Consider the following 576,716-nt stretch of genomic DNA (forward strand, 5'->3'; position numbering starts at 1 on the left):
CCCATGTTCTGCACTTTGGGAAGTGGGGGGCTGTGCTTCAGGGGGATGTAGAAGTGCAGGGCCAAGGGGCAGCCTAGGGGATTCGCAGGGTCCTGGTGCTGGCAGCTGGGATGAAACCCACCTCTGCACCCAACTGTGACAGGAAGCAGGGAGACCTGGCTTCAGCCTGCTCTGCTCCATTGGCTGCCAGTGTCACTTGGGGAGGGGCTTAGGAAGGGTGGAATGGGGGTGAGCAGGAGGCAGAGCAGAGGCAGGAAGAGACAGGATGGGCCATGGGGGCAGGCTGTACTGGGCCCTGGTTGTCTTAGGCTCCACACCCACTGGGGTTGGCCTTCAGTGTAGCGATAGCCTTAGATTCTTAAATCCTTTATAGCAGGGGTAGGGAACCTCACCTGGCTCCCTGCTTGCCTGAATCCAACCCCCAAGGCTCAGGGCCTGTGCTGGCGCTCTAGCCCCCTCACCCCTGATACTCCACCATGGGGCTGGAGCACACAAAATCTACCAGACTGAGTTTCCTAGGCTCTGATGTGCAAAGGGAATGTAGGGAGTGTCTTTCTCCTTCTCAGCTGGGTGCCACGTCAGTGAGGGGTTTTTATGTGTGGCCCTCAACTGATTTTTTCTGTGGTTCAATGACCCTCGACCCCAAAAAAGTTTCCCACCACTGCCTTAGGGGTACCATGGTGGAAAAGCCTGACATGAAAATTAGAAAGAGACACAGGGTCAGAGTGAGATTCATCATTTGAGCACATGGGCAGAAGTTATTTGTTTTCTCGCTCAGCCATCTCTGCTTTATCAGACATGTGTTACACTCCCTGCTTGAAGCCTAACTAAACTGAAATTGGAAAGCTAAGCTAGAGGTAATTGTTAGTGAGAGCTAAATTCAGAGTTCACTAAGGCTACGTTTAGACTATGGAGTTTTTCCAGGATACGGAAAAGTCTGCTGCGTCCAAGGAATGTGTTTGCTCTTCCGACATTTTTTGCGGAAGAGCAGATGCGCTCTTTTGAAAGCCCCTGTATTCCTCATTTCACGAGGAAGAAGGGCTCTTCCAAAAGAGGAGGTTTTTCCGAAATTTGGCCCAGTATAGATGGGCCAAATTTCAGAAAAGCCTCTCCCGAAAAAACTTTTGGAAAAAGATACGCAAATTGCTGAACGCAATTTACGTATCTTTTTCCGATAAAGCTCCATAGTCTAGACATAGTGTCTGCGTAAAGCAGATTGTAAACTGGGAAGCTCAAAGGATCCTCTAATTCTATTACTCCATTAGTTATTGGAGCTTGTTAAAGGGTGAAATAATCAAAGATCAATCTTTTTAGAGACTCTTTGTGCACTTAGAGGAAGACAGTCATAGACTGGACTATACATACATACATACATGCAGATCAATGCACATAAACAGATATAGAGATGAATGAAAAGGTCTCTTTCTTTAGTTGATTTATGGAGAGCTTGTTGCCTGAGGCATCTTTTTCAAGTTCACATGTCTCTGAATCAGTTTCTATGTTTGACACAAATACAGTGCTATGATCACTATTTTTCAGCTGACTGATGACAGTTTCATCCACCCCCATTTGTGTTAGGCTGAAATTACAAAGATGAGATCCCCAGTACGTCTTTTGTGATGCATATCAACTTTTGTTGCGTTCCTTTGTTTGGAATGTGACAGAGAATTGTGTTGCCTGTGTCTAGGGAGCAGGTTTGCTTTATTGTTCTTGTAAATATGTACTGCCGGGTGCAGCTCAGTGGTAAGCATTTAGTTTGTGCATGACTGACGCCGACCCGGACAACTGCTCTGACCCCAAGCAGATGGTGGTGCAGGGACGCCAGTGATCTGGAACTAATAGCATGTGCCATTTCTTTTTGTTTTGGATAGACAGCCAGGCCTTACATTTCCCTCCCCTACGCAGCAACAGCTGTATATACAGTACAAGCTGACAAAACTCTAACTGTCACTTCAGTGCTCCGCCTCTGTCATTAATCATAGGTCCTAGGGTGTTGAGACTTCATCAAATTGAACACTGCATGTACACAGCATGGCTCTTTCCATCATTAATGAAAACAGTGTGCACTGCAGGAAAATTCAGACATTTTTCTCCCCAGTTGAGTTGAAATTTTCCTGAAGAAGTAAAATGGGTAATAAATATACACATCCTCCATAGAGGATGTATCTTGGTACATATCCTTAAAAGGACAGAGAAGTAGGTCAGGATTAATTATATCATTTGATTTTTTTTTCAGCATGCAAACAAGAGACACTACGATTTCATTAACTTTTCATCTCCATTTATTGTTTTTGTCAATGGGTCAAAATGAAGGGCTATTTTGAAAATGACACAAACAACTGATGAAAGTTTCCAAACTGAAATATATTTCCAGGGACACAGAGGATTTATTTCTTCAGAATGACAGTAAAGCAGTGGTGTCTGTTTTTGTAAATGAAGAACTGGATTTTATATAAACTACTATCATCCATATTCTGTGATCACCTCGCAGGCATGCAAACAACCTCTTCCTCACTCTCCAAAAGACAAGTTTATGACTTATTCAAGGCTTGATAGACAAGGTCCAATGTATGTTTGCCCAACTGTGTAAAGGGGTAATAGTTCTGATGTAAATGAACACCAGAGAATTCCTCTGTGTGGGAGGACTCCTCTCTTAGTATAGGGGTTTGGAGTAGATGACTTCTTGAGGTTCCTTCCAGCCCTATAGTTCTCTAAATCTGTGGCAGCCTAGATCATACAGAGTAACAGCTACCTGCCATTCCCCTTCTAACCTTAAACTAAGCAGGTGTTTCAAAGAAAGGGTTTATGGTTGAAGTTCTGCTGCACTCTAAATATTCTTGGTTGCCACAATCTCTCCCTAGGGCCCTTGACTATCAGGCAGGAGCAAGGCAGATCCTCAAGCTATGGGCTTATACAAATATTTTCTAGCCCCAGAATTTGGGAGATGCAAAGGTGATGTAAAATGACCTTTCCACCCCCTTAGATTGGAGCCAGCCTCAGCTCAGGCAATACTGATGAACTGGGCTCTGTGGATGACAAAATAAAAAAATAAAGAAAATATGTTCCATAGCCCTAAGCAGGGAAAGAAGGTAGCACAGCTGAAAAGTAGACTACAGTTAAATTCAAGTAATAATGCCCATTCATAGACAATTACAGTCCTGATCCTTAAAGATGTTGAGCAACTGCAACTTGCTCATTGGAACTGAAGGTGCTCATCACCTAGCAGGATTAGGCCCAAGAGGAACTGTGTGAACGTATCTACATATGAAGTGCAAAGAATGATTCTGCTCAGTCTCAACTTCTTCCAGGAAAGATTTCACAATCTTGACTAAATACAGGTCTCCAGTGACACTGGGCCCAAACCTGCAGACACTTAGGCCTTGTCTATACTTACAAGTTTCAACACAGTAAATTAGCTCCCAGCGCTGTAACTCCCAAGGTGTCCACATTGGCAAAGTACTTACTCCACAGCTGCTGCGATCTAGGGAAACCACCTTGACAAGAGGCATAGAGTTTTCTGCACAACAGCCACAGTGGTGGGGTGCCAATGTGGACTCCATGGTATACTACAGTGCTGTGACTGGCCTCAGGTACCTGGCCCATAATGCCTGTTCTTGCCTTTCTGTTCATAGATTTAAATTCTACTCCCCTGCCCCCAGGTGACCAACCCTCAGACCTATCCTTTACTTTCCTTTGGAATTTTGAAAGTCCTCTTCCTGTTTGCTTGACGATGTGTGGAGTGCTTTCAGCGTATCTTTCCAGGTGATTGTGCCTGTTCTATGCACCAGGCGATCTCCTACTTGGGACAATGCTAAGGTGCTGGTGTAACCCACACACCTACTGGGTGTGGTGTACTGGTCCATGTAGTGACTCATGCACTAAATTCCAGAGATCTCAAGTTCAGTTCCACCTGTTGGTATGCAAGTGAGGTCTTGTCTGGGATTTCAACTGGGATGCCTCTGAAGCTTGAAACACTTCCTCAGCTAGGGGAAGTATGTAACCGACACAACTACTGGGTGGTTTGTACTGTCCCTTTTAGTGGCACTTAGAACAAGTTTCTTCTACAGCCTTAGCTGAGCATCAGCTGTCTTAGGCTCATGCACTAAGCTCCAGAGGTTCCAGGTTTGGTTCCACCTGTTGGCATTACAGTGGGCCTCATCAATATTTGGAGAGAGGAAGTAGTCCAGTGCCAGTTGCGCACAAACCATAGGAATTATGGTATGAATGAGCAGACATCACGACGGATGACCAAACGGTGCGATGACTGGGATGCTTTGCAGTCCAGGGTCAAAGTGAAGGAACTGTGAAACACCTGTCATAAGCTGTGTGAGGCAAAGCGCTGCTCCAATGCTGCGCCCACAACCTACAAGCTCTACATAGAATTGGATGACATACTTGAAGGCAACCTCACCTCTGCTCCAAAGACCCCCATGGATACTTTGGTGCCTTAATGGCCACCTCACAGTGGACAGAGCCTTAATGGCCACCTCAGAGTGGTCAGAAAGAGGAAATCATGGACAAGGATGCTGGGGGGACCCAGAGTCAGAGGATGATTTAGCATCCACGGATACATGCTGTCAGGAGTTATTTTCTACCCCAAAGGAGGCTAGCCAGTTGCAGCAGTTGGAGGTTGGGGAAGCACAAACAGTAGAGGATGCCCATGGTAAGTGGATTTATTTTCTGGAAGTACACAGAAGTGAGTTGTTGGAGACAGGAGGTTACAGGAAGCAGGCTTTGTTCTGTGTTGTGCTAGTACTGACACAGGGTAGCCAGATTGGAACAGGGTGTTGATGGACTCTCTCACTTCATAGTAATCAGCTTCACAGATTTCATCAAAAGTTTCATGGAGATGCTGAGATATTTGTCTCCACAGGTTCCCTGGCAGAGCTATTGTGTTCGCTTCCTATTAAGGATAACATTCCCACATCACTATGCCGTAAGGTAGGGGGTCCATTGTGGCATATGGGCTAGGACAGAAGCCACAGTCTTGCAGAAGACCTTCCACTGCTTTCTTGCTCACCCTCAGCAGCAAAATGTTTTCCGGGATTACCACAGCCTTTGGAAAATGTGTGGACATTGATCATAGGACCCCTGCTGCAGTGTTGACTTTCCTCAAGGCACAGGTGCCTAGGCTATAGTAAGGCCTTGCACCAATTAATTCCTTTGCTCCAGTGGTTAACTCACCATTTTAGGGGTCTTGTGTTGGGTGCTCTAGCTCTGGAACAGCCAGTTAGTTATATAGTGACACAGTGCTTGTCTTTAAAATGGGACATGTAAGTGATTTGTCTAGTGTTGATACTGGTCCCTCGGTAAAATGTTGCATTTTGGCTTCACAGATTTGAACCCCAGCCTTCCTTGTTATCACCAGCTGAAAGGCTGGACAGGAAGGAAGTGGCCTTGGAAATGTAAGGAGGACTTGCTGCATGATGTTAGATTGCAGGCTGCCACAGGAAGAAAAAATTAAAGAAAGGTGGGGACAATTAAAAGAGAGAATAGAAGGAAAACACTGAATGTCCCGCAGATTGCTGCCTCTAGACATCCCTGATTCTCATGGCCCTGGGCTGTGCTCCTGAAATAGCCCTGGTCTTAAACTGTTCACACTCAGCCTTCGGGCACTGAAACTCAACAGTCCAGAGCAGAGCTGTCATCCTTCCCTTCACAAATATTATGGAGGGTACATCACGCAGCTATAAACACAGGGATGTTGTCATTTTCCAGCTTCATCTTCCTGTACAGACATCACCAGTGGGATTTTAAAAATCCAAGAGCACACTCCATAGTCATTCTGCACCTGTTCAGCCTGCTGTTAAACCACTCCTTGATCCTGTTATGGCTCCCTGTGTATGGTTTCATGAGCCATGGCACTAAGAGGTAGATGGGGTCTCTTAGGATCACAATGGGCATTTTGACTTCTCTCACAGTGATCTCCTGATCTGGAAAGAAAGTCCCTGCTTGAAGCTTCCTGAACAAGCCAGTGTTCTGAAATATTTATGCATCATGTACCTTTCCACTTGGAGGCTAAGTGGCCTCATGCCAGACCTGGAATATGTTCCAGAACTGGAATATGGTGCCATTGCCCTTGCTCTTGCCCCTCCACAGTTAGGGAAGCTCATCTGTGCAAAGCCATCCACAATTTCTTGTACATTACCCAGAGTCATGGTCTTTCACGGTCTGGAGTAGCCAGCTTCCACAGTGCAATCGCTACACACTTCTCTCCCGGCAGGGCAGCTCTCATTCTCATGTCCTTGTGCCACAGGGTGGGAATGAGCTCATCACACAGTCCCATGAAAGGTTATGTCAATCTTCCAGGGTTCAAATTAGTGGGCCTAGTGAAGACATGCTAATTCAAACTGAGAGGAGCACTCCAGTCAATGCCATCAGTCCTGCTTCCACGAGGAGTAAGAGAAGTTAAAGGGAGAGTGTTCTCCCTTTGACTTCCTTCCAAAAGTTGACTTAAGCTACTTCAACTTCAGCTGTGCAATTCATGTAGCTTAAGTTGAGTATTTTAATTTGACCTTATGCTGTAGTGTAGACATACGTAAAGTGGCTTTCCTCATCTAAAAGTGCTGAAGCCACAGCTCATCATCCCAGGCTTGCATGATGACATGATACCACCACATTGTTTCCAGAACACAAAAGCAGCATTAGAGTAGGCCCTGAAAAGGTCAAATTTGTACAACTCTCCCTTTCATTACAAATAATCCAAAATGACATTGACTTGGCAGTATTACACACTATATTTTCTTCAGGATGAATTTTCCTCAACAATGTCTTCAATTTATTCTCTTTTAATTTAAAAAAACACTTCATTAGGTATGTATAACTTTCCCATTCATTTTTGGTCTAACCGTAGAACCAAACTAACAACAAAAATTGTCTTCCTAGACTGGAGAACAGTTTCTCAGGGTGTCACTGAGCATATCAGGTTAATTTTGCCCCTGTATCAGAGGAGCAGCAAAATGCTTATACATCACCTGAGTCTTCAAAAATAAGATTTAAGTGGTACTGAAGTAGTTCCTCTGCCTTGTGGTGACTACCTTCAAAAAGGTGAATTTCCTACTTCTGCTCTGCAGTCATTAATTGGAAAATTCTTATGTGTACGTACAGTGGTACTGGTTTGTAGAATTGTGGGTTAAGATTTCTGTTGATATTTTATGCCATTCTACATTGTATGTGGTTATGGTTGGGGCCCAGACTTTGCCTACACTGTAAAATGGATTGAATTCTAATGTTAAATAGTTTTTAACAGCAGTAGTTTTAGCAAGGAATTGGATGTGTCTAGTGACTTTTTTATGGGATAGGTCTGCTAAGGTCTTCATTGTAATATTTCAATACTCAGATTGAAACTCCCTCATATACTATGAGACCAAATTATGTACAATCTAGAGTGCATGTGTAAATATCAGGGCTTTTCCTAAAAAATCATGATTTTGGAGTGGCCCATATTGAGCTGCACAGTACATGTGGTGAAATATGCAAATGTAAATTATTTCAAAGGATGTCATTAAGAGGAGACCAGATTGTCTACAGGTACTAGCAAGCATTTAAACTCACCTATTTTTGACAGTCCTGAGGTTTGTTACAGCATACAGGTAGGTGACTACTGTGAATGATGAAAGTTTAGAGCTGAGGCTGCACCTCTAGTTAGCTTATAAAAACATATGCCTTCTTGCAAGAAAAATGTTTTATCTTATTGGTGATAGATTGGTACCCAGATTTAATTGTCAGCTCTTTTCACTTCAGTTCAAAATTGTAACTGCTATATATTCAGTCCAGAGTGCAATTTTAATTATAAATAAAAAACAGGCAAATGTCTTTTTTCTGGGATGTAGTTTTATGCTTATTATTAAGAATCCATAAAGATGTAATTCCATTAAAATACAATAAAAACAGACCAGTTTAATTCCTGTTGTAACCACATTGATTCAGTAAGGTTAAACCAAAGATGAATTTACTCCAATTAAGTTGTTCTTATTTCAAGAGGCAAGGAGGACAGACAATATGTCATTTCACTTTTTTTCTGGCATATTTTGAAATACTGGGGGAGATGCTTACAGAATACATTCCAGAGGATATTCGTTGTTTCTCTTTTTCAGTAAATCATTTTGTTATCATATTTAGTGTTTGCTTTATACCAGAAGAGGTTTGGAGTGTATTATGTATTTACCACAGCATGAAGCAAGTACTCTAGGGCTGTGTCTACACTGGGCCACTTATTCCGGAAAATCAGCCGCTTTTCTGGAATAAGCTGTGAGCTGTCTACACTGGCCCTTTAATTTCCGGAAAAGCAACGACGCTCTACTGTACAAAATCAGCCGCTATTCTGGAAAAACTATTCTGCTCCTGCTCGGGCATAAGTCCTTATTCCGGAACACTGTTCCGGAAAAGGGCCAGTGTAGACAGCACAGTAGTCTTTTCCGGAAAAAAGCCCCAATCGCGAAAATGGCAATCGGGGCTCTTTTCCGGAAAAGCGCGCCTACATTGGCCACAGATGCTTTTCCGGAAAAAGGGCTTTTCCGGAAAAGCAGCCTGCCAATGTAGACGCTCCTTTTCCGGAAAAACTGAAAATGGAATAGTATTCCGTTTTAAGCAGTTCCAGAAATTCATGCCAGTGTAGACACAGTCTAGGAGGCATAAGCTCAATAGCTCCCTAAACTCCCATTAAAACTAGGGTAGGGCCTTTATAATCCCAAGATCCTTGACAATGTCAGCAGTTCTGAACTTTGACTGCAGGATGTGAGGGTATGTCTACTCTACCCCCCTAGTTCGAACTAGGGGGGTAATGTAGTCATACGGAGTTGCAAATGAAGCCTGGGATTTGAATTTCACGGGCTTCATTTGCATAAAGCCGGCCGGCGACATTTTTAAATGCTGGCTAGGTTGGACCCCGTGCCGCACGGCTACACGCAGCACGGACTAGCTAGTTTGGATTAGGCTTCCTAATCCGAACTAGCTGTACACCCTATTCCACGAGGCGTACAGCTAGTTCGGATTAGGAAGCCTAATCCGAACTAGCTAGTCCGTGCCGCGTGTAGCCGTGCGGCACAGGGTCCGACCTAGCCGGCATTTAAAAATGGCGCCGGCCAGCTTTATGCAAATGAAGCCCAGGAAATTCAAATCCTGGGCTTCATTTGCAACTCTGTATGACTACATTACCCCTCCTAGTTCGAACTAGGGGGGTAGTGTAGACATACCCTGAGAGAGAGGTAATGGGCACACCATAGTTGCACCTTTCACAGTGCTAGAACTCAGTGAGTATGTCTACATGGCAATTCAACAATTGCAGCTAGTCTGACTCTGACTCAAGATGAGGGAATATTATAGATGTTCAGGCTTGGACTGGAATCAGATCTCTGTGACCTCCCCTCTCAGGCTATGTCTACACTGGCGGATTCTTGAGCAAGAACATCTTGGCAGTGTCTAGACTGCATCCCTTTTCCATAAAAGGGATGCAAATTAGACATATCGCAATTGCAAATGGAGGGATAAGGGATCTTTCAGAAAAGGCTTTATTTTCCGAAAGATCTGCGTCTAGACTGGCGCTTTTTTCTGGCAAAGCTCCGAGCCTGAAAAAAGCGGCAGCCATTTTTATGCTAATGAAGTGGGGGGATTTAAATCCCCGCTTCATTTGCAATTGAGATATGTCTAATTTGTATCCCTTTTACGGAAAAGGGATTCAGTCTAGACACAGCCCTTGTGCAAGAATCCCTGCACAAGAACTCTTGCACAAGAACACATCCACACTGCCCTCAGCTTTTGTGCAAGAGCATCCATGGCAGTGTGGATGCTCTCTTGCACAAGAAAGCTCTGATGGCCATTTTAGCCATAGGGCTTCACGAGCTCCTGCGCAAGAGGGCTTACACCTGTTGAAAAGAGCGTAGCTCTTGTGCAAGAAGCCCTCTCTTCCCACTCCCCACTGTAAATCTTCTTGTGCAAGAGCAGATGGGCAGTGTGGATGCTCTGCGGAAGAATGGCTGTTCTTGAGCAAGAACCCTCCAGTGTAGACATAGCCCCACAGTTTGAAACCCACAGGGTTCCAGAAGCTGGGCTCCATCCTGAGCCTAAATGTCTACACAGCCCCTTAGCTTAAGCCTCACAAGTCTGCGTTAGCAGAGGATTTTAAGTGCAGTGTAGACATACTAGAGTAGGGTGGGAACAGGAAACCATGCAGAATTTTAGTCTAATGAGGAACAGGCACCCTGAGTGCATCTTGTGTGCATAGGAGCATAAGGAGATGAAAAGGGCCTGTTGTCTAAAGGTGCTGTGGAGACAGCATTGCTAATCTCTTGAAAAATCTAATACCAGGTAGAAGGCTGCCTTTGATAGCCTACATAGAGGGAAACACCTAGCTAAAATATCAGATCATTCTTTCTAGTTGGTGGTGAGGGGGACAGATGGTAATACTGTATGAGGGATTGTGGTCTGATGGGGAATTTTTTCAATTATGATAAAAAAAAGTAATGATTCAGAGCATCATGCTGTGAACATTGTTAACCTACATAACCGCATGATACTAATACTGTTAACCTCATCCTCCTTCCCCCTCTTCCTTCCTACTGTTTGTCATATTCACTTGTTGCATTTTGTCTTTAGGATGCAAGCTCTTCGGGCTGGGGCTGTTAACCTATTTTTTTTTCCAGTGTGTATCACTATGCAGCCCTAACCTGACTGTAGCTTTTGGAAGCTGTAATAATAATAACAGTATAATAATAATATATAGTAATGTATAAGGGTACGTCTACACTGCAACGTTAATTCGAACTAACTTAGTTCGAATTAGTTAATTCAAACTAAGCTAATTCGAACTAACGGATCCAGACTAAAAAACTAGTTAGAATTATCATTTTGCTAATTCGAACTAGCATGTCCACATTAAGTGGACCCTGAACCAGGCTTAAGGATGGCCGGAAGCAGTGCCAGCAGGGCATCAGAGGAGGACTTAGAGCGTGGAGATGCTGTCTCAGGCTAGCCGAGGGCTGTGCTTAAAGGGTCCCGACCCCCACCCCAGACAGATAGTTCTCAGGGGTGTCCCGCTTGCAAAGCAGTCCTGGCTTGGATTGCCCAGAGTACCCACACTGGGCACACCACAGCACTCGGCCATCAGACCGGCTGCACTTGCCGCAGGCTGCCATCTGGGGAGATGGAGCAATTGGGGGGCTGCAGGAAAGCTTCCACCCCCAGAAGCCCGCAGAGCCAGCCCAGTCCTACCCATCGGGGGCGCATACCCCATTCCTCCCTCACCTTCTTCCACTTACCCTTCCCTAGCCCCTCTTCTTGATGTACAAAATAAAGAACAATTGTGTTAAAAAATGGAATCTGTCTTTATTGAACAAAACTGGCGGAGACTGGGAAAAGGAGGTGGGAGAGGGGAAGAGAGAGGGTGGGAGAGGGGAGGGCAACTAAAATGATCAGGGGTGGGGAACAGGTCCCATATGAAGAGAGGGTAAAGAGACTGGAACTTTTCAGCTTAGAAAAGAGGAGACGGAGGGGGAACAGGATAGAGGTCTCTAAAAGCAGGAGTTGGGTGGAGAGGGTGCATCAAGAAAAGTTCTTCATTAGTTCCCATAAAGAAGGACTAGAGGACACCAAAGGAAAGGAATGGGCAGCAGGCTTCAAACTAGTAACAGAAAGTTGTTCTTCATAAAGCAAAGAGTCAACCTGTGGAACTCCTTGCTGCAGGAGGCTGTGAAGGCTTGAACTAGAACAGAGTTTAAAGGGAAGTGAGATCAAGTCATGGAGGTTGGGTCCATGGAGTGCTATTAGCCAGGGGGTAGGAGTGGTGTCCCTGCCCAAGGTTTGTGGAAGGCTGGAGAGGGATGGCACGAGACAAATGGCTTGGTCACTGTCTTCGGTCCATCCCCTCCAGGATCCCTAGGGTTGGCCGCTGTCGGCAGACAGGCTACTGGGCTAGATGGACCTTTGGTCTGACCCAGGACAGCCATTGTAAGCTCAGGGCTCAGGGTCGGGGGTCTCAGTGGACCACCTTGATTTTCATGCACACCTGCTCCTGGGTGGCCAGGCTGGCAGCTCTCCTGCCCTAGCCGGCCACTTTCCTGTGCCCAGTGCGGAGGTCGTGGACGAGGTCCACGATGTCCACACTAGCCCTGGCGGGTGCCCGCCTCTTGCGGTCCCAGGCAAGCTCCTGGGAGCCGCCAGCCTGGTCCCGGGAAGAGAGGGAGGGCTGGGGGGCATCAGGTGGGTGGGTCGATCCATGCCAGGTGCAGGGTCTGCTGGCTGGGTGCTGGCAGGCTTGCACCTGGCACGGGCACCGTAGCCAGCCCGTGCCCCTTTAAGGGGTCCGGGGCCGGGAAGGGGTGCAGATGAGTTTCCCTGGTGTTGGCCAGAGTGGCCACCAGGGAAACCTGGGGAGGGCTAGCCTCCCACTAGTTCGAATTAAGGGGCTACACACCCCTTAATTCAAACTAGCTAGTTCAAACTAGGCTTAATCCTCAACATATGAGGTTTTCCTAGTTCGAACTAAGCGCTCCGCTAGTTCGAATTAAATTGGAACTAGCGGAGCGCTAGTGTAGCGCCTATTAAAGTTAGTTCAAACTAACGTCCGTTAGTTCGAACTAACTTTGTAGTGTAGACATACCCTCACTTATTGGCATTAAAATTTACATAGATTATCAGGACTTTTTGTCCCAGTGGCCTAGTTGAGAATACAACGTACAAATGCAAATGGTTAAATTTAAAAATAAAACCTTTTGGAGATTATTACATCAACTATTTTTATAGATCAAAAGGAGCTATGGTATGTAATAACTTCCATTTTAAAAGGCAATACACTTCTGAGATCTAGTTGTTACTCTGTTAACAATTTAAGTGATAACTTTTGTTGGCATATACACACAAGCTTAGATGTAAGATATACTCTGTGGTCAACTGTATTTATTTTCTTTCCTAGAAAAGTGGTTAAACCAATATTACACATCCTGTGCTTACAAAATTCCAGAAAGGCTATATCACAGTAAATAATGGTAGTTGGTGTGATTTACATCCAGAAATGTAAACTGAAACAGTGAGGTGAAATGTGTTATTTATAATGAACTAAAATAGGCTGTGAGTACTGACATATATGTGTTAGACTCAGTCACTTTTATACAGAAGCTAGGGCTTAAAAATACAATTATTAACTATGTTTTAGTAAATTAGTTCTTAAGAACCAACCAAGAATGGGGTTCCGTTATACTAGGTACTAAACAAATAATAGAAGAGACCATTGTTATCTCTTAGGGTATGTATAGACTGCCAGAGGTATCCCGAAGGTACAGATACTGGAGGTATCCCGAAATAGCTATCCCACGTCCAAGGAACGTGTCCATTTTTCGAAATAATGGATGTTATTTTGGCATCTCTGTAAACCTCATTCCACAAGGAATAGCCTATTTCAAAATAAAATCAAAATAAGATACGCAATTTGCATAGCACAAATTGCGTATCTTATATTGATTTTAGAGTGCAGTCTAAACATATCCAAAGGGTTTACAATTAGGTTAAAAATGCACTTCCATATTTATTTACTCAATTTTATTTTGAAAATTTAAATCCTACTATTTTCAGGTGTCGAACTCAACATCTTGAAAAATGGCTAAATTTTAAAGGGGAGGTACTCAGCACTTTCTGAAATCAGGTCCCTCTGTATCTCAAGTTGGCCTCCCCAAAATCAATACTTTTTTTTAATTGATTTAGAACTCCATCCATTGTGTTAAATTGGGCCTCAGTTGGATACGAGCTTGTATAACGGACTGGCACAGACTGGCAACAGCACTAACTTGTATAACAAATAAATCCAAAGTCATTACTGCCCCATACTGTATTTAAAGTTATTAGTCCTCAAATCTGCTATTGTCCACCATTAAAGATCCTGTTCCATAAGATGCTAGGTGTCTCAACTCCCACTGAAGACAAAAGGAATTAAATACTCAGCACTTTGTGAAGTAACAAAAAAAGGTCAGTACTAGCAATACTTAAAAAAATCCATTACAATTTAAATTTGCCAGAAGTTGCCCCTTTCCCTACTCCATGAGGCTGTTCTCTCTCTGATTTTATTACTTGTGTTCCTGATTTTTATATATGGATTGTGAGGGTGAGTGATCTGTTACACTACTACAAAATACTTATTAAACTGTTTTTTTAAAATTATATGTACCCTGAGGCTTTCAGAATGCATCTGAAGTAGTGATAGAAAGCACTTCTCTCAAATTATTAATGACTAAAGTATTTACCTGTTGTTGCCCAAGTCCTTGTGGGGGCTCAGAGTGGGGATGTGTGAAGCAGTCAGGGCAGGGAGCTGTGAAGTGTGCGGGGGAAGGGTTAAGGGCAGGGGTAAGCGATTCAGGACTGAAGGGCAGGGGGTAGGAGATGTGGGGGGGCCTCAGGCCATGAGGTGGGCAGCCGAGGGCAGGGAGTTGGGTGTGAGGGGATGCCCAGAGCAGGGGGTGTGGGGAACAAGGGCAGAGGGCTGGGTGTGTGTGGGGGGGGGGGCACTCAGGACAGGAGGTGGGAGGAGCAAGGAATCAGGGAAGGGGGCCTAAAGCCAGGAGACTCTGGGCAAGGAGCTGGCAGGTTGAGGGGGACTTATTGAGGCTGCTTGTGGTGGCAAGGGTGGCACCGCTCCCGCGGCAACTCTTCCTGGGGGTCAGGGTTATGATGCCCTGGCAGCTCCTCCCAAAAGGGAAGAGAGCGGAGAAGCAGATCCTCCCAGGGGGTTGGGGTTGCACTGCCCAGAACCCCCCCCCCCCAGCTAGCAGCTTCTGGAGGGGGCGGGCTGCCCAGGCCCTGGCATTTCCTCCTGGGGGCCACGAGGGCAGGGCTGCCTGCCCCCTCTGGCATCACTTTTCAGGGGAGGGGATTGGCTGCAGTTCCTGGCCCACTGATGTTTCCTGGGCGAGAGGCAGGGCTGTGCTGTGGCCCCGGGGGTGGAGGGAGTTGTGGAGGTTGGACCGGAGGCCAGGAGCCCTCCCAACACATCTAGCACTGTGGCTGAGAGCCAGGAGGGAGGGTTTGCGGGACTGCTTACCCATGATGGCAATGTGGACAGTCACTCTGTTCCTGGTGTGGCTACTCCTTTGTGATCACTCTGCAGTGTATCTGACCCATGTGCTCACTGCCCCCGGTGATCACTCTGTAGTATGACTGTCCTTCCCATCAGACCCCTCCCTTTTCCATGTTATGGAAAACAATCAGATTCCAAGCACATTCAATTTTCCTGGAACAACCAAATACTGACCTTGCTTTTTAGTTAAGATAAGAGGAAGCTGCATACCAAATTTGGTCATACTAGCTCTTATCATTTAGGAGGAGTTCTGGAACAGATAGCAGGCAGGCAGACAGAGACATTTCTAATATTTTTGGGAAAAAAGATGTTTTCAGGAAGGGATTTTATAAAGGAGATTATGAGTTACTGCGCCACAACCAATACAGAGGATTTGCATTATGCATTGTATTTCAGATGAAGAGTGTCTGCAAGGAACCAATCAAAATCCTCTTGGAACTAATGAGGAGGGAGAAATCATGGTGGGAAAAAGCATATGTAGTGATAACTAATAGTAACTATTTGTATAACTACAGCAAACTCCATGGCAAAAGCAGATTTAAAAAATGCATGAGTTTACTGTAGTTTGTCTGGGAAGCTGTTCTTCACTACATTTTATTAGCATTAGCAAGCTGAGGATATCAGAGGGGTAGCCGTGTTAGTCTGAATCTGCAAAAGCAGCTTCTCCTCTCTTGGAATTCACACCTCCAGATCAGCTACTAGCAGTGGGCCTCATCCTCGGTGATTGGATCCACCTCGTCATCTCCAGCCTGATTCTGGCCTGCATATTTATACCTGCCCCTGGAAATTTCCACTACATGCATCTGATGAAGTGGGTCTTTGCCCACAAAAGCTTATGCTCCAACACTTCAGTTAGTCAAACATAATGTAAGCGGGGGAATGGTCCCGCTCTTGTGGGGAACTTTCCTGGCTTCTATACACCCCGGTGAAATGAACCAGCGAAAGGATCTGAGTCCCCGCTCCCACTTCCTTTACCCCACGGCTCCCTGATCCTGAGGGCTCCCCCTCCACTCTCCTGAGTAGCAGAGCCCTTGAAACCCCAACAAGGCTGGGCCCAGGTTTCCTGGGGCTTAATCCCTGACCTTGTAGTCACTAGGGGCAGGAGTTAGGGTGTCCCCACTCCGAAGTGCTCTCTTTACACTGCAGGCCTTCTTGGCCCAGTGATCACTTCATAAGGTTCAAAGCAAATACAATTTATTAAACATCAACTGATTAAAGAGAATAGAATAAGAAACAATGAGAATGGTTAAATGAGAACACACAGCCCTGCTCTGTAGCACAGGGACATCAAAACAGCAGTCTGCAGAGTGTAAGGACAGTCCACAGTCTCTTCCTTAGAAGCCCTGGATGTGCTGCAAGGGGCTGCAGGCTGGACACGCTTGCACTGGCAGTGACCACACAGCCTCAGTCTCTAAGTGGCCAGACCCCTCTCCCAGTCCAGAGCCTTTCCCCACACTTTGCAGGTCCCAGTAGCTCACCACATCCAGCTGCAGGCTGTGCTGCTTGGCCAGTTCCAGCTCCTTGTGTTGCCTCTCTGTTCCTTTTGGCTTTCTGAGCACTGCCAGTCTGCTGCTCAACACAGGGTCTGCACTGCTTGGCCTGTCTGTGTCTGGTTCTGTCGCTGCAGGACTTCTTCTTGTACTCCTCTTTCAGCTCTCTGTCTTTGCAGGACCTCTTCTGCACACAGCTTGTTTGTTCAGAGACAGAGCCAGAACAATCCCCACTTACAACCTGTCAGTCAGGCTGAGCTGGAGTGTTGACTGCTTTCCATTGTCTCTGGGGTCTGTCAGTCTCATGAACCCTTCCCCTTCTGAAGCTGGTAAACCAAAAAACTCCCACAGAGTTTTAGTAAGGGGTAACAGTCCCCTTACAATAAGGTGCCACAGGACTCCTCGTCGCTCAAGTTGAAGATGCAGACCAAAAATTACATTACAAAGATGATGGAAAGTTTAGCAGGTCTGGTTGACATACTTACAAAAGACTGAAGTAGTGATAAACTCATTCTCATATTGGATATTTGTATTAATATTGGGGATTTGAGTGTGAAGCTAGATGGCTTATTGATGCTACAGAGGCAGAAAGCTGACGGGGTGAAAGAAGAGCTAGTTATGAACTTCCACACCAGTAGTCTGGAAAGTTAAATTGCACATTTAGGCCATGTCTACACTATGAGATAAGAGCAAATTTACTAAGGTCAGTTTTTTGTAGCACCTGATTTTGTCAAGGTCCATGTTCCTACTGTTCACATGAATTTGACACAATTCAAAGTAGCATGTCCACATGGGGGCTACTGTCAGTTTTGAGAGTGATGTATTCTGGTTAGCTATCCCACAGTTACTTCGCCCCTTGCATTCTGGGTTATGTTCCCAGTGTAAACTGGAACCAAAACTATGCAGTGAGTGCTTCTGGGGATATGTCGTCAGCATCTCATAGTGCACTCATCTCCTCCCCTTCACCCCACCACTTGAAAGCAGTGGTAAACAATCACTTCACACACTTTTTTCCCCTTGTTATCCACATATAGCACATAGCATGGACTCCATCATGGATTCTGTTGAGCATCAAAGCATGACGATAATCATATTACTCAGAGTGAGCCTTATCTTAGAGCATGTCCAGGGTCCGCTGGAGCGAGGAAGAATCTCGTCAGGCCATGAACATATTCTTTTGCGAAGCACTTGGGTTGAGCAACTGGAAATGCTGCCAACTTTCAATTCTCTGGACACATAGGGACATTGGTTCTGGTGCTATCGGAGAAGCACATAATGGTGGGATGGCATAGTTATGGGATGACTGGCAAGAGCTGCAAAACTTTTATATATGTAAGGTCACTCTCATGAAAGTTTGTATATGGCTTTCCCCCACCCTGAAGCACAAGAATACCAGAATGAGATCTGCTCTGACAGTGAAGTGAATGGCAATTGCCCTATGAAAGCTTGCAATGCCATACAGCTACCAGTCAGCTAGAAATCAATGTGGGGTGGGTAAGTGTGCTACTCAGGTGTGCTGCCTGCTCTGAAGTCTGCTAGCCAAACTGGAAATGAAATTCAAAATTTTCCAGTTCTTTTCCTGGTCACTTGGGGTATGTTTACACTAGCTCATTAATTCGAGCTAGATAGGCAAATCAGGCAACTGGAGTTGCAAATGAAGCCCAGGATTTAAATATCCCAGGCTTTATTTGCATGTTCCTGTCCGGACGCCATTTTTAAATCCCCCTTAGTTCGAACGAACTGCCTGCGGCTACACGCAACAGTTTAAAGTTAATACAAACTAAATCCTTAGTTTGGATTAACTGTTACTCCTCATGGAATGGAATGAGGTGTAACAGTTAATCCGAACTAAGGATTTATTTAAATCCTGGGCTTCATTTGCAACTCCGGTTGCCTGATTTGGCTACCTAGCTCGAATTAATGAGATAGTGTAGACATACCCTTGGAGAGCAGTAGAGTTGAAAGTACTGGCCAGAGTGGACACTGTGGGGTACTATAGGATGCATGCTAGAAGCCAAAAACTATGGGGCTATGTCTACATTGGCGGGTTCTTGCACAAGAACACATCCACACTGCCATGTGCTTTTGCGCCAGAGCATCCATGGCAGTGTGGACGTTGTCTTGCGCAAAAAAGCTCTGATGGCCATTTTAGCCATAGGGCTTTCTTGTGCAAGAAGCCCCTGCCGTGTATCCACACTGCCCTGTTGCACAAGAGGGCTTACACTTGTTAGAAAAGAGCGTAACTCTTCTGACACCATACTGTAAATCTTCTTGCACAAGAGCAGGTGGGCAGTGTGGATGCTCTGAGGGTTCTTGCACAAGAACCCGCCAGTGTAGACATAGCCTGACAGGGGTGGCCAACCTGTAGCTCCAGAGCCACATGTGTCTCTTCAGAAGATAATATGGGACTCCTTTCATAGGTACCAAATCCAGTGCTGGAGCTGCAAGTGCCAACTTTCCACTGGTCCAGAGGCTGTTCAATCCCCAACTCTGCCCTAGGTGCTGTCCCCCTCTGCCCTTTTCTCCTAGGATCCTGCCACTTCCCACATTCTCCACTGAACCTGTCACACCCATGCTTCTCCCCTCCAGTGTCTCCCATTCAGAAAGAGCTGATCACAGTGGGCAGGAACAGGCTCTGATCAGTGGGAGTGGGGGGATGTGCTGACAGTGGTGGTGAGGACATGATCAGGGCTGGTGACATATAACTGCTCTTTGGCAATGTGTATTAGAAAATTCTGGCTCCTTCTCAAGTTTAGATTAGTCATGCCTGAACTACAACTTTCTCAGCATTGTGTCTGAACTACCATAAAGTTGACCATGCAAGGTCAAATTTAGTGTCATTCTAAGCAGGAGTTCCAAAATTGACCTTAACTGCACTTAAAGTCAACAGAATTGGGATGGGCATTGTGGTTTCACTGTTTAGCAAATCAACGTAAGACAGTCAAATTGACATAAGCTCCCAGCTTACACCCGGCCTTAGTTTTGCAAATGACCTTTCTGATTGCTAAATGCCCAGCTCAGGGCCTCAAATCAGAATTTTCCCTTTTCTGTTAAATCACTAGTGCCAAGGAATTGTCAGGAGTGGACAATGTAATACCCTGGTACTGACATTGCTTCTCTTGCCAGCTCTCTACCTTTTTCAGTGCAGCCCAAATGCAGTTGCGAAGGGGCCCCCAACCCTGGGATTTCTCTACCTGTGTCTGTAAACAAGCGGGGAGACAGCCCCCCCCCCCCGGGTGGGCTCGCAGAGGTGGGGGTGAGGAAGGACGCACAACCCCTGCCAGGCAGGGCGCTTGAGGGCGTCCCTACAGCAGGGTACGGAGCCGGCGGGCAGGGGAGACGAGGGCTGCGAAGCGCGGGACAGCAGCGGCTAACCGGCCACCAGCGTGCGACCCCCAAGGCGGGGAGGCGGCCCGGGCCGCTCCGCGGAGAGGGCAGCGCTGGAAGGCAGCGATCGCTCGCTCGCTGGCTGGCGCGGGCCGGGGCCGCTCAGCACTCCGGGGCGCGCTGCGTGTCGGCCACGGGCAGAGGAGCGCCTGGGGGACGGATCCTGGCTGCCCCACCCGAATGGTCCCTCCCACCCCTCTCCCGCGCGTGGTTTGTTCCTCCTCGGCTCAAGGAGACTCCGAAACAAACACTCCCAGCGCAGCGCGGCCGCGAAGGAGTCCCCCACCCTTTGCCTTCCCTTCGCTCTCGCGAGACTAGTCCAGCTTCTCCCTTAGCGCCTAGCAGGCCGCTGCTGGAGTTCTCGCGAGTTTTGGGCAGGTTCCCACGCCTGTTGCCGCTGTTGTGTCTGAAGGGAGAACCCGGGAATGAGGGGGTGGCGCGCTTCCCCCACTCTCTCCGCTCCGCGACCGCGTGTGTGTCTCACGGGCCCGTGCACGCGCGCACTCGGCCTGGGCTGGAGGAGGCAGCTCTCGCGAGAGTAGGAGTTTTGGCGAGAGTTTGTGGAAGATGGCGCCTGTTGTGACAGGGTAAGTGCGGGGGTTTCGCAGCGCCGGGCCGGGAGCGATTCCGTTCCGCGCTCACCGGCGTCCACGCTGGGCTTGCTGCTTCCCAGTTCTCCTTCCGGGGATGCGGGAGCAACTAGCCGGGCGGCCCGGCGGAGGCCCCGAGACACGGACCCAGGGGGGTTGGGACCCCCAGGTGGCTGCATCAGGGAAGGCCCCCGGGCCATAGGCCGGGATCCTCAGGCGCATAGTGTGGGGTGGGCCGCCCTTCCCAAATCCTGCGTGGGACGTGGGGGAGCCTTCGTGCCGGACACCCCCCTTTCCGAGGTGAATGCCTTTCGTGGGGTCGGAGCACCCTTAGCCACCGGCCCGGGGGCACCAGACAAAGGCTCTTGTCTCGCTGAGGGGAAGCTGAGTGCTGCTTCCCCTCCTTCGTAGTCGAGGGGGGCAGAGCACCTCCGTCGTCAGTCACCGGGCTGCGCTGAACTCACCAGGCGCTAGGTCCCATCAGTAGGACAAGCCTTTCCCCAAGCAAATCTCCTGCTCCCTTTCAGGAGTGGGTGGAAGTTCCCGTTTCCCTCTGCCTGTTCACCGTTCTTGGGGTTACAAGTGACTATCGGTGCCAGCAGAAGAGGAGAAGCCTTTCCCACTCCAGCTGCTCCTCATTGAGTCACAATAAAGACTAGCTGCCATCCTTATCAGCGCCACTGGGCCATACGGAATAATGACCTTCCACCTGTAATCTGTGTGATGTTAATCAGTGGCATATGACTAATCAGCTTTTGTTAGGTAATAATGGTAGACTCACCATAGTGGTACAGTGCATCAGCAGTCGTTTTACACATCTCTGCTACATCTTGAGTTACACTGCACATAGCAGGCATCATTCTCCACTCTTGGGTCACACTGAATAGTTTCATCCACTCCTCTGAATACATAGTGACTCTTGAGGAATGGGGCTACATGTACAATAGCAGGCCTTGTCTGCTCGCACCCTGATAGTACAAAACAAATTCCTGATGGGTCTTAATATTGTTGAACATCTTGACATGGTGGACTTAATTTGATATTTTTACAGTGATTGTCAAAGACACGCAGAATACTCTTTTACTCTTTTTCCTTGTTGAGATTACTCTGTCTCCAAACATGGCTATTTGGTTAGAGAGACTAGCATCCTGCCTTTTCTTTTTTGGGGGGGAGGGGGAGATATTGATAGTTGTTTTTGTTTTCTTGAGAAAAGTGGCATTATAGTATTTTTCTTGTTTCATTTTGGCCTCAGTGGTTGTTCCATTTTTGTTTCTTGGTTGTTGAGAACAAGATCTAAACTGCTGCCTTGGAGGTTGCCTGGTTTCTTTCATGTTCAAATGGAGCTTGCTTCTGCTGTGTTTTTTTCCCCCCTAATACACATTCTTTAAGGCAGCAGGTGTTTGTTATGGTTTCTGTCTGGAACTATTTAGAATTGTAAGGATGAGGGAACAAGACGAAAAGTGCTTTAAAATGTTGCTTTAAATACTGCTGGGGTGGTTATGTATTAATTTTATTTCAGTTTATTTTCTTTTCATTTAATTTTCTGATCATTTGACAATTATATCCTTTGCTCATTGATTATCAAAGTGCTGTCTAATGTTCTCAGGTTTGTGTCATCCTGTGTCTTAGGATATATATGCTACATTTTCACTAATTCATAAGCCAAATCCATAATGAAGTTTCTTATGAATTACAAAATCATGCTAACAGTAGAAGAAAGGCTTGTGCTTTAACACGAGAGGAGAAAAGTGTGCTGGAGGATTCTAAAGCCAGCTCCTCATGGGCATCGACTCCCCCCTCCCCCTCCCCGCCTCTTGCTTGTCAGTTAATTGTTTACTTGACTGTATGCTCACATCCCTACTCAAAACATGCATAATTTTAGTAATTCCTATTAAAGACTGGAATTCCTTGTCATTCCCTGTGACCCTGCATCAGAGTACTTACTGACGGTCAGAGTTGATAAATAAGACCCTGACTTATTTATTATTATGGATGATTGCTTCAAACATTTTGTATCACATAGGTAAGCTATAAAAGACATGTTAAGATTTATTATCAGGTGTGGCATTATTAAATTGACCTGCTGTCTGGTTGGTAGAACCTTGTTAAATCAGATGGCTACATTTTGACAGGTATAGTTTTAGTTTGCCACATAGATATTTAATGTTATAAAGGAGAATGAGCCAACTGGGATTTTGTCAGCTTTATCAGGTTCATGGATTAGTAATATTATATCTTAGTTTTGGATTAACAATGTTATATCCACAGTGGAAACAGTATGTTAAAATCTGATGACATTTAATAAGTGAAAATTTTTCATAAAGTACTGTAATAATTAAGAAACTTCCAATGATTCTAGTGTAAATCAGTCTCTCTCTCAAGTTTTAGAGAATAGCGGAGAAAACAGTTTGAAATTCAAAGTCTTTCTAGAATTAATAAATTCAAGAATATAGTTAATTACATTTTGCACTCATTTTCAGTGGTGGTATGCAATTTTTATTCACATTGAGATTGCTAGACAAAGTGTGTAAGTGAATGTTTGCCAATCAAACACAAGTTGAATGAATGCCTTTTTATAGAACCAGTCTTTCTGTGAAAACTCTGACTGCTAAAACTTAAATTACAGTAATACATCTATTCACTTGTGCCAGTAACCTGTTCATCAAATAGTGAGGTTAGCATTTCACCACAGAAGCTGTTTTTCTGGTATGGCCAAAACACACCTGGTTTCTTATCTACATGAAGGTATATACTATACCCATTTTATTCAGAAGGATATTTTATGCGAAAGGAAGCATACATATATTATTATGATTTAACATAAATTACTCACTTCAGTAGCCAATATAGAGATAATGAAAAATGTTTTAGTAATGTGTCAGATAAGTAACTGAAAACATCTTCTTCCCAAAAATATTTTACTAATGGAAATGGATAATTTATAGACAAACTATTGTAAGCTCTTTTCCATGTGAGTGATAGAAAGTTTTCATCACTTTAAGACTTTGAAGTATTAATGAAAATGTCAACTACTAGAGATGCATAGATCAGCAAGAAAGCTTCATTCTAAACAATGTTGTGTTATGGAGGCAGCTAGCAGCCCCAGTTTTGTCAGGGACCGATTATAGTAAACCGCCTACAAATATGACATGTTCTGCACCAAACATCTTAGTTTTGTTTAAAACAGATGAAATAAAAGGGTGATGTACACAAACAGAGGTGAATGGGATAACAGTAACTTGAGCTTGTTTTTTCATACTCTTAGCTTTGTGAATAATGTATGGTTTGTACAGTTTAATAATACCTGTAAAATTATCAGATTTATTATTATATATTTGTTACTGTAGTACTTTGGAGTCTTAGTTTTGGAGTAGGATTCCATTATATGAATGGTATGTAAACACAGAACAAAGTGATGGTCTATGCTTCAAAGACCTTACAGTTTGAGACAAGATGGCTATAAACAGACAGATGAAGAAATACAAGGAAACAATGAGACAACATTGCCAAGCATGATAGGCAGTGGTATTAACATACCGTCAGCAATTCCATTGTCAATTTTTTTGTAGCAATCATAAAAAGAGTATGTTTGTATCACTGTACATGTACATAGAGGGTATGTGTGTATGTGACTTTGTGTGGGCTAAATAAACTTTTAAAAAACAAACTCAAAGCAGCTAAAAAGTCTTGAACCAGTAAATGGCCCCTGAAACACCAGTTTTTGCTATGGGGAGTGCTGATCCAGGAGCGACCCTCACTGTGGCTCTGCAGTTTAAATGTAGTAGGAGTTGGGTGCACAGGCTCTTACTACATTGAAAATGAAGAGCCACGGCAGTCCTGGCTCATGCATTTTAAATGTATTAAGAGCAGCGCAGCTCCTACTATATTTAAATTACAGAGCTTCAATGGGATAGGTCCCCAACTGGCATGAGCTGGAACTGCTGCGTTTTAAATGTAGCAGGAGCTGGGTGAATCTTAATACTTTTAAAATGCAGAGCTGCAGTGGTCCCAGACTGGCACAAGCTGGGACTGAGCTGGGTTTGCTCATTCCTGGCTCGTGCCAGATCCAGCAGCCCCTGCCCACAGCCAGCCCAGGCCGCTACAAACAGGATCTGCTGCCAGAGGAGCCTCTGTTCATGTCAGCCAGGGCTAGCTGTGAACAGGGTCTGCTGCTGGAGAATCCTCTGCCCGCAGCCAGCCCAGGCTACCTCAAACGGAGACAACTCCAGCAGCAGACCCTGTTCACAGTGGCCCGGGCTGGCTGCGGGCAGAGATTGCTTCATGGCAGCCTCCCTCCCACTTCAGTGTGGTGGGGGATAAGGCAAGCAGCACCACAGAGGCGGTGCTAGGGGAACCAGTTTTTAAGCAGGCCCCCTCCACACCAGCTCCAGTCCCCCTCTCTTGATACAGAGACAGCAAAGGGGGGGGAGCGAGTAGTCGACTCGACTACCCAATAAGCTTAGGTTTATTGGGTAGTTGACTACTCGACTACTCACTTAAATCCTTACTGTGAAGGGCCTGAAAGCGAAGGCAAGCAGCTAATGTTTGATTCAACAGAGAAGAAGGAGCCTATGGAAGAATGTAGAGAAGTGCAGTGCTAGGCAAATGTTTTTTGCAGCATTCTAAATCAGTGTGAGCGGGGCAAAATTGAATTTGTCATGGCCAGAAAGTGGGATAAAGCAGTAATTGGGATGCTAGATAAATGTTTTGGTTGGGGGGTGGACAGAAAAGATTATATCTTGGATACTTTATGCAGACGCAATCAGCAAGATTCAGAAATAACCTGGAGGTCCAGTTCAAAGATGACACTGAAGTTATAGGCTGGAGAAACAGGCAGGATGGTGGTGGTGTCCACAGTATCCAGGAAAAAACGTGGGGAGGACTGCTGGGGGAGACTAGAAGCTTTATATTAGCCATGTTGAGCATGAGGAGATGTTAGCAAAAGAGGCTGAGATTTTATTGTGGACAGAAGGCATTTAGAGGAGAAAGAAAGAGATAGGAAATAGGGATGTTAAATATTGATTAATTGAATAGTCGATTAACGTCATTAATTCTTATCTGTTACTCAGCTATTTTATAGTTCCCATCGATGGAGCTAGCTGCCAGTGTGCTCTGGCCCCACTCCTGAGGAACCCCCTGCCACTTCACAGTGCTGCCTCTGTGTCAGAGTCAGCAGCGTGGGGTTCCAGGTGGAAGCTTGTCCAGTCTGTGAGAGGAGCCAATTTAAAAACCAACTCCCCTTGCAGACTGGCTGCCTGTTGCCCCACACTGCTGCCTCTAATACAGAGGCAGCAGTGTGGGGTGGTAACAGCCCCTGTCCGAGCGGGGCTGAGCTCCCGGACCTGGCGCAAGCTGGAACTGAGCCGGGCTGCTGGCCAGCCTGCTTAAAAAACTTACTGGCAGAGGAGGGAGGAATACGTGTAGTCTATAGCATTAACCTATAAGCTTTTGCTAATCGGTTAATCGACCGCACTAATGCATCCCTAGTAACGAAGAAGCTTTGTGAATTATCAGCGTACAGATGGTAATGAATTTGTGTTTGAGGATGAGAATGAGGTGTAGAAGGAGATCAAGGACAGGGCTCTGGAGAATTTCCATCAAAAATTGGAGGGTGATTAAGGAGGATTCTCCAAAGGATATGCAAAAGGAGCGATTAGACAGATAGGGCAAAAACAAGAAGGGGACGGAGTCACTGGAAACCCGACAAAGCTGATAGGTCAAGGAGTATTGGTTCTGAGCTTTAACTAGAAAGAGGTCCTTAGAGACTCTGGCAAGAGCAATTTCATTGGAGGTCAAAACACAGATAATGGATTAAAGGGTTTAGGGTGGAATTGGAGGAAAGCAGCTCCAGACAGCAATTGTAAACAGCTGTGCAGTGAGCTTAGAAATGCAGGGTAAAAAGGGAGGTGGGCCTATCATTCTAGATTTAAACTTGAAATACAATATAACATCCATAGTTATACTATATGCACATAGAAATAGTTTAGAAGGTTGTTTTTATAAGTTAAAGTGAGTGAGTAAAATTCATAGAAGCAGGAAGTATTAACATATAAGTCATTAGCAAGGAGAGTTACTGTTTTAAATTTGACTGTTGGGAAACCTTTTGGGAATCCTTGAAAATTCATATTTTGGACTCTGAAACATATTCATATGTCTCTTGGGATGTAATTTATTCAGTACATAATTTGATTTCGTCTTTAGAAAAAAAACTATGTAAAGCAGAACTTACGTAGGTTTTTTTTATCAGTAAACATTAATAAACGTCAGTTGCATTGTATGCCCACAAACTGAAAAGAAAATTTTTCATGAATAATAATCAAAATTTACAGATAGGTAGAATAAGAAAAATGCTTCTTGAGAATTTAATAGTTTGATTTACTATTTACTCTGTATATTTTGACAGGCAATTTTGATAGTTTGTTTTTAATGTTTGTAAAACTAACTTTTTAATGTGCCCACTGCCACTAAATTATTGCCCCAAATAATTTCCTACTACTTAGAAAAATTAGATTAAAAACATGCATAAAAATAAACATTGATATTATTTGTGTATTTAAAAAAAATCTGCAAAGCCTAACTTTGTGATTGCAGTACATTCTTGCGCTAATACAGTACTCTTCACTGCAAGTCTTTGGAAATTAATTATAAACACTTCATTAATTGATCTACATGTTACTATAATATACTAAATTCTTGGCTCCCAAGAAGCATTTACAGGGAAGACATAGTTGAACATGTAAGTGGTTTTATTTGTTTTCACTAATTAGGTTAACAGCAAAAAAGTGACCTCTTTCAGGGTAAATGCTTAAATCTGTCAACAACATTTTCTGTATATTTTAAGCGTTTATATTTTAGTAAAGTTGTACATTTTTAATATACAGTTCATCTCTGACTTGAATTTGCTGCATGATTGATAGTCCACTATGGAATCTCATTATAGAATATTAAGCAATTCAAAATAAGCTTTCCAGTTGTGTAGCAAGATGAGTAATATGGACTCTTAAACTGTTACTTGTTGAAATTATGTTTATATGATGCAGAGGAATAGGCTGAGAAACAGGGAAGAAACAACAGAGCACCTGTCCAATAGGTGATCCATTTATTTTAGGAAGAAATTATTGAGAGTAGCAGTTCAAATATCAGCAGATTATTATTGAATCTAAGAACATTACATTTCAAAGTTTTGTAAAATAAAAAAGTAGAAAGGGATATAAAATAAGCACAAGATCTGTTGGTTTGAGACATGGATAGGTAAGCTTAGGTCTGGGAGTCGGATGCGGCCCCTGTCTTGCCTGGATTCCGTCTCTGAGGCTCATTGCTCCCGCCCCTCTACCCCAGCACACAAAATCTACTAGGTGCCCACCTCCCCCAGTCTTTGGTGTGCGAGGGAATTGTGTGGAGTGTCTTTTTCCTTTTCGGTCATGGGCCACATCAGTGAGAGTGGCTGTTTTTTTGCTTCTCACTTGTGCACGGCCCCTGACTGATTTTTCTATGGGTGGGTTCCTCCGGCCCCCAAAAAAGTTACCCACCCCTGGTTTATGATGATGGTATACCGCATCATAAAATCACACTTGAAAATTCTGCTTCGTTTGCAAGAATATTTACATGTTGTTATTCATCCTGGTAAAGTTATGTTCCATTTTATATTTTCTTGGGGCTTTTCTTCATTACATAGCTTTAGCATATGAAATCTCACTTCAAAGTTTTACTGGTGTGAAGAATCATATTAGCTGATGTGAAACTAACAATGACTGTGGTGAATATAGCAAGGACAGATTGTGTTCAAAATATCTTTAATAATTTAATCATAATTAAATTACGTGATGCTGGACACGATATGTCCTGGTTTACACTGACTGCAGAATTGTCGTCAGCAGAATGTTACTTTGAATCTTTGATACTGTACTAAACACTTTTTGCATACCATTTATAGCCTTGCATTTAATATTTTTCCTTGTTAACTTAAACATTTGGCTGCTTTTTGATACAGGTGTATCAAAAAGAAATGTTTGAGTCTTTCTTTGACCTTTGATATAAGGGAGTAAACTATTCTTTCCCATGCACTTTCCCCCCCTTCACTCTGTTATGTGATGATATGGCTTGTTTGTCAGAAACTACATTTAATCTTCAAACTCCAGAGCACTGGTTAATCAAGATATAAAACAGCCGTAGAATTATTGCATCTTTGCAATGTTCAATATAATATGAGTTAACTATGCTGCTTTGAAAACTTGCTGCTGGTGGTCTTAAATTAATCAAAACTGATGTGTAGATAATACTAAGAGTAGATAATACTAAGATTTAGGTGGATAATACTGAGTAGCTCTCGTTAACAACAGACTTGTAAAATACATTATTTATTTATGTATTTATTTATATTACTATAGTGTGTAAGAGCTCTGGTGTGGACTAGGACCTTGTTGTATTGGGTGCTATACGAACAGAACACAAAAATGACGCTTACCCCTAAGAATTTACAACTGAAGTACAATTCAAGTGACAAAGATTAATTTAGACAGAAGGAATAGATAGTGATGACTGTACACTAGCTGCTTAATCACCAAGTTTTGTGGAAGCCTCATAGCAAAGAGTTTGGCAAACAGTCATGTTTAAATCCAAGTGTTCATTTAATTTTTAATGTATTTTAGAGGGGGGATTCAGAAGTTTGTGAAAAAGGGGCTTTGACAGTATGTTCATGTTATTAATAAATATAATAAAAATATACCTATTTTCAGTCTCCAACCTCAGTTGAAGTGGTTCATCCTCTTTCTATGTGCCAGCTTTAATTATCCCTTTCTAAGAATCCATTGGATAATGCTGTCTGCTGTGTGAAAGACTTTTGGGCCTTCCTTTCCTCTTCTGTGGGCATATCTACCCAGAGACTTAGTACATGGCAAATCAAGGTGTACATATATAGTAAACTAGCCTGTTGCACAGTGAGTCTTCATGTAGACCAGGAGTGAGGAGCCTTTTTTGGGGTCAGGGGTTGCTGACCCACAAAAAAATAAGCCAAGACTAGTAGATTGTTGTGTGCTCCAGCCCCACAAGGGGAGCAGAGGGGGGCTGGAGCACTAGTGCAAGTTCCTCAGCGCTGAGGGGGAGCCCTGAGCATGAGGGGCTGGATCCCACCCCTTCTGTAGACCCCGTTGTCATGCACTAAAAGTTCCATAGTATACATTGACTTTCTGCTGTTTGGAACAAAAGCACTACTAATTTTTGAGGTCCAAAAGTCAACTTAGTGTTTGGAAGGCCAGTCCAATGTCCTGTCCCACCTTGACTTGCTTTGTGTTGCATCTCTTTATAGACAAGTCCTAAGTTTATACCTGTGCTGCAACTCCTGTCTGCAGCACTTTTGAAGAGCATGAACACCAATCTTAGAATGCAATTTGACAAAACCTAGTCAATTTCATATACTTATGTTAAATTTGAGAAGAGGCACTGCACACAATGGGGATGGGTAATTGGCAGCTTGCTGGATACATTTGACCTGCTTAATCATTTTATTTGGTTTGTCCGTTAGTGGCTGGTGAAAATTTTTGGATATGAGAGACTAAGTAGGATTGGGTCCCAGCCCACTCAATCAGCCCCTGGGTCCATCCAATCTGAGCACCAGACACAGTGCTTAAAGTGTGTGGTGGAACCAATCCCATGCACTAGGTTGCAGTGCTGCTCATTTGCCCAGGCACCTCAGTGTCATGCAGGCAGATGAGGGGTTTCTCCACTAAACCCATGGCTCTAATTGCCTTCCCACTGGCTCCTAGCTCCTACAGCCAGTCAGATTGTGGCCAGCCTATCCCCCCCCTGCTCTCCAGGCTGTGGGTAAGTCAGAGCATATATGTCAATGGGTAGGTTAACCAGTGGTGTAACAGCAGATAACTTTCCCTGTTGGTATGCTGGAAGGATGTTCAGGCCAAATTTCAAAGGTGTGCCCAGACACATGACATTCTGCTTTCACTCAGCATTTTTTGCTGCCCCACACTGCCCACCTCTGGGGAAATCTGGTGAGAACCTCATTGGCCACTAGGGAGGCAATAGTCAGAGCTGGAGTAATAGCATGAGATGGAGTTTGAGTCTGTGCTGTTGGACAGTAGAACCTAGTAAGATGAGACAACAGCAGCTTTTCTAAAAGACTGAACCTCTTAGTAACCTGCCTCAATCATTTTGAAAAACAAAAAATCCTGTATGGCTGCCAAAGGAGTTCAGTGAATTTTGTATACTAGTCTTCCTTAAAGTTACTCATCCCTGACATAGAAAATAAGATTGATGGTGTTTTGCTCAGCAGGGCACTATGTGAAACGTATTAAACATGTCAGTTTTTCTCTGGTGGGCAGCTGTTTCTATGTTGGGGCAGTTGTAATATGTACTAATTCTGTTATCTGCAGGGAACTTTAAAATAGAGGCTGGAGAATGAAGGGTGTACAGTATTTTCAGACTCACTCTGAATTTATGCCATTGTACTTACGTTCCAAGATGTGCACTAACAGAATATATAATACTGGAACTTATTCACTGATTCTCAGCCATGGATCTGAAAGCAAGTGGAAACTGAGGCATGGAGAGGTTGAAAATTCTGCAAGGTCATACAAAATCTGTGGGAGAGATTGCAATGGAACCTTGGTCTCCTGATTATCTCAGGTGTGTTCTAGCTTCTAGGCCATGCTCCCTGTCAGAGGTGTACTATTGTTGGCAAGTGGAAGAAGTGTTCTCACCTACCAAAAATTTGTAGAAGCAGAAGACTGAGGAAAGACATTGGAATTACTTAGCTTTTTGTCTTGTACTGGGAAGAGCAATATGGAAAGGAAAAACCAAAAGGGAGTAAATCAGTTTTCATAGTTTTAATTGGTATTAGCATGGAGTTACAGTGGCAATAAATAGGATGCTACTCCCTTCATGTAACTCCTTAAGGGACAGAATAAGCAGACAGATATGGCATCAAGAAGGGTGCAGTTACAGAGCTCTAAGCAGAGCAGGCGTGAAACCTATAGGAACTATCTTTTTATTTTTCTATACAAGTTACTCTGCCTAGATGGTTTGCTTTTTCTTTTAGATAACTCATCTGTATAGCCTCCTAATCAAAAGTAAGACAAAACTATATGAGCCTGAGGAATGAAAATAGGGCAAAATCAATAATACTTCCCTTCACTTTTTGATAGATAGATAAATCTATAGAGAGAACTGACTAGTTGAAAATGTTTAGTTGTGATGTCTTCTGGTGATGAATTCTGATATCTCTTCCTCCTTTGTCCAAGCCTCCTGTGACCCAACAGCTTTCTGAGCCAAAATAATTTTTTCTTTCATGATGTGGAACACTTCTCTCAACATTTTGTCTTGTTGCATTTGAGAATTTTTTCTGACATTCCATGGTTAGTAGTGGTGAATTGGGAATTATCTAACTTTTTGAGTTGTGTACTAAAAATAACTTTCCTGATCACAACTCTATCAGTATTTTATCTCAGAACTATAAAAAGTTAGTAGACTAGTTAACCAAAACAATTAATTGGGACCATGGTGCGTAAAATTAATTACAGATGTTTTCTAGCTATTTCCTGTGAATGATTATGGTATGAGCCAGCTATTCCACCTCATTCTACCTCCCCCAATCCATTCTGGAGTTTCACAGTCACTACTTAATGTGGGAATGAGCAATAATTTTTGATGGGGGGGGGGAGCACTCCAAGATTTTGGCAAGTCATCAAGGGTCGCACTTTTCTGTGGAGGGGGTTATTGGGCTGGGGCCGGGAACAGTGCGCGAAGTCTCTCCTCCTTTCTCTCCATCAGGGGTGCACAGCACCTAGAGGAAGCTGCGAGCCATTTGAACTGCATTGGATTGCAGCAGGCAGAGAGCCTGTCTCAGGGTTTGACAGGGCGAGCCGTGGGCCAGATCAAAAGACCGCATCTGGCCTGCAGGCTGTATCTTGCCCACCTCTGGCTTAATATCTAGCTATTTAGCAAGGCAGAGCTTCTTTTGATGGGTCAGACTGCTGCATATTCTTTAGAATACAAATCTTTCTCAGCTTTAAGTTCTAAACACAGCAGATCAGGATTTTGGAATGGAGATTTTCCTAATTATACCAATTTTTAATTGTAACTTTTTATAGAATACAAAGGAGATTGTTGGATCTTAGTCTTGACAAGTTCAAGATATGTTTAGGGTCATATGTATTCTGTGATCCTGTAGCTGAAGAGTTTTGCTGCAGAATTTAGCCTGCTAGCTTTTGTGGTGTAAATGAACATCTTCTGAATATGAATCTGTCCATTTTCTTCCAGATATGATAGTAAGCCTATGACAAGTTTCAAACATAAACGTCTCAGTTCAGCTCAAGTGATCTTATCTATGAAACTCAGTGACTTAAATAATATTCAGCTTTTTTTATATAACCCCTCCAGAGATTGAATACACTTCACAAAGGAGGCCATAAATTCCAGTATTAGCTCTATCATTGATGATTGTTAACAGAAAATTATGGCTTAATATGTTTATTAGGTATGTTAGCAATTGTTTATTTTTGTAAATGTGTAAGTGCTGAATTTTTCAGTGGTTACATGTTTACACCTGGGGGGCTGGTGGGGCAAAGGGGGAAAGACAGCTCTGTGGAGCCGATATGCACTGGGAGCTGGCTTGAAAGCCATCTTCCCGTGCGTACTGCCTGCTCTGCCCCTCCACACTGCTGCCTCTCTATCAGAGGCAGCAGCATGGGTGGCACCAGCTCCCACCTCCCCACTGCTGTTCTTTGTGGGAAGCAGTATGAGGGAGACAGGTGAATCTGTGCAATCCAGTACATACAGGGAGCTGGTTTGAAAGCCAGTTTGCCGTATGTACTAGCTCCCGTCTGCCCTCTCACCCCCAAGCTGCTGCAGGTGACAGTGGGATATTTTGTTACTATAAATTACTGTGGGGACAGTGTGACTAGGTCTGCAGTATGCTCCCCAATAGTTATAGTCTCTGGCAGTTCTCTACCACCCCTAGCAGTTAGTCTGTCCCCCCCCCCCCCCCTCCCGCCTAGAGGTTGAAGGGTATGGGGAACATAGGCCCTCGTGCTCCACTGGGTTCTGACCAATGACACTGTGAGGCCTGTCCACCAGCCTTCCCCTGATTTGCTTCAAATCAGCCTCCCTTAGCCATTTCCTACCTTCATCTTGTCTTCTGCAGTCTTTTCCAGTGAATGCTGTCTTGTTGGTTGCCTACCCCTTCTTATATTTTGCAAGGTCTGCTGCTCTCCAACATGACTTCGCCCAGTCTGGATCTGGTTGGAGGTCCCAGAGTCTTCTGCTCTTGAGGTCTCAGAGCCATTTCCCCTCCATCCACTCATGACTGAGTGGGCTGGTTCCCTCATAAACTCCACCTCCAAGCAGAAAATGCTGTGCATTGGGGATAGGGTTTCCTCTACCCATAGCTGCTCTTTAACTCCTTTCTGCATAGTGAGGGGTTTCTAAACCCTACCACAGATGGGAGGCTAGAAATACAATTTCAAGTAACCACTGATCACTCTCTATAAGGGTCTGCAAAAAATGCAAAATTTAAAAACCACATAGTACAATATTTTTACATTACAATAACATTCTAACTAAATTAAATGTGTCAGGGCTTAATACAATAAAACTTCCATTGGAGACAAGTGGCAGAGCCATGTTTGCTGCACTTTTCTCAAGATGAATAATGACCTTTGATTAATACTGACAACCACTAGTTTAAATAAGTGTCAGAGTTGCTCTTGTCACAGAGCAACTCTGACACTTGTTTAAATTAGTGGTTTATGTTTTGCCTATTAAACAGTGGTGATGAGTAGGTAATTTCTTTCTGAATGCACTTTGAACATTCTTGCTAGTAGGGATGTGAATGGGTAACCTTAACTGTTGATGCTTAACCTTAACAGGTAATGTTAACAGTTACCTGGGAGCAGCGTCCCACCTGCGGCCTGCCATTGGCAAAGGGCTCTTCTAGCCCTGCGGGGCTGCCAGCTCCCAGTCTGCATGGGCTGGGAATCAGCAACCTCGCGTGGGGCCAGAAGCAGGCAAGCTGGAGTAGCCCCTGCCCATAGTGCTAAATAAATTGACTTTTTACATCTCTGCTTGCTAGTAGGGATGTGAACTGCTAACCTCACTACTTAATTGGGATGGGGAAGCAGCCTCCTCACCTCCCCCATAGCAAGCTGCTCCAGCTTAGCGGGCACATCATGCCATGGATTGGGGCCAGCAGCTCTGCGGGTGGGGATTGCTCCTGCCAGGCCTGGCCCACTGTTCACGGAATTCCGCTTCATTGGTAAACTGGTTAAACATGATATTTAACTGGTTAACTGATTAAATAGGATTTTACATCCCTATTTGCTAGCTATATTAAGATTGAGAATTCTCATTATAAAATGATTTTTATTTGACAAAGCTTACATCTGCCAGCTAGCCAGGATGAAAAATAGTTGTGGTACTGTTCTACCTTCTTTGTGCTTTCTTTTAATCTTTATGTACATTACTAACCTTAGAAGTGAATTGCCACAGCTGTTCCACTGTAAAGTTTCCCGTGTAGGTGCTACACGGGATATGTTATCTTGCCTGTGATTTTGATTATACTTCCTTTCCTTTCTGGCATCTTTGCACACTGTTTCTGCTTTTCTGTCTTAGGCTATCGCTAAGGTTAATTATTCTTTTCATGACAAAAATTAAAACATTAAAAAGGGTTCATCACAGAAAAATGCAGAAGTTGTAAGTATATAGAGAAGTGCAAAAGTAATGGTCTGCATTTTTAGAAAATTAGCCCTTTTACAATAAATATTTAAATTAATTTATTTTACACAGAACATATAAACATCCCCATTCTGGTATACTGGACATAGATAGAGCTACATCTGAAAAAGCAATGCATGAGTATTGGTGAGTAACTAGGTAGGCTGGAATGACAAACACAGCTTTCTAGACATTGAAACTGCCTCCACATGAGGTACAATAGGCTGCTGGAAATCAGAGGATGGGGTCTTGGCCTATGGCTATCCTACAGCTTAAGTTGATACAAGTTAAATCACTCTGGTATGTATTAGCCCAACATAATTACGGCACCTCAGGTGCTGGTGTAGACAGCATGACTTGGCAGAGAAAGCTTTCCCATTGATATTGCTACTGTCTCCCACAGGGACTCGAGTAATTAAACCCATGAGAGAGCTCTTGTGGGCTTAAAGTTGCTTACTGCATTGCTGTAAGGGCTCTAGTATTGCCATAATTTTTGTTTCCTCTCCCTGAGCCTCTGATTTTTTCTTTAAATTTTATTTTTTTGGCAGTATGCGAAAAGTGGAGTCGTCCTCCCCTGCTGAATAGATCCAATACCTTGGAAATCTACTCACCAAGGCCCAGTTCAGGGAAGCATCTGTATGCAGGATAACACATCAGCATGTATTTAAGTGCTTCCAAGAATTTCAGCCTTAATTTTGACTAGCTGTAGTAAAACTTAGTAAAGTCTTATTAATTTCGCACTATTGGGGTGCGTGTAGACTAGCATGATTTTGCACAAAAGCGGCTGCTTTTGTGCAAAATCTTGCCGCCTGTCTACACTGGCCGCGAGTATTTGCGCAAGAACACTGACTTAGTACTGTACAAAATCAGTGGTTCTTGCATAAATACTCTGACGCTCCTGCTCAGGGATAAGCCCTCTTGCGCAAGTATTCTTGTGCAAAAGGGCCACTGTAGACAGCCACGTTAATTTGTTGTGCAAGAAAGCCCGATGGCTAAAATGGCCATCGGAGCTTTCTTGTGCAAGAGAGCGTCTACACTGGCATGTGCCTTTGTGCAAAAGATTTGCTGTTGCGCAGAAGCAATCTTTTGCACAAAGGCACATGCCAGTATAGACGCTTTCTTGCGCAAATACTTTTAACGGAAAATTTTTTCCGTTAAATGTATTTGTGCAAATTATGCCAGTCTAGACGCAGCCTTGCAGCTTAACAGTTAGGTATAGCAGCAGAGGAACTATAACCATCAATTCTCAGACTCAGAAAAATGACACTGAGTCATCAGATGTAATACTAACACTTTTTAAAAAATAATTAAAGCTTTCTACAGAAATTGATAGTTGATAAGCAATAAAGTACAAAAAAAAGCAGGCTCTTCCAATCATGCAAGAAAGCTTCCAACTTGTCTCTGGTGTATGAAATTTTCAAGCACTTGAATTTTTTTTTATTCAAAGCTTTTTCCATGCACAAATTAAACCACTTAAACTAAGTCGTAATCCCACCTTATTTTTTTTTTTGCCCATTTTCCTGTTCTCCCTTTCTTTTCTACTGAACTTCTTCTTTTTCTCCAGCTTCTTCACCACACAATACTAGCTCGTTTTGGTCTCTTCCATCTTAAAAAAAAAAAAAACAACCAACCAAGAAGTGATACCACTTGTTTCTCTAGCTGCTGCCTCATTTTCTCCCTTAAATTTCTAAACTCATTGAATGCATAATTTATTTCTCCTGACTGGGATGCCTCTCCCCTGATTCCATCCAGTTCAGTTTCCACCCTTGCACTCCACTGAAATCATTCTGAAATCATAGAATAACCTCATAACCGAAACCAAGAACCAGTTACAGTAAAACTCCAGTGGTCTGGCATTCAATGGTCCGGCACTTCTGATGGTCCGGCACCATCTGGAACCCGGAAGTGCTCTGGGCAGCTGGACAATTGGAGCTGCTCTGCCCCTGGCTTCCCCGATTCAGCCGCTGCTGAAACTGACCAGCAGCTGACTCGGGGAAGCTGGGGGCAGAGCAGCTCTGCCCCGGGCTTCCCAGAGTCAGCCACTGGTCAGTTTCAGCAGCAGCTGACTTGGGGATGCCTGGGGCAGAGCAGCTGGGGTGCTGTCGGGCTGGTCCCGCAGTGCCAAGGGGCGCACCTCCCCCACTCTACCCCAGACCCCTCATAGCCCTCCCTTCCGATAGTCCAGCATATCTGATAATCCGGCACCCCCTGGGGCCTAAAGGGTCTCCATGGGCTGGATCCGGCTCACCAAGTGGTGGATCCGGCCCCCGGAGGCCCTGCTGTTCCCCAGTCCCCAGGCCAATTAGGGCCTGGGGGCTGGGGAATGCATGAAGTCTCCTCCCCCTCTGCCAAGAGCATGTGGTGCTTTGAAGCACCATGCACTGTTCGCAGGGTGGGGGGGGGGGAGCAGAGGAAGCTTCGCGCGCTCTCCCGCCCCCAAGCCAATCAGGGCTTGCGGGTGGGGGAGCTGTGTGAAGCTTCCTTCACCCTTCCTCAGCCACATGCTTCTCGCAGGGTGGGAGAAGGCTTCTCACGCTCCCCTGCCCCTAAGCCCTGATTAATCTGTGGGTGGGAGAGCGTGCCAAGCTTCTCGTAGAGCATGGATGCCTAGTGGGAAAGGGAGCAAAGAGGCTCCCCCGCCTCATTCCCGTTAGGCCCCACCCCTTCCAGGGTGGCCCGGGGCTACATCAGAAATTTTTGAAGTGGCCCCAGGGCAGAAATTATTGCTCATCCCTGCTTTAAGCCCTGCGCTAACTGTGCCAGGTCTATGGCCTGCGGTAATCTGCTGCAGTTTTAAGCCCCAGAACTAGCGTGCAAGAGATATTCCTAATGGAGTTGGCGCTTCGCTTGGCCGTGGCACCAGAATCCTGCAGCATACCACCCTCGGAGCAGGAGGCACTGGTGTCTTGGGGACCTCATCGGCGTCAAGATAACCTTCAGCCCAGCACTGTTCGCAATCGCCAGTGCCACGTAAGAAGAAGAGAACGGAGAGGGGCAGGTCTCTGCCTCGGGAATGCACCCGTGGTACACCTCTGGTCGGGGCACCCTGTTGCACCCACACTAGCCTCGAGGTCTGCTGCTCCTGGGTCAGAGCATGGCCAGTCGAACACGTCCCAGGGGTGCGGTGCAGAGGAGGAGCTGGTTTTGGTTGATAGGCCTCGAGGCAGGAGTTTAAGGCCTTGTCTGAGGAGGGAAAGGTGTCCCAGGTGGCACTCCAGGCGGTTTTGGACTCCACGGATGTGGCAGCCCGCACTGTGGCAAATGGTCTGGTCTTGCTCAGAAGTGCATGGCATTCCACTGCAAGTTCAGAACACTATCTAGCAGCTGGCTTTCAAGGGCTCTGGCCTGTTTTTGGAACAGACCAATACCCGCCTTCATGGGCTAAAAGACTCTAGAGCAGTGGTCCCCAACCTTTTGAGGCTGCTGAGCATCCGGGGGTGGGGCTGCTCACGTGCCGGGCACCCGGGGGCGGGGCCGCAAACGCCGCACTCCTGGAGCTGGCGCCGCTCCTGTGCCACATGCCCACGGGTGGGGGCTGCCCATATGCCACACATCCGGGGCCGGGCCACTCCTGTGCCATGCACCCAGGGGTGGGGCTGCCCATATGCCGTGCGCCGGGGCCAGAACAGCCCATGCGCCTCACGCCTGGGGGCAGGGCCATCACTGCCCATGTGCTGCATGCCCGGGACCAGCACCGCTCCACTGCTGCACGCCCGGGGCCGGTGCCACCACTGTGCTGAGCACCCAAGGGCCAGCAACACCCATATGCCGTGCGCCCAGGGGCTGGCAGAGCCCTTGCGCTGTGCACCTGGGGGCGCGGCCACCCAAATGTTGCGCACCCGGGGCCGGCACTGCCCGTGTGCCCAGGGCCGGGGCCACTCCTATGCCGTGTGCCTGGCGCTGGCACTGCCCATATGCCATTCACTCGGGGCCAGCACAGGCCTTGCACAGTGCACCCTGGGACAGGGCCACCCAAACGCTGCGCACCCGGGGACGGGCTGCCCATGTGCTGCGCGCCTGGGACCAACACTGCCCATACACTGTGCACCCAGGGGCTGGCACCACCCGTGCGCCCAGGGGCGGGGCCGGCTCCGATCACTCGGTGGGTACACAGAAATGGCACCGCATTGGAGACCACTGTTCTAAGGCTGCGGTTCCCAACCTTTCCCTGATGAGGACCCATTTTGACAATTTCAGGAAGACTTGGTGACCCAGGGCAATTCAAAAAATGTGTGAATGACTCCTGAAGAGCTACCTGGGGAGACACCTGGTGACCCTTTAGAAATGTAATGGTGACCTCATAGACTCATAGACTCTAAGGTCAGAAGGGACCATTATGATCATCTAGTCTGACCCCCTGCATATTTGGATCCCAACCCATAGGTTGGGAAACCCTGCTCTAGGGCCACCCTCAGATCCTTAGGCATCCACACCCTTGCCCCACAGAGGCGCTCGTTTCCCTAGGACCCTGTCCCACCCTTTCCAACAGGGGAACAGGGCGGATTTCTCCAGGGACAGAGGCTGTAATAATAATAATAATAGAAGCAGCAAGTAACTGTCCTGCTCTTCACCTGACCGGAGGGTAGGCTCCTCAAACAACCCCAGGGCCCTAGGCCGAATCTTTGAAGGTGCAAGCGAGGACAGCACACCAATCTCAGACCAGAGGCCCTTTACCAGTCATCTTTTTTCCTTCCACCATGCCCGGTCGCTTATCATGATGGACGACTGGGTCCTAGGCATGGTGAAAAGTGGTTAATTCATCCCCTTCTGTTCCCGCCCCCCTCCGATCTTCTTACCCCAGGCTCTTTTCTGGGACCCCTCTCACAAGCATCTTCTCAAGTTAGAGGTGAAGCAGCTTCCCGATCTGGAGGCAGTAGAGGTGGTTCCCTGGGATCTCGGGGGAGGGTCTTCTACTCCCAGTACTTCCTGGTCCCAAAGGCCAGGGGTGGCTTCCACCCTGTTCTGGAAATGAGGGATCTTAACACTTTCGTAGTAAAGTCAAAGTTCAAAATGGTAACATTGGCCTCAATCAGCCCTTCCCTATCCATGGGAGACTGGTACTCTGCCCTCTATCTCAAAGATGCATACTTCCACATCTCCATCGTGCTCCCGCACGGGCGATTCCTCTGCTTTATGGTAGGCCGTGATCATTATCAGTTTATGGGCCTTTCCTTTGGCGTTTCTACAACCCCCAGGGTTTTTATAAAGTGTATGGCGGTAGTAGCCACCTTCCTGAGGAAGCAAAGGGTCCAGGTCTATGCGTACCTGGATGATTGGCTTATAAAAGGCTCCTCCCCTTCCCAGGTGTCCAACCACATACCCTTCATCAGGGAGACTTTCCTCAGGTTGCGCCTTATCCTAAGGCCAGATCCACCCTGATCCCCACTCAAATGATAGTTTGTGGGGGCTTACGTGGATGCGACGAGGGCCAGGGACTCCCTGCCTCATAGTGCTTCATGGCAATAAAGGAGGCTGTCCTGGAGCTCCAGTCATTCCCCGCCATGATGGCCTGGTGTTGCATAAATCTGTTGGGGCTCATGGCATCCTGCACTTACATGGTATGACATGCCAGGCTCATGTTACAACCGCACCAGCTCTGGCTAGCACAGACCCACAAACCAGCATTCCAGCACATGGACACGGTAGTAATGGTGCCTACAGATGTGTTGAAATCCCTCGACTGGTGGTTATGTGAGGACGTGGTCTGCCAAGGGATGCTGTTCCACAGCCCTTCCCCATCCATTCAGCTGGTGACAGATGCTTTCAATAAGGGTTGGGGAACCCACCTCAGGAAGCTACGGACACAGAATATGTGGAGCCCTGCAGACCTCTCCCTCCACATCAACGTCAGGGAGTTGAGAGATATTTGCCTCACATGCAGTGTTTTCCTGCCAGAGCTTCGAAACAAGTGCGTTTTGATTTTGACAGAAAACACAGCAGCAATGTTTTATATAAACAGACAGGGTGGTGCTCACTCCTATCCCCTGTGCAGTGAAGCCCTCTTCTGGGAGTTCTGCATAGCTCACGAGATCCAACTGGTGGCCACTTACCTCTCTGGGGCCCAGAAAGGGTTGGCAGATCGCCTCAGTCCTTTGAGAGGCGCAAGTGGTCCCTCAGGGTGGATGTAGCCCTGTCTGTTTTCCATAAGTGCGGTTTTCTCCACTTGGACCTGTTTGTGACATCAACAGGAAGTGTCCCCGCTTTTGCTCTCTAGTCAACCATAGCCCGGGGAATCTGGGGGATACCCTCATGATCCCTTGGCCTCAGGGCCTTCTATATGTCTCAATCCCCCCTCCCTTTCCTCCCTCCTCCCCCCCCCCCCCGGCCCCTTCCTGCTGATCCACAGGGTGATTCTCAGGATCCGGGAATTTCAGCCCTCTGTGATACTGATAGTCCTGGCGTGTCCTTGGCAGCACTGGTTCACGGCCCTACTCACGCTTTCAGTAGAGCGGCCTGTGGCCCCTCCCCCTGTTTCTGGACCTAATATCTCAGGAATTCAGCAGTCTTTGGCATCTGAACCTCTGCTCCTTCTACCTCATGGCATGGAATCCCCATAGCTGACAACCATGGAGAGGGAGTGCTCGGAACAGGTCCAGGCAGTTCTCTTGGGGAGCCATGAGCCTTCCACAAGGTCCTCTTACCTGGTGAAGTGGAAGTACTTCATTCTCTGGTCAGAGGATAAAGGGTTCTCTCCAATGGAAGCCACTGTGCTGGCTCCCTTCTGGGCCTTAGGCTACAGGTCTGGCCCCTTCCTCAGTTCAGGTATACCTGAAAGCCATCTTGGCCCTTCATTCAGGTTTGTGTGGCAGGTCTGTTTTCACGGATCCCCTGGTACACCATTTTCTTAAGGGGTTGGATAGGGTCTACCCCCATGTGCGTGTGCCCTTGCCCTCTTGTGACCTCAATCTGATTCTCACAAGGCTCATGCCTCCCCTGCCTCCCCCCGTTCATTCCGTTGGCGACGTGCTCCCTCCTGCACTTCCTCCTGGAAGGTATCTTTCCTGGTAGCCATTATCTCTGCCAGGCGAGTCTTGGAACTGAGGGCCATAAGGTGGACCCTCCATATACAGTTTTTTAAAGGATAAGGTCAGGCTGCACCCTCATCCTGACTTTTCTGCCCAAGGTGGTCTCTCACTTTCACCTTCAGCAAGACATTTTCCTTCCAGTTTTTTACCCAAAGCCCCATGGCTCCAGGACAGAACAGGCTCTACACACTCTGGATGTGAGGTGTGCTTTAGCTTTTTATTTAGAGAAGGCCAAACCCTTCCGTTAAGTCCCCCCAATCGTTTGTGTCTATATCAGACAGGATGAAGGGCCAGCCTGTGTCAACCCAGTGTATTTCATCCTGGATCACGGCTTGCATTAAGGTGTGCTACAAGTTGGCACGGATTCCAGCTCCGCCTATCACTGCCCGCTTGACCAGGGCCCAGGCGTCTTCCACAGCCTTCGCTGTCAATGCACACCTTTATGAACGACTATGCCATCACACAGCGGGCCAGGGAGGATGCTGCTGTGTGTAGAGCTGTGTTCACAGTCTGTCTCTTGGTATAGCTCTGACCCTGCCTCCTGGGATATAGCTTTGGAGTCACCTAAGTGGAATGGACATGAGCAAGCACTCCAAGAAGAAGAAAACGTCACTTACCTTTGTAATTGTTGTTTTTCAAGATGTGTTGCTCATGTCCATTCCACATCCCACCTACCTCCCCTGCATTGGCAAGAAGGAATTGAGGGGGTGGAGGGCCAGCAGGGGAATATATGCACTGATATAGCGGCGCCACTCCAGCAGGCTCCCCTGCTGGCCCAACGAGTATGGCTAAGGGAAAACTCTCCGACAATCCATGCACGCGGCACACGTACATCTAAGTGGAATGGACATGAGCAACACATCTCAAAGAACAACATTGTGAAGATAAGTAACTTTTTTGTTTGTCATGTTTTTCTTCACACGTTGTCATCAGACTAGGCCAGTTCTTAATAAATAACAAAAAACATTCAGTCACTGAATTCCATCGTACATCTTGAAGGGACGGTTAGTTTGGATCTTCCTACTCTGGGAACCTGAAGAAAAGTGGTTGATAAGGAAGTATTTTGCAATTTCAGCAATGTTTTCCTTTATTCCTGGAGTTGTAATTAAGTCTTTGGCTAAAAAATGCATTTAATGAGCACTGTACTGCGATGTTACAAGTTAGAGGTTCACTTCATTATCATCTTCTAGATGTTTTTCATCTTTGTTATTTTTGCTGCATTATCTGTGACATAGCTAAGCACCTATGTTTGATTTCCTTGAATTTGCAATAGGTTTTATTGCTGCTATTTCTAAGTATTCTGATGTAGGGACATTTTCTGATGTCTGCTTTACAGAAACAGTTGATACAACCTCATCTTTTGTTGTGTCACAAGCATATGTTGTTGGATTATGTACTCTTCTCCCTTTCTTGCACACGTGTTTTGCACACTGTTCAATTTGCTTCTCATATACTCTGTCCAGCTACTTTCTAGTGATGTCTGTTCTGCTCAGTGGAGCGTATCCTGATCATAGTGATAGAGCTGTATAACAATTGTTTTTTCTGAACAAGATGAAAGGAAGAGTTAGTTTTATAAATGAATTGAGCAATCTTTTTATCTATGGAATCTTGATGGAATTACAAACTCGTATACCACTTCATTGAATGATGAAGACCGTTTTATTTGATACAGGTAATTTACTGTCTGAAGTATGCTTAGTTGCAGGGTTGTTGGTGGTATCAGTAGATGACTGAAGTTGTAGACACTGCAGATGATGGACATACATTACATCAAAATTGGTCCTGAAATAAAACGATCGTCACTTTCACTCACTATTACTTAATGCATCTCTGCTTTGAAAAAGAAAATTGTACCACTGTTTAAATGGTATAATTTATTTTAGACCCAGTTTCATAAGGAAAATAATAAATAATAAATCTATTTAAACCATAATCTTTGGCAACACACTGAACTATCTGAAAAAAAATTAAATGTCAAATTGCACTATACCTATACCTATACTTTTTAAGAGGAAATGTTCACCTACTCTGATTATATTGAGCAATAAAAACATTTTACTCTTACTACTGGACTTCTAAATTATAATTGCTAAATATTCCAACAACAAACTAACATACAATTACATTATGTATACAAACATTTTGAAATTCATAAGTAATCCACATGGAAAGCTGTCCATAAGAATGATACAAAAAAAATCACTAACCAATTAGTCCAGATTGTTCAGGCATGTGTCCACATCGTCATCTTCAAAGTCATTTACTTCAAGGAGTTTTAACAACCAGGTTTTGCATCTCTGTGTTGCACTGTTTACATTGGGATGTGTTGCTCTTTTTCTTTTTTTTATACCCAAGGTACAGAATTGTTTTGAAAATACTCTCAGAAAGGATCTTTTTTACAGCCTGCAGCAAAGTTAGGTTTTTTTTCCTCCAATTCCCAAGTGTTAAAATCAACAGTAAAGACTGCTCTCTGAAGAATTTTGTCCTTTCTTTCTGTAGTCCTGCTTTGACACCAGAGTTGCTTCTTTCTGGGTGCACGTTCTTCTTCTCTCTTATAGCGTAATTCCCTTGCCACATCATTCCCCCGTCAATACTCCCAGAAAAACAAAAACTAACCATCCAGAACTTCTGCTTGTGCTGTAACGCACATACCTTTTGTCCTGCAATATTTTATTTTTTTGAAGACAGGAGGTGGAGGTTGAGAAATTAATGGATTTGTGTTTGTATCTCTATGTACATGTGCAAGGAAAATAGAGCATTCACTTGAAGTATCCAGGACCATCCAAAAACAGGAGCTGGTAGTTACTGGGAAGATCATTGTTTCCCTGCAAGATGGGTGGAGTCATAAATAGCCATGATTTGAGAACTGAACCAGTTGGAGTTCAGGTGTAAAGAATCTGTAAAATACTCTTCTGATGGGTAAATCAGAATACTGATTTTATACTCTTTTGAGATAAATGATGATGTCTCCTGGTGTCAGAACCCTTGTTCCAAAGAAGTTTGTGATTACTTTGCCTTTCAGCCAATAGGGTAGCCTGAGTCCTCCAGAGCAGCAAACTCTTAATACAAAACATGACCTACTGTGACATATTTATAAAGCTTGTTCTCAGGAGTAAGATGTTCTCCCCTCTCCATCGTTTCTTCCTATAGAAAAATAGTCTTGAACTCAGTTTTTCATAGACTTGTGGATTCAGCATGTTTATTTAAATGTATTTAAGAGTTTGTAATAAGGTTAGGCCAATCAGATATTTTGTACTCAATTTATATTTAATTTTAAACCAGCTTCATTTTGGAAAAAAAATCCAATTTAAATAAAAACAATCAGTTATTTTCAAAGTTACCCTCCCCACTCCCCAGAAAAACATTAACTGTTATCCATTCTCATATTTGGGAAGTCAAATTAGAAAGGTGGGAAATTCCAGAATATGTCTTGAAAAACAAGAGGATGAGACTGGAATGAAAGAAAGCTAAAAATTCAGGATGGAGTTAGTAGAGAGAAGGGAAATGGGCTGGAGAGGAACAAAGAAATTTGTTAGTTTCTTTTGGCTGCATCTCTCCCCTCAAATATTGCTGTTCTTTCATAGTTTTAGAAATGTGGGGGAAGCTATGGCTGTCTTCTTTCTCTTCCTACCACAAGAGAGAGAACTGAAATTGAACTTGTGAATGAGAAAATGAGTGCTATTTTTGCAACTTGCTAGGAGTGGTTCTAATATATGTTAACAGGGGAACATTTTATAGCCACACATGCAACTATTAGGCACTCATCTCTCATTGACTTTTAATGAGTTGACTGCTTAACTGTCATTTGTACTCTTCACAATTCCTCCCCCCCCCCTTCCTTGTTTGTTTTTAGTCTGTTGAGTTAGTGAACTAGCTAGGAAGAACTTACAATCATTTTCAAAAGTTAAAGTAAAACAGAATACTTTACTGTATATAAATAAATCTAATATGACTAGTGTCATAAACTATTTTTTTAAAGTATTTTCACTAAATTTTCTACTCTGCAGGATACTAACTGCTAGGTCAGGACACAGTTGCATAGCTCTTCTGTTGTGCAAGCATCTACAGAAAATGCTTGTGGTTTTATAGAGACTATTAGAATAAAAAAATGTAAAAACAGCAGAACACCTTCTTACACTTTTATTATAATGGTATGTTTATAAAGCAATGAAACTTTTCTAGAGGAGGGAGGATTAAGATAGTGTTTTGACCTGCTGAAAATAAACAAAGCTCCATTTTTAAATGCTAAAATTTGCTGCTAATTAGTGACTACATTAAAATGCCTGGAGTAAATTTGAAAATAGTTTACTATTTAGAAAGAGGTTTTTTGTAACTGATCTGTGATTAGGACAGCATTGAAAGCCTGCTTTGTAAAACCCTAATGGTTCTTTTGTGTCTAGTGGAAATATTGCACTCTTGTTTGGTTAACTTTTTGAGCATTTGCTCTCCTAGCCACATTATGAAAGAATTAATCAGTTTTGCAGTGATTTCATATGATGAGAGATTCTCTTTCTGATAGAATCCACTTCCATTATTATAATTGTCCTATAAATGCCATTTATGGCACTTATTTCTAAAGGATAAGTCCAAGAAGATATTCTATGAGAGTGAGAAACAGTTGTGACCTTCCTGGCTTCTGATGCCCAGTTACCTCTGTTTACCCTTTATGGTCATGCTGTTAATTTGAACCTTTGGTTAAATTAGGGAAATTCACCTTCTGCAGTATACAAAAATCCAAAACAAGCAATAGCCATTTTTTCTTCTTTGGATCAACAGTTTTTCAATGTCTGAGCAGTCTTCCTTGCACCCACTCTTGGAAGTACAGACAGCGCTGTGGAAAAGAAAACATGTAGTTTACAATTGCAGTTTCCGTAGCTTTTTCTCTACTCTTGTTAATCTCAGCTTTGCTCTTGGGACTTGTCTACTTTTTGCTGTTTTAACCTAAAATAATTTCTGACTTTGCCAGTTCCTCGCCCTCTACCCGCCCGCCCCACACCCCTCCGGTCTGAACACAGTCACAGAAGTGTCTTCTCTGTGGGGTTCCTTATTTTTATCTACTTGCCTCCTGGGCTTGTTTCCCAGACCTTTCATCTCCTTGGCCCTTCTGTGTTTCCTCCACAGGTGAACCTCCACAGGTAGCCGTGTTAGTCTGAATCTGCAAAAGTGGCGAGGAGTCCTGTGGCACCTTATAGACTAATTGAAGTGTTGGAGCATAAGCTTTCGTGGGCAAAGACCCACTTTGTCAGATGCATGTGAAGATGCTCTTCATCAGATTCTCTTTCCTTGAGTGTCTCTGAAGAACTTGAGAACAGCCATACTGGGTCAGACCAGTAGTCTATCTCGACCAGTATCTTATCTCTTATAGTGGCAATGCCAGAAGCTTCGGAAAGAATGAATAAAACAGGGCAGTTTTGAGAGTTGTGTCCTCTCTTGTCTGGGCCCAGCTTCTGGCAGTGGGAAATTTAGAGACACATGGAGCATGAGGGTTGCATACCAGAATATCTAGGCTAATAGCTAATTATGGACCTATCCTCCATGAATTCACGAATTCTTTTTTGAACCCGCTTATACATTTAATCTTCAAACAATCTTCTGGCAACAAGTTCCACAGGTTAACTATACATTGTTGAAGTACTTCTTTTTGTGTGTTATACTTGGTGCCTGTTAATTTCATCAGTGATCTCTAGTTCTTGTGTTATGTGAAGTAACATTTCCTTATTACTTTCTCCACATCATTCATTTTATAGGCCTCCTTCATATCTTTGTCCCCTTAGTAGAAGGGATGTGAACATGTAACCATGTACACCATTATATCCGTGGGGAGCCTCTCCCCTCCCCTGTCATGTGGAGGGGGACAGTTTTTTCAAGCTCTCCTCATATGGAAGTGGTTCCATTCCCCCAGTTGCTTTCGTGGCCCTTCTCTGTGCCTTTTACAATTGTAATACGTCTTTTTTGAGATGGGGTGATCAGAACTTTAGGCTGTATTCAAGGTAGGTGTGCCATGAATTTATGCAATGGCACTGTTATTTTCTATCTTATGTATCCCTTTTCTAATGGTTCCTAAGATTCTGTCATTGCACATTGAGTACATGTTTTCAGAGAACTGCCATTTTGTCTCACAGTTTATTGAAATCTCTTCATAACTCTTTCCAGTCAGTGTTTAGGCCTCTTCACTCTCTTTTCCACAGCAGTAGTAACAGTTGAACAGCGCTAGTTCTAGCATAGCTTCTTGGGGAACCTTGCTATTTACCTCTCTTCATTGTGAAAACTTACCATATATTTCTAATCCATTATTTGCTTTCTTTTAACCAGTTATTGATCCAGGATAAGAGATTTACTGGTTCCTGCCTGTTTTCCCAGCATGCATTGCTTCCCAGCCAACAATTCCTGTTCTCTTTGGAAACTCCCCATTTCTCAGAATGAAATTTGAAACAAGCAAAGATGGTCCTGTACCCTGCCTTGGAGAGCCAGCTCACCCTACTGCACAAATTTAAAGCATTTACCTGCCATTGTTTTCAGTGGTACACAGCAAGCATTGTTGGTATTCTAATTTTACATAGTTCCTGTTTGAAAAGCAAAGCCACTGCTAATGTAGCTCCTTCATTTTTCTTTTTGGTTACTAGATATAATTAAAGCTAGTTCTTCATCATTCTGGGTACTACAGAATTAGCATTCTGTTGGTGTCTGCCAGGTGTGGAAACTTGGAAAATGTTTAGCTTTCTTCTTTATTTAAATTCTCATTCTTATGTTTGCATTAGGGAAGTTAGTCTTTCCTCCCACGGAGGGAATTTCCTGTATAGCTGAAAAAGCACAAAACAGAAGTGAAAAGTACCTCAAGCTTCTGAACCTGTCCCCCACCCCTCACTTCCCTAACACAGCTCCCCCTCTGAAACTTTTTCCTCATCAGAGACTTGCAGTTCTTTCTCCACCCCCACAAAGTGACATCATCTACTTAAATAGTAGAATTCCATTGTAGTAACTATACATTAGTAACGGCATCCTGCAAATCACTAGGGAAAGACAAAATTACTCAGTGAAGTATGTTCTGTGTGTATCAATATATTTTCTATTAGACGTTCTTCAGACTGGTGCCTGCTGCAAGAAACTTGCAGCCTGATATGTTAGTATTCATCATATAAGTTCTTTTTCTTCACTTTTTGTTAGTCTGCTTAAGGCAGGGACTTTAGAATTGTGAGAAATTTTAGAATTAAATTGTGATATGTACTTAATATCTTACTAGAATTCTGGAAAACTCTCCGTTTATAATTCTACAGTTGGACAGGGAACTACCTTTCAGCTTGGGTGAGCAGAGTATCCTCCTGTTATGGGAAGTATACCATGTAGGGATGTTAGCATATAGTCATTTAAACAATTAACCGATAAGCCTGGATTTATCAGTTAATCCAAACGATCCCCCCACCCCTTGCTGCCTCTCTGGGAGAAGGGGGAGAGACAGGAGCTGGTACCTGTAGGGAGCCAGCTTTCAAGTCAGCTCCCTGTGCATGCAAGTTTGCACAGACCTTCCTGCCCCCTCCTGCCTTCCACAGAGGAAGCAGTGCAGGGAGCAGGTGGGGAAACCAGTGCTCAAGGAGAGCCAGCTTAGAAGCCAGCTCCCCACAAGCACCGGATCCCACAGAGCCACTTACTCCCCTGTCTCCCTGTGTTGCTGCCTCTGACAGAGAAGCAACAATGTGAGGGTGAGGGAGGCAGGCGGGAGCCAGTACACACGGGAAGCTGGCTTTCAAGCTGGCTTCCAACACGTATCAGCTCCCGTGTATCAGAGGCAACACAATGGGGAGGGGGGCAGACGGGATGCTGGAGCAGCCTCTGTCCACAGGAAGCTCACACTGCTGTGTCTATCTCCCACAGAAGCAGCAGGGGGAGACAGGAGCTGGTGCACGGGGGAAACTGGCTTAAAAGCTGGCTCCCCACAAGCACCAGCTTCACAGAGTCACTTCCCCCGCCATGCTGCTGCCTCTGATACAAAGGCAGAAGTGTGGGGAGGCAGGAGGCCTGGGCTTGCAGCACACAAAGGCTGCTCCATAGGATGCTGGTGCAGCCTTTTTGGGGTGCTCAGGACCCCCATCACCAGGGACTTGCTGCCACCCCACACTGGGCAGGGTGGCAGGTGAAATGCAGTCTGTATAGCACAGGGTAGCAGGGGGATCCTGGGAATGAGGTAGCATTGTAAGGTGGCAGGGGGCTCCCCGAGAGTGGGACCAGGAGCACATTAGCTGCTAGTTCCACCGTTAGGGGCCATCAAATAATTGTGTAACAGATAAGATTTGGTGCAGTTACACAATTATTCAATAAACAATATGTAATATCCCTACTAAAAATTGCTGTGGCTACATGATTACTAAAATAAATGATATCTAACATCCCTAATACCATACATATCATGGCTACTGAACTAATCACCCCCCCCCTTTTCTGCCCTGTATCAGAGGCTCTGAGGGTGGGGGAGCAAGAGCTGGAGCTGAGGAGAGCTAGCTTAAATGCCATTACCCCCAGCACGGACTCTGCAGGCGCAGTGCAGGGGAGGTAGATGTGTAGCAGGGGAAACAGTATGAGTGAAGCAGTCCCTGCTCACATGGGGTCCCGACTGCTGTGCCTTTCCCTTTGAAATGTACAAAAGTCGCCCGCGGTTTCCCACTGTGCCTCTTCCTTTGAAATGCGAGCGTCCTCCTTATTGACTAATCAAGTAGTCAATAGAAATTCCATCGACTACCCAATTAGCTGATTCATTGAAATTTAACATCCCTATCTCTCCTATAAAAGGTGTTAAAGTTACAATAGTTCACCTAAACAAAGTAAATAAGAGAGGAAAATTCCGGAAAGGGAGAGGAGTTAAGTTAAGCAGTTAGGCTTATAAGAAGCACACTGGATTTTTATGGGATGGGGGGAATGATACACCGAATTGATTGAGAATACGATGGCAAAGCAGTTAGCATATGCTTACGTAGACCAACATACACACACATGAGAACATAAGAGTGACCATAATGGGTCAGACGAAAGGTCCATCCAGCCCAGTATCCTGCCTGCCGACAGTGGCCAATGCCAGGTGCCCCAGAGGGAAATGAATTGAACAGGTAATGATCAAGCGATCTCTCTCCTGCCTTCCATCTCCACCCTCTGACAAACAGGCTAGGGACACTGTTCCTTACCCATCCTGGCTAATGGACTTAAACTCCATGAATTTATCTAGCTCTGTTTTAAATCCTGTTTATAGTCCTAGCCTTCACAATCTCCTCAGGCAACGAGTTCCACTGGTTGACTGCACTGTGTGAAGAACTTCCTTTTATTTGTTTTAAAGCGAATGCCATTAATTTAATTGGTGGTGGTACTTATATTATGGGAACTTTTCCTTATTAACTTTCTCCACACCACTCATGATTTTATATACTTCTATCATATTCCCCTTTAAAGTCTCCAAGGAGAGCAGTGAGAGAGGGGGGTGTAAAAAAAAACTAACTGGCTTCAAGACTGAGCTTGATATGGTTATTGACGGGATAGTATGGTGTAATGGCCTACACTGGCATGTGGTCCACTGATGTCTTCTAGTAACATAAATCCCCAGTAGCTGAAGATGAGACACTAGATGGGAATGGTTCTCAGTTACTACAGATAATCTTTCCCATGTATCTGCCTGGTGTGCCGTGCCCACATTTTCAGGGTCTAACTGATTGCCATATTTGGAGTCAGGAAGAAATTTTCCCATGGGTCAGACTGGCAGAGATTCTGGGGTAGGGAATCAGGTGAGGAGAATTTTGCCTTCCTCAATAACGTGGGACACAAGTCGTTTTGAACTTCCATAGCCTAGAAACATCTATGGTCTGGCATCCCTGTGGGTGTTCACAGATTAGAGCATTCATGGGAAGAAACTGGGCCTCACACTCAGCAACTCTTTCCCTGTTTCAGCACTAGTCAGTTCCTGAGGGTGCCCGGCTAGAGAGGTTCAATCTGTAGTGGGGTACATTTGAAAAACAGTTATTGTGTTTAGAAAAATATATTTTGTACAATGACAACTTTGCTCTTGTTCATTGGAGATCTTTTTCATGTGAAGTTTGCCCATAGAAAACATATCCTGTGACATAAGAGGATACATGCAGCTATTTCACCTCTGTGGATGAAAGAATTTTTTTGTGTCTTTTTTTTTTTTTTTTATAAGTACAGTAAAACTCCATTGGTTCGGCATCCAATGCTCTGGCACTCCTGATGGACCAGCACCATCGGGAACCCGGAAGTGCTCCGGGCAACCGGACAATTGGAGCTGCTCTGCACCCGTCTTCCCCGATTCAGTCGCTGCTGAAACTGACCAGCAGCTGGATCGGGGAAGCCGGGAACAGAGCAGCTGGGGTGCTACCCGGTTGGTTCTGTAGCGCTGCCCCTCGGCGCTGTGGGACCAACCAGGCAGCACCCCAGCTGCTCTTGGGGACGCCTGGGGCAGAGCAGCTGGAGTGCTGTCGGGTTGGTCCCGCGTCACCAAGGGGCAGCCCTGCGGGACCAACCCGGCAGCCCCCTAGCTGCTCTGCCCCAGGCATCCCAGATTCAGCCACTGCTGAAACTGACCAGCGGCTGACTTGAGGACGCTTTGGGCAGAGCAGCTGGAGTGCTGTCGGGTTGGTCCCGCAGCACCGAGGAGCGGTGCTACGGGACCAACCCGGCAGCACCCCAGCTGCTCTGTCCCAGGCGTTCCCAAAAGCAACAGGGGTGCTGCCGGGTTGGTCTCGCAGCACCGAGGGGCGGTGCTACCAGACCAACCCAGCAGCACCCCAACTGCTCTGCTGCAGGCGTCCCCGATTCAGCCACTGCTGAAACTGATCAGCAGCGGCTGAATCAGGGACGCCTGCGGCAGAGCCGGACTATCAGAAGGGGGGGCTATGAGGGGTCTTGGGTGGCATCCGTCCCCACCCCATTCCAGACCCCTCATAGCCCCCCCTTCTGATAGTCCGGCATATTTTATGATCCGGCACCCCCTGGGTCCTAAAGGTTCTGGATTATCAGAAGTTTCATGTAATAAGATTTTGTTTCCAAGGGAGCATTACATTTTGATGAATACACTTGCAGAAAGGTTACATTAAAACACAGCAAGATACAAAGCTGAGATATGTATAAGGGTGCTATTTTATGCAAATACCTTTTATACTGAGATGGTGTAAGAGATGCTGGAATTCAAATGGATCAAAAAGGACCATAATACGTTGACTGAAGTATGGTTGAGATGTTAGTGTATTTGACTCTCTGACATATTATAGAAATACTATGACGAATAAAAAAGTGTATTTCAGAAATTTGCAGGTGACCTTTTTATTCCTACGTCATTGACCCAGTTAACCATAATAGTACAGTAAATGTACTTAGCGTCAGCTATTGGAGCTTTATGTTGGATTAGAGACATGGTTATAATATAACACAAGTTGTATGTTTATTTAAAAAAAATTAAGCAATCATATGTACTTGGAACCCTTAATTGGTTAATGAAACATCTACATCAGATATTCAACTTAAAGAATCTTTTTGCAGTTTAGAAATTGTAAATGTCTGATTTTTTTTTCTCCTCAGAAATAATTGATAACACAGATTATATGTCATTTGTTGCTATCCTTTTTGCCAACGGCAGACTTGATTCTCATGAAGTGATTTCACTTAAGAAATAGCCAGTGTAGAAAGCCAAGGTCTTGAAATATTAGAAAAATTATATGTAAATAGAGTAAACCATTCCGATTTCATTTATTATTATTTTAAAGAGGTCTTTTGGATCTAGCTATTTGGATTCGGAAAAAGCAGAATTGTTGATTGACTATGTTTTCAGCTAATGATTTATTAAATCATCTTATTTTTGGAGAATTCTAGGCACAAAGAATGTCATGTTCCTTTTGCTCTCACTTTTGAAGAGGTTTGATGTCCTTCAAATATGGTTATAGTCAGGAGAGTGACATTGCATCAAAATGCAATAGGATATGTCTCGACTACATTGTTTTTTAAAAAAAACCTGTCCTTTTATAAAAAAAAACTTTACCTGCATTCATACTGCAATCACATTCTTTCGAAATTAAATCAAAAGAACGGAGGTTTTTTTTTTTTACATTGGTATACCTCAAATTACGAGGAAGAACACCTTTTTTGAAAGAGCTCTTTTGAAAAAATGCATATGTAGACGCAGAACAAGGATTTTTTTCAAAAGAAAAGGCAATCGAAAAAAGCACAGGTGCCCTGGTGGCCACTAGGTGAATAACAATCAGGCTTTCTTTCAAGGGAGCGTCCATGCAGTCTGGATGCTCTCTTTTGAAAAAGCAGATCGCTTTTTTGATCCGGTTTTAGATGTGGATACTCTCTTTCGAAAGAAGCTTACAGTCTAGATGTACCATTATATGGAACAGTTATATCCTCTCAGTGTAGTCAGTCTCACTATGGTGATTTGATGGATGAGCCAGAAGGAACACTGCCTGTGTTTGAAATTTCAGTTTGAGTTTGCAGTACTGGCTCTTGCAAGGAGGTAGGGAGGAACTTTCTCAGGAAGTTACTGTATAAAATGAAGTATTTTCAACCTTGATAGTTCACTTTTCTTCCACCACAGGCAGAAAATGTAAGACTTCACTAGACTTGCAAGGGTAATCAGCTGTGTAGTCATATTTCCACATATTCTCTCATTTTCTAGATAGTATACATAAGGAATTACTGCCTTTTCATGTTGTCTTTGGAAGGAAGATAGTACTGCGGGACTTTCCGTTTTTAGTTTTTGTTTTGCTATTTCCCATACAAATGCAAGTAGATCAATTATTACTTCGTACTAAAATATTCTGGACCATTCAAGCTATTTACACTAATTATATGCAGATATCAGAAGTGTTAACTAAGTATGTTAAATAACGATTAATTTACTAGTCAAGTAGTCGCTGGAATTTCCATTGACTAATCGATAGGCACTTGCACACTCGTCCTTTGAAATGTACAAGAACCCAAACATTTCAAAATTGGAACTCCTCATGCAGCCTGGGGCCAGCAATGTAATAGTATAGTTGATTAACCGATTGACCAATAGGCAAAAGCTTATAGGTTAGTGCTATAGACTACATGCATTTCCCCGTTCTCCCCACCGCCACCCCTTGCCAGTAAATTTTTTAGCAGACTTGCCAGCAGCCCAGTTCAATTCCAGCTTGTGCTGGGTCCAGGACCTACCCCTCTGTGGCTGTGCATTTGAAGTGTATTAGGAGCCAGGCAGGCAGAGAGCCCAGCTCAGCTCCAGGTTTTGCTGGGTCCAGGAGTTCTGACCCTTTCCCCCGGACGGGGGCTGCCCAGGGACTATAGAATAGGCGACTAATGATAAGAATTCATGAGGTTAATTGACTGTTCAATTAACCAGTATTTAACATCCTACACTGGGATCCATGAGGGTGTTTCCACTTTGAAATGCACAAGATCCTGTGGGATCTTGTGCATTTCAAAGTAGAAGCACTCGCGTGGAGCCCAGAGTCAGCAGGACTTCCTGTGGGCCTCAGGCTGCATGCGGTGTGCCAGCTTTGAAATGTACCAGAGTCCGCAGCAGGGGATTTTGTGCATTTTGAAGTGAAAATGCCTTCATAGAGCCTGGGGTCAGCAGGGGACTCAGAGTCCCCTGCTGACTCTGTGCTCTATGCGGTGCTGCCGCTTTGAAATCCCACGCGGAACCCAGGATCCAGCTGGGGACTCCCCAGCTGACCCTGGGTTCTGTGCACTTTGAAATGCTGTGCTAGAGCCCGGGATCAGCCCGAGTCCCCAGCTGACTCCGGGTTCCACGGAAATGCCTCAGGGAGCCTGGGGTTAGCTAGGGAGTCCCCAGCTGACCATGGGCTCCACGCAGTGCTTCCACTTTGAAATGCCTTGGTGGTATTTCAAAGGGTCAGCACTGCATGGAGCCGAGGATCAGCTTTGTGGCCCTGTCCCTTTGAAATGTCACCAAGGTGTTTCAAAGCAGCACCACTGCATGGAGCCCAGATACGGGTTCTCTGTGCTGCTGCCACATTGAAGTATCTCCTCTCTGCGGCCCCTCCCCCTTTGCTGCCTCTGTCTGATAGAGGCAGCAGTTGGGGGCGAGGGGGTGGGAGGGAATCAACTAGTCCTTAACATCCTTAGTGTTAACAAATTTCACTTCCATATAACTTTGTGACCTGTAATCCCCATCTATTTTCAATATCTGACCAAGGTTGGGAGAAAAAGTAGCAAAACAAAGTCTAGTTAGGCAAGTCACCAACACACTGAAACAATATAACTGAAGTACTCCTTACTTCTAGTAGAGTATGACTTTAATTATTATCGAGATTTTACTCCTACAAGACACTTTCCTCAAATTCTTAGGCTTGGTCTACACTTTAAGTTAGGGTGACCATAGCTACAGCACTCAGGGGTATGAAAAATTCACTAGTTCATCTGACTAACCCCCTGTGTGTTCTTCCATTGACCTAGTTACCACCACAGAGGATGGAAAACCACACAGGGTAAAAAACCCTCTTCCGTTGCCATCGGAAGTATCTATACTACAGTGATACAGCAGTATACCTGTAGTGTGATAGTTGTGCTGCTGGATCACCCATGGACATGGCCTTGGTTAACAACTGATTTTTTTAAAATTTTTGTTCGTTTTTTGGTGTGTGTGGGTTGTGTTTTTTTGTTTTCGGGGTTTTTTGTTTGTTTGCAACACCAGTGTATGTTTTATAGCACTGTAAACTGAAACCTTTGTACTGTCTTGTGGATACAACTGTTTGGGGGTTTTTGTTTTGGAAAGCTCTGTCTTAACAACTCCAGCTCTCTTGTGTGAAATTATGTGGAAATCTTGAGTTTTTTTGCTTCCTCTAAATATTGTCTCTTTTGAGATGCTGCTAAGATTCTCTGCCTTGTGTCTTTGAAATTGTAGCAATAACTGTTTTATTTTGTTGACTGTAACTGATCCCTTTGTAAGGAAGTAGTGGTTGCAGTGGTGGTGATGAAATTCCCTGTTGTACGGGTATAGGTAAGGATGAAAGCACAAAACAATTAACACTCTTTCCTCCTTAACTGAGCAATAGATGGAAGTCTCTCAAAATTGAATTGTGATTGTCCTGATCAAGAGTCTAAAAGAGTGTTTAAGAAGGACAGAAATTATCAGGAAAAAAATTCCTTTTAAGGTTAGCCGGATTGGTTAGTCTCATAAGAGTCTTCCTCCTTGGTAACGACACTACTGCAAGCTCAATTTAATCCTTTACCACTTCCTTGTTGGGTCATTCATAGTTTCTCTTTATAGTGTGTAGTATTGGCATTGCATGGAATGATGGCAGTTAAAAGAAATTCATTATGGCTCAAGATTTTGTGTGATTCGTTTGAGACACCTCCTGTGTGAGTATAAGATTAAAATTTGTTACTGTCTTCCATTTCAGGGATGGAAGGTGTAGTTAAGAGCAGGAATCTCTGTCCTATGGGAACAGGAGTGGTTTGTGCATTGAAAACAAGATAGAACAAAACCTCATATTACACTGTAAAGAACAACCAAACCTACACTGTTAGGAAAGTTGGCTGAATGGCCTAATAGTAGCTCTTTCATTTCTATCTTGTCAGTTTATGACTCTTCAGTAGTCTAGCAACAGGAGCAAACAAATAATATATTGAGAGGGTTTATTTAATTTAACTCCTTCTGTAGTTTAGAAATTGCTGCTGTAGCCTGAGCACCATTAGATAGTTACAATCAGAAAATGACTGTAAAAAATGGTCCTTCTGACATGCTCAGCTTCTTTATATTCACAGTTTCATCAGCAGACAAGTTTTTATTTCAGCTAGCACTGTACAGTGACTAAAGCTGTAGGGAAGTGAGCAGGATTATTTTCTGAGAAATATGTGATGCTGTAGTTATACCACTTCAGTGCTGTAGTATATATGCTTCGTGCAGTGATGGAAGAGTTTTTTCGATCCCCTGAAGGAATGGTAACTAGATTGACAGAAGCATTCTTCCTTTCCATTGATCTATATGCATCTACACTGTGGGTTTGGCACAGCTACAGCAATCAGCAGTGTAAATTATTTATAGCCAGAGCACTGTAACTATGCTGACTTAACTTTTAAATGTAGACCTTGCCACAAGAGAGAATGTAGCTTGACTTTGCGGTCCCAAGTTTATAGAGCTCACTGTTAGGAAGAAAACCATTCACTTGTAAATTGAGCAGATTAGATCCGTCATCCATAATTAAATACATAACACTATGATATCACTCCATCATATGACCACATGTTAAGTTCACTGATTATTTCAGTGGCTAATTTCATGAACTGCTCTATCTTTTTACCTCTTGCCATCTTTGTTTCTTCTCTTTTTTGGTGGATAGATATATTTCAGACTAGAACCTTACAGTGAACATGCAATCACAATAGCTGAGCCAAAATATATTGTGTTTTAGGGACTGAGGTTCAGTTGGCATGCTGATTTTTCAAGCTGATATCTCTTTCAATTGCTGAGGTAAGTGTCTGAAAGTATGCAGTATGCTGTAACTTTTGAGTGAGACATCTTAATTCATAAGGGGTTAATACAAAATTCAGTAGCATATCTGATTAAAGATAACTTTAAATTACTCCTTTTATAGTTTGTTTAAAATAAATACGTTAAATTCTGTCTCTTACTCAAGGGCCACTTTCTGAATTTATATTTATTTTTGAATCCTTTCGTAGACATGAGATCACAGTAGTGGTGTAGCTTATGAGAGCAGATAACTTTCATGTATTCACATTTTAGTTTATTTATCTTCAGATTTATGGTCAGGCACTTTGTCCTTAGACAAGGTGTCATACTGGCTTGTTAATTTATCCTCGTGGCAGAATTGCGTGAGTTTCAGTTTGATTAAAATCCTAACTGCTTTAGGTTGTACTGTAAACTTGTTTGTGTTCCTTGAACTTAGGTAACGAAGTTGTCATAACTTATAACAACTTACTAGCTGCGTTTTTCTTCCAAATACAAAATGACACTTTCGTATAAATGAGCTTGCTTACTCTTATATGCTGTTTAAATGTTAACCTACTTATTAAAGCAGAACAAGGATGCTGTACTGCAACTGTGGCTAGGTCTGTTCTTTATGAGGGGATTGGAAAAGAAAGAATACAGTGATGAAATAACTATGGGAGGATGAAAAAGGGAGAGGTAGTTTCTAATTGAACAAATGACTTCTAGTGAGAGGGAGGGACTAAGTGAACCAGTGCTTTTCTCTTGTAATTATGTGAACTTTTTTTGGTATAGTGCCAAAAGGCGCACAGTGCTGGACAATAGGAGACTTGTTTCAAACAAATAGCACGTTCCCTGTTTTGAAGGACTTGCCATCTGTGAATGTACAAGACTATGCCTTACAAAGATATGATGGTGCATGGTCAGTGGAATTCATCATGGAACAGGTGGGTTATTAAGAACTTTTTGAAGGATACTTAAGGAATTTTCTGTATATTGACTGGTGGGACTGTTGTATTCTTTCATCTCTGAGCTCTCTAAAGACCTGTGGTGTAGTTAGGCCTCCCATTACTCCCCTTCCAAAGGGGAAGAGTAGCTGAAGCAACAGTGGAGCCACAGGGGCGGGAGAAGTTGTGTCTTTATTCATGTTTAGCTACTCAGATACCATTAGGTTGTCACAGTTTTTTAATTCTTGTATCTGTTTCTGTAGCTTGGCAGGAAAGAGTGCATATTGGGTCAGCAGTGATGAAGCAAGCTAGCTACATGAATGTGGGTGTGAACTGTGCAGTTGATTTTAAAAAATGGCTGAGGCTAACTAATAACATGTACTTTTGACATTGTCTATATTTGTGTATTATTTGTTTTGAATAATTAGACTATTCAAGGCAGGATCTGTTTCTAAATGTCTTCATATGGCTACTCACACAGTGGGACCCTGATCCAGATCACAGCCTCTATGTGGTTGTAGCATATAAATAATAAATGTTTGCAATGACCTAGTGGCTGAACAGGATGTTGTCCGTGTATATGAATAACTTAAATGGGTTGAGACAGGAGGGGTGACCTTGTGAACTCTTAAATTTGTGTTGACTGACTGACACAGACCTTACGGATTGTGCTTGACATAATTGTACTGGTGGAGGTGGCAAGTTAATTTTTTCCAACTGTGCCATTTCTTCAGATGCACAGTACCTTTGCAACACAGTTTTTTTTATGAGGCTGTCAGCATAACCAAGCATTTTGTAAAAAGAACATTTTGTTTTTCCCCCTTTGTTTACTTCACCTGAGCCATGTAGATACATGGTTAGAAAACAAGGTTAAAAAGTTATCTTCAGTTAACTGACTTTGAAGTCAAGCTAAGACTCCATCTGTTCTAGCTACTTATTACCATACTCCTCCTCAATATGAGGATGTCACGGAATTACACTTACCCTGTTTTCTTCAGAGGAATCAAATGCAAGTATCTGCTGTTGAACTGTTGAGGACCTGTTTTCTCTTAGGCACAAATATTATTACACTCATTCATACATAGCACGTCAGTAGAATTCAGTCTTTCTTGTCATCAAAAGATTGGGCCTGAGGTAGGGTTATAAAGGATAAGCATTTGCTTATCGGGTAGTAGAGTCAACTACTCGTATTTCCTCCCCCGCTCTTGCTGCCTCTGTATCGGGCAGCAAGGGAAGGGGTGGAAGCAGGAGCCATTTCTGGGAGCAGCCAGCTTAAAAGCCGGTTCTCCCCAGCACCGTCTCTGCGGTGCCACCTGTCTCTCCCCTCCTCTCTACCTCCCCCCTCTGAATTGCCAAGAGGCAGTGGTTCTTCCCTTAAGGGATTTGGAGGCAATAAGCATACAACTTGGGTGAAGGCTTAACGATTTTACTAAGCAAATATTAGAGTAAAATACAGTTCTTAATATTAGAGTAAAATACAAAGAAGCAAATCTTAGAATAAAATACAATACTTATTAAGCCTAAGCAAACCTCAAAATAAAATGCAATGCTTATTAAGAAAGTACAATGCTTATTAAGTCTAAGCAAACCTCAGAATAAAATGCAATGCCTACGTCCCTTCTGCTGCCGCGAACCCCCTGAAGAAGGACAGCGGACGGATCCCAGTGGCCAGTGCGTAGCACCTTCTGCGGCTTTGGTCTACACCGAGGTTCCAGTGTTAGGAATATCCCCAGCACGTATATACTGTTGGATATACAGTAGTTACCCCTGTTGTTTTGAGAACCTAACAAGATCGTCAATACATTACATATTTTCCCACATCCAATAATTAGCTTGTTGATACTTTGCATATTTTCCCAGGCCAAGACACTCCAGCTGATTTCCTGCTCCACATTTCACTGCTCCTTTGAAGTGCTTCTCTGGTGCTTCAAAGAGGCAGCACTGCACAGGGTGGCCTTTCCAACGGGTGGTGCTTCATGGCGCTGGGGTCAGCTGGGGACTCCAGCTGATTCTGGGCTCCTGCGGTGCTGCCCCTTTGAAACGCTGCCATTGCATTTCAAAGAGGCAGATGCACTGAGCCTGGGGTCAGCTGTGAACTCCAGCTGGTCCCGGTATTCCACAGCACTGCCCCTTTGAAACGCCGCTGCAGCTTGACAGCCCTAATTTTTTAATCACTTGACAGCCCTAATTTTTATCTGTAAACAAAGATTTCACCAGACCGTCACAAACTAAGGAAGAAATATTTTAATCAATTATAATAAAAATTTACAGATAGCCAACCATTACTTCATCTGTCATGTTCTCTTCAGTCTGACCATGTCCCAGTTCTGTCTCCTCCTTTCCATGGCTCCTAGTTCCATTCATGTTTTCCTCACTTAGCTAGTCCTTGGCATCACTTCTTACGCTTCTGATCCCAAATTTAGTGTCCTTGTTCAGCAAGTCCTGGTCTTACCTCTCGAAGATTCCCAGTCCCAGTTTACCTAAGCAGCTGCCGGCCAGCAGGACTCTTTGGCAGGCCCTCTGGCTGCCAACATCCCCAGACTGCTCAAAGTGTTTGCCTGTTCACGTGCTGCCTCCACTCACCCAACGTAATCTCTCAGCTCCCGTTGCCTGGTTCCCAGCCAGTATTAGCTGAGAGATTGTACTTGCAGTGGGCACACACAGCTTTCCCTCCCGTACAAGTGCAGCACAGAGAGGCACAGGGGGCAGCCAGCCACTCTAAACAGCACAGAGCTGCTCTGTGCTATGTGAGCAGGCCGTGGGCCAGATTAGAAATCTCAGCTGGCCATATCCAGTCCATGGGCTGTATCTTTCCCATCCCTGTTTTGGAGTTGGGAAATGCCTATTAAATGGCTTCCTTATCACTTGAATGGCTTTCACAGGTTCAAGTTCTGCTAATAGGCCTGGCAGGCTTTTTCACTTTTACTTTAACTAGTTCCTCTCCAGGGGAAGCAGACAGCAATACAGGAATAGGAAGAAGTAGGCAGGTGAACATTAAGACCCAGTGGTGCTCCAATTTTTCAGCCGCCCTATGCAGCTGTGTATTCTGCCTCTGGGTAGGGATGGCTCTGGAAAGCATTGCCAGAATTTAACAGGTGTAAACCATTTTTCTAGTCTTAGTGTAGAAATGTCTGAACCATTTTGGTTGACATCCCCCCCCCCAAAAAATCAGACCAAGTCAGACACCCAGCATGAAGAATTTTTTGTGTTCACAAGAGGCAGTGAATTACCTGAACAGCACTCTGTCCCACCTTGCAACCATAAAATCAGGAGCCAGCAAATGATACAGTAGCTGTCTTGGCTTGTTGGGATCATCCTTGCCTGACATTAAAGGTGTATGATCTGGAGAGAGCAGTATACGTGGGTTTTGCAGATGAGCCACTTGCACAGGGCAGAACTCTTGTCCCACAAAGGATGTGAAGTGTAGAGTGGAGGTGCAAAGGTTGCAGAGCAAAGTTTGTGACAGCCGAGGCCAAGCTGATGAACTGCTACTGTTGGTCAGAGCTCTGTCTGGTCAAGGTGTAGAGATGGAATAAAGCAATCTCTGGGTCTCTAAGCACACAATAAAGAATAACCCACCAATAACCCCAACACACAGTAGAGTGTCAGTGGCACATGCCCCTCTCCCTCTTTGGAGGTGTGGCAGCAGCTGGGGCCCCTAAAGGGTGGAGCTTTACCCAGCTATCATATGTTGTCCCCAGAAGCTGAGTGCTATTTGAATAGGGATTCTCAACATTCAGTTTCCCCAACAACGCTTTTATCTTTATGTAGAGATCCAGTAGAAGTCACTACATTTATGAATGGAAGAGCACCTGTTGTAGAATTTGGGTCCATTGTGCTGCTGAGTGCATAGAACCCTTTGTTGTTCACTGAACACCAACAGTCTGCTAAGTAGCATATGTAGAAGAGACTTCTGTCCCTGCTTCTAATTAAATTTCAACTACATCTATTCACATTGCTTTCCATGCATAAGGCATCTCAGAAGATGTTGCAAACAGTAAATTATACATTAATATTGCAGTGGATGTGACCATTTGTGCATACAAAACTTTGGACTATAGAACTTATTGGTACTGAGAAAAGGAATATTGGCCAGGGCATCCTCTTCTCCATTTGAGAAGTGCCATAATATGACATTCACCTGCCCCATGGCCTTAAGCTTACAGGGACTGAGAAAACACAATTGGAGAAAAGTTGACTTGTTTTAATAGAGGCAGTCACAAATTGGGCTTATAGTAAACAAGCATGTGTACCTACAAACCCCCCCACCCCAAATATTTGTATTTTAAAAACATAGCATCTTAGTTAATAGTTTGTTCTCTCAGCTTTAATTTCAGTTTTGCATGCTTAAAAAATTCTTTAAGTAGAAGCAGTATCTATACACGGTCGCACAATCATTTCAACAAAATCTGTAGCCTTCATTTGTAGAGCCCTACATGGATATCCACAGCTGCATCCACAAAATGATCCGTGAATATCCACATATTTGTAGGATTCTAGATAAAAATTTGCATCTTCATCCATTAAAAAAATGAGCTGCGGATATCTGTATTTTTATTCATAGATGTGGAAACTTTTTGTCTATAAAGTAGATACAGTAAAACCTGTGTTATCCGGCACTCCCAGGGATTAGGGCGTGCTGGTAACCTAAAAATTCTGGTTATCTGGGGGGAGGAGGAGGGGCGGGAGCCATGCGGGGCCTACGCGGAGGGGGCATGGGAGCCTTGCGGGGGCCGGGATGTGGCCTGCTTAGGGGGGCCATGAGCCACAAGGGGGCGGGATGCAGCCTGGTGGGAGGAGGGTAGAAGCTGGAAGGTGGAGCTGGTGGGGGCAGCCTGCCTGGGAGAGGCATGGGAGCCAGGGCGGTGGGGGATTGGCCTGCCAGGGGTGCCAGGAGCCGCGGGATGCAGCCTGGTGAGGGTGGGTGGAAGCTGGGGGGGCAGGAGGCAGAGATGGCAAGGGTGGCCTGCCGGGGGGGGGGGGGCGGGCTGGCCTGCCGGGGGTTCCAGGAGCCACGGGACGGGGGGGAGCCAAGATGCTTGCTTTCAGCTGCTGTTCGCCCCTCCCCCAGGTACATGCTACATGTCTGAGCAGCACTTAAAGGGCCAGTTTGTTTTTTGTTTTGTTTTCCTGGTGTCAAAAATTTGCCAGTTTCTACAGTTTTCCGGATGCTTAAGTTTCGGATAGCGCAGGTTTTACTGTAGTGTGGATTTGCAGAACTCTATTCATCTAGAAGTGCACAAAGGATGGTTTTGGGATTGACTCATGATGGTGGGGTTCAATTCCTGGCTCTCCCACAGACGTGTGACCTTGGCTAACTCCTTTAATTTCTCCATGCTTTCAGTTTGCTATCTGTAAAATGTGGATGATGCTACTCTTTTGTTGTCTAATTAGGCCTAGGGATAATAGTATAGTCAATTAATTGATTAACCAATAAACAAAAGCTTTTTGGCTTAAAAGCTAGATAGACTACACACATCTTCCCCCTCCCCGCTGCCAGTAAATGTTTAGCAGGCTGGCCTGCAGCCTGGCTCAGTTCTGGCTCTCCCTGGCTCTGGGAGCTCAGGGGGTGTTGCCGCCCCTCACTGCTGCCTCTGTATCAAAGGCAGCAGTGTGGGGCAACAGGCTACCGGTCATGAGGGGAACTGGTTTTTAAACTGTGTCCCCTTGTGGTCCAGCTCTTGCCTGGCCTGATAGAGAGGCAGCAGCACGAAGTGGCAGGGGTTTCCTCGACAGTAGAGCTGGAGCTCAGTGGCTGGTGGCCCCATCCCCAGGGACTTTAGAATAGTTGAATAACCAATAAGAATTCACGAGATTAGTTGATTATTCAATTAATAGATATTTAACATCCATAATTAGGCCATGTCTAGATAAGAAAATGGTACCAATGTAAATAGGTTCAGAAACTTAATTAAATCAGTAGAATTATCTGGTATGGACACTCCAATATAAGGTGTATCTTATACAGTTCTTCCTCATTTTATGCCATCTATGTACATTTGTGTCCCATATATATTTTCAGAAAGCTTGGTTTATGGAATACTTCTAGAGCTGAACGTAATCCAAAAAGTGATTTAAAAAAATAAATAAACTCCAAAAGGTGTATTAAATGTGCATAGCAATTGGCATTCTTATTCCAATAGTATTTGCCAAATGTATTCAAAGAATCTAAAGAATATAAATTTATTTTGTTCCTAATATTAGTAAAAATATTTCTTCCCTGGTAGACATTTTAAAATGTTTGCTTTTAATGTACTAATTTAAGTTTTTGTGATCTAAACCTAACTATAAGAATCTACTTTTCTATTATACTACTGAACTTGTTCACTCAACTGGCTCTCATACTCTTTTAATTATATTTAAATTTACTAACCTTTCTAGTTCCTTATGCACACCATTTCTTAAAGGTAAGGGTATTTTTCTAGTTCCATATATAGGTAGTTTTTGTTTCATTTAACTCAATGCATTGTGTCTAATTTGCCAATGCTAGTGAATAACTGTAAATTGCTATTCTTTTCCCAAATTTTCAGAAACCTGACCCAGACATGTTTCTCAACCTAAAATAAAAATAATTTAGAAAACCTAAGTATTTTATCATTGTTAAGGGATAGGGACATTGGCATCTAGGTGACTAACCAGTAATCAGGAGCTTATCGATTAGCACTATCAACTAGTCACTTCCCCCTAGCTGCTGAGCTACATTTTGAAGCCCAGGGAAGTCAGCTTGCGAAAGTGCTGGCTTGGTCCCTGCTCCGCAGCTGTCTTTTCATTCATGCATCGGCTTCCCTAGGCTGTTTAAATGGAGGGTGGGATGGGTGTGTGTGTGTGTGTGTGTGTGTGTGTGTGTGTGTGTGTGTGTGTGTGTGTGTGTGTGTGTGTGTGTGTGTGTGTGTGTGTGTGTGTGTGTGTGATCAGTCTGCACACCCCACCCCATCCCACCCCCATTTAACAGCCTAGGGAAGCCAGTGCATGAATGAAAAGAGACCAGTGGAACAGGGGCCAAGCTAGCGCCTTCACACGCCGGCTCACTTGGGCTTTACAATGCAGAGCCACAACGGGGGAGGTTTTCCTGTGAATTGGCACAACCCAGACTGAGCACTGCAGCAGCCTACCCTTGTCAACTAATCGAATAGTTGACAGAAAATATATCGACTGTTTGATTAGGGAAGTAATCCCATTTTAACATCCCTATTAAGGGACATGCTATTCTTAACTATGACTGTAATTCACACGTCCCCATTACAGGAATTTTTTCACCACTGTAAGTTTGCAAGTTAATATATAAGGGTATGTCTACACTACAAAGTTAATTCAAACTAACAGCCGTTAGTTCGAATTAACTTTCATAGGCGTTAATTCGAACTAGCAGAGCGCTTAATTCGAACTAGATAAACCTCATTCTACGAGGACTAACACCTAGTTCGAATTAAGTAGTTCGAATTAAGGGCTGTGTAGCCACTTAATTCAAACTAGTGGGAGGCTAGCCCTTCCCAGCTTGCCTTGGTGGCCACTCTGGGCACAACCAGGGAAACTCATCTGCTCCCCTCCCGGCCCTGGAGCCCTTAAAGGGGCATGGTCTGGCTACAGTGCCTGTGCCAGGAGCAAGCCTGCCAGCACCCAGCCAGCAGACCCTGCACCTGGCACGGCACAAGCCAGCCACCCGCTGCCACCCAGCCCTCCACCTCTTCCCAGGATCAGGCTGGCAGCTCCCAGGAGCCTGCCCGGGGCCGCAAGAGGTGGGCGCCCGCCTGGTCTAGTGCGGAGATCGTGGACCTCATCCACAACCTCCGCACTAGGCACAGGAAAGTGGCTGTCTAGGGCAGGATAGCTGCCAGCCTGGCCACCAAAGGCCACATGCAAACCCAGGAGCAGGTTTGCATGAAAATCAAGGTGGTCCAGTGAGACCCCCAACCCTGAGCCCTGAGCTTAGAACATAAGAACGGCCGTACTGGGTGAGACCAAAGGTCCATCTAGCCCAGCAGTCTGTCTGCCGACAGCGGCCAACAGTAGGTACCCTGGAGGGGATGGACCAAAGACAATGACCATGCCATTTGTCTCGTGCCGTCCATCTCCAGCCTTCCAAAAACAGAGGCCATGGACACCATTCCTACCCCCTGGCTAATAGCACTCCATGGACCCAACCTCCATGAATTTATCTTTAAACTCTGTTATAGTTCTAGCCTTCACAGCCTCCTGCAGCAAGGAGTTCCACAGGTTGACTATTTGCTTTGTGAAGCAGAACTTTCTGTTATTAGTTTGAAGCCAGCTACCCATTCATTTCATTTGGTGTCCTCTAGTCCTTCTATTATGGGAACTAATGAAGAACTTTTCTTTATGCACCCTCTCCACACCAATCATGCTTTTATAGACCTCTGTCATATCCCCCCTCCATCTCCTCTTTTCTAAGCTGAAAAGTCCCAGTCTTTTTAGCCTCTCTTCGTATGGGACCTGTTCCAAACCCCTAATCATTTTAGTTGCCCTTTTCTGAACCCTTTCCAAGGCCAAAACATCTCTTGAGGTGAGGAGACCACATCTGTACACAGTACTGAAGATATGGCGTACCATAGTTTTATACTTCCCCTCCTCCTGGCTTCCCCCTTCCAGCTCCCTCCTCCCAGGTTTCCCCCTTCCCTCTCCCACCTCCTTCCCAGTCTCCCCAGAGGTTAATCTGCCCCCCCCCCAAGTTTTGTTAAATAAAGAGAGTTTCTATATTTGAACACACGTGTCCTTTATTTTGTACATCAGGAAGGGAGGCTAGGGAAGGGTAAGTGGAACGAGGTGAGGGAGGAATGGGGTACGAGCCCCCAATGGGGAGGACTGGGGTGGCTCTGCGGGCTCCTCGGGGTGGAAGCTCTCCTGCAGCTCCCCGATTGTTCCCCCCCCAGATTGCAGTCTTCAGCAAGTGCAGCCGGGCTGATGGTCGAGTGCTCTGATTGCCGAATGTGGGCACTCAGGGCACTCCAAGACAGGACTGCTTTGCTGTCCCTCATCGAGGTAGACAAGCAAGTGGGGAACCCTGATAACTGTCTTTCCGGGATGGGGGTTGGGTCCCTTTAAGCACAGCCTTTGGCTAGCCTGAGACAGCAGCTCCACGCTCTAAGTCCTAACCTGATGTCCTGCCAGCACGGCTTCCGGCCAGCCTTAACTTCGTTTCAGGGTCCACTCAGTGTGGACATGCTAGTTCAAATTAGCAAAATGCTAATTCGAACTAGTTTTTAGGTCTAGATGCACTAGTTCGAATTAGCTTAGTTTGAATTAACTAATTCGAATTAAGTTAGTTCGAATTAGTGCTGTAGTGTAGACATACTTTCATTCTTCTTCAAGGAGTGTCCCTTTGATTGCTTCACCTTATGTGTCTGGGTGCTGCTGCACGCCTAGTTGGAGATTTTTGGTGGCAGTGTCCTCTGGTAGGCTGCACACATGAAGCAGATGGCACACGCGGTGCCGTTACTACATGTTAGTAGCCAGCCTTCCCTTCTGTTCCTTCTCTGCCACCGCCAGCATCAGTTGGAATCGCTGTTGCTCTCCAGTTTTTACTTCAAAATAGTCTGAGCAGTTCTCTGTTAGTGTAGTTTTTAATATAGTTAGCATAGTGTTTTGTTTTTTCATAGTTAATAATTAAAACTGTTTGTTTCTTTTTAAATTACCTTCTTTTTTGCTCTTAAGGCCATTTTTGCTTTGGCAATCTTTTTTCTTCCTGGGATGCCGTGTTCCTCAGGATTTAAATGTTGCCTGTCTTGCAGGCTCTCAATCCCAGTCTCTGACAGGCACTTGCAATATGTCCAATTCCCGAGGCAGGCACAGGCCACAGCCCAGTGTCAGCATTGCAAGCAGTTAATGGCCCAGACGTGAAAAGCCTGGGAGCTACAAATGAAGCTCATCTCCCTGAAGGACACTTTGTAGCAGGACTCAGAGCTCTCCACCCCACCTTGATAGCCCTCCCTGGTTGCTATGTCTGAGAAGGTGACTCCCTCAGGCTCCGGCATCAGGGATTCTTCCTTCATTCGGTCCAGGAAGAGATCCCATTCCTCATGTAATGGTTACTCCCTTCAAAAATGGGGGCAAACACTCAAAACCCCTGCACCGACCTCAACTAGGACACTAGACAGGGTGGTACTCAGACCATCGGGCACCAACGGTTCCCGAGGGTCCAAGGACCTCATAAAGGTGGCTTCTAAAGCACTGGAGATGCCTAAGTCGAAGTCAGCATTGGTGTCACTATCTGATTGAGCCTTGGTAATGAGGAAGGCAAAGACAAAATCGACTTCTTCAGATGCACCATCGGCACCAAAGAAACCTATGCTGCCCCGGTACCTAGGAAACACAAGCACCTGGCACTGGTGACCATGCAGTCAGCACCACTGACACCGCAAGTAGTGGCAGAACCACCTTCCACGCTGCCTTCGGTACTGGTGACTATGACATAGTAGCCTTTTACAATGGCAGAGGAGCTAAGAGTAACCTCTTCAATGACCGCCCCCTCCAGTACCCATGCCAGCCAACTGTCCTTACTTGACCCTGGGCCCTTTTATAGAGCCTAGCAGGTGCAACAGATGCAGCCTCAACGAGCCCCATCTGTGCCATCTAGGGCCACCTCTGTACCATCATTGGACAGAGCAGCGTGCCAGGAGGAGAAGCCAGTGTCAAGTGATGAAGAATCTTCCATCTCTTCACACCCACCAACACACATCTCGTCTTCCCCAGATGACACATTGATGTCCCTCCTCTGACAGCAGAACACAGTTTTAAATAGTTCCAAGAGCTTTACAAAAGGGTAGCAGATGTCCTGGAGGTCTCTCTAGTCAGCCTCCCTGAGACTCAGCACAAACTGGCCAACATCTTGCATGTCTCTCTGTCTGCTAAACTGGACTTACCCATGGACCCAGCCCTAATGGACCCAGCCAAAGCCATTTGACAGACTCCAGCAACAATATCACAACAATATCAGGGGCTGACTTCTTGTTTTTGCATCTGGACCCTAACTCTTTAGTGGTTGATGCCGTTAACCAGAGGGGAAAACACAGCGCAACTAGAACCACTCCTCATAGTAAAGAGTGGAAACTTCTGGACTTCAAGGGGAGGAAGGCATATTTTTCTATGTCCCTTCAACTTCGTATTTCAAATTATACTGCCATGCTCACAAAATATACACATCACATTTTCAAGAAGATGGCACATTTTATTGATAGATTTCAAGAGACAAGAGACGGCAGTATTAATGCGGGCACCCTGATTTCACACACAGCCCTTCAAGTCACTTTAGATGCCTCTGACATGGCATCTCACTCCATCATGATGGCAGTGGTAATGAGGAGGTCTTCGTGGCTGAATGAAGGATGTTAAGGGCTAACGGATAAGCAGATGCTTATTGGATAGTCAGTCGACTAGCTGTTCTCTTCCCCTCCCCCGTTGCTACCTCTATCAGATAATGGCAGCAAATGGTGCGGGAGAGGGGGGTACTTCAAAGCGGCAGCACCGCACATCTGATTACAGGTTTAGCCGAGGCAGCTAACCCTGGACTCTGGGGAAATGCCGCGCAGAGTCCAGGATCATCTGGGGTTCAGCATGGCATTTCAAATCGGCAGCACAGCATGGAGCCTGGGGTCAGCGGTGGACTCAGTCCCCCGCTGACCCCAGGCTCCATGCTGCGCTGCTTCTTTGAAATGCACAAGAGCCCCTGCTGGGGACTCTTGTACACTTCAAAGCTGGCACGCCCGCATGCAGCCCAGAGTCAGCAGGACTTCCCATTGCCCCGGGCTGCATGCGGAGTTCTGCATTCCTCCTTTGAAATATAAAAGAGCCCCAGTAGGGAGGAATGCAGGAGGAACGCAGAAGTGCCTATGGACTAGTTGAGTAGTTGATGGAAATTCTATCAACTACTCGACTAATAAAACAACCAATAGTTACCATCCCTAGGCTGCACCTGTGGGGGATTTCCCCAGGAGGTACAGTCCACAGTGGAAGACCTTCCCTTTCTGGGATCCAAGCTCTTCACCAACACCACCAATGCCTCCCTTCGTTCACTTAAAGATTCATGGGCCTCCTTGAAGTTGCTGGGTATTCACATCCCTGCAGTAAAACGTAAACACGGAAGAAGTTTTACTCAAAGACACAGACCCATGCTTTTCAGCCAGGCACAAAGGCAATTTGATAATAGAAGGCGGCAACGCCATACTAAATAGTGGCAAACCTCTGACCAGCCCTCCACCTCCCAGTTATCAACTTCAAGACAAATATTTTGAAGGTCAGGTCAAGAGTCTGGTAATACTTCTCTGCTTAAGGCAATCTCATCTTTCCCATCTATTTGGTTGAAGTCTAGCACCTTTCTACCTTCAATGGTCCTCCATCACAACTGACAGATGGGTACTGGACATTACAAAGAATGGATACTGCATCCCCTTTTCTTCTACCCCCTTTCCCGTTCCTCTTCAGGGACCCATCTCACCAGAGCATTCTCCTTCAGGAGATCAATGATCTCTTCCATCTGAGGGCTTTAGAACCCATCCCACAGTACTAGAGGGGAAAAGGGTTTTACTCTCAATACTTCTTCACATTGAAGACGTAGAGGGGATGGAGACTGATTCTCGATCTCAGGAAGCTCAACAGGTACATATGACCACCACAGTTCAAGATGGTCACCATATCCACTATAATCCCTGCCTTAAAGAGGATTGGTTGTTGACTCTTGATGCATATTTCCACATATTCATCTACCCAGTACATCACAAGTACCTCAGATTTGTAGTTGGCTCCTCACCCTTCCAATACACAGTGCTACCATTTGGACTCTCCACAGTCCTGAGGGCCTTCTCAAAGGTGCCAGCAGTCATTGCTGTGCATCTACACGGACAAGGGGTCTGAGTATTCCCTTACTGCCTAATAAAAGCAAGCACAAGTCAAGAGGCGCAGAATTTGGTCTCCTTGATAAGGACTCAGAGTGGAGTTTATTGGCGCTCACCTTGACTGCATGGAGGCCACAGCAGAGATTTCAGACTATACAGGGCCTTATATCACTGGCGCAAACCAGTCCACGAGTCCCAGCAAGGATTTGCCTTCAGCTGCTAGGACACATGGCAGCCACCATTTCAGTAGTTGCATGCAAGACTTCACATGAGACCCATGCAGCTGTGGTTGAGGACGATAAATAAACCAACACGACAACAGCATCAACAAACTGGTATTGATCCCAACCAGAATCAAATGCTCCCTAGACTGGTGGGCAGACCCAAAAAACGTGTGTGCTGGGCTACCTTTTTACAAATGTCCCCCGTCTGTGACCATCATGGTGGATGCCTCTTTCTTAGGTTGGGGAGCACATTCAGGTCCCCTCACGATTCAAGGAAGGTGCTCTCCACGGGAATGCAACCTGCACATGAATGGGTGGAATTCTATGCATTTCAACACTTCCTCCAACTCATACACAACAACACGGTGCAGATTTTTACGGACAATTAAGCGACAGTGTTCTACATCAACAGACAGGGAGGAGCCAGATCTTACTATCTGTGCACAGAGCTCTCAATATTTGGAAATTGGTGCATAACACATCACATATATATCTACAGGCCTCTTATCTACCGGGCAAAGACAATCTCACTGCTAATTAGCTCAGCAGGAATTTCAACTCCAATCATGACTGGGAAATTGACTACAGAGTCCTCCATCCGCTGCTCAGTCAGTGAGAGTTCCCCATGGTAGACTTTTTTGCAACCAATGCCAACAAAAAGTGTCCATAATGTTTCCATGTGGGCATTGGCACGCAATTCCTGGGGGACACATTCACAATACAATGGGATGCACCGCTCCTATGTGCCTTCCTTCCAATTCTGCTTCTCCATCATGTGGTCAACAAAATAAGATTGGACACAACCACAGTAATCCTGATCACCCCGAAGTGGCCCAAACAAACATGGTATACTTACCTACTTCACATGGCCAAGAAATGACCATGGCGGCTCCTGCTGCTTCCTCCTCTCTTGTCATAGGATGGTGAGAGAGTACACCATCCATGCCTGCAGGTACTTCACCTCTATGCATGGTTCCTCAATAGCTCACCGCAGAAGAAACAACATTCACTGATGAAGTCAAATACATCTTACTGATCAGTCACAGAATAACAACTAGAAGGTCTTAGCTTTACAAGTGCCAAAGATTCTCATTGTGGTCAAAACAAAAAGGCCTAGACCAAACCACTATGCCTCTGTCTGGCATTCTACAATACATTTTTGAACTGGTAGCCGTTAAGGTCTTCATCAATAACAAATTTGTTTTTATTCAGTCAATGACCAAGCGTTTCCTTAGAGGCATACAGAGCACTTACCCACCTGCCAAGCCTCCTGTCCTAGCCTGGGACCTCAATTTAGTCCTTTGGGCCCTCACTTGTAAACCTCCATCCTCAGTCTCTTGCCCATTCTCACTCACTTTCATCAGGCTGGGGCAGAGGGTTGGGTTAGGGTTAGGCTCTGATCTTGGATTAAGAGATCTGGAGTGTGAGGGGCTCTGAGCTGCTCTGGGGTCAGGCAGTTGGGATATAGGAGGGAGTTCTACATGCAGGCTCTGAGAGGGTGTTTGGATGCAGGGGTGCTCAGGCAGGGGCTTGGAGTGCAGGAGGGGGTTCATGACTGGAGTAGGAGTTTGTGGTGTGGGCGCCAGCTGGGCATTGCTGGTGGCTCCTGGGTGGTGGTGCATTGGGGCTAAGGCTGGCTATCCCCTGCCCTGCACCACTTCCGAAAGCAGCATCCATCCCAAGTTGTGTCCCCTCTCTGTTCTGTGGAGGTAGGATACAGAGTGGGAGGGGGCACTTCGACATCAGCACCCTCCTTTCCCTCTCCTGTCCTGCACAGAAAGCAGGAGACTCCCTGAGGGAAGGGCAGCTCCAAGGCAAAGGGCAGGAGGTGTCCAGCAGTAGGGGGAGGGGCAGCTGAAGTGCCAGCCCCTTGATAGCCTCTTTGCCAAACCCATCAGGGTCACCGGTCAGAGTCTCCAAGATCTACCAGTAGATCCTGAACTACTCGTTGGTGACCACTACCTTAAAGCAAGGTAAGGATTTGGTTATGTCAGGAAAATGGGATATGCCTGGAATAGGATTGTTTCTTATTAAACTATACAGAAAAGAGAGTCATCAAGCAGGTAAAAGGGGCTAGCTGGGGGCAACTCTCCCCCTCCCCTCAGTACTGCCTTAGCTCGAGCCTCCCAACCCTCAGGCACTTTTTCGGGAGGTCAGATGAAGCTGAAACACATTCATACGGGAACATTCCCTTTATCAGGGAGAATGGGGAAAGTACACAGATTGCTGAATTCCTCACTCTGTCTGGGGAGCATGAGGGTACAGTGGGCAGGCAAACTTGAACTTTCTGCAGTGGCCATGGAGAGGTGCTTCTCACCTGTCTCCAAGCTGAGAGAGACAGCTGAAATAGTCCTTTCTCCCCAGGGTAGTCTGCAGACCGAATCCTTCATCCATACCACCAGCGATACACATTTTCATTTTATTGTCCAAAAAGCAGAAATTAAGGACACACGCAATGCCAGGTAAATCTTCTCTCAAGAAATAAATTGAAAGCAGCTACAAACTGATTGTAAAAATCTCTTCAAGTCATTCATTAAGAGATCTTCAAGTTGCTGTTTTGTTACAGACCAATTCCACAAGCCAAATACACAGGGAAGGGTTGGAACTACAATTCATTCACAAGTTTAATTTTCATGCCAGTGGTTTGAATCAAGATACCGGATGGCTGGAACATTATCAACCAACCAAACAATGAAGGTGCCAATGGTTTTTTGTCTGTGTAGATTCTGGTGTTAGTACTCTTCCTCTCTAATTGCTAACTAATGGTCCTAAACTACTTCTTTTAACTATCCAGTTTTTAGGTGCTTATAGACTATCCGTTTTGTCTGTTACATACCAGCTCGGTTTTCCCTTTGATATTTATAGACCCACTGCTTCCTTTTGTTCCCCTCTCCCATTTTTTCCTCCCTTACCCCCTTCTCCCTTGTTTATTTTGGTTCTGAACATACAACACTCTGGTCATCTGAAGAAGTGGACGGTGCCCACGAAAGCTCATGGTACCATCTACATGTTTTGTTAATCTTTAAAATGTTACCATACTCTTTGTTGTTTTACTATTATAGATGTATTTGCATCATTGTTCATGAGCATAAAGGGAAAGATGTATCTGTTTATGATATACTATACCAAGAGCATTGCCATTCTGAATTGTATTTACCGGTAATGCCTCCGTATTCACTGCATGACTGACTTCCCTGTCTCATATAATTTATTTTTAGGTGGAAGGGTGTTGAAATAGTTGCTACATGTTTCTTGTTCTCATTTTAACTGTGATTGTACTTCCTTGAGATTGAACATAGGAACAGAAATGTGTTATGAAGCAAGGGAGCAAAATCCTTACCCTGGTCTTTTCAGATTTTCTTGACAATTCTTTTTGGTTTGCTCTGTATTACAGAAGAGGATGTTTCTATATAGCTGCACGTGTGAATCTTCTTACATACTTAAATATTTTTAGGAAGATTTAGCCCAAAGTTAATTATGAAGTAGTATTACTCCACAATGCCAATGGATTAGATGATGATCTTGAATCACCCTCTCTATATGCATGTGTTAGCTAAGAATCTCATTTTTCTTGAGTTTCTAGATCATTGCACTTTATACAATTTGGCAACCATGCTGTATGAAATTACTGAGGGGGAATAACACCCAGTTTCTTAGAAAAGGGATCCTAATGTGAAGTATTTATAGTGCAATGTATTAGCCAGCTCAGAATCAGGCAACTGAAGATCACAATATGAGTAATGTTTTTGTCCTAGTGTTGATAGTAACTGTTCTTACTGGCACATTTGGTAGGTGATAATAGCAGATTATCTCTGATTTTTGATGCAGTAAAGAAACTTGGACTTTTAAAGTAAGGATGTTAAAAAGTAGCTAGTTGTGTAAACGTGTAACTGCTGAATTTTTCAGTGGTTACGTGTTTACACGTAGGGTGTGGGGAAGCGGGATCTGGTGCTTGCAGCACCAGCACCGGCTCCTGTTGCCCTGTCCCCGCTACCTCTGTATCAGATAAAGCAGCAGCAGCACAAGGGGGGGAGGAGGGGAAGTAGTTGGCTCAGCAGGAGCTAGTATGCACAGGGAGCTGGCTTGAAAGCGGGTATGGGCTTCTGCCCATCCTATCCACCCGCACTGCTGCCTCCATTCTGCTTCTGTGGGGAAGGGAGGTGCATGTAACCATGTACTTGGATATGTGTTCGCATCCTTATTCTAGAGTTAACTTCAGAAAAATGAGGCAGTATGACTCTTTGAAGAAGACACAGTAAATAGGGACATATGTAAGAATTGTACCACATTTTTTCCCCTAACTGGATAATAACAAATTTTTTTATTTGCCAGGCTTTTGGTTCATTAGTACAACTTCACAGCAAAGGGTTGTTTTTCATTTAAGTTAACATTTTAATAACGTAATTTTTCTCATTTATTTAAATAAGAAATGTCTTTACTGTTACAGAAAAACTTTGTAAAGTAGTTGGTTTACCTTTAAAAATAGAAATGGAACATGTTTAATTTAAAACATTGTGAATCATAACAAATGAGTTACCAGTACTTGTTTTTAAATGTATCATTAGGTATACTTTTTTGTATTAGCATAAAAAATAAGAAAAATGATGGAGGAAATATGAATATACAGCAACAACAAATATTTTAAATGCTGTCTTAGATTTTTACACTGAAATATTAGAATTTATCACAGAATGGTTTGTTATAAAATACTAACTTCTTGTTTATTTACAGAAAATTTGGTGAGCGACCTCAACCTAAACGTCTCACCAGGTAAGCAACAAATAATTTATCATCTTGTCTAAACATGTTTCCCTCAATAATTTCAAAGAAAAATAACAAATTGTAGCTTGTCAGCCTTTAATTTTCAGTGTTGAGTAATCATTTTGCAGAGAATCAGAGTACATTTTGAAATATTTGTTTAAAATCTCTTCCTAAAAATGAAAAACTTGAACAAATTATCAACCAGAAATAATACTCTAAGCATTGATTGTCTTTCTTTTATTTCTATCTTTAATCTGAAATTCAAAATGCTTTGCTGAAATCACTTGGCTTTTATGTAATTGAATGTTTATTATATGTAGAGCATCATCATGGTTATTAATTTGTTCAGGTCTACATTTCCAGATCTGACTCCAACCTGTTCATGAAATGGTTGTGAGAAAGCTGTGAAGTATTGTATATCAATTATTTCTGTTCTGTTTTGGAATAATTTACTGTAGAAATCATAAAATACCATTTTCTAATTGCTACTAACTATAAATACTGATTGTTCTGTGGAGAGGGGAAAACAATAGTAATATTGGATAATACTGTGTGGTAATTGTAAGCAAATGTTTATTTAATGGCCACTGCATTTGCCTGATGTACACAAAACCTATATTTTTTTATAGCTCTGTATGTGAACAGTAATATTTGGAGGGATAATACACCTATTGTTACCCTGGTCCTACTTCCTTTTATGTGAGGGAGAAGGATTCCTCATACAGAATGTGTTTTGTGCCCTGTCAGATTTGGGATATATTTAATCAGGAATGTATTTCCAGAGATACTCTAGATTCATGCTCAGCTTGCTTCATATTTAGACTGTAAGTACTTATAACTCAAATAAGAGTTTAGCCCACAATAGCTTTGAATAATATCAAAAGGTAATTTTCTATTTTTATCATTTGACTTACGCAGTTATTATATACAGGAAACCCTGGCCATTCTTGGTGGTTGCATTCTCGCATCCAGCATGAATGACGAAATTTTCAAATACTTGGAGCCACAGCCCCCACCCCCTGCTGGTGAGCTCCTTACGGCTGCTGCGGGAACCAGAAACTGCAGGGAACTTGCTGCGGGAACTCACTATGGCTCCTGGCCTGTGCCACCCCCCCTTCCCCCACCAGCTCTTGGGCTCAGGGCAGGAGACCCTGCAAATATGCAGAACTGCAAATAGAGATTCAGCAAATCATGTGGGAGGTTGTGGAATCCCCATCTCCAGAGATATTTAAGAGTAGGTTAGATAAGTGTCTATCAGGGATGGTCTAGACAGTATTTGGTCCTGCCATGAGGGCAGGGGACTGGACTTGATGATCTCTCGAGGTTCCTTCCAGCCCTAGTATTCTATGATTCTATGAGAGTCTCCTGTATACCAATTTTTGGATTTTTTAAAAAGAGATTGGGTTTAAAATAATGAAATCCATCCCCTCTCCTTCCTTGGAGGTCAATTACTTTTGGAAATTATTGGTAGAATCTACCTTTCTGGGATTAATTAAAAATGGAAAATCGAATGAACATCACTATGAACATTACTATGTGGTTAGTAACATATCTTCTTCCTGGGATGTTGAAAGGGATACTGGAAACCATTTCTCATGTATGAGAAAGGTGGTTCTAAATCTTTTTGTCACGAGAATGTAGTAAAATGGGAACTTCCATCTCGTAAAATCTAAACAGAGAAAATGTGGGTGGTTGTAAATGCCCTCCTGTATACCTTATGAATGTCCTACTAACCAAAGTCCCCTCTAATATTTTCCATCCATGGGAAGAATAAATTTTATGTTCACTGAAACATATGTGGATGTGCACCACCAGTAGGAACACATGCTGCTGGCTGCGGGCACCATGGACGCTCTGCTTATCAGCTGGGTGGCATTTGAATCTTGCCTGGGTGCCTCCCCAAGCCTTCCACTTACAGGAACAATGCTCCCAGCTCCTTTTGTAGTCTTGACCCCCTACACTGAGAGAGAGAGCATCTCTTAGGATGTGATAGACCTATCTCAGAAGATAGATTTCTTGTGAGTATGGGAGGGCAAGGATGGTGAAAACTGGTGAGTTGGAAATCTTTTTTATAACTCTTTTCCCTTTCAATTATAAATCCTATACTTAATACATAACACAGGTTGCACCTCTACAATCCAACATTCTCTGGTTCGGTATCACACCACCATTGCTCCTGGTCCAGAGAGACTGGGAGCCTAATGGCAGGAGGGCCAGCAGCCCTGCTAGGGCTGAGGGCAGCAGGGCCAGAGGAGCCCCACAGAAGTTAGGGCTGTAGAACCCCGGCAGACCGTGACAGTCTGGGACCAAGGAACCTTGGCTGCCCGCTGCAGCATGGGAGGTGGAGTCTGGAAAACCTCATCCACCCGTATCAGTGTGGGGGTGGGTGACTAGAGAAGCATGCCAGCCCATGGCAGCGTAGAGCCAGGGAAGCTGCCCATGGCAGCCGGGAGTCAAGAGGGTGGGTGGTGACAGCATGACCGACAGTCTGGCTGGGGAGCTGGCTCAGGGCTGATGGCAGGGATCACATCCCCTGTTCTGGCAGATTGTCCCAAGAGTGCTGGACCAGGGAGGTCGAACCTGTAGGATATGTGAATAAGAAAGAATATGATATATTGACATGTTATGAAGACTATACCATTGAATTACAATTCAGATGCTCTTTTAACGAAATTTTCTCTATATATAAAAAGTCCTGTGTGACAAATAAAACATATTTTCAGTCGCTAGTTGGAAAATGACTTTTATTTCAGATACATGTTCTTCAGCAATGCTGAAACATTTTTTTCTCTTCAATGCTTAACTTTCTTGAAGAAATAAACATTTCTTTTGACATTTTCTGTTGTATGGTGCTATTTGCTTTTGCAGTTATATATAAAATGCAGTCATAGTGGTGGTAGGTTATGATGCTTACCTCTTTTAAAGTGCTTTGAGATCTACTGTTGGAATTTACTGTATAAGTGTTAGCATTCTTGTTCTTGTGGAACATTACTGATAAGTGATAGAGAAAGGAAGATAGTCTTTCTGTTCTTAGGAGTTTAGGTCTATGGCAACAGTGAAGGAATACAGCCTTTAGAGCAGGAGAAAGGGACAGAGGTAATTTGCTCCTTATGCAGTGATTAGTAAACACTAAAATTGACAGCACATGGACATTCTATACTATATTTATACCACTGTATCTGAGAAATTATTTAACAGGACGAATGTGGATATTTATGGAGTGTATTGCATAATGTTGTCTGCAGCTTGAACATAGGTTTATGATTAAGTTAAATAAAGCTAAAATTTAGAATTTGGTCAGTATTGAAATATGTAAATCTTAATCTTTGTGTTTTGTACTAGACATCTGAGTGTTTATATAAATATATTTGAGAGAAAGTTTTTTATTATCTAAACTTTATGTCTGTAGGCAGCATAGTATCGATGTTACTACTTATTAGCCAAGTTTAGCAAGATCAGGTAATCCAAATTTAAAATTGTAATTTGGCCTGTATTTCTGTATTGGTGGATCATCCACTTATATGCATATTTCTGGTACTCCAGTTACCATGATATTGATGTATCAAGAACAAACATTTAAGCTGAATTGTCATCCAGTTAGATTATGGTCTGTCCTCCATTCTCCTGGATGAACTTGTATGCCATAGGTTCTCTTTGTCTCCTTCTACTGGAAACAGATCTTGTCAACTAAGAATACTGCTTCATTGGTTGAATAAAGTTCTGGGTCACCAAATATCTTGGTGCCATTAAAGAACTATATCAATATTGGTCAAGTTTGGTGACTGCCTTTAGGTGGATGCCTTTCACCAAAATGTCCACTGAAGTTTTATCTCTGTTTTTGTCAGTTTCAGTAGGTAGCTTTCAGCATTTGCCCTTTATCTATTTAAGGCCTTTGAAAATAAGGACCAGGGAACTTTAATTGGTTATTAGTAATTAATGAAAGGTTAGTGTAATTTAGAAGACAAATAAAATGTTGTCCTTTATAAGCCAGAGATGATTGTCTTTGTTTTTAAGACAGCTGTAGCTATCTGGATAAATATTAGAAAACCAACATATGTACATGGCTTGACAAGTCACTTTGCCTATTTGCATTTGGGGAATAGTGAGCTTTCTCAAGCAGGTGAGGCACCAAACAACCAGTTTCTTCAGAATCTAAGTTTAACTAATACATCTGTCTGTAGATAGATATCTATATACATTTAGATCTATATATTCTGTCCCCTTCCGTTGTGAAGAAATCTTTCATTATTTGAATCATTATAATAATCAAAATAGCATAAGAAGGTTTCTGGACCATAGTATGTTGTACAAGTACATCACTGTGGAAGAATGACTCTTAGATAAAATTAAGGAAGGAGATATTGGATTAAATAAATGTGTTTGAACAAATATGAGTAGCAAGATATTGTAAATAGTAATGAGACCTAAATACATCCCTCTTTGTTTGAATGAACATACTGAAAATAAATGTTACCCGCACAAATTTCTCTGTTCCTTCCACACTGTACGGACACACACCTTTACCCAGTTCCTAGGGTTCAAGGTGCAACCCTATTAATTTATACACCCACCTTTACCCAATTCCTAGGGCTCAGGGCACATTTTCCTGCGGGTTTTGCAGGATCTTTAGCCACTGAAAGAGCCTCACACAGTAATATCCTTATCCTCTATTGACAATGCCCAAACAAGCAGAATGCACATGCTAAGCACACAGTGTCGTGCTCTCCAATCCTGATAAAGGCAGGCAGACTTCCCCTGTTGGGATGGCTATATCAGTCTAGGCTCTGTCTCAGAGGTGGGTTCTTCTTTTCCAGGTCTTCCCCCCTCCTCCTGGTCCTCTTCCAGCCTTTCCTTCCTTCTGTTACTTCTGTTGATCATCATCTTCTCTTTCTTGAACCCCAGTTTATATAATGAAACCTGAGTCTTGCTTAGCTACACCGTAATCAATTATTTTAGTATAATTTTACTAACCAATCATAACAAAATTACTTAACCAATCATACTCACCACCTTAATTGATTTACACCTAGCAAAATTAATTATACAGCAGACAGAACAGTTACAAACTAGACAGAGATCACACATTCAAACAATAGGAAAGTGTAGTGAATATGATCATAGGATGAGGATTCCACAACATTCTCTATTGATAAGAAGTTTCTTGCCAGACAGAATGGTGTTACTTAAGTTTTCTTTACCCATCTTGAGATCTGTTTCTTTATCTGGTGACAGTGGGGGAGCTATCAGGGCAAAGTCCCTTCCTCACAGCCTGGTGTGACACTTTTTAATACAATTTAAATGGAACTGTGAGTATATGACTCCAGGCCTTACAGTAATGGCTGCTACTTTTGGTAGATGACAAAAACCCACTGAAAATATAACAAACAGTTGTAAGGTTCAAATTCAATACAGTTATTCTCCATCTCAAATTCTCTTCTTAAAACTTCTGCTTCAAATCCAACTCTGTACTGTGAGGTGTCTGGTATATCCCTCTATTTTGTCACCTTTCCACCAATTTTTCTTAAAGTGCTATTTTAATTATTGCAACTACAGGATTTTTAAAAAATCCTCTCAAAACTTATTTTCTCTTTACATTTAATTTTTAGGGAAGCTATGCGAAATTATCTAAAAGAGCGAGGTGATCAAACAGTACTAATCCTCCATGCGAAAGTTGCACAGAAGTCATATGGAAATGAAAAAAGGTAAGGATGAGTCTATCTGTCTTTTTCTTCTCCACTACCCCATCCCCATCAAGGTAAAATAGATTAATTATCTGCTATACCATTAATTCTAGTATTATTGCCTTAAATTAAAAACATCTTAGTCTGACTCTAAAGAAATGTATTAATGAAGTATATCGAGTCTAATACTGGTTTTTGTACTGCTGCCTTTAGTACATGTCTATATCTGTTTCTCCTGGCAATGTCTCTGTCCTCAGGCTGGCTTCAATCTTCGTTTTCTTTATTTTATGTAACTCACATAGTTGGGAGAGTGGTGAGGTTGAATAGTGGTCTTATGTCCTCTGCAGGGGTTCTCCTGCACGGTTTAATTTCTATGGGGAGAGGAATATCCATTCCTTAGCCTGGGCCTCACTTCTCCTGTTCATCCCTGTAACATGGTTGTATCTGCTGCAGCTGTTTCTGTGTTAATGCCACTTGAGATAACTAGTTGTCCAGTTATTTGTGAAGTTTTTTGTTTTTGTTTTTTTAAGTAATGAGAACCTTTACCAAAACAAAAAGTGGCACAAACCCTCTTTTTTTTTAATCTCTTTTAAGGGGGGTCAACTTATTGCAGTTATAGTTAAAATTAACCTTACAAAAAATAGGAGAAAGTCTAAATAAGACTCTTTTGTTACATAAACTATTTTCCTGGTAAAGTGTCTGTCTGAAGTATTTTGTGTGAAGGAAGTGGTGGCGATGGGAACATTAGCACTTTGTTCTTTCAGTAATTTTAAATAAAGATACAAGAAAATGGTCCAAATTTAGAACAGCACTTAGTGTCCTGAAACATGTCTGTAATTGCAATAAGATGCATTGAGATGTATTATTGAAATGTATAAATTATGTCTTGTTATAACAACTTCCTGCCAAAGATATGTAAGTAGTAAGATACCGTATATCTGATCCTATATGTGTAGATTTTTATACTGCAGCTATCAGCAAAGTTTCTGATCACTGTATTTCCAGTATACTTTGGGTAGCTTTTTTAAGGCAAGAGACTGCAGAAGAAGCATTTGGGGAAGACTTGTTAATGAATGTGTTTTTATGAATAAATTGTGTGTAGGTTCTTTGGCACTGTTCTGCCAATGTACTTAAATTCTGACTTGCAGCATCAATCAGGAAAAACTAATTGTCTCATACTGAGTGTTACTGTAAGATGTACACAATGAATTTCAACGGCTAAGTTGTTGAGCTAAAAATATTAGTCTAGAGCAGATGAGGTTTTAGACATATTGTACGTTACCTATATGCAACAGCCACAAACCAGCATACATGCTGCATATACTGTTATCTTCGATGCTTAATCTTTCTTTCTCCACTTTGGTCCTCATCCTGTTGTATCATATTTCTTATAAATTGTCCAGAGGTTTGAGATATTAAACATCTCAATCTCCAAAAATTTGAAATCAGACTTTATCAGAAAATTACCTGCAGAGTTCTAAGATGTAATGCCACTAATACAAATAGATTTATTTCCTACCATTGGGCCTCTCTTATTCACACACTGTTGCCTGTTCTTCACACTTCTGTGCCCTGTTACTTGTACATCAGTACATTTTTTACAATCCTGTAAGACCTCCACAGCTTGTGGTCTTCACTAAGTTTATCTTCTGAGCAGTTTCCAGATTCAGCAGTTCCTTTGAATCGTTAAGGTCTTTTTAGATCTCTTTAGAGATTTGCATTTCTTCTTGAGAATCAAATGGGAAACCCAGTGAAGGGGGGGGGGGACACACAAAAGTGAGCAAGTGTACTGTGTGTATATGATACAGCTATGTACTTTTTTCTGCCCTACTCTAGCATTTTTGGACACAGAAAGGGGGTTACAATTCAAGGCAGAGTAACAATTCAATTACCTTCTGCTGCACAAACAAGGATTTTCCAGTCATCGAGATACATCATGACCGAGCTGCAGAAACATATGGTTACCTTCTCGGATCGCATTATATTAAAAATATCCTAATAAAGGAACACAATGTACTGAATTAATTTAACCCCTGAAAAAGCTTTGTATGCTTTCATGAATAGGAAAAGGCACATCTAAACAGCTTTCCTCTGACAGACAGAAATCTGTTTCTTCTCTTGAGCCCAAAGTATTTCAGGAGTAGGAGTCATCCACCATCTAATCATTTTACAGTTATATATACTCTTTTCCTGTTTGGATTGCAGTAAAGAAAGGGAGGACTCATTTTACTTGAAGATTAAAGCTTACCATTTGTTTTAGGAAAACCCACTTACCCCAAAATGACTGAGAAATATGATGGATCTTTTTTTTCCAAATATTCCTGCGTGCCTCTGATGAGGTAATATTGCCCTAAACAATTCCTTTGGTAAAATACAGAGTATAGCTTCAGGCAATCTTGATGTAGCTTGCTGATTTTCATTGAGTATATATTATTAATGTTGCTAAAACAATTATGATGTGCATATAAATATGCTTTCCCAACTCCTGAGAATTGCTTATCCTCATGCCAACCCATAATCATAAGATGCAATCAGAATTATATTAATACTATGTAAATACAAAATGCCAAATGTTAAAACTCCAGAGCTTTTCTATGGGGTTCCTATTTTGTGGTAGCTGATACTGTCTCTTCATGATCTGGTATCAAAAATTTTACATCACTTTTCAGGGGTGTATTGGTCAGTATTAATGGCTCAGAAACTGCACTGTAATCAGTTATTGAATAAAATATCCTGTTCCTCACCACTCTGTTCATGGTGATCCGTCCACTAGTTAGTATAGCTGAAATTCTTCTTCTTGCCAGTTATTTTGAATTCTCATCATAGTGATTGATTTACCAAATGACTACAGAGTTCTGTGTAAGAGTATAACGTCATTTTCAAACTGATTTAATACTGATTTAGTTTATTAAAAGAAAAATTTGAATATTTAGAACCACCCATTTTGTTTAAATATAAAACATTTTAATTTTTACTCTGATTGTAAAATCAGTGTTTAAACCAGTTCAGAAGATGCACTATATTATATTACACTAGGGTCACAAATGATGTGACCCTAGTGTAATATTATAACTAAACTGCCAGCATCAACAGAAAGCTCAGAAGTGCCAGTTGTAGTTCAATCTTTGGATTCCAGATACTTTGTGCAAATGAATGCAGAATTAGGTCCTTGATTGTCAGATTCATTTCACTTCACTCATACTGAGACATGCCTTATTCCTTTCTTATTGCCAGGGTGAGAAAAATTACCAAAGATTTAAGGCTATTTTATTCTAGTGATAACCATGTTCATGAGAGATTAGTTTTATCCATGTTTCTTTCATTTCCAAAGAGAAGTTTTTAATTGAACCATTACTGATTCTGCCTAAGGTTACATTGCATGATAAGCTTTATGGAAGGCCCACTTCATGTTTTTTGTTCTGAACTCTAATGTTATTAAGGAAGTATCTTCACTCACTTTAGATGTATAAAGGACAATTCACCTTTACTTCACAGGCTTCTGAAATTGGGTTCTTTTTTCAATTCAAGTTTCAAGTCACAGAGACAGCGTAATATAGAGGCTATAGAAACTCCTTATTTCTGTTCCCAGCTCTGCATTTGGTTTGCTGTGAGGCCTTGGATGAATCTTTTAACCTTTCCTTGCACAGTTTATCCATCTGTAAAATGAGAGAGATTGAGAATTACCTTGCAGGTGTTTTGATGAGGCTTAATCAATAATGTGACGTTCTTGGTGGAAAGGAAACATATAATGTGTAAATGTTGTATAGTGTGTTTTTGTTTAAAAACCTTAGTAAGAGGCACTTCCAGACTTGTTCTCCAAATACCTGGGAATTTCTTTGTTACTTGTCTGAACTTTGCCTAAACATTGATCTTTGATTAGGGTTTCTAGATGCTAACGTAACGGAAATAATAATAGACGGGTCCTTTGCTCTTTGAAGATGAGAGCATATTTCTCTGTTGTAATAGCCTTGGAGTGGCAAGGAAATTTAACAGAAGAAATTTGCAGGTGAATCATTTGTCAATGGCATGTATACATTAATTATTATTTACGTTGTCAGATGTTGCATGCAGTATAGTTGTCTGGGTTTCTTTTGGGGACTTTGATTCTCGATTAAATTTGTGCTAGTTATCTTTCTATAAAGATACCCTCCACCTTTCTATAAAGATACCCTCAACTGTCAGTTCTCAGTTTTCTGGCATGAGCACACATAGCTGCACAAGCTATCGAAGTTTTTTTGGTCACAAAAGGCAGTCACTAATGGTAATGTAAGCTAGCCTCCCTGCTAGCAGTCACATACTACGATCTGAGTTTGTTCAGTATGCTTGGAATATTCTAGTTAGCAATTTCTTGAACTATTAGTAAAAGAGCTCCTTGCAGGAGCTGTACGTCACAGTTACTGCTCAGACTTTTCTCTGCAGTGCATTGTTGAGTATGCTTTACTATGTTCCCACCTTCCAGTGTGGTCCAGGTTATTGCTAAAATTGGTTTGTCATTCAGAGCTTAGTCTTGTTTCAAGGCTTGCCACATGGCTCTGATGCCTATTTTAGAACTCTGGCACCTAATTATGTTTCATGTTTTTTTTCCTGTTGCATTGTATTCTTCAGTGGATGTTGTCAGTTTCTTCAGCCCCTAAGAAGGAAAGAAGACTGCTGAGTGGTTTCATGCTTAGAACAATGTGGGTAATTGACAAACATATCTTCTGCATTGACTGTCTCCAAGTCGACCACCAGGTACAAGGGGAAATATTTTCATGCAAATATCACCTTGAGCCATGGTATATTTCTCCAACCCCACATCAAGGGGACCTATGAAGACTTCTGAGAGACAAGCACAGGGCTAGGCCAGAGTGCTTCAAAAGGTAAATCCTTGAAGCAGAAGCCAGAGTTGAACAAGAGTCTTGAGTGACAAGACTCAGTAGCATTGGCATAAACCCATTTTTCCCTAGTAAGTGTAGATAGGGTTGTTTCACCACTGAAGCGCCATGTTTACCCATATCTATGGGGCTGGGAGTATACATGTATGCTCACTTGGGTATTTGGCTGGTCAAGAACACAACTTTGGAGGGAGTCAAAAGAGTGGTCTGTTCACTTTTCCATGTCATCACTAGGGTTTTGGAGTCAATAGGATTCAAAGTGTCTACTTTTCTCCAGCAGACATTGGGAGTACCTATGAGATCTGTTAGGCATGGATCAGCTTGCTCTTCCTACTGCAGGATTCAACTCATGACCAATCTGATGGAGAGGATGTTTCAAATCACATGGATGACAGCTTGGATCATACTATGAATACATTTGAGTTTTGATGTCTTCAGCTGAATTAGGAGTATCGTGGCCTTTCTTCTCATGAGAACAGCTTAGTGGACCATAAGCAGCGAGGAGTCCTGTGGCACCTTATAGACTAACCGAAGTATTGGAGCATAAGCTTTCATGGGCAAAGACCCACTTCGTCAGATGCATCATGAGATGGACCATGGGATCATAGTTGAAGTAAACCTTATACGGGAGCTCAGATCTCTTCAGGATGACAAACAACCTCTGGGTTTTTCTTACTTAGTGCCAACCATTCAAATTGTAGTGGTCACTGATCCTGCCAACATTACATGAAGAGTATACAGAAAGAATGACTCCCACCCAAGAATTAAGTCTTTCTCTAGGAGCACCATAGGAGTCTTTCAGTATACAGTGGATGAGTGGTTCTGAATATGTGACATACTTTCAAAGACCTGATTGTCGTGGGTCAGACATGCCATAGGGGCACAATGCTTTACATCAGGAAGCTGGGAGGGACCAGGGTTTACAACTTGTGTTACAAAGCTTGACAAATCTGGAAATGGGCTTCTTCTCAGAAGATGCTTCTGATCACCATATATTTAGCAGGGAAGAATGCAACAGGAGGAATTGATCCTTGACAAATGTGTACAAGTGGCCTCTGAATCAAGTAGCGGCATACCTCCTCCACAGAGGAATAAGAGAGGTGAATTTTTCCATCTCTTACTTGAAAAAGAAGCTGCCAATCTTCTGCTCATGGCATAGAGGAAAACATTTGACATGGACTGCCTTATCTATCCAATGGATAAGAACATAAAAATGGCCATACTTGGTCTAACCAATGGTCCATATAGTGCAGTATCCTGTCTTCTAACAGTGACCAATGACGGGTACCCATGAGGGAATGGAGGGTAAGGGGACTTCTATATGCCTCTCCAGTAGTACCTCTTGTAGGCGTAGGCAGGGTTCTGACAAAGGTCTGGCAAATCAGAAGCAATAGTTATTTTTAATATATTTTCTTTTTTTGTTGATCAGATTACTACTTTGGAAACTTGCACCTCACACTCTATTACAAGCTTATGGTCTTGTGGTTAATGTAGAGGACTATACATTAGAAGACTCTATACATTAAAGATGAAAGTGAAAGCAGTTTTCCTTCTTCCGTTGCACCTAGTCCCACTCTCTTTCTAATTGTGAACTCTGGAAATTATTTCAAACTAAAAATAGTTTAAGGGATTTTTTTTCTATTTCCTCCTTCATATGTCGCTGAAATTAGCCCATCAGCAAAACAGAACTTCTCATTTATTACCCTAATCCATTTCTTCCAAATACTTTTTCTCTAAGCTATTTTAAACTAATCTAAGATTGGGGCTTCTTTTGTCTCATGCAAAATGAGAAATATCCGCATCAGTGGTGTACATACACACTTTACTGTACGTATAATGGAACCACAGCATTACAAAACACCAGAGTTACAAACTTAACAGTCAACCACACAACTCATTTGAAAGCAGAAGTATGCAATCAGGCAGCAGCAGAGACCACCACCACCACCCCCCCCAAAACACCAATGTAGTGCAGTGCTATTTAAAAAATGGAAAGCAGCATACTTTTCTTTCTACTAATTTTCAAAGCTACATTAAGTCACTGTTCTGTTGAAAGCTTTTAAAAGAACAACCATAACTTTGTGTTCAAAGTTACAAATATTTCAGTTATGAACAATTGCCATGATTGAGGTCTTCGTAAATTTGAAGTTTCACTGCATTTTACACAATATAATTGAACTCTTCTTTACAGGAAGTTTATAGTTCATGGGACTATCAGTGTAAAATTAGAAACTGAAAAAACAATACTTGCCTCCATCAGGTAGCATAAGAGGTAAAGAATAAGAGCGGCTAACCCTCGAGACGTCACCAATAAGGGAGCCAGTTTAGCAGGATTAATAATGATTGTTTCGCTTTTACTTAGAGACCTTCAAATTTGCAGATATCTATTATATAGCCACAAGTATCCACATCCATGGATGTGGATGCAGAAATCCACATCTCATTTATTCAGATGTGGATATGGATACCTCAGGAGACACAAGATGGATGTGGTAGTAGGTAATGTGATTTATTGTACCAACTTCTTTTGTTGGAATAGACATGTTTTTGAGCTTCACAGAGGTCCGACCTGTAAATAGCTCTGTAAACCTCAAAAATTCGTGCTTTTCATCAACAGAAGTTACTCCAATGAAAGATATTACTTCACCCAACTTGTGTGTCTCTCTCTCTCTTTGATTTGACAGTTGGAAATCAGTTTTGAAAACTTATACAGACTCTTAGCTTATTATGTTTTGTTTTACAATATAATTCAATATTTTGATGCCCTTGTTTTAGTTTAAAGGAAAGTTGAATTGTTGCAGCCAGTTTGTTTTTAAAATGGATTATGACTTGTTTCCTATTGGTCTTTATCGCCTCCTAGTGTCCTTTGACAAAAGCTTTTCTGTACAACATAAATTGGAAATACTTGCATATAGAAATATATAAACACCATTATGTGTTCATTTGTAAAGACCAAAAATAATATAGATACTTAATGCAGTGCATGACATTGTAACACATTTTCAAAACTTTGTATTGACCTCAGAAGGTAAAGATACTTTCCCCTGTTTCTGGTTATGATTTAGAAAGCAGTACTTTTTCAAGTCATTACAGTTTGAGGGCTGTCTGGAGCAGCATATTATTTTTATTTATTTACATTATTTTAATAGAACATAATTGTTATAATGTCAAATTTAATTTTACAAAGGATTTTTTTTTAAAAAGTATTTAATTTAGATTGTAAAAATCTGATTTTAGAATATTTTTTAAGAAAATCGGAATTTTATACACATTGTTAGAAAGCAAATCTTGTCTTCATTTGTCATTGATGAAAGGATATAAATATAGCAATAAATACTGAAGTAATATTTTAGTGTGTTTTAAAGGCTTCTTTTTATTGTTTAATCTGTCAGTCAAAGCTTTTAATATTACACCAACTTTACAGACCTTCAGTAGAGAGAACTACTAATACAGATTTTAGAGGTCCAAAAATATATCTTAAGAACATTGTTTTTTATAAATATAATATGTATACATACACAAAAGTTGTGTGGTCAAACAGTTAAGATTGACACGCATGTAACACCCTTCACAAAACCACAGAAGCAAGGTAGTGAAAAGTTAAGCCACCAACCAGGACCCTTTGTGCCTCTACCCACAAGCACACACTTTACCGCTACCACAGTAACCATACGATAGTGACTGCACACCAACTATTTCTGCTCTCATCAGAGAAACCTTGTTTGGTGTGGTGTTTGGCTGCACAGTATAGACATGGGGATGAGAAGCACAGTTCATGTTTTTAAGGTTTTTTCATAATTGTGAAGCCTAAACACAAAGTTCCCAGAATAAATTGCTTAAAGGAACCATGTTTGTTTAATTCATGAATTAACAGATTCACTTAAGAAAATCCTCAACATTCAAGTTAGTCACAGATTATATGCTGTAAATTTGGAGGAAGATACAATGCAGTGAACCCCAGGAAAGAGAGAGAGACAGAGAGGGGTGTGTGTGTGCAAAATATATACAGTCTACAAACGCTCACTCAGTGTCATTTTAAGACCCAGTACCCACCAGGGCTCTATTTAAAAGCTCTCTGTAAGGTGTCATATCTTTAACCTGTCTTCGCCTTTATGTTAGAAGGGAAGGCTTTTGTTCAGGTACATAGCCTTCTCTTTGTGACTATGTATCAAAAGCTAATTTGGCTAGGAAAGCTTTGTATTTGCCTAGACAAGACTCAGTTTTGTATGCAAAGATTTTTATTATAGCAGTATGTCATCTGTAAATTGTCTGTCTTCAGGTTTTTTTGCCCCCCTCCATGTGTGTACCTTATGGGCAGTGGATGGAAGAAAAAAAAAGAACAAATGGAACGGGATGGTTGCTCTGAACAAGAGTCACAACCATGTGCTTTCATTGGAATAGGAAACAGTGACCAAGAAATGCAACAACTGAACTTGGAAGGAAAGGTAGAGCCCATATAATAATTACTCCTGCAAGTTATAGCACGGGACATTCTGACCACTGCTGTCTTTTTCTGCAAATTTTGTGATCGCTTACATAAAACTAGTTACTGTGTCCCATAGAACATTAGAGTGGGAAGGATTTGTTTATTTGCAGAGAATGAACATATCAAATCTCTAAGCAGATACAACAAATGTTTAAAGGGGGGAATAAAATACTTTAAAATAATTAATATAGTATTTTGGTAAATGTAGAGATGTGTTTTAGAATAATACAAATTACGATGAGATGTTTCCTGGTGCCATCAATGAACTAAGGTAGGTAAAACAAAACTGGGTATAAGTTTTTCTTTGTAGGTGTTGCAAGCACTACTTCAGTTACCTTATACAGGTTGCATCTCTGTAAACTGGAATTCTCTGGTCCAGCAACATCTGTGGTCTGTCAGGACCACAGATATTCCAGGATCAAAGGGTATGTCTACACAACAGTGTTATTTCGAAATAGTTATTTCAAAATAGCTTATTTCAAAATAACACGCCTACACACAAAATGCATTTAGAAATAGCATTTTGTTATTTTGAAATAGCACGTCCACACTGTGGGGATTCTGAAACGCATTTTAGGCTGGCCAGAACTAGTTCCAGCAGGGCACCACGTCAGGACTCACTGTATGGGGCAGCTGCCTGAGGCTATCTGAAGTCTGTGCTTCAAGTGCCCCCGGACAGCTAGTTCTTAGGTTTCCCTGCTTGCTTGCCTACCTTGATGAGGGACAGCAAAGCATTTTCTCTGCTTGCTCTAGTTGCCCTCACTTGGGACACCACAGCATTCTGCATCATGGAGCCAGAGTTGCCCCTGGGCACTCTGGTGCTTCCCTTGGATGCGTTGCTGTGAGCCTGGCTGCACTTTCTGCAGGCTGCCATCCAGGAGGTCCATTGGGGGGCTATCAGTATCCAGGAGGCCCTGCGGGAGAGCTTCCACCCTGAGGAGCACTAAGAGCCTCCCTGGTCTGCGCCACTGGGGGCTTGTGCCTCATTCCTCCCTTACGTCCTTCCACTTACCCCTCCCTAACCCCCCTTCCTGATGTAAAAAAAATACACGAATTTTCATGAACACAAACTCTCTTTATTTAACAAAACGGGGGAGGGGGGGATGAAACTCTGGTGAGACTGGGGAAAGGAGGCAGGAGAGGGGAGAAGAGAGGGTGGGAGAGGGGAGGAGGAAACCTGGGAGGAGGGAGCTGGAAGAGGGAAGCAAGAGGAAGAAGGGGGAGGGGATGCTCAGGGCTCAGGGTTGGGGGTCTCACTAGACCAACTTGATTTTCTGCTCCTGGGTTCGCATGTGGCCTTTGGTGGCCAGGCTGGCAGCTATCCTGCCATAGACAGCTGCATTCCTCTGTCTAGTGCAGAGATCATGGACATTGGGGGCACCCCCCCCCCAAACCTGAATAAGGTCCATGATTTCCACTCTGGATCACGAAGGCGCTTGCCCCCTCCGGGCCCTGGCAGGCTCCTGGGAGCTGGCAGACTGCTCCTGGGGAGCAGTGGAGGACTGGCTGCCAGTGGCTTGCTGGCTCCTGTTTTGGGGCTACTGGGTCAGGGGCAGTGTCTGCTAGCTCTGGGCTGGCAGGCTTGGAGCTGGCACAGGCACTGTGGCCAGAGTCTACTCCTGTAAGGGCTTCGGGGAGGAGGGGAAGGAGAGAAGTGTTCTTGGTTGAGGCTTGAGTGGCCACCAGGGCACCCTGGGAAGGCTGGAGGCCCCCCATTTCGAAATAAGTGTCTACACAGCACTTAGTTCGAAATAAGCACTCCGCTATTTCAATTTTATTTCGAAATAGAGGTTTGGCTGTGTAGACGTTAGTAAAGTTATTTCGAAATAACGGCTGTTATTTCGAAATAACTTTGCTGTGAAGACATACCCAGAGTGTCCTTGCAGAGTTAGGTCCCAAGGGAACTGAACCAGGGAGGTCCAGCCTGTATCTGAAATGTTGTTCCTTCACTGATACAGTAGTGCTGTGAATGATGAAACTTTTTAAAATTTGGAGCAGAATGTTGTGATTTCAGGACATTGGTAAAGAAAAACATTTGGATCTTCTTTCTTAAAGATGACTTCTGCCCATGTAGAGTGTGTGTGTGTGTGTGAGAGAGAGAGAGAGAGAGAGAGAGAGAGAGAGAAAATAAATAAAATAAAAGTTTCCTATGGGATAACAGAGTGACAGCATCACGTCGCTCTAGTGTCCCAAAGGCTCTGCCCTCCCACGGACACCCTGCCCCAGCCACTGTTCAGGGATAACACAGCTTGCTCTGGGGCTGTTTGCTTGCGCCACTGTTGTTCTTGGTGCTCAGAGGATGCTGAGTCAGCAGGCTCAAGAGCAGCGCCAGGTGCAGGATGAATTGGCCCTCATCCCTGGTTGCCTGCCGCCCCATCCTCCACCACATCCCAAGAGGCCGCATCCTCAGCCCAGCACCGAGTTGTGTCCGCCTTCCCCCTGGCCAGACACCCTGCCCTCAGACCACTCCTGCCCTCTCCCTCCTGGCCAGACACCAACCCCCACCCTGCTCTTGCCCTGCACCACAGCCTTTCTCTCACCACCCTGCTGAGACCCCATGCTTGCATATCCCTCTGTCTCTCCCCATTGAGTTCCCACACCCTCAGCCTGCTCCTGCCCCCTCCCCCCTGCCAGATACTCTGTCCCTTCCCCAACCCAGACCTCGCACTCTGAGGAACTCCTGCACCCCACCTCCTGCCCAGTCCTGCACCCCCATTCCTGTTCCACTCACTGGCAGCCCTGTCTTGCACACTGAACTCCTAATTTTTGGCCCCACACCAAACCCTAGGGGGCCCACAAAATCCACTAACCCTGGAACCTCAGAAGAATCTGGCCTGAGACTTTGAAATCTCAGTTCTCTTCTCTTCCCTGCCCCCACAGCTGGAGCAACAGGGAAATTAGGTGTTTCAGTTGGGGGCCGCATCATTGAGGTTTGGGGGATTTTGGAGAGGGGCTTTTTTTTCCTTTTCACTAGTGTGATCCCCAACTGACTTTTCTGTGGGTCAGTGGCCCCAACCCTAAAAAGGTTCCCCACCCTTGCTATTAATAAAGACAGAGTTGAAACCTTTTTGCATTGGACATAATATTTTACTTCATTTAAAACTAGCTGGACTTACCTGGCGTTGCTCAGGAAACCAGAGGAGCAAAATTTAGAAGAACAGAAGCTGGTCCTGACAGCCTCTAGCCACACCACAGCTGCCAGTGCCTGACATCTGGCCATTATGGCAGACCCCCATGCTTTTCTACTGCTGCATAAAGCAAAATCTCTGACTCAAAAAAGAGGCATTACAATGTTTAGAATCTTGACAAATTTAGATACAAAAGTCACAATAGAAACTATGTCTCTGTTTTCTTCCCATGTCCTGAGTCTAATGGAGCCATTAAAAGCACAGTGGAAGGGAGAGCCCCCCAAATCACCATGGCTTGTTTCCCCACCATTGCTGGAAGCATATGGAGGCCCCTCTTCAATAGTGCAATGTTTTGCTTCCTATTAGATGGTATTTTTGCTAATTATCCTTGTAGAAGCTAATTTTTTTTGGTAGGGAAGTAAGAGATAAGCATGCTGGGTCTGCAAATTCTTATCCAAGAGCTGAGTATAGGGATGCCTCAATCAATGGTGCTGGCCCTACTGAATCTGAGAGATTTCAAGGTGATACCTCAAACTCATCTTCCATCTTTTTTGATGAAACTATGAATCAACTACCTGAGCCTGCTGGCACCTCTATAGTCCCTCCTCCAGCACCACCCCCCTTGACCAGCTGCCTCTCCCATGGATTGCATCTCTCCCTCTCCCTCCCCCCCGGGATCATCCAGCATCAAACCCAGGACCAGTGCCCAGATTTGAGGGGTCCCCCCCCCCCCCGCCGCCTTGGATTAATTTCTCACCCACCCAGCATCATCCAGTGCTGCCCCTTGGGCCAGTGCCCCTCAAAGGAGATTCCCTCCCCCCCCCCCGCCATGGGGCTTCATTTCTCACTCACTCCCTGCAGGATTGTCCAGCCCCACTTCCTTCATCCCCCTACAATCCTGCCCTCCCCCTACTCACCGCCAACAGTCCAGCCCCACCCCCCTACAGTCCTGCCCTCCCCCCACTCACAATGGTCCAGCCCCCCCAATCCTGCCCTACTCCCCACTCGCCCCCAACAGTCCAGCTTCTCCCTCCCCCACCCCCCGATTCATTCCCTTCTTTGCCCCCTGCCTCTCACCTCCAGGTCTCCGATGCGCCTTCTTCCGGACATTTTTTCAAAGTGGCAGCTGAGGGGTAACATCAGCCCCGCCCCTTCCGCCCACTGGTGTGAAGCCGCTTCTCCCTGCACTGCCAAGCTCTATGCAGCCCCGGAGAGAGACGTTGGTGTCTCATCTCTTCCCTTCCACAGTACCGTAAAACCTTCTCCTGCAGGAAAGATTATCCCATGGAAAGTTTGGTTGCGGTAGCTCTTATAGTATCCAAGTTATTAGCGCACAAACATACAAACATTCTTCTTTATATATTAGATGAAGCCTGGCCAAGACCCCAGTCTGGGGCCCGGCCCCCATCTGGTTGCAGTGTCTTGTCCCCATCCCCAGACCTGGGGCAGGCCCTATGGTCCAGCTTCCATCTGGCTGCAGAAAGAGCTGGTGGCACAGGTATCCTCCTGCTACAGCATAGGTAGAAGGAGAGGCCACAATCCAGCTGCTGCGGACGGAGTAGGGGGTTGGTGAGCGTACTGAGCAGGTGGGACAGCCCCCTAGTGGTTATTTAATGTACTAAGCGTTTCTGCCATCTTAAGCTAAAAGTTTATCTGAAAAAGAAACACTGTTCTGTTCTACTCCACAGAACTATTGCACAGCTAAAACATTATACATCTCTGACTCAGACAAGCGAAAGCACTTCATGTTATCAGTAAAAATGTTCTATGGCAATAGTGATGACATCGGTGTGTTCCTCAGTAAACGGATCAAAGTCATCTCCAAACCTTCTAAAAAGAAACAGTCACTGAAAAATGCAGACTGTAAGTATTTAGTGTGCAGGTCTGTGCTTTATGTGGCAGTATGTTTGATCTTACATGACTTTCTTCTTGTACATTTGAGGTTTGATTGCAGCTAAAAATAAATACAATGCCTTTTTTCAAATGTATTGTAGTATATTTCAAAAATCTGTACTCCGATGTAGTTTACAATATTCCCCTTTATTTACATGGTTATGCTGAAAATGAATTGAATATGGCTAGCATTCACAGTACAGATTGGGAGGCTTAAAAAATTCCTTCTGCAGATTTCTAGTCATTGATCTATATACCTAGACACAGGTTTATCAAGATCTTCCTTATCTCACTGTTTTAAGCTGTTGATTCAAGCAGGTGAGGATCCTTCCTGCAGAGGAACTTAAGCTACCTTCCATAGTCAATAGCAAAGACATTGCTCGTCTCTGCATCACTTTCAGTCACTATCTTTTCTCTCTTTGATGTCAATTTTATTTATAAATGTACTTTGTGTGATTATCTTCAAGGTACTGATTTTGATTGGAGTTTGTGGCTCTTCATGTTGTTGATTCATCAAAGCTTTAAGCCCAATTTCCTTGCTCATTCTAGAACACCAGTTATTGGGGTTTTTCAGATCTAGAATGCTTGGGAACTGAAGCATAACTGAAGCACCCTGCACTTTTATCTCCCTTGCGTCTTTCCCCTCAGAGTTTTGCTTGTCCTCATTTGATGCACCTGGACCATTGTGTTGCTTTTTTCTTGATCTGTCAGATTTTTAGTACTAATTTTTTTTTTTTTTTGTAGTCTAATCTTCTCCAATCTCAGAGTACTGCATTGGAATTTCCAGAGTAGTTAATCAGAGTGCAAGACTCAGATGAGGGAAACAGTATAAGTGGGGAAAGCTGACAGACCCCAGTTCCACAAACTAACTTGCAAACATTCTCAGAAGGGTAGCCGTGTTGGTCTGTAACTTTTTAAAAACAAGCAGTCCCGTGGTGCATTAGAGACTAATGAATATATTCCATATTGAGCTTTTGTGGGTAAAACCCACTTGGATACATTCAGTTAAAGTAGCAGAAGACTTATTGAAAACTCCTTCTCACTTAGCTGTCTCTGTGGCCTACTATGGTTGAAGGAGAAGTTCACAAGTACAGAGCTGCAAACGAAAGCAGTTATCTGCCAGCCAACCCTCCTTTGCTTATGTGGAACTCATCTTAGCACCAGTGGACATCCCTCAATACTAAAAGCATTTTGCTTTCTGATAAGTGGGGGAATGAAGAAATGTAATTAAGTTGCCAGAAAGGAAAACAAAAGAGGGTTCTGGAGAAGAGGAGAGAAGTGCAAACAAAGAAAAAAAAAGAACAAAAGAACCAAAAAAGGAAGGGTGTGGGGGAAGGGAAGGAAAAAAAACATACAGAAAAGGGAAAGAAAAGAAGAGTAATAAGAGGAAAGAGAAATCAAAGAAACTGTGTCAGAGCATTGTAGAAAGGAGCATGAAAATGGAAGGTGCCAACTGTTCTCAAGGGATTGAGTATACAACAACAAAAATGACTGGGAATCATTACTACAACCATTTCTCCGCACATAAGTCAACACACCAGAAGTTGCACTACTTGCTTCTTTTTCCGTTCCCTTTTTTGCACAGATGTGCGATGAAGTAACCCAGCAGCTTTAAACAAATGCTCTGAAATACAATTTGAATGTTTGACTAATGGGGAAGCACATCTACTGCTCAGTTCCTTGAAAGGGCTGTGTGTTATGCCTTCAGAGACCATCACAAACCAATAGGTACCAGAATATTTATCTGAAAGCCCTTCTGATCCCTTCCAACAGTTCCACACAGTTGTTGTGAAACTGGGTTAGGAAATCTCAAAAGGTATATCTACACAGCAATTAAAAACCTACAGCTAGCCGACTTTACTTGACTTGGGCTTGTCGAGTTTGGGCAAAGAAGCTGTTCAATTGTGGGCTTGTGCTGGAGTCCCAGCTTTAAGACCCGTCAAGGTAGGTCTAAAACACAGTTAAACATTCCTACAGCCCAAGCTTCACAAGCCCGTGTTAGCTGGCACAGGACATATGCAAGTGTCTAATGGCAGGGTAGACGTACCCAAAGACTTCAGTCCCCAAAGCTGGGGTTGACATCATTCTGGGCTCAACAACTCTAACAGAGTAGGCTCTATAATTCACCCTGCACTCTTACAAAGAATTCATTAAAACCAGCTGTGTTGTTCTGGTGCCCATTACGCTGTGGAATTGGGATCCATGCTCCAGAGCTTCAAGTGCAACTAGAAATTATCTTGTGGCTGTGTGAGTTTCCCCAGTGGAGTAACAATATGCATTATTGACTTATGTTTTTATAGCCCATCTTACAATTCTGACTGCTTGCATTGAGCTTTTTTTAATGCCAAATACCATGTAGAAGAAAGATTTCAGTTAAGTGAACTCTGTCCCTAAGAAATCTGAAGAGTTCATTAGCAGATTTGTGAGAGATTATATTCAGCTAGACTTTCTGAATCTGTTGTACTTCTGAGAGAGATCTGAGCAAATTAAAGAGTTGAAGTTTCTGTAATTTTGTGCCATTTCCTTTTTCTTCCTTTTTTTAACCGGTTGTTATTAAGAACACCTTTTCCTTGTTCTTGAAAAGAACTGAGCACTGCGGATAGCCCAAATATTTCAAAAGGATAGGGCAATGCATCATCTGAATCCAGTGGTTTAGAACGATGAATAAAGGAACTTCCCACTTAATGACAGATAACACTGATCCAAGAGTGTCAAACTATCAAGAATTATAGTATCTTCAAAGAGCATAATTACAGATAAGCAATTAACTCTTGTACCGCTAACTGTTTTCTAGAGTGTCACAAATGTGTTCAATCTACAAAGACTGTAATTATATTGTTGAGGAGAATTCAGTCTGAATTAGTCTTTTATGAATCTGTTGATTTTTATTAGCACTGCATCGTAAAAAATATTTTTACAGTGTTAAATAAATCTTTATTTTTTTCTTGCAGTATGTATTGCGTCAGGAACAAAAGTGGCACTGTTTAATAGACTTCGATCCCAAACAGTTAGCACCAGATACTTGCACGTAGAAGGAGGTAATTTCCATGCCAGTTCACAACAGTGGGGAGCATTTTACATTCATCTCTGTAAGTAATAAAAAAAAACACCGAAAAATTAAAAATAAAAATACACCCAGAATACAGACCTCCAATTTTATTTTCCTTAAATCAGTTTTCAAAGTAAAGTCTTAGTGTTTGTATGTATGTATATATTTGTGTGTAGTATAGTGACATTTTATACCCTTGCCTTCAAGAGAGAAATGAGTTTAACCATTTAACATAGAACTTTGTCTGCTTTGTGCAGTGGATGATGATGAATCAGAGGGAGAGGAATTCACAGTACGAGATGGCTACATTCATTATGGACAGACTGTCAAACTTGTGTGTTCAGTTACTGGCATGGCACTTCCAAGACTGGTACAGTTTAACTTCTCCAATGTTACAGCTAATTTACAATGTACTAATTAGAGTACTTGGATCATTTTAAATACAAAGTAGTTGTGTTGATAAGCACATATTTGCTTTTAAAGAACTATCAAATTAGCATTGACTTTTAAAAATGTACTTTTGCTATTTCATTATTATTAAAATGTTGATTTCAATACGATAGTTGATCTTTATTTCTGTTTTGCTGTACAATTATTCTCTTATCTAAGAATAAGGTAGCAAAGCATAAACTAAACAGAGGTCATGGTACACAGATCAATCAAAATGTTTAATGTTGGTTTCCGTGTGAACTTTTAAAAAAGATAGAACTAGCACAGCAATGGCAACATAGGCAGCCAGTGTATAAAAGCACATAAGCTTGTGATTAACTTTAAGCATGTGAATAGTCTTGTTCAAGCCAACTAGACTTCTCATGCTTAAAGCTGAGTGGCTAATGTGCTTTGCTAGATTCAGATCTAAAATCACTCTGTATACTTATGTGGCCTGTTATAGGCAGGTAGAGTATCAGTATACTTTACAAAGTAATTTTGGATGATTACTGGTTTTGAACGTATTTAAGTGTATATAACAATAAAAATGCATACAGTAAATTGCATCTCACCATTGCTTGTGCCTGTGCACTAGAGAAGAATTGTTTTTTGGTTCTTGTAGGCTTACATGATAGTAATCAATTCTGCCTCAGTGATTGAGAAAGGTATTGTAACTGTTTCGAGTTTTACATGCTAATTATAGATATATGTCCACTGAATGCCTCAAATAGCCAGCCTGGGAGGCATTAGTATATATCTGGTTATAAGCCTTCCCTTTATTTAAGTTTACTAAAATCATTAATCGTTAGCCCACTGGTGACTTCACTATTATCAGTCTCTCTATGTGGTATCTGTTCAGCAGCAATAGTGGTGACAGTATAAAATGCTGACAGATTTAGTTCCTGTTCTATAAGACATTCCAGCATGGCTATGCTGAGAATTTCTCTTTTCAACCACATACATGTAGAGAATGGAAATAGTCTGCTGAGGGAAAACTTTTGGTTTTTTTTTTTAAATCTAGTGAAATAGTTAAAAAACCAGAAGTGCCCAAACTTACTGTCCCTCTGAGCCACATACAGTAACCTTCTGAAGTTCAAGATCTATAAGACATGCCTAATCTGCCACATCAGGTGTTGCCTGTCATGGTGTGGGGCTTCTGCCCCAATGCATCCCTACCAGACTAAAGCTCTTAAAAACCTCTTCTTGCAGGGCAAAAGTCTATAGTCCCATCACCCTGCTGCAGGGCAGAAGCCCTGAACTCCCCTGTTCCAGTATTGTAGGCAGAAGAAGGGGGTTGTAGGCTGGGCTCTAGGAACCTCACTTAATCGGTTGGATTTTTTGTTGTTTTTTTTAAGACCACATGCGGCTCATGAATGACAGTTTGGCCATGTCTGGTATAAAATAATAAAAAGCCACTTTGTTAAGCTGTTACATCAATCAATAGAAAAGTCTATCATCCATCACTTGATCTAATGTACATTGAAATCAAGGGAAAATTCCCTTTGACCCTAATGCCTTCCATACTAAGATATGACATTTTCATCAACATGATTGCTGGGCCAGGCACCAGTTGGAACAGGTGCAACCATCAGCAATTCTAGAGATGGGCATGAGGAAGTTTATTTGCATTTAACATGACATTTTAATTTTTACACTTGCAGCGGGGAACATTGAGGACATAACCTTAAAACTCTTTTTATAAAATGTTAGCAGATTACCTTTAATTTAGTTATATTGGCTATGGGGTTTAGGTAAGAAACAATATTTTTCTTAGAAATCTTGAAGCACCATGGCTGTTGATTCTGCTGATGTTGCATAAAATGAAGTACTACAGTTTTTTTCTAGAAGTTGAGTTAAAATTCCAAGCTTGAGATTTGCTGTGTGTGTGTGTATGTATATAAATCAAATATTGTAACTTTAGAATTATGACAGGCGGTATTTTTAGGTTCGATTGTCAGATGTAAGTAACAAGCATCCTTTATAGGTATGCTGTGCAGTCATGTCTTAACTAATATTCATCATGATCCGCTCTCAAAGACACTCTTATTATTGCATTTGCAAAACTATAGTTAAGAAAATGTTAATATTTTCACCATAAATCAGTTTTTAAAGATTTAAACTCAGTAAGTGGCCTGTTACGTTGCAGTTGACTATGAGTTGTCAATCCTAGGGGCAATTGCTTCTGTAAAATCGCTTATTGATTCTTGACCAGCTATTCTTCTGCATAAATTAGATTTTGCTAATTTCTGATGCTTTTTTCCCCTCTCTTCTAGCAAAAAAGTTGATATATATGCATGCAGCACACACTCAATTTGGACTCTGAGGAGTAGAGCAGCTTTCATATCTATCCATGTTTTAGAAATTGCTGGGAATTTTTAATCAAATGTTTAATTTTAAACTTGCAAATGTCTCTGTTGAGATGTCTTTTGTTACCATACCATTCATATAAATTTCCAGAAGTAAACGTATAATCTGTGATGTGACTAATACTTAGATTGCATTGTTCTAAGTTTATTTCTTTGTGCATTTTTACCAACAGATCATTCGAAAAGTAGATAAACAGACAGCACTACTGGATGCAGATGATCCAGTATCACAGCTCCATAAATGTGCATTCTATCTTAAAGATACTGAACGAATGTACCTGTGCCTTTCCCAAGAGAGAATAATTCAGTTTCAAGTGAGTTATCTAAGCAGATTGTATTAAATGAGAAATGTAATCATCAAGTTTGTTTAAAAATATTTGTAAACATTTTTTTGTTTCGGCATTCTTTGTTTTTAAGAGAAACTGATACAGAAAGTACCAAATTTTACTCTTTCCAATCTGTTTAATTTTCTTTTCTCTCTCCAGTCTTTTGTATCTGGCTAAATACTTGAGGTGTAGTTTCTCCCAGTCAACAAATGGAAACAGAACATTAAGTCTATAGATGGTCATACTCACATATAAAAGTGTCTACTGTCTCTTCCTTCAATTATTTTTTTCTCCAGTAGGTGGAGAAAATTATTCCTAGCAAGCTGCTGCATCACAAATGAAAAAGAAGACATTGGAAGTCAAAAGGGAGCCTTTTTTAAAAACAATGTGTGTAGCTGATCTGGCAGCACAAATGACACACTGACATGATCCCTTAATCTCATGTGATACAGAGGACCACTCTTAGCTGATAATTAGTGTGGCTGTCCCCTTCAAGGGGCCAAATTCCAACTCACCTGAGCATTTCTGGACGTGAGCTCTGACTCAGAGGAGGTGAGACCATGGTCAGTCTTGTCCACTGACCTGTACCAGAGCTTCAGGGGGGAGAGTACAGAGCAGGGCAATTATGGAGTGTTCCTCCCTTTCTTTTACTCCCAGCTTCTGATAGTCAGAAGTGTGGAGTTTTCTCCCTGCCCATGTCAGCTAATAACCATTGGTGAATCTATTCTTCATGAATTCGTCCAATTCTTATTTGAACCCAGTTAAACTTTTGGTGCCACATGTGGTTGCAATAAGTTCTGCAGCTATTAGGTGTGTGAAAAAGTAAATCTATTTACCTGTATTAACCTGGCTGCCTATTAATTTGATTAAGTGATATCTGTTTTTTATACTATCTGCAAGGATCTAAAAACACTTGTTTACTTTCGCCACATGATTCATCATTTTACAAACATCTGTCAGATCTACCCCATAAGTCGTCTCTTTTCTACTTTGAACAGCCCTAATCTTTTTAGTCTCTCCTCACATGGAAACCATTCTGTATTCTTGATCATCTTTGTTACCTTTCTCTGAACCTTTTCCACTTCTACTATATCCCTTCTGAGAGGCAACCAGAGTAGGACTCTGTATGCAAGGTGTTGGTCACACCATGGTCACATCTTTGTATAGTGGAATTATGATGCCTCTTATTTCTTGTACCTTGACTAATAGCTCTGAACATACTGTTAGTCCTTTTGATTGATTCTGTGTACTGAGTGGAAGTTTTCAGAGAATGATCTACAGGGACTCTCGATCTTTTTCTAGGTGGTAATAGCTAATTTAGAATCCATCATTGTACAGTATATATATGTATTTGGGCTTATGTTTTGCACGTACAGTGTTGAACTTCATTTGTCACTTTGATTTTCAGTCACCCAGTTTAGTGATATCCCCCTGTTTCTCTTTGCAATCTGCTCTGGGCTTAACTATCTTGAATAATTTTTTAACATCTGCAAAATCTGCCACTTTACTGTTCCCCGCCTTTTCTAGATCATTAATGCATGTATGAAATAGTGCACTCTCTTTTTGCAGGCAAATGCTCTGTGGAAAAGAATATTCTGTATGTGTTCTTACAGACACTTTCATCTGTACCTGCTTCTTCCTACACAATCAAGTGTAAACACCATGCTGCTTATTTCATAACTACAGCATAGATTCCATGGAGTCCTTGGAACCATACTTTCTATAATTTAACAAGCAGAGATGAAGAGAACAGCTCAGCAGGCTTCTTTTATCTGCCAATTAGAGAGGGGAAATCACTGAACACTGTATCTTAGAATACCACTTAGTGGTCATCAGCCTATCCAAACATCAGTTAGCATATCAGATTCCATCTAAGGAAGAGCATAACTAGTGGCAGAGTGAAGATAGCTAGGAGAAGCGAAAAAGAGATCAAGAGAGACTGGAAAGAAAAGGAAATTATGGAAAATCAGAAGGTCAGTCTATATCCCTGAGTTCAAGAGATGGGTGAACTTTGGCAGGTCTTGCTTAAATTTGCAGTGTTCTTAATGAATCAAGATGGCACATACTCAGGAAATGCAGGAACTGTTTGCTAGAACCTTACTGGGAAGTTTTCTAATCTGATAGTACTCTGCAGCTGCTCCTCTCCTCTACATCCTCTCCTTCCTCCCCACCCTCCCCCCAACACAAATCAGAAAGACTGACAATCATTGGGACCTAAGCATGGCCTTAAAAGCTCTCTGTCCTCTGAGTGTCAGATGAGGAGATGATCATTGAAAACCAAAAGGGCAGACACTACCCAATTGGGATAGCAAAGAGGACAATAATTCCTGTGGAAGAAGAATGAGTTGGTAATTTTTGTGATGGAAGTAAGGAATCTTGTCGCATCTCAGGCCTCCAATTTATGCTGCATTTGTCTCCCAGTCAGTTGTTAGGTAGCTTCAGAAGTTTAGCAGGTATGCAAAGGCCAAAGATTAGGATGCAGAACTAGTCTCTGACCTTCCCATTTTTGGACTTGGTACTCTCATGCATGTGTGAAACCAGATATGACTGTCTATTCATCTTCTGGAGTTATGGCCACTTTAGTGGCAGGAGAATACTTAAATCATCTGTGAGTAATAGGGTTCTTCTAATGTCAGACTACCGCTTCTGTCTTTCAAAGGCAAGTTTCTTTTCAAGGAGGAGTTCAAGAAGATATAACAGTCCTTAGCTGCTTCAAATTAGTGAGACCCATCCCATCTAAGACTCTGTGAACTCTAAGATTGCAGTCCAAGAACAAATCCAGCACAACTAAGATCTATAATTTAGGAAAAAGAGAAGCAGAATCATAGTCAAAAAGAGACCTATTCTCTGGTTGAAGCCTGATGAACATCAGGTGGTAGGTCCTTCAGCTTTTGAACATCCAGCTGAAGGTGCAAGGACCACACACAGAATCTCGGTAGGAAATCTGAGGAACTACTTCTATACCAGTGACCAAGATTCCTAGGTTCCTGAAGACAGCAGATAAATTGAGAATTGTAGTTAGCCTGATGGTCCTTGGCTAACACGTGAAACTAGTGCTAATTAGCTTCCCATTTTGAACCTTCTGAGGAGAATTTTAATGAAACTTCTGTTTTCAAGTCCTGTTCCTGATAAAAACATTATTATATCATGCCTTGCACAATGGGATCCTGGCCTGGTTAAATTTTTGGACACTAACATTATTAAAGTATCAGAGGGGTAGCTGTGTTAGTCTGAATCTGCAAAAGCGACGAGGAGTCCTGTGGCACCTTATAGACTAACTGAAGTGTAGGAGCATAAGCTTTCGTGGGCAAAGACCCACTTCGTCAGATGCATGACATGCATCTGACGAAGTGGGTCTTTGCCCACGAAAGCTTATGCTCCTACACTTCAGTTAGTCTATAAGGTGCCACAGGACTCCTCGTCACTTTAACATTATTAAAGATAGGAACAAGAGGAGTTTGGGAGTTCTCAGTATTTTACCACAAGTATTCATTTGATATTTTTCATCTCGTTGTGGTCATGTGGACATTTCTGCCTGAATTTAGACTTGGGACATCATTGGTCTTTCACCTAAATTGGGAAATCATTCTAATCACATTTGACCATAGAATTATAAAGAGGGAAGGCTATGTTTCCTGGATGTCCATAGAGCCCTGTTGACTCAATAAAAAGAATAACAAAATGTAAGCAGTCTTAGAAGTATTTCATCCCACACCATAATGTAAAGATCATCATCAGCTCCTGAATTCCTTGTCAGATAATGGATTAGGGAAGTGGTTAAAGCTCTTTATTTTGCAGCAGGAAAAAAAACCCACTAAAATCTTTTAAAGCTCTCTATTAGGGATGTGAACAGATAACTGGTTACCTGATACCCGGAAGGGCCCCTCTGCCCCCCACTCACTGGGCTACCAGCTCCTACTGCCTGCCTCTTCCACCCCAAATGCTTTGGGGGTTTCTGCTGCTGGCCCCCCTGCTTTTAGGGCATGGGGTGGGAGCAGGAGCAGAATCCTGTTTAATGAGTTAATCGGTTTAACTAAGGTTTAACCAACCAGTTTAACTGATTAACTAGATTTTACTTTCCTACTAATCAGTAAGATCGTCATGGGCAAAGGGGGGAAACCTCTACAATAGAGATATGCAAGGCTGCCTCAGGGCTTCTGCCCACATTTTTGTGAAAACATTGGAAAATAAAATTGCATTTTTGGCCATGGTAGAGGGTTGTGGCAAGCCATAGTAGCTTAATGAATTGTTTTGGAAAGTTCCAAGCACCTGAACTGGTGCAGAAAATGAAAGAAAAGGGGAAATGTTTCTTTTTGGAATCTTCTTGATGAATCTAGCCCCCAAGTCCCTTCCCTGGCCATCTACCTCATTACTTTCTTGTTAAGATTTCTTCTACTTACTGAACTTATTTGTTAATGGTTATTGAATAGTGCCAGCCTACTTTTTTGTTTGGTATTGCTTTCAATGAATTCAGCAGAAGGTTAAGAAACTGCCAAACCTTTGTGTGTCATGGTTTTGTTATCAAACGTTTTTGTGTGTTCTCTCCAACTGTTGGTTAGGAGGAAAACACAAGGATCTAAAGTGGATCAAATAAAGTAAATTAACAGATAAATAATATTTTGTCACATCTTTTGAATGTCTGACACTGAACATGGACACTGCAATGCAGCCACTTCCCACTCTACCCCCCAAAACTAACGAAGAATGAACACAGAACCACATCAGCATATTAAATGGCATTTTTTAGCTCTGTATTTCATTAATTAATTGGACTTGTTATAGTGCAGTGTCCTTATCTTGCATACCATGCCATGACCCTGTGTTATAACAGAAACAAATCAAGATTTCCCCTCCTATTCAGTCATGAAAAAGTGAAGGCTGTTCCCCCTGGACCTGTTCACATTTCCCAAGTTTAGAATTCATCTTCTAATGTGAATATTTGTATTGCTCCTTTGTGTCTTGTATGTGTTGTGAGACTCTTGATGACAATTTTAACAGAGGGGGATGTGTTATCTTTGTACCAGGGGTTTTCTTTAAATGTATTCTGTTTTAGGAAGAGTTTCAGGGAAACTAATGCATAACTTTGAAATGAGAAGTTGTGACCACCTTCCTCCTACCAATTCAGATTACTAATTATTCTGGTGTGAATTTCAAACCAATATACAGACCAGACTTCTAACCATTCTTTCTTAAAGGCCACTCCATGCCCAAAAGAACCAAATAAAGAGATGATTAATGATGGAGCTTCTTGGACAATCATTAGTACAGATAAGGCAGAATATACATTTTATGAGGGGATGGGACCAGTCCATGCTCCAGTAACACCTGTGCCTGTTGTAGAAAGTCTTCAAGTAAGTCAGTTGTTTACTTTTTCTGTTCTTTTTAATACAATTTGCACTTACTATAGGGCTTAAATATCCCGCGCTTCATTTGCATGTTCCCAGGTGGTCACCATTTTGGAAATTGACTAGCCCGGAATAACTGCCCGCATCTACACGCGGCAGTAAAATGGGAGTTTGAAGTAAAGCCCTTAATTCGAATTAGCTGTTAAACCTCATTCCAGGGGGCTAGTGTAGACATACCCTCAGAGAACTTGAATAATTTGCACAAGATCTTTCAGGAGTCAATGGCAGAGTTGAGTTCTGATTCCCAATCTCTCCTTTTCTAGCCACTAGACTGCCTTACCCTATTTAGAAAGCTTCTTACAAACTTTCTTATGCAGAACAATTCTGAACTAGTGCTACCTTATAAATCTGCATCTACAAGAGAGTGTTTTGCAAAGTAAAAATACTATTTATATGTCCAGAGGATTTTAGCTATGTTTTTTCAACTCGGTTCTGCAGGACAAGACTATATGCTCGATATAGAAAACATGGACTTGGTGTATTTCTTAACAATTGTTGAACTTCTTAAAATTGCCCTCTGTAATAGATCATCTGTGGTATTAATTTTTATTTTAGAAATTTGTATTCTATTCCATATCAGTAACTAATTGCCAATTAACACACTACAACTGAACCCTTCTTTGTTTAACCCTTGTTCTGTTTGAAAGAGGACTCAAAATGCTGGCTAGACAAGTTCTTCCTGCCTGGACTTTGACGAACTAGCCAGTGAGTAAGACAGTGCAGGTTTTCTACTCATAGATCCATTCTTGCTATTTATGTTTTGTGATTTAAATGGTGTTCCTTCAAGCATTGCCATTTACTTTAGGATATCAAACCATTTGAGGCTACCTGTCAACTATTTCATTTAATTGAGTTGAATTTATTTGCCAGTTTTATCAATTGGAAAAATGTAATCAATCAATGTTATGGAATGGTTTATATGTCTTTTTTCTCTCTGTTTAGTTAAATGGCGGTGGAGATGTAGCAATGCTGGAACTTACAGGTCAGAATTTCACTCCTAACTTGCGTGTCTGGTTTGGGGACGTGGAGGCTGAAACCATGTACAGGTGCAGTATTATTTCTTTTCTTGGTAGTTGATGTTGAAGTTTTGGCGAGTGTATTTTAATTTTTGCTGGTTAAGATACATACCTCCTTATTTTCTGAGGTACTATCTGTTTTACTGAATACCTGCTTGCCGCTAACATGTTGTCCTTTATCTTATCAGATGTGCAGAAAGTATGCTGTGTGTTGTTCCAGACATTTCTGCATTCCGAGAGGGCTGGAGGTGGGTCCGTCAGCCAGTCCAGGTTCCAGTAACTTTGGTCCGTAACGATGGCATAATCTACTCCACTAGCCTTACTTTTACATATACACCGGAGCCAGGCCCACGACCACATTGCAGTGCTGCTGGAGCAATTCTCAGAGCCAACTCAAGTCTCATGGCTTCCAGTGAAACAAATACAAACAGCGAGGGAAGTTACACAAATGTCAGCACAAATCCAACCAATGTCACATCATCTACAGCAACAGTAGTTTCCTAACTACAGTGTTTGCTTGGACTTCAACAGACTTTCAAGTGCTACAGACAAGAAAACTGAACAATTTTGTGGTTTCATGGGAAAACACCTTTCCATTCTAAGTGACATTATTTGAACCTTGTTACCTGCAAGTGCTGATCTTAAAAAAAGAAGCCACAATAAAAAAAAATCCGAAATGTAAAAACTTTATTAAAATCTATTTTTCAGCATTTTTTTTTTAAACGGGCAAGAAATTGAAATGTGGCTGGAATACAAGTTAAGCAAACTAGAAAACGTGAACATGACATAGTTTTTACGGACCAAGGAACTTGTATAAGCTTTAGTATAAAAGGTACATTTTCACCATACCTTTTTTGTATCACAACATATAGTACACTTTTGTTACCAAATAGTTTATATTTTTTTTCCTCTGAGCTTTTGCTCTGAAGTATATTCAGGTTCCAAGCCTGACCATGCTTGTATAATCTAATTACCATACTCTTCCAGTTTTAAAATATATATATATATATTTTTGGTCTGTGGCTGGAACTGTTCCTTTTTTTAAACTGAAGTCTTGTGACTTTTTATGAACTGAAATTGTTTTTATTTCAGCAAGTAGAACCTTGTAAAGGCCAGCATATTTTTTTTAAGATTATATGAAGTCTGTGCGAAAGCTTTAAAATAAAATGCCTCTGCCTTGCCTGCAATACATGCAATGTATGTTAACGTTAATGCTCTGTTTTCAGTCATTGTTAATAGTTATTTCTATGTTTTCCTTTTTAAAAAATATGTATTTATAGTGATAATTCATGAGGGTCTAACATTACGAGTTCAAAATATGTGACATCTCCAGCAGTCATGTTTATGATTGGTCATGTCGCAAGAATACATTGATGTTTTGAAAGGTGACTTTTGCCCCGTTCCCTCCTTAAAGTCAGAAATGCATCATAAAGTGTTTGAGGATCCATTCAGGTTTTTTCTAATCTTGTACATAATTTGTATGATGTGTAAGTTAAACATTTTATTTCACAAGTGGGATGTTCCCAGTGACTTCATTTGGCAGCATGTCTTCTGTCTTGTTGGCATGTGACAAAAGTATCCTGAGAAGTATTTGCTACAAATGGGATTGGTAGGTGATGCCCTTCATCCTTAAACAAGGAGAGAAATTGCAAAAAGCATGGTTTTTCTACCTGCTGTTCAGTACGTTAGGCCAAATGTTGGTGAAATCCTTGTGTTGAGACGTGCTTTCATTGTGAAGTGATCATTCCATAATAGATAGAAATAAATTTTAGTACTTAGAAATAGACAATTACAAGATTACAAAAGCAGTATAGTGAAGTCAACTCCTGTCTCCATTTCCAGGGGGTTTTCTCTTTCCCAGGGGGTTTTCTCTTTCCCTGCAAAAAAATAGTGCAATGTTCAAGCCTTCTCTCCACCATAAATTTAATGCTCAGTTTAACTGTATTGATTTTTATTACTTTGATTCTGAACTTACTTTTTTTATCCCTTTATGTAATTGATCACTTCAGCTGTATTTGAAAATATATTCTAGTGGCTTATTTGCAATCCCAGAACCAGGCATAGACTTTTTTGGCTGTAGTGTAACCTTTCCCTTCAAGGACAGGAATATAAATTCTATGAATTGTTAAACCTTAACCATCCCATGAAACAAGTCACAACTACTGTATGCATGTTTACCTCTGGCTTACTACAAAGCATGGCCTTGAGGCTTACCCATTGGCTATTTTAAAAGGTTTCCACTGGCCATTTTAGGAGTATTCAATTTCAGCACCAGCCCCATTTTAAAGCATTGCTTCTCTTTAATGTCTGTCTTCTCTGACACTATGCTCTGTGTGTTTGTCTCAGCTGCTCCTTTGAACATGCTGTTCTTGCATTCATTGAAGACTGAAGACAATGTGGTTAAAGGAAGAAATCCAATGCAAAACAGATTCATTTAGCTGTTAAATCCGTACCACTGTCCTTTTAAAATGTGCTTGTATTCTACCACAAGCCTTCCTAATTGCTCTTTTATATGCATCCTTCCTTTCAACATTGTTACAAATACTGCCTCATCTCTGTTTCAGTGACCAAGGGCAGACTTCATTGTGGCCTTATCTCTGTTTGAAGCTGTTTACTGGCATTTATTTGCAAATCTGTTTACTTGTCTGTGTGCTATTTAAATTTTTCTCAGTTGTGTTGACAGAAATCATTTCACAATGTTTTTGCTAGAAGTATGTTTTATACAGTACTGTTTAACTTATGGGCCTCAGGTTTTCTTCCCTTACTAGCTTGAGGATTAAAGAAAGTGGTTAGCAAAGGTTTTACAATAATAGTAAAGAACAAACCATTACCTACATTGCAGGTAAAACCATAACAAGCTTTTTAACTTTCAAGGAATATTTTAAATAGCTTTTCAAAACATAAGAGGCACCTGCTTTTATATACATTATTTTAAAATCTTTTTACATGTAAATGCAATAGACTTTTGTATTCAGTTTCTTTCCTTGCAATAAGTTTTTCCAATGGACTATACACAAAATTCCTGGATATTTAATTTCTGCCACTCTACATACCACAGGCTAGTGGATGAAAAAGCATATTAAATTCCATTTCAGCAATATTTGCTCATGTACAGTTTTCAGAGTTCTTATTGTTGGCCTTTTCCTGGACTTGTGGCTCCATTGTCTTTAATGGATAATTAGTAACACAGGAATTGTCTTCCAGATCCACACTGTCACTAAGAAAGATGCTCAGTTGTAATTTAAGTTCAAATAACTTATTTTCTTGAACTCTCCTGTGAGCAGCTTTGTTACTTTTTATGGCGTCAAGAGCTGTTGATCAACTTTCATGATACTAACAATATCCCAAGAATGCTAAACATTTCTATTAAACTACTTATAGAATGTTTCAATATGAAACTACAGAACTCTTCTATTATAGCTGTTAAGTATTGTCTTATTCTTATTATTTCTAAAAGTATACATAGAAGTTGAGTCTGTTCAAATGTTTTTATAGTTCCAACTAATAGGATGAGGAAGCAAGTTAAATGCTCAAAGCTACCTATGTTGTTTTTGTTTAGAACTGCACTTCAGAATTCAACACTAGTGTAATATAACCTGCTGCTGACATTTTCCTAATTATTTTGTCTGAGGGCTCCTCGCATCTGTCTTTTTCTTAATTCTGCGATACACTATTTCACTTCTGTCTTCATTATGCAGTTTTACAAGATATCATACTGGCCACCTGAAAGTCATGAACCTAAATAAATAAAACCGTATATACCCCATCCCTACAATATTTTAATACAAATCTGACACAAGTGAAACAAGGAAGTTACCCACTTTAAACCAAATAACTGTAGAGGTGTCAATTTTGAAACAAAATACTCTTAATTATTAACCATTTTATTTACATTTACTTTCAAAAGCAGCTGTGTTTATGAAGAGTACTGAAAAAATGTGTGTATGTTCCTGTGCCAGACGTTTGACTTTGTTTTCAAGCACTGTACTGTGGGGTTGAGTGGCAGCTTTGTTAGAAACAGTAATATGTTAGGGTTACTACTTAACCCTTTTAGGACTGAACTGTTTCTCCTTCATAAAATTACATAATGAATAGTTCCAAGTTTGTAAACATTTGCCTACAGTCAGTACTGCATTTGTCCAGATGTAGGTGCTATGCTTAGTTTTAGTTTGTTTCTTGAACCTTGCAGCAAGTATATGCATTCAGTCCTTTAAGGGTTATATTTTACAAACTGTGCACCTGTAAAATTTCTTAGCAATAAGGTAGAAAAATGAGCAAGATTTTACCACAGTTTTGTAGAAAATTTGAATTGCTCGGTTCCATATTTCATCAAAAAAATCTGCAATACAGGCGGTTTCAAGGAATAAATAAAAGTGAAATGTAAACCACGTGCACGTGTTTTGTCCAGTGTGTGTAAGCCCTTAAATATTTTCGTCTCAATTTCTTTCTATAACATTTCAAACAAGATGAAATGTCATGTTACTGCTTCTATGACAAACTTGCTTTAACAGGTGTACGGTTATACCATCTAGGGAGTAATATAATTTGATCTCAATTATTTAAATTTATCACATTTTTTCTGACCTGCAGTGTTAAACAAGAAATCAAGTTTGGGCTTTTGGGCGGGGGGGGAGGGGTCTTTCTTTTTTTGCTTATGAACAGTGAGGTCATCTGTGGAACCATAGCAGCAGAAGACCAAGCCCAGGAGAGGAAAATTCATCCCTAGTTCTGAGGGCAGCCACACTGGCCTACACTTAAACTGAATATGGAATGTCTACATTCAAAAGTGGTTTCAAATCTAAACCCGTTTCCTCCACCGCTTGTATAAGTGCTGAATTTTAGAAAAGCAATTTGTTTTTCCAGTAATGTAAAAAAAAGTTCTTTTTTATATTATTTATTAAATAAGAAAAAAAATAACTGTTTAATTGCTTAAATGTAACAGCCTTACTACTGCAGTTACTTAACTTGTTTTATTTTTCATCCTATTCAGTAGTTGCATTCTTTCTGGGTGAGCATTTTTCAGATGTTGGTTATTAGGCTCAGTTTTTATGCTTGAATATATCACCCAGTTTGTGCTTTGGTTTCAGGGAAGAACATGAAACCAGCAAATCCAGATGCCACAGATTTATTGAGGTTATCTCCTATTTGTGCTGCAATTACACAGGCTTAATTCCTTTATATACATAGACACAAAACTCTTGAAAGGAGATGGGGAATGCATGTGGCAAATGTACAGGGAAATGGTTAGGAATGACAGAAGCAGCAGACATTGCATTTAAGGGCATGTCTAAACTACATCCCTCTTTCAAAAGAGGGATGTAAATTAGGTAGATGGAAAGAGCAAATGAAGTGGGGATTTAAATATCCCACACTTCATTTGCATAATCGCATCACAGTGTTCTCTCTTCATATGGGACTCGTTCCAAACCCCTAATATTTTTTGTTGCCCTTCTCTGAACCTTTTCTAATGTCAATATATCTTTTTTGAGATGAGGTGACCACATCTATACACAGTATTCAAGATGTGGGCATATCATGGTTTTATATAGAGGCAATAAGATATTCTCTGTCTTATTCTCTATCCCTGTTTTAATTATTCCTAACATTCTATTTGCTTTTTTGACTGCTGCTGTACACTGAGAGGATGTTTTCAGAGAACTATCCACGATGACTCCAAGATCTCTCTCTCGAGTAGTTGTAGCTAAATTAGTCCCCATCATATTGTATGTATAGTTGGGTTATTTTTTCCAGTGTGCATTACTTTACATTTATTAATATTAAATTTCATTTGCCATTTTGTTGTCCCATCACTTAGTTTGGTGAGATCTTTTTGAAGCTCATCACAGCCTGCTTTGCTCTTAACTATCTCGAGCAGTTTGGTATCATCTGCAAATTTTACCGCCTCGCATGGAATTATTATCCATAGAGATTCTATGGAACTTGTAGGCTCAGTTAAGATTTTTACTTCATTTGATTCCACATATAGTGCCACTCCTCCGTCAGCACAACCTGTTCTATCCTTCCGATATATTTTTGTACACTGGTATGACTGTGTCCCATTGATTGTCCTCATTCCACCAAGTTTTCATGATGCCTATTATATCAATAGCCTCCTTTAAAACTAGGCTCGCTAGTTCATCCATTTTTTTAGCATTTGTGTATAAGCACTTTAATATTTTGTCACTATTTATCTATCTGTCATTTCCTGGTGTGTTAGACTCTTTTTCATTTGATTGTGTCTCATCTAATCCGACCCATACTTCTATCCTCTCCTCCTGACTAGAACTTAGAGCATCTCTATTAATGTACCTTCCTGTAAGAGATGTTTCTGTCTGATCCATGTGCTCCTCCGCATCCGTCAGCTTTCCCCCAGCCTTAGTTTAAAAACTGCTGTACAAACTTTTTAATGTTAAGTGCCAGCAGTCTGGTTCCATTTCGGTTTAAGTGGAGCCCATCCTTCCTGTATAGGCTCTCCCATCCAAAAGTTTCCCCAGTTCCTAATAAATGTAAACCCCTCCTCTCTACAACATTGTCTCATCCACACACTGAGACTGAAGCTCTGCCTGCCTACCCAGCCCTAAATCAAGAATAGATAGTTTTGGGATAACATGCCCCCAGAGACTGTTGATTCCTAACCCCCACAAGTTACCTGTTTGAGTAAGCATGAAGAATTATGATTCCTTTCCAACATTTTTTTTTAATATTTACTTTTCTAAATTTGGTTATTTATGTTATTTGTATGAGATTCTACAACTTTTCTAATCCTACAAATTTCTTGGTCTCAATGACATCCAATAGCAAAAAGTTTCACGGGCTAATTGTGCGCTGTCTGGAAAAAGGAAACATTTGATCAGTGTTGAATTTACCTTTCAGAAACAGTGTCCCCTTGCTCTAGCATGAGGAGGTGAATAGATGTTTTTAGCCTTCCTTCTCTATACTATTATATTGTGCCTTTATCCTGATCTCCCCGCCCCCCCCCCCCCCTCATTTGTGTCCCCTCTAAGGTAAAACAGTTCAAATATTTTCAGGTTTTTATATAATTTTTTCCATGTCCCTTATCATTCTTGTCACTTGACTCTGAACCCCTTCTGATTCTACAGTATTGTTTTTGAGATGTGATGACCAGTACTAAATACAGTATTCTAAACAAGCATGAACCACTGATTTATAGTGTGAGACTATATTTTCTATATTCTCCATCCAATTCCTACTTCAGCCTAATATTTTGTTTGCATTTTTTGACTGCAACTGCACATTGAATGCAGGTCTTCATTGATCATCCTGTTGATTGCTAGGTCTTTTTCCTAAAATACACTTAGTTTAGAACTCAGTGAGGTACAGGAGGCTCCTGCTTTACGACGACCCGATTTATGACCACTGCATTTCAGACCTTTTCCGTAAGTGTGGAAGGAGCCGAAATCCTCCGATTTACGTCCTTGGCTCCGCATTTGTGATACCGTACGATGCCTGTCGTAAATGCGGGTTTGAGTTACGTCGTCCCTGACTTGCGACACTATCCCCAGAGCCGATCACAGGCAGCCTCGGAAATCGGAGGCTGCCTGTTTGAGACGTTCAAATCATTTCTTTCCATGTGTGTTCCTTTGCTATTATAAATAATTGCATTTCTTCTGTTATCATGTTCCATTCTTCTCACTTAGATCCTCTTGAGTTCCTCTCATTGTGTCTGGTCTAGACCAACCTAAATATTTTTGTGTCATTAACAAGTCTTATTACCCCATTACCCAAACACTTTTCTAAATAATCAAACATCTGCTTACCAATTTGAGACCATGACTCCCCAGCTGCTAAGATTTTGCCATGATGAATATTGATCAATTATTACTAGTGTTTTCTGTTTCTTAGCTAATTTCTGATCCGTTAGTGTGTCTCTTGCCATGACTTTTTACAGCAGGCGTTGGCAACCTTTTCAAACCAAAGAGCCAAATTACATCAAAATTCAGAACAAGTGGTCAACAAAGAGCTGTATAAGAATGCCCATTGGCATGACTGAAAATATACAGGAAATGCCCAACTTCCACCTGCCGGAGATACAACTCCCCACACTTACAACCATTTTTGTAAGTGAGGAAGGGGCCGATAACCCCTGACTTACGTCCTTGGCCCACACTTACAACAGTACAAGGCGCCAATTGTAAATGAGGGTTCGAGTTTTGACACCCTCGACTTGCAACGCTTCCCCAGAAACCAATCGCGTCGCAAGACGGGCCACCTGTACAATATATTATTGGTAATTGACATAATATAGCATAAATGAAACGTACTCACAGATTTTATTTAATGGGATTTCTGCTGTTGCATCTTTTCTCACATTTCTTTGAAGTTTGTATCATAACTGCTCAAATCTAGCTTTGTCTTCTGACAATCTTATGGCAGAGGGCTGAGAATGTGGGGGTGCAGGAGTCTGGGTTGGGGTATATGAGAGGCTCAGGGCAGGGGGTTCAGGTGTATGATGGTCTCAGAGCACAAGGTTGGAGGGTGTGGGAGAGCAGGAGTGTGACACAGGGTGGACAGGCCTCGCACTGAAAGGCAGGGAGTAGCCCAGGCCCAGCTGGCTGAGAAGGCCCCGCCCCTCCAGCCCTGCAAGGCATGCTCCCAGCAGAGCCAGGGTATAAAAGCAGAGAGCCCTGCAGCGAGGGAGGCCGCAAGGGGAAGGAGGAGCCCGGCCGTGCTCATGTTCCTGCAGCAGCTCAGACCAGAGTGGCTGCCTGTGCCCGACCCTGGAGCTGAGCCAGCAGCCACCAATCCCGGGGAGGCAGGAGCACCCGCAACCCCGACAGCAGCCCCAGCAAGTACTGACTGGGGCAAATAGACCACAGGGGAGCCAGGGCGTGGTCGGAAGCAGCCCAGGGCAGGGGACTGGGAGAGCGGCTCAGTGTGTAGCAGCCGGATCCCCTGCCGAGCAGGCAGGAGCAATAGTCTCTGCCTAAAGGGCCCTGGGCTGGGACCCCCTACGACCCATTTCCCTTCCCTGGACAATCACCCCTGGCCAGGAGAGGCTTCTCTGGGCAGCTAGGCATCAAAGGCCATATTTACCCTGGTAGAGGGGCATTGACTTCTGGACCAGGTTGCTAGAGCCCTATTGACCCTGGTAGAGGGGCATTGACTTCTGGACTAGGCTGCTAGAGCTGTATTTGCCCTGGTAGAGGGGCATTGACTTTGGGTACTAGGCTGCTAGAGCCATATTTACCCCCGGGAAAGGGGCATTGACTTTGTGGTGTAGCCGAGGAGGGGATGAGCCCCCTCGACAAAGTGGCAAAAGACTGGGGATGTGGGGGTATGATGGGCTATGGGCAGGGGCTTCGGATGTGGGGAGTGCAGGAGCGTTATGGCAAATGGTGGGGGTGCAGTAGTCTGGTGGCAGTATGAGGGACTCGGCAGGGGGCTCAGGTATATGATGGGCTGAGGGTTGGAGTCTGGGAGAGGGAGGGTGCAGGCGTGTTATGATGCTGTGGCCAGTTGGAGGCTTGTTGGCCAGGCTTCATTTTTAAATTAAGTAAAATATGTCCAACACTAAAAATTTCAACCTGGTCTTTATTTATGGCAGGAGTGAGGAACCTTTTTTGGGTTGGGGGCCACTGACGCACAGAAAAATTAGTCAGGGACCACGCAAATGAGAAGCAAAAAAAAAAACCACAACCCCAAACCCTCTAAAAGTCTCCAACCTCACTGATGTGGCCCCTAACTGAAACACCTCCCTCCCCTGGTGCTCCAGTCCCATGGTGGGGAGAGCGGCAGACAGGGCTGAGATTTAAAGCCTTAGGGCCTCTTCTGGGGTTCCAGGGTTAATGGATTTTGTAGGCCCCCTGGCTTCTGGGATTGGGCCAAAAGTGAGGGGTTAAGTGTGCAGGACAGGACTGCCAGTGAATGGGATAGGGATGGGGGTGCAGGATCTGGGTGGGAGGTAGGTTGTAGGAGGGGTGAGGGTACAACAGTAGCAAATGGTGTGGAGAAGCAAATGGTGATCACCAATGTTCCCTGTAAGATGGACACTTAAGTGGTCACCCAGGAGAGATTAAGGTGCAACCCCGCAGCTTAGCAGGCTGCCCATAGTCAGCATCACGTGTTTCTATTGGTGGTGCACATATGTATGCAATTTGGTGCACATAAAATTTATTATGCACACATGGTAAAAATTAAAGGGAATATTGGTGATCACACTGTGGAAACTTAGTGGGAAATCATTCAGGAATTGGAAAATTCACTGTGGGGGCTGTTGTCATGCAAGTGCAGGATCATTAATCCTGCTAGGCAGGACTGTGGCTTTCAACAGCGTGCTGGACTTAGTGGATGGATTCATAGCAATGGGATTTCCAAATAGCAGTGGGACAATAGATGATACATACATCCCTATTTTGGCACTAGATTATCTTGCCACAGAGTGGGTTGGTGGACATCAGTGTTGGCTGCTTGGGGATGATGTTTTATGCCACCATATTTAAGAATACAGGATTTTTCAGAAAGCAACAAGCAGGGACTTTCCTGAATAGCAAATTGCCATAGGGAATATTGAAATGCCAAAAGTGATCCTGGACGACCCAGCCCATCTCTTGCTTTCCTGGCTCATGAAGGCTGCGTTTACACTGCAAGGTTTTTGCACAAAAACAGCTGTTTTTGCGCAAAAAACAATGGCGCATCCATACCTCAAATGTGCTTTTGCGCAAGGAAATCAAAAGTAAAATGGCAGAAGGGAGGGCTTTTTCTGCTCTAGGTAAACCTGGCTTCGTCTAAACCACGAGGTTTTTGCAGAAGAAGCCTTTTGTGCAAAAGTTTTTGTGCAAAAACGTCCTCTGCAAAAACACGTCCACACCTCAAAGTGCATCGCTTTTGTGATGCACTTTTGCACAAAAGAGTGTATAAAAGCCACCCAGAACCAGTTCTAGCCAGGCTAGAGGTCACCGGTTCCCTGAGTGCTGTTGCCAGAGCCCTCCAGAGACGCGTGCTTAAGGGGATCCTCCCTGGACAGCTGCTTCTCTGTGTCTGCTGCCTGCTTGCTAGCCTTTTTGGCAAAGCAAAGCTTCAGCAATGCCTGCTGTCTGCTCTGTGTTTTTGGGGGATGACACAGCTTTTGCCTACTGTGCCCTGTGCCATGAAGCTGGAGCTGCCCCGGGCATATGACGGACCTGCAGGGTCATGCTGCTCTCCCTGCAGCACCTTCTTCAAGCAGTGGTCCTCTTCTGGATGGAACTGGACCCCAAGGTCTTCCTCATCAGCCTCTGCGTGGCTGCAGGTGCTCCACTCTGGCTGCCGCAGCCCACAATACCATGGAGGCTGGAGACCAGCTCAGACTGGTGGGACCAGCTGGTCTTGGAGTGGTGAGATGACCAGCAATGGGTGTAGAACTTCTGCATGTGGAAGGCCACCTTCCAGGAGTTCTGTGACTGGCTAGCATCCACCCTCCAGTGGCATGACACCCACCCGCGGCCCACTATCCTACTCTAGAAGCAGGTCACCATCGTGCTCTGGAAGCTGGTCACCCCAGACAGCTACTGCTCGGTGGCATACCAGTTTGGAGTAGGAAGGTCCACCATCAGGACTGCCCACATGCAGGTAAGGACATCATTGGATGCAGCCCCTGCACCGGGGAAGGGAGGTTGTTGCATAAGGTGGACCCTCAGGACAGGGGGCTGGGCACTGTACATGGTAGGGTGGGGGTGTGGGGAAGGCCCTGGCCCTGTGGGCTGGTGCCTTCTCACCTTCACACTGGCCTGGTCTGGAAGGGAAGGGAGGGGACGGCCACAGGCTTGGGGGGGGGGCTTCTGTGAGGTGGGAGGTCTAGGAAGGGGGGGGCAGCCATGTTCCACTGGGAGCACACAACCTCTCTCTCATTCTCTGTTTTGTATGCTTCTTTCTCTCCTTCTACAGGTCATCTGGGCCATCAACTCCCTGCTGCTGCACAGAGTCATCCAGCTGCAGGACCTGGATGCCACCATGGGTGGCTTTGCTGTCCTGGGGTTCCCCAACTATGCGGGAGCCATCGATTCCCATCCGGTCCCCGGACCATGGCGCGGCCCACTTTGTGAACCACAAGGGCTACTTCTCTGTAGTCCTGCAGGTCCTGGTGGACCACTGGAGCCACTTCATGAACATTTAAGCAAGGTGGTCTGGCAAACTTCACGATGCTCGAGTTTACCACAACTCCAGCCTGTGCACCCAGCTAGAGGCAGGCACCTTTTCCCTTCACTGGGAGTTTCCTGTGGGCAGCCAGACTATGCCAGTGTGCATATTGAGGGGCACAGCATACCCACTCAAGCCCTGGCTAATGCACCCCTACATTGGACAGCTGGATCGCACGAAAGACATTTTCAGTGCCTGCCTCAACAGAGCCCGCATCGAGGTGGAGTGCGTCTGAAAGGACGGTTCTGTTGTCTTCTCACCTGCAAACAAAATAAAATTGGAACAAGTAATATATATTCCTCAATGTTTTTTGAAAGGGCCAGTTTCATAAATCTGGGGCGAAAATGTGTGCCAAATCATGTAGAAGGAAGATTTTAGTCAGAAAAATTTGAATGATAATTAGGAAATGTTTAAGAACAGTTTAGTAGATATCCAAAAAGCCCCTATCAAGGAAGAAGAAAGGCTATATTGATGTAAAAATTGACTTGGGAAGTAAAGGCAATTATAAAAAAATTAAAAAGGGAAAGGTGATAGTAATTAATATTGATTGAAATTGTAGAAAACTGATGAAGAAAGCAAAAGGACACAAGGAAAAAAAGCTATGGCCAGTAGAGTTGAGGACAATAAGAAGGAATTTAAGTATTAGTATAAAAAATAATCCTAACAATGATGCAGTCATAACCTATGATAAGAGTACTCAAGGAGCTGGGGGTATGTCTACACTACAAAGTTAGTTCGAACTAACAGACGTTAGTTCGAACTATCTTTAATAGGTGCTACACTAGCGCTCCGCTAGTTCGAATTTGAATCGAACTAGCGGAGCGCTTAGTTCGAACTAGGTAAACCTCATTTTACGAGGACTAACGCCTAGTTCGAACTAGCTAGTTCGAACTAAGGGCTGTGTAGCCCTTTAGTTCGAACTAGTGGGAGGCTAGCCCTCCCCAGGTTTCCCTGGTGGCCACTCTGGCCAACACCAGGGAAACTCTATGCCCCCCTCCCGGCCCCGGACCCCTTAAAGGGGCACGGGCTGGCTACGGTGCCCGTGCCAGGTGCAAGCCTGCCAGCACCCAGCTAGCAGACCCTGCACCTGGCACGGCACAGAGCCACCCACCCGATGCCCCCCAGCCCACCCCCTCTTGCCGGGACCAGGCTGGCGGCTCCCGGGAGCTTGCCCTGGACCGCATGAGGCGGGCACCTTCCTGGGCTAGTGCGGACATCGTGGACCTTGTCCACGATCTCCGCACTAGGCACAGGAAAGTGGCCGTCTAGGGCAGGAGAGCTGCCAGCCTGGCCACCCAGGACCAGGTGTGCATGAAAATCAAGGGGGTCCACTGAGACCCCCGACACTGAGCCCTGAGCTTACAATGGCCGTCCTGGGTCAGACCAAAGGTCCATCTAGCCCAGTAGCCTGTCTGCCAACAGCGGCCAACCCTAGGGACCCTGGAGGGGATGGACTGAAGACAGTGACCAAGCCATTTGTCTCGTGCCATCCCTCTCCAGCCTTCCACAAACTTTGGGCAGGGACACCACTCCTACCCTCTGGCTAATAGGACTCCATGGACCCAACCTCCATCACTTTATCTCACTTCCCTTTAAACTCTGTTCTAGTTCTAGTCTTCACAGCCTCCTGCAGCAAGGAGTTCCACAGGTTAACTATTTCCTTTGTCAAGAAGAACAACTTTCTCTTACTAGTTTCAAGCCTACTACCCATTCCTTTCCTTTGGTGTCCTCTAGTCCTTCTTTATGGGAACTCAGGAAGAACTTTTCTGAATGCACCCTCTCCACCCAACCCCTGCTTTTAGAGACCTCTATCCTGTCCCCTCTCCGTCTCCTCTTTTCTAAGCTGAACAGTCCCAGTCTCTGTAGCCTTTCTTCATCTGGGACCTGTTCCCAACCCCTGATCATGTTAGTTGCCCTCCCCTCTCCCAGCCTCTCTCTTCCCCTCTCCCACCTCCTTTTCCCAGTCTCCCCCAGTTTTTTTCAATAAAGACAGAGTCAATGTTGGAAGAAACGTTATCTTTATTTTGTACATCAATAAGAAGGGGGGCTAGGGAAGGGTAAGTGGAAGGAAGTGAGGGAGGAATGGGGTACGAGCCCCCGATGGGGAGGACTGGGCTGGCTCTGCGGGCTTCTGGGGGTGGAAGCTCTCCTGCAGCCCCCAATTACTCCCTCTCCCCAGATGGCAGCCTGCGGCAAGTGCAGCCGGGCTGATGGCCGAGTGGTGTGATGTGCCCAGTGTGGGCACTCAGGGCACTCCAAGCCAGAACTTCTTTGCAAGCGGGGCACCCCTTAGAACTGTGTGTCCGGGGTGGGGGTCGGGACCCTTTAAGCGCAGCCCTCGGCTAGCCTGAGACAGCATCTCCATGCTCTAAGTCCTCCTTTTATGCCCTGCCGGCACTGCTTCCGGCCATCCTTAAGCCCTGTTCAGAGTCCACTCAATGTGGACTTACTAGTTCGAACTAGCAAAACGCTAGTTCGAACTAGTTTTTAGTTCTAGGTGCGTTAGTTCGAACTAGCTTAGTTCGAATTAACTAATTCGAACTAAGTTAGTTCGAACTAGCGCTGTAGTGTAGACGTACCCTGGGAGAGGAGGTATCTGAGCCTCTAGCTGTCATCTTTGGAAAAACATGGGAGACAGGAGAGATTCCAGAAGACTGGAAAAGGGCAAATATAGTGCCCATTTATAAAAAGGGAAATAAGCACAGCCCAGGAAACTACAGACCAGTTAGTTTAACTTCTGTGCCAGGGAAGATAATGGAGCAAGTAACTAAGGAAATCATCTATAAACACTTGGAAGGTGGCAAGGTGATAGGGAACAGCCAGCATAGATTTGTAAAAAACAAATCATGTCAAACCACTCTGATAGCTTTCTTTGATAGGATAATGAGTCTTGTGGATAAGGGAGAAGCGGTGGATGTGGTATACCTAGACTTTAGTAAGGCGTTTGATACGGTCTCGCCTGATATTCTTATCAATAAACTAGGCAAATACAATTTAGATGGGGTTACTATAACGTGGGTGCATAACTGCCTGGATAACCATACTCAGAGAGTAGTTATTAATGGTTCTCAATCCTCCTGGAAATATATAACAAGTGGGGTTCCGTAGGGGTCTGTTTTGGGACCGGCTCTGTCCAATATCTTCATCAACGATTTAGATATGGCATAGAAAGTATGCTTATTAAGTTTTCAGATGATACCAAACTGGGAGGGGTTGCGATTAATCTGCAGGATAGGGTCATTATTCAAAATGATCTGGACAAATTGGAGAAATGGTCTGAGGTAAACAGGTTGAAGTTTAATAAAGACAAATGTAAAGTGCTCCACTGAGGAAGGAACAATCAGTTTCACACATACAGAATGGGAAGCGACTGTCTGGGAAGGAGTACGGCAGAAAGGGATCTAGGGGTTATAGTGGACCACAAGCTCAATATAAGACAGCAGTGTGATGCTGTTGCAAAAAAAGCAAAAATGATTCTGGGATGCATTAAGAGGTGTGTTGTGAGCAAGACACGAGAAGTCATTCTTCCGCTCTACTCTGCACTGGTTAGGCCTCAGTTGGAGTATTGTGTCCAATTCTGGGCACCGCATTTCAAGAAAGATGAGGAATTGGAGAGGGTCCAGAGAAGAGCAATGAGAATGATTAAAGGTCTAGAGAACATGACCTATGAGAGAAGGCTGAAAATTGGGTTTGTTTAGTTTAGAAAAGAGAAGATCGAGGGGGAACATGATAGCCGTTTTCAGGTATCTAAAAGTGTCATAAGGAGCAGGGAGAAAACTTGTTTATCTTGGCCTCTGAGGATAGAACAAGAAGCAATGGGCTTAAACTGCAGTAAGGGAGGTTCCTAACTGTCAGGGTAGTCAAACACTGGATAAATTGCCCAGGGAGGTTGTGGAATCTCCATCTCTGGAGATATTTAAGAGTAGGTTAGATAAATGTCTAGACCATCACTGATAGACAGTATTTAGTCGTACCAGGAGGGCAGGGGACTGGACTCGATGGCCTCTCAAGGTCCCTTCTAGTCCTAATATTCTGTGATTCTATGATAACACTTTTTACAGTTCATTAGTATCTAAAAATGATGTTAAACAGCAGTTACTAAATTTGGACACTTCTAAATCAATAGATCCAAATAACTTACATCCAAGAGTTTTAAAAGAGCTGGTGAAAGAGTTTGCTGGACAGCTAATGCTGATTTTCAATAGGCCTGGAAACATCAAAGAAGTTTCTGGAGACTGGAAGAAAGATAATCTTGTGCCAGTATTTTAAAAGGGTAAATGGGGTGCCTTGCATAATTATAGTCCCTTTGGTATAAATCCTTGTTTAGTTATTGGAGCAACTTATATATGGGATTCAACAGAGAATTGAAGGAAGGCAATATAATTAATGCCAATCAAAATGGGTTCATGGAAAAGAGATCCTATCAAACTAACTTAATCTCTTTTATTAGATTGTTTGATAAAGGCGATAGGTTAACATAATATATCATAATATACTTAGATTTATGTACAGCACTTGTACCCCAACATTTGATGAAAAGCTAAAATGATATAAAATGAGGATGGCAAACATTAAATGGGACAGAAAACAGATAAGTCTCAAAGGCTACGTCTACACTGCAGGGGTTTTGTGCAAGAAGTCTTGTGGAAGAATTCTTGTGCAAAACTTCTTGCACAAAAGTGCTTTCACATCTCAAAGCGCATCACAAAAGCAATGTGCTTTTGCACAAGAGAGCATCTACACTGCATGGACAGGACACACTTGCACAAGAAAGTTCTGATTGCCATTCACAGAATGGCCATCAGAGCACCTGTGCTTTTTTGGATAGGCTCTGTTTGCACAAGAAACTCCTGTGGAGCGTCAACACATGCCTTTTTGCAAAAGAGCTGTAGCGCAAAAAGGAGTTATGCCTCATACGAGGAGGTATACCTACACCGCAAAAAGCCCACTGTTCTGTCGATTGACTGTAGATTTTCTTGTGCAAAAAACATGCTTGAGATGTGGACACTCTGTGGGTTTTTGCACAAAAACGGCTGTTTTTGCACAAAAACGGCTGGTTTTGCACAAAAACCTTGTAGCATAGACGTAGCCAAAATGTAATTGCAGTGGGGAATCAATGTACATTCTATCCAGAATGACAGAAGTAGATTTACTGCCTCCATTCACTGCAGAGAATTACAGAATTTGGAGCCGAGGGTTCCTGTTGCAAGCAACTGACTTTTATAGTAGTTTCATTTTGAAAACATATGCAAATTTGATACTTTCCCTGGGACTGAACGAAGACATTAACTGGATGTCCCATTATAAAACTAGCCTACCTTACATTTAACACCTTATCAGGAGGCTATGGCAGCTGGCACCCCAGGCAGAACGTGCGATCGGCGCCCCTTCCTGCATGGCCGTCAATGGAGTGATGTCATCATCGGGCACCCCGTGACAACGTCATCGAGCGCCCTGTTGAAGACGGTTCCCTAGGTGATGGCCAAGTCGACCTATAGTCACGAGCCGCCCCTGCACCTTATTGACATCAAAAGCAAGTATGGGACACTTCCAGCCCACACAGTTAGCCTCATTAGCACTGGTACTACCATTGACAGGTACTTTTTTTTCTCTCCCTTCTTTTTCTGTTATAAATTCTGGGTCCCTTTTTTTTTTCACTCAAGCTCATCTGAAGAAGTGGATTTTGCCCATGAAAGCTCATGATACTATATATTTTTGTTAATCTCTAAGGTGCCACAGGACTACTAGTTTTTAAAGTTACAGACTAATGTAGCTACCCCTCTGAGACACAGAAAAGAGTATCCATTTTGCTAATAAACCTTAGATGAAATGGAAATCTAGATGTGGCAGTAAGGCAGGGTTGAGACTCACCAGTCTGACCAAAAAAGGCAGAGGCTGGAATGTAATAAATAAAGCAAAGAGAAAATGAGATAATAGTAGTTGGCATTTAAAAGAATAGGTTCCTGCTAGTTGTAACTAGAGTTCTGTTTCTATGCAGCAAGGCCCTTGAGTTGTATGTGGTAATATTAAACATTTAATGTATTGTGTATGAAAAAGGAGAGAAATCCAAATAAGAGATGCCTCAAATTACTGTAAACTAGATACAGTGATTTGGAAGCAAGAGACACAGTAAAGAAACTTTAAGCCTTATATGAAATATCTAATATACAAATTAGGTAGGCAAAAAGCTACTTAGGTGTATTCAAAAGCAGGTGTTTCCAAGTGAGCAGATGAAGAAATGTATCAATTACAAACATGATACTTTCTTCAAAAACCTGCCCGACTTTTATCTGAGATAATGGGTCTCACAGGTGGAGAGAATCTCACAGATGCTGAAAGGTCTTGAAAAAGCACACACACAAATATGCCTCTCCACTGAGGACAAGGACAAATGTAAGCAAATAAGAACAATTTTTGGCTCACACTAAAGTAAAACAGTCTTTTTTGAGCCAATAAGCAGATGGAAGCAAATACTGGAGTTCTTCATTTTCTTTTCTGTGGTGACAGATGAGACAAAATTATTCAAGATTAATTCAGCGTAATTGCAGGCATATTACACAGTCACTCGTAAAATGGCATTGAAAGATAGAGGCTGCAACTTTACTAAAACCTTTAACCGGCCGGGATTGTTCTCCTGTAAACTTCCCAGCAAAGCTGTTCTTGTGTGGATTTCAGTTGGGAATCACTGGTCCCAGTTATACAATGTCCTCTCAGGCCTGCCCAGAGTCCCCGATTGCTCCACTCCACAGTGTAGGAGGGAGGAGAGGTGAAGGGAGCTCTACGCTAAGACATATCCCCTTGCCAGACAACGTGGAGCGCACAAAGCAGTTCTTTGGATTACAGAGATTTCAGAACTTTTTAACTCACTAATTGCACTGAAACCCATCAGGGTTGCAAGAGTATAATGTAAATGCCCCAAATAAGGTGTCAGATGCTGGATGGAAGACACAAAAACCCTCTCAGCAGTTTTGTCATGTCACATGGGAATCATCCCTTCTAGGATCTAAATAAAGTTTTGCTTCAGACCAGCATGGTAAAAGATCTAGCTCCCCAGGTAAGGGTGGGTGGAGCAAGGCTGGAACAGAGCCAACCTGGCAACTCACCAATAAGAACAAAAGTGCTCAAAATGGCTAATTCCAGCAATAAAAGCAAGTGGAATCCACCCTCTGCATCCACCAGCCAATGAGAGCCTATCAGCCAGTCTATCTATCATGAATAGAATAGAATAGAATAGAATAGAATAATAGGACTGGAAGGGACCTCGAGAGGTCATCGAGTCCAGCCCCCCGCCCTCAAGGCAGGATCAAGCTCCATCTACACCATCCCTGACAGATGTCTATCTAACCTGTTCTTAAATATCTCCAGAGAGGGAGATTCCACCACCTCCCTTGGCAATTTATTCCAATATTTGACCACCCTGACAGTTAGGAATTTTTTCCTAATGTCCAATCTAAACCTCCCCTGCTGCACTTTAAGCCCATTACTCCTTGTCCTGTCCTCAGAAACCAAGAGGAACAAATTTTCGCCTTCCTCCTTGTGACACCCTTTTAGATATTTGAAAACCGCTATCATGTCCCCCCTTAATCTTCTTTTTTCCAAACTAAACAAGCCCAGTTCATGAAGCCTGGCTTCATAGGTCATGTTCTCTAGACCTTTAATCATTCTTGTCGCTCTTCTCTGTACCCTTTCCAATTTCTCCACATCTTTCTTGAAATGTGGTGCCCAGAACTGGACACAGTACTCCAGCTGAGGCCTAACTAGTGCAGAGTAGAGCGGCAGAATGACTTCACGAGTTTTGCTTACAACACACCTGTTGATACAACCTAGAATCATATTTGCTTTTTTTGCAACAGCATCACACTGTTGACTCATATTCAACTTGTGGTCCACTATGACCCCTAGATCCCTTTCTGCCATGCTCCTTCCTAGACAGTCGCTTCCCATCTTGTATGTATGGAACTGATTGTTCCTTCCTAAGTGGAGCACTTTGCATTTCTCTTTATTAAACCTCATCCTGTTTACCTCTGACCATTTCTCTAACTTGCTAAGGTCATTTTGAATTATGTCCCTATCCTCCAAAGAAGTTGCAACCCCACCCAGTTTGGTATCATCTGCAAACTTAATAAGAGTACTCTCTATCCCAATATCTACATCATTGATGAAGATATTGAACAGTACGGGTCCCAAAACAGACCCTTGAGGAACTCCACTTGTTATCCCTTTCCAGCAGGATTTAGAACCGTTAACAACAACTCTCTGACTACGGTTATCCAGCCAATTATGCACCCACCTTATCGTGGCCCTATCTAAGTTATATTTGCCTAGTTTATCAATAAGAATATCATGCGAGACCGTATCAAATGCCTTACTAAAGTCTAGGTATATGACATCCACCGCTTCTCCCTTATCCACAAGGCTCGTTATCTTATCAAAGAAAGCTATCAGATTAGTTTGACATGACTTGTTCTTCACAAACCCATGCTGGCTATTCCCTATCACTTTATTACTTTCCAAGTGTTTGCCTACGATTTCCTTAATTACCTGCTCCATTATCTTCCCTGGGACAGACGTTAAACTGACCGGTCTATAATTTCCTGGGTTGTTCTTATTCCCCTTTTTATAGATGGGCACAATATTTGCCCTTTTCCAGTCTTCTGGAATCTCCCCTGTCTGCCATGATTTTTCAAAGATCATAGCTAAAGGCTCAGATACCTCCTCTATCAGCTCCTTGAGTATCCTGGGATGCATTTCATCAGGACCTGGTGACTTGCTGACATCTAACTTTCCTAAGTGATTTTTAACTTGTTCTTTGTGTATCCTATCTTCTAAACTTACCCTCTCTCTGCTTGTATTCACTACGTTAGGCACACCTCCAGACTTCTCGGTGAAGACCGAAACAAAGAAGTCATTGAGCATCTCCGCCATTTCCAAGTTCCCTGTTACTGCTTCTCCCTCCTCGCTAAGCAGTGGGCCTACCCTGTCCTTGATCTTCCTCTTGCTTTTAATGTATTTATAAAAGGTCTTCTTGTTTCCCTTTATGCCTGTAGCTAGTTTGATCTCATTTTGTGCCTTTGCCTTTCTAATCTTGCCCCTGCATTCCCGTGTTGCTTGCCTATATTCATCCTTTGTTAGTTGTCCTAGTTTCCATTTTTTATATGACTCCTTTTTAATTTTGAGATCATGCAAGATCTCCTTGTTAAGCCAAGCTGGTCTTTTGCCATATTTTCTATCTTTCCTACACAGCGGAATTGTTTGCTTTTGGGCCCTTAACAACGTCCCTTTGAAATACTTCCAACTCTCCTCAGTTGTTTTTCCCTTCAGTCTTGCTTCCCATGGGACCTTACCTACAAGTTCTCTGAGCTTATCAAAATCTGCCTTCCTGAAATCCATAACCTCAATTGTGCTGGTCTCCCTTCTACCTTTCCTTAAGATCATGAACTCTATTATTTCGTGATCACTGTCCCCTATACTGTCTTCCACTTTCAAGTTCTCAACTAGTTCCTCCCTATTTGTTAAAACCAAATCCAGAACAGCTTCTCCTCTGGTAGCTTTTTCAACCTTCTGAAACAGAAAGTTGTCTCCAATGCAGTCCAGAAACTTATTGGATAGCCTGTGCCTCGCTGTGTTAGTTTCCCAACATATGTCTGGATAGTTGAAGTCCCCCATCACCACCAAATCTTGGGCTTTGGATAGTTTTGTTAATTGTTTAAAAAAGGCCTCATCCACCTCTTCCACCTGGCTAGGTGGCCTGTAGTAGACTCCTAGCATGATATCACCCTCGTTTTTTACCCCTTTTAGCTTAACCCAGAGACTCTCTACACAGCTATCTCCTACGTTCATCTCCACTTCAGTCCAAGTGTGTACATTTTTAATATACAAGGCAACCCCTCCTCCCTTTTTTCCCTGTCTGTCCTTCCTGAGCAAGCCGTACCCTTCCATACCAATATTCCAATCATGCGTCCCATCCCACCAGGTTTCTGTAATACCAATGATATCATAGTTGTATTTATTGGTTAGCAATTCCAGTTCTTCCTGCTTATTACCCATACTTCTCGCATTTGTATATAGGCATCTAAGATACTGATTTGATCTTGCCTCCCTGTTGTGCCCTGACCCTCCTTTCTCCTTGCCATTATAGGCCGTAGTCCCCCCCATTTCCAACCCATCTCCCAGTCCCGCACATTCAGCACTTACCTGTGGGCTTTGCTCACCTGCCCCCGACAAACCTAGTTTAAAGCCCTCCTCACAAGGTTAGCCAGTCTGTGTCCAAACAAGGCCTTCCCGCTCCTGGAAAGGTGAACTCCATGGCTTCACTATGCAATGGCTCCATTATATAGCAGCTATGTGGGGTTAGTTTAATTTCCCATTGCCAAAGGAGGGAAGCTGGGAAAGAAGAATAACACCCTCCCTGATGTGCTCCTGTAGCAGGAATGAGGAACCAGGGAGAACATAGGTAGAACTGCTCAAGCACACCTGCTTCGGATCTGTACCTTCCTCTCAAAACAATGGTGTGTGTGTGTGTGTAAAGAAGGTGTCCTCATTGCCTCCCAGCCTATCAAAGTTACTAGCTACGTGAATACTGTCCCCAGAGGCAACTCTAACAGGTAAGCATCTGTTGAGACTGAAAGAGGAACTGCTCTATTTGACTGGGAGCTTAGGCCTTGTTTACACTATCTCATGTAGTTGTATCAGCAAACCTGAGTTAATTGTTCAAGGAGGCGGTGTCAGTTATACTGGCAACAGGATTGCCAGTTTAAATTGCATCTACCTTCTGAAGGCATCCACATTGCTCGGCACTTCTTAGAATGATTGCTCATGTCCACTCCAATTACGTGTCTGCTCACCTCGTGCATGATTGTCAGAAGGTTTTTCTCTCAGCAGTGCCCTTTGGGCCTCCAGAAGGAGATGTTTTAAATGGGCAACCTTCTCCTTCTTAGTACAGGGTTTGAAGCTCCTGCAGATTTTGCACCTGTCTTCCTGGTGACCCTCTCCCAGGCACTTGCGATAAGAGTTGTACACGTCACCATGGAGCATAGGCTTCAGGCACTTAAAACAGGGTTTGAAGCCCTGAGGCCCAGGCATACCCCAGTGAGGGGAAAACTAAAGTAGGAAACCCCACTGACTAACTCTTAACAACTACCTATAAAACATGAGCTAGAAGAATATTTTTAAACTATATACATGAAATCACTAAGGGAAGCACTTGCAGAAGCAAAGACTAATGCACTCCAACAACTGTCTTGGGCAGTAAGAAGGAACTGAAGGGGCGGAGGTCCTGCAGTAGTATATATGAGCTGCTATTCAGGCACCACTTCAGGGAGCTCCCTGCTGGCCCAATAGGTACCGTTGAGGGGAAAACATTCTGACAATTGTGCATGAGGCACACGCACACCTAAGTGGAATGGACATGAGCAACACATCTCAAAGAACAACAGTTATGAAAGGTAGGTAATCTTTTTTTTCTTCTTCTTCAAAATAACCTCATAGCATCTTGAGCAGACGGCCTAGCATTCGCTGTTGTGCCGCTAGGCTCTGTGCATTGTGGGAGTGTAACATGGTAGATTGCCTATCTGCACCTGCTAGAATTCTGGAATTTTAGGTAAAATTAAACTCCTCCTATAATTTCTCTCCTGACATCATATAATTCATCTGTGTTTTGCAAGAGGAGAAGCAGGTGTCATTCTCTGACTGATGTCAGGCAGCATGGAGAAAACACTGCTGAGTATTCCAATCCTGACCATCACAAATATGACTAGGCTGCTCCACATGTCTGAGCCAGATGACCTTGGATGATTTAGGACACAGCCATGGTGATGCCACAGCAAGACAGGTAGAGGAGGAGGGTGAAATCGAAGAGGTATTTCTTCAGGATGTTTTCCTACACCAGCTTCACTCAGCAGAGTATGATTGCTGTGCTCAGCAAACTAGTACTGACTGGTAGGACAAGATCATGCTGCAGACCTGTGATGGTCAGCAGTGACACTGAAACTTCAGGATGACTCAAACCACACTCCTAATGATTTGTACAGCGCTCACCCTACAGCTGCAGCAGCAGAACAACTACATGAGCATTTTCTTCTGTATGAAGATCTCATGTGTCCATTGCAATCTGCAAGCTCCCCATCCCTAATCGTTACTTGTCAGTAGCTAACCAGTATGGTGTGGGTAGGGGTAGGTCGGCTCTTTGGACTGTTCTGATGATGATAATGCACTGCTACTGACAGGGTGCAACAGGGCCAGATCATAAAGGCAGGCAATGCACAAGTAGATATTGATTGGCTTTCATGACTGCAGTTTATACTGAGGCTATTGATGGGACCAATGAACTTATTCTTTGCTCCTTATACCAGGCCTCAGAATACATGAACAGAAAGAGGTATTTCTCCAGGGTGCTGCAAGGCCTGGTTGATCACTACACATGGTTTGTCAGCATTAGTGTGGGGTGGTCTGGAAAGGTCTGGGATGCCAAAATCTTTTAAAACCCTTATCTGTTTAATACAACGAGAAGGGAATTTTTGTTTCCAAGAGCACCATGTGTTAATAGTGTTGCAACTCCTGACAATCCTGAGAGACACAATTCATCCTCTCCTTCCCTGACTTATGAAGCCTTTTACTGCACACTTGGACAAGAGAGAGGAGTTCTTTATACCCTGAACAGCTGTGGAATGTCTCTGGCATGTGTGTTAACAATGTGATAGAAATGTAACCGTGTTAGTCTGGTGTAGCTGAAACAAAAAACAGGACTATGTAGCACTTTAAAGACTAACAAGATGGTTTATTAGGTAATGAGCTTTCGTGAGCCAGACCCACTTCCTCAGATCAAATAGCAAAAGAAAATTGTCACAACCATATATACCAAAGGATACAATTAAAAAAATGAACACATATGAAAAGGACAAATCAAATTTCAGAACAGATGGGAGGGGAGGTAAATGTCTGTGAGCTAATGATATTAGAGGTGATAATTGGGGAAGCTATCTTTGTAATGGGTAAGTCTTTGTAATGGGTAATGGGTAAATCTTTATTCAAACTTAGCATAAAGTATCGAATTTAAATTCGACACTTTACGCCTAAGTTTGAATAAAGACTCTAATTATCTTACCCATTACAAAGATAGCTTCCCCAATTATCACCTCTAATATCATTAGCTCACAGACATTTACCTCCCCCCCCCATCCCACATCTGTTCTGAAATTTGATTTGTCCTTTTCATATGTGTTCATTTTTTTAATTGTATCCTTTGGTATATTTGGTTGTGACAATTTTCTTCCGCTATTTGATCTGAGGAAGTGGGTCTGGCCCACGAAAGCTTATAAACCATCTTGTTAGTCTTAATAAACCATCTTGTTAGTCTTTAAAGTGCTACATAGTCCTGTTTTTTGTTTCTGTTAACAATGTGTACCTTGAGTGACAGGTACCATGAAAGCAAGGGAGAGATCATCTCCCAAGGCTGGGAATTAGAAGCAGAGAGACTTGATTGCTGTTATGACCAGCAAAAGAAGGTGCCTCTGCAAAGTGCCCCAAGCCGAGAGGGGCACTTTGCATTAGCAGCGTCAGGGGTATGTTGTGCTGCTACTTTGAGGCCAGAGTGTAGAAGACAGAAAATGAATATGTGTAACCAAGGAAATGTGCGTGTGTAAACAGGAATGATTTATTGGTGTTCCTAGGGGAGGGGAGCTAAACCTCAACGAAATTTCTCAGCCAAGGTTTTTGTAATTAGAAACATCTCTGCTGAAATGCAGTAAAAAGGTCAGCAAGCTGCTCCTCCCATGTCCTCTTCTGCTTTACTTGGAGATTTTTCAGATGCTCAGCAACTGATAAGGTCCCTGTCTGTCAGGGTCATGGCATTTCAGGTGCTAGGGGAAGAGAAAAACAGCACAAGAAGCTATTGTCCCAAGAGTGGTCTTCATGCCAACAATGATGACATAACATGGACACCTCTGTCCTATATTGGAGGATAGTATCCTGGGGTGTGTTCCCATGCATCAGAGAAGGGCCGTAGTCAAAAAGGCAGGAGGGCATACTAGGAAGATAGGCAGCACTGCTTTTTACAAGGTGGTTTACAGCTGGGGAAGAAGGAGAAACACCATCTATCTTGACAGCATGTGTGCTAAAACAGAGCACTATTGTTCTGCCTTAAATTATTTGATATTTCCTGCGTATCAGCACAAAGTACATTGCAAAATATAGACTTTTGCAATAATTGGTTCGAACCCAAGATGATCTGATTAAACATAGCCACAAATGCTGTATGATTGCTGTGACGGCACCACCATCAGTCAGGCTCCCAATGTGAAGCTTTGTCTTAATCTTCAGGTGTATCCAAGCTGGGATCAATGCTTCCTATACACCACACCAAACACCTGAGCTTGCTTCTCTTCTGTTAATAAAATGCTTGGCAAGAAATGAGCCAGAGGCAGACATTACTACTGTAACCTCCTCTCTGACCTCCCTGATTCCTTCATTCATCTCAGCCAGTCTGTCCAAAATGCAGCAGCTGAAAGGCTCTTCTCTAGCCACAGATTGGACCATGTTGTAATTGTCCTCTTTCAATTGGTCTTCTTGTTCTCTCTTGTCTGCTATACAAAAGTTAAACTTCTCATATGCATCTTCAAGACCCTGCACAATTGTGCCCTCATCTATATCATCTCACTACCTTCCCTGCTGCCCCTAGAGAACTGCTTTTAATCCCAGAGCACTGAGCCCCACTCTTTCCTCCCTCATATTGTACCTAATGACTCTGCCATCCCCTTTCCAACATCTCATGAGACGGAAGGGAGGGAAACCTCAAAGTGAGTTAAAGTTTTCCAGTGCATCATTGTCTTGCTCTTTGTCTGTGACTGTTAGAGCACTGAGGGCATTATCAATCCTTACCAAATAATAATGTATTAGTGCACTAATGGAATAAAAATATGTTTGGCCACAAGTGAAGCCAGGTCTTAGCATCTTAAGCAAGTCTGAATCTTCTGAGTGTCATCCACTTCAGATGGATTAAACAGGAAAGAAGGAGGGAAGGGAAGGGAAATAATAAATACCAGTGAACAGTTAAGGTTGTCATTTTCTCCTGGATGGAGTTGTTTTGTTTCAAGCCCTTTGATGCTATTTAAACAGGTTTTTGTATTTAATAAACACAAGAGCACTGAGAAATGTTCCCTGGAACTCATCTCTCACTTGTATCATCTCAATAAAACTATGACTATAAAATTGGCCAGAACTTTCTCTCTGCAAAAGGGAAATCTGTTTCCTGCTTGCAAATATTCCTCCTCCTTACTTACCACAAAAAAAAACAACATTTTTTTTGTGAATTTCAGCAGTTTAGTCTCATCTTGATCTTCAACAAAAAAAGTGCACACTTTCTGCAAGAGACAGCACAGCTTCAGAAAGGACTCTTGTACTGTGATTTTGTCTGATTTCATTAGACAGAGTTGGTCTGAGTTAGTCCTTTGACGAGAGACTTTTAAAAACTATAGGGCTGTGTCTAGACTGGCCAGTTTTTCCAGAAAATCAGCCGCTTTTCCGGAAAAACTTGCCAGCTGTCTACACTGGCCACTTGAATTTCTGCAAAAGCACTGACTTCCTACTGTAAGAAATCAGTGCTTTTTGCGGAAATACTATGCTGCTCCCGTTCGGGCAAAAGTCCCCTTTGCGCAAAACTTTTGCGCAAAAGGGCCAGTGTAGACAGCTGAGATTTGTTTTCCACAAAAAAGCCCCGATTGTGAAAATGGCAATCGGGGCATTTTTGCAGAAAAGCGCGTCTAGATTGGCCACGGACGCTTTTCCGCAAAAAGTGCTTTTGCGGAAAAGTGTCCGTGCCAATCTAGACACACTTTTCCAAAAATGCTTTTAACGGAAAACTTTTCCGTTAAAAGCATTTCCGGAAAATCATGCCAGTCTAGACGTAGCCTAGGTGATGCCAGAAGTAAAGCTGGTTATCCAATATGATGGCTTTGAGCCTGTTCTGTTCTAATCCTCCAATACAGTGGTTCCCAACTTTTTTTATACTGCAGACCGGCAAACTCATTCACAAACTTTTAGAGGATTTTAAATTCTGTTGAGTGATTTCCATGCTTATGTACGAATAGCCATATGACTACCATGTCTGCAGGAGCTAGAGTGGAACTTCTTCACTGTTTTAAATATAACCCCACATAAATAACATTCTGTTCAGGGTTTATTTCTATTTTAATAACTGGTGAATGAACAGAAAATCAATTAAACAGTCAGTATTTTCTCAGCAGCAGATGATTTCCCCCCTGATGTTTTCTACCTGCTGGCTATAATTAGTATGTCTTGCTGTTGTCTCATAGTGCAGAATGGACAGCTGATACCACACTGGATCAAAAGTAGTGTTTCTGAGCACAACTGAAAGTTGAAAGTGAAGGAAATTGTTCATACAGTAATTGATCTCCAGGGACCATAGTAAATCCTCCTAGCAGAGATGCTCTGCCATTAAATAAAACTGCTACTTTAGACAAGGTAGCAGATTTACAATTCAGGAATATTAAATTATTTTCTTCCATTTCGAGTCCTAAGAATATAGTGCCTTAACAACACGGAACAAAACAAGCATCATTTAAGTGATACATCCTGCTTTCCATCAATATACACAGAGACATTCTAACACACTTGTAACACACATAGCAAGTGTAAGGGCTGCTCAAGGAAAAGGTACACAGGAATTGTGCACATAAGGCAAAGAACTAAGTCTGTCCAACCAATGTAAATTTTGCAAGGAGGGAAGTGAGTGGGAAGTGTGTAAGGCTGCTGAACTTAGACGTATGTCTGCAGTAAAGCGAAGTGTGATTGGGGTAGCTAGAGTCATGTTTCAAATGGCAGCCAAGACTCTTTGCACATGTAATGTATTTTGTTGCTTTGATGGTGCCTCTTATACGGTACCATTCTGTATTCAAGGAAAATGTGCAGCCTTTGTTCTGCCTTTAATCCTGCACCCAGACAATCACCTCTACATTTCTCCACTTTCCAAAGACAAAGTTCTGTTTTGTTCAAGTGTTTCAGAAATGCATATCTCGAGGGTTAGGCAAAACCCAGTTGGCATGATATTAAATCAAACTAAATAGTTATTGAAATTCTAAGGAATAGAGAGAAAATAAATAAATTTCCTAAATATTAAACAGATAATGAGCTCTAGTAAATCTTACTTTGGGCAGAAAAGGCTGACTTAACGGGAAATGGATACCTCATGAAATAGTTGGCTTAAAATAACTTTTTAATCTCTCTCTCAGCCCTTTTAAAAATGTTGCTACAAGGCCAACTGAAAACAATGTATCTCCACCCTGAGAGTGTAAACAGATTAGGCCACCCATCCTCATTGTGGGATGGGATTTCTGGTGTCCACCCTTTAAAATATGGAGAAAAAAAATTGGGGAGGATTCACAGGAGGGCTGCAAGACTGTTTAGTTGTCTGGAAAACACTCTTTACAAGTAAGAAATCCTGTAGCACCTTATTGTACGTCTACAATGCAGTCAATTATAACTGACATTATTCCGAAATAACATAGTCCATATCTACACTACAAGCATTTCAACATAATATCAAAATAACGTCAAGATGGAGGATTTCTTACTCCGACACCTGTAACCCTCATTTTACAAGGAATAAGAGAAGTCAGAGGAAGAGTGCTCTTTCTCGGACCTCCTGCTGTGCAAATAGTGCCAAAGCCAAAATAAGCTATTTCGACTTCAGCTACGCAGTTAACAATAGCTGAAGTTGTGAATCTTATTTTGGCTTTAGACCAGCTATACAGATGTGCCGTTAGAGACTAACAAAAATATATAGAATCATGAGCTTTTGTGGGTAAGACCCACTTCATCAGATGAAGGATGAGATTTACAAGGAGAGATCTAAAAGACAGTTATTCTGTAGTTCAACTGCAAGTTATTTGCCTTAATGCAAAAATCACTGAGTAAAATGCTGTGTGCTATGTCAGTGTTTCCCAAAGTGTGGTCCGTGGCCCTGTACTGGTCCTTAGAAAAAAAATACCGGTCCTTAGAAAAATTATTGCGCATGATCCTATTAATTTGTGTGAGGGGGTAGCAGCACCCCGCACTGCAGAGTGCGGCGGCATGGCCCTCTTGGAAGGGAGCCCGCCGCCATGGCAGGTCTGCCGGTCGTGCTCCTGGGAGGCGGGTCTAGATCTGGCAAGTGCTAGGACCTAGGTTGAAGGCTGGGCGCCGTGCGCACCGATGCAGAGCATCCGGCGCTGGACACACAATTTATCTGCATATTCATCATTTGCTTAATGAATAGGGAAATATGCAAATAAATGTTACCGGTCCTCCAAAAGCTTGTGAATAGGTTTACCGGTCTTCAGTATAAAAAAGATTGGGAACTACTGTGCTATATTATGCAAGAGCTCATGCACGATCCTTTCTTGTCCCTTTAAAAACCATGAATGATGCCTTCCGTTTCCTTCCTCACCCCAAAAATTCTAGCCAAGAATGAGGAAAAAAGACTTCCTTGTTTCTAGCAAGCATTCTGAGAGGTGCACGCATAAGCAGGAAAAGTGGGAGGCTAGATTATGTTTGTAAATGTTTGTTTTATTTATTTACTTTTCTGCTGTGCCCTTTGCTGATGGATCGTGGCATTGTAACAGTATGAACCACCATAAAGTAATCATCTGTTGTACGAAGGTATTGTTTGTTAACCACCAAACTGAGCTTTGAGAAGTTATTGGTGCATTTAAGTTCAGAATCTCTTTAAAGGTAGCTTCAGATAAAGCCCATTGTAATAGTCTAGAGATAAAGCAGCTGGGTATGTGTGGGCAAGGAGATTATGAGCAGATTTTGTGGTGTTTTGTATATAGAGAGGAATTAGCTTGCAAGGGGATTTGGGAGTGTGCGTGCAGGGAATTGATTTTTGATTTGCCTTTGGGACATACAAAATCAGGCCCCATAGCATGTGTGGTATAATAGGAAAAGACTCCAGGGTAGGGAAAGTCCTGAGACTTTATCAGCCAGAAGACTGGGAAGGAGAGGGCGACACAACAGTGGGAAATAGATGCTTTTAGAAAAGTAGGTGTATCCCCAGAAATAGATTGATTTAAGGCTAACCAGATTCAGGCATAGGAACTCGGGTATCTAGGTCACTGAGATTTCCTGGAAAGATAAGTTTCTACTTTAAAAAAGCAAGCACATGTACATCCTAGTGCTGTGTGACTATGGGGTTCTTTTGGTTCCATGGCAGAATCCAAAAAATTCTCAACAGATTGGCTAGGGATTGATCCAAAAATGATTTTTTTCCTTTTTTTCTCACTGAAACAAACAAAAACAAACAAAATTGGGGGTTGAACAAAGCTTCTCAAACCAAGGATTTTTCCTTCATTTTTTCCTTTTATGTTATGTTACCATGTGTTTAATCCCATTTAATTTTTTTTGTAATAAATCTAAATTTCCCAACCAAAACATCACAAGAACAAAAAAAATCAAACTTTCTGTTTCAAAATATTGAAATAAACTGTTAGTTTTCTATTCATCCAAAATCATTTAATAGAATCATAGAATCCTAGGGCTAGAAGAGACCTCAGGAGGCCGTCAAAACCAGCCCCTAGCTCCAAGCAGGACCAACCCCAACTAAATTATCCCAGTCAGGGTTTTGTCAAGCCGGGACTTAAGAACCTTTAGGGATGTAGATTCCACCACCTCCCTAGGTAACCCATTCCAGTGCTTCACCACCCTCCTAGTGAAATAGTTTTCCCTAATATCCAACCTAGACCTCCCCACACTGTAACTTGAGATCATTGTTCCTTGTTCTCCCATCCGTAACTACTGAGAACAGCCTCTCTCCATCCTCTCTGGAACCTCCCTTCAGGAAGTTGAAGGCTGCTATCAAATCCCCCTTCACTCTTCGCTTCTGCAGACTAAATAAGCCCAAATTCCTCAGCCTCTTCTCGTAGGTCATGTGCTCCAGTTCCCTAATAATTTTGGTTGCCCTCTGCTGGACACTCTCTAATGCATCCACATCCTTTCTATAGGGACATCCTTTCTATAATTTGCTGAATTTTGCCTGAATTTGTAACCAGTTTTGTGTATCCAAAAATACATTTTTTAGTGAATAAACAATATTTCCCCCCTAGCTCTAGCATGTATCCTTCAAACATAAAATAGGTAAGCTTCACTTCCATTCCCTGATTATTCCTTATTCATTGATTGCAGCCAGGCCTTATTCATTGGTGTATTTACCCTGTTTCTTTCTTTTCATCCTTTCTTCCCCCTGCCTCATTCCTATTCTATCTCCTCCCATCACAACAATCAGAGTCTCCCTACGTTCATATTCTGGACCACTAGTGCTGCAAGCCATGTGGACCCAATGAGCAAAATGAACCTTTGCTTCATTATGCTTTTCATCTATAGACATGGAGCCAGCATCGCTTTCCCCTCAAAACAAGCATTGTGCCAAGTAAATCAGTGTGGTGGGATAGTGTGCATGCCAGTAAATATATTCTGACTGTACCAGAAAAATTACATTATAATAGGAATATTGACCTATATTGGACATAACACTCCAAACTACATCTTATCTTTAAACTGAATATAGTTAGCATTATTCACATTTATTGTAAATATGTGATTTCTTTACACAAATAACCATTTATAAACTATATTTTACAACAGATTTAAATCTCTGAAGGTACAGAATCATATTTACTTTGAGACATTAAAAGAACACTGTCAACTATGTTTTTAAATAGAAAATGGTTTGGGTTTTTTTTTTTTGGTATGTCTATGGAATGATATATATTTCCAATTTGAAATTATTAATTTTTTCCTACTGTTCTTTTCAATTTTTAAAAAATTGTTTCTCTACCCAGTGGATTCTGGACTGAAGCTAAAATTAACATAGGTGGTTTTGTTTAACAATTTCAACTTGCTGTATAGCTATAAATTCGGAGCTCTGAATCCAAGGCTGGGGTCTATCTTCCACCCTTAGGATATGCCTACATAAGGGTATGTCTACACTTGCTCCTTAGTTTGAACTAGGGATGCAAATGTAGGCAACTGAAATTGCTAATGAAGCGGGGATTTAAATGAGGAGTAACGTTAATTCAAACCAAGGGGTTCGAAAACTAACGTGTCCTGGTGTGCACTTTCGCTTTCTTAACAGCTATTGAGCGGAGTAATGCACCGGCAAGATCATGCTAATGAAGCATGGGATATTTAAATCCCCGCTTCATTAGCAATTTTGGTCGCCTACATTTGCATCCCTAGTTCAAACTAGGGAGCAAGTGTAGACATACACTTACTTAGGAAAAACTTTCATGAATAGGAAAAATCAGTAGTAGTTATGCCAAATAAGCACAGAGGATCATATCAGTGTCAAGAATGTTAGCACAAGTATAGGAGTAGTGCTACTCCAATTTAAAATCTATCTGGAAGAGGTCAAATTTTAAGATTAGAAACCTTGACAGTGCTTGCCTTTAACATCCATATCTACTTTCTATTTTCTACCAAAGCCTAATATCTATCTCATACCAATTTTTTTTTAAATTACATTTTCTAAACTAGAAAGATAGAGGAATCTTCAACAAGAAGCACTCACAAAGCAAAATAAAATACAGTATAAATTATGTAAGATTGACTGTCCTGTTCTGGAGAACTATGTGTATTGTTCGAATACCCAAGCTCACACAAACACTGAACAATTAAGAGGATATTGGATTCCTTACATTAAAAAAACCACAGATAAAGCACACAATTCATGTCTCTTTCTAGTCTATAACATATTTATACACATATATGTATATTGGGAGAGAGAAATCTTTCCTTAATCTCCACATAAATCCATAGACATTTCTGGCATCTATCCAGTTCTTCAGTCCTTCCCTTTTATTGTTTTCTTTTCTCCATTTAATAATTTCTACTTTCATATCACAATGTGGTTGTGATATGCTTAAAATCTGGTATTGCAACAATTTACGTTTACTAAATTAATTTACGTTTAATATCTCAGGCCTGATTTTTCAAAAGGATTTCATCCCAGTATTCTTTGTATATGAACAAAGTTGTCACAAGCACCTATATGTGCAGATAATAGCATTTCCACACACTCAACTGGGCCGCTGTTAGAATGTGTCTCATGCATGCACTGGTGCTGAAAAGTATGTGCTCAGAAGAAAGCCACTTTCAAAAGTCAGGCCCTTAGACATTCCACTTGCTGTTTAAAGCTAAAATATGTAAAACTGTCACTACACTTATAATAGCTTCAAAAGCTGTCATAGGCTGCTGTCTAGAAGAAATGTATTTCATCTGCCTTTAAAGTTGCTAATGTTTATTTCTATTATTCACTTTTTAAAAAATATAAATAAATCTACTTTAAAAATGTCCTTGACCCATGGCTTTGGATCAGTAGCCTTTCCTTCTCTCCAGCAATGCTCTCTTTTTAACTGACTAGGAAGGCAAGAATTTCAAAGAGTGGTTAGCTCAGCTAAAATAAGGGTGACAAACAGTGTGATGAAAACAGCCAACAGATTATCAGGTTTTGATTTCATGGAATTGGTATTTAACCATAAAACATGCACATAGAAATCTGTAATCGGGACTGTTAAGGAACCCTAATCTGTTAGTGTGTTGGAAATGTTAAGAGAGACTCTGAATGGAATCTAAGAACTGCACTTTTGCATCAAAAGGGTGAGCCAAACTGTCAATGGAAAGGACCCCCACAATTTTTAGAATATTTGTAGGAGAGACTTTAATACAAATACACCATGCTGTAGGGCTGTTTGCAAAGTCCCTTACCTCCACAGAGCTAATAGCTCTTGTTTCTTTAGAAATGTAGGTGACATGAAGCATAGACCATCATAGTGTCCATAGACCAGACAGTTCCTAAGGCATTTCCTACCAGCTGCTTGCTTAATTGTGATGTTTACATCTCTTCAGAACTATGTCATGTTACCTATCAACCCTTACTTGTCTTTTCCAAGACCAATGAACAAGATGGGGCATGAATTTCTTTTGCCCATGTGTAGTCTCTCCTTTTCTGCAGTAATTCATGGGGGAGCAGATGCATTCATGTGTGTGTAAGAGTACCTGGAGAGAGACGCCCCTGTGGTCTTCCCCTCCTCCTCATCTCCAACCTCTCCTCTTGTTACTGGAAGCTTTTGCTTGGCACAGCAGGAGAAAGTGGCCAGAAAGCCCATGCGGAAGCGCTTGTTCATGAAGCAGTAGATGATGGGGTTCACGCAGGCGGAAGTGTAGGAGAGCAAATGAATAAAGGAGATTGGAGCTCCTGAGAGAAGCTGATCTGCTGATGCGGTGTCAAATGCACGCCAGGCATTTACACTGAAGATGGGAGTCCAGCAAAGGAAAAACAAAATCACAATCACCATCAGCATGCGGATAACAAGCTTCTTGGCCATCAAGTTGGCTGCTGAGCTGGTACTTCTCACTCTGTCTACTTTGGTGCTGCTGCTGGCAGAAAGCTGTTGTAATGGCATTTTTCTCTTCTTTTTGGTTTTCTGCATGTAGCATCCATCTCCATCCTCATCTTTGTTGCTGCTGGTGCTGGCTTTTCTTTCTGTATGTACAAATCAGCAGCACTCACATAAATATATAACACAGAACATTCAAAATACAATGTGATTCAAAATACAGATTAGTGGAATCTAAATTTTGACAAAATCCTTCATGGATGCTGAGCAACTACTGGTAAAAACTGTTCCAATTCTAAAGTGAATTTTGATTGTCATTTTTGTGACCATCTAGTGTTCGTTTTTCATGAACATCTAAATCTCTCTACTAGGCTGTGTCCAGACTCAGGGTTTTTTTCGAAAAAGTAGCCTTTTTTCGAAAAAACTTCACCTGCGTCTAGACTGCAGCCGCGTTCTTTCGAAATTAAATCGAAAGAATGCGGCTTTTCTTTCGACGACGGTAAACCTCATTTCACGAGGAAGAACGCCTTTTTTCGAAAGTGCTCTTTCGAAAAAAGGCGTTCTTGAATGCCAGCAGGGCTTTTTAGAAAGAGAGCATCCAGACTCACTCGCTGCTTTCTTTCGAAAAAGCGGCTTGCTTTTTCGAAAGTACTGCTTGCAGTCTAGACGCTCTTTTTCGAAAGAGGCTTTTGCAAAAGATACTTTCGAAAAAGCCTATTTCGAAAGAGGCTTGCAGTCTAGACATAGCCCTATAGTGAAAATTGTCCAAAAAAAAAAAAAAAAGGAACATTAAGATTGAATGCTTAAATATCTGCTGGACCTAGTTTTTTAATTGTATTTTTGTAGGTTAAATTTACAGTTCCTGTCATATTGCATTATGGCAAAAATAATGTAATCTGTGACCAGAAATAATATCCACTTGGTTTATGTAACTAACACATTGGGAAATTACATATATCAGTCTCATTTCTTTGCAAATAATCTGTCAATAAAGGATTATTCACCGAAGAAATTTGCCAATAATTTGAATTAACATATACATAGAGTACTTTTGAAAACAAAAAAGAGGTGGCATTTCTAGAATTATTGACTCAGCTCTACTAATCACATCTTCAAAAATAAACTTAAAATAAAACACAAACAAATGCAAATATTCTGTTACCTCGTGATGATTTTCTTTGACTGATATCAAACTTTATTCCTCTGTATAGTTCCAATGATATTAAGCCATATGCAATCATCATTACAATCCCAGGTATAAGAAAGAGTATGAGTAGTAGGAAAATGTACCTGAGGAAGCCGCAAAAAGGACTGAAATTAGGGAACATCAGAAATACAGAGAAGCAGCTGTATATTTTAGTTTGTTGTTAAAAGATCTGGGTGAAATGTTTTAGGGCTTATGAGAGGTACTGTATTGGCAACTCGGGAAGCTGGAATCCTCCTTTTCTCCATAGAAACAGTACAATGGGAACAACGGTAGAGCTGGCTTCTCCACACTGTCCACTCAAGGCGTCTCAGCCCTAGGGGGGACTAAAGGCTAAAAAGATACTTCAGTGTCTTTGTCTATTCAATACCCGTCCTCTGCTGAGACCAGAATTGTGGTGCTGTTGGTGGTGGTTTTATGATATAGAAACTTAGCCAGTACGAATTCAAATGAGCAGTTACCCATGTTTAAGTGAGATGCTGATATTAGCCATTAACTGTCAAGAGAAATTTTGGGTCCTGGTTCATCATGTTGGCTGGGTGTCTAGCTTCTCCCATTTTGCCTTATTACAGATGTTACAGACTTAGGAGAGAAGTCTGAGTGTGGGACCTGGTCAGAATGGTTTCACCTTTCATCCTCCCCATCAAACTGGATAATTACATACATGGAGTGCAATAGTGGCCTGCCCCTCCTGCACTGCCCCAGAGGAGCGTGTCCTTTAGAGGCAAGCAAGCACTAGGAAGGTGGTGCACTTCATTCCACTCCAGCCTCATACAGAATCTGAAGGAAAGATGGTTCTGCTTGGGCTGTTACTTTTTTGGGTTGAACCCATTCCATAGGAGAGATTCCACCTTAAGTAAAATCATTTAGTATTTGATTACACATTGCATATGTGCAAATATACCATATACGAAATACAAAATATAAGTAGTTTTCCTAATGGTACCCACAAGTATTTTGCTTTCAGGTATTTTATTAACAAATCAATCATATATGTTTGAGCTTAAACATTTTCTCCTTGCAGGAACATTGCTGCAAATTCATGGGAATTGCTCTGCATTTGTGCTGGTGTAACTGAGCACAGAATTTGGCCTTTTAACTTTTCTCTTTGTACATCAAATAGTCTAATAGCACCTTAAACACTAACGAAATATGTAAATAGTATCATGAGCTTTCATGGGCACAACCCACTTCTTCAGATGAAAGGAGTGTTAGAAGTCCAGATCCAAAAATAAAAAAGGGGAGGAGGAAGGGGGAAAAGGAAAAAAAGAAAAAAAAAAAAAGGAGGGGAGAAAGAAAAAAAGAGAGAAAGTGAGTAGATAAGCTTCAGCGGGGTAGCTGAGTTAGTCTGTAACAGGAAAAACTTAAAACACAACAAATAGTTTAGTAGCACCTTAAAGACTAAACAGTTACAAGAGGCTGACAGGAACCATCAAATGGATGTTTATATGGATTCACTATATATAGGTGGTGCAAACTAAAGACCTGTTCTGCCTCTCACTAAATACAGTAGCAAAAATCCTATATCTTTCCTGCACCAAATAAAGTGCTTGGTTACAGGCAAAAAGAAATATTAGCGCAGAATTACGGAGTAAAAAATGAGCTTGCTTTAATGCAATTCCTTGATTGTGTCCCTTTGTTGTTTCTGTGCCATTTATTCACTCCCCCTTGGTGTGGACTCTTCCCTAATAACCCACAGCCCCCTCTGTGCTAATCTCTCTAGATTACTAGATTTGCTCTGCTCTCAGGTACATTTGCTGCTTCTCCAATTTTTATGTCATCATATTTGTTCACAATTGAAATTACATCAAAGAAATGCAAAAAAAAAAAGAATCAGTCTTGGATTGTGAAGCTTTTAGAAAGATTGTTAAAATAAACAAATCCTCTGGACATACAAAAAATAAAACAGATGGAGCAATACTAACAAAAAGGCTCACTGCTGGAAGTCTGAGATGCCTTCTTTTCAGCGGTAATGGTAGTTTCATAGACTACTGTTTGAGGATCACTGGCCTGTTATTTATATCACCCATATGGGAAGCAAAAATAAGTATTTTTAAAAACAAAAAAGCAGCAATTAAAAATAGAAATTCTTGTGACTTTTTAAACAAGCATACAAGAATTATAAACAATCACTAATGATTAATAATTGATTTTCAACAGGCTTAATGCTAGTATGTAATCCTATTTTCTGCCTGATAATTACAATATTAACAGTCGATTATATCTTACCAGGACTGCTGAGTGACATCGCTTGGCCAAAGGAAGCGACACATGTTAGCTGTGCTGTTATTCTGTTTTGTAAAAGGCACTAGTTTGCTGTAAATTGGGTATGGTGACATGATGGTAAAGGAGACACACCAAGTAGCAGCAATCACTTTCAAGGCATGAGATTTTGTCTGCCATACCCTGGACTGCAAGGGTTTGCAAATAGCACTGTACCTTTCTAAAGATATGGCAACCAGGTTGAACGTTGATACACTTACTGAAACACCTAAATGTAAAACAAAGAAATGGGTTCTTGTTTTAAAAGGCTGATGGTGCTTGTTGTAGATAAATACGTTAAGTTTTCATGCACATATGCAAAACAATGAAAATATAGCCTTATTATAGTATTTTAACAAATCAATAATTCAGTTAATAATGGTGGACTTGATTCACCATTGTGATGCTCCAGATTTATGCTTGTTTAATTACTGATGTGTATGAAAAATAATTGATGTTTTTTAACTTAGTTCCATCAAAGCAGGCAACTGCTATCAAATAAAGTACTTTGATCCCGATTCATCTCTATATTACTCCAGTTTTTACACTAGTAAACTTCACATAAACATAGCCAGGCACTTTGAAATCAGTGAAGTTACACTGGTGTGAATCTGGAGAAACAAAGCAGTAAATCAAGTATAATTATAGTTTTAATTTTTTAAAAGCCAGTGTCTTGTTTGATAATTTTATCAAACCAGGAAGTAATGTTAAGTAAAAAAAATGCAGTTATGTTTTCAGACTTTTGTCGAGTCACACTGGCTAAAAACTGGAGTCATTCAGTAGGAATTAAACTCATTTACTATAAAATGTTCATTAATTTCTCCTCCTTGCTATATACAGTACTGCAAATTTTCAATGCAATATGCGGTTTTGTTTTCACTGTGTACCTCTGTTATGTTTACTGTATGACTAGAAATATTCCTTATCCTTAAATTTACGTCATACAAAATGTTATGTTCTAAAATTACCTTTACTGGGTACATATTTTGACCAAAAATATAACATATGAATTTTTTTATTTTGGTTTACTTTGAAAAAAATTAGTGATTCATATTCACAATCTTCCTACACCTAAAATGACAGCTGAAGTACATGGGTGACATGATTATTTTCATTATAGTTCCACTGTTAACCCAGATAAAGCTATCTGGGGACAATTTGCCTTCTGATTCTTAAATAAAATTAATTCTATAATTACAAAACTTCATTAGAATATGTTCACTTTATATATGTATATACTTACATTGGAACACGAAAAATACAATGCTTTAGTAATTTTATGATGCTTATGTCAGTAATTTATTACTTATTTAAATACAACCTTTAGTATTATTGATTTATATCTAAGGAAAGATGTTGACTTCCCATTCCCACACTTTCAAAATGTATTTTCACATTACATCACTGTTTTCAAGGGCACTGGTTAAACAGAAATTCAGAGGTTCTTGTAATTAATTGCTGTCTCATTTTGAGATAGCATAAACCTTTCAGAATTCTCCCTTTTCTTTTTACATTTTTCAAAATTAAATCTATAAAGTTGAGACAGTATCACCTATCCAGATAATTTATAAATCAGTCTGTCCACAGAACCACTTTTATAATGGGAGGCAGATGAAGCCAAAGTGTATTGAAAGTGGTAGTGGTCTGTAAAATATGTCTCTTGAAAAATAGGATCATATGGCTCTATATTTGTTGCTCTAACTGATTCTTGGTCATTTCTCATCAGTTAACAAATAAAAAGCCATTTGTCCTGACAGCCATGCAAAACCCATGTGGGATTGCAAAATAAAAATGTTGGGGAATTTTTCCCCTTCTCATTTGTTAACAGCAGAGAAATTCTGTGGACCAAATTCTGCCATTGGTTACTTTTGTGCAATCTTGTATTTGCCCTGTAATTAGAATAATAATGATTTTGTTAATGATATGCAAGAAGGAATAAATCCAACTCCTCTCCAGGGCTTGACTGCAAGTTTCTGAGCTTGATCCAGCAAAAAGCTTAAGAATGTCTCTAATTTAAGTGTATGCTGAAGTGTTTTGTTGGATGAGACAAAAGAACTCAGCATATTGCAGGATTTTGTCCCCATGCTCTGACTCTGCAGCTCTAACAACAGTACTAACTTTTGTCATCAATGTGATCAGAGATGACTGCTTACAGCACACAGGGAGAATTTTTGCTAATTATAGGGACGACTCTTTTACTAATATCTTTTTACATGGATGCTGAAGGATGCTGGAGTTTGCTGTTACACCTCTTGATTTGAAGTGAATTTCATTATATGCAGGGTTTACAGTTTGGTTCAATGGCTCCCAGCACCCTCACTATAAAAATTGTTCCAACACGCATGTCTTTTTATAGCAATTTAAGTCAAACTTTAATGAAGAAAAAGGGTTTTATAGAATATGAGGGGTGGGGGGTTTCCATCTTCATGTGACTGGGCTACTTTTGTTCCTTAGTGCTGATCTTTCCAATATGGTGATCATGTCCAATCAGTCCTGTTTAGTAGGTGTTGAGAGTGTTTGACACCTCAAAGGATCTGTCCCTTCTTTAGTATCTCACAAACTTTACGGGTTATTTTTTAGAATAGGTATAAAATTCAGAGACTTACCCATGAAGTAGGTTGCAGTTTTACAAACAGCAATACCAAATATAAAATCCTTCAGCAAGTTGGGAATGAGGGTGAAAGGCATGCAGAAAAGGCAAAGCATTAGGTCGCTGACAGCCAGTGACAGCAAAAATATATTAGTGACGGTCCTCATCCTTTTGTTTCTTATCAACACTGTAATTACCAGTGTGTTCCCCAAGACACTGAGCAAAAATATCAATGAATATAGCAGAATCCGAACTGTCTGATGTAAATCTGAAAATTGTCACAGTGAAGAACCAGTTAAGAAATATGTAAATCATAAAACTAATTAACTTGTATCATTTTTATCCCTTAACCAAAAGGTGGAAACTGCTCATCATTCAAGTCAGTAGACCTGATTCTTATCTCACATATGCAATTCTACTGGAGTCCTGTCATTACACCAAACTAAAACTGGTGGAAATTAGAAATCATGGGGCTGATTCTGACGTTCCTGAACTGTTCTTTGAGAAATAAGAAATAAGAATTAGGACAATCTATATTATTTTAACACATGAGCATTTTTTTCTAGCAGCTACCTATAGCATTATAATTTCATGTCAATTATTTCCACATACTTCATTAGATCGGATAACTTAATTGTTACAGAATTATTTGAGAACAAAATAAAATTGCTTCATTAAACAATTAATAGTACCGTTTACATTCTATTCTAACTTCATATTGCTCACTAGATGTATTTATAAACTGGAAGACAGGATCTATGAAGTTCTTACTTGCCTTTTTATTATCCTGAGCAACAAATGGTTATTTTCACACTGCCTCACCAACAAACCTTGTGTACCTGTTTTTCTTGAAATATTCACCAGTCTGCCTTCAGGTGAAACTGGTGCTGTCTGAAAAAAAAACCCCTATTTTCCTGCACATACCTTTAGCAGGATGAGGTGAATCATCCAGACAGAAAAATGTATCATTTTCCATGACAATATCACACAGAAGAGCCGAAATATTGGTTCCATTCTCAAGTAGGCTATCAACTATTTCCATGCTTCAATCTCCACAGGTTAGCTTCTATGAGGCAAAAGGTGGATTTGTAATTATCTGCCCATTCTTTCTATGAGCAAAAAAATTCCTGAATGAAATCTGCAGTGGAAGGATTTGACAAGGGTGGTTTTTTGAGCAAGTCTTTTTTTCAGCTAGCCATAAGGAATATCCAGTACAAGGAATTCTGTTCAGAATGAAAAAGACTTATTCTAGTAGCCTATAAAGCAGTTTAGATGCATGAGAGAAAAACATGTACACACACGTCTTCTTCTGTACCTTGTAGATCCGCCCCCCTCCTATGACTGGGTTAGTGCTGGGTTTATAAACATACTAGATAGTGATTACAAAATTAACCCTTTGCAAGATTGTTTCAGCTCACACATCTACAATATCTCTCTATCAACTGAAGTGTAGGAGCATAAGCTTTCGTGGGCAAAGACCCACTTCGTCAGATGCATGTACTGCATCTGACGAAGTGGGTCTTTGCCCACGAAAGCTTATGCTCCTACACTTCAGTTAGTCTATAAGGTGCCACAGGACTCCTCGTCGCTTTTGCAGATTCAGACTAACACGGCTACCCCTCTGATACTTAATATCTCTCTATGTGGATCTCTTATTGCCATAGACAAATCATGAACAATAAATGATGTAATGAATTACGTTCCCAGCTAATGTTTAATGAGAAAATACAAAATTCCTGAACAAAAGGATGAAGAAAAGGAAAAACATAGTTCGGGCTTTGCTACATTTTCATTTCTTTATATAAAAACAATTAGTTTCTTTTAAGTTTGGAAAAAATGCAGTAACATCTTTAGGTACAAATAGAAGACTGGCTAAGTAAAAGATGGAGTAATTTATCACTAAGGTTTCTGTAAAATGGGGATAATGATAGTCCTATTCCTCTCGAAAGGACTATAGGGTTCTCATATGGAAAGCACTATCAGGGCCTGATCCAAAGCCCACTGAAGTCAGTGGTAAACTCTCCATCAACTTCAATAGGCTTTGGATCAGGCCCTATAATAAGTGAAATACAAATATTATTAGTTAATATAAGAAGGATCCTGTGGATTTTTCTGAGTTTGGTCTCATGCGAAAGTCTCACAAATCTGTTTCACTTGCATTATCTGTAATTGGATTACAATATCAACAACGAATAAACAACATCTAATTATGATAATGTTTTGCCCCAAACACTGTCCTCACTCTTCTATTTCCACAATGTCCGTAAACCCAAAGCTAGTGTAAGCCAAAGAAAAATGAATAGATATAATTCATTATAAGAAATTACTGAATAGTAATGGAATAAATTCATCCCTGCTATATCTCCATTGAAGTGAAATTTATTTTTAAAAAGGCAGAGCAATAATAGGATTATATCCGTCAGAACCCAATATGACAAAATCGCAGTGCCTGGGTTTATTTTCCTCCAACTTCTAATACACAGCTACATTATCTGGAATATATATGGAGGGAAGCATGTAGCAACACTGCAGATAATTTCTAAATCGCTCTCAGGTCTTAAAATGGTTTATTATGATCCTTTTCAATTTGTTGTACAAACTTCTATACATTTTCTAATTTGGGGTAATTTTTGATCACTGTTACAACATACTTCATGTAACCCCCATCAGAATGAAATAAGCTAAGTCCACTAGGCAACACTTCTTTCCTCTTTGCAGAAATGTCATATATAATACAAACCTATCTGTGACATTATGGCATTACAAATTCTGGGATTTATTTAATCTATAAATTTTACATGAGAGAAATAGCATTAAAATACAGTACAACTTAAAAACTACAGTACTTCCTTTTTCCTTTTTTGTTGCTATCAGTAAGTTCACCTTTAAATTCATTTTTTACATTATAAATCAGAGAGATGTTTGTGACGGCGCGTTGGGGGTCCCCCGTCTCCTGCACCCCGAAATGGCACAAACAGACTCCACCAGCCAGTGGAATTGAGGGTGGTTTATTGCTCCTCTAGGATACAGCATAGCACAGATGTAATCTGGTTACAGGAACTGGGGCTAAGAGGCCTCAGTGCTCCCCTTGAGATAGGGGAGTCCCAGCCCCCCTCCCCAGCTCCTTCTCCCCTGCTTTCCAGACAGGAACTAACTAACTCTCTTCCAGCCCTGCCCCCCAGCCAGGGCAGCATTCCACCTTCCTTTGTTCCTCTCCATGGGGGGTGTCTGGCCACTGGTTTGCATAGTGACTCATCCTGTTTTGCTGGGTCTTGGTACCCACGGCAGCCAGTGGGGGTTACCCCAGAGCCAGCAGCATAGAAACCAGCCAGGTACCCCCACTATGTCACAATGTTACTAACCAATCATTACGTGAAATGACAGACTGGCTGTTATTTAAATGCAGGAGTAAATTTTGAGTTATTTCAGTATTTACTGAACACTTTCATTGTCAATGTCAGAGGGACCAAGTCAGAGCTACCATTACAGTTGATTCTAGGCTCTGGAATATTTAAAGCGTCAGCTTGCAGATGTGCTGCCCCTTTAAATACAAGATGCACAAGAAACACTGTGATGGGGCGGTGACCAGCACGGCTGCACCCAGCACTCAAGCGAGCCCTGGGACCCAGGAGGGGGAATGCGCCGTGGGGCCGGACGATGCCAGCGAAGGCGCGCCAAAGCCTCCCGGCTGGGATGCAGCTGGGAGAAACGACCATGGGCAGGACCGGCTCAAGTTGGTGCTGGGAGATGACGTCACCGGCGTCCCCCTGCAAGGGACGGGGGCACGACGCCCGGGGGACGCCGGCAAGGGGCAGAGCATGGACGCGGCGGCGGGAGATTCAAAAGGGGGCCTGGAAGGCTCCCAAGGGACGGAGATAGTGGGAGATCGTGGCCCGAGAGAGGGGAGCGAACCTGGTAAGGGTTCCCAGAGGACAGGGAATAGGCGAGGCACCTGCGGGAAGAAGCAGCCCAGGGCAGGGCCACGGAACCCGAGAGCAGAGGGTTTGGGGCAACGACCCCCTTCGCTGAGCGAGGTCGGACGACCTCGCCTTAGGGCCCTGGGATGGGGTTCGGAGCGAGGGTGGGCCCGGACCCTCTTCCCCCTACCAGAAACCAAACCCCACACCAGCTGAGCAATATAGGCATGGGGGAACGCCGGCCCCGTGCGGGCCGCGCATAGCGGGCTAAACCCCGGTCCCTGAGAAAAGGCCTCGGAGGGGAAGATGACTGGGGATAACTCGTGACAAACACTCTTTAGAAAAGATCACTGTGATGGATTGAATCACAGAGTTCCCCTTGAGCCTGTCACTTGATTGATTGATCATATCACTGAGCCTGCCTACCTGCCCTCTAGGGGGTGTATCTACACTGCATCCTTACCTTGAAATAAGTTTATTTTGAGCTAATTTTGAAATTGTTTATTTTGAAATTTGGTGCTGTCTACGCAGCACCAAATTTCAAAATAAAGGGCTATTCTGACAAGTCCCTTAACCCTGGGGGAACGATGGTTACAGGGACGTTATAATAGTGTGCCCATTATTTTGAAGTATATTTTGAAATAACAGGCATGTTTAAAGACACAGAATTGCTATTTCGGCATACATTTGGTATCCCGAAATAGGTCTGCTGTCTAGACGTAGCCTAGAATACCCACCACTCTGTCCTGCTGAGCCAGACCCTCTGGTTTCTCACAGCAAAGGCAGGGATATAAGTAACTACAAGTGATATCTGACAGATCCAAGTAAGCTACTGAGCTAAAAAAATACACCAGCTAAGCCCAATGCACTAAGAAAAGTTGTTGCAAATAATAATTTCTCACACTAGTTCTTATTTCAAGCGAAGTCTTTTTCAAGCCTGAGCTGTTCTTTCTGACCTGGATTCTGAAGCTTCTCTCCACTCCTGTCCTTTGCATTCTTTTATTTCCAGTGATAGAAATGTAGCCGTGTTAGTCTGGGGTAGTTGAAGCAAAATGCAGGACAATGTAGCACTTTAAAGACTAACAAGATGGTTTATTAGATGATGAGCTTTCGTGGGCCAGACCCACTTCCTCAGATCAAATAGTGGAAGAAAGTAGTCACAACCATATATACCAAAGGATACAATTAAAAAAAATGAACAAATATGAAAAGGACAAATCACATTGCAGAACAGAAGGAGGATGCGGGGGAGTGGGAAGGGGGAGGAAGGAAGGTAAGTGTCTGTGAATTGCTGATATTAAAGGTAGGGAGAGTGGGATGTTTCCAGGTGATTTCATGTATCTTCCCAGGGTGGAGAGCAGTTTTGAAGACAGCAGAAGACAATTGACTTAAGTAGTTTGATCAGGCCCCAATATCTTGAAATGTTATAGAAAATCACATACCATATGACACACATTGTACAGTATCAAAATAAATATAGGGACAATATATACCTCATGATACTGGGTTGGGGGACATAATGTAAAGGAGAAGACATGTAGCTACTGCATGAGTCTCCTCTGGGAGGAACTTCCAGCCCCCACCTCTCTGGGCCAGAGTAGTCAATCCTGCCTGGTTCTGGGGGCTGAGGAAGATCAAGCAGAAATCTGGAAGGGACTTGATTCCCCATGCCCTGGCCTGTATGTCACATACGCACAAACAATGTAGCGTGAGTGGATAATATAATAATTTAATATTGGTTTAAAGAGAAACACACACACCAGATCTATGTACCTTATGAGAAAAGAAAAGAAAAGAAAAGAAAAGACTTCTCTATAAAACTTTTGAGTGTCATAGTTATGTTTCCATTGCTTAGGAAAAACAATATTCTAAATATCTGTTTTCCAGTTGGATTTAGTTAATGGGCACTAGTTGTACTGGATTTAATTAATATACATCAGTGTGCACTAGTTGCAAATCGATTTTGTAAGTTTCAGGCAAGAATCATTGTTGAGTATCTCTATTCTTATTAACAACATAAAAAACTGTAATAATTGAAATATGTTTCTTCCTGGCCTGAGCTGTGTTAAGCTTAAAAATTTAGAGAAATATTATGACTTTGCAAATATTTTAAAGAAATAATACCTGTCATTTTTGCCCAAATCTATGAATGAATAGAATGTGCTATTAAAATAAAGATAATATATTATTAACCTTAATCCCTTTTCTCTCTAGATGATGTTATTCTAGTACAGCTGTTAAACATAGGAAACATTAATTTAATAGCAGAAATGATTGTTACAGTTATTATTTCATACCATATCAGTATTTTGGACCAGAAAATAAAGGGAACTATGTTTGTCTAACAAAAATTCACATCTGTTTATGCTTACCTAATATTTTTTCTTTAAGCATGAAGCTTTATCTTCTTTATTTTTTTCATTAATTCACTCATCTGAATCCAGTGCTCAAAGATCTCATTCCCTATGTACATTTAAATAGCAGCACTACTTTCAGAGCAATACACTTGGAAAAGTAATGCTTTCTTTTACTGTAAAAATCTGTTTGGCTTTATGTTTTTTGTTATTCCAAGTAAAATAATTTATGTATAGAAAATGTATATGGAAATACAGATATGAGCACAGATCTGATCCTTATATGCCAGTTTCACACTGGTATAATAGCTCTGACACGTTGGTGGGGTCATTCTCAGTATATACTTTTGTGAAAGCTAAATCAGCATTTGTAAAATGCATGATATTTTGGGGAGCAAAATTAATTTGCAAATAACATTGATTTCAATGGGAGTTACCTGCCTGTATTTGGGGATCTGAGGAGATGTTCCTTATTGAAAATAAGACTCTCCGAACATTATTAAGAAAGAAAAACTTGGTCAGAATTTATGTCATTTAGGTCCATATGTCCATTGGTGTACTTTCTGGAGTAACAAATGAGTGGGGTAAGTGACTGGTCCCTTAGTACTGGGAGAAACATGATAGGGATATGAACCTCCTTTTTTGGGGCATAAGGATTTAGCAGGAAAAGGGGTTTTTGCTCAAAAAGAAAGTGGCCACACTGCTTGTTTTTGCACAAAAACCCCTAGGCAAAAACAGATTGGCAGAAAATATGCAAATGAGATTGCGACTCATGCAAACGAGTCCCTCGTTAGCATATTTGTTGCCAAAAAAACTCGTAGTGTAGATGTAGCCTAAGAGGACTGTCTGGCTTTGTCTACACTGCAGGATTTTTGCACAAGAAGCTTTTTGTGGAAGAGATCTTCCACAAAAACTTCTTGCGCAAAAGCGTATCCACACCTGAAAAGCACATCACAAAAGCAATGTGCTTTTGCACAAGAGAGCGTCCACACTAGATGGATGCTCTTGCACAAGAAAGCTCTGATAGCCATTCTGTTAATAGCAATCAGAGCACCTATCCTTTTTCTGATAGGATCTTTTTGCATAAGAAACCCCTGCAGAGCATCCACACATATCTTTTTGCACAAGAGCTGTAGTGCAAAAAGTAGTTATTCCTCATGGGGAGAGGAATAACTCTACTGGCAAAAGCCCTCTGTCCTGTCAATTTACTGTTTTGGTTTGTTTGGTTTTTTGTGCAAAAACGGGTTTGAGGTGCGGATGCTGTTATTAAGAACCTTGTTCCACTGGGGCCTGGGTCTTGTTCTTTTTTAAGCCAGTCTTTGGGCTGTATTCTGATATTTAGTTCTACTACTATATATCTGGACTAATTACTGAGGTAACAAAATCAGAATGTACATATCAGCTACTGTAAATAGTCATAGCTCCATTGACTTTGGGAAGTGTGACCATTTACACCATCTGAAGAGCTGTGCCCCTGGCCCTCTGTTTCTAGAAGTTTTGATGGGTTATGCCTAATCTGTTCATTTCCTTGTCAAACTGGGCAAAGTTCTTTGTATTTGATTCTCATACTTACTTGATAAACCTTATAGTCTTCAGTAATTTGGATGTCAAAATGGGAGGGCAATTCTAGTCAATGAGATTACTTTTGTGACTAAAAATGGCAAGGTCAGGTCCATAGACAATACTGAATATCACCGTATGAATGACCACACTGTCAAAGTAAATTTAAACTTCAAATTATTTCCATATAAAGCCATTCTAAAATATTATCCAAACACTGACAAAGAATAAGAATTTCCAGAGTTTTACCTTGGATAGGCTTTTAGAAGCTATTACAATGAGCTTTAGGTGTGATGCTTTTGTCTAGATTATCATCAAGAAAATGTATTCCAAGGAAGAACTACTCTAGGTAGTTTTGGACTCTTTGCCAGTGTTTATACTATATGATATAGTGCAGATAATTAATGTGACTGAAAGGATGTAAAATATAAATTCATTTTCATTATTCAGTTTTTGTTTTCATTACAGAGTAGTTTTAAAGCTGCCAAGGAGAACACTCAGCATTCAAAAGGAAAAGACAGGCAAAATCCATGAACAAAGTGCTTTGTAGTTTATTATTTCTTATAGTTGGTCTCGCTGGGGCTGTTAAATTAAGGTTCTCTAAAAATTTCCTTATAACACTGTTTTAATGAGTTTATAACCATGGTATAAACAGCATGTTGCAATGTGTTATATAAAGTACTATGGATGAAATTACTTTCTGTCAACTTTTCTTCAACAGGCATTTGACAACAGATATTTTTTCTAGACTTGTCTTTCCTTATTTATTTTTTTGAACTAGGAAGTGTCTACATTAAAATTTTTAGTCCCTCAATCTAAGCCTCAGGAACCTGAGTCATCTGACCCAGACTCCAAGACTCAGTGCTGCAGGGCTTTTGTTGAAGTTTAGATGTATTCTGAAAAACGTTTTCCCTTTTTATTGTTCTCTTTCATCCTCTAGGGCTGTGTCTACACTGGCATGAAAGCCCTTTTTCCAGAAAAGCGTCTGTGGCCAATGTAGATGCGCTTTTCCGGAAAAGAGCCCTGATCGCCATTTTCGCGATTGGGGCTTTTTTCCAGAAAAGACTACTGGGCTGTCTACACTGGCCCTTTTCTGGAACAGTGTTCCGGAATAAGGACTTATGCCCGAGCGAGAGCAGAATAGTTTTTCCGGAATAGCAGCTGATTTTGTACAGTAGAGCATTGTTGCTTTTCCGGAAATTCAAGGGCCAGTGTAGACAGCTCGCAGCTTATTCCGGAAAAGCGGCTGATTTTCCGGAATAAGTGGCCCAGTGTAGACACAGCCTAGATGTTTATTTTGTAATCCTGAAAATCCAATATTTTCCTGCAAGTGGGAGAATTGGCACAAAATTAAGTTAGTGTAGTATTTCTCTTGTTGTTTTGTAGTTTACCTCTTGGGGCTTAAATTCTCATAATTTCCTGGAGGGTCCCCGTCTCCCATTTGGGTCTCTAGGCTTCAGCTCCAGTGGAGGCTCCTGGTGCTTCTTTCCCTTTGGGGAGAGCGAGAGGGTGCAAAGCCTGGAGCTTCAACTGCAAGGCTCTGTAGACCTCCTGAAGTTATATTGTGGGCTCCCCAACAGTTTGCAGATATTTACCAGACTTCTTTGGATAGCTCTGGCTGAATTTAAGCACTGGTTATCTTAGATTTTCTGTGTCAATAAAAGGAAACATAGTTATAAAAGATCTGCAATAGCAAGTGAATGTTTTTGTACAAGCATTTTTGCTTAAAAATTATATTTAAGTTACTAAAAGCAAGTGGGAGATATTGTAAATTTGGTAAACAATCTGAAAGTGGCCCCACAATACGCCAACATTTTTATGGCTGACCTGGAACAACGCTTCCTCAGCTCTCGTCCACTTACACCCCTTCTCTACCTACGCTACATCGATGACATCTTCATCATCTGGACCCATGGGAAGGAGACTCTGGAAGAATTTCACCATGATTTCAACAGCTTCCACCCCACCATCAACCTCAGCATGGACCAATCTACACGGGAGGTCCATTTCCTGGACACCACGATACAAATAAGTGACGGTCATATCAATACCACCCTATACCGAAAACCTACCGACCGCTATACTTACCTGCATGCCTCCAGTTTCCATCCCGGACACACCACACGATCCATTGTTTACAGCCAAGCACTGAGGTACAACCGCATATGCTCCAACCCCTCAGACAGAGACCTACACCTACAAGACCTTCAACAAGCATTCTGTAAACTGCGATACCCACACGAGGAAGTGAGGAGACAGATTGACAGAGCCAGACGTGTACCCAGAAGCCTCCTGCTACGGGACAAGCCCAAGAAAGAAACCAACAGAACACCACTGGCCATCACCTACAGTCCCCAGCTAAAATCTCTCCAACGCATCATTAGTGATCTTCAACCCATCCTGGACAATGATCCCTCGCTTTCACAGGCCTCGGGAGGTAGGCCGGTCCTTGCCCACAGACAACCCGCCAACCTGAAGCATATTCTCACCAGCAACTACACACCGCACCATAATAACTCGAACTCAGGAACCAATCCTTGCAACAAACCTCGGTGCCAACTCTGCCCACATATATACACCAGCAACACCATCACAGGACCTAACCAGATCAGCCATACTGTCACTGGTACATTCTCCTGCACATCCACCAACGTAATATATGCCATCATGTGCCAACAATGCCCCACTGCTATATACATCGGCCAAACAGGACAGTCCCTACGTAAAAGAATCAATGGACACAAATCTGATATTAGGAATGGCAACATACAAAAACCTGTAGGGGAACACTTCAATCTTCCTGGACACACAATTGCAGATCTAAAAGTAGCCATCCTGCAGCAAAAAAACTTCAGGACCAGACTTCAAAGAGAAACTGCTGAGCTACAGTTCATCTTTAAGTTTGACACAATCAACTCTGGATTAAACAAAGACTGTGAATGGCTTGCTAACTACAAAAGCAGCTTCTGCTCTCTTGGAATTCACACCTCCAGATCAGCTGCTAGAAGTGGGCCTCATCCTCCTTGATTGGATCCACCTGGTCATCTCCAGCCTGATCCTGGCCTGCATATTTATTCCTGCCTCTGGAAATTTCCACTACATGCATCTGACGAAGTGGGTCTTTGCCCACGAAAGCTTATGCTCCTACACTTCAGTTAGTCTATAAGGTGCCACAGGACTCCTCGTCGCTTTTGCAGATTCAGACTAACACGGCTACCCCTCTGAATCTGAAAGTGGCTTGCATAGTTGCTCTGAAGACTAGAAGATCATTAATGGATGTTCAGTCACCGGGTCAATGCTATAAATGGTTAATTTTTGTTACCTTTTGTAGGTTACATTTATGAAGTTTTTTTTTAATTATTGTATTGTTCACAGACAACAAAGTAAAGGGTCCTTTATAAATCTGCAGATAAATACAAAAACAAGGAAGTTATTTTGGCAGATACAGACTAATACAGCTATTCCTCTGAGGCTGTGTCCAGACTCAGGGTTTTTTTCGAAAAAAGTCTACTTTTTTCGAAAAAACTTCACCTGCGTCTAGACTGCAGCCGCGTTCTTTCGAAATTAAATCGAAAGAACGCGGCTTTTCTTTCGACGGCAGTAAACCTCATTTCACGAGGAAGAACGCCTTTTTCGAAAGTGCTCTTTCGAAAAAAGGCGTTCTTAAATGCCAACAGGGCTTTTTAGAAAGAGAGCATCCAGACTCACTCACTGCTTTCTTTCGAAAAAGCGGCTTGCCAGGCCACTCTTGCTCTAGTGGGCTGCAGTACTCCTTGAGAGAAACTGGCCACACCCTTCCTGCATACCATTGCCTTTAGAAAAAGGGAAGGTGTGAAAAGGGGAAAATAGCTTCAGACTCTCCCACCCATCACCTTGGCGTGAGAACTGCGGGGCTTACCTGGTCGTATGAAACCTGCATAGTTTTGGCCCAAACCCTGGGACACAGACCCCCCCCACTTGGTGACCATTGGGCCATATATGGTAATATGCAAGCGCAGGAAAGCGATGTGCAGATTTGGGGATAAATACCCATCGCACAGTTCGCTCTAGGAGGTCTTCGCAACGCACGTACCACCGTGCGTGTGCCTTCTCGTATACTTCAAAGCGCTGCCGGCCTGATCAACTGACCAGCCACCTCCCCCGACTCTCGGGCGTAACCAAGGCCTTCACAACCGAACCAATATCTGTGAAATGTTCCATATGCTGTGTAAGTTGGTATGTATGATTTGATTTTTTCTTGTTGTGTAAGCTTAGTGTTGTAGTTGTTTTTGGGTAGTACATAGAGTTTGTAGTTATCGCTGTTTTTTAATTAGTGTAGCTGGATATTTTAAGATTAGAGACTATTCCCCTTGCCGTTCCCATCCTTATATCTCTGACACGTTTAACTAGAAATCATAGAATAAATATAATAAATACTGTAAATTCATTATTAACACGGTCTATTAAAAATCTTAGAATAAATACTATAAATTCACCATTGTCATAAATAAATATTTTTTATTTGATAAAACTGTCCACCTGGTTCTGTCCTTCCCCCCTTGGGTATTTATCATCAGACCTGTGATTCTCGAGACAGAACTATCTAGCATCACCAAAACCTTAATGCTCTTGGTGCTGCTGGTGAGAGAGAAGCCAGCAGTCTGGCATTATGCTCCATATATGTACACACATACCTTCTTTTTGGGGAGTCTCCTTTTCCGTCCTTTATCTTTGGTTAGTGTCTCTAGAGAAACTACCTAGTCTTCAGTTCATAAAAATATCTATCAAACACATTAACATGAACAAGAAGCTACATCAACAATGATATTGCTCTTGTGCAGGGTCACATCTGAACAGAATACTTGTTTAAGGCAGCTGATGACTGGGAAGGGGCTAAACATCTTGCACTGACCCCAGTGTATGTGCATGAACGGATGCTGCAGTAACACGATTAAAACAAGTTTGTTTAATAATGTAGGAATAAGGGCAATCCTGTATGTGTGGCTTCCACTTGAGTCTGAGCACACATCTCTATGCCCAGTTGCTGCTGTACATGGTGATCTTTGTGTAAGCGGGGTCAGGGTAAACTCTAACCTGACATCTGGTGGTGAACTGTGGCAAGTGGTACAAAGAGACTTCAGGGGCAGAGTCCAATTTGCATAGACACACCCACCCGGTCTAGTATGTGCTCACAGCAGCCCAAATGGTCACTTTGGCCACTGTGGGATCCCCAGTCTCTCTGTTATTGAGGCAGGGGGGATAAAAGTGTTGTTACCCTGATTATGTTAGTTATGAACACACAGTGTCAAACTTCTTGGTTGTCAATAGTGTAATAACGTTTCTTTTTATTTCCACTGTAGTAGTTGGCTTTTAACACTGTCACCAAGCTCTGTTTAGAAATGCCATAAAGGAACTTGATATTTTTTGGTACCTGGTTTATGAATACCGTATGTGTGCCTCAGTTTCTCCTATGCATTTCTTAAGTATCTAGGTGGGGGGGATAAGGGTGTGTGATTATTGTAGAGCCCTAGAGGGCCAGTGTGATGCTGTCTGCACAGAGAATGGCCAACACTCTGTCTCCTGGCAACTGATGGCCTGGGCCCCTCTCCTGCAAGGTGCCAACTGAAGGTGTTGGAGAACAAAAAGATCAGATGGCCTCCTTGTCTAGAAAAGAGACAAAGGCCAGAGGAGGGGCTGGTGACAGTATCAGTTTAGAGCTATCTGGGGAAACAGGGAGAGGCCCAGAACTTGTGTCTGGGCTCCCCACCCCCAAAGATGGACCTGACTGAGGGGTCCTGTTTTCTGTACCTAACACAAGTTCTGTTTTAGACTGTGTTCCTTCTGTTTTACCAGCTGGATGAAAGTCACGTCTGACTGTGGAGTTGGGGTGCAGGACCCTCTGGTTTCCCCAGGAGCCCTGCCCGGGTTTGGAGGGTGGGAGGGGCTCCAGGCTTAGCCCAGGCTGGGGGATTGGGGTTCAAGAGGGGTTTCAGGGTGCAAGCTCTGGGAAGGAGTTTGGGTCCAGGGGGACTCACAATTGGGGCAGGAGATTGGGTGCAGGAGCGGGTTCAAGGATGGCACAGGGTTCAGGAAGCAGGTTCTGGCTGGGCACCGTTTAACTGAGATGGCTTCTGGGTGGTGGAGCAGTGGGGTGAAGGCAGCTTACTCCTGCCCTGGACCTGCACCACTCCTGAAAGCAGCTGGCATGTACAGCAATTGCTCCATGGAGCCATGTGCTGCCCTTCATCTACAGGCACTGAGCCCACAGCTTCTACTGGCCACAGTTCCCTGTTACTGATCAATGGGAGCTGCTGGAGAGGTGTCTGCAGGCAAGGACAGCATGTGGAAACCTCTTGGTCTGCCTTTCTCAGGGGCCGCAGGGACATGCCAGCCATGTCCAGGAGCAGCAATTATCATAGGTCAAGCGTTTTAGAACTCACTAGTCAAAGAAATAAATAAAAGTATGAGAGAGAAATGAAAATTCTGAAATGCACAGTTCAGTCAAAGACTAAAACTAACCCACTTTGCAAGCAGTAAAAGAAGTAACAACAACCCCTCACGTGTGTGTTGGGTTGGAAGAGGACAGTGAAGGAGAGTGTGCATGTGTGAGAATGACAGAGACACACAGTGTGTGTGTGTGACAGATATTTGCTTTGCCAAGCTCTCTCTTCATCTCGCTCTCTCTGTGTGGAGATGGGGTACAGGAGTGGGGAAAGGAAGGACACCCTGACATCAGCACCTGCCTCTCCTCTCTCCTACATCCTGCACAGGAAGAAGGAGGCTCCCGGGGAACAGCTTCAAGGCAAAAGGCAGGAGTAGCACGACAGTGGGTGGAGGGGCAACTGAAGTGCCAGCGCTTGATAGATTCTTGGCCAAACCAGTCAGGATCACCTGTCAGAGGCTCCAAGATCTACCAGTAGATCCCAATCTATTGGTTGGTGACCACTGGCATAGGGGAAACAGAGGCACCCACACAGTATTCAGAGAAAACATTAAGAACATTCCCACTTCATCACAACAGGTACAACAAAATATAATATATTGAAGAGGGTGAGTGCTGCTTCTGACTTTCCACTTTTAATTGACCCTTGTAATCTTGTGGCACCGGTGTGTTATAGCTTCATTTTATCCCAGCAACAAATTCTTTATTTGTAGGACCACTAACAATCAACAATGGATAAATTCTTAATAAAGTTACCCAGAGAAAAAGAAGAAAAGGGCAATTCATCAAATGACGGCCTGGGTTCGACACCCAGCTTTCAAACTGAAGTTATACAAAAGAAAGATGTGGCAAATCTACAAGATAAGAAAAGGAGTTTTCAGCAGTCTTGGCTATCAAGATTTAAGTGGTTGGAGTACAATAGCGAATTAAACAGAGCTTTTTGCTCTGTCTGCAAAAACTGTTCTGAAAAGAAGATCTTAATATTTTCTACGAAGGATGAACCAACATTTATTTCATCAGGATTTCAAGATTGGAGACACGCAATGCGTGGTTTTATATCACACGAAAAATCCTCCTGTCACAAGGCAGCGGTAATGAAGCATGCTGCTCTGCAATCACAGGTAAATGTTTCTGCACTAATGTCAGCCAGTTACAGAAAAGAATCACAATCAGCTAGGATTTCACTGCACAGCATTTTTACCAGTGTTCAGTACCTAGCTCAACAAGGAATAGCATTACGTGAACATAATGAGAGTGATTCAAATTTGATGCAACTCTTGTTGCTACGCAGTACAGATTCTGGGGAACTGAGACAGTGGCTTAATCGCACAAAATACAAGTGGCTGTCACATCAGGTTATTAACGAAATAATCAAAATGGTGGCAATGATGGCGCTAAGAAAAATAGTGTAAAAGATAAAGGCTTCTAAGTTTTATGTCATTGTAATGGATGAGACTACCGATTTGTCAAGAAAAGAACAAGTCAGTTTTTCTTTAAGGTTCTTTTCTACTGAAGATTGGGAGATTTATGAGGAGTTTATTGAGTTCTACCAAACTGACGCAATGGATGCTGCTTCTCTTTTCAAAATTGTGGAAGATACACTTCTCAGGTGTGATTTGCCCTTTTCTGATTGCTCGGGGAAATGTTACGATGGAGCCAGTAATGTGTCCGGCAAATTTACGGGGGTCCTAGCCAGAGTGAAGTATCAAGAGCCGAGAGTGGAATTTGTGCACTGTGCTGCACATTCCCTTAACCTTGCCACTCAGGATGCCCTGCATAATATTCAAGAATGTTGTCATATGTTTTTGATGGTGTAATCTCACCAATGATCTCACCAATGCCTTCAGGGAGTCACCAAAATGTATGGCAGCATTCAGAGAGTTTCAGAGTGAAGGGGAACCTTCTTTACGACCCTTGTGCCCAACAAGATGGACACTAAGGATCAATAGCATTAAATCACTGCTTCACAACTAAAAGACCATGACAACCTGCCTAGATGAACTTAGTTACTCTTCTGATGAATTTGGCTTAAAATGTAGTGGATTCTCGGAGCAACTTCAATTTTTTTCAATGTACTTTACACTAACAGTTCTTGTGAAAGCCATGGGTCCTGTAGAAGAAGTTAATGCAAAAATTCAAAGCCCAAACATGTCATTGGCAAGCATTATGAAGAAAGCTGGCCTGTTGCAAGAGGTGTTGAGTCGGATGCACACCGACTCATCATACAACCACTTCTGGGAAACAACAGTAGAGAAGCAAGAAATCTTTATTTAGATGATCCTACACTCCTGAGAAAACGCAAGTCACCAAGATGGCTTGACCATGGAAGCCTTTCTCACACCTTCAGTGACCCCAAAGAGTATTTTCATCAAATATATGTTGGGATCATTGATGCTTGCAAAGTTGCCATTGAACAGAGGTTTTCAACAGAAAGTTTTACATTCGCAGTAAAATTGGAGAAGCTTATAACTGAGGCAGCAGATGGTTCGAAGCTGAACATTGTCCTAATAAGTGAAGCATTCCATGGTGACATTAATACGGAGAAGTTATTTCTTCATTTAGAAATGTTGAGTGATATTTGCAGATCGAGAAATTGCCAGCTTAATTCAGGGACTAAAGTGAAGCAATTTCTAAAACAAAAAGAAGGCTTGAGAGACATGTTGTCAGAAATTACAATTCTCCCGAAATTATTCTACACAATTCTGACTACAATCTGCACCGCTGAGCGATCATTCAGTTGCTTGCTGACTGAAAAATTATTTGCGAATGACAAAGGGCCAAGAATGTTTAAATCACTTGGCATTTATTCACGTTCATAAGAACTTTACCTCTGAATTGGACATTGCAAGTCTCCTGGATGAATTCATTTCAAGAACCAAAAAACGATGAAAAGTGTTTGCTGCCTCCTGAAGAACATTGCAAAAGAAGGGGCTATATTTGTTTTGCTTTTAAAAAGTACTTGCTTTTGAGGATTATTGATCAAAGAGTACTTGGTTGTTTACATATTCAAAAGAGTATTAATAACATTGATAGTCTTAGTTAAATATTTTTTTCTTACGATAGTGATATTGTGCAATAAAGGGAAACTGTTAAACTCTTAAGGCTGTGTCTAGACTGGCAAATTTTTCCGCAAAATCGCATGATTTTGCGGAAAAACTTGCCAGCTGTCTACACTGGCTGCTTGAATTTCCGGAAAAGCACTGACAATCTACTGTAAAATCATCAGTGCTTTTCCAGAAATACTATGCTGCTCCCGTTCGGGCAAAAGTCTTTTTCCGAAAGACTTTTGCGTGAAAGGGCCAGTGTAGACAGCATAGTACTGTTTTCCGCAAAAAAGCCCCGATCGTGAAAATGGTGATCAGGGCTTTTTTGCGGAAAACCGTGTCTTTTTTGCGGAAAACCGCATCCTGCCAATCTAGACGTGCTTTTCCGAAAATGCTTTTAACTGAAAACTTTTCCGTTAAAAGCATTTTCGGAAATTCATGCCAGTGTAGACGTAGCCTTATGGTTTCCAGTCCATTTTTACATTATTTAATAAAATCTATATCGGCTTACAGGATGGGTGGGTGGGAAGGTGGGGAGAGGAGAATAGACCCATTCTGGGCACCACCAAAAATTATACAAACCTGCCACCCATGTCTGGGATTCATGATTTCTCACAGCAAATGCTGGAGTTCACAGCAAGGATTGTCATTCAAGTAATGCAAAAGTAAGCTGGAAGCTCAGGAAGGGCTGGAAAGCAAAGGGGTGGCTGACAGGATGTTTTTCATGTTCCAAAAATGCTACAGCTACGTTGTGCATTCCCACAGTGCTTAGCGACTGAAACTATTACCAGGTTCTGTGGGATGCTTACATATATTGTTTTGCTCTTTCTGTTGAAGGGAAGCTAACAATGTGGCCATGATATGTCAACATTGGGTGGCAGAAAAACAGGTTTGATGAGTTTTCAGTTTTGGCGACTTCTGTATGTTGACAGTGCTTTCATAACCAAACCTTCCCAGTGTAGATGTAGCCTAGATACATACAGTCTGACTTTCAAATCTTTTATCAAATCCCATCTCTGTCAGATAGATTCTCCTTCTCATGACTAACAAACCCATTAATGCTCCTTTGTTCTAAGACTGTAGAGGCATTAACTGCCCATTTTATCTTGAATGAGCTTCCAATAAAAGGCTACGTCTAGACTACATGGCTCCGTTGACAGAGCCATGCCGGATCAGCTGATCATCGGCACAGCGCAGCGGCCATTTTTATTTTAATGAAGTGGGGATTATTTAAATCCCCGCTTCTTTGACTATGCCAAATAAACTATTTTACATGGCTCCGTCGACGGAGCCATTTAGTGTAGACGTAGCCAAAGAGGATAAGATAATATATTACACTGGACCAAGTTCTGTTGGTGAAGGAGACAAGCCTTTGAGCTATGGGACAGACACATACAACAATGGCAGATATTCCTTTGAATGATCTCTTGCAGCATGTGCTAACTCCTTGTCTGTTCCACTTTGGCTACGTCTACACTAGCCAGTCTTGCACAAGAACATATGCAAATGAGCCACCATTTTGCGCGAGGGGCTTTTGCGCAAGAGCTGTTCTGCCTGAAAATAAGCAGCAGAATGACGTTTGCACAAGAGGGGGGTTTTGCACAAGAAAAAGCACTGTAGACTGCTCCTTCTTGTGCAAAAACGCCTTGTGCAAAAATGGCAGCTGATTAAGTATGCAGCTGAGGCATGGCGATATTCATTGCCGCACCTCATTTGTGTATGTTCTTGCACAAGACTGGCCAGTGTAGAGTAGACATAGCCCAAGGTTTTTGCGCAAAAATGTCCATTTTTGCACAAAAACCTGCGGATCATCCACACCTCAAATGCACTTTGGCACAAGCAAATCAGAAGTAAAACAGCAGAAAAGAGGGCTTTTGCCGGTGTAGGTAAACCTTCTTCTATGAGGCATAACTCCTTTTTGCGCTACAGCTATTGCTGTGTGTGGACACTCCAGAGGGATTTCTTGTGCAAGAAACCCATATGGGAAAAAGTACAGATGCTCTGATGGCCATTCTGTGAATGGCCATCAGAGCTTTCTTGCAGTGTGGACACTCTCTTGTGCAAAAGCACATCACTTTTTCTATGTGCTTTGAGGTGTGGATGTGCTCTTGCGCAACAAGTTTTTGCACAAGAAATCTTGTGCAAGTCTTGTGCAAGAAGCCTGCAATGTAGACGTAGCTTTTGTGTTTAACTCTGGCACTTTGAGTACCTTTCCTAGAGCTGAGGAAGATCTCTGTGTAAGCTGTAGTATTTTTAGTTTAGACATACCCTAATGTCAATCATTTAGGTAGTGTTTTCTATATTGATAAAAAAAAAACCTTCTTCTGTCCTGTGTCTATCAATGGGTTCTAGTGATGTCCCCCAAGGGTCAGTCCTGGGACCAATTCTGTTCAACTTATTCATAAATGATCTGGAGAAAGGGGTAAGCAGTGAGGTGGTAAAGTTTGCGAATGATACCAAACTGTTTAGGATAGTCAAGACAGAAGCAGACTGTGAGGGACTCCAAGAAGATCTCACCAAACTGAGTGACTGGGCAAAAAAATGGCAAACGAAATGTAATGTGGATAAGTGTAAAGTAATGCACATCGGGAAAAATAACCCCAACTATACGTACAGTATGATGGGGGCTAATTTGGCTATGACAAATCAGGAAAGAGATCTTGGAGTTATCATGGATAGTTCTTTGAAAACGTCCACACAGTGTGCAGCAGCGGTCAAAAAGGCAAATAGGATGCTAGGAATTATTAAGAAATTATTAAGAAAGAGATAGAAAATAAGACACAGAATATCTTACTGCTCCTGTATAAAACTATGGTATGCCCACATCTTGAATACTGTGTACAGATGTGGTCTCCTCACCTCAAAAAAGATATTTTGGCCTTGGAAAGGGTTCAGAAAAGGGAAATGATTAGGGATTTGGAACGGGTCTCGTATGAAGAGAGGTTATAATGACTGGGACTTTTCAGTTTAGAAAAACAGGATACTCAGGGGGGATATGATAGCAGTATATAAAATCATGAGTGGTGTGCTGAGGGTGAATAAAGAAAAGTTATTTATTAGTTCCCATAACAGAAGAACTAGAGGACACCAAATGAAGTGAATGGGTAGCAAGTTTAAAACTAATAAAAGCAAGTTCTTCACACAGCATGTAGTCAACCTGTGGAACTCCTTGCCAGGGGAGGCTGTGAAGGCTAGGACTATAACAGAGTTTAAAGAGAAGCTAGATAATTTCATGGAGGTTAGGTCCATAAAAGGCCATGAGCCAGGGGGTAGGAATGGAGACCCTGGCCCCTGTTTGTTAGAGGCTGGAGAAGGATGGCAGGAGACAGATCATTTTGTCTTCGGTCCACCCTCTCTGGGGCACCTGTGCTGGCCACTGTTGGTAGACAGGCTACTGGGCTAGATGGACCTTTGGTCTGACCCAGTATGGCTGTTCTTATGTTCTATACTAGGGGACTATATCAACATAGCTATACTAGCATAGGCTCCATAGTGTAGACATAGTCTTAGGCTTTGTGTACACTGTATCTTATGCTAGCATAATTTATGTCATTCAGAGATGTGAATAAATACCCCTTTTTATTATATCAAAAGTTACATTGACATAAGTGCCTGCGTGGATAGCACTTTCCCACTGACATAGCTTCTGCCACCCAAAGAGGTGGTTTTATTATGCTAATGGAAGAATTCTCTTGCATCAACATAGAGCATCATCCCCAGATGTGATGCAGCAGTGCAGCTGCATCAGTACAGGTGCTCCATTAGTGAGTTTGCTCTTTGTCTTGTATCTCTTGACATCACTGGGAGTTTTGGGTATGTAAGATATTTAGAACTGTGCTATCAACATATTTTCCATCTTATCAATGAAGGGAGTTCAGGAGGTCCATGGTGAGATTGCAGTTTGCCCAAATTGAGCAAAGTGTAGGACCGACAACACCCCAAACTGATGGTTCTTGCACTAGTTAGATTCACCAAGCCAGCAACAAAACAGCTTCTGCAATACCCTTACTGCCCCATTTCTCAAACTGTGGGTCCTGATCCCCTGGGGGTCGCAAGCAACTTATAGGGGGGTTGCAAGCAACTTAGAGGGGGGTCGCGGTATCACAAAGCTTGAGAAGCCCTGCCTTATTGGTTATCCAGAATCCCCCCCCCCCAAAACCCCAGTTCCCTTAAAGTGACCCAGCTTTGGGCTCCCTTCCCTAGACAGCCAAGTCAAATACAATGAGGATCAGTGAAAATCTTGTTTATTATGTAAACAGTTTTACCAATCCCAAAGAACCAGGCACAGAAATCTTTAAGGTGCTGTGCCACTAAGGGAGAGCTAAATTAGGCAGGGGTGATAGTGTGGGGAGTGCTCTTATTCTGGACAGCAGATATGGCTGGGAGCTTGTCTCCGAGTGTGAAATACTGGCCGTTTGCAGCAAAAGCTAGTTTTTCCTTTGGTATCGACAGGGCCAGCACGCATGTCACTCTCTGTGCCTGTGGTGCCCTGCTCGATACGGGGCTAGCGCAGATCCAGACGGGGGAAGGGCCGGAGCCCGGAACTCCGTTGTGGGGGGAACAAGTTTCCAGCCGGAATCCGCAGCAGAGCTCCGTCCTTCGCTCCCTTAGTTGCTTGGTTACGCCGCCGACAGCGAGCTAGCGGGAGCGGAGGGTGTGCTCTTGATATTGGCTCGGCTGCGACGCACCCTGCCGGGGTTGGCGGCAACGCGGTGTGTTGAGTGGCCGGGCACCCGTCCGGGTCCGCGCCGGGATGATGCTGGAGCAGGACAACGGGCTCTCGTTGGCCATCGCGCAGATCGTGCAGCGCCTGAAGGGCTCCAGCCTGCACTCCCAGCTGGAGCGGCAGGCCCGGGTGAGCCCATCCTCGGCCGGCTGCCTCCCGGCCCCCGCTTGGCCGTCCCCGCCGTGCACCTGCCCCTTTCTGCTTCCCTTGCGGCCTTTCTCCGTGTCCCTCTCAACATCTTCCCCCTGCCGCTTGTCCTCTCTGCCCCCCATGGGAGGACGCACCACGCCCAGCATACGGCCCTGGGAGCGCGGGGACCCGGTGTCTGCCCTAAACCCTTTACCCTTCTGCAGGCTTAACTGTCAGGGCCGTATTCATAGCCTCTCCCTCGGGGAGGGAGGGCTTTGCGGTGTGTATTAATACTATAATATGGTTATGACCACACTCATTCAGATTTTCCATCAACTGAATTGGATCGTTTTTTAATCTTTAATTGAAAATGGGTTTTTAACTCCTCCTTCTGCAGTGCGTCCCTTCAGAATTTAGGAGTTTAGCGAAAAGGAAGGAAAATGAACGAAAGATGCAACAGAAAATGATGCTGCAGAATAATTGCAGTCTTTTGTTCTCGCCAGTGTTCTTAAGGCTTGCACTTTACACCAAATTTTAGATTTTAGGTGTTCATAAAGGCAACCCCCCACCTTGTCCTAATAGGTGGACATTCTGTCCTATCTATCGATGGTTTATGTGGAATTGCCACAAACATTATTATGACCTGAAATTAATTTGTAGCTTAAAATAGTCCCCACCCCTTTTTCTGTGGATGACATCTAGTTTTATAGTTCATGGCAATATCTGTTTGCATGATCTTATTTGATATATCTTTATAGTATCCTATCTTACACCTGCTTGTTTATTAAATGTATTGTTCTACGTCAGAGCTATGATCTTGCAAACTCACACATGCTTAACATTTTGAAGGACAGTGCTTGGTCATTCCTTCAGGTTAATAATTTGCAATGCCTACATTAATCTGGATTTATATTAGAAATGGTTATTTAACAGAATGGGCTATTTAAATTAATACTATCAACTTAAAGATTAATACTGTCAACTGTAAACAAATCCTTTGTTTCTCACAGACCCTGGGATTATTAATGCTGAAAGAATTTTAAACATCCAGTTTTTGTTTCTTTTTTCTTTATGCCTTTCTTTTTTGTAATAATAACATCAATTAAGTCAATTTAACTTTTATCTGGTATATATTTTGTTTTCAGGTTCTGCATTTCTAACTTTAAAATAATCTTGGAACCATTTTTTTGGTATTTTACATTTTATTTTGGTATTACATTTTGTAAAATCTTGGGGGGGGGGAGTTCACCACAGAATTTAAATTGTGAACCATATTTAAATTGTTAGTATTTCTTAGGTTGTACACATGGTGTTTTAGTGGGTAAAACAAATGATTAGTTGTTTGCCTTACTTTTGTTAGCATTCCTGCATTAGTCAAGGTTACATTCCATGGCTGTTCACCTTTGAATTCCATGATTCAATACTCTGTCAATCCAATTTACATCTTTCACATTGTTTGGGTTCTGTGTAGGAGCATGTCTTTTAACTTTTTATGTCAACATCAACTTTCAACAAGATTATGCATTGGACCCTGACTTTGAATCTGTTAGTGTTGTCCCTGAATGTCATTGTTATTAATAGCCTTGAAAGGATTGGATTGTTATTGGTAAATGTTGATTTTGAGTTAAGGATATTTGTATATTTTGATGTACAATATTGACAGTTTGTGTATTAGCACTTTAATTTTGAGTCTCAACATTTGCTGTAATTAAATAATTGTGTGACTAGCTATTGGCTATTGTCCTTCATAATGTCCCATAGTTTTTGAATTATGTGAAATGTAAATAGATGAAATGAAAATAAACATCTAATTATGATGGATTATATAGAAAAAATGTTAAATATAATTTGTCTCCTGTTCCAGATCTGTATCTTCTGCTCTCTTGTTTATGTAGATAAGTAAATGAACACAGTGCTATGTAGGTCATGACCAACACAAAAGATTTGTAATTTAAACATGCAACTGGAAACCAACAGTACAAACAGAACAGAACATAATGACCACAGCCCAAGCCCTCTTAAAAACTTCACAGAACAGGTGGATTTTAGAAGTTTTGTGAAAAGAGATGGAAGGAGCTTGATATGTATTAGCAGGGAGATTATTCCAGTCATACAAAGAAGGTAAAGGAGACAGGGTAGATTGACCAGATTATTCCAGTCATACAAAGAGGAGGTAGATTGCAATACTGAAAAACTGGTCAAGCATTTAGGAGACGAGAGCAGAGATGTAGAGTAGGATGAAACTTTGTAAAGGTGAAGAGATCAGCTTGAAATTGACATTATTTAATGTCTACCTACAAAACATTTCTAAATGTTATGAGCTGTTTTCTTGGGATTTGTAGTTTAAATGAATATGAACAAAGCTGAGGTTGTTTTTCTTAGCCCCGATTGATATTGTTCCATTCTTTATTTTTGCTTATTAAGAGGTTACCTTTGGATCCTCTGTTTTTCCAGGAATCTGTATTGTCTTTGATCCTGAGTTAATTTATGAACCTCACAGTTACCATCCCCTTATCAAATAATATAGATTTCACTTATTTTTTTTTCTGTCAAAACTTGATCTGTATTGAAGTTTTCTCTATACTATATGGCAGTATTTTTTTGGGGGTGCATGTGGGGTAATCCATGCCCTCAAATTACTGCTTAATTACTCAATTACTGCTTAATTCAGCCCAATAAATTGGCTACCTTTGAAACTGCAGATTAGCAAGATTTTGTACACATTTTTATGCAAGACACCTCAACTGCTATTTATCTCTGGAACGTGATCTATATTCTGGTCTGCTTGTTAGTTATATTCATTTTCTTGACCTGAAAGTTGTGGTATAAATAACGATGTATTAATAGCAGTATTAAACAACATGTAGCCCCATTTTAGATCTGTTTTGCTGCTGATCTAAATTCTTCCAAGACAAAACTTAAAACTTTATTTTAGTTACTTTTTAGCTTTTATTTGTTTTTAATGTTCATACTATTATAAAATAACTTTGGGAGTGCTATATAAACAACACAGTAAACCTTCAAATCATTCAAAAATCACTCTTCAAATTTTTTATATACACATTTGTATGTACATCCTGACACTTATCAGATAGTGTAAGTCAAGATTTTTGTGTGCATATAGTGCCCTGTTACAGTTTGTGTCCAGAGTTTTTTAGAGTTAGTGATATTTATTGAGCCTAATTAAAACATTGGGGAACTAATATTTAAAATAATACCAGAATTCTTGCGATACTCATTAATATGTTTTTAACTTTTTTTTAAGTGCTAGGAGACAGAGCCAAAAAAACTGTTTCTGTTGTCAACTTACAAAATTTTTGAAAATTAGATTTCTTAAGAATGAAGTTTATGAATGTCTTTAGACTCTGAGTAGAGAGATGAGTCAATTATGTTTTGGGGGTACAAAAAAGAAAGAATTCTCCTTTATTTCTTGAATTTTCATTTGTGATATATTAATTGTATTTAGGATAACTAAGTTGTTAAGCACATAGGTGAATCAGCAAGTGGAATCAGCAACTGATGTTGGCAATAAATCTCTAACATTTCAGGGCTCTTTGACATCAAATCATGTCAGATGCTAGCACCCTGCATAAACATTCACAGTTATCTTTGATAATTCACTCTTATGGCAAATTGACTGTAACCCAAGAGTATTAAAAATATTTGAATATACAGTACTCCTGAAGCATAGTATTGTAATTAGATGAGAGGGACCGAAGTCTAGCTTCATAAAGGGAACTTTAACTCTCTTAAATGCCCCTTCTGCCCACTGGAATTCATAGCCCACAGTTAGGTACCCAGCCTTTTTGTACAATGCATGGGGAGAGCTAGACACTAAATTTGCTCAGACATGTTTATAACTTTTTTCTGAAAATCTGACAAAAATCAGCACTTGGACTATTCTGGGTTTTGGTAAAATAAATTACCTCCCAAGCAAAACAGGACATTTCCTCAAAGCGGTCTTAAGAAAGAATTTTATAATGATGATATATGGAGATACCAGTGATTAAAGCTAAAAATGTTTGACACTTATGTGAATCTAGCCAGAGAACATATGCAAAAGTCATAGCACTTATCTAAGCATGGAAGTCTGAAAATATTTAGATAATGTCTAGAACTATTAATTGGTCAGCACGTTATTACTTTATATAGTCAAATCAGTTGAATATACAGCTGAAAAAGGAGCGAAGAGAGTATGATATCCATTCATGAAATGTAAAAGTAGGTCAATCTCAGGATTAAAAGCATGGAGCTGTTAGGATAAAGTGTGTTCATACTCCAAACCATGGTATTCTGAACAGTCCTAGGGCTTCGCTGTTGGACAGAAAAGGAAACTTGAAAAAAAATCTTTCCACCCTTTCCCCACTCAAGAAATAAATGTATGGAGCAATTTAGTAGGCAATATTATTAGAATGGAGATTTCGATGTCATTCAGAATTATTCTTCCCGTAATTAGCACTTGTCACTATTGTAGTAATTGTTAAAATGTGCTATGCAATTTTAATTTGCTACTAATTCTAAGATTAGGATTAAGGGATTTTGTTGTGCTTCCTTTTCCTTAATTTAATAGGAAACACATAGACCAATAAAATATCACGAGTGTTCTAAATCTACATAGCTATTCCAATTAGATAATATATGTGATTAAATATACATCCAAATAGTTAGTGAATTCCTTCCATTATGAATAGAAGATGCTAAATACTGCAGAATTTTTTTTTTCTCCTATGGAGAGTGTGGGGGATTGATTTGTACAAGACATAATAGATAATAATTAGAACTAGTTTCCTTTCATATTTCCCTTGGTAATTAAGGGTATGGTCTGTTGAGCTGTTTCTCCTTTACCCTGAGCTAATACATTTGAACTGGAAAAACTGCACAGGAATGTTGGCTGCCAACTAGGAAACTCCTTTTTGAGTCAGAATGAGCACTGATTGTGTAGATCCTACTGGGACTGGAGCTAACACATTATAAAGCTTCCTCCTGTCTTGAAAGATTACTAGTTTGTAAAATGAGGCAGATTAAGATTTATTGGGGCTCTGAGCAGAAAGAACATCTGGGTCCCTCACATCCTTTCACCACCATGGATTCCCATCTGTTGCTCTACTCTTTCTTCCCAAGAACTTGCCCCCTATCTTTTCCAGAAGCTGGGATGTGATAAAAGCTGCTCAGCGAGCCCTGGATAACATGCGCTTGGGGACAGGCATATAGGCAGGGGGTTTCTTTGGGCACCCAGTGCCCCACTCATGCCAGGTTGAGAGTCTGGGGCTCCTAACAGCTAGTTTCTCTGGGTGGCTCTTACCACAGCTTAGGTAGTAGTCTCCAAACTGGGGGTGGGGGTGGTACACATCCCCCTAGGGGAGGTACCCTCTAACTTGCATGATAGTGTGGCCCCATAACTACTTAATGAGCCCTGTCCAGTCAGGGACTCAAGGCTCTGTGCACAGAGCTGCCTGGCTGGGGGAAGGGCTCCGTGTAGGGCCATGCTGCCACATAGCTTAGAGAGAACATTGCCCCTGGGGGCATGGATGAACATTCAGGATGGCATATGGTGGGGCAGAAAGAGAGGCAGGAAAGGGGCTTGTATCAGCTCTGTGCTGCAGGGGGAGTTGGGGTCCCTCTCAGACCAACTCCATATGGTGCAGGGCCAGCTCTGCCCTGTGTAGCGGGGACAAGCAACATCTCCATCTCTGTGTGGGGGTAGGGGGAATAGGCTTACCCTACTTCAGGCTTCATCTTTCAGCTAGGCCAGAGCGTGAGGTGTCAGGGAAGTGGAGGAGTAGGGTTGAGAGGCCAGAGTTCTGGTGCTCCTGTGGGCCCTTAAATTGGATGAAGCTCCTGACCGCAGGTCCTAATGGGTCATTCAGTAATCAGCCACTGTTTGTAAGCTTCATTTAGGTAGAGGCTAGCTCTTCTTTTGGAGGCTTAGGATGGGAATGAAGTTAGCCTGGCTCAGGTAGAGAGGCCTCTTTCATCCTTAAGATTGATGTTATGTCTACAAAGAGGTTGTAAGTAATGGTGTAATTTAATTTGGTTTAATTAAACCAGTGCAACTTTTGTGGTAAATTCTTTAATAGCAATTTAAAACTGCTTATATCCGTTTAGCCAGCACCACGTTTGTAAGTCGAAGTTAGATCAATATGGCAGGTTTAAAATTATATGAAACAGCCATCACAAAAACTAGCACTGGTCTAATTATATTGCTATAAAATTACTCATTTGTACTGTTAAAATTTTGTGTGTAGACCAGATTCGAGTTTAGCCTGGAAGTTTGGCAGTGGTCTGCCCCGCGCTTTAAAGTATCTCTTTAGTCTTGACAAATCTTATTCAAACTTATTTACATTTATTTTCACTGTATTGTAATGCTCTTGTATCTTTTTATGTTCCTTTCTCTTTTGCAATATCCAAGGCTGTGTCTAGACTACACTTCTCTGTCAACAGAGCGATGTAGAATAGGCACGTCGAAATTGCTAATGAAGCAGGGATTTAAATATCCCATGCTTCATTAGCATAAACATGGCCACCGCTTTTTTTTTTAAACTGAGCTTTTAAAAAAACACAACAGCAGTCTAGAAGGGGATTTGTCGAAAAATAAACCCTTTTTCGAAAGATCCTGTAAACCTCATTATTGAGGAATACAGGATCGTTCAAAAAAGGATTTATTTTTCAACAGATCCCCATCTAGACCGTGGTTTTTTTCCGAAAAAGCTATGTTTTGGAAAAAAGCGGCAGACATGTTTATGCTAATGAAGCGTGTGATGTTTAAGTCCCTGCTTCATTAGCAATTTCAACGTGTCTAATCTACATCTCTCTGTTGACAGAGAGGTGTAGTCTAGACCAGTGGTCCCCAACGTAGTGCCCATGTGGTGCCTGGGCGGTGCCGGCCCCTGGGCGTGCAGCGTATGGGTGGCCCTGCCCCCGGGTGCACGGCGAAAAGGCTGTGCTGGCCCCGGGCGCACGGCGTATGGGCATCCCCACAACTAGGCACGCGGCACAGGAGCGGCGCCGGCCCTGGGCGTGTGGCGTATGGGCTGTCCCACCCCTGGGGGTGTGGCACAGGAGCGGCGTTGACCCTGGGAGTGCGGCGCATGGGTGACCCTGCCCTCGGGCATGTGTGCGGCTCCACCCACAGGCGCGTATGTGGCCCTGCCCCTGTGTGCCTGGCACGTGAGTGGCCCCGCCCCCGGGCGCCCGGCAGCCCCAAAAGGTAGGGGACCACTGGTCTAGTACCCCAGGTCTACAACTCACAGTTTCCATATATTACATCTATGTATGATAAATCCTACCATTGTTATCATCCAGATGCAATGTAATGGCTGAAATTCCATATGCTCTGAACTCAGAACATTTAAGATCAGAACAATTACAACGTATTCCTCTTGTGCATATTACTTTTACCTGTGTAGTTGTGAGAATATTTCTATCATAATTAAAAATAGAAAGCTTACTCTTCCCTCTGCTTTTTTGTTTGTTTATTAGGGTAGTCTGCACAAACCAGAAATTAAACTTGAATCGCTAAAGGAAGATATTAAGGAATTTCTGAAGACCTCAGGTTTGTAATAATTCATGCAATTTAGTTGGTGAATCTGTAGATGTATAAACATTCTATGAATAAATATAGCTCTAATGTTCTGTAATTCCAGATTAGAATGGACTAGGGATATTAAAATGCCGTTATTTTACTAATTGAGTTGTCAATAGGGGAGCACAGCTGGCTCAATCCCAGCTTGCATGGGACTGAACCCCATTGCAGCTCTGCAATTTAAAATGTAGTAGGAGCCCAGCATCCTGCCCCTCAGCTCCTACTGCATTTTAAATTGCAGAGCCGCAGCGGGGTTTGTCTCGGTATGAGCTGGGACTTAGGGACTGCTGCTGGCTGAGCAGGTACCCTACCTGTCTGTGGTGACTGACTGGGGACAGGGGCTGCTGCTGGAGCAGCCTCCCCTGTCTCACCCCCACCCCATGCTGCTGCTTCTATAGCAGCAAAGGGGCGGGCAGGTGGCATTGCAGAGACAGTGCTGGGGAGAACTGGCTTTTAAGCCAGTTCTCCCCAGCACTGGCTCCTGCTCCCCACCCTCTTGCTGCCTCTAATTTGGAGACAGTAAAGGGACGGGGGAAATGAGAGTAGTCAACTGCTTGCTTATATCCCTAGAATGTACATGCTCTTTTTTTAAAATGTTGCAAAGCAGTAGATCTTGAAAGCATTGCAAACTAGGGCTCAGACTGTCTTCTTTTTAAAACGCTAGGGGTCTGCACCTCCTGCAACGCTCACCAACCCACCACTCTCAAGGGGCAGGCAACCCCAGCAAATTGTCTCTTATTTCAATTCTATTTCGAAATAGCTTATTTTGAAATTTGGCATGTCTACATAGCATCAAATTTTGAAATAATGCACTATTTTGAGACATGCCTTAACCTTTGTGGAACAAGGATTACAGGGATGCCAAAGTAGCGCACCCATTATTTTGAAAAATATTTTGAAATAACGGGCAGCTTGTTAAGACTCTAGGTAGCTATTTCAGGATACCTCTGGTATCCCGAAATAGCTGCACTGTGTAGACATACCCCAATTTAGAAAGCAACTTAAGCTGGTGAATTTTCAGCATGTGAGTAGTCCCACTGAAGTTAGGCATATGATTGACTACCTTGCTGAAGAACATTATAAATTCTGCAAGGCAGAGGCTTGATATTCTACAGTACTTTTCAGAAGCCTGTCTGCAGATGGAAAAACTCCTTGCACAAATAAAAGAATCTTAAAATACAAAGCTTACAGAAAATTGATTTTACCATTTTTGAAGTCTAGGAACATTTTTTCAGACTATTAAAACAAGAACATAGAACCATAGATTTGAAGGGACCACAAAGGTCATTTAATCTACCCACCTGTCAAAATGTAGGATTTGTTGTGTCTATATCACAGTTCTCAAACTGTGGGTCAGGACTCCAAAGTGGGTCACAATCCTGTTTTAATTGGGTTGCCAAGACTGGTGTTGGATTTGCTGGGGTCCGGGGTCAAAGCCTGAGGGATTCAGCCCTGGGTAGCAGGGTTTAGATGGAAGGTCCCCCTCCTGGGGCTGGTTACTGTGCAAGGAAGCTTAAGATCTCTCCTCTGTACCATGCAAGACAGATGGTTACTTTGTCTTTTTTTTAGAAACCTTTAATGAAGGAGCGTTTGTAACTTCCTTGGGCATTCTGTTCCGTTGTCCTACAGTTCTTGTGATTAAGAAGTTTTTCCTCAGATTTAATTTAAATCTATTATGCTGTAGTTTGAACCCATTGCCTTTTGTTCTGCCCTCTGTGGCAAGAGAAAACATTTTTTCTCCATATTTGTTTATGCCAGCCTTTAAAGCAGAGTTTCCCAAATGGTGCTCCATGAAATCCTGGGGTTCCGTGAAAAAATTCAGCTCCCCTGCCCCATGCAGAACCTGTAGGCAGCTTCCATCGGGGCTTTGCTGGCGAGTATGGGTTTCTGGGGCCATGTGACTTTGGCCGCTCTGCCACCCACTGCGGCTGCCCCATCCCCGTGCATGGCGTGGCCTATCCTCACTCTGCAGGACTGCCCTGTCCCGGTGTCTTGCAGCCGCCTTCTCCTCATGTGGAGGCGACAGTGTTTACAGTGGCGGCGGCTGCTGCTGCTGGAAGAGGGAGGAGGAGGAGTGGCCAGAGCCAAGGAGCTGCTCTCGGACCTTGACGTGTTTTTTACCTGCTGCCTGCGTGGAATCCAGCTTGGGCTCTGCTGTCCCCCCTCCTCACCCCCCCCCTCCACTCCTCGGGGTGTGCTTGGACTCTGCTGTCGTCCCCACCACACCCCTCGGGGCATGCTTGGGCTCTGCTGTCTTCCCCCCCCCTTCAGGGCATGCTCGGGCTCACTGCCCTCCATGTGCTGCTGTTCTCTCTCCCCTGTGACCCTCCCAGCCTGCTGGGGAAGTGGCAGAGTTTGATCTGGTGGGAAAGGTCAGGGTTTCTACACCTTCCTCCGCCCTGCCAGCGGGAAGCATGTCCTAGTGCTGCAGCTTCACTGGGTTCCCTGCTGCATGGGGGAGGGGAAGACTGCCCCCCCCCCCAGAAACAAGAGCATGCTGCCTGGAGGCTTTCCCTGCTGCAGCAGGGTGCCAAACCAGGTAAGTGTCCCACCTTATGCCCAGACCCCACACCCATATCCCCCTAACTCCCCTTCCCCCACCAAGAGCCTGCATTCCCAGCTTGCTCTGAAACCCTTCCCCAAGACTCCTCTTGTACCCTCCCTTCTGGCCAGACACCCTGCCCCAAGACTCCTCTTGTACCCTCCCTCCTGGCCTGATGCTCTGCCCCTCCTGTGTTCTTCCTCCTGGCCAGGACATTGCAGATCATCTTTGTGATTTATACACAAACATCATGAAGTATTTTCCAACCATAAATGACAACAATAACTGGATTTAAAATCCATTAAGTATAACATGGAAGTCAGTCAGCTTTTCTGTGCAAGATTGTGAAAACCTAATCGAAATCACTTCAGATGGCCAATTAATACAAAAATTTAAAGTCGTTTCTCTGATTACATTTTGGGGCGGCTTATGTCAAGAATATTCAGCTTTATCAAGATATGCAATTCATCAGTTGTTAACCTTCACCAGCACATACTTGTGTGAAATTGGATTCTCGAATGATGCAGCAACAAAAACAAAATACAGAAATCAACCGAATGCAGTACCAGATATGCAAATCCAATCTTTTAGTATTAAACAATATATAAAAAGAATTTGCCAAGAAAAGAAGAAAAACCTCTCTTTACATTGAAAACTGCCAATATAATTCATATTAGTTTTTAAGCTTTATTTTTTTGTATACATTAAATGTGATTTTTGTTTGTAAATATGTGCAATTAAACTAAATGTTGATCTCATGACCTTATTTAGCATTTGTTCATTATTATTATCCTTACTTATTTGGGGGTAGGGAGGTGTCATGGCATTCAGGTCCGGCGGCTCTTTTTTTTTTTTTTTTACTTGACAAATTTTCCCTAAGGGTTCCTCGAAATTCTTCTGAGTTTAAAAGGATTCTATGGCCAAATAAAATTGGGAGACACTGCTTTAAAGAATTTGAAAGTATCCCTCCTTAATCTCCTTTTTTTCCAAACTAAACATACCAGTTCCTTCAGCCTTTGCTCATGCTGCTTGTATTACATGTCTTGGATCACCTTTGTTGCTTTCTTCTAGATCCTTTCTAGGAGAGAGTGGGTGAGACTCCGTGGCCTGCATTGTACAGGGGGTCAGACTAGATGATCATAATGGTCCCTTCTGACCTTAAAGTCTATGAGTCTCTATATCATTTCTGTGCATTCTATACATGGCTCCAGCTGAAGCTTAATCGGAGCTGAGTAGAACACTACCATCATCTATAACTTGCATCCTGTGTCTTTTTAATGCAATCCAAAAATGCATTTGCTTTTTTTGCAGCAGCATCACATTGGTGACTCATGTTGAGGTTGTGATCCACCACAATTTACTGATCTTTCACGGCAGTGATGCCATGCCAGTTTCTCGCATTCTGTATTTGTGTGTGTTTTTTCTTCCCTATGTGTAGCACTTTACATTTGTCTTTTTAAAATTTCATTTTGTTGTCTATAGGTCAGTTCTCCAATTTATCAAATATTTTTGAAGTTTAGCTCTAGCCTCCAACTATGCAAACCCCACCCCCCAACTCTGTGTCATCCGCAAATTTGATTAGTATGCTTTTTTTCTACATCCACGTCATTAATAAAGACACTAGGCCCGGAACAGATCATTGTGGTAGCCTACATGAGACCTCCTTCCAATTTGGTATAGTTCCATTAATAGCTACTCTTGTTGCAGTCATTTAACCAATTAATGGTAGTTCCAGTGAGCGTTCTTGGGATGGTGTCCAAAGCCTTGCTGAAGTCCAGATTGTGGACTATGTCCAGATTTGGACTAGTAGAAACTGGTTACTGTTTCAAAGCAGGAGATTAAGCTATTTTGCCCTGATTTGTTCTGAGTAAATACATGCTGGCTCCTAATGATCATCTCATCCTTCAGTGCAAGATCAGGTTGACTAGTCTATAGTTTCCTGGCTTCTCCTTTTCCCCCTTTTAAAAGATAGACACTGTTAGCCCTTTTCCAGTCTTCTGGGGCCTTATTTCCAGTGTGTAACAGGGCATGCTTGCCCTGCACTGGTACTGTGAGGATTTACTATACTCTCTAGGCCCAGGAGACCAGGCCCCTTCAGCCCTACTGGGCATACTCTAGGTGGAGACCAGGTGTAAAAGGAAACAGCTCAGCTCATTTAAGGCTAACTGCTGAAAAGGGAGGATACACATTGCAAGTTACAGCCTGGGAACTGTGGAAGTGCCAGTCACTGGAAACCAGAGATGCTGAGCCTCCAGAGGGTGCCCAAGGAGTGACTGAGGTGGACTACTTATTGAGCTGAGTGAAGTTGGCGTGTTTCAGGGAGATTCCCTTCTGGGCATACTTGCTAATGACAGTACCCTGAGCTGGGACTAAGTCAGAGGTGGGCAATAATTTTTGGTGGGGGACCACTCCAAGATTTTGAAAAGTGGTCAAGTGCCTCACTTTTCTGTTGAGGAGATGTGGGGTCTAAGATGGAGGTTGAGTGCAAAGGATGCATGGGATAAGGGGCTGGGGTATAGGAGATGGTATAAAGTCTGAGAGGGAGTTTGGGTGAAGGAGGGGGATTGTGACCTGGGTCAGGGGATAGGGCTGAAGGGTAAGGGAGGTTCTGGCCTGGAGAATGGGCTCTAGGAGGAGATGCAAAGTCTGGGAGGGAATTGTGACTTGAGACAATAGGAAAAGAGGGTGCATACTGCAGAGGGTTTGGGTGGTGATCTGGGGCAGGGGAATGGGGGGCAGGGTCTAGGAGGGTGTTTGGGTGTAGGAGAGGATTCTGGTCTGGGGGAGATGTGTACCAGGGGCTACAGAGTCTGGGAGGGAGTTGTGACCTCGGGTAGGGGGGTATAGAAGGTTTGGATGGTGACCGGGGGAGGGAGTTAGAATGTAGGAGAGGGTGGGGTGCCAGAGGCAAGGTCTGGTTGGGAGGCACATACCTAAGCATCTCCCGGCCAGTAGTCCTGCAGCACCCCCAAGGCAGGCTGGACTCCTTGCCTGTTGCAGCCCCAGATCGTTTGAAAATGCAGCCAATTGGAGCTGAGTATTGGGCTGGGGGATGGAGAGATTACATGAAGGCTCCCCTCCATGCAGATCAGAGAGCTCATGGACTGCGCTTTAAACCACAGCAGTTGTGAGCCTGAGGGTCCTGGCAGGGTGGTCTGCAGGCTGGATCCGGTGGCTTGGCAGGCCATATTTTGCCCAGGCCTGAACTAGGTCAATCAGGGAGGATCCATATTCCTCTACCTGGCTAACACAGACACAGAGGTGGTAGTCCGCTCCCCTGACCAGCTGCCAGATCAAACAGTCCTACTGAAGAGTGTCCTTATACTGAATTAGGCCATTGGGTCACACAGATCTGAAAGTTGACAGTAAGATTGGTTCTGGCCATTGGGGTAGGGGCCTGATGCAGACAGTGGTGCTCCAGCCCAGCCAGAGCAGCCCCTGTCTGAGCTGGGCCTGGGCGTGGCATAGGCAGAGGTTGCTTCAGCTGTCCAGAGCAGCCCATGTCTGTACCTCTTCCCCTGCCCACTCCCCTGTCAAGCTTACCTGGTTAAACAATTAAACAAGATTTTACATCCCTAATGGCAATGGGCAGTTATCCTGACTCTGGTCATTGGGCCACATTAGCCCTGAGAGAGGATAGGCCTACTGACTCTTGCCACTGGGTCACATGGCCTTGCTGAGCCAGGTAGCCACACTGACTCTTACCATTAGTCCATAAATCCTGGCTAAACTGCGTGATTATATTGGCATTGGGTCCCACAGTCCTGTTGGAAGGGGTTGTTTCCCTGACATTGGTCATCAGACCATGCAACCCTGAGCAAAAGTGTGGCCATGTTCACATTTGTCACTAGGCCATGGTACCCCAAAACAAGGGGTGATTACAAAGACATGGCTGTAGGGAAGTAATTACTCTTACCCCACCCCAAGAGTGGATGGGGCTCTGAGATGTCTTCAGCTAATTGTTCAGCATCTGGGGTGAATAGCATCAGGCCCCACTCACATTAATTCAGATTAGTTAGAAGATGTCTGCTGTGGTCTTGACTTATTCCAACCTGGATTCCTTCCCCTTTGTCTATGATAACTTTGCTAGTGTCCAGTCACTTGTTACTTTGTTGTGTGAAGACTAAAGCAAATTAGGCAATGAGCAGCTCTGCTTCCCTATCATCTGCCCATACCTGCTCACCTTCTCCATTGAGTAGTGGACTTGCACCATCCTTGTTATTTTTTGACATATTTGAATACAGGCAGTCCCTGGGTTACGTACAAGATAGGGACTGTAGGTTTGTTCTTAAGTTGAATCTTTATGTAAGTCGGAACTGGCGTCAGCTGCTGCTGAAACTGATCAGTTTAAACCGCGGCTGAATCTGGATGCCAGTTCTGACTTACATACAGATTCAACTTAAGAAACCCAGGCGTCCCCAAGTCAGCTGCTGCTGAAACTGATCAGCAGCTGATTCCAGGAAGCCCGGGGCAGAGCAACTCTGCCTCGGGCTTCCTGTAGTCAGCCGCTGGTCAGTTTCAGCAGCGGCTGACTTGGGGACGCCTGGGGCAGAGCAGCTGGGGTGCTGCTGGGTTGCTCCAGTAGCGCGGCTCCTCGGCGCTACTGGAGCAACCCAGCAGCACCCCAGCTGCTCTGCCCCAGGCGTCCTGATTCAGCCGCTGCTGAAACTGACCAGCAGCGGCTGAATCAGGACGCCTGGGGCAGAGCAGCTGGGGTGCTGCCGGGTTGGTCCCGGCAGCCCCCAGCTGCTCTACCCTAGGGGTAGGCAAGAAAAGCCTGGTCTGCTGGGGGGGGGGGGCACTAGCTGCACCCTCCCCCCAGCAGACCAGGGGGACAGGAGCAAAGCCGCGGAGCACGCCCGCAGCGGGACAGCCCAAGTGCGCCTGGGCTGTCCTGCTGCAGGCGTGCTCCAAGGCTTTGCTTCCCGTCTCCCTGCAGACCAGGGAGATGGAGAGCAAAGCCGCGGAGCACGTCCGCAGCGGGAAAGCCCAGGCGCGCCCGGGCTATCCCTCTGCGGGTGTGCTCCATGGCTTTGCTCCTGTCCCCTTGGTCTGCTGGGGGAGGGGGGTCCAGCAAAGCCGCTGGACCCCCCCAACAGACCAGGGACACCAGATCAAAGCCGCCGCCTCGGGTGTCCCTGGTCTGCTGGGGGGGTCCAGTGGCTTTGCTGGACCCCCCCAGCAGACCAGGGGGACAGGAGCGAAGCCGCCCAGGCGGCGGGAGTCCCGCTGCCTGGGCGGCTTTGCTCTGGGGCAAGCGAGCAAAGCCGCCCAGGCAGCGGGACTCCCGCCGCCTGGGCGGCTTTGCTCTGGTGTCCCTGGTCTGCTGGGGGGGGGTCCAGTGGCTTTGCTGGACCCCCCCCCCCCAGCAGATCAGGGAGACCGGGAGAAGCTTTTCTCGCCCCGGAGGACACGGGTGGGGACCCGCCGCCCGTGAGCTCCGGGGCGAGAAAAGCCCCATTCGTAAGTCAGGGACTGCCTGTACCCCCTTCTTGTTTCTGACATTTCTTATCAGGTGTAACTCAGTCTTTGCCTTGGTTTTCCTGATTTTTTTTTTAATGCCTTGCTGTTCTCATGTATACTACCTTGGTGACAAATCCCTTCTACGTCTTGTTGGTTTCTTGTCCTGCCACATTCACTTCTTTTTTTTTCTTTCCTCTGCATCAGAATAGCTTGATACTGAGCCTCTAGTATTACATGTTTTAGAAACCATCAGACCATTCAACTCCTTTTTTTCCCTAACTGGTCTTTCCATGGTACCTTCCTTACTATTTTTCTGAGCTGTTCAACATCTGCCTTTTTGAATTCTGGTGTCCTAGTTTTGCTGTTCTCATGTCCTCTTTTGGTCAACACCATATCCAAAATGGATGACCATCTATTTGTTATGCTAACAACATAAATTCTTTTAGCCTGAAGAATACAATAATCAGTATATTACAACATATTATTTGTTTCTCTAAAGTTGAATTTAAAATGTATATAATATTATGAGTGAATAAGTGTGATATATATGTGAAGACTATATTGTAATGTTTTGAACCAGGGACAGAGATACGGGAATACATGCAATCTTTAACTTTGACCTTCTGTGTTTTAGCCTTCTGTTAGTGTAGTTATTTCCTCCTGTGTCTTTAGGAAGAACCTGAAAGAGAGACAGAAAACTTAGGTAGATATGAAATTTGATTTGAAGACAATAAACTTTAGTAAATATGAAAAATTTCCTTGAGTCATGCTTCAGATATTTAAAGGTTTACTTGTTTATAAGGTGATTAACATCTTCTATTTTTCAATGTAAACAGGATGGGAAAAGAAGCTTCAGAATGCTGTTTATAGTGAACTCAGTGTGTGAGTTTATTATATATCCTTATGTACATTTATACATGTGTCTTATATTTTTTATTATTTTCAAGACCATTATGTATATGTCTCGCTGGGTGTGTGTGTCTAATTTTCCTTTTTTTGTTTAAAGTGAAGCACAAATAGAAGTTTAGAAAGTACATATAAAATCAAATCAAATATGGCATTCTAGAATCTAGATTTAATTAACAATGTATTCTCATGTTTTGTAGAATATCTCTTATCCCAGATCCTTGCAGTGCTTTACTGTCAAGTTGTGACCCTTCTTTCATGAGACACCAGCATGTTGTCAATTTCCCTCCCATGGTGAGGGTTTAAGTTTGTTGCTTTGCACTTCATGATATACCAGAACAATCCTTTGTCTTTATGCATAGACAAGACACCCACCCTGCTGTATGTTCCTCTAGATTTCATCTCTTCTAGGTTTTATAATCTTTTCTTGCATTGGTGGCATAGTGTACAAATAAGTATACATTGGGAGCCATGCAATACATTAATTCTCAGAAAGGAGATAGATGTCTGTTACTTTCTGCCTGAAAGGAAAACTGAAGGTATGTCAACTTCTGGGTATCTATCTGTGAGTGAGGTGCCAGAGGAGCCAACTGAGGTTACTCAATTAGAGTTAACCTCCAGAGAATAGGGAAGCCACTCTCCAAAGCTGGAGGTTATTTCAATACTTAGATTTACCAAACCAGCACAAAACAGTCTGTGTATTACCACATTGGTTACCTAGAAACCAACAAAACATTTCCCAACACTTTTTATTCCACAAACCGGCAAACCCATTCTCTAATTTTTGGCAGACCAGTGTCATTTTATTTTTGTATTTGCATATTCATCTACCTCCAACCCCAGAACCCTCTGACCTGAGGATGTTAAGTATTGACTAATTGACTAATCAAATAGTTGATGCGTTTTGCATCGACTGTTCAGTTAGTCAATAGGGCATCTCCGCCTTTGAAGTGTAGCTGATCCCGAGCTCCACACCTAACACTAGGTTCCCCACAGTGTTTCAAATCGGCAGCGCCACACAGAGCCTGCGGTTAGTGGGGGAGTCCCCAGCTGACCCTGGGCTCCACATGGCACTTTGAAATGCTGCGAGGAGCCCGACGCTGGGCTGCACGCGGTGTTTCAAAGTGGCAGTGCTGCATGGATCAAGGGGTCTGTCCCCAGGCTTCAAATGGAGCTGCCTCTTTAAAGTATCCTCTCCTCTTCCACCCCTCACTTGTCACCTCTATTTGATAGAGGCAGCAAGTGGGAGGAAGTGACTAGTCTACTATCCCGTCAACTATCTTATAAGCATTATTGGATAGTCAACTAGTCCTTTACATCCCTACTCTGACCCTGTCCAGTCCTGGTACTCTGTTTCTGTATTATAAAACCTTCCAAACCCGTCACATGATATCCCCTATCATATAAAAAAAAGAAGCAGTGAGGGACAAAAAGGTATCTTTTAAGAAGTGGAAGTCCAATCCTAGTGAGATAAATAGAAAGGAACATAAACACTGTCAAATCAAGTGTAAGAATGTAATAAGAAAAGCAAAAAAAGATTTTGAGGAACAGCTAGCCAAAAACTCAAAAAGAAATAACAAAATGTTTTTTAAGTACATTAGAAGCAGGAAGCCTGCTAAAAAACCTGTGGGTCCCCTAGATGATCGAGCTATAAAAGGAGCAATCAAGGACGATAAAGCCATTGCGGAGAAACTAAATTATTTCTTTTCTTCAGTCTTCATGGCTGAGGACGTTGGGGAGATTCCTGAATCTGCACCATCCTTTTGGGTGATGAATCTGAGGAACTGTCCCGGATTGAAGTGTAATTAGAGGAGGTTTTGGAACAAATAGAAAAACTTAATGTTAACAAATCTCTGGGACCGGATGGCATTCATCCAAGGGTTCTAAAAGAACTAAAATGGGAAATCGCTGAGCTATTATCTGTGGTTTGTAACCTATCCTTTAAATCGGCTTCCATACCTGATGACTGGAAGGTAGCCAACGTGACACCAATATTTAAAAAGGGCTCCAGAGGCGATCCTGGCAATTACAGACCGGTAAGTCTAACTTCAGTACCGGACAAATTAGTCGAAACAATAGTAAAGAATAAAATTGTGAAGCATGTAGAAGAACATAATTTATTGGACAAAAGTCAACATGGTTTCTGTAAAGGGAAATCCTGTCTTACTAATCTGTTAGAGTTCTTTGAAGGGGTTAACAAACATGCGGACAAGGGGGATCCAGTAGATATAGTATACTTGGATTTTCAGAAAGCCTTTGACAAGGTCCCTCACCAAAGGCTCTTGTGTAAATTACATGGCAGTGGGATAAGAGGGAAGGTCCTTTCTTGGATTGAGAACTGGTTAAAAGACAGGAAACAAAGGGTAGGTATAAATGGTAAATTTTCAGATTGGAGAGGGGTAACTAGTGGTGTCCCCCAAGGGTCAGTCCTGGGACCAATCCTTTTCAACTTATTCATAAATGATCTGGAGAAAGGGGTAAGCAGTGAGGTAGTAAAGTTTGTAGATGATACAAAACTGTTTAGGATAGTCAAGATAGAAGCAGACTGTGAGGGACTCCAAAAAGATCTCACCAAACTGAGTGATTGGGCAACAAAATGGCAAATGAAATGTAATGTGGATAAGTGTAAAGTAATGCACATCGGGAAAAATAACCCCAACTATACGTACAGTATGATGGGGGCTAATTTGGCTACGACAAATCAGGAAAGATATCTTGGAGTTATCGTGGACAGTTCTCTGAAAACTTCCACGCAGTGTTCAGCAGCGGTCAAAAAGGCAAATAGGATGCTAGGAATTATTAAGAAAGGGATAGAAAATAAGACCCAGAATATCTTACTGCCCCTGTAAAAGCTATGGTACGCCCACATCTTGAATACTGTGTACAGATGTGGTCTCCTCACCTCAAAAAAGATATTTTGGCCTTGGAAAGGGTTCAGAAAAGGGCAACTAAAATGATTAGGGGTTTGGAACAGGTCCCAGATGAGGAGAGGTTAAAGCGACTGGGACTTTTCAGTTTAGAAAAGAAGAGACTGAGGGGGGATATGATAGAGGTATATAAAATCATGAGTGATGTGGAGAGGGCCGATAAAGAAAAGTTATTTATTAGTTCCCTAAATAGAAGAACTAGAGGACACCAAATGAAATTAATGGGTAGCAGGTTTAAAACGAATAAAAGAAAGTTCTTCTTCACACAGCGTGTAGTCAACCTGTGGAACTCCTTGCCAGAGGAGGCTGTGAAGGCTAGGACTATAATAGAGTTTAAAGAGAAGCTAGATGATTTCATGGAGGTTAGGTCCATAAAAGGCTATTAGCCAGGGGATAAAATGGTGTCCTTGGCCTCTGTTTGTCAGAGGCTGGAGAGGGATGGCAGGAGACAAATCGCTTGATCATTGTCTTCAGTCCACCCTCTCTGGGGCACCTGGTGCTGGCCACTGTCGGTAGACAGGATACTGGGCTAGATGGACCTTTGGTCTGACCCAGTACGGCCGTTCTTATGTTCTTATGTCCTATATCCCACTAACCCCATTACTTCAGAAGTCCACCTTGCCAAGTCTGTCACCCCAGTGCCCACTGTGTCTTGCTTCCCAGACCCCCTGTTGCCAACTTCCTTTTGTCCTCCACTTCTGTCTTGCCTGGAGCCTGTTCTGCATCCACTGTCTCTACCAACCTTGGCAGGCTGTCCCCCAGTGACCCCTGACTTAAATTGACAACTCTCCATTTCCCCAGTTCCTGCCCCGCCACTCCCAGTGCTTCCTGATCCTGCCCCACTAGCTCCAGTGCCCCTTGCTCCACAAATTCCATGACTGCCTGTTGAACCAATCCCTGATCCTACCCCACTGACCCTGCAACTACTTGTTCCACAAGCTCTGAGGGCTGGGGTTCACCTCATCCCCCAGAGCCACCACGAACAAGTTGGCTTCAGCTCTGACAGCCTCTGCGGCCCGGCCCTGGTTCGAGGGCCAGCGTTTGGAAAGGCTGTTCTAAAGCAACCCAGCCTTCGGCCTTCACCCAGACATCCAAGTCAAATATGACAAGAATTACTGAAAATCTTTGTTCATCATATAAGAAAGTTCTACCAATCCCAAAATATCAGACACATTACCTCCAAAGTTAATGACTGTTTCAGATGTTACCCCAAATGTATGCTCATAGCCAATTTTTATGACAAAATTAAAATTTGTTAAAAAAAGGAAAAGAGATAGTATTGGTTAAAAAAGATCAGCACACATGCAGGCATGAATAAAGTTCTGAGATCAGATTTGTAGTAGAGATGTTCAACTTTGTAGTTTCAAAGCGTTCTTGCAGAATTCATCCATAAATTATAGTCCAATGTCTATATTCAGGGTGTATCCAAGGGGGTTTGGAGTCCTCAATCTTGTGACTCAAACTTCACCTGATGAAGTTTAAGCAGGTCTGAGATTAAATGGATCAGATCCCAGGTGCCTTTATTTAGTCCCATGCTTCTCTTCACAAGTCAGTGTCTTTAGGAGAAATATGTGCAATCCTTAAGTCTTCCAGATAGATCTATTTCCCAAGCATCATTGGTAGTTTAGCTAGTTAAATGTAAGACTATACATTTCAAAGAGAGATGACTACAGTATAGACAGGAGTCATTTGATTACATTGTCAGCCTCTAACAATATACATGCGAACAAACAAGCACAAACATCTACCAAAATGTCCTTTAAGGCTGAATCTGGGTTATTCCTTTATTGGCCATGAGTCACACTTAAGAGCACAATTTTAGGTACTTAATTATTTACATACATTTTGCAATTATTATGACTGCCAGTAGATATATAGCTCTCAGTAGAGATGTCATATGCTACCCTTTGGTGAACAATCATGCATGTCTTTAATCCAGATAATCTCTGTAAAATACTGTGTATTTTATGTGTCCTCTGTCAGTTGTAATTAAGAGGTCCTAGAGTTATTTTCAGTCACTAAATTTTCTACCATATAAAGCATGTATTTCACTAGACCCCCTACATTTCTGTCTTTTATTTCTTTGCTTTTTTTATATGACGTTCCATCTTTAAGTTTATATTATCGTCTACAAAATTATTATTCATTGTCTTATCCAAAAGGCAGAAATTATTGTTTGGGTTTATGAACATTTCAGCTATGCCTGAAATTTACAGGACCCTTTGCCATTTCTTTTCTAAATAAGGGTATGCCTACACTAACAGATGTTGGTTCAAATTAACTTTGATAGGCGCTACACATAGAAACCGCTAGTTCGAACTTAATTTGAACTAGTGGAGCTCTTAATTCGAACTAGGTAAACCTCATTCTACGAGGACTAACGCCTAGTTCGAATTAAGTAGTTCGAATTAAGGGCTGTGTAGCCACTTAATTCGAACTAGTGGGAGGCTAGCCCTTCCCAGCTTTCCCTGGTGGCCACTCTGGGCACTACCAGCGAAACTCTTCTGCCCCCCTCCCGGCCCCGGAGCCCTTAAAGGGGCACGATCTGGCTACGGTGCCCGTGCCAGGTGCAAGCCTGTCAGCACCCAGCCAGCAGACCCTGCACCTGGCACGGCACGAGCCAGCCACCTGCTGCCACCCAGCCCTCCGCCTCTTCCCGGGACCAGGCTGGCGGCTCCCAGGTGCCTGTCCCGGTCCGCAAGAAGCGGGCGCCCAACTGGTCTAGCGCGGAGATCGTGGACCTCATCCACGACCTCCGCACTAGGCACAGGAAAGTGGCCGTCTAGGGCAGGATAGCTGCCAGCCTGGCCACCCAGGAGCAGGTTTGCATGAAAATCAGGGTAGTCCAGTGAGACCCACGACCCTGAGCCCTGAGCTTAGAACATAAAAACATAAGAATGGCCGTACTGGGTCAGACCAAAGTTCCATCTAGCCCAGTAGCCTGTCTGCCGACAGTGGCCAACAGTAGGTACCCTGGAGGGGATGGACCAAAGACAATGACCAAGCCATTTGTCTCGTGTCATCCATCTCCAGCCTTCCACAAACAGAGGCCAGGGACACCATTTCTACCCCCTGGCTAATACCACTCCATGGACCCAACCTCCAAGAATTTATCTAACTTCTCTTTAAACGCTGTTCTAGTTCTAGCCTTCACAGCCTCCTGCAGCAAGGAGTTCCACAGGTTGACTATTTGCTTTGTGAAGAACAACTTTCTGTTATTAGTTTGAAGCCTGCTACCCATTCATTTCATTCGGTGTCCTCTAGTCCTTGTATTATGGGAACTAATGAAGAACTTTTTCTTATGCACCCTCTCCACACCACTCATGCTTTTATAGACCTCTATCATATCCCCCCTCCGTCTCCTCTTTTCTAAGCTGAAAAGTCCCAGACTCTTTAGCCTCTCTTCATATGGGACCTGTTCCAAACCCCTGATCATTTTAGTTGCCCTCCCCTCTCCCACCCTCTCTCTTCCTCTCTCCCACCTCCTTTTCCCAATCTCCCCGAGTTTTGTTCAATAAAGAGAGTTTCTATTTTTGAACACACGTGTCCTTTATTTTGTACATCAGGAAGGGGGGGTAGGGATGGGTAAGTGGAAGGAGGTGAGGGAGGAATGGGGTACGAGCCCCCGATGGGGAGGACTGGGCTAGCTCTGCAGGCTCCTCGGGGTGGAAGCTCTCCTGCAGACCCCCGATTGACCCTCCCCCCCCCGGATGGCAGCCTGTGGAAAGTGCAGCCGGGCTGATGGCCGAGTGCTGTGATGTGTGCTGAGTGTGAGTACTCAGGGCACTCCAAGCCAGGACTGCTTTGCAAGTGGGGAACCCCTGAGAACTGTCTGTCCGGGGTGGGGGTCGGGTCCCTTTAAGCACAGCCCTCGGCTAGCCTGAGGCAGCAGCTCCACGCTCTAAGTCCTAATCTGATGCCCTGCCGGCACTGCTTCTGGCCAGCCTTAACCTCGGTTCAGGGTCTACTCAATGTGGACATGCTAGTTCAAATTAGCAAAATGCTAATTCGAACTAGCTTTTAGGTCTAGATGCACTAGTTTGAATTAGCTTAGTTCGAATTAACTAATTCGAATTAAGTTAGTTCGAATTCGTGTTGTAGTGTAGACATACCCTCAGAGTGTGAATATCTATAATGCAAAGATAGGAAGTAGAGTTTCACTTATTGGTACTGATTTTTTTTTATGGTTAGAGGTTTATTATGGGCTAGAATTATTACTGCATAAATTGTACTGCTTGTAGAAATAATTATAGAGATGAGAAAATTTGTTCAAAGATTACTCTGAAGAGCTGAATATATCACTGTATTTAATAATAATTTGAACATTCAAAACATAATTTTGTTTTTCTTAAGGTTCCCTTCACCCTGTCATCCAGCAGCACCTCCTGAGCACATCAAGGAGCCCTTGGTATACATGAGGAAAGCACAGGTTGGTTTCTATCAATCTTCCTGTTGTTTTCTACTAGTACATTTTAAGTTTATGCTTTGTGCCTACTGTACATTTTTAAATGTTCAAAAATTTTAAACAATTATAACTTTTACTTATAGGTACCTTTTGCTATAAAAAGGTATGGACATTGTATTTCATGGCAGCATCCATAGATGAAGTAGAATACAGTCAAAGTAGGGAACAGTGGTCAATAGATGAGTGTAATATTATAGAGATGTGGAAAATAGAGAATAGAATGTTTGTATCATTAGTCATAAATGAAATGACAAATACCTCCTAAGTGAGGTAGGCAAATGTGTATATGGTGTGTATGCCAATGGGTTCACTGATATAGTTACTGTTTTTAAGCATATAACAAATATTAGTATTTAACATATCTCAATTCTGCTTATGAAATGGCAGCTTCTCTTCTAGAATGAGTATGCATGGGAAAAGTCCTATGTTGACTCTTTTCGTGTAGACAGCAATGCCTGGAACACCTTTCCTCAATTAATCTTTCAAATTCTTCCTAAAAATACAGTTATTCAACAAGAACACTGGCCCTTTAAGAGGGAGCAAAGTCACAGCCACTACACCTGGCTCATTGGCTTACAAGAGAAGATACCTGGGCCATGTAACTGAGGGCCTGAAAACAGAGACTAAATCAGTCAGGAAAAGGAGGAGCAGATGAGAATTAACTGGTTAAGTAAGGAGAGAGCAGGGAGATCTACCTGGGAGTCAGGAAACTGGAGAAGGTCTCTCGGGAGAGCTGCAATGATATAACTCTCTGCAGAACCTCCCTGAAACAATAGAGAAAGAATTTGGCAGGGGGATATGCCTGCTGACCTTCCTGAGCCAAAGAGCCATGGCCATTGAAGGCTAAAGGCTTGTCTCCCATTTCACATGGTATTGATGCTGCAGTGATCGGTCCAGTGGCGATTGATTTATGCATCTGCTTATATGTGAAAAAACTTCTGAGAGCTCTCCCGTCAACTCCAGCACTCTACCAGAACAAGAAGACTAGGTGGAGTTGATGGGAGAGCATCAGCTACTGACCTTACTGCATGGAAGACACCATGGTAGGTAGGATAAGAATGTTGACTTCAACTACACTATTTGCATAGCTAAAGTTGGGTATCTTAGACTGACAAGTGGACTGGGTGGGAGGAGAAGGGGGAGACTGGGGACGGGGCATCGTGTAGACTAGGTCTAAGATGAGCAGAAGGAGGTGCCTGTTGGCTTCAGCTCAGAAAGCCAAAGTCAGAGATGGTTGAAAGCTGGAAGTGATGTATGGTGAAAGATTCTGGAGATAGATTCTGGAGAACTGGAGCATGCTGATAGGCAGGGCTGTCCCTACAGGGGGACTGGGGCCCAATGCAGCCTCCCAACTACAGGCCCTGCCCCTGTCCTGTCTCTGCTCCATTCCCTTCCGACCTCTGCTTTGCCCCCTTGCCCAAAGCTCCCTCCCCAAGAGACGAGAGCTGGAGGGACTATTGGAGGGGCCTGGTGGGGATGGCCCCTAATGCTACCCCACGCCAGGCCTCCTGGTAATCTTTTAGCTGCCCAGAGCCCATCCATAGGATGAGTGAGGCAGCTGCTGTGGGTCCTTCCCTCCTCCCCCTCCCAAAGTGCGGAGCCAGGAATGGCCGCCCTGAACCATCCCATGGATAGGACAGCTCTTCTGACAGATGACGGAGCTGTACCGAGTTCATTGTATACACTCTTTGTACTATGTTGGTGAATTATGGACTTTAATTGTGGGACTTCTATTATAATTTCTGTGTAGAATTTTTTAAATAATTTAACCCCACAAGAATATATATATATTCAGAAGAATTATTTGGATGATTTTTGTGTACTCTGAAAGGGCAATCAAAGCTCGTACACTTATTTTGCTTCTACCTGCTGCTGAAGTTGGCTTCAGGCAAGTAGCACCTTAATCCTTTTAAGGAAAAGGATTAATAGGAGGTGACAATAATAAAATAGAAGAAAACAGCAAATCATGGAATCAGCAATACACATGCTACTGTCACTGCTTATCTTTAAAAAAACAAACAAACCAAAAATCTCATCTCCTCTACTACCTCTCATTGTAATGTAGTTCATTTAGGACCCAATTCTACAACGAGTGAAATATCTCTCGGGTTGATTCAAAGCCTACAGATGTCAATGGTGATAGAAATGTAGCCGTGTTAGTCTGGGGTAGTTGAAGCAAAATGCAGGACAATGTAGCACTTTAAAGACTAACAAGATGGTTTATTAGATGATGAGCTTTCGTGGGCCAGACCCACTTCCTCAGATCAAATAGTGGAAGAAAGTAGTCACAACCATATATACCAAAGGATACAATTAAAAAAAATGAACAAATATGAAAAGGACAAATCACATTGCAGAACAGAAGGGGGATGCGGGGGGGGGTGGGAAGGGGGAGGAAGGAAGGTAAGTGTCTGTGAATTGCTGATATTAAAGGTAGGGAGAGTGGGATGTTTGTGAGTTAATGGTATTACAGGTGATAATTGGGGAAACTGTCTTGGTAATGGGTGAGAAAGTTCAAAGTCTTGTTAAGTCCTTGTTGGCAAGTGTCGAATTTTAACATGAATGACAGTTCAGAGGATTCCCTTTCAAGTGCAGATGTAAAAGGTCTTTGTAGCAGAATGCAGGTGGCTAAGTCATTTAGAGAGTGTCCTTTCTGGTTAAAGTGGCAAGAAACTGTTTTCTCTTTGTGATCTTGTCTGATATCTGTTTTGTGGGCATTAATCCTTTGGCGAAGTGTCTGAGATGTTTGTCCAATGTACATAGCAGACGGACACTTTCGGCACATGATAGCATAGATTATATTTCTGGATGCGCAGGAATATGTGTTCTTGATCTTATAACTTACTTGGTTAGGTCCAATAATGGTATCAGCAGAATGAATATGTGGACAAAGCTGGCAACGGGGTTTGTTGCAAGGGAAGGTACCAGGGTTGGTATTAGTGTGGTATGTCCTGTGGTGGTTGGTAAGAATCATCTTGAGGTTAGGTGGTTGTCTATATGAGACTATGGGTCTGTCTCCCAGAGCCTCTTTGAGTATGATATCCTGTTCCAATATAGGCTGTAGTTTATTGATAATGTGTTGGACAGGTTTTAGTTGGGGGTTGTAGGTGATGACAAGTGGTGTTCTATTGTTGGTTTTCTTGGGTCTGTCTTGAAGTAGATGGTTTCTAGGTATTCGTCTGGCTCTTTCTATTTGCTTTTTTATTTCTCTGGGTGGGTAGTTGAGATTTATAAATGCTTGGTAGAGATCCTGAAGCTTCTGGTCTCTGTCAGTGGGGTTAGAGCAGATGCGGTTGTATCGAAGGGCTTGGCTATAGACGATGGATCGTGTGGTGTGTTCTGGATGGGAGCTGGATGCATGTAGGTAACTGTATGAGTCGGTGGGTTTTCTGTAGAGAGTGGTGTCTAATTTTCCATTGTTGATTTGTACGGTGGTGTCCAGGAAGTGGATCTCTCGTGTAGAATGGTCCAGGCTGAGGTTGATGGTGGGGTGTAGGTTGTTGAAATCTCTGTGGAATATCTCCAGTGTTTCTTGGCCATGTGTCCAGATCATAAAGATGTCATCGATGTACCGTAGGTAGAGGAGGGGTGAAAGGGGACGGGAGTTGAGGAAACGTTGTTCTAGGTCAGCCATAAAGATGTTAGCATACTGTGGGGCCATGCGTGTACCCATGGCTGTGCCGCTGATCTGGAGGTATAAGTTGTTCTCAAACTGGAAATAATTGTGGGTGAGAACAAAGTTACATAGGTCTGCTATCAGGTTGGCAGTAGTGTCCTCTGGGATAGTGTTTCTAATTGCTTGTAATCCGTCTTCATGTGGGATGTTGGTATATAGAGCTTCTACATCCATGGTGGCAAGGATGGTATTATTGGGGAGGTTATCGATGTTTTGTAGTTTCCTTAGGAAGTCAGTAGTGTCTCGGAGATAGCTGGGGGTATTGGTTACGAAGGGTTTGAGAAGAGTGTCTACATAGCTGGATAGACCAGTAGTGAGCGTGCCAATACCAGAGATGATGGGACGTCCGGGGTGCCCAGGTTTATGGATCTTGGGAAGTAGATAGAACAATCCTGGTCGGGGGTCAGAAGGTGATTCTGTGAGGATTTGTTCCCGAGTAGCTGTGGGGAGGCTTTTAAGGAGACAGTGTAGTTTCTTTTGGTAGTCCAAGGTGGGGTCAGAGGGGAGAGGTTTGTAAAATGTGGTGATGTCAATGGGAATCTTTTCATTTACTTAAATGGGTTTTGGATCAGGTCTTTTGTGAGTTGTTCAGTGTCTTTAACTTCCATTGAATTAAATTGTAGAGCACATTGCACTGTGTTAATTGTTATGTACCTAATTCTGTAAAGATTTATGCAGTCAGTGGGTCTATTTATGTGTGGAAAAGTTAAGTACATGCATTTGCAGAATCAGCCTTAAACTGTAAGATCTGAAGGTTAGGCACCTTGCTTCTCTATTTACTTGCAAAGGGCCTGATGTATATTTTGAACTATTTAAATAACTGACATGCCTATTTAAAAGGACATAGGTCTGTTTGGCCCAGATATATTAAATAAATAAATAGGGGATATTAAATAAATGTGTTGTTTAAAACAAATTAAATGAAGCTTTTACCGAATTGACTGTAACTAGTAATGTTTCAGTGATTTTAGAAACTACTACCAATAAAGAATGTCAGTGGACCGTTCTTAAAAACCAAATACTTTTATCTAGTATTTTTGTCAAATTGACTAAAAAAAAATCCATATCAACAACACTGGTACTAATTAGTCTATTGTTCATTATTCATGATGATATAAAACACAAGTGATTTTTAAAATGGTTCTTGTAATGTAATGATTTTTTTAAAAAAATATAATGTTTAGCTTTATTGTCTGTGTATGTTTTCGTACACTAACTAAGGCTTCTCATTTGAAAAATTCTGCTTTTCACATGTATCTTATTTGATTTTTTTTAAATGCATTAAGATTTCTGTGTTCACTATTGGTCCAATTTTTTTTTAAATTTGGACCCTAGTAGATATAGTTCTATTTTAAAGCTCTGATACAGAGGCAGCAGTGTGGAGTCCGAGCTCCCCACGAACAGAGGCTGCTCTGACTCCCACTGAGCAGCCTGGGCCTGCTGCGGGCAGAGTCTGCTTCACTCCATCTCCCCGGGTCCCTTTGCCCCGATAAAGGCAGCAGTGCAGGTGTATGTGTGGGGGCAGGTGGGGGAGGGGTCGGGGGAAGCATTACTGCAGAATTGGTACTTTTAAGTTGGCTCACCCCAGCACTGGCTCCTGCTTCTCTCCTCTCCCCTCCCCCCTCCGTTGTTGCCTCTGATACAGAGGCAGCAAGGGGGCAGGAAATGCGAATGGTCGACAAGATTAACTGATGAGCCAAGGCTTATCGCTTTAATCATACCTGTCGACTACCTGTCGACATCCCTGCTTCAGATCAATGAGCATGTCTTCTCTGGTTAGATCAAGTCTTTTGACCTACTTAAAATTATCTAGAATTACTTAGAATTTATAAATCCATGAGTCCAGGGTAAATGTTTTTTTTCTAAAATTACCTAGTAGTAATTGCTAAATCCTTGCTAATGTGCTCTAAACTTTTGGCATCTGTCTGACACAGGTTGCTTTTTAGTAGAACATTCTTAAGTTTGTAACATTGATTTTTCTCTTTTATGATGCCCAGCAGTTATTAACATGCTGAAAAATCTACCCCTTTCTTCTTACTTCATTGTGAATTGGCTCTGTTGGATTCAGCTTTTTCCTCTTTTATTACAGTATATTTGTATCATCTTTTACTTGCCCAACATAAAGATGTTAGTGAGTAGTCAACTACCGATAAACATAAGCTTATAGTCTTCTGCAGTATTGACTGCTTCCTGTCCCCCCCTCTCCTTGCTGCCTCTATGAAAGGTAGCAAGGGGAGGGAAACAGGAGCTGGTTCTGGTCAGAGCCAACTTAAAAGCTGTCCCTTCCCCCCAGCACCATCTCTGTGATGCTGCCTGCCCCCTCCTCTGCTACCTCTGAGAGGCAGTACAGGGGAAGGAGATAAGGGAGGCTCTAACTACTGAGGTCCCAGGAGGGAGCTGTCCTCCCATGGACAGGGTCTGCTGCCACCAACCAGTCCCCTCTTTGTGGCAGCCTGAGCCATGTTTTTTTTTACGTTGTCATATACAAATATATGAGTTTTTCATTATGCAGCGAAAAACTTCTTTAAGTAACCATGTACATTTTTGGCAGATGTCAGTGACTGTAGTCATTCTTTCTTAAAAGTTCTTCATTGACTAGGCTGTGCTGTTCTTATAAATATAAGTGGGGGTTGGGAAGGAAGTTCTGCATTGATTAAAAATGTTCATGTGTTACAGGGAAGCTGGGAGAAGCGAATTCTGAAGAGTCTAAATAGCATGTGCACAGAACTCAATATCCCATTAGCACAAAAGGTAATGTGTTTATTAACTTACTTTTTAAAAAGTGAATGTACAGCTGATACCACCTTCATATCTTTTGGAAACTATGGTCCTCCTGATCCTGGGAAAACTTACCTTTATATAGAAGTAGTTCCAATGATGTCAGCAATTGTCAGATTAGGACCTAAATTCTTCTTGGTCAAACAGAAATGATTGTGTGAAAGTGTCCCTACCAGTATACCTCCATTTTACGGTGGAAGGACCACCTTGGGAATGAAGGGTGTTGATAAGTCTTTCTCTAGGCTGTTGCAATCATTGACCTCTGCTGGGAATACCTATGTTGGTGTCAGCTGACGGTTAGGGCAGTGAGTGGTGTGTGTGTGTGTGCTATACACCCGAGACTTCAACTGCTGAGACCGGGGTCCCTTGCAGCGGGCAACCTGGAGGAGGTTGATGAGTGCCCCAATTCTGCCAACCGATGGTTAGGGCAGTAAGTGGTGTGTGTGTGTGTGTGTACTATACACCCGAGACTTTAACTGCTGAGACCGGGGTCCCTTGCAGTGGGAAACCTGGAGGAGGTTGACGGGCGCCCCAATAAGTTTTATAGAGAGAGCTTATAACACCTCAGATTTTAGCTGCGAGAATCTAGAAATTCCTTTGCAGCGGGCAGCCTGGGGAGGCTGAGAGATGCCCCACGGATCTGTCACCTGGGAGTGACACAAATCCAAACGCCCAAGCTCTCTCTCTACCTGTTCCTTATGACCGGCTGAAGTTCTTTTGTTTGTGTTTGGTTCGGGTACAGCAGCACGGGTTTAAGTTAGAAGCTTGACACTTACTGGCTTATTATAGGAGAAAGAAAGAGAAAAAAATAAAATGAAAGAAACTTGGTTCAGTGTATATATATATTTTATAAGTGAATGAGGGCACCCCACTTATTCCCAAAGTTTATAGCTAAATCACCTTACCAAAGGCAGTTTACAATAGAAATGAAGCAGTTTGACTTAAGAAAACTATAATAAAGTAACTAAACTTCTAACAGAGAGACAATTAGAGTGTACACATAAAGAAAACACATTGCAGGTACAATTCTCACCCCTGCGTTCCAGACTTGGCGTGGCCAGCGTCTTTCTCTCAATCCCTCGGGAAGAAGTAGGGCAAGGTTGGGCGTCCCACGGACCTCGGGAGACAATCAATACCTGCCAGCAGGTGTAGGTGATTGGAGCTCAAATGGGGTGGGCAACTAAACCCTCTTTATACCCCTTGGGTCACATGGGCTTCTTCCTGGTCTCACGTGGCCAATTAGGAAAAATGGCTTTGAATGCCAAGTTTCCCACGAAGGGTGCAAAGCATAATTCACACCTGGGAAGATGCAGACAATGGGCACCTCTGGTATGTGATGGGCGAAGATTCCTCTCCTGAGACAGTGCAGGCATGTCAATTACTGATACTAGCCATCACGGTGACGGGAGGCCTCCCAGTCGTCAGCTAGCCCATTTACTGTCTGGTTTCTGTTTATGGTAGAGTCAGGGACAGGCACCACACCTGCGTTCCCAGGGCATCAAAGGCTGACTGCCTTTCTCTTGCTCTCTGGGGAGGGGGGAAAAACAAGATGGGGTTCGCGGAAAAACAAGATGGGGTTTGTGTCTGGCTACAGTTGGGGAGCCAATTGATACCACTGATTCAGACCACTGACTCATTTCACGTTGGTCACTAAACAACCAATAACACTGGTCTACAATTTTTTAGAAATCGCCTGCTTCAGAGATAAAATATGCTATTTATTATGTATTTTGATGTGCTGAATTCAAATATGACAATTAAAACAACTGATTGGCTACTGTTTCCAGGAGATTTAAGTTTTTACATTTTACGTCTATGTATATTGTGTAGATAGTAGAGTTTTAATCATAAATTGTAAACCTAGGTCTTTTCATGTGTTTATGGTTGCTTTACATGATAATATTTAACCTGTCCTGTTTATGTAACACTTTAAAAGTCAGCAAAAGGGTTATATAAATAAAATTTATTATGAAACAAAAGGCAAAAAACTATTATGTACATAGTTTAGTCCTATTCAGTGTCTACTAGGTGCTTCTTGGCTTGTCTCTTGTATTCATTAAATGGAGCATCTCTTGTCACTGTCCAGCAATAGTTTGCAAGCATTGATTGGTTCCATTTGCCCTGATAGCGTTTCTCCATTGTTACAATGTCCTGGTGAAATCGCTCACCGTGCTCGTCGCTCACTGTTTCTCAGTGCGGTGGAAAAAAATCTAGATGAAAGTGCAAAAAATGTATCTTTAGTGACATGTTGCAACCAAGGCTTTTGTATGCCTTGAGGAGGTTTTCCACCAACAACCTGTAGTTGTCTGCCTTGTTGTTTCCGATAAAATTTATTGCCACTAACTGGAAGGCTTTCCATGCCGTCTTTTCCTTACCACGCAGTATGTGGTCAAATGCATCATCTCGAAGAAGTTCACGAATCTGAGGACCAACAAAGACCCCTTCCTTTATCTTAGCTTCACTTAACCTTAGAAATTTTCCACGGAGGTACTTGAAAGCTGCTTGTGTTTTGTCCACGGCCTTGACAAAGTTCTTCATCAGACCCAGCTTGATGTGTAAGGGTGGTAGCAAAATCTTCCTTGATTCAACGAGTGGTGGATGGTGAACACTTTTCCTCCCAGGTTCTAATGACTGTCGGAGTGGTCAATCTATCTTGATGTAGTGGAAATCTCTTGCACAACTATCCCATTCGCAGAGAAAACAGCAGTACTTTGTGTATCCAGTCTGCAGACCAAGCAAGAGAGCAACAACCTTCAAATCGCCACAAAGCTGCCACTGATGTTGGTCGTAGTTTATGCACCGCAAAAGTTGTTTCATGTTGTCATAGGTTTCCTTCATATGGACTGCATGACCAACTGGAATTGATGGCAAAACATTGCCACTATACAGCAAAACATCCATGACTTCTAGGAATAACATGATGCAATTCATATAATGTATGACGCAATTCCAGCTTCAGATTGCATCATTCATTGTTTTGCCTAAAAAGCAAGTACTGTCCAAACCCAGTGATAGATTTATTCATAGATCCAGTCAAAGATGTATTTTAGTCATTTCTGGTTTAAATTGAGAACTCTTCCCTTTATAACTCATTTATCCTCCGCAATTCACAAGTCAAGGGTTGTATATAATGACCCAATAGCACATCTTGAAAACTAGAGCCAATCAACAATTTTAAGCATCATTTTCGTTCTCAGTGACCCAGAATTAGTAAAGTTTGACTACATTTATTTCAGAAGCATTTTGGCTGTAGAGCAGTGTAATTACATTGACATTCTTCCATTTCTGATTGGGACCAGAGTTGAACTTGAAGTGAAAAGCTTATACCACTACCATCACTTCCTTTTCTCATATGTTTCTCATTGATGTCTTCATTAATTTACAGAGATTTGAAACATAAACAGAACAGAATTGACACGTATGTATTATAGGTCTAATCTTCCCTGTTCTTCTCTAAAGCGTGGTAGTTAGCAGAGCTGCTGTGGTTTATTGTACAAAGCAGAGGACCAAGCTCTGGGAAGGAACAGAGAAAGAAATGTAGGGAAATCTTAGACTCGTTTGTGCAAAGGAGCTGTACTCTTCAGGACTTCTGGCATCTTGAAGACAGAATTTGGTGGCAGTGCATGGCTGGTGCAGGGGAGTGGCCAGTGCATCCTCAGATACATGGAACTGTGAAAAAAACATAGGTAAGGATTCAGTAGCAGCTACAGTGTGTCAAAACTACCCCACACACAAGAACAGAGATTCCATTCTCTCTAGTGCATCCCTTACTTGGACCCAACATTTTCGAGTATTTGGATCCCTTTTCAATCTATTCAGACTTCACAGACCCTCCTCCCTAGGGAAGAAAAGTAAGGCAGTGGGCCTGATCCTTACTTCTAAGCTTTCCACAGATCCCCTGCAGTACCATCGCGGACCACCAGTGTAGAAGAAAGAATTTGACCTAAGGCTAATGTTAAAATGTAAAAGAGAAAAATAAAAGTGTAGGGTACGCTATGTTTTAAAAGACTTAATTTTCATCCATACTGGAGATCAATGTATTTTAGATATTTAGATAATTAAGAGAATATTTCTTTTCTTATGACTTACAGAGACCTATAGGAGAACAAAAAGAACTTCTTAATAAATGGAATGAAATGGGAACTGATGAGCCAGGTATCTTAAATAAAATGTCTTTTTATATAACAGCAAGGCAAATGCATATTTATTTCCTTATTTATCAGCCATAGATTAAAGTAGTATCCATTATAAAGACAAATAGTTCCTGTTTTTAGTTTGGTTTTTTTTTACTTAGTTTGCAGTACTTGATAATTCACTTGATTATTTATTTATTCAAAGAATTATTGATTAGATTTTTAATCTACACCTGTAGTCTGTGGAAATATTATTTTACTACTAACACTTAGGGCAGGGGTTGGCTAGAGGCAGCTAGCAGGCTGATCTGGCCCATTAAGCCACCAGATTCCGCCCATGGCCCTCTCGCTGCCACCTTTACTATAAAACAGCTGCAGCTGCTTCAGACAGCAAGCTGCTAATTGCTTTGCAGGGAGGAGAAAGCTTTGTGTGCTGTTCCTGTCCCCTAACAAAATCTCTAAGCTCCCATTGTCCAGTTTCCAGACAATAGGAGCTGAAAATTTGTGCTGAAAGCCAGGGCAGTGAATGGAGCCTCCTCACTCCCTCTTTCTCTCCCTTCCTCCCTCCCTCCCTCCCTGTGCTAAAGCAGAGCCATGTGGAGCTGTGCCCCCCCCCCCCCCCCCCCCCATACGCAGGCATGGAACCTGTATTAGGTTCGTGCAAAACTGCTGGCTGGGAGCCACCTAAGCGGCACCTCCGAGACAAAGCCTGCCTTTGGCATCCTACCTCTTCTCTCCCATAACTACTTTCCCCAGGCCACCACCCAAACCCTCTGTATCCCCTCTTCTCACCTCCTCCAGGTCACAACTCTCTCCCAGACCCTGTACCCCCTCCTACATCCCTCCCTGAGGTCAGAATCCTTTCCTGCACCCATACCTCTCCCTAACCCTGCACCTCATTTCCCTGCCCCATGTCCCCACCCAAATCCTCTAAACTCTTCCCCCCCAGATTATAACTCCCTCCCAGACCCTATACCCCCTCTGCACCCCTCCCTGAGGCCAGAATCCTCTTCTGAACCAATAACCTCTCCTGCATCCCAAGCCCCTGCCCCAGATCATAACCCCCTCCTTCACCCAAACTCTCTCTTGGACCTCACGTTTTCTCCTGCACTCCAGTCCTCTATCCCAAGCTCCCTTCTACACCCCACCCTCCATCCCAGAACCCACACCCCCTCCACAAAAATGCAGCCTTTGACCACCTACCAAAATCTAGGAGTGGCCCCCCCCATTAAAAATTGCCCACCCTGACTGAAGGAATTTGAATAGGTAGCTTAAAATAGTAGTAATGAGAACAGTACACTAATTGAAAGAAAAAACATCATGGTATTTACTTTTTGTGTTATTTAATTCCTAGCAGTTTTTTCTTATCCACAAAGGCTTTGTCTACACTGCAGGGTTTTTGCGCAAGAAGCTTTTTGCAGAAGAGATCGTCCGCAAATTTTCTTGTGCAAAAGCTTGTCCACACCTCAAAAGTGCATCACAAAAAGAGAGCGTTCACACTGCATGGAGGCTCTTGCGCAAGAAAGCTCTGATGGCCATTAACAGAATGGCCATCAGAGCACCTGTGCTTTTTCTGATAGGATCTTTTTGCGTAAGAAACTCCTGCGGAGGATCCACACATGCTTTTTTGTGCAAGAGTTGTAGCACAAAAAGGAGTCATTCCTTATGGGGAGAGGAATAACTTTACCAGCAAGAACACTCTGTCCTTTTGATTTACTGTATTTTTTGTGTGTGTGTGCAAAAAATGCACTTGGTGTGGATGCTCTGCTGGTTTTTGCACAAAAACCTTGTAGTGTAGATATAGCCATAATGCACTTTTTCAACTGCTGAAAATGACATTGCTAATCAATATCTAGGAATTATGTTCTGAACACTTTCATAGCAAGTGATCCCAGTCAGAAACAAACAGGACATGAAGCCAACTTTTAAACCCCAAACACTTGTATTTTCTGACACTGTGAATAAGACCGGATACTGACTTGACAGTTTTCAAAGTCTGAACTGCAGTTTCATGGAGCATTAAGTTATAGATATACTGCTTAAGGCAGAAATAATGAAATAATTAAACAGCAGTTTTATGAAATAGCTGATTATGTTTGTGTATGACGTATACTGAAGTGAACTTTTAAAAATATAACTGTTCATAAAATCTTATTTTAATAATGTATTATAGGAACAGTTACATTGACAATTCATGTGAAGTTTTTTCCAATTCTGACACAGGATCTTCATAAAATTTTAATTTAAATAATTCTTTAAATCTTATTAATTTCAGATCTAAGTCTCTTTCGACCTGTTTATGCGCCTAAAGATTTTCTGGAGGTAATTGCTAAAGAAATAGCCAGCCACCCATTGATTTACATCTTTTATATTTAGCTTTGTAAAGCGAGGAATTGTGAATGGTAAGTCTTCAACAGATGGATAAGATATAAAAAATATCTTCTAAATAAGGAATACCAAATCAACACACAAATCACTGTCTATTATTTGTGTGTTGTTATATGTGTGTACATATAGGCCAAACTGGACTGTCTCTGTGACAAAGGATAAATGGATACAAATCAAAGGTCAGAAATAGTAACATACATAAACCTGTAGAGAAACATTTTAACCTACCTGGTTACCCAATCAGGGATTTAAAAGTAGCTATTCTTCTAAAAAGGAATTTTTCCACCCAATTACAGTGAGACACTTGAGAGCTGGAATTCATCTACAAATTTGACTCTGTTATCCTGAATAAAGATATTAATTGGTTAACGCATTACAAAGCCAATTTCCCCTGCCTTTAACATCTCCATTTCCATATTCAAAGCTATGAATGGGAAATATTCATCTCACTTAATTAGCTTCATTAACATGGGTCCTACAATTGACAGGTACTACTTTTGCTGTTATCTTGGATTCCGTTATTTTCATTCCGACTGATCTGATGAAGTACGTCTTTCCCACGAAAGTTCAAGTTCTACGAGGCGTACAGCTAGTTCAGATTAGAAGCCTAATCCAAACTAGCTAGTCCGTGCCACGTGTAGCCGCGCGGCATGGAGTCCGAACTAGCCGGCATTTAAAAATGGCACCGGCCGGCTTCATGCAAATAAAGCCCGGGAAATTCAAATCCCAGGCTTCATTTGCAAGTGCGGATGACTACATTACCCCCGATAGTTCGAACTAGCGGGGTAGTGTAGACATACCCTAACAATATTTCTACACTACAGCATTATTTCGAAATATTTTATTTTGAAATATTTTATTTCGAAATAACGCGTCTATACACAAAATGCATTTCGAAATAGCTTTTTACTATTTTGAAATAGTGTATCCACACTAAGTGGATGCTGAATCGCATTTAGGGCTGGCCGGAACTGGGTTCGGCAGGGCATCAGGTCAGGAGTTATTTTGTGTGTCTGCTGCCTGAGGCTATCTGAGGCCTTTGCTTAAAGGGACACTCCCCCCCCCCCCCCCCCCCCACGGACAGCCAGTTCTCAGGTTTCCCTGCTTGCTTGCCTACCTCACTGAGGGACAGCAAAGCATTTTGTCTCTGCGTGCTCTGGTTGTCCTCACTCGGGACACCACAGCACTCTACAACATGGAGCCAGACCTTCCCCTGGGCACTCTGGTGCTTCTTGTGGACACGTTGCTGCGAGTCTGGCTACACTTTCTGCAGGCTGCCATCCAGGCGGTCCACTGGGGGGCTGTCAGTATCCAGGAGGTCCTGCAGGAGAGCTTCTACCCTGAGCACTAAGAACCTCCCTGGTCTGCCCCAATGGGGGCTTGTGCCTCATTCCTCCCTCACGTCCTTCCACTTATCCATCCCGAGACCACCTTCCTTATGTAAAATAAAATACACAGATTTTCATGAACATAAACTCTCTTTATTTAACAAAACTTGGGTGGGGAGAGGGATTCAGCTTCATATCCCTTAAATACAGTAGGGGATGTCTCTTTCAGGAAATCATGAGTTAAGTTGGGAAAGAAAAAAGGCTCCTTGCCAGTTGTCCATTTAAAATTTTAAATTCCACGGCCACAAAATCACAGAATACGTGGTATCCAGAGATGAGTAAGACAGTTCACAGCTCTTGAAGCTGTGATTTCATACCTTGTAGGTGCTCATCAGTTTGCTCTTGTTTATGTCTTTAGTGTTACAGATGCCACCATAAGGACTATAAATACTTTAAAAAAATTGAAAACAGAGATGCTGTACCACAATTCTGTGGCAAGAGGTGAATTCTTTGGCAAATTGCTTAGCAATGGAATTGCAGAATACATGGTGGCACTGAGTATCAGAAAGCTAATAAAATTGCTCTTTTAAAAAAAGGAGTTCAAATCAGTGTCTTAGAATTCAGAGTCATTGAGGAAGTTATTGTTAGTTTCTGGTATTGTTTGATAGGAAAGCTAGTGTTAATTAGGACATAGTGTATGACCTCAGTGTTCAGAAATAACTGGTGATTACAGTACCTCACTTTTGGTTTCCAAAGGGGAGCTTTAAGCACTTTCTCAAAATCAGACCCCTTAATGGATTTTGAAATTGTCTGCCCCAAATTACTACAATAGTTGCATTTGAAAATATAGGCCTACACTGGAAATAGCAGTTTGTGATGATTTTGGGCTAGGGTTGCCAGATGTCCGGTTTTGAACCGGACAGTCCAGTATTTGAGCTTTCTGTTCAGGAAACAAACTGAGAAAATATAAATGGGAAAATATGAATGTCCAGTATTTTCTAAATAAGATGGAATGTAGATTGTGATGTAATGTCAAGTGTGTCTGGTATTTTTGTTGAAACCATCTGGCAACCCTATTTTGGGCCACAATCTCATGTTGTAAATTTAGGTATATAAACAGGGAATGACAGATTATATGCTTTTTTTTTAAAAAAGGTACTGATGAACCTTCGCAACCCAAATTATGAAAACGGGGATCAGCCTAGTTTCAGAAATCACCTGGGTCTAATTCAGGTTCCTCTGAAAGTTAAAGACATCCCTGAACTGGTACGTATAGATATATTAAAATAAATCTCTTTTTAAAAAAGGTTTCTGTGAGAACTGTTTTGGCTGGCTAATCAATAAGATACTAGACAATAAAAACTAATCTTGATTTTAGTTAATGTTTGTTTTTTAAAAGAAGTGACTAAAGATGTACAATAGGTCAGTAAATAAAATATAATATATACGGAAAAGATTTATTATAGGAACTTCTTAATGAAAAAGAAGTACAGAATTAAAAAAGGGAAGTTTCTTTCTCCCCCAGTTAGCTGGTTATTGATTTACATCTTGAACAGTGACAGTGTATTCTCTTCATAATCATTTTCTTAACATAAACATTCACAGTTTTGTATTTCTTATCTCTATAAATAACTACTCCTTTTTGAAACCCTCTTCACTCACAACCTCCATTATACCTTCTGGCAGTGAGTTCCATATATAGCGGACAAAATCAGTGATTTAAAAAAAATTAAGAATCAGACTCTAATTTAAATGCAGGTTAATTTTAAAAAAGCCTGTTTAAAATTCATTTTTCAATTGACAATCTCTGTTGAGGCCCAACCTTATAAAACCTTTCAAACTAATTTAATTTATTTACAAAAATACATGTGTCAGAGGAAGATGAGATTTTCCTAGTTTTAAAATCTTGAAGGACATGCTGAACAGAAACAACAATTAATTCAATTCAAATACAGTTATTGGTTCCTTTTGTTTAATAAATGTTTGTTTGCTATGCAAACCATGTTTTGATGGGGGAGCGGAGGGAAGCTGATATATCTAGCACATTTTAGCTTTATTTAATAAAAGAAATGAAAATCCTGTTTTTCTATATTTTAATTTATTTGAATTTCCTACCCTATAGAGTTTGATACAAGTGAAAAATTAATCATGCAGTAAAAAGTTAAACTGCTTAAACCCATTGCTAAATAAATGTGTGTACATATAGTGTATTCTCCTGATGAGCAAAATGAAGCTACATATTTAGGATGAAGATTATATTTACTTGTAAGTCAAAATGCTTTAATGATTGACAGCTTATAAGGATCAACTTTTCCTCAGGAAAATTAGGTAAAAAGCTTATATTAAATTTGATTATTTAAATCAAGGTTTCCTGCTTGCTGATTTAAATATTTGATTTGATTTCATTTGATTTAAATTCAGCTTTCCGAGTGCAGAAAACTGAACGCCCTTTCTCTGTCCCTTCTCTGAGGCCCCACCCCCTGCTCCTTCTGTTCTCTCCTTCTGTCACTTACTTTCTCCCACCCTTGCTCGCTCACTCACTCATTTTCATCAGGCAGGGGATAGAGGTACAGGAAGGAGTGCGGTCTCTAGTTGGGGGTGCTCTCTCTTTGTTGGGGCTGGGTTTGAGAGATTTAGGTTGCAGAAGTGGGCTCCAGGTTGGAGCCAAAGGGTTCTGAGTGCAGGAGTGGGTGCTTGGTGCAGACTTTGCGGGGGAGTTTGGGGGGTAAGAGCTATGACAGGAATTGGAGTGGGGAAGGGGGTTCAGATGGGTTCTAGGTGGCACTTACTTCAGGCGGCTCCCAGAAGTGGCCGGCATGTCCCTTTGACCACTAGGTACAGGAGTGGCCACGGGGTCCCTCCTGTGTGCTGCTTTTACCTGAAGGCACTACCCCTACCACTCCGACTGGCCACGTTTCTTTGTGCTCAGGGTGAAGGTACTGTATGGAGCCTCCCTGATTGCCACTGTGCTCAAGGGACAAGCTAGTCACTTCCAGGAGCCACACTAAGCCCAGGGAGGCAGGGAACCTGGCTTAGCCTCACTGTGCTGTCATCTTGATTTCTAATGGCTCAGTCAGCAGTGTTGACCTGTGCTTCCAGGGTCCTTTTTGGACTGGATGTTACAGTGATAAACTAGACACCTGGCAACCCTAGGAAGGATACTGTGTGTTCTCTGTTAGTCTCTAAAGTATCACAGGAGTCCTTATTGTTTTTGCAGATACAGACTAACATGGCTTCCACTCTGAATGTGTGTCACATGCATTTTGAGGACAGGATGTAGGTCAAACAAGAAAGAAAAGAGATGTGGTTGATCTGGTTTCTGTTGCACCTGATTCTCCTCAAACATGAGGTTCTTGAGGGACTTCGTCAGTGGAGAGAATTAGGGCTTCCCCTGTACAAACGCTAACTTGCACTGAGGGCAGTGCACCAGTGAATCAGAGAGCCATAACTTGCTCCTTATAATTTCCCTCTTTTTTGTCTGAGTTTAGTTCACATGTAGTTGATAATCAGGGCCTGTATATCAAACTGTTCTGCTTTTACAATAAGAATCAGGACAAGATTTTTCTTTCTCTTTTAAAATCATTTACTTTATACGTGTATAAAGTTTCTTACCTTATAGATAATAAAAATACATTTAATTAAATGATTTTTTAAAAATAAACATAAGCTTTTACAGAGGAATCTGTTAGAGAATTAAAAGCACATTATTAATAGCTATTTGTATTTTTTCAGAGAGACTCTTTCAGTGAGCTAGGCTTGACTACAGGGCAGCTGGGTATTGATGATTCTACACAAGTACCTCCAGGTTAGTGAGTGCTGTTCTTCAGTAATTTAATAAGAACAGTTGTGATTAACAGTGTAAGTGAAAAGAAACTTGTATATTTTTCCATAATACTGATCTCACACTTGTAACACTAATGGTTCTCATGTAACTCAAATTGAACATATTTGAACGGGTAGTGGATAACATTTGCAAATGTGAAGGGCTGTATTTGCAAGATGTGGAGTGCCTGCAATTCCTTTTATTTCAGATGGAGCTGCAGGTTTTCAGAATCAGACCTGTGTCTCAAATCTTTTTTTAGAAAGACTCAATAAGTTTCAAATCAAAACTGTGCAGCTGTAACACCACAGGATTATTGGGAAAATTGAGGCACCTTTTTGATGTCCATCCTTTAAAAAATATTACAGAAAAAAATGTGTCAAATATCTTGGTTTAAATGCTACATAATGGTGTTTTATTTCTTGCATGCACATATCTGTAGAAACTACTCTAAGAATGGAAAATTATAGGCTAGAGATTTTTTTTCCAGTGGAAAATGTTCTGATTAAAGGTGCTACATAGTTTAACTAATAATTTTTATATATGTATTTTTCAGTCTAAATTACAGAAGAATAGTGCTGCTGATGCTGTTAGATAATTATAGTAACATTAGCAATAAAAGAGTTAAAGATGTGTTTGAATCTGCGGACTTTTATGTTTAGTAGGAATCAAAATAATCTTAGTCAAAAATACAAAACATTGACACACAGCTAGCTGAAGTATTTTTGTCATCTTCATTATTTTTGCATTTTATTCATAATTGTTTTGGTTTTTTTTAGAACTCTTTGAAAATGAACATGTACGTGTTGGGCAAATAGGTAAGGATCTGATTTCAGTTGCAATAAAATCTGAGGAATTAAGAATATTTCAAATGATCATTCCTGAGAATGTTAATATTTCACCCATAGTAATATAAAATGCAGTGGATAATGCTGTGAATGTTTATATAAAGGTAGAAAATCTAGCATTTAATATCTACCAATAGGTGCCAGATAAATAGCTCTATGGCTGGGTCACTAAAAGCAAAATAGCAAGCATAGACACACTCTTTTATGGCCACAGCTTAACCCATACTACTTCTGAATTTCATTTTAAAATCAAAGGAACCTGTTCTCCCATCTGTGCACACACAATTCTCATTAGTGTTGATGGGATTTATGCCCATGCATCAGATCAAAATATAACCCTAATTCCTTTTGATGGTTATTCATAATTGCAGAACCTAAATACTGCAACTCTAAGCCATTATGGATGATTTTCACTGATTTTTTATTCCACTCTTGTATTCCCTCCCCCTTTTTTGAGTGCATGATAAATTCTCATTGTATCTGTAGGATGAGAAGTTATCTTTGATTTTAAAATATATTAAAAATCTTTCATAAGATCTTGCTAGGGAAGAAACACATAGGCTGTGTCCAGACTCAGGGTTTTTTTCGGGAAAAGTAGCCTTTTCCCGAAAAAACTTCCCCTGCGTCCAGACTCAAGCCGCGTTCTTTCGAAATTATTTCGAAAGAACGTGGCTTTTCTTTTGATGGCGGTAAACCTCGTTTCACGAGGAAGAACGCCTTCTTTCGAAAGTTCCTCTTTCGAAAGAAGGCGTTCTTCAATGTAAATAGGGCTTCCTTGAAAGAGAGCATCCAGACTCGCTGGGTGCTCTCTTTCGAAAAAGCGGATTGCTCTTTCGAAAGATCCGCCTGCAGTCTAGACATAGCCATAGTGTTACTTTCCGCATCTTTAGGAGTTGACAGTAGCTGCTCATTATTATTTACCCCAGTCACTATCTACAAAGGACAGACAGCAGGTAAGGTGGACCCCATCGCCTATTTAGGAAGCATGTCCACTTTCTTCTTCTGCTGCAGTAGGTAAGAAGACAGTGGCATCTCTCCCTTCTCTCGTCTCTCTTCTGAGGTCCTTCATCTCTCTTTTCCTCACACAGTCATTGTATCTTTCCGTAACCAGCTGAGGTACCATCTCTCTCATCCATCCCTTTTCCTGTACTTCCTCAGTGAATTCCTATCCCCTGCAAATCAGGCTTCCCGAGTAAACCCTGTATCTTCCCTAGTATTCACTTCTCCCTATCTCTTGACCATTCAGAGTAGCCTCTACCTCCAAGCTCCTTTTTCACACCTTGTTCTACATAGTGGCAGTGACACAAAGCCATGAGGCAGTCTTCAGCATCTGTGAAGAGGGAGATGGGAAACTGACGTATTTGCTTTCTATTAGCAGCTGTGGAACCGCTACATGGGAGGTGAAGTTCTCTTTATTGTAAAAAAAATTAAAAAATCAAAGTGTGATGGGGTGGAAATGGCCCCAATATCTCTGCTGGAAGCCTTTCTGTACCCTGCCCAGCAACAGGAGATGAAGAGAAACTCTCCAAGCAGAACAGAGTGGCAGCCTCTGCTGCAGCCAGTCAGGGTGCAGCGCGTTGATATAAAAGAAGTTCCTGGGCCAGGGCGTGGCAGTTCCTTACTGGAGCTGGACCCAAGCAGACCTAAGGGATGATTGGGAGAACAGCAGCACTCTGGACAGCTCTGAGTGGGAGCTGTACTTCATATCTGGTCAGAACCAGGTCCCACAGCTGAAGACTAGCCAGTAAGCCAATAGCAACTCTTGCAGAACCTTGGACAGGGAGGATTTGACCACAAGGCCCAAGAGAAAGGGCTGGATGGAACAGCTTCCTTGGGAAGTGGCCCAGGGACATGATAGCAACCAACCACTTGGAGACTCAGCAGGTAACTGCTACTTATAGTGTGGCAATGTTTTATTTTTCCTTTTTTGCCTAAGCCACAAAAGGTGGAAATCACCCAGACCACAAGTGCACCATCTATTAGAGAACTTTACAAGCCAAGAAAATACGTGGTAAAACAGAGACTTCCAGCAATTCTGAAACAAATAACCCATTGTTCACTTTGGGCCAGCTGGCCACATGATGTCATTTTCTTGAACAAGATATTTTATCTAAGCAAGAATTTAAAGATGAGTGAGAAATAGGCCAGCCAGTGAATGTAAGGAAGTCTGATAGCTCTGATTCTGTGACTTTTGAGGTGATGGCAGCCAACCCAGACCTATCCAGCTTCATTCAAGGAGCCTGATTGGGATCTCTTTCTCTTCTTTTGTGTAATCACCCCAATATTGATGTAAACCAGTCAGAGATGGCATCAAACAAACATTAGCAACCCCATTGCCCATGAGTAGCTGTCAAATAGAAACTAGCACACTTGGTGCAAGGGGAAGAAAGTAAGGTAAAATAAATGCATATCAGAGTTAAACTAAATAGCAATTGTAAACGTTAAAACATATATATTCATACCTTATATAATGTCCCTTTGATATTTGTATGCAGTGCAAGAAGACAAACATGTTTGTGGCTGGCGATAAAGACTTGGGAAATTCAGTTGATAGAACCTTTCTGTCTGATGCAGGAGTTTGACCTGGGTTGTGCTTGTTTTTCCTCCATCACTTTCAGGATTTAAAGAAGTGTGTGTAGTAAAAACTTTTAAAAAATGACATGACAATTTCTGGAAATGTATGGTTATGTATATTATGTAAATTCATAGCATTTACATTTTTTCAGTTTTAACAGAACAAGATAGTGCTGCAGCCCAACAGTATGTCCGTCAGGGATGCCCAACAGCACTCCGAGCTGAATTGTGGGCACTCATTCTGAATATTTCTAATCAGCCTGAGGTAAGGGGTAAGAGAGGATAAAACCAGATTAAAATAAAACTGGCTTTTGAAAAAATAGATGTATGTTTTCTGTTGGTATTTTGTCACTTTGACTATTGCTTGGTTTCACTGGGTAAACATTTAAAAACCTCCATATGGATTTTTCATATGTTTAGATTTCTAAGGTTAGTTTGCCATTTTATAAGAATTATATTTATAGACTTAAATCTTTTCAGTGTGTGTTTAGCATGCCTACAGAACAAAAGCCTACATGCACAGATACTCATTCTCACTCCTATCAAAACTTATTGTGTGATCAGTCTGGGCAAAAGTATTGTGCAGTAAATAAACTGGCGTTGGTGAGTGTGTGCATGGGTTAAACCCTAAAATGATAACCTAATTAATTCTCCTTATTCATTATATAAAATGATGGTTCGTTTGAGAAGAAGTAAGATGAGCATAGCTGTGAATCAGTCTATTTAGACAAGGTGGGTGGTGTATTTTAGAAACTGGAACATTTAGTCCCTAATCTGGTTTAATTCATGTGGTGGATATTAGAATGTTTCTGTTTATAAGATGTGTCCAATGTGACAATGTTACAATCTTCTTTTCAAGATAGTAGGATGGGGATTGGAATATGTGTTTTTAATCTGCATAAAAAGAATGGAATGAGAAGTTAGATAAGGAGAGAAGGAATTACAGAATAGTTTTAGGTATCTTGCCATGAGTTTTGCAAACTGTAGCTGGGATACAAAGTTAGGGTTTTAAATACAGAGCTGAGGTTCAAAAAGAATTTTGAATGTTTGTTTTTAAAATAGTCATGATGCAGACAAATACTTCCTAACTGATAACTGGCAAACGTGAAATTTAGGATAGGGATTTGTGGCCTTAATTGTGAATTAATATAGGTTTTTTTTATTTTACTTAGGGATTACCTACATATCTTTATTGATACCCTAGTTTCTTTGCCAGTGTGTGGACACTCTAGTCTTGTGGCAGTCACTTTATAAGACACAATGGGTATGTCTAAACTACATGGCTCCGTTAATGGAGCCATGTAGATTTATTTGTTCAGCAAAGGGAAATGAAGCCACGGTTTAAATAATTGCAGCTTCATTTAAATTTAAATGGCTGCTGCGCTGAGCCGACAAACAGCTGATCAGCTGTTTGTCGGCTCAGCGCGCTAGTGTGGACGCTCCCGCGCCGACATGAAAGCCCTTTATCGACCTCCCCAGTAAACCTCATCCTACGAGGCATAAGGGGGAGGTCGATAAAGTGCTTTCAGGTCGGCGCAGGAGTGTCCAGACTAGCGCGCTGAGCCGACAAACAGCTGCTCAGCGCGGCAGCCATTTAAATTTAAATGAAGCCGCGATTATTTAAATTGCGGCTTCATATCCCTTTGCCGATCAGCCTAATCTACATGGCTCCATCGATGGAGCCATGTAGTTTAGACACACCCAATATGATACCATGTGGTTTTTAAAAAATTGTATGTATTTGTAATTCTAAACTGATTTATGGTTTTAGTTATTCAGTGGACATGTATGAATTAAGGAATCAACATATGTATTCTCTCATTCCTTTGCCCAATATTATTTCCCATAGCATCCTGTATTTGTCTTATTTAAAATAGGCCCTGGTATTAGGAAATACCTATGCATGTACTTAATCTTATGCCGTCTGACTAGTCTCACTGAAGTCAATAGGGCTATTCATGGAAAGTTAAAACTTGCGGAAACTCTTCACAGAATTGTTGATTTATAGTGTAAACTTGTTGGGTCAGGAACCATGCATACTAATGATGATATCCACAATTTTAAATAATATTCCATTTTGTATATTTGAAGATAGTCATATAGTTATAATTGAGGGACATTGATAACTGACAGTTACTTCATTTATGAGATATTAGCCATTGTTAATGACATTTACACTTTTGTATATTTGCAGGAATTTTACATTTTACATTAACAACAAATCTTAGGAAAATTAATACTAGGAAAAATAATTTTGATAAAAGCACTTTTAAAAATACAACTACACATGTTTGGTCTAGTGATAGAAACCCGTAGTTCAGACCTTCATGAAGAAATAGTGTAAGCATTTGTTTACAATGAATAACAGATTAAATTCCCTTTAGATAAAAAAGCCCTGCAAAAGTAATAATGAAAATATTATACAACATACTTGTGATGCTTAATGCTAGATTTGAGTTCTTCTAAATTATTCTGACAGCTGAAGTCTGAGGTTTCTTTATGACAGTAACCAGATTAGAGATGAAATTCATTTTGTTTGCTTCATTGCACATCTGTCCACATTCTCTTGAGCACTTCATATTTTAAAGATATGTTTGCCTTAATATGCAGAGTAAAATAACCTGAATTTTAAGAACAAGTCTTCTGTTTTGATAAATGAAGGGCAAGGTATTTATATAAAAAAATAATAGTAAGGTATTCTAGTCAAAATGACATGAGATACTTTGAAAATTGATTGCTTAGAAAACAAGTTTCATCCCAGTTAGAAAAATTCTCAAATTTTTCTCTTGAAATATAGTAGCAAACCATTTCAGTCAGTTTTTTTAATACCCTAAGACTTTATTACTGTATAAAAGTGTTTGTGACAGCTTATTTGCATATCTTGTGCAAAGGTAAAAAAGGCGTTTCGTAAAATGATGCAGTTTTCAAGTAACAGATTACAAAGAATGTGTGTATATTTTGTATATACTTTACTAGTTTATCCAGTACTGCTTTCTCATTATCGGCTTGTTCATTACATAGCATAGAATTATATGACTGCATTATCTTTTCTTCTGTAATGCATATCATAGGGAATTTATACTTTCCTAGACTTACAGATTTACAATTAAATGTGTAAGCCTATAAATCAAATATAGGTCAGTAAATTTCCTTTGTTAGATGTTGAAAGGCAAAGTTGGCTGGCATGTGTGGGAGCATCAAGATATGGTAGTTTGAGAGATTGTGTTCAATAAAGCAAAGGTAAAAAACAATCCAAGTGTCATACACAAAGATATGAACAGTGTGCTTACGTGATGGCACAGAGTAATAAACTATTGGCTCTATGCTGCAGAATTATTTATGAATATAAAAGTACATTGTGTGGCAATGAATTGCTTATTAGTCCTTTATACTGAGTTGTACAGGAAATTACTCTCTGTCTGTCTCTCTCCTAAAAGAAAATTAATACAGTGGCAAAGCTTACAACCCTGCTGATGTTGTCAGTATGATTCCAGAAGATGGAATTTCTGGGGTTTGTTTCAGATTGCATATTTAAAAATTTATAAAACCGCATTCACACAAACTATTAGAAAAGAACACTACAGGCAGTCCCCGGGTTACGTGGATCCGACTTATGTCGGATCCCTACATACGAACGGGGCTTTTCTCGCCGCGGAGGACGCGGGCGGCGGGACTGCCCAGACGCGCCGTAGTCCCGTCGCCCGTGTCCTCCGCAGCAAGAAAAGCTGCTCCGCATCTCCCTGGTCTGCTGGGGGGGGGGTCTCCCCAGCAGACCAGGGAGACGCGGAGCAAAGCCGCAGAGGATGCAGGCGGCGGGACCGCGCGCATCTCGGCGGTCCCGCCACCTGCGTCTCCCTGGTTTGCTGGGGGGGGCGCAGCTAGTGTGTCCCCCCCAGCAGACCAGGTTTTTTTCGCCGCGGAGGATATGGACGGTCCCGCCGCCCGCGTCCTCTGTGGTGAGAAAAGCCACTCCGCGTCTCCCTGGTCTGCTGGGGGCGCTCCCCAGCAGACCAGGGAGATGCGGAGCAAAGCCGCAGAGGACGCGGGTGGCGGGACCGTGGCACGTCTCGGCGGTCCCGCCGCCCGCGTCTCCCTGGTCTGCTGTGGGGGAGGCGCAGCTAGTGCGCTCCCCCCCCCCCAGCAGACCAGGTTTTTCTCGCCGATGCCTGGGGTAGAGCAGCTGGGGTGCTGCCGGGTTGGTCCCGCAGCGCCGCTCCTCGGAGCTACTGGACCAACCCGGCAGCACCCCAGCTGCTCTGCCCCAGGCGTCTTGATTCAGCCTCTGTTGGTCAGTTTCAGCAGCGGCTGAATCAGGACGCCTGGGGCAAAGCAGCTGGGGTGCTGCCGGGTTGGTCCAGTAGCGCCAAGGAGTGGCGCTGTGGGACCAACCCGGCAGCACCTCAATTGCTCTGCCCCAGGCGTTCCCAAGTCAGCCACTGCTGAAACTGACCAGCAGCTGACTACAGGAAGCCCGAGGCAGAGCTGCTTTGCCTCGGGCTTCCTGTAGTCAACCGCTGGTCAATTTCAACAGTGGCTGAATCTGGACGCTGGTTCCGACTTGCATACAAATTCAACTTAAGAACAAACCTACAGTCCCTATCTTGTACGTAACCCGGGGACTGCCTGTATTCAGGTTTCAAAGTCAAGTTCTCAGAAGGTGGGAAATGCCAGAAAGAATATAGCATGTGCAACTTTAATTTGGCTCCCTTATGTATATATTTTAGGATACAGTCTTTAACTTACATGAACAAATACTATTTTTGTAGCAGGACCCATGCCTCATTTTGTGCCCAGAATGGATGATGCTTACTTAATGAGAAGCTATTCAATGTTGTGTTTTCTCCTTGTCCAGTGTGTGGTCCCATGCTTTATGTACTTCACACTATTGAAACCCTGGTATGAAGACAAAATTGCTGATATTTTCATGAGCTGTGTGTGTGGTGCCCTTCACTGTAGTATTTGAGTTCTTACAAATATTAAGTAATTTATTTTCAAAACTCCTTTTTATACCCATTTTACAAATTGGGAACTGAGACAGAAAGATTAAGGAGCCTCTAATTTTGCATGTTCAATGTGAAACATCAAGGACTTGATTTTACTGCATTGAGTATACCCTTTAAGATTCAAAACAGAGCTCCCATTGATTTTAATTGCAGCTGGAAGAGCTCAGCGCTTTTGCATATCAAACCCAAGATCTCAGCTTGGGCATCCAGAAAATGAGGAACACAAAATGAATGGCCATCAATAAAAAGTTTGGCCTAAGTGATGTGACCATGGTACACCCACATCTTGAATACTGCATACAGATATGGTTACCTCATCGCATTCACGGACAAAGGACTGTTCTCTCGGGATGGACTTCATCTAAGTAGGGAGGGAAAGATGGAGACTTCTAGGATGGAGGCTGGCACAACTGATTCAGAGAGCTTTAAACTAGGAATTTGGGGGAGATGTCCAGGTAATCTCTACGTCAGATTTTAGCATTGAGAGGGAGGAAAACGAAGCAAGAAAGGATATAGCTGGCGGTAGGAGAATGGACATAAGAAGGAAGAGTAGAGTGGATACTAGTCTAATAGGTCATATTGGAGGTACAATGTCCATGCCAAATTGGGTGAAGAATGTGAGTGATGCCAAACAGCAAAAATTAAGATCTTTGTACATCAATGCGAGGAGCCTAGGTAACAAAATGAAGGAACTAGAGCTACTGGTCCAGGAAGTGAAACCAGATATTATAGGAATTACAGAAACATGGTGGAATACTAGGCATGATTGGAGTACAGGTATTGAAGGGTATGTGCTGTTTAGGAAAGACAGAAATAAAGGTAAAGGTGGTGGAGTAGCATTGTATATCAATGATGAGGTAGACTGTAAAGAAATAAAAAGTGATGGAATGGAGAAGACAGAGTCTGTCTGGGCAAAAATCACACTGGGGAAGAAAACTATTAGATCCTCCCCTGGGATAGTGCTTGGGGTGTGCTATAGACCACCTGGATCTAATTTGGATATGGATAGAGAGACCTCTTTAATGTTTTTAATGAAGTAAATACTAATGGAAACTGTGTAATCATGGGAGACTTCAACTTTCCAGATATAGACTGGAGAACAAGTGCTAGTAATAATAGTAGGGCTCAGATTTTCCTAGATGCGATAGCTGATTAATTCCTTCATCAAGTAGTTGCTGAATCAACAAGGGGGGATGCCATTTTAGATTTGATTTTGGTGAGTAGTGAGGACCTCATAGAAGAAATCTTGGCTTGAGTGATCATGAGCTATATCGGTTCAAACCAAATGGAAGGACAAACAAAAATAAATCTGAGACTAGGGTTTTTTATTTCAAAAGGTCTAACTTTAATAAATTAAGGAAATTAGTTAGAGAAGTGGACTGGACTAAAGAATTTAGGGATCTAAAGGTGGAGGAGATCTGGGATAATTTTAAGTTAAAGTTGCAGAAGCTATCAGAAGCCTGTATCCCAAGACAAGGGAAAAAATTTATAGGCAGGTGTTTTAGACCATGCTGGATGAGCAAGCATCTCAGAGAGGTGATTAAGAAAAAGCAGAAAGCATATAAGGAGTGGAAGATGGGAGGGAACAACAAAGAAAGCTATCTTATTGAGGTTAGAGCATGTAGGGACAAAGTGAGAGAGGCTAAAGTCATGTAAAGTTGGACCTTGCAAAGGGAATTAAAACCAATAGTAAAATGTTTATAGCCATATAAATAGGGGAAAAAAAACAAAAAATGAAGAAGTGGGGCCGCTAATCACTGAGGATGGAGTGGAGGCTAAGGATAATCTAGGGATTGTACAATTTGACTGGAGAATTGCTAATATAGTTCCTATTTTTAAGAAAGGGAAAAAAAGTGACCCAGGTAACTACAAGCCTGTTAGTTTGACATCTGTAGTATGCAAAGTCTTGGAAAAAAATTTGAAAGAGAAAGTTGTTAGGGACTTTGAGGTTAATGGCAATTGCGACAAATTACAACATGGTTTTACAAAAGGTAGATTGTGCCAAACCAACCTGATCTCCTTCTTTGAGAAAGTAACAGATTTTTTAGATAAAGGAAATGCAGTGGATCTAATCTACCTCGATTTCAGTAAGGCATTTGATACAGTACCTCACGGGGATTTTCCTCCAGGGTAGATTGGCTGAGGTCCTGGAGGTTTTTCGCCTTCCTCTTTAGCATGGGGCACGGATCACTTGCTGGAGGAGTCTCTGCATCTTGGGGTCTTTAAACCATCATTTGAGGACTTCATCCCCTTACCCCCCCTTCTGTTCTAAAATTTGATTTGTTCTTTTCATATGTGTTCATTTTTTTGATTGTATCCTTTGGTATATATGGTCGTGCCCATTTTCTTCCACAATTTGATCTGAGGAGGTGGGTCTGGCCCACAAAAGCTCATCACCTAATAAACTATCTTGTTAGTCTTTAAAGTGCTCCATAGTCCTGTTTTTTATTTCAGCTAGACCAGACTAACACGGCTACATTTCTATCACTATGAGATATAGGTGAGAGGATTATTCCAGGAGTGGGGTGGGTGAGATTCTGTGGCCTGCATTGTGCAGGGGGTCAGACTAGATGATCATAATGGTCTCTTCTGACCTTAAAGTCTGTGAGTATACACTCAACTACAGTTGCCAATAATTGTTGCCCTCAATGCCCCCAGAATGAATCCTTCTGCCCAGGCCCCTTGTACAGTTTCAGTGTTTCTCCCAACCTTTTCTTGACTCCTGGTCCCTGTTTCCTTATCTAGTGAGAGCCTGTTCTTTCCTCCTCTTCCCTAGCTCCTAGTGCTATTCTTCTTTCCCATCCAGCCCCAGACTCTGTCCCAGTTCCCTGTTTTCTTCACAACTTTCAGTTTCCCTCCTCTTCTTCCACCTTCATTCTCAGTTTCCACACATCTACTTTCTCTGCCCCCTCCCATAGGTCAGACTCTTGTTGCTGGCAAGAGTAATTCTCAGGTCTGACACTGGGTTCTCTAAGTACAAAACATGTTGCACCAGTATCTGTCAAACACAAGCAGTTTATTTCCTGACAGATTTCAACTGTATCTCTTAACTAAAAGAACATGAAAGGAAAAGCGGCTTCTTACATCCCTTCTGCAAGCTGGGGACCCTGGTCAGCTGCAGACAGAGTGGCTTCCGAGGCACCGGTACCAGAGTACATTAGTGAAGTCCAAATTGCTTAACTGTGGTGCAGCTTTAAATACAGTCTCTCTACCTTGTTTTGCAGTTTGGAAATTTCCTGGGGTTACATAATACTTGTTAATGTATGGCTCAGCTGTTAACTATTGATCTGGTACTGCTTGTCCTTTGACCTTTTTTACGTATCAGTACATCTGGGTAAACAAGATTATTATGTGTTCTTACCCTTTTCCCTACCCTTATCTGTAACTTGTTCTTGCTGCAATGGCATCACCGCTTTTCTTAAAAGGCGTGTGTTCCTAGAGGCTTGCTTCTGGCTCATCAGACATAGGGAAAGGGGGGAATGCGTGCCTCACCACCCCTATGCTTCGCATGTACAAAGTTCTTCCACAATGAACCTCTACAACTATTTTCCTCTCTGCATTAGAATCAGATAAAAATAGGCAGTGCTACCAGCCCTGATGGTAATACATATATTTCACTTCCCATTTCATCTTCTTACAAATATTGACATTGAAATTGTAAGCAGACTGTTTGATCTTGAAGAATTATATAAGGAATTTCACACCTGCTGGCTGTACTGTAAGTCTTATAGAGGTGTAGAAAAGGAAAACACTCATTCTGTTCTTTGGCATAAATAAGTGCCTGGAAGAAAATATAACTACTGGATTTGTTGTTCAACCAGCATTTTATTTCTGTGAAAACATTATTTCGGTTTCCTTTGGATCTTCATAGTTCAGGAATAGCAAGTTGCTAATTGTCCCATAAGAAGAATAATTCCAAAGTGAAGTGATAGACCACAGAATAGTTCTTGGATTCCCCCTCCTCCCAATATTATACTAATTTAGGAAGTAGTGGGAATGTATTGTAGGGTAGCAAGTAGTTACATTTTGGAATTTTCCATTTGAAAAGTCCTTAAAACTATGTTACAAAAGGGAAGCTGAAAGAAATAACTTGTACATATAGCTGTTAATTTCTAAAATGACTAAAAATGTAGTCTATTTTGCTCCCACTTGATATTTTAAATGATTTCCAGTTAATATGTTCTCTATTTTTCTCTTTAATCTATACGTAGTCTATGGCCGTTTGTATATCTTCACATTTATTCTTGTAGTCAAGTTGCATAGTTTCTTAGACCGTTAAGTAATATTCAAGTCTTTGTAAGTCTGGCAATGCTTTTAAAAGTGCATGCAGAGGATATGAGGATATGCTTCCCTTTGTCAGTGGCGCCTTATACTTTCCTGGAAGGTGGAATTAAGATATGCAACTCCAGCTGTGTTAATTGTGTACTTGAATTCAATGTACCTTCATTTGACCTCTGGCACCATCTCCACAGCAGGAGGTGGACGGGAGAAAATGTTCCCATTGACTTGCCTTACTCCTTGCGTATTGAGGAGTACCAGCGTCAACGGGTGTGCCCTCAGTGTTTGCTTTAGAGGATCTTTACTAGACCCACTAAACTGAATCCGGAAGATTGATCACCACAGCACTTTCTTCCCAGTAATGAAGGTGTGGCCTCAGAAAACATGACTTCTTAATTTTAAAAAAGGGTGAAAGGACTCTGTTACAGATTCTGGGAAATTACTTGGTGTCCAAGGGCATTCTACATTAAAAACCTTACAGTGTTACAACTGTACTGATGCAGCTGCACCACTGTAAGATCCTCCATTTAGCCACTCTATGCCAGTGGGAGAGTGTCTCCCGCCAACATAGCACTGTCCATACTGTACTTCTGTTGGTGTAACTTCTCACTCAGGGAGTGGATGTTTTCCATTTCCTGAGCATCATAAGTTATACTGACAGAAGTACTAATGTTGATATAGCCTAATGCTGAGATTGCACTATTAAGTTTAGCCTGCATAGTTATGTTGGTTCGGGGTGTGAAAAACAACCACCCCCCAACCTACATAACTAAATGGGCAAAATCCCCTATGTAGATGCAGTGTATAATAGCAGAAGTCTTTTGCTGGTACTTAAACCACCTTCCTGAACAACACAGACTATACTGGTCCAAGAGCTCAACTTGTTAACTATAGCAGCAACAGAATTCCTTCTTTTCCTGGTATATTCTGCAGTTCCTCTATGGCAGTTTTATACAACCTTTTTACTCCTACGATCACTTTTTGAATTTAAGGGCAACCCAGGATCTACTCTGCTCCTTCTCTGAGGTTTCACTCCTTCACTGAAGCCCTGCCCTGCTCACTCCATCTCTCCTTTCTATTACTTGCTCTTCCTCTGCCTTCACTCACTTTCACAGAGTATGGGGTTGATATTCAGGAGGGAGTGCGGGCTCTGGCAGTAGCCATGGTGTTTTCAGTATGGGAGGGGACTCTGGTCTGAGCCTGGTGCAGAGCATTGGGTGCAGGAATGGATTCTAGGCTGGGGCAGAGTGTTGCACTTTAACAGAGATTTCTCCATCTATATGAGTTTTTAAAAATTAAGTCATCAACAGTATTAGTGACATTTCTGTGGTTGCAGCATCAGGTCCAAAATGTGTAAATTGTTTAGATTGGGAACTAAGTTATTTAATGTTTGTTTGTAAAGTTCTTGCAGATGCTTTAATGGAAGGTGCTATAGGAAAGCTAATTAAGGAAAAATTGGGTGAAGTAACAGTTTTACATGATTGTGCTTCACACTGAGCAAACTGGAAACTATGCTTTGTTTCTTAACTTAGACATCTAATTTTGTTTTAATGTAATTGTTTTAAAAACCCATAATGTTGATTTTAAATTTAATCTCCAGTGTTTTAATAAGTGAGCGTGCCTGGTTCTGGACCAGATAATGTCTAATTCAATTTTTCATTAGAGTATCTGTTTCTTTTCTCAAAGGATGTTTAAAATCCTCCCTTTTGGCATCCTGTGGCTGAATCCTGGTTAATTATATTCTGGATAGAAGGCTGCTTTCTAAAATTATCACAAAAGGCTATGATGTTTTTTTAAACTGACATTACTAGTTTTCTTCACATTTAAACAAACAAAAATAAATATTACAAAATTATATTAAAGGTATTTGGTATGTTTAAGGAATAGCTGATTTGTTTAAGTGAAACTTTCTTTTAGATTATATTTACAGTTTTCTGTAATGTAGACTGTTTAGCCTCCATGAAGGTTTCGAGAGAGATTTTAGAGTATGTCTCCTTCTATGTAAAATACAGGACTATGTAGCACTTTAAAGACTAACAAGATGGTTTATTAGATGATGAGCTTTCGTGGGCCAGACCCACTTCCTCAGATCAAATAGTGGAAGAAAATAGTCACAACCATATATACCAAAGGATACAATTTAAAAAAATGAACACATATGAAAAGGACAAATCAAATTTCAGAACAGAAGGGGGATGCGGCGGGGGGAGAGGAAGGTAAATGTCTGTGAGCTAATGGTATTAGAGGTGATAATTGGGGAAGCTATCTTTGTAATGGGTAAGATAGCTAGGGTCTTTTATGAGACCCACGCGTAGAGTATCGAATTTTAGCATGAATGACAGTTCAGAGGATTCTCTTTCAAGTGTGGTCTGAAAAGGTCTTTGAAGCAGGATGTAGGTAATCAAGTCGTTGAGACAATGTCCTTTCTGGTTGAAATGGCAAGAAACTGTTTTTTCTTTGTGATCCTGTCTAATATCTGTTTTGTGGGCATTGATCCTTTGGCGAAGTGTCTGAGACGTTTGTCCAATGTACAAAGCAGACGGACACTTTCGGCACATGATAGCATAAATTATATTTCTGGATGCGCAGGAATATGTATTCTTGATCTTATAACTCACTTGGTTAGGTTCTGAAATTTGATTTGTCCTTTTCATATGTGTTCATTTTTTTAAATTGTATCCTTTGGTATATATGGTCGTGACTATTTTCTTCCACTATTTGATCTGAGGAAGTGGGTCTGGCCCACGAAAGCTCATCATCTAATAAACCACCTTGTTAATCGTTTAAAGTGCTACATAGTCCTGTATTTTGTTTCAGCTACACCAGACTAACACAGCTACATTTCTATGAGGGTATGTCTACACTACAACGTTAATTCGAACTAACTTAGTTCGAATTAGTTAATTCGAACTAAGCTAATTTGAACTAACGGATCCAGACTAAAATACTAGTTCGAATTAGCGTTTTGCTAATTCAAACTAGCATGTCCACATTAAGTGGACCCTGAACCGGGGTTAAGGATGGCCGGAAGCAGTTCGAACTAACTTTGTAGTGTAGACATACCCTCACTCTCCTTCTATGTGTCTGCAAGTCTGTTTGTTCAAGAATTCTTTCTAAATGGCAAGAGCTAGAGCCACCTAATCTGGTATGCAGCTTCCTCCTATCCTAACTTAAAGCAAGAACAGAGTTTGCTTTTTTCCTGTTGTCAGGAAAATGGGAAGTTCCTGGTGTGAGACCTTTTTCCATACCATGGAAAGGGAGAGAACAAGGAGGAGGGACGTGATACTCATGGTGGCCACTGGCGGCAGTAAGCACAGGGGAGAGCTATACCATACAGAGTGACCGCTGGGGGCAGATGCACTACCACAGGAGTAGCTAGCTGGGGCTGGGGCTTGCCATCTTGCCTGTTCCAAACTCTTATCCTTCTCTAATCTTTCCCTTGGCTGCAGCACTGAAAGGGGAGGAAGAAAAGGTCCCTGCCATGTGGGAGAGGGGATGGGGAAGGAGAAAAGTCCCCTGCTGGGCAGGGGGGGAGCTGATAGAGGAGAGAAGAGGCCCATATAGGGTTGGGGAGGGCTGGGAGGAGAGAAAAGGCCCCTCCTAGGTGGGACCCTCTACTCTGAGCCCCTCCTCACCTTCCAACCCTCACTCTCACATCTCCCACATCCCCCGCCTTCTGCCCTGAGCATCTCCTTAACCCCCCACCTTGACTCCTGCATCCCCCACATCCTCAGCCTCCTGCCCTACCCTCCCCACATCCCCAAGGCCCTTCTCTGACTCCTGTACCTCTCGCACCACCAGCTCCCAGCCCTGAAGGACCCAGGCAATTCTGGATAAGCCTTCTAGTTAATAATACAAGCTGCTTTTCAAATCCAGAGATAGAAAGCTAATTCATATTTTAATTAAAAAGTAAACAATTAACATTCTGATCATGATGCAACTTAATGCCATAAATAAAGCTTAAAACTCAAAACACTCAATAGTTCTATCAAATTCATGATATCTGTTAAATTGGGGTATACATTAAGAAGCTCCTTTTTTCCTCACATAAAGAATGAATATCTATCCTTTTTAGTAAACTGTTTCTTTGCACCATCTTGTCACCTTATGTGTACGTGAATGAAATAATAAGACTACAGCAAAGGGACTGTAGTCCCTGATGTAAAATTGTTTTGACAATGAAGTTAAATAAAAAAATAATTTTAAAACTGGTTCAGTTATTTGTATTAAAATATTATAAATCTGTAGCTAAAAAAGTAATAAAGATCCTAAACAAATGTAAAAAAACCCCATGCTAGTTGGCTAAAACTAAATATAAAATCATTATAAGAACTCAATAAATAGTGTCTAACTTGTGAGCTGGAGCCACTTGTGGCCCTAGAGCAGGACTACTTAACATGCGGCCTGCGAGCAGTTTGGTTTTATGCAGGGCTGAACACACAGCCCGTGGATATAGCCTCTACTAGAAACATGCTCCACAATGCCGAGTCAATATAATGGTCGTCTGTTGATATGTGTTTTAGTAGTTAAATTCCTGGATTGTCATTGCTCATTAAAAGTACTGTCATATGGGTGGAAATTGGGTAAATATTGCATTTTATTAATACCAGCAAAACTGACTTAAATGGGGCCTGCATGTTTTGTAGCCTTGCTTTAATCTTTATATTCATGCCTGTTAGTGTGAAAAGGCTATTTGCTTATATATTTGAATTTGTATCATTGTGGCCCCCGGGGTTTTTCAAGGTTGAGTAGCCCTGCTGTAGAGTGTGATTGTGTTCAGAAGAAAGCTTGCGTTTAATAGAAGTTGAAAATGTGCTCTGAATACATTGTAGCAAAGGATGACCTTTATCAGAGTCGATATTTAAATACAATACCAGTGTTTGGTTTTTTTACCTCTCTTTTTTCCTAATTGGATATTACCTCTGTATATTTTACAACTGGACTATTTATATGTTCTAAATTATCTAATTCTTGTTCAGTAAACAATCTGTGGCCAGCTCTTAAACTGCTTTTGATTGGATTTCATTTTGTTTAAATGTCTGGCTGTTCTTTGTAGATAAATATATGTAGTTCATGATCATCTTAATTATAAAATGGAAAAAGCTGACAGTGTTCCTTGAAGGTCTCTATATACAGGGACTATAATATTTATATATTACAAATTATTCAATTTCATATACAATTTAAGAGAACAAACTATTAAGAGTATCACATTGTTCATCCTATTCTTTTTCCTTATTTATATGTTACACAGAAATAGTTACAATGACCACCTACAGAATGTTGCTAGTTGTCATCATATCTGAATGTCAAGTCATTAATTTTACTCTACCAAATATGGCATCTGTCTTTTGTGATAGTTACATATAAGCAGTGTTTTGGTTCTAAAATTGCCTCTAAAATTTCACTTGAAATTTCACCTAGATTTCATTATAAACTTGTTTATGAAGACTATACTTAATACTATGTTCCTGCCTAATTTTTTTCTGAGGAGTTAAGAGATGTACTTTGTACAGAAAAAGTGATTGTTGCGTTTCAGTGTGCTGTCTCAGAAATGATTCATTGGCATTCTATATCCCTTAGGACCGCTTTCTTGCAGCTTTTTCTTTGATACGAAAGAAAACTGAGTTGCAGCTCTCTTCCTCCCCTCCCCCCCGCACAAAAAAAATCTAACTCACATCTGTACAACAAATTTATTTTAAATACAGCCCTTAATAATCTCTATTTCCTTAGTTTCTCACGTGCTGGATTATGATTTTGTGACTGTCAGCCGACGGTCAGGGCAGTGTGTGCGTGTGTGTTACACCCAAGTCTTCAACTGCTGAGACACAAAGTCTCGTTGCAGTGGGCAGCCTAGGAGGCTGGAGGGCGCCCCGAAAAATAGTTTAACGTCTGTGACTTTACTGCTAGGACCGGGGTCCCGTCGCAGAGGGCAGCCAACAGGCTCTCAGACGCCCCGAGTTTATAGGAAGAGCTTATTACACCTTAGATTTCAGCTGCTAGAATTCGTAATTCCTTCGCAGCGGGCAGCCTTGGGGAAAGACTGAAAGGTGCCCCAGTGGATTTTGCCACCTGGGTGTGACACAAATCCAAACGCCCAAGCTCTCTATATCTGTCCCTAATGACCGGCTGAAGTTCTTTTAAATTGTGCTTGGTTCTGTTACAGCAACTGAAGGAGTCAGGTTAAAGCTTAAACAGTTACTATTTTATTGTTACAGGGTAAACTTAGTTGTTAAATGCTACTGCTGTGTTACAGATAACACAGACACTACAAAGGACAGGACAGAAATTACACTAATAAGTCACTTACAGGTACCATGAAACCCTTTTGGTTCTCTGAGCTCTTATTAAATGCATGCAAAATAGACACCTAGCAGGTATATATTCTCACCCCTGCGTTCCAGACTTGGCGTGGCCAGCGTCTTTCTCTCAATCCCTCGGGAAGAAGTAGGGCGAGGTTGGGCGTCCCACAGACCTCGGGAGACAATCAATACCTGTCAGCAGGTATAGATGATTGGAGCTCAAATGGGGTGGGCTGCTGAACCTCTTTTTATACTAACATGGCTACCTTTCTGTAACCATCCTTCAGATAGTTTACCATTGTTATAATTTTCCTTTTCACCTGCCTGAGAAAAATACTCCAGAGTTTCGTAACAGAAATGCTTTGCCTTGAAGTAATCTATAATTTAAACTCTTTGTGACAGGGACTTGTCTTTTATTGTTTTCTGAGAAGCATGTTTGAGTACCATGAAATAAAATAATGAATAATAATGTATGCTTGTTGAATACAGTAAAACTACACTGTCAGCCGACGGTCAGGGCTCCCTATATCTGTCCCTTAAGACCGGCTGAAGTTCTTTTAAATTGTGCTTGGTTCTATTACAGCAACTGAAGGAGTCAGGTTAAAGCTTAAACAGTTACAGGTTTATTGAGGAAGCTTATAAATCATATGGTTGCAATGGCTATTGTTCTATTTCTTAACTACTAGCAAAATATAGATCTTAAAAATGCTTACAAAGAAGATAAAGATAGAAAAATAGAAATAATGGTACCAAGTAACAGTTTACTCTTTCTATGTGTACACTTAAGACAGAGGACCACATCCAGGTACAATTTTTACCCCCTTCTGTGCCTCTCGACTCCAGCATGTCAGGCCAGGGCCGGTCCCTCAATTCCTAGGAAAGACGAAAATACGAGGTGGGCGTCCCCATAGAACCTCGGGAGGTCAAACACCTAACCCGACCAGCAGGTAAAGGGTAGAATGACACTCAAAGTGAGTGTGTGCTGGGCCCATCTTTTATACTCATGGGGTCACGTATTTCTCTTTCTTATCTGTCATGCCAAATGGGGCTGGTCTGTCTGCTGTGAGACCAGTTCTTACAAGGGAGTTGTGAACTTAATTTACACTTGTAAGAGAGATAACTAAATTGGAATTACTGGGGATTCTTTTCTCAGTGGGAAATTCCTCTTCCAGGGACTGTGTGTGTGTTCGAATCAACATAGGTGCCAACCGGTGGCAATCTCGCATATCCTGATCTCTCCTCATATCTATGTTTCAGCTTCTCAGGATCAGATGAGCCAGCATAGACTATGCTGATTTTATTGCTCCTTCTCTGTCCTTTATGCTTCAGGAAGGCAAATAAGATGGATGATATGGGGGTTAGTCTGTCTGGCTACATACACTCATTCACATAGACCAAGAAACCACTCATGAAGTGTGCATAATTCTGAACCTGTGTGTATATGAGATGACGGTCTTGTTGGCCCATCAAGAAACAAACACTGTCCATCTACATTGATCCTGCCTGATCAAGTATAATGATTGCAACAGAAATAAAGTTGCTCTGTAATAATTAATTAATATTGTATGTGAGCTGGTTATTGGGATGTTTAGGGTATAAATATTTTGATTTAGTTTAATGGGAGGTTTGTAATAAAAACAATCAGCAGTGAAAAAATAGCTCAAGGTAAGCAACTCCTTGTTAAACACTGAAGGATTATTACTAAACAAAATCCAAAGGTGTTAACTTTGAAGATTCTACTCCTGTCTTCAGCCATCTTATAAAATTAGGTTTGATAAGCAAGGCCAGAACGTGGGAACTGACAAGAACAAAGGAGCTCTGGCTGTATAAAAAGGACTGTCTCTCAGAAGGCTGGTCAAATGGTTATTCAGGGGAACTTAGATGCTCTTGTAGGCTGTTGTTTCAAAATCCATTTTCTCTTGTGCATTGTTTTAGAGATGTCGGTTGTAGATGACTGCATGATAAGTCTGGGCTTATTGTTTAAACCTGTCAATTACATGCACTTCCCCCTCTCCCTTTGCTGCCTCTGGTAGCAAAGCTTGGAGGTAGCTCTATGGGATCGGGTGTCCATGAGGAACTGGCTTTTAAGCTGGCTCCCCATGAGCACTGGATCCCCTACAGCTGCCACCCACCTGAGAGGCAGCAGAAAGGAGGGTGAGGGATAGGAATGTTAAATTTAGATTAATCAGCTAATCGACTAATTGATGGAATTTACATAGATTAGTCAAGAATGATGGTTCCACCTTTGAAATGTAGGAAGAGCCCCTCCAGTTCCCTGCTGCCCCTTCCCCCCCCCATGGAGATGGTCCTGGGGGAACACGTTTTAAACCGGTTTCTGCTCTTCCTCCCTGCCCCCCTCCTCCACTGCTTCTCTCTGATAGAGGCAGCAAGGGGGGCAGAAGCAACTAGTTGAGTCACTAGTCGCTTACATCCCTGGTGAGGGGGGCCAGGCAGGAGTTGGTATAAACAGGAAGCTGGCTATGAAGCTACATAGTCCTGTTTTTTGTTTCTGCTACACCAGACTAACACGGCTACATTTCTATCACCGCTCCGCTCATGTATCACTTAACACAGAGCTGCCTACCCGCCTGTGCTAGTACCTCTCAGAAGCTGCAGTGTGGGATGGGGGAGTAGGCAGGAGTTGATACGCATGGGGAGTTGGCTTTTAAGCTATCTCTCCCCGCATGCTGGCTCCGTAGAGGCACCTGTGCAAGCCGGTTCCCCCCGAGCACAAGCTCTGTCTACCTCTCCCCCTGTGCTGCTGCTTTTGTTAGAGACAACAGCATGGAGCGGGAAGGGGAGACAGGATCAGCTTCTGTTTGTGGCGGGATGGCAGGTGGGAGCCAGAGTGTTCAGGGAGCTGATAGAGAGGCAAAAGCATGGGGTAGCAGGGAACTCCCCGGGAGTGGGGCCAGGAGCTCACTGGCCCCGCCTTTGGGGACTATCAAATAGTCATGTAACCACTAAAATTTGATGACTGTTCACTTACATGCTAACATCCCTACTTTGTTCTACTATTAACACAAGCAATGTATGTACCACTGTTGGCAAACTTGCAAAGGGAAGAACCACAGGTGCCAAACTCAATGGACCTGCTGGGCAGGCACTGATAATACACAGGCTACCGTAGCTAACAGCCCAGTCTAAGAGAGGGAGAACTGAGTAAAGGTAATGGCATAAGACCTGACATTTGAGCAGTGCAGTTGGAAACAGAAAAAGGGAATAGAGGTCCAGCTCTCTGTGTGACCACGACAATGACCTTGCAGGATTATTGCAGTTTTGTTGCTTCTGATTCTTCTCCCCTAATTCCTTTTCACTGCAAACTGTCTAGTCTAGGCCTGGGCAAAATATGGCCCACCAAGCCACCAGATCTGGCCCACAAAGGCAGTGGGGAGCCCCAGGCAGGCTCTCCCACAGCCCCATGCGCCGGGCGGAAATGCAGCTGCAGGATTCCATTTCTGTGTTAAAACTGGAAGGGAAGGGGGAAGTTTTAGGAGCAGAAACCAGCCAATGGGAGCTGCTTGTTAGAATAACAGGCAGCTAAGAAGAGTCATGCCCCCTCATCTTGGCTCAGTTATTCACAGAGTACATGGCCAGGCAGGCTGGCTGGAAACATTTTAAGCTTGGCAGGCAGGCAGGCTAGTTTGATAGCTGGCAAGTAAGGCTCTTGGCCACAGCCTGCTTCTGGCACTCCTGCCCCAACTCTTTGCCCTCTCCCCCTGGCCCCCCACATAACATACCCAAACTCTGTCCCCCTCTTCCACCCATATAGGCTTGCCAGATGCTTTCACCAAAAATCCTGAACAAGGCCAAAAAAACCCAGGAGATGTGCTGAGCAAAAAAAAAAAGCACCGTGCCTTTAAGAATCCCCACGCTCTTCACTTCCCCACACCAGAGGCGGCAGGGGAAGATTGTCCAAGCCGGAAAAAAGCGGCGGACATCTTTATTTAAATCCCGTGGGGGATATTTAAATCCCCCGCGGATTTCCCTATTCTGAAGTTGAAAATTAGCATGCCCCTTTCGGAAAAGGGGCCAGTGTAGACGTAGCCACACTGTATGTTTGGTTTGTATTTGTATTGTATGTCAACACACTACCTCAATATTGGTGGTTCACATAAGAAAATTCAACCCTCCCAAGAATAGAAAATATCACAGAACACTGTCATAGACCCTCACAGACAAGAGAAACCGACTGACCAGCAAAAAGTCTAAGTCCTGAGAACAAGTATTTATAGGTTTATCTTGAGGCTATGGATGGTCCCTGTGACGGGGCGAGGCAGCCCCGCACTGAACCTGCAGGGCCCAGCCAGGGTTACCTGGCTGCAGAGGCCCCTCCCCCGGAGCCCTACCGAGCATGCCTGGGCTGTAGCTCCACTATAAAAGCCTGGGGAAGGACTCAGTCAGGGGAGACAGCCGGAGGAGAAGGACCAGTGAAGAGGGCTCCTGCACAGCTGTTGCCAGGGACTCCGGGAGAGGCTGGAGGGGATGCGGAGGCGAGTTGGTGCGTCCCAGGGACTACCCGCCGAGGAGATGCCGCCCTGGAGCTCACAACAAACGGGGCAAGTGCAGGGGAAGGAACCCAAGGGAACCAGGTAGGAAGTGGCCCAGGGCAGGAGCGGGAGCTGCCTCTCCCGCCCAGAGAACCCCGGCGCGTTTTGGCCGAATTGCCCCGCCGAGGGAGTGACCTGCTGCCTGGTCGCTCACAGGGCCCTGGGCCAGGACCCGGTGGAATAGGGTGGGCCCAGGTCCCCCTACCTAGGGTGCGTCCCCGCTACAACCCTGAACCACGTTTTGGACTCAGGTCAGAGGGCCTTGGCCTTGCCTTAAAGGGCCAGCTTTAAACTGTGTTTTGGACTCAGGCCGGAGGGCCTTGGCCTTGTCTTAAAGGGCCAACCTTAACTGTGTTACAGACTCGGGCCAGAGGGCCTTGGGTGTAAGATGACAGGCGAGAGGGGCCCGCCACAGTCCCACTTATTTAAACAGGACTATTTTTGTCCTTAGTGCACACATAAGTGCTTGTAAGACTGGGAACTATAACAGGTTGGCTAGAGTTCTGGGGCCAGTCAATGCTAATTACTAAGTAAGCACAGCTGAGCAGAAGTCAGGTGATTACATTATAAAGAGTAGCAGGAAGCTGCAGAAAAGGGGAGATGCTCATGGAAGCCAGAGCATAATATGAAGGCAATTGGGAGTAGGGATCCAGAAGGAATACCTGGATTTTGGTAGTAAGACTATAGACAGAAAAAAACCTTAGGAGGATTTTATCTGAACTGGTTTTGACCAAACCAGACTCAAAGTAGGGGTAGAATTGTATAGAGAAACCAGATAGTGCTGAAAATAGCCTGACAAAGCAAGGAACAGCTGCAAAAAGCAGACTCATGGAGAGGAGAGAAGCCCCAGGATTGAGTTTTGCTTTTCATCTTTTGTTTATAAATTAGATGCTGTGAGAAGGCGCATTACTGAACAAAAAAAGTGTTTGGAAATTGAGATGTTCATTTAAGGGAAATTGAGGCAGTCTGCATCAGGCCAGAAGAAGATGGTCCATTGATATAGCCTGTCAAGAGGAAAGAATGAGAGAGACAACCTGCTTTAAAATGTACAAAATAAACTGAAAAGAAAGGGATATTTTTCTTAAATCCTTATGTTTTACGATAAATTGTTTGTAATGGCAGTAACAAAAAAAATGAGACAGTGATTTTTAATATTATAGTGTTCCTTAATTTGATAACAGTCTGGGTATGTCTACACAGCAAAGTTATTTGGCAGTAACAGCTGTTATTTCAAAATAACTTTACCAGTGTCTACATAGAAATAGCGGTTTTGCTAACTTAAATTGAAATAGCAAAGGGCTTATTTTGAAATGGGTAAACCTCATTCCACAAGGAATAGCACCAATTTCAAAATTGCTATTTCAAAATAAGCTCTGTGTAGATGCTTATTTTGAAATAGGGGGACTCCAGCCCTTCCCAGGGTGCCCTAGTGGCCACTCTGGGCACAACCAAGAAAACTCCTCTCCCTCTCCCCCTCCCTGGAGCCCTTAAAGGCTCTGGCCACAGTGCCTGTGACAGCTCCAAGCTTGCCAGCCCAGAGCCAGAAGTTGCTGTACCTGACCCAGTGGCCTCAGCCAGTCCCAGTTAACCCTCCACCGCTCCCCAGGAGCAGTCTGCCAGCTCCCAGGAGCCTGCCAGGGGCCGAAAAAGGTGGTTGCCTGCCTGGTCCAATACCAACGTCCATGATCTCCTCACTAAACGGAGGAATGCAACTATATACGGGCGGATGGCTGCCAGTTTGGCCACCAAAGGCCACATGCTAACCCAGGTGCAAGTTTGCATGAAAATAAAGCAGCTGCGTCAGGCGTATGCCAGGGCCACAGGAGGCAGCTCCCAACTAGGGGCAGACCCAGAACCCCACCTCTATTTTGATAATATGGACTGCATTCTTGGGGTCAGGACGGTCTGTCCCCCCCAGGTGGTCATTGACCCTGGGGCAGAGCTTGCTGCCTCTTGCTGCTCCAGCCCCTGCTACCTCCCCAGCTACCATTCCTTCTCCTCCTCCCCCTCCTGCTTCTTCCTCCCCACACCTCCCGCAGTGGTGGGAGATAGTTGGGCCAGCGAGACCCCCAACCCAGAGCCCTGAGCTTCTTCTCCCCTTGCCTCCCCCTGCCAGTTCCCTCCTCCCAGGTTTCCCCTTTCCTTCTCTCACCTTCTTTCCCCAATCTCACCTCAGTTTCATTTTCTCCCCACCCCAGTTTTGTTCAATAAAGAGGCTTTGTTGTAATGAACACGTGTCTTTTATTGTACAGCAGGAAGGGGGATTAGGAAGGGGTAAGTGGAAGGTTGTGAGGGAGGAATGAGGCACAAGCCCCAAGTGGGGCACACTAGGGAGACGGTTATTGACTGCAGAATGTGCTGCCAGGCTCTCAGCAACACGTCCAGGAGAAGCACCAGAGTGTCCAGGCTCCGTGCTGCAGAGTGCTCTGGTGTCCTGAGTGAGGGCAACCAGAGCATGCAGAGAAAAAAATGCTTTGCTGTCCCTCAGCGAGATAGGCAAGCAAGCAGGAAAGTCTTAGAACCGGCTGTCTGGGGTGGTCCCTTTAAGCACAGGTCTCTGATAGCCTCAGGCAGCAGCCACACAAGTAACTCCTGACCTGATGTCCTGCCAGAACCAGTTTCGGCCGGCCTTAAATGCGATTCCATGTCCTATCAGTGTGGACGTGCTATTTCGAAATAGCAAAATGCTATTTCGAAATGCATTTTGTGTGTAGACTTGTTATTTCGAAATAACACTGTAGTGTAGACATACCATCTATTACAAAATAGTGTCTTTAAGCACGAAAATTAAAACTTGTGTACAAAGATTTTTTTTAAAAGCACAATTAGACTCTTAATCTTGAACATTTTGTGTATGTCTAGACTACATGTCTCTGTCATCAGAGGCATGTAAATTAGACTACCCGACATAGTCAATGAAGGCGGGATTTAAATATCCCCGGCTTCATTAAAATAAAAATGGCCGCCACACTGAATGAAAATAGAAATGAAAATATAGACAAATGAAAATATATTTTCCCCTTTAACTATTTTCAGTTAATATGAAATGGGTATGGTGTTTTTGCTGGCTTCAGAATTTATTAATTCTAATTGGCCACTCTGTTTATGGACTTGATTTAATTGAGCATAGTATTCTCCCAACTCCCATATTATTACTTATAAAAGAACCACCACCATCTCTCATAACATTCTTATTTTCTTGCTTATTACCCCTTGCAAATGCTTTCCCCAAACTTACCAGTAAGGCCACTATCCATTCACTCTTCAAGTCCATCACTTGAAAGAATCTCTTCTGCCAACACATTATAAGAAATCAAACTGCTAATGTTATTTAGGGCTTTTATTATTCCTGTGCAGCTAATATAAATATAAATAGTGGCTTTATCTAAGACTGAAGAATGACTAATAATATTTATTTCATTCTAGGACATTTTGTACTACGAACAGCTTAAATCCAATGTGATTCAGCATGATCTTTTAGTGGACAGCCTGATTTACAAAGTGAGTAATTCATAAAATAGTGAGTATTTACTGCTCAAAGCAGTAACTTTGTATAAAGAAAACACAAATGTATGGAACTTGGGAATAAAGCTTATTCTTCTTTGGGTGTCCTTTATATGTTCCCATTCAGGGGATGTGCTGGCTGCTCCAGACTGGATGGCGAAAACTTCTCATAGCAGTGTCCTTTGGAGTTTTCACATCCCCCTCTTACCTCTCCTCAGTGTTCCTGAATGTTCTGTTGCCTAGTCTAAGATTACCTATGAATTTCCAGTTACAACCTTTAAGATTGACAGGTCCTTTGTCCCAGGTTCAGGCCCAGTATTTAATTAGTCTATGGTTGGGAACTCTGATGTACACAGTTACAACACTTGCACAATAGGAACTCTTGTATATTAACAAATATAGTTTATTAATACATGTAGCACAGTCACAGACACCACAGTTTTGTAAGATAGGGAATGTACATCTGTATTTCCATACCATATACTCACGCCATTTCTTCTAGAACAACAACAGTTGTTAGCCATCACTTTCCTCATCACTTTTGCCCTCCCCATCATCACCAGTGGCTTTCCTTATGGCACCACTCAAAGAGTACATCATCTTCCCACCCCTGGACTGGGATGCCACTTTTATCATGTGTTACACTGACTTTGTTAGGTCTGATGCATGTTCAGGAAGGGATGTTTCCTGTTCTTATTTGTATTTCCTCACCTCACTAATGGTGAAGTGTCTTTTTTTCCTATAGGTTAGTATATCATTAATTTCAACTTATTATTATATGTCAATTTGTTACCATGGGCCTTTTGTGGTTATCTGTCATATTTGTACCAATGACATAGAGAAGGGTAGCAGAGACGTCCTGGAGGCCAAATTTAGGCTGCTAGGAAAGAGACTGAAATCCAGGACCTCTATGATGGCATTCTCAGAAATGTTTCCAGTTCCATACGCAGGGCCAGGTAGGCAGGCAGAGCTTCAGAGTCTCAATGCATGGATGAGACAATGGTAAGGGGAGGAAGGGTTTAGCTTTATAAGGAACTGGGGAAACTTTTGGGATAGGCACTTAACATTAAAAAGATCGCAGAGCAGTTTTTTAAACTAAGAGATGAAGGAAAGCCGATTGGTGCAGAGGAGCACATGGATTGGACAGAGACGTCTCTTAGAGGAGAGTCTATTGATAGAGATTCTCTAGATTTTAGTCAAGAGGAAAGAATGGAAGAGGATAAAGTATGGGCCAGATCAGATGAAAAACATTCACATAAAAAAGAATCTGACACATCAGAAAAGGGCAGACAAATAAACAGTAACAAGTTTTTAAAGCACTTACACAAAAATACTAGAAGTCAAAAAATAAGATGCGTGAATGAGAATGCCTTGTATTAAAGGAGGATACTGATACAATAGGCATCACAAAAACCTGGTGGAGTGAGGACAATCAATGGGACACAGTCGTTCCGGGGTACAAAATATATCAGAAGGACAGAACAGGTCGTGTGGGTGTGGGAGTGGCACTGTATGTGAAAGAAAATTTAGAATCAAATGAAGTAAAAATCTTAAATGAATCAACATGTTCCATAGAATCGCTATGGATAGTAATTCCCTGCTCTAATAAGAATATAATAGTATGGATCTATTATCGACCACCTGACCAGGATAGTAATAGTGACTATGAAATGCTAAGGAAGATTAGAGAGGCTATCAAAATAAAGAACTCAAAAATAGTGGGGGATTTCAACTATCCCCATATTGACTGGGTACATGTCACCTCAGGACAAGATGTAGACACAAAATTTCTTGATACCTTAAACGACTGCTTCTTGGAGCAGCTGGTACAGGAACCCACAAGGGGAGAGGCAATTCTTGATTTAGTCCTGAGTGGCGTGCAGGATCTGGTCCAAAAGGTAACTATAACAGGACTGCTTGGAAATAGTCACCATTATATAATAACATTTAATATTCCTGTGGTGGGAAGAACACTTCACAGCCCAGCACTGTGGCATTTAATTTCAAAAAAGAGGAACTATGCAAAAATGAGGAGGTTAGTTAAACAGAAATTAAAAGGTACAGTGACTAAAGTAAAATCCCTGCAAGCTTTTCAAAGACACCATAATAGAGGTCCAACTTAAATGTATACCCCAAATTAAAAAACATAGAAGAACTAAAAAAGAGCCATCGTGGCTTAACAACCATGTAAAAGAAACAGTGAGAGATAAAAAGACATCTTTTAAAAAGTGGAAGTCAAATCCTAGTGAGGTAAATAGAAAGGAGCATAAACACTGCCAAATTACGGTAAGTGTAAAAATGTAATAAGAGAAGCCAAAAAGGAGTTTGAAGAACAGGTAGCCAAAAACTCAAAAGCTGTGTCTAGACTGGCAAGTTTTTCCGCAAAATCATCTGCTTTTGCGGCAAAAACTTGCCAGCTGTCTACACTGGCCTCTTGAATTTCTGCAAAAGCACTGACCATCTCATGTAAGATTGTCAGTGCTTTTGCGGAAATATTATGCTGCTCTCGTTTGGACAGAAGTCTTTTTCCGAAAAACTTTTGCGCAAAAGGGCCAGTGTAGACAGCAGAGATTTGTTTTCCGCAAAGAAGCCCCAATCATAAAAATGGCCATCAGGGCTTTTTTGCGGAAAATCGCGTCTAGATTGGCCACGGACGCTTTTCCCCAAAAAGTGTTTTTGCAGACAAGCGTCCTGCTAATCTAGACGCGCTTTTCCGAAAATGCTTTTAACAGAAAACTTTTCCATTAAAAGCAATTCCGGAAAATCATGCCAGTGTAGACGTAGCCAAAAGGTAATAAAATGTATTTTAAGTACATCAGAAGCAGGAAGCCTGCTAAACAAGCAGTAGGGCCCCTGGATGATCGGGATACAAAGGAGCACTTAAAGATGATAAAGTCATTGCGGAGAAACTAAATTAATTCTTTTCTTCAGTCTTCATGGCTGAGTATGTTAGGGAGATTCCCAACCTGACCCGTCCTTTGTAGGTGACAAATCTAAGGACTTGTCACAGATTGAAGTGTCATTAAAGGAGGTTTTGGAATTAATTGATAAACTTAACAGTAACAAGTCACCGGGACCAGATGGCATTCACCCAAGAGATCTGAAAGAACTCAAATGTGAAACTGCAGAACTATTAACTATGGTTCTATTAACTATTAACTGCAGAACTATGGTTTGTAACCTATCCTTTAAATCAACTTCTGTACCCAATGACTGGAAGATAGCTAATGTTACACCAATATTTTAAAAGGGCTCTAGAGGCGATCCTGGCAATTACAGACCGGTAAGTCTAACGTCAGTACCGAGCAAATTAGTTGAAACAATAGTAAAGAATAAAATTGTCAGAAACATAGAAGAACATAATTTATTGGGCAAAAGTCAACATGGTTTCTGTAAAGGGAAATCATGTCTTACTGATCTATTAGAGTTCTTTGAAGTGGTCAAAAAACATGTGGACAAGGGGGATCCAGTAGATATAGTGTTCTTAGATTTCCAGAAAGCCTTTGACAAGGTTCCTCACCAAAGGCCCTTACGTAAATTAAGTTGTCATGGGATAAGAGGGAAGATCCTTTCATGGACTGAGAACTGGTTAAAAGATAGGAAACAAAGGGTAGGAATAAATGGTAAATTTTCAGAATGGAGAGGGGTAACTAGTGGTGTTCCCCAAGGGTCAGTTCTAGGACCAATGCTGTTCAACTTATTCATAAATTATCTGGAGAAAGGGGTAAACAATGAGGTGGCAAAGTTTACAGACAATACTAAACTGCTCAAGGTAGTTAAGACCAAAGAAGACTGTGAAGAACTTCAAAAAGTCTCACAAAACTAAGTAATTGGGCAACAAAATGGCAAATGAAATTTAATGTGCTTCATCAATGATGTAGATATTGGGATAGAGAGTACGCTTATTAAGTTTGCAGATGATACCAAACTGGGTGGGGTTGCAACTTCTTTGGAGGATAGGGACATAATTCAAAATGACCTTAGCAAGTTAGAGAAATGGTCAGAGGTAAACAGGATGAGGTTTAATAAGGAGAAATGCAAAGTGCTCCACTTAGGAAGGAACAATCAGTTCCATACATACAAGATGGGAAGCGACTGTCTAGGAAGGAGCATGGCGGAAAGGGATCTAGGGGTCATAGTGGACCACAAGTTGAATATGAGCCAACAGTGTGATGCTGTTGCAAAAAAAGCAAATATGATTCTAGGTTGTATCAACAGGTGTGTTGTAAGCAAAACTCGTGAAGTCATTCTGCCGCTCTACTCTGCACTAGTTAGGCCTCAGCTGGAGTACTGTGTCCAGTTCTGGGCGCCACATTTCAAGAAAGATGTGGAGAAATTGGAAAGGGTACAGAGAAGAGCGACAAGAATGATTAAAGGTTTAGAGAACATGACCTATGAAGCCAGGCTTCATGAACTGGGCTTGTTTAGTTTGGAAAAAAGAAGATTAAGGGGGGACATGATAGCGGTTTTCAAATATCTAAAAGGGTGTCACAAGGAGGAAGGAGAAAATTTGTTCCTCTTGGTTTCTGAGGACAGGACAAGGAGTAATGGGCTTAAAGTGCAGCAGGGGAGGTTTAGATTGGACATTAGGAAAAAATTCCTAACTGTCAGGGTGGTCAAATATTGGAATAAATTGCCAAGGGAGGTGGTGGAATCTCCCTCTCTGGAGATATTTAAGAACAGGTTAGATAGACATCTGTCAGGGATGGTGTAGGTGGAGCTTGGTCCTGCCTTGAGGGCGGGGGGCTGGACTCGATGACCTCTCGAGGTCCCTTCCAGTCCTATTATTCTATGATTCTATGATTCTATGAAATGTAAAGTAAAATTGGAAAACTATACATATAATATGATGGGGGCTAATTTAGCTACAACTAATCAGGAAAGAGATCTTTGAGGCATAGTGGATAGTTCTCTAAAGACATCCACACAGTGTGCAGCGGCAGTCAAAAAAGCAAACAGGATGTTCAGATCATTAAAAAAGTGATAGAGAATAAGATGGAGAATATCTTATTGCCCTTGTATAAATCCATGGCATGCCCACATCTTGAATACTGTGTACAGATGTGGTCTCCTCATCTCAAGAAAGATATACTGGCATTAGAAAAGGTTCAGAGAAAGGCGATTAATATGATTAGGGGTTTGGAATGCGTGCCATATGAGGAGAGATTAAAGAGACTGGGACTTTTCAGCTTAGAGAAGAGGAGACTAAGGGGGGATATGATAGCGGTATATAAAATCATGAGTGGTGTGGAGAAAGTGAATAAGGAAAAGTTACTTACATGTTCCCATAATATAAGAACTAGGGGCCGCCAAATGAAACTAATGGGCAACAGGGTTAAAACAAATGAAAGGAAGTTCTTCACACAGCGCATAGTCAATCTGTGGAACTCTTTGCCTGAGGAGGTTGTGAAGGGTAGGACTATAACAGGGTTTAAATGAGAACTAGATAAATTCATGGAGGTTAAGTCCATTAATGGCTGTCAGCCATTATGGGTAAGGAATGGTGTCACTAGCCTTTTTGTCAGAGGGTGGAGATGGATGGCAGGAGAGAGATCGCTTGAGCATTAGCTGTTTGATTCATTCCCTCTGGGATACCTGGTATTGGCCACTGTCAGCAGACAGGGTACTGAGCTGGATGGACCTTTTATCTGACCCGGCATTCCTATTCTTATGTTCTTATGTCCTACCATGTTATTCGGTCTGGTCTTAACTGGTTATTTCGGGCTTTTTTAAGTAATAAGGTACCTGCTATGTTTGAGGGGATTCTTGGGAAATCCCTATGCCATTGAAGATTATTTTATCTAGGTGAAAGGACCTGAATATACCCACATTGCCTTTGCTATCAGGGTTTAAGGTTCCAGTCATGTGTGTGCTAGCTTTGCCTTATCTCAACATACAGGATGTGGCCTGTAAGTGCCTTGCGATACAGCCAAACTCCCAATATAAACCTACTGAAACTTACTATAATAAACATATAATCAAAACCATAAGGAAATAATAAATGTTTATATCTATCTATAGGCAAGCAAGCAGGTTAGCCCTATAGGCTACAGTTCTGAGGGTAAGGCTACGAAAGCAGGGATGGTTCTCCCTGCTGCCTCATTTCCTTGCAACTGCAGGAGCGGTCAGTTGTGAAACTTTCCAAATGCTGCGATCCCAAATTCTTCTCTAACTAAGTACCTTACTCTAGTCTAACTTTAGCGTTGTGGGATTCCTCAGAATTCCCTGAGCAAGATCAGAACCTAACTGTTCTGATGCCAAAGAGGAAAAAAAATCTGTAAAGATAAAAACCACTCCCAAAGGATCCATCCTCGGTGCAGAGGGTTGCATTGGATATGAAAAAAACCTCTATAACTGTTGTTGACAGTACACTTGGATCCTATGGTAAGGGTTGTGGTTCTGGTGCAAGTAGATCTGCAGTTGGAGTGTTCAGCAGATCAGAATGATTAATTTCTTATGGGAGAGAAGAGGAAAGCTTCTATGGGTACATCTAGATTGCATCCCTCTGCAGGTAGAGGGATGCAAATCAAGCACTACGGAAGTGCAAATGAGCCCAGGATTTAAATATCCCAGGCTTCATTTGCATGCTCATGCTCGGGCGCTGTGCCGATCACGTGCCCTTTCAAAAGTGAATGTAAAGTGTATCCACGGCTCTGCTGCCAGTGGGGAGCTTTTTCGGCAGATCCTGTACTCCTCAAAAAATGAGGAGGCTCTGCTGAAAAAGCTCCCTGCTGTCAACAGAGCCGGGGCTACACTTTACTTTCACTTTCGAAAGGGCGCGTGATCGGCACAGCACCAGAGCATGAGTATGCAAATGTAGCCCGGGATACTTAAATCCCGGGCTCATTTGCACTTCCGAAGTGCTTGATTTGCATCCCTCTGCCTGCAGAGGGATGCAGTCTAGACATAGCCAGAGTCATCTTACATCAAATGAGAGGAAGAGTTAGAGGGATCTATTTTGTGTTCCCTGGTCTCTTCCTTTTCACCTAAAAGTTTGGCAGGTTCCCTTCCTCTCTGTTGTTCTTCCTTAGGTGCCATGATCAGTTATTTCACTGACAGATCTGAGATCAGATTCACAGTCCAAAGAAGAATTGGATCACGTTAGAGTTACTGATGTTCCTCTGAGTCTTCAGTCCCAACAATCTGACTGTCCAACTAGATAATCTGGGTTGATCATCTTGTGAGATGTTGCTATAGTTGGGTTAATGGCAGGATTGCGAAGTCACACAGTGCAAAGTGGCACCATATTGCCCATTGCCTCGGCATTACAGAGACCTTTTTCAGTCTTACCACCATAGCCACTCAGCTCAGACTAGAGATTGGAAAAAGCTCCCACATTGGATCTGAGATGCTTGGATTCAGTTTTTGTAACTACTTATAGAGAGCACTTTCCCATTATAATGCTGGATGCTTTACCTAAAGAAGAGGAGTCAGTAGTTCGAATAGATTATCAACAGTTATATTCAGAGCTTAGAATGATTCTTCTGATGAGAATATTGATAATGCTGCACTCTATTCACCTTTTGAGGATTTGCAATTTAATTATCTCATGGGTAGTATTGTTACAACTTTAATGGTTTTGTCAGTTGCTTTAGAGGGGACTTCTCACCTAGTTTTTCATACTTTACTCTGAATTAGAACTGAAAATGTGCTCCCTTCCCTAGTTTTTAGATGCAACTATCCTTCCTGACCTCCAGAGTACATATTCCAGAAACTAGCATGAGCCACTGCCCTTCCACCATAGCCATGTTGCTATTTTGGTGGGCTAGGCTGGGCATATCTAAGGCATTCCTGTGTACGTATTCTGTGAAGCACCCTCCTAGCTCCTGTGTAGGCTTATAAAATGTTGTCTTTCCCAAAGGAAAGGTTTTTTTTTTATTGTTTTTTAAAATATTTTTATGGTGCATACTCCAGGAGAATGTTCTGAAGAGGGTACTATTTAGTTTTCCCAGCTCCAGGAGAATTTTCTGAAAAGAATACCATTCAGTTTTCCTAGTGATATTTGCCAGTGATGACAATAAAAGATGTTTTCCTAAGAAGATGTGGAGGTTCATCTTCCAAGCCCTCTTTCTCTACATCGAGCTGCCAAGGATTGTAGGACTTAAATGAACTCTGAGAAATATCTTGCACTTTAGAAAGTTAATTCCATGAAGCAATGAACCAGAAAGTGTGGAATTCACGTAGTATAAATTAATGACCTGACAGGTGTGAAGAGTCTATGCAGGCATCAATTTAGTATATCAATATTTACTTTATATGAAGTTTCTAGACCTGTCTCTCAGTGTACTTAAAAGCAATACCAGCATGTCATATATCCATAGACGATAAATATGTCTTTACATGTGACACAGATAAAGTATGTATGAAAAGTTCAGTTAATATGTATCCACTAGTGAAAGCCACAAATCCATCATAAGAAATTAATTTGGTCTTTCCCCAGCTCATGAACGCTACTTTTAAATCTTGGATGGATTGTTCTTCCTTTCATTTGTCTAAGCAGCTTTTATAATACCCTTTACAATTTACATCAACAAGGTTTGTGTGAGTAAGTTGTGTGTGTGACCTGGCCATTCTGTGCTTTTTGCAAAGCTAAAATTGTCCTTAAACCTCAACCTAGAATCCTTTCAAAGGTGGTGTCTGGATTTCACATCAGTCAGCTAATTGCTTGTTTCTTTTCCAAGCTCTCATGCTTATAAAAAGATCTAAACTACAAACATTTGATACTGAAGAGTTCTGCCTTACTGTCTTAATAGGATGAGTTTTTCAAAAGGCTCCTAACTTTTTGTTTCTTATGCTGACAACTATAAGGGTCGTGTATTTTGTTGGGGTTTTTTTTTGTAGGTAAGTTAGGAAGTGTATAAAACAGGAATATAGTTGTGTTAGTTCCTCCTGCAGAAGTGAAGATACTATCCTGGGGAGACTGTGCCTTTTTAAGGCATTTCAGGGCCTTCTGACTTGTGATGGACTTCATAAAGGACAATGAATCCATGTCAGCCATTTGTTAGTAGCTAAATGACTAGGTAGCTGATTAGCAGTTAATCAGCTAACAAACACCTGGTTCTGACAAATAGCTACCCAGTACTCAGTTGGAGGAGATCGGCTCCTAGAATTCTTGTAAGGGAGAGGTGCTTCTAGGGAATGCAATAGAGACCTCAGGAAAAGAAACTTAAGGAGGGACTTTCTAGATGGCTGCAGAAGATCCAGCCTGTGAGAAGCTGAGTGCTGCCAGAAGAGCTGCATTCAAAACAAAAGCCTGGCAGATGGAAGGAATAAAGGTCTAGAGTGTCTTGCAGGTAAAGGACCTGGAAACAGGATTGCTAGACGAAGGTGGGACTGGTAAATTCAGATGGAGTTTGCCTCCCCTGCTATCAAGCCTGGGTGAAAATCTTTCTTGTGTTTCTGCTGAACTTTCTGTTTATAAATCAAACTCTCAGCAGCTGCTACAGAGTGTGTATGTCTGGGGCTTGGTAGATAAGTCTCCATGAATTTATTGACAATCCAATTTGGGAAATTAAAGGCAAGGTGCACCTACACAACTGGGTCTGGACACAAGTGGCCGCACAGGGATGTCACACCTCTTTCAGAGGCACACACAACTAGCACAGTGGTTGCCTCTCTAGCATGTCCAGACAGGTTCTGATTGTTGAAATATGTTAGGCTCCTACTTAGGGGGGTTAGGCATACCATTGTTATTAGATCCAGCATCTAGATTGGATACTTACTTTAGTAAAACCATACTATAGTACTTATTCAGTTAGAGCTTTTTGTTTGGGCCTGGTCTGATGAAACACCAGGGAGTGAGGTTTTGGTCTCTGAGTTTCAGTTCAGAATATAGTTGTAAACAAGAAAGTGCATTTTGTTTGTTTTGGAATGATTAATGTGAAATCTATGTATTAGGGATGTAAAATCCTGTTTAACCAGTTAGACACTTAATTGGGATTCTGCAGGTATAGGCCAGGCTAGGCTGGAGTGGGCAGGGGGCTGCTCAGGCCAGGCCTGCTGCGCTGGGCCCACTGCAGCATAGGTGGGGGGCTGTATTGGGGTTTGGGCGGTAGCACCCATCTCTCCTAGCCTGTGCTGCGGTGCAGTGGATCCAGGTGTGCTGGAGCAGACCGGTCAGGTTGCTGACTAACCAGTTACTGGCAAAGCATTACCTGGAAAGGTTGATGCTTACTAGTTAATGGTTAACTGGTTACATCCCTATTGTGTATGACGTCTGCTGCTAAGTAAGAAGAAAATTCATTAATGCTGAAACAATTACTCCTGAATTACTATGCTGGGCCCAAATTCTGCAGACATCACCCAAATGGAAAAGCTATTTTTCAGCTCCAAACTGCTGTAACTTTTTATTGTAGGACGTAAAGCTGACAGCAAGCAATGATGACTACTATTTTGTATTTGAGGATTATTTATATCAGGTAAGTAACTAGCTCTTCTTTATAAAAGACTAAAGTATACATGTGTTGGATTGTAACATCTTCGGGGTAGGAATGTGTTCCAATACATGTTTGAACTGCACCTAATAGGGCCCCTGAGGGCCGTAGATGCTACTGCAATACAATGAATAAATAACATCACTTTCTGGATATAGGTTATATAAAATAACCTTAATGCTATAAAAAGATGAGGGTCAGTCACTCTCCTGTGTCAATGCCCTTGATTTTCTGAAGTCACTAGTAATCTCAAATAGAATGTTTCTGAATTTGAACAAGACTAGACTAGAAGCTAAGCAAGACTCTTGGATGGGAGCATATTGGAGGAGTCAAAGACTTATTTAGAGGTTTTCAACTTGGAAATGATTCTGTGTGTTTGTTTTTTAGTACAATAACAAAAAAGGGGCAAAGTCAGCCTGTTCCAGTAGTCATAAATTAGTGTAAACCAACAAAAAATAGAGTTGAAGGGCACATGAAAATCAACTGTCTTGAGGATAATAGGCAAAATCTTAGTTTAAAAATAAAAAACGTTGTTTGACAATGACCTATTGTCGAAGGCACAAAGTGGTTATATATTTTAAAAATAAAAAAATACAGTAATTATAGTATAGTGTGGATGCAGCGATTTCATTTTCATAATTTCAAACTTTTTTTCTAGCAAATGGAAATCTAGCTAATTTATATGGAATTACCTACATTACTTCCCTTTAAATTTGTTTTAATGGAAGGAGATTACATTCATGAATTTCCTAATATATATTTGATTGCAGTGTCAACATAAATGTCATGGAGCAAACTTACCATTTTCACAGCACTTTCAGCTTGATTAGTCACAGCTGTTAGTGTGGGCATGTTTAATTCGGTTTTTATAGCTACATCAAACTAAGTATGTGCCTTTTTGAAGTTAGTGTGCCTTTGTAAGTCTGTACTTATAATAGGAGGAAAAAACTAATCAAGAATCTGTTCTTAATGCTGCTTGTTCCCATATGTAGAAAATATATACATTTATAATTAAATATTTATTCAAACATATCTGTATTTACATAACTTTAAGCATTTATGTGTCCAGTTAAATTTATGTGCATATTTCCTCTCTAAGTACAATTCTTGTTTTCAAATACAAATATATCAGAATTAAAATATGATTTATACTCTGAAAGGACACTGCATAAAGTGACATCCCAAAAATCCAGATTTATTTGGTTTCAAATGCTTATTTGTAAATTTTTCTCCTTTTAGGAGTCAGAAGGTAAATTTCTTGTCAGTTTTATCATCTCAGGTTGGGAGTGGAAATAAAATTCTTCTTTTGACTTAATAAATATTTTACAGTTAGTAGTTACCTGATAGTCATGAAGAAGAAAGAATCATTTTTAGAATAATAGAATAAAATAATAATACAAAATAATAATAATAGAATAAAATAAAATAATAATAATCAAAGTTTGTCTCTGTTAGTGCTAGAAGGCATATGTTATGCATATGTCACCGCTGTGGCAGTTGATCTGGAGTTCGATTTTAGTGGGTTTAGTAAAGACCCACTAAAATTGAACACCGAAGGTGCCCCCATCAATACCCTAACTCCTATCCTCATGAGGAGTAAGGGAAGAAGACAGGAGTGTTTGTCCTGTTGACCTTCCCTTCGGAGAATGGCACCAAAGCTTGACTGGAATTGCATACCTTATGCCAACTTTTGGCTGTAGTGTGGACACTATGGCCTCAGGAGTGGAAAACATATATGCTATATCTGAGGACTTTTCTTTTGGAAGTTATTTCTGAGTCCATAACTATGTGTGAAAGTTTTATTTTTGTTTCCTTTCAATATTTAATCTTAATTGAGTACTAAAGATGACTATGATTGTAGGAATTCAAAGAAACAAAGAGTTTAAAAAGTGTTAAATTTTAGCCGCACTAAGACTTGAAATACAACCTATTTATTAATTTATTCCATTTTTCAAAACAGTTTGTAAAAAGATTATCTCCTAAAGCAGGAGTGGGCAAAAGGGTCTTCATGGGTTGGATCTGGCCCACCAAGCGGGTTGATCCAGCCGGCGGAGGCTTTGCCATACCCCTGCCACCAAGCCAATTAGGGCCCAGGGGCTGGCTACGTCTACATTGGCATGATTTTCCGAAAATGCTTTTAGCGGAAAAGTTTTCCGTTAAAAGCATTTTCGGAAAAGCATGTCTAGATTGGCAGGATGCTTTTCCGCAAAAGCACTTTTTGCGGAAAAGCGTACGTGGCCAATCTAGATATGGTTTTCCGCAAAAAAGCCCCGATCGCCATTTTCGCGATCGGGGCTTTTTTGCGGAAAACACTACTGTGCTGTTTACACTGGCCCTTTTGCGCAAAAGTCTTTCGGGAAAAGACTTTTGCCCAAACGGGAGCAGCATAGTATTTCCGGAAAAGCACTGACGATCTTACATGAGATCGTCAGTGCTTTTCCGGAAATTCAAGCGGCCAGTATAGACAGCTGGCAAGTGCCAGTCTAGACACAGCCACTAAGTTTCCTCCACCCTGTGAGGAGCATGCAGTACTTAGAAGTGCCATACGCTTCTGGCATGGTTGGGGGAGGCTTTGTGTGCTCCTCTGTCCCTAGACCAATCATGGTCTATGGGTGGAGAAGTATCCTTGCCCCTCCCCTTCCATTTGAGGGCCCACCCCTTTCAGAAAGACAACCTTTATTTCGTGCCTGATGTTCAGCTTCAACTAGTTCTCAAATTATTTCATTCTGTAGGGGCTCCACAGACCATAGTTTAAGAACCACTCTGCTGTGTCATATCGTTTGCTGACAACTGAAGTGGCAAATGTTGGTTAAGCAAGAGAATTTGAAAATGAAAATTACACTTTAGAAGGGAGATAGAAATCAGTTTTCTGGTATTTCATATTTTTGGTAGAATTAGTTATTGCTTCTTAGATTGCAAGCTCTTTGGGATAAGGTTGATGGTTTGTATGGAACCCAAAATGGGACCTTGATCCTGTCTGGAGCATTTGGGCTTACAATAATACAAAAATTAAATAACAATAATAATATTATTGAATTGTACCATTGATACACATAAATAGGGATCTATCGATTTGTGGAGAAATTATACTTTTTTTTGTAGATTTGATTACAGCATAAATGGACATTTGCTGTTTATGCCATAATCAACATATCAAAAATGTGTGATTTCTACACAATATTTCTCAAACTGGGAACTCCCATTGCAAAAAGAGGTTGCAAGCCTGTTAAGAGGCTCACATTATTGCCTTCCTTATTTTTCTGCTGCTGTTGGCAGAGAATTAAGAAGAAGCTGCTGCCTGCTCTATGTGCACAGCTGGGCACCTGGCCAGCAGCTGCTGCTTGCCACCCACCCAGTTCTGAGTTAGGGATGTTAGAGTATATATAACTAACCGTTTAGCCAGTAAGTGGATAAGTGGTGTCAATCACTCAGCTTTCCGAGGGAGCTGAGTGGGTAAGGGCTGCCGGCTCTGCTCCTGGGTGGGGAAGTGGCTTTGCTATCACAATGAAGCCACCTCCCTAGGAGCTGCCAGCCCCACTTCTGAGGAGACTCCCTTGAGATTTTCAGTGGTTACACGGTTACTCTATTGCACAATTTTTAACGTCCCTACCGGCTGCTGCACAGAAGTCAGGTGGTATATTACTTCTGTGCTGCTGTTGTGGCTGCTGGCCAGGCACCCAGCTCTAAAGGCAATGCTGTCATCACTATGTTTTGGCATCAGAAGTGGGTGGCCAGAGACCAGATTTCAGGAGGAAGACCAAATTCCAGAGTCTGTAACATGATTTTCATAGCCACAAATTTAGTAGACCCTTAGTCATAAATAAACACTGGGCATAAATAATAGAGGCAGTGAGATAAAACTGCTAATTTTCAATTACTTAAATTAGTGTGATTTCTGTATTTCATTAGTATGACTTTATAAGACTCTCCTACATTACATAATTCAACTCTATTGATAGAGAAATTTTATACTGGCTATTGTGTGCTTCATGCTTATTTTTCTCTTGTTTGGCCTTTGAAATTAGTCCAATACTATCAGTCCAAAATTAAGAAGAAATTAAACACCTTGTTAATTTTGTCAATTACGTGCGTGCTTTAAAATAGCATGTTGTTATGGTTTCCTTTGCCTTTATTTCTCTTGAGACCTATAATTAATAGATTTTAAGGTCAGAAGGGGTCATTATGATCATCTAGTACTATGATGGGCAACCTGCAACCCATGGGCTTCATGTGGACCACTGGAGCTCCATCTGCAGCCTGCACACCTTAGTCTTTTCCTCCTCTTCCCCATGTGCTTCTCGCACACTTGGAAACCAGAGCCCTGCAATTCCTACCCTTCCCTGTTCCCTCCAGCACTTTCAGGGCACTGCAGAACCATTGATTTGTGCTCCATCCCCACCCCTCTCCCTCCCTCCTAGAGCTGGAACAGCTGTGTACAGTTGGTTTGCAGCAGTTCACACTCCGGGAGAGGGCAAGGAGTAGGGTCGGAAAGCAAATCAGTGGGTTTGCAGTACCCCAAAAGTTCTGGGAGGGAGGGGGAGAGTAGGAAGTGCAGGGATCCTGTATCCCAGCACTTGGCGAAAGGGGACAAATGCGGGGGGGGGGAGGAGCAACAGATGGAACCCCAGTGGGTCGTGAGCTGCTGTGATCCACTGAGATGGAGGGCAGCCCACTCCCTATTCTTGTTTGCCCTTCGCTGATCTAATGAGACTCCCTGTAGAACACGGCTTGAAGTACCTCACCTAGCAATTTCCATATTTAAGCCATAACTTTTGAGCTATAGCATACCTTTTAGCAAGAGATTCAGTCTTTATTTAAAAACTTGCAGATACCAGTGTTCCTAAGAGAGGGCTGCAGATTAATGTTAGATTTTTTTTCCTACTGGGGAACATTATTTGATTAGTCTTTCTTGATTAGTTTTTCCCACATCAATTAACATATACTTAGTATAAACTTTGCCTGTGCATTACAGTTTGAGGATGCTTGAGAGTTCAGTAAAACTATTTAATTTAGAGTGTTTAAGATAGACTGTTTATTTTTAAAAGATGTTTCTATATGAGAAATAATTTGGAATCCAACAAGGTAACATGTTAACACAAAAATATCTGTTTTGAAATAGAAGTGCAAGTGGTTTTCAAAAGTCACAATTTTATATTTTTGTTTTTGACAAATTTTAGAATCTGAAAACTATTTACAATACTTAATTCAAAGAAAAACAGTTATTTGATTAAGCAGAAAATATGTGATGAAATAGCACTACAACATTTAAAGTTGATGCACCCTGTCAGGAAGCAGCAGACTTAACCTTAACTCTGCCACCTTGTGTATGTTTATGATGGTGCAGTCTTTGCATGATAACTAAGGCTGCGATTTAGTCACAGTTATGTTTAGTAAAAGTCATAGACAAATCATGGGCAGTAAACAAAAATTCATTGCTCATAGACTGTACAAGAATTGCACTATAAATACCCCTGACTAAATCTTAGGTGGTCTGGGATGCTGCTCCAAGGTGAGAGCAGGCAGTCCAGGGTTCTTCCACTGCAGTTCTGAAACCTGGGGATGCTGTTGCTCTGACAGTGCCCAGGGTTAGCTGCCTGGGACCTTCCCAGCAGCAGCCAGTGCAGCTGGCATGACTGACCCTGAGGGGTAACCCCAACTGCTCCGGTGGCCCTGGGATCCAGCTGCTTCAGAACTCATGGAGGTCCTGGAAAATCACGGAATTTGATGACCAGGCAATTTTAGAACTGCACATGCACAAAAATGCACTTACTTCATTTGTTCATGCAGTTAGTATGATGTCTGTCTATCATGCTAATTGGATATTGAAGTGGCCCACTAGATCTAAATCATAGGAGTGGAAGGGACCTAGAGAGGTCATCTAGTCCAGTCGCCTGCACTCATAGCATCACTAATTATTATCTAGACCTTCCCTGGCAGGTATTTGTTCAACATGCTCTTAAAAATTTCAAATGATGGAGATTGCACAGCCTTCCTTAGGCAATTGAGGTAAGTGGTCAGTTGCATGCACAGTTACATATAACTGCATATGTTACTATCACCAGGTGGATTTGAACCTGGGATCTTTGGAGCTTAGTATAGGAGCTGCTACAGGTTGAGCTATAAAGGCAGCTGGTTCTCAGCTTAGGGTATAGAGCTCACTTGTTCTTAATTTTTTCTGTAAGTAGTCTAAGTGCCACTGCATGGCACAGTGAATCACACCCACTAGGTGTGTGGTTTACACATACACAAATGATTTACCCACACATCTTGGCATATGTGGGTCTGAAAATATAAACATTGAAATTCTTGGGCTATATTGGGCTATATTGTGTTTCAAAAATTAAAAGTCTCTTAAGAGTTTTTTTGGTATTAACTCTATAGCATTAGATATGGAAGATCTTAAAATGCCTCAACTGCCAGTGTATAATTATGTGTTGGACACTTTTGTTTATTGAGGAGGTCAGATGATGTTTTTTTACATTGCTTTTTGCAGGTACTGCTCTGTTTTTCCCGAGATACATCAGTACTGGAGCACTTTTCTTATAATAGTGCTACTCCACCCAAATCATATATACGAGGTAAAAAAAAATATCGTAAAAGATAATACAAAGAGTAGTGTTGATTGCTGAATATAGTATACCAAAAAAGCAAATCCATATGGATTTTTAATTCATGTACATTACACATGCACTCAAAAAACTATATTATAAGAACATAAAATTGCAAAGTCAGGCATTCATAATGTTGGGAAATACCAGAATTAAGGTTGTCTATTTATATGTATTATGATAGAGTCTGTAATTACATGGTCTTATATGTTTTTTTCCCACAGAACCCTTGCCATCTTCATTGCACAGGATGGGACAGCTGAGGCAGGGGAAATACATACATAATAGTATTTCCTTTTTGGAATTATTACTGCACATAGGATCCCTGGTTATGGAACACGACACCACTCTGCTAGGTGTCTCTGTCCATAAGGGTACATCTACACTTGATCCCTAGTTCAAGCCAGGGATGCAAATGTAGGCGACTGATATTGCTAATGAAGCAGGGATTTAAATATCCTGCGCTTCATTAGCATGATCTCGACTGCACGTTACTCTGCTCAACAGCTGATTCGAACCAGGAAATACACACCAGGACGCGTTAGTTCAAACTAAACCCCTTGGTTCGAACTAACGTCATGCCAGTTCTCTTCCAGAATATGATCTGAGGAAGTGGGTCTGACCCATGAAAGCTCATCACCTAATAAACCATCTTGTCAGTCTTTAAAGTGCTACATAGTCCTGTTTTTTGTTTCAGCTAGACCAGACTAACACGGCTACATACCTATTACTATCTGGTCTAGCTGAACCAAAAGACAGAACTATGTAGCACTTTAAAGACTGACAAGATGGTTTATTAGGTGATGAGCTTTCATGGGCCAAACCCACCTCCTCAGAACAAATAATGGAAGAAAATTGTAACAACCATATATACCAAAGGATACAATTTAAAAAAATGAACACATATGAAAAGGACAAATCAAATTTCAGAACAGAAGGAAGATGGGAGGTGGGGAGCTAAATGTCTGTGAGCTAATGATATTAGAGATGATTATTGGGTAGGCTATCTTTGTAATGGGTAAGATAATTAGCGTCTTTATTCAAACTTAGGTGTAAAGTATTGAATTTAAGCATGAATGACAATTCAGAGGATTCTCTTTCAAGTGTAGTCTTAAAAGGTCTTTGAAGTAGGATGCAGGTAATCAAGTCGTTGAGACAATGTCCTTTCTGGTTGAAATGTCAAGAAACTGTTTTTTCTTTGTGATCCTGTCTAATATCTGTTTTGTGGGCATTGATCCTTTGGTGAAGTGTCTGAGATGTTTGTCCAATGTACAAAGCAGACGGACACTTTCGGCACATGACAGCATAAATTATATTTCTGGATGCGCAGGAATATGTGTTCTTGATCTTAACTCACTTGGTTAGGTCCAATAATGGTATCAGCAGAGTGAATATGTGAACAAAGCTGGCAACGGGGTCTGTGGCAAGGGAAGGTACCAGGGTTGGTATTAGTGTAGTCCTGTGGTTGTTGGTAAGAATCATCTTGAAGTTAGGTGGTTGTCTATAGGAGACTATGGATCTGTCCCCCAGAGCCTCTTGGAGTTTAGTATCCTGTTCCAGTATAGGCTGTAGTTTATTTATAATGTGTTGGACAGGTTTAAGTTGGGGGCTGTAGGTGATGACAAGTGGTGTTCTTTTGTTGGTTTTCTTGGGTCTGTCTTGAAGTAGATGGTTTCTAGGTATTCGTCTGGCTCTTTCAATTTGCTTTTTTATTTCTCCGGGTGGTTAGTTGAGGTTTCTAAATGCTTGGTAGAGATCCTGAAGTTTCTGGTCTCTGTCAGTGGGATTAGAGCAGATGCAGTTGTATCGAAGGGCTTGGCTATAGATGATGGATCGTATTGTGTGTGCTGGATGGGAGCTGGAAGCATGTAGGTAACTGTATGAGTCAGTGATTTTCTGCAGAGGGTGGTGTCTAATTTTCCATTCCTGATTTGTACTGTGGTGTCCAGGAAATGGATCTCTCGTGTAGAATGGTCCAGGCTGAGATTGATGGTGGGGTGTAGGTTGTTAAAATCTCTGTGGAATGTCTCCAGTGTTTCTTGGCCATGCGTCCAGATCATAAAGATGTCATTGATGTAGCGTAAGTAGAGAAGGGGTAAAAGGGGACGGGAGTTGAGGAAATGTTGTTCTAGGTCAGCCATAAAGATATTAGCATACTGTGGGGCCATGTGTGTACCCATGGCTGTGCTGCTAATCTGGAGGTATAAGTTGTTGTCAAACTGGAAATAATTGTGGGTGAGAACAAAGTTACATAGGTCTGCTATCAGATTGGCAGTGTTGTCCTCTGGGATAGTGTTTCTAATTGCTTGTAATCCGTCTTCATGTGGGATGTTGGTGTATAGAGCTTCTACATCCATGGTGGCAAGGATGGTGTTATCAGGGAGGTTATTGATGTTTTGTAGTTTCCTTAGGAAGTCAGTAGTATCTCGGAGATAGCTGGAGGTGTTGGTTGCATAGGGTTTGAGAAGAGAGTCTACATAGCTGGATAAACCAGTAGTGAGCGGGCCTATACCAGATATGATGGGACGTCCGGGGTGTCTAGATTTATGAATTTTGGGAAGCAGATAGAACAATCTTTGTAATGGGTGAGATAATTAGAGTGTTTGTTGAGACCCATACATAAAGTGTCAAATTTAAGCATGATTGACAATTCTGAAGCATCTCTTTGAAGTGTGGAGTTAAAATCCCTTTGAAGCAATATGCATTTTTTTAAGGTCATTGAGGGAATGGTCAGTCTGGCTGAAATGGCAAACAATCAAGAACACATATTCCTGTTCATCCAGAAATATAATTTATGCCATCATGTGCCTAAAGTGTCCATCTGCTATGTACATTGGACAAACTTCTCAGACACCTCGCCAAAGAATCAATGCTCACAAAACAGACATTAGACTCTCTCACATGTAGCCTCTCCCTGTGCTACAACTTGATTTGTCAATTTCATATGTGTTCATTTTTTTGATTGTATCACTTTGGTGTATATGATTGTGCCAATTTTCTTTCACAACTTGATCTGAAGAAGTAGGTCTGGCCCATGAAAGCTCATCACTTAATAAACCATCTTGTTAGTCTTTAAAGTGCTACATAGTTCTGTCTTTTGTTTCAGCTACACCAAACTGACACGGCAGCATCTCTACAACTATTTTACAAGAAGATAGTGAGACAGTATTGGTCAGAGCATACCTTTTGTCAATTTTATGTAAGCCTATTGACAAAGGAGAGTTTTATGGAGAGTTTTGAAGGAAGCTAATGTTAGGTTTGTAGGTTTATAGGGAGCTTCTTCTAGCACAAAGTGTATGATCATGTAATTAAAGGCTACATAATAATAAATACACATATGGACAGGCAATCTTAATACTGTACCTATATTTCCTGTTTTAGAAGAGCTTGACCTCAATATTATTTTAATGTGTATTTTTATTATTTTAAAAAAATGCAAACTGAAAAAACCAGTTCCATCCTGTGTCATTATGTTGACATTTATGTGAGTCACCAGCAGAGCTGGAACCTTGAACTCCACTATACAGACCCTTTGCTACTTGAATTAATGGAATAACTGATTTCGGTAACAGGTTGTTTTCATCTCCATTGACAAGTATTACATGAAGACAGGACACTTTGTCAGAATTTCCACAGATATTTGTTGACATGAGGGCTCCCAGCTCAGGGTTCCATTCCAGCCTCTGGAGAGGAGTGTGCTCTTCTATCAGTTTTCCCCACCCCAAAACTTGACCCATTGCCTAATCCTCTCCAACCTATTCCTGACCTGTCTCTTCCCCACCACATCTCATTGTCCCTATCCCAGTCTCCTTCCCCATCTTATTCTATCCTTACTTCTCTGTCTCAGAGTCTCTTGTCCAGCTCCTTATCCAATATGTATCTCATTCCTAGCTGTCTTGCCCATAGTCCCCATCCCTGGCAGCTCCCAGGCCTAACCTTCCTCTTTATCCAATCCCTGTTGTCTTCCCCTAAGTCCATATCCCAATCTCTTTGTTCAGCCAGTCCCCCACACCCTGACTCCACATCAAATCTGCCTTCCCCTTTTTGTTCTGTTCCTCCACCCCAGTGGCTCCTCATCCAATATTAGTCCTTCACCCACTCCCGCATCTACCCAATTTGGTTTTCCTTTCTGATGTTCAGTTAGCCCCATTTTCCTTTCCCAGTCCCAGGTCCTCCCCACACGACTATTAGTCTTCTCTTTTCCAATTACAGCTGCCAATCCCAGATTTCCCTCCTCCTAGGCTTCTTGGTTTAACTCCTCCTACTTTCCCCTCTGTCCTGCAGATCCAGTTCTTGTTCCCTCTATATTTAAATCAGGCAGGTTCCTCTTTAATGCTGGCTTTGCTTACCAGGGCCTGGGGATACTTAGAGCAGAGCAATGCTCTTTGTTGATGGTTGCATTGCCAGACCTGAACTGAACATGTCTGCAGTGATTGACAGATGCTGTTGCAGGAAACCTCCTGCTCACCATGAACAGAATCACTGTGGAATTTAGCTGCTAAAATCTCAGTCTCTACTGAGCATATGTGAATTGTAATTTTTCAGATACTTACAACTTGGCTAAAATTGGATGGATTTCCTTGGGGGTAACTAAAGGCAAATTCCTGATAGAAAGGCCACTGTCAGCAGACAGGATACTGGGCTAGATGGATTTTTGGTCCACCCCAGTATGGCTGTTCTTATGAAAGGTCACCCCTTATAACATTTCAAGTTCCTACTCAAAAGGGTAGAGGTGCTTGAGCTTTTCAGAGAATGATTGGCAATATTTTTCTCCATCAGTCATCCTGACTTTCCCAGGTCATTAAAGACCTAAAAAAATCCAGTACCATCTTTCTCATGCACGCATGCAAGCACACACACTTTTCCCCTTTCTTTTTTGTTAAATCCTTTTTATTTCTGAATAACAGTAAGAAATCCAATATATTTCTAGAAGGCTATGGTCTTTCTCAGCCTTTGGCCTCATTGTGCATATTTTTTACCCAAGCTACGCAGTAAGGAACAACTCTTGCTTCCCCATTCTATAGGGACAATAATCTCAGATACAATGACTTAGTAGAGCTGATTGGAAATTTTCTGATTAAAAATTGTCAATTCAGCAAATCCAAAATGTTTTGTGAAAATAGTTTGGTTTATCTTGCCTGGTCGGCTGCTGGGGAGCATGAGCTTCCTGGTCTGTTGCTTTGGGATAACAGAGCCATATGCAGCTGCTGAGTGAAACTGACATGATTCTTTTTAGTTTTACTGCTTATAAGTGAGATGATGTGTGCGTGAGGGTGGTGTTCATGTGCTACCTTAGATTTGCTTCTTGGTTTGTAATGGAGTATGCTCAGTAACACTGCTGAAAGCAGTTGTCCTCTCTCTGATCCCTCTCCCTTTGCAGGTACAGGTCACCCTTGCAGGGAGTGAATAGTAGTGTTAAAGCTGACCAGTATAGATATATTTTCTCTCTGGTGACATATATACAGAGAAAAATGGTGTCAAGTTTTACTGGAATAAAGTTGGGATAATCACCAATCATGAATAATATAGTTAGTCATGAGAGAGTTATTTAAACACACTAAATGAGTGACAATAAAATCTTTTACCCTATCAAACTCTCTTGTATTGTGCACATGTTGCTTATTTTATAAAAGAAAAATTCCTATTTACTTCAGTAAAGCCATGATTTCACCCCTTGAGTTAAACTATGTTGTCCTTGGAAGGGCAAGAAAATATAACTAATATATTTTATGCACTATGAAACTTTTTAGTTCAACATTTCTGGGCCTGCAAGTATCAGAAGAACCAAGAGCAAGTAGTGTATATAATCTTGGAAAGGTGGGAATCTTCCCTTTCCAATTATATACTCTCATTGCTAGTCCATTCATGAGATACTGGATTAAAGTTATCATTGGTGCAGAACTGAATATTGACTATCTTGGATTTCCAATGCATCTAATTTTAGTGAGAAACTCCACAAAATGGTAAAGGACAAGATTAGCAGAGCCATTAAAAAAAAAAAGGCATCTGTTTGATCCTGCTTAGAGGTTTAGAACAGGTTCTGGTTCCTGTGAATTAGTGGGCAGAATGGACATGATACTTTAACTTATCATATGTCCCTAAAACAGTGTTTCTCAAACTATGCTCTGTGGAGCCCCAGGGCTCCACGAGACATCTCCAGGGGCTCTGTGAGGTTGACAATCTGGAAACATTGATAGGTACAACACATACAATCAGTGGACCCAACAACCGCTGGGGCTGCACATAAATTTTTGCACATGTAAAGGACTCCTGATCCCAAAAAGTGTAAGTGTGTGTGTGTGTGGGGGGGGGAGAATCCTAGAATACCAGAACTGGAAGACACCTGGTCCAGTCTCCTGACTTCACTGCAGGACCAAGCACTATCTAGAAATCCCTGACAGATGTCTAGCCAACCTGCTTGTAAATATCTCCAATCCCGACAGCTAGGAAGTTTTTCCTGATGTCCAACCTAAAATATACTTAGCCACATTTTAATGTATTTGTGACTAAATATTTCATGTATATGGCAGTATTAAATCTAATGTCCTCCATTAAGTATACAAACTTTCTTTTCCCCCAGAGATCATGTAGGTGTATACTCAGTTGGTAATAGCGAAATAGGGCCATTTTGATCCAATTTTATTGGTTTCATAGTACAGTACAACAGTATTCTCTCTAATTAATTAATCCATGTATGGAACCCTGAGCCTCTGCCTGGGTGGGGCTGATTAATCAGCTGTGCTGCTGTGCAGCTTTGAGGTTCTACTACAGTGCTCCCTCTAGTTACTAGTACAAAACCCAAAGTTACAAACTGACAGGTTGACCACCCATGTCATTTGGACTCAGAACTATGCAATCAAGCAGCAACATAGAGCCTCTTCCTTCCCCCTCCCCACAAAAAAGAGCAAATGCAGTACAGTTCTGCGTTAAATGTAAACTACTACAAAAATTAAGGGAAAGTTTTTAAAAAAAGATTTGACAAAGTAAGGAAACTATTCTGTGCTTGTTTCATTTACATCAAGATAGTTAAAAGCAGCACTTTCCTAAGTTCAGAGTTTCAAAGCTGTGCTCGTTTCAATCACTGTTTAGCTGTAAACTTTTGAAAGAACAACCACAATAGTTTGTTCAGAGTTACAAACATTTTAGAGTTAACCTCCTTTCACGAGATGTTTATAACTTTAGGATTCTACTGTACAGGAAACTATATAATGTAATACAAGTTTTCTTGATGTCTGCTTGGATTAGGCAAAATCTCTCATTGTGAGGATTGTACTTCATAGCATTTGCAAAATGCAAAGAAGAGATGAAAACACACAATATTCAAAAAGAACCTTTCTCTTATAATAACAAATAGTCCATTTAAGATTTTTAAAAGGGGATTTAAATAACTAGCTTCTCTGTTCTAGTTGAATGTTTTCTATTTTAAAAAAAATGGTGAGGAGTCCTGTAGCACCTTATAGATTAACTGAAGTGTTGGAGCATAAGCTTTTGTGGGCAAAGACCCACTTCGTCAGATGCATGTAGTGGAAATTTCCAGAGGCAGGTATAAATATGCAGGCCAGAATCAGGCTGGAGATGACGAGGTGGATCCAATCAGGGAGAATGAGGCCCACTTCTAGTAGCTGATCTGGAGGTGTGAATTCCAAGAGAGGAGAAGCTGCTTTTATAGTTAGCAAGCCATTCACAGTCTTTGTTTAATCCAGAGTTGATTGTGTCAAACTTGAAGATGAACTGTAGCTCAGCAGTTTCTCTTTGAAGTCTGGTCCCGAAGTTTTTTTGCTGTAGGATGGATGCCTTTAGATCTGCAATTGTGTGTCCAGGAAGATTGAAGTGTTCCCCTACAGGTTTTTGTATGTTGCCATTCCTAATATCTGATTTGTGTCCATTGATTCTTTTACTTAGGGACTGTCCAGTTTGGCCGATGTATATAGCAGTGGGGCATTGTTGGCACATGATGGCATATATTATGTTAGTAGACGTGCAGGAGAATGAACCAGTGACAGTATGGCTGATCTGGTTAGGTCCTGTGATGGTGTTGCTGGTGTATATATGTGGGCAGAGTTGGCACCGAGGTTTGTTGCATTGATTGGTTCCTGAGTTAGAGTTATTATGTTACGGTGTGTGGTTGCTGGTGAGAATATGCTTCAGGTTGGCGGGTTGTCTGTGGGCGAGGACTGGCATACCTCCCGAGGCCTGTGAAAGCGAGGGATCATTGTCCAGGATGGGTTGTAGATCACTAATGATGAGTTGGAGAGGTTTTAGCTGAGGACTGTAGGTGATGGCCAGTGGTGTTCTGTTGGTTTCTTTCTTGGCTTTGTCCCGTAGCAGGAGGCTTCTGGGTACACGTCTGGCTCTGTCAATCTGTCTCCTCACTTCCTCATGTGGGTATTGTAGTTTACAGAATGCTTGTTGAAGATCTTGTAGGTGTAGGTCTCTGTCTGAGGGGTTGGAGCATATGCGGTTGTACCTCAGTGCTTGGCTGTAAACAATGGATCCTGTGGTGTGTCTGGGATGGAAGCTAGAGGCATGCAGGTAAGCATAGCGGTCGGTAGGCTTTCGGTATAGGTGGTATTGATGTGACCGTCACTTATTTGCACCGTGGTGTCCAGGAAATGGACTTCCCATGTAGACTGGTCCATGCTGAGGTTGATGGTGGGGTGGAAGCTGTTGAAATCATGGTGAAATTCTTCCAGAGTCTCCTTCCCATGGGTCTAGATGATGAAGATGTCATCAATGAAGATAGTTGTGTGTGAGGATAAATTCACAGAGTTCAGCCACCAGTTGTGCTGTGGCATCATCAGGGATACTGTTCCTGACAGCTTGCACTCCATCTGCATGTGGGATGTTTGTGTAGAGAGCCTCTACATCCATGGTGGCTAGGATGGTGTTTTCTGGAAGATCACCTATGCATTGTAGTTTTCTCAGGAAATCCGTAGTGTCACGGAGGTAACTGGGAGTGCTGGTGGCATAGGGTCTGAGTAGAGAGTCCACATAGCCAGACAGTCCTTCAGTGAGAGTGCCAATGCCCGAGATGATGGGGCATCCAGGATTTCCAGGTTTGTGGATCTTGGGTAATAGATAGAACAACCCTGGTCGAGGCTCTAAGGGTGTGTTGATTTGTTCCTGTGCTTGTGTATGGAGTGTCCTGAGCAGATGGTGCAGTTTCTTAGTGTATTCTTTAGTGCGATCTGAGGAAAGAGGCCTGTAGAATTTGGTATTGGAGAGTTGTCTGGCAGCCTCCTTTAGGTAGTCAGGCCTGTTCATGATGACAACAGCACCTCCTTTGTCAGCCTCTTTGATTATAATGTTAGAGTTGTTCTGGAGGCTGTGGATGGCATTGCGTTCTGCACGACTGAAGTTACCAGGCAAGCGATGCTGTTTTTCTATTTTTAAAACAGTAAGAAAGAAATTGAAAATATCTTTTATAAGGTGCAGCTGTATTTAAGACAAGCAATGCATTATGCCTAAAAATTGTTGATATTTTTATTGTGGGTCAAAACATATAATATCCAATATTATTATCATATGCTTATTTTCAATAGGAGATGGAAGAAATTGGGTGTTCATTTTGTTATGTTTGTTGGTATCGGTGTTAGATTTGAAAAAAGGCTTGTTGGAGCAATGGGGATTTTAAGATAGGAAAGAAAAATATTCCAAATAAATCAGTTATGATACCTCTCCATTGTTTTAATGATTCCTCCTGAATGCAACAGTTTCCTTTTTCTGAACTAATATTTCTGCACTTTTCCCAAGTGTTATTCCTATCCATAGAACATTCTCTGTGTTCTGGTCTACCAAGGCATTCTCCTCTTCATTTAAATCTCTTCTGAAAACTCACTTTTTTCTGCAGTGACGGAGTCAGTAATACACTTTATTGTTGTTTAACAAAACACAAAGCATAACAGAATCTCCAAAATATATGTATGTATGCATTCACTGTCTCCATGTAATGGAATTACTGAAACCCTTCTTTTCCCTTATCTCCTCTTTACTGTTTGCCAGTCTCCTTTGTTGTGTCATGTCTACATTTTACATTTGAGGAACACAATATCTCCTTTACTCTGTCTCATGTGAAATGCTTTTCATGCTTGTGGGTCTATATAAAAACATAATTAATAATTAATGGACTTATGTAATGATACTACTGAAAAGTGGGGGGAAAAAATCACATTTCTAGAGCCCTTTTACCATTTGTGTATGTTTAAATCCATGTCTGCTCATTCACAGGAAAACTCGGAATGGAAGAATATGCTGTTTTTTATCCACCAAATGGTAGGAGTTATACTTTTGCCTCCTCTAGTGGGTGATGAGAAAATTACTACTTATTGCAATGGAAAGATAAGCTATACTTAACAAATAAGCAGGATAAGAGTGAACCTCAGGCAGTAGTATAATTGGATTACAGTTCATTTATGCCAAATCACACTGGGTTAGATTCCTTTGTGTCACTACAAAGCCATATTAAATTTAGCAATTTGAAGATTCTCTGTCTAGATGGGGGAATATTCTGATGGCATAGGATAAGAGTAGCATACTTCACTTTTCTTGATTCTTTGTTTAGAGGACCTGACTGTAGCACTGCTTAATCCGTTTCAACATACGAATATATTTTTCACGTTAATGCTATTAATGTTACCCTTACTGATACTGTTATAATCTTTTTTTTCCTCATTGGTCATTTTGTCCACATCAAACTCCCTCCCTTTAGAGTCCTGTCATTGGCTTTTCATTGCACTGTATGTCAAATTTATGCTCTTTGTCTTTGCTTTCAAGGTGCTCCATCACTGATCTTGCATTTGTGTTTCTATCTGTCTCCTTTAGCGTCTTCTGAGTTCCAGCAATGATGTCATTATTGGCACATTCTCTGTCCCCTTCTCTCATTTCTGTCTCCATGTATTCTCTTATGCAGCCCCTCAGAATGAAGCGTCCTCCTTAAAACTTATTTGCCAAAACATCTCCCTCTCCTCATTCAAATCCCTCTAAACACTCATTTCAGCCATGTCACCTATGGGAGCTGAGATAATTTGGAAAGGAAAGCAAAACTAAAGCAATATAACTGCCAAAGATGTCTACATGTCTTTACTGGGTACTGGATTAACTCATTATTGTAACTCTCTTTCTCTGTTCTATCCTTCTTGTCAGCGTATGGTTCTTGCTAGCTGCTGCTTATCTGAAGTTAAGGCCTAGATTTCATGAAAGCACATAAGCACATGCTTGAAGTTAAACATGTACTTATGTTCTTTGCTAAATCAGGTCCTTACAAGTGTGTGTGTGCACACACTTAACTTTAAGTATGTGAATACAGATTGAACCTCTCTAATTCGGCACTCTGGTCTGGCAATGTCTATGTTCTGTCATGATCTCAGTTAGCCAGATGTCCACTTATCATGGGTGTGGCCAAGTTTCCTGTGTTCCCATAAAGTTTGTTTACAGCCACCAATCCTGGCTTTCATTGTTCTATGCTGTTATTTAGCTCTAATTTATCCCTAAATGTCATCTAAGAGCCCAGTAAGCAGTCAAACTGCTGCTGGACAATATTGGCCTCCCATGGTTTGATAAATGTTCCGGTTCAGCACTGGTCAAGTTCTGAGGGTGCTGGACTAGAGAGGTTCAACCTGTAGTTTCATTGAAATCAGTGGGACTACCCCATTTAAATTAAGCATGCGTGTGTTTGCAAAATTAGGGTCTACATATCAAGCACTTTAGTACATGGAATATGTCTTCACTTATTTCTATGAAGCACAAAGGTCATTTTGGGAATTTGAAAAAGCAATAAACATTAATACTTCCATTGATAAATAAAATAAAAGAATGAAAGAACCTTCTTTATTTTGTAGGTGTAATCCCTTTTCATGGCTTTTCAATGTATGGTAGGTATGGCTTTCACATATTAATATTTTAAGTAACAATAGATTTTTGTAAATAAACCACCATTAATATCACATCATTCACATATTTTTGGTAAACTGCTACGTAGCTTTTTATCCATTTATTTATTATGCTTGTGCTTGTAGTCCGATTTTAAGACTGATCTCATTTGCCGGGGCTCTCCACAGAAAGGGGCTGCGCTGGCCAGTCTGGAGCGCCCATGTTGTTGGTGGGCTCTGTGAGACTGGAGCATCCCCCTACCTGTGGCAGGTGGGGAGCTGCTCTAGTCCCCACCAGTTAACCAGAACTGGTAAACAGGTTAACCTTTCACATCCCTACCTCTGACACAAGAACTTGGCTAGAACAAGTAGTATATAACCTCATGTAATGAGATGTCATGACTAATTAACAAAATTGTAGCAACTTGTTAATATTGGATGTTTTGGGGCTGTCTCCCATTACTGCACTGGTATGTCTTCTCCGGAAATCAAGATCACCTGATTTTAAAAAAGTTTAGATTAGGTGAGTGTGTCATTATGCCAATAAGAATTCCAGAAACATATCACTTTTGTATTTTTGTGAAACATTCATTAGTACTCCAAACTGACAAGACAGCTAGTGCAAATGTATTAATTAAAAATGGTCCTGCTTCAGATGATAAGGGAATGTTTTTGTTTAGTTAAGTTTTTGCTTTTTCTGATGAGTCAGTAGTTTTTTCTGATGAACAGCATAGGTAGCCTGGGATGTCCTAATGGGAAAGAACCTCAGTAGGTATTACTACTTAGTAATTTGACAATACATATTTAATCCGTATTCTCTGTTTGAGCTTCAGAAGATTGTCACTTGAGTATGGAATCCAGTTTGAACCCAACTTCTAAGTATTCAATTAGTTGATTGCAAATTCCTCCAAAAGACTACACAGTTGACTATGTTGAAATCACAACCAGAAGTCCTTCCCTTTCTCTACCTGACTTGAGCTTTGTTTTAAAAACTGGCTCTTTAAAAATTACTTAATGTTTACAGTTCAAATAATGTTTACTTTAGAAATCTCCAGCTTAGTTTCATTAGACAGCATTTTTTTTGTATCAGCTGGTATTCAAAGGGCTTTATAATGGTTGCCCAGTAAATTTTTGTCCAGGTTGTTAAATGAGTAAGAAAGTGTCCACGTATTGTTTGACTGATCTTACTTATATGGTCTTTACTACTGTAGTACCTGAGTAACTCACTGTCTTTATGTATTTACTTGGGATTTTAAAATGCATTTTGTGGGTAAACATATAACCACTGAAATTACACATTGACACACAAGAGTAAGGGGTGGAGATGGCTCCGCAGGAGTCAGTGTGTGTGGGCAGTTGGCTTAAAAGCTGGCTCCCTGTGTGTACCAGGTTCTGCAGAGCTGTTTGCTTCCGTCTCCCGGCCCCCTGTGCAGCTGCATTGAGGGTAACTGTGAAGGTTAATCAGTGAGCCCACTTTAAATGTGTATACTATCACATCCCTAGTATTTATCTTCACAGAATATCTGTAATGTAGGGAAATGCTATTATTCCCATTTTACAGATGGGGAACTGAGTCCAAGAGAGACCAGGTAACTTGTCCAGCATATATAAGAAGTCTACAGTATAGTATGAAATTAAACCCAGGTCTCCTGAGTACCTAGCTAGCACCCAAACGACTGGACCATCCACCCTGAAAACATATTTTTGATCCTCATGCAAGGCCAGGTCTATGGAATAGGCAGGATCTAGTTTGTTCTGCCTCTTGATATCTATAGGATTTTAATATGGACTATAGTATTCATGTTGTTTGTCATTTATTTTTATTATAATATCTAATATTAAAAATAAATATACTTTTTAAAATAAATAAGTCAGAACTAATGTATAAATGTATTAGTCTGAAGATATTATTGGTATGTTTTTTCTCATATTTCATGCACTTGTTCATTGAACTATTTTAGCATTTTACAGCATTGAGTCAATTAAATTCTTTTATCCTTTCAGTTGCTCCACTTTGTTTTCTGTACCATGAACCTTCCAAATTGTATCAGATATTCCGTGAGATGTATGTGCGTTTTTTCTTCAGACTCCATTCCATCTCTTCTCATCCCTCTGTAAGTTCATTAGGAAGTAAGACCCAATAAGTCTATATTTCTATTTGTTATGGAACAGTAATGCATAATAGCATGATTTTATTTTCTTAAGCGTACGTGGCTGACTAATGTCACTTTAACTATGATAAAAATGTGATGCAAGGCTGAAGTAAAATTATATAACTTTATTTGAAATCCTGTAATTTATACTTCAATAATGGTACAATTCTTTGACAAAGAGATACTTAATAATACTGCAGTCATGCTGTTAGGCTTTGGGGGAGCCAAATCTTTTGTATAATATAGGCCTCGATTCAGAACAACACTTAAGGAATTGAGCACTGTAGTTTATAGATTTAATCATTCCCAGCCAACTTTCAAAGGGATCTCAATTTAGTTTTTCTTTTCACTTTCACATAGAATCTGATTGTTAATTGCATTTTGATAAAATACGTTTATTTAAATAAAATGGCATTCATTTAGCTAAGTATACAATTTTGAAAATTCTCTTGAGTTCTTCTTGCTCTATATAAGCTGTAGAAAATGTTAAAATCTAGCAAAGTATTTTTACATTAAGAGGTTTTATAAATGTACATAGCAATATATTTCCAATTATGTAACAATGTATTATTAATTATGTGAACAGCACAGAAGAATATCTAATAACATTAAAAGATGAAGGCTACTAAGAGCCCATTTTGCTACAGATGGTGGACTGTTTTGTTAAAAAGCTTAGTACTGTGAATGGTAACAATGATGGTCAAATAAACAAATGACTATCACAGTGGTAGATATTGTACCTGGTAATAAACATCTTCTGGATTAGACCTATGCTTTGGGATATTAGCAGCATGGCACCTGATGGTATGGAAATGTATTCTAGTTTCCATTATGATTTTTAAATGGGAGAAATTTTTAAATGTTCTCCCACAGTTTAGACTACTTAACTTTTACTTGTTTGTAATAATTTCAGCTATCACTTTGTCTAATGAAAGATAATACAAAAAGCCTTGTCTATATGTAACTGGTATTACTTTTATTCTGATAAAAAACCCCACGTGGGTTGCGTAATACTGGGCCTTTAATAGGCTTAGGGTGCGTCTACACAGCATCCTAAACTCAAAATAAGATATGTAATTTTAGTTATGCAAATTGCATATCTTATTTCTAAATAGGCCAAATTTCAAAATAAGCTATCTTCATAGAGCCAAATTTCAAAATAACGCAGTATTTCAAGCCATCTCTTATCCCTTGTGCAATGAGGCTTACCGGGATATTAAAATAGCTTGCCCATTATTTCGAAAAATATTTTGAAATAATGGATGGCTTGTGTAGAAGAGGGATAGGTATCCCGAAATAGCCAGGTAGTGTACACATACCCTTAGAGACAGATTTTTAAAAAAATATTTAGGCATCTAAAATGCACATAAGTGCCTATATGGGATTTTTCAAAATACCTAATCTACTACTATTAAAATCAGTGGAACTTAGGTGCTTTTAAAAATCCTACTTAGGCACCTATCTGTATCTTTTGATGGCTATATACTTTAAAAAAATCTGGACATTAGACCTTTTCCTTACAGATACTGCATATGGATGACTTGAAATTGAATGTGACAACTCAAATATAAAGTTACTCAGGAGTGGAACTTGTAGGATCAGGACCTTAAAGGGTGAAGATATCTGGTTTGCTCATGTTACTCTAGTTGTGTATCACTAATGTATTAATAATTTGTCTTAATGCGTTAATTAAAAATATATTTTTAAATTTGAATATTATTTACTCAAAGTATAGTCTGTGTGAGTAATTTATGAAAATATGTTTTTAGGGTGTGGTGTTGTTTTTCTAGGGCATTGTGTCACTATGTTTGTTATTTGAGACACTTCTTCAAACCCATCTCCCTCAGCTCTTTTATCATCTTCGAGAAATTGGGGCACAACCGTAAGTACTTTTTCCTCATTTCAGCATTTATTCATGACAATAACTGTAACTCACATTGTTCTAGAAATGCTGTTCTTTGATATTATAACTCAACAATTATGGGAGATTTTTAAAAGCCCAAACTTCAGCTAAGTGTCCAACATACATTGAAAGTCAGTTGAGGTGGGTTTCCTAGTATCAATGTGTGTTTTTGAAAGTCTTTCCCTACATCTCATAAAATAGCAAATGGGCTTGGATTGTTTTTACATAAAGGACTTTACTTCCTTCTTTGACAGTAGAAGGTTGAACATATTTGGTTTGTTTGGGCATACCTTAAACAAACAATGTTTGTTGTTTGGACATACTTTAAACAAATAGTGATGGTTAGTTTAATGCATGCCCAAACAATAAAACCCCTGAGAATAAAAACACACATGAATTCCAATATCACAGCCAAAGGGAACTTCACAAGAATTTCCATGACCTATGGGGGTGTTCTGGGGTGTATTCCCTCGGGCCTCCAGGGGCCTTCTCATCAGGAGTGCTCCCCTTGCCATCCTCAAACCCCGTTCACACCTAAACTCTTTTCCCCGTGTCCCCTTGTGTCCTAACTGAGTCCTTTGCTCAGGATAAATGTCCTTCAGTCTTCACTTGTGGTTCGCAACTCTTGGGTCCCTGGAATGGCGCTGTCAGCCTCAGAGGGGAGGGGGACCTGAGCTTTCCCTCACTCCAGATCCCGACCCAGAACCCTAAGGACAGGGGACACTCCCCTGTCTGGTTGGCGGGGACATACCCCGTAACTCACCAACCCGCGGGATTCCAGACGCTCCGTCCTGGGCCGTTTCCTCCTCTCCGTCCTGCTTAGTCTCCTCTGCTCAGGCCCTGCGCACCCCTTCTGGCATCCAGCACTGACCTTTTGAAGGGCCCGTGCCCCATCTCTCCTCCCCCTCACACACCTATGCCGGTGCGCTCACACGCAGGCACCCCCACGTATGCGCTCAGAATGGCACCTGAGTGAACCCCGCACCACTGCCGCGGGGCTGTCTTTTGGCCGCAGAGCGCTTCTGTGGCGTCTCAGGGAGCGTGGGAGTTAGCGACCTCCAGCAGATAGCTCGACACCCCATCACACACCCTCACCCTCAGGTTTCTTACTTCTCCTTCCTGTGTGTCCTCTTCTCCTTCCTTAGACCTTGAGAAGAAGTCAGCGTTGCTATGCTTCGTCTCCGCCCGATATAGTACCTCGAACTTGTAGGGCTGTAAGGCTAGATACCACCTCATTATTCATGGGTTAGTATCCTTCATCGACTGGAGCCACCATAGTGGAGCATGGTCTGTTATCAGTTTAAAAGGATTCCTGAGCAGTACCTCAAAGCCTCTATTGCCCACTTCACCACCAACGCCTCCTTTTCTATGGTCAAGTAGGCCTGCTCTCTGGGGAATAGCTTTCAGCTCAAGTATAATACTGGATGTTCTTCCCCTCTGATCTCTTGTGCCAGAACGGCTCCCAGTCCAACCACCGATGCGTCAGTCTGTAAAATAAACTCTTTTGAGAAGCTGGGTTGCACCACCAGTGGAGCTTGTGTCAGGCATGACCTCAGTTGCTGAAATACTCATTCGCACCGCCTGACCAGCACACCTTCTTAGGTTGTATCCCTTTGGTTAAATCAGTCAATGGAGCAGCTACCATTGCAAAGTCAGGTATAAAACTTCGATAATAGCTGACCAGTCCTAAAAATTGACGGACCTGCTTTTTGGTTGTAGAGGTATGATATTCCGCGAGGGCTTGGACTTTGCTCACTAGGGGCTTTAGCTTCCCCCTTCCTACTGTATATCCCAAGTATGTAACCTCCCACTGTCCTATATGACATTTCTTCAGGTTAGCCATGAGTCCCGCATCCTTAAGCGTCCTCAACACCACTTGCAAATGCTGCAGGAGTTCAGGCCAGGTTAGGCTATAAATGACAATGTCATCGATATAGGCTGCAGCATATGGTTGGTGTTCTCTAAGTACCTGGTCCATCAATCTCTGAAATGTTGCCGCAGCCCCATGCAACCCAAACAGCATAGTCCTAAACTGAAATAGCCTAAAGGGGGTAGAAAAAGCGGTCTTTTCCCTGGACATAAGCGTCAATGGAATCTGTCAGTACCCCTTTGTTAAATCTAATGTCGAATGTGAGCTTGTCCCAGCCTCTCTGAAAGTTCATCCACCGAGGGCATCGGGTAGGTGTAGAACCGAGAAATAGCGTTTACCTTATGAAAGTCAATACAGAAATGAACGGCTCCATTCGGCTGTGGCACTAAGACTATTGAACTTCGCCAGTCCCCGTGGGATACTTCGAAACATATTCTGCACTTCCTCTCGCACCGTGTCCCACATTTTTCTTGGCAGTGGGCGTATTGGATTGCGTACTTTGTGTCCTGGGACCGTTGCAATATGGTGACTCACTAATGAGGTGCATCCTGGTGTCGCGGACAATACCTTTTGGTAAGACTTAAGGACTTCTAGCACTTCCTTCCACTGGGCAGAAGCCAGTTCCTCCCCCATCACCACCTCCCTGGGACCCCCAGCATCCTCTGCCCTGGGCCCTAGGTCGATGGGTGGTGGGGAGGAAATTATCAACAAACTCTCGCACAGGTTCCACTTCTTCAAAAGGTTTACATGGTAGACTTGTGTCCCGTGCCTCTTGTCTACCAAGTGTGCCTTGTAATCTACAGCCCCTACTTTATGAATAATTTCAAAGGGCCCCTGCCATTTTGCTAAGAGCTTAGATTCCTTCGTGGGCAACAAGAGAAGTACCCTATTTCTGGGTTTAAATTCTCTCAACTTAGCCTTTCTGTTATAATAATATGCCTGTTTTTCTTGGGCCTGGAGCAAATTGTCTTTGGAGAAGTCCCCTAACCGCTGCAACCTCTCCCTCAGGTGTAAAATGTAAGGGAACAAGCCCTGGACTGATGATTCCTGTTTTTCCCAAGCCTCCTTAACTACCGTAAATTAGCGTATATAACCCGCACTCGTGTATAACCCATGTTTGTTTCCTAAATGTATTTAAAAAAAAAAAGTCTTAGATAAACTGCACATGTGTATAGCCCGTGGGTTATATATGCTACTTTAAGGTACCAGGTAATTGCACATATCAGCCGCAGCCTCTGGGAGGTGGGGACCGGAGAGTGCAGTGCAGGCGAGCTGGCTGGCCTGCGGGAGTGGAGCCGCACTCGCGCCCAGGCAAGTAAAAATAACCGTATATACCCCACAGATATGTACACCCCGTAGTGGAGTTGCGGGGTTTTGTAAAACTTTGTATAACCCACGGGTTATATGTGCTAAAACACGGTAAGTCTAGGATACCCCTTAGCTGTTGCCTATATGGGTATGTCTAAACTACATGGCTCCGTCGACGGAGCAATGTAGATTTGTTGTTTTGGCAAAGGCAAATGAAGCCGCGATTTAAATGATCGCGGCTTAATTTACATTTACATGGCTGCCGCGCTGAGCCGACAAACAGCTGATCAGCTGTTTGTCGGCTCAGCGCGCTGGTCTGGACGCTCCCCTGCCAACATCAAAGCCCTTTGTCGGCAGCCCAGGTAAACCTCATCCCACGAGGAATAACGGGGCTGCTGACAAAGGGCTTTGATGTCGCGGCTTCATTTGCCTTTGCCTATGTGTCTAATCTACATGCCTCTGACGACAGAGGCATGTAGTCTAGACACAGCCTATAAGAGCTCAAAAGGGGAGAACCCTGCAGATGACTGGGGGACTTCCCTTACTGCAGATAGTAAGGCTGGTAACAACTTGTCCCATTCCTGCAGGTCCTCCTCCGTAAAGCAGCGGAGCATACTTTTAAATGTTTGATCGAACTGCTCCACCAGCCCATATGTTTGCAGATGGTATACGGAAGTACGTAAAGTTTCGATGTGCAACAGTCTACATAACTCTGCCATTAGCTTGGATGATACATTGGTGCCCTGGTTGATTAGTATTTCCCGCGGGATCCCCATTCTAGAAAAAATCTTCACTAATTCCACGGCTAACGTTGGGGCCATCGTGTTTTTCAAGGGGATGGCCTTGGGATACCTGGTGGCATAGTCCAGTAGGACTAATATATACTGATATCCTGTCTTGGACTGTTCTAAAGGGCCTACTAGGTCTAGGGCCACCCGATCGAAAGAGACCCCTACCACGGATAAGGAGACTAAAGGAGTTTTTGACTCGGTTCGGGGCTGGGTTAGCTGGCACTCCGGATAGGAACTACAAAAGTACTGTACCTCTTTATGCACCCCTGGCCAGAAAATCTTCTGGGTGATTCGCTGCAGGGTCTTCTCCATTCCCAGGTGGCCCGCCCAGGGGTTCCATTGGACTAGTCTCAGTACTTGCCTTCAGTAACCTTCCGGGACTAATAAATGTTGTAAAGTCCCTCGCCCCCCTCCTGCATCTGTTTCTAGATACAAGCGGTCCCCTCATACCTCAAAGGAAGGCCCTTGAACCTGATATCGTCCTGTGCCACGATCCGGTTCTGCATTGCCGGCTTGTTCCCAGGCTCTCGTCAAGGAGGGGTCTTCTCTTTGCTCCAGTAGGAAATCCTTTCCTGTCACCCAGTCTGTCAAGTCATCCACGTCCTCGGGGGTCTTCCCGTTTCAGTTTGAGGTGGGGGGTTGGTCCGCCTTTGTCGATCCTCTTGTTGCCACCTTCTGAACAGCCAAGGCGTTCTCTGGTTCCCGGCTCTCTGACTTAGGGGAAGTTTGCCAACTCCAGGTTTCTACTACCCGCTGGAATCCCGGCCAGTCTGGCCCCAACAGCACCGTATACGCCAATTTTGGTGCTAAGGAAACTTGGCATATCACCTCCTCTACTTCATTTACAATCCGTACCCAAGGTGTTGGATAGGACTGTGCATCTCCATGGACACACTTCATCCATACCAGCGTCCCGGCTCACACGGGTTCGGCAACCAAGTCTGCCCGTACTATTGCCTGCCCACACCCAGAATCCACCAGGGCCTGTACTGAGGTTCCTTCCATCTTTCCCCCACCGTCACTTTTCCTGTGCCGTAGGGTTGGGCCCTATGGGTTAGAGGCACTACCTGCCCAAAGGATCAGTCCAGAAAGGGACAGTCTCTTCGAAAATGCTTGGCCACACTCATAACAGCAACTTCGAGTCATTGCCCCCAGCGTCGGTGTTCATCCAACTTCATCCCACCTTGTTCCTTTCTTTCCTTTCCCTGGCCCCAAAGCCTCCACTTCTGCTGTGGCCGGCTTGTTATCCTCCCTACTCTGCGGGGCCCATACTAGCCCTCAGCCCCTACCTCCTCGAGGAAGGCGGGCTCTCCCCAGGAGGGGACACTCTGCTTGACCTCCCGAGGATACTTTTTTCCTCCTCCTGTCCTTCAGCAGTTAAACAGTCTTCCATGAGAGTGACGGTTTCGGCCAAAGTTGCCGGCCTATGTCGCCGCGCCCATCTTTGAGCCTCCCTCAGCAAAATATGTAGAAGTTGTTCTAACGCTGTCGTGTCTGCCAATTGGTTGCTCATACGGCGATCTGGTTCTAGCCATCTCCAGCAGGCCTCACACAATTTCCAGGCCATTGCCCACGGGCGTGCCCCCAGTGGGTACTGTTCCTGCTGGAACTTCTGCCTATATATTTTGGGCATTACCACGGCTTGATCTAATATAGCTTTTTTCTCCTTTAATAATTTAATGCCTCCCTGGCAGCTAGGCCCCGATAGGCTAATTGGGCAGGGCCCGACAGATAGGGTGCGAGTAGCATGACTCAGTGCTCCTTGGACCATCTGGCCGCTGTGGCCACTCTTTCAAAGGTGACCAAATAAGCCTCGGGATCGTCTTGAGGGCCCATCTTCATTAATCATATGGGTAACTGTGGGATCCCAATTGTGCCTTCCTCTACAGGCAGCCCAGTTCCCCCACCAGTTCGCCCCAGGGTGATGCCCTGCTGGAGCCATCACTCATGCTGAGCTCGTTGCTGATCAGCAAGCTCCCGCAGCAACTGGCGCTGCTGTTCCTGGTTCTGAGTGGCCAATTGCTGCAACAGTTGAGGCTGTTGCTGCCGCTGTTGCTCTGCCAACCACTCAAACATTTTAGTTGGGTCCATTGTGCCCCCCATCCCTATTATATTCTCTCTTTTTTTAATTATTATTATTTTTTTAAAGGTGCCCCTTAAACCAAGGGTTAGGGTCAGATACCCACATTCACCACCATCTGTTCTGGTGTGTATTCCCTCAGAACTTCAGGGGCTTCATCATCAGGAGTGCTCTCCTAACCGACCTCAAACACCGTTCACACCTAAACCCTTTCCCCATGTCCCTTTGTGTCCTGAGTCCTTCACTCAGGATAAACGTCCTTCATTCTTCACTTGCGGCTCGCAACTCCCGGGTCCACGGAATGGTGCTATCAGGCTCAGGGGAGGGGGACCTGGGCCCTCCCTCACTCCAGGTCCCAACCCAGGACCCTAAGGACAGGGGGCACTCCCCTGTCTGGTTGGTAGGGACATACCCCGTAACTCACCAACCCGCGGGCTTCTGGATGCCCCGTCCTGGGCTGTTTTCTCCTCTCTGTCCTGCTCAGTCTCCTCTGCTCAGGTCCTGTGTGCTCCTTCTGGCATCCAGCACTAACCTTTTGAAGGGCCCGCGCCCTGTCTCTCCTCCCCTTCACATGCCCACGCCGGCACAGATGCCAGGAAACGGCGCCCCCACGCACGCGCTCAGAGTGGCACCTGAGCAAATCCCGCACCACCGACATGGGGCCATCTTTTGGCCGCAGAGTGCTTCTATGGTGTCTCGGGGAGTGCGGGAGTCAGTCTGACACCCCATCATAGGGGGGTAGATAGTATATCAGGAAAATGCTTAAACTCTGTTCTGCTTTGTACATAAATGCCAAATTCTTAATGTGAGATTTACCCAGAGGCCCAATTCTACACTTAAGAATGGACGTTAAACTTCTGCTTTCTTTATATTACATTTTGACTGAATTACTGAAAAATTAATTCATAGGAACCAACTTGCAGAAATAAAAGGATCTAGTTTCCAAAACATGTCTTTATTCATGCCAGATCATAGAATCATAGAATCATAGGACTGGAAGGGACCTCGAGAGGTCATCGAGTCCAGCCCCCCGCCCTCAAGGCAGGACCAAGCTCCACCTACACCATCCCTGACAGATGTCTATCTAACCTGTTCTTAAATATATCCAGAGAGGGAGATTCCACCACCTCCCTTGGCAATTTATTCCAATATTTGACCACCCTGACAGTTAGGAATTTTTTCCTAATGTCCAATCTAAACCTCCCCTGCTGCACTTTAAGCCCATTACTCCTTGTCCTGTCCTCAGAAACCAAGAGGAACAAATTTTCTCCTTCCTCCTTGTGACACCCTTTTAGATATTTGAAAACTGCTATCATGTCCCCCCTTAATCTTCTTTTTTCCAAACTAAACAAGCCCAGTTCATGAAGCCTGGCTTCATAGGTCATGTTCTCTAAACCTTTAATCATTCTTGTCGCTCTTCTCTGTACCCTTTCCAATTTCTCCAGATCTTTCTTGAAATGTGGCGCCCAGAACTGGACACAGTACTCCAGCTGAGGCCTAACTAGTGCAGAGTAGAGCGGCAGAATGACTTCACGAGTTTTGTTTACAACACACCTGTTGATACAACCTAGAATCATATTTGCTTTTTTTGCAACAGCATCACACTGTTGACTCATATTCAACTTGTGGTCCACTATGACCCCTAGATCCCTTTCCGCCATGCTCCTTCCTAGACAGTCGCTTCCCATCTTGTATGTATGGAACTGATTGTTCCTTCCTAAGTGGAGCACTTTGCATTTCTCTTTATTAAACCTCATCCTGTTTACCTCTGACCATTTCTCTAACTTGCTAAGGACATTTTGAATTATGTCCCTATCCTCCAAAGAAGTTGCAACCCCACCCAGTTTGGTATCATCTGCAAACTTAATAAGCGTACTCTCTATCCCAATATCTACATCATTGATGAAGATATTGAATAGTACGGGTCCCAAAACAGACCCTTGAGGAACTCCACTTGTTATCCCTTTCCAGCAGGATTTAGAACCGTTAACAACCACTCTCTGACTACGGTTATCCAGCCAATTATGCACCCACCTTATCGTGGCCCTATCTAAGTTATATTTGCCTAGTTTATCAATAAGAATATCATGCGAGACCGTATCAAATGCCTTACTAAAGTCTAGGTATATGACATCCACCGCTTCTCCCTTATCCACAAGGCTCGTTATCTTATCAAAGATCTGCTAGGACTATCTCAGTTTATGTCATGGGGAACTAGCAGCTTCTGAAAGAGACAATATTAAAGGAACAACAGTGAACTATCGTTTGTCTGGTCATATCAAAAGAGAGACAGGAGGTTTACATGGATTTATTCAGGCCACAACTTTATTATTAGGTGTCTGGGACTACCCAACAGATAACAGTATACAGTTTTGGCAACCTCCAGGTTGTTTTTTTTTTGTTTTTTTTTGTAACTACCCAGGGGGCTTTCACTAGTTTTTCCTCTTCTCCATCCCTGTTCAAACAACTCTGTTTCTGGGACCTTACCATACCCGAGGCGAGAGCTTCTACCTGCTCCCCCTCTTCTTTTTTCTTTCAGGGCCCCCCCAGCAAATCTATTACTGAGATCTTACCATTCACCCCACTTCACAGGAGGGTTAAGGTGAGATATAAGAATGGAGATTGGTTCCCTGCCGTAGCAATCACAAGTCCTTTCCCAAGCCATTTATTCAGTCACTATAATTTTTCCTGTGGAATGCCTGATCTGGACATCTACCACAAGGAGGCACTAGCAATTAGCTTAGCAACCTCCTGCCTACACCGACGCAGGTTCCCAGACACCTTCTACTATCAGCTTTTATATTGGTTAAAAACATGACAGCACTTATGTCAGGTAGGTGAACCCCATCCTCCCGAAACAACTCAGTTGTCCCATAATGTCCAACTATGAAATTATTGCCCCTCCTACACTCTCAAGGAATGTGGCCACCTTTCTGTTCACATACCTCTGTGACTTGTCTATCCTAGGCATGCTCATGGCTTCCCAGCAGACTCTGCACTGAAGCATGTCTAACCAAAGAATGTGAACTCCTGAAAAAATGTTGGGAACCAGCCCCAAATCCCTTCTTGCCCTGAGCATAAGTTCCACCCTTTTAAGCATTCCTAAATTGTTTTCCTCAAGATGAACCACAGTTGTATGTGGGAGCTGCTGACAGGCCTGCACAGCATAATGTATTAGGAATAGTCGATCCCATAACATGCCTCTTCTTGCATGCCAACTGAGTACCATTTCATCACTAAAGCCCAGCTGTGAACCCTCGAGCAACTTGGACACATGCTTATGCTCCCAAGAGACAATACTGTGCCTACAGAGCTTCATCATCATCTGCATGGCCGGTTGTTCTACATATGTAGGAAGATTATAACAAATTAATGGTGACTCACTGACTGCAGTATTATGTACCTTTGGTATGCATCCAAATGCCAGTGCTCTATTGCGTGGTTTGCCTCTACTAATATAGCCAGCTCTGGTGCTGCTGTTGCAGCCTCGATTCTAAATGAGCGGGAACCAAATTCCTGGGCCAGCAGTTCCAATCTAGTGAGCCCTTGTGTAAACATGACTACAGAATGATATGCTGTGAGGTGATTCTCTACACAGTGCATAAAAAGGTGGTGGGGGGAAGGTTTTCCCCTTTGGATGTATTATCCTGTAGTTTTTCAAAGCCTGAACTGGGCTAACCCCAGACTCACACCTTGCTGGAGGATAACATTTTCACCCTGGTCAGCATGATCAAACTTTGACTGTTACAAGTGTAATATAACTAAATGCTTATGCCATTGTATATCCTGCAGTTGTGAAGCCATTTTGTAGAGTTGCTAATGGATTTGGTCACTAGATGACTGATCCTGAAAGCATGACAAAATTCTGTATAGAATGTTGCTCTGAATAAGGCCACCTCCTTTCCACTCTGTCACATAGTGCCAAGGATCTGCCAAAGATCCCAGAGAATGTAAACCATGATGAGACAATGGGAATTTAACAGAGGAGGGGGGGCACCAAATCATGCCCACCCAGACAAAAACCTTTGATTAAAAAAACCCATTAAAATAAGCACTTGCAACAATTAAGATAACCATATAGCCTACTAATGAATGTAATGGCAGGAAGGTGATTCAAGATTGTGAAGGATGCCAGTTGATGGGTTGCCAACGTAAGCATGTACTGCAGCACTTGTTCCTATTTAATGGGTCCTATTGTTGCCTGGCCTTCCTGGTTCTGAAATTGTCTGAAATCATAAAACTTCTCTCATAGCTGCCATGTTCATGGAGCAATTGATCTCCACACCACACTGATAACCATTAAGTGCATCTGCCTCGGATCCCAACTAGCTCCTTCTGCCAGCTCATGAATTCTGTGGGCATGAAAATGAGACCAAGCACGTGCTATACCATTGTTAATCCCAGAGGTTATGATACAGTAATTCCTGGAGCCTTTTCAGGGTCCAAGCCTCAAAGCAAAAGCCCCCCAGGACAACCAGAATTTGTTCTTGTGGAATTCTTGTCTTAATCCCCTGGCCATACTGAAAATAATTATATGAAAGGGATAAGAATTCCCAATAAGACAAGGCCACAAATTTGACCTTCAAATTGTTTGCAGGCCATTTTGTGGATGGCACTGAACCCTGAATTCATGCTTGTGAAATTATCATCTGGACAATAAGTTAAATCCCACCCCTGACTTTACTACTACTAATACTGTTTCACTGTAAAGGGGATACAAACCCTCCATTAAAACCCAGCCCACAAATTGGACCCATTAGTTTTTTTGGGATAATCCCAAACGGGGCAGATGATCATTTTGCGGGGCCTAGGACAGCCCAATTTTGTGGGTCCCCCCCTTTGCCACAGCGCATGCACGGTGGCACCACAGCGCATGCGCGGGGCTTTTTGAAGCACGGGGCACAGGGCGGCCGCCCCACTCGCCCTGCCCTATATCCGCCCCTGATCCCAAAGGAGCACATTTCCCTCCTTGATGCTGGTCCTTTGCACCATCTTGTATTCTGTCACCCAAGTGCCATTCATCAGGGTATACCTGCAGGTAGCATTTATCCGATCCTGCTTTCTGGACATCTTTATTGTGGCAGCAGTATGTTATGCGAGTCCTAACAGCATTTTTCCATGTATGCCTGAATGTACAGATGTTGTAAAAGCCACTACTATGATTATATTTATGCCCTTGAATGTATTGCATGCTTTCTCAATTATATTGACATATCTTCTGTCTGGGTACCTAGACAGTGAGAATATTTTAAGTTAGCCATTATGAGCCTTGTAAATACCTTGTATTTGCCTTTGAGCATTGGTCCCCCCAAACAAGCTGACAGTTTCTGGATGGACCATCCATGTGATACCACATTAGAGGTGAGGGTTTTTTGGGGGGGAGGAGGGGTGTTGTGGTTTTTGTTTGTTTGTTTGTTTGTTTTTAAAGCCTCAGTGGAACCACTAGTGCTCACAGTTCCCACCCTTGCCACATCACATGGTGTATGACTTGAACCGCCTCTTTCAGCCTCTCTCCACAGGCAGATCCAAACACCCCTGCAATTGTGAGCCTTCATAGTACTTGACTTAACTCACCTCTGCCTTGGGTACCTCCCTCCTCTTCCGCAGTCACCTAAGTGGAATTTGTAAGATCTGGGCAAACCTTTACATCTTGGTTGGCCTGCAAACTGAAAACAACTTAGGACACAATACCCCAGACTTATTCATATGAAATCTTGGCTGACTGTGCCACCATGAAACACAGCTAGCTTACTTGCTTGAATGACTGCTTCACCTTGAGACCTCACCCCCACCCCAGATCTGGTAGGCTGCCCTTGGAAATCAACAGCACTGTTTCAGGCTTCCCCAGCCCCACATCCTTGTTGCTAGGATCCTGCCCATGACTTACCTCTTCCTTGGGATCCCTGCCTGCCCAAATCTGGTAGAGTGTCATGGGTAATTCATTGACTCAAATAGCTATTCCCTCCTTCCCTCTCTCTCACCCCACCTTCTGTACTAAATCTGATTTGTCAGTTTAATAACGTGTTCACTTTTTTCATTGTATTCCTTTGGTATATGGTCATGCTAATTCTCTTCAAGAATATGATCTGAGGAAGTGGGTCTGGCCCACGAAAGCTCATCACCTATTAAACCATCTTGTTAGTCTTTAAAGTGCTACATAGTTTTTCCTTTTGTATTGGTAATCAAAGACACTATCACCTGAACCTCTCATCCTTGTCTCAGGGATCCAGCCCTTCCAGCTGAAATGACTGCACTCCATCTGCCCTGTGCAGGGTTTGATTTCTTCCTAGTTCCTTGTAGCAGCAACAATAACTGCGAGGGAGAAGCAAAATGTAACCCCCTTGCTGTTTCTTGCCCCACCAGAAACTGTGTTCTTTAATCTTCATAGACAGCAGAGCTGCCATGAGATGGGAACAAACTCCCCTTCCCTCTCTTCCTTGTCTGCACAATCATGGGGATAGATTCTGGCTCCCCCTTCCCTTTGTGTAGACTCTGTGAACCTGTGGAGGATGATGAGTTCCCAGAGTACTAGAGAAGGTGAAACGAAGTACCTATCTTTTTAAAAGGGGAAAAAAGAGGATCCTGGGGATTCGTAGAGCAGTTCGTCTAACTTCAATACCTGGAAACATACTAAAACAAATTATTAAACGATCAACGTGTAAGCAATTAGAGGATAATAGACTTATAGGAATAGCCATTGTTAATTTATTAAGAACAAATCATGCTATGCTAACCTAATTTCCTTCTCTGGCAACTTCGTGAACAGAGGAGAAGTGGTAGACATGATGTATCTTCTTCTTAGCAGTGTTGTTCACATGATCCCATACAGCACTCTCATAAACTAAGAAAGTGCGGTCTAGATGAAATTATAAAAAGATGAGTATAGAATTGGTTGAAAGCCCATACTCAAAGAGTAGTTATCAGTAATTTGCTGTCAAACTGGAAGGATGCATGTAGGGGGCTCCTGCGGAGGGCTGTCTTAGGTCCAATACTATTTAATATTTTCATTAACGAGTTGGATAATGGAGTGGAAAGTATTGTTATAAAATTTGCAGATGACATTACTAATACATTGGAGGACAGTATTAGAATTAAAAATGGTCTTGACAAATTGGAGAATTGATTTGAAATCAGCAAGATTGAATTCAATAAAGATGCACGCAAGAAGTAAGAGGTAATTGTCCCAATCTGCTTGGCACTGGGGAGGCCTGGGATACTGTGTTCAGTCCTGGGTGCCATTCTTTAAGAAAGATATGGACAAATTGGAGAGTGTACAGAGGAGAGCAATAAAAATGTTAAATACGTTAGAAAAACCTGATTTGAGAGAGAAGATTAAAAAGCCATATTTAGACTTAAGATAAGAAAGCTGACAAGAACCAGTTAACAGTTTTCGAATATGTTAAGGGCTATTATAATAAAGCCCATGATCAGTTGTTCTGCATGTCCACTGAACGTAGGAAAAAAGTGAATGGGCTTAATCTGCAGCAAGGGAGATTTAGGCTAGATATTAGGGAACACTTCTCTAACTAGAGAGGTAGTTAAACCTAGAATAGACTTCCAAGGTGGGTTGCAGAATCCCCATCATTGGAGATTTTAAGAACAGTTAGACAAACACCTGTCAGGGATTGTCTAGGTGTACATAGTCTAGCCTCACTACAGAGGGCTGGGTTAGGTGATCTCTCCAAGTCTTTTCCAGCCCTGCATTTTAATGGTTCTAGATATGGCACTTACCAGCATGAACTCTTGGAACCAGTAGTATAGTATATCATCTATTATAATGGGGCCTTAATGTCATCCCCCACCTCAGGTGCTGCTGCAATATAAATGTTCAATAATAATAGCTTTCCCCCAGATGTTTAAGAACAGAATGTCTTGGAGTGTTTTTGGGTTTAGAGCGTGGGTGAAGATTACTTATAACCCTGACAGTGGGTTTTGCAGGTTAGGAAATGTTTATATTGTTAAAATTGATGTAGAGCTATTAATAGAAAATACTGAACATTTCCCTTTAAGCCTTGATTAGGGCTTCTGGGTACTACTGCAACATAAAAAATATTAATGTAAACCATAAAAATAAATAATGACTCACAAGTCATAGAATTCTTTCTGAAATGGTGTATCTGTAATTTTTGTAACTTGTAAAAGAAATATAACACTTCCTTGTTTTTTAATTTGTTTATAGACTACGAATATCATTTAAATGGATGGTACGAGCATTCTCTGGTTACTTAGCTACAGACCAACTTCTGCTTTTGTGGGACAGAATCCTAGGATACAACTCTCTAGAAATTCTTGCTGGTAATACAAAAATTTATTTGTAGATCATTTTAAAGATAATATGTTCCAAATTAAAATAGGGATGCAAATATTCATTAAAACAGTTAATTTGTTACATGGATAAAATTATACCGGTCAACTGTTGGCAGGTGGGTGGCAGCTGAGCTCGGGTTCCGGCCCGCTCTCCTGGACCATGTCAGAGGAACTGGGGTCCTGCTTGTTGGTCCAGCATGGCTGGGTAGGGATTCCTGTGGTACGGCTGGGGCCGAGGTCCCGCTAGTGTGCCCTTGCGTGGCTGGGGACCTGCCAGCCCAGGCTGCTCTAGCGCAACCAGGGCTGGATACCCACTTGGATGCCCAGACCGCTGTGGCACAGCCAGGGCTGGAGTCACGCTAGCCTGTACTGTTGCAATCCGGGGCCTGCCTGGTCTTCTGGGCTACTCCAGCATGGCAGAGGTTTTGGGGGGAGCCGATACAGGCACGGTTCAACCTGTTGCCCCCATGCAGCAGGCCAGACTTAGCCAGGGCTACTTCAGCCTGGCATGGATGGCCGTTGAAATGGTTACCCTGTAAGCATTCCAGTAAGTCTAATGCTTACTGGGTAACTGATTAACCTTTTATAACCCTAAATTAAAATAGATGTTACAAAGAGAGAAAAGTTCAGTTCCTTTTATATATGCCTGCTGAAAACAGATTTGATGAAAGTCAATATATATTAAATAAGATAGATAAAGCAGTAATTCATACATATTCCAATTCTTACAGTAATTGTCAGAGAGTTAAACTGGTTTTATTGTGACTATTACTTTTCCATTACTATTAGTAGAAGTATTTTCTTTTGGTAGCATGCATAAAGTGTAGGTGCTTTCTGAACAAAAAAGAAGGCATATATGTTCTGTGCCCCAAAGAGTATAGTGCACAGTCTAGTTTACATTTTTTTGTCATTGCTATACAAAAGATTTATTGTCCCTGCCCTCTCTTCCCCTCCCTCCCAGGGAAAATTGACTCCTTTGCTATTCCCAGGAATCCTGAAAATCACTGTCAGAAAATCCTCCTTATTTTCTACTACTGTATATCCCTACCCTTTATAAATGTGAACTACATCTTTCAGTGCTTGTTCATGTTCATTTTGATTAGGTGTTTGTGTGCATGTGCTGATTCGTCGAAAGATTTTTCCAATAGGAGCTAGCTGTATGGTCAGTCTGGACACCCCCCTAGAGTGGTGCCAAAATGGTGCACAGTATAGAGCCCTGTTGACTCATGGCAAGTTTATTGCTGGAAGGTTCCCCCTTCCTCTTCCGTCCCTTCTTTCTGACAGTGACAATTAGCTGAAACTCCTCTTTGCTCTTGTTAGCAAGTGCAGAAGCTTATTTGTTCTTAGTAGTTCTCAGTTACAGTTATCATTATAGTTGTTGTAGTGTTAGTGCTTAATTTTTTTATTGTATAGTTTCCTTTCTAACTTAAATTGAGAGGTTTCTTCCTTCCTCCTGTATGCTCCAGCACCAGTGCATTTAAAGCCTATGGATCTTGTGGCAAATGTATGCCCCAAAGTGACCTTCACATTTCCTGCTTAAAGCGTTTGGGAAAGGAGCTCCAGAAAGATTGTTGCTCTGTCTGTAAGACCTTCAAGCCCTGTACCTTAGACGAAGGGATCAGCTTCTAAAGGGCGTGTTATAATGAAGGCGTTTTTTCATCCCCAGCCGGACAGCGCACCGAGAGACTCTGCACTGAATACAGCCTCAGCCATCCAAAGCACATGGTGCCGTAAGCACATGGTCAAGTCCCATCTTACAGGCTTGTCTCCAGGCTCCCATGGCTGGACTCCATTCCCAGTCACCAGTGCCACAATCCAAGAAGAGGTCAGAAACGGGGAGGTCCCTTGGTAAGGATAGGCGTAAGGTGAGACCCGAGTCAGGCCACCATCCTATTGCACCACCTCCCAGAATGGTGAAGAAGTTTCAGGCACCAGTCACTCCACCTCCATCTCACTCTCCAGAGACTGAAAGGGAGATTTGAATGCCATCTACACCTGAGACCTTTCATGTGCCCTCAAATCTGAGGCACTCCACAGCATCTTTCTCATTGCTGGCCCCGGTCCCGCTGAGAGCACTTTCCAGCAATAATCTTGCCATGAGTCAACAGTCACCATCCCCAGCACCCTGTTCTCTTGTGCTGCAAGGGGATCAAACCAGCATCGCTTCCTGTCCTGGCTCAGTGCCAAGAAGTTCATCTCCTCCATGGTCATGCTGCATAGACACCTCAGAGTCAGACTCACGGAGATCGTGCCACAGCAGGAGCAGGACGTCAAATTTTACCAGAGACTGGCATCGACACATGACACTGTAGCCTCTGCAAGGGAAGGCACCAGTGCGATGGCTCTTTTGGACCCCTGAGACTTCCAACAAAGTCAGTGTGGGTACTAGTACTGCCAATGTTGGCACTGATGGCACCATTGCAGGCACCATGCCAGCCTCTGGCACTTGCCCCTATGGTCCCGTCCATGGTGCCACCAGTTTCTTCTGAGATTGGGGCACAGACAGTTCTCCTGCCAGTGACCACTTTCGCTTCACCTCACCTGATGATGCATTTGCAGGATCCACTCTAGCTCCTTTTTTTGGAGGACAGTAAGGCACTGCAGCAACTCCTCGAGAGTGGCTGAAGGCCTTCATGTACAAGCAAAGGAAGTTCTGGAGGACACTGATCCAGTGGTAGACATTTTGTTGTCTTCTACACCGGGATGTATTGCCCAGTCATTCATCAAGTCCATCATGGACACTACCAGGATCCTGTGGTAGTTGCCAGTCTCTGCCATCTATGGCAAAACATAATGAAAGGAGATACTTTGAGCACCTCTACACCCACCCTCCTCTCCAACAGTGGAGCTGCTTCTCCAGGACTCCAGAGTGGAGTTTTCTGCCTTAGTTGAAGAGTGTAGACTGGTCTCCAGGGCTTCCCTGCAAGCGGCTTGGATGCTGCGACAGGTGTTATGGCTACGAGCATTGGTATCTGATCTGCCTTTTGAGGGCCAACGGGCCATCCTGAACCTTCCATTTGAGGGCAGTGTGCTTTTTCCCCAAAAAAAATGAACAAAAGACTTCATTGGTTAAAGGACTCCAGAATGACACTCAAGTTGTTGGGACAGCATATGGCCTCCACACAGCTTAGACATTTGACGCCTCATCCCTAGTTCCATCATACCCACCTCAGAACAGGCAAAAGGAGTCTAGGAGGCATAATAGAAATGGTCACAATGCAACCTGAAAAACCTGTCATGGATTTGGCCAATCCATACCCACTTCTGGCCATAAATAGTGGTTGTCCCCTTTTTACCGTGCATGGTCTCATATTACATCAGACACTGGCTACTGTTCTCACAGTACAGAGGGGATACGGTTTTCCTCGTTCTCCCTCCCCCAACATCCACCCTTCCCATCCCTTTTCAGGGACCTTTGTTATGAGCAATTCTTGCTTCAGGAGGCACACATGCCTCTGTGTTTGGGAGCAGTAGAGGAGGTTCCTCTGGAACTCAAGGGTCAGGGGTTTTATTCCTGCTATTTCCTAATCCTGAAAGCCAAGGATGAGCTACAGCCCATTCTGGATCTATGCAATTTCAACAAATTCACAAAGAAACTCAAACTCTGCATGGTCTTCCTGGTATCTATTATTATTACTGGATTTGAGCAACTGGTACACTGTCCTCGACTTGAAGAACACGTATTTCCACTTTGCAATTTATTGTCCCCATAGGAAGTACCTAAGATTTGTGATAGGCAATTAGCAGTATCAGTTCATAGTTACTCCTTTTGGCCTGTTCTTAGCACCCAAGTATTTTATGAAGTGCACGGCTGTAGGAACATTTATCCTCCACAAATATGACATGCAGGTTTTCTTGTACCTGGATGATTGGCTCATCAAAGGCCACTCAGGCAGTGACTCACAGCCAAGGATCACAGCCAAGTTTGATGAGCTAGGCCTCCTTCTCACCAAGATCAAATCAACTGTCCCTGATTCAGAGGACAGCATTTATAGGGACAGACCTAGACTCCACTCAAGCAAGGGCATATCTTCCAGTAGAATACTTTCAAACCATGTCTACCATCATTCAGAATCTCAGACTTTCCCCACAACCACCGCCAGAAATTGCCTCAAATGTATTGGTCACATAGCCTCATGCACATACGTAGTACATTTTGTGAGACTTGGGCTCAGACCTTTACAGCTATGTTTAGCATCCACTTATCACAAATCCCGAGAGTGGCTAAACAGACTGGTAACGTTACTTTGGATGGTGTTACTTGGTTACTTTGGTGGCACATTACTTTGGTGGCTCGACCAAGACTATGTTTTCTCCTGAGTACCCTTCATGGCCCCATGACTCGCACTAACTGTTGTGATGAATGCATCAGGCTTGGTGTGGGGAGCTCATAAGAGTCCCCAAAACTCAGGGTCTCTGGAGGATCTGACTCTGCACATAAACATTAGGGAGCTCAGGGTGGTCCAATTGGTGTGCCAAGCAATCAGATCCCACCTGTCAGGTCGTCGTGTCCAGTTTTAACAGACAATACAACGACCATGTATTATATCAACAAATGAGGGTGCATGCTCCTCCCCTTCTGCTAAGAAGCCCTCAGGTTGTGGAACTTCTGTGTAGATCCGGTGATACTCCTATAGGCTGAGTACCTTCCAGGGGTGCAAAACAGCTTGGCAAACAGCCTCAGCAACTCCTTTAGGCTCATGAGTGGTCTCTCCATCCAGAGATCACCTGTTCAGTCTTCCAGAGGTGGAAGTCTGCCAAGATAGACCTTTTTGCAAAATAGTTGGAAATTCCAGAACCTTAGCCTAGGCTCCTGTGGGGATGAATTCCTAACCCTTCCCCAATGTCAGAATAGCTGGCAAGAAAGAACTGAAAAGTTGTGGGGGATTTATCAGGACTCTATATTATGTGCCATTTTGGCACCAGTACAGGGGGTACCCAAACCAATCCTGTGGCTAGCTGCAAGAAAAGTCTTCTTGCTAATGTACATGTGCACACTCAGACACCTTATTAGAATGGACATGAACAAGACATCTTGAAGAACTAATATTACAACCCAAAAGCAACATTAACTGAGCCCCTTGTTCACATTATGCATTGACATTTTGCTATTTAAATAAATTTGTATCCTCTGCCTAGAAAAATAATATTTTAAATCATGTTTTCACACAGTTAAAACCCAGTCCCCTTAAACTCAAACATACACTTACTCAACTTTTTCCAAAAAACACAAACGCATACATATTAATTTGTGTGAAGAAATAGCCACATAGCAAGAACTAGAGCACTGAAATCCACTGTTTACTATTCATAAAACAGAATAATTGCTACAGAAAGAGGGAGAATTAATAATTTTAAATCAAGATTAATTCTAACAATCAATTAATAGGTCAGCAGTTTAAATAGTGTGCCTTCTTTTTCAGTCCTTGCAGCTGCTGTGTTTGCTTTCCGAGCAGTGAACTTGATGGAGGTGACATCACTGGCTGCAGCTGAAGTAAGGATAAGTTTCAGTTAGAGGAGATTAAAATAGTTTTTGATGCATTGCCAACCAGAGCAATTTAAGGTTTAGATTGAGGTAGGGAACCTTTATTTGGGGTGGGGCCACTGAAAAATTGGGGAGGTTTACATACTCTTTATTAACATAAAAAGACAGAAGTAACTATGCCTTTTGATATTATATAGATTTTGAAAGGATCAAATAAAGAATTTGAAATTTCATCTTCATAAATGTCATCATGTTATTAGATATGTGAAAACCGGATATTGTTACTAATTAGTATTTTGACAATATTTTCCCTCCAAGATGCTGATAAAATTCTATTTTTATATTATGGAATGTTGGTGATGACTAGTTTTATTTTTATAAAATATGATTTCTTCAGATGATGATTCAGTTTAAGTTATCATTAAAGTCACAGCGTTATCTTACAAGTACTACCCAAGACACAGGATAAAGATTTGCAATGTACAATTATTTTTAGAAGCAAGTTGAAATGTTAGACCTCTTGTGCATGGTATCATAGCTGTATATTTGAAGTAAATCTGACAAGTAAAATAAAGTGATTTTACTTGCTGTCTATACATACAGGCACATTTTTTTTTGGCATTGAAATGTTAGATTGAAAAATCAAGAAAAAAATGAAATCTATAAACTGATATAAAATAGCAACATTTAAAAGGTAATTATTGTCAGCATCGAGTTCTGCAGTCAAGTTTGCTGTAACTGTTTCTGATTTCTTAGATATTACTAGAGAGAAATTTGATTCAATTTTCAAGTTTAACAAATCCTTTTTTTCTCCCAGGCTGTACTTGCTGACCTTTCAACCCTGAAGGTTATGCCTCTTCTTCAGATCTTCCTATTTGCCACTGTTACCTGATCTGCATTGAGGTCACTGACACCACACATCCAGTCTTTCATTAGAAACTAATAATGAACTATGCAAAGTCTGCATAAAACCAAAATTAAACTGTATGTATATATCTCTTACTGATCATGTTCTCTTTATAGCTATGTGTTTTTCAGTGTATAAAACAATAATTTTATTAACTCATTTGTGCATTTGCATGTTGGTGCATTTCAATGTAACCTCAATAGATAGAACTCATTAAATATGAGAATGATTACTTGTGCATATAAAATTACAAATAAAAATATAAAATGCATGTAAAATGCCATAAAAAAGGTCCTGTAATTAATTTTTTTATCTAATATGGGTGCCATGATAGGTCCATTAATACCAGATTGGAGAAAACTGTCTTTCATCTGATTATAGTTTATTCAAGCCCCATCCCCCACAACAAGAATGTCAACTCAAGAAGACAGTAATGCTTAAAAACATGCTTTAACCTCTGAGAACTTTTATCTAGTTTCTTAGGAGAAATCAAGAGAAATGCTTCTGTTCAATTTCTGTTTTCCAGGAGTTCTTCATGTTTGTCCCCATTTTACTTCTTTCTATTTAATCTATTGGTCCCCACAGCATTTTTAAGGTTTCTATCACTAAGTTTCAAAGGATGAGAGTTTCAGAAATACCTAAGAGTCTTGCCTTGCAAAATATACTGGAAGTAACTTCCTCCAGAATTTCATAAAATCATAGAATACTAAAACTGGAAGGGACCTCGAGAGATCATCAAATCTAGTCCCCTGCCCTCATGGCAGGACGAAGCACCGTCTAGATCATCCCTGATAGATGTCTGTCCAAACTGCTCTTAAATATCTCCAGCGATGGAGATTCCACAACCTTCCTAGGCTATTTATTTTAGTATTTAACCATCCTGACAATCCCTAGGCAATTTATTATAATATTTAACCATACTGACAGGAAGTTTTTCCTTAATGTCCAACCTAAACCCCTCTTGCTGGAATTAATTCTCATTGCTTCTTGTCTTATCATCAGAGATCAAGAACAGTTCTCTTTCCCCCCCCCAGCCTCCTTGTAACACCCTTTTAGATACTTGAAAATTGCTATCATGTCCCCCTCAGTCTCTCTTTTCTAAACTAAACAAGTCCAGTTCTTTAAGTCTTCTCTCATAGCTCATGTTTTTTAGGCATTTAATCATTTTTGTTGCTCTTCTCTGGACCCTCTTCTGTTTTTCCACCTCTTTCTTGAAATGTGGTGCCCAAAACTGGACACAATACTCCAACTGAGACCTAAGCAGTGCAGAGTAGAGTGGAAGAATGACTTCTTGTGTCTTGCTCACAACACTCCTGACAATCTTTGAGCCAAAGCAGTTGCTGGAAAATGTGTGCATCATATCCTTCCATGTGGAGTTGGCTAGCTGGAATAAAGGACATTGCACCTTTATGGGCTCTGTGACCAGTTTATTCCATGAGGGCCTGTGAGGGGCGCCACGTTCCCCTGCTCATTGTCCCGCTATGCCCTGCGAACCCCCGTCCTCTTGGTCTGCCCCTGCAGTCTCTGTCCAGCTCGCCGGGCTGCTCCTGGCCTGCTGCAGTGCCCCCGCAATCGTCTCGGGCCCGGGCCCCTCGGCGTGAGCTCCGCCGTGGGCCGCTGCTGGCGTCTCCGCACCTCGACCTGGCTCCTCCTGTCCCTGGGTCTCCGCCGGGGTCCTGGCCCAGCTCACCTGTGGACCGCCCTGAGAGCAGCACTGTCTCTCTTTAAATTCCCCGCCCGGCGTCCCCACAGTCCCCCACTCTCCGTCGGCGCTAGCTCCCCCTCGGGCGGCTGCACAGCCGCCAGGTCCTAGTGCCCCCTGGGTGTCGTCCTCCTGCGCCTGCGCACTCACCCCCTGGGCTCCTTCCACCTCTGCCGCCGCGCCACCCCGTGTTCTCTGCGCCCCGGGACCCCGGGCGCCATACGCGGCCCCCTGGCTGCCAGGGCCGGGAGTGCGGGGGACTGCTCCCCCGTCACCAGCTCCCTTATAATGGATGAGGTGCAGGGGAAAAGCTTAAAGGAATGGACAGGAAAAGGGTAAGGAGCAGGGCCAAGTTTGGAGAAGTTCACTGCACTGCCATTTCTGCTGTCGGGAGGAGTGGCAGTGGGACGGGGAAGAGGGTATTCATTCCCCATGCACCCATGGAGAGGCCTTCTTTTACTAACAGCACCCATCCACCCATGAACAGCTAACAGCACCCATCCACCCATGAACTTGGTAAACCTTTTGACTCGCTGTGGATATTATACTAACTGCCCTTTTGGGGGCTGGGAAGGAATTTTTCCCTCTCTGCTAGAGTGGCTAAATTGGGGTGAGAGGTTGCTTTCACACAACTGATCTTGTTAGGAGGGTTAGGTTATAATATCACAATTTAGTAAATAAAACTTATCATGCATGTACTGTGCAGGTACTCCATTATGGAATGGATACCATTAGAAGATAGAGGTTTGGAAAAAGATTGAATGGAAAGCATCCTGTAAAGGGGGATTGGGGAATCATACATCTTCCACACTGAGGAACTGGCCCTCCTTTTCCTAGTCCTCTTTTTAAAGAAGCTGAGGAAGGGGGTTTGAGGCTATTGTGTCTGGAATAATGAGGTGTTGACTCTCCTCCTTTCATAGCCTCCCCATACACACATACTTTCACCTCATAGAAGGGGACGGTGGCAGGTATCCAGCAATGGGATGGCTGAGACAAGGTTGGAGGTTATATGGAAATGATCTGCACTATACAATTTGTTCTTCTTCGAGTGGCCCCGTGGGTGCTCCACTGTAGGTGCTCCACTCTAGGTGTCGGGTCCCGTCCCGGCACCGCAGCTCGGAGACTTTTCATAGCCGTGTTCCGCCGGCTCGCGCATGCGTGGTTCACCAGGATAGCGTTCGCGCCTTTGATCAGCCGCGCGCGAGCCGGCAACCATCAGTTCCTCTCAACCGCCTCAGGTTGCGGTCGGAGCTCCCTGATCTCTTCTTTAGTCATGGTTTTAGATAGTTGTCTACCTGTAAATAGTTAGAGGTTTAGTGTTAGCTGTGTTCCTGTTACTTGTTACGTGTTCTCTTGTAAAAAAGAAAAAAAAAATTTCTTTAAAACCGCTTTTCATTCAGAAGCACTGCTGCGAAGCGCTAAACTGTGAAATTGACTACCCGCAGCGGGGTTACACAGGAATCAGTTTTTTTTTCTGTAACTCTGCTGAAAATGCCAGGATCAACTGGTTTTAAGAAATGTTCAGTGTGCCGTGAAGCCATGCCAACGGCTGATGGCCAATACACTTGTATTAGGTGCCTGGGGGAGACTCACGCCCCTGACAAGTGCACCCATTGCCGCAAATTAACTTCAAGAGCCCGGAGGGAGCGGGAGATGAAGTTAAGAATGTTTATGTTTGGCAAGGTGTTGCAGCCTGACCCTACCCCTCCAGCAGCCACAAAAATCTCCCAGCACAAGAGGAGAGCGGCTTCTCCGGGACTGGCGGGCTTCAAAATGTCAAAGCCGTCCCCGATGCGCTCCCTCCCTGCAGCAGTTTCAACCCTGGCAGCGGCTTCTAAAGTGACCCCCAGGGGGTCCAGACAACTCGCTGGGGCTGGCATAAGGGAGCCCCCACCATCCAGAGGCAGAGCGACTTCAGCGCCGATACCGGGAGCGGCGCCGCAGCTGACTAGCAAGCCTGCACTGGCTTCAGCTTCACGCGCCTTGAAACTGACAAACGCGCCGGCGCCGCAATTGATCAGCCTCCCGGCACCGGCTTCAGCGGCTTCAACGGCACCCAGTGGATCGGCGCCCGTTTCGCCTGCCCCGGCAGTGACGTCGGCACCGTCTTCTCCAGCACCGAGACCTGAGGTGGGACACGCTAATGCCTCAGACTCGGCACCATTGTTAACTCCGGCACCGGGTGCCCTGCCGGCACCGACATTAGCTCAGCAGCAGGTGACCTCTCCAGCACCATCTCACCTTCACTCGGTGCCTGGTTCCCCTATGCTTCGGGGTAGGGATGAGACTTCAACATATAGGAAGTCATTGTCAAAGACCCATCATAGGGACAGGTCTCTTTCCCCGCCTGCTTCACCAAGAGGGCGAAGTCGCTATTATGGCTATTTTTTCCCCTCTCGGATTATGTACAGCCGGCACGGTTATAGGGGCGCGGTGTATTTTGATGCACATCGGTCCCATTCACGATCCCGGTCACCCTCCCGTCTCTCGAGATACGGATTGGTGAGGCACTCTCCATGCCGCATCTATTATATCCAGCATGATAGCGCACGTTCTTCCCGATACCTCTCTCCGGGTATGTCTACACTACCCCCCTAGTTCGAACTAGGGGGGTAATGTATGCATACGAACTTGCTAATGAAGCCCGGGATTTGAATTTCCCGGGCTTCATTAGCATAAAGCCGGCTCCGCCATTTTTAAAAGCCGGCTTGTTCGAACCCCGTGCCGCGCGGCTACACGCGGCACGGGCTAGATAGTTCGAACTATGTAGCCATTCCGATCTATCTGTACACCTCGTTCCACGTTCGAACAAGCCGGCTTTTAAAAATGGTGGAGCCGGCTTTATGCTAATGAAGCCCGGGAAATTCAAATCCCGGGCTTCATTAGCAAGTTCGGTATGCATACATTACCCCCCTAGTTCGAACTAGGGGGGTAGTGTAGACATACCCTCTGTCACGCTCTGAACGTTACTGTGACCGCTATCATAGATCGTATGACGATCGCCCCCAGCATCACCATTCACCACCATCGCATAGGGGATCTTCTCACATCTGCCAATCACCATTAGCGGAATACTTACCTCATAAATCACAACCATTACGCTCACCTTCTCCAATTAAGAGTTCAACAGTCCAGTTAGACCAGTCCGAACCAGAGGAGGGTCAGTTATCGGAAACGGAGGACCCTAAGACAGAAACTTCCCCAGTGGACTGCCCATCGTCTTCCCCGGATGAAGCGATTTGCCCAGCTGAAATCTCCCCACCGGATGATCTGAAACATTTTCAGGATCTCTTCAAACGAGTGGCAGACACACAGGACATACAGCTAGCAGATGTGCCTGTTGAGAGACATCACCTTTTGAAGAATCTCCACCCACAACAACGTGCGAAAGTCGCGCTGCCAATCGATGAGGCGATTATGGAAGTGGCGGACGAGATATGGCAAACCCCAACATCGGTTGCACCTACAAGTAAAAAAGCTGATAGAAAATATTTTGTTCCAGCAAAGGGGTTGGACTTTTTATTCAATCACCCCCAACCCAATTCACTGGTAGTAGACGCAGCGCAACGTAGGGGTAAGGCGCCACAGTACAGAAATACCCTTTTGGACAAGGACAATAAAAATAGATATTTTTGGGAGGAAAGTCTGTTCCTCAGCTACACTTTTACTTCGCATTGCGAATTACTCAGACCATCTGTCGAACCATAATTTCGATAATTACTCCAAACTAGCAGATTTGTTGCACCATCTCCCAGACACCAAGAAACCACTCCTGAAAGCAATAGTACAGGAGGGGTACACGTCATGTAGCGCTGCGCTTCAGATTGCTATGGATGTGGCTGACACAGCAGCTCGGGCCGCTGCTACTGGTATCGCCATGAGGAGATCATCTTGGCTTTCATGAGCAGGGGCGCCGAAGGAGTTGCAAAGCAAGGTTGAGGATCTGCCCTTTGACAAACTTAAACTTTTTGCGGCAAACACCGATGAGGTCCTCCACTCGAGAAAAGATTCACGCACTACTTTACATACACTGGGGATGTACACATCTTCCTTCAAGCGTAGGCGTTATTTCCCTTACCAACGGAGATATGACTTCAATTTTTCTAGACAGCAATCACAATCCTTCGACAACCAGCGTCCTAGACAGCGCCCCCCAACGCAAGCGACCACAGCAGAACCGTTCGGGTAATCAGCAGTTGACTAAGCAACAGATTTGACTTGCTTGTCGAGGATGCAAACCAATCATCCATAGTCCTACTTTGAAGAAAGGAATAAGAGATCCTCTGGAATAGGGCTTTATTCCGGAGGATCGGGCCAGTCTAGATGCTTTTTTCCGGCTTTTCCCCAAGCCGGAAAAAAGCGGCGGACATCTTTATTTAAATCCCGTGGGGGATATTTAAATCCCCCATGGATTTCCCTATTCCGAAGTTTAAAATTAGCATGCCCCTTTCGATAAAGGGGCCAGTGTAGACGTAGCCTCTGAGTACAATGTTTCATTTGTGCTACCATTAATCATGTCAATTATCAATACTATTAAGTTGTATATTTTCAGTCATGCAAATGGATATTCTTATACAGCTCTTTGTTGACCAACTTGTTCTGAATTTTGATGTAGTTTGGCTCTTTGGTCTGAAAAGGTTGCTGACCTGTGTTTTAGGGAAGGGTTTAAAAGGAGCATGGTGATGCATTACCTCAGTTTCTCCCGCCATGATTCCAAGCCCTTTGGTAAGTAGAACCGTAAGATTAGTGAGGAAAGGTGGAGGTGGAGCATGAATATGCAGAGTCCATCTTAAAAAACTTCACTTACTGGAAAGTAACATTCAGTTAGTCTTTTAAGTGTCTTCTGCATAGCCCCATTCACGGGATATGTTAATAAGCAGCACTCTGATCCAGAATGGTGAGACCGGGAGTTCTAGTTAAACAAGGAGTGCAGGACTGCCTCACAAAACTTTGCATCTGATCGAGATTCCAAGTATAAAGAATAATGTTAAGGGAAAGTGTGAACAGAACTCTAATTTGCTACTGTACCACCTCTCTTGCTTTCTGTTTAATGAGCTGAATGGTTACAAGGTTTCTGTATGAGTCTTATGGGTCCCTACTACCTAAACAATTTGCATATGTTAGTTGTTGTCTATGTACACAGTGTTGTTTAGAGATAAAGGATAACATATCAGATCAGAAGACTAAGAATCCTGGAATGAAAACATGTCTCATACCGGTGGTATTCCCAGCATGAGATGCACGTGCCAGGTGCTTGGCATGTTAGGGTGAGAATGTCATTCTCCCTCTAAAGATCCTATGTGCTCAACATTTATTATAAGGGCAAAGAGAGACGAAGTCTGTAATAAAACTGCCTGAAGTGCAGACAGTGGTGGCTGGTTCTTAGAGACTGGCTTCAGCTAGAAAGAAGTGAGATTAAGCTTCTGTTTGAGATGCAGGATCCAAGAAAGACAAGGATCAGAAAAAGATAAGGTTTAGATCAGTGACAGCCTCTGTTCCCAGAGCTGTCCCTTTCAAAAGACTTTGGTTGTGGTACTGATGAAAAATTTGCAGCCCTCCTCAGTACTGACCTCAATACAAGCAACCAATCCAAGAGAGAAGGACTTACAGGGACAGACTTTCATTATAGAGTCAGGCTCTGTTTCAAGCTTTCAGTGCAGCATTAGGAATTGTCACTCTATGAATCTGACGGTATCAGATTAGGAGGAGCCTGTCCTGAGAGAGATTTATGAATCCAAATAAGAGAACTGATGATGAAGGTTCTTTAACTAGCACAGCACCACATACTATTACTGTTAAGGCAATAGTTCATCAGGTAGATTAGTCTATGGTTCCACTGACTTTTGAGCTAGGTACTGTGCCTCAGGACACATAGTGTGTGTTACTACAAACAATCAGGCTGATTGTTTCTCCAAGAGTCAATAAAGAACAGGAAAGGATCGGGAGATTGCTACTGCTGCCTTTCCTTAAAACAACTTTGGGATACCTCCACTGTGCTCTCCTTTTCAAGGACATTGTCTCTGTTCCAATCTGAGCCATGGCTGTATTGTGCCCAGCAGGAGAGCTGACAGCCACATTGGCCCCAAGCAAAGTGTGTATGGGGCGCATGCAGCACCATGCTCCTGAAAGCGGTGGGGCCTCAGGCAGAAGGGGTGGGTCTGATGGAAGCTAACCCTCAGTGCTTCCTGAGCGGCAGCGCTCCCAAAAGCACTGCTTGGAGTACACCATGTGGCACTCCTGCCTCTCCAGGCAGCCCTAAAAGCTGCCTGGATGCAGGCGCTGCCACTGCTATAGCAGCACCCAGAGCCCTGGGTGCCTTTGAATAACTGGGCCTGGGGCAATTGCCCCCTTTACCTTCTTCACACACACCCCTTCGGGCACCTGGGAGCCAGAAGAGAGATGCATATCACATTACAGAACTAGCAAACCTGATTATTAGTTATTATTAGGGAAACAAAATGATTAGATCATTAGGGTCTGGGGCACATGACTTAGAAAGCAAGGCTAAAGGAACTAGGCTTATTTAGTCTACTGAAGATAAGAGTGAGGGGGGATTTGATAGCAACCTTCAATTGGGAGATTCCAAAGAGGATGGAGAGAGGCTGTTCTCTGTGGTGGAGGATGACAGAACAAGGAGCAGTTTCAAATTGCAGTCGGGGAAGTCCAGTGTGTGTATTAGGAAAAAATATTTCATTAGACATGGTGAAGCACTGGAATGCTTGTCATTGTGGAATCTCTATAGTTAGAGGCTTTTAAGGGCCAGCTTGACAAGCCCTGGCTAGGATGATATAGTTGGGGCTAGTCCTGCTAGGAACAGGGGGTTGGACTCCCAAGATCTCTTCCAACACTAATCTATTTTTCTAAGATTAGCAGTTCAATTCAGCCTACTGGATCCACCGAAACGGAGATATTTCCATCAGTGATGTTTTGGCTTAAGTGAAAGGTATTTCCTCATGATCTCACTAGCAGTTGTTAGCACCTTATAAGGAAGAATCCATGTATAAGGACAGACATTCAGCAAGGTAGTATCAGGAGGACATTCCTTTGTCAGATCCAATGGATAAGGTCCAGGCAATGCTTACTCAGAACAAATCACCTGTGGAACAGATGAAATAATATGATTCAGAATTAAGGAATGCACATTCCCCAGATGAAAATGTGAGGGATAGACACCATCAGATGGTTCTTTAGCCTTTCATGAGTTAGTTTCCCAAGTGTCAAAGATGTTAGCTATTCTTTGTCTTATATTTTGGGGGTAAAGGCAAGATAATGAGCCACACTTCTGTTGTTAAAGGGGTTGCTTTAGACAACAAAAGCAGTCTGGAAATCTGCCTTGGGTACTCAGCTGGTATCTAAAAAGACAAATTACATCATTTCTGTCAAGAAAGACTTTCTATGTTTCATACTCATGTCTCTTGTAACTAGTGGTTGAAGTGGCGCTTCACAAATCAAAAGGTACCCAAGATCATTCTACTGCATCAATAAAGAAGGGAAGAAGATAGATGAATTAAGACGACAAATATTTTCTTCCACTACATTTATGCATGCACATTTCCAACTATGAAATAAATGGCTAGGTACAAATATCATCTCTGGAGCAAAATATCCTCTTTTTCTTAATGCTCTTCCAGGGAAACAAACAAAAATTGTCAAATGCTGTTTTGACTGAAGGACTGAATGTTGCTAAGCAAGAGCAGAGAGTAAGTTTTTGACTCAGATAACTTTGGCTGTCATTAAGGAGACACACAAGGTTAAGATCAGTTGGACTCTCTTGCAAAACAAAAATGAGGACTGAAGATTTTCCATTTCAAGGAGATATTCATCAGTCTAAATACTAAATAGACTAAGCACTGAAGAAGATAAAAAATCTATTGCTAGATCTTTAGATTTCTTCAGTAAAGGGAAGAAGCCTTATTCAATTTCATTACATAAAAATCAAATGCAGTCCCAACTCCTTCATGTCCAATTATGAAAGGTCATATCCTTTTGACCCTCAACATTATAGCCCACAAAACCAATTGCAGAGGAAGAAATTTAAATCTTGCAATATTGAAGGGAAAAATTAATGTTTATCTTCTATGGTTCTTCCAAAACATCCGCTTTGATACAAAGCTTCAAGCCAGTCTACTTGGTTATTAATTATCCTGAGTTTGGGTACCTGTATGTGAAGCAGGGGTGAAAGTAATTTACATTTCTTACAGGTACTGTCCTATCACAATGTTGTCCCCCCCCCCAGGAGAGGGACTCAGAGCAGGGGGTGGGGAGATGGTGATATGATAGTACCTATACGAAATTTAAGTCTGTATATGGGGGGTGTAGGAGTCAGGGTACGGGACTGAGGGTGTGTATAAGGAGCTCAGGGCAGGAGGCTGGAGTGGGTATGTTTAGAGTAGAGTGAGGGATGGGAGACTGAGGGCTGGGGCAGTGCCTGTTGGTGGTCTTGCTCTGCGCAGCTCCTGTTCCCAGCCAAATGGGAGCTGTTGGGGGCAGTGCTATTAGGAATGTGAAGGGAGCTGAAACATCCCTGGGATCCTGGCCCAGTACCTGGGGTTCTGGCTGCCAGCCTCGCTGTCCCCCGGGTCCCAGCTGCTAGTCTCACGTGTGTGTGCTAGGACTCTCCTACCTGTTTCAAGACTGTGCACGCTGGGTCTCTCCTGGCTGTGGCCTCAACTTTGGGAAAGGGGGCGCCAGCTTACTTTCACCTCTGAGGTGAAGTTAGAAATATAACGTGTAAAGGTGTTTATTAAAATAAGTCTTCTAGAGAAAGGTACTAGAGGAACTTACATAACTTAATGGCTTGATCCTCAAAACAGTGATGTAAATAGTTGTGTTTTTCCTGTAAGCCTAAACTATGGTTGGTCCTACAAAGATGTGACCATGCCACCTGATGCTGGAATCCATCTTGAATTTTGTATTTTTCAACAGGGGTGGGGGGAATGAAACAAAGACTTCCCCACCATGGGAAAATTCTATTTAAGAAAGGGGAAACAAGCAATGATGGTCTTCAGCTAGCTTCACAAATTGCTCCCAAAAGAGGACATATGAAAAGACCTGGAAACAAACTCTAGTGAGGAGGGGAAAAGCTGCTAGACCCAGGTCAGAGAAAAGATCTGGTCTGAGAGGAACTTTACCTGAAATAACAACTAGGGTGAGAAATTATGATTTGTAGTAATTTCTCTTAATGTATTGGGCTCAGATGGGATGTTTTGTTTTATCTCAGTAATTTACTTTGACCTGTCTGATATCGCTTGCAAACACTTAAATCCTACTTTTTATCATTTTTCTTCAACCCAGTGTAAATAATTGTTAGTTGTGAGGGGAGGAGTACATATTTTATGCATGTCTCTTTCATGGATAAAGGGAGCAAATTTTATGAGCTTTCAGATGGAATGTTTTTATACAGAGCAAGATGGATTTATTTGGGGCTTCAGTCCCATTTAGAGCTATGCACCTAGATGCTGTCAGCTCCCTGTGACAGAACCCTTCCAGAGCTGAGCTGTTTTCAGCATCTGTCTTACTCTGCTGTGGTCCTGTTACTCCAGTTCTGTTCGCTTTGCTGTGAGAGACCTAAATAAGCAAGAGGGGGCCTATGAAATTATGCAGGGAAATCAATAATCTTTTAAACTATTATATATTCATCCATTAGCAATTCACACAGTGTTCATCTGCTATGTACATTGGACAAACATCTCAGACACTTCGCCAAAGGATCAATGCCCACAAAACAGATATTAGACAGGATCACAAAGAAAAAACAGTTTCTTGACATTTCAACCAGAAAGGACATTGTCTCAACGACTTAATTACCTGCATCCTGCTTCAAAGGCCTTTTAAGACTGCACTTGAAAGAGAATCCTCTGAACTGTCATTCATGCTTAAATTCGACACTTTACGCCTGAGTTTGAATAAAGAATCTAATTACCTTACCCATTACAAAGATAGCTTCCCCAATTATCACTTCTAATATCATTAGCTCACAGACATTTACCTTCCCCCCCCCATCCTCCTTCTGTTCTGAAATTTGATTTGTCCTTTTCATATGTGTTCATTTTTTAAAATTGTATCCTTTGGTATATTTGGTTGTGACAATTTTCTTCCACTATTTGATCTGAGGAAGTGGGTCTGGCCCACGAAAGCTCATCACCTAATAATCCATCTTGTTAGTCTTTAAAGTGCTATATAGTCCTGTTTTTTGATTATGCCCTCCTGGGATCTCAATGTAGTACTAGCACAGTTAATGAGACATCCCTTTGGAGCACTGTTCTTTACTTCTTCAATCTGTAAAAAGTGTTTTTGATAGCAATCCAGTATCTAATGTTTACATAAATCAATTTGTAATTTTCCCAGTGTTTTCCTAATCACCATGCTCATGATGGGAAAACTAAATTCTTCACATCACACATTTAATATATAATTGTCTTGTTATTTACATTGTCTAAATAGTCCTAACTTCAAGGCTGTTTATAGCTTGTGGACCATCCTCCCCCCAAAAAGGAGGGGGGATTTCTGTACAGACTCTCTAGATGGGTTAGAGGGTTAGATTAAGTATTTATGAATCTTATAAATTGTAGGGATTATCCTCTCCTCCAGGCAACAGAACTCAGTCAACTAGATCAAAGGCAACTTGTATGGTTTTATGTAAACATATTCCTCTAGTAGAAATATCTGGAACAGCACCCTCGAGCTCTAATCACACTTTTACTTAACATTATTCTTTAGACTTAGAATCTAGCTCAGATGCAAAGTTTGGCAAGGCAGTCCTGTACTTCTTGTTTAACTAGAACTTTTAAGTCATCATTGAAGGTGGGTCAGAGTCCTGCTATTAATATATCCCATGAGTGGGAATATGCAAAGGATCCTCAAAGAAATTAATGTTAATTTCTTTATTTCTCTAGTTTTATTTTTGTCCCAATCCCTCTTTCCCAGGGTAAAAATCTCTCATTTATGTCCCTTCCTCAGTGAAAAGTTGCTAAATTTATATACATTTTAAAACTATCAGTGAATTGATTAAGCTTGATTGTGTAGCTCAATTTTTTTGTAAATACTACGTAGCAATTTTACTTCATATACTGCTCTTTGGGAAGAGCACACAGGATTAGCCAAATGTACTCTTCTCCAAACACTGCAGAGCAGGAAGGAAGAGCAAGTGACTACATACAGCAAGAGGAGGATTTTATTAGCTATTTATGAGGGCCATGTGGACAAATTATATCAGTAATTTGATCATATTTACAAGGAAAATGTGGTAGCAAATAAGTCTTTTAATGTGACATTTATGGGTGGATCTGCTGCTCAGTCAACACACCTAGGCTACGTTTACACTGCCCTCTCTTGCGCAAGAAAATATGCAAATGAGGCAAAGCGGTGACTATTGCCGTGCCTCATCTGCATACTTAATGATCTGCCATTTTTGCCCAAGGCGCTTTTGTGCAAAAAGGAGCCATATACACAGCTCCTTTTTGTGCAAAAAACTCATCTTGTGCAAGAGTCGTTCTTCCTGAAAAAAAGCGGCAGGATGGCTCTTGTGCAAGAGGGGGTTTTTGTGCAAAAAGGAGCTGTGCAACAATGGCAACTCATTAAGTATGCAAATGAGCAGGGCTTGATGATTGTGGCAAAAACCACTCGCCAGCCCCGCACTGCGCATGCACAAGACCCACACTGTGCATGTGTGAACCACTGGTGAATGGGACAACCGGCTGAAATCTACTTGCCATGGGCAAGTAGATAAGCAGATTTGTCGAGCCCTGCAAATGAGGCATGGCAATATTCACCGCATCGCCTCATTGGCATATTTTCTTGTGCAAGAGAGGGCAGTGTAGACATAGCCAAACTAAGATTTAGTGACTTTTTTGTTGTTGTTTTTTTTAAGCTTTTCCTATTACAGACTAACTTGGCTACCCCTATGAAGCTTTTTTCCTTTGGTTATCCCTGATTGCAAAACAGCTTCTCTTAGATTGATATTCCTGTTTCAGTTTTTTAATGGGACAGTTAATCTTTTCCAATACTACTTATTTTATAGCCACTTTTTTTGGATCTAAGTGCAAATGTCAAACCCATTTTGACCAAACCAAACGTCTCTTACTAGATTTTAGTAAAAATTAAAAAAAACAGAAAATAGTCTTTCAGCACCTTAGAGACTAACAAAAATGTAGATGAAGCAAAATGCAGGACAATGTAGCACTTTAAAGACTAACAAGATGGTTTATTAGATGATGAGCTTTCGTGGGCCAGACCCACTTCCTCAGATCAAATAGTGGAAGAAAATAGTCACAACCATATATACCAAAGGATACAATTTAAAAAAAAATGAACACATATGAAAAGGACAAATCACATTTCAGAACAGGAAGGGGATGCGGGGGGGGGGGGGTGGAAGGAAGGAAGGTAAGTGTCTGTGAATTGATGATATTAGAGGTGGGGAGAGTGGGATGTAATACCATTAACTCACAAACATCCCACTCTCCCCACCTCTAATATCTGAGGAAGTGGGTCTGGCCCACGAAAGCTCATCATCTAATAAACCATCTTGTTAGTCTTTAAAGTGCTACATTGTCCTGCATTTTGCTTCAGCTACCCCAGACTAACACGGCTACATTTCTATAAAAAATGTAGATGGTATCCTGAGCTTTCTTGGGCACAACCTGCTGCTTCAGATGAGTGGAGTAAAGGGGTCCAGGTTGCAAATAAAAAAGAGAGAGAGGGGCTGGGAAGGGAAAGAGAAGAGAAAAAAAATGCAGTGAAAAAATGCAATTACCGTGTCCATGCTAAATGAAGTTAATAGAGTGGGCTCTAAGTATTCTAAGAATCCAGTGCTCAGTGGCAGCCCGTCAATACAGGTGAACGAGGCAGTCGCCTAGGGCTAAGATAAACGGCCGTTGAGGGCTTTGGAGGCAGGGGTACCGATTGTGCATTTCACCTAGGGCACCAGTTGCCGGTAACTCGTCTAGGGCCGCTCCTGCCAGTGTTTAGCATTTTATGTCATTAGGATGTGGAAAGTAGTGGCCTATCCAGGTCAAACTTGTAAGTGAAACCCCATTCTGTAGTTCCTCTCTCCAGGGAACTTTTGAAATGTCTTAGAAATAATAGAGACACTTTTAGAGCCATTAGTGAATGCCTGGGCAAGTTGAAATGTTCCAACAGATTTGTGTGTTACTATTTTGAATAGCTGATGTGTGTCCATTAATCTTTTGTCAGTGAGACAGTCCATTTTGGCCAATATACATGGCAGAGGGGCATTGCTAGCACTGGATGGCATAGATCACAGTGGTGGATCTGCAGTTTATGAACCTCTGATGTGGTGGCTTATGTCGTTAGGTCTTGTAATGATGTCACTTGTATAGATGTGTGGACAGAGTTGGCAGTGGGGTTGAATGCGGGGTAGGTTCCAGGTTGAGTATGATAGAGGTGGGCTGAGTGGTTGCTGCAAAGCACCCAGCAGTAGGCTTTTCTTTAATATAGATTACTAGTGCAACTGGTCATGGAGATATTTTAAACCTCACTCCTACAACTTGCTACCTCTGAAAGAACTGTTCAACGGAAGCATGCTTCTTGTGGTTTCTAGAGGCGTTCTCACCCCAGGGCCCATAAATAAAAGCCTGGGCTTACCAATGAGGGTGAGCAGGGGCGGCAGCTGCCTCGGACCCTGGCGCTATAAAGGAGCTAGACGCTGGGCGCTACCTCTGTAAAGGCCATAGCAGCAGGCCTGGGCTCCACAGTGTGGGGACGCAGAACGCTGGTGAGGAGGCTAAGCCTGACCCTCCCTTTCCGCACACGGCTCCGTCCCTTCTAGGGGCTGCCCCGGGCCCTGGCGGCCAGAGGCTGGGCTCCGGCTCCCTCCGCCAAACCCCGGGCCGAGGGGCTGGCTGGGAGCCACGCTCTGTGCTAACGGCATCTCCATACACCGGGGGCGGGACTGCCCCGCTTCTGCCTGAGCGCCCGCAGCGCGGTGGCCGCCGCGGCAAGTGGCAGAGGGACGCGTTCCCGCCGCGAGGCATTTCAGCTGCCCCGCTTGGGCCAGCGGGCTTGTCCTTGCCCGAGCCCTGGCCCCGCGCCCCAGGAAGGCGGGAGACGTGCTGCGCCCACGGCCCCCGTCCCCCCGAGCGAGCACCGCACGGGCAGCGGCGCACAATGTCTCGCTCGCTCGGCAGACACCGCAACGGGCGCAGAGGCGGAGGGATCCAGTTCCCGTCGTTACACCGGCACCGCCCCGTGGCCGGGGCCTTCTCGCTCTGCCGCCCCCTGCGGCTGCCGGCAACAGGCGCGTTTCCATGTGGCCACCCGGCCGCCGCCCCCGCGCCGCGCTCCCTGCTTCCCCCTGGGCCGGCGCCAGCTGCCACCTCCGCTTCTCCCTCTTCCTCCCCCAGCTTCCGGCCCGCGCCAGCAACTGCGGCCCCGCCCCCTGCGATGGCCCCGCCCCTCTCCCCGGGGAGCCGCCAGGCCCCGTGGCGCGGTGACGTCACCCCGCGCAGGCGCGGAGCCCCGGAAGCAGCGTGGGGCGCCGGGGCGGGCGGGGCGCTCGGGCTGCCGGAGCCGGGCGGGGGTGGACGCGCCACAGCGCAGCCGGTTGCGGTCGCTGCAGCAGCGGCACCGATGAGCGGCGTCCGGGTGCCCAGCGGCGCCGCGAGGAGGCGGCCGGGGGCAGCAGGTGTCCCGGTCCTGCTGCTGGGGCTGCTCCTGGCCGCCGCGGGATGCGAGCTGGAGTCCGGGGCCGGCGGCAGGAGGAGAAGCGGCGCCTCTGCGGCAGAGTCCCCGGCGGGGGTGACAGGTAACGGCGGGCGGGGGACCCCGAGCAGATTCCCAAGCGGAGGGGCGCGGGGCAGAGCCTGGCACTGAACCGCAAGCTCCGTCCCGCCCCGGGGGGACCCGCGGCGGAGAGAGACCGGCTACCCGCGGGGTCCCAGCCCAGCCGCGTCCCGTGCAGCCTGGAGAGCCCCGCCGGGCTCGCTGTGCACACAGCCCCGGCGGGCTGGGGTGGGGGTGCGTGGGTGTCTGGGGGCTGGTTTCCTCTCCGCAGCTACTGTCTCCGCTTGGTTTGCAAACTCTGCCAGCGCTTGGCTGCGCTTGCGGGTCCCACCCCGAGCTCGCTTCCTTCTCCCCAGCGGGGATGGACACTGCGGAGCTGCTGCTGCTGTTCTCTGCAGAGGAGCCAGCCGGAGCTGCAGGGGGCTGGGACTGGTTTTTTGGATGTTGCTCGTGAAAATCGCAGCAATGCGGTACTGACTCTGGTATGGGGAACTTAGCTGGCATTCGCCAGTTTTCCTGCCTTAAACCAGCGAAACCCCCGGAAGAGTCTGAAAAGGAATCTGTGCTAGACCCTGTTGAACTAAGATTTGGACAACCCCCCCCCCCCCCCGGCTAGGCTCCTGCTGTGGCTTGTGTTTGTGTGAATGTAAAGAGTATTTTGAAGGTTGGCTGTATAGTTCTCTTCAGGAATAATGAGACATGGCTCTTAACCATTTATCATGTGTCTGGCTCTCCAGGATGTGGCTTGTATTTAGTGAGTTTGTGTATCCTCAGAAAAGAGGCATGTTCCTGGCGTCTTTGGTAGGGTGAAGGAGTCTTACACATAGACACATAATGACTGTTTAACTATATTGGTGAGAAAGTTTCCAGATAAACTAATTTAATTTGCACAAAATATACTTGCAACACTAGTGTGCAGGAGATGGGTGAGAATGTGGGTTGCTTTACTGGAAGAATCATAAACACATTTCTGTTCACGTGCTCTGAAAGGACCCATAGCATAATTTTAATCGCTTAAGAGAGTGGGTGTGTATGTATTATGGAATCTGCATGAGTCCATTAGTCTCACATCAAAACATGTGGCAGGGAATGACTCATTAGAGCAGTAATACAGCCTTGGGAAAATGGGATGACCCACAGAAGCCTAATGGGCAAACTTGCAAGTATTTTCAAAATTGCCAGCACAGGGGCTGAAAACACAGGTTGTGATAAAACATTTAAAAAGAGTGTCCATTCAACAGTCTTTTTAACTTGCATTTTTCTTTAGGAATTTGGAAGTGTTGATGTCAATAACAAGTATATCTCTTGAAATGCTTGTATACATTTGAATTAACTAGTTAATGTTTTTGAATGTTAGGAAGCTTATAACTTTTGACTTTTGGGTACTTAATTGCAGTGTGACAGGATTTACACATAGATATTATGTTTAAAAGTAGTTGAAAGTAATGCAGAGTTTTGGCCCCAGGTTATCAGGCTTAGAGGAAAACATTGTGAATATGCGAGTCAAAGGAGTTCACCTGACTTAACAATGTAGACTGTTAATGTTTTTGGTGCCCTGAGTGAAAATTGTTAAACATCTGTGGATAAGATTACACATGAATCTTGTAATGATAAGAATGACCTCGGGGTTAGAAAATCCAGGTTAATCTACAGTCTTCGAAATCTCAATTTGATATCGTGAGTGACTTTTGCAATGCAGCAAAGTGAAGCAACTTAGTCTAGTGAACTGCACTTGAATTCGAAAGATGGGAACTCTTGAATTTCAGCCCTGGATGTTGTGTTGACTTGCTATGTAGCATAGGGCAAGTTACATTTGTCTTTTTCTCTACCTGTAAATTTGGGATCATACTTCAGAATGGTGTTGTGAGGATTTGGTCTTTGTAGTGTGTTATATGGTAGTGGTTGTAGATATTAATAAACAATTCTGAGAGAGTACTGCAATTTATATGGATGCATCTGCCTATGCATTTTATTGTCTTCACAGACCAGATTGGTTGATTTTTTTTTTAAGTGTAGATTTATATGAAATATAACCGCAGAGATCTGTTTTGATTTTATGTGGACTGTAAATGCTCTCTTAGCCCCACATAATGCAATGTACAATGATTAAAGAATCTTCACAGTGCCATGTGGATTTAAGTGACTTTTAACAGATTTTTTGTTTATGCATCTTCCACATTTCAGATATCTTGGGCAAAGTTCAAATTGCTATTCTTACAAACTATGTATTTTTAAAAGCAGTACTTATGTCATTATGTATATAAATGGCTTCACAATATCTTTCAGACTGTCTAAAATACCGTCTCATAAACAATCTCCGAGTTTGCTACTTTATCTCCAACAGTTCTTCAGATGACCGTACTTAACTGTTTAGTGTAAGAATAAGAGTCGGGCTCCTTTTCCTTCCCTAAACAGCCTAGCTTCCACCTACCTTTACTCCACATGTTGTTACTTCTTCACTCTGCAAAAAAATGTTGTTTCTTTACTACTTGGTTGTCATGCTTAGGCCTTCTTCGAGAGTCTTTACACTGGAAGCATTTTTCTCATCCTGATTAACATGCCTCTATCCTCATCCTGTAAATTTTTCCTTAACATACGATTCCAAAGCATTCGGTGGGTCATGATTATTCCACTGAAAAGTTTTATCAAACTAGACTAAGGATGTTAAGGAGCAGGTATTTGGCTAATCGTGTAGTTGATACAATTTGTATCGACTACATGATTAGTCGATAAGGGGAGGTGCTCTGCAGAGCCTCAGCAGGGATAGCTGCCAGAGCTGGTGTGAGCTGAGACTGAGCAGCTATCCGGCTATTACTAAATTTTAAAGGCGCAGAGCTGCAGCAGGGGTAAGTCCAGGATCTAGTACAAGCTGGGACTGAGCAGTACTGACTCGTGCTGGGTCCCAGATGGCTGAGTGTCTGCCTCTCCTGCCCCTCCCCTCGCACTGCGGAGATGGTGTTGGGGGAAACGGGGAACTGGATTTTAAGCCCCCCACCACTGACTTCTGCTTCCCTTCCACCTAGACTTATTGGGTAGTCGACTACTAGCATAGTCACTTACATCCCTAAACTTGACTGTGCTGGTTTATTTATTTTAACAATGCCTAAAATTTACCTAAACTTTGAGAATTATTGAAAAGACATCTTGTTTTCTGACTTCAAGGATTTTTTTTGTTTTAAATTATGGAGGTCTTCTTTCTGTTAGGGATGTCAGTGTGTAGGTGACTACATGATTAACTGATTAAACCTAGGTTTATCAAATAATCCTGTTGACAACACACATTTCCCTCCTCCCCTTGCTGCCTCTGTATTAGAGGCAGTGGAGGGCGGTGGGGAGGAGGGACAGGAGCCTGTGCCAGTGGGGAGCCAGCTTAAAGGAAGCTCCTCACGAGTACCGGATCTGACTGCCCCCCATCCTGTACTGCTGCCTCTGATAGAAAGGAGCAGCCTCTCTCCGCGGGGAGTTTAGACTATCAGAGGCAGCAACGTGTGGTGGCAGGTAGGAGCTGATCTGCAAGGAGAGATGGTTTAAAAATTGGTTCCCCATGCAGACCAGCTCTTGCCTGCCATTCTGCGCTGCTGCCTCTGATACAGATGCAGCAATACGGGGTGGCAGCAGCCCCTGTCCATGGAGAGTCTGATACAGAGGCAGCAGCGTGGAGGGCAGCAGCCTCTGTCTGTGGGAGCCCAATCTCCCCATGGACAGAGGCTTCACAGGCATCCTATGGAGCAGCTTCCCCTGCCCCACCCCCCAACCTCCATGAATTTATCTAGTTCTTCTTTGAACCTTGTTAAAATCCTGGTCTTCTCAACATTCTCTGACAGGGAGTTCCACATGTTGACTGTGCGCTGTGTGAAGAAAAACTTCCTTTTGTTTTAAACCTGCTTCTTTGTCCATAACTGAAAATTTCCTAAGACTTTTGTTTTTCACATGTTCCGTATCTTGAGTCCTCTACTGTTTTATTTAATGGTACTATAAATATAATACCCTGGGTTGAGGCAAGTTTTGTTTCATCCAGGGGGTGATCTGATCATAGTGAGCAGTGAACATTGGCTAGTGACACAATGCTGGCTTTTGTTTCCTTCCTGCATTTCATTAGCCAGAGCTGAAGAGACCTTGCATGGAAAGTAGTGTTGTGAAAGCATTTAAATAAATGCTTCACTTGTCACAGGGAAGTGTTTCAGTCATAACATAGATTGCCTCACTCTCATTATCTTGAATGGGAGAGGAAACACCTGCAAGACTACCTGTATACTTAGCTGTGGTCAACACTATAGAAGACATTTCTTTCTTAACATTTCCTATGTGTATTGAAAATGATAATATGCTATTGCCACACAGTATTGCTAAAAGTTGGTGTCTTGGAGCTTAATCCCGTGTACTTTTTTACTTAGCATGTCTGTGTTCTGTAGATACATTTTAGGGGAAAAGATGAGTTATAGTATGTATTTGAAGTAGCTACTGTGTAAGATATGAGGCATAAAAGGGGTGCTTTGCAAATTGATATACATTTTATTGCCATAAGTTAGGGATGGCACCATGAATGAATGATTGACACTTTGCCAAACTTAGAGGCCAGAAAAAGTGTAGTAATGCAAATACAATTTTGTCACCTTCTTGAGTACGACACCTTTCTTGACTCTGAGTCTGTTTTATTCAATATTTGTCTTTCTTTGGTTTTTCCCCTTTGAAAGTAAAATTATTATGGGAATAATGCCATCAATGATATGAAAGGAGATAAGTGACTGTGGTACAAACTCAGTGTTACATAATAGCTGTACAATTCTTAAAAAATATAGGAGTCTGTGTAAAGAATATACTATATGGCATAAGTACATAAATATTCTGTGTGTGTGCGCGCGTACACATAAATTCTACATTGTGGAATACAGGAGTGACTTTCAGGTTATATAAATTGACTTTTTGTATTTGTGGATGTTGTTAAGCTTCTTTCATACTAAAAGCAACAATGTTTCCATAGTAACTAATATATTTCAGAGAGATAGAAAAAAGGGGGAAAAAGAATAAAATGAAGGCACATGGTTGGAATTACTTGTGACATAAACAGATTGTGATTATGTTGAGGTATTATAAAGTTTGTATTGTATGATTCATTTGATTACACCCTTATGACTAATGCAGGCACCCAAAATTCATGACAATTTGTCTCCCCAGAATATGACATTCTCAGTTTTTGTCCTTACCCTTGCCTCCTTCCTGGTACTGTCTTCCTCTATGATGTCTCTTCCCAAAAGGCAGTATCACACACATGAATGTGAAATGAATAGTTAATATTGTGTACTAAAGACAGGAAGCTACTTTTTGGTTTAGAATAAAATCTGTATCTCTGAATTGGGAGGCGATGTTGTCACTCAACTGAGAGGTTGAATATTGAGAAATGTTTTAAAAAAAATATGGCGTGGGAAGGAGCTTATCTCTTCCTTGAAGCTTCTTTAGAGTGGCATATAAGGGCTATCATCAGCCCGCAACCTGTCAGGGGAGAATTTCTCTAATGCAGATGATGCAGTGGGCCTCTATTGGTGGACCTTTGCTGGTCCCACTGCAGGTCCTGACTGGAGGAGCCAAAGCTTGGCGCCAAAGGGTTCTGACTGCGATGCCATGCCACTGACCATTCCAGCTTGTGTGGCAAAAACTATCAAGACTGCCTCACTAGGGCTGATGGAGCCTACTCACCAGCTCCATTTAGAGGGGGAAAAGATAATTTACATCTATCTAACTTAAAAACTGGATCTCCAGGGTGCTGCCTGTCTTCCCCCTCCCCCTATAGCCTCCATCAGAGGCAGGTAGGGATGGGAAGGTTGCTACAAAGCAGCCCCTGTCCACAGGGGTCCCAGCGGGGAATTGCTCCCCGCACCTCACAGACAGGGGTTGCTTGGCGATGGCAGCAGCAGCTAGGGCTGGCCTCAGTCCGGGGCTGGTGCTAGAGCAGCCTCTGTTTGTGGCAGTCAGCCTTGTCCGCCACCAACAGAGTGCTCCAACATCAGACCCTGTTTGCAATGGACAGGGGTGTCCACCGCAAGCAGGGGCTGATGGACTCAGTGAGCCAGAACTGAGCAGTCCAGGCTCACGCTGGTCTGGGATGCTGCTCCTCTGCATTTTAAATGTAGTAAGAGCCCGGTTGCTCGTACTACAATTAAAATTTAGGGCTGCAGTGTGAGTGGCTCCCAGAGCCGGCATGATCAGGGACTGCTCAGTCCCAGCTTGAGCTGGCTCCCAGAACTACCCCCACTGTGGCTGCAGTGCAATCCTATCAATTAATCATATAGTCAATAAAAATTGTATTGGCTATATGATTAGCTAGGTAACCGCCATTTAACATCCTTGCCATTCACTAGCCCACTAGGAGGATTTGAGGCAGTGATCACTAGTGGGCCAGTGGGCAACCGCCTTTGGCAGGATTCCAGAAGCCACTCTGTGCATTCACCCCCCCATGTGTCTCTTGGCTCCACCTGCCAGCCCACACATTTCCTCCTTGTGTGCCCCCCATCCTGACCTGTTTCCCCATGGCAATTTAACCCCATTTCTTCTGGCTGCTAGCTCTGTGCCACTGCCAGCAACCTTCTGGCTGAGGGGAGGTGTGTACATAGGCATCCTCTCTCCCATGGATGGGATTGTCCCCCATACTCTGGTTGGCCCACAGAGCCCTGAGCAGGCTGGACTTGACAGCAGGGTTTGGGTCCCCCACACTCACCACGGCGGTGGTAGCCACCAGTAAGCAGAACTAGGCATTCTGCCATCATCTCCCAAGTCAGCATGGTTAGGGTGCTCATTTTACCCTGGCAGGGTAAAATGAAGTGACTGGGTTGGCCTGGGAGATGGCTGTGGAGCAGCTCTGCTTCCCTGCAGCTTCTGTTGCTGTGGTGAGTGTTGGGGGTCCCAATCTCTGCTGCCACCTCCTGCCAGTCCCTTTGTAATCACGAGGTCATGTTCCTAACGGGAAGCAGGGAGCAGGCATAGCAGGGCGACAAGAGCCAGAGCAGGGACTGGATGTGGTGAAAGTGTATAGACTTCCTCCTACCAGTCTGCTGTGGCTCTGGTGCTAGCAGCTGTGCGTGGGCCAGATTGTGGAACTGCTTGGGCTGCAGATGGCCTGTGGGCCATAAGTTTTAAACCTCTGCCTTAAACATACAGTCTTCAAATTATTAAGGTGCTCTCTTAATCATCTTTTTCTCAAGACCAAATATTCCCACTTTCCTCATAGGTGAATTTTTCTCCTGGGGGATGTCTGTAGCCAGACAGCCCCCCCCCCCCTCCCCCATCTCATCCATCTTATTTGCCTCTCTGAAGCATACAGGGCAGAGAAGGAGCAGTAAAATCAGCATAGTCTATGCTGGCTCATCTGATCCTGAGAAGCTGAAAAAAAAACCAGATATGTGGAGAGAGAGCGATTAAGTCAATAAGCTGGCCTCGAGGCTGCGAGAACTGCCCCGGCTGGCACCCATGTTGATTCGAACACACACACAGTCCCTGGGAGAGGAATTTCCCATTGAGAAAAGAATCCCCAGTAATTCCAATTTAGTTATCTCTCTTACAAGTGTAAATTAAGTTCACAACTCCCTTGTAAGAACTGGTCTCACAAAAGACAGACCAGCCCCATTTGGCATGACAGACAAGAAAGAGAAATACGTGACCCCATGAGTATAAAAGATAGGTCCAGCACACACTCACTTTGAGTGTCATTCTACCCTCTACCTGCTGGTCGGGTTAGGTGTTTGGCCTCCCGAGGTTCTATGGGGACGCCCACCTCGTATTTTCATCTTTCCTAGGAATTGAGGGACCGGCCCTGGCCTGACATGCTGGAGTCGAGAGGCACAGAAGGGGGTAAAAATTGTACCTGGATGTGGTCCTCTGTTTTAAGTGTACACATAGAAAGAGTAAGCTGTTACTTGGTACCATTATTTCTATTTTTCTATCTTTATCTTCTTTGTAACCATTTTTAAGATCTATATTTTGGTAGCAGTTAAGAAATAGAGCAATAGCCATTGTAACCATATGATTTATAAGCTTCCTCAATAAACCTGTTACTGTTTAAGCTTTAACCTGACTCCTTCAGTTGCTGTAATAGAACCAAGCACAATTTAAAAGAACTTCAGCCGGTCATTAGGGACAGATATAGGGAGAGCTTGGGCGTTTGGATTTGTGTCACACCCAGGTGGCACAATCCACTGGGGCACCTTTCAGTCTTTCCCCAAGGCAGCCCGCTGTGAAGGAATTACGAATTCTAGCAGCTGAAATCTAAGGTGTAATAAGCTCTTCCTATCAACTCGGGGCGTCTGAGAGCCTGTTGGCTGCCCTCTGCGATGGGACCCCGGTCCTAGCAGTAAAGTCACAGATGTTAAACTATTTTTTGGGGCGCCCTCCAGCCTCCTAGACTGCCCACTGCAATGAGACTTTGTGTCTCAGCAGTTGAAGACTTGGGTGTAACACACACGCACACACTGCCCTGACCGTCGGCTGACAATGTCTCTAGTTAGCTCACATCCTTCTTTAAGTGTGGCACCTAGGACTGGATGGGGTGCTCCATTCGAGGTTTCACCAGTGTATAGTAGAAGGTAACAGTTACCTCCTGTCTCTTATGAATGATCGTTTCATTAGTATAGCTGAAACCTTTTTAGATAAAGGGAAAATTCAAATTACTGTAATTGAATAAGTACATACTAATGCTGCTCAATGGATGCATAGGAACAATTTTCCTACTTCGATCATACAAGTAAAGACTAAATTTTAGTAGTGTTACATTATTGAACATAAGCTTGAGTTTTAATTATCTTTGGAGCTATAAACTAGAGAAGCAGAAAGCAAACGTTCATGTAAAATTTTGTCTTTTTAAAAAAATGACTTCATTAAGATAATTCAGATTTGTCAGTAGTACCTATAGCAATTTGTACCAAAATATGAACTAACCCTATTTGGGGCTTGTGATGCTTTTATTTTACATTTTGTCTCTGTTTATAGCAAGATCTGTGCCTAAGCTGGATTTTCTAGAAAGTTGCTAAAATGATTGCATGTCCAGTGTGTGCTAAAATTCATTTCAGAGGCTTTTTTTTTTTATGGGAGCTTCAAAAGGCAGATGACTTTCCGCATATGTATGTCTACATCTGAAGAAAAGAAAGATCAATAAATAGTGACAGTTTATCAGCAAAGATCCCAAGAGGTAACCATAATACTTCATAAACTGGAAAAAAATTTAAAAACCCGAAAAGTCTAGCCGCACCTTAAAGACCAACAAAAGGTAGATGGTATTATGAGTTTTTGTGGGTACAACCCACTTCTAAAAAAATTGGCTAAATGGGAATTCTGGGGATGGTGCTTGTAGGTGTGGGCAGTGCACGGAGTTCTCACCCTCTCCAAAAGGTTTGCAGAGATACTTGCCAGCAGCAGCCGGCTGCTTTCAGTGGCATGTGGCCACCATAGCATGCAGGCAGCCTTCCTGCGTGAATGAGCCACCAGCTGGGAACTGCCTATTGTAAGTGCTTTCTGGCCAGGGCCTGAGCCTGCACCTAGCGCACTCTCCCAACTCTCTCTCCCAGATAAGAACCCTCTCCTGGACCCAAACTCCATCCCATATCCTACACTCCCTTTGTCCCTCCATTAACATAATAAGAACGTGTGGCCTGTGACCACTTACCAAATTCTTGGTGTCCCTTCTCCTCCCTTCCCCCTGCAAAAGTTATTGTCCAGCTCTGATGCGTTTACCCCAGAATTGTGACTTACTTATTTTAGTTTTGTGTGTTAGTAAAATGAAGGGCAAAATTGGCATGCAAGTTGTACTGTTGATGTTAACTAAAACTAATTTGCTGATTAGCTTGACATTTGTTTCAAAATCATTTTGGAACTGGAGTTCCCCTTTCCTGTGTCATTTTAATCATCTGTGATTTCTGTCAGTAGGGCTGCAAGATAATTGCTTTATTAGTTCTAACTTGCAGATTTGATTGGTGTTAGAGATAATGGAGAGGGGCTAAAACTTAGACATGCAAACTCATTAGGCAAAGTAAATGATTAATGGTTGAGTATGAAGCATGGCTTACTGTTTCTAGATAGATCATTAGTTCTCAAACTTATCTTATATGTATGGTGGAGTATCTAGTTTTTATGTTGTTACATAATGAGATTTAGAAGAAGCCTCTATGTGGTATTCCCTTTGACTTGGGAACTAAGAATCATATTAAGTGCAACAGAGCAGGTGAAACTTGGCCAGTACACATTTTAAATTACTATTTGGCTTTTGAGGCATATAATTTAGCAATTAGACTGTGGGACATTGCCACCTACCTAATCTCTTATCGCTTTCTCAGTTCAAATTTACTAAGTAAACTCACCAAAGTGAAACTCCATAGCCATAGAGGGTATTTTAGTTACTGAGCTGTTTAAACCTAATCTGATTGACTGAGACATTCATATAATTCTCTTTCCTCTTAACCATATATTCGTGCTTGTTAGATTTTCTGTGAGTTTTATTTTACTTTGGTGCATTTCAAATACAAACATTTTGTTTTTAATCAAACATTTTCTGAAACTGCATTCACTGTAGTATCTTATTTTTGTTGTGTTGCCAAAATTGATGAGACATGTAGTTCCAGTATCTCTTCCAAATCTCTTTCCTTGCCTCTGTTTAGGGACAGATTAGGGCATGTACAGAGAGAGAATAAGACTGGATAACATATGAAGATGTTGAGAGCAGGAAAATAACATGTAGGAGGGAAGCTGGCTGAGATGAAAAAGTTTAGTAGTAGGAGGTCACTTTTGATCATGACAAAGTTAAATCATGGTGCCCAGAAGCTTCTGTACTAGGACTAGTGTTTTAATACGTTGGATCTGGAAAAAGAAGTGGATTCTAGGGATGTAAAATTCCTTTTATTAGTTAACTAGTTAAACATTATGTTCAACAGATTAACTGCTTAAATGGGGTTGATTGGGGGGTTGGAGTGCCCCCCTCCCATCTACCATGCTGAGCTGGAATGTTACCTCTTCTGTGGGCAGAGGCTGCTCTGACTGAGCTGGGCCTACCATGGGTGGGGGCTGCTCCAGCAAATTATCTATAACCAGTAAGCATCATGAATTAATCTGTTACCTCAGTATTCACTAAGGATGTGAATAGTATTTAAACTTGCAGAATATTGAATTAATACATTTCTCAAGACCACAGAGAACTGAAGAATTTCTGAGGAACCTAACCAAGATAGGTGAATGAAGAAAATAGTGGCAGTTAGGGATGTAATAGTATAGTCGATGAACTGATTAGCAAAAACTTATTGGGCAATGCTATAGACTACACACATTTCCCCCATCCCCCTTGCCAGTACATTTTTTTTAGCAGGCTGGCCAGCAGCCCAGCTCAGTCCTGGCTTGTACCCGGTCTGGGACCTACCCCTGCCGCAGCTCTGCATTTAAAGTATATTAGGAGCCATGTGGGCAGGCAGGCACCCCATCTCAATTCCAGCTCGCTCTGTGTCTGGGAGCTCAGACCTTCCCCTGGACAGGGGCTGATGCCATCCGCACTGCTACCTCTGTATCAGAAGCAGCAGCATAGCGTGGGGCGACAGGCAGCCGGTCAGTGAGGGGAGCTGGTTTTTAAACTGACTCCACTCACGGACCAGCTCCTACCTGGCACCCCACACTTCTGCCTCTCATACAGAGGCAGCAGCGGGGAGTGACAGGGGGCTCCTCAGGAGTGGAGCTAAAGCGCACTGGCTGCTGGCCCCACCCCAGGGGACTACAGAATAATCAAGTAACTGATAAGAATTTATGAGGTTAATCGACTATTTAATTAAGTGACATTTAACATCCCTAGTGGCAGATATAATTTAGTGGTGGCACATAAAAGTAATGGATGTTAAAGGGAATAACTTGAACTACAAAACAATGTTCCCTCTTTTTTTCCATCCACGTGCAAAATAAATTTTATGTGCACCAAGGCATGTGCAGATATGGGCAGCTATACATCCAGCGATTTATCACATCTGTATACTATGCTAGATGTGATAAATCAACCACTGAGTGCTCTCCCGAATCCATCACTATGCAAGAACAAGAAGCATAAGTGGAGTTGATGGGAGAGTCTCAACTGTCGACTTACTGGTACACTGACTTCAGCTATGTTATTTACAGAGCTGAAGAAGTTCTTTTTATCCAATTAGATGTGAGAGCAGCAATATCTATTCATGAAGAATAGTGTCCACAGCAGTGTTTTCGTATAAGAGAAAAATAATCTTATGCCTATTTAGTTTTTGTTGATTCTTATTCCAAGGTTGCTTTCCTTGTAGTATGAAAAATATTACCAGAAGTCTAAACCTAACAGTTAAAGATACGTATGTACTAAGGATGTAAGCGACTAGTTGAATGGTCAACTGTATGATAAGCATAAGCTTATCGGATAGTTGAGTAATGACTCAACTAGTCACTTCTCTCTCTTGCCTCTATCAGAGAGAGGCAGTAAGAGGAGAGGAGTGGGAGCTGGGGCTGGATGGGGGGACGGGGGAGTGGAATTCGACTTAAGCTGGTTTTCCCCAGCTTTTGAAATGTAGCAAGAGTAGAAGCACTGCAGGGAGCACGGGGCAAGCAGGGACTGAAGCAGTTCGCACTTGCCCCGTGTTCCCATTGCAGTGCTTGAGCCTTGGAAATGTAACACGAGTCCCATGGGGCTCTTGCTAAATTTAAAAGGCTGAGGCACTGCTGGGGTAGTGAGTGCTCCACCTCCCCTTTATCGATTAATCAAGTTGTTGATGGAAATTCCATCGACTGCTTGATTAACTGATTAATTGAAATTTAACATCCCTAGTATGTACCAGTAAGAAACTTGGAGACCTGTACCAGTAAGGTTTAAGTGTTATAACTTAGTCTGAGACCTTGACTACTTACCACAGCTATCTGCTAGAAAGGAGAAGGATCTAAACTGAGCAAGATGGTGGCTTCATTTTTCATTTCAGCCAGTAGTATCTGATTAATAGTTGACTGAAAAATCTGAAGGCCACGCTAGCCTCTGCCTGCTTAGAGGAAGGATTTTATTACTCTAAAACTTCTCCCAGAGCTGTCTGACTGCTGGGGTCTGAGCATAGAGGGGAGGGAAAAACAGCTATTGTTTTCTGGACTCTTATTTATGTGGTCCTCCCTGTTAATAGGTCTCATGTCTATCTTTTTGAACCAGGGTGGACTGATTTAAATCGAGGTGATTGAAATCATTAATACTACTTCACATATTTCTTCAAACTGTGGTGCAAAAGTGATGACTAAAACATGTTAATTTATACCCAAAAGCAACATTTTGCAACATCTAAGCAAGTATACTTTGTGTAATTTTTTTCAGTAACTTGATTTGTATTAATTTAGGAAATAATACGTAATACTCATCTGTGTTAAGCTGCAGATGCAGCAGCATACATTATAAATGATAAAAACTAAGTCACAAATGTTTCACATTTGCTATTGCAGCAGTCTCCAGAGTTGCCAGCTGACTGCTGTCCTGATATTTAAAAAAATAATAATTTAACCCTGGCGTTCTGAGGACTTGTCTGTTAAATGTATGGTATCCTTAAAGCTTCTGCAGATAGCTCTCATCCCCTCTACCCACTGTCATTTTGATGCAGATCTGATTTCAAGTTACCAGGAACTGCAAGACTGACTGTGCTTAGAATATGCTTAATTTTGGAGTAAGCCCCACTGTAAACAAGTATACTAAGATGGGGGTTTCTTTGAGATAGCTGAGTTTCGCTGAAGTAAAATAGGGACTAGACTTATGGCATCACCATTATGGTCTGTGACCATGATGTTCTAAAATAAGGGGCATGTTCTGTGTAATATAAAATGAGAAAATGACACTCAGGCTGTGTCTAGACTACAGTGATTTATTCGAAAAAGGTATGCAAATTGCTCTCCACTATTTGCATATTTTTTCCGATAGCTTTTTCGGAAGAGGCTTTTCTACACTGGGCCAAATTTCAGAAAAACCTCCTCTTATGGAAGAGCCCTTCTTCCTCGTGGAGTGAGGAAGTCAGGGCTTCCGAATGAACATCTGCTCTTCCGCGCCAAAAAAAAAAAAAAAAAGCACAGAAAAGCAGACGCGTTTCCTGGAAAAACCCCATAGTGTAGACATAGTCTCAGTGTCAACTGCAAGTCTAGATTTCTTACCTCAGCTTTCTGGAGTTTATACTTGGGTGGTAGATTCTAAACCTAGTTAACTTGTCAAACAAGCCATAAGAGTTAGCTAAGCTAAACATTGTTTTTCTAGCAACATCCAACATAGCAAACAGCTTGGGAGTTTCCTTATTAAATCACATTTATGCTAAAAGGCATAGAGAGTCTTGAAGAATCGATCAATTTTGCAATGCATCATAGTTTTCTTCAGTCATATCCACATAATTTTCTCTCAGGAATCATTTTTCCTTATGTTTGATTCTTGCAGCTAGGTCCTGCATTTTCTTACATTGCTTACCCTTGACAATTTCCCTTTTTTACCTAGGGAACAAATTTCTTTAAAATATTTCCAGATGGTGTCTCTTTTTATACCCAGAAGCCATGACATTTTTCTATGGCAAAACTGTGGGGGAACGTATGTGCTAAATGATGCCTTCCCTTTGTCTTTCCAGTCCACTCCACTGTTCCTTTCTTTGCCGACTTTGTCCTTTCCTATATATTGTCTGTCTTTAGATAATGTTTTAACTAACTTTGCTGTGTTTGGCCCAGGTCCACTACCACATAAACACAATACAAAAACAGTCCTTTCCAGGTAATATTTGCACATGTTAGTCTGCTGAGAAACAGAAATTGAAACCCAGCTCTTGCTTGTTGCCAGTTCTGGGTTGTTAGGCTGGACTGACTACGGACATGAATTCATTTTTCTGAGACTAAATGTTGGAGTAGCATTTCTGTATAAGATTTAATTGTAACTTATTTTTAAATGATAAATTAGTATTGATGGTTTAAAAAATAAAAAATCTGATTTAAAATTAAAAAAATTGGATGTTTTGGATTTAAAAAAAAAAATCACTGAGTTTTATCCACTCTGATTTGAAGTTTCCCAAGCCTCAGCAGTGGGAAATTGACATGTTAGTTTCTATGCTGCCTACCTTGTTGTGAATATCTGCAATTAAACTTGCCAGTCTTGTTAAAACATGATTCTGCTCTGAACAGTGACTGTAAAGTGGGCATTGTATGCATTCCCTGAGTGTGTCAGTAACTCAACTTTCTGCACAAATTTTTTTTAGCTCTGCAAAATTAATGTGGAATCTGGAAGCGAAACTTTTTTAGTGACTCGTAACTGTTAGGTGCAGTATATTTGTTTGCTTAACAGGTCTGATGTGTGAGGCAAAGGCTGTCCTGGAGCTATATTGGCTTGGCTGTACTAAAAGCGCAAAAAAAAAAAAGTTTCAAAATTTACATTGATTAGTAAATAAGCAGACATAGGAACTGACTGAGCAAAAACCTTCATTCATTTGTAGTCATCTTTCATAGCAGAACTACTTTTGAGTGGCAAAACTATGGCCTACCGTTGACATTAGAATTTTTAAGATGTCTGACTAAAGACTTGGTAGGATGAAGCCATCAATGTATATTTCATTGCTCATTTGGAATGATCCATAATGGCTAGGAACTTCTGATTTTTTTTTTTTAAATTACAGGGCTTAAATTACTCAGAATTGATACAAGTCTCATAATCACCAGGGAAGCCTCCTGATGCCACTGATTGGATTTTTGAAGTCCTGGTTTTCATGTGTCTGGCTGGTGATCGTCTTCTGCTTCTGTATTTGAACAGGGAGCACTTTTCAGTAGCAAAAAGCATTTTCAGTAAATCCTAATTTATGTATTAAAAACTCGCCATATTATTGTGCAATATGATCATTGTTATCTACAGCTCATTTGATCATTACTGTTCGTCAGTGCTGTAAGAAAAAAAGTGCCAGTACACTGTTGAGCAAAAAAAACCAAAAAGAAGGAAAACTTGAGGGAAAAACAACAACAAAAAACTTGCCTTAGGAGCCGAAATGCAGTCGTGGCCCCTTTAATAGCCACAGTGCCGCATGTCCTGAGCAGGCTTCCATCAGGAGCCGAGCTGCCCCAGGAAAACAGGTGTTGGTACACGCAGTGCAATCTCATTCCTTTTCTATTTCAGGAAAATAGGTGACGGTACGCTGTTCCGTGCAGTACCATCACAAAAAAAGGAACAGAAATGCTTAACTTGTTTTCTATTCCCTTTAAGAAAGGGATATTGAATAAAAGTAGTGCCCTATGAAATTCACAGCTGTGAAAAATGTCACCGACCATGAAATATGATCTCCCTCATTAAATCTGGTCTTTGATGTACTTTTACCCTATAATTTCACTTTCTCACCCCAAAAGAGAATCACAGGGGAAAGGGGAGGTGCAAGGTTGTTGTAGGGATTTTTGTACTGGTTATTGTACTGCCTTACTTTTGTGTTGCCTTTATAACTGGGTGGCCAGAGGGGCCCGTGCAGGCCAGGTGGTAGCTTTATTGCTTTTTGCTAACCAGGAGGATATGCTGTAGCTATACACAATTACTTAATCATATGTCTTAACACAGAGAAATGAAAAAATATGGCTCTTTCTATTGTTAATGTTTATTTACTTCATTAACTATGTTGATGCTATATGTCAAATTGTATTTGAATTAAAAACTACACAAAACAGTTTTTTGTTCAATAAAATTCCCTTAAATAGAGGGGAAAATGAAACTGTTTTCTGCACAGCATAGTGAAAGTACTGATACTTGAGGGGGAGGAAGGTGGAAATAGATGAACATCGGAGTTAACTCACAGTAAAGACATAGCTACTTAATACAGTATGCATGTGATGTGGAATTAAGTGAGTAAAAGGCTGTTTTTCCTAATTCTGTGTATCATCTAATGTATTGAGTACTTACTGATTCAACATGTCTTTTTTATTTCTATGATTTTAGTAGATTGGGTTTTAACATAGGTTATCAGAATTCCAATTTTAATTTAAGCAGGTTCATTTTTTTAAAATAAAAGCATATTGTAAGCAAATTCCTGAAATTGAAATGGAATCATTTTTATGAAAAAATCCCCCCATGTTGTTTAAGTATCTTCATGTCCATGGTGCATATGGTAATCCACTCACAAAAACAAAAAGCTTTCATCGGTTGTAATAAACCAGTTTGGTGCAGTATAGTGAGAATAATTTGCTCAAAAATGATGATAAAAAATTAGGAATTTTATTAGTCTTCTCTTCAGAATATATTATGTGCACAGGCAACAGAATAATTTTTAATATAATGTAAACTATATTTCAAACCATTCCATTTTAGGTATGAACTGAAACTTAATGACTTCATTTTTACAGAAGTGAAAGTTTGAGAATATTTTTGAAATGCCTAATTTTCTTATTTTTCATGAGCCGTGTTGTGCATAAAATCATAGCTGTACAGCATGTAAAACCAGAAGGCGAAGCATGTTTTTAAGCATGTTTTACTTTATGAAACTTTGTATCACACAAATGATTTTATATTGTCTGTAACTAAACTCCTGGAAACTGTGCCAGCCTTTGGACTAAAGCTTCAGATTCCTGGCTTCAGCCAGGTCTGCCTACTGCAGGACTCCCCTGTCATCAGCTGACTTGTGGAACATTCTTCACCTGCTTGGGACCCTTTGACTCTTTCATTTCCCTCATAGGGACAGGAGGATCTGGCTCATTACCTGAATGCACCACAAAGGTTAGGGAGAAGAAACTGAGGCATACAGATAAGTGGCTTGTGCAAGGCCACAGCAGGTTAATAGCAGAACTGGATTGGAACTCAGCTCTCTCTGCTTCTGGTACAGTGCCCTGTCCACTAGACAGCAGCCTCCAGAACATGATGGAATGAGACGTATGCATAATATAATCACTGACATTATCTTCTACCTCGTCCTCTCTTTCCTTATGTTTGTTTCTTTCACTTGCTGCGTAACATACTTTAGACAGTAAGCCCTTTGAAGTCAGGTACTGTCTTTCAGTTACTTTTTTGCCACATGTTTTATGTAGGGATGTAAGAGGTTAACTGGTTATCCGGTAAGCAGGTGGTGTATTGGCCTGTTTATAAGGTGTAACCAGTTAACTGGCCTGGCCAGTTGTACCCTGTCTGCAGCTGGAGCAGGCCCAGCTGGAGCAGCTTCCTCACGGTGGGCTGGGATTGGTCTCCATGAGGATGGCAGAGTCAGGGCTGGAGCATGTGGCAGGGCTAGAGCAGGCTCTTCACCCTGGCCATGGCAACCCCTCTCCCCCACTTGTGAAGATGGCAGGGCTGGGGCTAAAGCAGCCCCTCCACCCCAGCTGCAGCCTGGTGTGCTGCAAGTGGGGGGAGGGGATTACTCCAGAGTTAATTGGTTAAACCTAGCATTTAACCAGTTCAAATTGTAAATGTTAATTAACATCCCTAGTTTTATAGCCCTAAGCAAATGAGTTATTGCTCTTGTAGAGTGGCTACAGAGTCCGTTTGAGGTTGAAGTGCTCTTAGATGGTGCTATGGGCCTCTGAGTAGGTCTTGCTTTATCTGTCAGTTAGGTTTCAAATGTTGCAGGATTGGGTTTAAAATGATTAGTAGTACAATCTAAGCTGCTATAATTAATTTGTTACCGAGAGGTAGGTAGGTGGTAACTCCCACTCCACTTTTTGGTGTCCTCATCCATAGTTTAGTCTTAAAAAGTGTGGGGACTGAAAAAAGCAGAAGTAGAAAAGGGTGATAAAGGCTCCCTGTCTCTCTTTTTCCAAATGTTGTCTTAGTTTATCTTCTGTTTTGCATTCATACATGAATGTCTCAAACTGGGCTCAACAGCACTCCTAGCCTCATGCTCAGTTCACCACTAAAGACTTAATTCTGTGTAAGCTATACAGTGACCCACACCAATTAATTGCCTTCTCCACTCCAACAACTTAAGCGAGTCACTTAAAAAATAGTTTCCTCTGTTTTCTACATCTTATCAATGTGTGGTTTTGATACTGCAGACCTTCTTGTGCAGAACTTGCCTTTTCAAGCACACTATCACATAACAGATATACTTGAATTTTTTATCGGATAAATGCTGTATAGATTGCAGATGGGTATCTGAATTTCCAAGCAATATAAAGCCTAGGCTTATTGCTAAATTTTATCAAGTGCACCACATCACTCTCACTTGATGCCTCTGTATCAGAGGCGGGGGGGAGGAGGCAGGGCGGGAGCCGGTGCTGTACTGGATCCATGGAACTGTGTCCCCCACTCTTCAAGATGCTGCCTCTGATGGGGAGGTGGCCGTGTGGAGGGTGAGGAAGGTAGGCAGGAGCTGGTACACACAGGAAGCCAGCTTTCAAGCCAGCTCCCTGTGTGCATCGGCTCACATGAGCTGCTGCCTCCCTCCCCGTGCTGCTGCTCAGGCTTGCTACGGACAGAGGCTGCTCTGTCAGATGCTGGAGCAGCCTCTGTCCATGGGGCTCCTCTTGCACACTGGCTCTTCTCTCAGACTGGCTCCTGCCTGCCACCACATGCTGCTGCCTCTGACAGAGAGCTCCCAGGAACTGTCAAATAGCTGTGTAACTGATATTTTTTGTGTGCGGTTACGTGACTTTTCAATTCATCGCTATCTAACAGGTTGAGTGAGTTCTGTGAAGAAATATTTCCTTTTGTTTCTTAAGCTTGCTCTCCTCTAATTTTATTTGGTGACCCCCTAGTTTTTGTCTTATGAGTAAATAGTACTTCCTCCACACCATTTATGATTTTATAGACCTCTGACATGATTTTTATAGACCTTAGTTGTCTCTCTTTCAAGTTGAAAAGTCTGTCGTCTTAATCACTCCTCAAACAAGCTGCGCCATACCCTTAATAATTTTTGTTTCCCATTTCCAATTCCAATTTCCCATTCCAGTACATATCCTTTGGGATGGGGTAACTAAATTTGCATTCAGTATTTAAAAGGTGGGCATATCATGAGTTTATATAGTGGTAATATAATACTTTCTGTCTTCTTATATATCCCTTTCTTAATGATTCCCAGTGTTATTTTTTGACTGCCTGTGCACATTGATTGGGTGTTGTCAGAACTATCCACATTAACTCCAAGATCTTTCTTGAGTGTTAACAGCTAATTTAGATACCATCATTTTATATATATTGTTGGGATTGTTTTCCAACGTGCATTACTTTGCATTTATCAACACAGAAATTCATCTGCCATTTTGTTGTCCAGTCTCCCTTTTTAGTGAAATTCCTTTTTAACTCTTCACAGTCTGCTTTTGACTTAACTACCTTGAGTATTTTTGTAACATCTGCAGATTTTGCTACCTTATTGTTTATCCCCTTTTCCCAGATCATTTATGAATATGTTGAATAGGATTGGTCACAGCATAGGCCTCTGGGAGACACCATTTTTTTTACATCCCTCCATTCTGAAAACTGACCATTTATTCCTACCCATTGTTTCCTGCCTTTTAACCAGTTCATGGGAGGACCTTTCCTCTTATCCTGTCCCTTACTTTGCTTAGGACCCTTTGGATCTCCCTTGCCCACATGCTTGTTGACCCTCTCAAAGAATTCTAATAAATTGGTGAGGCATGGGTTCCATTAACAGAAACCATATTGTCTCTAACCCAACAAATTATGTTCATCTATGTCTCGAACAATTTTATTCTTTACTATAGTTCCAGCCAGTTTTCCACGTACTGAAGTCAGGCTTACTGGCCTTTAATTGTTAGGATCACTTCTGTAGCCTTAAAAAATTGGTAGCACATTAGTTATTCTCCAGTCATCTGGCATATAAGCTGATTTGCATACCACAGTTAGTATGTCTGTAGTTGTCACCGACAGTGAGAGGTGTGGGATATGTGAGAGGCGCTTTGTTTGGAGCTATCTGCACACAGGATATGTCTACAGTTCAGTAAAACACCTGGGGCTGACTTATGAATTGGGCTAGTGGGGCTATAAAATTGCAATGTAGACATTTGGGCTCAGGATGGAGCCTGGGCTTTGGGACTTTTCCCCCTAGTGGGGTCCCAGAGCCTGGGCACCAGCCTGAGTGTCTACACTGCAATTTTATAGCCTTGAGGCAGAGTCAATTGACCAAGGCCACCTACAGGTGATTTATTGCAGTGTTAGATCTACCCTTAGAGCAGTGACAAGCAATCTACGGCCCATTGGGGTTCTGTGTGTGGCTCCTGAGACCTTTTGTTTACCATTGCCCACACAGAGGGTTGCCAGATTCTGCTGATTTTCATCCACATAGATTCCCCCCTCCCCCCCAAACCAGTATTACAAAAGCAACACTCACTTACAGCAAGGGCACATGAAGTAAGGTGCATGCTGGTTGCACGTAACATTTTGCGAGCTGTGTGCTCCCTCTGCAGTCAAAACGCTGCTATGGTTCAGTCGATAAATCCCAGTCTTGCAGGGGACTGTCTTGGTTACAACAGGTTTGCAGCCTACTCACTAGGCTAGGCTGCTCCTCACTACCATAGTCTGAGAAGCAGAGATTAAGCAGTCATCAGTCCATGTGGTTTTGAAACTTAGTGGGAATAGCTTGAAGTCGGAATGCTAGCTCTGCTTTCAGGTCATGAGAATTACCAAGAATTGATGTTATCACATGCATTTGTTGTCTCTGGAAACTGAGAATAATATTTTGTACTTGAGAGAGGAGTGTAATGCAAAACTGTGGGTGATGGTATCTCAATTTACGATTGCTCAGTACCATGGAACTGTTGGGTTTAGTCACAAGTGATTATTATTCATCCCACAGTCTGTGTCAACTAGTGTGATGTAGAAATTGTTCTAATTCTTGCAATATTAGTAATCTTTGATTGCAACTGAGGTAGCTTGCAAAGGACATGAATGATGGGAAGAATGATGGTTTCCTTTCCAATTGTTGGGAGACTTCCCTACCTTTCAAAAAAGTAACTGACTTACTCAAGGAGGGATCCACAACAACCCTACTTTTTCTAGATTGAAGAATGTCCTCTCCTCTGCAGCTTGTCAGGAAGCTATGACCATTCCACTTTAAAGGGGACCTTGCAGAAATGTCCATGTTATACTGTACTGTTCTTGGGTTAATGGGCTGTATTTGGGGATATCATTGAAGTCTGCTTAGAATGTGTAAGTAGTGTTGAATTGGAGCCAAACTCAAACATGCTGAAGGCTTTATGCTTTGTTTTTGGTGGTTGCTGGAATATAATACACTGTTTAGTTTTATCCAGTATTAGCACATTTATCCAGTGTTGCTCAGGCCCTTAAGGAAGGACTCAGGGCAGGACTCTGTGTGTGACAGGTGCAGGAGTCCGGAAGAGTGGGAGGTGCAGGAGTCAGTGTTGGAGGAGGTGAAGAGGGGCTCTGAGCAAGGGATGGTGGGTGGGTGGGAGGGCTGACTACTCCCTCTCCCTCCCCCTGGGAAATTCATACCAAGGCTTCTTACCCTTCCCTTTCCTGTCCTTATCAGCAAGCAAGAGAAAAGTGCAGAACTCCTTTGCCTGCTGCACCCCCCAGCCAAAATGAGAAATGCAGCAAACTGTGCACTTTCCCCTCACTCCCTTATGAAGGGGAATAGCTAGCCCCTTTCACCTGTTTGGTGATTCTGTTTCTTTTCTGTATGGTTTTATAAGAAGCAATCTTATTCCAGGCACATCCCATTTTCCTGGTATAGCCAAACCTTTACATTGCTTTAAGTTATGATAAGAGAAAGCTGTGTACTGAATTTGGTGATGCTACTCCTCTTATCATTTGGGAGGAATTCTTGGACAGTCAAACTCTCTCAAATATATAGTAGATGTAATGTTTTTAATGGTATCATATTCTTAAGTAGCGCCAAATTAGCTATTGTATTGAGTTAACATACTGTAATCAGTAGTTTCAGGGAGTAGCCGAGTTAGTCTGTAAAGAAAAAAACAACAAATGGTCTGGTAGCACTTTATAGACTAACAAAACATGTAGGTGGTATTATGAGCTTCGTGGGCACAGCCCACTTCTTCAGATGACCGGTCTGATGACAGATTATACTGTAATCAGTTAGTGGTAGCCAAGTGATAGTTTCACTGGAAATACTGAACATATGAGCTTCTCCTGCCTTAGTTTTGAGAACAGGTTGTTCAGTAGCTGGAACCATTTTGAAATTGCACTACAGAAACTTCCCCTTTGGATTTCTTGTACTTTAAGGCTTTATTGAGGAATTATAGGGATTACTGGCCATTATCAGAGAAAGAATGATGAGCTGGCTGGACTGCTTGTTCAGCTGCAGTATGTTGTTGGAGAATGAACCAGTTCAAATATTCACGCTAGTCTATAGATAACTGCAAAGTACTGAAGTAGCATAGTAGGAACAAAATAATCTTTGAGGTGTTTGCTTTGGGTTTATATAACACTAAAATAAAAGTAAACATTGATTTGGATTTCTACAAAGCATCCATGACAGGCATATGTTGTCTTGGGCCATATTATTGAAATTGAACTCCTTTCCCTTTCTGAAAAAGCAATCTCCTTGTGCTGTCATCATCTCTCACACACAAAAGTCAGCTTCTTGTTTGCCCCATCACATTTACATCCCTGATACACTGCTGCACTGTATAGCGCAAGGGAGGGTAAGAGGTGTCTAGCGGGCCGAATCCTGACCATTGCTACCTTGCTAGCACCCTTACTACAGAGCAGAGGCAGCTCCTTTTAAAAAACAGGCTGCTAATTGCTCTGCAAGCTGGTCAGAGAGAAGAAAGCTGCGTGCACTGTCTTCGCCCCTGTGTGAAAGTATCCAAACTCCCAATGTACAGTTTCTGGCCAGTAGGAGCTGAGAAATTATGATGAAGGCAGGGGTAGCAAATGAAGCCACCTCACTCCTCCCTGTGCCAGAGCAGAGCCATGTGGAGCAGCCTTCAGCCATGTGGAGCAGCCATGTGGAGGTAGTCTTCAGAACTGCTGGATGGGAACCGCCTAGGTAAGTGCCTCCCAGACAGAGCCTTCTCTCTCCCCATCCAACCTGCTCCAGGCCACCACCCAAACTCTCTGTATCCCCTCTCCCCGCTTCCTCCAGGTCACAACTCCTTCCCAGACCACGCACCCCTTCCCTAGGCCAGAATCCTTTCCTGCACACATACCCCTCCTTAACCCTGTACCTCATTCTCCTGCCCCACGTCACTACCCAAACCCTCTTTCCCCCCTTCTCCCAGGTCACAACTCCCTCCCAGACCCTGCACCCCCTCCTACACCTCTCCCCCAGGCCAGAACCTTTCCTGCTTCCATAAGCCCTCCTGGATCCTGCACTCCAAGCCTCTGCCCCAGATGTTAACCCCTTCCTTCACCCAAAGCTCCTCTCAGAACTTCCACTCCTTCCACTCCAGCCCTTTATCCCAAGCTCCCTTCTGTACCCACCTGCTGTCTGAGACCCTGTGTCCTCCCCACCCCCCACAGAAGTGCAGCTCTTGACTGCTTACCAAAATCTTGGAATTGCTCTTCTCCCCCCCCCCCCAATTAAAAATTATTGTCCATCCCTGCTGTAGGGACTGAAGAGGAGGGACAGGAACTTTCCTGAAATGTTTAATTTTTAAATACAGGGTAGATTATTTAAATCATGATTAAAATTGTTGATGATAATCACTTTGACTTAAATGAGTCAAGGCCTGTTCTAATCATTTTATCTTCTAAAACAAATGTTTATTTGCAAGTGAGTATAGATCTTAGGCTAAATTTGGTCATTCTTTTTGCTAATGAGGAGGAAGTACTATATACACATTAATTCAAGCCGTTATGTAGCTTGCCTTACATTTATTCGCTCTTAATATGTACATTTTTATTATGACACATGGTTGATGATGCATTTCTTTGTTGCTTGATAACATTTTACTCTTGTGATTTCTGTTGAACTCTTCGTGGATGGAAATTCAAATTAAATTAAACACAACTACACAAATTCTGGATGGAATAAGGGAAGTGATAGATTCAAGGTTACAAAAGGAACAGTTTGGGCAGGAGAAATTGTAAAATAAAATAATCTTAAACTGTTCAAATGGCGTTCACTGCTTTATGTGAAATTTAGTTTTACATGATGCCTTTGATACAGCGTCTGATAATTTTTTTTATGGATGTTGCAGTGCTGCTATAGAATCCCTCGAATTTATGAACATACTCAAAGGTGCTTTGAAAATAGCTTTTGTTTTTGTCTATCTGGGTATTCTTCTGAAGCATCTGGCACTGCCCACTGTCAGGAGATACGATACAGGGCTAGATAGACCTTTGGTGGGTGTTCTCATCAGCAGCTGATGGCTTCCACGGTAAATGTAAACCAGGAGTCTCAAACTGGCTGCTGTGAGGTTTTTACATGGAGGGTTTTCAGTCTCTACCCCCAAACCCTGCTTTACTTCCAGCATTTATAATAATGGTGACTATGTAAACATTTTAAATTTACAATGAGAAGTATACAGAGATGCTTGCTGTGTGAAAGAAATCACTAGCACAAAAGTTTGAGAACTGTTGGATTAAGGTATATAAAGTTACTATGGGTATTGGATGAAATAAAATATCCATGTCTATATTTTTTTTCTAGTAGTGGATAGGGATGTGAAAGTGTAACCATTTACAGTTCACTGATGAGCTGCCTTCTCCTCCTCCCTCCTGCATGTAACAGTGTAACCACTGAAATATTCAGCAGTTACACAATTACATAGACTCATTTTATCACCCTTAGTAGTGGATAGTGTAAGGAGAGACCACAGAATAGCCAAAGGGCATACAGTGGGCTTTTACCCAGAAGTGAAAGAACTTTGACTTGTCAGATGACATCCACTTGTTTTCCCAATGCCATGGAGCTATGCAAGGCAAAACCTATGATCTGTAGGTTTATGGACAATTAGTAGGGTTGAAAATCAATATGGAGAAAACGAAAACTATAAGAATGAAAATTCAACACAAAATACTGGTAACACCTTCTAGGACTGATACGTAAGAGTTTTGATATTCCACGATATATAACAGGTACAACAGACAAAGACATTAAAGCAAGAATGTTGAAAGACAGATGTGCTTTCGTAACTATCTGGAGAAACAGAATCTTGCCAGCATAACTGAACTTCAGATATTGTAACACCATTGTAAGACAACTTCACTATATGTTGCTAAAATTGTAGATTTAAGATCTTGCTATCTAAATTTCAAGTTTTCATTTACTATCTCAATAATAAATGACCAATAAAAACAAATCAGACTAAGAATTCTGGAGCAGGATAAAACACATTGATGGGACAGGAAATTGTGGAATGAAAATAGAGACAACGTAAATGGAAGACAGCTCTGAATAATGTAGTATAATTGGTGTTGGGTCTGAAACTCTGAGGGCAGGAGATGAGGTACCAAGGTGAATGTGGGAATGCACAACTGAAACAGAATTCAGAGCCTTCACGCTTACATTGGAAGAAGTAAAGATTGCAGGAGTCTGGCAAAGCTGGAAGGCATGGGTGTTCTGCATAGTGTAGAGAGGCATTCCAGTGTTTTTTCAGCTGCTTAGATGGAACACTTTAGAAGGGGGAAAAACATAGCTCATTTTCTATTAGAAAACAGTGAAATATTTAACATCTTGATTAAAAAAATTTTCCATGGTGTTGCCCACAAATTCTATGAACACAGTCCACCCAGCACACCCTGGTCTAATAGATGAGATTTGAATCATTCATGATAATGCCAAAAATTTCTGTATATTTAGTACTAGCAGAAATACCCGGCATTGCCCGGCGAAAATACAGTAAAAGGTGTGATGAATGAATTACATCAATTACATTAACATAGCATATTTTATTGGAAATACTTTTCTCTGATATATTACATTAAGAAATTAACATAGCTAGAGATGTGCTTATAAAACGACAAATCCCATAGGGTCTCTTTTCTTAATCCCCACAAATCAGGAAGGCCCACCTTCCCTTAAAGACACTATGCAAACCAATGCCTGCAGCCTCCTTACTAGAAGCCCTGAGAAATGGGCTCTAGAAGACCTGAGAAATGCTGGGTTCTGCAGCACAGGAAATCATTGCTCCCCAAGTAACCACTCCCCGAGTGCCTTCAGTGCATGCTCCATGGGGTAACCTGAATGGACTTCCTAGCAGCAGCTGGACCGGTTGCATTGATCAGACAAAGTGAAAGACCTTCAGACCAGGTGCAGTTAGTGATATCTAGATGATCAGAAGGTTCAGCACCTGAACGTACCTGTTCTAATGAGAATAGGCTGTTCTGAGTGTACCATGTCCTCCTCAGGCTCCCCGGTGCTCAAAACCTTGTCCTCCTACCCACCTTCTCTTTGTACTGTGAGCTGAATCTTGCAAAGTTCATAATGCCCGTGCCACTTGCTGATAACTCTCACAGCCCTGCCAGGAGAACGCACACAGACCAAAGGAAGGCAAGTGGGGTGTGAGGGGAGGGAAGCAACTTTCATTTCCAGAAGAGGTTGAGTTGGTGCCCAGCTGCGTGAAGATGTTGAGAGGCTGTGATAGCTGGAGGCTTCTCCCAGCCACTGTTAGCAAGGCTAGACCCCAGCCAGCATCAACCACATTTGGGTCTGTCCTGGAGACCTGCCGGTGCCCTAGTATAGAGGAGGTTGCTGATTCTCTGCCCCACTGCAGCCTCTCCCCTATGGGCTTTCCCTTGATGGTGCTGCAGGTGCCTACATGCTTTATCTTCTAGGTCAGTGGTCCCCAATGCGGTGCCCATGGGTGCCATGGCATTTATACGCGCCTGTCAAACAATTTGGGCTGGCCCCGCCCCCAGGTGCACAGTGCATGCGTGGCCCTGCCCCTGGGCGTGTGGCGCATGCGTGGCAAACATTTTAAAAATAGTTTATATTTTAATAAAAGGAATGTTTATAGAAGTAGTATAAAGAGTGTATACTTTGAGATCATAAAAAGGGAGCATTTGCCTAAATAGTTGAGAATGTGGTAACTTTCTGTGTACAGAATATAACTTTGGTTTTCTGCTGAATGGTCTCTGTAAATTTTGAGGTTTTTAATGCTGGATGTGTCTCTTTAGTGTTTGAGCAAGGCCATGCTTCTGAGTTTGTGTGAGAAGGTAACTTCCTGCCTCTGGTAATTCATTCTCTTCTCTGTGTGGGTGTAGTTTAATACAATCAGAGTTTACTTTTATCTCTCGAAACTTTTCCCTTCAAAAGTTTCTAATTTTTTTTTCTGCACTGCATCCATTAGGTAAATAACTCCTGAAAAAAATCTGCATAGGTTAACTTTCTCTGTACTTAGTATAATGTAGACTGTACACAAACATTGCTCAGGCCACATGTATCAGCCATTGTAATTAGGAAAACAAAACCAAACTAGAGGCGAGTCCTTACCATGTCACCAGTAGAAGCAGATGACCTTTTTTTTTGACAGAAGACTTGCCAAAAATACATTTTCCAGTGCATGAAAATTTGTGAATTTGGAAGGTGGTTTTGGCTTAGAAAACTTAAGTTTTTCAGAAATACTAAAGTTCTAACATTTTCAAAACACTATTGGACGCTGCAGACTAGTGTGTTAACTGAGAGAGATGATTTCCCATTACTGTAGGCTGAAAGTGTGTAAACATCTAGCAATTTTGACCAATTAAGAATTGCATCTCTGTGAGACAGCTGTTTGATAACCCAAATTATGTGGTCACTGATTTTACTCTTGTACTTCTAAGGATACATTAGGTGTGGTGTGTGTTCCCATACATTTTTGTCAGAAGTGCACGTCTGCTTCTGCAAATGTAGTCCCTAAATGTCAACACTAAAGAGTTATTTTTTTTTTTTACTCTTTTGGTTTTGGACTATTTAAAGCTGGCTTGCAGGTGGGTAGTCTTTCACAAAAATTAGTAGCATTGAACTCTGCAGTTTCACTTTTTTATCTGCTCCTTAATATTAGGCTGCAAGTAGTTGTCTGTTCATATAGGGAAAGCAAGCTGACAAGGGCACCTGATTGTTATGTGGTTTACAAATAAGTCTTTGGGAATAATTTGTATACAGAATCTAGAGGAAATGATTGACTATGTCCAGGAATAGAGTTTTTCATAGTGTAATTTCACATGTTGCTAGTTTGCTTTCATGCTCTTGAGCTTCCTTGGCCTTCACAAGGAAACACGTAACAAAATAAGGTACAGAAAATGTTTCTTGTCTGAAGCATTGCCTTGATGTAGAAAAAAGACACTACATTTTAACTTTAATTTAGAAGTTGGATTTTCTTTGCAGCTACTTTCAGTTCCCCATTAGTGCAGAATTGAACTTGATATTTAGAATGTAACCATTGCTGATACTTATAATTTTTTCTGTAGACAACTAATAGTTTCTTTTGCCAAATTATTATTCCTTTGACTTTCTCCACTAGGACACAGTTACTCAGATTTGTTTTAGAAATCTTGGGCTATGTCTACATTGGCGTGATCTTGCGCCAAAGCGGCCGCTTTTGCGCAAAAACATGCTGCCTGTCTACACTGGCATGGATGGTCTTATGCAAAGGCACGTGCCAGTGTAGACTCTCTCTTGCACAAATACTTTAATGCAAGAACTCTTGCGTTAAAGAGTATTTGCGCAAGATCATGCCAATGTAGACGTAGTCTTGCTGACTAGTCTACTGTGCCTTTAAGGATATTGAATCAGTATTCTCTGTGATTAAGGACAAGATTCAGTCACAGAGGTCACTGTTTCCATGACTTCCTGGGACCTCCATGACTTCTGGGGAAGTGCTGGAGCAGCTATGAGCTCTGGGCTACTGGAGAAGGGGCCACAGGATTGAAGCTGTGGTTGGGACTGGGGCTGGAGCAGCAGCTGTCAGTTCCAGCCACCAGGGCTGCTGGAGCAGCACTCTGTTAATGTGTTGTCTGCCCTCTTAGGTATTCTTAAATAAAAATTAGGACAGGTTGCGGGCTACTGTGAATTTTTTTTTATTGCTGGCAACGTGTCCCTGACTTAAAAAAAATAATTTTGACAATCTTAACCTTACCTATGATTGCATTTCATCAGCGTGTCATTCTGTTAATATAGTTGTCTACTGGTAGACAAGTTCTTTTCAGGAGATCAACTCATGTGATCTTGAATAAAAAAGAGAAAGGAATTTAGCCTCTACTGTTTTAAGTCTGTTTGTTAAAACTGCAGTCAGAAAATAATGATCGCATTAACTCCTCTCTGCTCTCCACCCCCCAAAAAACACAACAAAGAACCTTTTTATACAGTAGAGGGATTAGACTTCAAAACACATTGTATGTTACCAGCTAACTTCTGTTTTCAAATTGGTTTAAGATTATATATTTAAAAAAAATCTTAGTCCTTCATGGATGGATAGTTTTTTGGTAAGAAATGTGTCAAACATTATTTACATGTCAATTTCCTATTTGAGATTGATTTAATTAAATATGGTTACTCCAGAAGAATTTTAATAGCTTTTCTGTGCTTACTATGTAAGCTATTTCTGGCAAGTACAAATAAAGAATTTTAACTCTGTTTATTGAAAGGCTAGGCATTAATAGATTAATACTCAGGTGCACAGTTTGTACAGTTTCATAGAGCAGCTGATGGTGTATAGGAAAAGTTGGCAACACGTTCTATTTAGAAACAGTTCTGCTTACATATTGTATTTGTTTTACCTTGTCACTTGCTACTCAGGTATATACACAAATGGACTGTATCTCCAAACTACTGAGGTCTCCTTAGATGATTCTCCCCACTGCCAAAAGACTGAATTTTATTGGATTACGAATGGGCATTCTTTCTAGGAGGTGACGAAGGTTGAGCTCTAGCAGTTCCTTTCATTTTTACTTGACTTTTTGCAGCTTTTGAACTGATACAAATTCTAAATACTTATTACCTGGTGTGAATAAGTGCTCTTCAGTTTTCTATTTCAGACTCCCAGGATGTTTAAAGTTTAATATTTAGGAGTGTGGGTTTTTCCTTTTAGTTTAAGACAAATCTATTTTAGAAAGGAGAATTTTAATGTAGTGGTAGTCCTTTTATTAAACTCCAAACATGTGGTGCTTCCATGCGGTAAAGAGATGATTGAGATTGAATGGTGCATTCCCATTCCTGATACATGCTAATCTAACATATAAGTATGTTTTGTATCCATTATAGCAAAAAACTCTCTTGAAAATCCATCCAGAATTTCTATAACTAATTTGGTTGGACTGTGTTCTCTTATTTAACCATCCTGGATACAGCAAGGTTTTAACAGAACCTCTCTTACTAATTTGGATTTGAATTTATTTTTAAGGTTCTTCTGGCACATTTGCTCAAAAATCCCATAAAATTTCAGATTGCTTGCTATATCTTTCCCCCTGCCCAGCTGCTTGGAAGTTATTTGCTTTGTGTGAGTTACAAATTCTGTCTTGTATTTTTAATCAAGATTAAGTTGAACTCAGCAGTAACTTTAAATGTTGAACTCTTTCTAAAGTGTCCTCTTCCCTTTACTCACCAGACCAGAAAACTGTTTTTCAAAATGAAAATAAATTACACTGTCTGGATGTCAAAAAGAGGAAAGAAATCTTAAAAAGAACTTAAAAGCTCTTTGATGTTGGGGTGGAAGCAAGGGCCAAACTCCTCAAATTTATCTTCCTAGTTGGGCCTTACTGATTCTCAGATACATTACCAGTAGCATTTACATCCTCTCAAGCAAGACTGTGGCTTGTGTGTGGCTAAAAGGTCCTTCCGGGCAAGGAGCTGTCAGTGTGTAGGGGGTTGTGGGAGTCAGGACAGGGCCCTGAGGAATTTGGGGGCAGGGAAGGTTGAGGGTGAGGGAATGCTCAGGGCAGCAGGTCCCAGCTGCCAGGGTCCTTTTCTCTCCCCTTACTTTCAGTGGTGTGGCCAAGGGCTGGGACTAAGGAGTGGGAAAGGGTTTGGGGCAGGAAGACAACTTCTCAGTGTGTTGGCAGGTAAGATGTCAGAGCCCCAGCCCTGCTAGCTACTCCCTTGGTGGTACAACTGCCCCCAGTGAACACTCTGCAGGATAACTCTCCCCTGCAGGCATGCTGCTCCCAGTGGCTATTTTCAGTATTGCGTCCCTTCAGACAGCCTCTCCATGTCCATGTTATGGACAACAGTTGTTTTCCTGGTGCTTCCATTTGTCCTGGTGCAATCAAACCCTGATATAGCTCTAAGTTAGAAGTGGAAACTGCCTACCAAATTTGGCGGTTCTAGCTCTTACTATTTTAAAGGAGTTCTTAAATGGACATGCAGACAGACACACATGGACAGATGCACACATCTCTAAAATATATATTAAGGCATCTCACTGTGAGCAATGTGTACAGACGCAGTTTGGATGTGATATTCTTTTGCTTGCTATGGGGTAGGTATGATTGACTGCAGCTTTGGCTACTAAATATCCACACACAAGTATGTGTAAAATTTTATCATCTCTTAATTCTCCAGGTAAGGTGGCTCTTGTGAACTGCAGAAATGAACAGTAACATTGTTTTAGTGATGAATGGGGTTGCGTGTCCCAGGAGAGGGTGGGTAGTGGCAAAACATTTGAATCCAATCCACTCACTGTAGGGACTTAAGTTATAACCCTTAATTAGCTCTTCCTCCTGGATCCTGGCCAGACTTCTATTCCATACCCACACCTTGGCTTCCATATACCCTTCATTTGCTGGGGCTGACATTGTTTAAGCTCTGGCTCTAGCTGTGGACTCCATGTTTGACTCTAGTCTTGGCAGTAGGACTCTGTAATCCAACTCTTTAAGCCCTGAAACTAGCGCCAGCTCTACAAGCCATCCCATTAGCAGTTGCATACTGTGTTCCACTAGGAGCTTCAGGGGGTAGCCAAGTTAGTTTGTTAGGGTATGACTACACTAGCCACCCTAGTTTGAACTAGGGTGGTTAATGTAGTCATTCGAACTTTCAAACGAAGCCTGGGATTAAAATATCCCCGGCTTTATTTGTATGTTCCCGGGCGCTGCCATTTTTAAATGCCCAGTAGTTTGGACTCCCTGCCGGTGGCTATGTGCGGCATGGGCTAGGTAGTTCAAACTAAAGCCCCTAATTCGGACTACCTTTACTCCTCCAGCAGTGAAGAAAAAACTGAAGCCTGGGCTTCATTTGCAAGTTCAGATGACTACATTAGCCACCCTAGTTCGAACTAGGGTGGCTAGTGTAGACATACCCTCACAGAAAAAATCAGCAAGCAAATGGTCTGGTAGCACTTTATAGACTAACAAAACATGTGGATGGTATCATGAGCTTTTGTGGGCACAGCCCACTTCCCTTTGTCATAATTCCGGTCATCTAAAGAAGTGGGCTGTGCCCATGAAAGCTCATGATACCATCTACATGTTTTGTTAGTCTATAAAGTGCTACCAGACCATTTGCTTGCTGTGTTCCACCAGAGCTGTGGACATCTTGTTTGCAGTTTAATTCTTGGGTTACTGTGTAACAGTATAAGAAAACAATGCATTTTTTTTTTGCAAAGGAATTTCTGAATATGTGCACACTTCAGTTTTTACAAGCACACAGTATATACACGGGCTTTGCAAAGGGCTCCAGAGAGGAATGTCTTTGTTTTATTTATTATGTATACTTGATGTGCTCAGTTTCCAGAGTTTTGTGTATTCCTTAAGATCAAATCATAGTCCTCCAAATCAGATCACCTTCTAAGGAGGGTAATCTGGTTTTCAACCCAGCTGGAAAAAAAAAAGCGGCCCTGGCAGCTCCATGAACATCACCGACTGGCCCATGAAAAGTTCAGTCAGTGGTGCTGTGGAGCTGAGGTAAGCTATTCCCTATCTGCCATGGGCCACCTTGCTGTGTCGTGAAAGTGTCCAGAAGCTCTAGCCCCTAGGAGGGGAATGGGGCTCTGTGCACTGCCACTGCTGCCTTGAGCATCAGCTCCACATTCCAATTGGCCAGTTCCCAGCCAATGGGAGCAGGAAGGGGGTGATGCTTACGGGCAAGAGGAGGGCCATGGAACCTTGTGTCCCTCTCCCTCGTCTAGGAGTTGGACCTACTGGCTGCTTCTGGCTTGCAGTGTGGTGTCCCATGACAGAGAGAAAGCAATGCTAAGCTAGGCTAACTGGGAGCTGCCCCAGGTAAGCCTGAGTCCCCTCCTGCCCCCAACTCTCTGCCTTGAGTCCCTCTAAACCCAGAGAATCCTCCTGCACCCCAGAACTCTCACACCCATCCCAGTGTCTTCCCCCCAAACCTGTATTCATGTTCTTATGAATCCCCAGCCCGGAGCTTCCTCCCACACCTGAACCCCTCATCCCCAGCTTCCTCTGCTTCATCCAGGTTGCCATGTGAAATACTTCTCCAAATCACAGAGAGTGGTAAGGAACAGATGCTGACTGAATGTGGCCAGAAATTTGGCCTTATGGTGTCATGCTTTGTGCTGAATGATGGTGTGGAAAGGTGTCCTACCGTGGAGTACAGAATAAGGCAGGCCTCCCCAGAAACCTTGGAAAGAATGAGAGTTCCTCTAGGAGAGCTTTATGGAGATGTGCAAGGAGGATTCCCACTGCTTCTCCAGACATGTTAACGTGCTGTTCTGAGAGCACCTGCTGCGTAGGCAGAGTGGCTGCCATGGATCGCACTCAACAGCCTTAACCCTCTTCTAGCATGATTTTAAAATATTAACCCACCAGAAATGCCTTCTTCACCATCAGGGTGGGGCAGTGATATGTCCTGGGAGAAGGGAATTGCCTCCAGAGTTATAAAAAGGTCCTGGTTGTTGGTGATATCAGATGCTCCACTCACCTGCTGACCGTTTTCCTCCTGTTCATCATCCACAGTGTCCTCTGTGCTGTTGTCCAAAGAGTCTTTTCTTGGGAGGAATCCACTGACTGGGTTGGGACGCTAGTTGGGTCCCACCCAGCATTTCCTGCAGCTGCTCATAGAAATGGCATGCTTGCACAATGACCCAGACAGTTCATTTGCCTCCTTTGTCGTCATGTATGCCTGCCTGAGCTCCTTTATTTTCACACAGCACTGCTGGGCATCCCTGGCATATCCTTTTTCCACCCTGCCTCGCATGCGCTCACCCTGTCCCTAGGCCAATCAGGGCTTGGGGATGGAGGGAAGCGTCAAACTCTCTGTCGCTCTCTGCCAGAGGCAATCAGCAGCTAGAGAGAACCACCAGCTGTTAGGCAGGGGGAGGAGACTTCACATACGCTCCCCCATCTCCAGGTCTTGATTGGCCAGGGGGCCAGGGAGTGGCAGGGCAGCCGTGGGCTGGATCCACCGGCTTGGAAGACCGGATCCATCTTGTGGAGGCCCCTTTGCCCACCGTTGGCATAGAGTGTATGCTTATAAAGTCAGCTTATGTTACAAAGCTGGGACGGTTTGCAAGTGCTTTGGAGGATAGAGTCATAATTCAGAATTATCTCGACAAACTTCAGAAATGGTCTAAGTATGAAATAAGATGAAATTCAATAAAGGCAAAAGCAGAGTGCACCTTCCTAAATGGAGTAATCAGTTGCACACATACAAAATGGGAAATGACTACTTTGGAAGGAGTACTGCGGAAAGGAATCTGGGGGACCACAAGTGAAATGTGTGTCAATAGTGTCACGCTATTGCCCCTCCTCCCCAAAAAAGCAAGCATCTTTCTGGGATTTATGAAGAGGAGTACTATAAGCAAGACAGGAGACGTAATCCTTCTGCTCTGCTCCAGCCTCGCCTGGATTAGGTCCAGTTCTGGGCACCACATTTCAGGAAGCATGTATACAAAGTGGAGAAAGTCCAGAAAAGAGCAACAAAAGTGAGTAAAGGTCTTAAAAAAAAAAATGACCACTGAGGCAATATTGAAGAAATTGGGTTTGGTTAGTCTGGAAAATAGACGACTGAGAAGGGGTATAATAACATTTTTCAAATTCATGAAAGTAGTTAGATAGAGGGAGAAAGTGTTCTCAGTGTCTTAGAATAGGACAAAAAGCAGTAGGCTTAAATTGCAGCAGAAGCACTTTACGCTGGATATTAGGAAAAACTTTCCATCAGGTGGTTAAGCACTGGAATAAGTTACCTATGGAGGCTGTGAAATTTCCATCATTGGAGATTTTTAAGAGCAGGTTGGATGAATCTCACCGATAGTCTAGATCAGTCATTCCCAATCGTTTTTATACCGTGGACTGGCAAACCCATTCACAAACTTTTGGCAGATTGGTAATATTTTATTTGCATATTCATTATGTATATGCAAATAAAATGTTACTGGTCTGCCAAAAGTCCTGGTCCCCAAAGCTTCCAGAAACAGCTGGCTTCAGCTCCGGTAGTCGCCATGTGGCTGGTGGCTGTCACAGCTGAAGCCGGCTGTTTGTGGCAGCTCTGGGAACTGGGGCTTGGGTACATGCCGGCCTCCTGAGTTCCCCAGTGCCATCCTTAATCTCTAGAGCCCCTCACCACTCCACTACTTCTCAGTGCCAGCCACTGATCCCAGAGTCCTCTGTGCCCAACCCTCTCCCTGTGCCAGCCCCCCATCCCAGATGTCTCAGGGCCAGCCTCCTACCTCTTAGAGCTCACCACCATGAGACCCAGTGCCAGCCTCCTATTTTCAGAGCCCCACTGCACCCAACCCCCCAAGATCCCTCCAGTGCTAGCCCCAGTCCCCAATACTCTCCCCATCCCCAGAGCCAGCCCTGCCCCTGTAACTCCCCCAGTGCTAGCCCCCTGCCTTCAGAGCCACCCAGTGCCAGCCCCCTGCCTCTTAGAGCTCCTCATCCCCAGAAGCCCTTAGCACTAGCCCTGCTCCTGGAACCCTGAGTGCCTGCTCTGCCTCGCTAACCTAGCCCTGTGTTGCTTCCCTGCCACCAGCTGAGTGCTGCTATCCAGGTCATGGCTGCTCTGTGCCTGCCATGGTCTACACGGCCCTCCTGCCATGCAGCAAATCACTCTTCCGCTTCCGGGAGGAAACCCCATGCCTACCCAGCACGGCTGGGTCTGAGGCAGGGCACACATGCCTCTCCCAAGTACTGCGGCAGGAGGGGAGGTGGCTGGCCATATACTCCAGCCCCCAGAGCTGCTTCAGCCTGGCAGCCAGCAGTTCATGGCCCGGCAGTGGGCCCCGGCCTGACGGTTGGGAATCTTTGGTCTAGATAATGCTGCCATGAAGCCAAAAGCAAGCTATTCCTCTGCGTAGGAAAGATGGAAAACCAGGAGATCTTGCATGATCTAAAAATAAAAAAGGAGTCGTCGTAAAAAAATGGCAAGTAGGACAAATTATAAAGGATGAATATAGGCAAACAATACAGGAATGCAGGGGCAAGATTAGAAAGGCAAAGGCACAAAACGAGCTCAAACTAGCTACAGGCATAAAGGGAAACAAGAAGACATTTCTTAAATATATTGGAAGCAAGAGGAAGATCAAGGACAGAGTATGCCCACTGCTCAGTGAGGAGGGAGAAACAGTAACAGGAAACTTGGAAATGGCAGAGATGCTCAATGACGACTTTGTTTCGGTCTTCACTGAGAAGTCTTAATGCCTAACATAGCGAATGCTAGTGGGAAGGGGGAAGGTTTAGAAGATCAAATAAAAAAAGAACAAGTTAAAAATCACTTAGAAAAGTTAGATGTCTGCAAGTCACCAGGGCCTGATGAAATGCATCCTAGAATACTCAAGGAATTGGTAGAGGAGGTATCTGAGCCTTTAGCTATCATCTTTGGAAAATCATGGAAGACAGGAGAGATTCCGGAAGACTAGAAAAGGGCAAATATAGTGGAAAAGGGAAATAAGAACAACCCAAGAAACAGACCAGTCAGTTTAATTTCTGTGCCAGGAAAGATAATGGAGCAAGTAATTAAGGAAATCATCTGCAAATACTTGGAAGATGATAAGGTAATAGAGAGCAGCCGGCATAGATTTGTAAAGAATAAATCATGTCAAACCAATCTGATAGCTTTCTTTGATAGGATAATGAGTCTTGTGGATAAGGGAGAAGCAGTGGACATGGTATACCTAGATTTTAGTAAGGCATTTGATAAGTCTCATTATCTTCTTATCAATAAACGAGGCAAATACAACTTAGGTGGGGCTACTATAAAGTGGGTGCATAACTGTCTGGATGACTGTTCTCAGAGAGTAGTTATTAGCACTTCACAATTCTGCTGGAATTGTCTTTTAATGCTGTGAGTGGAATGTGAAAAGAGAGGGGGAAAAGGAACAGTTATTAAATGGTAGGTATCCCATGGATACTGGTTGAGGGTTTTCCAGAGATAAGAAATGCTGGCATAGTAGGCAGGTAAACTAAACTTCCATAGAGGTATTTGTCAAACATTACTGTGCACGTTTGTGATTTGGTGTAATAGCAGAATTTACGTGGATCTCCTTCAGATGGTGTATGTTGTAAACAAAAAATTTAAGAAACAGATGGACGTTTGTAAGTTTCTCTTTACGTTCTTGACCTATTTGTGTTAATTGAAAATGAAAGTTTGACATGCCAGGGTACAACTTGTAAATGCGTTTCTGACCAAAGTGAGTTTGGAAATAGGAAGGAAACCTTTTCTCCTTTATATTTTAATACAGTAAACTTCCGATAATCCGGCACCTTTAGGACCCAGGGGGTGCCGGATTATCAGATATACTGGACTATCAGAAGGGGGGCTATGAGAGGTCTGGAGTGGGGTGGGAGGGGATGCCACCCCAGACCCCTCATAGCCTCCCCTTACGATAGTCCAGCTCTGGCCCAGGCGTCCCTGATTCAACTGCTGCTGGTCAGTTTCAGCAGCAGCTGAATCGGGGATGCCTGCAATAGAGCAGCTGGGGTGCTGCCGGGTTGGTCCCACAGTGCTGAGGGGCAGCGCTACGGCACCAACCCAGCAGCACTCCAGCTGCTCTTGGGGACGCCTGGGACAGAGCAGCTGGGGTACTGCCCGTTTGGTTCCGTAGCGCTGCCCCTCGGGGCTGCGGGACCAACCCGGCAGGACCCCAGCTGCTCTGCCCCAGGGGTCCCCGATTCAACTGGTCAGTTTCAGCAGCGGCTGAATCCCGACGCATGGGGCAGAGCAGCTGGAGTGCTGCCGGGTTGGTCCCGCAGCGCCAAAGGACGGCACTGCGGGACCAACCCGGCAGCACCCCAGCTGCTCTGCCCCAGGGGTCCCCAAGTCAGCCGCTGCTGAAACAGATCAGCGGCTGATTCCAGGAAGCCCCAGGCAGAGCAGCTCTGCCCCGGGCTTCCTGGAATCAGCCGCTGATCTGTTTCAGCGGTGGCTGAATCGGGGACCCCTGGGGCAGAGCAGCTGGGGTCCTGCCGGGTTGGTCCCGCAGTGCCGTCCTTTGGCGCTGCGGGACCAACCCGGCAGCACTCCAGCTGCTCTGCCCCAGGCGTCCCCAAGAGCAGCTGAGGTGTTGCCAGGTTGGTCCCGCAGTGCCGAGGGGCAGCGCTATGGGACCACCCCAGCTGCTCTGCTCCTGGCTTCCCCGATTAAGCTGCTGGTCAGTTTCAGCAGCAGCTGAATGGGGGAAGCCTGTCCGGCTGCCCCAGCACTTCCGGGTTCCTGATGGTGCCGGACCATCAGGAGTCCCGGAGCATTGGATGCCAGACTAATGGAGATTTACTGTAGAAAGAAGAAACTATAGACTTTGATCAGGGGATGGTTATAATCATCTGTTTTTTCTGCTTAGCGCTTGCCTCATTGACTGTAGAGGGTGGAGGATCTGCAATGATTGAGGCAGCTGTTAAAAATTTGGATCTCTCCCAGCACTAAATCATTACACATCCCTTCTAATCCATCCTGTTTTGAGGGCTTAAATAAGTTTTGGTAAGTTTGTTTTTAAAATGGAGGCCTATATTTCATATCTGCAAGTAGGATCTTTGTTCTTCTCCTGTGTATCCTTGTCTTTTTTTCATTGCAGGCTGAATGAAGCCCAGGGTCCTGCAGTAACTTTTGAACTTGGCCTTATTTTAATTCACTATTTATTTCTTGTTTTTTTTTTTTTTTTTTTTTTTAAAGTCCCATTACCATCTTTTGGAACAGTTTTACACACTAGCTGCCCTAACTGTCACATGGAATATGGCAGAATTTCCTGTTTGCGCAGTTGTATGCAATTAATGAATAAAAAACTCTTAGTTCCTCCTATGCAGAGATTTGGTTTTTAAACAGGCTCTTCTTGTGGACTGGCTCCCACCTGTCACCCAATGCTGATAGAGAGGCAGCAGTTCCGCGTGGCAGGGCGCTCTCTGGGAGTGGAGCCAGGAGTGAACTGGCTGCTGGTCCCGCCAATGGAGACTTTGGAATAGTCGTGTAACTGCTAAAATTTCATGCGGTAACACAAGTATTCAATTACTCACTATATAACAGCACTGAGTCAGTGTTAGGCAAAATACTCAGTAACTTCCTTAAAAATGAGCGTATACAAATATAATGAGCTGTGGTATAAGGGTGTCTTGGAACTATCGCTATTAACAGCTGGTAGCAACAATTGATAGAATGACATTCTGTGTAAGTTCTGGAGTGTGTGCAGTTAGCTCTGAAAATTTGCGGGATTTAAAATTGTTTAAAAAGTAGCTGTACTCTGTCAGGAATCACAATTAGAGTATTAGTATGGGCTTAACACATCTCCGTGTGACTGACCATAATGTTCTCTTGGGCAATTTTGAATGGCTGGAGGGAGAGTTTAATACATGGAACTATGAAACAGAAGTTATAAGGAGGTTTGTGTGCTTGTTAAAAGACAAAGGAGTACATGACATCACTTTGTAATGTGGACGTTGGGACGTCAGCCGGCATTTTAAAATCCATGGCACCATATGTTATAGTAGTAGTAAAAAAAAAAAAAAAAAAAAAAAAGACCATTGCTATTTTTTTCAGTCTTATGAAGTTGCTTACGTATTGTGTTAAAGCACATGCAGCTCCTAAAAAAAACTTGATGCTTTTACATGGACTCTATAATTATGATCATACAGAAATGGTAAGCTCTTACACAGAATTCAGTTTGTTTTCTTTTTTCAAATGAAAAAGAGACCTAGTTGAGAGTGGCAAGCTAAATCACTCAAGTGTCATCTTACATATACTTGTTTACCTACATTTACTTATTTAATCAAGGACAAGTGAGATTTTGCTTTTAAAAATCATACAGTTAAATCCTTCTGAAATGATCAAGAATGACAACAACTTGTATTTGTTGTCATTTGTGTGAAAAAAAGTAGTATAGAAGAAACACTTCTTTGTGCCCATTTTTCTAGTTCTAAATGTTTTACAGAACATACTGGAACTGGAGCTTTGCAGTTCTAGATAGTTGAGGTTCCTTTTACAGGATGCATAAAAGCTGACTTTAGTAGCTGTTTTCTTTAAAGACCTGGTAAGTGTTTTCTCTGACGTGAGTATTACTTAAATATTGTTTAATGCCATTAAGGACATTATAATAATGGGTGTCTAAAAAGGGTGGAAGAGAAAAACATTGAAATGTACACTGAAATAAAAGAGCAGTTTTTAAAAGAGCAGAGTATTACATTTTATTTAGTACTCTGATAGCTTTTATTTGCAGATTTGTTTGTTGAGAACCTATGGTCCCTACCTTGGAAATACAGTAAACTTCCGATAATCCAGCACCTTTGGGACCCAGGGGGTGTCGGATTATCAGATATGCCAGACTATTGGAAGGGGGAGCTATGAGAGGTCTGGGGTGGCACCCCCCCCACAGACCCCTCATAGCCCCCCCTTCCGATAGTCCGGCTCTGCCCCAAGCATTCCTGATTCAGCCGCTGCTGAAACTGACCAGCAGCGGCTGAATTGGAGATGCCTGGGGCAGAGCAGCTGGAGTGCTGCCGGGTTGATCGGGGTAAGGCCGACCCTTGGCGCGACGAGACCAACCAGGCAGCACCCCAGCTGCTCTTGGGGACGCCTGGGGCAGAGCAGCTGGGGTGCTGCTGGGTTGGTCCCGCAGTGCCGCTCCTTGGCACTACTGGATCAACCCAGCAGCACCCCAGTTTCTCTGCCCCAGGCTGTCCCCAAGTCAGACGTTGCTGATACTGATCAGTAGCTGACTCCAGGAAGCCCAAAGCAGAGCTGCTCTGCCCCGGGCTGACTTGGGGACGCCTGGGGCAGAGAAACTGGGGTGCTGCTGGGTTGGTCCCTCGGCGCTACTGGATCAACCCGGCAGCACCCCAGCTGCGCTGCCTCAAGCATCCCCAAGTCAGCCGCTGCTGAAATTGACCAGCAGCTGACTCAAGGAAGCCTGGGGCAAAGCAGCTCTGCCTCAGGCTTCCTGGAGTCAGCTCTTGGTCAATTTCAGCAGTGGATGACTTGGGGACGCCTGGGGCAGAGCAACTGGGGTGCTGCCGGGTTGATCCCGCACCGCCACTCCTCGGTGCTACTGGATCAACCCGGCAGCACCCCAGTTTCTCTGCCCCAGGCGTCCCCAAGTCAGCCACTGCTGAAATTGACCAAGAGCTGACTCCAGGAAGCCTGAGGCAGAGCTGCTTTGCCCCAGGCTTCCCTGAGTCAGCCGCTGGTCAATTTCAGCAGCGGCTGACTTGGGGATGCTTGAGGCAGCGCAGCTGGGGTGCTGCCGGGTTGATCCAGTAGCGCCGAGGGACCAAACCAGCAGCACCCCAGCTGCTCTGCCCCAGGTGTCCCCAAGTCAGCCACTGCTGAAATTGACCAAGAGCTGACTCCAGGAAGCCAGAGGCAGAGCAGCTCTGCCCCGGGATTCCGGAAACAGCCTCTGGTCAATTTCAGCAGCGGCTGAATCGGGGACGCCTGGGGTGCTGCCGGGTTGGTCCCATAGCCCCCAGGGGCAGCGCTAGGGGACCTACCCTGCAGCGCCCCAGCTGCTCTGCCTCCGGCTTCCCCGATTCAGCCGCTGGTCAGTTTTAGCAGCTGCTGAAGAGGGGAAGCTGGAGGCAGAGCAGCTCCAATGGTCTGGCTGCGGAGCACTTCCGGGTTCCTGATGGTGCCGGACCATCAGGAGTGCCGGACCGTCAGATGCCCGACCAATGGAGTTTTACTGTACATACACTTTTTAAGATATTGAGTAATGTTCGGAAGACAAAACAAGGTGCAGGGTAGAGGGATGGCAGATAGATTGCAAATAAATGTTTGGCGTGTCTAAAAATGTCTGCTGTTGGTCTCTTGAATGTAGGTCTCCCATTTCTCCCCCTTCTTCCTCCCCTCCCCCAACACAAACATGGGGATAAGGGAATGGATAGTTTTGAGAGTAGTGTGAGAAAAGAAGCAGAGATGGTGAGAATTGGGAGAGTATGAGGGTAGACTGAAGGCGAAAGGATCGGATAATGTATGGTGAAAGGAGGAGAAAACACAAAGTGATAGGATGATGCAGGCACATGCTGACATATTTAGTTGAGAGATGTGGCTTGGCAGAATGATCTGGAAAGGAACAGATGTCTGTGGACATAGCTGTAAGTGCCCTATGGTTCTAGTATAGACTGAGGCAATAATGCCTGGAATTCTGAGACACAATTTTTTCAGTTCTTATTTAAAAAGGAACAGTTCATTATAAAATGCTTTTTTTTTAAGCAGCACAGATTGCTTTATGGTATATTGTAAAACTTACATTTTATGGGCCAATTCATTGCTCATGAATTGGACTGTGGCTAAATTCATCACATGCAGGTGCCACGCATTGCACCTCAGTCCTGACGTGCAACCCTAGTGTTTTCTTGTCTGAGCCTGATGGCATTTGCTCCACACTACACTACTTTTTTATAGTGATATTTCTCCTTTAGACAAATGGGAGGATGTTCCTAAAAATTGTTCAACTCCCTAGTGATCTCTCAAGATTTTGTATCTGGAAGTGAAAGTGCATTAAACTTACGTGCATGCTATCCCCAAATTTGTCTGAACCAAATATATATAAAACCTTTTTAAAAATTTCCCTTTTTGCAGTCATTTCCAGTTTTAGGACTCATCATATTTTAAGAATGTGTCTTGTTTTAAATGATCAGTTAATTTTTATATCAATATCCAGTTGCTCTGGGCACCAAAGGGATGACTCTACTGTCTGACTTGTATACTGAAGTTATTGACATTTTTCTGAAATGTAAACTTGTCATCCTTACTAAGAAAATTGGAGTCCTCTTCTTCAGTATAAAGTGAATATTAAAAATAGGCACATTAGACATTTTACAGAAGGGAACAGGCAGCAGGGTGCATAAAAATCTGACTTTATTTGAAATTTTAAAAATGTAAATGACATACACTTGAACTATTTTAAAATTAAATGTGAAAGCCTAAAGTTAATATAATCTGTTTAAATCTTTTAAATCACAAAAAATTAAGCAATATATGTTTGTTGCCAAATGCTAAAAAAATCTATCTTCTCAACTGGTGGGTGGAAGTCACTTCTTATGCACCCAAAACCAGAATTTGTTAAAGTGCCAAATGAACACCTCACTTTGCAGAAGTCTTGAAAGCTTAAAGAAATATTTGGAGTGGTTGCAATCCAGTGAGACACGGTAAACTGGGACCCCACTAGGAAGCCTGTCTGCCAAATTTATCAGTGGAAAAATACATATAGCATATTTTAGTAAATGTAAAAATGTCAGTTGGGTGATTGAAAGTTGGACTTGAGTGTTAAATTGCATAATGGCTAATGCCTCCTTTGGAAGAAGAATTATAGTGGTGTCTCTTTAGCTATTGCTGCGGTATAATACTAAATCTTGAATATTTATTCTCCAATTAAGCTACCTATACAAATTACACTATTTTTTGTTTAGTATGTTTTAAAATTGATGCTTATGTTGAATTGCACTACAAAAAATTTTCAGAAGATTTTTGTTAATTTTAATCTATTTAAGGCAGCTGAATAGGTGGATTATATTTATGAAGGCATAGACATAGCAGTTTTTAATGTAAATATTAAAGGAAATTTGCTGGTCTATACATGTGATTTAATACTTATGCAAATATTTAAAAAGCAAATATTTAAATTCTTTGCTGTGATGGGTAGACCAGATCTTTAACTGTGTGTAGAGTATCATTCTTAGTTTGAGTTTTCATCAAATAGCTGTTTTGATTTGTCCTCTTCCCCCCCTCCAAAAAAAAGCATACCACAGAAGTAAAAATACCCTCTGACAAATACTTCTGACCAATATTTAGTTACCAGAACTCTGCAAGTCTGTGATATTACAATTGGTGTTTGTAGGGGATTAAATTAGACTCCTTGGTATTGGGACAGTTAATAATACAGACTTTAGATGCACTGGTTTAGAAGACTGACTAATTCAGTAATGCCTGATTCAGGGACGTCATGCCTGATTCATTGATATAGGATACTAGCAGATTTACCCAGCATTGCTTGGGTCCTTAACTCAATTAAGATTTTTTTTTGGAGGGGAGGAAATAAGAGGAAAATGTATGTGCTTTATTTAAATGATTTCATTTTTCAAAAATATCATTATTTTTATTGATGATTTTTATTACAAATTTGTTTAAAAAAGATTAATAAAATTTGTCCATTTAATTTTTTAGTATTTTTTTAAATGGCAATTGTATCAACTATATTTGTATTTCATCCCTATAAACTCTTACCATTCACTGTGTTTTAACAAAAAAGGGCTATTATCAATTTGGTTTCCAGTAACATCTTACATTTTTCAAATCTTAAGTATTGATTTAGCTGTGTCCAGCTCCAAATCTCTCAGTTTTATCACTTCTGTAAAGTTTATTGATAAGCACTCCTAGTCCAGATTCATCCTATTTTTTCTCTCATACCTTGTTTCAGTCTCTTTCAGCATTCACTCAGTTATGTCAGTTTTGAGGACTGTATTTTATTTGGTGATTCTGTCTCCTTTGCTTTTACAAGAAGCAATCCCATTCCAGGCATATCCTGTTTTTCTGGTATAATTAAACCATTATGTTGCTTTAAGTTATTAGAGGATGCTATATATCGAAATTGATAATCCTAGCTCCTACCATTTCGGAGGAGTTCTTGATCAAATAGACAAACTCTAAAATATATAGTAGTAGATTGAATCATGCATGAAAAAAAAATCATAAAAATAGATGGATTAATAAAAGTAAAACCTTCAGAATGTGTATTGTTAGTTTTTTTGAAAATGTTGCTATTAATGTGGTTTAAATTGTTTAAGATGTCTTCAGTTAACTCTGATACTTAAACAATATAATTTTTGCAATTTTTTTATAGTGGTCCTTTTCACGTATGCCTTTAAAAGCTTAAGATAATTTTAGTTTTTGTGAAAAGTTTCATAATTGAACTGGATAAGTTCCACTAAAATTGAAAATTGTTTAAAGCTGGATCAAAAATTTGAGAATGAAGTGAGTTTGTGTACTCCAAACTTTGTGTTTAAGAATTAAATCAATGTATTGATGTTTTTGTTCATATTATGTAGTTGTGCATTAACTTTACAATTTTTACATGCTGAAAACTTCAAAAAAAAATCTGCCTTATTTCTATAGCACGTCTACCTTATATTCTCTTCCAAAAAGATGCTTAATGGCCCACATGTTGTCTAGCTCTTGGATTTTACGAAGGGGGTGGGGATTAGGGGTGTAAATAGCTATCAATAATTTGATTAAATTATTAAAATTACATTAACTGATTAACCATTGATTGGTGCAGGGCAGGCAGAGGCGCACCAGGGCTGTGGGTAGCCTGCTGTCCTACCAGATCTGGGCCTGGAGCTGCTGGAGTTTGGGGTGGCTGCAGCACAGCTGGGGCCCTATCTGCTCCTGCTCGTGGCCTGATCCTGGTCAGGTTGCTGCTGACTGGCCTGACACATCTGGCAGTCTGGTTAACCAGTTACTGGAATGGTTACTGTGTAAGCCTAATGCTCACCAAATAACCAGTTAACCTTTTACATTCCTAAGATTGACCACATGTGATGGGATTTTGATGGAGCTTCTGTTCAATAAGGCTAGAGGTCAGCTTTCCAGGTCATATGTAATGTTTTGCATTTCAGCAGTGCCAAACCATACACGCTTCTAAGCAGGAAACTGTTATCTTCTATCTAAAAAACAAATGTAAATATGAGGAGGCTTGCTTGGAAAATCCCTTAGACGTATTTTCAGACATCCGGAGGTCACTTATAAATCACTTGTGCTTCCTGTTCAAATGAAGCTTAATTGTGTTAAGCAAGTGGTTTACAATACCACACCTTTTTTTTTTCCCTTGATGTCTTTTGTATTTCTGTGTACCATGGAACAGTTTTAGGCTTGCATGTCCCAGATGATCTTTCATTTCACAGGGTGGGAAGGGAACAAGTAATTATTGAATAGTACAGGAATAACAATCAGCTAAATATTTTTTAAAGAGTACAAAGTAAATATTTCCTTGGATATGCTTCACCCATGCCTCTCTGTAACCCATATTCATCAGTAATCAGTTTTATAAAATGGTAGTGGTAGGAGGATGGCACAGGGTCAGAGATCTTTGGAGTGAATACAAGGCTGTAATTCACTTGAACAGCTTAGCTGATGACATGTGGCTAACAAAACACCGGAGCTCTCAGTATGAATTCAAAACCTTGAGTTGTCCTGATGCAGAGCAGTCATTTACAGTGTATAAAAGAAGTACAAAATTATTTTGCTCACTTAGCAAAATGAAAGGATTTCAGAAATTATTTTAGTATTGTCAGTGAAAATCTTCTGCATTAAGATCACATGGTTAGATAACCATTTGGTTTTTCTTAAGGTTTTGCAGTGCTTTTTTTGTAAGAAAAAAGGTGCCGGTACTCTGGGGCATACTTGTTGAGGAGTGGGGCGTGGGCGTGGGGGGAGGAGGGGAGAGGAAAACTCGCTGAATGTTCAACAAAAATAAAAACAACCCTGCGCTGGGGGCCAAAATGCAGTCGCAGCCCATTTAAGAGCCACAGTGCCACGCTGGGAGCTGAGAAAAAAAATGCCGCACATCCCAAGCAGGCTTCAATCAGGAACCGAGCCTCCCCAGGAAAACGAGGACCAGTACATGTGAGGGAAATCCCGTTCCTTTTCTGTGGGCTGGGAAAATAGGTGATGGTACACTGTTCCGGGCAGTATCATTACAAAAAAAGCACTGAGGTTTTGGTTTATTAGTTTTAATAGTATTGTAGAATACCTTTTGAGTGTATATGTGAGCACTCAGCCCATACCTCTTTTACTCAGTTTTTCAGCGTATGTATTTGGAGGTGAACATTGTCTATGCTTGCTCTTACCCCAAATGAGGTTTTTTTTCCTTTCAAAAATTTGAGAAAAGTCCACTGATCTGTTTGAATTATGTGAGCGTGAAAGAGATAGTGTTGAGCACCAAGTCAGGTAACTCTCAGCTCTACAGGAAGTCTAAAAAAACTGACATTTTGCTGTTTTTCCAGGAGAAATAGGTCTGAGGTATGATATATTTTTTTAAAAATTATCTCACTTGTCAGCCCATACCTGTGCTGCTTGTCTTGAGCTAGGATGATAACCAGCTGCTATCAAAGATGTGCTAACTGCATTTAATGTGTCCATCTAAATATTGGTATATGTATTTAAAGTCATTATTAAAGAGAACTTTTTACTACTTCCCTTCAATTTTCCCCACAGGCTGTTACATGTAGAAGTTAAAGTGCACATATCAACTCACCCAATTTCTCATTGTCTATTGACTGGTTAAAAATCTCATATGTGCAATATGAGTGATCTAGTTTCTGTGGTAACTTTAGGATTTGACGATTCTGTGCTCATAGCAAACTGTGTAAACCTATTTTATGCTTAACATCTTTTTAAAAAGGATTGTATGTATGTAAAAACTGGAATGGTATCTTTAAAATATATAATTCCACATTTACTTAATTCAAATGACATATTTTGATTTCTAGGGAAAACAGCACTTAAAAATATTTACCTATGTGACTTACAAGTATTTATAAATTTGTTTACCTTCTGGAGCTATTGTAATCTATTACACGACTGTCGTGGTTAATAAAATGTGCATTTTAAGAAAAAATTTTAGTGCTAATTTTCTCCTAATTTAAATGAACTCATAATTGCCAAAGGAATCAGACCACTTGAGGATGAATTCACAAATTTCATCTTCCTATAATAACCATATCAGTCATTTGTGGTAGATGGAAGCTGTGAGGGAGTCAGAGGAGGGCCTGGGAATACAGGGGTCCCAACAAGGCCTTTTTCTGCAACTATCTCTGCCCCAATTTACTTGCAGCCTCCTGCCCAGAGTGTCAGCTCACAGCACCCTGGCCAGTGGAGAAAGCCTCTCTAATTCCCCTCCCACTCATGATTGTACCATTTGAGCAGATTGGGGACAGTAGGCCCGCTGGAGAAGAATGCTGTTGGGTACCAATTCATCTTCGTTGTAGTTGACTACGCAACCCGGTATCCCGAAGTCATGCCGTTACATTCCATGAGTGCCAAGAGAGCGGCAACTGAACTGATGAATATTTTTGCTCATGTTGGAGTCCCTCAGGAAATCCTAACGGATCAGGGGACAAACTTTGTCCCAAACTGTGCAGCAATTCTGCCATTTGTTAAAAATCAAAACACTCTGAATGTCAGTCTATCACTCCCAAATGGATGGACTAGTAGAGCATTTCAACAGGACTCTGAAGGCCATGCTCCACAAATTTGTTCTAGCAGATGTGCGCCACTAGGACCAGCTCCTCCTGCCCCTCATTTTCACAGTCCAGGAGGTCCCCCAGGCCTCCACAGGGTTTTCGCCTTTTGAACTTTCATATGGGAGGCAGACGTGTGGGATTTTGGACTTAGTTCGGGAGATGTGGGAGGAACAACCTGCTAAAATTTCAAGTGATTACATATTTACACACCAAAAATTAGTTAACATCCCTAATGCATTATGTGGTAGGTTGCAGAACAAAAGCGTTTTCAGACTCCAGGGTTTTCTAACATGCTTTGGATTCCTAATCTGTCAGAAAGATTAATCTGCACAGTTTATGTAAGGCGTAGTTCAGTATTTTAACCAAGGAAGACTTATTTCCTAAACAAAATGTGAAATAAAATCAGTTTACTACCTGACTTTGCTAATGGTGTACTTTAGATTTTCACCACGTATATACATGCAATTTCAGCAACTATTTATACACTTAACTTCAATTATTGTTTAAGTCCTCAGAAAGATCTACATGGCGTGGAGAAAGAAGAGAACTTAATATTGACATTAAACATTCTTATCTTTTCATTCCGAGAAATCAGTTTTGTATATACAAGGTTCATTGAAATGGCATTTTTAGTTTTCTCTAAAGCTGTAATGATTGTCTTCTCTAACTTTACTACTTGGGTTCAGATGTCAATTGGGCCCTTTCTTGGAACTATATTGAATGAGTGAGAGAATGTTGAATGTTCATCGAATAGATCATTAGATATTTAGAATTGTGTATTAAAAAACAAGTGTTTAAAGTATCTCGAAAAATCCTCTTTCAATTGTTCCTCTTTCAGTCTCTCTTGCTGTCATAATTCTGCTTGTTTGTTAATGAAATTCCTGAATGGAGATTAATTTTAAATTTAAAATAGTGGACATGCTAAGTTTTAGTCTTTAATACACAATACACGGAAAATAGGGCACAAAACAGTGGTTGACCATTCCTGATCATACTGTAAGGCAGTGGTCCCCAACCTTTTCAGGTTGGCGGGCACCAGGGGGCGTGGCCGTTCGCCCGCCGGGCGCCAGGGGGCGGGGACACTTGCCCGCCTGGGGGCGGCCCCCCCCATAGCCACGCGCCCGGGGCCGGGGCCCCCCCGGGCCCGGGGCCGGGGCCCCCCCATAGCCACGCGCCCGGGGCCGGGCCCCCCCCCATAGCCACGGGGCTGGGGCTGGGGCCCCCCCCCATAGCCACGCGCCCGGGGCCGGCGCGCCGTAAGCGCCGCGGGGCCAAGGCCGGGGCTGGGGCCAGGGCACTCGTGGTGCCCCCGGGGGCGGGGCCAAGGCCGGAGCTGGCAAGGGCACGCGCGGCACCCCCGGGGCCAGGACTAGCCATGCACCCGGGGCTGGCACCTGCCAGCCCAGATTGCTCCGCGGGCGCATGTAAAGAGCCCGGCGGGCGCCATGGCGCCCGCGGGCACCGGGTTGAGGACCATGGCTGTAAGGAATCTTATTGTACCTTGATTAGGAAGATGCAAGTTATTTCTGTAATTATTTGTGATTTTTTTTTTCTTGAATTCCATGCCTGTCAGGCTCCTTTTGTTTTAAAATAAAGACATGCTGTATTACAGACTTTTTCAATTTGTCATTTAAATAAGTGTCATTAAGTGATACAGTTGTCAAGTTAAAATTATTTTCTGCAGCCTGCTTGCCATAAGGGAGTGTCTAATAATTAGATAAAGGAATGGTTGCTTTTGACATTGTATTATTGGAGCAGTGGGTGAAGTTCCTATTACAGTTCTTTTTTCTTCAAACGCTTGGTAAAGGTTTTAATCTCACACTCTTTTATCATGTGAGGATTTGAGGTGAAGGGCATGACAACATATTTTTGTTGAATTGCCCCTTTGAAGAACTGTTTCAAGTGCCACATGGTGGGTGTTTAAAAGGAAAAAAGCTTAGCTTTCTTCAGTAATATGTAATAACCAGTATTGTGCCAGAAAATCTGAGCTTTCCAGGTTGTATTCTTTTGTCTTCAGAATCACTTTCTGCTGTAGCATTTTTCTGCTCAGTTTTTGCATAGTCTTTTAAAAGTCCGTTTTAATTGCTAGAAGGAGCTATTGTAGTGTTTAGACAGTGATGTATTATAGTATTTGAGATACAATCTACAGAACTGAAGCAGGAGGGAAGAAATGTCATGGTCAGTTTTAATAAATAAATAAATTGCAGACAGATTTTGGCCTGAAGGGCTCTAAGGGTTCTTGTCTTGTCTGTAGTCTTTCTGGTGTCTAATCTGCATTGATACTGTAGCTACAGAAGTTCAGTATGTTGCTTTTTGGAAGGAAAAGAGTACAACAGTAGAGAGAGAGAGAGGGAGATTCCAATGGAAATAGATGTTTACCTGCCTGATTTCACTTTAGCTTTAACAAAAAGAATACCTTTTGGAAAAATAAGATCTGCCTAAATTACTGTAAAGAATAAAATTAGTTCAGTGTACATAAGTCTGCCTGCTACCTCTTGAAACAAATCCAAATACTAGATTAACACCCTTAATTTATTGCTAGGCCTGCTGCTATGAGAATGGCCTGTTAGGGTCCTAAGTGCCTGAAGAATTCCCTGTGATAGGAAGTAGGCTGTAGGGTACATATCCTACTGGCTCAGATATAGAAGGCATAGTTACTTCGTGACTTGTAGCAGGTGGAGGGATCATTTCAAAAGGCTTCAGCCAAGTATGTTGACTCATTGAGCCATAAATTGCAATAATTTAAAAATGTAATCTTCCATTGTGATAAATTTTTCCCTGGGGAGGGCTATAGGCTCCCTTTTAAATTTTCTCCACCAAGAAATGCCACAACTATATGGTAGCTCCTAAGCTCAAAGCAAACTTTGAGCAGATTTACATGTGCGCTCTCCACATTGCTTTGAGTACAGCTTTACTTAAGTTTTCACTGGCCATTCCAGAAGGTTAATGGCAAATATTAACGGAAAATTCAATTTCAAACTGACTATAGTTTAAGAACCAGTGTTTTAGGTAGTAAACTTTTTCCATTTGCTGTCCTCCTAAAAATGTTAGGTGAAGATGTAGACCCCTTTCAAAATCTTATGTCTGTGGGCACTGAGTTCCAGAGGTTGAAAATCACTGACCTAAAATATTTGACACCATTGCTTTAATTCTTGACATTAGTACAATTTTTGAGATTAATAGTAATGATGTTATAGAAACATGGCTGTGTATCGGAGTAGGTCAGAGAAATTGGTCCATACATATAGCCAGCATTATCAGTAGAGTGCAATGGAGGATTTTAGAACCGGACAATTCTACCTTTGACACTCTGGATCCAGATATGAAAGGTTTAAAACCAAGGTAGTTTTCCAATATGTTATTGCATTTCACAATGTTTTTAGGTGAATGAGGAAGGAAATCTTTTTTAAAAAAATGCAGAAGTTTGATAAGCTACTAGCCATAAGTCATTTGATATTAATTTGAGGTTAAATTTCTGCCTTTCAGGCAAACACCAAAGTAGAGCTTATCCATGTACATGTTAAAAATTTTTCAAAACTGTACCTGATGACTCAGTTTTTCCAAATGAATGGCTTTACAAGGTCTGAACCAAATCTGGAAATCCTTCTCATTCTTTTAACTGTGTCCAGAATAGTGTTTAGGTGAGCGATCTAATGCAAACTGAAGTGGGCTGTCAGGGAATGGTACTTCTAACTTTAGTATATGAAAATGAGCCTTGAGATCAGACTAATTTTGTTCAGAATATAGCCTGTCTTTTCATTTCAACCAAAACATGGTTTGACTTAATATTCCTCACTCTCAAAACAAACAGAAACTTCATCTGCTCTTTAATCAGAGGAGAGGTATCAAGTGTTCCCTTGATCAGAGCTGAGGACATGAGGCACAGGTCATCTTGTTTTTTCTCTCTTTAATAAAAGCTGCCATGTCTTTTCAAGTACATTTTTAGGCAAATATCTGAAAAGACATTTGCACTCCATTACATTCTCAAAGATATTAAGAAGCTAATTAAACTTAAGCAAAGAAAACTTTGTGATCAGATTAAAGCTTTCTGGAATAAAAAAAGATAAATATTGGGCATTTTTTTTTTGGATATTTTCAATAAAAAGTTAAAATGCTTTGAGTTTAAACTGATAACTTTGGCCAGTATTAGTTTAGACTTGGTTTAGTTCTACATGTGAAAGTAGATAAGCAGGTGTAATTAAATATAGATCCATCAGTCAGACACACTTCTGCACTGCTGTTATAGTACAGAAATAATTTTTTTGATGTAATAGATCTATTTGATGTAATAGATTTTTTTTATCTGAGACGGATAAAAGTGAAGGTGTCTTCGCAGAAATATATAGAAAAAATGTATTTTCTACTATGTTGCTTGTTTAACACACACTGTAGTGTAAGTTGCTTTTGAAGGGGATGGGCGGGGGACAGGAGCAAGAATGGAAACCTCTTCCTTACTATTTGTAGCAAAACCTTTCCATGTGAAGGAAAGTTATTACATTAAGTGTTCTGCATAACAATTTTATTTCATAAATATCATTTAGAACAGTTATTAGTAGACAGCAGAACAGTCTGGACACATCTGACCTACAAATGAGGGTACTTACGTAACTGTTTGATCCCAAGTACCTGATAAGGTAAATTGTTCAATCCCAAGTACATGGGATGTGCTATAGAGCTTGGAAATACAGGATTTTGTAATTTATTAAGAAGTCAGCTTGGATGTTGGAAAACTAGCTAATTCTTCCACTGTTGTCACTTATGCATGTATTTGTGTATCATTTTTGACATTCATGCATTCATGTCCTGGCTTCTTGGTAGCTATATGAAAACTTTTGTAGTTATTTAACAAACACACTGTGAAAAATGATCACATAATGCTCCAGTTTGGATTGACATCTTTCATATGTATTGCTGAAAGAAATGAGCTGCCCAGCTGCTCTGTCCATAGTAACCATCAACTCAGCTTAACACTTCATTGCATTCTTGATAATGGAGGAGAATGTTTCACCTGACTTGTTATTCGAATATAGTTTTCCATAAGCTGATGCTTTTCCTCCTATATACGTTTTGGTGGCTAAATAAATAGTGATGGCTGCATTTAAATGTATGGAATATTAACTGCCATTTGATATAGATATCTGTGAAGGATCTAGAGCAAGGGTGCGTCTGTGGGCTGAATCTGGTGCATCAAGCAAGTTGATCTGGCCTGCAGAGGCCCTGCCGTGCCTCCCACCCCCAAGCCAATCAGGGCCAGGGGGTGGTGAGAAGTGCACAAAGTCTCCTCCTGCCCTGCCTTGCCCTGCCCTGCCCTGCAAGGAGAGTGTGGTGCATAGAAGTGCTGCAGGCTCCTATCAGAGTGAGAAGAGACTTCACATACTCCTCCTGCCCCCAAACCCTGATTGGCCTGGGGGGTGGGAGGGAGCATGCAAAGTCTCCTCCTGCCCTGCAAGGTGCTCAGCACTTAATCAACTGACAGCTGCTGCTCAGATGGCGGTTGACTCTAAGCACAGTGCTTCCTTGTGGGGCAGGGGCAGGGAGCGAGAGACTTCAGGTTCTTCCCCTCCCCAGGCCCAAATTGAATGGAGATTAGCATAGGGAAGCATGTGAAGTCTCCTCCCACTGCTAGCGGCATGGGTACCTAGAGGGAACCGCCAGCTGTTCCGAACAGCTGGCGTTTCTTTTGGGTGGGGGGGGGGGGGAAGAAAAGAGTTTGCATGCTCCTCCACACCCAGACCAATCAGGGACTGTGGGTGGGGAAGCACGGAAGTGTCCTGGCCCTGCCTCTTCTGCAAGAGGCTCCACCCCTTCCGGGGCAGCCTGGGGCCACTTAAAAATTTCTGAAGTAGCTCTCCGTCAAAATGTATTGCCCACCGCTGACCTAGTACAATATATCTAGCTAATAAATGGCCAATTGCTATGAGACATGGTCTTTTAGAACAGAGGCTGTTGGTATGGCTTCATTTAGGTGTTTTTAATCTCTGTGCCTGACGGAAAGAAAGCAGAGCACTTTGTGCCTTTAACACAGCTATTGAAGCAGTGACAGGGAAAACCTAAAATATATGATCTATAAAGTAGAGCCATGAAATGAGTTTATGGAGCCCCCAAGTTTTGTACATGGAGTGACTTGAGTTTTCTGCCTGCTATGCCATGTCTGGTTTCCTCTCATTGCAGCTTCTCTAGAGTAACCTACATCCAGAAGTTCTATGGATATTGAGCAGGTTTTTCTGTTCTTGTAATCTTTTGTGGTCAAAATGTGAAGCTATAAGTACAGAATTCAACTTAAAAATAAAATTAAAATTATCTGCCTGGCAGATAATTAGATGAGGAAGAGAAGGCAGCAGGTTCACAGGCTGTTGGAATAATCTATCTAAGAGTTGGGAAGAGGAGAAGATGGTGAGTGTAGTTAAGGAAGAAAGGAGACCTGGTGGAGGGGAAACAAACCACCCTCTTTTCCAAGAGAGGTATGTTCCTCTTCTTTTCACTCTCCTCCCTATAGGAACTCACTCACTTCACTCCTTTTTTCCTGCAAGAAATGTCATGTAAGAAGCTGCCAAAATTCAGGTGTATGTAGTCAAGTCACATAGAATTTCTGTATTCAAATTATAAAGGCGTATATTTCGTTTAACATGGAAAATAGATGGAGTCACTTGTGCTGTATTTCCTCAGAGAGGAAGAGGCACGTCCTTTGTTGGAAATTGATGTTTCAACACACTAACCTAATATTTCTTTGTTCGTCCTTCAGATCCTTGCAGTTCATTGAGTCCACCCTGCTTTACTGAAGAGGATCGATTCAGTCTGGAAGCTCTCCGCACAATCCACAAGCAAATGGATGATGACAAAGATGGTGGTATCGAAGTAGATGAAAGTGATGAGGTAGGTAGAGGCCTCAGTTCTTTCCACCTTCTGTATTTTTGTCTTTATTTAAAATAAATAGGAAATAATGGCTTTGAAGTAAAAGTTCTGTGCCATGCTATGAAAATGAAGCCTTGTTTTAAAGGCCATCGTTAGTATTGTGACATTCTAAAGGAAGTAAAAGGAACAGCCATGTTGTCCATACAGTATAAGGCATTAGAATGGGGTGGAGAATCATGTTAGGCAAATAGACTCAACTCTGCTTGCTGTGAAGCCAGTTGATTGGGCCCTAAAATGTTAAATATAAGATTTGATTTTTGTTTCTAAAGTGTTGTTGATGCGTAGAAACTTACAAAGAACCCAAGTATTTTCCTTTCCTGTTTACCCCACTTATTTCCTCATGAAGTAAATCCTAGGAAGTAAGGAATTGTAGTCTCCTGCTCATCTGTCAGTTCCAATTGCTTCATCCTGTGGACTGTCGTCTGACCCCTTGTATAGAAGGGTCTGAGAAGATGTCACATTTCCTTTTTGTTTGCTATCAAATTCCCAAGGAGTCTTTGCTTCCATGTTTGTATAAGGGTGGGAAAGAAGCCACCTGTGCTCTTGCTTCATGGAATGCTAACAAGACCCAGTTGTAGTGGACCAAAAGGACCTTCTCCTACCCAGCTGTTGTCCGTTTCGTTGTCTGCCTTTCTGCTGGCTCTGTGAAGGGGTTTGAGCAGGAGTAATGAACAGTCTCCAGTCCTGGGTCTCTGTTCATCGTCTTTTCTTCAACACTTAGCTGAACAGTTGGGCATAGGGATTATTCACTATTTGGTCCATTTTTCTGCAGCTGGAAAGAGTCCAAAATCAGAACAGATTTGATGAACAGGTGTAATGGGAGATCTACTTCTGGGCTGCCCCCACTCCTTAATTTTACCCTGGGTGTTAGAACCCAACTGTAGAACAGTGTTTGCTGTAATATCTTCGAGGCATTCTTAGGACATGTCGGAAAAGCATAAGATGCCATCAGTGGACAATGGCCCCAGGAATCTACCATAAACATCTGCATTACAAATGAAGTCATTCCACTTTATGCCTGTCTTCACTGTCAGTCCTATACTCCTTTCCTTAATAATTGCCCGTGACAATTATTTATTTGTTTAAAATGATACGTTTAAAATGTCATTTATGAAACATTTCTTAATTATTTGTGTAAGGAATTCTCATGATGCTTGGTACCTGAAGCCAGAACTTGATTTCACACAGGCTTAGAGTACGGTGGAAGTAGTAGTCTATTTTGAATCATTATATATAGCTAAAGTTCTTTATTTTATATTAAAATTAAAAGATTTGCCTGGCATTGCTTGAGTCCTTAACTCCAATTAATTTTTGATTTTCTTCATTAAAAGCATTGCTGAGGTGTCATGTGGGAGTAATAAGTTCAGTATGCAAGTTGAACTAGGGAGAGAGAATACCCTAGCACTCACTGCAGCAGCTTGGAGCCATATGAGAAGCACCTCTCCATGGCTGCTGCAGCTCTAGCAGGCACATCTGGGGAAGATATACATGTCCCCTGGCTAGGGCAGGTCCAGGTTAATCTGCCCCCTGCGCCGCCCAATCAGAGTGAGGAATGCAGCAAACTGTGCACTTCCCCTCTCTCCCTGACAAAGCAATGTTTCTGTATGAATTGGGGGGAGGCGGAGAGGAGAGAGGGGATGAACCCCCACCTCCCTCCCTAAAGGATATCTGGGAGGTGGTGGGAAAGGCTTGGAGCTGGGCTAGTCTCAGATGATGGAGGAATGTATTCCCAGGCAGCCCCTTTCACTTTCCTGGCAAGTCTGCCTGGTCGTCTGAAGAAGTGGGCTGTGCCCACAAAAGCTCATACCACCATATACATGTTTTATTAGTCTATAAAGTGCTAGCAAGACCTTTTGTTGTTTTTAAGTTTATTTTTTCTGTAGGTTTTTTGAGAAGCATTTCCATTCCTGGCACCTCCCATTTTCCTGGCATGACCAAATGCTTACCTTGCTTTAAGTTGTGATAAGAGGAATCTGTATACCAAATTTGGTGGTCCTAGCTCTTACTGTTCAGAAAGAATTTTTGGACAGACATAGACAAACTCAAATATATTACATTGAAAGGGGTTGGTCTGTAAACCAGATAACTGATGACACATTGAGACTTCTAAAATGCATGCATTCCTGTATTGTGGGGATTCGTTCTTGACTTCTGTTTGTACTTGTGATTAGGGATGTTCGATATTGATTAATTAACTAATCAAATAGTTGATGGGATTTCCATTGACTATTCAGTTAGTCAGTAAGAACTAGCTCAAGTTCCACCCTTTGCAATGTACAAGAGTCCCTGCTTATCCCTGCTTATTAGCTGCCCCCTTATCCTGTTCCACATAGCTGGAGCAGGGGGGAGCCCATTGTCTCACTGTCCCTCTTGCTGCCCGTTTGATAGAGGCAGCAAGCCGAGAGGGACGTGACTAGTCACCTAATGTCGACTTTCTGGTAAGCTTTTACTTATTGGATAGTGGACTACTTGATTAGTCACTTGCATCCCTACTTGCAATATAGAAGAAGAATAAAGAAAATACAAAAATATTTGTTGATGGAAAATTGGAAGAACTTTGTGTTAATAGATAATCGAATTAATCATCCTGGGAACTAATGAAGAATTTTCATTGTTCCAAGATTCACAATTTCAAAGAATTTTCTCCGTAAGTGTCAGCTGCTCTATTATATTTGCTGTTGGAGTGAGTAGGGAAGAAAATTCACAGGCCCTACTCAGAATGATACATGATAAAGAACAGTGCATGATGGGTCATGACAGTCAGGAATGGGGAAGTGAAACCTCTGCACAGAAGTGAAACTTGCTTTAAGCAGCTGTCACTTTTACAAAGCAATTTGAAAATGCATGTTCTAGTAATCTATTACATGTAACTACAGTAAGGGTTAAAAATAAGTATTTCTGTTCTCCCATTGTGTGTGTGTGTGTGTGTGTGTGAACGAACATGAGACTGAGTAAAATACACCTGTGCAAATATTTACCAGCACAACCAGTTTCTTCTGAGATGTTAACATGTTGAGTAGAAAACTGGGGAAAAGATCTTTGTAAAAATATGTACAAGGAAGTTTCATCAAAATTGTAACAAAGTAGACAAAAATCACCTATAGATCAGTAGGTGTGTCAGTGATAGCAGCAAGCTGTAAAGTCTGGTCAGCTGCTCCCAGCTCAATTTATAGAAATGTTTATGGTTTTTAAACTTGAGTCTGTCAGTCATTTTACCCCCATTGAAGTTGTTGTAGACTGTGTATATGAAATTTTTTATCCACACTGACTTTGTAGACATCAAAACTCTTGTCTTTAACACTTCCTGTTGTGAGGAAGCTTATCTGTTGATGTTTGTAGAACCTCTGTGAGAGTGCTATATTTGGTTGAAAGCTGTCAGGCTTTGTACAAGGGATTTGACTAAACAGCAGAACGACAGATTACATTCTGCTTCATGCTGCAAGATTTCTGCTTCCAAAAAAGCCTCATCAATGGGCAGTAAGTATGTCAAAACAAAATTAAGACACACACTAGCTTTTTATTAGGAAGTGGAAAATTTAATACTTAATAGTAATTACACAGAAATTAACCAACTTAGTTTTTCACCAAGCAACATTGCCACTTAAAAAATAAATAGGGTTTGAATGAGGCTATTTTTAAGAGAGGCAAGGTAAAAGGGTTTGAAATATATTTTCTTTCTAATTTGTAGAAACAGCTCTGTATTTAAAAATCAAAACAAAATCCCTACTCTTTCAGTAAGGATTCTGGTCTTCAGATTACCTGTCTGTAGTCTGCATATTACTATTTCTCCTGTTTTCACACTTTCTGTTGTAGTTGTTTGCTTTGCTTTATGTATACCTAGTGGCACTTGTAGGAAACATTCCTATATTCAAATTGCTGCTTTCCCTTCAGTTTAATGAGAGAGGTTAATTTGATTACTGTTACACCATAGATAGCCAAAACTTTTAAACATTTCTAGTATTAACCTTATTTTTCAGGGATTTGAAATTAACATTTATAATAGGAGGAAATTTAGCATTAAGTCCTTGGGGTTGGTGGTGTTGGGGGGAATACCATTGTGTACACATGGAGAAGCTGTCGGATAGTAAAAGACACGTTAATCTATCAAGCGGAGACAAAACACGAAGTCTAGTGTCTGGAAATTGAAGGCTTCAAAGTTCATACTGGAAAGATGGTGTATTTTTTTAAACAGTGAGAGTAATCAAATCATTAGAACAGATTACTGAGGGGATCTAATGAGTTCTCCACCACTTTGAGTCTTCAAATCCAGATTTAAGATGTATTTCCAAAAGAGATGGGTTAGATGTGGGCATCACTGGCTTACGTCTTTGGCCAGTTATGCAGAAGGCAGAGCTGTCCCTGGGATTCCGCAAATCAGAAGATATAGGCATGGGAGATAGGTATGTGAGGGGTGCTACCAGCCTGCTTGCCTGGAACTCTACTGCAGAGCAGGACCCCAAGCCAGTCAGGGCTAACTTTGTCCTGAGCCCTGCAGTGTGCAGTCCCCTAGGGATGGTCCTGGCAGGTCAAACTATCTAACCATATATTCTTTCTAGCCTTGAAGTCTCTGAAATTTCAAACACCTCTCTAGTATTCGATAGATAATTGCTATTTTGAGCTCTTATCTGAACAACTGTGTGTTTAGAATTCTCTTTTAGTGCATAGCATCATGCTATTGACAAATCACACTGAATTTTGCTGGTTATAAAATGGTACCATGGATATGTAGCTCTTCCCACATCCGATAATAAAGACTTGTGATAACATGGAGATACATTGTGCTTTACAAATATGGAAAAAAGTAAGTTCTTTCTGGGCAAGTTAAAATGAGAGCAAAAGAGATGAAACTGGGTGGGGTAGGAGAAAGGAAGGATATGGGAGAGGACAGTATGAGTATGTAGTCATTTGGACAGACCAGCATGAACTTCCTGTCTGTGCTCTAGAGACATATTAGGTTTAGCTTTAGAATTTTTTCTTGATAAATCTGTTAGCCAATTTGTGTCTTTTTCACTCTCTTTTTAAAAGTAAGGTGGGGTTTGTGAAGAGAAATTTAGAGGGGCAGATGCTTAGGGTGGAACAGGCGGTTCCAGCCATAGAGTTTAATAGATTTTGTACCTCAAACAGCATGTCTATTACCCCATATTGTATACTTTCATTTACGATGGAGAGGCACAATCAGTAAGGGTATGTCTACACTACAGCGTTAATTCGAGTTAACTTCATTCAAAATAGTTCATTCGAATTAAGTTAATTCGAAATAACGCATCTACACACAAAACCTATTTCGAAATAGCGCATCCACACTGAGGGAACCCTGAACCACAGTTAAGGCTGGCCGGAACCAGTGCCAGCAGGGCATCAGGTTAGGACTTAGTGCATGGGGCTGCTGCATGAGGCTAACTGAGCTCTGTGCTTAAAGGGATCCTACCCCCACCCCGGACAGACAGTTCCCTGCTTGCTTGTCTACTTCGACGAGGGACAGCAAAGCAGTCCTGTCTTGGAGTGCCCGTACTCGGGACACCACAGCACTTGGCCACATGGAGCCAGAGCTGCTAGTGCGCCTCCTGGGGTCGTTGCCATCAGTCCTGCTGCATTTGCTGCAGGCTGCCATCCAGTGGGGTTCATCGGGGGACTGTCAGGATCCAGGAGACCCTGTGGGAGAGCATCCACCCCTAGGAGCCCTCAGAGCCACCCTGGTCCTCCCCACCGGGGGCTTGTGCTCCATTCCTCCCTCATGTCCTTCACTTACCCCTCCCTAGCCCCCCTTCCTGATGTCAAATAAAAGACACGTTTTTTCATAAACACAAACTGTCTTTATTTAACAAAACTGGGGAGGGGGAATGAAACTTTGGGGAGACTGTGGAAAGGAGGTGGGAGATAGGAGGAGAGAAAGGGGGAGGGGGAAAACTGGGAGGAGGGAGCTGAAAGGGGGAAGCAAGAGGAGGAAGGGGGAGCTCAGGGGTGGGGATCTCGTCAGGCCACATCTCCCAGCAGTGCGGGTGCTGGGGCCTTGGCATCCCTGGGGGGGATGGGGAAGAGAGTGTGGCGGTTGAGGTGGGGTGTGTGGAGATTGAGGAGGAGGTTGAGGAGGGAAAGGTGGGGAGTGTGGTGATTGAGGAGGAGGGAGAGGTGGGAAGGGGGCAGGAGTGGGAAGAGGAACAGTAGCTGGGGGGGCAGCAGGCGCTGGGGCGGCATGGGGCAGCATGCTCTGCAGCAGGGCCTGAAGGTGTGAGCACATGGCATGGACCTAGGGAAGCTGCTCCCAGTGGAGTTGCAGGTCCTCCTGAACCCAGGCCTGGATGGTGCGATGCACGGCTTGCAGCGCCCCCAGGTGCTGGTCCCAGTACCTCTGCCGCGTGCTGGTAGTCCGGAGGAGCCCTCGGGTGCGGGAGCATGTCCCAGGCAGGGTGATGTGTCCTGCATGTGCAGCTGGTGTGGCTGTGAAGAAAGAAGGGGAGTGGTCAGTTCTTCCTGGGGACGCAGTGGATGATGCCCAGCGCCCCGTGCAAGGTGAGGACAACCGTGCCCTGCACCATCAGAGCCGACATGCTTGCACAGAGGCCATGGTCGGGATGTCTGGCTCTCCCCAGGAGTGGGAGCTGCCCCAAGACCACTCCTATGCCCCTGTGCTGTGTATAGTGTGGCTGGGAGAGGAGGGCAGAGATGTGTCCTGCCTCTGTGTAGAGGGGGCGTGTAAAGGGAGGGCGTCCTGCTGGGTCCCGCCCCGGGGTCAGGACTGTGTCAGGTCTCTTCACACGTGTGTGGCTATCGGGCCACGGCCCCTGTGTAGCACACAGCTGGAGCCACCTGCCCAAGGGTGGCACAGCACGTACCTGCACATGCACAGGGGGCTGCGTGATCCGTGAGAGGCATGACCCATGTGCATGGTCCCTGGTCTCTCTCCTTGCTTCCTCCCCCCTTCTCCCACTCGTAGGGGACAGTGATGGCACTTACCTGGTGTGGCCTCCACTGATGACCCTGCTGACTCGGTGCCGGGACAACTTGGGGGTCCTGCTGGCCCGGCACCCTCCATGCTGGCCCCTCTGCCGTGCCTGGGTCAGGGCCCTCTGGTCCCAGCTCGCTGCCCCATGGGGTGGCGCGGACCATACTGCCCCCCAGGATGCGGTTGAGGGCAGGGAAATAGGGGCAGGTGTCAGCCCCTCCTGTGGCGCTGCCCCTGGTGGCCCTAGCGAACTCCTGCTGCAACTCTTTCATTTTCAGGCGCACCTGCTCCTGGGTGCGCCTGTGGCCTTTCTGGGCCATGGTGGCTGCATTCCTCCTCCTGGTGTAGAGATCATTGACATTAGGGGCCTCCCCCCAAACCTCTATGAGATCCATGATCTCCACACCAGTCCAGGCGGGCGCGTACCGTCTATGGCCCCTGGGTGCTAGGGGACTGGGCAGGGGATGCCTGGCTGCCACTGGATGGCATTGTGCATCCACTGGGTGAGGGATTGTGACTGCTGGCAGGCCTGGCTCTGGCACGTGCCATCTGGCCAGAGTCCACCCCTTTAAGGGCTCCAGGACTGGGGGAGAGGAGAGGAGTTTTCCTGGTTTGGCCCCAGAGTGGCCACAAGGGGAAACTGGGAAGGGCTGGAGGCCAGTTAATTCGAATTAAGTGTCTACACAGCACTTATTTCGAATTAGCTATTTCGAATTTGGCGTTCATTCAAATTTGGTAAACCTCATTCTATAAGGAGTAAGTGCTCCGCTATTTCGAATTTAATTCAAAATAGCGGTTTGCATGTATAGACACTATTGAAGTTAATTCAAAATAAAGGCTGTTATTTCAAATTAACTTTGCAGTGTAGACATACCCTTAGAGAGATATGGATTTGCTATTTTTTGCACATTGATTAATTTTCCTTTTCTTGCCTGCCTAAGAAGCTCTGTATAGAAGTGTGCCATTAATATATAAGTAAATTCATAATGATTGCTCAAGTCCATTCCAATAGATGTGCATGCCATATTTCACCCATGGGGTTGACATGGGCTCATAGGTTAATTTTCATGGTTTTATGCAAGTTCCCCTCCTCCTCATGGTGTTGCTCTGTGGGAGTTGGTGCTCGTTGGGAGTCAGCTTAAAAGCAGGTTTCCCGGTTGCACCAGCTCCCGTGGAGCCACCACCCCCACATGTAAATGTGTAACTGCTGAAAAATTCAGCAGTGACTTGTTTACAAAATCTCTCGCTTTTTAACATCCCTTGTATGAGCTGTAAGTGAGGTAGCCCCATCATGCATGGGTTGGGTGAATGACTATTGAGATGGCTCAGTCATGTGTCATAACCAGATATGGAATATAGTGGTCAGAATGTAGGAAAGCCAATAGCCACAGGACAAGGACCATGTGAGAGACACCTAGAAAAAGGAATTCTTCTGAAAAGCTGAACGTGGGTATGAAGGCGAGTGATGTGAACCTGGAGAATACAGTTTACGAGAGTGCTTGAAGACCGAGAACAAGGGTTGCTGACTGACAAGACACAGCAAAGGTAATGATAAAGACCAAAGGGAATAGATTATAGTATCCATTCCAGGACAATGTCAAGAGCTAAAGTGGACACTCTCAAAGTAAAAATAGCCTTGTGTAATGGAACAAGAAAACCCGTCCTCTTTATAACCACTGAAAAGTTTAAAAATTTACTACAAGAAAAGTAACATTTGGTTCAGGGTAAGAAAATTAACATGGTCCAGTGCCATGAAGTTAAATGTGAAACCACTGCAACCCATATGATTCTGAGGATGTTTGTTTCCCCTGCTTTCACAGTGTTGCAAGACATTGCAAAGTCTCGAAAGCCCAGACTTGTATCATTGTGTGTACATGGAAGGCATGTGAGCAGGGGTAATGTCTTACAGAGTATCAGAGGGGTAGCCTTGTTAGTCTGAATCTGCAAAAGCGGCAAGGAGTCCTGTGGCACCTTATAGACCAGTGGTCCCCAACCTTTAGAGGCTTCCGGGCACCCGGGAGGTGGGGCCATTCACACGCCGGGTGCCGGGGAGGTGGGGGCCGCTCGCGCCCGGGGGCGGGGCCGCATGTCCGGGGGCACGACAGAGGACTGGGATGCCCTTGCACCCGGCGCCGGCATGTGCCCTAGGGCCGGGGCTGGGGCCACCCGAGCGCCTTGTACTGTGGGCCCGGGGCCGGCGCTGTCGCCTGAGCTGTGCGCCTGGGGCTGGCACTGGTGCCGCTCGAGCGCCGTGCACCCGCATGTGCTCCGGGGCTGGGGCCACCCGAGCGCTGCGCACCTGGCGCGTGTCGCGTGCCTGGGGCCGGCGCCTCCTGTGCGCCGCAGGCGGGGCTGGCCCAGGTTGTCGGCAGGCTCACACAAATGCCCTGGCGGGCGCCATGGCACCCACGAGCACCGCGTTGGGGACCACTGATATAGACTAACTGAAGCATTGCAGCATAAGCTTTCGTGGGCAAAGACCCACTTCGTCTTTGCCCACGAAAGCTTATGCTCCAACACTTCAGTTAGTCCAGTGGTCCCCAACATTGCGTGGCGGCCGGGCGCCCGGGGGCAGAGCCACTCACGTGCTGGGCACACGGGGGCGGGGCCACGCATGTGCCGCGCACCTGGGGGCGGGGCCACCCATGAGCCATGTGCCTGGGGTGGGCACTGCACATGTGCTGCGCGCCCGGGGCAGGGTCCGGCACCGCGCATGGGCCGCACGCCTGGGGCAGGCCACGAGCCATGCGCCCCAGGCCGCCACCGCACATGTGTCGCGCGCCCAGGGAGGGGCCGCCTATGCATCCCGCGCCTGGAGCTGGCACCATGCATGTGCCGCGCGCTGGGGGCGGGGCCAGCCCAGATGTTTCAGTGGGCGCACAGAAATCCCTCGGCGGGCGCCATGGCGCCCGCAGGCACCGCATTGGGAACCACTGAGTTAGTCTATAAGGTGCCACAGGACTCCTTGCCACTTTTGCATGTCTTACAGAGTTTCCAATGCATGGGTTCGCTCCAGGGAAACAGTGTTCAAACTGCACAGTATGGTTGAGATGTTGAAATATAAACTGGCTATGCTAGTTATCACAAGTACTATGTCTAGTTTTACACCTAAACTTTGTGTCAGGATAAATAGAAATTTTGTACCACTTTTTATCATCTAATTCAAGGAAAATTAAAATTACAGAAGGATGCTTTAAAAGCAGAGCAAGCTTATATGTGAAATTACACCCTTGTGGGTTGTAAGGATGTTAAATTGCAGTTATCTGGCTAATCCTGTGGTCGATACAATTTGGGGTCGCTCCCGGAGCCGGCACGAGCTGGGACTGAGCAGTTCCAGTTCAAGCCAGCTCCGGGATCCACCCTTGCTGTGGCTCTGCAGAGCAGTCCTTGTTGACTAATCAAGTAGTAATCATGCAGCTGCCCTGCTGCGGCTCTGCATTTTAAATGTGTAGTAAGAGCTGCTGGGCTCTTACTGCATATAAAATGCAGAGGCACAGCTTCCTAGACTGGCGCAACTTGGTACTGCTCAGTCTCAGCTCATGTGAAGTACAGCAGCCCTTGTTCGTGGCGGCCAGAGCTGAACCATGGGACAGGGTCGGGTGTAGCTTCCTGCTGGGACCCCCACAGACAGGGGCTGCTACTGGAGCAGCCACTGCCTGTAGTGAGCCTCGGCACAGTGTGGGCAGAGGCTGCTCCTATCGCCCCTCACTGCTGCCATTGATAGAGGCAGGGTGGGGAGATGGTGCTGGAGGCAGCAAGGGAGGGGGAAGCAAGTAGTTGAGAACTTCACTAGACTACTTTCTAACATCCCTAGTGGGGTGTCCTAAAGAAGGTGAACTTCTTCCCCCATTCCTTAGAATCATAGAACCATAGAGCTGGAAGAGACCTCAGAAGGTCATCAAGTCCAGCCCCCTGCGCTAGGCAGGACCAATCCCAATTAAATCAACCTAGCCAGGGTTTTGTCAAGCTGACAGTTAAACACCTCTAGGGATGAAGACTCCAATACGTCCCGAGGTAACCCATTCCAGTGCTTCACTACCCTTCTAGTGAAATAATTTTTCCTAATATCCAACCTGGACCTCTCGCACCACAACTTGAGACCCTTGCTCCTTGTTCTGCCATCCATCACTACTGAGAACAGCCTCTTTGGAACCTTCCTTCAGGAAGTTGAAGGCTGCTATCAAATCCCCCCTCGCTCTTCACTTCTTCAGACTAAACAGACCCAACACCCTCAGCCCCTCCTCATAAGTCATATGCTCCAGCCCCCTAATCATTTTGGTTGTCCTCCGCTGGACCCTCTCCAATGTGTCCACATCCTTTTTGTAGTGGGGGGCCCAGAACTGGACACACTACTCCAGATGCGGCCTCACCAGAGCCAAATAAAGGGGAATAATGACATCTCTGGATCTGCTATCAATGCTCCTCTTAATGCAACCTAATATGCCATTAGCCTTCTTGGCTACAAGGGCACACTGTTGACTCGTATCCAGCTTCTCATCCACTATAACTCCCAGGTCCTTTTCTGCAGAACTACTACTTAAGTGGTTGGTCCCCAGCTTGTAACAATGCTTGGGATTCTTCCATCCCAACTGCAGGACTCTGCACTTGTCCTTGTTGAACTTCATCAGATTTCTTGTGGCCCAATCCTCCAATTTGTCTAAGTCCAACTCTGGACCCTATATCTGCCCTCAAGTGTATCTACCTCTCCCCCTAGCTTAGTGTCATCCACAAACTTGCTGACGGTGCAATCCATCCCCTCATCCAGGTTATTAATAAAGATATTGAACAAAACCAGTCCTAGAACCAAACGTTGGGGCACTCCGCTAGAAACCGGCTGCCATCCTGACATTGAGCCGTTGATCACTACCTGCTGGGCCTGGCCTTCTAGCCAGCTTTCTATCCATCTTACTGTCTATTTATCCAATGCACATTCGCCCTTAACTTGCTGTCAAGAATATTGTGGGAGACCGTATCAACAGCCTTTCTAAAGTCAAGGTATATCACATCTACTGACTTTTCCCATGTCCACAGAGCCAGTTACCTCATCATAGAAGCTACTCAGATCGGTCTCTCTTCCAAGTGCCTTAAAATGGATTCCTTAAGGATCCCTTCCATGATTTTTCCTGGAACCGAGGTAAGACTGACTAGCCTATAGTTCCCTGGATCATCCTTCTTCCCTTCTTTGAAGACGGGCACTACATTTGCCTTTTTCCAATCATCCGGCATTTTTCCCGGTCTCCACGACTTTACGAAGATAATGGCCAAAGGCTCCTCAATGACATTTGCCAACTCCCTCAGTACCCTCGGATGCATTAAGTCCGGACCCATGGATTTGTGTACATTTAGCTTTTCTAAATAGTTCCTAACCTGTTCTTTACCCACCAACGGCTGACCATCTTCATCCCATCTTGTGTCACTTAGCGCATTAGTCCGGGAGCCCACCTTGTCCATGAATAGAGGCAAAGAAAGCCTTGAGTACTTCAGTTTTCCCCACATCATCTGTTACTAAGTTATCTCCTTCATCCAGTAGGGGCCGCACACCCTCTCTGATCACCTTCTTCTTGGTAATATGCCTGTAGAAACCTTTCTTGTTACCCTTCACATCCTTAGCCAGTCGCAATTCCATTTGCATTTTCGCCTTCCTGATAACCCTCCCGGCATTCTCAAGCTTTATATTTAAACCCCTCCCTGGTCATTTGTCCAAGTTTCCACTTTTTGTAAGCTTCCTTTTTGTTCTTAAGTTCACCAAAGATTTCCCCTGTAAGCCAATCTGGTCTCCTACCATGTTTGCCCCTCTTGCTACGCGTCGGGATGGTTTCTTTCTGTGCCTTCAATACAAGGCGTCTTTAAAATACTGCCAGCAGACCTGGACTCCTTTCCCCTTCATGTTAGCATCCCAGGGAATTCTGCCCGTCAGATCTCTGAGGGAGTCAAAATCTGCTTTTTTTAAAGTCCAGCGTGTGTATTTTACTACTCTCTTTTCTTCCTTTGGTCAGGATCCTGAAATCTACCATCTCATGATCACTGCTTCCCAGGTTGTCACCCACCTCTACTTTCCCTATTAATTCCTCCCTGTTTGTGAGCAGAAGGTCAAGCTGCACACGGCCCCTGGTCGGATCCTTCAGCACTTGTGCCAAGAAGTTATCCGCAACATTCTCCAAAAACTTCCTGGATTGCCTGTGTACTGTCGTATTGGTTTCCCAACAGATGTCAGGGTAATTCAAGTCCCCCACGAGAACCAGGGCCTGCGATCTGGAAGCTTCTCTCAGTTGTCCGAAGAAAGCCTCATCTACCTCATCCACCTGATTCGGTGGCCTATAGCAGACACCAACCACAACATCACTGCTGTTGTTTGCTCCTTTAAACTTAACCCATAGACTGTCAACCAGGTTTTTCTCCCTCTTTATACTGGAGTTCAGAGCAATCATAGTGCTTTCTTACATTTAGTGCAACTCCTCCTCCTTTTCTCCCCTGCCTGTTCTTCCTGAACAGTCTATACCCTTCCATGACAGCGCTCCAGTCATGAGAGTCATCCCACCAAGTCTCTGCTATCCCAGTTAAATAATATTTCTTGGACTGGGCCAGGTCCTCCAGTTCTTCCTGTTTGTTTCCCAGGCTTCTCGCATTATTTTACAAACACCTCAGGTAACCAGTTGATCGCCCTATCTTCTCCATTCGAATCAGGGGTCCTCCTTTGTTGATTGTTCCTCTTTGCATTTCTCCCCGGTATCCGACTTTTCCACTCCCCTCAGGTTTTTGGTCACCATCCCCTGATTAACCTAGTTTAATGCCCTCACTAGGTTTGCAAGCCTGCCCACGAAGATGCTCCTTCCTCTCTTGTTTATACTTAGAGCCTAATATTAATGGTAATCATATAATCACAACTGCTGTGTTTTTTGGGAGTGTGATACTGGGGAAGTAAACTCTAAAAAAAAGTGCAAAACCCAAAAATATAATGCAAGTGTATATGTGTGTGTGTGTGTACACACACACACTTTTTTTTTTAAATTGCCATGTAGTCCTGGCTTGACATGGGTGAGGCCTCATTTCTTCGGAGAGAGGATTACGAAGGTAAATAGATTAGTCGGCTAGAAACAGACTGTACTACCTAAGATAGAGAAAATACCCGGAACCATTTACAATTTACAAGATAAGCCTGGAACATAAAATGATGTAAAGAGTAAGTTGTGCATGAACAGTGTGTACTGTACAGGAATTGATTTCTACAAAGTGACCAAGCCAATACCAAACCATGTGGTGCCATGTATAGTGTAAACAATGTAACATGTGAACATATAAAAGAGAAGCAGTTTTTCTATGTAACTTTAGATATGTGGTACTCCCCTTTTGGTTGCGTCCAGTCAACTTGCATAGTTTTGTTCAATGCCACGTAAAGAAACCTGAGTGACGATACTGGAGTAAAATTGAGTAAAACTTGACTTTTAAAATTAAAATGCTTGAATTGTTTTCTACCAAATGCAGTGAACTCTTTCCACAAACACTATATTGCATTAAAGTGCCAGTGTGTGTTTCTGTAATCATGTTCATGTAAGGTTATAAGTCTCTTTTGATGTGCTAAAGTATTAAGATGAAAGAATGACATTCTTTTAAAATTGGACTCTGATCTCTGGAGTTTTTGGCAAGGTAAACTGCTGCATATTCTCTGAGAAATTAAGAACTGTAAGTGAAAAAGATTTTTGATCTCTGCTCTTTACAAAAGAGATGTTTGTTTGCAATGAATTTCATCATTAGACTACAATGTTTTGTTCTTTGCTTTAAGTATGAAGTTTTCTAGTCTTGTGTCTTTAAGGCCACCCCTCTTAGGTTTTGTAAGATACAAATACTGTTATAAAATGTAAAACAATACCTGTGCTAGGCCATTATGTCTTCCCTAACTTTATTATAAACACGACTGCTTTTGCCTATGACAGGTAAATACCCTGCCAGCTGAACTTGTTTGTTACAGTACCTCTTGATGTCTGCACTTGGGGTTCAGACATCATTTTTAATTGTATTAATTTTTGGTTGTGTACAACAGACACTTAGAAATGAAAGATAATCCAAAGTATTCATATATATTTTTCATAGCTGCTGTACTCGTCAGGTATATTGTGGGAATAGTCTTCCAGGTAAAAGTTTTTGTTTGTTTTACCGTGAGCAGATCTACTTTAAAAGGAGCACTTACTGCATTTCCCTCTTTCCTTCTGTACCAGAAGTTGTGAGGAGCCATTATCATGTGTAGCTCTTTGTACTTTCAAAGCACTGGATAATGCTACCCAGTACTGTAACATTTATCAGCACTTGGCATTCTAATGAAATAATATCCTTATCCGTCTGCTTTAGACGACATAGCAGGTTGGGGCAGGACTGACACATGGATATTCTGGGCTCTACACTCCATGTTGTAGTTGAGGTTAAATGCTAGTGGCATTTGTAATTTCCTCAAAATATTTTCATAAAGTTCTGTTTATAATGCTAATGAGGGAGAGGGTTAGGGTTAGCTCAAGAAGCACTTGGCATTTACAGCATTGGTGGAGTTCAGTTCTACAATATGAAACATCTACTTAAACTTTAATTCAGGTTTCTAGAGGTTGAAGTTACAAAGTTACTACATTATGCTACCTAATCCAGAACAGAGGTTTTTCGAAATGCTACATAATTATGTGGTTTGAGACTATTTTGTGAGAAACAGGTCCCGATTTAGAAAAGAAAATTTTATCTAAGACCATATCCATGTGGTCTTTTAAAATAATAGTTTGTTGACTCCCTAAGATATATCTGGCACCATTGTGTCAGACATTTGTCTTCTAGTAAAAAATCTTGTAAAGTGTGTGTGTACACAATGTAGCATAATCAGAACTGTGTGTGTGTGTGTGTGTGTGTGTGTGTGTGTGTGTGTGTATATATATATATATATATAAAAATTAAATATTGTAGTATGTAACATAATCAGCACTGATTCTTTACAGGGATACTATAAACATAGACATACTTTCTAGGTGTTACCTTTTGATAGGTTTTATCTTAAGGTCCCAGTGTGCTGCTTCAGAAAACCTACAATATAATTATTGTGACAGGACATTAAAACAGAAGCCAGATTATTTAATTTTATTTTATTTTTTTAATTTTTTTTATTTTTTTTTATTTTTTTATTTTATTTTATTTTAGTGCGAGCTCTATCCTGATATGGTGTGATTGCCATTAACAGTCAATATTTGCCAACAGAAATTATCACAGTTGTTTGCTATTCAGTGAGTAAGAGAAACTGTTCTCTGAAACTAATGAATTGTAACATGATAAATGCTGACTCGGTAATGGGAACCACTCTATGCCTGAATAGGTGAATGTCCACATAAGGTGTAGGGGAATGTGGCCTTAAGACACTAAGGGCCAGTGCCCCCTGCTCGCTATGCTCACCACCCCCCTCTCTGGGGGTAGGCAGCCCCAGCTCCCCCAACCCCCGGCTGCTGGGAAGGGCCAGGCTGAGGCATGGCAGCCCCTGGCCTGCCCCAGCTCTCTCCCCCAAACTGCCGAGCTCCCTTGATGCCAGACTAGCCTCAGCTCTCCCCCCATGCTTCTCAGCTGCTGGGAGGTTTGGGCTGAGCCATCTCCCTCCCACCCCCCAGGAAGGATTTGAGGATGCCCAGGATCTGAGCAATTATGCTATTGGACCATACTGTTTCTACTTCTCTAATTAGTTATTTCATTAACCTATTCAAGCCAACATCACAAGGAACAAATATCTCTGTCTCAGTCTCTCTCTCTCAGCCTTCTTCACCATACCGGGCTCTCCTTCTGTCAAAGGAGAACTTCTATACTGGAAACAAAAATACTTTTCAAAAAAATGTACTTTCCCATATATTTTGTTCTATTGGTGGTGTGAGGGTACTTGTATGCAAAGGGATTTCTTATTTTTACGATGAATACTACTCATAGTTGAATTGTGCACTTGTGTAGAGCACTGCAAATCCATGGGTATCAGCTTTGTATCTGCATCTACGGGTGTGAATGAGGTTGTCTATGGCTCATTTTGCAGATACAGATGAGGATGTGGATGCATATTTTGTATTGAGAACCCTGCAAAGTTGCATATGTCCATGGGTATCGTGGCTACAAATGTGGTATCTGTACAGAGCTTTACTTATGTGACAATGCTGTGTTGTAAGATACTTTTGCTATGGAAGTCATTATCTCACAGCGAATCTGAGGAATTATGTAGCATCAAAGAATGAGGGATTTGCATGTGATAGCTTTAAAATATGCAGTTAGCAAACAAGAACATTTATTTATAATGAAACAGATAAATATAAGTTGTCTGTTCAAAAGTCTAATCTAATCTTTGTAAAAGTATGCAGTCAAGGACTCTAATTATTTGTAATAGTTTTTCAATATAAAATAGAATTTTTTTCTGCACATTTTATTCCTTTTTCCATTTTTCAAATTTGTATCCTGTGTGTGTGATGGAATTTGAAATTAATCTCTTTTTTCTACTCCTTTTTCTGTTTGGATGTTTGCATTGTTCATGTTTTCAGCAGAGTTGTGGAAATATAATTTAACTTCTGCTCCCTCTGCTGGCTCTGCAGTAGCAAAGCACAAAAACTTTGTAGGTCTTATAACAGTTTTACTCTTTGATTTGTTCTGAACGCCCTTTTTGCTTGTTCTAAGTGTTTAGAATCAGGAGAGCATTCCCTTGCAATGAGTGAAAATACTGTGGGGCAAGACTCTGAACCAGAATTTTTTGTTTCTCTTCAACTATCTTGTCACGTTTCCCTCTTAGAATAACGCACAAGACAGCTGGCAACTCCTGGGCTAGAATTGGAAGGTTTCCTATTCTTGACAGTATTTCTTTACAATTATAGTCTTGTGTGTTTATAAAGATTCCATGTGAACCAAGAGGAGTGTACACCTGAAACTGTACTTTCTAGGTATTACCACCCATTGTTACAGTTAATCTGCAGTTAATACAGTTAATTAGTATTAGAATTAGTATTCCCAGCTCTCTCCTTTCCAGTATCAAGTCAGATTGTCCAAAGCATCCAAATAGTGATTAGACTAAAAAGAATGTGTGAATACAGGCTTGCAGGGTCTTGGAGCACTTGACCACATGATGATTGAGTTTCTAAGAATTTTTAGCTTTTTCCCCAAACAAGCTAACAACTGTTGGCTGCATTTTATGTGTACTTGTATGGGACTATTGAGCCTTCCTACTGGGTAATTGCAGTGTTTCCCTCTGTGGCTATGTTGTCATTTGTAAAGCATCATCATGCAATGGATATGTAGATATTCCTGACAGTTTGTGTCCCACAAGGTTCTGAATAGCAGCAAAAAGCCTGATCAGCAGCTTGTTGCCTTTGCTTTTCAGCTGCTTGAGAACGCTATGAACTGTGGCAGACGTTCTGGCACTGTGTTCAGTCTCAAGAATGTGGCATGGGATTGGTTTATATTTGGTTGATGTTGGGAAGATTGTTATAGTAATAGGACTCAAGAAATTTACATTTTAAAAAAGAAAATGATTCTACATAAATTGTCTCTGGTCTCCATTCTCCCAGCTTTTCCCTTTCAGTGTCAAGTCAATGTGTGGATTTTTAACCTGTGTCTGGGGGACACTGATGAACATGTTCTTCTATGACCATATCTGCAGAGATCGCCAAACTAGTTGCTCATAGTTACAAAATAACTATAGTTGCCAATTACCTATGCCTATCCATAGTGTCAGTTATCACCAAATTAACATAATGATATAAGGTACTTAAATGCACTTCCCCTTAGTTTTCCTGCATTTTTACAGAAGTTCTTTTGGTTATCTTACAGTAAAATGGCCTTGATTGTCTTGCAGAGAAAAAAGGGTGGTATATATTTGCTGCAAACAGGAGAAAAACAAACTTTGAAGTGCTGATGCTAGACTGAGAGAGTCACTGTACTCTCTACTCTTAAGGAAAGGTAGAAGGGAGACCAGCACAATTGAAGTAATGGATTTCAGGAAGGCAGATTTTGATAAGCTCAGAGAACTTGTAGGTAAGGTCCCATGCGAAGCAAGACTGAAGGGAAAAACAACTGAGGAGAGTTGGAAGTATTTCAAAGGGACGTTGTTAAGGGCCCAAAAGCAAACAATTCCGCTGTGTAGGAAAGATAGAAAATATGGCAAAAGACCAGCTTGGCTTAACAAGGAGATCTTGCATGATCTCAAAATAAAAAAGGAGTCATATAAAAATGGAAACTAGGACAACTAACAAAGGATGAATATAGGCAAGCAACACGGGAATGCAGGGGCAAGATTAGAAAGGCAAAGGCACAAAATGAGATCAAACTAGCTACAGGCATAAAGGGAAACAAGAAGACCTTTTATAAATACATTAAAAGCAAGAGGAAGACCAAGGACAGGGTAGGCCCACTGCTTAGTGAGGAGGGAGAAGCAGTAACAGGAAACTTGGAAATGGCGGAGATGCTCAATGACTTCTTTGTTTCGGTCTTCACCGAGAAGTCTGGAGGTGTGCCTAACGTAGTGAATACAAGCAGAGAGAGGGTAAGTTTAGAAGATAGGATACACAAAGAACAAGTTAAAAATCACTTAGGAAAGTTAGATGTCAGCAAGTCACCAGGTCCTGATGAAATGCATCCCAGGATACTCAAGGAGCTGATAGAGGAGGTATCTGAGCCTTTAGCTATGATCTTTGAAAAATCATGGCAGACAGGGGAGATTCCAAAAGACTGGAAAAGGGCAAATATTGTGCCCATCTATAAAAAGGGGAATAAGAACAACCCAGGAAACTATAGACCGGTCAGTTTAACGTCTGTCCCAGGGAAGATAATGGAGCAGGTAATTAAGGAAATCATATGCAAACACTTGGAAGGTAATAAAGTGATAGGGAATAGCCAGCATGGGTTTGTGAAGAACAAGTCATGCCAAACTAATCTGATAGCTTTCTTTGGTAAGATAACGAGCCTTGTGGATAAGGGAGAAGCAGTGGATGTCATATACCTAGACTTTAGTAAGGCATTTGATACGGTCTCTCATGATATTCTTATTGATAAACTAGGCAAAGATAACTTAGATAGGGCCACGATAAGGTGGGTGCATAATTGGCTGGATAACCGTAGTCAGAGAGTTGTTGTTAACGGTTCTAAATCCTGCTGGAAAGGGATAACAAGTGGGATAACAAGGGTCTGTTTTGGGACCCGTACTGTTCAATATCTTCATCAATGATGTAGATATTGGGATAGAGAGTACGCTTATTAAGTTTGCAGATGATACCAAACTGGGTGGGGTTGCGACTTCTTTGGAGGATAGGGACATAATTCAAAATGACCTTAGCAAGTTAGAGAAATGGTCAGAGGTAAACAGGATGAGGTTTAATAAAGAGAAATGCAAAGTGCTCCACTTAGGAAGGAACAATCAGTTCCATACATACAAGATGGGAAGCGACTGTCTAGGAAGGAGCATGGCAGAAAGGGATCTAGGGGTCATAGTGGACCACAAGTTGAATATGAGTCAACAGTGTGATGCTGTTGCAAAAAAAGCAAATATGATTCTAGGTTGTATCAACAGGTGTGTTGTAAGCAAAACTCGTGAAGTCATTCTGCCGCTCTACTCTGCACTAGTTAGGCCTCAGATGGAGTACTGTGTCCAGTTCTGGGTGCCACATTTCAAGAAAGATGTGGAGAAATTGGAAAGGGTGCAGAGAAGAGCGACAAGAATGATTAAAGGTCTAGAGAACATGACCTATGAAGCCAGGTTTCATGAACTGGGCTTGTTTAGTTTGGAAAAAAGAAGATTAAGGGGGGACATGATAGCGGTTTTCAAATATCTAAAAGGGTGTCACAAGGAGGAAGGAGAAAATTTGTTCCTCTTGGTTTCTGAGGACAGGACAAGGAGTAATGGGCTTAAAGTGCAGCAGGGGAGGTTTAGATTGGACATTAGGAAAAAATTCCTAACTGTCAGGGTGGTCAAATATTGGAATAAATTGCCAAGGGAGGTGGTGAAATCTCCCTCTCTGGAGATATTTAAGAACAGGTTAGATAGACATCTGTCAGGGATGGTGTAGATGGAGCTTGGTCCTGCCTTGAGGGCGGGGGGCTGGACTCGATGACCTCTTGAGGTCCCTTCCAGTCCTATGATTCTATGATAATATGAGACCTCCTTAAATAATCTTGTCTAGAATTAAAAAGCAGAGGTGATGGTAAAGAGCAAAATGTTTCCCTTTTTTAACCCTGTTTTTTTTCTTGCTAAAATAATTTGTTTACTAAAAGTGTGGAGTGAGATAGGAAGGGAATGAGAAAAATGGGCCAAGTGTATGCACATACTGCATCATATGAGTTGTGATGTTTTCCTAGCATTGCAATAGCTGTGCCTGTGTGAAATTTCTCCACATTTCTTCACATGCTCTAAAAACTGTTCTGGCACCAAGACTGGGTGTCTCCAAAAGGGGATATCCTTGGTAAGCTACTTTAATAGGGATAGACTTTGGGATAAGTTTAAAGTACTTGTTCTGCTGCATTTCAGTCTTGTTACAAGTTTTAGTGCACAATAGCTGGTCAGTTATCCTTCTCAATATATAGGCTTATGGCCTGATTTTCAAGAGATGCTGAGCACCTGCAGTTTTCAGTGATGTCAAGTAGGTGAATGTGAAGGACTAGTTGACAATCCAATAAGCTAATGCTCTCCCTCCACCCCTCTCACCCTTGCTGCCTATATTACAAAGAGGCAGCGGGGGGCTTGGGAGGGGGAGAGGAAGGGGTACTTAAAAGCAGCAGCACTGCTTGAAGCCTGGGGCAAGACCCCAGGCTCCACACGATGCTGCTGCTTTGAAATGCTACATGCAGCCTGAGATTAGGTGGGGTGTCTAGTGTTTCAAAGTAGGAGCACAGTGTGGAGCCCAGGATCAGCTGGGGACTGCCCTGCTGACCCAAGGCTCCTTTTGGGGCTGCTGCTTTGAAATGCTGCTGGGAGCCTGACATCAGGCTGCACGAGGTGTTTCAAAGTGGCAGTGCCATGTGGAGCCCTGGGTCAGTGAGGGAGTCTCCTCCCCCTCTCCCCCGCTAATCCCAGGCTCCACATAGCACTGCTGCTTTGAAATGCTGCAAGTAGCCTGATGCCAGGCTCCCCCCGGCATTTCAAAGCAGCATCACCGTACAAAGTCCGGGGTCAGCGTGGGAGTTCCCCCCTCTGACCCCAGGTTCCATCCAGCGCTTTCACTTTTGAAGTGTAGCAATAGCCCTAGGGGTGTTGCTACACTTTAAAGGTGGAGGCGCCCTATCAACTAATGGAATAGTCAATGCGAAATGTATTGACTATTCAATTAGTCTATTAGTTGATATTTAACATCCTTAATGTCAAGTAGCATGGTGGGTGCTGAGCATTTCTGAAAATCAGGCCCATGATTATTTAAAATGAACCCCTTCATGACTTCTGAAAATCACTGAAGCCCCCTGGAGAGGGGCGGGAGGGGCTGGGACATCATATGCCTATGTTTTACTATGTTTTTGCAATGAACACACAAATCAAAACTTTGAGGCTGTCTTTATAAAGAACATAAAAGCAGTGAGGGCTACAAGCATGCTTTGCTTTGCAGTTTACCATTAACTATATCCTAATATCTCACACACTACATTGTTCTTATCTCTAATTAAAATACATGTGATCACATTTTGGTACTAAGATTTTTTTAATTTTCAAGCCTTTCTATAGCTTTTGGCTTCAGTTGTTAGTTCAGAATGGGTAGGGATGGTGTCCCTAGCTCTGTCTGTCAGGGACTGGGAATAGATGTCAGGGAATGGATCACTTGTTTGTTACCTGTTCTTCACTCCCTCTGGGGCATCTGTCATTAGCCACTGCCACCTACTGGGCTAGATGGACCTTTAGTCTGGTCAAGTGTGGCCATTCTTATGTTCTTATGATTTATTAAGGTGCTTCCTTTTGGCTAGTGCTTTTTAACTATTTTTCTTAAGACATGCTTTTTAAAATAGATTGCATTGTTTTGTTTTGAAATGGGTGTTATCACAGGCATGGAGCAGTGACTTAATTCAGATTGTATGATAAAGTAGACATGGATTACTGAACCATTCAGATATCCTTAATACTAGTCTTGCAGCACCTTAGAGACAAAATTTGTAGATGGTATCCTAATTCCCCCCCCCCCCACCCCAACACATCAACAATAATTCTACAACCTATCATGGAAAATGACCCCTCACTCTCACAGGCCTTGGGGAACAAGCCAATCCTCCCCTACAGACAACCCCCTAACCTCAAACAAATTCTTTCCAGTAACCGTGCAGCACATCTCCATCATACTCATCCAAGAATCCACCCCTGCAGTCAACTCCGGTGACAACTCTGTCCATACATCTATACAAGCGACATCATCACAGGTCCTAACCACAAAAACCACCACATCAAAGGCTCATATAACTGCACATCCTCCAACGTGCTAGCAGTGCCCATCGGCCATGTATATTGGCTAAACTGGACAGTCTCTGAGAGAATTAATGGACACACATCATGTATTTGAAAAGGTAACACACAGAAACCTGTTGGGGAACATTTTAACTTTCCTGGGCACTTGCTAATGGATCTCAAAGTTACCGTATTATTGCAAGCAAGTTTCAAAAACCAGCTTGAAAGGGAGGCTGCAGCGCTTAATTTCATTTACAAGTGTGATAGCTGCAACAGAAGTCTAAATAAAGATCTTGTGTGGATGGTCCACTATAGTCCACATTCTAATGACAGGAAAAACCAAACACCGGGTACTTAAAAGCACTTAGTACCTACTCTATCAGCTTCATTTAGCATGGACACTCTAACTGACAATTTTTTTCCTCTTCTTTTTCCTTCTCTTTTCCCCACTCTATCCCCTCTCTTTCTTTGCTGTTCATTTGGACCTTGGATTCCTTAACTCCAGGGCTTGACAAATCACTGAATCTACTCGCCCGTGGTGAGTAGATTTCAGCTGGTCACCCCGTTCACTGGCAGCGCACGCATACGCAATGCGGGTCTTGTGCATGCGCAGTGCGGGGCTAGTGAGTAGGTTTCGCCGCCATTTGTGAAGCCCTGCTTAACTCCATTCATCTGAAGAATTGGTTATTCCCACGAAAGCTCATAATTCCATGTACAAATTTTATTAGTTTCTAAGGTGCTGCAAGATTAGTAGTTATTTTTTATTTTTTTTTAGTAAGGGTGCATCTACACACCACTGTTATTTCGGAATAACTAATGTTATTTCAAAATAACAATGTAAGCGTCTATCCAGCAATTCCATAATTTTGAAATAGTGGATGGCTTATTCCGACATCTGTAAACGTCATTTCACGAGGCATAATGCCTGTTCCAAAACAGCTATTTTGAAATAGCTGTAGCGTAAACGCTGCAGTGCTGTTTTTTGAAATAGCTCCTCCCCAGGGCTATTCAAAGTACCTACTCCCTAGTCTTTCCTGGGGCTCTAAATTGAAGTAGCATATCCACATTAGGGGAGCCTGTCTCAGACTAATTTCAAGGCTTCCCTGCAGCGTAGACATGCTATTCTGAAATAAGTATGCAGAGCAGGCGTACCCTTATAGACTAACATGGCTACCCCTCTGAAACCTTAATACTAGTGTGCAGGATGGGAAGTACTTGAATTGGTATTGAGAGAGAACAGGAAGTTTAATTTATCATGGACAAAATAAACAATAGCAGTTTAATGCTTTAATTACCAATTTTGCTTCTTTGTTTATGTTTTTAAAAAAATCATTTACTGAAAGTTAAATGTTTTCTTTAGTAGCTTTCAGTTTAAACTGGAAACTGTAATCCCTAATTATACAAAGCTTGCTTTTAGAATGAATTCTCATGAGAACTTCTACATGTCATGTAGATCACAAGTTACTTGTTGATACTTCAGAAAACATTGTAACACTGGTTCATTCTTTATATGGATAACAAGAATAATCAGAGTTGTTAAAATAGGGATTACATATAAAAGAGCAGCTTTGGAAGTGATAGAAATTCTCATGCTTCAGGATCTAAGACTATTTCTAATGAGGGTTAGAGTCTTTCTCTAGAGGAGAATGGTTTTTTCCACAACTGCCTTCTGCATAATTTGTTCTATCTCCTTCAGAACTATCTTGTCTTTGACAGGAGCCAGCCCAGTAGAGGACACTGGAGTGGATGAAGTATGATTTGTTTCAGAAAAGCAATTTTTTTGTTTTTTGCCAGCCTTTAATTACAATATTACTTAAATTTAACTTCACAGCTGATTTTTGTGCATAATATGCTGGGGTTACTTTAAACTGTACAATTGTCAGTTTTCTATCATGATTGGTCACAAACTAGTTTTGCTCTACTCATTAATTTTATTAATAATTAACATTGCTGTAATAAATGATCCCAAACACTTCATTTAAATCTAGGTGAGCAATTATTTTAAAACACTTGCCCAAATTCAATATTTTTCTTTGGGAGCCAGGCATTGATCAGATTTCAAAAATCATAGTGGATGCAATGAGGACAATAAGCATATCCAAGGGGTTCAAAATTAGTGATTTGATATTGTACCTCCTAATGTTTTAGTCTTTTTGCTGTTGTTATATTCATTAGCATGGAGTCTCTGTAGGTTGAAAATATTAGCTGTGAGTAGTTGGCCTTTAGCAGGAGTTGAGGAACCTTTTTTTGGGTTGGGGGTCACTGACCACAGAAAAATCAGTTGGGTGCCACATGCAAGTGAAAAGCAAAAAAATCCTGTCACTAACATGGCCCCTGAGAAGGAGAAAGCCAGTCTCCACATTCGCCTTGCATAGCAGAGCCTAATGGGGCCCATGCTAGTAGATTTTGTGTGCTCCAGTCCCTCCAGCCATGAGAGAGGGCTGAGCTGCAGCTGCACCTGCCAGGGTCCCTTTTCCCTTCCCCATCCTGCAAGCCCAGGCCCCTTCCCCATCCTGCATGCCCAGGCCCCTTTCCCCTTTGCCAGCTAGGGCCCCCTTCTCTTTCTCCCACTCCCCTCCGCCTTTCTGTCTCTTCCCACCCCCATCGTGTGGGTCCCACCGCTGGCGCAACTGAGCAGCTGTTTATAAAACATCGGCAGCTACCTGCCACGTGGTGAATTCTGGAGCTTCAGCCAGCCACTAAGTGACAGCTCTGATGGCCAGAGTGCACCCCAATCCTGACACCTCTTCCCCCCATCAATCAAGTCAACCACTTTTGCAATCAATTAGGAGAGATATTCTTCTCTGCCACCTTTCCCTCCATTTACTAGTGCAATAAAGAAAGTCCTTAAATGAGGTTTTTTAATCTGTCAGACAATGACCCACTGTGCAGTGAAACATGGAGTCATATATTTCAATCATTTGTCACCCAGTTTGATGGCTTGTGTCATGCATTTGCAAGTTGAAACATTGAGAGGCATGATCCAACATAAGTGCTTCCAATAACCACAGCTGTGGAAGCTTGGAGAGAGTATTCTTTCAAGCAGGCATGTCTCAAGCCACATCCAGCCGTGCTCCCCCTTTCACCCTTCCCCCACAAGCCCAGCAGCAGCTTATCTTCAAGGTGCACGGAAGGTGAGTGCTGCTGTTGAGGAGTCAGAGCCTTATTTTGATCTCTCGTGAGCCATAGGTTGCCAACCCCATTATGGGATTAGCAGCAGGGAGAAGGCTGGGTGGCTGATGGTTGAGGGGCTGCGAGATGCAGAGAGACATCCTGCAGGAAAATCTTTTTTATAGATATAGTGAGATTAAACCATAGTGCACAGCTGAAGTGGTACAACTTGCTAGTGTAGAGTAGATAAGATCTTAGTCATTGGCTGAGCTCTAGAATAGGTAGATTGAAAATCAGTGGGATTTGGGAGTCCTTTGGAAAATCCAAGCCTGTACTCTGTTAGCACAACAAATTTATTTTGCTCAGTAACAAAGTATCCAATGTAGTTCATGGTTTTGCTGCAAGTGGAAGTGATAATGGTAAAGATGCCCACTGTGTGTCATTATCCTCAGTAGGAGTGAAACCAGAGACTTCCATCAATTAGGGTGGTTGCCGTTTTCCTAAAAACTTTGTATTTTCTAGAGTACATCTCATTTCCACTCTGTCTTCAATGAAACTTGAGTTGTCCTCAAAAAACTGCTACATCATAACTTATATGGTTAGGGAAGCTAGTCAGAAAACTGTGAGGAGACTAGGAAATTACTTTCCATGACAGTTATCTCTGCTAATCTTGTTGAATAGGTTGCCTTCCTTTCTGATTGTAGACTAGGGTAAATCAGTGCTGGTGGGTGGCCCCGAGAGCTATTCAGCAATTTTTTCCCAATTTTTCAGTGACATTAAATATAAATTCACATATAAAAGATACCAAGCATGTGATAAGCATCATTCTTGATCATATCAATACTCCATAATTAAAATCCAAGTACATGGAGTCTGTCATGCTAAAGGTGGGATAGATAAGAAGAAATGGGAATCCAAGAAAGAAATGTTTTGGTAAACTTTAAATATTCCACTGTTCCCTTCCATCTGTTAATTCTGTTGAATCAGACATAGCAAGTTTGAGAGGTACAGTATAGGGAGAAAGAAGGAATAGATTGCTTTAGTTTTATATTGGTATCATTTATATTTAAATACTCTGTTTCTTTTAAAATTAGGAGAATTATAGTCAACTGCCTTCTAAGATATGGCTATGGCTACTTGGTCAGTAAGAAACTGTGAACTGAATGGCAGGGTTAGCCATGCCTTAGGTAGAAGAGGCAAAATCAAAATCTATGGGGCTTATTGTTTCTCCCTGCCCAATACACTGTCTGTAGACCAAACATTAGCCTGTGAAGAATGTGTCTGTATTGTACAAGAATTTTATCCAAGTTGTGGGCAGGGATTCACTGCTATTGCTGGTTGCTGAGGATGTTGGAATAAATAAAAATGAAGTAAAATACTCCTCACATTAAAAGAGAGAAAATCCTAAGATTAACATGACTTAGAAATCAACTTGTTTGCCTTGCTTCTATGTTAAATCATTTTTCCATTCTGACATCTGGCTTGTGTATTTATATTGTAAGTTATTCAGTGCAGAGTCCATCTTACTCTGTTCAGTTTCTAGCAAAATATCACCTACAAGCCTGATGGGAATTAGGGATGTAAAAGTCTAGTTGATTAGTTGACTACTCGCATTTCCTCCTCTTCACTGCTGCCTCTATATCAGAGGCAACAAAGGGGGAGGGAGGAAGCAGAAACTGGTTTCCTCCCCTGCACAGTCTCCGCAGTGCCACTTATCCCTCTCCTCCCCCGCTATCAGAGGCAGCAGCATGGGGAGGGTCAGGGGAGGCTACTCTGTCCACAGCAGGTCCCAGCAGGGAGTTAGGACACTCCACGGACAGGAGCTGCTTGCACCAAGTTTGGGACCAAACCCTGCTGCGGCTCTGAAATTTAAATGCAAAGCTGCAGTGTGGTTTGGTCCTGGCATGAGCTGGAATTGAGCTGGCTGCCTATCGACTAATCGAGTAGTTGATAACATTTTTATCGACAACTTGATTAGTAAAATAACCTCATTTTAATATCCCTAATAGGAATACGAATATTCTATTCCCAAATTCTAAAATTAATGTGCATAGGTACTATAAATTACTGAAATAGTATTGGAAAGATGTGCAAAAATGAGCTTTTAAAGTGGGGGGGAGGGGGGAGCTGATAACTCCGTAAAACATTGCATCGTTTAAAGTTCACAGCTATGCCTATATTCTGCAGTTGATTTTAGTTTTGAATATCTATAGCAGAGAGCACTCGACTTGATTGCTGTTGCAAGTAGCAGTGTGGCTGTTGTGCTTTTACAGGCCAAAGAATATCCTGACAGGGTGGGTGTAAAGGGACACTGGGAACACTGTTTGTTCCTATCTCTATAGTAACATACTTCCTTAGATTCTTTTCTCAATTTGAACAGTTCCTGCTATGAATGAAAAGCTTTTTTAAAGCATTTAATGATTCTGTGCATCAACAACTTGAAGCACTAAAACGTATATCACTGTTAAATATAAGGATAAAACTGATCTTCATGTCAGAGGAATAGCAGGTATAGTCTTGATCCATTCCAGATTTTTGAAAACACAGAACTTGAAAATGAATCTTAATTATTGCCTTTTGACTGAAACAGTTGCTTTAAAGGAATATTGCAGATGTTTAAGCTGTAAGACTGAACAATAATTTATGAAATTAAAAAAAATCAAATCTTCTGCTTTCTGTTTTGTCTTGTATCCTTCTGGAATTTTATTTATCTGTATTTTATTTATAGCTTAATATCATAAGCTGTAAACTGTCGGTGTCCTACAGATCTGGAAAAGAGACTAATAGGTGCTTTTTCCAGTTCTTACATGATTCAGCGGGACATAGTAACTATTACGCCAGAATAGAATAGCTGCTGTGGAATCTGTAGTCCAGCATCACCCTCTCATTATTCCTTCACCTTGTGAAGGTCCCACAATATCCTCTCCTCCACCCAAATGTTTCTCTCATTCTATTCTTGTCCCTGGGTGATTTCATTAATGTATATCATTTCAATTACTGGCTTTGCGTTAGTAGGTTTAAGTCATCCACCTATCTACTCAGTCCTGCATTTAGTTACCCTTTTCTTTTAAAGGTTCTCTAACTTTTCTTTTTAGAAGACTCACTGATTATTTGGAGCTAACATGGCTGAATTAAGCACCTATTCTTTCCTCCGAAACCAGGGGTGGAGCCAGCCTGCTGGCCACCTTGCCAGTTCTCCATCCCCAGGCCAGTCAAGGCCTGGGGACAGGGGAGAGCACAAAGTCTTACACCGCAAGAACGCGCAGCAATTAGACATGGTGGCTGTTTTAAAACAGCTGGCATTTATCTCTAGGTGCTGCATGCCTTTGGTGGGGGAAGCTTTGCACACTCCCCACCGCCAGGCCAATCAGGGCCTGGGGGCAGGGAGCATGCAAAGTCTCTCATGTCCTGTCCCTGTCCTGCCAGGGGAATGCAGTGGCTAGAGAGACATGCCATCTGTTTGAAAACAACTGGTGTGTATCTCTAGCCACCTGCGCGTGCTCTTGCAGGGGGCAAGGAGACTTCACGCACTCCCCTATCCCCAGACCCTGATTGGCCTGGAGGCAGGGAAAGCATGTGAGGTCTTCTCCTGCTGGGTGCCTAGAGGGAACCACCAGCTGTTTTATAACAGCTGGCATTTCTCTCTAGGGGTGGGGGAAGGAAGGGGAAGATTTCTCTTGCTCCCCCACCCCAGGCCAGGCAAGGGGTGGGAGTGGGGGTGGAGGGGCAGGATACAAGAAGTCTCCTGGCCCTGGCCCTGCCCCTTCCGGGGTGGCCCAGGGTCACTTTAGAAATTTCTGAAGTGGCCCCCTGTTGAAAAATTGCCCACCATTGTCCTAAACCTTTTGTACTCCTCCCATTCTCTATGACTGTCAGTAACACACACAATTATCCTCTGTTCATCCTACCCCCTTGCAGGGGAATCATCTTTGACACCTGCTTCACTTTTAGTGTCCAGGCTGGAAGAATCCTCCATCTCCTCTCTACAATACAGCAAACATCTGTCCTTTCCCTCACTCTCCTGTGTATAAATTTTGTTCTTAACTGTGAAATAATTAACAGTATTTGATGCTGAGCTGCCTGTTTGTGGTGGAGATCTTCTTAGAGCAGGGTGGAGAACCTCAGGCCTGGGGGCTGGATATGTCCCCTAGCTTGTCTGGATCTGTCCCCCAAGGCTCAAGACCCCCTTCCCCCCAGCATTGGAGCCCACACTGGCACTTCTGCTGCCCTGCTGTTCCCCCATAGGGCTGGAGCACACAAAATCTACTAGCCTGGGCCCTCCTAAGCTCTGGTGAGGGAGGGGAATGTGTGTCTCCTTCTCAGCGAGGGTGGGGTTTGTTTGGTTGGTTATTTTGTTATTTGTTCCTCACTTGTGTGCAACCCCTGACAGAGCAGCCTGTGTTTGCAGCCAGCCCAGGCCACTGCAAACAGGGACTTCTTCACAGCCTGGGCCTACCGCAGGCAGAGGCTGCTTCATGGCAGCCTTCCCTGCTTCCCTCTGGTGCAGCAGCACCGTGGAAGGGCAGGCAGCACCACAGAGATGGTGCTGGGGAGAACCCGCTTTCAAGTCAGCTCTCCCCAGCACCAACTCCTGCTTCCCCTTCCTTGCTGCCTCTGATACAGAGACTGGAGGGGGGGGGGGGGGGGAAGAATGTGAGTACAGTAGTTGATTCAACTGCTCACTTACATCCCTAGTGTGTAGTATTGTTAAGTTTTACCACTAGCCATCCTGGCATGTTGCCAGTTGTTAGATTGGTATTCAACGGGTATTCTGACCCTGTTTTCCTCTAAAGTCTTAGAGGAGAGATCCATCCTCTGGAAGGATCTGTGGGACAAATCTATGGGAGGAGAAGTCTGAAGGTAAGAGGAGCTACAATACATAACAATATCTTTCTGAAGTATAGCTTTCAATGTAAAAGTTTAAATATATTTGTATAGAAGAGAGTTTTGTGCTCAATGCCATTATAAATTATGTTCAGTTATGTTGCCCCATCATTACTTACAATTTAGCCCCGTTGGGAAAAATTTTAAGAGAAAACAAAGCTGTGCAAAGCTTCTCCTGCAGTTGCAATACAGTACAGCTGAGACATTCTTTTAGTGAAGTGAATTGCAAAGGGAGGCAAAGCTGTTCATAGTTTTCAACTTGACTTCATGATTCCGAAACACTGCTAAATTATATTTTTTTCATATTTTATAGAACATTATCGTTATGAATAGAATTGTGTTAGTAAAGCATGAAACCTACATACTAGTACATGATGCACAAAGAATATCTAAGGAAATCAATGTGATTTTACAAGTGCATGCATTCTTTCAAAACTATTAATAAATTAACTTACTTCAAAGACTAAGGATTAAAAGGTAATGCTGTCATTTTGTATCTGTGAGCAAGTTGTAAATTTGAGCATACTCTTAGTATTACACTTCAAACTGTCCTGAAAACAAGCTAGGTAGTAGTGTCTGTAACATCTGATTAATGTGTCTGGAAAAACACAACTAAAAATTAAGATATTGATTGCATCGTACAGGGACATTTTATAGTACAGCATAATGGTTGTTTTGGATTTGCTCTAGAAGGAAGGATTAACTGTGTTCATTTTACTAGAAACCATGTACCAGCCTGAAGAAAATTACAGCTACCAAGCTTTGCTGTACTGAGACTGAGTGAAGTAATTTTGCAGATGACTTTGTAAATGTAATAATTATCATTATTAACAGGTCGCCAGTCATGTTTATTGTGCAATAGAGCCATTATTTTTACAGTATCATATTTTTATCAGGACCTTCAGTATTATGAACTATGCAAAACAACAAGTAAAATTGAGGAATTCTGGTCTTAAAGACTTAGCCGTGAGCTACGTTTATTGGTCACAGGCGCAAGCCTCATGTATTTTCAGCTATCAGGAGACTCTCCCGCTTCAATCTTTGGTTCTGTATTGCTTTCTGTTTTATAAATGATTTGAATAATATTTGCACATGCTCTAGCATTTCATCTTTATATGACACAGTGAGTAAGTCTCTAAGGTGCCACAAGGACAACAAAAATACATAGTATCATAAGCTTTCTTGGGTAGGAATTGAGGGGGTAGAAGAAAGATAGGCTTGTAGTGATGGAAAAACTTGACTTTATGGCACAAGGAGTAAGAAGCTGCTTCCTAGAATTTAGGAGATTGCACTGATTGCACATTAGCAACAAATCTCACTGTTGTAAAGGAGAGGAAATGTGAAGGAGGAACTTTCCTAATTGGAATTAGAGAGCATTTTCAGTAGGTTGTGTGGTTATTCAGATAGTTTGTTCAGTAAATCAGGCTTAACTGGTTAACACCAGTGAAACATTTTAACTTTTAGAGAGTCAGATGTGGTTTTGACATGCACATCTCCTTTGTCATAACACCATAATCTGTTCCAGGGGTATTACTGTATTTACTATTCCAAAAGTATGCATTTTCTCCTATGTTCCTAAAGCAAACCTAATCCATGCACAGGTAGAAGTTGCAGGCCAGTGTCCCAATCTAATTTTTAGAAACTGATTGCACATCGCCTATAGATTTTTATTTCCTTTCTCAGCTGATAGTTTTTACCTGTTTCCACTATTATCTGCAGATGTGCCTTTCACCAGTTCTATGTTTTTGGGTAAGGTATAATTTTCCTTATTAAAGACACTGTCTCAGCACCATTTCTAAAGTCCTTATCTTAATTTTTACTATCTCCTGGTTGTCCAATGAAATGTGCTTCTATAAACCCTCCCCGGAAAGAGGAAAGTTCTCTGGCTCTGTCATGTGCAAAGTAGACTGATAACATTGCTCTCCACCTCAAACATCTCCATTTGCTCTTTGTTCTTTCTAGTATTCAGTTCAAAATTGTTCTCAAAATTGGCCTTTACTCCAACTGACCTTTTCTCCTTTACTCTCTTCCCTTTGCTTGGCTAGCAATGACTGACCACTTTCTTCCTTCACATGCAACCTGGCCATTTTTAATTACTAGGTCTTTCCCACCTTACCAGTTTTCTGTATTATTTCAAATCATAGCTGAAAACATATACAATTTCCTTTGTACTTACCCTTTGATTGTTGTTACACTATTTTAATTTTATTTCTATTTTTTCCTAGTTATTTAATTCTCCAGAGTGGTTTGGAATGTAAGTTTTTATATTAAAGACACAATACAGAATAAAGCTTCAGTTTCCTTATTAATAATTGATTTTAGAATAGAAAACTGCACCACAAGATTTCTTGTTCTGAGCAATTAACTTAAAACAAACCAAAAAAACAACTGAGGGATATCTTGCTCTAGGTAGTGGGCACAGTGACTTATAATGATCTCAGCTATATTCTAGCAGCTATTTCTCTGAAAGTATTGAGAATTGGATAATATCAGGAACCATTCCAAGATGTCAGATTATTCAACTTAAATTGTCCTTGTGTATAAGGCTACAATACTTAGTATACAGTAATCCTGCTGTGGTGAGTGACACTGATGTGCAGTGTTAGTATATTGGTAAAATGAGGTGGCTGGGGAGACAATTTTCATATTTTTACATAACTACCGTTTATGGTGACCTCAGTTCTTGACAAGTGCCTGTAAATTCATGTTTTAGTTTTTAAATGTGTGTGAAATAATATCCCTATAAACAATTGGCTTTTAAAATTCTTTCCATTTAAAAATACTGATCTTTGTCTGTTTCCTTGCTCCTCGCCCAGTGGCTTTTTTAGTGAGGCACACTTGAACAATGGTTTCCACAAACTCATCTGTCCTCACTGTCACATGCAAAAACTAATGCCTCCTTCCCCCAAAATCCCACCCCATCAACACAACATAGTACCCTAATACTATGCCTACTACATTGGGAAAGTTTGATGATGAAAGTGGTGTTGTCATGCAGAAGTTGCCAAAAGTGAAAACAGGTTATACCAGCTTTTTTCATGGCCACATTGTTAGCAGTCCGTTGGACAGATAGAGCAAAGCCAGTGTGGATAAGCATCCCACAGTGCCTGATGTCACCCTCAGGCACTAGGCACTGTAGGAACGTGCAACTTAATGCTTTGCGTTTTTGGAATACGAGAAAACATCCCAACAGCCACCTCTTTTCATCCTGGCACTTCCTGGGCTTCTGGCTTACTTGAATGCCACTTGAATGACAGTCCTTGTTGAAACACCAGCATCTGCCATGAGAAGTCAAGGATCCCACAATTCTCTCCCATGTTGTGATCAATGTGTTTAAGCCATTGCATCTTGCAGCACAACTACTTCTGGATTTGATATTTGACATCTACATGGATGAGGATGAGAAGGACACTGATGAATTGGCATCGCATATGGCTATCACAAATCACCTGTGCATAGGGTTGCCAGATGGTTGGAACAAAAATACTGAACACCCTCTTCTCCCACTCCCCCTTCAAAATTTTGTTGAAGGAAAAAAAGGGGGTGGGGAATAAAAGTTGTTGAAAAGAGGGGGGAAAAAAGACCCCAAGAACCTGGATCACTGCTAGGGGTTACCAGGTAGTCATCATAAAAAACAAAAAACGGGAAATGCTTCATCGGGAGGGAGGACTGGCCAGGAAGGGACCGATGCTGGCTGGGGAGGGGGTGGGGGGCAAAAGGGCTGGCCAGGAGAGATGGGGGGGCCAAGGGGAAGCAGGGCTGGTCGGGGGGGGGGGGTGTCGGGCGGAATGGGGCTGGTCATGGGATATCGGGGGAGGGGAGACTGGCTGGGAGGAGGGGGGGGTGGCTTCCTGGAATCAGCCGCTGATCAGTTTCAGCAGCAGCTGACTTGGGGATGCCTGGGGTTCTTAAGTTGAATCTGTATGTAAGTCAGAACTGGCCTGCAGATTCAGCCGCTGTTGAAACTGATCAGTTTCAGCAGCAGCTGAATCTGGACGCCGGTTCCGACTTACATACAGATTCAACTTAAGAACAAACCTACAGTCCCTTTTTTTTATGTAACCCGGGGACTGCCTGTACATATAAATGAGCAAAATATACTGATACTAAACCTCCTATTTTTATCGGTTTTATGTGATTATTAATATTGACATTTTGGGATTTTCCCAAAGGGTTCCTGTACATCTTGGCAAATTGTAGGGTTACAGTGTACTGTTTATGTGCGTGGAATATAACCATTCTCATGATCATACATCACACACACACACACAAAACCCCAAAACAACCACAGAGCGGAGGATGAATTGTTTCTTAACAATTAGATTTAATGAGCAGAACTTGACCTTTTTTTATCTAATCAAAAGTCTGAGTGATGGGAGAAAGCTAAATGTTAGTTTCATTTAACCGATATAGTAGGATTCAAGATGGATGAGTAATTGCTAATTTATAAAACACTAACACACTTGCAAACCATATCATCTAGGCATGCCTTCAGACAGGTGAATGTCCATGGAATGTAAAAGCATGAGACACAACTTGTTTGGGATGTTTGAGGTGACTAGCTGTTAATCAAGTGGAGTAAATTAACCACAGTGTTAAATTTGAGTGTTCACCTTACAAGTGCAACACTGTTTTTCAAGGGTTTATTACATTCCAATTCAAAATTGAGAATGTTGAATTTGTTATATAGGTTGACTACTTTAGAGGCTTACCTAAATTATGCCATTAGTACAGAGCAGATGCAAAAATGCATCTCTAATAATCTACTTCGTTTCCCTGTTAAGAAATGAGCTTTTTGCTGTTAGAATTTAACCAAACATTCTTTCTCTTCCTCAGTTTATCAGAGAAGACATGAAATATAAAGATGCTTCCAATAAACACAATCATCTGCACAGGGAAGACAAACATATCACCATTGAGGATCTGTGGAAATGCTGGAAAACCTCTGAAGGTAAGGATCAGGAAATAATGTTTCGAGATCCGGGTCATGGTTTTTTGGGTGGCCCAGCACTAAATCCAAGCTTTCTTGAAGTAAAAGTGATATTGAGATAAATGTGATATAACCATTGGCATTAAATGACATACAGTACTGGAAGGATGACTTGTTTTGAACACCTGTGGCACCTCTCATTTACAGGTTAACCTATAAGCATAATTAAAGTTTCATTAAATTCTCAGCTAGTTCTGAGTTCTGGACATGCTCAAGCAGTTCTGTGTAAATGGAATTGTTATTCTGCAAAGTTAAATGGTACATAGTTTTTTTTTAAACTGTTCACTTACCGGTTTACATTGTTGCATTGTAATTGATAAAACCTTGGAACTTAGTATTACAGTAGTCACATAAGTACTGTGTATAGAATGTATTAAAATGGGGAACATCAATTTATTCTGATTTATTTTAATGAAAATCATATTTGGTTTGTAGTGTAAAGGACTAGATTTCTTAAATACTCTGATTAGTTTCTCTATATTGATAGGTATAGCATTTTGGAGTAGTAGCGGCTCCATGTTTCCTACCTTTGGGTAAAAAGTTCAAACTGCTACTCTGATCTCAATACCCATAAGTAGGGCCATTTTAGTCAATTTCATGGTTATAGGATTTTAAAAATTGTATTTCATTGTTTCAGCTATTTAAATCTGAAATTTCATGGTGCTGTAATTGTAGAGATCCTGACGGGGGGAAAAAAGAGCTGTGGATTGGTCACAAGGTTGTTTTAGTGGGGGTTGTGATAACTGAAGAGCAATAAAAGCAGAGCTGCCACTAGCAACAACCCAGAAGGATGTCATAGTTCGGCATTGCCACCTTTTATTTCTGTGCTGCTGCTGGCTGGGCAGTGCCTCCAGAGCTGGGTTACCTGGCCAACAGCTACCATTCCTCGGCCACCCAGCTCTGAAGGCAGCACAAAAGTAAGGGCAATAATACCATGACCCCCCTGAAATAACCTTTTGACTCCTTTTTGGAATACGACATTCTTCCCCCCCCAACCTTTGAGAAACACTGGTGGTCTCAGGTATCTGTGGTATAGGGTATAAGCACACAAAAGACCAGGTTTTATGAGCGTGGGTGTCAAGATTTCAATCTGTAATGCATTTTTCATGGCTGCGAATTTGTACAGCCCTACCTGTAAGCCCTGAAGGACTCACGTATCTGAGCATTACAGTATTTGTAATTTTTAATTAGTGGTATTTATATACCATTGAAGATATTTGTGTCAATATGTGTGACTAAAAATAAACTTAATGGAAGCAGAATATAGAAAATTTAGATCCAACTGCCAGAATAAAAAGTAAAACAATGTCACTCTTCTTCTGCCAGAAGGAGTTGGAATGTTAATGGTGAACTCAGAAAAGCATTTGAAAACAATTGTCAAATGAACTAGAAAGTTATGACAACATCAATCACTATTAATAGGTTAATAAGGCTATATTATTGAAAACAAATCTTTTTTGTTCATAAAAAACCAGAGATGTGAGCACAACTAGTAATATGTGCAGCGAGCTCACTGTTATTTCAATATGTGCATCAGTGGGTTAAAAGTACCCCCATGGTATTGCTATTTTGTCGTCTCTGTGTACCAAGACAGCCCTGCCAGGGAAATGAGGAAGAAGCACTTAAAAACGAGGTACCCAGACAACCTTTACTGTAGCCTACACACTTTGATGGATGCCATATGGTAATAGTATGCTGTCAGTTAAGGCGCTTCAGTCTTTCTGGTCCCAGATTAGATTCAACTGACTTTTAAAAAGACCTATTGGAGTTTTTTTTCCTTGCCTTTTTATCCCCTTTTAGTTTAGTGCCACTACAGGTTAAAATTAATGTTGCTTGGGTATCTTGTCAATTTCTACACCCTAATATGTGTAACTCTAACTCTGAATTCTTGAGTTTGTAATTTTTAAAATTGTAACCCCTTTAGTTACTGATGCATACTCTCAAAGTTTGCTCCATTTTAACATAGTTTTTAGTCTTGAATTATAGATATAAACTTAAAAATAATCAACAAAACTTGAAGCAAGTTTAGGGTTCTAAATTTCTTAGACAGCTGTCGTGAGGATGTGGTGCTTTCGAGTCTTCTGCTTGAATCCATGAATTAAAGCAAAACATGGAACTTCAGTAGCTTTTATCTTAAACTTTTGCATCCTAAAGTATAGTTCAAGTTACTTATTAGTAGATGTTACATTTGTGAACCTATCAAACACCACAGTTATTTTTTCTCTCTTGGAGAGGTGTTAGGGAAGGATAGTAGGAATTCTAATTGTTTTTGAAATTTGGCTTGACAAAGAACACAAATAATTTGGGACAGAAATAAACAAAGGTCCCTAATGCAAAGAATGGTGTCAGTAATGTCAACTTCCAGGAGCTTATTGAAAGGTATTTGTGTGTGAGGGTCACAAGCTGTAAATAATACTTAACAATTTCCTCTTAAGCTTACAGAGATACATCACATCATAACTAATTGAAGGAATAAAGTTGTGATAATTCCCCCTCTTCCCGTAAAAGGCTATACACGAATATGCCCTTTCCGAGGCATGTGTTTACTACTTTCAAGGTGTGTCCTGACTGATTACAGTAATGTGAGATAAATAAATCTTTGTGTAGAAAGCAAAGTGCTCACAGTTTATAGCGTACTAAGAACAGCTTTGCTGTGTTGTGCTGTCGCTTGTTAAATGCTGCTCTTTAGGTAAGTGGGTGAGGTCCTTTTATTGGACCAAACTCTGTTGGTGAGAGAGACAAGCTTCTGAGTTTACACAGAAGGTCTGGCTTCTTTAAAACTGAGGTTTACTGAGAATCTGGCAGTCTATGCAGCAGATGTATGTGGTGAACTGCATGAGTTGTAAAAATGTGACACTTTTCTTTGGGGGAAGGGAGTAGAGTAGGTACAGCAAACTCCTATAACGGATGTTGTGAACACATGGAATTTTCAGAGACTCTTCTATCAATTTTATACATGTTTTTTAATGCACTTTCATGTGGGCTGGTGGGCTGGACTCAGGGTAGGGTTTCCTGCAGGAAATAATGTTAGAGGGGGGTAATTACTGCAAGTCCCTGGACAGCTATAAGTCTGGAGAAGTCTCTCCCCCTGTAGAGGGAGGGGACCTCATTCAAGAGACCTGGGAAACAATGAATTGTTAACTTCTCCTCCCAAGAACTGACACATTGTCTGAGACAGATCCTGTGAAAAGGCTTCAAATACTCAAACTTGCCAGGGTCTTTGGAATATGGACAACAGTTGGTAAGCCAGACACATGTATTGGCTGCTTATGGCTTTCTAGTTGTATTAGCTCTGTAACGTTCTGAATAATAATACTTTGCTTTATGGAAGCTGGTCAATGTTAACCTTGTATGTACCACTGAGAAAATGCTACTGCAGATGCTGAATCAAGATCAGATCTTCTGAGTTAACTTCAATGAATCCCAAGAGTCTGTAGCCTAAGGACCTATTCAGGGGAGATAGGATGGTGGGACAACCTTCTAAGAGAGCTGACTGCTACAGGCCTGGTACCTTAGTGGGGTTCCCTCAAGAAGGCCACAAAGGGAGTTGAGGTACATTGTTTGGAGAGCTGTAGCCTCTTATTCCCCAAGCACCTGCCTACCCTGGATAATAGTCATTGATGGACCTATACTTTGTTCTTCTTTGAAACCTGTTACAGTCTTGGCCTTCATAACATTCTCTAGCAGGTTATGTACAGGTTGATTGTGCCTTGTATGAAAATGCTTCTTTGTGTTTTAAACCTGCTGCTTATTAATTTTCTTTCAATGAGCTTGATTTTTTTGTGTTATGGGAAGGAGTAAACACTTCCTTATTTACTTTCTCCTTGACAGTCATGATTTTATAAATCTCTCTCATATCCCCCCAGATAGCTTTTTTTTCCAAGCTGAAAAATTCATCTTATTAATCTCTCTTCCAATAGAAGACATTCCAAATTCCTTTTTTGCCCTTTCTGCACCTTTTCCAATTTCAATACATCTCTTTTGAAATGGAGCAACCAGATCGGCATGCTTTATTCAAAATGTGGGGATAGCTTGGATTTATATAGAGGCAGTATGAGCTCTCTATCTTGCTATCTGTTCCTTGTTTCCTTTCCTTTTTGATAGAGAGTTTGTAGAATGAAGACACCTCCCACTCCTTTCTGGTAGTCTCTTACGTGGTATCAAACTGTTCTGGTTCATTGATTTCCACATTCACATCTGATTTTGCCAAGCATGATTTTAACATGTCCTTGCAGTTATCAGGAGGCCTCTTTATTTAAACTAATTCATGTTTTCTGCCTCTATTTCATACCTTTTCCTATCAACATTTTATAGGTTTTTGTGACATTTTATGAACTCATACTCTTTACAGTTGATCACACAGAGTAAATGGATAGGCCCAATTATCAGAATACCCATATTTCTATCAATTAAAAAAGATTGATTCTACCACATCAATTTTAAAAATTCACAGGCTGTTGTTCAGGGAACACACTTTCAGTTCCCCAGTTGTCTCCCTCAAGCATTACAGGACATATGCCTGGGCTGGATGCAGCCATGGTAAGCTCTCAGGCTATCTTGTGCTATGCAACAAATATAGACTATTTTCTATCATGTTAAAGGAGTTCTGGTTGAGGCTGTCTGCCTTTTTGTGTGATCACCATCTTCTTTGGACATCTTCATCCAAAACAGTACCCTATCACATGTGTAAAGATAGGCTGGGATCCTGCCTATCTGTTGCTTCTGTTGTTTTATCCCGTATTTGATGCTATGTTCTATCTGGGTGTGGTTAGGATTGTATACTTTCAGTTTTTCTTGAAATATTAAGTACCCGAGTTGTATTAACCACTACATTTCTGTTGCATGCAAAAGATATTATCCTACTGTATTCTTGTTCTCAAACATCAGGCAGGATTCCTACAGACCCTGCATGGTATTCCTCCATTGCATAGAATTTCCCAGTAGTGTCATGTCTGGGCACCTATAACCATCGTTAACAACAAACTTCTTTCAACCTTTGTAGCATAATGATATTTTTGGAAGTTCTTTAAAAAAAATGTGTCCAGAGGGATATGAATGGGAGGCTAAATAGAAGGGAGATTTGTGCCTCCCTTTTTTTTATATGGTCTTACACCATGCTCATCGCTGTAGTATCTGAGCACTTCCAATGAATTAAGCAAATGTGTCTCATGTTTGTTCTCTCATCCTCTTCTTTTGAATAGAAGTGTGTATAGTAAGGTATGTTGTTCTTGTAGTGCATTTTAAATATACATACATGTTGCTGTATATTTGTTAACGAACACAAGGTCAAAAGAAATGTGCTTTGAAAGTGAAAGTCCTTTGTCATAGTTCTTAGTTTCTAGGGATCCTTATTTTCCACTGGACTTACTTTCACAGTCTCAAATCAGTCCCAAGTAAGTTTTCTGTCCTTTTACCATAAGGGTAAAGCTCATCTGTAGAGAATTCCTTTGTGGCAGAGGAGAAAAGTTGTCAACCATTGTTTTAATCTCAGACCATGTTAAATATCCCAGGCCCAGACAATGGCGAGCCTTGAAGATGAAGACGGAGACCTTGAACTTCATTTGATATCTATGGAAAGTCTGGAGGGGGGGAGGGGGAGAGAGAGGGGGGATGACAGGTCTGATGTGGTCATGGTAGCCAACATTGGTGAGTAGCGATGTTAATGCTTCTTCTGCCCATCATCATTATTTCTTACTCTGACTTAGCTTCAGCACCTGTTTGTTTATCCATGAGCTGATCTCATGCTGGCCTTGGAACATCTTAATGGTGGTGATGTGGTTGTATGTGGTCAAGGATCAGCAGAGCTGTGTGTCATCTGCATATGCTGACACTTGAATTTGTGTCCTATCAGTTCATGTGCATGTAGATGCTGAATAGGATTGGTGGAAAAAACTGTCCTTGTGGGACTCTTAAGAGTAAAGGGGCTTGAAGTAAAAGTGCAGTTTCCCATCACTGAGAATTAGGGATGTAAGAGACTAGTCAGCTATTGATAAGAAGAAGCTTATCTGATAGTCGACTAGTGATGCAACTAGTTGCTGCCTCCTCTCTGACCCCCCTTCCCCCGCTGTCCCTGTCAGAGAGGCAGCAAGAAGGGGGAGCAGGAGCTGGTACTGGGGGACAGGGGAGGTAGAGACACAGTGGAAAACGGTGCGAGTAGGGACTGAAGCAGTCTCCACTTGCGCTGCTTCTGCTGCAATTCTCCCCCACTGGCCCAGTGTTCCCTGAGGTGCCTTGGCCTTTGAAATATACAAGAGCCCTAAAGGGGCTCTTGTAAATTTCAAAAGGAAGCCCCATGCTCCCTGTAGGGCTTCTGCTTTTGAAGTGTAGCAAGAGCCTGGTAGGGCTCTTGCTACAGTTGAAACACAGAGGAACCCTTACAGATTAATCAAATAGACGATGGAAATCCCATCAACTATTCGATTAGTGAATCTAAATTTAACATCCCTACTGAGAATTGGATGTGCCCTGCAGGAGGAGCTCATGCTGTTTTAGCACTTTACCCTGGACTTTCTGACATTTGTCAGCTGAATACTGCAGGAGGTCCCAGAAGATCAAAATGAATATTGCCTTCTATTGATTGGAAGGAGATGATCAATCAGTGACACTGAAGTGGTTTCAGTTCCATAGCCTGGTTTGAATCCATATAGTTACAAGTATAGAACATTCACGTCAATTAGATGAGTTTGTAATTGGCCTTTAGATGACTTCTCTATGAACTGGCTCAGGAATTTGGAATTTGATATTGGCCAATAGCAGGCTTGAACTGATTTGTCTGCTGAGTTCTTAATGCAGCACAGGTGGTGGTTCTTCTGTCAGGCCATAGGTTCCAGTTTGGGGCAATTGCTCTGTGGATTAGTCTTCCCCTCTTTATCTGCTTCCTTTTTCCAAGTTGAATCAAGTTGCTGTTATGTGAGGTCATTGTCATGGAAGAAAAGTAGATCTCCTAGGGTAGCTAGCTCCAGTACTAAGCAAATTTCTGAAAATCACCATAGCAGCCGTGAACGGGATATTGTTTAATGGGGAGCTGAGTGCAGTGAGTAATGAATCGGGGTGTTATGTTCATAATCTGTGCTCGTGAGCTGGCAACCTTGTGCATTCTGTAATAGTTGCAGTTCCGTCAGGGCATTGGACTTCATTTCTAACTAAAAGAATTGCAGCAATTCTGATCTACTCTCATTTAGATTCTTCTTTCCTTTCTTGATATACAAAGACTATTTCAAGTCTTCAAGTACAATAGGAGTTGTTTTAGGAGGATAAAGAGGAGGAGGGTTAGTTACATTTAATGATTTGTGATAGGCTGCCTTGCTTTGGACTGGCATTGAACAACAAATGTTCTTGCAGCAACTGGGAATAAATGCCATACATGAGAGATGATATGGTTGCATTTCACATTCTTGATCGTTGGCAGTCTTGGGTTTTAAATATCAAGACAGTGGAAATGGGCACAAGCCAAACATTGCCAAGGATGTCATTACATGACACTGAATTCCACTCCAAACAGAACTAATGCAGTATTTCAAACCTCATTCCCAGGAAGAGGAAACAGAACTATATTTTGTAACATTAAGCCATTGAATATATGAAATACCAGGATCACTTCAGTAAATTGGTACTCCATCAGCTCCCTTGTGCATCATTTTCTTTTTTCTTGGTATTAGAACCAAGTGAAAACATGCTCGGTAAATTACATTCAGTGTTCATAGTTTATATCAGATGAAGTTCATATTTGTTTGGTACTCTGCGCAGAGTTTTGGGGGGAACATATGAGTGGGCAGATTTTTTTTTACTGTGTCACAGGGTTCTGGTGTCATTCTCTTCTTACCACATACCGAAACCAACTGGTTTAGATCTTGCACCAGAAGAAAGAAAGGAAGAGAGGGCAAACTCCATGAACCCCTGAACTCCATGAACAAATAGCTAATGTGACTATAAGAGATTTCTTTCAGGCTATACAAGATTTATCTATAGTAGATAGACTATATAGGAGAACAGTGTGAGTACAAGAAATCACATTGAATCCCTAGGCTTGGAATAGGGAACAAACAACTTCAGCTTCTGTGGTATGGTAACTGTTAATGCTGATGTTTATAATAGCAGCCGGTGCAGACTGAGAGAAATTTCAGCCAGCATGCACTGTTTGGTTTTCAGTACAGAATAGGGTAAGCCATGTCTATGTTACTAATTTTTTTTTAATTAATGGAGATTGCCTATCTCCTAGAACTGGAAGGGACCTTGAAAGGTCATCGAGTCCACTCCCCCTGCCTTCACAGCAGGACCAAGTACCACCCCTGACACATTTTTGCCCCAAATCCCTAAGTGGCCTCCTCAAGGATTGATCTCTCAACCCTGGGTTTAGCAGGCCAATGCTCAAACCACTGAGCTATCCCTCCCCCTTTCCTTTCACCCTTCATGGTACATCAGGGGTGGGTAATAATTTTTGATAGAGAGGTGACTCCAAGATTTTGGTAAGTGGTCAAGGGCTACACTTTTCTGTGGAGGGGATGTGGGGTCTGGATGGAGGTTGGGTCAAGCACAGAGCTTGGGGTAGGGTATTGAAGTGCAGGAGACACTGAAGTCTGAGAGGGAGTTTTGGTGAAGGAGGGGGTTGTGAAGTGGGGCAGTGGATTGGGGTGCATGGTCTGGGAGGGGGGTATGTGTGCAGGAGATGATTCTGGCCTGAGGGAGGGATGTATGAAATGGTGCATGGTTTGGGGGAGAGCTGTAACCTGGAGAGGAAGGTGTAGAGTGTTTGGGTGGTGACCTGGAGCAGGGGATTGGGGTGCCGGATCTGGAAGGGGGTATGTGTGCAGGAGAAGATTCTGGACTGTGGGAGGGGCATAGCGGGGGGTGCAGGGTCTGGGAGGGAGTTGGGTGCAGGACAGGGTGGAGTGCCAGAGGCTGGCTCTGTCTGGGAGGTGCTTCCATGCCTGGAAACAGTTCCTGACTGGCTATTCCATATGTCACTCTGCACTGCAGGGAGGGGAGGCTTTGAACACTATCCAGTAAAAATCTTTCAGCTCATATTGGCTGGAAACCAGCCAATTGAAGCTGAGAGATTTTTCTGGGGACAGAGGCAGCATGCCGCTTTGAGCAATGCTGCTCTATACTGTAGGGAGCAGGCCATGGGCTGGATTAAAGCTGGCCTGCTAGAGTGCAGTTGGCCCTCTCTGCTTGCTGAAAACTAATTTACAGGAAGAGTTTAGAGTGCAGAATGAAGTGCAAGAATGCTCTTCTGTACTGAGCAGAACGTTGACTTGTGTTTCATTGATGGTGTCACTAGGGCAATAAAGCCTTTTCTTTCATTAATACAGTACAGGCATGTTAATTGCGTACCTGAAGTTGAAATAGTTAACTCAGCTTTTGGTGCTTTCTGCACATCAGAAACCCGAAGAACACATTGCCTTAGACTTGCCTTACCTCTTGTGCAATGAGGGTTACAGGAGTCGGGATAAGAAGTCCTCCAGCTCACCATTATTTCAGAATAATGGCTTCCTGTGTAGACTTGCACTTTTTAAAAATAACATCAGTCTTTCAAAATAATATTGCTGTGTAGACATGCCCTGGAAGATTTACCCTGTATTGCTCAGTTCCTTAACTTATATAAGTTTTTTTTTCTTTATTTAAATCGCTGTTCTGGGGTTAAGATGAAAGGTTCAATATGCAGGATTTCCTAGGAAAAAAGAACAATCCCAGGCCTCTCATCACAGCAGTTTGGGGCCAGATGAGAAATGCCTGTCTCTGGTCATAGCAGCTCCAGTGGACTCTCTGAAATGTATAATAGATAGCTGTCCCTTTCTCTACCCCCATGCCCACTGCTGGCTCAATGGGGTTATAGTTGTCCTGGTCCACATCTCTGGCCACTTACTGCCCCCTGTGGTCATTCTATAGTATAACTGGGCCTCCTGCCAGATCTCTCCCTTTCCCTTTTATGAGAAACAATCTAATTCCAGGTACATCCTGTTGTCCTGCCACAACCAGACCATGATGCCACTTAAGAAGGAACAATCAGTTTCACACATACAGAATGGGAAGTGACTGTCTAGGAAGGAGTACTGCTGAAAGAGATTTAGGAGTCATAGTGGACGACAAATTAAACATAGGTCAACAGTCTGACACTATTACAAAAAAGAAAACATTATTCTAGGATGCATTAATAGGCGTGTTTTGAGCAAGTCACTTTTCTGCTCTACTCTGTGCTGATTAGTCCCCAATTGGAGTATTGTGTCCAGTTCTGGGAACCACAATTCAAGAAATATGTGGAGAAATTGGAGAAGGTCCAGAGAAGAGCAACAAAAATGATTAAAGGTCTACAAAACATGACCTATGAGGGGAGACTGAAAGAACTGGGCTTGTTTAGTTTAGAAAAGAGAAGACTGAGAAGTAGATATGATAGTGGTTTTCAAGCATCTAAAAGGGTTTTAGGAGGGAGAAAAATTGTTCTTCTTAGACTCTGAGGATAGGACAAGAAGCAATGCGTCAAATTGCACCAAGGGAGGTTTAGGTTGGACATCAGGAAAAAACTTCCTGCCTATCAGGGTGGTTGAACACTGGAGTAAATTGCCTATGGAGGTTGTGGAATCACCATCACTGGAGATATTTAATAGCAGGTTAGACAGACACTTGTCAGAGATGGTTTAGACAGTGCTTGGTCCTGCTCTGAGGGCAGGGGACTGGACTCGATGACCTCTCGAGGCTCCTTCAAATTCTGGTGTTCTGTGATTCTATGACCTTGCTTTGTTAAGGTAAGAGGAAGCTGTGTACCAAATTTGGTGGTTCTAGCTCTTGTTAGAAGGAGTTCTTGAATAAACGGACTCACCAACTGACACACATGCATGTTTCTGAGATTCTATCTATCTATCTATCTATCTATCTATCTATCTATCTATCTATCTATCTATCTATCTATCTATCTATCTATCTATCTATCAAGATACTCTTTATCCAAGCGTGTTCAGATATGAGCCTGATCTCATGTGTGGCCACGCTCCATGTGTTGTCTTTGGAGGCATAGCTGGAGGCTCTGCAAGGAAAGTGGTGTTGCCCCAACTGGAAAGTCTGTTCTTTAAAGCCTGAATTTGGAATTTTACTGAAGCAGGATTAGTTGTCATGAGTGTCAAACAGGTAATCCCTATAAAGTCTCCAACAGATTCCACAGAAAATTAATTTCGTGGTAAACAGAGCCCTCAGGGTTTTACTGATTAATAAGCTCCTGTTGTGCAACTTACTTTGTGACTTGCCTTAAGTTGCTTGGCATTATGGATAACTCTAACCTGATTTGATTTTTGCTGCAATTCGTTTTGTCAGACCTGCATAAGAATTCTAAAGGCTGTGAAAGGGATTATCCAGGTCATCCAAGGAATGCAAACTCCATGAACCCCTAATAAATAGCTAATATGACAATAGGGCAGACTTCTAGACTGCACAAGGTTTATCTATAATGGACTATATAGAAACATTTTTTTCTCTTTACCAAAGGGAATTTTTTTTTCTCTTTACCAAACTTTGTCTTCAAAGTTATCCAAATGCGGTACACAAAATTACCAATTTCTAGGGCTTTCCTTAGAGAATGTTTTTATTTCATAAGCTTAAAGAAACGATGATTGAGAGAGGCCTGCTAACATCTTTTAAGGGTTTAAAATCTGTACTAAGTGCTAACCTCTCTAACTGATTTTAAAAATAAAAAACAATCATTTCCCTTACTAGACAAGACCTATGAATGCCTGGAGGGCTGAGAAGCTAGCAACCTTTTCTTGTAAGTCTCCTTCATCCTGGAGAAGGACAATGACCATTTCCTTTTCTGTAAAAAGCAAGAAAACAATAATCCAAGCCAGCATGCTTGACTTTTCTTTTAATTTTAGTTATTGCTTTTTCACTATATTCATTCTTTTTCTAAAATCTGAGTTGTCTGACTACATATCAGTTTATGCTGTCTAAATGTTTTATTGTCCTTTTATTTCTTGTTTTGTTCAGATTTTTACATTCTTTATGCCCTTTTTTTGGTTCCTAGTTTTCAATTTGGAAGGTAGTCTCAACTTTTCAATTTATATCTGAAAAAATATGTAAATTAGTGTCATAATTTTGAAAACTTCTGGCCATTCATAAGAAATTGATACAGCCAGATGGATAAGCCGATTCTTTAAACTTTCTTCTGTCTAAATTGTTCAAACATAGCATCTTCATTGCTGCACCCTCTCCAGTTACTGTCTTCCTAACCTGTATGATGTTTCATAGATCATTCTCTAGCAAGTGCCTTTGGTACCAAGGTAATCTTTCCCCTCTCTATAAATTGGTTTTCTCTTGATCATGTTCTGCAGTCAGAACTGACTTGTTTTCTGCTTGTTATGACAAGTAGGCAAAAAGCTGTTGAAAGTTTTCCTTCCTAGTAAGAGCAGCTGCTTTAGGTTTCAGTAGGGAATATTGTAGCCTTCTTCCCTTTAGCTAACTTAAAATTATTTATGAACTGTAAGTAGAGAACTTGTGGAACACTGGCAACAATGTACCAAAAAGTTTTAAAAACTGCAGTGAGATTCAGGCTTTCAGATGGTTTTACATAAACAACAGTTTATAGGCAGAGACTGCAATGTGCAGGTTTATGAACTTTCTCTGATTTGCATGTGTAGGTAATATGTAGCAACACTCAATGCAGTGGAATGGAAAGGTTTAAATAAATGGATTGCTGTGCTTGGGACCTAGCATTCAAAGCGGTGTCTGCCAAGCCAGGTAGTGTAATCTGTTGTGTATATATAGAATGTATAAAGTAACTTCTGTATGGCAGCCCTGCTAATCTTTACTGAAGTGCTAACAGTTGAAGACCCAGATGTTAGCATTCCTGGTTTAATGACAAGGGGCTACAGAGTCAGGGTTGTTTTTTTTTTTTCCTCCAGTAAAGCACCCCTCAACAAAACTTGCTTTCCTTCCCTTGGATCAACAACATTTTTTCTTATCTGCAGACCTAAATCAAGCTCTAGGCCTTCAAAAAATAAGTGGCACTTACTGCTGATGATTTTGGAGGGAGAAGAGCTAATAGAACTGGAAGGAGTCTTCATAGAACTGGAAGGAGTCTTGAGAAGTCATCAAGTCTAGTTCCCGGCACTCATGGTAGGACCTAGTACTGACTAGACAAGGGATGGGCAATACAATGGCAGTGGTTCGTCAGGGTTAGACAACCTAGTGGTTCGTTGCCACTATATTATCTGCGCCTCCACAGGTATGTGCGATTGCAGCTCCCAGTGGCTGGCGACAGTGATCTGCAGCCAGCAGGACCCGTGATCCCCAGTCCCTGCAGAGGCATAGGTAAATATGATGGTGTGGGGGCCCCATAGGGGCTAATCCTAGCACACTGTATCCAGCCCAAGGGCTGGTATTTGCATTCCTGATCTAGACCATCCCTGACGTGTGTTTTCTAACCTGCTCGTAATCTTCAGTGATGGAGATTCCACAACATGTCTAGTCAATTTATTCCAGGGTTTTTAACCACCTTGACAGTTACGACATTTTCTTAATGTTCAACTTAAACCTCCCATACTTCAGTTTAAGCCCATTGCTTCCTGTCCTATCACCAGGGGTTAAAGAGAACATTTTTTCTCCCTCTTCCTTCTAACAACCTTTTAGATATTTGGAAGATATTTATGTGTAAGAATGTTTGTTCTTCATGTACTTGTCCTCAGAGCAGTGGTTCTCAACCAGGGGTTCAGCACCCCCTGGAGGCCCACAAGCAGGTTTCAGAGGTCCACCAAAACAGGGCCAGTGTTACACTATCTGGGGCCCAGGGCAAAAAGCCAGGGCCCAACTGCCTGTGGATGAAACTAGGGGGAGCTGAGCCAAGCCCTGAACAATGTAACTTTGCAGGGGCTCCTGTGGCATAGGGTCCCAGGCAATTGCTCTGCTTGCTCCCCCAATGGCCAGCCTTAGCTTTTTTATGAACAAAAATCAGTCATTGTGGCACAGATGGGCTGTGAAGGTTTTACAGCATCTTGTGGAGGCCTCAAAAGAAAAGTTTAAGAACCCCCTACTCAGAGCGTTATGTTAGTGAATTTTTGAAAATATAAATAAGCACTTGTTTCCTGAAATGTATCGAGAAAAATGCAATCCAGTTAACATTGAAAATGGTGCCCTGGTGGTCCAAGACATCGTTAGTATATGTAGAGTGGAGTTAAAATTTCTGCAGCATAATCAGAACTTTAGAGATACAGACTTTCTGCAGAATTCTGCCTCGGACTTCAAGTTGGACTCAAGCAGATCTACCCATATGTCCAAAAGAGATGAGGAAACACCTGGCACTGTGAAGTATTTAGGTTTATATGTTGACACATTCACCAAGGTAATATTGTACAGTGCATGAGGCTGTTGCTCTACACAAAAGGAAAAGGTTGTAGATGCACGTTGTCTTGTTTTATTATTTTTCACACTTTCCTTGAAACTTTACCTATACCCGGGCCCCAAGACATCTACAATTTCACAAAGATTGCAAAACTAGTCTATTTTTTTTCCTAGTGGGTCCAGTGGGGGAGAAGGGAATCAAGCATTCACGTGTCAGTCTGATGCTCTGTGACTTGTAGGACCCCCTCCCCTCTCTCTCTCTCTCCCCTCGAACTGCTGCTCCAACATCAGGGTAGCCAGTGGACATGTGGTGTCCCTCAGGGTGCATTGGCTATGAACCTATCCCCCTAAGCTCTGTCCCTCATTACATATTAATAAGTACAGCAAAGTGAAAGTGGGAACATTTCAGGGAGATGATTTCTGAGGAACCTGGTATAAAGGGGCCACTGCTACCCAATCCTGACTGCTCTGCTCATGCCAGCCTGAACCACACTGACTTTCTCCACATGATCTAGGGAGCATCTGGGTCCCAGTTACACCATTCTGACTCATTCTGTCACCACAGGGACCAGGTATTGGACAGAGGGGAGACCCAGGGGTTGGAAGAGGAAAGTGACTGGAGATTTGGGGACAAATAATGGGAGTGGAGCAGGATACGAGTAGCTGGGAGAGCCAGATGGAGGAAATGGGGTGAATAGGACAGCTGGAAGGCTGGTTTGAGAGACTGGGAAAACGGGGCACTGATCAGAGGCTTAGTGGAGCTGTGTGAAGGACTAGAGGGGATACAACTTCAAGGGCAGATTGAGTTTCCTGGAACATGAGATGGTGTAGGCAAATGACCATTTCTGCTTCCTTTCTGTTGGAAAAATTGCAGCCATTCGGGGGGAACTCAGCAGCCATTTTTAGGCAAGGCACAGTAGCCAGCACTTCTGCCATTTGGAACATGCATTTTCGCTGCTGTCAGTGTTCCAACTGATGGTGGTGCTGGCTACTTGTTCCTCACATAAAACTGGCTGTGGAGTGTCTCTGCATTGCTGTGATTTTTTTCCAATAACAGGGAGGCTTGTGCTGATCTTCTGATGTTGGAAAAATCGCATCTGTTTGTGGGAGGGAGTGGGTGGCCAATTTTATGCAAAGGAATGCAGCACTTACTTTCTCTGACTGCATGCTCTATGTAGAGCCTGTGGAAAAACACTAAATTACCTGGATGCTGCCATGAAATCATTTTTTTTTTTAAAAAAAACACCATGCGGTTTACACATTTATGCGAGAATAAGGATTTAACACAGAAATTATAAAACCAAGCAACTGTGAAGTTTGTCATAAGCCTAAGTCAGAGGTAGGATTTCCATACCTTGCTGTACTTTTTCCCTAACCAGCTTCACTTGCTGCATGGTCAATATGTGTGGTTCTCTTAGGACATAAACAATTTTGCATTTACTGTGTGGGAAAGGGCTGCTTATTACGGATTACTTTGAACTCAGTTCTGTAACTGATTAAATTGTGCAGTTGTGTAGTTTGCTCTCCTTTGTCATGTGTATAAAGAAGTTAGTGATATCCTAAATGCACTATCAGAGAGCAGCTTCCTCTGCTAGAGCAGCAAGCCCTTGTCTGGGTGGTACAAAAGAGAGGTTATTTTCTTATTGGCATATAAAGAAAAGTACTTGTGAAGGTTTATGATTTTTAAATTATTAAAAACATAAACCATGCAACAGGAACTAATCTAACGGATAATCTTCACTAGGTAATAAATATACCAGCCAAACCAGCCACTAAAAAAACTCCACCCACGACCAAAGCCAGCTTTCAAATGTTTTTCTCAACTTCCTCTTCACCCTCAAAATGTGCCTGGGAGATAACTAAAGACGAAAGACTGTACCAGCTGAGTCTTGATCTGACAGTAATCTAAATGCATATTCGTTCAAAGCAAGAGGCTTTTGAATTCTGAAGAGTATGGCAACCACAAAGAGCCCCCTTTGTTTTAAAGATGACATGGCTCTTAGCAGAAGCCCCTCGGCTGAGCCCAGTGGTGGCAGTGTACACCGCAAGAACAATTATTTCTCAAATGGGTATCTTCCAATCCATATAGGACTTTTGAGGTCCACAGCAGAGGTCTTGTATTTCTCCTGGGGACCCAGGTGCACACAGACTAATGAACACTGATGTCATGTGCTAACAGTTGGGGTGGGTATGTTGTGTTCCAGCTTGGGTTTGTGGGGTTTTTTTTCCTCCAGATGAATTTGGACACATACCAGTTCTTGAGTCCCGAGCCTCCCTCTGGAATGCCCAGGCTCTAGTGCATTGAATGCTCTCAGAACTCCAACCCCTATTCCCAAGCTCACAAGATTCAGTTCAAGACTAACACAGAGCACATAGAAATATTTGTGGTAAACACAAGAATAAGTTTAACATCAAGAACAGAGATTCAAATGCTAGTAAACTGCATATTGGAAACAAATGGTTAGATATAAAACAAAATTATGACGCATTTTCTAGAGCAGTGGCTTCCAAGCTGTGATCCGTGGACCCCTCAGTTTAGCTAAGATTTCCAAAGGGGTTGCACTTCTCTTGGAAATTTTTTAAGAGCTTGCAAATGAAAAAAAAGTCAAAATGACTGTTCTGGAGCCTACACTTAACTCACACTTCCTTGTCTCCTGCAGGATAGCTAACCCACACCCCTTTTCCCAACCTTTTTGATGAATCACTTATCAGCAGGCAATGTTAATACTCAGCTACAAGGGTCCACTCAAGGGTATGAAGTTGCACAGATGTTACTCTAAATATATTTTGAAGACCATGAGGTTGCACAGGTGCTTCAATTGATGGTTTTGCCTGCAGAACCTTCCTTGAAGGCAGGGCCGGCTCTAGGCACCAGCAAATCAGGCGGCACTTTGCCAGGGGCAGCATTTCAGGTAAGCAGCCGGTGCTGCCCCGGCAATGCCTAGCCCTGTCCCGCTGATTTAAAGGGCCGCAGCCCGAGAAATGCCGCGGCTTCTTGTAGCCAGCTGGCAGCACCAATGAGCCTCGGACACTGCTGGCTGCCCCTGCCTCCTCTCTGTCCTGCTTCTCCTTGCCCCCTGCAATGCCTAGCCCCGCCCCGCCGTTTTAAAGGGCCACGGCCCAATGTGCCCCGGAGCCTGCTGGCCACCCCTGTCTCTTCTCCTGCTCCTCCCCTCCCCTGGCAATGCCTAGCCCCACCCTGCTGATTTAAAGGGCTGTGGGAGACGCTGCAGCTGTGCAGGCAGCACTGGCACCATGTGCGCCTGGCCCCGGAGCCTGCTGGCCGGCCCTGTCTCCTAGTCCTGAGTCCTGCTCCTCCCTGGCAGCTGCTACCGCCTCCAAGAGCCTCTCCACTCCAAGCCATCAGCCACCCCTCTGCCTACATCGTATGGAAGTCCCAGGTAAATGCCTAGGGTTGCCAGGTGTCTGGTATTTTCGCCTCCTGGCCGGTAAAAAAAAAAAAAAAAATCAGAAAATACCGGACACCTCACAAAGCTACAAACACTCAGCCCGCTGGCCCAACCCCTGCCTTCTCCTCCTAGGCCCCAGCCCCCGAAACCCTCAGCCCCACGGACCCTTTGAAGTCTGTTAGTAGTATATTTCTCTTGTTCATGTTTGTAGTAGAAGTAGAACCAAACAAGGATCTCCTCCCCCTCCCCCCCGCGCCCCCCCCCCCCCCACACACACACAATCTTAACTGTTCTACACTCTTCAGAGAACCACACATGTTGTTTCATAGATATTTCTTTAGAGAATTAAACTTCGTTGAGCTGGGTAAACTTTTGTTTGATGTCTCTAAGGCAAGCTTCATTCCATATATAGTTGTATTGGGCACATACAACTCTCCACTCCCTCTAACACCTCATAAACTTGAATATATAACGGCTACTAACAAGATGGACATACAACAATAATGTGCACATGCAAACCCACTGATCTCAGTTTATCTGATAACATAGATGTGTTATAGCCACATGAGCCACTGCATTCCAAAACAAATCTAGTTTAAGAATACAAATATTTATTGATTTAGTTTAGATGTCTTATGTGCTATAGTTATCATAATTGGTTGAGAAGTATGTTAAAACAGAGTGGTATTGTTAGCTGATTGTAATTGGTTTGAAGATTAAGTATAGCCATAAACTACTTGAGTTTTAGATGTGGCACAAGTTCTCCCTTATGTTTTTGGTACTTAGTTTATATTTCCTTAACTATTTGTGTTAATAGTTTTTCATGCATTCAAACCACAATTAAAAAGTAGCCTATTTCTATAAGAACAATAAAGTAGAGATTTAAGGTACATTTCCCACTCTTGAAAAAGAGCTTTGTGTGAGTTGGAAATCTTGTCTCTGTCACCAAAACAAAACTAAAAAAATTGCAAAGTGTAAAAGCTAACAAAAAGCAGGGGGAGAGGGGCAGCCAAAACTCATTTTGCTTGGGGCAGCAAAAAACCGAGAGCCAGCCCTGCTTGAGGGAGCCGAAGAATATGAGATGGGAAGAACCCTGACTCCGAGCCTTTGTGAATTTGTGGGACTGGCATTTTAGAAACAATCTCTTCATTTGCAGATTTGATCAGGAAGTCAGTTAGAGGCAATGAATATTAAATCGCATGGCACTTAATAGGGTCAAACACTTGCATACCCTGGAGCATTTTAGCAGCCAGTGCAAAATACAGAGCACTGCTATTAATGGCAGAGAAATTTGCCTACTTACAATTTGATAAAGGCTTACACTAGTTGAGTTTGACTTGCAGCCTCAGAAGTGTTTTCAGAGAGTGCTTGTTTTTTTCTATGCTTTTTTTTACACACACACACACACACACACACACACACACACACACACAATTTTAAAATCTCCAGAGTACGATACATAGATTTGCACTAGGAAATTTCTTCTATTTTGCGAAGTGCTTCTCAGATGACAAAGTGCTAAAAAAAAAAAATCTGCTCTTGGTTTACACACATGTCCATGCTATTGGTGGTAGTTGTGCAGCTACCTGCACTATTTCTGGGAAATGGATCACAAATTTCCTAATGGACCAGCCTTCCTACTGTACATGTACTTGGCCTACAGTGAGATTTCTCCGTTTGATTTCCTACAAAAGGAATATCATCCCGTGTTGGACATTAATACTATTATTTACCTTGACTGTACAGTAACTGTTATGTACATCTCATTTGTTGCGCGGTAATGATTTTGGCCATTAAGATCCAAATTGAGAGCAGATTGGAAAGCGGAAGAAACCAGTAACATGAAATTTACTATTGAGTCTTTGTATGTCATGGTATTTCCCTACTGGACAGATAATTCCTGGTGTGTGTTAGCTTTTTTCCCCAATCCCAATTTCCTGGTATTAATTGCTTGCTGATCCTGGCAACCAGACAAATTATCTCAATCTTCATTCCCACAGTCAGGGGACTGGACTTGCTGATCTCTTATGGTGTCTTCCAGTTCTAATGTTCCATGATTCTGTGTTACAATATGGTCCAGGCTATGAGTGAAAAAGGCAGGCTGGGACGTGCATAAATGATACACCTTGACATTAAAAGATGTTTTGGAATGTGTACTTGTACCTTCCAATTTGATCTGTTTATCTTGATTCAGTTATCTTCTTACATCTAACCAAAATTTTCTTGACCTGTATCTTTTGATGAGGCCTGAACTGGAGAATTGACCAGTTCTTAGTACCAGACATTGTGAAAGATGTGCACAAATTGGAGAAGAGCCAAAAGAGAGCAACAACAAAATTACCAGTCTAGAAAACATGACCTATGGGGGAAGATTGAGAACTGGATTTGTTTAGTCTGGAGACATTAAGCAGTTGTTGCTTAACTTTCGCATGCATAAGCCACTTCCATGGAAGTCTGCGAATTGCTTCCTTCCCTCCCCCCGAAGCACAGGAATACCAGAATGAGACCCGTTCTGGTAGCTGAGAAGCGAGTGGCAAAGCCCCGTGAAAGCTTGCGATGCCAGACAACTACTGGTCAGCTGGGAATCATATTGGAATGGGGAAATATGGAGTGAGGGCTGTTGTGATACAAGTAGCCAAGACAATCAGTACCCTTAGGCAATAGACAGAACACAAATCCCTATCTTGGCACCAGACCACCTTGCAGAAGAGTACATGAACCATAAAGGTTACTTCTCAAGGGTGCTGCAGGTGCTGGTGGATCACAAGGGCTGTTTTGCTAACATCCATGTGGGATAATTGGGTGAGGTTCATTAGAGTCACATCTTTGGAAATACTGTCTCTTCAGAAAGTTTCAAGCTGGAACTTTTTTCCCAAAGGGGAAAATTAATATTGGAGGCATTGAAATGCCAATAGTGATCCTTGGATCACCCCACCTCTTGCTCCCATGGCTCAGGCAGGCCAGACCACAGTAAGGAGCAGTTCAACAACAGGCTGAGCAAGTGCAGAATGGTGGTCGAATGTGCTTTTGGACATATAAAGGGAAGGTTGTGAATCTGTTGACTAGGTAAGACCTCAGCAAAAGCAATATTCCCATTGTTATGGTAGCCTGCTGTGTGCTCCATAATATCTGTGAAAGTAATGGGGAAAGTTTTATGCCAGGGTGAGGCGGGGGGAGGGTCGTAGCACGGCACCTAGTCAGTACTTATGACCAGCCAGACACCAGGGCAGTCAGGCACTGGAAATCAAAAAGGCTTTGAAAAAACAGCTTTGTGAATGGTCAGACAGAGAGATGGCAGTCATGTATCTTGCTCTTAATGAGGTGCTGAGGCGGGCCAGGCTTGGCAGCATGGCAGGAGTTCAAGCCATGCTTCATTGAGGATAAGCAAACAGTTTTACTGCTGAGGCATCAGTTAACAGCTTCCCCCTCTTCATCCAGTTTGCCACTGCATGATATCATTCTTCTCCAAATATCACACAGTTATAAGGAAGAGGTGCTGACTGAATGTGTCTAGAAACCTTAGCCTTATGCTGCCATGCTTTGTGGTGCAATGATGGCATGGAAGGGTGTCCTACCGTGGAGTACGGAATAAGGCACTGCCACTTTGAAACGCCGGGGGGAGCCCATGTCAGGCTCCTCATGGTGTTTCAAAGCGGCAGAGCCACGGGGAACCCGGGGATCAGTGAGGGAGTTCCCAGCTGACCCTGGGCTCCATGCAATACTTTTGCCTTTGAAGCGCAGTAACAGCCTTAGGGCTGTTGCTATGCTTCAAAGCCAGAGGCGCCCTATCGACTAATTGAATTAGTTGATATTTAAAATCCTTAATTGTTGTTCTTTGTGAAAAGCAGGAGTGCCGAAATCAACTTTAAGGGCCCATAAAGTTGATGGAATGGGGTTAGGTGGTATGGACTCATTGTTTAGATAATCATCCTAAGGAGGCTAAGCTCAATCTAAACTCCCAGTGAGACCCAGTTTAAGGCAATTTTGGTGGGGCTTTGTTAGTGTGCCCTGGGTCCAAATAAATCTAATGCTGGCCCTACTTGACTGACCCTTCGCTTCCCTCCCCCCCCCCCCAAATCTTCCCAAAGGCCCTAGGCTCCTGGTTGAGAACCACTGATCTAGTTATTACTGTACTTAGTTCTGTTTTGCAAGCAAGGAATTTTACTGGAAGTTTTATTGAGATCTCTTCTAGTCTCTTATTTCTGAATTATAAATTGTTGTATTCTTCTAAAATACATTAAAATGCTATTCCTCTGGGTCAGAGTACAAGCCATTCAGATGAGATTTGTAGATAACACTATTTTTAAACATGTCTCCATGTTCCATCAAGCATTCCCACAGGAAGCAGCTTCTACATCTCTTAAAGTTCATTGTCCTTATTGAGTGGCAATGTATTTTGAAGGTTAAATCACTGCTGGTAATGGCCAGATGTTTGATTTTAATCATAAGATTAAAAAAAAACTCTGCTTGACACTGGTGCATGGGATAATAAAGATACCCTTTCTGTAAATTTAGATTCTTCTGATGATTCGTTCAATATAGCTCATTGATTTCAATAAGCATTACTGTCTGATTCCTTGTTGTAAGGAGCTTTTTATTATTTCATTAAAAAGCACCTCAAGTATTGTGTGTAAGTAGATTTTGCCTTATCTTAATTTATAGTTTAAGAGGAAAAGGACAAAACTTGTTAAGAATATTACAGGGTACTGTAAACTGCCAGATCTGTGCCTAGACGATTAAAGGGTCTGTGATCTAGAGGCACAGGGAGAAGCAATCATTACAAAAAATAACATTGTACCAAAGTGGGGTTGAGAATGCTATTAGTGTTTGAGTACTGTTTATTTTTAAAGCTAATTAGTGTCATTGGAAACAGTGGAAGGTAAAACTGCAACAGTTTAAAAACACCCATGAAACTATCTGGTAATACTCAAAATGGATTATCCATGATCTACAGTAAAACTCCGGTGGTCCGGCATCCAGTGGTCCGGTACACCTGATGGTCCTGCACCAACTGCAACCTGGAAGTGCTCTGGCAGCTGCTTGAATTTGTTAGTGTAATTGATTAACTGCGGCTGGATCTGCAGGAGACAGGCTTGCAATTTATCTTTGCTCTATCTATTGCCTCTGGGGGGCGGGAGGGGAAGGAGAGAGGGAGGAGAAGAGGACTGAGGTTGGCGGCAGAGGCAAGGGCGCGGGTGCCAAACTCTCCGTCATGTTGCAGGGTGGTGGAGAGGGGCAAGAGGCAGGCAGCCGCATTCAGGAAGTTCTAATCAGTTACACTTACTCTGGGTGGATCCACAGCCGACAGGCTCTCAATCTACCTTTCCCCTCTACTGCCTGGAGTGGAGGGGGGGGGGGCAGGGGAAGGTAGGGGTCAGCGGGGGAGGGGGTGTGCCAAACCCTCCCTCCTGCTGCAGGGAGGCAAAGCCTGCAAGCAGCAGAACAAGAGAGGGAGGGAGACGCAGGCAGCTGTTTCAAGAAGTTCTAATCAGTTACACTGCCCCAGCAACAGGCTCGCAATCTACCTTTCCGCTCTACTGCCTGGAGGGGGGAGGATAGGGGGTCGGCGGGTGGTGTGGGGGGCACAAGCTCATTCCATCTTTTGATCCTGGACTATCCAGTCTACTGGTAAAAGCAGCAGGGACAGGGAGGGGAGATGATCTCTTGTGAGTTTCAGTAGCAGCCTGTCACCTGCGGATCTACCCGTTTCCACTGCCCCTCCTCCCCCTGCCAGGCGGTAGAGAGGAAAGGTAGATTGCGAGCCTATGGTGGGGCAGTGTAACTGATTAGAACTTCTTGAAACAGCTGCCTGCCTCTCCCTCCCTCTCTTGTTCTGCTGCTTGCAGGCTTTGCCTCCCTGCAGCAGGAGGGAGGGTTTGGCACACCCCCTGCCCCCCCTCCCCATCCGATCCTACCTTCCCCTAACCCCCCCCATGCCACCTCTCCCCTTCCGCCGCTCGCAGGCTTTGCCTCCCTGCAACAGGAGGGAGGGTTCAGCATCCCCCTGCCCGCCGACCCCCTACTCTCCCCAACCCCTCCCGCCTCCAGGCAGTAGAGAGGAAAGGTAGATTGGGAGCCTGTTGCTGGGGCAGTGAAACTGATTAGAACTTCTTGAAACAGCTGCCTGCCTCTCCCTCCCTCTCTTGTTCTGCCGCTTGCAGGCTTTGCCTCCCTGCAGCAGGAAGGAGGGTTTGGCACACCCCCGCCCCCCTCCTTGTGGCGCTGTTCCCCTCTGACGAGACCCGCCCCTACCAGAGTACCTCCTGATAGTCTGGCATTTCTGATAATCCGGCACTACCTGGGTCCCAAAGGTGCCGGATTATCGGAAGTCTACTGTACTTAGTAAATGTAAAAAGTCTGAGGGGGGTAGCTGTGTTAAGATGCTCCAAGACTACTTGTCATATACTAAATGTAAATAAATGTTGAAACTTGAGCTCTTATATTAATCATACTGTGATAAACAGTCTGAAATGGATACAGATGAACTATAAAACATTTTGTTCTGTGCAGTTTTTGCGATCCCACAATTTTTTTGTAAACGGGCCTTGTCGATATTCCCTATTGAGAATGTGCTGTTAGTATCACATATTCAAAGGGGTCTCAGTCCATCCTTCACTTGTCCAGACACAATTGCATGGAGAAATACACATAAGTAATGATCTAGTAATGCCATGCCCATATGATAGTGCTTGAAAAGCCTGCACTTGTTTGTGCATCGAAAGTTATCTATGTACAAAGGGAGGCCACTGCTTGGTGATTTGCTCCGTAGCACGGAGAGATTGATAAACTTTGCAAGCACAATGGAGGCATTTACGGTTAGGGTTGCCAGGTATCTGGTATTCACCCGAAGAGTCCGGTATTTTTGCCTCCTGTCGGGTAAAAAAGAATTCAGAGAACACCGGACACCTGCGTTGTCCGGTATTTTCTGAATTTTTCCCCTGCCAGGAGGTGAAAATGCCGGGCACCTGGCAACCCTACAAGCACTCAGCGTCTGGCCTCCCCCCCAGCTCCCCGGCCCCCAACACCTCTAGTCCCCCAACCCCAGCCTCCATACTTACCTGATTCCCCCAAGGCTGCTGGCACAAAATGGCTGCCAGCCAAAAGACTTAGGGGAAGCAATGCTTCCCCTGGGTTTTAGTGCGCAACCACTCCCGTGTTCCTATCCGTGCACTCATTCTTATAAGGGAAGTGCTGTTTTATTTATTTATTTATTTTATTTATTTATTTTTGGCTTAAGTCCTTGAAGTCCTTTTTTTTTTCCCTCAGCAACTTTGCCCCCCCCCCCTTTCCCTTCAACAGAATTTTTTCCCAGTGTGTTTTTTGTTGTTGTTTTTTGGAGGGAGGCGGTGTTCGGTGGTATTGTTTCAACCATCTAGCATCCTTATTTACGGTGCAAAACGATTGCCTTTAAAGTTAAAAAAGTGGCTACAGTGCCTTAAGCTCTACCCTGGATTGAGGCAGCAGTTTTAGCCAAACTAAAAGCACCAGTCATGTTTCCTTGTCTGCTGAGACCTCTGCACTTACGAGGGAGGGGGTCATGTGCACTGCTGGCTAGTAGTTTGAATAGTAAGAGTTGTTGTCATGAATAAATACCAGGGGAAAATGTGGGTTTTTTTTAAAAGCTATCCCCATTAATATCAGTAATCTCCTAAAAAAATTAATTTGACCTACTAAAAGATGTCCCAAGAACATTTGAAAGATTTTATTTTAAAATTGTGCACTATTTGTTTAGAACTCAGCTGCAAAAAAACCCCCAAACAAAGAACCTTCCTACCACCACACACATATCCCAGCCCTCCTTTCCAGAAAAACCCCAAACAAACCAAAAAATCTCCTCAGTGTTTGGAATATTACTATTGGGTAGGCATATGGATTGTTAAATATGCATAATCAGAGTTTTCACTCAATTTAATATTGATATTTTATTCAATTTAATATCCAACATGTAACAGGTGGTATAAAGATGCTCGTTCTGTAACATAGTATTGTATCACCCTGTTAAATAGAGAGCTAATCATTATATTTCTATGTAGTGTTTCTATGAACAAAAGCTCTTTGTTAAGATTATTGTATTTATGATATTTATGTGTCTAGGATTTGAAAACCTGTTTACTTCCTAAATAAATAGTTAAAACAAAGCCTTCCATCGTACATAATTTCTGCCCCTCATTTTGTTTTTATACTCTGACCCCCCAAACCACTAGTCTCTCACAATTTCTGTTTTGAATGGCATGAGTTTGTATGAAGATTCCAGCATAAAAGGTGTCTCCCTGCACTACAGACTATGTTACTGCATCTGCTGAAATATATTCACTTCTGTAAGGGTGTGAAGGACAATGCTTTTGGGGCTCAGATAGCTCTTAAAATAGGTCACAAGATGCTGTCCTGATTTTTAAAAAAAAAAATCTAAATTATGCTATGGAATTATTAATACATATCTCTTGGTTAAACAATTGTTTACTTATAATTTGCTTACGCTTTGTTTCTAAAGAACATATAATTAAATTATTTTACTTTTAGCTGTGGTACTGATTACTCTTGTGTTCCTGAAAATCAGATGAGTGTGATAGTTTACTTCTTTTGTCATGCAGTTCACAACTGGACTCAAGAGGAGACTCTGCAGTGGCTGGTAGAATTTGTTGAACTGCCCCAGTATGAGAAGAATTTTAAAGACAGTAATGTCAAAGGAACAACGCTTCCCAGGTGAACCTTTTCTTCTGGATTAGTTTAAAATACCTGTTCAGATATTTTATGGGGCAGTGTTCTCTAGCCTCCCTGTATAGGATAATTATCTAAATTTCATCCTGAGAGGCTGTGCTCGTGTATAAGAAAACTGATGTACGCCTGCAGTTCTGGGAGGCCAGGGGACTAGTATTTCAATTTTCTTCTGCTAAAATGTTCCCGAATGTCATTGTCTCTAGCCCTACTTCAGTTTTGTTACTTTCTTCCTTTAAAATAATTTGCTGCAAAGTGTTTCAACAGCAGTCACTTAGCTTTTTGGTGACTAATTTCTGTTGACAAACTGCAAATGAATTCAGCTGAGTAGAAACACATTTCCAATGTGGACCTGAAGACTTTGCAGACACTTTGCCTTTGAATATTAACTTTTGGATTTTTGCAACTATTACGTATGTTAAAAGACTTGATGCTGTCAAACTGCACATATACCAGTGTTCCCTCTATTTTTTCCATCCCTGAGTGGAATGAATTTTATGTGCACTCATGTAACGCACATCATCTCTGTATTAATGCACATAACAAAATTCATGTGGAAGGGGTGGGGCCAAGGGGTTCTGAGTGTGGGAGGATACGGAGGGATGGGGCAGAGGATTGCAATAAAGGAATGTGAGGGCTCTGGTTGGAGGAGCAGGCTCTAGGGTGGGACTGTAGTTGAGGGGTTCAGAGTTGGGACATAGGGTTGGGGTGCAGATTTTGTTTTGGGGCTGGAAATAAGGGGTTTGGAATGCAGGGGAGGGGCTCAGGCTCTGGGTTGGGGTTAGGGGTCAAGAGGAGAGTACAGGTTCTGGATGGGATGTGTGGGTTTTGTCATGCCGGAGGATGGTAAGTCAGGTACTTGGATTTTACCTGGGCAGCTACTTGCTGGGGCCAGTGAGGATGAATGCTTCCACTCTCCCAGCAGCTCAGTGCTGGGGCCAGTGGGAAGGAGCCCTTCCCCATTGGCGACATCAGCTTCAGGCCTTGGGAAGAGTAATTTCTCCCTGCTGCAGTCCTGAGCCCCTTACTGGGAAGCTGTGCTGTCTCCCAGCTGAGGTGGAATTATGGTCCTCATATTTAAATTGTACCACGTGGATTTAATTAGTGAGGGTCACAGAATGGAAAGCAAATACTGCAGAGTAAAATGCTTGTGACAATTTGAATCCTAAAATATTGGAGATACGAATTTTGAGTACTAACTGTAAATATCCATATAAATCACAAACAGGAACCGTCTACAGTAATTCTTTTACAATATAGTTCTCTGTGTAGAGCTTACATGAACATTTATGTGAAAATAACATTTGATTTATTATAAACAGGATAGCAATAAATGAACCTGCTTTTATGATCCATCATCTGAAAATCATTGACCGGAGCCACAGACAGAAACTTCAACTGAAGGCATTGGATGTTGTTTTATTCGGACCTCTTGCACGTTAGTACTATCTGATTTTTCTAACTTGTAACTGTTAGAATTCAAACACCTTTTTTCTATTTATACTGAGGTTATATATTGTAGGTGGTACACCTCACTCCACTTGGTCAGTACATTGGTTCATTATTTTGCTCACACTTGTGAAACCCAGAAAAAGTCTAGAATTAAGCCATCAGAATAGGCAATCTAACTGCCTTTTTTTTTTTTTGCATGGTAATATAGGGTGTGTCTAGACTACTGTTTTTTTTTAAAAAAAAGTGGCCTTTTTTTAAAAAAAACTTCCCCTGCGTCCAGACTGCTGCCGCGTTCTTTTGAAAGTAAATTGAAAGAATGCAGCAATTTTTTCAACTGTAGAAAACCTCATTTTATGAGGAATAAACCTCATTTTACAAAGAGCACTTTCGAAAAAAAGGCACTATATAATGCAAACTGTCCTTTTTCGAAAGAGAGCATCCAGACTGCCTGGGTGCTCCCTTTCAAAAAAGCGGCTTGCTTTTTCGAAAGTACTGGTTGTAGTCTAGATGCTCTTTTTCGAAAGAGGCTTGCAGTCTAGACGTAGCCATAGAGTATCAATTTTAGTGTGCCACCCACTTACCTACTAAATTCATGAGATTTGTTTTGTTCTGATCTAGTAATCATGCTCTGAATTCTTTTGATTTTGTTTGTTGGCTTCTGGTCAATGTGCTAGTTAAGTGCAACCTAAACTTGACATTTTTCCTGGTCAGGAGGTTAGGTAAGATTTTGTTTAATTTACCTAATGTGATTAAAGTCAAGTTAAAACTGTTACCCTAGTTAATTTATCATTAGATGGAATATTAATTTCTAGTGCAACAAAAATTGTTAAATTCCTCTACTTGTACAAAAATATTTCCTCACTAGAGTCCCATCTTTTTGTGATCGTGTTTTGATTACTTCTGATTAAGAAATTATCTTTTTAAACATGCCACATGATTACTTATTGTGAAATGTGTATGAGCTTCAGTGGATTGACTGCTGAGGCCTGTCATTTCATGATGTTACTGCTGTTTGAGGATGATAGTGTCTTTCAGGGAAGCTCATCTGCCAGGTGCTATGTAGAAGTATTTTGTGTTAGAGAATTGTTCATGCATTAATCGTGTGTATCTGATGAGACACCATGAAGCCTCCGAGTGTGCAATCATATCTTTTCTTCCTGCACAGAATCACAACTGTGCAGATTAGAAATACCATGCATAATTATTTAAAAGGTACTGTAAAATCCAATCTAAAATATGTTACATTCAAAAATCTGACTTCTCAAGCTCAGGATCTAGCCAAGTAAGGAAAATTCTTAGTGTTCACAAACGGCAAAACTCAGTTCGGTCAAGTGAGATTTAATTATTTGTCAAATTGGCAAGCTTCTCAGCCAGCACTTAAAAATTGATGCATTAACTGAGACATTATGCTGCATGTGAAAACTGGATGGCTGTCTTTCCTCCTAAGCATGGCTGAAAGAACAGATGATTGGCTATCCCATCCTGCTGCTTTACTAACTCCCTTCTTTGGAATGCTGATGAAGCAGCTGCATGCAGTTCTGAACTCAGGAGAATGTGGGTGCCCAAATAAATGTATGCTCTCAAGTGTGGTGTGGGATGTCACAACTTGTTTCTTGCTATTTATAGGGTAACTGAGGCAGGAGGCTAGTTGTCCTCTTTGGCCTTAAAGTAGACTCACAGTTACCAGAAATACTTTTAAACGTTTCCTTATGAAATATATATGTGAGGTGTATACAGTGTAGTATAAAAGCTATAATCTATTTTACATCATTGAATCCTTTTTTCCTAATATGTAAAACAGTTACATGTAGTATTTTTAAATTCAGATTAGTTTGCTACTTTATTTTGGGCATAAAGCATCAATTCAGTTTATTAAATGTTTTTGGATCGTTTAAGTACAATTTTTAATATAAGAAATTGAGAACCATAGCTTTTATTTGGTCAACAAAATTTTAGGTTCATGTTGTCCTTGTAAAATTCATTTTGTTAGTCTGAGCCCATCCTTCTCCCATTCCCTTGATAGAACTCCCATAGAAATCAAGGATAGTGATTTTGTATGCAGAAAAGGGACTGTAGGATCAGACCCAACTAGCCACATAATTTGATAATTAAACTATGCAGTAGCCCATGAAAAAGAAATTCTAAATGAAGAGTTAATGTGTAATTGTCAAGTAAAAGATTTGTGATCTTTTCGTTAGAGTATGCATTTACATTAATATCTTGTACATAAAATATAGTGCTAGCAACACAGCTGTTCATTTGATGTTAAAATGCCCCCAAAATAATTTCAAAGGGGATGTGGAAGAGCTTTTACTAGTTAAATGATCTGGAATCTCTCTGAGCTCCAAGTTCCACCATTTTTATGTGTCAAAAAAAAGTGATTTCAATAATGCACCTTTTAAATCTGTACAGTACTTAATTATAATTATCTGTACAGGCCCATCTCACAACTGGATGAAGGATTTTGCACTAGCAATTTCTATAGTGATTGGCTTTGGAGGCTGCTGGTTTGCACATTCTCAGAACAAGACCTCAAAAGAGCACATCACAAAAATGATGAAAGATCTAGAAAGTCTCCAGAAAGCAGAGCAAAGCCTCCTTGATGTGCAGGAGAGGTATGTGATCTGAAAAGGTTTAAATGTTCAGTGATTTGTCTAAGCTTTATATTTTGAGATAATGATGTTTAGCACTTAAAGCAATAATGTGAAAGATGATAATTTGACTATATCAGGCATTGGGTTTTGTGCACCTTCCTCAACCCATTGCACAAATTTAACTGCGGTTTTAATGAATATATATCTATTTGCCATGCTGAATTATCACTGTGAAATTTAAAGTGTAATGTCAGAGCTAAGCAATGGAAAAGAAGGAAAACTGGATACAGATGTGGGTCTGAGTATAAAAGGGACAGTGATGAGTTTGTCTGTTGCTTTATCTGTTGATGTAGAAAACAAGCTGTGTTACTAGAGGCTATGTCTCAATAAATTGAGATGAACTCTTTCTTACCCTATTTTGTTGTGAATTTTCAGAGCTAGCACTTTCTGAGCTCATGAAATCCAGACAAGCCTTCACTGAAAACTTCTTGATAGTTTTCTAGTAGTATGGGGAAAGTGTATTTTCCATAGTTAAGGCAGTAACTTCCTTATGATAAACCTGCCGTTTTGTCCACTCCACTCCCTTAAAGTATATATGAAGGAGAATATAATTAAAACTGGTAAATTCGGTGTAGGGTTTTTGAGTGAGCTAATTTATGATGGAATTTGGATGTAAATGCTGAAAATTCTCACACTGAAGCGTTACATACAATCTGTACACTATTCCTTTAAGTAGCGTCTCATTTGTTTGTTGAATTTATGTTCTGAAGGCTTGAGAAGGCACAGGAAGAAAACAGGAATGTTGCTGTAGAAAAACAAAACCTGGAGCGTAAAATGATGGATGAAATCAATGATGCAAAACGAGAAGCTTATCGACTGAGGGAACTGAGGGAGGGAGCTGAATGTGAACTGAGCAGACTCAAATACGCAGAGGAGGAACTAGTACAGGTATTTAGGAGCTCATTTCCGTTCTGGTTTTGTTAGGGTTTAGTTTAATGGAGAGAGTGTTTTGGGTTTTTTTAAGTGGTATTTCTGTGATGTTGGTTTTATTGTCCTGAAAGCATCCTCTGAATATTTCGTTTCTTTACAGCCATAGAAAAAGCATATTCATCAACCACTGTTAAAATGTGAGAATCTTATGAACTTGTGTAGATACAATGTATAATAAAATGCTACTGAAACATACTTAAAAGAACAATTCTTCATGTTGTAAGCCCCAATGCATGATTTCCATGGGCCAAACAATGCCAAGACTAACCCTATCAAGAAGGGAAATTACCTCACTTTGGTTTCTTTCTGGCTATCAGGACAGAAATTGCAGATGGCTTTATCAACCTATTGCTTACATTTTCTCAGTGTAAATCTAATGTGTAGTATTAGAAATTAATAGTGGTGTATTAGTAATGTGAGTTACTTTCAGCTTGGTCATCAAAGGAAAATAGGAACAGAGAGTTAGAGGCTGGTACAGTCTATGGAAATCCACCTACTGACTTTTCAGAAACTTCCCACAACTTACTCTTGAGGCCAAAGAATCACATGACAGAGCTAAATGATCTTGGGGCATGGTTGCCTGAAGAATGAGTTTGAGCTAATTACAGCAGTGTTTCAGGCTGAGTCATTTTACCTTCCATCTTAGGAAAATTGTCTGATTTTTTGCATCTCTTTTGACTGCTAGGTTCGCATGGCTTTAAAGAAGGCCGAGAAGGAGTTTGAGCTGAGAAGTAACTGGTCTGTTCCTGATGCATTACAGAAATGGCTCCAGTTAACACATGAGGTTGAAGTACAGTACTACAATATTAAAAGACAAAATGCAGAAATGCAACTAGCGATTGCTAAAGATGAGGTAATTATTTACTCTTGAATTATTACAGTATGTTCATGTGCTAAAGACTCATAATGCTCTCCATTTTGTTGCTAGATAAATAAATCAAGGGATAATAGAGTGTTCTGATAGGGTAGAATGTCGATTACTAAAGTTTTCTGCTGTCAGAATATAAAGGTCCTGTTTCGTTCAGATGCTTTACTGCCTTTATGTCCTCTCAAATTATTTTATCTGAATTATTTATACAGCCTTTGGCTTCATGTTTCATGCATTTTAGGCAGAAAAAATTAAAAAGAAGAGAAGCACTGTGTTTGGGACATTACATGTTGCACACAGCTCCTCCCTAGATGAGGTGGACCACAAAATCCTTGAAGCAAAGTAAGAACATTAACTAGATGTATATTGTCCCTTTCTTTTATGCAAGAAACAGTGACATTCACTAAGAGAATGGTATGAAGAAATTCAGCATTTTAATTTGATTTTTCTGCAAGTAAAAATCTATGGTCAGAAGATGTTGTAATGTGAATTTTTGCACACTTCTAAGAATAGGTGATTGTTTTCTGAAATGCTGCAGTAAATATACTGTTATTGTTCCATGCTATGTCCAGCATTCAAGTTTTAGTCCAGTGACAGTTATTAACTTCAATATTATGTTTTATTTTTCCAGAAAAGCACTCTCTGAATTGACAACTTGTTTACGAGAGCGTCTCTATCGATGGCAGCAGATCGAGAGGATCTGTGGCTTTCAGATAGCACACAACTCAGGATTACCAAGCCTGACGTCCTCTCTGTACTCTGATCACAGTTGGGTGGTGATGCCCCGAGTCTCTATTCCTCCTTACCCAATTGCTGGGGGAGTGGATGACTTAGACGAAGACACCCCTCCAATAGTTGCACAGTTTCATGGTATGTGCTAATTACCCTGTCAGGGCTGTTCCAAAATTCTGGCACTCCAAGTGCAGAAGATGGGAGCCTGCAAGAGAGCTTAAATACCTTGCCTCTATAGGCTCTGTTTACAAAAGCTCCCCAGAGTCACTGATGCACTGGCTATGAGAAAAACAGAAGCTGCCACCCTCAAGTGATTTAAACTCCAAAAAAACCCAGGGAGAAACACTTGAATTCCTTCCCCCCCCGGGGTACTCCAAGCTCTTTTGCCCCAAAACAAAGCAAAAAACGCAGAGAACAAACTCTAATAGCTGACCTCCAAGGTTACACAGACCTCCTGTTACTTTCCAGGACACATGAATCAAATCATCACCTTAACAAAGGTGATTTTATTTTTAAACAAAAAAGATATACTTGATAAAAGCATACTGGATAGCTTGGTGTTACAGAGCAACTAAGAAAAGAAAGATCCAAAACCACACAGTTGTTTGGGCTGTAACTTAAATGATGAATGGGAGAAGGAAGGCATAGATTCGCATAGAGAAGTTTAACCGAGCAACGAAAACAAAGAACAGTACCCTGATTGTGACTAGAGACATGTTTTCCCTCTACTCATGATCCATGCTGATCCATACTTCAGGGCCCAGTTCACTCCCCTGTCCAATATTTGGTATAGGCATGGCAATTCTGAGAACTGCATCTGCTTCCTCCAGTCCTTGTTTAGAATTCGCAAAGGAAGAGCAGACCAGGTATCTGTATCCAATTCAAATTTAAGCACTGTATCCCCATTGGTTCTTCTGGCCCCCTGCCAACACCCTTGCTAGCTACCTGAGTTTAACCCCGTAGTCACCAGGAGCTGGCTAGCACTCCTCCTATACATCACAGCCTCAAAGGAAGATATTAAGTCAGGGAAGCCTGATGACGTCCTCTCAGGGAGAGAGACTTTGAGTGGAGAGAAGAGTTACCAATAAAGGGGAAATTGAGCAGCAACCTAAAGGACAGAAATTCAGGGGATAGAAACTTCAGGAGGAGTAGTGCAGGAAGTAAATTAAACTGTGGCTGAAAAGTGTACCCTAGAGAGTCAGCCCACCCTGATTTCTTCAGTCCTTGCATTAGTAAGAGAGGCCATCTTCTTGTAACCACAACAAGGAGTCCTGTGTCATCTTAAAGACTAACAGATTTATTTGCGCGTAAGCTTTTGTGGGCAAAAACACAGTTTGTCAGAAGTATTTGACAAAGTTGGTTTTTGTCCATGAAAGCTTATGCCCAAATAAATCTGCTCATTTTTAAGGTGCCACCGGACTCTGTTTTTTGTGGATATAGACTAACACAGTTACCTCTCTGACTCTCATTTTATTGTAGCTGGGATTAACTAGACAGTGAAGATTAATTGCGATGAGCTCACACTTGAGTGTTTCAGCGCACGCACACAAAATCAAACTGAACAATTGAAGGGACAGAATTTTGTGGCAGTTACTTCTGTAATTGCTTGCTGAGTCTAATTTCCTTTGAAAATACCAGCACTGTATTTTTAAAAGGCTCTTCAAGGAGTTAGGGTACACAGGAGTGGGAAACAAAAAGTAGGCTTGATTTGTCAATCGCATAATTCATGGTGCTGCAGACAGGTCAGCTGTGAACAAGGGTGCTGTGGCTTCTGGATGCAAACTCATTTCCCTGGTCTGGCTTGCTGCTTTCATTTCCCACTGAGGAGCAGAGATATCTGATACATTTAGGTCAGGTGTTGCTACTTGCAGCATAAGTTGTGACTTTCTCAGTGACCTCCATTAGTGACAGTTAGATGCTAACTAAACTAAGTGTGAGATTCTAGCAAATAGAGGTCAATGCAACATGTGCCTCTTCCTTGCTTGTCCTGTTTGCTCAGTTATTTATATTTTCACTTCTACCTAGTTAATACTCAGGAACGGAGAATATAGTTTATCTGTCGTTAACTCAGCAGCCCAAGGAGAAAAGTGCAGATGGTGTCAGTCCATCTGCAAACTCTTGGATTTGCTGGCAGTCTTTTAGTTGAGTAACCACACTTGACACTTGTCTGGCCATGACCTTTCTTACCAAAGACAGACAATGCAAACTAGAATGGTCTTGGTATGGAGAATCTTGAAATAGATTGGACCCACTGCCACAGGGGAGCATTATGAACCTGCATGCTTTCCAAACTGAAACCAGATTGTAAGATTTCCAGAAATTACAATGTCTGCACTCTATCAGGCTTCTTTTTTGTTGTGCTCTCAGCTGCTGGCAAGGAGGAATTGTACCTAATATGTCTGGATTGGCATAGCCGTTCTTGAAAAATGAAAGGTTAGCAAATAGGAAAAAAGATCTTGTTGCAAATGCAGTTGGACAAACATGTTTTGCTTGCTTTTCATTTTGGCTGCCACTCCCAGTAATATGCAATGTTAGAAAAAAATCACATTTAATTACCCTAGCGTTCACGTTTGTAATTAGACTTGTTTGCTTTTGGTTAGGTGAAATCATCTTAAAAATCACTGCTCACTCAAAAGCTTTTCACTTCTGCAAGATTTGAATGGCCATTATTGTAGAATGGATGGATAATGATGTCCTTCAGAGTAATTGAGCACCATCATTTCTAATGTACAGACATGCAGGGCCAGATTGTCAAATGAGATTTGGGCACTTTGTGTTGCCCTTGAGGCTCAGAGGTGAGAAACTGGATACAAATGGTCAAAGGAATGCTCTGTTGAAATGAAGGTGCTGCAGCTGGCTTTTGCACTACAGTGTCCCTCCTAAAATGCAGCTCCTGCTGATGCAACTCTCTCACTACATTGATGTAATAACTCTACCTCTGTGAGATGTGTAGCACTTAGGTCAGTGTTGTTAAGGTGATGCTGTGTTTGTGTAGATGTTATGTCATTTAAAGCATCTGTTGGTTGTCAACCCCAGGGCTCACAGCCAGAGACCCATTGCGCCAGGTGTTCACAATGTTCCCCCACAAGTAAGTTAGTGGCAGCACTCCTGGTAAGAAGGGTAGTCTGGACATGAAACACGGCTTTCATTACTTACTTAAGTCAACTTAATATTGTATTGTCAACATGCCCTAAGAGTCAGCTGAGAACAGCTTCTTAGCAGCTTTAAGAATCATTGGGGCCGATATAACTCTCAGAACCATTAACCTGGTATACCTGCCCTCAGGGAAAGACCCTGCAGTAGCGTTTCCAGAGTAGAGTGTTAATTTTGAATTGACACCATTTGTTTTTTTTCTTCCTCCAGGGTCCACTGTTAAGCCTCCCAGCACATTAGCAAGAAGTAGTAGTCTGTGTCGCACAAGGCGCAATGTTGTGCCATCATCTCCGCAGTCTCAGCATACTCAAAATGCTCAACATCCGCAGCATACCCTCCACTCCCCTGACCCTGACATCCTGTCAGTGTCAAGCTGCCCTGCCCTTTATCGTACTGAGGAGGAGGAAGAGGCAATTTACTTCACTGCTGACAAACAATGGTATGATGAATAGCAAAACATTATTAGAACTCTGGTTCGATTGCTCTAAATAATTATCAAGTGTTAGAGGTTGAAGTATGTCAAACAATGAAGCAGCCCACATGGAACAACAATTGGGCTGTTTGTGCTGCTGTGTGAATATAAACAAGTGAAGATCTGGAACAACTTTCCAAAGGGAGCAGTGGGGACAAAAAACCTAAGTGGTTTCAAGACTGAACTTGATAAGTTTATGAAGGGGGTGGTATCACAGCTACGATGGCATGCAACCGATCTTAACTGCTGGTAGCAAATATCCTCAAAGGCCGGTGATGGGACGCTAAGTAGGGAGAACTCTGAGTTACTACAGAGACTTCTTCACCAGGTGCCAGAGAATTCTTCACCTCTGGGGAGAATAGCTCAGTGGTTTGAGCATTGGCCTGCTAAACCCAGGGCTGTGAGTTCAATCCTTGAGGGGGCCATTTAGGGATCTGGGGCAAATCTGTCAGGGATGGTATTTGGTCCTGCTGTGAAGTCAGAGGACTGGACTCAATGACCTTTCAAGGTTCTTCCAGTTCTATGAGATAGGTATAGGTATATGCTCAGGATCTAACTGGGGTTGGGAAGGAATTTCCCCCTCAGGTCGGATTAGCAGAGATCCTGGGGGAGTTGACCCTCCTCTATGGCATGGGGCATTTATCACTTGCAGGTTTAAATTAGTGTAAATGGTGGAGTCTTTGTAAATGGAAGTCTTTAAATCATGGTTCAGTAATTCAGCCAGAGGTCAGGGATCTGTTACAGGAGTGGGTGAGTGAAGTTCTGTGGCCTGCAGTGTGCAGGTCAGACTAAACGATCACAGTTGTCCCTTGGAGTCTAATTAGCCAGTGCCAAAGGATTATTTCAGTTCTGCAATCCTGGGTAAACTGTGCTGATTCTTTTTCTTTGCAATAGTTTGTACTTATAGCTTTAACTGGGACCAAAAGCAGACTTAGTGCTGTTGCTACTCTTTCTCCTAGCAGTAAGTTAAGTTTCTTTAGCCATGTAACACCTAGGCTAATTAGATTGTCTGTTGAACATTGAGGAGGTCTCCTCAAACATGTTAGGTTTGAATCTGCTTCTTCTGTGACTTTTGTAAGTTTACTTTCACTGTTGTTGCTTAATAGAGGTTTTGTTCCCTCACAGCCAATCTTCTCTTCCTATTTGTTTCTGTAGTGGAATCATTTAAAATGTCACAATCACTCCTACCACAACATCTTGTCACCTCATAAATATACAATTATTCTTTCACTTAAAGTACCAGTCAGAAGGGGTAGGTTACCAGAGAAGCTCTGACTTCATTAACAACAAAAACACTGGCCAAATAAATTTCATATTGTATAAACATAGGGTTTTTTGAAGCTTATTGTCAGTGTGCAAATATCCTTCTAAGTAAGTTGCTTCAGATCACTGATAGTAGTAATTACATTTTTGGAAAAAACTACTGGCAAAATACAAGCTCAATCATAAAAAAGGTCTCTTATAAAAAGGTGATGGGGTTTTCTTTAAAGGTATAGGTGTATTGTATCAATAAATATGGGTTTAAATTGAGGAGGATCCAATGGCTGGGATGCAGAAGACATGGTTTCAGTTCCTTGCACCTCTTCTCTGACAGCAACATAGGGCCTACTTGATGGCCTCCCTTCTGCCTGGCAACCAGGCAAGGGGTGGAGAAAAGCCCTGCTCGGGTATTTGCATCCACTCCACAATCCATAAAAATGGTCCACAAATATCGGCATCTGCCAATATGAAGGCCTCTGTTGTGGGGTACTCAGTACAGGCAGTCCCCAGGTTACGTACAAGATAGGGACTGTAGGTTTGTTCTTAAGTTGAATTTGTATGTAAGTCGGAACTGGTACATATTGTAGGGGAAACTCTAGCCAAACATTTCTCCAGAGCTCAGTTTTATTCTCCCACACCTCACTTCCCTCAGTCCTTATATTCTCAAGCTGAGGTGTCTGCTGAGAAAAGCCGCTCCGCGTCTCCCTGGTCTGCTGGGGGGGCGGGGCGCTAGCTACGCGTCTCCCTGGTCTGCTGGGGGGAAGCAGCTAGTGCGGGGTTGCCTCACCCCGTTTGTAAGTAGGGATTCGATGTAAGTCGGATCCATGTAACCCGGGGACTGCCTGTATATGTCTTTACTACAGTTGAGCATATGGGGCTTGGGCTACAGAGCTGTTTCATTGCAGTGTAGATGCTTGGGCAGTAGCACAAGTTCTGGGACTGCCCAGGGTCCCAGATCTCACAGGGCTAATATTCAGTGATGAACATCCACACCACAAAAAAACAGTCTCAAAGTCCAAACTCCACAAGTTTGAGTCAGGTGACTAGAGTAGACATTGCAGCATGGACACATGCTTAGATACCAAAGTAAGCTGACCATATAAGTACGTATTTTCAGTAATAGAAATTGAGCCTGGGGGATAGAAATCAATGATTTTTTTATTTAAATTGGATTTTTATTTTGTTTAATTTTTTCTTAAAAATAAACCTGTTTTAAAATGAAATCTAAATTTTAGTACAAAATATGTGAAGGCCTAACTCTATTATAATCTCTCAAAGTATTTAAATAAAAACTGACTATGTCCTTTTGAGTGTTTAGTTTAGTTTTCAGTTATCATCCTAAAGCTGCTTGACATGCATCATGAGCAAAATGTTAATTATCTAGTAAATAAGCAATATTTCATTCGCTTTTTTCTAACATACTAAATATGTACGGATAAGAATTTGAAAATGTCAGGTTGTGTAATTGCTTATATAACTGTATAAAGTTATGTGCCCTTCTAGTAGCAAAAAGGTGTACCAATCTAGTGCAAAGGCTATATGTAGTTGTAAATAATAAGTTTTAAGGGTTATTTCTACCAGAGAGAATACACTTCAAAAAAACCTGAAGTACAAATGGAAAAGTAGGTTTAAATTAATTATTTAAATTAAGGCTTTTCACTTGGTGACTTAAATCAATCTACCCTGAGTTCGGTTTGGGGGGAGAGAAACAGCAGTGCATGTCTTGGCCTCGTCTAACATTTGTCCTTGGTTCTTGTTTTTTCTCCTCCTCTTGTCCTTTTTCCATGAGCACACTTGACACAGGGTTTAGTAAAACAAATAGCTACTTAAGGGGAATTTCTACTGTGTTCTGTAGGTCTTGGGGGAACTCCTCAGTATGGCTCTTCTAGAATAACTCCCCGCCCCCCCCCCCTTTTTGAGAATATTCTAGTGCTTTATTTGAATGAAGTTTGTTGCTTTTCTATGGTGAGCTGCAAATGACTGAACAAAGTTTACTGCTTTTGTTTGATTGAAATTAAAATAATGTATCTTCTTTTACATAGTGAAATGAGGTACAGTGGGTATTTGCATTCTAATGGCATAGATTTGAGACTCTCCCCTCCCCCCACCCCCTATTGCATAAAGGCAATTTTTATGTAACAGTTTCTTTCTCTGTTTTTACTTAGGGATGTACAGAATGCAGGTTCAGAGTGTGACTCCTTAAACTCGTCCTTTGGAAGGAAACAGTCTCCTCCATCAACTCTTGAGATGTACCAAACTCTGTCTCCACAAAAGGTATCCCGGGAGGAACTGTCTCAAGAGGAATCATCCACAGGAGACTCCTCATCGCTAACTGCAGATATTTCCAGGGGTTCTCCTGACTGTGCAGGCTTAACAGAAACAAAGAGCATGATATTTAGTCCTGCAAACAAAGTGTACAATGGCATCTTGGAAAAGTCCTGCAGCATGAACCAGCTTTCTAGCGCAACCCCAGTCCCAAAGCCTCGCCATACCTCTTCTTCCTCGGCCAACAGTGAAAGTAAACCCATTCATCAAGTCTCCACTGTCCCTAGGATAAGTAGCATCCCACATGACCTATGCCAGAATGGTGAAAAAAACAAAAAGCCGTCAAAAATAAAAAGCCTCTTCAAGAAAAAATCAAAGTGAGGCATGGAGAAGTAGCCCATAACAGTGGCAGTGTTAGACTTTCTAAACTTTAGGAACATAGTTCCATTTGGGTCTTCCAGACCGTTTGTCATGGTGGAATGCCCAATAGGTCAACTCTATTATTTAAATGACTCTAAAGTTAAAGATCATGTCAGAAATCAAAAGTTCAGACAGTTTAGTCATTTCTGCCTATTTATTTCTCCTTTGTTTTTAGTTACATATAACTTTTGTAAAATGCCACTTTGGACTTACAAGCTTTAATGGACTAGTAAGCCTACATGGGCTTGACAACATTTCTTGTTTACCAGATCATCTTCTTATCTTTCCATGGAGCTATAACATTTACCTACAGGACTTAAGTAACTTAAAAGAAGTAAAACTAATTAAATTGCACTACTGTTTTCCAGACTGGAAAAGTATCTCTCTGCAAGTGAAACTGTAAGATTTATAAATGACTGAGGAAATGGGTCTTTACAATTTTAGATCTGTTTGGGGTTTTAAATAGAACCTACGATTTCGAAATGACTTGATTTCTGGAAATGGAAACCTCACACTTTTATTATGAGACATTTCATTAGATGCATCTATATTAGAACAGTTCAAGTCCTGCTGTAAAGACCATATTTTCCCAGGGCTTTCACTGTGATTTTACTGCATTGCAGGATGTATGATAAAATATATAGATAATTTAACAAGAGAAGAAACTCTTGATTCCTTAGGCAAGCAATGGATTGAAACTTGATTGAAGAACTTTAACCATTCATATGCTTAAAGTGGGGAGGGGGAGAATACAAGCACTTGTTTACAGACTTTGATAGGCAAAGGATGTTTGGTTTATGAAAATTTGTACTGTTGTAAAGATAATAAATTGGAGACATTCTTGTGCTTGTAAGTGTTCTGATTTTAGCTGATCTCTTTCAGACATATTCCTGAGGACCTGTTTATTGAACTTACTATAGGCTGCATTGCTTATGCTTATAAGTGTATAAATTTTTTTGTTATTAGCTTTTATCCCTTTGTGGGATTTCATACTGTTTATTTTTGTATAGTTTGAGAAGTTAGCTGTTTGGACATGTCTGCTTGAAGTAAATGATCTATTAATTTTATAACACACACATACTATGATGAACTAGTGTCTTGGTTCTCACTTTAAAATCTTTAAATTACATGGTTAGGATAAAGCAGCTTTTACATTAAACAAGCTTTTATCATAAGGCATTAAATTACCATTGGGTAACAAAGAAGCCTTCTTAGGAAAACAGTGGCTAGTTGTTCAAAACCATCACTTCTTTTTACAAGGAGATGAAAAAAATGTCCTGCTTCAGTAACAGTGCCTTTCTATGCAGTTTGTCTGAAAAAGTGTAATGCTGAGCACCAGTTTTCTTTGAGGTGAATTCCAAAGAAATACTTTTGCTCCAGTGAACACAAGCAATTTATCCTGTGTTGACTAGGTCTCTTTAGTTCTACTATGGGGTTGTGTTAGAGGCCTGAGTAGCCGCTGCTATGACTGGACTTCTGTGATTAGGAGTTCCAGCCATGCCAGAAAACACTCACTGTACTGTAGAAAACAGTGCATTCATTGACTGCATAAACAGATTGCTGGTGAGTAGACATGAACAAAACCTTTAACCATTTGTTTCAACTTGAAGTAATACAGCGCTTCCCTATTTCTGCACCAAGGTCCAATTATATGGGACTTCTCTTTGTTGATATGAATTTACGAGGCAATGGTCATATTTTACTGGAAACCTTTAGTATGCCTGACACAATGGGGGAGGGGGGGAAAGAATATGGGAATTACCAGCTGAAGTTAAGATGTCTAAAAAAGCAGAGTGTCTTGTATGTTGGAGCCTGTAAACATAGTTATTTCACATTTCAATTGCTGGTTGTTTTATCATTTTGATTAAGGATGTTAAATTGCAGTTCTCTGGCTAATTGTGTACTCAATCCAATTTGTATTGACTACACGAATAGTTAAGGGGCTGCAGTGGGGGTCGTTCTCAGATCCAGCTGGAGCTAGGACTGAGCCTTCCTCCAGGAGCTACTCAAGCTGTGGCTCTCCATTTTAAATATAGTAAGAGCCGCCAGGCACTTAATACATTTAAAATTCTACATGTAAAATGCAGAGGCACAGTATTCTGGACCAGTGTCGAGCAGCACCTATCCACAGGGGAGCCCAGCATGAGCTGGGACTGCTCAGTCCCAACTGTGGGCAGAGGCTGCTTTTCAGCAGACTCCCCTATCTTCCCCCACCCCCACTGACTCTGATAGAGGCAATGGGGTGGGAGGGCAGGCAGGTGGCACTACAAAGACAGTGCTGGAGGGAACCCACTTTTAAGCCAGCTCCCCCCAGCACCTTTTTCCCTCTTTTCCCCCCTCTGCCTCTCATACAGAGGCAGCAAGGGTGGGGGAGGGTGAACGTGAGTAGTTGACTACTTGCTAACATGCCTAATTTTGATAAGTTTAGGCAACTTGCCATCTCAAAACTATCCAGAATATCAGCCAGATGGATGGGTCTTGGAACTTTGGTTGCCCTTCAAGCTAATGCAACAAGACTTGACAAGTTGCTTGCCAGAAGAAAGCGCTCAGTTTTGGTCACTGGCATTCAAGGTGGATTCTTCCTGGCAAAGTGCTTCAGAAAATTCAACCTTCTTGAGGAGGGATATGACATGTAACAACATCCTCTAGGTAGAGGGGATCAGTGTACTTAGTGACCTACTGCTTTTCTTGTACTCAGCTTACTGTCTCTCCACTTCAAATCTTTGGATTGATTGACTTATTATCAGAGTCCAGCTGTCAAGCCAACCATTGAAGTGCCCTTGGACACTTGCCAGCCCTCCTAAAGACCCTTGAATGGCACAGGATTCTCTGAAGCTCTAAGCCCATACTGTTTCTATGAAACGAGTGGCTCCTGGCATATCTATCTAAAATCATGCTCTGAGTATTATCTGAAGTAGATGAAGGGTTTTTTATTGAATATATTATGATGGTGCCCAGAAGCCATGATCAGGATTGGGGGGCTAGTGTGCTAGGTAGGCCCTGTATAGTGGTAGATACCCCCTAAAAAGCTAACAGTCCAAGAACTCAAAGATCAGAGTGGGGGAGAAGGAGGTTAAATGTATGCCATTTTATAGTCATAAATATATTTTTATAAACAAATGTATCTCAGATTACATTAAAATTAGAGCTGTTAAGCAATTAAGATTAACCACAATTAAATTATTAAACAGTAATAAAATAAAATATCATTTATTTAAATGTTTTTGGATATTTTTTATATTTTCAAATGTATTGTTTTCAATTACAATACAGAATATAAAGTAGCCAGTGGTCACTTTATTTTTTTATTACAAATATTTGCACTGTGAAAAACAAAAACAGTATTTTTAAGTTAACCTAATACAAGTACTATAGCGCAATCTCTTCATGAAAGTTTGACTTACAAATGTAGAATTATGTACACAAAATAGCTGTATTAAAAATAAAATGTAAAACTTTAGAGTCTATACACCACTCAGTCTTATTTCTTGTTCATCCAGTTTGTTTACATTTGCAAGGGATCATGCTGCCCACTTTTTGCTCATATTATCACCTGAAAGTGAGAACAGGCACTCGCATGGTACTGTTGTAGCCACTGTCCCAACATATTTACATGCCAGATTGTTGAAGCGTGTACGTATGACTTCACTGTGGACTCTCACATGTTCATTTTCCTTATCCAAGTCACATTCCACCAGTAGAAGGTTGATTTTATTTTTTGGTGATTTGGGTTCTGTAGTTCTCACATTAGAATGTTGTTCTTTTAAGACTTTTTGAAAGCATGCTCCTCACCCAGTCCCTCTTACTTTGTAGGCACTACATATTGTTAAACTTTGGTTCCAAAGCTGTAGCTATTTTTGGAAATCTCTCCTAAGTACCTTCTTTGCATGTTGTTAAATCTGCAGTGAACAACACCTGCTGAGTCGTCATCCAGGGTTACTAAACATGAAGTATAAATGCAGAATGTGGGTAAAATATATCTGGAGACATACAATTTCCCTTTAAGAAGTTCAATCACAAATTTAATCACAAATTTAACGTGTCTTATGTTTTTAAAGAGCATCATCAGCATGGAAGCATGTACTCCAGAATGGTGGTCAAAGCACAAAGGGACATATAAATGTTTAATATATCCAGCACACACACCTTGCAATGTCAGCTACAGAAATCTCATGTGAATCCATGTTCTCTTTTTCTGGTTACATTGTAAATAAGTTGGCAGCATTAACTGCCATGAATGTAAACAAACTTGTTTCTCTTAATGATTGACTGAACAAGAAGCAGGACTGAGTGGACTTTGGTAGGTTCTAGTGTATTCCATTGTTTTGTTTTTGTGAGCATCTACATTTGTAAGTTGCACTTGAGAGTAATGATTCTCAAACTTTTTGGCCTGTGCCTCACCACCACCCAACACATACTTTTTGAAGATGACAAAACAACCACCCATAAAGACAAAATGAGTGGAGGTGGGAGTACAAGGACTCAGCAGAAGGTGGGGGAGGCAGCAGCAGGCTATGTATGGGGAAGATGCGGGGTGGGGATCTGGGCAGGAGGAAGGGGCAGGAATGTGTTGAGGGTGAGGTAGGTGCATGTGAGGGTGTAGGAGGATGTGGGGGCACTTACCTGGCTCTGCACTTCCTACCCCTCCCAGGCACTGCCACCTACCAACCAATGGAAGCAGTAGGAAAACACTTCAGACGAGTGGTTTTCTGTGCTGCTGTTCCCCCCCCCCCACGCACACACCTTTCCCCAGCTGCTGTGGGGTGGAGCTGGGCTCCAAACCTGCAGAATATCTACAAGACAGTCACAGACCACACTTTGAGAACCACTGCTATAAAGAGATTGTACTTGTCTGAAGAGAACTTGAAAAACATGATTTCTTTCGTTTATTTTATTTACAGTGCAAACAGTGTTGTACACTTCATATTCTGTTTTGTAATTTAAAGCAGTTTCTCGCTCAAGTTTTTCCTGCCGGATGACAGAATGTCCCTGCCAGGTGACAGAATGACATCATTGTGTCATCCACATCAACAGGCTCTCTCAGTGAAGTGAAAGGGGCTGGGGGGGGGAGGTAGGCGATCGTAATGAGCTGAGGATGCACCCCGTAGTATTTTTAAATGTAGAAAAATATACAAACCTATTTAATAAATTTCAAATTGTTATTGTATTGTTTAACTATGTGATTAAAATTGATTAACTGTGGGGTTTTTTTAAGTCAATCACATGAGTTAACTGCAATTGACAGCCCTAATTAAAACACTGTTTGCCAGTGAGTGGTGCCTTTTTCCAGTGAATAGGGTTAGATGAGGATATGCATTCAGAGCAACTTGCTGTAACCAGTACCAAGAATGTACTTTGCCACATAACTGCTGTAGCTGCTTCTGCATATCTCCCATGTGTATTAGTTTGCTTAGTTTCTTGCAGAAGGGTGCTGGAAGAATAGGACAAACAAGGTTAGCTAACCTTTTCCAACTGTTCTTTGGTAGAACATACCACTACTTCAGGTTCCATTGGTTTGTTTTTTTTACTCAGTCAAATTGGGCAAATTATGTTCCTGGTGGCAGAGTACAAGAGGAAGGAGTTTCTATCCTCTGCGAAATGAGAGAGCCTGTATTGTCAATTACTACTACTAGATAGAATGAACAAAAACGTTCTGGTGACAGCCAAAGAATGTGCTATTGTTGGTGTACCTTAGAACATTTTCTCTCAAGGGTTTAGTATTGAGTTGGCAGTTAGCATGACTCAAAGATGATGGCTCAACTCTCCATTTGATATTTCAATAGAAGGTGCTCATCTCCTAATGCACATTTTTGAGACCCTCTCTTTAAGCTCCCCATGAAGACAGATGTGATTTTGATTTGCACTTAGTTCTTTAGATCTTAGGTAAGATTTATTTTGAAGCTATGCATTCTGTTAGGTTAAAAATATTAAGCTTTAATAAGGTGTTCCCAGTTATTCTTATCTGCCAGATAAACATTTTCTGTCTTGAGTATCAGCCCATTCTTATTCTTTCACAAATACAAAGTGGCTTTGTATGCTATTCCATTGTTTTATACAACTGTAAAGCTCATTTTGCCAGAACCGTGGGGGGGGGGGGGGGGTTGTGTGTGTGTGTGTGTGTGTGTGTGTGTGTGTGTGTTGTTCCATTTAATGTAGTGGGAGAGTCAGTGCCACTGTTTGGATGTTAAAAGCGCTCCAGGGAGCCAACAGCCACACTGGGCCCAGAAGAGGCAGGGCCTCAGGCAGATGGACCAGGGCAACTAGCTCTAAGCATCCCCTGCACCCACAGTGTGTGTCCCCCAGCTCTCAAATCGCCCGGAGTGTGCAGCGTGGTGCTCCAGTGGCAATTTAAAGGGCCTGAGGCTCGGGCTGCCAACAGTGGTGGTTGGCAGGTGGAAGCTGTGGGCCATTTAAAATCATTGGGCACATGGCAACTGCCTTCTTAGCCCCCACATCGGTTGATGAGCCTGAAAGATCTTACAAAGGTGCATACGAGTGTAGAGCAAAAAAGTTTGATCAGAGAAACGTCTTGATTTTTCTCATTATAGGGGGCAAGAAAGGGGTCAGAAACATCTCCAAGATAGCCTTAAGAATGGAAGTAGTGAATGTTGCCTGGAGTACCAGGCCTGTTTCTGTTATGCTCTTTCTACTAGATCAAACTCTGCGTCTTGGCCACACAAAAATAGTACCTCCTTAGACGTGCTCTCTGGGGCTTCTACCAGGTCAATTCTTTGATACTAGGTGGAGAAAAGAATAGTTATTTATGGCACAATTTGTGGTTAACATTCTCAGGGTGGTTTTGGTTAAGGTATGTGTTGGGGCAGCTTTTAGAGTCTTGTAGATGAACTGATCTGAACTAATAAGACCATTTTTCTTGGAAATGGCATTCCTTTGGCTTAATTCAGCTCTGTTCACAGTAATGCATCTGCTGTAGTAAGTATCTTTGATAATGATTGTATATACAGTAAAACCTCAGTTGTATATGCCAGAGTCGTCAACTGGTTAGTCAAACATGAACTTCATTTGGAAACAGAAGTGTGAAATCAGGCAACAGAGGGGAAAAAAACAAAAAAAGAAAGAAAATACAGTACAAGACAGTTGTTTCTGTATAATACAGTACTAAGAAAAGAAAGGGAAAGTTTTTAAAACATATTGGCGAGGTAAGGAAACTGTTTCTGTGGTTTCATTTAAATTAAGATGGCTAAAAACAGCTTTTTTCTTCTGCTCAGTAAAGTTTCAAAGCTACATTAAGCCAATGTTTAGTTGTAAACTTTTGAAATAAAAAAGAACACTTGTTCAGAGTTACAAACGTTTCAGTTATGAAAAATCTCCATCTTTGAGGTGTTCATCAATCTCAGGTTCTACTGTGTGTGCTTTTGAAAATATATTGCATTCTCCCTATGTGTTACTAAGGGGTATGGTTAATTCTGATCACATGGAGTCTTTACCTCAAGGCTGATGCCTTTCTAAAAAGCTTGCAGCTGTCCAACCTTAAGTTATTGGGCTAGCTGCAGGGACCACAGAGTGAAATCTGTCTTGCAAGTGGTCAGGTTAGGCTATAATAGTTATCCATTCTAGTCTTAAAATCTCTGTAATTTATATGCATTCTCTGTAATAATATATCAATAATTGAACATTCACAAATAGTTTGGATAGAAACCTGAATCCAGTATGTTTTTTTCAGTCCTGCAAATATCAGTCCATTGCTCCTAAATAACAGGGCTACTAAAATTTGTAGGAGGGATTAAATGAACCATAACTTTTTCAGAAAGTTGTATACTGGCCCTGTGACCTTGTTAACTAATAGAGATGTATGGTGGCCTGGAATTGTGTGAAGCTTTTCAAAATGATTCAGGAAAAACTTAATATCCCATCCAAATGTGCAGAGGGAGTCAGGTCCAGTTAGTATCTCAATTGAACTAAACCCCAAAGATTTCTTGAGCTTTTTTTATTTGGAGGGGGAAGACCTATCCTAATAGGCTTTCTTCTTCAGACCTAAATCTAATTCTTTCCGTGTGTTGCCCTTGCTTACTAATTGTTCTAACAGGAACTGTGAAGGATCTTGAGGAAGAAGTATATACATTTAATCAAGAGATCAAGACCATTTTTGTTAGTAACACATAGATGAAAACCTAGCAAGTGTGAACTGACCTAAATCAGGGCATATCCCCTCCCATCCTTTGGTTTAAAAACTTGTTCATTACCTCTTACTGGGATGCAATTAATTAATTGCCTTGTATATTTCTTCCCTACTCGCCTTCACAGAACAATACAGATATATATATTTTTAACAGGTCTCTTGAGGTGTAGGTACATGTATAAATGTAAATTATTACCAAATCACAAGTTGGAAAGTGGATTGAATCTAAATGTCTTAATAGAATGCAAGCACAATTAAAGCCTGACTCTGTGTTCTTTATCTCAACCCTGTAAAAATGTAAATATTTTTGTAAAGCTTAAACATGGCCAGTCCTTGGATACCAACAAAAATCTTTTTCAGTGTGGTAGCAACCAACAAAGATCTAGACCATTTGTGTGCACTTTAATTCATAGTAATATTCTGAATTCTGTGATGTTGAACTGATGCTTCCCTTCATATACCACGTGGAAACTCTGCAGCTACTATATTCTCTCTTAGCTTCTGGAGGGTATACATTGTTACCCACTAAATTTAAAACAAGCAATCAGGCCTGCAATTTCCCCTTTCCTGCATGCATACAAATTCATGCACAATACTTGCATAATCCACTACATGTCACTATTGCTCTAAAAATGCAGCTGGAATATTTATTTGGCATTGTGCAGTACTTTACATCTCATTCCCTCTTACAAGGTTAGCCTGTCTCCCATTATAGTGTGATTGGTTTACAAGTCAAAGAAATTGAGTTTGGGGAATTAAATCTTTGTTCACATTTATAGTCACTTACTTTTCGGAGAAAAATGTCACTCTTGGAGATTTGCTGTACAGTGTAGTCTTTTTTATTCTTATGGTTTTGCTTCATTTCGTAAATGGATATTGATTTTTAATGTGGTGTCATATTTAGTGTCTGAATAAATCTGAACTTTGACAAGTAAATATCAGTGCAAATATTTTATGTGTTAAGTCAACTTAGGTTACTCCACAATATACAATGTACATTTTATCTTTTGAACTGACTGAAAGACAAAGAGCCTGTGTCTCTCTGTGAAATGTGTGGCCAGTGCTTCACTGTATAATCCTGTCTGTTTTACTGAAGGCGTGTTACCACAAATATTGGAGAGATGGACCTTGAGCCAGTTCTGTCCAGTAGCTGCAGCACTAGATGAGGAATAGAAATCTTGGATGCCTCTGCTACTGACCTGCCATGTGACTTGGCAAGTTAGTTATTGTGTCTGTTTTTATATCTTGCCACACATTTTGAAGACTTTTTTTCATTGAGGAAAGCCTTTCTTAATAGCCATTTCAGTAGTCGGGAACGTTCCGTGTGTGAATGTTCACTTTATATACCACTGGCTATTCGCTAGGGTTGTTAGATATTGTGTAGTTGAATAGTTTTGTAACCACAAAATTTTAGCAGAGCTGGTGCTGGGGGGAAACCAGCTTTTAAGCCAGCTGGCCCCAGCACTAGCTCGTGCCTGCCCCTCCCTCACCACTTTTGTAGGAGGCAGCGAAGGAGGGCAGGTGGGTGTAGGAGACTGCTTGAAAGAGGCAGCAGCGCAGGGTGAGAAGATGGGAGAGAGAGACAACTTAAAGTCAGTGCCTCATGTGCATCAGCTTCTACTCCTCCCCTCCCCCACTTGCTGCCTCTGAGACAGAGGCAGCGTGGGGTACAGTGCATGTAGTCGACAAGGTCAACTGATAAGCCTAAGCTTATTGGTTAATCATGTAGTTGACTACACTTTGACATCCCTGCTGTTCACACACATATGAGCATTCATTATTGAATTTTTCATTCTTTCTTAATGGTACTGTATCCTTGGGACCTGACTATTCCCAAATGAGGAAATTTGCTGGGCTAGGGATGATCATTCTGGTCCCTCTGCTGCTGGCTTCTGGGCTCTCCTGGCAGACCACCAGCTACCTGGCCTAGCTCCCCTCATGTCTATCAACCCTACTCCACTGTAGGCCTCCACCAAGCTTGATGCCCCATGGACATGGGACCCACTCTGCTCCTAGTCCAACAGCTGTCCTCCAGTCTGTTGGCTTCCTGACTGCACGACGGACTCTGTTCCTACCTCCGCCCCCACCTCTGCTGGGCACTGGAAGCTGGCTCCTCAGCCATGGAGCCAGCTCTTCTGCCAGTTGAGACCAGCCCTGGTGTCTGTCTGGTTCTGGACCAGAGAGGTTCAACATGTAACTTATTTTCTTGACTTTAATTAGTAGTCCGGCCAAGGAGCAGAAATACCAATCTCCCATTAAAAGTAGCAAATAATCAGTGATTACTTTAGCCACAACCAATGCTATCCGCTGAACTGTTCAACAAATACAAGTGCAGAAATCAGGATTATTATGAACGGGGGGCTGCAGTAAAGGGTTTTTGAGAGGGAGCAAAAGTGATCCTGCTGCTGAACAGACAAGGTAAGTACTAGCTTTGGCATGAGTGAGTGCCAAGATCAACTGTTTGCTTTATTTTATTTCTGTTTCAGGTAATTTCAGTTATTTCAGTTATTGTGGCAGTTGGGATTGAGTGTCAGAAAGTGTTAGATCCTTTTTTCCCTTGTTTACCCTCTTGTTCCATGGCAGCTTAATTTACTTGAGAGTGTTTGGAGGGGTCCTTGTCAAAGGCTTTTTGAAAGTCCACGTACACTACATCCACTGGATCAACTTTATCATGTTTTGTTGATACCCATCAAGAATCCTAATAGATTGAGACATAATTTCTCTTTGCAAAAGCTGTATTGTCTCTTCCCCAATATACAGTGTTCATTTGTGCACTGGAGAATTCTGTTCTTTGTTATAATTTTAACCAATATGTCCAGTACCAAAGTTTAGGTTTTTGCTAGCCTGTAATTGCCAGGATCGCCTCGGTTTCAAAAATAGATAGTACGTTAGTTATCCTCCGGTCATCTGGTATAGATTCTGAGTTCAGCAATAGATAACATACCACAGTTAGTAGTTGTGCAGTTTTGTGTTTGAGTTCCTTCAGAACTGTTGGGTGAATGCCACTGGTTCTGGCAACTTACTACATTTTAATTTATCAATTTTGTTCCCAAATCACCTCTATTGGCACCTTAATCTGGGATAGTTCTTCAAATTTGTCACCTAAAAAAGTGTGTAATGCTGTTCATTTTTGTGTCTAGCTAGTTGCTCTTCAAATTCTTTCATGGTCTGCCTGATCATACTTGACTTACAGGAATGTATGCACCTCCCTATTTTCTTCATTAAGAAGAAATTCAAATTTTTAAATTAATTCATTTTTGCCCCCAAGTGCCTCTCTTGGTGTACTCTTTAGCCAGGCTGGTATGTTTTGGACCTCTTACTGGGTTATTTTTGTTTTGTTTTTGAGGTATTGAGTTAGTTTAAGCTTCTACAGGTTGCACCCCTATAAATCAGAACTCTTGGGTCCAGCCACATCAGTAGTCCAGAATGACCACAGATGTTCCAGGATCATAGTGTTCCAGCATGCTGCAGGAGAGGGGTGGGGGCAGCTGGAGCTGGCACACAGCTCAGCTGAGCTAGAGGGGATGGATGGGTGTGCGAGTTCAGTTGGGCTGGGGGGGGGGCAGGAAGCCCAGTGGGGGGAGGAGGAGGAGGCAGAGCAGCAGGTGGGGCCAGCATCAGTGGGGGAAAAAAATTACCTCCCTGGGTAGAGCAAAATTCCTCATCTGGGACAGGTTAGGTCCCGAGGGTGCTGGACCAGGGAGGCCCAACCTATATTATCTACCAGGGAAGATCTAGATGGTGCTTGGTCCTGTTGTGAAGGCAGGGGTCTGGACTGGATGACTTCTCCAATTCTAGTATTCTCTGACTCTACAATTGTGATTCTCATACAGTTTGCAGACATTTTACCTTTTGTCTTCCATTAAGCTGGCTTTTTTTTCCTTTGTGTAATTTCCATTTTTGTAGTAAAATGCTACGATGGTGGGTTTCTTTAGTATTTTCCCCCTTTTACGCTATGGTCACTGTTACTGAATGGTGAATACTTTTCAAACATTATTCAGAACTAAATATAACTGGTAACTTATTTTAAACAAAGAATTCTCCCAGTTCAAGAGGTATAATCAGGACTTGGTTCTTCAACTAAACTTTAAAAAATGTAATCAACTAAGATGTTTCAAGTCTGATGAAGGCAAACAATTTTGCTTTTGTTTGTCAGGCTTGCAAAGGTACATAGGTGCCTAAAGATGGAGAAAGGCTCAACCAATTTATGCGTTGACTCACTAGATTTCTAACTCAATTAGGCACTTTTTGTAAACCCCACAAGATGCCTCTCTACGTTAGATACCTATTCACTTCTGTAAATCCGGCCCTACATGTCCAGTTTTCAGAACTGTTCCTACTAGATACAATTTTCTAAACTGTTTTTAAAAATGTGTTGCCCTCACCTGAAATTGATCCAGTTGCTCATTTGAAAAATTGCAAATAGGGTAATTGTAAAAGCTAAAGTGACTTAGAACTGAATATTTTATGCAGTTGCTTTATTGATACAACCCAACATGACACTTGTTTGGTAGGTGGAAGATCTGCATCATCTTGTTCACATATTCAGGATATCTGTAGCCCCATCCTTTTTCATGGCTATTGTGCTTTCTTTTTTATTGATGTAGTTCAAACAACCTCAAGATTGTATTCTTTTGGGTTTTTTCCTCTGAAGGAAAATGAGGGAAAGTAAATCTATGGCAACATTCATTCAGCCTCTCAGATGAATTTTCCTACCCAGCTGGTTTCTCAAGGGGCTGCATGACAGTGTAAAATCAATCTGTTCGGTATTGTTCCCAATCTTTAAATATTTTGAAGCTGCTCAGATAATAGTGGGGAGCGGGGACCCTATTTAGATGATTTAACGGTCTCTTTTAAGGAGGCTGACCTATGAAGCAATACTGAATGTAGGGAGGCCATGATTTAATCACTGGTATACAGTCTCCTACTAACTGACTGAACTAGACCTGGGCAAGCTGGCTAGAAATTTATCATTTATCTCAGGACTTGTGGGAACCAATTCCAGTACAGTCCTCAACTACATAACTGAATTTTGATTGGGTGGGCGTTTCAGTAAATTGGGATTCTATAATTCAGCATTGTGTTTTATTTCTGTGTGATCCAGTTGAATTTGCCTTCATTGAACCTCAGTTTGTTTCCCAATTTATCAAGTTTATACTTTTCTTTTGAGTTTAATGACATGGTGTTGGTAATTCTCCCAAGCCTTAGCATTGCTGGTGAATTTGAGTAGTGTATTGCCTGCCCTATCTAAAGTGGGATGTTGAACAGAATTGAATCCCGAGAATTGACCATGTACAGAGAACTCTAAATAGTGATTGTGCTCAAACTTCTTTGGCTGTTTGATAGTTTTTCTCTCTGAGAATGGGCAAGTGGAACCATAGCCAATACTTGAGGCCCTAGTTTAGCAAAGCATTTAAGTTCACTCCATTCCTTCTCAGCCAGCCATTCTTCAACAGGTCTTAGGTCTCTGTTCAAATTAGGGTTGATGATTTTCTAATTCCAGAAAACCGAACACCTTTGCCCTGCCCACTGTCTCACCCCATCCCTTCCTGATGCCCTTCTCCTTACTCACTCCATCCCTCCCTTCCCTCTGACATGTTCATTGGTACCTTGTCAACGCAGGCAATAGTGCCCAGTGGTGTAACATTGTATTGATCTCTGTTACCAACTGGTAGAGCTTCGCATTTGACAATAAACCTGCTCGATTGATTTCAAACCTTGCCTGCATCTGTTGTTTCTGGGGCCTTTCAGAGATCTACTGTGTTGACCCAAGTGCACGGGGTCTAACACTCTAAATAAAGGGAGTACCAATTGTTATGCATGCAGCCGAAAGTTTATCACCACCGACGGAGTAGAGGTCCTGTCAGGAGCGCGCCAGGACGACCCTGACCAGATGACGCTGACACTGGCAGTCCAGACCACCGAAGGTACCAAGGTACGAAAACACCGAGGTATGACGGGGAACAGCGAAGGGGATAGGAGGGAGGACGTTGGGAGTATGAGGGATGCATGGGGGGGGGGGAGAATGGAACAGGTTCATGATGATGTTGGGGGCACAGGTGTGTACAAGGACATGGGAGTGTGGCAGTCAGGGCTGGTCCACAACATTTTGGTACCTGAGGCGGGAGGCTCAAATGATGCCCCCATGCCTCCTCATTGCACCAGCAGCAGACACAATTTTCTACACTGTGGGTCCTAGCAGAGCCCCACCACAGTCTGGCACCTGAGGTGGCTGCCCCAGTTTGCCTCATGGTAAGGCCAGCCCTGGCAGCAGTGTATGGAAGTGAATGGGGTGTAGGGCTGTTCAAGGTGAGGAGCATGGAGGTGGCATCTCTGAGAGATGGAGAGAATAGGTGGGTGAATGCTGTTTGGGATACAGTGCTGGGAGGGGTAGATGTGGGAGACAGGGCAGGCTGGAATGGGGGAGGAGATGTAGTGATGCGGGCGATGGGGGGGACATTGGGATGGGGAGGGATGCAGGAATAGGGATGGCCTCATTTCCAACATTCAGAGATGAGGCTATATATACGCTTCAAGCTCCTTGGTGCTGGTATGACAGACAGTGGTTTGCCACAAGGCATGCACCTCAGTTTGAGCCCAGCCACACAGACTGTGAGGAGAAGAGAGCCAGGCAGAAGGGGGAGAAGTGTGTGCTATGTGACCCCTCCACAGCTGCCTCCTGAGCATTCATGAGTCACACTAGTTCTTCCCCTGCCTTGACTCTGCCAATATGAGCTTCATCTGCAAGTGTGGGGCTAGGCTCCTTCTCGCTGCCCATAGGACCTGGACATACCTGCTGCTTCCTGACTTGGCCTGCCAGCCCTGCTGCATGTTGCAGGATCACCGCCAACTGGACAATCAACAGACAGAGCTGCCGGGCTCTCTGCTGGACTAAGTGTCCCAGTCCAAAACGCAACACCTTGTTACCCTAGTTTAAATGCTATGCAAAATAGAGATGGATTTCTGAATGGACTGCCATGTTGAAGTCGGGTTATATGGAGTCAATTTCTTATTAAGCTAAATATCCTAACTGAAGAGAGATTTTAAATTGTGCACTGCTGGAGTGGTGGAGGGTCAATTTTGTTACTCATGTCTCCATTTTCTCTTGTAGGTGCTTTAAAAATACTGATTTATTGTTCAACTGTTTTACAAAACTGGGAAGTTAAACAATTGGTTCAGAAATCTGAGGACAGCTATTTAGTCTTGTTAAAAGCTGGTAGTCTACTATTTTCTAGTACTTAGAAGCTTTGCCTTTGCATACATTTAAAAACAAATTGCCATTGCGTAGCCATTCTTCTATATTTTCAGCCCCTTGCCCTCAAAGATGAAATATGTCACTATTTGCAATTCATTCAAATTACCTGGTTAGCCTCCAGTCCTGCAAGATATTACACATGTTCCTATATTTGCATGGCATGTACAGTCCCATTGATATCACAATTATACTTTAGTGAGCTTGAACATTGAATATCCAAATACTTTTGACCCCCTTCCAAGGTAGGTTTTTAAGGAAAGGAATTGCTTACTTAGTGTTCATGTGGTAGGAAGAAATGCAATCAGTATGCCTTTCGAGAAGTGTCCCTGGGTACTCCACTTTAGGTATCTTGGTGCCCTGAGCTACTAATCAGAGACTTGTGGTAGCAGTGTCTTGGTTGGCCACATACAAGTGGGTGACCCTTTGTGTGCGGCCAACCATTACCCATGTGCCTCCAGTTCTTTACTGCCATTCATTTCAGTCAGAATGACAACAGCACCCTAAATGGCTTTCATGTGCCTCCAGTCTCTGCCCTTTTATTAGTTTTTTCCCTCTTTATTAATATTTGTTTCATTTTGTTCTATTTCCTATTTAAAAAGAATACAAAATTCACTCCCCCGCCCTTTTTTTCCTCCTCTCCGCAGGCAGGCAGTGAAGAGGCATTACACTGGGACTATTAACATTTTTTTGTTCAGTTCAGTCCCTTGTGCATGCTTGGCTCTCCACGCTGCCTAACCAGCAGATTCTCCATACCAGTGACAGAAGCAACTTGCTGTGTGTTCATTGCCTGGGGGAGACAAACATTACTCTGAAGCATCCCCACTGCAAGAAATTCACCGTGAGAACAAGAAAAGCTAGAGGCCTTTAATTAAAACTCTTAATGATGGAGAGATGCCTCCAACCCCAAGTCCAGGATGCCTCCTCACTAGTCTTCATCTGTAGTTGCCTCAGATAGGGGTCCCTCTTCAAAAATGGCAACCAAGATCCTGGTCCTATAAAAAAAGTTCTCTGAGATTTGCCTCCAAAAAAGCAATCCTCTCCTCCCACCCCCCCCCCCAAAAAAACCCTGCCTCAAGCACACAGCCACAAAGCACTGACATCGTCCAGAACCAAGTCCAAGATCTGGTGTGATCTAGCCCTCATAGCTGCAAAACTAAGTCCTTAAGGCTCCTAGCTAGGCACAGAGTCAACAGAAGAACTTCAGGCACAAAGCAGTACTATGGCACCACCTGCTGACCAATACAATATGGCAAGTCTGCAGCACATGCAAGGCTCCCTCTGGTTCCCAGCCTGAGCTTGCCTGCACCTTGGGTACTCAGTTTCCTGGAACTATAGCAGTTTGTCAGACAAGCAGACCACCTACTTGCTGCCACACTGGGAGCGCTGCTCTTTGGCACCAATGGTAACCCAGTCAGGATAGGGCCAAGCTTTAGCATTATATCTGATGTCTCAGCCCCTCTTCTCTCCTGTGATGAAGAGAAGAAAGTGGAGGTAGGAGTGGGCACCGTGTCCCAGAACATCCAGCCATCCAATCCAGCCAGGTTCAGGACACAATGATAGACTCATTCATCTTCTCTAGCTTCCCGAGAAATGCTGGAGAAGGAAGCTGAAGAATCTATGGACAGGCCAGAGAGTAACACCCTCCCACCTAATCACATCTCAGCTTCATCTCCAGATGAAACAACAATGCTCCTCCCCTTGCCCTGTATCAGGATTTGTTTCAAGTATAGCTGATTCATTAGACATCTCTCTGACTGAGTTAGCAGAAACTCTGCATAAGCAAACAGGTATATTTACGAGCTTCTCCATCAGCCTAGATGGCACTAATACCTACTGTGCCCATTATGGGCTCTACAAAAACTGTATGGCAGATCCAGCCTCAGTTGCACCTTCTTGAAAGCAATCTGACAAACACAATGTGCCAACTAAAGGAGCTGACGTTTTATTTACCTAGCCTACTCCAAAAACATTAACTGCCTCTATCACCAATCAAAAGGGCAGAAACACTCAAGCAAAACCATCCTCAGTGATAAAGATTGGAAACAGACCCTCCAGTTTCACATAGCAAACTCTTCTGTGTTACTGGCAAGTCCCTGCACAACATATTTTCTCAAATGTCATATTTTTTATTGAGCATATCCCAGTTGATAAGAATATAAAGTCAATATAGTAGAAGATTCCCTCAGCCTCTGCAGGCTTGTCTGGATTCTGCTGACATGGCAGCCCATTCCATTGCTGCCTCCTTTGTCTTGTGGAGAGCCTCATGGCTTCCTTCATCCAGCTTCCTCAGGGAAGTTCAGGTGACAGTAGAGTACTAACTGATGCCTGAACTTCCCTTTCAAGAGGCAAAAATTGTTGGCAGACAGCATGGATGTTTTCTTACAGGTCTCAGAGCTCCCAGGTGACACTTACAATTGGAATCTATGTGAACAAAATGAAACGGCAGATTCCACAACCAACAATTCTGATCCTGGTTGCAGCTTTCTGCCCCTCCCCCCCCCCACCCTCAGCCACCAGCTTGATTGGGGCTCCCCTGCAGCTGGCTTGGCCTGGGGCTTCTTGGCTGCTACCAGCACTCCTGGCACTCCTGGCCCCAACCCTGCTGCAGCTGACACACTGGCCCTTCTGCTGAAGCTGACCCACTGGCCCTCCTGCTGCTGGGCTCCTAGCAGGCTGCATTCCCAGCTCTCAGGTCTTTCTGGCCAGCAACATTCTTGGTCCTTGCCAGACCACAGATGTTGCTGGACCAGAGTGTCCCAGATTTTGGAGGTGCAACCTGTATTAGGTGATGCATAAAGAACAGATTAGATAACATGGAAAACTAGAAGACTTCTGGTTTAGCCTAGAAACAGTGGAGAATTGTGCAAGCCAACCACTGTCTTCTCCCTGGAGCTGATTGAGAGGTGGCAGGGGACCATGCAGGCTCCCCTGCCAGCATTCCCCAGGGCTAGCTCAAGGCATCAGAAAATGTGCAGCACAACCATTCGCCAGTACTCCCTGGGGCTGGCTTGGGGCGGTGGGAGCCATGCAGCATGGTGGCTGGGGGTGGGGGAAGGGCACTTGCTGTCTTCCTGTGGTAATTAGTGAGTATAACTGTTCCTGGTATCACACCCCACCCTCTCAATTTGATGTAGAACAATCACATTCCAGACAGACAGACACTCCACTGTCCTATCACAACTGACCCATGACCTTGCTTTAAATTTTGAGGAAGCCACTTACCAAAATTGGTGGTTCTAGCTCTTACTGTTCAGGAGAAGTTCTTGAGCAGATGGAGTCATGGACGGACAGACAGACAGATGCACATTTCTAAAATATATAGTAAGAAGAAGATATGCTATTATACAAAACTGTGAGGAGGCCAGGTGTGGTATGAGACAGTCATTAGTTGTCACTATGGTAATAGTTCAGGGATAATGTTTCTTTTGTATATCATATTAAACAAAAGTATTTTTTAACACACTCTTAGGGCAAGTTGTGCACAAATGCTATTCAGATTTGAATAACATTGGAATAGACAGAGAAGACCTTTCTAAATTCACCTGTTTGCCTGAGGTATCAGACAGGAGTGAGAGCCAGGTTTCAAAGGGAGTAATCTGGGGTCTCTGGAGATATTGTTGCTTAAAGTGCTAGGCTGTGTTTCTTAGGCACTATCTAGAAAGAGGCAGAAAGTGACTGCTTGCCAGAAGTAGCTCCCAGTGGCATTTTCTATAAGTATAGGCAAACTATACTGCTATTCCAGGGGTGGTCACCCTGTGGCTCTTGAGCCACATGCGGCTGTTTGATCACAGAAATGCAGCTCTCAGAGTTACAGCTCGTTCGGAGCCACGGGCCTGCTTTGTGCCCGTGCCCCAGTTTCTGGAGGGATAAGTGCGTGGCTGTGGCTGTGGCAGCTCTGGTGAGACCCAGGCATTGAGTTGGAATGGGAGGGGCCTGGGGGTGCCTGGCTCTGGGGAAGGGGGAGGGCATTGGATAGTGGGGGCTGGTGGTGCCTGTCTCTGGGGGAGGGATGTGTGACTCTTTGCACTACTATCCACAGCTCTTTTGGCTCTTTGTGTCTAACTGGTTGGCCACCCCTGTGCTATACTATGATTTTTGTGCTGGACCTAATGGAATGTACTTCAGTTCAATCTCCTGCACTGAGGTAGGTATGAGTATTATTCAGACCGTCCCTGAGCTGTAGTTGCCTAACCTGTTCTTAAAAACCTATGATAGATTCTACAGCCCTTTCCAGGTAATTTGTTCCCATGCTTAATTACCCTTCAAGTTAGGAAATTTTTCCTAATGTCTAATTTAAAACTCCAATCCCTGCAATATAAACTCATTACTTGTCCTGTCCTTGATGGTTAAGGAGAACAATTTATCACTCTCTTCTTCATAATAAACTTTTATGTACTTGAGAACTGTTTGTATGCTCCCACTCAATTATCTTTTCTAGACAAACCCATTTTAAAATTAATTTGACCTTGTAGGTCATGTTTTCTAGATCTTTAATCATTTTGTTGCCCAGTTCTGGAAGTTCTCCAGTTTGTCCACATCTTTCTTGAAGTGTTGTGCCCGGAACTGGATACTCCAGCTGAGGCCTTTTCAGTGCTGAATAGCATGGGAGAATTACTTCTTGTGTCTTCCTAATGACACTCCTGCTTATACATCCCAGAATGATGTCTGGTGTCTTTTTTATTGCAACAGTATTATTTTTCCTCCGCTGCTTGTTACACCATGCTCTTTCTGGGTTCTTCTACCTTTTCTAGTTTTGGAAGAAAGTTTGCTTGCATCTTCTGTCATTGCCCTCAGTGTGTGTGCTCATTCTGTTTTTAAAAATCTTTTTATACACTCATTCCCTACCAATCTGGGTGGATGGCTTTTAGCTATTTGATAACCCATGCTGTTCCAACTAAAAACATGTTTATACCTACTTGAAAGAAGTGCCTCTAATACATTCATCTCAGATTCAACTTCTCTTTAGTTTCTGCCTCCTGCTCCAAATGATCATACTAAAATTTTTAATGGCAATACTTCAGCTTTACTTTGCACTAACTTATTTGCTACAGTTGTGAAGAATGTTTTAATCCTCTGTCTGTTGTAATTAAGAATACTCCAGTGTCCTTTCTTTCAGGGGAGCCTGGTATGCATCCATTATAAAGGAGGTTGTGAGTAATTTTGTGCATTAAGACCTAACAGCAATTTCCCCTTTTTTGCTCTAGAGAGAGAGGCGAAGTACATTCCCCTCCTCCTACAGATGATCATTTTGCATGCCGGTATCTATTATAAAGCTCTGAGCATCAATGGAAGAGGCAGCACTGTAATTCACAACTTTAGATTTGACAGCTGGGTCACAAATACATTAAAAAATGCTCAGCTTAGTTGATAATGCTGATAGTCTGTTCTCAAGGGGAAATTAGTATGCACATCTAATGATGTCTCTTTTACACAAAGTAATAGAAGCCAAGAGATTGGCTTGGTTTCCACATTATTTGTGAGAGATTTTTAACCCTTTCTGTATTCCCTCTCTGAACTGAACAAAAAGACTTGGAAGTTAAACAAATCATTCCCGCACTTAACCATGTATTTTGAAGTGCTTGCAGTTTTCTTTATTTCTGAGGGTCTAGAATCAGTGAAGAACTACAAATATTGTCTGATTTCATGCTACAGGCTCAGTGTGCAATATTAGAGGTAGTAATCACAATCTGTTGAAAGGAAAGCATTGGGGAAATCTCCGTCTAACAGTAGACTTTTTCCATGCTAAAAAGGAGGTGAAAAGATGCTTTTGCTTATTACGCTTTCTGATTACATTTTTGATGAATAGGTTAAAGTACGTATATCTGCAGTCACAGCTAAAGGACAAAGAATAGTTTCAGCCATTTGGCAGCTAGAAGGTTCTCTATGCCTTTGCTAGAAATAAATGATAGATGGTAGGAAGTTTGGGAGAAAGTGTTTAAAAACTCTTAACCAGCTCAACTCTTCTATAAGTTCCCATCATTTGAATTCCTAGCAGATTCCATTATTGCTTCTTCTTTTCCTGCCTTAATGCATTGACTTGATGTCTGTGGAATGATTCTTGGTTTGCTTGGCTTTGGCTGTCCTTTGAGCTTGAGGAATGGATGCAGAGATTACTTTAGCTCTTTGCTTTGTTCCTTACTATTGTCATTTTAAGAACTGAGAACGGTGTGTATATCTCTGCCTCAGCAACCCATCTTTGAAGAGAATGTTCCTAACAAGCTAAACTCTCTTTGGTGAGAACAACATTCTGCAAGGTCTGGATGAAGCTGAAATTTTAGGGAGCTCACACCTCAACACAGGTAGAAAAGCTAATAGTTATTGCTATTCATAATCCTGTAGAATATGCTGTGTAACATATCCGTGGAAATTGCTGTACCCCCAATATCTGCCCTTGTGTCTCAGGTTTTCAGGGTCAGGGAAGGTGAATATGATGGTGTGTGGCTGTGAAGCCAGCACTGGGTACAAAGTTGTTGACAAGAACTTACAAACTGGGTGGCCTGCTGAAACAAATTAGAGGGTAGAATCAGAAGGGGGGAGGGGACGGAGAAAGGTACATAGGTTTGGTCACTGAAAGACAACATCCAAGAAACTGTGTGTGCTCAGAAGAGCCATGGGTTACTTGCTTAGTGGACAGAAAATTAGGGATGGGGGGGAGAGCTGCTTTCTCTCTTGTCCCTAAAACCACTGCTGGGACACGGAGGTGGAGGTAGAAGGTGTGCAATGGGGGTGGGGGCTGTGAAACATGGGAAGGAGTGGAGTGCTGGGGGAGGAGCATGTTTTTTCCTATTATAAGTCTGGTAGGGATGCCTGACTGGGGAACATAATACCAGGAGATGGGGGTGGGGTTTTTGAAGGAAATATGATGTTACCCACAAGGGGGAAGGATTTTGGGAAGGTCATGAAATATCCAGAAGAAAGATTGGTTCAGGGGACCGAAAGAAATGGGGTGGCTGATTCAGGGGGTTGCTTAGATGAGTTGTGGGTAAATGAGACTGAGGTGGTGTGTTTGTAGGCAACAGGCGCTGAGAGAATAGAAGTGTGTGGGGCTGAATGGTGGATTCATGGATGTGGACAAGTAAGGTTGGTAGGTTGGGCTGTAAGAGAGGGACTTGAGTAGAGGGTGCAGGGTGTTTGTAGAAGTGATTAGGTGTTGAGTGCATGGGCCTGAGAGGAGGGAGTGAAGCAGTGGGAGTGAGCAGAGAGTATTAGTCCAAGGTGGTAGCATGGATGTGAGTGGGGGAGTGGGACAGCAATTGTGGATGTATGAGGGAGAGGTTATGGAAGAGGCATAGGTATCTGAGGGTGATTTGTTTTGTGTGAGCAGGCTGAGGAGGTGGTGAGGCTGAGGCTGTGTCTACAACGGCGCATTCTTGAGCGAAAATGGCCGCTCTTGCGCAAAAACATGCCGCATATCTACACTGGCCGCGCATTCTTGTGCAAGTGAACTGACATGGTACTGTAGGAAATCAGGGCGTCTTGCGCGAGAACTCTGACGCTCCCTCTCAGGAAGAAATGCTCTTGCGCAAGAGCTCTTCCGAAGAGGCCAGTGTAGACAGGCAACATGAATTTCTTGCGCAAGAAGCCCCATGGTTAAAATAGCCATCAGAGCTGGTAAATGGATACTGGAAATGGAGGAGGAAAAACCGCAGGAAAGGAAAGTGATGATGGCAGAAAGGGGATAAGGGAGCAAGTTAAATTTAATTAAAATATATATTTTTTTTACAGTGCATGAAAATGCAGAATGTTCATGTTTTGAGTGATGCACGAAATTTGGCCATAACACCCTTAAATTTCTCAATATGTGTGTATATTTAGCTTGGACTGTTTGGTTCTACTCAAGGTACATCTTTGAATAATGTCCTTCACATGTGCCCTACACATTCCCAATTGGAGATTCTGATTAGCAGCTTCCATTTAGCCCATGCATGCTGTGTTGGTATCCTCATGCCTGCACTCAGGCTATATCAGGCTGTGTGTGGGTGAATCCCCCTCCCCCAATTAGTTCCCAGCTGCCTCATCCCAAGATGGAGCTAGCATCACTTTTTGCCCACTGTGATAATTCTCCTTTGAGTGGTTGCTCATGTGTATTCCAATAGGTGTGTGTGCACACTGTGTGCACAACTGTTGGAGATTTTTTTTTCTTTGCAGTACCCATTGGGTGGTTGTGGAGTCCCCTGGCATAACGCTTTCAAGGCATGGTATATAGGACACTGCCAACCCCCTACTCTTTCAGTTCCTCACTGCCAGTGTCGGTCATTGGAGTTGTCTAGTGCTCTTGCTCTGCAAGTGCATTCATGGTATCCAAGGTTATTTAATTCTTTACCCTTAGTTTTCAGTTTCTCAGTTCTGTAGCTAGCATTAGTTAGCCTCAGGAGGTTCCCCTTCCAGTTTATAGTTCCCCTGACTGGACCATGCTGTACTCTTAAGGGTTCAAATCTTCTGAGAGCTGAGAGAAGCTGCATGGCTGCGCAGCTCCCTGTCAGGGCAGCGAGTGAGCGGCTTGGTGGGCAAGGTTGAGAGTTGGGCAGTGCGGGGCCCTGAATGCATGGGGCTGCAGGACCCTGAATGTGTGGGACACATGGAAACCACCTCGCTTGCCTTGCTCAAAGGCTGTGCCCATCTGGCGGTGATTTAAAGGCTCTGGGGCTCTGGCTGCTGCTGCTGCTACTTGATGGTGGCTGGAGCCCTGGGCCCCTTTGAATCACTGGGCCCAGAGGCAACTGCCCCCTTTATACCTCCTCCCCTCCCCCACTGTTGGTGAGTCTGAGGGTCCTCACTCTTCCTGCTTTAAGTGTTGTGGAGACTTATGCCCTATTTGCCAGACGTGGACTAAAAAAGAGCAAGACTATCACCGGAAGCTTCTGCTTATGGTTAGAGCCCTGCAGACATCCGTGGCACATTTTTTGACATACAGCTGCAGATACAAATCCTCCTTTTCTGGAGTAGCTGCTACAGCCTGAGAAATCGGAATTGTCATTCAATTCCATCAAAGTTCATCTGGTACCTCTGACAGCCTTTCATACAATGGCAGTTGAAGGTTTCTCTTTGCTCACCCCACAACTGCAAGATGGATGAAAAGCTTGGAGGGTCTCTTCCTATCAGATTAATGTTCCTGCATCTATGGCTCTCCTTCAAAAATGGTCCCATTTCAGAAATCTGCAGGGCTGCTTTGTCGTCTTCAGTATGCACTTTCCCTGGATACTCTGCCTTGGGTAATGCCTCCAGGTCTAGTGGTGCAGTTGGCAATGCAGTTCTCTGCTATGTGATGGAGTCCATTCTGAAGGCACCTATCCCTGCTCTTACCCAAGATACTGCTCAGAAATCATCCAGAATGGAGAACCCATAGGGATACTACTTAAAGAGGGGACAGTTACTCACCCTCACCCAGTGCAGTGAGCACTGATGGGCACTGCACTATCTGCCCTTTTTTCCCCTCTGCTTTTTTTTTGCTGAGACTCAGTGGTGCAGAGGGAGCTGTGGGGGTAGCCTTGGCACAGGGCATAAGGATGCCTTTGGCACCTATGAGGGCTAAATGCATGCTACTAATGAAAATCTACAATGGCGGCTATGTGGGATGAATGCAAACCTGCCAAGATTGGACACATTTTGAAGCAGTACCGTTACTGAAGAGAGGGGGGTAACTACTACTACTTCCAAGTACTCCACGAACTTTTGAGTCCCCTTTATCACATACACTAGGTATAATAGTTGCCTTCTGGAAATTATAAGGGCAGTGCAAGGCTTCATTAATTCTTGCTGAACACTTGGAAATCGGCAAATGTAATTTGCTGTACACGCTAAGTGAAGAGTGTCTCCTTCCTGAGGCGGGTGAGGCTGTTACTGCTCAGCGGGGATATTTTAGGAATGGCTTTGATAAACTCTGAAGGGAATTCTTGCCCAGGCCTTTTCAAGTGGCGCTTTGAAGCTTTGTGGGCTGGAAGCCAAAGGGGTTAATGCTGGTTGCTGTCCTTGGGGTTTTCTCGTGTGTAAAAAGGAATAAGGGGCCTAAAGGAAAACAATGTGTAAATTCAGTCTATTAGTCATGGTGGCTAAATTCTATTCACTGTGAAAATAGATATTTATTTCAGTAGTTGGAAAAGAAAATATCTAAGTATATTATAATACAGTGTTTGGTATCTCAGCACTTCCTATGGGAGAACTCAGCATTACTGTTTTATCCCCCTGGAGGGGATGGCTTATTGGTCTAAGCTGAATATTTGATACAGTTAGACTTCTAACGGTAGAAGCCACAGGTTCAAATCCCCTGAGAATACTTATCCGACCTGCATCCTTATGAGCTGGATAACTTGAGTCCTATGCAGATTACTGAGTGAATTTTCAGATGAGACCTTAAAATGCGAAGATCTTTCCTATTGTATTTTGAAATCTTATATCCTTTGACACTCTTTCTAAAAGTAATAGTTTGCCATGGAGTAACTCAAAATATCTCATCCCCAGGCTGCTACTTAGTGCTTTGTGCTCTAAGTGGCTGTAACCATCTACCACTGAAGCAGCTGCATTTGCTGCATCTGTGTGTACAATACGTCTTCTGTGAAGATAGGTTAAATCTCCCAATGTACACAAATTAAACAATTCCTCTTTGTTTGAAATATGTCTATAGGCATTCCAACAGATCTTTTTGGGTAAATGAAGCTCTGCTGTATGGAATTTGGGACTTTTTAAGGATCCTTTGCAATTAATCATGACAGCAGATAATTTAGTGTATGCATGAGTGTACATATGTATATACTATACAAATCTAAATGTATCACTTGCAATTTTGCTTTCTGACATCATGCAGTCTAATAACTACTATGTAGTGTTATGTCAAATATGAATACAATCATAACATTTGCATTTAATTACTCAACATGAATTGTATCCATTACAGGCACTCAAAGTGAGTCTGGCAGAATCACATGCTACGTTTCTGTGTTGGCCTCTAGGTGGCAGAATTGCACTGTGTACAATATGTAAGGAAAGTAAAAACAAGAAAATGGTTAATGATGTATACTTTTCCCAATGTGAATAATTTTTGTTGCTTAAATTGGCAGTCACATGTTTTTTTCCAATAGTGTCAAATTCATTAGTAAGCAGGTAGAATCCTTAAGGTATATTTTTTTATGAATAAATAAAGCAATCTTTTGTTCATAGTTGCTGCTGGACTTCATTAGAAGCTGCATTGTATTTTGTGAAGTAAAATTGCCATAACATTGGTTCTTAAACATCTTGTTTTGGAATATGTACAAAATGGCTACAAACATGGTTTGTTTTGCATGTATATGTATGCTGGGGGAACTTTCAAACAAGTTAAAATATCAAACACTTTTCATTTGGAACAATTTATTAATTTCTGTCAAAAAACAGAAGTTGCACATAAATGCAGGGAGCAGAAGAGCTGAAAAAATCTCTCCTTGTCTTACAAATGGGTCTCTTAGATAAAAATATAAAAAGCCAGGCAACTGGGAGTTGGATCTATCAGCTTCATTATGTAAACATGGAAAATATTGAGCTACTATGAAAACTATTGTCAGATATGTGTATATTCAATTAATATTTGAGAAGAATTCCATTCTAGTGCATATTAAAGTATTTCACTTTATAGAACATTGGATTTAATTTTCCTTGGTATATGACAAACATAAATATTAAACACTTATCTAAATCATGATGGTACAACTAAGTTTCAGAACCATCCTTTGGTTTATATAAAAGCAAGTCTCCCCTGCCTTTAACAACTGCATTTTTACGTAAATAACTAAGAATGGGACACTTCTAGCCCACTTAATTAGCCTCATTAGTGCTGGTCCTACAATTGACTTTTTTTTTTTTTTTTTTTTTGCTGCTATGTATATCTTGGCTTCTGTTATTTCCACTCTAGCTGAAGTGGGTTTTACTCACCAAAGCTTCTGATACTATATATTTTTGTTAGTCTCTAAGGTGCCACAGGACTATGCATGTATAAAAACAATAGGTAGATCCAAGAAGGGGAAATTCTAACAAGGAATGTTGATTACTTCTCTTTTCAGCAGAGGGAAAAACAGGTGGTGTAGAGGTAAAACTCAGTTTCCTTTGTGAATTTTACCCCAGAGTTACAGTAAGGGGAGCCCCTTTCTGCCTCCTTTGGACCACCAATACTTCACCCTATGACACAAACACAAAAATGAGCCTCTGGGCTATGCAGACCTCATGGGATCCATAGGAGGAATAAGGACGTCCAGGTGAGGGGTCTGTTGTCGTCATATAATCACCCTTGACTTCCTAGCAGTGTGTTTCCTCTCCTAAAGCGTACATAGGAACATAAGATTGGAAGGGGTCTCCTTGATAATTGAGATTAGTTCATGCTGTCTGATAAATTTCAAGCTGCCATGGAACTGGTTGAAAACTCCTAACAATTTTTTTCCCAATTTTGAAATTTTGAGATACTCAAACTTGAAAGGTGGAAAATTCCAACTATCTTTAAATACTATGACTTATTTTATTGCAGTGTGTCTAGACCTGTAAATGAAAATCTGATTCCTTACTAAAACAAAATACAGGACTATGTAGCACTTTAAAGACTAACAAGATGGTTTATTAGATGATGAGCTTTCGTGGGCCAGACCCACTTCCTCAGATCAAATAGTGGAAGAAAATAGTCTCAGCCATATATACCAAAGGATACAATTTAAAAAAAGTGAACACATATGAAAAGGACAAATCACATTTCAGAACAGAAGGGGGATGCGGGGGGAGAGGGGAAAGGAAGATGAATGCCTGTGAGTTAATGATATTAGAGGTGGGGAAGGGTAGATATCTGTGAGTTAATAGTGTTAGAGGTGATAATTAGGGAAGCTATCTTTGTAATGGGTAAGATAGCTGGAGTCTTTGTTCATGCCCCATGAATTTTAGCATGAATGCCAGTTCAGAGGATTCTCTTTCAAGTGCAGATTTGAATGTCTTCTGAAGTAGGATGCAGGTGAGTAGGTCATTGAGACAGTGTCCTTTTTGGTTGAAATGGCAAGCAACTGTTTTTTCTTTGTGATCCTGTCTAATGTCTGTTTTGTGGGCATTGATTCTTTGGTGAAGTGTCTGAGACGTTTGTCCAATGTACATAGCAGACGGACACTTTCGGCACATGATTGCATAGATTATATTTCTGGAGGTGCAGGAATATGTATTCTTGATCTTATAACTCACTTGGTTAGGCCCAGTAATGGTGTCAGCAGAGTGAATATGTGGACAAAGCTGGCAACAGGGTTTGTTGCAAGGGAAAGTACCAGGGTTGGTATTAGTGTGGTATGTCCTGTGGTTGTTGGTAAGAATCATCTTGAGGTTAGGTGGTTGTCTATAGGAGACTATGGGTCTGTCTCCCAGAGCTGCTTGGAGTTTAGTGTCCTGTTCCAGTATAGGCTGTAATTTATTGATAATGTGTTGGAAAGGTTTAAGTTGGGAGCTGTAGGTGATGACAAGTGGTGTTCTATTGTTGGTTTTCTTGGGTCTGTCTTGTAGTAGATGGTTTCTAGGTATTCGTTTGGCTCTTTCAATTTGCTTTTTTATTTCTCCGGGTGGGTAGTTGAGGTTTATAAATGGTTGGTAGAGATCCTGAAGTTTCTGGTCTCTGTCTGTGGGATTAGAGCAGATGCGGTTGTATCGAAGGGCTTGGCTATAGATGATGGATCATATGGTGTGTGCTGGATGGGAGCTGGAAGCATGATTCTATCACTGATTTCTATCACTGATTCCTTACTGTCACTGAGTAGCACCTAATGAAGCGGTCCCATTAAAGAAAGTGGGACAACTCCTTAAGTGCTTTTACTGTGCATAAGGTTATTGGAATCTAATCCTTTATTATTGAGCTTCTCTAAAGCAAGGATAGAAGGCACACAATTTGTAAAGCAATGTCTGCTTTTGTAAGTTTTGAAGCAGGTCCTTTTTTATACTGTTTATCTTTAATCAGAGTAGATATTTTTTTCTAGAAGAACTTTAAATTGTTCAATGCTGCTGAGTTTCATCCCATGAAAAGTGAAAGGAAGCTTATATACATATATTTTTGGGCATAAAATATTACTTCGGGAAAATGGGAAACTCAATGTTTGATGAATTTTTGATAATTCTGTGTTCCAGTCCGCTCACTAAAGTTGGATGTGGTTCAAAGATGCCTATGAATATTTCTAAACAGCAACAATAGAGAGCCAATGCATTTTACCTGTTGTGAGCTTTAACTTGATTTACACATAAATCTCTGAAAGCCTGGAAGCTTAGTTTTAGCATTTCTAGAGATCATAAAAGCAGCTTTTTATTTACCAGAAATCTAGTGAATTTGTATTCTTACAATATTTAAAATAATAAAGCAACTCTCATTACTGAATGGAGTTTAAAATGGTCTTTCAATTGTGCAGTTCATTTGAATGAAATCTGTTATGTTTGCCTTACTACTGTGTAATCAATGATATATGGTTGTGGGAATGTTGTGACTCAAGGGATTTTGACACTCTGCATGCTAACTAGTGCTACTGCAGTGTAACCATTTATCATTATGGAAACCTTGAAAGTCTAGCGTACTAATGCTGTCATGGACCGCTTAATATGACAAGGCTTGTGTTTCTGTAGATTACTCATACCATGCCATCAATGGTAAAGGTCATATAGGACTGAATTCTGCTTAACATAATCATATTTCTTAATTTGTGGCTACTGTTGTTTTTAAACAAAATAATTTCTCTCCGCATCAGAGCTAATAACATTGTTTTGCTACACTTTTTTGTTTCTTGCTATAATTCACGTATTTTGTCTTTTAGAATTATAGAATGTATGTTGTCATTTACTTTTAAGATTAGGTAGAGTTCACCTTCATGATAACCTTCTTCCCTCCTGTGGGCCCAGACGTCCCCACATGTCTCCACACTGGCATTTTGCTTTGTGTGAAGTAGGATGACTGACTTAATGTTTTCCAAGGGTGGGGGCAGGGTTTTGGAGGTGCAGGTTACAATCTCTGTAGTGTTCGCCAATGCCGGATGAGGTTATGTTTTAGATCCTTTCTCTATTAATGAAGATGCCTGGGAAACAGTTGACTTTCAGTGAGCTCTACCCTCTAAGGAGATGTCAGTGAAATTTTTGTGTCACACAACATTATCATGCATTCTATATTTGCCTTGTATTTTATAGACAAAATATATAAAACATATTAGTGTTATTTTTCTTCTGTCTGGCCCTCTTCACTATAGTATGAGTGCTTTCTAAGTAGTTTTAAAAAATAAAAATGGCACTCTAGCTTTCTTTCTAGATTGTTTGAACATTGCAGATTTTATTAGTTCACAGAGTTATTTTGGTTAGTGTCAGAGTTTGAGGAAAATCTAAAGCAAAAAAAAAAAAATCACATTTTGCTCTGAAAAAGTTGGTTCTCTGGTAATTTCTGCCTCTTGAAAAGTTTGGTTCCAGAGTATGGTTCCATTTCCTCTGAGAGTTCTCTCACTCACTCTCGTGTTCCCTCTGCCAACAATTTAATTTTTCCAGTAGAATGTAGGAGTTGTGGGAGAGCACGAGCCAGGTCTATACTATGCCAGAAATTTGGCTTAAGATATGCAACTCCAGCTATGAGAATTGCATATCTTGGATTGACGTACCTTAAATCGAATTTCTGGGGCAGCCCCACTGTGGGAGGTCAATAGGAGAAACTCTCCCCTCAATTTCCCTTACTCTTTGCAATTCTGAGGAGTACTAGGTTTGACAAGGGCACCCTCAATATTTGATTTAGAGGGTCTTTACTATACTTGCAAAGAGGGCCGGCTCAAGCCATTCATGTGCCCTGGGCAGCAGGCACACAGTGCATGGTGCACCTTGGCGCATGGTGCACCTTGCAGCTGCCATCAGGCAACCACCATAGTTTGGTGCCCCAGGCAGCTGAACAGCTAGCCCCCCCCTTAATCCGGCCCTGCTTGCAAAATCAAACCCAGGAAGATCGACCTCCAGACTCTCAATCTTCCCAGAAATATAGACAAGGCCTTAGAGAAAGAGTTCCTCTCTCAAGTAACTAGGGCAAACCACAAGCCCTAGCTATTGTGAGTAGAGCAAGTTGAACTCCTCCCCAAATGTTTATTTTTCAGTACTTTGTGGAAGGAAAATATCTTTTTTGGACAAAATTAACACTTCTCTGGGTGTTGTCATCCATTTTCAAGTATTCTTGAGGGGGGTTGTTGAAAAAACCAATACTTAACATCCTAAAATTATGTTGGTTTAGATTTTCTTTTAACTGAAAACTGACATTTTTCAAAAGAGCAAAAAGCATTTACTGATCTCTTCTAGCCATATGTTCAATAGTACAGGTCTGCGAGGAAAAGGTTATAGAAACTTCTGGAAATGACCTAAAATTGCTTTTCCTTATATAACATTATTTTCAGACTTTACTTTAAAACTTTCCAGGGCACTGGAAAGCTGGGATTATCTCATTTAGAAACCAGTAACTGTAAAGATATTGAACCTGAAATTTGTCACTGGTGCAGGGCTCACATTGCATTTCAAATGCAGATATTTTTTTGGGGAGTTGGGAGGGGAGAATTCCCCATATTTTGTGACAAATTGCTCAGAAGTTTGTGAAAGCTTGACACATCTCAGTGGAGATGGATGAGAATGCAGTCAGTGGTAATACGTGCACTGTAATACAGTTTGACATGGTTCTACAATTAATTGCATGCATAGCACTTGATATGTCTGTGTGATATAATTAAGGTGAATTCCAGCTTCTGTCTGACTCACTTTTCAGTGCTCCTAACTTTCTGAAATTCATTTGAGGATGAAGTTTCTCATGCTTTACTTCAGCTATAAGTTGAATGATCGGTATTTGTGAAAGTTTGTGTTAATTCTGTTTTGACATTTGTGAACTCTGCATGTATTCAGCTCCTGTGGCATCCTTTTCCTTCTCTGTGCTTGATAAAGTTTGTAGAAAGAGGGCTGCATAAATTTTGAAGTGAGAGAGCTGCCTCTTCAGACATCAGATGCCCTGCTGACTCAGTTTTGGCATGCATCAAAGAAAAAACGGAAATGAATAAAAGCCGTAGTTAAAGGTTGTCAGTTGAAAACATGTTTTGATGAGTCCAGTTCATGAGCCAAAACCTTACACTTCCATTACAAAAAAAAGCCTATACCAGTTACAAAACAATGACCAAAAAATCCATTCATTTAAGCATGGAAATATTAAATAACTAGATATCTTAACTACTGAATTGCCAGATAATCATTCAGCACAGTCTCCTTACCTATCACTTGTGGCCTGGACAGTCTTACTGAGGCCGTGTCCAGACTCAGGGGTTTTTTCGGGAAAAGTAGCCTTTTCCCGAAAAAACTTCCCCTGCGTCCAGACTCAAGCCGCGTTCTTTCGAAATTATTTCGAAAGAACGCGGCTTTTCTTTCGATGGCAGTAAACCTCGTTTCACGAGGAAGAACGCCTTCCTTCGAAAGTTCCTCTTTCGAAGGAAGGCGTTCTTCAATGTAAAGAGGCCGTCTTCGAAAGAGAGCATCCAGACTCGCTGGGTGCTCTCTTTCGAAAAAGCGGATTTCTCTTTCGAAAGATCCGCCTGCAGTCTAGACGCGATCTTTCGAAAGAGGCTCTTTCGAAAGAAGCCTGCAGTCTAGACATAGCCTGAGAGACTTACTGAGTGATAAGATCCTACTGTTTGGTTGAAGAAATCTATTTTGTGTAATATAACACACTAACACATGCTTAGAGCACTGCTCATTACAAAAGGGTACATATTTTAGTTATTGCCCAGTACAATTGATATAATTAAATACAAACTTATATTGCTTCCATACACATCATAAACTTGTAATGCACATTTTAACAGGCACATTTCATAACATCTAACTGTTAAATCATTCCAGTGTTGTCATAAAGTATTCCTCCCTACTAATGTAGCACAGTGACCAAATATACAGAACATTTATCCTGCTCTGAGACCACAGACACCAATTTCTTCCTTGTCCTGGGTTGCTGAACCCCTGTTCAGCTCCAGGCCATGTCCCCACTCCACCTCTTCCTGCCCATGCCCAATCTCTTCCTGCACAGTTCTGCCCCATTCCCCCAGCGTGCGCGCGCTCTCTCTCTCTCTGCTCCTTTCTTTCCCACCCAGCACCTACTGCATGCTGCGGAACAGCTGAATGCAGTGGGTGGGAAGTGTTAGGAAGGAGAGGGAAGAGTTGATCAGTGTGGCCACAGTTGGCCAGGCAGAACGCATAGGGAGGGAGGGTAGAGCTGCCTGTTGGTGAGTGCTGGAGCACCCAAAGAGTTGGCACTTATGTCTAAGACTATATTTCATTCTGTATCTCTACTGCCTTATGTATGCTGGATTTGACAGGTTCAGTCACAGACCCCCTTGAGACTATTATTTGATATACTGAAATAGTACTGAGCCCACCTGCTTGCCCTTTGGGGCACCCCACCACCCTCTCATGCTGAATCAGTGCCTCTAGTTGTAGGCCTGACACACAGTAGTAGTTATATAGGCTTTATTTTATAGCTTTGTTTTATAGAATTATGTAGATTCTGTTTTCATAAGCTGAAATGAGCTGTCCTTTGTGTGAGTAAAGAACGGGTGAATGTGGGAAGACAAAAGACTGAAAACGCCAGCACCAGATGGTTACAATAGCTAAGAAGGAGGTGTGAACTCAAGTGTTGGTCAAATTCAACATGGCCAAAGAGGGGCAAAATTGATGACTCTAAAGCAAAAGGCATACACCTGAATTAGAAACTATCTGCAGTCACTTCCAGAACATTCATCTAAGTACTGATGGAACATGACAATGGAAGCAACCTTGAGGTAAAACAATTAGATGAATTCAGCATGATATTGCAAAAACCATAGACTTAAATTGGAATTACAGCCATAAAAGTGGAGTGTATAGCCATGAAGCTTTGGGTTAATCCTGTGAAAACAACTTCAAAGCATCCTCAAAAAATGAGGAAGAACGTCTCTTGCGCAAAAGGGTTTTTTTGTGCAAAAAGACTGTCTACATCGTGCTTTTTTGTGCAAAAACCTCTGCCGCGAAAGGAAAAGGAAGAGGAAATGCAAATGAGTGACATATGCAAATGGGCGCTTCATTTGCATTTGCTCTTCTGCATGAGGCTCGTAGTGTAGCCATAGTGTTAGATACATACAAAGGACTTCAGAGTCCATATATCAAGTTCTTAGCTGCACTTGTAAGTTTGCTGATTTGTAAAGTTTTTCTGAAACACATCCAGAACTCAGATGGGTCTCTTAGTCCTTTGTTCAAAACTTAATTTTGTAGAACAGTTGCTCCAAAGGTGAGAAGCAGGATTGAAGACAAATTGGAGGTAATCCTGCTGCCTTTTTATATTCTCTACCATGTGACTTGTACAGCCTTTGTCCCAAACACAAGATCACACCGCATAGCCAGGGAAAAGTATTTGGTGTTCTCTGTCCATAGGCATACAACTGATTGCCCTCAAACAAGCTGAGTAATACTGACGCTAATCTGTCTGGGAGTATTACCCATATAGACTATAAATGTTGGCGGTAGAAACAGACTGCATTGTATTTATAACTCACAATGCAAGATGACACATACATATAAATAAGTTTTATCATGTTTAGCAAATCAGAACTTTTCCACTGGTACCTTACATGGTGTAATTGTATAAGATTAATTGCAACTTTGTAATATTAGTATCAATAATAAATGGTCACTCATATTCTATATATCATTACACACCTCCCCCATAGTTTTATGGGAAGTTTGGCTGTAAGATCAGAAAGTGAGTCAACCCTTGGAAACCAGAGCTAGGGTGAGTGCTCCTATTTGAGCCTTTCCCTTCCTTGTGCATCAGGGAAGTGGAAGGATTTCTCTGCTTCTTATTGACTAACCAATAGGGATGGTGAGCACATTGGCTTCTACACCAACCCCCTTTTCCTATTAAAATTGTACTGGGCATCTAGTAACCAACTTCCTGGTATTGCTGTACCTCTTAAACATCGTTAAGAGAGTGTCAGACTATATTTCCATGATCTGATGGGTCTGATAAGTTTGCTTCTTTTGAGATGAATAAGGATGAATAAGACCGGCTCTCTTCAATATCTTCATCAACTATTTAGATATTGGCATAGAAAGTACGCTTATTAAGTTTGCAGATGGGAGGGGTTGCGACTGCTTTGGAGGATAGGGTCATAATTCAAAATGATCTGGAGAAATTGGAGAAATGGTCTGAGGTAAACAGGATGAAGTTTAATAAAGACAAATGAAAAGTGCTCCACTTAGGAAGGAACAATCAGTTTCACACATATAGAATGGGAAGCGACTGTCTAGGAAGGAGTACGGCAGAAAGGGATCTAGGGGTTATAGTGGACCACAAGCTGAATATGAGTCAACAGTGTGATGCTGTTGCAAAAAAAGCAAACATGATTCTGGGATGCATTAACAGGTGTGTTGTGAGCAAGACACGAGAAGTCATTCTTCCGCTCTACTCTGCGCAAGTTAGGCCTCATTTGGAGTATTGTGTCCAGTTCTGGGCACCGCATTTCAAGAAAGATGTGGAGAAATTGGAGAGGGTCCAGAGAAGAGCAACAAGAATGATTAAAGGTCTAGAGAGCATGTAAGGTTTATGCCATAAGCCTTCACAGGTTGAGGGTATCCCTTAGAGTGCCCTCACCCTCATCCTCTCTTGTAGGAGGAGTGTGGTGGTGAGAATGGTTTGAGTGCTAGAGAATAGGCAAAAGAGGACATACCCTCATTTGTTTTAACCCTAAACCATGCTCCATCCAATTCCCAGTATTTGGTTGAGGGATGGGTGGATTGCACTTCTTCTCATTGTTAAGATTAATAAAGTTAGTTTGCCACTAGAAAGACCTTCCCCCACGTGTCTATTTTGTTTGCTTGAATTTACAGCATACTTCTATCACAGTTCAAAACAGGAAGGAAAAGTTAACATTGGGAGGGAGGTGTAAATCAGCTGGGCTGATGAATAGAGGGGGATTATGTATCAGTGGGGAACTGGCTGTATTCTTTAACTGTTAAAACCTAAGTGTGGGTCTGAAAAATGCAAAGTAGTAGATTTTTAGGATAAAAAAGCCATTTGTGTGGGGTTGTTAACTGGGCTCCAGTGAAACGCACTTACAATCTTAACGTTTATAACATATTTTTATTTGTGAAGTTCATCTCTATCTCTAGGTACGCATCAGCTGGAAAGCGGTGCTTAACAGGGTTTGGATAAAAAATGACTTTCATCATTACAATTCAAGGGAAAGCAGCTTCACTTGATTCACTTAGATCAAACAAGCTTTTTCTGGGTGAACAGCAGATAATATGGGAAAAAAACTATTTCATCTTAAATCATGCTAAGCCATGTAAAACCCTTATCATAGCTGGCTCCCTGGCTATGGAGAGTAACTTTGACAAGGCTGCTTGGATGCACTCTATTTTTCTGCTAACTATACAAGAATGGGACTTTGAAAGTTTTTTCAATAAGCTAGAATTCTCTGCAGCAAGAGTTCACACAAGATTTAAACTAAATCCAGTGTAGTTTAATGCCGTTTTAGTCTGTCTTGGCACTTTAACAATTTCTAATATCGCTTGCTGTAAATGCAAACATTTTCCTAGGGAAGGATTTGTTTTGCATTTGCCTCTCCATTTCGCAGAAATCTATCAAAATATCAATAATTTAGGGGAATTTTGTTCTAAAATTAATAAATTGATTATAATTGTAACAAAATCAACAGATAGTAGTATGGTGTATAGTCTTTTCCCATATTTATGAATGTCCATTATTCCATAATTATTTCTATCAAGTTTTTTTTACTTTGGGAGAACACAATTGACAGTGTTATGTTTTATGTTTTCTAATATTTTATTTATTTACATCCAGTCATGATTCAGGGTTAGCTGCATCTTTGGTCTCTCTAGTGTACACCCTGTCATGTGATAGAATCATAGAATACTGGGACTAGAAGGGTCCTCGAGAGGTCATCGACTCCAGTCCCCTGCCCTCATGGCAGGACCAAATACTGTCTAGACCATCCCTGATAGACATTTATCTAACCTACTCTTAAATATCTCCAGAGATGGGGATTCCACAACCTCCCTGGGCAATTTATTCCAGTGTTTAACTACCCTGACAGTTAGGAACTTTTTCCTAATGCCCAACCTAAACCTCCCTTGCTGAAGTTTAAGCCCATTGCTTCTTGTCCTATCCTCAGAGGCCAAGATGAACAAGTTTTGTCCCTCCTCCTTACGACACCCTTTTAGATATCTGAAAACTGCTATCGTGTCCCCCCTCAATCTTCTCTTTTTTAAACTAAACAAACCTAATTCCTTCAGCCTTCCCTCCTAGGTCATGTTCTCTAGACCTTTAATCATTCTCGTTGCTCTTCTCTGGACCCTCTCCAATTTCTCCGCATCTTTTCTGAAATGCGGTGCCCAGAACCAAACACACTACTCCAATTGAGGCCTAACCAGCTCAGAGTAGAGCGGAAGAATGACATCTCGTGTCTTGCTCACAACACACCTATTAATGCATCCCAGAATCATGTTTGCTTTCTTTGGAACAGCATCACACTGCTGACTCATATTCCGCTTGTGGTCCACTATAACACCAAGATCCCTTTCTGCTGTACTCCTTCCCAGACAGTCACTTCCCATTCTGTATGTATGAAACTTATTGTTCCTTTCTAAGTGGAGCACTTCACATTTGTCTTTATTAAACTTTATCCTGTTAACCTCAGACCATTTCCCCAATTTGTCCAGGTCATTTTGAATTTTGACCCTATGCTGCAGATTAGTTGCAATCACTTCCAGCTTGGTGGTATCTGCAAACTTAATAAGCGTATTTTCTATGTCAATATCTAAACCGTTGATGAAGATATTGAACAAAGCGGGTCCCAAAACAGACCCCTGAGGAACCCCACTTGTTATGCCTTTCCAGCAGGATTGTGAAGCATTAATAACTACTCTGAGTATGGTTATCTAGCTAGTTATGCACCCACCTTATAGTAGCCTCATCTAAGTTGTATTTACCTAGTTTATAGAGAAGAATATCATGTGAGACCGTATCAAACCCTTACTAAAGTCTAAGTATACCACATCCACCGTTTCTCCCTTATCCACAAGACTAGTTGTCCTATTAAAGACAGCTATCACATTGGTTTGACATTTGTTCTTTACACATCCATGATGTCTGTTCCCTATCACCTTGCCACCTTGCAAGTGTTTACAGATGATTTCCTTAATTACTTGCTCCATTATCTTCCCTGGCACAGAAGTTAAACTAACTAGTCTATAGTTTCCTGGGTTGTTCTTATTTCCCTTTTTATAAATGGGCACTATATTTGCCCTTTTCCAGTCTTCTGGAATCTCTCCTGTGTCCCATGATTTTCCAAAGATGATAGCTAGAGGCTCAGATACCTCCTCTATCAGCTCCTTGAGTATTCTAGGATGCATTTCATCAGGCCCTGGTGACTTGCAGGCATCTAACTTTTCTAGGTGATTTTTAACTTGTTTTTTATTTTCCCTTCTAAAACTATCCTCTTCCCACTAGCATTCACTATGTTAGGCATTCCTACAGACTTCTCGGTGAAGACCGAAACAAAGAAGTAATTGAGCATCTCTGCCATTTCCAAGTTTCCTGTTACTGTTTCTCCCTTCTCTCTGACCAGTGGGCATACCCTCTCCTTGGTAATACTTTTGCTTCTAATGTATTTATAAAAAGTCTTCTTGTTTCCCTTTATTCCTGGAGCTAGTTTGAGCTCATTCTGTGCCTTTGTCTTTCTAATCTTGCCCCTGCATTCCTGTGCTGTTTGCCTATATTCATCCTTCATAATTTGTCCTACTTTCCATTTTTTATATGACTCCTTTTTTATTTTTAGATCATTCACGATATCGTGGTTAAGCCAAGGCGGTCTTTTGCCATATTTTCTATCTTTATGACACATCGGAATAGCTTGCTTTTGGGCCCTTAACAATGTCTCTGAAAAACTGCCAACTCTCCTCAGTTGTTTTTCCCCTCAGTCTTGATTCCCATGGGACCTTACCTATCAGCTCTCTGAGTTTACCAAAATCCACCTTCCTGAAATCCATTGTCTCTATTTTGCTGTTCTTCCTTCTACCCTTCCTTAGAATTGTGATGGTAGAGTTGCACCTCCACTTCTCTCAGGAATGCCATGACACTCCCATTCATAGACCAAATGCCAAGGCTATAGCCACCCCTGTTTACTTACTGGGTTTTCACAGAAAATCCAGTGGACCTGTGTCCAGTAGATAAATGCAATGATAGGACAGGTTTCTCAAAACAAAACTAATTGAAATATAGCATTCACAGAGAGATGTGTTTATAACAAAGTGCCTAGATGCATTGTCTTGCCAAATCCCATGATGCTTGGGAAGGGCCAATTTATGCCAATTACCTCTCCTTCTGGGGTTTGGTTTTCAACTTCTGCCCCTCATGTCCTGCTGCCCCTCATGTTTCCCCTTTAGCTGCAGGGCTGATTATTTTTAAAACCCTTGCAAAGTTCTTGTTTCACTTTTTCTTCTTGGATTTTTCACCTTCCACTTCAGGGTTTCCCAGCCTGCTTATTGGTCCAGAGTATGGCAGAGGTAAAACTTCAAAGGAATTCACAACTGTATTTGTATAAGCTCTTGTTATCTGAAGGCACTGCCAATAATTTAGTGAAACCATGTATTTGCATGCATTTTTAACTCCCAAATCAATGATCTGAATATTTTTCAGAGATAATGAGCAACAGCAGCTCTCTTTTAGCTTAATATGAATGTCAGTTGTTCAGTATTTTTGTGCCTAACAGGTGCTACATCTGAAATTTTTCAGTATGTGTAAAGCTATGGGCTTGTTCACATTTAAAATGCTGCAGCGGTGCAGCTGCACTGCTTCAGTGAAAACACGACATACATGAAAACCCTCTTGCGCAATGCTCTTAAGCTGATTATTTTCAGGCATAACGGCATTGTGCAAGAGGGTTGTTCTTGCTCAGGAAGGGGCAGTGTAGACAGCTCCTTCTTGCACAAGAGCCTCTTCTGCAAAAATGGTGGCTCATTAGATATGTAAATGATGCTCAGCGATATTTACGCTTAGCCTCGTTTGCATAGCTCTGGCGCAAGATCGCGTCAGTATAGACATAGCCACTCTGTCTGGAATCCTACAAGTGAAGAAACAAAGGAGCTGGAAAGATTATAGAAGCCACGTTCTGAAGCTCCTATTATTATCTCCACAGTAATCAAAACTATTGTCACAGAAAAAGGAAGGATACAGAAGAGAGGGTATAAAAAAGACCAAATGACTGAACAAATTAGGGCTTTAGGGAAATCTGAGTTCCTTAAATAGAGATATTGTAGTTGCATGGCTGGAAAAAAATTCTAGAATACCTGGATTAACAGATTTGTTCTTTCAGCTTTAATGAAAGAATACATGGATTCAGATGAGTTTGATGGACACTCCCATGATATCCAGGGAATAGGAGAGAGTGATACTATTATAACAGAAGTATTTCAGGGTTGGTGTGTTTTTTTTTTTCTCCTCCGGTAGAAGATCCAGTGGTGTGGTTTCTTTAGGAAAAAGCAACAAGTAAAGGGAAAGACCTGAACAATACATAGGGTACGTCTAGACTACATGCCTCTGTCACCAGAGGCATGTAGATTAGGCTACCCGACACAGTGAAATAAAGTGGCGATTTAAATAATCGCTGCTTCATTTAAATTTACATGACTGCTGCGCTGAGCCAACAAACAGCTGATCAGCTGTTTGTTGGCTCAGCGCGATAGTCTGGACGCTCCCCTGCCGACATCAAAGGTATTTGTCGACCACCCAGGTAAACCTCCTGGAATGAGGTTTACCTGGGTGGTCGACAAATACCTTTGATGTCGACACCCGCGCGTCCAGACTATCGTGCTGAGCCGACAAACAGCTGTTTGTCGGCTCAGCGCGGCAGCCATGTAAATTTAAATGAAGCGGCGATTATTTAAATTGCTGCTCATTTTACTATGTCTGGTAGCCTAATCTACATGCCTCTGGCGACAGAGGCATATAGTCTAGACGTACCCTAAAAGAATCACTGCAAAAATACAGAGATAAAACATAAGAAGCAAGATGCAAGAAGAAAGTGATGCAGAGATTTCCAAGTCTTTTTTTGAACAAAATCAGAGGCAGGGTCACTGTTCCAGTGGAGCTGTTTGAAGCCTTGAAAAAAATGCTTGGCCGCATGATGAAGGTCCTAAAAGAAGACCTCGTAGGAAAGTAGGCATATGTAACCCTTCTGCCGGGTAGGCCTAGCAGTAACCAGGGCTGGGTTCAATATCTTGGGGTCCATCTCACACAGAACCGGCTCGAGCCTCCACCCAGGAAATTTACACACCCCGGGTGCCTCTGAGAGGCAATGCTTCCCCAGTCCCAAGCACTGAGTCTGAGTGTAGGAAAGAAACATTTAATGAAACAGAGAAGTCATACTGCATTTACTTGGGGAAAACACCACAAACAGAGTTCATAACCCAAATATAAGCTAAGCCCCACCCCCAGCCAAGAATCACCTGAAGTCCAAAGAGTCCGACACCCCAAAAGTCTCTGTCCCTGGTCCGTGCCACCCAGAGTCCCAAAGTTCACCCTCAGGGTTTCACCTCCCAAACTGGGTAGAATGGGCATGGGGGAATAGATAGGGGACACCTTATGACACTCCGCCATGCTCCACCAGCTGTTTCGTCCCACGCCACCGGATGCTCCACTGGTCGCCTGCTGCCACCACTGGTTGCCACTCCTCGCCTGCCACCGTGCCGCTCTTCGCTGTTCCTTGTTACGCCATCAGCTGGTGATTCCCACCAGCCACTCTGCTGGCTGCCGCTGCTTCACTGGCTGCAATGGGTAGGCTCTTAGCCAAACCAGTGATTTCAGCTCTCAGTGATTTCAACTCTTTAGCCACTAGCTGGACTGGCAAAGGGATCCAGCTTCCTAGCAAAAGAGAAGACTCCTTGGAGTTTTCTTTAGGTCTGTCATTAAAACAAAGGGGCTACGTCTAGACTGGCATGATTTTCCGCAAATGCTTTTAGCGGAAAACATTTCCATTAAAAGCATCTGCAGAAAAGAGTGTCTAAATTGGCACGGACGCTTTTCCGCAAAAGCACTTTTTGTGGAAAAGCATCCATGCCAATCTAGACACCGTTTTGCGTAAGAAAGCCCCGATCGCCATTTTCGCCATTGGGGCTTTTTTGTGCAAAACAGTTTTCAGCTTTGTATACTGGCCCTTTTGCGCAAAAGCATTTCTGGAAAAGGGCTTTTGCCCGAACGGGAGCAGCATAGCATTTCCGCAAGAACACTGACAATCTTACAAGAGATGGTCAGTGTTCTTGTAGGGTGTGTCTAGACTACAGAGTTTTGTCGACAAAAGTGGACTTTTGTCAACAAAACTATACCTGCGTCTACACTACTGCTGAGTTCTGTCGACATAACGTCGACAGAACTCAGCAGTTTTGTCGACGCTGGTAAACCTCATTTTATGAGGCATAACACCTTTTGTCGACAGAGTTCTGTCGACAGAAGGTGTTATTGCATCTAGGGTTGTGTCTAGACTACAGGGTTTTGTCGACAAAGCAGCTTGCTTTGTCGACAGAACTGAATGTAGTCTAGACGCTCTTTGTCGACAGAAGCTTTGTCGACAGTATCTGTCGACAAAACGTCTGTCGACAAAAGCCTATAGTCTAGACGTACCTGTAGAAATTCAAGTGGCCAGTGTAGACAGCTGGCAAGTTTTTCTGCAAAAGCAGCTACTTTTGCAGAAAAACTTGCCAGTCTAGACACAGCCAGGGGGAAAGGGGCAGGTTGGGCTAGTTTTACAGCTCACACGTGGCAAGTGTGAAGCAAGCTGATTCAAGCCCTTTAACCCTTTCCCCCAGCTCAGTTCACTCAACTCTGGAAGGGGGGAGGCTTGTTCTTCAGAGACCTTTTACCATGATGGTGGTGTGTCTCTTGCAAGCACTGGTGGCATGTTTTACAGTTCCCACATTCAGGGGTAGCATGATTAGTGACCCCCACAACAGTCCCAAATTATTTATAATTCTCCACATTCCATTCCAACACTGACCCCCCCCCCCCCATAAGCCCTGGCAGAATGGGATTTACATAGCCACATCTCCTATTCTCTCCTGAGCTGTATTTACAAAGCAACAGTTAACAGTTAATTACCTTGCAAAGCTAAACAGTTGTAGCGGGCACACCCACCCCTCCTTTTAGCTGGCTGATAGCAAGTAGCAGTTCAGCCCCTGCTTACACACATTTTGACAGAGGACTAAGAAAAGTAAAAGGATGGCAGCCAAAATTAGCAGATATACATAACTCCTCAAAATCTGCAGCAGAATATGCACAGATATGGGAAGCATTTGGAAAAAAAATATTGTCATCAAAAGTAGCTGGAAAAGAAAGGAAGTGAAATCTTTCTTTCCGGGAGAGGATTTTTTTTTTTTTATAATTTTTTTAAAGAAATCATGGGTAAAAGAAAAAAGTCACATACAATTTAGAGAGTAATGCATAAACAGAAAGATACCAGGAAGGGTAACATAGCTCAAAATGGATTAAGGATGTTTTTGATATGTCTTGGCTCTTTTGGACATTTGTATCTTTTAAGTTCTGCTTTAGTGGCATGAATCCAGACAAGATTCTCATGCTAAGTTCCATAAATCTAGAACAGTAAAGATAGTCCCTAAAATTACAAAACAGGAAAAGACTACTCACCAATTGAACTCATTAAATTAATAAAATAATGAACTGTAATTAAGTTTACAGGTCAACAAAATGGTGTTTGAGACTTCACAATTAGAACCGGACAATCCTGATTTCCCATGATTGTATAGTTCATTTGTAGTTCTCTTTTTTTTCTTTCTGAAGGTCAACGTTCATGTCACACTCCCACTGGTATCTAGCCTGGGCCAGAGAAGTTATTGATTCAACCAGTGAGCCAAATTTGGTGGTGTATTCTGGTCACATGACAAATGAGGAATGTTGTACATACGCTAAGGAGATTGAAGACCAGAAAGGGAGAAGGATGGTGGTGTGCATGAGTCCAGAGGCATGGAGCTCCTTGCAAGACTATATATCTCCTATTATGTATATATCTGTGGTGTGTGGGTTGTGAGCCCACACAAATAACTTAGGTACTACTTGATAATTTTCCTAATACTCTTAGCCTATGTGTTAAGACTGCATATGCAACCCTATCTCTGCTTCACTTGTGCCCATTATTATGAAATTACTTTATTTATATAAAAACTCTTAATGTGCTGATCTATGATTTTAAACAAATGTATTGTATTTGAAAGGCATAATATGATTATTTATCTAAAGGCTTTATCATTTCCCACACAAGGGGGGAGACTAACAATCAACTTTAACCTTGTAATTACTTGAAATATTACTACATATGCACACTTAGGGTGTGTCTAGTCTGCAAGATTTTGCACAAAAGTGTCTGCTTTTGTGCAAAATCTTGCCAGCTGTCTAAACTGGCTGCGAGAATTTGCACAAGAACTCTGACGCTCCCGCTCAGGAAAAAGCCCTCTTGCGCAAATGTTCTTGCGTAAGAGGGCCAGTGTAGACAGGGACAGGAATTTTTTGTGTAAGAAAGTCCCGATGGCGAAAACGGCCCCTGGAGCTTTCTTGCTCAAAACTGCATCTATACTGGGCACAGATGCTTTTGCACAAAAGCAAATCTTTTGCGCAAAGGCACTTTCCAATATAGACGCTATTTTGCAGAAATACTTTTAACGGAAAATCTTTTCTGTTAAAAGTATTTCCGCAAAATCATGCCAGTCTAGACGCAGCGTTAATGTTCTTTGATTAGTGTGGGATTTTCTGCAGGGTATAATATCTGAAGTATAAACTCTCCGCTGATATTCCTAATGAGCTAAATTGCAGCTTTACACTGCTTCTGTCAACAATTGCCACCATAAATAATCACCTGAATTTTCAAAGATGTTAAATGGACTTACTGTTTTTTCTGTGGGTGTTAGACTCAACAGTGAATTAGACCATCATTTCTGAAATATCTGTCCTGATTTATTTCAGACAATTACGGATAATTTTGACAGATTGGATTGCCTGTCTCATTATTTGCAGTTTAGACACTGTTAGATTAATTTAATGCTCTGTATCACTTTAATTATCACAACATTTCCATATCACTTTTTGAATTTTAGATTTACATAGATTAAAACATCAGTTCTCTGTCAGTTTCTTCCTTGATTTCAAAAAAAGCTCTTTCATAGGCAATCTTTTGAAGAAAATGACAAAACAATTAGGCAAAATGGCATTAGAAATCATAATTAAAGCATGGTTTCTGAACTGAAACTTTTCATAATGGTTTGGCAAAATTGTAGGTCATTAATATACTTTTCATTTTTGTGTAAAACTGGATAATACATGGTCTGGGGAGTTTATCTTCAGACCTGGATTGGGTTTACAAGATTTGAGACCAAATCAGGATTAAAATCAATATTGGAGCTAAGGGTGTACCTTTCAAGATCTTAAACAATGATATCCCCAAGTGGTGAAAATCTCAAACAGAATTAACAGATTTTCATAGCATTTGTATTATCTTGGGGCAAAATCTCACTAGACTCACTATTTTCATGAGAGTTCATTTAAGTTGGCCCTTTTTGGTTTGCTGGTTCCTCAGCTGGACCTTGATTCCAGGGGACTTGATGTCTCCATCTGCTCTGAATAATATAGGAATGAAATCCATTTAATTCCAGATTTGCATGGGTGGAGTATGAATTAGCACCTATAGCCAAAAACAATAGAATCTCCCAAAGGTGTATCAGAAATTATAGACACATAGGACTGGAAGGGATTTTGATAGGTTACCTAGTCTAGTTTTTTGCACTGAAGCAGGTCTAGACCTTCTAGATGATATCTGAGAGGTGTTTTTCTAAGATGTTCTCTCAAACTTCCTGTGATGGAGATTCCACAGCCTCCCTAGGTAATTTGTTCTGGTGTTTAACTACAGTTACAGTTAGGAAGTTTTCCAAATGTCAAATGTAAATCTCCCTTCCTGCAATTTAAACTCATTACTCCTTGGCTGTGTCTGCATTGGCAAGATTTTGCGCAAAAGAACATCTTAGACAAGGTATGGACGGAAGTGTCCTGTGAAGTCTAGGGCTGCAGCTTGTGGAAGGACCCTAAACCTCAAGAAGACATGACATGGAGTGTTACAGTTAATAGCTATGTATTGTACACTCAGTGAAAGATTTTTCTTCTTGCATAAGGATCTTTAGACACATCTTACATACTTATCTGATCCTCTTTGCTGCAGTATCTAAATGCCTCAGAATTTTTAATATATGTACCTCACAATCTCCTCATGAGATAGGAAAGTGCTATTATTCAATTTTAAAGATGGGGAAGTGCATCAGAGAGAGGCCAGGCAGTGACTTGTCCTAAAGTCTTAGCAGAATAGAATTGAATAGAGTAATCACTGGACTACCCTTCCACTCCAGCTGTGTCTCTTTGGTAGCAATAAGGAATGGAACAGTATGAAGCCTGAAAGAGGGATGGAGTTTTCTTTCTACAGTGTAGTGAAATCTGTTTCTGCATTTATTGTAAGGTCAGTTTGAGGGTTTAAACTTGACCTGATACTTTGGGTTTGTTTCTTCACTGCTCTGTGCTTCAGTTTATCCATCTCTAAAATGGGTTTAATACGACTTCCTTTCCTTACAAGGATTGTGCGAAGCTGGGATGTGTATAATGCTCTATAACAAGACTTGATAATACTTCTATGCATTTCTCATGAATTAATGGAAGAAGTGAGACTAGAACTTAGTGTCCTCTTAGGTCCTAGTCCAGCACTGTAGTTTTAAAGCCAGCAGAACTGGGGAATGCTCTTACTGATGTCAGCCGATGGTCAGGGCAGTGAGTGGTGTGTGTGTGTGTGTGTGTGTGTGTGTGTGCGCGCTCTATACACCAGAGACTTCAACTGCTGAGACCAGGGTCCCTTGCAGCGGGCAACTTGGAGGAGGTTGATGAGCGCCCCAATAAGTTTGCAGGGAGAGCTTATAACACTTCAGATTTTAGCTGCTAGAATCCGTGATTCCTTCACAGTGGGCAGCCTGGGGGAGGCTGAGAAGTGCCTCAATGGATCTGCCACCTGGGAGTGACACAAATCCAAATGCCCAAGCTCTCCCTATATCTGTCCCTTAAGACCGGCTGAAGTTCTTTTAACTTGTGCTTGGTTCTGTTACAGCAACTGAAGGAGTCAGGTTAAAGCTTAAACAGTTACAGGTTTATTGAGGAAGCTTATAAATCATATGGTTGCAATGGCTATTGTTCTATTTCTTAACTGCTAGCAAAATATAGATCTTAAAAATGGTTACAAAGAAGATAAAGACAGGAAAACAGAAATAATAGTACCAAGTAGCAGCTTAATCTTTAAAGAGCTCTAAGTCTGTGTACACTTAAGACAGAGGACCACATCCAGGTACAATTTTTACCCCCTTCTGTGCCTCTCGACTCCAGCGTGTCAGGCCAGGGCCGGTCCCTCAATTCCTAGGAAAGACGAAAATACGAGATGGGTGCCCCCATAGAACCTCGGGAGGTCAAACACCTAACCCGACCAGCAGGTAGAGGATAGAATGACACTCAAAAGTGAGTGCGCTGCTGTACCCACCTTTATACCCATGGGGTCATGTATTTCTTTTTCTTATCTGTGATGCCAAATGGTGCTGGTCTGTCTTTTGTGAGACCAGTTCTTACTTGGGAGTTGTGAACTTAATTTACACTTGTAAGAGAGATAACTAAATTGGAAGTACTGGGCATTCTTTTCTCAGTGGGAAATTCCTCTTCCAGGGACTGTGTGTGTTCGAATCAACATGGGTGCCAGCCGGGCACACTCGCATATCCTGATCTCGCATCAAAGCAGATCAAAGCTTAATGGCTATGCTGATTTTTTTATTGTTCCTTCTCTGTCCTGTATGCTTCAGGAACCTCAGAGAGGCAAAATAAGATGGATGAGATGGGGGAAGAGGGGGGCTGTCTGGCTACAACTGAGGATGGAATGTTTTTTTTAAAAAAAAGTTTGCTGATACCCTCTGGCAAGTCTACTGAGTGTGTTCAAATACCAACTTTGAAAGGCCAAACTTGGTGGACTTCCATAGTGTCAGGAAAAGCTACCTTCCACTATGTTGTCTGCAAGCTACCTTTGTTTTTGGAGTTTACTGATTATTTTCAGAAAATTCCTACAGCCTTCCAGAATAATTCAGCGCACAACATGGTGCAAGCATGAAAAATTTCAGCACTAAAAGCTAAAGTTTGGCAAAGGAAGAGGGAATGGAAAACTGGAGTTCATAACGAAAAGTGTCAGGCAACCTTTGCAGAAAATGGTGCTCTAATGGATGTAGATAGCATGCGCTGGTTGTCAGAGTGGGAAACTGGGAAATCTCTGTTCTAGTCACAACTGCGCCATCAATTTGCTCTGATACTTTGTTACTTCACTGCTCTGTGCTTCAGTTTTTCCATCTCTAAAATGGGGTTAATATGACTTTCTTTTTTAAAAGGATTGTGTAAAGCTTGGCACATGTATAACGCTTTGAGAGTTTCAGATGAAAGATATGCTGCATGTTTGGTTTTTTGTTTTGGTTTGTTGGAAGTCTAGAGCACATGTACACTCCTAATAGTTGATATAAAAATAAATATAGCTTTTATACATTATCAGTTAGACAGATGACTTCTGACAATTTAGTAGAATGTACCATATGTCATCCTTTGAAAAATGAAGACTGTATTCCTTCTGGTCTTTGTTATGAACTTAATGAGTTTAGAGAAATGTCCTTTGCTTCTTACAAGACACACGGGTAAAAGGCCTTGATATGAACAGTACTGATCAACAATGGTTCTTTAGTAAGAAATTAAATTGAATTATGCTGCTGTTATTTTTCCCTGTGGAGCCGCTGAACATGATTTTAATCACAAAATTATTTAATTGTAATCCTTCAAGTAAAATACAATTTATTACAACCCACAGTGGAATCCAATGGCAGAATGATTGCTCATTTTGGGTTTACTTGTGTTTTAAAATGTCTAGGGCTGGGCTGATGGTCCAGTGGAACTTACTGACAATGTAAAAGCGATGGTTCACAGATATGGTCTTTGGGCTGTGAGATTCTCTTTCTCCATTGCTGAGTGAGATGTAGCATGCTTCCCATTTTAGCATCACCCACCGGCCAATTACAGCAGAACACTGAATTTTTATTGATGCTTCTGCTGGAAAGTAAATTTAATAAATATGCTGATAGAAAAAGGAAATGGACCCAGTAGGAAAAGGATCTGAGAATAAACTGCATACAAAAGACTTTAGACTGCCTTACCGGATATACTCTTTGACATAGAGAATTCAGGAAACCATATTACCTAGTCTCATCCAGCAAAGCATTTTTATCACTTTTATCACTGTGGTACCTGGCAACAACTGTTTCTAAGACAGAAATCTTTAATACTGCAGCTCATGAAACAATATGAAAACTAAGTGTTAATAGTTCTTGGTAACTATGAAAACCTATAGTGAAGAAATCAAACATTTGTCAATATCCAGGTTGATGGCTGATAAATTGTTTAAACTATATCTAGTTGACGTTTTTTCATTTACATTTTTTGACCGAAATACGGTCTTTTTCAAAACTGATAAATTCCACAAAATGCTTTCCCTCTGCAATCTCCCAGAGTTTCAGCAAAACTAAAACTTTAGAAATATCCAATTAGGGATCATGCTATTTTCCTTGTTCTAAAAAATGTTGAGGCAGAAACATCAATTTGAATCCTGCCTCAATTCTACCTTTGATGTTGAAACTGTTTCAGTTCAAGCAACTGAGATGAATTATTTGTTGTACACATAAATCCAGGTAGTGTGAAGTAAGCAGAAAACATTTACTGAGACACTGCTGTCTGTAGCTTAGAGCAAAGGTCTGGTAATCTTTTCCAGCTTTGCCACTGACTAGCTTTGTGATGTTATGCAAGGCACATAACTTCTCTGGACTGCTCCCTCTGTTTCCCCTCCTGTAAAGTGACATTCCTGAAGAGAAGGAACTTTCACATTTTGCAGCTAGATTTTTACTTATTAGTAAAGGGAAGAGAGGAGGGAAGAAACTTCAAATGAAGTGAAAGTGAAAATTTGGAAGGAATATTAGCATGTAGAGTGCAATCCAGTTCGGTCATTTGGACTGAAACTGGCAGATACCTAAGGATGAAGAAAACAGCAGACATTTACAGTGCAAGGGATGGGGTGCACAGTGCGGATGAGCCTGTGTGGGAAACAAGAGCAACAGTATTTATGTAGGAGATTCTCAAAATACGTTTAGTATTGTTAGGTTGACGGTAGGTTTCAATTCTAAAAGGCTCAGAATATCACGATACCTTCAGTCAATAATTAAACATATCTTTCATAAGGTGGGTGAGGTTTTAAAAAAGAGTAAAGAATTAGAAGTTTTCCAAAAGTTTGTGTAGGTATCTGGTGTCAGTAGTATGTAAAGTTCAAGTTTGTCAAGAGTAAAAATCTCAGTCAGTAGGAACCAGAAGAGAATATGTGGTTTAACAAAGCCAAACCAAACCAAAGCAAATCGGAAGAGTTAACAATGATCTGTTTACTGTTGAATTAGAAGTGCTGGAAACTTGAATGCCACACTTGATTGCTTGTAAGGGTATTATTAAGTGGCTAGCAGCAGAATTAAATAAGCCTGTTATTTAAGAAAACAATCTTTGGAAGGTCTTGAGAGTGCACACATTTTTGCATGTTGTCCATTAATCTGAAAGTAGACCCCCACCATGCACATTTTTGAAATTGCACCATTTGAAAAATGAGTCTTCTCAGTGATACAAATCCTTTGTATTTACAAACATTGGTTTTGGGAGTATCTGAAGATACCAGACTGTACATTTGCCAGATGTGGTTTGCAGGCCTGCTGATGGGGGGTTGGAAAAAAAAAGGGGGAGCTGCCCAATGATTTAAAAGGGTCTGGGGCTCCTGGCAGCCACTACTGTGGCAGTGGTGGCAACCAGAGTTCTGGGCTCTTTAACTCACTGCCTGAACTCCAAGCAGTGAATTCCAGGTAGCAGACTCCCAGAAGCTCTGAAGGGCTAGCTGGAGCAGTCTGGCCACAGTCCTGCCCCTTCCGCCTGAGGCCCTGTCCTTCCAGGGGTATGGAGCTGGTGCGCCCATCTTGCCTAGAGGCCCAGCAAGTCTGTTGTCTGCCCTGCCAGTTTGTGAGTTTAGCTAGGGTTTGGATGAAGCTGCAGAGATAGGCACATGCACCGTGTGCTGTCATGGAGACCTCCTTTCATAGCAATATTATCCAGACTAAGTACATGTTGGCTTTTTTTCCCCTACTGTAATGAGGAACAGATCTTGATTAGGTCTCATATCTGGCATAACAGGGATGTAAGAGTTCTCAATAACTCACTCTTTTGTATACAATGAACTGAGAAAGTGTACATTTTTTATATACCAAGATAACTTTGATTACTTTTCACTTCATGATTAGTGCCATTAAAAGCTAACACTATGGGATCTGGAGTTTTATTGTTGCTGACAGACCCTGGAATGGCTCTTTTGTGGTAAAAATTATTTTCACAGAAAAGGCAAATGCATGAACATACTTGTTACTGTGACAAGAAACACTTCTATGATATTTTGAAAAGCTGCCAAAAAAATAAAATAATAGCACATGAATAACTAGTGATGCTGTGAAATGTTCAGCATTATGCCTGCAAATTGCTCCTTGGCATAAAATGTGTATTGCAGCTGTTATCACAGTGCATCAAAGCCATGTGAGGACTGTGGAGGAAAATTCAGACTGGAGGACAGGGAGTCTATTGGGTACAAATGGTTTGTCTGCCCAGAGTTAGACAAAGCCAAAATTACTTGGGTGCATTGTTTGACAACAGCAGTATTTGAAGTGTACTATCAGGCCAAGTTCACTGTTTTATATATAGAGTCAACATCACTGAAGACAGCTGCTTTCACCAGCATTGAATTTATCTCTAGGTTTTAAATTATTCTTACGTTGATTAATGTCAGAACATAAAACAGTGTCTGAAGGCTTAAATTAACTAACTATACAAGTTCCCTGTTTCTTGGGAATTAGAAACACAAGTGCCTTCTTTTTCTGCCCTTATCAGGATGGGTTTATATCAAAACAGTCAACATGAGGAGATGGAGAATATCCTCTTTGCAGATGAGTCACCTTAATATGTCCGAGTCACGTGATTTTCTTCCTCTTCTGGAACACAAGTCCTCTTAGCTCTACAAGTCTGCTGGGATTGAATCTGTACAACAGAGTGGGAACCAGAGAGTGACTTTCATCTGCTCAAAATGTCTGGAATCCTTTTGCTCTAATTCAATATACAGTATTGTGGAGTGTTCTGGTCTCAGTATATTACAAATGAAGAAATGGAAAGCCAATAATTCACTACAAAGCAGAAATTTTCTACTTTATTTTGTTGAAAAACAGTTCAAAATATTCTGCAGGAAAGTTTTTATTTGCAAAAATATACTGTGTTTTAACACTAGGAAAGTTAAAAGATTTTTTTCAAGTTGAGTCAAATCAAGTAGAAACTTTGTGTCATGTCATTTTGACTTAAACCTATCTATCTGAGTTGACACAGTGCCTCATGGGAGTTGTAATTTAAGTGCCTCATTTTCCTGTATGGGCCAACCTGTGCAGCTGGCCAGTGTCCCCCATATTACACTCTAGTTTCCCCTGTGTTTCATCATGGAAGATATAGTTGAGGCTGGAAGCCTGAGCCTAAGGGTACGTCTAGACTACAGGCTTTTGTCGGCAGATACTGTCAATGAAGCTTCTGTTGACAAAGAGCATCTAGACTACATCCAGTTCTGTCAACAAAGCAAGCTGCTTTGTCAACATGACAGTGTAGATGCAAAGGACAGTGTAGATGCAATAATGCCTTCTGTCCACAGAACTCTGTCGACAAAAGGCGTTATTTCTCGTAGAATGAGGTTTACAGCCGTCGACAAAACTGAGTTCTGTCGACGTCATGTCGACAGAACTCAGTGGCAGTGTAGATGCAGGTATAGTTTTGTCGACAAAAGTCTACTTTTGTCGACAAAACCCTGTAGTCTAGACACACCCACAGAGATGAAATACAACTTCTATGAGGCACTTAAGTAGCTAAGTCAGGCACAATTCAATGTTGAGCTGAGCAGAAGCACAATTTTTTTATTTGGTTTAACAAACTAAAGTGGAATGTTCTAACTCTTCAGGATTGAGGATTTTTAAAAATGTTCTGTTCTGTGAGGAACAACAATATTTCAACATTTTCATGCTGATTCAGGATGAAAACAAATGTCAACATAAGTTCCAATCTCCCACAATGAGAAATTCCAATTTTTGACCAACTCTACTTATTATTTACCTTTAGACACTTTAATTCAATTTAAGGTTTATTAATCTTAGTCACAGACTGAATGCTCTGCCCTGTACCAGATGAACAACAAAGACATCCTTGCTCGGAAGTTACAAACAAAGAGGTTTACAGGCTCTTGTACAAAAGGGTTTTTTTTCTGACAAATGGTACCCATCTACACAGGGCTTTTTATTGCAAAAACCTTTTCTGCAAAAAGGCTTGGAAGCAGATATGCAAATGAGAGCACGAGATATACAAATGAGCACTCAATTTGCATTTCTTCTTCTGCAAAAAACCCGCAGTGTAGACGTAGCCTGAGATGGGAAGCCCTGGTTGTAATACAGAAGGAACTGAATGATTTGAATTTTTAGGAGGGACCTAAATGAGAAGATGAAGTAATCTAATTCCAGAACACAGGTTACTGGGGTGCCTCATAATAACCAGTTGCGTTATTGAGCAGAAACATGGCATTTGGGCATTTACTTTGAAGCTTTTAAAAAAAATCCTCATAATAAACATTTCTGAATTGCGGGAAACATTTAGTCTTGAATAGATTTGATGTAGATTGTGAGGGTTATGGTGTAAATGCTGCTTACTTCCAGTTACCTTTCGCAGTCCTGGATTGTTACTCTATTATGAATGCAAAAAACAAAAAAACCCAAAACAAAAAAATCCAAACAACCCCCCCTCCAAAAACAAAACACCACAAAAAACCCAAACAAGCAAACAACCCTAGAACAAGCAGCTTTTAGTTTTAGTGCTGTCCTCAAAGTAGTAGCCTCCAGCCTCCAAAGGTGAATCAGCTCTTGGAAGGAAGGACATTTTCCCCTTCTTCTGGAAAGTATTGATTTAATTCTCTCATTGCCAACAACTGTGTAATTGCTGTAATACTGAAAATCTCTTCCAGTGTGACCAAGTGCATTGCCAGTAATCATGAGCATATGCCACATAAACCAGTGTAGAAAATGTGATTGTGATGGTGCAATAGTTCTGGCTTCCTAATGTTTTCATTCCAAGATGTCAGCTAGGTAATTAGGGTTTTATTAATTACTTGAGAGTTAATTAAGCTGTAATAGTGGCACCTAATTAAGGGGGAGGTATAAAGACGCAAGGGAAAGAATAAGGATAATTCAGTAGTTAAGGTGATGACCTGGGACTAGGGAAATTTGGGTTCAGTTCCCTGCACTGTCACTGGCTTCCTGGGTGAGTTTAATATCTCTGTGCTTCAGTTCTGCCTGTGAGATGGGGACCATAGCAGTGCACTACCTCCCAAAGCTGGTGTTGAAAGGTGAGTACTTTAAAGAGCACTGCGTGTGCAACTCAAATACTATGGTGCCAGAGGCACTGCTGATAGATATGCTCACCATGAATAAAAGTTAGAGATACGGAGGTGGGTTTATAGCCTCTAAGCCTATTTAATTAATATATTTTGTTCTCCTTTATTTGGTCCAGTTTTATTTTTGTTTCACTTTATGTCCTTTCAACTGAGCACAACACATTTACTTCTGTTGAAAATCCTTTGTTTATCAATAGTTACTATGAAGCAGTGTGGCAACTTCTGGAGCAGGACCCAAGGGGGGCACTGGCCACAAAACTGCCCCTACGTGACTCCTTGTGTCATCTCTAGCCTGGGGGCGGGTGGGGAGTCTGCCTATTTCCACTCCTGCTTTGCCCTCACTCCTCCCTGGCTGCCTGGGGCCCCAAAAGCCTGGAGTTTGAGGTGGTTGGATGAACTGTGCGTTGGCCCTTTGGAAGGCACATGATCCTTCATGTCCTTCTCCCAGGCATTATCCCTGCCATGAAGAACAGTGCATCTTGATAGTCACGTGAATAGAGTCACTAAATTTATCTTTACACAGAGATAACATCAATATTTTCCAAGACCAATCTACTACAAAATGGTGTCTGAGATGCTATCATTTGTTTTCATACTTGGCATAAGGAAAAGCTATGGTACTTCAAATGCCACCAAAAGAATATAAGAAAGACTATAATGGGTCAAGTAATTGTCTGTCTAGGGTAGTATTCCATCTTCCAGAAGTGGCTAGCAACAGATGGACTTCAAAGAGAATCAACAGAACAGGGGAATTGTGATCTATCCCTTGTTTTCCAGTCCCATCTTCTATATAACTGTTGGATAGCACAGACATTTTAATGGTGAACACTATATATTTGTATTTTGGAATATACCTTGCTATACATTTCTGATTTAGTGTTTCACTTCCATCCACTGAAAATACAAGTACAGCTGGTCAATCTTACGATAAAAATCTAAAGAACTCAATACATCAAATCTATTCTTCATACTTGATTGTCTGAAATTTCAGTTGTCTTTCCAAAAGAGATCAAGTTATCACCAACACCCTCCCCCCAAACAAAAAGCAAAAAATACCCTGACAATTATTTAATCAAATAGTTTGGCTCAATTAAATCTATGCTCCTGACCAAGGAATGATATGGCAGCTATTAGGAAAATGTTACAATATTTTAAACCAGATAAAATAATATACTCAATAAATACTACAAAAGAAACTCCAATGTAGTAGCTCAGAACATAGTATGATATCACTTCCATTTGTACCTTGCTAATTATCTCTAATGTTCAAACAAGCCATTTTTTCCATTAATCGAAAACCATTCCGGTTCTAACACTTATTCATTTCACTATCTAATTAGGGTCTTTGACAATTTCTAAGTAATAATTTTCTTGAAATTAAAATAATTTGCCAGTGGTGCTACTCACAGAAGCTTAGAATGGTATAATATCCATTGCTTAATAAGATACCACATGAAGTATGTTTATTTGAAACAGAACAAGAGTAGAGTGCTTAGTAAAAGATACACAAAATGTACATTGTATTAAAGTTTGCTTTGTACATCACTTGACTGTACCTTTAGGAATAACCTTGTTTTCAGTAGACTTATGTTGAATATGGCTCTACAGTATTTGACTACCCATAATAATGTTGTCCCTTGTGTTAGCACCAATTTTGAAATAGACTGCTATTCCGACAAGTCCCTTAATCCCCATGGAACGAGGTTTACTGGGATGTTGGAATAGCAAACCTGTTAATTTTATTGCATTTTGAAATAACGTATTGTTAAGACCCAGAAAACTCTATTTTGGATACCGTATGTATCCCGAAATAGCACCACTGTGTAGACATACCCTTAGGCTATGTCTAGACTGGCATGATTTTCCGCAAATGTTTTTAACTGAAAAGTTTTCTGTTAAAAGCACGTTTGGAACAGAGCATCTAGGTTGGCATGGATGCTTTTCCGCAAAAGCACTTTTTGCGGAAAAGCGTCCGTGGCCAATCTAGACGCACTTTTCCACAAAAAAGCCCCAATCACCATTTTCGCGATTGGGGCTTTTTTGCGGAAAACAAATCTCAGCTGTCTACACTGGCCCTTTTGCGCAAAAGGGACTTTTGCCCAAACAGGAGCAGCATAGTATTTCTGCAGAAAGCACTGATTTCTTACAGTAGGAAGTCAGTGCTTTTGCGGAAATTCAAGTGGCCAGTGTAGACAGCTGGCAAGTTTTTCCGGAAAAGCAGTTGATTTTCCAGAAAAACTGGCCAGTCTAGACACAGCCTTAGTGTTTATCTAGTAGTCAGGGTCTTGTTGAATTGTTTCCATCAGGAGAGTAAATAGGTGAGGGGCAGATATTTATTTTTGCAATCTTTTATTTGCAAGGAATGTACACAAAGTCTTGTTTCCTGTAACACTGTAGAAATAAGTGAAAATGTCCTTGCTCAGAAATATAAGCCTACTTTCCAGGCAGCCCCTGCTCTCAAAAGAAACTCTATTTTGGCTTAATTCAAGGGCTACACTCAGCAGGCTTATCTGGATTTCTTGGTATCTTTCCATTGGCTTTCTGGTCCTGTTTGCTCCTGATGTACTGGTCCTGTTAAGCTCTGCTAAATGATGCCCCAGCCCTGAAGTTTCCAATCAGTCCTAGAAATTTGCCCCCTCTTTCCCTGAATTATATTGTAGTGCATAATGATTAATTAGATTGCTAAATTTCCATGACATTTTTGAACCCTGTATCCACTCCATCCTAATATTTAATTAAAGAGCAGTGGTAGTGGAGTGATGAGGCATGATAATCTGTGTTGGGCTAGTAGCTTCTGTTTGTAGAAGTGAATCCTAACCAAATGTTCTGGGGCCAGTGACAAGTTTCCAATATTAAAAAATATTTGTAAAGGACAATTCTCCAAATAAATAGGGGATCTGGGAGCTGCCATGTTCCTGCTTGACAGAGAATTTGTTATGGGTTCTGGTAAATTGTATGGTTTGTTTTTCTTTCTGTCTTTCTTTCTAACAGTTACCATAGGTGTCCCATCCATTTCCTGCACAACTAAGAATTGCTACAAAATATAGGCACAAAAATGAAACTCACTAACCTTAACTAAAAAGTTAGATTACAAACACAGGGAGAGAGCATTATAAATGTATGTATTTTGGATAAATGAAAAAGGTGATAATTAATTTAATGAATCTGAAATGCTACTGGGGACTAACATTTCTGATCATTGTGTCTGAAATAATATAGTTCCAGTTATAAACATGAAGGTGATCACTCATTGCTGAGAATGATCATCTTTCATGGGAGTTGTGGACCCTCAGGTGTTTGATAAGGCCTTGAGTTCTGTTACAAGGACAGATGTTTCCTGGTACAGCAGGAGGCTGTTGACCATGACTAGAAGCCAGTTCATCTTCCTCCTGCGCCTCTTCTCTTCTTCAGCTTGTTGGCAGACAAGTTCAAAATGCAGAGAGCCATTGTGTAGGACTTTTCTCCATTTTGAGCAATCCTGGGTGAATGTCTCCAAAGTCAATGTGAATGTTGCACTTCTTTAAGTTATCCTTTAGCAAGCCCTTATAACGCTTCCATTGTCCTCTCACATAAGAGTATCCTCCTTACAGCTGAGAAAACAGGACCTGTTTTGGGAGGCAATGGTTTGACATCCAAACAATGTGACCAGTCCAGCAAAGTTGCTGATGGATGATCATTGTCTTGATGCTAATGAACACTGATGTTAGTATGCCTGTCTTCCCATTTGGTCTTCAAGATCTTGTGGAGGCAGCATTGGTAATACCTCTCAAGGACTTCCAATGATATCTGTAGGTTGCCCAGGTTTCAGACCCATACAATAGTGTTAGGAGAATGACAGCTTGATAGACAAGAAGTTTGGGTTGTACCCATGAAAGCTCATGATGCCATCTATATGCTTCGTTAGTCGTTAAGGTGCTGCTAGACTATTCGTTGTTTTTAAAGTTTTTTAAAGAAGTTTGGTGTCTGTCTGAATGTTGTGATCTTCAAAAACCCTGTGCCATAAATGAGCAAATGCTGCACTGGCACAGCTCAGACGATGTTGGATTGCTACATCAATATCTACCTTGGATGAAAGATAACTTCCAAGGCAGAGCAAATGATCATTTGCCAATGTCTGTCTCTCCATTGATTTTAATAGATGGGGTTTATGGTACCTCATTTGGAGAGGTCTGATGGAGCACTTTGGTCTTCTTGATATTGAGGGTGAGGCCAAGACATGCATAAGCAGCAGCAAACACATTCAGGATAGTTTGAAGATCTATTTCAGATCTTGTAATTAATAACATTGTTATTCGCATACTGAATTTCCATGATAAGTGTTGTGGAAATCTTACTCTTGCTTTCAGCCTACTAGGCCTAAACAGCTTTTCATCCATTTTGTAGATGATTTCAATGCCAGCTGGGAGCTTCCCAGCAATTACATAGAAAATGATGGCAATAAAGACAAAAACATAGTTGGAGCGATGATACAGCCCTGTTTGACTCCTGTTTGTACTTTGGAAGGTTCACTCAGGGAACCACTGCTGCTCAGAACATTCACTTTCACATTGTCATGAAGCAACTTTAGGACACTGATGTATTTATCAGGACATGCAATCTTTGAAAGTATAGTCCCAATGGCACAGGGATTCAGAGTCAAAGGCTTTACTTAGGTCAATAAAAGTCATGTACAGTGGTTGATTTTGCTCCCAACATTTGTCTTGCAGCTGCCGTGCAATGAAGATCATATCCACAGTTCCACAACATGGCTGGAAGCCACTCTTTGACTGGTAAAATGTCTTCTAACAGAGGCAGAAGATGGGTTGCAAGGACCTGTGCCAGAACTTTGCTTGCAATAGCAAGGAGACAGATACCGTAATAGTTTCCACAGTTCACTTTATCCCTTTTTTAAAAGAGGGTAACAATCAAGGTGTGTCTCATTCCACTGAGTAGCTCGTCCATTATCCAGATTTTAAGGATAAGCAGGCTAAGATGCCGAATTAACTCTGGTGCACTGTCTCTAAAGATTTCAGCAAGGATCCCATCTGGACCTGCTTCATTGTTGTTCTTCATCTGCTTGATAGCATTGTATACCTCATGAAAATTGGGGGTTCTCCGAGCTCACCCTTAGAATGTCGTTGGGGGATTTGCTCAAGAACTTCATTGTAGAGCAAAAAAGAACACCCTGGAGTTACGATCAAGATCTTCAAAATGTTTTTTCCCGTAATAATTAATGGCTTCATTTTCCTTCCAAAGTATGGTTCCATCTGTAGAGTGAAGGGGATTCATGCCATGACAAGCTGGCCCATAAACAGACATAATGGCATTAAAGAAACCACATATTTTATGGATGTCCCAGAAATGGTGGAATTCTTGTGCTTTCTTAGTCTTTAGACTTCCGCCCTCACCATAGCATGGTCTTCTCTCTTTGCATTGCAATTTATATTATTCTGTCAAGCACACAATTCCATTCTCTTCTTGTTGATGAGTTGCTCGATTTTAACATCATTGTCATCAAACTAGTTCTGATGCTTTCTGGTGTGGTAGCCTATGGTTTCCTCATAGGTATTGATGATTGCTACCATGGGCATCTGGTCTGTGTGGCAAAACAAGGCACAGCCTAACCAAAGGTGGTGTTGGTCCCGCCCCTCCCCTCCCTGCCTCCAACTGCCACGTGGGGTTGCAGTGTTTAGTGGAGTGTTTAGTGTGGCTCAGGTAGGTGCCAGGGTGCCTGGCAAGGAAGAGAAGCAGGAATCTCCTAAGCAGCCTGCCCCTGAACCTGCCTGGCACAGACACAAGGCTTGAATTACATGATTTCTCCCTGCTGCTGCAGCAGCCTCAATTCCATTCATTTCACTGGCTTCAGGAGATTGCTAGCTCTGCTCTTTAGAGACCACCCCACCCAGCTTGCTGTATTCCTGCTTCTGCCAGCTCTTCTGTTTGCTGGTTTCTGCTCCTGCTTGGCCCCTCACCTCATCTGGCCCCTACTATCTGCACTTTGGCCCAGGATGGGCAAAGTGGGCTTCCTCCTTGCTGCCTCCCCATCTCCTCCTTTGCACTCCCCCTGTTCGGATGGCTTTTCCCCCTTGCTAGTGTGTGGAGTGGGGGGGGGGGGGGTGTTTGTTTGTGCGTGTGTGTGTGGGGGGGAGCCCTGCAGAGATAGCTGCCTGATTCTCTCCCCTTCTTGACCTCTCCCCTAGTGCTTCCTGTTTCCTGTGCCCTTCAGTAGAGTTAGGTGTGGGGGGGAATAAGAGAAACGGGGGTAAGGAGGTGGGGGGAAGGAATGGGGAGTGAGGGGAATGAGGAAAGGGTCTCAACTCTTCGTTCTCCACTCTTTTCAGTCACTGGGAGATGATATTTGCCTGGCGAGAATAGGGCTGGGGATTGGTTCCTTCACTCCTGGGAATATTGGGTCTGCCAGTCTGATACATAAAGCTGGCACCATCATGCTGCCACTGTGGGACATTTTACCTTTTTGGTTCTGTGAGCTGAATGGGTTAAAGCAGCAGCCAGCTGGTACTTTATTGGCATGTCCTTTGGCAAGTCTTGTCTGAGGTGCTTACTGCTGTCAAAACAATCAACGTAAGAAGTCCTCACTTGCTTGTGTGAAGAAATGAAAATGAGGTGGCAAATTTTGCAGTCTGATTCTAGTCATCTTCTTCCTCTCAGAGAGCAAATTTCAGCTAAGGGTGAGGCCTGACACCTTGTTTGATTGTGTGAAGAAAGGACAGAAATATTTTGCTTGGGTTCAGGGATTTGGCTGGAAGGGGACAAGCATGCAGGGAGCAGGGACACAGAATGTGCAGGGAAGAGAGGAGGGACACAGTAGGAAGGGGGTGGCACCTGGGCAGGAAAAGGGTGAGCCCTGGGCTTGGAAGAGGGAGGGGCCTCAGCTAGGAAGCTACACCCTCCACAAGTGGAAGCTTCGCCAGTCTCCCATGATTGCTGCTTTCAGCTGGTTCCAATGTTTTTCAATTTCTTTCAGAAATTCAGATGGAAGCTTTTCTTTTAAGACTGCTTGGAAGTGGTCATGCCTAATGGGGTCCCTCAGGTTTTGAACCTTCAGCTTGTGCCTGATCTGCTTCTTTTGCAGCTTCCATTTGCGGGTGATCTTAATTTTCATTGTGGATTGAATGAGGCAATGATCAGTCCAGCAGTCATCAGCACTTGTCATTATGCTTGTGAGAAGTATGTCATTGCCATCTCAAGCACATACTATGACGTAATCGAGAAAATGCCAGTGCTTTGAACATGGTTGTCTCCAAGATGTTTTGAATTTGTCCTTTTGTTGAAAAAAAGGGTGTTTGTGATTATAAGTTCATGTTAAGCACAGTTGGCTAAGACTAGAATTCCATTTGCGTTGTTTTTGCCAACTCCTTCTTTCCCGGTTGTTCCTTTCCACAGGTCTGAGTCTTGTCCAACACGTGCATTGAAATCCCCCACTAGAATGACTTTATCTATTTTAGTGGTCTCTGATGAAATGGTTTTCAGCTGAGAGTAGAAATCTTCTTTTACATCCTCGCCTGCATTCATCATTGACGCATAGGCACTCACAAGTTACCTGTTGGTTTTTGGTGAGCCTCTATTGAAGTGTCCTAAGCTGCTCATTGATACCTAGTGGCAGCTGAGAGAGGCACCTTACAAACTTGTTCTTTATAGCAAAGCCTACTCCACACAATCGAGGTTCATCTAAGGATTTTCCCTTCCAGAAATAGGTGTATCATCCTTTCTCCTCCTTCACCTGTCCTTCATCTGCTCTTCTAGTTTCGGACAAGTCAGCAATGTTGATGTTAAACTGACTAAATTCACGAGCAATGATAGCTGTACGTTGCTTTGGTTGGCCACTGTCTGAGTTGTCCATCAGAGTACGTACTTCCAGGTTCCAAAATTGAAATTCTGTTCATTTTTTTTTATCACTGGGGTGGTGATCCTGCTGGATGTGTCTATCCAGACAAGAAGAAAGAGGCAAGACTATTTTTAGGGCACTTTTTCTAGCCCCTCTTATGTGGGGTGAGCAGAGTGGATCATCAAGAGGACTATTCAGTCATGGGTGCAGATACCAAGATGGTTGACCTACCTCGGACCTCGAGCAAGATGACTGAATCACACATCCAATGACTGTATGGTGGTCTTGGACTAGGAACTTCTGGATCTCACTGTTCTGTTCCTGTTGACACTCGCTGATGGTCTCTCAAGTTTTGACTTGTGCAGGTGTTGTTTTCCCAAAAACTGGAAGATGCCTGTGTGGTACTTCTTTTAAAGTGGGGAAACTGGTACACAACAGTCACCACACTGTCCTTGACAGATAGAGGGCTTGAAACCAATGGCATGGATACCATGACTAGTGGAGATTCTCTATCTGCTGCAGCCTTCATCTGTTGTAACCTTACACAACAGTTTCACTTCCATTATGCGGTTATCCTCCATCTACTCTGCTGTTGAGGACTTCTTGGATCACACTTTGGAACCTTGTCTTTGATTGTTCTGCAATGGGTGACCCTATGGGAGTACGTGACTCCAAGCAGCGTCTTCCTCAGGGGTCCACCACTACAAGGTGATGATCCATGGAGAGGTTATAAATGTAGGGCAATACTGTAGTTCTCCATATATATTAGGGTGGTAAATGTTGGCTTTTTGTTGGCAATGTTTGTAATACGTTAGCGATAAAAGTAATGCTTACATTTGTTTGTCATCTCATATTTTTTCTTGTTCATCTCTGAATTCTGAAAGTTGTTTTTCACAGAAGATGGAGAAAATGTGTCTATTAGAAGGAAAGCATCTGCTTGGAAATGTACTAGTCTACTTTCTGTTGTGACTGTTAGCTTGTATATGAAACTGGTTTGTGACTATCATAAACCTATCATGAGAGGAGGCTAAATCAAGTTGTTATGGTAACTAAATTGTACAGTAACTGGTAGGATTAAATAGTTGATTTTCTCCTGGATGGAGCTTTGCGCAGCATTGTTTCTAACATACAAAGAAGAAAAGCATTTCAAAAGAAAATTAATGAGGAAATAGCCCTGCAGAATGTTTATGTAAATTGGCTGTTGTCCTTTCAAGAGAGGTTTTGCCACTTGTAAATGATGGGTCTTACCCCCTTTTAAAAGGGATGAATATATTATCCTGCTGCAACTCAGTGTTTGTTTTAATTGGGTGTGCTTTTTCAGTTCTATATTTGTGCTTTCTTTATACTGTTTTTTATTGCTCTAAACTTTTTGCATTATGATCCTTTTATTGTTGGTTGAGGTTTGTGTCAAAGGTAAATTTTCAGCAACTATTTTTATTCTGATATCTCTGGGGGTGAGTGATTTTTTTTTTTAAGATTAACAAAGTATATTTATTCGTAGCTGTTTGCTTATGTATTGTACTGCTGCCACTGCCTCATATACATATATAATAGCTGTTCATTGGTATAATCTCAATATCATTTATTACATCTATTGTATTTTGAGATCTATTTGTGCATTTATTTTGGGGGAAGCCGTGGTATCCTTGTCCTCGTTCATTAATATATGATAGCACTGTCCATATTGTCTGTGCTTCTTTCATTTCTTTAGGTTTCTTTCAGTGATAGGGAATGTGGTTTCAATATCCTATGATGCAGTTTTCTCCATCCTATAATTTCATTCCATAATATTTTGCACCTATTTTCAAAAATCCTGCAAACCTCCGTATTTGCTGTCTCTGCTTAGCTCTGCATTATTGCGATAGGCATTGTAAGAACAACGTGTCTGATTCTTCAGTATTCACAAACCTGCCAGAGTATTGTGGCTAACAGGGCTGATGTGACCTTTAGATGAATGAACAGGGGGAAATCTCAAGTAGGAGTAGGGGTTATTTTACCTCTATATATGGTACTTGTGTGGTCACTGCAGGAATATTGCGACGAGGAGTCCTGTGGCACCTTATAGACTAACTGAAGTGTAGGAGCATAAGCTTTCGTGGGCAAAGACCCACTTCGTCAGATGCATGTAGTGGAAATTTCCAGAGGCAGGAAATTTGATGCAGGAATATTGTAATTCTAGTGCCCCTCTGATGCAGGAATATTGTAATTCTAGTGCCCAGAATCCAAGAAGAATGCTGATAAATTAGGCAGGGTTCAGTGAAGAGCCACAAGAATAATTAGAAAACATGCTTTAGAGACTTCATGAGATCAATCCATTTAAATTAACAAAAAAAAACATTAAGTGGTGACTTGACTACAGTACATAAGTATCTTCATAGGTAAGAAATATTAAATAATGGGTTTTTCAGTTTAGCACTGAAAGGTATGACATGCTCCAATGGGAGAAGTTGAAGCTTGACAAATTCAGATTGGAAATAAGGCATACATTTTAGAACATAAGAACAGCCATACTGAGTCAGACCAAAGGTCCACCTAGCCCAGTATCCTGTCTTCTCACAGTGGCCAATGCCGGATGCCCCAGAGGGAGTGAACAGAAACAGGTAATCATCAAGTGATCCCTCTCCTGTCACCCATTTCCAGCCCCTGACAGACAGAGGCTAGGGACACCATTCCTACCCAAACTGGCTAATAGCCATTGATGGACCTTCCCTACATGAATTTATCTAGCTCTTTTTTGAACCCTGTTAAAGTCTTGGTCTTCACAACATCCTCTGACAAACAGTTCCAGAGGTTGACTATGTGCTCTATGAAGAAAAACTTCCTTATGTTTGTTATAAAACTGCTCCCTCTTAATTTCATTTGCTGACTCTTAGTTCTTTGGTTATGGGAACAAGCAAATGAATGTTTCCTTATTCATTTTGTCCATATATGTCATGATTTTATTGACCTCTATCATATCCCCCCTTAGTCTCCTCTTTTCTAAGCTCAAAAATCCAACTCTTTTTAATCTCTCCTCCTATGACACCCATTCCAAACCCCTAATCATTTTTGTTGCCCTTTTCTGAACCTTTTCCAATGCCAATATATCTTTTTTGAGATGAAGCAACCACATCTGTACATAGTATCCAAGATGTGGGTGAACCATGGATTTTTAACCATGAAGGTAATTAACCACTGAACAGTTTACTAAGAGTCATGGCAATTTTTCAAATCAAGATTGGATGTTTTTTCTAGGAATTATTTTTGAACACTTTCTAAGGATTGTTTTATTTGGGGGATGAGGCTAGATTATCACAGGTGCCTTCTTTGGCCTTGTAATCTATGAATCTGCATACATATTTAATTTATATAGAGAGAGCAGCCTATTCTGACTCATGCCATAACTGAGTTACACTGCTTGTTCTGTATATTGGAGAACAGCTTTCTTGTACCCTGCTTCTTTTCTGTGGTGTTATAAATTGTAGCTGTATAAAATACCACCTGAATGCGGAAGATATCAAAGGCAAATTCAATGTCTTTGACACTTATTCTCTTGTTGCTTATTTTCTTTAATGAACTCCCCCCATGCTTATCCTTTTAAACATGTACAGCTTACTACCACAGGCTTGCTGATTAGAGAACATAAATGAGAGTATATGTGTCTCGCCAAGAAATAAGAAAAAAATAACAATGTAAACGGAAGAATCTCATGCTCTAAGAAAACAATCAAATATGCATGTCTCATGAGACTATAACACACAAATGAAACTCAACATTTTACAAAAGAAGTGAACCATTGCCACCAACACAGCTCTGACGTGAACATGTGACTGGTGATTATTCAAATGTCACTATGATTAATTCAGTTTGTATTGATGCAAATAATCTTAGCAGAGACCTGTGAGAACGAATGCATTTTGGTACTGTCATTTTCCACTGATAGCACAAAAACGTACAGAGGAAAGCCATTTTCAAGATATTAATAATGGGATTACAGAATCAGGTCACTTAAAAGAATGGTGCTGACTCAGCGAGAGCAGCACGGGCAGAAGATAGAGATTAATTCTTGTACACACTACGAAATACAGATCTACTGTCGGCTCTCTTATTGCACTAAAGTATGTTGTCTTTTATAGGATATATTTTAAATGACAGTAGCTAACTTTATTCCCCCACATCAGAAATTGTTTAATAAGAGAGGCATTTTTGCTGTTAGTTATACACTTATATAGTTAGTTACCTACAAATGCTACTCCATAGAGAGGACATGCCTTTTTGCAGTATTAAATGAAGATTTACCCTGTGGTCATGTAATCTCCTAAAGGGCTATGATAGATTTAGGTGATCGTGATTACACTATGTACTCCTCCCAGCCAAGACATTTTGTGAAACTTCATCATAGAACCAAGGAGCTGGAAGAGACCTCAGAAGGTCATCAAGTCCAGCCCTCTGCTCTAGGCAGGACCAATCCCAACTAAATCAACCTAGCCAGGGCTTTGTCAAGACGAAACTTAAACACCTCTAGGGATGGAGACTCCACTACATCCTTAGGTAATGCATTCCAGTGCTTCACCACTCTCCTAGTGAAATAGTTATTCCTAATATCCAACCTGGACCTCTCCCACCACAACTTGAGACCATTGCTCCTTGTTCTGTCATCTGTCACTACTGTGAACAGCCTTTCTCCAGTCTCTTTGGAACCTCCCTTCAGGAAGTTGAAGGCTGCTATCAAATCCCCCCTCACTCTTTGCTTCTGCAGACTAAACAGACCTAACTCCCTCAGCCTCTCCTCGTAAGTTATATACTCCAGCCCCCTACTCATTTTGTTTGCCCTCCACGGGACCCTCTCCAATGTGTGTCCACATCCTTTTTGTAGTGGGGGGCCCAGAACTGGACACACTACTCCAGATGTGGCCTCACAAGAGCCAACTAAAGCGGAATAATCACATCTCTGGATCTGCTAGCAATGCTCCTCTTAATGCAACCTAATATGCCATTAGCATTCTTAGCTAAAGGGCACACTTTTGACTCATATCCAGCTTCTCATCTACTGTAACCCCCAGGTCCTTTTCTGCAGAACAACTACATAGCTGGTTGGTCCCCAGCCTGTAGCAATGCTTGGGATTCTTCCATCCCAAGTGTAGGACTCTGCACTCGTCCCTGTTGAACCTCATCAGATTTCTTGTGGCTCAATCCTCTAATTTGTCTAAGTCACTCTGGACCCTATCTCTGCCCTCAAGTGTACCTACTTCTCCCCCTAGCTTAGTGTCATCCCCAAACTTGCTGAGGGTGCAATTCATCCCCTCATCCAGGTCATTAATAAAGATATTGAACAAAACCGGTCCTAGAACTAAACCTTGGGGCACTCCACAAGAAACTGACTGCCATCCTGACATCGAGCCGTTGATCACTATCCGCTGGGCCCGGCCTTCTAGCCATCTTTCTATCCATCTTACCGTCCATTTATCCAATCTACATTTCCTTAACTTGCTGGCAAGAATATTGTATGAGACTGTATCAAAAGCCTTGCTAAAGTCAAGGTAAATCATATCTACTGACTTTCCCATGTCCACAGAGCCAGTTTACCACCTCATAGACGCTAATCAGATTGCTCAGGCACGACTTGCCCTTTGTGAATCCATGCTGACTATTCTTGTGCCTCTCTTCTAAGTGCCTCAAAATGGATTCCCTAAGGATCCCTTCCATGATTTTTCCAGGGACCGAGGAAAGACTGACTGGCCTATAGTTCCCTGGATCGTTCTTCTTCCCTTTTTTGAAGATGGGCACTACATTTGCCTTCTTCCAATCATCCGGGATCTCCCCCGATCTCCACGACTTTCAAAGATAATGGCCAAAGGCTCCTCAATGACATTTGCCAACTCCCTCAGTACCCTCGGATGCATTAAGTCCGAACCCATGGATTTATGTACGTTTAGCTTTTCTAAATTGTTCCTAACCTGTTCTTTTCCCAGCAACAGCTGTCCATCTTCATCCCCTCTTGCGTCACTTAATGCGTTAGTCCGGGAGCCCACCTTGTCCGTGAATACAGAGGCAAAGAAAGCATTGAATACTTCAGCTTTCCCCACATCATCTGTCACTAGGTTACCTCCTTTATCCAGAAGGGGCCCCACACCCTCTCTGATCACCTTCTTGTTAACATGCCTGTAGAAACCTTTCTTGTTATCCTTCACATCCTTTGCCAATCGCAATTCTAATTGCTCTTTCGTCTTCCTGTTAACCCCCCGGCATTCTCGAGCTATACATTTTTACCCCTCCCTGGTCATTTGTCCAAGTTTCCACTTTTTGTAAGCTGAAAGCCAATCTGGTCTCCTGCCATGTTTGCTTCTCTTGCTATGCATTGGGATGGTTTCTTTCTGTGCCTTCAATAAGGCTTCTTTAAAATACTGCCAGCTGTCCTGGATTCCTTCCCCCTTCATGTTAGCATCTCAGGGGATTCTGCCCATCAGGTCTCTGAGGGAGTCAAAATCTGCTTTTCTGAAGTCCAAAGTGTGCATTTTACTACTCTCTTTTCTTCCTTCGGTAAGGATCCTGAAATTTACCATCTCATGATCACTGCTTCCGAGGTTGTCACCCTCCTCTACTTGCCCTATTAGTTCCTCCCTGTTTGTGAGCAGAAGGTCAAGTTGCGCACAGCCACTGGTCGGGTCCTTCAGCACTTGTACCAAGAAGTTATTCACAACATTCTCCAAAAACTTCTTGGATTGCCTGTGTACTGCCATATTGTTCTCCTAACAGATGTCAGCGTTATTAAAGTCTCCCACGAAAACCAGGGCCTGAAATCTGGAAGCTTCTCTCAGTTGTCTGAAGAAAGCCTCGTTTACCTCATCCACCTGATTCGGTGGCCTGTAGTAGATACCAACTACAACATCACTGTTGTTGTTTGCACCTCTAAACTTAACCCATAGACTCTCAACAGGTTTTTCTCCCTCTATATGCTAGAGTTCTGAGTGATCATAGTGCTCTCTTACATATAGTGCAACTCCTCCTTTTCTCCCCTGCCTGTTCTTCCTGAACAGTTTATACCCTTCTATGACAGCACTCCAGTCATGCGAGTCATTCCACCAAGTCTCTGTTATTCCAATCAAATTGTAGTTCTTGGACTGGGTCAGGGCCTCCAGTTCTTCCTGTTTGTTTCCCAGGCTTCTCGCATTAGTGTACAAACACCTCAGATAACCAGTTGATTGCCCTATCTTCTCCATTCGAATCAGGGTCCTCCTTTCTTGCTCGTTCCTCTTTGCATTTCTTCCCGGTATCCGACTTTCCTACTTTCCTCAGGGTTATGGTCACCATCCCCCAACAAACCTAGTTTAAAGCCCTCCTCACTAGGTTTGCTAGCCTGCCTGCTCTTTCCTCTCTTTGTTAGGTGGATCCCATCTCTTCCTTATAATCCTTGTGCCCATGGTCAAGAAACCAAAGCCCTTTCTGACACCACCTGCGCAACCACACGTTTACTTCCTCCATTCGACAATCCCTGCCCAGTCCTTTCCCTTCAACAGGAAGGATGGATGAGAACACTTGTGCTCCGAATTCTTTGATCCTTCTTCCCAGTGCTACATAATCCAGAGTAACCCGCTCAAGATCATTCTTGACCCACGTGGAGAAGCAGGAAGGGGTAGCGATCCGAAGGTTTAATCAGTTCTGTAAGCCTCTCAGTCACATCCTGAATTCGAGCTCCCGGTAAGCACCACACCACTTGAGATTCCAGGTCTGGACAGCAGATGGATGGCTCAATCCTTCTTAGGAGGGAGTCCCTGACCACCACCACCTGTCATCTTCTTTTGGGTGTGGTGGTCGTGGAACCACCATCCCTAGGACTACGCATCCCATGCCTTCCAGTAGATGGTGTTCCCTTCCGGTTTCTGCATTGTGAGGTCCCTTCCAAAGCATTAACCACTGCAGAGCCTGTGGAGAGAGCCTGAAAGCAATTACTTACCTCTATAGCATTGGGGGATTCCTGTGCTGGCCTTTTTCCCTTCTAGAAGTTGCATGCTGCCAGTTCTCTTCCTGAACTCGTACTGCCCTCTCTGGCTCTTCCACTTGCCGTACTTGTGGGATTAAACGCTGCCTTCTATCGAGGAAGTCTTCATCCTCTCTGCTCGAGCGTAGGGTTGACACTTGGGCCTCCAGTCCTCTAATTTTTTCTTCCAAAATGGTGACCAGCTTGCACTTAGTGCAGATGAAATCCATTCTTTCTTCCGGGAGGAAGACAGACATGGCAGATGCTGTGCAGGTAACAACAGCAGACCTATCATCATCCATACCTGCTGTCCTAGAGAGAGGATTTAAAAGAAAGGCAAGTGAACTACGCCCCCTTCCCTCTTCCCTTCCAAACTCCCTCTCTAAACTCCCTGTTAGCACTCACCTGTTCACAAGCTCCTTGGTCTCTTGCTCACTGCTTAATAAAGCCCTGGACTGCCTGAAAGTCTGTCTTGATAAAGGGTTCCACCACCTTTTCATTAAAGGATTCACTGATAGACCACGATTTGAGCTAGGACAGCTAATTTAGTAGTAGTAGAGTCTCCTCCTCATACTAGTTTTTGAGACAGACATCTGACACTCGTTTTTAGATGACAAGTCCAGTGAGTTGACACAATTATGCTGAAATGTGATACCTGCTCATGTACCTTTGGAAAGGGAGAGAAAGAGACACACAAAACCAAGCTCCTGTTGATCTGTTCTTTTTTTTTAAGGTGAATATTGCATGCATGCTGCATGATAATTTTGTTCTCTGTGTTCAAAAATACAACAAGGGAGCAGCAGAAACATTCAAATCAAACAGAAAAACTCAAAAGGAACTTTTCTAATTGCTTTTTTTCACTTGGCATTCTAAGGAACCGGCATAAACATAAAGGAATAATATTTTTGTACTTTTGCAGTGTGCTCTTTCTGCATTAGTAATAATTTTGCTTATTTGGTGGAGTGAAGATTAAAACACACAAGGAAAAATCCAGTTTTTGGTCTTATGTGGGAACAACATAATTAAAATGTTGTTAGAAGTTAAACACATTTGGGATTGTTCCCTTCTAATTTCGCTCTGAAGGTCAAAGTTTTTGATCCAAATCTGCCTAAAAGTAAATAATTCAATACACGGTAGACAAAACATCATTGTGTGAAAGTGGGTCCGCCATTGCACTATGAGTATGAGCTACAGATGACCCATAGCAAATGTGATGGGCTGGGTGCACAGTAGCATAACAGTGGTAGATAAAAGACACATAGTTTGATCAACATGACGTGGAGGATATTTGTGAAGCCCTCTGGCTGTGGTGAAGGCTCAAGAGAGTTTTCTTTCATCAAAAGTCGTGATCTCTGGAACTGTACCAGATGGTAAATATGGGCTGCCTGTACTCAAATGCATCAACATGTTCATTCTGTAAAGAGCTGATCAATTACTATGTTCATAAAAGAGATCACAATCATGAATGTTTTCCTTTGGCTCTTTTGTAACAGAGTTATATCAGACGCTCCACCTTGAGATCTTTGGCCTAGTCAGAACAACCCGATACCAGTATTAGCTGAAAGATGCTAGATTCATACCAATAAGCAGTTGTCCTGCCTAGAAATAATCTCACCAACTGCCACCCAGAGTCTTTTTGGGAAAGATGGATCACATTTCTTGTTTTTGAGGTAAAGCTTCAAATATAAATGAAAATCACCTGCTGGTTGGTTACAATGGATTGAATCTTCAGCTGTGGCTAAGGAGTGCATGGTACAACTCAGGGAAGGGGGAGCTATAAAGGTGGCTTATGTACCCTGATAATCGTGGGACAGCTGTGCGCCAAGTTCCCCATTGCAACACAGAGCCGTTTGAAAGGTTGCTCTAAAGTTTGGCTGGCTGGCTGGCAGGGGCCTGAAGAGGTTGATGCTGATAAAGATCAGACAGATAAAAGGGACCATGACTGCACTCAGTTTTCTCTATCCACACTTCCTATACTGGCAGAAGGGAGGAGGTAGGGTGGTATGGGATAACAAGAAAGAGGGTGGTCACTGGTAACACCATGATTGTCCAGAAAGAGTAAATAGAAGGCCTAGAGTTAACAGCAAATCTACTGGGATAATCAGTGAATTGCAGGGAGACTGCAATCCTAAATTCTAGTCCAGATGGAGAAAGACACATGTCCCTACTCACTGACACGTGACAGATGGAGGCCTGGGAATTGAACAGCTGATCTTGAAGAGACCACAGAAAAGGGGGAGAGGTGCAGTTAACTTTGTGATTGCAACTGTGACAGTTATACATGTCACATATAATCCTCACATCTGGACTATAGCAACCAAAATAAATAGTCTCAAAACCAGAAGCCCTTAGGAACTACAGCTAATTCCGAATGCAGCAATATGTGTTTTTAGTGAGCACATCATACATTTCCCCACCCTCTGCACTGGCTTTCCATACAATATTGAATTCAAGATTTTAGTTCTTATCTTTGAGGTGTTTAATAGTCTAGGTCCAGAATATCTAAAAGATGGAGATAGAGACTATGGTTGACACTTGTTTCCCCAGGTATAGCAGAATCATAGAATACTAGGACAGGAAGGGACCTTGAGAGGTCATCGAGTCCAGTTCCCTGGCCTTATGGCAGGATCAAATACTGTCTAGACCAGTGTTTCCCAATTTTATTTGGCCACGGAACCCCTAGAGTTGCCTTAAAAAAAAAAAAAAGGCTCCTGCCGTGTTTTGTTGAGCAAAAAAAAAAAGCGCTCTGTCTCTTTAACAGGAGGCGGGGAAGTGCTGGCTCTTAGCAGAACCCTCGCTTTCACTTCACGGATCTCCGGGGTTCCACGGAGCACCAATTGGGAAACACTAGTCTAGACAATCCCTGATAGACATTTATCTAACCTACTCTTAAATATCTCCAGAGATGGGGATTCCACAACCTCCCTGGGCAATTTATTCCACTGTTTGACTACTCTGACAGTTAGGAACTTTTTCCTAATGTCCAACCTAAACCTCCCTTGCTGAAGTTTAAGCCCATTGCTTCTTGTTCTATCCTCAGAGGCCAAGATGAACAAGTTTTTTCCCACCTCCTTATGACATCCTTTTAGATATCTGAAAACTGCTATCGTGTCCCCCCTCAATCTTCTCTTTTCTAAACTAAACAAACCTAATTCCTTCAGCCTTCCCTCATAGGCCATGTTCTCTAGACCTTTAATCATTCTCGTTGCTCTTCTCTGGATCCTCTCCAATTTCTCCACATCTTTCTTGAAACGCAGTGCCTAGAACCGAACACAATACTCCAGTTGAGGCCTAACCAGCGCCTCAAGAGTAGAGTGGAAGAATGACATCTCGTGTCTTGCTCACAACACACCTGTTAACGCATCCCAGAATCATGTTTGATTTTTTTTGTAACAGCATCACACTGTTGACTCATATTCAGCTTGTGGCCCACTATAACCCCTAGATCCCTTTCTGCCGTACTCCTTCCCAGATAGTCGCTTCCCATTCTGTATGTATGAAACTGATTGTTCCTTCCTAAGTGGAGCACTTTGCATTTGTCTTTATTAAACTTTATCCTGTTTACCTCAGACCATTTCTCCAATTTGTCCAGGTCATTTTGAATAATGACCATATCCTGCAGATTGGTCGCAACCCTTCCCAGTTTGGTATCATCTGCAACCTTAATAAACGTATTTTCTATACCTATATCTAAACCGTTGATGAAGATATTGAACAGAGCGGGTCCCAAAACAGATCCCTTGGGAACCCCATTTGTTATGCCTTTCCAGCAGGATTGTGAACCATTAATAATGACACTCTCTGAGTATGGTTATCCAGCCAGTTATGCACCCACCTTATAGCAGCCCCATCTAAGTTGTATTTACCTAGTTTATTGTTGTTAATATCATGTTAGACCATATCAAACGCCTTACTAAAGTCTAGGTATACCACATCCACTGCTTCTCCTTTATACACAAGACTCGTTATCCTATTAAAGAAAGCTATCAGATTGGTTTGACATGATTTGTTCTTTACAAATCCATGCTGGCTGTTTCCTATCACCTTGCCACTTTCCAAGTGTTTGCAGATGATTTCCTTAATTAATTGCTCCATTATCTTCCCTGGCACAGAAGTTAAACTAACTAGTCTATAGTTTCCTGGGTTGTTCTTATTTCCCTTTTTATAAATGGGCACTATATTTGCCCTTTTCCAGTCTTCTGGAATCTCTCCTGTGTCCCATGATTTTCCAAAGATGATAGCTAGAGGCTCAGATACCTCCTCTATCAGCTCCTTGAGTATTCTAGGATGCATTTCATCAGACCCTGGTGACTTACAGGCATCTAACTTTTCTAGGTGATTTTTAACTTGTTCTTTTTTTTTACCTTCTAAAACTACCCCCTTCCCACTAGCATTCACTATGTTAGGCGTTCCTTCAGACTTCTCGATGAAGACCGAAACAAAGAAGTAATTGAGCATCTCTGCCATTTCCTGTTACTGTTTCTCCCTCTTCACTGACCAGTAGGCCTACCCTCTCCTTGGTCTTCCTCTTGCTTCAATGTATTTATAAAAAGTCTTCTTGTTTTCCTTTATTCCAGTAGCTAGTTTGAGCTCATCCTGTGCCTTTGCCTTTCTGATCTTGCTCCTGCATTCCTGTGCTGTTTGCCTATATTCATCCTTTGTAATTTGTCCTACTTTCCATTTTTTATATGACTCCTTTTTTTATTTTTAGATCATGCAAGATCTCGTGGTTAAGCCAAGGCGGTCTTTTGCCATATTTTCTGTCTTTCTGACACATCGGAATAGCTTAGTAAAATTAGTAATTGTGAGGGTAGTTAGCAATGGGAACAGCTTATTGGATAGATGGGATTTTCTGTCCCTGGCATTTTTAAAAGCAAGATTGGATGTTTTCCTCAAAGATTTGCCTTCATTCAAATAAGAATTAATACAGGCAAGTTCTGTGGCTTGTGTTATAGGCCACATCACCACGGTTCCTCTGGACTTGGTATGATCTAGGAATTGCTAGACAGTTACACTTATGGAAAGAGAATCATAAGTAGAATGAGCTACATGTAGCAAACATTAGTTACGTCACAATGCATTACTGGAAGGTGTTTGCATATGGCAATGAGAGCAGCATAAGAACGTATATATAACACAGACCCATGGGGTAGGCAATGTAAGTTTAAGAGCTGCACTATGAGCCATTTAATCTGTTTGTATGGCACTGAAGAACACGTATCTATTTCATAATAGTTCCTATCATTCACATAGTGCATGTTCAGTGTACAAAATGAAATAGTAAACCCTTAAATGTACTTTAGGAGGTTGGTAAACACTGTTGTCCTTATTTTACTCATGTGAAAAGTGAGGCAGGGAGGCAAGGCACCTTGCCCAAGCCAGGCAGTTCATGCACTCCATTAATTTCAGTCATAAAACTGACATAAAATCCTTTCTTATGCAGTTCTGAAGCAGCTGTTCAAGAGCTTTTCAAAGCAAAAGTGGATGTTTAAACAACACTGGTATCTAAGTAATTATGCAGCATGCTAATTAAACTAGAAAACCAAGGGTTTTTCGATGAACACTGACTTAACTCCAAGCAGCAAGGTAAGTATTAGATAACATTTATCATATTCTTGATGTGTGTGAGTAATACTTTTTGTCTAAGAATTTATTCTTTGCTTCTCAGCATGGAAATGAAAAATCTAGAGAGACATGATGGAGGCGGTGGTGTTTGGGGGAGCAGCTGGAGATTGCCCCCAAAGCAATAATAGCCCTTATGACTGAGATTTTGGCTGTACCTAAGCATCTTTTCTACTGCATATCTTGAAAGGTTTGTTTTCAATGCAAACGTTAGCATAGTCACCTTTTTGACTGCCCACACATTGCAGCACTACAATGTTTTCCTGTGTTATGTGTTTCATGAAGACTACACCGAAGGTAGTGTATATCATACTAAATCTCATATGTGTTCTCCTCACCTTAAAAAAGATATTTTGGCCTTGGAAAGGGTTCAGGAAAGGGCAACTGAAATGATTAGGGGTTTGGAACAGGTCACATATGAAGAGAGGTTAAAACGACTGGGACTTTTCAGTTTAGAAAAGAGGAGACTAAGGGGGGATATGAGAGAAGTATATAAAATCATGAGTGGTGTGGAGAGGGTGAATAAAGAAAAGTTATTTATTAGTTCCCATAATAGCAGAACTAGAGGACACCAAATGAAATTAATGGATAGCAGGTTTATACTAATAAAATAAAGTAGTTCTTCACACAGCGCATAGTCAGCCTGTGGAACTCCTTGCCAGAAGTGAAGGCTAGGACTATAATTGAGTTTAAAGAGAAGCTAGCTAATTTCATGGAGGTTAGGTTCGTAAAAGGTTGTTAGCCAGGGAATAGAAATGGTGTCCTTGGCCTCTGTTTGTCAGAGGCTGGAGATGGATGGCATGAGACAAATTGCTTGATCGTTGTCTTCTGTCCACCCCCTCTGGGGCACATGATGCTGGCCACTGTCGGTACACAGGCTACTGGGCTAGATGGACCTTTGGTCTGACTCAGTATGGCCATTCTTATGTTCTTACATTAAGTTCTTATGACTGTACTAAGGACAGGCGCAATTCAAGGCATCAGTAAATATGTTTACAAAATCCCATATAGCTTGAGGCTACGTCTACACTGGCCCCTTTTCCGGAAGGGGCATGTAAATTTCACGAGTCGTCGTAGGGAAATCCGCGGGGGATTTAAATATCCCCCGCGGCATTTAAATAAAAATGTCCGCCGCTTTTTTCCGGCTTTTAAAAAAGCCGGAAAAGAGCATCTAGACTGGCCCCGATCCTCCGGAAAAAGTGCCCTTTTCCGGAGGGTCTTATTCCTACTTTACTTTAAAAGCCGGAAAAAAGCGGCGGACATTTTTATTTAAATGCCGCGGGGGATATTTAAATCCCCCGCGGATTTCCCTACGACGACTCGTGAAATTTACATGCCCCTTCCGGAAAAGGGGCCAATGTAGACGTAGCCTGAGTGTTTAGGTACCTGCAAAATCAACTCTCTGTTTGCAATAAAGTTAAGTTAAAATAATTTGGAGGATGGCTCTTTATTCCTGAAAATGATGGGGAGGCAAAGTGACCTAAGGCCTTCAGTATGGGTCATGAGGCCAAGAAGTCCTTTATTCTAGACTGAGCTGTTCCACTGTTTGCATATGTAACCTCTTTCTCATAATAATTAAAACAGGGAAAATATTTTTAGACTTCCCTATGTCACAAGTGTGTTGAGGATATGCTCAGCACTTTGAAAATGTGAAGTATGTTTTAGTGCTAAATGTGATGCATATGCCTGTCTAATCTCTCATGTGTTTTTTTTGATAGCACTTAGTATATAGAGTATTCTCTCAGCAGAACCAAACTGGAATTTTAGTGCAAGGCATATGACCCCCATCTGTTCCCTCAGAATTCTACCCAATATGGGTTTGACTATGGGGTTTACATATAGCATAACTCTGGGGTGAGTCCATTTACTGTACTCATGTTGACATGTTACTGTGGTTGGATGAGAATTTTTGGGTGGCTTTAGTTAGATTTGTGCTTGTGACTTCTCTGGTGAGAAATGCATTGTTTGCCTGGTAATGTGACATCCTGCATGGACCTCTTTTACCAGGGATACTTCCATCCTTCCAGAGGGAGAGGAACTGGTAAGTGATCCCAGTTGTTTTTGTGCTCTGAAAAAGTACTTCAGTATATCAACATTATTTTAGCTGACACAGATATATATAAAATCTCCATCAGATCGGTATTCCTATGATACTGAAAAGCTAATTGCGATACTAGTGTCCGCATCATGATGGCTAGCTGCTGTCTCCCCCTCATATCCTTCAGCCTCTGTGTTAATTCCTTTAGAAGGGCAGCACTGGAAATACTGGTGCAGCATTGTCAGTACAGATATCAGGAGCCGCTAGTTCAGTCTCCACTGAGGTATACTTTTAATGAGATGAGTAGGGTTCTTCATCTTTTTAATGCTTTGAAATGGGGAGGACAGTCTGTAAACAAATATTCGGGAAGAGGCGGAGCTCCCTGCCAATCCAGAGAGTTGAGGAGGATAAAAGTGATCATCTTCCCTGTGTGGAGGCCAGGAGCAGGCATGCTCAATGGTACATATGTAGTTGCAATAAAAACCATTTTGGCAGTCCCCAGCCTAATAAGATTTAGAAGTTCATAAATTAGAAGAGGTGATTGTGATCATCCAGTCTGACCTGTGTAGCGCAGGCCACAGGAATTGATTGAATTAATGTCTGCTTGAACTAGAGCATAATTTAAAAAAATTCCAATCTTGATTTTAAGAGTTCTGGTAATGAAATATGTTGTAGCCTGTTTTTAACTCATTTGAGACAAATGAGAAAATGTTTTCATGCTAACTTAAATCCCTTTTCTTCAACCTTTGAGCAATTCCTAAAAAAGTCACTAGGGGGCACTTCAAGACTGGTTAAGGAAAATATAAAACTGACAACTAATTCCACATCATTATGAGGTAGGTAAATAGTCTTGTACAAAACAAAATATAAAAAATATATAAGCAATTAAATATGTATTTAACAGGAACTGCGATTCAATTCCTGCCTACCCACCACTCCCTCCCACAACTGCACATCCTGAAACTGGACATGCAAGTGAAAATCACATTCTTGTTCTAACCAGATTGTACTGTTGTCATCTTGTCCTGCTAAATAATTGGACTTGGCTTTTCAGCACCTACTCAAACACATACCAGATGGTATTTTGAGGCCATTCATACTCTTTGGTTTTACAGATATGTGCAATGTTTAGCTTGCTTTCTCCCCTCCCCCCACCCCAGCTTCTACTCAAGAGTTGTTAGCTTTTAAAATCACCCTCTTTTAAAATTTTCCCTGTTTTTTCACTCAGCATTCATCTGTTTTAAGTCCATTTCATCTTAGTTCTGTTCCAGGACAGTACTCTAGAGTACACCGTGAAGAGGATAAACTGTTATTGCTGCCATGTTACTATTTGCGACTCTGCTAGGAAGTTATATTTGCCAAAGTATTTGGACTCTGTAATAATTTGTCTAGTTAAGCACATTAAAAGGACATAATAATTGAAACTCCTAATTCCAAACTAGATGGTTTAGGGAGGCTTAGAAGTGAGCACCCTAATGTGATAAATGCAAATGACAGTAATACATTTTGCTACATCTCCTTTCACAAAATGAGAGCAACTTCCTTGTATAATTTCCTGTCATAATATTAATAAACCAACATTTGTGTTAATTGCATGTAGAGAGAGAAGAAGAACCCATTTTACACTAAACTCCAAAATAATATAAAATCCACAGTCTATGGTTGAGGTGACTTGATGTCTTGCAGTGTCTATTAGCCCGTACTGATTGTGATAGATATTAGCTAAACACAGAATCCACATTTTTTCTCACTTTCCATTTTGAGCTGGATTGTCATTTTTACCTCTGACTCTCATGAAGAAAACTGGTCTCATCCCATTGGGTACTAACCAGCCCCGCAGAGTATTTAAATGAATAAGCTTGTGGGCTTTAATTGTGGGACTTTGATGCTTATATCTATCTGACCAGCTTGACTGAAACTTGAGAAAACTGAAGCCATTGAAATAAGATGGCCATGAGCAAGCTGTCGTTGCTGGACCATATGTGGAATGGTTTTGTCAGGATCATGGAGTCAGGGAGAAGCAGCAAGAGAAGAGGCTGAGATGGTTTGGGCCTGAACAAAGGAGGGGTGAACTGAATTTTCTTTAGGAGGCATCTGAGACTAGGGTTTGCAGACAGAGAACAAGAGAATGGGAAGATCATAGTGGACAGACTGTGGATATGTCTACACTAGCCCCCTAGTTTGAACTAGGGTGGCTAATGTAGGCATTTGAACTTGCAAATGAAGCCCGAGATTTAAATATCATTGCATGTTCCTGGGAGGGCGCCATTTTTAAATCCCCTTAGTTCGAACTGACTGCCCGCGGCTACACATGGCAGTCAGAAGTTAATCCAAACTAAGTCCTTAGGTTCCAGAGTAGTTTGAAGAGGGCAGTACTAAGTGAAAATCTTGTTATAAGCATGGCTTATATATATGCTAGTGCACTCCAATTTTCAGTGTTGTTTTAGTCTGACCCATAAAATATATGCTGGAGCGTTCCCACCGATACATCACTGCTTCATAGATTATCTGTGATGTTTATAATCTGTGGCAAATAATTTTACGTCACATCAAGGTCCATTGCCAGTGTTAACCTTTTTGTGTATTTCATTAGTAGCAAACATACCTTTCATTTTGTGGATTGTTGCTATACTTTTGGTATTTTTCAGGGTTTTTAATTCAGAGTCTATTATAATAATCTGCAACTATGACGCACAATGAAAAGAAGCCAAACTTTTGTTCCTTCAAATTTGCCTCACGGAGTCTGGGAAACATCAGCATGACAAGCTGTCTAAATCTTTTCTACATATCTGGATGTCTTCCAGATGCCCCATCTATTCTGGATGTAAAAAGGACAGTAATATCACCAGTATGGCAATGGATTCTATCTATTTCTGACACCATGTAATATTTTGTCTTAAGCACAATGGAAGGGCATTCTTGTTTTTAGAACACTTTTTTATCTCCATCTGCTCGTTCTCACATTAAACATAAGCCTGTTTAACACAAAGAGAAGTCATTCTATCTAGTAAGGAGAGGTTCAGTGTAAACAAACTGATGAGGTGAACACAATCAACAGTAGTGCATTCTTCTACAGATGGCTCGCCCTCTCCTGGTCTTACATTTCTAGTGTTTATAGAGAAATATTCTCACTGCTTAAGGGAATGATGATACTATAGTACAATGAAAGAGAATGAGAAACCTATTTTATAAAAATATTTGAATTCCTCATCTGGGTTGAAATTCATCAGCTGTGGTAGAGAAGGAATGAGAAGCAGTAACAATATTTGCACATAAGGATATAAGAATGGCCATATTGAGTAAAATCAATGGTCCATCTAGCCCAGTGGCAAATGTCAGATACTTCAGAGTGAATCAACTAAGACGGAGAGTCATCCATTCCCTGTTGTCTAGTCCCAGATGCTGGCAGGTAGAGGCTTAGGGACTCCCAGACCATGGGGTGGCATCACTGACCATCATGGCTAAAGCTAATAATGGACCTAGCTTCTTTCAACTTGTCTTAGTAATAATGTTCATTAACTGTATTCAATTGGTCATCATGCCCACTAGCATTGCTCAATATGAACACTTTGTTGTTTGCGGTATTTTGAGAGTATTGTTATAAAAGTGCAAAACCCAATTTTGACATATTTAATCTTATTCTCTTCTCAATGTTTTTCTACTTTGTTTTTAATATTCAATAGGGCAGCCATCCTTTCATTTCAGAGCCTTTTCCACTAAGCCTTCAAATGAGGTTGGGTGAAGGAAGGTAAAGCTCCACCCACACATTGTGGCTCACCTCGGATAGCAAACTGAAACTCATCTCAAGACAGATGGTGCAGATATTCAAAATAGCATCACAAGTGCTCTGGTGGACTCCTAATCTTGGCTCTCCCACAATGGAGATATACAAAGGGCTGGTGATATTGTAATGTATAGATTTGATGGGCATTTATCAGGGATCTCAGCTTCCAGAATCATAGATGAGACCAGGGTCTTTGGAAGGAAGGCTTGAATATATGATCTTTTGTAACCTATTTGCAGACAGCCTTTAACACAGGGAGCATGTCAAAGCTGTTGGTTCTGCCTGCTTGCCTATATCTTGAGCAGATCAGGCCATTGTTGTTTGAGATCAGGACTATGTTATGAGACTATTGGCACCACAGTGCTCGGGTGTCTATTTGGGCTCTTCTTCACTCTGGCCTTTTGGCTCCATGGATCAGACTGTGTATGTGGGGAGCATGGAGGAACTGGAGGTCTGTGCCTGAAGATGCTATCCACTTGTCACCCAAGTTCAGGACACTCAGAATTCAGTTCTTCATATCTCCTCCTGTTTTACATGAAAAGTACTGTGGAAGTGTGTTCCCATTTTCAAGCTTTTCTTTTCAGTCACAAGGGCTAGATACTTTCTTGTTGAAAATTGAGATTCTCAAGCAATAGAAAGAATCCTAAGTAAACATGCCAGATTGCTGGCTCCACACATCCCGGTCCAATTACAGCACTAACTTTCCACTCCTAGCAGTCAACACCTTCCTTGCCCCCTTGCCAGGCATCTACAGAACAATATAGGTAAATGCAGATGATGATGTAACACAGTTCTGCAGATATTAATGGGCTGCTGAAAAGTGTGTAGAAATCAGTGGGGTTAACAACACTAGGCATCTGGTTGGTGAAGCGCCTGTTGAGTTTGCCTCATTGGCTTTGTAGGCCACCTTTTGTAAAGAGAGAGCTTGATGCATCCAAACCCCTTTTTGCTTACACCTCTTATTCACATTGCTAGGAGTGTGGGGCTTTATTTAACTTCATAACAGAAAGGGGGGGAAAACACCTAATAATGAAACAGGAAGTAAGGGAGGACTGGAGCATGGTTCCCACTCAAATATTTGGAGTAACCTAGTTAACTCTTGTGGACCACTGCTCTATACCACTATTGGGAGAATGCAGAGAAGACTATTGGAGCTGCTACTACACAGCTGAAATTGAGGTTAGGATGGCGAGAGAAGCAGGAAATAGAGACTGGCAACTTCGTTCTCAAAATCCCACATCTACTGAGCTGCTTTTTCTAAGTCTCTTTCATAGTGTTTGTCCAGTGAGTACTAGCTCTTGTACTCTCTGGTCAACACATCCACATCTTCCATATCCCACCCAGACATTTCAGTCAATGTTCTGTAAGCACTTCCATCCCAAAGACTACCTGGATCACAGTTGATAACATTCCATTACATAGCATATCAGCACTTCCCTTACCTAGCAGCCACCTGAACATTCTCATTTTGACAGTGTGAAGTAGTTGTTCTTCCCTGTTTCTCACTAGCTAGCATTCTGATCCAGATGTCAGAGCTCACTTCATGATACTCTTATACCTCCTTTATTTGGCATATTCATTACTCAGAATTTCCATCCACTCCCTCCACTTACACCAAACACTCTTCATGTGAATCCTTATTTCTGCATCCAATTCCCCTCCTGCTTCAACACCAAACTGAGGTATTTAAATTGTTGTACAGACTTTAATGGAGTCTCATTGTCCCTCTTGCTGAAGTATCTCAAGTATTCCATCTTTTATATGCTGATCCAGAAGTCATTTTCTTTCAGTGCAGATCTCCATCTTCCTAGGTTCTTTTTCAATGTGTGTTTATCTTCGCGGTGCAATGTGAGATTATCTGCTGAAAGCGTGTTCCATGGAGCATCTCTTCTGGTCATTTATACTGTTTGTTACAATCACAAATAGGAGTAGTCTGACAGTTAAATGCAGTTGCCTTTTCTCGTTGTTGTCCAAGGAAGCTGTTGTGATTTGCTTTCACATGACTGCCTAGCAAGTTACAGATACTTTTCCTGAAGATAGACCCACATTGGTGAATGGCACAACTTTTACAAATTTGCTTGATAAACCTGACATCTTGATTAATCAGAATATAAGGCATTTGGAAGAGCAAGATTGTCTGATACTCAGCAAACTAGCAATGGAGCCAACAGCCTCTATGGGGCCCTGTGCAGTATCGGGTGAAAGGGTGGACCTGGCTCCACACTCCCAGAAGGGGCAGACCCAACGTCATCTGGCTCTCAGTGCTGCCCAGAGCATGGCGTGCCCCAGCCCTTAGTGCTACTCAGAGTGCACAGCCTGGCCCTCTGGCAGCAATTTAAAGGGCCCGCGGTTCCAACCCCCTGCCACTACCTTTGAATTGCTGGGCCCTGGGGCAATTGCCCCTTTGCTCCACTCCACACCTCCCCTATTGGTAGACCTGGAAACTACCTACTTCCATGGTTACAATGTAGCTGAACTCTTTGGAAATCTAGCCCCAAAACTCTTTTGGATAGATCCACACAGCAAACAAAGCTGAGAGAAGGGTTCTGGTTACCACATGGATGTCACTGTGTCAGTTGCAAGCATTCTGGACTAGTTTAATCTGGTTAGAAGACATGGTGAGAGACCTCATCTTCACTGCAAACAGCCATATTGTTGTAAGCAGGTCTGGGAAAGACCACGTGATAATAAGGTATCCATTTTCAGTTACATTTCTGGTGTGGATGGACCCATAAGTGTCATCTCTTAATTTCCTGTATCTTTGCTTTGGACTTTTAATGTTCCTTCATTAATATAAAATTGTACATAAGCTGTGAATACAATGGAAGCTATTTGATGTATCTTGTTATCCAGTAAAAGGCCTCTCAGTTTTAGGTTGACCTGGAGTCTCCAGGATTTAAAAATTAATCTTTATTTAAATTTTATGTCATGTGATGAAACCTCCAGAAATATATCCAACCAAAATTGGCAGTCCTATCTCAGATCCTCTTATTTAGTACTTAATTAAAATTTATTGAATATGGAGGGTTTCTGTACAAAGATTCTTTAGTTGTGGAAGTTTATCTTCAAGAGCCATTTGAATCTTTATAGCAAGTGAAGACCTAGTATAAGTACAATAGTTTACATCGTAGCTGAATCTTAATTAAAAATAAATTGTGCAATTAAAGCATGCTAGAAGAAAGTTAGTTTAAAGATCAAAACCAGCATTTAGCTCATCAGTGAAAACCTAGGTATTGCATCTGAGAAGAAACATTAGATAAGTTTAAAGACTTGAATAAGAAAATCATTCTACAGAGTGTGTTTTGTACTGCTTATCATGCTCATTTTAATTCTACACTGTGAAACTAGCTGGAAGCTTTTTATATGCTGTTTTCTTTTCTCTTTCAGTCATATAAACATAGTTTGAGAGCTGTTTAATTTGGTTCCATAATTGATTTCATTCTAATCTTTCCCTGGGAAGTTCATTTAGCATCTGAAAACCTACTTTAAGTTTATTTGTTATTGTTTAGAATGTCTCCTCCTTTTCTTTTCTTCCCTCTCCCTCCCTATTATAAAAAACACAAACACAAAGATTTACTCATTTAAAACAATTCTTGGTGATCCTTCTCTCCCAAAATATTGGTAAGTTCTGTTTCTTCAAAACAGAATCACAAGTGAGCTCTGTAATTCAAGATGGTAATTTTAGCTAATAGCTGAGTCCCAATATGTAGAAAAAATGAGTTTCAGAGTATGAATAAATCTGCTCTTCCTTGTGGTCTCTCAAAGGATTCACACTTGAATTTGCATTTCTATTAGGGTCTCTGTACATGGCATAGTTATTTAGGACTGAGTTTTTGTTGATGCTAAAATATCTTTTAAATTCTGCACAATTTACACCATTTAATGTTTTAACTACATTTTACTTATTGCTCTAAGCACTATTGAAATATGAAGAGCAAGATATTTTCAGATCTCTGGTAAAACTTTAAAGATACTGTAACGATAGCTGAATTGGTTCCATTGTGCTGACAAAACAATACCCCTGCTGGACATAAATGCAGGAATAGCATAAATATCATTGAATTAACCTTGTTAAAAAACATATGAATAAATAATAGAGCAAATACATCCTGTGTTCTACATTCACATTGTTTTAAAAAGCGGCATGTCTTAGTAAGTCAGCAAAAGACCGAAGGAAATGTTCCAAATTGATTTTTGGGCAGATTTTTAAGATGCCTGAGGAGCCATAGGCTAGTATCCACCTCCGGCATCAATTTCTGTCTTATTTGGTTGAGAAGGCTTGTGTATTGTTTGATAATCATAACATTGTTGGAGAAAACATTATCATCTTTTTTTCCCAAGTCCAATTGTGAAATAATTGTCTGAAGGTCATTATTGATTTTGTTTTGCAAGCATCAACGCCAACTGTTCATTTCCTCAGTGTGCTTCACGCCAATACAATGTTTGGTTAACATTTAATTTTAATGCTACCCTACTACAAAGACTTTTTTGAATTTACTTTCCTGTTAGTAACTTAAAGATGGTTATTAATAGACTCTCTACAGAACCTCTCATCTATCAAACATGTATGATGCATCTCTAACAAAGCTCTTTGGACCCATGCTGCGGTTGTAAGTGTTGGTAGTTCGCAGGACATTTTAGTTGCTGTGCTTTGCAAAGCAGAACTGCTTTTTACAAATACATTAAACTTTAATAGAGACAGAATGTGCAATTTTATAGTACAGAAGCCTGACTTGCCTGGACATGTATTTATTTCTTTTTATTAATAATCCTTTCTGTACCACACATTTCTCTTTAGCATTTCAGATTTCTGCAAGTGATTCATTGGACCTAGGAAATGCGTTATTTCATTTAAGACCAATAGAACGAATACAACTCACTCAGTTTTACAATTCAGTGAAGTCTCATAAGTAATGCATGAAGTATGTCTCAGAACTGTCTCCTGGAATATCTTAAACACCTGACAACATGTGTGACCTTTCATAAGGAAGAGTGAAGAGAAGTGGAACTTCTTTTCCTGTTCTCTTTCCCCAGGAAAAAAAAAAAAAAGAGTGAGCGAGAGAGAAAGAGACCCAAAGGTAATTGATACATGTATCTGAGAAGAAATGTCCAAAGGTCTATTTTTTTAAATTAACAAGGAAAGCAATTTTTTCAATCAGTTGTGATTGACTGTGCAAAGTATGGTACATCACAGCATATATTGCACTTTGTGCTATTAATGCATGAAGTAGAAATGTCACATTAAGGAATTTTGAATATGAGGCTTAACACAAATGCAGAGATCTTGTTAAGGAATCTGCTGTTGAAAACAATTACACCAGCTCAGAGCCTCTAAGAATAGTTTCCTCAGGTATCTTTTTCCTTCTTATGTGAGGTTTTTGGATTCTGGGATCCATTTTTTTCTTGACTGCTAAATCTGATATGAAAATATTTTTCTTGTAAAATATTTACCAATATCTGAGCACTGATGCCAAAATTATGACCTGCTCTTAGAATACATAAGAATGTATTCTAGGACCTGCTTTTAGAATACATTGTCTTCTGCTACTACAAATTCTTTTGCATATTGCCATTCTCATATGTAACATAGCTAACTTTTATTATCCTATATAATCTCATTGAATGAAATCTTAAGTAGCACCAATATTTTTCATTCAGCTATAACTCTCCTCTCGTATAACACCTGCTAGGCTACAAATAGGCATATGACTAAATCTACTGTGTGGATAAAAATAATCTAGTATGCAGAATCCTAATCAAAGAACAGTGTGTGAACTTAGATAAACTATTTTGAAAAGGATATACAGATTTCAATGACAACTCTTAATAGCTACTGTAGATATAGAAATTCAGGGATTAAAATGATTTCTGTATTGAAATGCTAACAAGTATAATGATTTAGGCTGTGTTCTCTGTTTCTAATTATTATGCATAGCTTGCATATAACATAAATAGTTGTAACCTTTGTGTGAAGAGCAAAGTCAGGAAATGCTAATCCATAGGGAAGCTATCTCTTCTCTCTAACTTCCACGATGAAATTCTAGCTCTAATGCTTATTTTTGTTCTTAAAAAATCCTCATTGCAGCTGAAGATCCCTTGTGTGTACATTAGTAAAATTGATTTCCATGACAGTTCTTCAAACTGAATTACATAACAATATCATTCAGTGCATCTGCAAAAGCTCCAGTAAGGGAGAGAATGAGAGGTTTTGAAATATGAAAATACTAAAGCTAATTAAGGCTGGAAGCTTTGAAAACTGAACAAGCCTACAGTTTGGCTGAAATTTTAACACAGTGCACAGAGAATTAGCCACTTGGATTATGGCCCCTTGGCACCAGTTATATAAAACTATTCGTTTGTATGTAATTTGGATAATATCAATTGATTTGAATTCAAATCTCCTATCCCTACTTTTGGAGACAATGGAAACTTACCTGCTTCCAGTGTATTACCAGAGTCATATGCTGTTGCTCTACTTTATATGCAAACACAGTTTCGAGTTTCACATGTTAGCCGCACTAACAGTACTTCATTTTATTTGGGCACATTAAGAAGAAATTATTGTGATGCTCAGTAATATTACAGTAGCATCTAGCAGTCCTAGTCACGGAGTAGGACTCCACAATGCTAAGTTCTGTACAGGAGGGTCAACAGCATATTTATCTTATAAGCCCTTTGGGACCTGGACAATCTTTTTGTAAAGCATCTAGCACTGTGGAGTCCTACTCCGTGACTAGGACTACTAGATGCTACTGTAATATTACTGAGCATCACAATCATTTCTTCTTAATGTGCCCAAATAAAATGAAGTACTGTTAGTGCGGCTAACATCTGAAACTCGAAACTGTGTTTGCATATAAAATAGAGCAACAGCACTTGACTCTGGTAATACACTGGAAGCAAGTAGCATTTAGAAGGTAGCCTGCAGTCTAACACTCTAATCCAAATCCCCTGGATTGCCGTGTATTTTCCCCCATTTACTTAATCTATACAATTAATAACTGTGTTTATTGTAAGGATTTACAAAATCAGCTTCAAATAAATGACTTCTGCCTGCCCTAATTTCATGTCTCTGCATAGGAAGTCAGCTGATTATAGTCATGCACACCTGTAGGTGCTGCTTCTAGAGAAAGTGAGCTGCAATTAGAAAATGTTGTCTTCTCATTTAGATCCTTCCTAGTGACTCACGTCTTTTTGTCAAAAATCACACACATTCCAAGGACATTCTGTCTTCTGTATGTGTGTTAGCTCTTCAGACTAGGGATTGTCTAAATTCAATGCCTTCTACAGTGCAAAAAAAAAAAAAGTCAATGGCTAATAACTAATACATAGTAGTAATAATTCTAAACTAAATACTTAAAATGGCTGAAAGTGAAGATAAGGGAGTATGTGAGCTCTCTAACTCATTTCTATGCTCAGAGGAGTGGTACTATGGGAAATATCATGTTTGAGCAAATCCAGAAGGCCATGTTTTCGATTACAGCCATTTTCAATCTCTGGCTCAAACCCCACTGTGGGCCCATTTTCACCTTACATTTTCAGCTGACCATGACAATGATGCATTTCAGGAAACAAAATAAGATGTCACTTAAGATATCCAGAGGAGAAGATGTTTACAGAAATAATCAAAGCTTTTGACAGTCCAGACACCAATTCCAGGAGATCTTTCCAGTTTGAGACTTTCCACAGTCACTTTTGCTCCACATAATGGCTGTGTCTACACTGGCCACATAACCCATAATAGCTATGGAAATGAGAGAAGTCAGAATAGGGAAATGCACAGGGGATTTAAATATCCCCCGCGGGATTTAAATAAACACGGCCGCGGCTTTTTTCCGGCTTGGGGAAAAGCCGGAAAAGAGCGTCCAGACTGGCGCGATCCTCCGGAATAAAGCCCTATTCTGGAGGATCTCTTTCAAGTAGGAGTAGGATTTCCGGAGGATCGTGCCAGTCTGGACACTCTTTTCCGGCTTTTCCCCAAGCCGGAAAAAAGCCGCGGCCGTGTTTATTTAAATCCCGCGGGGGATATTTAAATCCCCCGCGCATTTCCCTATTCTGACTTCTCTCATTTCCATAGCTATTACGGGTTATGTGGCCAGTGTAGACACAGCCAATGTGTTTGTAATTTGAGTTATTCTGAGGCTCTGAGCTGTCCATGTCTGGTGTTGTCTGTGCCTGGCTGGTTTGGATGTCTGGGTCTATTTTTTAGCCTGGGCTGGGTTTAGACTATAAATCCTCCATCTTAGAGGTGAAAGGCTAGTTTACTTTTCTTTTGGAGAGCTCACAGCAATAACCCAAGCCCTGCCAATAACTCTCATTGAGCTTCAATAGGAGAAAGTTTATAAAGCAAGTATAATAAAGAGAAAATCAATGAAAACAACAGTAAATGTCAAAATTTCATAATACTGAGCAAAAGTTACCTGAATGCCTTATCAGGAGGATGTGGTTTTGTTTTTGTATTTTCAGGTGAAGTGTGAAGAGAAAATATTAACAGCCTGAGTTTAACGCCCTTGCTTTCCCCATAGGCTAACCTGAATTGTTTCATCTCACTCAGCTCCAGGACTCCCATGGTAAATCTACACTGCAATTAAAAACCAGTTGCTGGCTTGTGCAGCTGCTTCATTACAGTATTAAGGTTTGGGCTTGGGCATGAGGACCCTGAGTGGTGGGAGAGTCCCAGAACTCATGTTTTAGCTTTAGTTTGAGTTAGCTGGCATGGTACAGGTGCAATGCCTATGCACAGTGTAGACATACCTCCGGAATGTGATCTTGTGAAAACTTTTCTTTGCCCCCATTCACTTTTCAAATCCAACTCCAAGATAATCTTTGGGAAGGGGAGAAGATCTCTAACCCCCTTCAAAAACTCATTTTGTGGGTGCTTTAAAATTTCTTATCTCCTTTCTCTTCCCCATCCCACCCAAGATGCTTCAACTAGAGTCATCTCTAATGGACCTGGTCATAGAGAAATTATTTAGTTATACAATCATGCCTGACTGATTGTCAGGTTTAAAGACTCATCTATATATTAGTCATGTCAGGAAGGTTCTGAACTTGTTCAGAGTATCCTTAGCATCAACCCCAGGATTTCTCTGTAGCCTCTCAGAGTTCCAACCAAGGCTGTGTGGGCTTCTGAACTGAATAGCTTAGGCTCAATCTGTTCTATGTAATACACCACAACTTGGAGGAGTCAGAAATGAGTCGGGATGTAAACCTTCATTTCACAGCTCTTTAGTCTATCTCCATTACATTTATATCATGTGCAAAATTGTAAAAGCATATTATGAACTTAATAGATTCAAAGTGTGAATAAATAGCCTCAAATCCTTAAGTGATAAACACACAATACAACAAATGATTTCCCCACAAACAGCAGTAAGAGAATTGTGCACTTGTAAGGCAAAAATATAAATTTGTGTTCAGGCAGATGAGAATCTTTATACTTAGCTCTTTTCAGAATGCTTTATAACTAATAGTTCTTTGGTATGTCAAGTAACTACTTTCTATATTTTAATCGTTCTTAATTTTTCCCCAATAGCAAATCTTTAAGAAGGATGTTATGATTATGGGCTTATTTTTGCTGTGTCATTTACCTTATTTTTAATGAGCACAAAAATATTACTAATGTGTTTTTATATAGTTTTACATTCTTAGAAAATATTGGTATTTTCCACCTCCCTTGGAAAAATTCTTTGTTCTCAGCCTGAGACTTGATATGTAAAATTTCAGCCGGTAGTAAGTTTTTACAGTTGCATGATAAACCTCTGAGAAATGGAGGGGTGGGATTTCACAGAAATGCTAATGAAGCCCTAACTCCAGCAGTGATGCTAGAATATAAGCATCATTGTTTCCAGGCTCATAGAATGCTGGGTGTACAGAATATTTACATTTATAGTACTTTAGTTTGTTTTACAGTATCCCTGCAGGTAACAGTGAAATGATAGTTTCATGAGGAAAATTATATGACATTATTTTAATACACGCAGGCTGATTTAAGCTCAGAGAAGCTCAGGAGCAGGATTGGCATGATGCATCCTTATATTATCTAAGAAAGTGTTCAACTCACAGTTAACTGTTAGTTTAGTGGTGCTCAGAGAATGGCAGAGAATTCCGAGGATTTTCTAGTCCTCTGGCTTGTAAGGTAATTATATTACACAAAACGTAGGGGTTTTTTTGGTAAAGTAAATCTAATTCTCTGACTTGTATCCTATACTTTTCAAACCTGAATAATTATAATGCATTTTTGTGACCTGATCTCACATTCATTTATCCATGCTGATTTCAATCCTGGGCATAATTTACCTCAGTCCTGCCAACTGCTTTCTTTCCCCCCTTTACAAAAGGGCATAATGGAGCGATGATGTGATATTTGCATGACGAGGATGATTAGAACTGTTCCCCATTTATTTGGGGTTTGCTTGAAACATGACACCACGTAAAAAAGAGATGTCTCTGCGAAAAGAACAGGACCCTGACCACGGTGTCCGCATCTCTATTCTATGTCAGGCAGAGGGAAGAATTGAATCTGAATCTCCCATACCCTGAGTGAGTGCTCAAACCATTAGGATCAAAATTGTGTGTGGGGGGGGGGGGGGGAGAGAAAGGTCCTCCTCCATTCTTTTAAAGGACTGACTTGACTTTTGTGCTTCTTTTTGACCCAGATTTAGATGCCTAAGTCTGCTTAGCACATACCCCTCCCCTCAGCATTTCCTGCCTTTTGTGAATCCCTTCTTTAGGTACCTAATTCTCTGTGTGGGTTGTGTGATGAACCTGGACGCTGAACTTGATAATGTAAAGGATGACTAAAAGTTATGCTTCATAACTCTTAGCGTTGTCATATGTAGGTCTCTTTGTGAATCCCACCTCTCATGTCCATCAGAAGGCATTGTGGTCAAAGGCATCACTACAGCCTTAAGTTGTAGTACAATGGACAAGGTAAACCTTTTCCTCTAACAGTGCAATGGAACAGTACTCTCCCCATCATAGCTATGAGAAACTATTTTGTACCATTCTACTGCAATAGTAAATTACTGGAGATATGATTGCATCCCTGCAGAGCTTTGTTTGATCCAAAACACACAGCAGTCATTAAGTACTCTTCTGGAGAGTGCATACAGCTATAAGGGAATGACATTTGAGTTAATTAATCTCTGGAAATACTGTCAGAGAGAAAGAGACTAATGTTGAGGACTTGACAGATTCGACATGCTTTTTGAAAATACTTTCATGACAACAGACTCCAGCAACAAGCTTCTGTACTGGTAAACCACCTTGCTAATCCGTTTCTTTTTGTGTCTCTGTACTCAAAGAGCAATCAGATATTTCTGTTTGAATAATTTTCATTGTAAATTAAGAACAACAAAAAATCAGAAAGAAACAAAGTAAATCTCCACCGGAGAGGCACAGCATTTGTGTCTTCTTTAACAATATTCCCTGAAATGAACTCAGAATGTCTGCCACTCTCTAGAGACAGTTGAGTCTTTAGATATTTAAAAGTTTATTACATGGAAACAACCATACAGTGCATAGCTATTCACACTACAGATATGCTATATCTATATCCCCATTCCTGAAATCCTTTCATGCAGTCATCCATCACTCTACTTTTCCTCTTATAAGTCTATCCTTTAAATTCTCTTGTTCCACAAAGTCCCCTGAGGTCTGGTTCTACAACCTTGAACAAAAATTAACACGATAAATGACAAAAATCAGACTACTAAAGAAAAACAAAAACAAAAATTGCTGAACTTAGAAAACAATTGCCAGACATCATTGCTCAGTGACTCTTAGGCTGGGTACCACCTTCCTCCTTCCTGATAGTTTTAGCAGTATAGAACATAGCAGTACTATACACATCCACAAATTTACTCCTCACTCTTATGCATCATGATCACTTACATAATAATCTTTTGCAGTTCTTTAATCAATCAGTCAAGTCATGACAGGTAACCAGCCTATTGTTTTAGGAGGTTTATGGGGCACATGGAAGGAGAGGACACAGGAATTTCAAGTCCAGGAGAGTGTCAAGTTTTGCAGAAGTGAAATGGGTTCACATAAAGCAGAGAAATATCCCAACATGCAGTTTAGATTTGGTGGGAACTATAGGAAGTGCTCTGTGGCTGAGAGAGATGAAGACACCCTTCCCGAATTTAAAGGACGCCTGGGAAGGTGTCCCAAAAGAAATTTTCCAAACGAAGGAGGATTCTATTCAAAATACGGTGCAATTGTGCAGGAGAAAATCTTCTGCAGTTGAATAAGTGTCTTTATCTTCATGGGTAGGGATGATAAGTGTCTTGTGAGAATTTCCTGGAGAAACCAACTCTAGACTGATGTAAATTTTGTTGAAGACAAGAGTACTTCAGGGACAGAGATTTGTTCTGTGAGTCTGAGTATAGTTGTAAAAGTGAGATGAAATAGGCAACATTAGAACAAATAAGCCAGAGGATTTTAGAATGTAGTGAAGAAACCTTGAGATCCCAGAACAGAGATTGACCCAGATTCCAAGAGCAGAAGCTTAGTGATAAGTCCGTAGGCGGGGAGAGTACACACTGAGCTTAGATGTCAGGAGTCAAGTGAACATAATCATGTGTATTGCAGATGTACAGATAATTTGGCAAAGGAAGCATTCTTCCATGGGTGATTAGGTTCTGTCAGATTCAATAAGCAGGTTCAGCTATACATTGATTTGGAGTATTGATCAGACTACATTTGGTATAAGGAGAGTTTACCTGAGTGACTCATGCATTACTATTCAAGTTGTTTTGTATTAACAGCATTATCTGAGTAAGATTGTTGTTTGAAACAATGAAACCGATATGTGGTAAATGCTATAGATCTTGAGTAGTTTTAAGAATCTGGGCAGAAGATAGTGTAAATAATGTACTACTTCTATTCAGCAAAATGAACCCTCCTATTATTGAGAATCTCTTGGAGCAGTGGTAGCATTATGGCTAGAGAGTAGCAAAGCATAATGCAATGCAAATAAACAGATAAAGTAAGAAATTACCCATAGGAAAATGCCACTCTTCTCTGTGCGGGAGGTAAAAAGATCTGTCAACAATAAATGGCTAATTCTGGCCCAGTGGGGTTAAGATGTAACATTTAATGGCCTCATGTCTGACTTAATACTTCCTCCTTTTCATTCAGTTAACGATTCTGTATTCCTCATAGAAGAGGTAGTTGTATTTCACTCTGCACCCTATTTTCACTTAGACCTGGAAGGTATCTCCGTGGAGTGAGGAGAGTTGAGGGGAGCGCATTGGATCTGAGGTGGGGAAGATTCATTTTCTGTTTGTCATGTACCAAGATGGTACCTTGTAAGCTCTCTGGGGGCAGAGACTGTACTTTACAGGTCTTGTGCATTTGTAAACTGTGTACCAAAGCAAGGCACTGAGCTAGATGGGCATTTGGGCATTACTACAGTAGGAGGCATATCAGTCCAGACCTGACAAACCATTCCTTTCCTTCCTGATAACCGATAGCCAAAGGTGACTGTGATCGCCATTAGCATTTTTTGCGTAGGACACAGATTTCCTCCTGAGACTAACATGCCCTGTTGACTTCTCTGTCGCATCAGGTGATACTTGCAACAATGCAGCACCATCTTTTCCCTGGCATGTCTTTCCTTTTATACCAGATACATTTGTGAAACAAATAACTGCAGAAGGGGTACCATTGCTGGAGTGCATTCCCTTATGGCTGAATTTCAGGGGGATTTTTTTTTTGGTTTTCCTGAACTGAAGAATTACTTATTCTCTCAGCTCTAGATAGAGCGCCATTTTTTGGCCTCTATAATAGATTCACTTATCTTGCTTTTTTTCTAGCTCTTCTGTTCACCTTAAAGTTCATGACACAAGTCCAATTCTTGTGATGTGATATGTTTTTTGTGCCACTTCACCTTCTGTAGTCCTATAATTACATAAGAATCTCAGTTTTCATTGAAATACAGAGTTTCTAGTCCTCCTAGCTGTGGCAAAAAACATGAAAATATGGCTCGAGAGCATCCTACAAGTACAAAACCAAAAGGCAGTGGAGAAGAACCTCACACTTACTGGTTTTTTAAAAATATTAATTTTGAACCGCTCTTAGGAGTTTTAAGCCTTGGTTCAAGATTTTTGAACACTTGAGATTGGCTATATATTTTAGTTCAGAAGTTCTCAGTAATGGTCTGTGGGTTGTTGATGACCTGTGTGCACAGGGTGGCCAAAGTCATATGGTGTTGCTCTTTTTCTTGTTCCCAGCAGATAAATTGCATGAAAAGGAGCTAAAATTTCCCATGAATATTACTGTTCCGTATCAGCAACTGCAATAATTTGTCAGATGGAGATTGTACGATCTCAAAACAGGAGGAAAGGTGGTTCACTTGAAAACCTCTTTATTAAGTTATTTATGAAAAAAGCTTGTGAACCACTGATCTGGGGCTACGTCTATACCTCCCTCTTGCACAGGAGCCATTCTTCCTGAAAAAATGAGGAAGAACAGCTCTTGTGCAAGAGGGAGTTTTTGCGCAAAAAGGAGCCGTCTACACAGCTGTGTAGACAGCTCCTTTTTGTGCAAAAGCCTCTTGTGCAAAAATGGCTCTTAATTAATTATGCAAATGAAGCGCGGCGATATTCTATTCCGCACTTAATTTGTATAAACTTTTGCAGAAGAAGGCTGCTGTGTAGACGTAGCCTAGCTGTGTAAGTAGATATGAAAAGAGGAATAACCCATTATCTCTGCATTCTGGATTGCTGGGAAAAAGAACACATATACAGTTATTTCAGTGGAAGCTGAAAGCTACGTAAGTACTACTAGAATCCCTTTATGTACAAGGGGAATAGTCTAGAACCAGTGATATTTTAACTATCACACTATTACTGTGTCCCCCAGTACACGCTGATATTTGCAATCATTACTTTCTGTAAGTGGCCTCAGTTTAAAATTTGGTGATAGTTTGTCACTGCTAGTATTTTAATCTGTTTTCTTGTTGGATTTGGTAATCCTGTTTAAAAGAGAGCAAAAGTGTTTTTGGGGAAAGAAATACACAGGAAATGGATCCAATTGAGACTCTCATTTTTGTTCTGTAATAATTTAGCTTGGCTTCCCAACAAACAAGAAATTGGAACCTTTTACAAGATGAAGCAGGTTTACGCTTTGCAGAAGACAATCAAAAATCTTTCAAATGACTTTTTAAGAAGCATGGTATTTGAGTAAGGAAATTGAATGTGTACACAACTTCTTAAATAAATTATCCTAAACTGCTCATCATCTCTGTGTCAATATACTGTTTACACGTGAGCCCAATTCCATGTTCCAAATTGTGGTGGGGGTTGGGAAAGTATTCTGGGGGAAGGGGCAGACAGGTCTCCAATCTATGCCTGCTTTCCTCTTTTCATGTGTATCTATACGAGCATCAACAGCAATCTTAGTACTAGAAAACTAATTGGAAAATTCTCAACTATTTTTTTTCTGTCTCTAGATATCATTTAGTTGAAATGCACATGTTTTCTGGGAACATAGCTATGTTGCTGAAAATTTTGTTGGAAAGGTTTCTCAGGTTCAGATAGGGAGCTTCCCCAGGATATGGAAAACCAAAGTACACATCCCTGTTGTGCCTGATTGAAAGAAGAAACTTGATCCTGGGTGCCTCACAAATTCCTCAAAAGTATTCTAACCACTGGGGCTATAGAATCTGTGTCTCTTCTCTGGCCCAATGTAGATTTAATTATTTATTTTAACAAAGCAGAACAGCTCCAGCATGAGCATTAAGGAGCATCTGACTGTATAAATCAGTGGATAATGTAATCCCCTTGCATGCTAGCAATCCAGCTTCAGCTCCCTGAGCTGCCTGATACTGAGTGTTTCTCTCTTGGGTTGTTGGGTTTTTTTTTAATGAAAATGTCCAAACACCCTTGTTTCTGTTCCACAGTGGAATGAAAACAAATGCCAAAACCTTGACATTTTTCACAAATCAAAAGTGGTCTTTTCCAGCCAGTCCTTGTCCCCACCTTTTTGAAGTGCAAAAGGGAAATTGCTGCCCATGGTAGATTGCCCACAAGAGCCATGCCTTCATTTCCACATCAGCAGGTTCATGAAAGCCAGTGCAGCAGGTCGGGTGAAGCTAGGGAAAGAGATCACACTACGCCCTGTGAAAAGGTACCACAATGGCTACATGTGGGGTCCTCTAATTTCACAAGCATTCTGGTTGCTTTAGTACTGATGTCTCTGTGATCTGCCCTATCCTCAGCTCACTCTAATTAAAACCTGGCATTAAAAATCACCACCTTAGATTTCCTTGGTTTTATATCTTCCATTTTGATTGATGAGGGATTTTTTTTTACCAAATTTTATATAGTCCTCAACAACATACTACCTGTTTCTCCCATTTTCAATTAATTCATCTTTACTGTAAATGACGTTTGGTGTATTGAGCTTTGAGTACTCTGGAGATGAGATCATGGATTTTATACTCAGGAGTCCGTGTTCTCCATTACTATGATGGCAGTGGCATGTACAGTGCATTTCTAAATACTTCAGAGATTTAAAACTGATCCTTTCTAGGATAACTTGCTGAAAGGTCTCCCTAGTGTCCCTTCGTGTGTGTAGTCTCCTTTCTGAAGCCTATAACTGAGAGAGAAAAAAGTACATTTTGCAGGAACTCCTACAGAAATGGAAGTACTAAAGTGAAGGTAGCAATGAGCAAGGCTGTGATTGCTAGTTGAAGAAGACTCAAAAGTAAATTGATTTTAAAACTAGCAGTTTTATAACTCCCTACTTCAAGGTAATAAAGACATTCTATGGGTTGCTGAAATTCTATGACTGCAATAAATGCTTTGTAAAAATATTTGAAAACTTCCTATTTCCTTAGAAGTACAGCAGAGTAAAGGCAAGTGAAACCTCTACTGCCAGTTTATATAATGCCTGATGAACTTCCCTGTTGATTCAATGTGCAAATCCACAGCTGTAAGTTTTGCAAAGATTTCATTTATATTAATAATAAAGTTGTCTGTTCATATGAAAACTTAGGCATTGCCTGGGATTTTGCATGCATTTGAATGCTCCCTGGATCTTGGTGTGGGACTAAAGGCTCTTTTGTGGAGTCTCAGTTTCGTATCCACAGAAATAATATTGAGAGAGAGAAAAAGAGAAGTGTATAAACAGAAGTGAATTGGTTTTATAAGAATAGTTTTTCGTTAAATACATAACTATCCCCATTCCTTATCATTAGTATTTCTAAGATCATACTAACATAATACTGAGGTGATGAATATAGTAATTATGTGCCAAATGCTGACTTTTAAAGATGACCATGTATTAGGGTATTTAGGAATTCTTACTACAATTTGATAAGACATATTTAAATAGGAAATCAGAAATTAAATGGCAAATGTCGATCATCTTCTGCATTATTAATTTCCACTCTGGAAATGAACAATTCCATTGTGAGATGGAATGGGACTCAAAGAAGATAGCTGAAACTTTAGCTAATCTAGAGTGTATTAGCAAATTAGCTCAATCACCCTCTATTACATGCTATAATTAGATGGAGAAACATTTAAAATAGGAACCTAAAATTACTCAAAATATATACATACACATCACCACTGAAATGTAGCAAATTCTGGGGCAGGAGGACAGACATCAGCTAGGGTACTGCACACTGATCAACTGTGAGGAAGGGACGAAGTTTTGTATAAGAAGGCTAGAGCAAATTCCGTCTCTTAAAAACTAATAGGATCTTTCACTATCTCCAAAGTACAGAGAAGGACAGTTGTCCTATAATTTGTGGCCTATTTTACAGCCAAAAACAAATGAAATATTTTAATTATGATCATTTAAACATTACAAAATGCTGATTTTAATTCAGGAACTAAAATATGTCCTAGTGAATTCAAATTTTTCAAGCCAAAGTTGTTAAGCTACAAGAAAGGACCATGTTGCTAATGTTGCTCTACTTTTGTGTTACTATTTTGGTTTTCTTTACTCAAGGTGTTTTTTCATGTCTCTGATTATAAATGGGCCTTGTCCGTGGTTTCCCAAGGGAATGGAGGTTTTCTGTACTTTGCTGACATTGTGGAAAATTAGATGGGGAGCAGCCATTTAATGCAATCGTCCCATCATAAGCTTGGCACAATGTTAGTTGAAAAAGCAAGGGTCTAAATGTTAGAAGTTGTGTACTTTGAAATTACCTTTGTATTTGTTTTTATCCACTCTTTTGGGGAATGTCCTCTTTAACCTTCATCTATATGCTTTTGAACAACGTAGTCACAATAACTACACCAGTTTACGGACAAGTGACCATTGCATGAACATTCATTTATATTTGTTTAATATAGTCTATTTATAAGAATTATCTTGCAAAGGAGAAGGAATGTCCTGGGCCTATTTAAACATTGAGTTTGAAAGAGATTAAAGTTTGCCTCTTATTTAAAGAAGTCATACTCTTTAGAACTTACTACTGCATAATTGAGACCCTTGCATTTAGTTTATATTTATACTGCTAGCATGATCAAAACAATCACAGTTCTTGTCTTGCAGAAGGCATATTGTTTGGGGTGCCTGGATAACAAGGTAAAGAATCTTTCACTCTGAGGTTGCTGTTTGAGTTTGTATTCAATGTGAAAGGTCCCTATTGTCTGATGGCTGTTTGGACTCTTTGAATTGTTTGAGCTTAGTCACGTTCCTCGTGGAAAGGCACATTAACACAAAATATACTGCCAGAGGTGATGCTGGCAGTCTCAGGAAAGTGTGGGGGTAGACAGATCATGGGAATCAGTGTGCACTCTTTACAAGGACGCATCCAGGTGCAGATCAAAGAGCAATAATTTGGTGATAGGAAAAGCCTATGCTGATTTCAACTGTGCTATGGAGTTCTTGTTCTCTCAATTAATTGAGTGTTCAAGGCCAAACCTGTCTCTGACACCTTTCCTACAAGCTCTCTATTCAAAATGATTCTGCACTCTGTAATTGTTCATCCATTTCTTGCAGAGCTAGCTGAATATTTCCAGCATTTTTTTGTAGAATCATGAGTTTTTGACAATGATGAAGATTCTTCTCAAAATTTCATTTGCATCAGTATTTTTCACTTTTCAATTTCAAAATGATTTTTTTCTTTCAAAATTATGGAGAAAAACTCACTTTTGTAGAAACTAGATTTTTTTTAGTCAAAACCAAACATTTCATAAACAATTTCAGAGGAAACTAAAACCCCTTTAATTTTTATGAGAAACTTTTTTTAATGAGCTGTACAATTTTTTTTTATAAAACACATTCCGTTTTTCCTTTTTTTTGAAATGCACATCTATCACCACCAGAAAGCCATGAGCTCAAACCCACTGTCCAAGTCCTGGATACTAAAACCACGTCTGTTGTGGTTTGGCAAAGTGAGGAAGAGAGAAAGGGTATTATAATGCCTGTGATGCAATTCTTCTGATATGGCATTAAACCCTTGCACAGGACTGTTCTGGTCAGTGCTCAGACTAAAGCTGCTAATCCAGTGGCATCCATCTAAAAGACATTTTGGGAACAATTGCAAGGTATCCTGGCCAATATTTTTTATCTCAGTGAAAAAGTTCCAGTGTGTGCAAACTATTGCTGCATAATGATGTCTTTTTTTTGCTTACACAGCCAATAAGCTATTTCCATCTGATTCATTACTTTGTATAGCACATTGGGATACAGCTTCTTGTGGTTTTTCTACTGTTCTATTATGCATGGTAGTTTCAAGATTAGCCTGTGCTTTTGGGAGCTGAGACATTATAAAATCAAACCGATGTTGTATTTTTGATTGCTTTGAGTTTCTAGTAATGGAGATTCTGAAACACACGTCCAGTTTTAGGTTTCAGAGGTGTAGCTGTGTTCGTCTGTTTCAGCAAAAATGAGTCTGGTGGCATTTTATTAAGGTATAAGCTTTTGAGAGATACAACTCACTTCTTCAGATGCTCAAAGAGAAAAAAGTAATGAAAACATACCAGCGCTATGGTATTCATTCTCTGTGCTTACATTTCATCTCTCCAAATTGACATGGTGCCCTCAAGAAGGTAGAGCTAGATATAAAGATGTAGTGATACTGGAAGATGTGAGGCTACTATTTGGTACAACAAACTGTTAAAACAATTAAGTACAATGACCTGAACAAATTAATACTCCCTCATTGGATTAATATTGCAGTAAGTGGTTAGAAATATATAGCAAGCATAATGAAATGCTAAGCCAAGCTGAAAAATAAGGCATGACATGATGGGTAGGAACAGAGAGCTCTTCCAGATTGTATTGGCATATTTGACCAATTAATATAATAAAAATGAAGCACTGTTAATATAGCAAGATGTTTCCCATTTAACAAGAGGCAATTATGCAATGGAATATTTGTAGTTACAAAGAATAGTATACATATGCTGTTTCAGAGTTACATTAATTAGGACACTACTCCAGGCTATCCCTAGTTAATCTCTTTTCGGATGCTTCTTGTATGTAGCTAGTAACTATGATTGATTACTGAATATGATCAGAAGCTTCAGAACCACATATGCAATATGATGTATTTTGCTGGAGCAAAATTGGGATTTCTACTGTACTCGTCTATACATCTGATAGCAAATAAGTGTGGCTTCCAGCTGAGACAAACTTTAGGAGAGTGACTGATCGTTGTTATCACTAATTCCCTGGCATGTGGCTCTGCAATCATCTCACCATAGAATAATTTAAAAATCCTGCATTGCACAGTATCATATGCAAATTGTTGCTGTGAACCTGGATCATCCAATACAAAATTTTCAGGGGATGGGTGGCATTTCTTGCATCCTCCACTCCCAATGTGTAGTCATATAAGGGGCCAGTCCCTAATTGCTCACATAGGTGTAACAGATTTATAGCTAATCATACTACACATTTCTACTATACCTCTGTGGTAATATGGCTCACAAAATTATCACTAAATACAACACTTAGGTTTCCTGCCCCTGGAAAAATCATGGAGCAGGTTCTCAAGGAATCCATTTTGAAACACTTGGAGGAGAGGAAGTTTTTCAGGAACAGTTAACATGGATTCACCAAAGCAAGTCATGCATGACCAACCTGATAGCCTTCTCTGCTGAGATAACTATCACCGTGGAAATGTGGAGGCAGTAGATAACACTTTAGCAATGCATTTGATATGGTCTCCCACAGTATTCCTGCCAGCAAGTTCAAGTAGTAAGGCTTGAATGAGTGAGCTATCCCTTCCCCCACCCTCTCCCTTCATGGAGTGTGTGCTGTGGCTGGCAGGTGGAAGCTATGAACTTCTAATCAGGGTTTGAAATCTAGAAGCCTCTGCTCATTGGTTGAGCCTTACCTCCTCCCCCTGATTATTAGGCAGTCCTGCTTACGAACGGGGGCTGTTAACAGGAAGTTTGGAGAGGGCGTTGGGAAGAAGGTGAGATACACTGGCTATTCTTTAAAATCTTTTCACTACACTCCTTCCCTTCAAGGAGGTATTTAATAACAACTGAGGAATCTCTCAGAAGGAAGGCAGGCATGGATGGTGATAGGTCTGCTGCTGTTACCTGCACAGCATCTGCCATGTCTGTCTTCCTCCTGGAAGAAAGAAGGGATTTCATCTGCACTAAATGCAAGCTGGTCACCATTTTGGAAGAAAAAATTAGAGGACTTGAGGCCCAAGTATCGACCCTACGTTTTATGAGCGAGGATGAAGACTTCCTCGATAGAAGGCAATGTTTAATCCTCCATACATAGCAGGCTGAAGAGCCAGTCAGGGCAGAACAGGACACGGAAGAAAACCGGCAGCATGTAACCCCTAGAAGGAGAAGGCGGCCAATTCAGGCATCTCCCATTCCTATAGAGGTAAGTAACTGCTATCAGGCTCTCTCCACAGGCACTGCAGTGGAGAAGGCTTTGGCAGAGACCCCTCAGGGAAGAAATCAAAGGGAACGCCATGTACCAGAAGGCATGGGATGCATAGTCCTAGAGATGGGGGTTCCACGAGCACCACCCCCAAAAGAAGAAGATGGGTGGTAGTGGTCAGGGACTCCCTCCTAAGAGGGACTGAGTGATCCATCTGGTGTCCAGACCTGCAATCTCGAGACATGTACTGCTTACCTGGAGCTCACATTCAGGATGTGACCGAGAGTCTTCCAACAGTGATTAAACCTTCGGATCTTTACCCCTTCCTGCTTCTCCATGTAGGAACTAACGATATGGTGAAGAATGACGTTGAGCGGGTCATAGCAGATTATGTAGTGCTGGGAAGAAGGATCAAGGAATTTGAAGTGCAAGTGGTGTACTCATCCTTATGGTTGAAGGAAAAGGTCCAGGTAGAGATCGTCGAATTGAGGAAATAAATGTGTGGTTGCTCAGGTGGTGCCAGAGAGAAGGCTTTGGTTTTTTTGACCATGGGACTTTGTTCCGGGCACAAGGATTGTTAGGAAGAGATGGGATCCACCTAATGAAGAGAGGAAAGAGCATCTTCGCGGGCAAGTTTGAAAGCATAGTGAGGTGGGCTTTTAAACTAGGTAAGTTGGGGGACGGTGACCAAAGCCCTGAGGTAAGTGACGAAGTAGGACACCGGGAAGAATTACACGGAGAAATGAGCAACACAGGAGGATCCCTGATTCAGATGGAGAAGGTAGGGCAATGAACTGGTTATCTAAGGTGTTTGTATACAAATGTGAGAGGCCTGGGAAACAAACAGGAAGAATTAGAAACCCTGGACCAGTTGAAGAACTATGATTTGATTGGAATAATGGAGACTTGGTGGGATAACTCGCGTGACTGGAGCACTGTCATGGAAGGGTATAAACTGTTCAGGAAGAACAGGTGCAGGGGAAAAAAGGAGGAGGAGTTGTGTTGTATGTAAGAGAGCAGTATGATTGTTCAGAGATCCAGTATTTAGAGGGAGAAAAGACTGTTGAGAGTCTATGGGTTAAGCTTAGAGGTAGAAGCCACAGAGGTGGTGATGTGGTTGGTGTCTGCTATAGACAACTGGATCAGGTGGATGAGGTAGATGAGGCCTTCTCTGGACAACTGAGAGAAGCTTCCAGATCACAGGGCCTGGTTTTCATGGGGGACTTTAATCACCCTGACATCTGTTGGGAGACCAATACAGCAGTACATAGACAATCCAAGAAGTTTTTGGAGAATGTTAGGGATAACTTCTTGGTACAAGTGCTGAAGGAACCAACCAGGGGTCATGTGCAGCTTGATCTGCTGCTCACAAACAGGGAGGAACTAGTAGGGGAAGTAGAAGTGGATGACAACCTGGGAAGCAGTGATCATGAGATGGTAGATTTCAGGATCCTGACCAAAGGAAGAAAAGAGAGTAGCAAATTACACACTCTGGACTTCAGAAAAGCAGGCTTTGACTCCCTCAGAGAATTGATGGGCAGGTTTCCCTGGGATGCTTACATGAAGGGGAAAGGAGTCCAGGAGAGCTGGCAGTATTTTCAAGAAGTCTTATTAAAGGCACAGGAAGAAACCATCCCAATGTGCAGCAAGAAAAGCAAATACGGTAGGCGACCAGATTGGCTTACCGGGGACATGCTTGGTGAGTTTAAACACAAAAAGGAAGCTTACAAGAAGTGGAAACTTGGACAGATGACTAGGGAGGAGTATAAATATATTGCTCGAGAATGCAGGGGAGTTATCAGGAAGGCAAAAGTGCAATTGGAATTTCAACTATCAAAGGATGTGAAGGATAACAAGAAAGGTTTCTACAGGCATGTTAGCAAGAAGAAGGTGATCAGAGAGGGTGTGGGGTCCTTAGTAGATGCACTTGGAAGAGAGGAAAGTGATCAGGAATAGCCAACATGGATTCATCAAGGGCAAGTCGTACCTGACCAACCTGATTAGCTTCCATGATGAGGTAACTGGCTCTGTGAATATGGGAAAGTCAGTGGATGTGACTTTAGCAAAGCTTTTGATATGGTCTCCCACAATATTCTTGCCAGCAAGTTAAGAGAATATGGATTGGATAAATGGACTGTAAGATGGATAGAAAGCTGGCTAGACTGTCAGGCCCAACAGGCAGTGATTAACGGATCGATGTCAGGTTGGCAGTCAGTTTCTAGTGGAGTGCCCCAAGGATCTGTTCTTGGACCGGTTTTGTTCAACATCTTTATTAATAACCAGGATGAGGAGATGGATTACACAGTCAGCAAGTTCGCGTATGACACTAACCTAGGGGAGAGGTAGATACGCTGAAGGGCAGGGATAGGGTCCAGAGTGACCTGGACAGATTAGAGGATTGAGCCAAAGGAGATATGATTAGGTTCAACAAAGAAAAGTGTAGAGTCCTGCACTTGGGACGGAAGAATCCCAAGCATTGTTACAGGCTGGGGACCGAATGGCTAAGTAGCAGTTCTGCAGAAAAGGACCTGGGGATTACAGTGATGAGAAGCTGGATGTGAGTCAGCAGTGTGACCTTGAAGCTAAAAAGGCTAATGGCATATTAGGGTACATTAGGAGGAGCATTGACAAGACCTTAACAGGTGGAAGTTTGCTTGAAAAATGGGCGACATTGCCAACATTTTTTAGTCTACTTTTGAAGGAAGTTGGATTTGCTTCAAACTCTTTTTCCTATGTCCTTTGATAAAAAAGGTCAGTTCACTGATTTTTGTTTTTAAAAAAAGTTTAATTAGTATGAGTGCAAAATCACCTAAAATAAAAATTTTGAGGGAAGGAATTCATGATGTCATATGGCTACGGAGAACAGTGCCATAGAGTGTAACAATGAGTATTTAGTGGGCACTCTGGAAAAAAATTGATTGGTCAGGAAGCAAGGGTCAAACTAAATGATTTACAGCTGAAACATGTCTTGAATCAGCAATACAAACACAAATGGTAGCCTGAGAATAACCTAGCTGTCAGCTAAATCTTGACCATGAGTAAAGGGGAAGTAGACTTAAAAAATGCTTCAGAAGCCAAATCCATTACAGACAAATGGACCTGAAATGTACAATAGGTTGTGGAATTTAACAGTACACAATGATTTGCTGAGGTTTTAGGAAGATGCCTGCAGCTTTGCCCCTCCGCCCCATGGGAGTTTTTTCCAAGTATCAGTAGTTCTGACTTCATCTATGGGGGTTTTGGTCAGTCCTAGTCTGTCTGCTTTATTATGACAGGCTGAGTGTGGTTTTTTATTTTAAAAAATAGTTAAACTATAGGATAGTGGAAACATGGATGATAAGCCAGTATGCAGTTAAGAAAATATAATAATAGCTCCACTTGATGTGATAAGCAAGTGACAGAATAATAGCTGGGGGGGTTAGCAGGACTAGTAAAAAGTGCTGTAAGTAGATAAACCATCAGAATTATAGCTACCTCTGGCTCAGTTGTTAAACACACAAAGGACGTGTGAATAGCAGCATACGTTGTAAATTATTTTTGATCACTTTAGTGTTTAGGGCCACTCAAGGTTGTAAGAAATGTACATATGTGGTATTCGTATGTTGCAAACGTAAAGTGAATGCTTACTTGACCCAGATGTAGAATGAAGCTGATATTTCACTAACTGGATATCTCTTGTTAACAAATGGTGTCAATAGACTATAATGTTATCACAGCATAATGGTTACCTGCTGCTAGATAAGTGCTGAGTTGAAACCACAATGTTTATTTGCAAAGCAGGGGAGATTGATCTTGTGACAACTTTCTATTTCAATGACATTCTTGCTATTGCATTAGTTTGATGTACTTGTAACCATTTTGTCTAATGGATATTGGTTTATTAAAGTGACAGCTGCTTATTGAGCCACTTTTCAATATACTATCTAAATTCTGATTGGCTGGGAGAAGCATCCTTTTAAACTAAGGGCTGTGGGAAAGTGGGCAGGTATGGAGGAATATGTGGTTTGGACAGAGATATCCTTGGGGAGGATCTATTATTGGACATTCTCTATGTTCTAGTAAGGAGAAGAGGATGGAAAATGATAAAATACAGGTAGGATCTGTACAGTAGCTTCTGTACCTAATAACTGGAAGATAGCTAATGTGATGCTAATATTTAAAAAGGGTTCTAGAGGTGATCCTGGCAATTACAGGCTGGTAAGTCTAGCATTAGTACTGGGCAAATTAGTTGAAACTATAGTAAAGAATAAAATTGTCAGAGAAACATAGATGAACATAATTTGTTGAGGGATAGTCAACATAGTTTCTGTAAAGGGAAATCATACCTTACTAATCTACTAGCATTCTTTGAGAGGGTCAACAGATATGGGGACAAGGGGAATCCAGTAGATATAGTGTACTTAGAATTCCAGAAAGCCTTTGACAAGGTCCCTCGCCATAGGTTCTTAAGTAAACTAAGTTAAAAGACAGGAAACAATGAGTGGAAATAAACGGTAAGTTTTCAGAATGAAGGGAGATAACTAGTGGTATCCCCCAAGGGTCTGTCCTTGGACTAATCCTAGTCAACTTATTTAAAAATGATCTGAAGAAAGGTGAAGTGGCAAAATTTGCAGGTGATACTAAACTGCTCAAAATAGGTAAGAGCAAAGCAGACTGTGAAGAGCTTCAAAAAGATTTCACCAAACTAAGTGATTGGACAACAAAATGTCAACTGAAATGTAATGTTGATAAATGTAAAGTAATGCACGTTGGAAAAAATAATCCCAACTATACATACAATATGATGGGGGCTAATTTAGTTAAAACTATTCGAGAGAGAGATCTTGGAGTCATTGTGGATAGTTCTCTGAAAACATCCACTCAATGTGCAGTGGCAGTCAAAAAGTAAACCGAATGTTAGGAATCATTAAAAAAGGGATAGAGACTAAGACAGAGATCTTCTTATTGCCTCTCTATAAAACTATGGCACACCCACATCTTGAATACTGCATATGGATGTGGTCGCTTCATCTCAAAAAAAAAAATGTGTTGGAATTGGAAAAGGTTCAGAACAGGGCAATAAAAATGATTAAGGGTTTGGAATGGGTCCCATATGAAAAGAGATTAAAAAGACTGGGACTTTTCAGCTTAGAAAAGAGGAGACTAAGGGGGATATGATAGAGGTCTATAAAATCATGGCTGGTATGGAAAAAATGAACAAGGAAAAGTTATTTACTTGTTCCCATAATATAAGAACTAGGGGTCACCAAATGAAATTAATAGGTAGCATGTTTAAAACAAAAAAAGGAGGTTTTTCTTTACACAGTGCACAGTTGGCCTGTGGAACTCCTTGCCAGAAGATGTTGTGAAGACCAGGACTTTCGCAGGGTTCAAGAAAGAGCTAGATAAATTCATAGAGGTTAGATCCATCAATGGCTATTAGGAAGGTTGGGTAGGAATGGTGTCCTTCGCCTCTGTCAGAGGCTGAGAATGGGTGAAGGGAGAGGGATTGCTTGATGATTCCCTGTTCTGTTCACTCCCTCTGGGGATCTGGTTTTGGCCACTGTTGGAAGTCAGAATACTGGGCTAGATGGGCCTTTGGTCTGACCCAGTATGGCCATTCTTATGTTCTTATGATCTGAACAGAAACAGTCATATAAAAAAGTCCCATTCCATTACATAATGTAATGGAACTCAAATGTAAAGTGACAAGTTTAATGCTTAAATACTGATGCTAGAAGTGAAAATAAGAAGATGGATGAACTAGTATGCTTCATCTTAAATGATGATATTGATATAAAAGGCATCACAGAAACTTGGTGGAATGTGGATAATCAATGGGACACAATAATGCCAGGGTGCAAAATCTATCAGGACTGAACAGAACATGCTGATAGGGGCATAACACTTTCTATATGTGAAAGAAAGTGTAGAATCAAATGAAGTAAAAATCTTAAATGAACCCAGCTATAGTGTGGAATCTCCATGATTAGTAATTGTATTTTCTAAAAATAAGAATATATCAGTAGGGTTATATTAATGACCATGACCAGGATGGTGATATTGACTATGAAATGCTCAGGGTGATTACAGAAACTATTAAAAACCCCTCAGTAATAATGGGGGATTTCATATATCTCCATATCAACTCTGTACATGTCACCTCAGGATGGAATGCAGAGATAATGTAATCTTGTCACTCTAACTGCTTCTTGGAGCTGCTATTCTAGGAACCCACAGGAGAGGAAAATCTTGATTTAGTTCGAAGTAGAGCACAGGCGCTGGTACAAGAGGTGAATATATCTGTATCGGTAGGTAGTAGTGACCATAATATAATTAAATGTAATATTCCTCTGGTGGGGAAAACACCACAGTAGCCTGACACTGTAGCATTTCATTTCAGAAAGGGGAACTACACAAAAACAACAAGTTAATTAAAAAGAAATTAAAGGATATAGTACCAAAAGTGAAATCTCTCCAAACCTCATGGAAACTTTTAAATGACCCCATAATAGAATCTCATCTTGAATGTATATCCCAAATCAAAAAAAGAATTTGGAGAACAGGTAGTCAGACTCATTAAGTAGCAACAAAAATGATTGAAGTACATCTGAAGCCTGGTAAGATGGGCCACTGGACCAGCCAGATGGCCACTGGACAATTGAGATACTAAAGGAGTGCTCAAGGATGATTGCAGATAAACCAAATTAATTCTTTCCATCTGTCTTCATGGGTGAATATGTGAGGGAGATTCCCAAACCTGAGCCATTCTTTTTAGGTGACAAATCTGAGGAACTGTCTAGGATTGAGGTGTCATTAGGGAAGTTTTAGAACAAATAGATACATTAAACTGTAGTAAGTCACTAGGACCAGATGGCATTCCCTCAAGAGTTGTGAAGGAACTCAAATGTAAAAATGTAGAACTACTAATTGTAGTCTGTAACCTATCATTTAAATTAGCTTCTGTATCAAATGGAGGATAGCAAGTATAACTTCAATTGTTAAAAAGGGCTCTAGAGGTGATCCCAGCAGTTACAGTCCAGAAATTCTGACTTCAGTAATGAGAAAATTGGTGGAAACCATAGTAAAGAATAAAATTGTCAGACATATAGTTGCACATAAAATCATCTAGGAGTGGAGAAAGTAGATAAGGAAGTGCTATTTTCTCATAACACAAGGACTGGGGGTCATCAAATGAATAAATAGGCAGCAGGTTTAAAAAATAAAAGGAAGTATTGGTGCACACAACACACAATCAACCTATAGGACTCTTTGTCAGAGGATGTTGTGAAGTCCAAGACTATTACAGAGTTCAGAAAAAGTTAGATACATTCATGAAGCACATCTGTGGCTAATGTCCAGGATGGGCAGGGATGGTGTCTCTAGCCTCTGTTCACCAGAAGCTGGGAATGAATGACAGGGAATGGCTCATTTGGGGTATGTCTACACTGCAGCGCTATTTCAGGATACTTCTGCTATTTTGAAATACCAGGCTCGCTATTCAGATGTTCCTGTAAACCTCATTCCACATGGAAACTTTTTCTTGAGGAATGATTTGCTTTTACGAAGGAGTGGATTATGTTTTTCGTTTCTTTTCTTTTTTACTTTTTCTTTCTTGATTATTGATAATAAGTAAGGACATTTATCTCACAATCTGATTGACTGGCATAGTTTCCATTTTGACATAATTCTAAGTAACATGTATTTTCTTCACATTAAAAACAAATGCGCTAAATGAAAGTGAACATCCATCTGCAAACCCTACCTTAACTGACCCATAGAATACTTGGTCATTTCAACTAGGAGCTTTTCCCAAGTGGCAGCTGGTAATTTGTTCTATGAAGAACAAACAAATAGCTAAAATGCTTTCAGTCTATGGAATTACCATTTTACTACTTTGGAGAAGCCCATGTAAAGCATTAAATAGAAAGGAGTAGTTCCCAGGAGGAAAACAACCTTTTACTGTAAAACATATTTGCTGCAAGCCACAAAGTAAAGCTCTACTTGTTTTTCCTTCCTTCTAAGGTTCCTGAATATTTTAGGGTGTTGTTAGCATGGCTGAACTTCTACATGTTCATACTTTCTTCCATCTTGTAATGCAGGGCAGAAGGCATTTGCTTTCACCAGGACTGAATTTCAGGCTTTTGTCAATTGTTTTATAGAAAGGTAAAAAAATAAAGCATTCCCTATGTTGGTGCTTCAATATGATATATGTGGAAGAAAGAGAAGGTCCTTACAAGCAAACCTTACTGGCACTTAGAAATAAATCTATGTGGTTTGAGGATGAGATAGCTCACTCCCAATAATGAGTAACATTTGCCCTGACTGAATTAGCCTAGTTAGGATGGAGGATGAAGAAAGGCTGTTCTCATCCAAAGAGGGTGGAGAGAGGCTGTTCTCAGTGATGACAGGTGGCAGAACAAGAAGTGGTGGTTTGAGTTGCAGTGCGAGAGGTCTAGGTTGGATATTAGGAAAAACTGTTTCACTAGGAGGGTGGTGAAATACTGGAATGGGTTGCTTAGGGAGGTGGTGGAATTTCTATCCCTACAGGTTTTTGGGTCTCATCTTGACAAAGCCCTGGCTGGGTTGATTTTACTGGGATTGGTTCTGCTTTGGGCAGGGGGGCTGGACTTGATGACCTCCTGAGGTCTCTTCCAGCCTTATGATTCTATGATAGTTCTGATTCCACTTGAGAAGAAAACTTCCTTCTTTTTATGTGGTAGGACATTTATGCCTGCCTCTGTAATGTCCATGCCATGCATCTGATGAAGTGGGGTTTTGCCCACAAAAGTTTATTCCCACATAAATCTGTTAGTCTTTCAGCTGCCATAGGACTCCTTGTTGTTTTTGCAGCTTTGTTGTCCACCTGACCATAGCTGGGGACAGTTTGTCTGTTTATGAACAGTGTTGATTTCAAATATCAGACAGTGAACTTTTGAATGAGTGATCAATGGTCTTAGAATTAGCATGAGTATTAGCGATTATTTAATTTACCTTTTGTCTGATAAAAATGGCATATCAACCTAATAAGGTGCCTATCAAACTTTCTCTCTATTCCTCTGCTTATCGGGAATAGGTGGAACAAACCCCACAGTTATAAAGAAAGACGTAGGAGAATAACTGCAGAAATTAGCCTGATTTGTATCCACATACTTTCATTTAAGTCCATTCCACTCAAGTGATTGACAGCATAACATAAATCATGTTTTTTAAAAACTTATTAATATAATATGAACTGCAAAAAGATTAAAGTCTCATTTACATAACCTGAGATGAAAGGAGGTGAAATATTGTAATTATCTTTTCAAGCTAAATTTGCACTGCCATTTAAAATTAACCTATGCAAATGACAGGTTAAACCCTAGCAAAGCTCCTGCTCTGGAAAATAATCTACTTGTAATTGTGACTGTGTTTACATAATGGTCACTCAATTAGCTACTTGCTGCATCAACATGTAGCAACATTCTGAAAATTATGTTCTTATTTTTTCTAGTTCAGTCCTCCCGAACTTAATGGGCTTTTCCCCATCACAGAATTGTGAGGAACTGGAAGGAGAATTGGGGAGAGGTGTGGCCATTATCATTGTGTGTTATCCCTGACCTGTAATTTCCTATGTCCTTGTGTGCATGTGCATTAAGGGGTAGACAAGCAACCCCATTGGCTCTCTGAAGGCCAGAGTATGGATTTTCCTGGCAAGCAGAACATTACAAGTCAATTGTATCTTACTCAACTCATAGAAGGAATGTACGGGCAGGGGGCAAGGGCCAGTCAGGGAATGTCTACACAGCAGGGCAAAAGACAAATTAAGGTATACAACTTTGGCAATGTCAATTGTGTAGCTGAAGTCGAAATAGCTTAACTCAGCTTTTAACACTATCTACACAGCAGGAAGTCGCACGAGGAACACTCTTCCTCCGGCTTCCCTTACTCCTTGTAAAATGAAGTTTACAGGAGTCAGAGTAAGAAGTCCTCCAGCTTGATGTTATTCCAAAATAATGGCTTGTAGTGTAGACAGACTCTTTATTATTTTGGAATAACTGCTGTATAGACACAACCTCAGAGAGCTCTCCATGCATTAAAAGGACATAGAGTGTCCTGAATGTTTCTATACTCTATCAGTGTTCTCTCTAAGCTGCTCAGCAGCACAGCTTCACCTGTGATCAATCAGCCCCACCCAGTCAGAGGCTCAGGGCTCCTTGCAGGGAGTTGACTGACTGCGCGCGGCTGATTCATCACTTGTGAAGCTGTGCTGCATGGCAGCATAGAGGGAACACTGGCCTTAGTCATCAGTGAAATGGCTTAAAATAACAGTGGCTGCTTTATACAAATGACAATGCAGGCAAGATGAAGCCTACTTAGATCATAACAGGGTTCAAAAAAGCAATACATATATTCATGGACATTCGATGGCTATTAGCCAGGAGGACAGAAATGTTGTCCCTAGCCTCTGTTTGTCAGAAGCTGGGAATGGGTGACGAGTGGATCACTTGATGATTGCTTATTCTGTTTACTGGGAAGCTGAGGCAGTTAAAGACTATTGCATAACATGATCCCTACCCTAGGATGGGAGAAACGAAAGATGTGTGCAGTAGCCATGAAAGAATCATAGAATACTTAACTGGAAGGGACCTCGAGAGGTCATCGAGTCCAGTCCCCTACCCTCACAGCAAGACCAAGTACCGTCTACATCATCTCTGATAGATGTCTATCCAACCTGCTCTTAAATATCTCCAGTGATAGAGATTCCACAACTTCCCTAGGTAATTTATTCCAGTGTTTAACTACCCTGAAAGTTAGGAAGTTTTTCTTAATGTCCAGCCTAAACCTTCCTTGCTGCAATTTAAGCCCATTGCTTCTTGTTGTATCATTAGAGGTCAAAGAGAACAATTTTTCTCTCTCCTCCTTGTAACACCCTTTTAGATACTTGAAAACAGCTATCATGTCTTCTCTTTTCTAAACTAAATACGCCCAATTCTTTCAGTCTTCCCTCATAGGTCATGTTTTCTAGACCTTTAATCATTTTTGTTGCTCTTCTCCAATTTCTGCACATCTTTCTTGAAATGCGGTGCCCAGAACGGGACACAATACTCCATCTGAGGCTTAATCAGCTCAGAGTAGAGTGGAAGAATTATTTCTCATGTCTTGCTCACAACACTCTTGTTAATGCATCCCAGAATTGTTTCCTTTTTTTGCAACAGTGTCACACTGTTGACTCATATTTAGCTTGTGGTCCACTATGACCCCTAAATCCCTTTTTGAGGTACTCCTTTCTAGACAGTCACTTCCCATTCTGTATGTATGAAACTGATTGTTCCTTCCTGAGTGGAGTACTTTGTATTTGTCCTTATTAAACTTCATCCTTTTTACCTTACACCATTTCTTCAGTTTGTCTAGATCATTTTGAATTATGAGCCTATCCTCCAAAGCACTTGCAACCCTTCCCAGCTTGGTATCATCTGCAAACTTCATAAGCATACTCTCTATGCCAATATCTAAATAATTGATGAAGATATTGAACAGATCCTTGTGGAACCCCACTTATAATGCCCTTCCAGCATGACTGTGATCCATTACAGCTACTCTCCAAGAATGGTTATCCTTTCATAACTACTCTCTGAGAACGGTTATGAAATTGTAGAGTTCATGAGTCTCAGGAATGGTAGGAGAGAGAACAGCAAAATAGAGAAAATGGATTTCAGGAAGGCAGATTTCAGTAAACTCAGAAAGCTGGTAGGTAAAGTACCATGTGCAGCAAGAATAAGGAAAAACAACTGAAGAGTTGGTAGTTTTTCAAAGGGACATTATTAAGGGCCCAAAAGCAAACTGTTCCACTGCATAGGAAAGATAGGAAGTATGGCAAGAGATCACCTTGGCTTAGCCAGGAGATATTACATGATCTAAAAATAAAAAAGGAGTGTCATAAAAAGTAGAAACTAGGTCAAATTTCAAAGAATGAATATAAGCAAATAATGCAAGTATGCAGGGGCAAGATTAGAAAGGCAAAGGCACAAAAAAAGCTCAAACTAGCTAGAAATATAAAGGACAATGAAGACATACTACAAATATATTAGAAGCAAGAGGAAGACCAAGGACATGGTAGGCCCATTGCTCAGTGAAGAGGGAGAAACAAGAACAGGAAACTTGGAAATGGCAGAGGTGCTTAATAACTTCTTTGCCTCGGTCTTAACTAAGAAGTTTGATTGATGAAGAGTGAATGCTTGTGGATATGGAACAGGTTTAGAAGTTAAAACAAAAAACGAACAAGTTAAAAATCACTTAGAAAAGTTATATGTTGTGAAGTCTCCAGGGCCTGATGAAATACATCCTAGAATATTCAAGGAGATGATAGAGGAGGTATATGAGCCTTTAGCTATCATCTTTGAAAAGTTATGGAAATCAGGAGAGATTCCAGAAGACTGGAAAAGGGCAAATATAGTTCCCATCTATAAAAAGGGAAATAAAAACAATCTAGTAAGCTTCAGACCAGTCAGTTTAAAATTCTGTGCCAGGAAAGATAATGGAGCAAGTAATTAAGGAATTCATCTGAAAATGTCTTGAAGAAAATAAAGTGATAGCTAACAGCCAGGTAAAGAACAAATCATGGCAAACAAATCTGATAGCTTTCCTCGATAGGATAACAAGTCTTGTAGATAAGGGAGAAGTGATGGATGTGGTATACTTAGACTTTAGTAAGGCATTTGATATGGTCTCACATGTCCTTCTTATCAATAAACTAGAGAAATATAACCTAGATGGGGCTACTGTAAGGTGGGTACATAACTGGCTAGATGATTTGGCTGCCAATAATAAGACAACCCTATAGAAAGAATGGTTGTGAATATTGGGGGTGGGGAGAGGGTCACCACAGTCTAGGGACTCTGACTTGCAACCCTTATGGACATGGTGGAGAAAAAGGAATTAGTTTCTGAGGAAGGAGCATAAGGTTATCTTAAAGAAGAGAAAGAATTTCCTCCTATAATCACAGCCCAAGGGTAGACACAAACTGTCAGAGAGGTGCCTCAAATCCCTTTCCTATTTGACACCATGTAATTCATGCCCAGGTATACAGTATGGTTGAGACCAGCTGTGTAGGTGGTGGGCCACCTTGATAAACATTTATTTGTAACCAGGGTGGATTTAAGAGAGGTTACAAGCCTACTGACTTCATTTCAAATTGGCTTGTAATTTAGGAGTAGTGCTGGACAAAAAATGTTGTGTTTTTCACAGAAAAAATGCAGATTGAGTGACTCTCAAAAACTTTTTGTGAATTTGTCTATGTAGTGGAAAGAAAGAAGCATGGGCTTGGTGCAAGACCTGAACCAAAGTGAACAAAAGTTATGCTATGAACAACAGTCAGGCTCTATCAAAAGCAGATGTTTGCTTGCAAGCCTGTGTCTGGTACACAAAATCAGCACCAGTATTGCTAACTGTCAAGGCTCCTTCCCCACTCTGGCACATTAAATGCAGAAGTGGAGGCCCACAAAAGTACCCCAAAACCTTATCTTTCCAGGCTTTGTTAAAACCTCCCCCCCCCAAATCTTAACTTAGATTTTGGGAATAAAATCTGCTGCCACCACCCAAGTAATAATAAAGAGACGAGGGAGAGACTACTTGGGAAATCTCACTCCCTAAAGTAAAACCAGGACACACAAATTAACCAATACCAGGTTAATAAAAAGAAAAGGGAAAGAACTTTTATTATCACCACAATATTCTTGTTGCAAGCATAATGACTAGATGGAAAAGTCACAAAGTAATACTCATGGGGGAAACTCCACCATGGGCCTAGAACTTAGTTACAGAGGAGAGCAAAAAACATTTTTAAAAAGTGCACGGACATCAGATCCCATTTCCCAAACCATAAAACAATAAAACCTAATGGATTTCACTAAACTTTACCCTACTTACAGAGGACTGAAGAATCTATTCTTGGAGGGAGACATTCTGTCTGACTCCCTCAGTAACTGGAGAAAAACTGACCCAGAGGCAAAGGAGAGGGGAAAACCAAAAATTCCTTTTGTCCCAGTTTGAATTCCTACCTACATTCTTATTGGCCAACTCTATCTGGGTTAGGTATAGTTAACCCCTTAATCCCCCAGCTGCTGGCTAACCCACATGATCATGACACGCCTCCCAAATCGCAGACGGTGCTGGACAGCTTTTGGTCACACTGGCTGTGATTTCTTCCTAAAGGTCTGAGATAAAATATAGTACATAAGGACATGCACACCTTACTAGATCACTGAAATACATGAAAAGTAAACAAAACCCTTCCACATCTGTGGAGTACCATGACAGATATTCTGAGAGTGTCCTAAGTAATTGAGTCTGGAAATGCTTCCTTAACCAATCAAACTCAGTCTCAAAATCAAATTTAGAATACCATGGGGATACTGATCCAAAGCTCAATTGACCAAGTTCTGTGCATCTAGCTGAATACAACACTGTCATACACCAGGCCAGGTCTTGGCACTGCTGAGGGCATCAGCTCAGGGTGAATTGCTTAAAACCAGGGCCCTCAACGGGGGTCCTTCCCAAGGCATCCCTCCTGTTACACAGAGCACTTCAGCTTCCACTCCGGCCAGCAGGAAACCTCACCAGCAAAACCCCTTAGACACTCCAGCTTCCTTGGGCCACCATTAGACTTAGGCTTCACACACAGGTGAGAGGTTGTAAAACCCACACTCACCAACTCCAAACAGATCCTCCTGGTCCAGAGGACTCAGCCATAGTTCTTACCCACAAGAGCACGCTGGGCCAATCCTTTAGAATCTAAACTCTAAAGATATATTAATAAAAGAAAGAAAAATTTGAGAGTAAGATTGTTAATGAGAACACTTGTCATATATCAATCACCAAGTGCTTGATGCCGGCTGGCTAGTACAAACTTCTAGCTTAACAGTCTTCAGTGCAGCCTTAGAGGTCCATTTAATGTTCCGTGTGTCTTTCAACTGGAGCTGGTCACATTCAAGCTGGTTTGCAGACGCCCAGCTGCATTCCTCAGATTTGTATGGACCACTGTAAGAGTCATTGTCCATGAGGTAGTGCTACTTAGCACAGCCATTCATTGAATAAGCATCCCTTGAAGGAGGCAGTCCATTTCCATTGCTTCCTTCCAGACAGAAAACATTTAAAAAATACAAGAAGAGAGTCCATTCCATAACGTCATATACAAATATCACACATGTGCACAAGTATCATACATAGAATCAGCAGAGAACAAGCTGTCAGTAGACACCTTACATGGGCTCCTTTTCACAAAATGTGGATCCATCATCCATTAGTGGAGCCAAATAGATGACAACAATATTGAAGTTATTAAATCATTTTGGTAAAAAATTCCCTAAAAACATTGTGGAAAAAATCACTCATTCCATTTCAACATTTTCAAAACAGATCATTTTGATATTTCTATGAAAGGAAACCTTTTCCAAATGTACTTCAACTTTATTTTCAAAATAAAATATTTATAGAAGGTCAAATGAAGTGAAATATTTGTTTTGGCTCAAAGAAAATGTTTCATTCAATCTGAAACACATTTTATTTTACTTTTCAGTTTGCTGAAAAGTTTACAGAATTTTTGTTTCAAATTGGCCTGAAGTGAATTCCCTTTCCCCAATTTTTTTTGCTATAGCAAGTAAACTGAAATATCAGATATTACTATAGATCTAGTTAGAGATACTACTTGCAAAAGAAACACATGGTACTCCTACATGGGAATAAAAGCCTTGATGCATGCTGCAGCTGGTCCAGCTCAGCTGACTTGGGCTCATGGGGCTTCGGCTGCGGGACTAAAAAATGCTATATAGGCATTCTGACTCAGTCTTGAGCCTGAACCTGAGCCAGCTGACCCAGGCCAACTATGGCTTTTTTCCTCCCATTACATACCTACAGAGAACTTCTACACACACTCCCCTGGTTTGTCTGGAGATGGGTTTAGATAGAGACAAGTATCTGTACTCATTGTTAATAAACTGACAGGATTGTAGAACTCTTGGGGCATCCAATAAGATTATGTTGCATGAACTACCAGCTTGATCATCTTTAATTTCACAGTCTGAGTTCTGCCCGAGGTATTTTGCTTTTGGCAGCTTCCTTACTCCTGGACAGACCTAATTTATTATTGAAGGCAAATTAAGAGATAAAGGTTTTATTGAGTTTTTGGACAATCCCCAAATCAGTGTAATAGGTTTTCTTACAGGGAAGACAAAATGTCAGTCAGACATGAGAGATGTTGTGAATGCCTTATGGGACATTGGGTCTGAGGTTTCCTCCGGGGCAAAGAGTACGTAGTTATCCTGGGAGGATATAAGAAGACATTTTGTCGGATTTCTGTCCTGTCAAACTGGCAGTGACTATCAGTAGGAGGGAAAAAACTCTAGGCTGGTAAACACCAGATTGTCAAATCACTCAGTGTATGAGGTGGTTGAAATTTAAGAGTTGATGCTGAGAACCACGAGGAGTCCATTTGGGCACAGTGAGGCTTCTGGAACTTTGGTTCTTGATGCATCGTGTCTTATCAGTACAAAGCTCCTAGCACCTTGAACGTTCAGGTGTAAATGGGGGGCATGGAGGAACTTACTGAGCTTCACATGATAGCATGGGCAAACCCTCTCTAGCTGAGAGGCAATAGTGACTAAAATAATGGATTTGAATGGGGGTGAAGATGGGGTTTGGCAATAAATAATCGAGGTCATTGAGATAAGATTGAGGTAAGGTTGTTGAATTTACAAATCTGCAAAGGGATGGAGGGTGAGGGCTGGCCTCTGATACCCTGCCCCTGAGGGTCAAAATAAAAATTAGGAGCTGGCGATGTGAATATTACAAGAGTATAGTAGGCTGGAATATTCCTGGTCAAATCAGGAAGGATTTCCCAGGTGTTGAGGCTACCGGTTACATGTCATTCTTTCCTTGAAAAAGAAAGTTTCAGGTTATGGTGATGTCTGAGTGCACATTACTGAAGTTTCTCTAATGACACTGTATCCCTTTCCTTCAGGATTTGAACAGTTTACATCCACAGTTTGAATTGGAGCCGAGTGTATTATACCTATCAATGGTGGAATCCAAATACATTCAGGGATCTAGAGACTCTTGTTGGAGAAAATAATTCAGTGGCTTATATGTTTATCCTTTTCTTCAGGGTTTAAGTGTGTGGATCACAGGTGTTGGTGACTGGATGTTCTGGCATCATATTATGCATTTGACCAGGTGACCAGGCCTTGGAGGTGAGGGAGCTTTGATTTGATATGGATGGAGGGGCATGCTATGGGAACCAAGAAAACAAATGGATTATGAAAGCTGATGTTTGGACCTGCAATCAGTGGACCCACAGGTAAGGAGGAAGTTCCTCTGTGGGTTCACAGCTGGATTTCAGAGAGAGGATGAATCTGGTTTGGCATGGCAAGAGGGGCTTCCGTTAGGACCAGCTTATTTCTCTCTAACACTCTTTGGCAGCAAAGTTGAAATGATTATTGTAACCTGGGTGAAACAAAGGAGATTTTATAAAAGGGAGCTAAGTTAATTATCATGGCAAAGGGAGTTTTAGGCCAGAAGTCTGAATGCTGCAGAGAAGCATATGTCAGGGAGCCATCATGTCTCCATGGGTTGACATGGCCAGAAAAAGTGTGAATTATTGGCAATGGGCGGACTGACAGTTGTCCATCAAAAAAATCATATTTGGTATCTCATTTATCCTGGGATGATGGGCTACCGCTCTCTGCATGAGGAATGGATATAGTTTTGCTGACATCAGAGGGAATTATTTGTTCTCTGGGAATCTGATTGTGGGGGAGACAGCCAAGCAAACTACTGGAGCCTTCTTAAGTCCACTCCCAGTTCTGGTTTATCAAAGACCTAGAAGCTTATGGGGCAAGTTCCTGCACTGGGCATCTGCCACAAGAAAAGGCATCCACTAAAGAAGCTGGGGAGCAAAGTTGTGGCTTGTAATGTGTGGCACAGCAAAAAAAGACAACACCCTGTTCTCAATTCCTTATTCTTCTCATGAAGATTCACTAGGTGAACCAGCTATGGGGGAGGCAGTGCTCTGGCAGGCCTCCTCCAGGTAGAAATAATTAATGAAAGAATCGTCATCTGCACTGTACAAATGATTTCTGGATAGTTCCCATATGAGTTAGGTTAATAAACTGCATCCTTTGCATCTTTCTTCTTGAATGTCTGAGACAATGACATCATGTGAGACTAAAACAAGGTTGTTCTGATTGGAACATATGGAAAGAAAAGTTTTTGTATTTAGTGTCTGAAGTGAAGACGGCCAGTTCTTCAGAAGAGTTGAAGTTTCTTTGAAGCAACTGTCTTATGAGTTTGAATTAAAAAGTGGGATTGGTTGTTTGATTGATCATCTGCTAGCCTTGATAAACTTAAAACAAAGAAAGGATACAATTATTTTAACTTCAGGAAAAGAGTGTGGGGGGAAGAGGAACAGTGTTACTCCAGAAAATGTCTTAAATAACCTGCTGCTTGTCTTATAAACAGATCTCTGAATCAGAAAACAAATAAAATATTTAAAGAGTTTTTAATATAGCTTAAGAAATGTAAGCTGCTAAGAGAATGAAATGTGACTATTTTTATTATTATTACTTACTGGAACTGATTGATAGTCCCCTTCATTTTTTTTTAATCTATGCTTCTGGAAAGGGAAAAACAAACTACCAATAAATAGCACATATACGCTCAGACTTATGCTTCTGTGTAAACTTCATGCCTCAGATGGGCAACTTGATTTAGAAGATTGCTCAGAAAAGATTGGTTACTGACTATTCCAATCCCCTGAATTTAAATTCTAAAAAAAAGTCTTGAATAGGAATAGCACCATTGGGTTACTTTAATATATTAACACTTATTTCAGTATTGAACTTTAAGTACAGATAAGAGCATGTAGTTCATACTCTCTGAATAGTTTCAATAGGTTGTTTAAAATTCAGAAACAATCACCTAAGGTGTAATGCTGATATAGTATCTTCCTTATCTTCTGGCACTTGATATAACCTGAGGCCAAAGGTTATAGAGCCTTGGTATCTTGTGTTTGAAGAGGTAGGGGAGAAAGCTCTTTGAATTTTTGTCTCTGCAGTCTTGGAGTGTTGGAATGTCCCACCCCGATTTCAGGTCTTGAGAGGGTCAGGTGGAGTTGGCCTGTTTTAAAAATCATAAAAACGAGAGATGAAAAAGACCTAGTGAGCCATGTAGTTTATCCCCCAGCAGGGGCAGGCAAAGGGCAACTCCCAGCCTGGCACTAAGTAGGGTTTGGGATTAATTACCTCTCTATATCATTATTCAACAAGCAAGGAAGTCACTTTGAAACTTTTTTTTAAAGATATCCTTTGGCGCAGAGCCCTTTAAATAATGTTTTTAGAGTTTGCCACATTCAGTCAGTGAGAGTCTTACTACTGGGGCAATTATCATGGATCTAAGAGCATCTATAACTTTTTCCTTTTATGCCTTACTAAGAGAAGAGCTAGCTGCCCAACCCCACCAAATTTGAATCTGAACAGCCGTGTGCTTAGTGGATGTTCAGAATCTGAACCTAAACTGGATCAGTATTTCAAGTGGCAATTAATTTTATAAAAGGCTGAAGAGAAACTTTGTTTTCAATACTTTTGAACTTCAAGATTTCCCAAACAGATCCTAATGATGTGGTGTGAGCCCAGATCTAATTATAGCTGTCTCACTTGCTCCATATATTTTTTTCTTTATTTTATTGTTGTTAGGTTGAAGGTCCAGTGAGAAAACTGGGCTCTGTTTAAAAAAGCAAAATAAATTCTCAGAATAAGTACAGAACTCTAACGTCCAGATTCTGAATCCTTTACTCAAACTGAATAGTGTATTGATCCATGAATAGTCTCTTGATTTCAGTGAGGCCATTTAAATGCCAAGATACTATTCAGGGGGAAAAAGAGTTACTTAAACTGGCCCCACGACAGTATTTGCCAAATCTTGAAAGCTGGGCCTCACTTCAGGAAAAGGTAACCAATCAAAAACTCCTCAAGTCCTCTTGTATTGTCATTGGCTTCCCTTCAAAGTGTGGGTCATTCATAATACATTGTGTCAGTGTTCATTACCTGACTCCTCTTCTACTTTCTTAATACTGTGAGCAATGTTGACAATTAAAATATTATCATTTTGGCACATGATTTTCTACCCATTGAGATGAATGGGTCAGCTCATACCACAAAGCTATTGTTTCAGGCTCTTTGCAAACCAGAGAGATCATTGCATTCATTATATTTGGGCCCCTTTTAAAATTGTTTTTGCAGTTAGAGCCTTACTTAAAAACAATGGAAATGCTGGAGAACAATCAAGATATCTGCCTATCTATTACTATTCCTTGGTGCCCCTGCTTTGGGAAATGCTATCTTAAAGGAGAACTATCTGCAGAGCTTATTCCCTAATGCAGGGGTTGGCAAACTTTCAGAAGTGGTGTGCCGAGATTTAACTTATTCACCTCTATTTGCATGCCACTGATACATTTTAAAGTCAATAATAGTCCTGCTTTTATCAGCTTTGTTAACAAATTAAGATGCAAATCTTACCATTTAGTGCTTTCCCTTGCTGAGTTCTCCATTCTTGGGCTCGTATTTTGATACTTTAGCAGCACACAAACCTCTGTCTCCAGTGCCGCTCTGCCAGTGGTGATGGCAGAAGAATGGCAGCCTGATCCCCTGCTGCAGCAGCACTCCCATGCTACAGGAGCAACTACCACAGGGTTCTAGCCCAGCTCCAGCCCTTCCCCAGCACTAAAGCTTGGGCCATGGCCATCTGTTAACTTCCCAGCTGTCCTGGGTGGTGGCCCTGGACACCTGAGGAACAGCTGCCACATGGCCCTAGTCCTGGCCATGGCCACCGGAGGAGCTGCTGCCATGGCTGCGTGATCCCAGAGTGGCCCCAGATGCTGGAGTAGCTGCTGCCACTGACACGTGGTCCCAGATGCCTGAGGAGCTGCTGTTTGAGACCCAGCACAACTTCCTCCCACTGCAGCCGTGGTGTGGCTCAGAGTAACTTACTGCCAAGAAAAGGGGAGGGCACTGGTCACGTGAGCACCAAGAGAGCTCCGCGCTATCCAATCTGCAGCCTTCCTGCCTGCCCCCAAGAGCTGGTGCACCTCATGGCTGCACGTTGGCCGCGAGACTCTTGTGGCAGTGTGGGTTCCTTGCTGTGTGGGGGAGGAGGTGGGAGACTGAACTCCAGCCATGTGTCACTCAAAATCAACTTGTGTGTCACTTATTGCACATGTGCTGTACGTTGCCAACCCCTGCCCTAATGTGTTGCGCTGTGTAAGACTGATCCATGTGCAGATAATCAGAGTAATGAACAATGATCCTGACCAGCAGATGCTGCAATAAACTCAGCAATAACAAATAGGAAAAAAATCCCCATAAGAACTAGAATCTGCTAGTTCTCATGCTGTGATATTTCATAATGAAAAAGCCACTGAAGTCAGGAATATTGGCTTAGGAGCTTTGTTTATTTTCAAAATAGTTGAAAAAAAGACTTCACATTTGTTAAAAAGACAGTGTTTTTCCTCATTAAAACCTAAGTATTCAATAATGAATACACAATATGGACTTTTCTCAGTAACAGTAACTATATTTTATATACAGGCAGTCCCCGACTTACGCGGATCCGACTTATGTCGGATCCGCACTTACGAACGGGGCTTTCTCGCCCCGGAGGTCGAGGTAGCGGATTGCTACCTGCGAGCTCCGGGGCGAGAAAGCCCTGTTCGTAAGCTGCTCTTCGTAAGACCGTCTCCAGCAGACCAGGGGCACCGGGCGGGTTCCCGCGCTTCTGAGGCTTTGCCAGAGCAAAGCTTCAGAAGCGCGGGGAACCGCCGCTGCTGCCGCTTCAGTCCCAGTGCCTGTGGTCTGCTGGGGACCGTCCCCAGCAGACCACTGGCACCGGGACTGAAGCTGCAGCCGCGGGGGGGGGGTCCCGCGCCTCTGAGGCTTTGCCAGAGCAAAGCCTCAGAGGCACGGCACCCCGCTGCCGCTGCGGCTCTGCCCCCGTGTCCCTGGTCTGCTGGGGGGGGGGCGCGGCTAGTGTGCCCCCCCCCAGCAGACCAGGCTTTTGTTTTGGACCCTGGAGCAGAGCAGCTGGGGCGCTGCCGATTGGTCCTGCAGCGCCGCTCTGGGCACTACTGGACCAACCCGGCAGCACCCCAGCTGCTCTGCCCCAGGTCCTGATTCAGCCGCTGCTGGTCAGTTTCAGCAGTGGCTGAATCAGGATGCCTGGGGCAGAGCAGCTGGGGTGCTGCTGGGTTAGTCCAGTAGCCCGAGGAGCAGTGCTACTGGAGCAACCCAGCAGCACCCCAGCTGCTCTGCCCCAGGCGTCCCCAAGTCAGCCGCTGCTGAAACTGACCAGCGCTGACTACAGGAAGCCCGAGTCAGAGTTGCTGTGCCCCAGGCTTCCTGGAATCAGCCGCTGATCAGTTTCAGCAGCAGCTGACTTGGGGAAGCTTTGGGTTCTTACGTTGAATCTGTATGTAAGTCAGAACTGGCGGTCAGTTTCAGCAGCGGCTGAATCTGGACGCCAGTTCCGACTTACATACAGATTCAACTTAAGAACAAACCTACAGTCCCTATCTTGTACATAACCCGGGGACTGCCTGTAGTTAAATATTAAAAGTCTGCAGTCTTTATTTTGTGCCTAGTCCTGAAATATTTAAATGTTTTTAAATGTATCTAGGAGAATGATCACTTACAGTTGATAGCAATAGCAGAATACATTCTCTCATGTTATCATTTTAATACTAACTACAATGTATGTCTGGAATGTCAGGATTCATTATTAGTCTTGGTAACAGTGTGTATATTTCTTGCCCATCACAATTAATATTCAGATCGTTATGAAAGAAGAATAATTTGGTGATTTTTCAGCTCATTATTCTGGGGATTAAAGAAGAGAAGAGAATACTTATTTCTGTTTTAGTTTAGGAATCAATTGGGTAAGTTATATCTGCAACTATACACAATCAGTGTTGGTTATTGTACAACAGTGATAAAGTTTTTAGAAATATGCCTCAAAATGTTCGGTCTGTTGACATATATTATTTGTAATAATGGTGTATTGTTGTTATTAGCATTGGGCACTGTGGCAGAATTTCAAAACTGGTCCTTCATTAAATTTTATTTCAGCAATTTTACTTTGCTAGTGGAGAGGTGATGATACAAACACCACAACCCTCACCAATCCCTTCAAAAGAAAATGCTCCCTTGTCCTCCGTGCTGCAGGACAAAGTTTAATGTGCTTATGGAAATGTGTTTACTGTTTAGTTTCAGCAGATCAGCTCATTTTTTACTCCAAAAATGTTTACGTTTAAAGTTGCCAAACCACACATTGTTAGAAAAAACTGTGTGCTGATCCAAAATGTTACTCTCACTCTCCCCCCTACCCACACTCCATTGCTTGTAAAGGGAGATTCTATTTTTCAGTTCCCAATACCCTGTTCAACATAACTAAAAAGAAGAGCTGATTAAAGGAAAACCATTTCTATTACTTATGTTATTATTTGCTCTGTCATAATGTCTAGGCCAGGGCTCCTCTTACTAGGTGTTACAGAAATACAAAACAAGATAGTTCTAACAAAATACTTTCTATTATCTAAAGAACTAAAAACAATTGAGAGACTTACTTAATATCTTTGCAAAGGAGCAAAAGGGGAAAGTAATTAAACATTAGAGGGAAGATATACCTCCCACGGGGGGAAGAGAGCTTCTAGCCACCTGAGTCAGCAATGAGGTCTATGTAACCAGACCCTTGCTCTTGTGCAGTGTGCTAGTTAATGTCAGTGGGGTGCTACATGGGCACTGGATTCTGTCGGAATCAACATTATTGTCAGAAGAGCTCAAGTCACTTTACTTTCTGAGCATGCTCTACCCTTGACAGAAGAAGTTCCCCCTCTTTATGGATATGTGTACATTACAGAATTTTTGTGCAAAAACAGCCTTGGAGCATCCACACCTTAAATGCGTTTTTGCACAAGAAAATCCACAGTCAATCAACAGAATAGAGGGATTTTTTTGGTGTAGATATACCTCCTTCTACGAGAACTCCTTTTTGTGCAAGAGTTCTTGTGCAAAAAGGTGTGTATGGATGCTCAACAGGGGTTTCTTGCGCAAAAAGATCCTATCACAAAAAACACAGGTGTTCTGATGGCCATTCTGTGAATGGCCCTCAGAACTTTCTTGTGCAAGTGTGTCCATGCAGTGTGGATGCTCTCTTGCACAAAAGCGCATCACTTTTACAATGTGCTTTTGAGGTGCAGATGCGCTTTTACGCAAGAAGTTTTTGCGGAAGATCTCTTCCGCAAAAAGCTTCTTGCACAAAAACCCTGCAGTATAGACAAAGCCTATGACATTAGTAACGGGATCCACAGAACAGCAAGGGGATCAGCACAGATGTCCCTTGTCTCTACTTTGCTGCCCTGCCCTTTGGTTTGTTGTTCTGACTTGGCCGTATATGCACTGTCAAAGGTTTACGCTGAGGTGGGTGTTTTGGTACACTTATAAAGGGGAAGAAGTTGGAGAGTCTACAGCACAGATGTGGAAACAATGTAATTTCAAGAAATGCTAAATTGTATTGCTTTCCATTGTGAGCTTCCTCCATGGCCCATACCTATGCCACCTATCTGGGACACTGCCGGGAAGGGGAAGCATTCCACAGAGCTGGAACTCACTACTTCTCTGGCTGTAGGCTCCCTTATGTATGTGAAGGAACCATATTTTTCAAAGTAAGGCTATGGACTAATATTTGTAATAATACAATTTAAAATGAATAAGGAATCCATTCCAAGGAGCAATGTTCTTGTAGTTAAACCATCCAGCTGTGACTTTGGAGATCTAGATTAAATTCCCAGCTCTTCCTCAGGCTTCCCCTGTGGCACTTCCCTTCCCAATAAAGATAATTTCCCCCAAAAAGAGGGTTTTAATTGAAACACACAAAGTGGCTATTTTTTAGAAATGTAATGGAAAAAATATGTTTCTGGTCTAAATGACATTTCAGAATATAGAAGTTCAAAGAGCTAAAATTTGAAAATTCATTTCTTTTGAAAAGTTTTCCTTCAAGACTCCATTTCTTGGTGTGAACAGCTGCAAAATTTTGCAATACTTCCATGAAATTACAACTAAATAGCAAAAGCTGAGATTTTGAAGTTTTTAGTAATTTCTCACTGTTCTAATATTTCTTGAGCTCACAACATTATTATGAAACTTAATTGCTTAATTCATTAATGTTTATATATACCTTTCATATACTGGTATGGCAGGCACTGCAGAAATGTAAAGTTTATTTTTTTTCATTTTTCAAGATTTGTCCATCTCATAATGATAGTATTTCCCCCCACAGTTCAACTTTACTGTTTTGAAAAATGCAGTTTGTGTAATATAAGACACTGTAACCATTAAGAACTTTCATTCCATTTCTTTGTCTTTATTTACTATGAATCCATCTAATATTACCCATCTGTTTTTACAGCCATTCGCTCATGGACCTGATCTCAGAATTGGGCACAATGACTTAGACTCCTTCTCTTCAAACATTAGGTTTTTAAGCTTTGTTTTTCTGTGGTGACTTTTCCCCTCAAGGTTCCAAACTGATTTACAGACTCCTGTGTGTAAATATGCAGTAGTAATGACACACTCTCTCTTTATATGTGAATGTGTGTGTATACCCAGACACACACACATACTTATTACTCAAATAAGGTACAATATATTTTTAAATACAATCAGCTGGCTGCAAAGTGTCCGTAGAAAGAAAAGCACAAGTGTTCAAAGGTGGCCTCTAATTTTGGGTGTCTCATGTGTTTTATTGTTTTTGAGCACCTAGAACTGGAATTCAAATCAATGGGAATTGATGATGCTTCTGAAAATACAGCCATAAATTTCTCCAGCTGGGCACCCATAATCAGTGGGCACTTAAAAATTTGGTCATAATCCTCCTACAAAAGTATTGACTGTATCAGAAAACACTTTTAAAGTTATTGTTTTACAATTGTTCTTGCTATGAAATAGATGCTGTATTTTCTTCTGGGTTTGAAACTGTCTTGCCCATTCTAAGTGCTGCCACAATGTAGATGATTATAAAATACTGTTTTTAACATAATCTCCATTTTAGAAACTGATGAGAACAAGAAACAAAATTCCTGGGCTTCTGTTCATGGAAATTAATGGAAAGATTCACATGGACTTAAACTATCCTTAGACT

The 576,716-nt window shown here is 42.2% G+C and overlaps 4 protein-coding genes across 17 annotated transcripts; 3 read left to right on the plus strand and 1 right to left on the minus strand.

The window, feature by feature from the left end:
• Nucleotides 1-20,202: 20,202 nt before the first annotated feature.
• RBPJ (recombination signal binding protein for immunoglobulin kappa J region) lies at nt 20,203-114,524 on the plus strand. Of its 9 annotated transcripts, none has more exons than XM_075930621.2 (14): nt 20,210-20,522; nt 58,675-58,733; nt 59,505-59,656; nt 75,289-75,419; nt 77,454-77,492; nt 83,090-83,185; nt 92,318-92,483; nt 97,341-97,515; nt 100,497-100,634; nt 100,852-100,964; nt 103,563-103,703; nt 108,911-109,066; nt 110,063-110,166; nt 110,325-114,524. In XM_075930621.2, exons 6-14 carry the CDS (start codon nt 83,097-83,099, stop codon nt 110,638-110,640), a joined length of 1,398 nt encoding a protein of 465 aa, XP_075786736.1. In that variant the 5' UTR covers nt 20,210-20,522; nt 58,675-58,733; nt 59,505-59,656; nt 75,289-75,419; nt 77,454-77,492; nt 83,090-83,096; the 3' UTR covers nt 110,641-114,524. The 9 variants fall into 9 exon arrangements, with proteins under 9 accessions (XP_006138235.1, XP_075786736.1, XP_006138233.1 ...); XM_089777839.1 differs by lacking the exon at nt 75,289-75,419 and adding an exon at nt 87,770-87,895 and having other exon boundaries at nt 20,213-20,522; XM_006138173.5 differs by lacking the exon at nt 75,289-75,419 and having other exon boundaries at nt 20,203-20,522; nt 100,497-100,583.
• Nucleotides 114,525-141,989: 27,465 nt separating this feature from the next.
• On the minus strand, nt 141,990-152,996 carry CCKAR (cholecystokinin A receptor). Its single transcript, XM_006138180.5, has 5 exons — nt 152,636-152,996; nt 151,728-151,979; nt 149,089-149,350; nt 146,818-146,945; nt 141,990-145,801 (listed from the first exon to the last, which is right to left on the minus strand). Exons 1-5 carry the CDS (start codon nt 152,751-152,753, stop codon nt 145,275-145,277), a joined length of 1,287 nt encoding a protein of 428 aa, XP_006138242.3. The 5' UTR covers nt 152,754-152,996; the 3' UTR covers nt 141,990-145,274.
• Nucleotides 152,997-173,625: 20,629 nt separating this feature from the next.
• Nucleotides 173,626-299,450, plus strand: TBC1D19 (TBC1 domain family member 19). 5 transcript variants are annotated; one of them, XM_006138181.5, is made up of 21 exons: nt 173,626-173,862; nt 181,342-181,414; nt 190,286-190,331; nt 197,636-197,711; nt 204,100-204,174; nt 208,293-208,356; nt 210,610-210,656; nt 213,206-213,316; nt 215,783-215,855; nt 216,650-216,688; nt 219,445-219,557; nt 242,852-242,926; nt 253,285-253,347; nt 259,856-259,940; nt 270,198-270,242; nt 271,808-271,840; nt 273,842-273,951; nt 275,781-275,872; nt 290,122-290,237; nt 295,673-295,743; nt 296,552-299,443. In XM_006138181.5, the coding sequence occupies exons 1-21, from the start codon at nt 173,761-173,763 to the stop codon at nt 296,624-296,626; spliced, it is 1,584 nt and encodes a 527-aa protein (XP_006138243.1). In that variant the 5' UTR covers nt 173,626-173,760; the 3' UTR covers nt 296,627-299,443. The 5 variants fall into 5 exon arrangements, 4 of the variants coding, with proteins under 4 accessions (XP_006138243.1, XP_075786729.1, XP_075786731.1 ...); XR_016349404.1 differs by lacking the exons at nt 290,122-290,237; nt 295,673-295,743; nt 296,552-299,443 and adding exons at nt 277,039-278,336; nt 278,966-279,222; XM_075930614.2 differs by lacking the exon at nt 253,285-253,347 and having other exon boundaries at nt 296,552-299,448.
• A 13,379-nt stretch (nt 299,451-312,829) lies between these two features.
• Nucleotides 312,830-447,220, plus strand: STIM2 (stromal interaction molecule 2). 2 transcript variants are annotated; one of them, XM_075930612.2, is made up of 12 exons: nt 312,830-313,107; nt 369,227-369,357; nt 405,564-405,678; nt 432,038-432,149; nt 433,484-433,599; nt 436,051-436,228; nt 436,978-437,155; nt 437,883-438,050; nt 438,307-438,407; nt 438,697-438,935; nt 442,161-442,389; nt 445,848-447,220. In XM_075930612.2, the coding sequence occupies exons 1-12, from the start codon at nt 312,933-312,935 to the stop codon at nt 446,326-446,328; spliced, it is 2,223 nt and encodes a 740-aa protein (XP_075786727.1). In that variant the 5' UTR covers nt 312,830-312,932; the 3' UTR covers nt 446,329-447,220. The 2 variants fall into 2 exon arrangements, with proteins under 2 accessions (XP_075786727.1, XP_075786728.1); XM_075930613.2 differs by lacking the exon at nt 312,830-313,107 and adding an exon at nt 313,160-313,567.
• The last annotated feature ends 129,496 nt before the right edge of the window (nt 447,221-576,716 follow it).

Source organism: Pelodiscus sinensis, chromosome 4 (genome assembly GCF_052426305.1).
Source record: "Pelodiscus sinensis isolate ZL-2025 chromosome 4, ASM5242630v1, whole genome shotgun sequence".
In the NCBI taxonomy this organism is placed as follows: domain Eukaryota; kingdom Metazoa; phylum Chordata; order Testudines; family Trionychidae; genus Pelodiscus; species Pelodiscus sinensis.

What these genes read in the sequence shown, in the direction of transcription:
- TBC1D19 (XM_006138181.5), top strand. Translation starts at nt 173,761, where the DNA reads ATGATGCTGGAGCAGGACAACGGGCTCTCGTTGGCCATCGCGCAGATC. An exon ending in TTAAAGACATCCCTGAACTG is followed by an intron (nt 213,317 to 215,782) that starts GTACGTATAGAT and finishes GTATTTTTTCAG; the next exon opens with AGAGACTCTTTCAGTGAGCT. An exon ending in CTCTCTAGAAATTCTTGCTG is followed by an intron (nt 290,238 to 295,672) that starts GTAATACAAAAA and finishes CTTCTTTTTCAG; the next exon opens with TCCTTGCAGCTGCTGTGTTT.
- RBPJ (XM_006138171.5), top strand. Translation starts at nt 59,592, where the DNA reads ATGTACAAGACTATGCCTTACAAAGATATGATGGTGCATGGTCAGTGG. An exon ending in TGGAATTCATCATGGAACAG is followed by an intron (nt 59,657 to 77,453) that starts GTGGGTTATTAA and finishes GTTTATTTACAG; the next exon opens with AAAATTTGGTGAGCGACCTC. An exon ending in AACTGAACTTGGAAGGAAAG is followed by an intron (nt 92,484 to 97,340) that starts GTAGAGCCCATA and finishes TCTACTCCACAG; the next exon opens with AACTATTGCACAGCTAAAAC.
- CCKAR (XM_006138180.5), bottom strand. Translation starts at nt 152,753, where the DNA reads ATGGAAATAGTTGATAGCCTACTTGAGAATGGAACCAATATTTCGGCT. An exon ending in TTCACCTCATCCTGCTAAAG is followed by an intron (nt 151,980 to 152,635) that starts GTATGTGCAGGA and finishes GACAATTTTCAG; the next exon opens with ATTTACATCAGACAGTTCGG. An exon ending in AACTGCAACCTACTTCATGG is followed by an intron (nt 149,351 to 151,727) that starts GTAAGTCTCTGA and finishes TTTTACATTTAG; the next exon opens with GTGTTTCAGTAAGTGTATCA.
- STIM2 (XM_075930612.2), top strand. Translation starts at nt 312,933, where the DNA reads ATGAGCGGCGTCCGGGTGCCCAGCGGCGCCGCGAGGAGGCGGCCGGGG. An exon ending in AAAGGAACAACGCTTCCCAG is followed by an intron (nt 432,150 to 433,483) that starts GTGAACCTTTTC and finishes TATTATAAACAG; the next exon opens with GATAGCAATAAATGAACCTG. An exon ending in CACAAAATCCTTGAAGCAAA is followed by an intron (nt 438,408 to 438,696) that starts GTAAGAACATTA and finishes TTATTTTTCCAG; the next exon opens with AAAAGCACTCTCTGAATTGA.